The 575,182-nt window shown below is 41.1% G+C and overlaps 4 protein-coding genes across 8 annotated transcripts; 3 read left to right on the top strand and 1 right to left on the bottom strand.

Moving 5' to 3' along the window:
• The first annotated feature begins 31,052 nt into the window (after positions 1-31,052).
• On the top strand, positions 31,053-116,716 carry ACTN1 (actinin alpha 1). Of its 4 annotated transcripts, none has more exons than XM_021537054.3 (22): positions 31,053-31,273; positions 70,837-70,951; positions 75,998-76,117; positions 83,152-83,238; positions 83,794-83,881; positions 84,803-84,881; positions 90,738-90,819; positions 93,894-93,979; positions 99,222-99,314; positions 100,437-100,667; positions 101,219-101,366; positions 101,956-102,106; positions 104,512-104,620; positions 105,101-105,241; positions 107,155-107,337; positions 108,065-108,199; positions 109,038-109,217; positions 110,143-110,289; positions 111,822-111,902; positions 112,451-112,516; positions 113,973-114,131; positions 115,948-116,716. In XM_021537054.3, the coding sequence occupies exons 1-22, from the start codon at positions 31,169-31,171 to the stop codon at positions 116,104-116,106; spliced, it is 2,745 nt and encodes a 914-aa protein (XP_021392729.1). In that variant the 5' UTR covers positions 31,053-31,168; the 3' UTR covers positions 116,107-116,716. The 4 variants fall into 4 exon arrangements, with proteins under 4 accessions (XP_021392729.1, XP_021392727.1, XP_077640227.1 ...); XM_021537052.2 differs by lacking the exon at positions 93,894-93,979 and adding an exon at positions 92,446-92,531; XM_077784101.1 differs by lacking the exon at positions 112,451-112,516.
• A 7,938-nt stretch (positions 116,717-124,654) lies between these two features.
• LOC110474003 (serine/arginine-rich splicing factor 5) lies at positions 124,655-139,222 on the top strand. Its single transcript, XM_021537051.2, has 8 exons — positions 124,655-124,764; positions 126,838-126,976; positions 130,437-130,507; positions 131,274-131,360; positions 132,755-132,827; positions 136,557-136,630; positions 137,563-137,673; positions 138,625-139,222. Exons 2-8 carry the CDS (start codon positions 126,851-126,853, stop codon positions 138,914-138,916), a joined length of 834 nt encoding a protein of 277 aa, XP_021392726.1. The 5' UTR covers positions 124,655-124,764; positions 126,838-126,850; the 3' UTR covers positions 138,917-139,222.
• Positions 139,223-168,095: 28,873 nt separating this feature from the next.
• ZFP36L1 (ZFP36 ring finger protein like 1) lies at positions 168,096-171,809 on the top strand. 2 transcript variants are annotated; one of them, XM_021537050.2, is made up of 2 exons: positions 168,096-168,199; positions 169,286-171,809. In XM_021537050.2, the coding sequence occupies exon 2, from the start codon at positions 169,295-169,297 to the stop codon at positions 170,234-170,236; it is 942 nt and encodes a 313-aa protein (XP_021392725.1). In that variant the 5' UTR covers positions 168,096-168,199; positions 169,286-169,294; the 3' UTR covers positions 170,237-171,809. The 2 variants fall into 2 exon arrangements, with proteins under 2 accessions (XP_021392725.1, XP_021392724.1); XM_021537049.3 differs by lacking the exon at positions 168,096-168,199 and adding an exon at positions 168,234-168,459.
• A 52,000-nt stretch (positions 171,810-223,809) lies between these two features.
• On the bottom strand, positions 223,810-574,233 carry RAD51B (RAD51 paralog B). Its single transcript, XM_021537030.2, has 10 exons — positions 574,146-574,233; positions 573,258-573,371; positions 572,321-572,437; positions 566,806-566,942; positions 564,085-564,204; positions 562,658-562,841; positions 429,493-429,589; positions 373,746-373,864; positions 347,302-347,380; positions 223,810-224,194 (listed from the first exon to the last, which is right to left on the bottom strand). The coding sequence occupies exons 1-10, from the start codon at positions 574,227-574,229 to the stop codon at positions 224,043-224,045; spliced, it is 1,203 nt and encodes a 400-aa protein (XP_021392705.2). The 5' UTR covers positions 574,230-574,233; the 3' UTR covers positions 223,810-224,042.
• Between the last annotated feature and the right edge of the window lie 949 nt (positions 574,234-575,182).

Raw genomic sequence — 575,182 nt, 5'->3', positions numbered from 1 at the left:
TAGGAGTGATTTCATTAGTTGTATAAACATCTGATTTTAAATTGTGGGTTTTAGCCAAGATCTTGAGGTTGCCAAGTCAAAACTTCATTATGTTTCAAAAGTTCTCATCCTTCACTTCCAATGAATGAGCATCTCTACTCTTCTTTGACATGGTCATCTTTCCCTGGTGTTTTCCCAAATGCTTGGTGGTCTCACATTCTGTTTCTTTTGTTTGTTTTAAAAAGCAGAATAAAAGCTCCTGGACATGATGTTACAGAATCGGGATGGTTGGAAGAGACCACTGGAGGTCATCTAATCCAACATCCCTGCTCCTGTAAAGGCTCTGGGCTTAAAGGATTGCTGTTGTTTCCCCAAAGACAATGCTGTCTGCATTCTTGTTATTTCTAGTTTCTGTCAGGCAGGAGGAGGAAGGCAAGCTGCAACCTTAGTGTTTTGTTCACAGAAAATTTCAGTGCACACAAGAACTGCAGCTTCTGGAGCAGTGCGCTCACCTCCTCACATAAATAAACGTTATCAGCATTAGGCATCTTCATTATGTGGTAAAGAGCCCCAAAAAAGCAAGCCAGGAGGCAGCAGCATGTTCCTTTCAGGTACCAACACTGAGAAGAGTTGCTCTGTGCAGGTTGCTTCACTGTCACTGACCCTGTGTATTTGCTCTTCCCCTCTACACTGGGTTGCTCATCCTGCTGTGTGCCCACAGTTTCCATCTGAGTTTTGCTGTGTGCTTGGAATTGTCACTCCCTACTTCTGGAGAAAGAGTAAACTGTTCAGTGGAAAATCTTACTAATTTATCAGAAGAGATTTTACCTTTACTAATAATCTGCCATGTACTTAAAACCGAAAAGGTTGTGTAAATATTGAACTAGCTTCTTAGTCACTATTTGCTTACCATGCAGTTTGTTATGGCAGGAAATTTGCTAGGCCACCTTGTACAGTTCATGTCCAGAGACTCTTATCAGTGGGAAAGAAAAACCCTCCCTTACATCTCCCCAGGAGTATGTTAGACAGAGAAATACTGATTTTTTAAAATTAAGTTCTTTCTTATATTTCTACAAGGTCACAGAGTGTAATTGCTTATTTCAGCAATTTCTCTCTGTTTAAAGAGAGAGTCAAAGCTGACTCTTCCTCTGAAGAGCAAGCATGAGGCTTGTCTGGCCAGGGGAGTTATCTGCTTGTAGAGATGCAGGAGGATATGAGATCTATCAACCAAAGTTCATCTGAGGTTTTTCCAGCTCTCCAGAGAACATTTTGCCAAAGCTGGTGAGTCTTCTCCAGGGTGAGTGGCTCAATGGAGATGACACTGCTGTTTAGAAGAAGCTCTCACAGACTTAAGCATGAGCACAAAGAAGGCAAGCTGCCTCAAGAAGGCAAGAGTACAGGTTTTTACCAGTTGCTTGCAGAAAATTCTGAAATCCAGCCTGTTTTGGCTGGAGTAATAAATGGGAAGGACAACTTACTTCAGAATGTTTCCTCCAAAATTTGCAGTGGATTTTTTTCCTGCTAAGTTTCATAATAGAATAAATAATGGAAACCTGATCCTAATCTCTGCTTATAACCTGTCACTTGCTAGCTGGGAAATTACTATTCCTCAAACATACATAGAAGATAAATGTGGTTAGGTCCATTTCTGAGGTGTTGTACTTGCCTGCATTGTCACATCCTCATGAACACATAGAGGTTCTCTTGCTCACTGTGACCATCACAAGCTGATGTGGCCTGATATTACTGAAGTCTTGGGTTGCTTTTGTTTGCAGTTAATTTATTTTGCTGTTTGTGGAAGAGAGCAACACCAGATTGTTGTTATTACCTCATTGAGTTAAAATGCTCTGTCTTAGTGAGTTTTCATCTCCTTTTTACAGTCACTGGTACTAGCAGAGATACCTTGTACACCCGATGCTTTCTCTCATTTTCAGCCATTCATTGCCTGTGTGTCTTTGTCAGACCTGGGAAACTCAAGGCTGTGCTGCAGGATCTTGAGAGTACCAGAGAAATGCAAATGGCTGCAACAGCTGAGTTACTATGAGCACATGCACATGTTTTTTCAGGAATTCTTCAATAAACTAATCCCAGCACATACATAATTTATAAAACACATCAGCATACTCCTTCACTTGTGTCAGAATGCACTAATTGCCCAGCTAATGTTCTACTCTTATGAATAAGAATTCTGTTTCAGACATCTGAGAAAATGGCAATTCTCTAGGGGGAAAAGAAGATTGAAAAAACCCACTATCACAACTCCCTTCTCAATAAAAAAACCCAAACCAATATCCCACTGGTAATGGGAGGCTCCAAGTTTGCCAAAGTTTTTTTTTCAGTGGTTGTGCAGATGAAAAGCAGAGAAATCCTAGACATCAGTGTGTTCTGTGATCAGAGGAAATAATTTGAATTTGAATTTGATGCTTCTACTTCACCTGGTTGAAGACAAGGACTTGAATTTGGGCCTCCTTTCACTTGAGCATCCAAAGCCATCAGCCTACTGCATTATTCAGGATTGGGTTTGTTCATCTTTTGTCTGAAATGCAAAGGGAAGAGGAAATAGAAATAGTACCTTTCACAGATACCTGGAGCAGAGCCTTGAGCCCAGCCCTGCTGGTTTATGGTTTGGTGAGAAAATGCTGGAGGACCTTTTCTCCCTTCTCCATCTTGTGTGATGTCTGTTCCAGAGAGCAGATGGAGATGCTGACACAGCTCTGTATGCTTACCATGGTCTTGAATGTGGGAGAATGGTCCTTTCCAAATTGGGTGGTGTGGGTATGATTTTTTTTTTTTACATTATTATGTTGTTGTAGACACATAATACCTACCTCCTGAGTTGACTGGCCAAGTCAGTGAGCTATTTGTTCTGGGATATGGCTGAGCAAGCTCAGTTTCTCTGTTTCAGGGATATTTTCCCATTAAGTTTTAGTCTTGCATGGTCTCAGCAGCAGCTCTGGCATTACTTTGCAGATGTAGGTTGGCACTGTTGCAGCTTTCAGAGCTGATCAGACTTGTGCCTTTGCTGAAGCTGCCATTTGCACTCTGGTTGCTTGGAGCTGTGTGGTGAAAATGACAAAAAATGCTCCTATAAGCGTGCAAAAAATGCCTGTATTTGAACTTTTGAAGGGGGAGCAGGTCCATTGCAGATGGGCAATGCCTCTGGCTGTCTATCCCTTTTGCAATTGGATGCTACAGGAGTTGCAGGTTTCCAGGTGTAATGTAGTCCCAGGACTGTATTTTACTTAACAAACCACAGCTTCTTATTAGCAGGATTAACAACAGCTCCTAGGTACCTCCAGGGCTCACCTTTTGGCCATCCCTAAATAGTCAAGCCACATGATCTTCGGGAAGGTCTTATGTGTCAGTGTCCTGCTTCCAGAACAAAAATTGCTTCAAGGAAAGCCTAATGCATTTTTTCAAAGAGCTTTGGCTTTAGTTCAGCATTTGAGGTTAAGTACTCATGAGATACATTTTTAACTCTTTAAATAAAATGTGGCTGTGTGGCAGAAAAGGAAACAGCACGAGCTTCAGAACCGAATTCTGTCGGGAAATAGGAAAGGAAGTGAAATATATTTAAAAACAAAACAAGCCCCTCATACCCAGTTAGATTTTGAATAGAAGTTTATTGCCTGCTTCAAAGAGCGACTTCTAAAATCCTCAGCAAAAAGTTAACAGAATTGACTTCTCACTCTTGAGCTTGACAGCTCAAACCCACTGATCTGAAGAAGCCAAAAAGCCACAGCCAGGCCTCACCTCGCTCTCTCTTGACAGGCCTGCCACACATTGTTTCCCAGTCGGGATCACTCTTCCATGGGCAGCCAGCGTGGCTACCCCAGGCTCTGACCAGCTGATTCTGTCTTGTTTTTTCTGCAGCTGTCTGGTTTAGAGTCATATTGCCTGCAATGCTGAAGAAAACCCAAAGTGCCTTCCTCTAAGGGCCTTAGTTGATGCCTGCCTTTGAATCTTGGAGGGAAGGTCTGGGGCTACATTTCAGGGTGATCTTTATGCAACTATTAAAATGAGGAAAATAAATGCATCCTTGCATTTATAAGGAGGAACGGAGGAGTACAAGATATGAGCCTCCTCTGACTTACTCTTTACCTTCCAGAGATTTCTACCTCTCCTTCAGGAATCTTGTACATTTTTCTTGTTTCTAGGACCTGGAGAGGCTTCCGGTGTTCGGTAGCTAGAAAGCAAAAATGAAACTTCTTAGCTCTATTTCTGTGGCATTTCCAGTATATTATGGCCAGAACTGGCATTTCCTGGCTTGGAATTATATCCTCGAATACAATTTTCTCCAAAGCATGAGCAAAGTCTGCTTCCCACATATCTAAGCTTTGGAGGGAGAGGAAGGAAAGATGGTCTAAGCTCCAACAGTCTTGGAATAAAAGGATATACATGTTTAAAACTGGTTATATGCCCCCTATTCCTAAAGTTTGTATTAGATGCAACACAATGCTGCAGTGCAGTGCACTTATCTGTATGCAGGGATGACAAAGCAGAAGTCCTGCATCCCCCTTAATTCAGGGACTGAGGGTGCTTCAGTCTGTCTGACAGGGCAGATCTCCAGTCTTTTCATAAATAAGCTTTTTTTAGCCCATACATGTTTCTGATGATGTGGAAGATTTATTTTTGATCTGGGAAAGTCTGTAGCAATATTTTGAATTCCTGAATGGCTGAATGATAATCTATCTGAGGAACACTGGAAACAATTTACAGCCTTAGATGGAAATTTTTATTTACTTACACATACTTTTAAAGTCGAAACTTTTGCAATGCATCATCAAATACAAGGGCTCTTCACTTCTCATCTCCCCTCTGTTTTCCTGCCCTCCACTAATAACCTCCGCTAATAATATAGATGCAAAAGGTACAGATAATTTGTGACCCATCTTCCCTACAGTTAATGAACATGCTGGGATAGTAGACCATCTTGTTAGAGACACACAAATTGCAGCAGACAGCAAGAAAAGTGGCTCATTAATCTATGCTCTGAAGTTGAAAATCTGCAAAAACATGGAAAGATCTCAGTCTGAGTGACACGTCATGAGGTCTCCTACAGCTGGGCCTGAAATACCTTTGATGTTTCTCCAATTTTATGCTATAGTCTCCAAAGCCAGTGTTTGTTGCCAGCCCAAGGGTAAGTCTACTCTAATCTAACTCTTGCCAGATGAAAATTATTTTAGAATTTAAAGTCAGTGTATTGCTTAGCTGATTACATTTCTGAAGTTTAAACCAAATTAAATACTCAGCTGATCATACTACACAATTATACTGCCTAAAGGGAAGGGAAAGAAAAAATCCAAACAAACCAACCAAACTAAAAATCCCCAAATATTTTAAACTACAAGCTCTGAGTAAAAAGGAAGCTGATGGTTGCATAAGCAGCTGAGATCTGCTACTATGAAACTGCTGCAGGGGGAAAACCTGCAGGACAGAGGCAGGCAGTCCTGCACTGCTCAGCTTCCTACACAAACCAGTTCATCTTCCAAAGCCCATGGAAAGCTGACAGGTTTGTGCTTGTTGACTCACAAGGAAAGCCCCAAAAGGAGCAGCAGAGTGGTGGTAGTCAGGCTCAAAGAAGGGTGCTGTGTCTCCTCTTGTCATCAGTGGCTAGTGAGGGAGCTTTTAGAATCACAGCGTGGTATGGGCTGGAAGGGACCTTAAAGATCATTTCATTCCAACCACCCTGCCATGGCCAGGAACAACTTCTACAAGACTCAAACCCCCATCCAGCCTGGCCTTGAACATTTCCTGGGATCAGACACCCACAGATTCTCCAGGCGACACCTGTTCCACTACCCTCAGTAAAGAATTTCTTTGTAATACCTAATCCAAACCTACCTTCTCTCAGTTGAAAGCCATTACCCCTTGTCCTATCACTACATACCCTTGTAAAAAGCCTCTCCACATTTCCTGTATCCCCCTTTAGTTTCTGGAAAGCTGCAATAGCGTCTCCCCAGAGACTCCTCCAGACTGAACAACCCCAGCTCTGAGAGTTTCAGCCTTTCCTCATAGGAGAGGTTCCCCATCCCTCTGATCATCTTCGTGGCACTCCTCTGGACTCACTGCAGCAGGTTGATGTCCTTATGCTCAGAACCCCAGAGCTGGATGCAGCACTGCAGGTGAGGTCCCACCAGAGCAGAGCAGGGTAGAGGGGGAGAATCCCCTCCCTCACCCTGCTGGCCACAGTACCTGGCAACTCGCCCAGAAAAATGCTGCCCTATGGAGGAATGATTCACTGGGAAAGGAGGGGCAGGGAGTTACCAGGATTCAGTTCCCTCCCTCACCAATTCCACTTGTTATGGCATCTTTGCTTGTGATATCCGGATATGAACAGCCCATTTCACTATTGCTGATAGCAGCATATAATGGAGTGGCCTGGGTAGCTGTGGCTTCCTTCCACCCAGCCCTGATTAAAAATGGTTTTAGGATGTCATCCTGGAAAGTCTAAATACCACACTGAGACAGCTGGGTACTGGTGATTTGCAAATGAACTTGGGTTCAGGGGCAGTAAATGCACTAATGAAGTACGTATTTACAGTTAGCAAACAGTGAAAAGGGGACGTTCACTGCAATAAATAATAATTAGAAATGAGGAAATACAGGCGAGCAATGAGGGAAACAATCATCCTAAGGAGAAAAAAAAAAAAAGTACAGGGCAAGTAAGACTATTTGGTCAAATTCAGATCGGAAGGAACCTGCTGTTTTCCCAAGAAAAGTGTAGTTTGTCTGCAGCAGCACAGGGTGAGCTGCCCTGCCCCAGGAAAGCCAGTGAGCAGCTGTGGCTCCTGTTCCTTCAAGCCAACAGGAATGGATAATTTGTACTCTGGAGTTTTCAGTTAACCACACAGAGAGACCTCTGAACTGCTAATATCGTGTAGGGGGTATTAACAAATCTTGCTGCTCAGGAAAGCTCTGGGGGTCTGGGAAGCAGCCATGGAAACAGGATGACCTAATTCCAGTCCCACTGGCTTGCTTTCAGTGCCAACAGAATGAAGATTTGACATGAGGCAAGCACTAAAATAAGAAGCTAGAAAATACCATCATGGCTAATTAAATAGTGCAAACTGATAGGGAATGGTGTAGAAAATGGGTTGTGTTGACTAAGTGTATTTTCAAGCTCAGCTGACAAGTGTAGAAGTTGCAATAATACTTGGGCCACTGGAGAGGTGTTTTCAGTGTCTTAGGGCCCAAGCATTGTCTATTAAACCAGGGCAATCCACATTCAGTGCATTCACCATTAATCAACATTAATCCCAAGCAGCAAATCATTAGTGACACTTTTAGTGGACAGCAGGGCCTCAAATGGGTACTGATACATCTATCAATGTCTTTATTAATGGCTGGGCAACATGCACAAGGGTAACTGTGTCCTTTGCAACCTGTATTACAAACAGAAAAGATAGTCAGTGAGAACATGGCTCAGCAGCCAAGCAGCCTGCCCCAGATCAGGCCCCAGATCAGGCCCTGATAAACCTGTGCCACTTGGGTATGGGAAAAAAACAGGCAGAAAAGCAGGGATTTGTATGGTTGAGGGATATAAAAAAACACAAGACAGTGTTACCTTTTCCTAACATCTTTTAGGATAATGAGGTGAAACCAGACTCCAAGCAGTTTCCACCCTCTGTGTGTTTCATGCTATCTGTTAATCACCTTGTCTGGTGCAGCACAAGCCAGAGCTGGGGACTTCTCACACAGGGAGCACTTTTCCCACAGCACCGTGTCTGGGTGGCTGCATGATGCCAACACTTCTGCAGGTGTTCCACTGACACGTGAGCAGTGCAGACATTTGTCCTTGTGATCTTGTACTGGACAGCCCCACTTCTTCCTGGAAGTTAATGGTGCAGTGCATAATGCTCTGCAGAAGTAAACCTGCACCTACCTGATGTACTGGAGAGGCAAGCTGAGGAGCTCCTGAAAAAGCATTCAAATGTTTTTTTTTTCCTCAGATAACTTATTCTGCATGCTTCCTTTAGAAGGTACATTAAGCCAACATGTGCCATTCCTAAAGTACTGCAGCTGACTGGTCCAGTTTCCTGCTTTTTAAGAAAGGGAAAGCCTTATTTACCTTGTGTATAAAGACAAAAGCCTCTTTCAGCCCTTAGCTCTTTGCTAAGGCAGGTTGTGATTCTTCTCTTTGCAGTTTCTCTCCACTGTTCCCCTACCCCTTGTGCTGCTCCACCCATGCTCTGTTAAGCAGCAGCTGGAGCCATCCATGCCAGCAGCACCATGCTGGGCAGCAGCAAAAGCCTCACCAATGCTAAATGCCCAGACAAGGAGATGGGAAAGAGCCCAGGATCAGGGCAAATGTGGTCATAACATCGTGTCCTTCTCTGAGGAGCTGCTCGGAGCACTGTGCTGAGAACATTTCTTGTTAGCTCAATTGTTTGTTTCCAAGTATATGAACACAAACAGCTCTTTGGAAAATAGGCATGGGGGTTCTGTATGGCAAGAGTAAGGAAGGACAGGATATACAGATATTTTGGCTCATGTTCTCATGTACTTACGTGGTGGCAATTTGAACTCTTTGAGAATTAATAAAATAACTCACTAAACAGTTGTGCTGTTGTTCACTAGGTTTGTTATCTGTGAAAAGTAGCAGCAGCTTGAGAATTTTGCTCCAAACACTTGGATTTTGCTTAAGGTGGTTCTTGATTACCTTCAACAAAATGAACTGATTTAAGTTCTCTTCTCATGAAAAGTATGATGGGGAAGCTGATTTATTCAGTCAGAGAATTCATCATTGCATAAACAGAGGAAGAGGCTGAATTAGCATTAGTGAAAGATGTATGAATGCTCTTGGAAAAATGTTATTATTTTAACTCAGAGAGTTGACTTCGGGGCTTGGCTTCTTCTCTTTTGCTTTGTAGGAGTTTCCAGTTGACTGCTTTGTGATGAATAATATCTCAGTTGTTCTTCTTTTCTTAAATAAATCTAATTATGCTTTTTCTATGTAGGAAATAGAATAAAATTATAGGTATCACTCATTCATCCTTTTATAACTCCTGTAATATTAGCAAGGCAATGTCCTGCTGGTGATGAAAGCAGTGTGCTTGGCCCTGGGCAGTTGGTACAAGATAGAAGCATCTGATTAAATTATTCAGCTTCTCAAAGAAATAATTTTTAGAGGATGTTGATGATTGTAATTTCCTTACCTTGTTCCGTTCAGCTTGTTCCTAGCCATGGAAAATCACCATGGCAGAGGAGTGATGCTGGACAGGGGGATACGGCTAGTGCTGAACACGAGGATGCCACCAAGGCAGCCAGCTGGGATAACTCATCAAAGCAAATGCTTGGTAGTCTCACACATATCTTGGATTCTTCTACAGGGCTTAAAGCATGTCATCACATACGTCCTGAATTATGTATGAACCGCTGACTGGACGTAGCATATCTGTGTAACCACAGTGTTACCCCCCCGCCTATGGGCTGCCGGCTCCGCCAGATGGGAAACGTCTGCTCCTGCACAGCCCAGCTGCACTCTGTCTTCCTCCTGTCTCAGACATCCCAACTGCAGCATGGTAGGTCTTGGACCACAGTGGTCACAGGTAGCTGGCGAGGATGGTTCCTGACTCCCCCACTGAGGGGCCTGGCTGAGGCCTGCTGAGAAGCTGCTGCTTATGCTTTTTTGCAGCTGTGGTAATAGGAAGGGGGAGAGGCCTGGACCACCAGCATGGTGAATTGGTAGCAGGATGGGTGCACATCCTGTGCTCTGTGCTGGATGAGCAGTGATGGTCCTCTCTGTCCCTTGTGAGGGCAGGATCAGGACTCCCGTCCCCAACACCTGCACTGGCATTCGAGCAAGTGTGACCCTTTCACTGCAGGCACTCTGCAGCCTGTGTGCCACAGTGCCATCTGCCACAGCCAGCTGGAAGCAGTGGGCTCTGCACTCAAACACACAAACTCTCAGGAAATAAATCATCACTGGCCGAGGGCTGGGCCTGGTGTCTTTAGGAGTGGGTTTGTGGAGAAGCAATGCAGGGCTGCACTCATGGAAGTGGACTCCGGGCAACAAATGTGGTCACAGTCCAAGCTCCTCTCCTCACTTGTCTGCAGGGGACACAGTCAAAAAACATCAGATCTCCTAAATCTCCTAGAGATCTCTACCTTTATTCCTTGTGAAGAGCCCCTGCAAATCTGTAAACTATGTGCAGGACTGGGGCTGCCCAGCTTACCTGCAGGGCTGGTGCCCTCAGCAGTGCAGACTGGCTCCAGCTCCATGTGTGCTCAGAGCACATCGCCAGCAGACAGGCTCAGCACCCCCTTCCCAAGCAGGGGGCTCTTCCTTACTAGTCCCCAGCCCTGGGGAACAGACCCAGCCTGCCCCCAGTTCTCTGTTTATTTCAAGTTTTATAGCTTTAGAAAAATTCCTGTCTGATGATCTAGATCTATTTACACCCCACTGCTGTGTAGTAACATTCCACCAGTGCTAAGCAATATTTCATTCAGGGACTAAATTTGCTGTCTGAGTTCAGAAGCTCTTCATCATTGTGGGAGCAGATCTCTCAAAATCTCTCTCAAATATTTATCTATTGCATCATGTCCAGAAAATTGCAATCTGGACCTCTTTTTGGACTAGAGAACTGTGAAAACCACTGCCTCTTTCCCTGGGCCTCTTCTCCACATGCGGCTAAACTCTCTATCCATGTCCCTGGGAGCTGTGGAAAGTCTGGATAATGGTGATGATGGCAAAGAGTTACAGCTTTGTAAACAAGGACATGCAGGGAAAACAGTTAAAGGTAGTTCTATAGATCTGCTAAGGAAAAGGAGGGATTGGAGTCCTGGGGCATTCCTGAGCCAGCTGCTACGGTTGTTCCCATCTCTGACTGTTATGTAGGTATTTTGGTGTCTGACCTCAGTCTCTGCTGGACAAATGTCTACAGCACTGGGCTAAGAAGAATCTTGCCTTCAGTAGGAGAGGAAAGAATGAAAAGTCTGGGACTGGTAACTTAGGCAAGAAAGTTGAATACAACACAGGTCATAGTAGCTTGAGAGTTTAAGAGATTCAGGAAACCTCACAGAAGAACAAGACTAAATTACAGTATGTGATGGTTTCACATCTGCCTGACTACACAGTTCTCCACTTCTCTCTGGACTTCTGTGCTGTTGATGCTGCCAGAGAAGGTAGACCTCAGGCTTCAATCAACATGGTAATTCCCTTGTCCCATCTGCTAATCATTTTCCACAGCCCTCCTACCTCCCTGCTATCAGCCTTGTCGAGGAAGACAGGCTAGATAATCTGCAAGGACTGAACACCCATTCCCTGACCGCTGGTCCTCCCCCACCTCTGCCATCCTGGCTCCTGAGTGAGCTGGTATTAATGAAGTCTGAACTTGGGCAGATTCCTGCCTAAAGGGAAAATGTCTTTCTCCACAACCAGCTCCAACACCTCTTGTCAGCAGCAATTTCAAATTCACCAGGTAACACCAGTAACAAAGGCCCACGCCTAAACTGCAGCCCTGTTTCACAGGGCCTGGTGCAGGGATGAGGTGCTGGGGATGGAGCTGTGCTGCAGCAGGGCAGTGTGTGCCCGTGGGGTGGCTGTGTGGCTGCTGCTCCCACAGCCTCGCTGCAGGAATGCGGGCAGGCACATCCCCCTGCGCCGCCTGGACTCTGGCCGGGCAAGCTGCCAGCTGGTTCCACAGTCTCCCTCAGCTGAAAGGGTGTGAGGAAATCAGAGGATCTCTGTGACCTGTGCCTGAAAACTTTTGCTCTATCTGATGTTGCCTCCTAATAGAATTTGACTGGCCAACACTGGTTAGTTTGCCTGGGGTGACAGCATTTTAAAATGGGTGTTGAAAACTCTTTTATGGAGAATTTCCAGCTTGCTTATTGCTCCAGGTGGGAGAAGCCTGGAGGAAAGCCACATGCATACAGCAGTCTAGACATGTTTGATTTCTTTTTGGAATTAAAGAACAGAAGTCCCATAATACCCTCTCTTTTTTTTAGCATTCATACAAGTAGCCAATGTAAACAATTCTCTCACTGCCCTGAAATCTGGAGTTGCTCACAGGATGAAGCGGTGACCTACTGAACCTCTGGGAAGAGTAATATTAGCCTCTGTCTGGTGTGCTGTTGCCTTGGTCTGGTGTGCAGCCCTGCTGCCCGAGGCCCAGTGCAGGCTCTGGTGCCATGTGTCTCAGGCTGCTCCCATCCAAGGTGCTGCTCCCATCCAAGGAGGACACTGTGAACTCAAGGACCCCCCCTGCCTAGGCACATAAGAAACCCTCTGTTCTTCAGATACAGCAGGTTCCCCAGCTTTGCTTCAAATCCACATGGAGGGCTAAGCTACCAAGTCCTTGTCCTGGGATCTGGTATCGGCATTAAATCCCATGTGTTGAATGCAGAGAACATTTTTTTCATCACACCCAAGAGCTTCTGCTCATGATGGATTTTGAAGTGTCTATAGATATCTGTTCATGGCAGCAAGCCTCCAGGCTGGCTCACAGGCAGATGACTCCCATTTAAACCAGGGTCACTTCTGAGGTTGCCAGGGCCCTTGCTTCATATTGGCTTTCATGCACAACTGATGGAGTTTCTTGTCACAACCTGAAATATTAGGATAAGTGTCAAGGAGGCTGGATAATTATTGTATTTGCAATCAAGCAAGGATGAGGGCTGCTTGTTCTTCTTGAGCTGGTGGTGGTGCTGCTCCTTTGGGCTTCCCTAAGCCTTCTGGCTACAATAGTGCTGCCTGGAGTTCTGATGCTGTCACTTCTCCAGATTGTTTTATACAAACGGATTTTTTTTTTTTTCTGGGTTTTTTGTGCCTTTAACTTTGGTTCTACCTACACACTCATGGCTGGAACTGCATTGAAGAGGCACACAACAAAGAACGTGAAGCAGCTGCCCATATATCCTGCTCAGTTTTAAATGCAGTGGAGGAGATAACAGCTGCCCAAGCTGGACTCCTGAATATGGAAATGGCTCAAAAATTGACAAAATCATATTGAGTGAAAAGGTATACTCAGAAGTCAGCCTCTCTGACAGCACAAACAGCCAAGAATAGGGTGACCGTATTTTCTCTGGAGTGGTAGCACGAGTGTGAAGGACATAAGAAATTATTAAATGTGGTGAAGGTTGTGTTGCCTTTCAGCTAAACTCTAGTCCTTGCCTTTTAGGATTTCAAGATAAAGAACTAGCATGTGGATCTAATCAGGACTTAGAGAAACAGACAAGCTGATAACATTTCAAGGCTTCAAGCCCTCTGGATTCATTTTGCTTTAATCCCTGTGTAGTTAATTTTACATCCCAAAGATGTTTTGCAGCCTCTTCTTGCAGTCTTTATTCTTCTTCATGTCCCACCTCAGGCATATGTGGTGCTGGTGCTGGTGGGTAGCTTTGCAGAGGTGCTGCATCTCACCACAAGCTTCTGGGTTGATTGTCTCCCCTGTGCCCCATAAGCTTAGGAAGGCAACTTACAGTCCCCTAAACCAAAGGTGCAACCCCAGAAAGAGCAGTTGCTGCAGTTACCATGGCTGAAAATTCCTTGGGTATCTCTGTGCTTCGTTTCCTGCCTTGCTCTGGCAAAGTTCCCCGTTTCCATGGTGATGATTTATTCCTCTAAATAGTTTCTGTTCAAGAACAATATCATAGGTCCTTCTCTGTTGTTAGTTTAATTAAAAATAACTTACTCTTCTTCTGGCATCAGTTTTGGCTGAAGCAGTTGGAGTTGGACACTGACCTCCAATTTTCCTGATCTGCCCTTGCACCTACCCAGAGATGACCTTTCTGCCTCTCTGCCACTCAGTGTAACCCTGGAGGACTGTCCTACTGCTCCTGACCCGTCCTACTGAGAAATCTCATATGAGTGGCGCTAGAAGAAAAATGCAGAGAGAAGGAAAAGAGAGAGCAGCTAAGTTCTTGCAGAACAGCACCACACAGTTCCACGTCTGCCCAGGAGTGAAGAGGAGCATGGCACCCTGTGCAGTTCTGCTCTTGAGCTTTCCTTTCCATGAGCAAGGAGGCTTGTGATAAATAGGAAGCCTTGTGAGAACAGCATGACCTGTGATGAAATGGCCTGTAGTGCATCACTCATCATCACAGCCTGGATTTTAAATGAGCTGCCAAAGAGGGAGCCTCTCCCCTCCTCCAGTCCTTGGCTTCCAAAACATATTTTTTTACTATGAGTGGAACAAGGACTTGTAGCCTGAAAACTGGAAACAAAAATGAAAGAAAATTAAAAGGCTGAACTGCATATTTGTTAAATCTTAAAGCGTCCTATTTTTTTGCAAAGAAGTCTGAATAGTCAGCCTGGCCTCCATACAACAGGTGCCATTTGGTGTTTCTTGGGACACTTCCTTCTTTCTTTGCATAATGAAAGAGACAGAGCATCTGGTTTCTCTGCTTCATTTTAAATGCCAGTGCTTATTACATTTACATTCCAATTTTCTTTACATATAGTAAAAAGGAAATGCTCTGACGTTCTTCTACATGGAAGCACATTAACGTGCTTGATTTTTAGGTACTAGTAGCAGATGTACTCAGAGCCTGGAGTTCAACCATGGAGTGAGGAGAACAGACTTCAGGGAATTGAATTTCCATCTATGAAAATAGTTCCTGAATCAATGAAGAAATTTTCTGACTTATTCCATTAAATGCATCCAGCATCAGCTTGTGCTGGAAGAAACACAATGATGAAAATCTATCTGACAAAAAATATGGAATACAGCTTTCCAAATGGTCTTTGCTCTGGTGCATGGAACAGCATCGCAGGAATGCCTGGTTGCTGGCTAATCCAGAAGGGCAGGTACCAGGTACATTTTCTTCTGTAATACTCAGGCTGTGAAATCTTTTAAAGCAGTTGCAGCACCTTTCAAACACACAGTGGAACCCATCCTTATAAGGTGGGAAAGCTCCATGTTCTGCTGTTAGAAGATAGGAATGCGAGCTCAGCAAGAATTACTTCACGTGAGCCCTTTATCAGAGAAACTGGAGATAAAACTGAAGAAGTTCATGTGACACAAGAAGAATTTCTGCCTTATCTAAAGGAAGCTGGAGATGTCAAGTCAGAGGTACAATACACAGCATGAGTCAAGAGGAGGAAATCATGTAAAGGGGCCAGACAGTTTGGAAATCTGCCTACTTGCCTGTGTCCCATTTTGTACCTTGGAGGATTATGCTGACATGAATCAAATATCAATTTTAAAAATCATTGACTGGAATCTTGAGTCTGTCAGCTGTATGACAAAATGAAAAAAGTTCAAAGTCCTTAGGACCCTCAAGTGTGCCATATCTATTTTTGACCTCTCTTTAACAATGAACTGGGAGAAAGCGAGGGAGGATTTTGAGATAAGCCTTTCAATTTATTAGTTGTCATTTCCTTCATACAATTTTTTCTAAGAGTTGCACCCTCTATGCCTCTGAAAGTACAGTGGGGGAAGATGCTGTGTTATCAAAGTAATTCATTTGCCTCTTACCCAACACCCACAAAGTTTGCCCAGAAGAGATTTTTCAATCATTTAAACCTTGTTTTAAGATGTCTTGTCTCCTTTAAAAGCAAAGAGTTGGTATAGAATATAAGCATGTCAGATGTTAATTTCCATCTATTTCTTCCACACTGTTTCCAAAGCCTAGCTATCAACATCTTGTCCCATTGTAAGAAGACTGTGTGGTCCTCAGGTTCTCTTGACAAGTCACTTTAGGCAGTGTCTCTCTGCATGCTCTCCAGTTAATCTTGCCATGAAAACCCTCTTGCTTCCATCCCTCATGCCACTGTTCCTCCCTGTTTTGTGCTCTTTACAGCCTCTCCTTCCCCAAGTTTCCTTTTGCCTGGTCTCAGTGCTTGGCTGAAATGCTGCTTTTCAGCACAATGTGATGGAAAGCCAGACATCAATCATCCCTTGTCTAGTCTGTGGACCCCAGAAAAAGCAGTTATAAGGTACAGGACTCCCGGTGAAACCAGAGGGCTCTGAAGGGTGGGCCACATGCTCACCTGGTGCCCAGGAACCATGGACCCAACAAGCTCTGTTTGGCCAGGATATCTCCAAAGCAAAATCCAGGTACCACAAGAAGAGGTCACCAGCAGTACTGTAGTTGTGCTGTGAGGCCATGCTATTCAGGCATGGCTTTTTATCAGGAAGCCTCATCCTTCATGAGAAGCTCAGACCATGTTTTTTTAAAGAATAGCCCTGGGTTATTTTTATCAAAGACAATGTGGCCACTAGAAGTAGCTAACAGGGATCAGCATGATTTACTTTTTTCCAGGACAATGGCCATTGTTCTGGTGGAGCTGAGGACAGTCTGGGCTCTTACCAATTGCCATTTTCATATAAACCAGGGCAAAAAGCAAAACAGAGCCTGACTCCTCAGCTGGGCAGAGCTGCAGTGGTTTCTCTATTACTAGTGTAACTAAAATGTGGTAAAAACACAATCCAGTCTCTCAAGCCAGCAGATAGGATGAAAAAGAGAGTTAGTAGAATCCTGCTTTTTTTGGCCTGAGTAGCCTGATGAAAACTGGCCTTGCTCTGAGCTGGCAGCTGGACCAGCTGTCCTCTCAGGGGCCCCTTCCAAACTGGATTTCCTGACTGTGCTCAAGAATGACAGACTTCTACTGGCCTGCAGAAAAATTTGACTTGAACTTTCACAGACAGTAAATCAGAGTGAGATTCTTAAGATTTTAATTCCATTTTGAATTACAAACCCAGGACTGGATGTGGTTTTTTGGTTTTGTTTTTCACCAATCCCAGGGCATCCCCTCGTGTGGAGCTCCCCAGCAGCCAACCCCCTGGCCTAGAGGTTCAGGGAGTGCCTCCTACCTGGCAGTCCATGCATATGCATGTCCTCCCTGAAGGCTACTCCATGCAGTGGTAGCTCTTTCCAAGACTTCGATCAGAGCTGGAAGGAGTGAGAGATGTATCTGTAGCTATACATTCAAATGCAAGGCCTGAATTTTTCTCAGTGGGAATACTTGTAGAGCGAATACTGCTGCTGCTCTTAGAGGAAAGCTGGAAGGCAAATACTGGCTCTGTTCCTTCTTCAGAGCATCCATCCCAGGCTTATCTGAAAATAGAGATCTGGACTGGGACTAGGCTGGTCTGATTGGGCCTAACAGAAGAGGGTTGTACCAATGTGAAGGAGTGCTCACACATGCAGCTCTGGGCTGTGATCAAATCAACAGTGACCATGGAGGGCTGGAGGTCTCTGGCTTATGCAGGCAGAGACCAGGGGGAAACAGACCTGCTGTCAGGAATGATGAGTTTGCTCCCAGGAGATTGGTACTTCTGCTGAACCAGACTGGAGAACAGTGGCAGGAATTTTTCATTCATTTGCACCCATCTCTAATTTCTTCCACAAACACTCCAGCAGAACTGAAGTCTATTGATGCTTAAAAAGCTCTTGAAGGTGTTTTTTTCTCTCAGGGTGTTTTAGATGTACGCAATGCACTGTGACTATGCTGCCAGAAACCTGTTGGATGGGCTGGATTTTGGAAATACGAATGTTAAGTCACAGATAAATGAACAAAGCAGATAAACAGGTATAAGAGAAAATACTGCTGTAAATCCAAGGTGTGCCTCCTCTTTATTTGGGAATCAGGAAGAAACCAGCACTCAGTCCCATTCAAGGTAATGCTAGTTTTGGTATTGGGCATACACAATTTGGACAGGGCCCAGACTCTCTTTCTCCCTCCTTTTTTAATTGTTCTTGCCATAATTACCACTATTGTTGTATATAGTAGTGGTTTTCTCCCTTGTGTGTGAAAGCTATGATGCAAATGGGAGTCACTCCCAGAGAGTGCCCAAGGGCTGGGATGCAACTGCCCTGAGATGGGTCATGCTGCAAAATAATATGGGTCAGGGGACTCATTCCAAACCAGATGCCATTGGCAAACATGTTGTGCCATCGTTGTGCTCCAAAATGCCCTGAGCCTTGGTCATGCCCACAAATAACCTGTGCAGCTGGGCTGAGACTCACCTCTCCTCTGTTGTGAGCATACAGAAGGGGTTGGACTTTTTCTCCCCAGAGCTATTTGAAAGCCCTGGGCAAACAAGGAAACTGTCCCTGGACAGGAAACTCAGCAATTGCACAGTGCTGACAAACTTCCACAGACTATTTTCTCCACACAGAGAAAATGGGGAGTCTTGTGCTCTCCACTTTGTTTTTCATGTGTAGGGATCTCAGGTGCCAATCACAAAGAGACTAGATGTCTGCAGACAAGCCCTGATATTTACATTTATTTTTAGCTAAGGCAATGTAATTAGTGGCTAATGTCATGGTTTAATAAAACAGAATCAGAAAGGAGTGAAGTTATTTATGCCTTTCAGCAAGACCCACACAGGCTGTTCCAGCTCTACAGTCCCAGCCTAAGCCCCTGGGCAGAGGGTATGGCACATAGATGACACAATGCTTTGAGCTCTGCTCAGCTTTACTATTAGCAGTCACTATTTGAGCATGTTACAAAGTGGTATTCCCATAACCTTAGGCCCATACACTCTCTGCTTTCCTCTCATTGAAGTGAGTGCTATGATGTTAACTGAACTCAGCACAAGAGAGACCTAGGTATTTTCAAAGTCCAAAATGGAGCCTTACTTGAGTCAGGTGATGAAGAAATACTTATATTGATTTTCTACTGTATCAATTGTGTACTTTTTGCTTTTCACATTGTCTGTCCTTCAAAGAATGACAATTTAGGGATTCAGGGGGATGTTTGGTTACTTTCTTTGCCTTAGCAGAAAAGAATAAAGATCCCAGATTATTAACCACAAAGCAGTATGTTCCAGAAATTATGAGTATGTGGAATGGAGTCTATGCACACATATGATGAAAATTATTTCCAAATTTTATATTCTGTCCTGTCACAGGATACCACAACAAGGTGCTGTCAGACAGGACTTAACCATAACTCTTCAACAAACCCCCTCATCAACCAAGTTGATAAATATTTGTGTAGTGCTAGGGCTGAATTCGGCACTGCCTTGGCAAAGGTTTGCAAAAGTGTAATTTGCATGTAAGTTCCCCTTGTGTTCTTAGCCAAATATGCACACCTTTTTGGTTTTGATTTCCATTATTCTTCAGGCTGCCACATACTTGAGGTACCTGAGGTGCACATATATAGCTTGGGTCTGAAAGAAACAGGTATGCTTCATTAGCTATAGGTAGAGGTCTATCAGCAGGGAACTAGAAATGTTTCTTGTAGGGCATATTTCTGTCTCTGTACTTGAGATGGCTATGACCATTAGTACTGTGTACATCAATAGTTGTAATGATTTGTAGTAGAAAATAATATATTTCACTGTATTTCCCATACAAATATTGTCAGTTCATTTCACACAATTTGCAGCTCTCTTAATTTTTTCACATTTTTGTCTTCAGAAAATACTTACCATTCTAAGAGGAGCAAACCACCTTTATACACAGGCAGGTAGACTGGACCACAAGAGTTTTTCTTTTATGTGGCTGTTGCTATAAAGAAAGATTATAATATAGGGCTCTTGCCTGGGGCTTATCTTGAGAATTGACTAAGTTCACTCATACAAATGGAGGATATGGAATGGGACTTCATAAGAAATAACCAGGATATTTCACAAATTCTCAGTATCTTGGCATTTCAAATTCCTAGTCTGCTAGACTGCAGTGCTGTGAACAGTGTGGTCCAGAGATGTCAGGTGTCAGAGGGACATTCAGAGGAACAGGACAGTGCCAAAAACTCAGCCCCAGAGCTGCCAGGTCTTACTACTGTATCACTTTCTTTTTCTTCCCAGGTTCTTTTCATCACTACTTTTCAAAGTCCTGGCTGATGCAGTATCTGAAAGGCATTTTTTTTTCAGCTCAACCTTACAAGAGAGATTAACCAGCACCTGTGTTTCTTTACCACAACAGTACAAGGAAGTTTTCTGAGGCTCGTGCTTCATTAGCTCAGCTTTTCCATAACCATCTGGGTACAATGTGCATTTCCTGAAATGCAAGAGAAAAATCCTTGATGATTTTTTCTGCCCCATGGCCTGTGCAGTGCCATCAACAATGGGAGGCCTTCTGCTGTCCCTGACTATAACTCTATTTCCCAATACCTTCAACCTCAGATATCACAGGAATTACTGCAGTAAAAAACACTCTGTGAGATGAAAATTAAAAAAAAAAAAATTCAGAGATTAAGTAATTGATAGGAGTCCAATACACTGACCTTGTGGCTCATTCTTGTCATAATCTCTCTTTTCCCCAGATGGGGATGTCCTTACGTCTTGTCCAACACTTTGAGGCAGTGGTGACTGCTTGGGATCAGCTTCTCAGACCTGTGGCTATAAGCAAGATATACCAGGCTGCATATCACCAAAGATAATGCTAAGATGGAGAAGGAGACCATGGTAACAAGCAACTTAGCTGGAGAAATGGCCTTCACTGAGTGGAAAAATGCCAGATTCACAGCAGACACAGGGCTGCGTCTGCGGGTGAGACTGGCCCTGTTCTTCCAAATGACAGCCAGCTGCCACCTCTCTTTGTAAGGTTCATTCCTCTGGAAGATACACTGCCATGAAGTAGCATATTGCTACTTGGGATGGGGTGATACCACTTCAGCCTTTAGCCTTTCTCTGGCAATTTGCATGAAAATGGATTCCAGCTCTTCTTTTCAGATTGAATAAAATCAACTGTTTGCCATCCAGTGTGTTTTGAGTCAAGGCTTGTGTGGAACAGATGAGATAGGGCCAGTGATTCTGTGCCAGGACTGAAACCACCTCTTCCCAAGTGGGTCCAAGTGGGACTAGGCCCCACTGTGTCAGCCCCAAGGCCCCATTCTGCCTATGATGAGGCTCCTACTTCACCCCAAAGCTGTCAAGCTCTCCTACAGCACTGCTTTCACTAAATATATAGGGTCAGAGGCCAGGCTGCTGTTGCTGTGGAGGCTGCCTCCCAGCCAGTTCAGAGTGCTGAAACCACATCTACTGCCCTGTGAAGAAGATGGGGTAGGGATGTTCTGGGTATTTTTGGACAGAAACAATGATGGTGAGTTTGCTGTTGGCCAGAACACAAAAAGAAAACACATCTTCATTTATGTTACCAACAGGCTCTCCTTTTTCAGTAGGGAAAGACCCAGGGACGCTGTTGGAGCAGCTTTTGCTTTCCAGAGAGTAGAGCACCACTGATTTCTGCCTATGTCCTAGAAGGCAATATAAAGCATCGCATCTTTACTTAGTCATTTAAACAGCGCACGCCTGAAGCCATGAGCCCAGCACCAAATTCCCCATTCGGTGTTTCTCCCTCCTGCACACAGTCGGGGTTTGGCCCTCCGTGTCAGAGCTTAGGCCCCAAGGGCCTCCGCTCGGGCTCGGGGGGCGCCGCCGGGCGCTGCAGCAGTGGCGGGAGGAGCCCGCACCCCGGAGGGAGGATCCGCCGGGGAGCCCGCAGCCCCGCGGCAGGGCTGGGCGTCCCCCGGCCGGCGGGGCGGTGTCGGCCCCGCTGCCGCTCCTCACAAGGCCGGACGGGTTCCACCTCTCCTGCAGGGCGGCGAGCCGGCCCGCGGGAACCCGCCTGAGCGCAGGCAGCCACCTGTGGAAACCTTCATCTCCCGGCCGGCCGCGGGGCCAGGCACAGCCCAGGGTGGGAAAGCCTGGCGGGAGCGGCATGGCCCACCGGGACCCTCGGCTTTTGTCCCTACACAAGCACCAGCCACCGCTGGGGCCGGGGAGACACAGAGTGATCAGAGGGGCGTCCAGTCCGGCATGTGTGCATCACTCATCCGGGGGACCCAGTGAGGGTCACCGACTGCTGGGCTGCACAGCAGCCACACCAAGCCCTGCTTAAAGCTGTCATGGAAAACCCTACAGTTTGATTCCCAGGCATCCCACATGGATGTGCACCTGTCCTTCCTGGGACAGGAGTACAACTACAGGGAAGGCCTCTGCTGGATGCCTGCCCTGCAAAAAGTATTATATAAATAAATAATAAATTATAAAAAGGCAGGAAAGAAACATGTACTAATTCAATGTGGTTAATTTGTTGGTCCAGCAAAAGATATGAGAGACTGATCTCTTGACATGAGGACTTCAGGCTTAATGTGAGATCTGCTCCACCATTCTATATGATTTATTACTCTTCAGCCTCTTCATCTCCCTCTCTGCTGTTGAAGAAATAACTTAGGCTTTCTCACAGGAAAAAAAAATGTAAAGAATAACATATAAATGGAGAGCCAGGATGCCCTGGGAAGGGCCCCTAGGGATGGGATAAGACCTGTTTATGGAACAAACTCTAAATGGTAAAGATGACCTCTGGCCCTGACTACTGGGCTACAGCCACAGAGAGCACAGATGGAACATGCACACAGGCAGCAGCCCAGCCCGAATGAGGTGGTGGCTGGGCTGCCCCAGGAGCCTCCTTGCTTCGGTCTCAAAGTGCCACTGTCTGCATTTCTCACATCCCTATTTTACTTGCTGTGTATCAAAGTTAATTTTATGTGAGGCTTGCAGGGAAGGCAAAAGTGAGTAGTCATGTCTCAGAGAGTCAAAGCACAACAGGGGACTGCAGGGCTTGCACAGCGGGTTTGGAGCCTCCTCTTAGAAAAGAGATTAAAGGAAGCTGGGAAAGCAGTTTACCTAGTTTGCCTACTGAGTGGCTGCCCCTGCTGTATGCTGTTGGTGCTGCCCAGTGGCATCGTCCTCACTTGTCTTACAGCACTGGCATACTGCTCCACAAGTGTCACCTTCCTCAAAGTGGCGCCCCTGCAAATGTAAAGGTTATGAGGTTCTCTGCAGCTTTCCAAACAACAAGCTTTCTGATACAAGAGGTAACATTGCACTGCACAGTTTGATCTCCAGCAGCTATGCAGAGTTGCTCCCTCTGTACAGAGAAGAAACAGCCATGAGCTAGTTAGTAGACAAGAATAATGAACACAAGATTATTTTCTGCACAAAGGCATACATAGCCCATAGCTGCTTCTATGCAGCAGTTTTTGCTTGAGGAGCACAGAAGCCTAACCTGTTTTTCAGAGACAGGCAGGCTGCCAACCACCCAGGTGCTCTCTGAACCCTCCAGAGAAGTGGGGTGAAGGGATTTCTTCAAGCAAAACCCACAGCCCTGAAAGGCTTTAGGCTCCAGGAAGTCTATTTTGGGAAGGCAAGCTAATGGAGCAATGACTTTAGGCTCGGTATGTGGGTCCTGCTCTAATTCTGAGAAAAGTCTGAATCTGTAACCCAGCCTCACTGACTCAGTATCACGTTCCCCACTCACTGCTGGACCACTGTGTGCTGAGGTCAAGCTGACATGCCTGGAAGGCTGTTGGTATGTTTTTCAGCTGTACCAGCTACTTTTCTAAAGGGAGTGAGCTCTTCCTCCACACCACACTGTGCTAAGCCATGTCACCTCTGCTGCTAGTGGAAGCAGGTGGCTTGGCATCATACAGAAAAAACTGAAAATCTCAGGTGTTTCTCCCAGATCTCCCAGGGCAGTCTTAGGAGCACTAGTTGATACTACAGGAGCCTTGATTAGCATCCTGAAGACCAGAGATAACATGTAAGAATCAACCAACTTCCTCTGCACTTAGTTTTAGTTTAGAGCATTTTAGAGCATTCATGTCCTGTTGTTGCACTGTGATGAGGGTGGGCCTCTCTAGAGTCACATGGATCTGCATTTTCTTAGCCCTTTATGAACTATCTATCATTATGGCTCCTTACTCAAGCATGGATTATGAACATAGTTTGCAGTTCAATGGCACTGTGACCCATCTCACTGTTTACATTTACATTTACATTTACATCAATTGTTACAAGCATGAGGAGATGGAGGGGCCATGAGGGGTGCACTTAAAAGCCAAAACCAGGCGTGAAGCATCTCCTGTCAGCATTTGTAGTGACAGTGATTTTTGCTGGTAACTGTAACACAGAGAACTGCCACTTGCTTTATGAGGTAGCTGGAAGTGAATTTAAAGTAGTTGTCCATGTAAATGCATATAAATACATTTTTCCCATAGCCCCTTTCACCTTACTCATCTCTCTCAGCTGAGTCAAGATCCTGCAGCAATTGTGCTGCAATGTGCTTTACACATGGGTGTCTGATGAGACTGTCTAGGTCAGGTTCCATATGTCTGATTTTACATTTTTATTTTCCTACAGTTGTAAAGATTTTTCTTCAATCATTACTCTTTTTACAATCATGGTGCTTCATGGTACTGTCTTAACCTCTGAAGCTGATGATATTGCATGGTATGAAACCAAGTTGAAGGGTTCACCTTTCCAAGCTGATGGTGGGGTTGATTGTCCCTAAAGTTTGGCCTTTCTTAAAACTGTCCTACTTTTTCTTTAAAATCTCCAGCAGTGGAAATTCAGCAGCTTCCTTTGGTGGCCTCCTCAGGTTGTTTGCTATCCTGACTGTTCATGGCAAATGAGGTAATGTGTTACTCTTTGCAGCAAACTTTTATGTATTTGAGGACTGGTACTGTGTGTCACTTAAATTTTTTTCTTCCCTAGACTAAACAAAGCCTGCTTCTTCCACTCTCCTCTCAAAGGTCAGGTTTTCTAGGCCTCTGAGATTTCTTGTTACTTCTCCTTTAGACTCTCTCCAACTGATGTGTATCTCTCTTAAAAACTGACACCCAGAGCTAGACACAGGACTCCATCCACAGCCTCACAAATGCTGAGGGGGACAGAAGGTTTGCTTTTCATGTTCTACGAATAACACTGCTTTGTACATGCACTTCTAGACATGGATTTCTTGGGGAAAGGCCTGAGAGAGCTGCAGCTCTGGCATTACCATCTGCCTGCATAGCACTCATGCCTTGCCATGCTGCTGCAATTGCACAGCATTCCCTGGCTGCTGACAGCTCCAAATCTGTTGATGTGTGCTCTTCTGTGTTTGCTCTGCATACGTAACTCACATAGCCTCAACTCTCACACCATGCACTTCTCCACAAAGAATTTAAGACTACAGTACATACCTGGCTGCTTGTATCACATATATTGCATTTTATCAAATTTCTTCCATCCATCACCCTCCATGGTTTCCCCTACATGACTATCCTGGGCCTTCATCGTTCATGGAGCAAATATTATGAGTAAGTGAACTTCATGAATAGTCAGGTCTTGCACCAGCAACCTGTCAGGGATGATGGGGCTTTGTGACCACAGCTCTGAGCACTGTGGAGATGCATTTCCGTGGCAGTATCCTGCAGATCTTCCTGCAGGAATGCTTCTTTTGTGCAAAACTGTCCCATGGATGGAGCTTGGTGTCTGCAGACAGCTATAGACCACTGCAGCAGCATGCAAAATCTTGAGCTAGCACCCTCAAAGTGCTTTGCTCTCAACATATCTGAGTGCAGCTGTGCGTTTGCTCAGGAAGGGACTGCTGACCCACTGTTGAAACAACTGTGACCTACAGCTGCATGCCCTACTCATAGTGGCTATATCTGTAAGGGACCCAGCACATCCCAGAGCAGTGATGAGTGTCATAGCAATGAATATTGCTGCTCTGGTCAGTGTTAGACTTGCAGGTTTGTGGCAGAGCCATGTGGGAAAGAAGCCAGTGCAATGTGTTGTAGTTGAAGTATGACAAGGCAGATGCCTTACTCAGAAGAAATTAAATTTTTGTTGGCTTTCTCTCTGGAAAGTGATTCCAAGCCATGGCCAGAAAGGGGTTCTGCTTGAAAACAGCCTGAGAATACCACTGTAAAAGTGATATCCTTGAAGATGGATGGTTTTTTTTTTTCAAGCACTGTACTACAAATAGTAAACTTGCAATTATGGAGAACATCAAAGTAAATGGATTTTAAGTGAAGTTGTTAAGCTGGAGCTAAATAATGATAGGTCTGAGAGCTCAGTGACTGTCTCATAAGGAAAGGTTTTCTGTGAAGGCAAGGGTGGAGCCGAAAGACTGTGCTGTGCTGTGTTGCAGCTATTCCCTTTCCAGAAAAATGTCACATTTACCTCCAAATGTTTACTTTTCCCATGGTCAGTTTTGGTGCCTGGGAAGTGAGAGAAACAATAAATTCTGCTTCTTGCCTCTTTAAGCCATGGGCACATCATCAGGCAAGATCTGTGCAATCAGAGAGTGAGAACAAGAGATTCAAACCCGAGTCTCCCTCTTGGTGGCAGCAGGAATCAGCTATCCTATATTTAATTTGCAGTCTCCAGAGGTAAGCAGGTTCTCCTGCCTTCTTTCTGCCATGTAGAAAGCACCATTTGGTTTTGCCTTTCAGAGCTCTGCTCATGGAAGTGTGTAGCTTCTGCAGCAGTTGCTGCATCATGGCTTTCCCTGTGCCTCAGAACAGCATCTTCCTCTGCTTCCACCAGGAGAGATAGCACTGAGCATGGCCTGGATCAAGCCTTTGGTCTGTACGTGGATACACCACTTGTCAGGGATTTGTGTACTTATGGTGTCCAGTTTGAAATGTGCTCTCTTCTAAACTTTAATCCATTCCCTGTCTCTTGTAGGAACATGGAAAATGCTATTGTCTTTATCTTCTCTGGTTCCCGAGTTTCTTTATTGTTTGGGCCAGTACTGTGTCAGCTGTTGTTTGACAGTACTGTGTCAGCACTGTGAAATAGAATGTCCATTAAAGACTGACAGAAAACCAAAAAGACAGAGCAAAAAAAGCCTACAAAGACCTGCCCCTCAGTAAAGGGCAACTTGCAGGCAAAACATGAGAAGTAGTAACCCTGAGTGACTGAAGATCTCTATGCCCATATCATAGAATAAGGATGGTAACTCCAATGAGGTGGTCATTTCACTGTACAATGTGTTTCATGGGCATACAACATGACTCTGTCAGTGCCACTGGATGGTTTTACTCCCTATGACCCTCTGCAGAATGAGCTCACCAAAGCCCAAGTTGCTTTGGTTGCGTGATGCTCCTGTGCACTTCTGAGCAGCAAACATATTTCCCTTCAGGGATAAAGTGAGGGAGCAAAGGGGGCGTTATATGGGCAGTGTTGGTCATGTAGTCCTTCAAGGATGAAAGTAGGTAGGGGTATGTGATAACAGGAATGTCGGACTAGAGATGTAATTCCTGATTCTATTGTTGTTTAAGTGACACTGTGAAAGCAAAGGGAACAATCTAGGGTATACTCTGCTAGAAAAGTAAAATCAGGATTTTTAAAGGGAAAAAAATCACTTTCACAAAATTACCTGCATCAAACAATATTTGCAAGTATATATGAAAACTGCTCTGTAAGTCACTGGTTTTAAAGCTCATGCTCTGAACAAGTGTGATTGACCTCTAGTCAGCAGAAGGAGGAGATAACATCCTCTTTAGGTACTTGCACAATCTTACAGTTTAGGGTGAAGGACTGGGGAGCCAATTTTGGAATATCACATAATTGGGTGGGGAAGTAAAGGGAAAGAGGACTTAGGATGGTAGGGTCGTAGTAGAAGAGGAAACACAACTCGGGTGAAGAGGCCCTGAAGGACCCCTGGAGAAAAAGTTTTGTACTTAGGAGCTTCATTTTGGCCTCTTTTTTCTTTTGTCCAAACACACCATTTCTACCTTGGTTGTTTCTTTTTTTCCCCCACCTATCCCTGGATGACCATGGCAGTTATTCTATGGCACTTCTTAAAAATGTAAATTCTACCCAATCCTGGGCCCAAGTCTATTTCTCCCTAGACTACATGAAACATGGTATACCCCACTGAGCTCAACCAAATTAATGCCTGCCTTTCCCAGGGCCTGAGCTCTTAGTGGTGGTCTGTCTTTAACTGGTGATGGAAATTAGGAAAAAGAATTCAACTTGTTGAATTCTCTACTGTGACAGCCCAAGATACAGTTCAAATTTAAGTGCCAAATCTCAAAGCAACAAAGTTTTTGTGCATCTGCAGAATATAAGTGCTGAAACTTTGCTGTGAGACTTCCCAAAACAAAAGTCAAGGGCCATTCCAACACAGCCTTGTTCACTGTTGTACAGTGATTGAGCTCACCTGCCGGGCCTCATTACAGAAGCTTATGGATGTTCTTGGCAAGAAAACAGATGCGTCCCCAGGGAAGCTCGTGACCTGTAGCTAATATGCAAAGCACAAAGAGAGCAGCAAACAGTAACCAGAAATACCCTAATGCCTTTGGGCTTCTTCCTCTTTTCATCTGTTCCAGGCTGAAGAAGTAGGATGTACATCCAGCTGTTCTCATGGTGACTCTGTCCCCTGCCTTGCAGAAAACCCACTCTCCCTTCATTGGATCAGAAAGACTTTACTGGAGACCCACTTGGTCCAGCTGGATTGGAATAATGCCCATGGAAATCAGCAGCAATCTTGTACAGAGAAGAGAACTCTAGGAGTAATGAAAAGAAATAAGGAAGACCAGAGTATTGCTGGGGTTAGAGGCACCTCTCCCATCAGTAGCACCAGGCTCTGTAGCTCCTTTGCTGCTGTGCTTCCCTCTCCCATTGCAAGCTTGCCTCTTCCCCCTTCATGGTGCTGGTACTACTCTTTGCAAGGGCAAAGGTCAAGTGGATCCAGGAACTATTCCAAGTTTGAAAAGTCTTTTCCCCCCTCTCACTATTGCTTGTAAGTTCATAAAACTGGCCAAGAACACTCACTTCCTTTTCTTAAGGAGTTCATCAAAAGCTAGTAGTTGGGATGGACTTAGGAGTGAAAAACAAAGATATTTCCCAGAAATCCAAGAAAGAATTTTGAGAAGCTAGGATGATGAAGTTAGAAAGACAAACTCAGAGACAATTAGGAGAGAGGCTCTAATACACTAGAAACCTCACACTAGTTCTTGATTTTATAACAGTTTATTGCACTTATGTTGTCTATTAAATTGTCTAATCCATCCTTTGCCCTGTGCAAGAAGAAATAGGTACATGAACAGGATACTGGCAACTAAAAACATTTTTCTAGTTAAAATATCATCAGACTCTGTAAGAGATCACTGGGTGTATTTTACACAGGTAAGAATAGTAACTTTATGAATATGGGGACAGTTGCTTTGCAACTCCAAGTAACCAAAGAGGCAGCATCTAGAAGATTCAGCCTCACAGAAACCCACTGCATGTCTCAGGGCTTGGACATCCATGGTGCTGAGCATATCCTGGGAAATGCTGAGAATCCCCATTAACTAAAAGACAGTTGAGACCTCGCACCATATTTGTGAAGGTCTGGAAAGTGGCTTTCAATAATGGGCTCTTAAAATATAGGGGCGGTAAAGAAAGTAGGACCCCCTGCCTTAAAATACAAAGCTTAAAACTTCTCTCAAGGAGTGTGTTTGTTTCCCTCCTCCTTTTTTCCCCCAGATCTCTACCAATTCCCATACTCGTCCAGATTCCTCAGGTGGAAAGTACCTTCATAAATAATAAAAACCATAAGGTACAAAACTGTTAGACATCTTTGTTGTTTCTCTATCATGTGATCAGGCTGTAGCTGTTAGTTCACAATTTCTGTTACTGGGGGTTCATAGAGTGGTTGTAAGAAATAAAAATTGGCCCTTCTTCTTCAAAATGATTAATGTTACTGTACGTACATATTAAAATAACCTTTCTTCATCTTGAGTGATGCATGGTAGGGTGAACACAAGTCTCTGAATGGTGCAGAACCATTATAATTCTGATAATTATATTTGTGGTTTTGACATCTGCAAAGTGTACATAAAGGAACATCATATGACACATGAAGACAGAGTACAATACAGAGTACCATTATACCATACATCTGTTAATTATAGATTGCACAGTTATTTATGCCAAGAAGTAAAGAATATATCCAATTTCACCTCCAATGTTTGTTAAGAAGTAGGGGAAAAAAAATCCCCTATTTTTGCAAGTGGAGCTCATTGATAAATTTAGGGCTAAATCTAGCTTGATGTGGAACATTTCAGCTCAATTCAACCTGGTGCTTTGCAGTATCTTTGTAGTCCATTCTCAGCTACCTCCTCTCTCACATTCCTGGACTCCAAACTCTCTGCTTCCTCTGTGTCAGAGGAATTGGGACACAAACTCACTCTGCGCTGCACGGTGCTGTGGAACAGCGTTTCCTTGGGCTTCCTCTCACTTTTGTGAGAGATGCCATAGTGCTTCTTAGTGAGACTACCAGAGGGAACAAACAATGCTGCTGTCCTTTTCCCCCTCCACTTGTTTTAACTGACGGAAGCCTGTGTCAAGTATTTGCGTGTTGGTACACTCCTTAACGCGTTGTGTTTCCTTTCTAGGAAGCTGCTCGATGCCAAACGCACTTCAGTTTAGCGTTTTCCTGTCAAACAGGATATTTGCGGGCAGACAGCAGCAGATGAGTTTGGGAGGCCGTGGCGCGGCACCGATGCCCCACGCCCGCAGCGCAGCTCTCCGGCCGTGAGGACTCTGGCTGCCAGCGGCCAATGACCAGCGGCTGCCGGTCAGGAGCAGGATAACACAGCCCCTTCTTTCTGCATCCTAGGTGCGGGCACTCCTGCACAGCCCCACAAAGCTGTGTTTTGGGTCGGGCAGCAGGACCGTGGGGCTGTGACTGAGCACTCACGTCGGGGCCGGCAGGATGGGCACTAGCTGTGCCACACAAAAACATCGCCGCAGTGACAGATTTGATGCACCTGAAGTTGTATCAGGGAAAGTTTGCATTGCGTATCAGGAAAGGGTTCTTCACCCAGAGGCTCCCTAGGGAAGAGGTCGCTGCACTAAATGTGACAGAGTGAAAGCAGTGTTTGGGCATTGCTCTCAGGCACAGGGTGTGACTCGTGGGGTGCCCTGTGCTGGGCCAGGAGCTGGACTCGATGATCCTTGTGGATCTCTTCTTCCAAGTCAAGAGTATCCTGTGATTCTGTGACAAAATGCTGTCCGGGTCCGCCGATGAGGACGGCCCAGTACAGGCTCCGGCACCCCATCCAGCCGCGGAGCCCTCGAAACACAAATGCCCCTACAGCAGCGCGGAGCTTCGCCGCATCACATCGCGCGACACGGCACGGCACGGCACGGCACGGGCACGGCGCACCCACCCGCGGCCTCCGCCCCACGCCGGGGAGGTGCCGGGCAGGGCCGCGAGTGGGGCGGGGCTTCCGCAAATCGCCTATCACGGCGCACAGATCTTGTGACGGACACCCGTGATGACCAATGAAATAGGAGGTAAGACTCGGGGGGCCGGGGCTCTGCCGCGCGGATGGCGGCCAATGAGAGGCGCGGAGGCGGGCGGTGGGCGGGGCGTCCCGCCCCCGCGGCGCTGCGCGCGGCCGAGGCAGAGGTGGGAGCGGGCGCCGCCGCCGCGCGCTCGGGCTGAGCGGCCGCGGGGCCGGGACGGACACAGTGGGCAGCGGCACCGGCGGGACACGGCGCGACGGGCAGCAGCGGCCGCAGCCATGGATCACTACGACGCGCAGCAGACCAATGACTACATGCAGCCGGAGGAGGACTGGGACCGGGACCTGCTCCTCGACCCAGCTTGGGAGAAGCAGCAGAGGAAGGTGGGCGCACCCCCGTCCTCTTTCCTGGCGTACATCCCGGGGGGCTGCCGGGACCCGGTCCCGCCGCCCCCTCCACCGCAGCGGCGGGGCCGGTGCGCGCCCGGCCGGGGGCTGCGCTGCGCCGCGCGGCGTGGCGGGGCGAGGCGGCGGGGACGCGGGGGCGGGCAGGTGATGGCGGGGCGGGGAGGGTGGTGCCGCGGCGGGTCCCCCCGCAGCAGCAGACGTCGGCCGGGTCACGGGCTCCCGGCCCGCAGGTGCGCCCGGGCGGAGCCGGGACGGTGGCGGGGCCCCTCCGCATCCCCCCCACCCCGCGGCCCCACCGGCCGGCGGCGGGACAGTAACTGCCTGCTGGTTTGAATGGTGTGGTTTAGGGCAGGGCTTGCGCCGAGCTCATGTCCAAAAATGGTAACATTCGGCCCCTTTTTAAACCGAAAGGGTGGCGATGGGGAGGGGAGCTCAGGAGGAGCTCCAGCCTCGCCGCTAGCTAGTTATGGTTTTTTTTTCCCCTCCTCCTTTAAACCAAAAGCATCCTGTATTAGATCACTCAGGAATCCTAATCCCCGAAACATTTCCGTTTTAGTCACTCGGTCAGACAGGAGTAAAGCAGAATTTAGAACAACACTGATGCTGGCATAGCAGGGGCACTTCGGGGTGCAGCAGGCTCCCGCTGACTTCGCAGCCAGTCACTGGCTCGTGTTTTGGATCATGCCTTGCTCTCCCCTTGCTGTAAGCAGGCAGAAGAATCCCAGACGTTCCCTGAGAGGGGGGATGACAGTGCTTTTTTATGCACAAATTATATAGTAACATATATAAGGTAGCCTGAGGTGTGGGGCTTTCTGTAGAAAGCTGGGAAGGAGACTACAACAGTGAGAAGATGATTATTCCTCTTTAACTCTTCTCCTCTTCCCCTCCTCCACTTCCAGATCAAAGGTTTTCAGGTTTTCCTGTTCAGAGCTGTCTGAAATGGTGCCACTGAGAAGTTTTTCCCCTGGAGTCTGATGAGTTAATTGAAGGTGATGGCTCTAGAGCTGCTGTCAGTGGTTTCCTTGAGTGTTGAGAGTAGACATCATGAGAACTAGAGTATACAAACAAGAGCATTTACTGGAGAAAGAGTTTATGGTGTGTGAAGTTGTATTTCAAGAAAGGAAAAGTGAGGAATGCAGTCTTGGTCTGGGCTGTGAGTAGTGTGAGGCTTATTGGAAGTCAGAGCTCTGTCCCTTTGAGGAGGGAAGTTTCTTCCTTTTCAAAAGATCTGCCTGGCTGCAATCTCTGTTTCCAGTCCTATGCCTATATCTGGCCAATGCATCTAGAAACCGCTACTGGGGCCCAGAGCAAGATCGCCAGCCTTGCTGACAGTCTGTGAAGGGAAATGATTGTTATGCTGTAGGGTTTTTTTTTGCCTTTTATGGTGCTGGATGAGGTAAAAGATTTTATATGTAGGGGGACACTGGTTTGGCTGTCAGAAGCAGGAGTGGAACCTTTGAACTCAAAGGTCTTTAACCCAAGGTTGTTATACGTGCTCTAACTGTCATATTCTTCTAGTATTACCTCCTTCCAGGAGATTTTAAGACCTCTTGGTCCTATCACAAGAGGGTGACAGAGAGCTGTTCTGTTAACGTGGGTTACTTGTGCAGAGGGAAGAAGCCAAGAGGGAGTTTTAAGTAATGAAAGCCAACTTCTTCTGCTGATCAACAGCTACCAGTTGAATTTGATGTGGTGGGAGTCACTCTCCAGCTTGCTGGACTGGAGGAGTCTGTATTGGTAAATGCCTGTCGCTGGTGGTGGGATCATTTTATTGTTTCTCTTTCTGGTGATGAACAGCAGAACCTGTTCCCTTGTGCAGTGGGTGCAAGCTCAGAGTTTTCTGGTGACCCACCCCTCTGGTGTCTGTAGTTAGGAGGATCAGGTCTGGGAGTGATGGCTCTTCCCAGTTGCAGCCATGAGGCTGATATCCTCTCAGAGAGATTGGTGATTGGACCCAGCCAGGGCAGGCTGTGCAGGGCCTTCTGGGGGTCTGAATGTGACCAAAAGCCCTGTTGAGGTCTTGGGGCTTGCTTCCTTCAGATGTAAGGAGGTAACAGTATCTACCAAACAAAAAGTGTGGTGTAGTAAAACTGTCAGTCCCTCTTACCTGTGAAATGAAATCACTGCGGTAATTAAAGTTAAATGTTCAGTACAGTACATGTTAGTTAATACCTTACTGAGATTAATAGGGGAGATTGGTGCCTGTAGATTCTTTTCAGGCTCTGTCCTTTCTTATTGACTCACATATTTTGGGCTTTTTTTCACCTAAGTGTTGTTTAAGTGCTATTGAATTATCGTCATTTTTGTTGTTTATACCACTGAGGCCAGCTGGTGAGGCAGACTTAAACTTTACCTCTTGGGCCCTCTCTGGGAACGAGGACAGCATGTCTAAAGTGGTGGCACGGCCAGTAATGCAGCGAGCAAATGTCTGTGCAAGAAGTGTCTGTGGCTTGCCAGCTGTTTCCAGCCCAGCCCCTCATGTCCTGGGTCGGGAAGGCTCTGTAGGCTGGGATAGCTGTGCCACATTGCTGTGCTGCCAGGTTTTGTGCAGCTGGGACTCATTGAGACTTGAGAAGCGAGCAGTCTAGTAATGTTACTCAAATGTGAATTAAGTCCAGCTCCCCCTCTCCTGGCTGCACAGGCTCAGCAGAACTCACAGCAGACATCAAAAGTGGGAAGATTACTGAATTTTAGTAATGTCTTTCACAGCAGCATTTTAAGGACAAGTTTGCTGAGTTTTTGGGAGCTGGTTTGCAAATTTCCTATCTGTGCTGAGACAGATGTTACAACCTTTACTGTCTGGAATGGTGCTTTGAAATGGGTAAATAGGCAAACTGCAGAATGAATTTCATATTTGAAAGGTGAAAGTTGGCTTCTTGAATATGATACAGAGGAGAAGCACTGGTTTCACACCTCTTCCTACCTGCCCCTTCTTGGGAGGCTGCTGTTTTACAGTGTAGGTATAAAGTGACAGTTCCTGGGAGGAAAGCAGGTTTCCACGTGAAGCCAGTTTTTCATGTCTATCAGAAGTGACTCTCTAAGAGGTTTTAAAGAGCTCATCACAGCATTGCTATTCTTAAGCAGCAAAAAAAAAAAAAAAAAAAATTGTGCTGAACAAATTCAGCTACTTTTCAACTGATAAAAGCCTCTACACAGCCTTTTGTGCAGGAGCAGGGGGTCTGTTCTGGGGATTAAAATACTTTCTCCTTTGAACTACATCTCAGTAGTTCGAACTGTTGAACTCATCTCAGCAGTTTTTTCTAACAGTCTTTTTTTTCCCTCTGCCTTCTCTTCTTTCGTGTCTAGAGTCAAGCCTCAAAGTAGCAGTAGCTAAGGCATAACAAAATTGATTCTGCAGTTTCCCAGATTTGCAAAGCAAAACTTGCTGAAAGCCATTGCAGTGAACTCACCCAGTTGTCAAGATAGACAAGCTTGCTTAGTAAGAAGTACATACGTGGGTGTTTAGTGGCCAGGAGATTGTCACTTGTGCCCCCAAGGACGTTTCTACCTCCTGATGACAAGTTACCAGCTGCAGCATTCAAACTTTTCCTGGTGGGTGTGGTGTGAGGGACTAGGTGAGCCAGGTGGTGTTCAGCATGCCTGGCTCATCTTCACAGATGAGGTGAAGAGTGATAGTGAGGACAATCTCCAGTCACTGTCCACTTAGTGTCAGGAATAACACTGGGGTGAAGCTGGGTATGTTTGGGGATGCTGGTAGGGGTCAGCCTTCAGGTCTGGCATACAGCAGACTCTCATGTGGGCCATTCTCATTTAATAAGCTCGTTGTTCAAGGTACTGCTTGTTCAGGTTTATTTTAAAATCTTGCCTTAAGCAACTTGTCTCAGTTGTAGAGCTGGCAGGGAAACTTTAAATGCCAGATTGCGTTTTGATCTGACAATTGCTTTCTTAGGAGTAAGAAGCAGTGTTCATTTGCAGTGTGTGGAAGATAGCCATATGCAACTTAAATGCTGTAAGGAATAGTAATAATGCTTGTCTTTATCTTAAATTTCTTTTTTTTTTTAAATCAAATTGATGAAATTAATATGTTTTGTGCTTTATCCGCTCTCAGTCTGCCTTGCCACGTTGGCATTTTTGACAATGTGGCAGTAAATATCTTTGGCTTAGAGAACTGGACTGGTCAGATTTATGGTGCTGCAGAAGCAGTGATAGCACAGACTGTGGTAGCACCTTTTCTATGCCAAAGACTTGCTTACTAAGTAGAGTTGTTCATGAACTTAGAGAAATTTCCTGTTAGAAACCCAAGTCTTCTTAAACCTCTCTCACTACTCCGTGCCATGCACTGTGTCTAAAGATACATATAAATACAAGGCTAAAAAAAACCCACGAATCTAATAGCCCTACTGTATCTGCATCCTGCAGGCCTTAATGCTCTTATGATTTGAATTTTGCTGTTCTGATCACCTCTCTGAGGTGGGGTTGTTAATGCTAGAAAGCAGCCACTAAATACAGCCATTATGGAAACACTCCACCTCCAAACCTGCTGGTTAGCATGCTCCAATCAGGTGGTATGACTGTGACTATTACCTCTGAGAAAATGTAAAAGCCACAATCATAGCTTCCTTTCACTTGGGTTGAGTGTCCTCTTGTCCAGATAGGGTCTATTGTGAAAAGGTCTCTAAACTTCCAGAAAGCTACTGTTGTTGTAGCTGCTATGGACCAGCAAGAAGGTGTGATACCACTCTTAAACTGAAGTTTGCTGAAATTTCTTTCAGTGCCATTGTAGATTCAGCCATGAGTAAATAAATGTGCATTGTTGATGAATGCACTGCACTGGGTTGCTTTGCTCCTGCTGTGACACTGCATAGTACCCTGCGTGGAGCATAGCAAGGGATGGTCCTTGCATGGTCTTGGCAGTGTGGGTGTGCTGCAGGGAAGGTGGCCCTGATGCACCTGAGTATCCTACGAGCTTTAATTCATGCTGGCCAGTATTGATACTGAAGCAGAATGGTGACATTTGTAAGGATGCTTGCTCAGCTGCTCTTTCGCAGGCAGGCGATATAGGTCAGCAGCTATCTCCTATCTTTCAGATCAAGCTTTTGTTGTTTATCATAGGTATCTTGTTGCCACATACTTGCTTTTCAAAACATTAAACTCAGAAGTTGCTGTAGGGAACTCTGGAAATATCTGGCTTTGTAGATGAGTTATTTGTCCTTGAGTGTAAGGGCTGCCTCATGCTTTCTGTGATCAGGTTTTGTCAGGATGTGTGTGTTTGGTTTTTTTAACAAGAACATTATTATTCATTGTAACCTCATGGTGGATGATGAATGAGGCATGTGTGTTTTGCTGTGACTTACCGTCCTATTCAGAATCCTGTGTAAGGGGGCAGTCTAAGGAGAAAGCAGGCATGGGTTAAAAAGGAGACTGCAGATTCTTTTGGGGGAGTCTGTAACAGATCCCAAGGATCAGTTTATGAGAACATGGTACTCATCAATCCGTACTGAACTTATCCTTCCAGTCCTCTAGGGAAGGGTGAAACACCTCAAAGGCATCCAGCTACCAGCTCAGTGATGTAAAGGATGTCTGTCTGGGGAATTTCTTGCTGACTGCTTCAGGCAACTAGTTTAAATTCTTGTGCATGTGATTTAGTAATGACATTTTTTCAGTGCATTGAGTGCAAAGGCTAGAGAGGATAACATTGTTTTCTGCCCTGGCCACTTGCAGTGCTTGTAGCTTAGGGGATGTGTCTTGCTACTTAGGGTATCCTTAAGTAGAAGCTGCTTGGCAACCAGTTTATTGTGTATTGGGCAAGAACTTATCCCCTCTTGTCCCCTCAGAAGCACATGTTTTTGTATGAGATGGTGTTGTCTGTATAATTCAAGTGTAACTGGGTGGTAACTGAGAAGGTGGGACAGTAAATCTGTTGGGTAAGTGTTCATGAACACTGTGTTATAGTAGCGACCCAGTGAATGGTGTTTGTCCTTCCTAACCCTGAGGTCCCAGTTGTTCCTGCTGTAGGCACTTTACTCTTTTCATTGTGCTGTATGAGACGTGCAGCTCTCATGCAGTGATCAGTGGAGGAGGAGCAGTGTTCATTTGGCCTCCCCAGCCAGTTTGTGAGCCTGTGTGCCTTTCTGTGGTGACTCACTGGAATCCACTAAAAACACTGACCTGGAGTTCCTAAGGTTGGCACAAACAGCAGTGACAGAGATGATGAAAAATTGCATGGCTGTGCTGGTGAAGGTCTGAGAGTATTTTCCATCTGGCTGTGGATTATCACTGTTGTGCCTGACACTTAGGCTGTTCTCTGGGGTACACTTATGCTATTGGAGAATGGCTGTGCTCTTTCTGACAATGAGGTGCAGAAAGCAGTCAGTGTAGAAAAGAGACTGGAGAACTGTCTGGGGAAACATTGGGAAGCTGCAGAAATACAACATACAATGGACTGGTCTCACTTGAATGTGTTGTGTCAGTCCCAGGGGCTTGCTGGATGGATTGCTGTGATTTTTAGAGGTATTTTGTACAGTCTGGGAAATGGTGTTTGAGGAGGACAGAAGACAGTGGAAGAGTTTGCTCTTCTGTATGAGAATTTAAAACTGATTTCTTGCCATGTGTGACTGTTGGAAGCGTGATGGTTATCGTAAGGAATGTGCTTAGCATGACTTCTACAAATCTTCTATAGCAATGTAAAACCCTGTTATCCCATCAAAGCAGTATGTGAACTGTGCCTGAAGGGGAAAAAGCAGGTATAATATGCTTGACAGCTGCTAAGGTGGGAAAGACATAACATCAGCAAGAAAAGCGGTCATCTTTTCTTCACAGAGGCACAGGATTTGCTCTAACTCTGGGGGTTTTGTGGCTGAAGCATTGTTACCCAGAGATTGAATCTGTGGGGATGAGTTGGTGAAGAGTGGTGAGATAGACTTGTCAGCAGCAGTACTGTCTGCCTGGTGTTAGTCATGCCAGAAGAGCCTTCTATTGAAGTCTGTGGAACCACCCACCACTCCTTTTTGATCGCGGTGCATGAGACTGACATACAGGTTCTCAATAGTCAGTCAGATCCCTGAGACAGAAATGGGGTCTTTTTGGACCAATCAACAAAAAAAATGCTTAGGTGAACAAAGGTGCTAGCATTAATATGATTAATTTAAAAATTAATTAATCATATGATTAACTAAATTACTTCCAGTTCCCTTCCTGCCATTGCCTTCCCTGTTCTCATTCCCCTACTGTATGAGAGCAGAACTTGGTCATAGGATGTGGTGTGGCCTGGTGCCAGTTCAACCTCTTGGCTCCCTGTTAGGCAGTAAAGCAGAACCATTTTTTCCCCATGCTGGTTCACTGTCGTTGTATCTTTGCCATTCAGCTGGCAATGAGTGTATCTTACTGGTAAGGGCTGCACCAGGCCTTTGACAGCCAACTGTCGTATGTGCTGCAGTTTGCTGTCTTCATGCTTTTACCTGCAATTGTCCTCCCTAACACTGCTTCCAAATTCATGGCTGCTTTGAAGCACTACAAGATGAATGAGACTCTGCAGAGACATTCTCCAGCCTCAGTGTTCTGAAACAGCTCCCATTGGCAGGGCTGGGAAATGTGCTTATATACAGAGGGGACTTTGGTCCCTCATCCAGATAAGTCTTTGGTTTGTCATTCTGTCTGTGTAGACTGGAAATGTGTTCAACCCTGTGGTGTGAGATATGACAGCAAACCTGTCATTTTTCTATTGTATTAGAGCCAAGATGGGGAGTTTTGGCAAGTGGAAAGACTGTGTCTTGGCTACACTCACTACAGCGAACACCACTAATGTGTGTCTCTGCATCACCTGTCAGATTGAAGTGGTTTCAAGTAGGTCTCTGAATACCAGCAATCCAGGGCTACTGGGAGCACCAGTGTGGATAAGTTCATAGGCAGGTGAGGCTGCAGGGTAGGCTTCTTAAGTAGCAACTTTTTCCACATCCTCCTAGATAACTTAGGTGGTCAGTGGGAAGGAAGGGATGACTTGATGGATTAGCTGATTGCTTCTTTGTCAGTCTACCCAACTTGGCAGTGACTGTGCACTGCTTCAGCGTGGGGCCTCCCTTCAGGATAGCACAGCTGGGCTCTGCTCATGTGTCCTATGCATGGCCCTCATTTTTCAGAGGGACCCTTGTGAAATCTTCTATGTGTCACATAGCATAGTGTGAATGGTCAGCTCATTTGCTCTGCTCCTTCCATGAGCACAGTGCTGGATGGCTGGAGAAATTTCACACAGAATACTGATGCTTCCTTTTATAATGCTGAGGATGACCCTTATGTCCTACAGAGGTGTTGAACCAAGGCCAATTGGCAGTTGAGGAAGGACTTCTGCTTTACATGTCCTTTGGATCAGGCAGCCAGGGCACTTGCTACTCCTCACTCATGATGCTAAGCATTTGAACTTCACTGCTGCTGTAAATGGAAGTTGTGCTGTTACATCTTCCCTGCAGGAGCTAGCCTGTAAAGGCCTCTGAGAGATGCGGGACAGTGAGAGAACCATGTATGGTCTCTGCATCCCAGCTGAGTGCTCTTTTCTTCATCATGGAAAATGATGTGTAAGTCCTAGAGCCCTGTTTCCTGGCCAGATTCCTTGGCTTTCCAGTAGCCAAGTTTATTTTGCTACCCAAGTACTTACCTGTAATCCCCCTCACTCACTTTATTTAAATCTACCCTTCAGTACATGGCAAGATAGTTCTGCTACTTAAATATATTATCCTCAGGAAAACTGTAAAAAGTGACACCATGATTGAAAAAAAAGCAAGCAAATTTCTTAACTGCTAAGAAAAAGGAGGCTGTTTAAAGGTATTTAGACTATATCAATGCCAGGCTAGCCTCTGCCTTCCCTCTAGCCCTGCTTGCAGTATTGCTGTACAGGAGAAGCATCTCCAGAGGAAGCATTGGTCTTGGCTCCACCTGGTTCTGCACACAAAGGCAGAGACCCTGTGCTTCATCAGTGCTTGTTCATCAGGCACCCCTTGGAAGTGGCCCTTGCAGGCGGCTGTGCTGTGCAGAGGAAGGCTGGCTGGGTGCAGTGCGGTGGTACAGTCATGAGCACCAGTGTTTCACTCTGTTTCAAAATGGTCAGCATGTGGAAACTTGCTGTTTCCCAAGGGTTTTGTTGGGCCGTTGGGGAACTCTGGCCACAGATGAGACTATTTCCAGCTGTGGTGAGCCAAGTGTGAACTCACTCTGGGCAAGATGCCCAGATCTACTGGTTTTCTCTTGCCAGAAATCCTCGCCCTCCAGCCAGCGATACCAAGCTCAGTTTCTGCCAGTCCTCAGCTGAAGACCTCTGAAGGGAAAAGAGAACAAGAAAACCAAGCAGAACAAAAAACTGCTGAGGGGAGGCAAGGGGAATAACTGAAGAGCTTGTTCAGGGGGTACAATGGTGGTGTTACCACCAAGGGCTGGCTGTTGTGGGTGAGGGCTAGCAAGAGGTGGAGACATCTGCTTTTGCTAGGGTGAGTAGAGATGCAAAAGTGGCTGGTGGTGGTGCAAGAGGTTGGCTTTTCTTGAGATTAGGCAGAGCAACCTGACTCACAGGGCCATGGCATACTGCTGGCTGGCAGTACCATCAGAGTAGTCACCTTTGAATGAGCATTGTTGCCTTTATTGTAGTTTCAACACACTGGGGATTTCTTCTGTGAAGTAGTATCTTGCTTTCCTGTTTTGTGGAAGGTGCCTTTCAAGGTGGGGAGGCTATGTATCTGGTAATCTTGCCTTCCCATATCTGGAAGTCTTCTTGCCTTTCTCAGAAAAGGAATGGCCACAAAAAACTTCATCTCTTCATCTTCCACAGCTGTTAGTCCTCCTTGTTGAAGTATCTCCTTTGGGATAGGACTTCTTGCAGGGATCCATTAGTCCAGTTGCTTTTCTGCAAACTATTCTGTAGTCAAACTCTGGGAGAGCATGAGGAGGTCTACGTGTCAGGTGTGGAGGGAGCCTCCCTGCCCATTAGTTGTATGGATTTCTGGTTCTCCCAATGCTGGCAGCAATTGCTAGTGAAAGGATATTTATGTTCTTTTTGGTGAGTGCCTTTGGCTTTTGGTAGTGTGAGAGGTTGCCTTTAGTTGTTTGGTTCAAGCTAGCAGGTCTCTCTTAAGACTTTCTAAAAGGCCTGTATTCATGAGTTGCATGCTGAAACAAAGCATCTCAGGCATGATACCGTGTCAGTAATGTAGCATGCACACACCTGCCTGAATCATGTTTTTTTTATGTCCAGTCATGGAGAGGCATTGGAGCACATGGGGTCAGCACATTAACAGAAGACCTTCTGTTCCTGCAAACACACCTCCTCCAGCACTGATAATTTTCATGTGCCAACATATCATTTAGTGACACATGACACAGCTCCTTGCTGTTGCAGCTTTTTGCAAATAGTCTGACCCAGCCAGCTACTAACAGCCTCCTACAGAGTGGACTGCTGAAATCTGTTTCTATGCTAAACCCAAAGGAGTATTTCTCTCCCCCTCCTATAATGGCTTGCTTCTTTAAAGCTGTTAACTAGCCATAATCCAATCATTACTACTGTAATTAGTGAACTGCTTACAGTAATTAAAGCACTTGAAGCAGAATATCCTCTGATTGCAGAGCTTGGAGCAACTTCTGCCTGCAGTCCTGTGAGAGGTAGCTGCTGCTGATGGCTCAGAGGCGGGTGCAGGGGACACAGGGCAAGCCTGGCACAGCTGCCACTGCGTCTTGTACCAAGCTCCAGCGGGTGCCATGTGGCCTTTCTACAGCAGAGGGATGCCTCAGAGCCTCATGGATGTGAGCTGTTGTGCCTGGCTTAGGGTGGTGATTGGCTGTCAAAGAGAAGCCTTCTTTTCACAAGCTGCAGCAGAAGATGGTGGTGTTGGGTGGAACTCTCAGGGCAGCTGGTGGCATTGAAGGTGTGATGTGTTAATACTTAGTGTTTGGTTTATACAGGGTAGAAAATCGCTGTCGCAGCAGGCTTAATGTCTTCTTGCTGTCAGGGTACCCTCTTGTCCCACTGTGCAGTGCCTATGCTCTCCCTCCATCTGCCAAAGCACTAAATTCATGGGCAAGGCCAAGGGTCTTTAGCTTCTGGCCCTGCAAATTAATTCCTGCAAGGTTTCCAGGCAGACGCATCCCTTGCTGCTTTCTTCAGCCACTTCTCCTCTTGGGAGCAATGAGACAGCTTTCCTGAGGGCTTCACCTGCTCTTTCCTTTGTACTCTGACAGGAGGGCAGTGTCAGCATGCTTGTCTCTGGCTTTTGTTTCATCATGTTTACCTCCTGAGATGAAGCCTGTTGTAACTTGAGCTCTTCCTTCTTGAGGAGGAGGGCCGCGGTGAGGATCAAGTGTGGGCAGCTTTCGAAATGAGGGGCCCTGCTGGATGAGGAGTGAGGGTGGGTGACTGCATGCAAGCACAGCAAGCAGAGGCTGTGCAGTGGTAAAATACCTCGTTGTCCAGCTGGCAGGCATGCTGTACTCGGCAGCTGTGGAAGGTATTTGTTGGCAATATTTGGCCTGCGATGGAGTCAGAAAAATTAAAAATCTTGCTGGCCTAAGGAGGAGGTTTTTTAAAAAACACCATCAGTAGCAAAACCCAAACCAAACAAACACAATTACTACTGCCACCCTCAAACCCCCCCCCCCCCCCCCCCCAAAATAACACAAAACACCAAACACCCCCATCCAAAACCCACTCCCATTGCAGGGTTTTCATTTTGCCCTTGAGAAATTATTGTGCATTCTCCAGGCTTTGTTCCTGTGTGGTGCTGGGGAATAGAGGGAGGTTTGCAGCATGGCCCCTGGCATGTGAAATAGAGAAAAAGGACTTCTGATGAGAATGCATTTCTTCCATGTGCTCTGGATTTAGTCTAGGAAGGAAGAGATGTTCTTATCTCTTTGGGCCCTGTGCATGTTGTCAGCCTCCACCGCTGCTGTGCTATACTTAACTTGTCCTAGAGCTGTGAAAGGTTGAAGGATGTACTTGTTGCCTACAGGGCAGAGTAGTCAGTAAGGTGGGTGGTGGGCCCTGTGATGTGCAAGATCTCTGCCTGCTGGCCTGAGCAGAGTCTGCCTGTTGCCTTGCACTCTGCCTGTGCAGCTCTCTGCATCTTCCTGCACTCTCTTGCTGGGCTTGTAGCCTGCAGGATAACTGAGACAGGGACCGTGTTTCTGCTGTCTGTACACCTGCCTGCACCACAGAACTCTGAGCTGTGAGCATGGTGCCCAGATGATGCAAGGCGACAAGCATTGAAAAGATGGTAACCAATTTTAAATTTACATTAGTTTTTGTTGCTTTTACGTGTTATTTTAAGACCACTTGTGCTGATTTCAGTACATCCTGGTTTTGATGCTTGCATGTAATGTGCTTGATTCAAAGAAATAATTTTCAGTTCCATGCTGTTCTGCACTACTACCATGTATTTGACTTGGTTTTAGGTGTTGGTGCAGCCACTGTCAACACACCCTGATAAAGCCCTCCCATGTGTCTCTTCAGAACCAAGTCTAGTGATGGGCCACTTCAAAGGGGTTCTTCTCTATTTGTGATGTTTAGCTTCAGATGTTTGTTTTCACTACATCACTACAAATTTGCAATTATATATCCCTTTCTTCACGCTCTTTCAATTCTTTTATCATAGTACAGCAATATTTGGTAGTGTGTTTCTGATATGGATGCAACCAGAGAATAAAATCACAGCATACTATTTTTGTTAAATTTTGCTTTGAGTTTAAAGCAATCTTATAGTACTCCTTGATATCTTTTTCTACCCATATATCCCTATCCCAAATTCTACCTCCTCCTCTTCTTCCTTTCTTTTCTTGCCTCACCTTCATTAACAGGTGCTGGGAAGGGAAATGTGTTCCCATCTTATTCTCCCATTGTGTTCAGTGATCTCACGTGCTTTGGATTGAAGATTGCTGTTCTGCTTAGGTGAGTTGCTGCCTTTCATGGTCTGATACATTAACAAAATGATGTGCTGCTGGAGAGAGCTTTTGAAACTTGTTGTTAGTAAGATTTTAATAATTACCTTTATCTCTTTAATCTAGAGACTATTTTCATGGTGTCACTGTCCTTCAGAGGTTATTTGGAAGCACTCCCCACTGGGAGTGGGCACCAGCAGCCCCTGAGCAAGCATTGCTCTGCTTCTGAGTGGGGCAGCAGCAGGGAGGCTTGAGGTAGAGGAGTGGTTGTACTGAGCGCAGTCAGGCTGTGGGAATTGAAGGTGTGTCTTCAGGGTGCACCGCCCATCTGAAGGAGCAGCTCTCTAGGCAAAGGGCAAAGTTCTTCATCAGTGCTGTACACAGTAAGGGTGTCCTTTGGGTAAGCGTGCCTCTGGGAATGAGTATTGCCCTCATGTCCAATATGAAGAGTGAGGCATCTGCAGAGCTCACTTGGGTTTCTGATCCACTCTGACCTTCCTGTGTGGTGAATTGATAGGTCATCTTCTCCTATCACCTCTTATGTGAGCCCCTAACATGGTTTTTTAAGGATGCTTATTTGTCATGAAGCTGCAGTGCCCAGAACACCACTCTTCTGATCTTAGTAGAAAAGAGTAGGATAAAAATATTAACTAGACATTCTTGTTTCTATCAAGCTAAGTGGGATATAATTTACCCCTCATTTGCTGCTTGCTTTGCTTTCCCAAGAAGATATTGGTGGTCAAAATATTTCACAAATGTGCATTCAGGATAATGCACTTCAGAGCTCTTAATGTAGTTTATATAGCGCTTAGCTGGTTTTTGGCTTGTCAACTTTGCTACTTCTGCAGCCTTACAAAAGGGGTGAATAAATTTATTGTGTCTGTAAAGTGAATTCTAGAGAATTTGCCAGAGGGTGACATAAAGTATATTCAAATTCACAGTTCCTGATGATTCCAAATACCCGCCAAAATCTTGTTTCACACCTAATTTATTTAACTTTGGCATATGCAAGTGCTGAATGTTCTCCCTTCCTCCATTTACTTGGGACAAGACTCATTCCAGATGCAGTTTCAGAGTCTTCAGTCCAGTCGGACTGTGCTTTCTCAGTTGGATGCATCAGTATCTGAATGTGCTGTGGAAAAATGAGTTTTGAGCCAGATCATAGTTGATCACTGCTGAGCCTAAGGTAAAGAGAAGGAGGTAGCAGGGTGGGGGAAGTAAAGGGTAAGTTCAGTGAGGCTACCCACCACTTAAATGGTGGCTTGTCAATAAGGTGGTCAATGTCAGCCATCAAACCAATCCCTTTGGAGCTGCAGCAAATGGAGAGGGGACCTGGCTCCTGGCAGCCAAAGGAGCTAGAGGTCTGTGCTTTGTTCCAGGCTTCTGAATACCTTTTGCTATGTTGGAAAGTAAAGCAATGCTTTCCCACTTTGTTTAAGCCCTGCCCAAATTCCTTGAATTTTTGCAGCTTGGTCCAGGTGATAGTTCTAGTTTGCATGTGAAAAGAACGAAGTGTCTGCCAACTCTCCATAGGTAGGAATGCAGCTTAAAACCTGCCCACCTCTAGCCATGCAAATATCTGAGGCTGAAGAAGGATTTTGAAGTAGAGAACGGAAATCTGCCTGACACAAGTAAATCCTGTTGGAAGCAGTGAGACTGTGCTTACTGCTTGACAGAGTAAGTGGGCTGAACTTGCCATAGCTGCCTGAGAAGTAGCTGTTTGTTCCCTGCCTTGCAAGGCACAGCCTCTACATTGCCTCCACATTTACTACTTGTGGACATGAACTATGAGCCAGTTGAAAAATCTTAATTTGTGTTAAAATTAATTTACCAAAACAATAAGAGGAAGAAGAGTTAAACTTAGATTGCTCTCTACAGTGAAGGAGCAGCAGGAGAATGGGAAAGAGCTGGAAAGAGTCTAAGAAAAAAAAACATTCTGACTGTTTTTCATATGGAAATAAATACTGACAACATCTGTGTTCTGAACATCACATTGCCTGGTTCCCCAAGCATTGGCCCTGGACTGGGATTTGGCATCTATCTCACTTTCAAGTCCAGTGCAGTCTCCTGCCTTCTGGAAGCGAGTGCTTGATGACTCGTCAAAGAACTGCTGCACAGCAGCTGCTGAGCTGGGGAAGAGGCTGCTGCTGTTGCCTGTGCAGGAGCATTAGCTGCCTCCTGTTAGGCCCTGCAGAGATTGCCAGAGCTCAGTGCAGCTCTCATGAACCTAGTTGCTGAAGCTTTGAGGCAACAAAGCTGCTGAGCAAGTGCAGTCTTTCAGCCCTCCAAGACTGAAAGTTCAAAACCTGAAGACTTTGATATGCTGCTTTGCAGAATACAGGACTTCTTCCATGAACAGGTACCAGTAGTCCGATCCCCTGTATTTAAAGAGGGGCCACACTGCTGTAGGGAGCTTGGGGAACACAGGATTGTACTGTGGATTGGCCCCTCATGCCTGAGAGCTGGTGCTCCCATTTTGGGTTAATACAACAGGGCTGGTTGCTGCTACAGTGGGAATTCTGTGTCAGCAGGGAGATGCTTTGCTGTAGTGGCTCCACTGATGGGTGCCTGGCTCTTTATCCCATATCCAATGCATAGGGCTCTGATCTGATCTGCTTTTGCTACCCTGTCACTGTTCATATGAACATCTGTGGTTCTGCTGGCTGTTGCTTCAAATGTAGTTCAAAGTCAGCAGCATGAGCATGTCAGGGCTCTCTTCTTAGTTCTCCTGGGTAGACCTCAGCCTACAGCAGTCCTAAATACAGAGAAACCACACAGAGAGCTGGAGACATGCTCTAAATTATCAGGGTTGGGTTCTTAAGCATCAGGAAGCCAGGGGAAAAAATGCTAGTGTGGCCTGCTAAGCAATACAAGTGGCTTAGCAGTTTTGGCAGCTGAGAAGGGAAGAAATAAATTCTAATTCACTTAACAATACCTTACCTGTGTGCAGAAATGAGCTGGCTGGCTCATGGCATGGGAGGCTCTCTAACGTGGAAATGACTAACTTCCTCTGGCAATACCAGTATGCTGCATAGGATGCAGGATGTGAGGAGGTCCTGGGCCACTAATAAGTGTAGCTAGACTTGTTAAGTATCAAGTTAAATTTGATCTGTGAAAACTCTACTTTCTGAGTTGGATTGTCTGATTTCTGCAGATAAAAAATACTTCCCTTACAAGCACAATGTTGTGTGACCATCTGATCGCAATAAGAGGAAGTAAGAGTCTTGCAAAGGTTAGGTCCTGTGTGCCTTGATAATAGCATATATGATACCATGGAAGGGAAGATAATCCCACAAGAATAGAAGACTGAGATTCTTAATTCCTTCTAGACTGCTGGTTCAGGTCACATACTCTTCCCTGCCTGTGGTGGGTGCTGCTGTAGGGTTGTGTGGCAGCAGCAGGAGCGGGAGCGCAGCGAGCGATGTGGGATGCTTGTGTAGCAGCCGTGGTGTCCCTGGGTGATGGCCAGTACCTACTGTAGTGTGCAACAATTGTGTGATTGCTTGCTGAGGAACGGGTTGGGACAACTATACCCTTGCCCTTCAAGCCCACCCACTGCTTATTCAGCAAGTTGGGAGTGGGATTATTTCTTCCTGGCCCACAGACAAGGTCAGCTTGAGCCTCTCACTGCGGCATCTTACTTACCCCTACCGTTTTTCCTGTGAAGCTGCATCTTGTATTGCCCAGCCATATGCTTGGGTCAGAGCGGGGGAGATCACTGAACATCAGATGTCCAGGGAGCTGATTATGGTCGAAATTGCATGCATCCTTCTGCAACCTTCTGTTGTGTGGGAGTGGCTCTTCAGAGGAGACAGCAGCAAGCATCATGCTGAGGACAAAAGGCTGGTAGGTTTGTGGAGACTTTTTTGCTGTTCCCACTGCAGCTTTGTGCTGACATGCAGCTGCCAGCAGGAAGAGGGTTAAGCCCACATATCACATGGCACGATTCTGTTTACTACATATTTCTCATAATCAGGACTGGCATCCAAACTCAGATGATTAGCACTTAACCAAAGACCCTGAAACAATGTGTGTCATGTTTGTATTCCTCTGGAGCTATGCAGTCTGCCATCATTTCTCTTGCAGAGACATGATTCTTCCTGCAGCCTTAAAAGGGAGCTATGGGGAGAGCAGCAAATTAAGTTTTATGACGAAGACTGGGTTGGACTGAACTACATTTATCTTAGTCTAAGCTTGAAGCCGGGGGAATTTTGCCCGAAATTGTTTTACACTGTAACAACTTGATCTCTACAAAAGGAGGTTCTTGCCTTACCCTGGTCTGAAATTAGAGCCTGGCTCGACAGTGACAGGGAAACGAGACTGTGCCCCTTGGCTTAGGTGTTTGGATGGGTATGGTTCAGTGCTGAGTACAAGCTGTGGTGGTGGAGAACTAAGTATGAAATTCATGTTAGTTTTTGAGGTACGGTTTTGGATAAAAGTGTAATTTCACAGCACAATCTATACTTTATTCTTGCTATCAGCATGGGCATTACTGTAGCAAACTTCCATGAGGCCCAAGGCAGGTTGTGATTTACCTTTCTATTGCTCCTTCTGCACAAGGCAGTTCTCTCCATCTCTTTCTCTCTCGTAACAAACTCATCTCTGCCCATACACAACATGTGGCTTTTCCCTTCTCTGGTGTAGTAGCAGGTCATTTGTCCTCCTTAGAGCTTCAACATTTGGCAGCAGCCTGCATTGCAGCCATTTCTGAAGACAGATTGCTGAAGTCTGGGTTTCCCCTGCTCTTGCTTCTAAAGGTCTTTTTCCATCCCCCTTCTTTCGGTTTTATCTGAAAAGTCACATCATCCATGGATGGTTATCATCATGTTATCATCATTATCCATGGATAAAATCTACACAAAGTAAACATGGGAGAGAAAGGATGAAGAGGTGTATGTTTTCCCCACTTCCCTGTGATGAATCCAATGCTAATTGAAAAAGAACTAAAGATAAATGATAAAAGAAAAATAATTTCTCTTGACTGTCCTTTTATTGGGGTTTACCTGCTTAGGAAACTCCTGGGCTGAAGAGAATTAGGAGAGGTTTTCTGATTTAAGCACCAACTTGAAATAAACCACTCCATATGTGTGCTAGTAGTGTCAGAAGGACCCTCCTTTTCTTTTCTCAACCTCAGTGACTGTTTCCTCCTTTGTACTTCAGGAGGAAAAGAGATTAATTCCTTCTTTCTATGCTGTTGGGTGCTGGCTGTGGCTGCTAATGTATGGTACAGTTTCTTAGCCACAGATAATAAAAATACAGCACATTGAGTCTATCTTGAATTATCTTTTTTATTTTAGTCTTACACTTAACTGCATTGTTTTAAGAGGAAAAAGAAAGCTACTTGAACTTCCAGAAATATTGTCAAATTGCTCTAATTGGAGGACTTGTGATAGATGTCTTAGGGTGCTAGCAAGATACCTATTTTCAGTAGCTATTGACAGACCTTGTATGGACATTTCTGAAATATAATATTTAGGTCTTATGAAACAAGTGACAGTAAATGTTCCTTGACTGTTTGTACCAAGGTAATTTGACTTCCACATGATAACTTACATTGCTGTCTATTATCTGTGTGTAGCTTGCCTTGCTCAGAACATTCTTTATTTGAGAAAACAGACAGCAAACATAATGGCAGTGATCAGGACTGCAATGAACTGCATGTCCTCCATTTGAGTTACCTATTTCTTGTCAGTGGTTTGAACCAGACTGAACAGCCATGCATTTTTTTATGTGTAACCATTAGGACAGTCATCAAGTGTCAGTTGTGATACTAAGCTGAACTGCAAATGTTTTGCTTAGCAACTGTTGCAAAGGAAAATTGTCAGGCAACAGCAAAATTAGGAATGGTGAGTATGGAAGGAACTCTTTGTGAGAGATGAGCTGTACTCTGACGTGCTATCTGTGACTAAGTGATTTGGCATTTTCTTACACAAACATGTAAGAATATGAGCATTTATGAACAGGCATCAAAGCAAGTTCGGTCTAGTCCCCTAGGTCTGCCAATGCTCTTGCTAGCCTGGCTTTCTGTGTATGGTAGGTATTTGCATACAGTTTACCAATAAAGGGCAGCAGGGTTGAAGAGCTGGATGTGATGGTAACTTCTGCTACCAGCCCTTGGGCAGCGGTGAAGAATTTGAGTGGCCATCCAACCATGGTAACTGAAGAAATCTGATTGGCTTAGTCATTCTCCATCATGAAACCATACCTTTTCCCCTAAAATATATTATTTACTTGAGAGGACCATGACCATTACTGTATTTGAGATGTCCCTTCTGTGGGAATATGCCAAGGTTGATAGTGATGTAAGCATGAGTGTGAATGAAGTACTGCTGTGTCCAACTCTTAAATACAGAGCAAGAGAGGGCAAAATCATGAGTGACCCTGTATGGTGTCTGCAGAAGTCCTTGTTCAATAGCACTGGCTGTGGAGCCGGAGGGTGACTCTACAATGAAGTAGGCATAATTTTATCATGTATAGGTGTGCACATATTATAGAGAACAACACTGTGTTTTAAGTCTGTGAAGGGTGCTAATCCAGCAGTCTTTGGGCATAAAGTCAGAAATAAGAAATGGGTACTAAGCTAAACAACTGCTTTAAGCATTTATGTTAAACAGTGTATGTGTTCACATGTCTCCCACCCTTACTGCTGTAATTTTAAGGAGTGGCTGTCTAAGGACAGGCATGTGAGTAGCAGTTGGGTGTCAGAATACAAATACTGTCAGCGTAAGAGCACTTTCATTGGTGTTACTTATTCATGGGAGAAGTGATTAAAGGCAAAAGAAAGCTACCTTGAACTGGCACATGTGATGTGCCTCAGAGTGTGCGGGAGCCTTTCTACTGGGTTCTGTGTGAGAGGGTGTTTGGCATGTGTCTTACAGACTAGTTTTTACTTGATTATTAAATTCTATGCAAAAAGAAAAAATTAAATTCTATGCAAAAAAAATATATATATATATTAAAAAGTTATGTGAGTATGTGAGGAAGAGTCAAGGTACAGCTTAGCAGTAGTCTGCTCAGACTGCTTGCCCGGTCTTGAAGTAGAGGTTTTGTTTTTCCCAGTATCCTGCTGTTGCAGTGAGGTTTTACAGTACTTCCATTGCCTTTATAGACCAGGGCTGAACCAGAGCATGCTCTGCTCAGTACCTGCATTTTCTTCCTTGCCTGTCTCAAATGTATATCATGTGGCAGGGGGAATTGCTGTTTTTCTTGGGTGACAGCACAGCTCAAGCAGGAGTTCTCCAATATGAGAGCTTCCATGTTTGAACCAGGCCTTTCAGGAAACTGTTCTCAGCAAGGTGTTACCTTTTTCTGAAATTTGCTTCCTACATGAGGCCTGCTTACTTTCTTCCTGGTCCTTCCCTTCTGATGGAAGGATGCCAGACATGATGTGGGAGAGGACCCATCACTGTGATGAGTCTCAGCAGATCTGGTATGAGTACTGGTGTGTCACTTGCTGCACTTTGGACTTGCAGTTAGGTCATTGTCTTGCCCATGTGGTTTTGTGTCCTCTTATCAGGAATACTCTTTGTTGCAAGCTTACAAATAAAGGCAGAATCCCTGCTGCCTCATCCTACTCTCAAATGAAATGTCTTGTGTAAATAATTCGCCTGTCCCTGAGCAGAAACCTCATGTTTATCCTTCACATCAGAAGTAGGAGCATCTCCAACCACATGCCCTGATGTACCTGTAGGGTTTCTTTCAGTCATTGTAGAAAGGGGTGTGTGTTGCTCTGTCACTGAAGTGGTGCTGTAGTTGATCCCTCCTGTGTCTCCTTCATTACCATGCACGTGAGCATAGTGTGAAACAGGCCCTGGGGGTTCTGCAAAGTTGCTGGAGGAGGCAGGTGCTGCTGGCAGACACTGGAGAAGCCTGTGCTGTTGTTGCTGACTCTTTTCCTTGCAATTAATAAAAAAGGCTGTTCTAAAAAAAAAAAAAGTGCTGCTTGGATGCACCTGCTTTTCCAGAGGCTGCGCAGCTGGTGGAAAGCAAATGGTGTCTAACAAGTGAATGGGGGTGTGTAAGCAGGCACCCTGTGTAGCTTCCAGGCCCTTTGCAGTGCAGACAAGAGGGTTGGCTTAAATTAGATATAAGAGAGAAGGTTTTTACAATAAAGGTGATAAAACACTGGAACAGATTGCTCAGAGAAGTGTTGGATGGAAACATTTCAAGTCAGATTGGATAGGCCTCTGAGCAACCTGATGTAGTTGAGGATGTCCCTACTCGCTGCAGGGAGGGTGGACTAGATTAAAGGTCCATTGCAATTGGAACTATTCTGTGATTCTGTGAATCACAGAAAACAAGATGTGCCTGTTGTCCTAGCTAAAAGTAGTGGTTCCAGCTACCTATTTGCAAGTATAAAGCAGCGGGTATCCTTGTACTTTGTTCTTCCTGAGTACAAGACAGACTGCAAATGGCTTCCTGTGGTCAGGAGCCACATCTGAGAGTTTCAAAGGCAGCATATGCTGGTTGGAGACCTTTTAGCTAAAAGAGCATGCATTTCAGATGAGATCAGAGCTTAACAGAAAGGGAAAAAAAAGTCTGGGGAAGGGTATGAGTTGAGATACGACTGCATGCATACTCAGTCTAGGCAAATAATGTGTTGTAATGATTCACACTGGTTTTGATGCCCTGTTTTGTGGGGGATGCTAAGGCACTAAGCAGTCCGGTTCTGATATCCACCAAAATACATATCTTTGTAAGACTATTTCAGAACTTGCAATGCACAAGGTAAAAAAGTACCCCAGCCTTTGAATGGTTTCACTTCTGTGTATGAGAGAAGGGCGCCTCCTCATGCTGCCCTCAGAGTTGCTGTTGTCACTGGTGGTTAATATGCAACCATAATGTCCACAGAGAGTCTAGGTTTCCACAATTATTTCTGTACCTTGACAATGTCTTTTCCAAGAGTGGCAAGGGAGGGGCAGGAAAGGAGAGATTTCCTTTGTATTGCCTTAAAAGAGCTAAGCAAACCAACTGTAAGCCACAGATCTAACCTTAAGTCAAACTCTACATAAGATCTGCTGCAAATATATGGAACAATTGCTGCATAATTCTATCTTCCTCTTTCCTACTGAACTGTAAAACGAAAGTATATTGAACACCTCAGATGACTTAAGGAGTTCGCTTACAAAAATGTTTTGTTTCTGCTGTCTTGTTGTGCAGGTTCAGGACCTCACTGTGCTCTGCATGCAGGCTCGGCATGAGCAGAGTGCTCTTACTGTGATGCCCATAATTCTTGTTCTTTCCTCACCTGTGCTTGCAGTTTCACGTGTTGGGTATTGCTGTTTCTAAAGGGGATGAGTTTGTGGCTCTTCCCTGTTTTGTCCCAGTTTATTTTGAGTTAGTTTAAGATTCAGTAAGATGTTTGTGTTGTTCCAATACAGCTGAATCCTTGGGGAATTATCCCCTGTGACTTTTGTTGTCACTCTTACTCACCTGTCTTTGATTAAATCTAGTTCTTCACAGCTAGGATTTATAAATCAAAATATGTTTACACCTTACTGATAATCTTCTTTTTCTCTCACTAGTAATTACATCAGATGATATTTGCACTTGTATGAGATTTTGTGTAACCCCTTGCTTAGTTCTCCCCACAGTGGAGACTGGCCACTTTATGCTTTTATTTTCCATCCTTTAGCTAGTTTATATTCCCGAAGAGCTGTTTCCCTGTGAAGAGTCAATTATGTCAGTGGAGAAAATAAGTCAAAAGTTGGACAACAGAGAGGAAAGGTGCAAGCTGCATCTCATTTCTAGAGGTGTGGCATGTGTTGAGCCAAATAGGTTTGTTCCTTACCTAGACACCAGCACACTGGGGCAGTGTATGGAGCCAGAGTTTGTTAGCACTGCTGCTTCCTGAATGGCTTGTTATCAAAGAATAAGTAAGTTAATATTTGACTTTGAGGATGAAGCATTACTTTTTAAGAAGAGCTGAAACCAATCAGGAATTGACACAACAGTATGTAGGAAAATGTGCACTGGCATTTTGTAGTGCATTTTGCATCTTTCAAGAATGACATATTGTCCGTTTCATTACTAGTGATTTGTGTAAATTGCCAAGGACAGCCGATGTTTAGAGGTGTTCAGTGGCTAAGGCAGCTTCCTGGGAAGAAAGCCTTACTGATAATCAGAGCAGCTGTGGGGTTTTGATAGCCCAGCAAAGGGAAGAAGAGCCAGGGCCACAGCTCTTATGATGCTTCAGCTCGATTCCATTTTAATGATTAGCCATGATCACTTAAAAAGCCTTCACTAGGAAGGTGGTGCTGACTTCATGCCTGTGGCAGGTGCAGTCACTTCAGCTCTACTGTGGCAGCAGGCACATTGGAGTGCCATGGGGGTAGTGCAGATGGAGCCCATTGTCTGCAGGGGCACTGCTCTTTGGGTGTTGTCCTTCCCATACATGCCTTTGAGGCAGGCATGAGACAGTAGCTCTGAAGCAATTCATTGCCATTCCTTTGCCTGGGAGGCAAGGCCTGTGGTTGGGTACTCATCATTTTGGTCACCGGGCTAGAAGGCTGGTGGATTGCACTTGGCACTTAAGTTAAACTAGCTTCTGGGTGGGGCTTTATTTGTGTTCATCGGGTCTGACACAGTTTTTGAAAGCAAGTACAAAACACTTTGTCTAAGTGGGTATTAAGCTCCTGTGTTGATTCTACTACATCACTCTTCAGAAGATAAAAGACCTGAAGTACAGTTTATATCAAGGAGGAGGAAGGTTTTTAAAGGCCATGATTTCACCTGCAAGATTCCGTTTGTTCTCAGGTGAAAGGGTAGAGAAGCTGCGAGGGGTCCTGGCCCAGTAGTTGGAAAGCTACGTCTCAGCTTTCAAGATCTTGTGAAGAACGTGTGTTTCTCAGGGTGGTTGAAGTGCACAGAGGGTTATTGAGTTCTCTGTTAAATTCAAGCAAGTGAGATAGAGATGAAGAGTAGCATACAGGCCCTTTAAGAATAAATTGGCAAAAGAAGAGCTCAGTATTTAAATTTAGTGCAGACGAAGAGGGAAAAAATTCCCTACAGCATCTGGTTTCTATTACTGCTCTCTGCCTCTGTAGAGGATGTGTTTACAGTGAAGCTCTCCGGTGCATAATGAAGGGGGTGCTCAAACTGTTTGTTTCTGAGGGTATGCCTTGCCGGAATCTCCATGTCCTCCCTCTGGCCTCTTTAACTAATCCTGTCTCAGCTGTTGAGCAGAGTGGAGGGGTGCCCTGTTGAGGGTTGAGGTGTCTGAGCACAGCATTCCAGCTTTTAGAGTTCTCTAATTAATTCTGCTTCTTATTGTGGCTTCTTCCTGTTCTGCTCAGCCTAGAAATGGAAGCAAATATAAAAACCCTTATAATGAGTTTATGCAGATGTATTACCAGTGGCTACATACAAAGACTAGAACTGCTGATGTGTCTGTGTTCCAGCTGTTTTAATGCTTTGAGCAGAGCTGGTCACTTTGGATTTTTTAAAATTCAAGTTTGAAGCTCAGTGTAGGAGTTGGAAAGAGCAGAAGAATGGCTGGGTTTTAGTTGTGGTGGAATTTCTATTTTGTGTCTATGTGTTTTGTTTATTAAAGTGTGGTTTGTGGTTTCTGAGCAGTTTCAGCAGAGCCCAGTGCCAAAAGGAAACCTGAACTAGTAGCAGTAGTGGGGTGAGCTGCTCATCAGAATGTAGCACAGCTTTACAGATATGTGTGGATGCAACCTGTGCAAATGTTCACCTCCACCGGTAGCTTGTACACCCTGTAGTATATCTCCCTAAGGACTGAGTGCACCTGTGGTCATGAATGCTCTAAATGTACAGCTGGACTCACAGCGAGCTCTTGTGCTCTGTTTGACAGGGAGGTTAAAAATTAATTTGATTTACATATCACCTGATAATATATCTCATCTTGCAGAATTTCATTATGTTCAAGGCTAAAATACAAATTTTTTTAGGTGGAAAAATAATTCCTTGCTCACAGAGCTAGTGATCATTTCAGTGTCTGCTATTTGAAACTTTTGGGAATAAATGCCATATGCTTCCAGGAAAAAGGAAGAGAAATGGAAAATTCTATATTTATATTCATGTGTAGTAAAGATTTTTCATATGGTCATTCTCTCCAGCTGCTGCTGGACCAAAGCCTGTTGCCACCATTGCCAGACTGAGATTAACACTTGTAACACAACCCTCTTCACTCAGCTATTTTTGCAATTTCTTTCATGCAAGAAAACACAAAACTAGAGCCCATTTTCCCTTTTTCCTCCTCCTGTTACAGAATGAGTTAGTAACAGTTATCTTGCCATTTTCATCACTTCTCTTTAAACAGTAGCAGAGGCAAATAATAATTAATCTTTGCCTGACCCTGTTCAAATTGGTCATCTCAACTGTTTATCATCCATCCTTCTACAGGTGAATTGAAATTTAAATAATAGTGTTGCCCCTCTGCCCTCCTCTTTCAGCAAACCACCATCTTGTGAGCTGCCATGTTCACTTCCAATGCCTGTGGTCCTAGAGACAGCCTGCTATCACTACACTGAGACACTGCATGATTGGTGGCAAAACTGGCAGCACTGTGTCTGTGCCCTGTGCCTTGACAATGCTGTGGGGGATGCTGGCATGTAAGGGCTCCATCAGCAATTCCTCAGTTGTATCTGTGAGGTAGTTTCCAAGGGGAATTACATCTCCCATTATATGCACTCTGTAAAGTACCATCCTACAGGGTACCTTATGGTGGACAATGCCTTTAAACAAGTTCCTGCAGAACTCCCGCTTTCTTTCCACAAAAAAAAAGTGGGAGCAAGAAGCATCTGAACTACAGTTCCCAAAGACATCACAATTCCACTGCTAGAGCAAAATTCTGCAACTTGTAGCAAAATATTTTTGTTATATACACCCTTGCTGTAAACAGACTCTTTTCTGTAGAGCAGAAAAAAGGCCAAATTATCAGAGCTATCCTGAAACTGTCTTTTCTAAAAATGGGGAATTTGCAGCTATCAGTTTGGTACACTCATAACTGAGGAAGCAAGTATATGGGAATATGGTTAGGGTAAGGAAGGGAAAATACTAACAAATAATGTGAAGTTTCCTGTAAAAATATAACTTGGTTCTGCTGGGATTTTACTCTTCTTCTATCTTTGCTCTTTCTAAGTTATTTGCATTAATATAGAGTAACTTGGGACATTTGTCATGGCAAATAAAAATTATTCCAATCCTCTTTTTTCCAGTCTAAAGCTGGTTTAAGGAAAAAAAAAAAAAAGGTTCTCTAGTGTTTATTAGAAATTGCTAACACACCATAAACTCAGAGGTATGTTCATTTTCCTTGATGAAAATATGTGATTTTTCTCTGCTCTTTCAGTCCTCTGTCCATCTGATGGCTCCTCTTAGTGAGGGAAAACATTGGAGATGTTTCTCCTGTTCCTTAACTGAGCTAATGTTAATCTTGCTAATAGCCAGCATGATGCTTCCTCTGGTCTAATGCAGAATCACCTTTTATACCAATAGCCTTTCCTATAAATGGACAGGCTTTGGGTATGTGTGGAGCACAGGAAGAAAAAAAACCCAGCATAGTTCTGGCACTCACCATCCAGTTTACATCATATGTCATCTCTTGTGGTGAGCTCTCCGACCTCATCTCCTAGAAATGAGAAAATGAAAGAATTTTACTGTGTCTGTGGCTACTGCTTAAATCACAGTGTGCCCTCAGCCATTGGAGTTGCTACAGATTCAGCTTCTGTGTTCAAATATTTCATGTGCTTTCCTGACTGCCCTGTGTGCCAGTTTCCTAAGCCAGACACAGTAGAGTGGTGTTAGTAATATAGGTTACATTTGGGCTTGTCACATCTTTTCAGAGGGTGACTGTGAGCAGAGCATGACTTTTAACAGAAGGCAGTCCTGGGCTGGTCCCCAAGTCCTCACTAGTCAATGGCAATGTCTGCTTGGCCAAAACATCGATGCTGGGACTTGTGTCCCCTATGTATGTCCCTTTGTTCTCTGTCTCTCAGAGAGCATAGTTTGAAGCCTCCAGCATTTTGACATGGAAAAATAAAAAAGAGTAAACATTTCCTGATGGGCTGAACTGGCTGGTTAGCAGTGTTTTCCTCCCAGTTCCTCCTGCAGTGTGTTTCCTGCTATGTTCCCTTAGGCTTTCCTGTCATCAGGATGGTGAAAATCTTGCTGCTAGGTTTAAAAAGAGATGGATTTTTCCCCAATAATTTCTGGTAAAGTGTTCTGTGTGACTGCTTTTAAATAATGCAGCAGCTCTTTATGTCTCCTTTGGATGTGGTTAGAGTCATCAGACTTCTGTCATTCTGCCACTCTCCCCCACAGTGCAGGGCCTGAACCCAACTCCCAGCAGTCAGTGGAAACATTCTCCTTGGTAGCCTTTGGATTAAGTCCAGAAAGTTTGCTGCCTTTCCCAGGCTTTACCTAGGGCAGCTATTCTAACAACCTCAACACCCTCCCAAAGTATTGCAGATCCCTGGTGCATCTGTCTTTAAGTCTCGCTTCCTTTTTTCTTTTTCGTAAAAGTTTTGGAAAATTAGACTATAAACCTGTAGCATAACCTTTTAAATTAGCAAACAGTACTAATAGATATTAGCTCAGAGCTGCTGTGCTTGCTACTAAGAACTGGAACTGCCTTTGCTAATGGTTCTGATTTAATAAAAGATCAAAGAAAGAAGAAAACAAAAATACCCAACAAACTAGAATGTTTCTCTTTTGCTTTTAATCCTTGGTATCAGTCCACATCTGACTTCATAAGTGTTTTTTACTTTGATAAACTACATAAACAGTCTCAAGACAATATAATTAAGATAAAAATAGATAAAAATACAAGGCTTTGCTTGTGAGATCAAGACACTCTTTAAAGATTGCATCCCCTTAAAGTTAAGTATATTATCCCTAGACTCCCAGGCTGAATTTTTGGTGACTGTGAGCAGGGCCAAGGAACATGAGTTTGGAGCAAAATCAGCAAATTGAAGGATGCATGAGAAGAGTGCTGTGCTGTCCTCGGCCAGATGTTATGTTGGGTGAGCCAGCATTTTCTCCTCCATCTCTCTATGCAATTGCTGGTCTCTTGGGATGTCTGAAACATTGAACCACAGCAGTCTGGAACAGAACTTCTGCTGAAATTATGCCCCATAATAATTTTTAATCTTCAGCTGTCTTTTTTTTCTTACTTTGTTCTAAGATCTGCATCCTGGTCTGAACACAACATGCTGGGAAGATGCAAACTCCCCTGCTTTGCTTCATTGTACTGCTCAGCCTCAGTTCCCATGTTTGCTGGGTCCTAATCTCTGTGAGGGACTCTGCCCTAGATGCCTGTTACAGCTCCTATGTTAGCCAGCCATTGCTAAGCTGTGCTCTACTACCATCACTGTTTCTGGTGCCTTGGCTTAGATGCTCTACACTGCTTTTTTCTGTGCTGTCCAGGTGTGCCCACAGACTTGGCACAGATCACTCAAAGCACACCTCAGTACCAGTCAGACTACTGCATGAAGATAGGCAGTCCCATCACTTGCAGTGCATGTGGTGGTCAGTGCTAGAAGCTTGCAGTGGCATGCAGGTGCCTTGAGGCCCATGAAGATGCCCACTAATTAGACCCCTTGGTATTCAGTGCTATTGTAGAGACTTTAAATCCTATTGTATTCTACTCTTGGATGACACATTCATGCCTAAGCACAAACATGTGTTAAGATTCAGAAAAGCCATCTTCATAATCTCACCACCCATAGCAGCTTTCCTACTTTTGGTATCCAATTAAAAGTAAATGACAATGCAATTCAATTTAAAATATGGCCATTGCCTTAATAAATACTCGTCCCTACAACCACAGGACACAGAGACACTGATCTATACAATTTTTTTGTTGTTACTAGTGGTTTCATTTAAACTATAAGTCAAAAAACTATTGAACCTATAACTGTGCAAATATGTGAGGCCACCTAAGAGTTAAAGCCTGGGAGGCGAAATTCCTGTGGTCTACTCCCAGTAATTCAGTGAGGATCTGATCATCCTGACACTCCTTGTCTGTGTACTGTTGAAGGCCTGCAGGTTCAATTAGCCAGGGAATGGAAGCACTGGAAAGCTTGTGCCATACTGAAGACTTACCTTCTCTTCATTTGTGAGAAAGTGTAGATCTCAGTCCCATCCCAGTTGTCTGTGCTGGCTTTACAGAGGTACCAGCAGTAAAAGGTGACAACTACTGCTGCTGTTTTTGTGTGAATGAAAGGAGCACATCTTGGGGGCAGATGGAGGAGCAGTTCCACCTTCTCGGTCTCTCTGTTGTTCTGTGTGGAGGTGGGAGGAAGAAAGGGTGCTCAGGTGGTCCCTTCCCAGGGTTCCCAAAGCTCAGTTCTGTATTTTACACTTCAGAAGACATTTACTGCTCACATGGGTTAGCAGAGAGACTTTTTTACAGTGCTCTCATGTAAACATTCAGTAATTTGCCTTCCCCCAGATCAGTTAAATCCTTTTATCCAGCAATAGGTCTGACATTCCCTGCTCTGACCTGACATTTTATTTATTCCAAAGTGGCTGATGAATCTCCATGCAGCTCTCACACAGATTCTCAATTATCTAAAGTTTGAGTAATGGCAGTTCTTTTTTTTTCTGACCTCCACGAAGCAATCCAATCACACTCACCCAAACAGCTGCAGCAGTAATTTTTGTCATCCATCACTTTTAAACATGCCCTTCTGTTCATGTCTCTTCGGTACCATCCCTTTCTTTACCTTATTAAATATGAGGTACCTGCCTTTGTTTTAAGGCCCTGTTTCAACCTCTCCCATTCTTACCTCTGCTGTGAGATGTAAGCCTGCACTTGTATCAGCCCCTGGTGCCAGCTGTCTGCTCATTGCATTTTCAATTGCTTTCTTGCTCTTGTTTGTGCTGCCTCACTTGCTGAGGTGAGATCTGCTATAGACTGGCACAGTTGCATTGTTTCCCTTGGGTTAGGCTGGCAGCACCAGCAGCAGGGACCGAACCAGAGCAGAATGCACTATGGCAGGGATGTAGCTATTGAGAGCACCTGATGGCTCCAAACATTGGAGAGTGGGGGGATTCAGGCCTGTGGTCTTGCATAGGAGACTGCAATTCAGACATGTCTGTGTTTCTTGTAGGGGCTGTGAACTGTTTGTTCCTTTTTCAGATAGGATCAGTCTTTGTGGATCAAGTCTCTAGTTCACTATGATCTTGATATAGAAATGACAAGAGGTAGGCTGTGGGTGTGCCAAGACCACTGCCCAGCACCCTAACACTGCCTACTGACTTCCACCCTTACCGCAAGTCTCACACTGAAGTGCTTTGGAACACAGAGCAGCTTTTCACCCCGTGTATGGTAGTTCCTAGCACAGTAAGATCTCTATGCATCTTCAGAGCCCTTACTTCTTTGGGAGTCATCTTGACTCAGAAGCAATTTTCTTAATTTTGAAAAATCCTATTTCAGATTAATGACCTTAACAGTTGCAGACCTTGTTCAGAAGGTGACTCTTCAGGAGCTGGGAATGACCTCTCTGGAGCAGGGAATTATGTGTTTCACAGTTGCAAATGACTGTGAGAGCTCCAAGTGTTGACAGCACATTGTGTAAGGGACAGTGATGATGGCCAAGGGGATAAATGTATTAAAAAAAAATCTTACTTCTTTCTCTATGTTTTATCCAAGAGTTGGTGTTACTGGTGATGGGAGTGAAGCCCAAATACAGAGTACATCTATGCCATGTAGCCTATCCTTTCTGATTTCTTGCACTTTGACAGGGAGCTCTAAAGCTTCATGCCAGACACTGTTTTGGAGGCCCTTTCTTGCTTGAAATGCAACTGTAATTTCTTTTACCCAAAACATTTGCTATTATCCCTTACAAAACCAGATTATTTCAAGATTTTTATGTTCTAGAGCTGCAGAGACCCTAAACTTTTGCCAATGCCGTGTGCTAGTTTTGCAGCATCCATACAGAGCAGCAGCAATACATTCAGTTGTTTCAATTAACCTGTTTACACAGCTCTATATTTTAAAAACCTGGATAAATGAAGCTGTAACTTCCTCTTCCTCCCTTTCCCATCATCAGCAAAGTAAACAGCCCAAGAAGAGCCACAGAGAAAACACCACCTGTGAATCCTCCCATTAAGCTCTGGGCAGTCCCAGAGGTCTCTGAACCTACACTGCAGAAGGGCTTTCAGCCAGATCAGCTCCTGCACTGCTGGCTCTGCGGACTTAATAGAAACTGTCAGGCCCCACATATATTCCTTCATGGCAGAAGCCAGACAAATCTTCATTAGAGCGGTTGTGTTTGTGCCTGCCTGTGAATCCATCAGAAGGAACGTGCTTCCCTGACCTGCTTCAAGTTGAAAGAAGTCTTGTAGCTTTGGCCCATGCTCTCAGATAGGCCAGAGCTGAGGCAGAGCTGCATGTCCTGCTTTGTGTTACAATGCCACATGTTCTCTGTCTTCCCCCCAGCCTGTTCCTGGGACCAGGTGGGTGACACCTTACCTTCATAATGAAATCAGTACTGCATCTGAATAAACCTGGATGGTGAGATATAAAGTGCAGGCCTGCCATCAGGAATATAAGGCTGCTTGGGCAGGTTTTCATCCTGGTGTCTTGGCCCTATCCTGTCCTGAGCAGTTGGAGTTCAGCTTCCAGGAATCGAACAGTCTGGCTTTCAGTGGTTTGTTGCTGCTTTCCCGTCTATAAATAGTTGCATCCCTGTGTGGTAAAGTGGTTTCTTCCAGTATGTCCTGAAATGCTATAAAGCATGTGGGAAATTCAGTGTATAAAATGCAGAGACAAGCTCTGTTTAATTTTTGTTATGAGAGAGCTTGGAAGCAAGTTGACATTTATGAACTGATTTCATAGGAGAGAGGAGTATAATGAAGAGTCTTGCTACTCTAAACTTCATAATAAATTCTAAAAGACCTTTCTTCTAGCCAGTTGATATCCTTGTATAGTTTTGGGGTTTTTTTTCATGGTTTTACATGTTCAAAGGTTTCTTGTGATTTCTTAGCTATAAGTGCTCTCTGGTAACTCAGGAATAAAGAGAGCTTATACTTTACTGATCTGGAATATCAGCCAACTCATTGATTTAATGGTCAGTAGCTTTCAAATAGCAGAAGCAGATTCATTGTGAAATGGTGCAGCTCTGTAGCAGAAGTGGAGTTAAAGGCTCCAGAGACACAAACGTAGAGGAGAACAAATATTTACCCTGTGTTGGACAGGAAGTGTGCTGGGTTGAGATTTCAGGCCTTGCCACTTTAGCCTGTTCTTAGCTAATAAAAGGGTGGGTTCTGGCTCCAAAGCAGCTGACACCGTGCACTGGGAAACCACTGTGGAACAGACTTTGGGTTTTTCTTTTTTTTGTCCTGTCTTCCAGGATATGAGAACTAAAAACTATGCATGACACTGAGAACTGTATTCTACTGAGCAAAAATGAAAACTCCTGCACTGAATTTACTTGGTACTTCTTGAAAGTGATGGTGCTGCTGATTCATTGCCAGTGTCCAAAAGGATGAATTGGCTGTCAGAAGAGTTTAATTTTCTCTATGCAGCAGCACCGAGCTCCTCTGGACAAGAAAAGACTTCAGTGGAGAACTTCACACTACCAGTGAGATCCAAGCTGGCTTATGCTGTTACACTTGGGGATGGAGCTCTTACTGCTGTACTGTTGTTCTCATCTTGAGCTGCAGAGTTTTGGAAAGTGGCTAAAATGTGACTGAGTTCTGTGTTTCCAAATTACAGGGGCTGTGCCCAGGAGTTGGTAAATGCAAGACTCACAATTTGCCTTTTCACCTTCAGTAAGGCTTTATGCAGCCACCAGATGGTTCTTTGAGCAGATGCTGGTACTGCATAGTACAGTTTAATGATATCTCCTGTTTTCAGGGCATAGCACTTGAGAAAGTAGTGTGGGCTAGATTTTGTCTTTCAGCTTGTAACTCAGCAGCTGCAATTAAGCCAGAACAGTGCATTAGCACTGATGCTAGTAGTACTGAACTCCTTTTGTGGAGGTGGTGAAATTGTGCTGCGAGTGTTTTTAATGATTCCTTCTGAAGGCCCATGTAATTTCTTCAGTCCTTCTAAAAGGCCAGCTCTATTGGAAAGCAAAGCTCTTTATTGTGCAGCCTTCATCTCATTGAGCATCATACCTGTAATTCTTTAGAGGTCAGCTCCTGATAATGTAACTTGTCAACACAAACCAAGTTCTTTGAGCTACCCCTGTATCCCGGAGACTGGGCTTGGAACATAAATACCAAAAGGGCTTAAATGCAAAGCAACATTTACTGAAGGTATTTCAGGTTAGAAGATGAGATTGCAGAGTATGACAAATGGTTACTTTTCTCTTAATTCAGGTTAAATGAAAGGCACTTTGAGTGGCTCCCTATACTTGTGATGAGGCTTGTGTAGAGGATCTGCAATTCCTAGAAGCTCCCCTGAGGGGAGAGGACAACCATTTTTGAGTATTTTTGGTCATTCTGGCAGACTCAGTAATCCAAGAGGTGTAGCGTACAGAAGTAGGGCTGTAGTAGGTCTGCACTTCCTCCATCACTATTAAAAACCAAAAATATGTATGTGTACAAAGCCTCTGTCATCTGCAGCACATGGGCAGAGAAAATATTCAATGGACTAGTTGTATCTCATGAACAGCCTTTTTAGTGCCCAGCTTTCTTCACCAGGGCTGTTGGTGTGATCTGTTATGTCCAGCCATAGACTTTCTTGTGCTGAGGGTTGACAGGATCTAGGATTATTTGTAATTACTGCCCAATTAAATGAGCACCTCCTTGTCAGCTTATATCACAGACTTGTGCAGAGAAAGAAGCTGCAACCAAGCCTGCCAATTGAGTCTGTGTTGAATGTGGGGAGGGTGTTAAGCAGCCACCCACGAGACCCCAGCATTACTTCCAAGTGCGTTAAGATGTGAAAGGAGGATTCAGAGCAGTAGCATTAGGAAAAGGAGAATCCCATGAGACCCTGAGAGATAATGCTAGTAAATGAGTTATTGCTGAATGAGGGGAAACTGGAACAGGATTGTGGAGCTTTATGTTTCGTGGCCTCCCCAGCCAAATCGTTCCAGTTAGTAAATTGATGGTGGCCTAGTCTCTCTGTTTGAGTAGCAAGAGAGAAATAGTTGTGGTGGCCGTGGGCTAGCATCCTCCTTAATTGATACAGTATGTTCAGCTTCCAGGCTACCAAGGTGGAAGGGATCCCATTATGGGGCAGCTCGACTGCTTTATTAGTAATCCTGTTGCTTAAAAAAAGCTGTGTGTGCAGTTTTCTGCCTGCTATAATAAACTATTAAATGTTATTAGATTATTGCATCAGTCCTTGTTTCAGATAATTTAAATAAAATTATTTTCAGCATGGACTTGGGTGTAAAAATTGTTGCAAGAAGGTAGCTGCTTTGTCCCAGCAGCCCTGTGAGGAATGTATGATGCTGCAGTAAGCAGGAGCCACGCAGGGTTTGCGTTCAGGCCGGGCAGGGAATGCAGCCCAGCTGTGCAGTCAAAAGCCTGGGTGCACTGCTAACTACATGAGTAGCAGGAGAGCAGCACTTGCAGCTGGGTAAATTGATTTTGTTTTTCAGCCATGTATGAAGTATTGTTTGAACATCCTGCTTTCTTTTCTGGTGACTAGAAAGAGAGTCCTGCTGTCATTTCCCCTACAACACTAGAAGAAAGCCTGGGCTAGCACCCATAGCTTACAGCCCACTCAAGATCTCCCTTGGCGCAGAGCACATGTGTAGACAGCATCAGACTGTGCTACTAGACTGAGATTCGTGTGCTAGCAGCTCCATCCCCCTCTTAACAGGAGCCAAACCTTTGTGGACAAATCTCAACAGCAGAGCTGTGTTGAAGTATTTGATTAAAATTCATCCCCAGCATAAACACCAGGAATGAGGGTGCCTTGGTGGCTGTGAACACTGCTGCTCTTTGAGCACAGTGGTGGTAGTCTGGAGAGGCAGTGCTCCAGTGAATTCTTCTGCTTAAGCCAGACCTTTCTCCTGTCAGAAGGGAGGCAGTGAGCACTGCTCTGGCTCAGTTACAGCTTCTCCAGGGCTGTCACACAAATATGGCAATCTCTTGGCTGTGTCAGAAAGTTTACATTTACCCATGGAAAGCAGGGCTGTGTGGAAGAGTGATTTAGCAAGGGGAGAAATAAAGAGCATCTGGAAAGGTCAGATAAAGCTGGAATGTCACTGTCACAGCCACAAAGAGATGAAGCTGACCATTTATTTATTTTTTTAGTATCTGTCATTTATGTGGCTGTGTTAGCTGCAACATTTACACTGCTAAAATTGCTCAGCAACTGATGTGCCTTATTACTGCCTTCTTTCAGCAAAGAGCTCTCTAGATTTGCTCCAAGTAGTATTGGTGCTGCTGCTTTTGAGGCAGAAACAGTCTTTAAACTCTAAAATGTTCACTTCTCTAGGTTGCAGGATTTCTGCCTGAGCCACTTTGGTACCAGAGAGGTACTCAGATTGGAAATTAGTGTGGAGGGGAAGGGTTATTGGCTTTCAGGGGCAAAAGCAAATGTTGGGGAAGTGCAAAGAATACCAGAGAGTGCATGTGTATATCCACAAGTAATATGGGTAGGTTAGCGGTTGGCAGGGCTGAGAGGCCACCTGGAAAGATGTAGCTGAAGATGATAATCTCATTAAAGTTTTGGTTGCAGGACTAGCTATTGCCTGGCTGTTGTTTTAACTAGCTCATGACTGAGAAAGGGTTAATACAGTGAAGAAGCAAGGACTTTTCATGTTGTGTTAAGAAAAAGGGTCTGCATGACTGTTAAAGTAGGTATGCAGGTAGCCTTGCAGAGGATACCCCAACAGTAAATATGCTGAGGTAGCAGAACAGTTAATCATATTTTCTTGATTTTAATAACATTTGTTATTTTTTTTATTATCTGGCAGGTTATATTGTGGTAGAGTACCAAGGTGCTATTGTTTGTGCAGGACCTAGCAGCCAAATAGCAAGAGCTGATCTTGATATCAGGGGTCTTGCTGATTAGGCTGGGATGTAAAAGGGAAAAAAAAAACCCAACCAACCAACCAAAAAAAATACAAATTGTAACTAGATAGGAGGAGGGAATACAGAGAACAGTGGTAAGAAATGCATCTATATACATGCAAACACTTGTGCTTCTTCATCAGACATCTATATTGAAGAGTGAGCAAGAGGCAGACCTACAGGGGTATCCTGGCAGTCTGTTGTGTCCAAAAATAAAATTGAAGGTACAATATATGTGGAAAGATCAAAGAGCCAAGAAACACAGCTCTGTTTGCACCTCTTGTGCAGTTGCCACAGAAAATTCATAGTGTGAGGTTTCTGTGCTATTATTTAACACTAAGTAGTTTTCCAGCTCTGAAACTTCCATAAGCCTTAAGGTTAACAGACTGTTTTCATGTCTTTGGGACAGGGAGTTAGAAGTAAGCAGGAGAATGATCTGCAGACTTCTGTGTCTGCAAACAGCAAAGAACATCTGCTGTTCCTGCCTGGCAGTGTATTTTTGCCCTCTAAACTGGGTGCAAATCACCTCACCACAACAAATGCAGGTGTGGTAGTTTTTTGTTGGTGGTGGTTTGTTTTTTTTTCCCCCTTACCTGCCTGCTCCCAGGGCCAGACCTGCACCAGAAAGGTGGCTGGCTGCTTTTGACAGCCCTTTCCACTTTTGAAACTTGTTTGCTGGTGCCAGGCAGCACAGCAGGGCTTAGCTGCCGTGGAGTCAGTGGTAGCTGTGACTCAAGGCATGGGAGGAGCTGCTGTGTTGCCCAGAAGGTGGCTAGGGTGAGTGGGAGGTTTCAGTAGGTTTCCTAGAATAACAAAAAAGATCCTGTGCAGATGCATGAAGCCAAGTCAGTCAAAATGGCTCTAAACAAGTCTGCCAGGATTGCAAGACTCAGTGGACAGTGAAAATTTCAGCTCTCCCGTCTCTTGCTTCCCTCTGCTTTTTTGATGCATTTCTCCATGCTTCTCCTATCTCAGATCTCTTTCCAGTTTACTGCTTTGAAGTATGAAGTTATTTTACCCCTCTGCAGTATGTACAGTAAATGCAACATAAAGCTATTTTCTGATGATTGTTTTGATAGATATTGTTTTGGGTTGATCTGTGGTGAATACAATTTGTGAGTCCCACTGCAGTTATTAAACACATTCATAATCCTACTTTCTTGTAAAATAGCCTAATGCATCGGCACTGGGATACTGATTGTTGCTGTTCACACAACGCCGTTGTGCTGCTTATAGTGTTATGCTTGTTGGAAGTCCTGTGGGACCTGAAGATGCCTTGAGAAAATGTCTGCTCATCTGGGAATTGTCTCTTGGAAACTGTGTTTTGTGGAATTGTGTCACTTCAGCCTCTCTGAGGCCATAATATGATGGAGATGGTTCCAGTTGATAAGTTGGTGCTGGCTTTGGGACTTTGTTTCCTACCAAGCCCTAGGTGACTCTAGCAGCAATAAAAATACTCTCACTGATCTAGTATCTTGCCAGGCTTTTTAATAAAGCAAAGTTTAGAAAATTATAGTTTGCATTTAACTTCATCTGTGTTTCTTGGAAGTGTAGAACTGGTGACTCTCTTCCACCTCAAACTCTGCAGAGGGATGCCCTGTAGAGCTCTATAGGAGTTATCGGTGATTTAAAGCAGAGATGTCTGATCTGCTTTGGGCTGATGGAGAACAAAACTAAAATTACTTCAGAGAAATCAGACAAGAAATAAAAGTGCAGTCTTGTGGCCTGTGACTTATCTCAGCGTTCCTCCTCAAATTGACATGAATTTTGTGATGTCACCCAGGGCCAGACACTAACTCAAGGTATTTTTCTTTGTCTGCTTTCCAGATATGAAAAGGCAGTTCATGGGCATCCACAACCTTTCTGACAAAACTTGCTCTCATACTTTGACATGTGGTGATGATGATGTGCCATTTGAAGGCATCTCTTCTCTCATTTGCCCTTTCTGGAAGACTGAAGTAGCCTGGCTGCAAAAGGGAGCCAAATACATTAACCTCTCTTCTTTTAATACAGCTCAAGCAGTAGAATGAAGAAAATAGCACCAAAAGGATGTACTTAAGGATACAGGGCCCTTTTCCAAATAAAACCACTCCTATTAAAAAAAAAAAAAACAACCACCACCTCTTTTCTCAGGGGATTAACAATAAAGAGCAATAAAAGGTGCTTAATTACTTACTCTTCTTTTCTTTCAAGCTTCCAAATCTGGAAGGAAACCAGGCCATTTTGAAAAAAAGACATCCCAGACTTTCACAATATGTGATCTGTCCAAAGGGCCATTGCCATAAAAGTATTTACAGCTGTGCTGTTATCCTGCTCCATTCATAGTCCCTGTGGAGAACAAGGCCAGAGCACAGCAGTGGAAGGCTTGGCAGCTGTTGAGTTCTGCCACACTATATGTGGTCTGGTGAGGTTAAATGAGAGCAGGTTAGTAGTGAAAGCCCAGCTCTGAGACAATGAAGAACAATCACGCTGCCATTTGGGGTAATCTTTCTTTTGAAATACCATGCATGGTATAAGTAGTAAAGCATTTTTAAATTTTTAGTGTGCTCTGATTCAGTATTAAATGAGTCCTTCTGTGGTTCCCCAGCAGCTTAAAATGGATGGCTGCTGTGGTTCACTCCACCCTTCTGCTTGGCCCTTGTGTGCCCAATTTTCTTTTGTAAAGGCTTGTTAAAATTCTGCTGAACTGCCTCCGTGCAGTACTGAGCAGAAGACCAGTCTTAAGAAAGTAAACAATTTTTCTTTGCTGGGTCAGTGAGTTGAATTGGCTCTAGGACCACATATGGGAGAGGGAGGGAAGACTTTCCTTGTGGTAGTACTGAGCTTTTGGATGCATTCATTTTTGAGTAACCTCAGCCTTTTATTTAGAGGGTGATAGAGGGGTTATCAGGTTTCACAAAGGAAAGAGTTTACTTGGTCTGCTATTCAAACACTGAGAAACACATTCATTAGCACTTGAACAAACTTGTCCTCCTGGTTGCTACCATTTACTCTTCAAACAGTAGTGTCACTAAGTAAGGGATGCCTGTATCCTTTCTAGGACCTGCACTTCTGCTGAGATGGGTGATATTATCCTTATACAGAAAGTATTTACTCCTCCATGTGATGGGGGAGGAAAGCTGGGATGATCACAGGAAAGGGAGGTCTGCTTAGCACTGTTAGTCAGTGAGAATGGAGGCAACAGGACAGATATTACTGGCATGTGATTTATGTGGCTGGGAAGCTCAGCATGCACTCCTTCAATGTCTAAGGGTTGCTGGGGATGGAGTAGACCAGAGGCAGTTGAATGTTTTTTTTTTTTTTCTCAAGCACCTCTCTAGAGACAAGATCATCTGGAATGTCGTTCTCTGTTCTCCTTTGTATTAATATGTGTTATCTAATACCACTGGAAGTCTTTAGCAATTGGAGCACTTAGCATGCTTATAAATCGTTTTCAAGGTATTCTAAGCCAAACAGAAAATGAGAAGCCTCTCCAGAACATCAGATGTGCTGGAGATGTAAAATGACTGTCTCAGATTCCCTCTGCTACAGAAACATCCTGCAACTTCTTTGGTGTTGAGAGGTGCAAATGCTTGTGCTCCACGGGAAATCGGATGGAGGGATGATAACTTAATGAGCATTTGTCATTATACTTAACAGCACTGATTTGGTTGGGAACTGTTGTTTGGTTTGTGGGAAGATTACTGACTGCTTTTTTTTTTTTTCTTCCTTTTTCTGTGTTTTAGACATTTACAGCATGGTGTAATTCTCACCTCCGCAAGGCTGGGACACAGATTGAGAACATAGAGGAAGATTTCAGGGATGGTCTTAAACTCATGTTACTTCTGGAAGTCATTTCAGGTGAGAGAGGTTGTGTGGTGCTGCCCATGCAGGATACTGATTGCAAGGGCTGTAATACTGCAGTTTTTGCTGGAATGGAAGAACAGCTGCTTTCTGATTCAGAACAAATTTCTCCCTAACAAATATGTCTCCAGCACTGGCCATTTTGGTATGTACTCCAAAGCTCATGGTCTGTGCAGGCTGCCTATTACATTCCTGCTCTGGCTTCTTGGCTTTTCTCTGTCTGTCAGGAATGTGCAGCCTCCTGTGAAGATCGCAGGCAGTGGCTCTTACTCCTTGGCAGGGCTGATGAAGCAGCTCTGGGAAGTGTGGGAATGCTGCACTGGGAAATCATACCAGAGCCACATGGCAGTGGGAGTATGATAGAAGTTACTGGAAGAAAGGAGTCAAACCAGTAAATCTTCTGTGTCATTCAATTACAGCCATGACTCAAGTTTTTCCATTCTAGTTTCAATCTGAGCTCAATGCTCAAAGCTTCATGGGGGAAAAAATCCCAAAGAAAAGCAAAATCCCTCTGAAATAAAAGCAGTGGCATGAACAAGTTAGATCAGATTTGGTATTACTCTGTGTCACAAATGGCCCATTACTAGACAGTTATCTCCCAGGGATTATTTCATATAAGCAGTAATCCCTTTTGATGTGCTCATGAAATAATACCTTAGTAAAGTGTTGTAGGAGGGATTGAAGAAGGGCAGGACTGTATTTATCAAACTGGGGTTGTTCACCCCAGCTCACAGACTTTGTTTTGTTGGCTTTTAAACCGGTTGCAGCAATTCAGTGACTTGAATTCCTGACTTTGGTATATTTTCGTATTATATGACCATGATAGTAGCACCCAGACTGCCTTTCCTATGTCCCTTTTCTTTCCTCACCTTCCCTTTTTCCATTTTATGCAAAGATGGTGTCAGTTTATCATCTGTTTTTCAAGAAGTTATGAATATAGAGTGAAATCTGAGGGAGTTTGCCCCTGCTGGTGGTTTGGAGGGATTTGAGTTTGAAACACCGTAAGACCTTTGCAGCATGCACGTTGTTTCTGGGGTCCCTGTAAGAAGTGAGGTAGCAGAGTCCTGTTAGTGTATTTTCTGTATTTGTGTTCCCTTGGAGAGACAGGTCTGTAGCCTGGATGCTGGGCCTTGATTAGAAGCTTAGCTTCTAATAGCTGGATTGGAAGAGAGGGGAGAGATGGATGTGTAGGAGTGGGCAGATGAGACTTGGTGCTAAAGCAGGGGACCTTGGATCTCATGCTGTTTAATTTCCTTGCAACATCTCTCACTCTTCCTCTTCTGTTGTCCCTTTGATAGCCCACTGGCAAGGCCTGTCAGATCCACCTCTGTTTGAGAAGAAGCCAGCAGCTTTCAATTGCAGTGGCATGGGCATGACACGTCCCTGTCCCGGTGCAGAGCGCCTCTGTGCCTGCATGACCAGTGGGGACAGCTGGGGACTGCATCCCACCAGAGGCCATGGGCCTTCACATGCTTAAGACTGAGCATCCTTTCCCTAGAGGCAGCAGAAGCTAGAATGCAGCTCTCCTAAGTGCAGTGGCAAAAAAAGAGAAACAGCACATTTTTTCCTCATTTTTCTTCCATCATGGCAGTTGCCTTATCCACTGTGAGCTACACTGCTCATACAGAGCTTCCTTCAGCTGCCAGCTTCTTTAGCAACCCCTTAGGTCCATAGCTGGGGAAGTAGCAGCCCATTAGGGGAGCAGTGTATGAGGGTCAGGAGTCTCCTGATGTTTGGCAAGGGCTCACCTGCATGTTTTTGCCAGGGTTCCCACTCATCATCTGCCAAAATGGTGAGTCTCTGGATAGCTGTTAGCCCTCCAGTTCCAGCTTTTGGCTTCTCAGCTCTTGGCTCACACTTTCCTCTTTGTGTATTTTGGGGGACTGCAGAGCTGCTGATGGGAATTTGGCATGGGCAGGAGTACTCTGTCATGCTGATCTCCTCTAACCCAGAGTATGAGCCCCTAAGAGCTTTCAGCCATGGGAGTATTGGGCCAGCTTGGCTGAGAGCCATGTGGAGCTGAGTGCCTCCTCCACCTGAGTGACCTGTGGGAGTGAGGGAGCACTATCTCCCTCTGCCCCTGCTGCAGGGTGGCTGCTGCCAGTCTGCCATGGCAGGAGGGATGGAGCCTGCCTCAGGGAAACTGCCAGAGACCCTGCAGTGGAAGAAGGACTGCCTGTTTCAGGGACGGAGACCCTCCCATGTGTTCCTGGGAACACATTGGTGCCAGGCATCTGGGGCAAGTAGAAAGCAGTTTTCCCATCCAGTGCAGTTTCCCAAGGTATGGGAAGCAATGATGGTCTGCAAGAGGAGGGTGCTTCAGTTTTACTCGGTGTGCTACCTTCTGGTGGTGAGCTGTGCTGCTGACAGGTCCCCTTTCAGCCCACAAGAGCCCCTTGTTCCCAGTCACTGTACAGCAGGGGAAGTTCCATGGACTGTCCTGGGACTTCCTCATTGCAGGTCCTCTCTGATTTGCCTCTGTGGTTGGAAGTAACAACTGCAGCCCCCCCTTAGAAACTGCCCCAAAAGATACACTTTCATTTTTCACCATATATGTTTCCTACCCCTGGAAAAGCCATTTTAAAAATAATACTACAAGACTGAAAAAGGCTGAACTTACATTTAATACTTTTAAAATAAATTTGTAAGGTCCTTTTCCCCCCTTCAAACAGAGTCACTAATTGAAATTTTTCCCAAACAAATTTGTGGGAACAACTTCTATGCCAACACATCCTTGCATTGTTTGGCTTTTACAGCACAGTCTTGGGCTAGTACTTGAGAATCAGAGAATGGGGGTGAGTAGTAGACCATTTTCATTTTGTCAGCTAGGAGAAGTACTGAGGGAATAAAGCCAGTAACATCAATATCTCAAATTAGAACATATTTCTAGCAGGCTTCCTTTTAACAGTCCACATCATTAATAATGTATAGCATGGAACCTGATGATGCTTTTTTCTGGAAATCTAAGTCTCTAATGAAGTCCAAATCTGAAGGAAATAGTCATTGGGTTTTGAAAGCTAAAGTTCACTGAGAAAGGATTTGAGTCTGAGAGAGGTTTGCAGTCACCATCAATGACCTGAGGATCTCACGGCTGTCAGGGGGAACGGTCCTGCCCTCCCCAGCCCCAGGGAGAATAGTTCAGATGCTCTCCACTGCTCTGGCATTGCATATGTGGCCACGAGGTGAATTGGATCAGTTTGCTATTCCAGCTGAAACCTAATAGTTTGTCTTTATTTTTCTTTCTGCAAGGCTAGTTTACAGTCACATTGAACTGAAGGAAGTGGCTGGGTTTTAGCTGGCTCAACCCATTTGTTGACATTTGACTGTGTAAGACTGCTTAAGTCTATTGTAAAATTACACATTAAAATGTCATTGTGGAACTGTTGCAAATAGCTGTCACCAAAAATGCTCCAAACTTTTCTTTAGAATTATCTTTCTTTAGCATTATCCAAGTGGAAAAATAAAGCAGTGTACTGTGACATGTACTTGAGGTTCCATTAAAGCAAAAAAGTTGGGTTTTCCTTTTAATCCTAGGAAGTAGGCAGTACCATAAAGTACACCTTTTTACTTAAATTGTCAGACATCATTGTTTTCTTTTGAAAATTAATCTGGTTTTATCCTTTAGTCTGAGAGATAATGACACCGGTTTATAGTAACCACTGAAACACTTTTAAAGGATTGTAATTTCCAGGCATTTTTCCTTTAGAGGGCATAGTTGTGAAGATATTATTCTCGTCTCTGTTTTAGCTTTTCCTCACACGTGTGTTAGGAAACAAGCCGAGTAATTTTTTTTTCTCACGCTTAGACCTCAAATAAAGGGTTTGAGTCAGCTTACATTGGCTTAAAAATTCAGTTCAAGATGTAGCTGAAGACTTTTGGAACAGAATATGTCAAGTGACTTGCCTAGACTTGCCCATTTGATCTCCTTTTAATTATACTTTTTAAAGTACAAAATCAGCTTGGGTTTTCTTTAGATTGTTTTTGTATTCTGGAGCTTGTGATCTGGATGTGGATGTTCTCTTCACTTCTAATGTTGTCATATACAGGTGGTTCCCAAAATCCCATCTAATTATATTTCTGTTTGAGGTTTCTTTGAAAAATCCACCTGTCCAAGCTTTAATTTGCTTACTCTGAGTGTTTGGGTTATTGTTAGTAAAAGTAGACTGTAGTTACAAGCAGCCTATCAAGAAGGACATGATTGCATTTAATGTACCTCTTTAAAATAGATAAGGTTGGAAAGTGCTTTTCCAAATCTACCAGCTTTTTTGCAGTCAGGAGCTGGGTGTTATCCTAAGACTGATTTCTATCAGAGTTTAACTTGTTATTTCCTCAGGGCTAGGCTGCTTCCTTCTTTGTTCGTCAGTATAAACATTTAAAATGCTTTTGTGTAAAATACCTAGTATATAGTTAGAAGTACATCAGACTTAGTGGAAAGGAGTTGAAGTGACAGTCCTTACAGTTATAAAGCCACTCTGCCAAAGAAGTAATTTTATTTCTTGCTACAGGCAGTTTTGGCCATTCAGTGGAGAGACTAGAGAGGTAGGAGGTGTGAATTTTGGCTGGGGGAAAGAAAAAGCGAGGTAGAAGATCACCATCATACTTGACTGTAGGTAGTTCCAAGGAGAGATTTGCTGTGTAAGTTGGGTGTTGCAAATGCTGGAGGAGAGCTTCTCACCTGTCTTTGTTGGGGATGGGGGAGTTTGTGCTCTTTCCAGGCCTCCTTACCTATGGCTAGGGGAGGTGGGTTCCATTGTCAAGCTCAGTGGAGATATAACAGATTTTTTCACTTCTTAGGCAAACCTACTCTGAAAAGGACAGGTTCTCTGTTACTAACTTATCTGTGATGCATCAAAAATATACTTTTCTGTCTGATTCTTTCTGGGTGTGCTTAAATGGTGATTGTGGCTGTCCTGAAAGGATGTAGGGAGGTCTGCTCTCTGCCAGGCTGAACACAGGGAGCTACACCACAGGAAACATGCACCAGGGAAGAGCAGGTGCAGAATTGTTTTCTAATACAATTTTTTTTACCTCTTTTCTTATTAGGTGAACGTCTGGCTAAGCCTGAAAGAGGCAAAATGCGAGTGCACAAAATATCCAATGTGAACAAGGCCTTGGATTTCATTGCCAGCAAAGGAGTCAAGCTAGTATCCATTGGAGCAGAAGGTAAAGGAACCATCTGATTTTTCTGAGCCCAAGCTGTGCTTAGCCCTTGCCTTTCTTTCATAGCAGCATGTCATTTCCCTTTGCACCTCCCTAGCCCTACTGTGTTCTTGTAGAATAAACAATTGAGTTAAAAATGGGATATAGTAGGCTTTTACTCTGGTTCTAAATCCTGTCTTCACACCAAGCTGCCAAACCTGATTTCCATTTGGGATTATTGTCAGGTCATCCTGCTTTTCTCCTGGTTCTCATGAGTTACGGAAAGCTTTGAGCAATGGCAGAAACAAATTAATTGATGTATTTCTTAAATGAAGAAAACTCTGAATTGAAGCATAGCAACTATTTGTATTTAGCTTGTTTCAGAGCTGCTGGAGAGAGTCTATTGCTGGAGGACATTGCATGGGTCAAAGCCAAGTGCAGTCCCCAACACAGAGCAAGGACCCCAGAGGTTCCAATTTTCATGGCTTCCAGGTTCCTGGTTGTGTGCCCTACATAGCTGGATGCTCTGGCTGGAAGCCTTTCATCACTGTGTAGAGACCAGTGTGGGCAGCATCTGGGATGCCCTCAAGAACTTGCAGATCATGCAGAAAGTAGGCAGTTGTGAAGGATTTTTGTCTTTTTAGCAGAGGTGGTGGGTATTTTACAGATAAGTCACCCAAGTCCGAGAAGGGTTTACAGGTTTTCATTATACTTTTCTGTTCTGTATCTGTTTGTAAGTCCTTCCTGTGGTTTCAGGTTGTCATTGTTGCTGTGGAGACTCTCTACTTCTGAGATATTTCTAGATTTGTCTTTACAGTGACCATGGAAGATGAGGGAGGTTTGTTATCTCCTCCTTGCAGATGGAAATACTTGGTTTCTCTAGGGAAACTCATGACACAGCCAGGAAATGAGACCACGTTACAGTTCTGGATGTGTATTCCTTCTTTGGGAGAGTCCTGGGGCTACAGGCTGAGCTCTGCCTGTTCTCAGCTCATGAGGTCATTGCAGTCCTGGCATACTGTCCCCATTTCTGAATTTTCAAGCCTTTTCTTGGGTATTTCCAAGACCTGTACCATCCTGTGGTTCATTTATTCCATGTCGTATCAGGCAGATTACCTCAGCCACTGCAGGTACTTAACGTTGGCCTTACCAAAACATCTACCTCAATGTACTGCTTAAACTTCATGGAGACTGTGGAATAACTTAGAGCTAATGTCAGGGACATTGCAGATGCCTCTTCACTGTGTTTGGTATTGAAGAGCAAAATGCAAAAGGTCAGTGGCCGAACTGTACTGATATTTTGCATGTAAAACTTTCCTTCAAATTTCTCAGCTTTTTCAGCAGTTGCAACCTGAGGCTATTGCTGGCTGTGAATATTGTTTATGGAGCACAGATACATATCTAAGGTCATTTTGTGCCCTTACAAAAAGACTGATGCATCCAGTGTCTGATACAATAGTCCATATCTGTATAGAACCCTTTTCAGACTAGAAAACTGGAAGCTGGATCTGGACCCGGAGATGGTCTACCTTAAAATAGCTCCTCTTTTCCAGAGTATATGTAAACCCTATCTTTCTTTCTTCCTAAATTCCTTTTTTTTTTTTTTTTTCCCCTTCTGATTGTGTTCTCCCTGGCACTAATTCTTTTCTTCTGAGGGATTTCTTTTTTTAAACTCTTTTCTGAGTCAGCTGTGATTGCATCTCACAGCACTTAGAAATAATTTGCAAGTCAAATGATCTGTGACCAAAGATCACCAGGGCTCACTTATTCAGAATGGACTCAGACCAGTTCCCCTGTTCAGAAATAGGCTGGGAAGTGCCATTTTGTGGCAGAAGTGTGATCAGTATCAATCTGAATAGTCATCTTGAACTCCCCTGCCCAATGTTTCCTGGCTTTCCTTTCTCCTGGTGCCTATGGAGCTACATGGACAATACATATGGCTTTCTTTAAACTACCAAAGGTGGCAAGGCACTGCAGTTTAGTCTAAGGTTAGCTTTGATTTTTATACAGGGTGCTCGGGCCTGTACTGTGATGGCAGCTCAGGCCATGTGGGTGTGGTCGCAGCATGGACTTGCCGCCCCAGTGCCTGTCCCTGCACACAGACTGAGCCCAGGCCACTCTGCGTGTCACCAAAGAACATAACCTGCTGCAGGGACTTCTGCCCAGCCTGTCAGGTGCTTGGTGGGCAGTAAACTGCACATCAGCTATAAAAATGGAATTTACTTTGGACAGCACAGAAGTTTATTCTGTTCATGAAAGGGATCATGAACCTTTCTGGAACATGAATTTTAGGGACTTGCTTTGAGACTTTTAAAAGACATCATGCAGCAGCAAGGTAGAAGATCAAAACCAATGAGTCAGTCATCATTCTGCACCAAGAAAATGAGCTGTAGATGCCTTGGTCAGGTTGGACTGATGTAGAAGGTTTTCTAGGGAGCTTTTCTCCCAGAGAACAAAACCACCATGCAGCAGCACTGTGGTGGTATTGGCTGAGGGAGTACACTCCTTACCTCAGGGGCTTGTTCCATTTCTGGGTGTCTGCTGGGCAGCAGGGTCCTGTGTGAAGGATCTGCAGTCCAGCTGTAGTTCTCTGTAGACATTGACCATCAATGTCCTGGGTTTTGGGGGAATTTGGTTTTGCATTGTTTTAATCTAAACGTTTTGTTAGCCAGAGTCCATAAAATCAAAGTATGTTGTGGCATACAGCAGATCTGTGTAAGTCTGGATCAAGGAAGACTAGCCAAATGGTTTTCATCTGCTTTTAAATCTCACTGTCATCTGACACCTCAGAAGACTTCTTTTGCTGTAATAGATTCCATATTCATGTCATGTTCCTGGGACTTAACAGGCTGAATAGGTCAAGTATTTCACCCTAGGACTGGTTTATTTTTACCTTAAATCTGCATAGAAAATTGCTGTTTTCTTAAACAGATCTTGCTTACTTGAACATACACATAACTTTGGATGAATTGACTCCTATTCTCACCTGCACAAGTAAAAGGAGAAATAAAGCTTAGGGATTTCAATGATTGCAAAAGTCCCATCTGAGTAAAACACCTACTGAAGCACCAGGCAGTGCAGGTATACATTTATTTCACTATAAAAAAAAAAGGCGGGGGGTGGGGGGGAAATAGGGTCTCCCCTATGTCAGTGAGTGAAGCATAGCATTTTATTTGTCCTTATGTCCACTCTTAGGGACTTGAGAGTTACACCCTCACTAACAATGCCAGCTATCTGTCCTAAATCTGACAGGACCATCAGGAGCAACATGCTTTCTGAAGACTGGGGCTTGGATAGTTGTCCTGCTGTATTTGGCTTTTGCAGAGCAAAATACAAAACAAAATGCAGAGCAGCCTTTATGTTGTCACCGTGATTGTTCTATGTCTCCAATTCCCAGATCATAATGCTATCCTGCCAGTTGTTCATGCCCTGCAACAACTTCTCTCCATGGGGTAACCAAAGGCTCTGCTCTCATGGGCAGCTCAGAAGTATCTAGGAGGGGATAACAGTTTCAGTGTTGTTGATTCTGCTAACTATCCATGGCAGGAAAGGGAGCTTAATATTTTTTGCATTTTTCAGAATTAGTTCATGCTTTTGAAAGGGGTGGTGGCATTTCAAAAAGCACATCTCTGTGGCCAACCAATACTGTAGTTCTTGCCTACTTGTTACTTGGTACAATGATAGGAGCTGGGTGGAAGCATATTCACTGGTGCAAAAATTTCCTTCTAGTGGATGCAGATGCTTCACCAGCTTCAGCCAGCAATTGATGAACCCTCAAGTTGAATGTAAATCGCATTGGTAACATGTGCTTGTTTCTGCTGTTCCTTCAACAGCTGCTGGTAGTGAAGTGCACACAATGCTTGCAAAGGCCCTGCCTAGAAAGAGCACTTGGAAAGCAGAGTCAGGCTTTTAGAAAATACTGTCTGATTACAAGCATTTTAATATGTGAACTGCTCTCACATTACTGAGTCTTCCTTACATCAGCAGGGAACAAGCATACTATCTTTAATAAAGCATTAGATTGTTCTAGCTTTGTAGTGTTGCATTCAACCTTTTAACAATTCCTGTGGAGTTTCTTTTTCTTTGTCACCAGGAAGCAGAAAGCTTCATGCAAACCTATTTTGCAACCATATTTTTAGCTTTTGTTTCTTGGCCTATTCTACTATGCTAGAAAGAGGCTGGCAGCGGGTGAAGGGTTGTGAATTCTGAAGGAAAAGGAGGTTGGCACCAGGGAATGCTGAGATGGAAAACCGAGTGAGTGAGGGCCACAGAGCCTAGAGTCTTCTGATCAGTCTGGTTGACTTTGTAACCAGGTTTCCAGGAGAAGATTTTTAGGACTAGAAATGAAAAATGCTTGCCTGTTTCTAACAAATAGTAACCATTCTGTCAACTTTATTTCAAAGAACAGCAAAAGAAAAAAAAAAAAAAAAAAGGCAGAGGGTTGTGTGGCTTGTTAAATGTGTATCCTGGGATGGATCACTCCGTAAGCTCACTGATGTCAGTATCTGCTTGGTACATGGTGGTACTGTGTGAAGTAAAATGACATGTAGAAATGAAGTGGTAGAAATGTTCTGGATTTCCTCCACAGCAGCTTTGTTTTGGTGCAGTGCTAAAGAACAATCAGATATGGGAACAGGGAGCACATCTTCCTTTTTAAATGGGTTGTGCTGTAAAGAGGACTAGGAAAGAAGGGATACTTCCACCTTAATTCCACCAGCTGACTTTATAAAACTGGAATTTTAGAATGCGACCAGAACATAGTGCTGAGTTCTTATGCGATGTTAGTGACTTAACAGTATCAGTTTTATTTAAGTATCTGGACCTTCATTTCCAATTTAAATCCATGGAGCAGTAATATTAATTATCTGTTTCAGCTCACTGATTGATTAATTACTGTTCTTGAAGCATTTTCAGCATTAAAGTATTGTCATCAGATTTTAATCAAGCCCATCAACGAGCTAAATTTAGTTTCAGGTCTTAAATATATCCTAGAAGAGTCCTGCCAACATTGGGGGGTTTTACAAGCACTGGGTTTTTTGCTTTTTGAAGATCCCCATGAATATCTATCACATGAACAAAACAAACAAGCTGAAAATACAGATGCTTTCTTGTATATTTTAGCTGCAGTATCTCAGGTACTTGTAAAAATAGTGAGGATTTTCCTTTAAGTTGATTGCAGTACTTTCTTGGAGGGATGAAGAATACAAAAAGTACAGAACTGAATACACTTGTCATCACGTGACGTTTTCTTGTGTCAGCCTAGCAGACAACTCCCGACCTCAAAATGTCTGTAAAAAAAATTAATTTGTGTGAAAACTGTTAACAGACAAACACATCTTTTTCATGCCAGCAAAAGTAACTGTAGTTTTTGTACTGAACTGAAAAGTTATTGGCTGTTTAATTCTGGGCAAACTGATGACCCAGTAAGAGATCTTAGTGTACTCTCAAGTTTAGAAAGGAGCAGAGTTTTACTGTAGTAGAACAAGGTAGCATGTCTTGTTTTCTGTCTTTTGCATCTGTAATTCACTAATTCAGATATATGCCAAAGGACAGTAGAGCTTATAATTCTGATTTACACTGGAAGTTGTGTGACATGTATCTCTAAGTCACAAGTTTTCAGGGATTTGAGCATGATTTCTGAAAATCTATTTTTGGGTGTGTACTGCTAGTCTGTTGGTTTTGAATACAACAAGATTCACATTTTGAAATTTTTTCATAAAAAGAAAAGCTTTAAAGGAAAGATTCAAATATTGTTACTTTTCTGGAGCTATCCAGACAGGTGTCAATTCCTATACTACAAATCGTACTTGCAGCAGAACACTGTGTTCCTGCAGGACAGCTTTATGAAAGAAGTGGCATGGAGGTGTCTACAGTAGTACAAAAATGGTTTCTGACAATCTTCTTGGGAGTTGAATTATTCTACCTCCAAACAGTAGGTTAATTCTAACCATTTTCCTACTGAAAATACTCTTGTAACTTGTTATTTGTTTGTGAAAGATCCTGCCATAAAGGGCCCTGTCAGAAAATGAGTAGGAGAAAGCAGCTCAGCTGGTTTCACTATGCAAAAATGTGAAGGCTGTAAATTCTGTAACTGTATATATATGTATCTTTGAAATTTTTGTAGATGTTGAGGATCACTACTTGAGACCCATCTGTTCACTCTTTGGCTCTAGTCCATACCTGGTGGAAGCTTCTTTCTGGGCCAGCACTGCCCCAAGTGCCTGTTCTCAGGACTTTGATCCTCCATCCTAAACAGATCATACCTCACACACGCAAGCAGTTGCCTTGTAAAACCTCCAAGCTGTTGACCCTTGCTGATTTATGTTGTGGAATCTAATGAGCAGTAAAGCACAGTCTGCTCACAGTCATGGTTTATGTTATGTTCTGCACAGACTGGTCAGCATGAGTCCTTGCTTCCTCTTCCAGCAGGCTGCATGGATTTTGAGAAATGCTCTGTTGTATCTTTTGGCAATTACATGACTGAAAGAAGTCCTATACAGGCAATCTGCTGTATTTAGGCTTGTTTGAAATTAAAATGTTTATGGTGTATGATTTTCTTGGTGGTATCTTGTTCACAGGACAAAACCAGCTGTTAGAGCACATATGCTCTGGGAATTGCCACTGGCTTTTCTGGAATATTTATGCTGGGGCAGTTCTATAGGTGACTTGGAGTAGATATGGGATAAGAGAAGGAAGGCTTTTCCTTGTCTCAGTTTGGCTTCTCTGACTTGAAGTAATAGTAATTATACCTGAGGAGGGTGCTTTTAGGCCCCTGTGGGGGGAATAACACTGATCTTAGTGCCTATTCCCAATCTTTGGGATCATCTGTGTCTGTTTTGCCCTTAGTATTGTATTACAAAAGATCCAGTCTGATTACTGGGTACTGTACCTATCAGCAGAACATCTGGGAAGGCAGGGAAAAACAGTTTTTAGCAGGAATTCAATTTTTCCCATCTGCAAATGGAAATGTTCCCCAATGCTCCTGTTTTACAAGGATTTGCAGTTGCAACTTTTTATTTATTTCTTCTCTTTCTACCTTTTTTTTTTTTCCTCCTTAGAAATTGTGGATGGCAATGTTAAAATGACCCTTGGAATGATCTGGACCATCATCCTTCGTTTTGCCATTCAGGATATTTCAGTTGAAGGTAAATTTCAGTTCTTTCCTGCCACTGTTCAGTAATGGACAACTGTAACTAAAAGGGTTTGCCACTTAAATGGCCCAAAAGGTGCTCTTAAGTGAGTCACTGAATGATCCTCAAGAGCTACGCTTCCCAAGTTGCTCTGATATCTCATAAACATTTATGGCCAATCTCAAGCACACTGAGATGAGTTTTTCAGATGCTTCTCTTTTCAAGAGTAGCTCAAAAGGATGACTAAGCCTGAAAATAAACTTTAGTGTTGAACTTTGATTCAGGGACTAGCACTGAAAATGAACCTATCACTTAAGAGTCCTACCAGACTCTCTTAATTCCAAAAAGCTATGTCCTTATAACTGAACCTCATTAAGAAGATAATAGTAACAAAGCTATCCTAGTAGACTTTTCCAAACAAGAAATTCTCTGACAAGTGAAGTTAAATAAAGCACAATTTAATACAGTGTCTACCAAAGAGGAATTGGTGATGATTTTCTAGCATATGCTCCAGAGACTCCTGTTTTCTAAGAAAATGAGTTAATTGGTGTGTTTTCTTTCTTTCTCTAGAAACATCTGCTAAAGAAGGACTTTTGTTATGGTGTCAGCGGAAGACAGCGCCCTACAAAAATGTAAACATCCAGAACTTCCATATCAGGTGAGTTACAGGCAAGAATTTAGCTTTACAATCTGTTATTTTCCTGTATCTCTCAGTATGTTCAACAGTATTCCTAAATGACCTCCCAAGGCAATGCACATGCACATTACACAAGTAACAGTGTGGTCCAGAGAGATGCCTAAGAAGCCGAAGGCTGAGGCTCTAAGAGTATCCAAATACCTATATCCCAATTCCTCATTCAGGTTACAGTTGCTGCTTTCATAAAGTTCTTTGGGGCAATAAGTCCTCCAAGAGCAGCATTTGTGGTGTGGGCTAAGCAAGAGAGCTTTTGGCTCTGTGAAAACTTGGAGCGCTTTAAGAGCCATGAAGAAGGGACTGCTCCTAACTTTTGTAGTATGGCAAAGCTGAGAAGGAATAAAAGGTTCTCTTGCTCTGCTTTTCATATTTCCAAGCTGGCAGATATTCAGGTGAAGATTCTGCATAATGGTTTTTTCTCCAACATGTCTTGGAGCCTTGAATGAACCGTAAAATGTAAAGCACTTCGAAGCTTAACTGCCATCAGGGGAGCTAGCTGGGGACATCTGCCTTTTCCCTGAGGAATGTACTTGTTCCTCCTTTATGGCTTGCATCTACACCTTTTTTCACTCTCAAGCTCATTTGCTGCGCAGGACATGCATAGAGGGCTCAGCACAGAGAACTGCCAAAAACGAGGTCCCAAACTCAATGGGCAAGTCTTAATCACAGTGGATTTTTGTAGGGATTGAAAGGAATCTTTATTGCAGTCTCGGGCACATACAAGATATCCCTCATTCCCAGCATTTACAGAAACACTGTTGGTTGGAAACTAAACCAGAATTAGTTCTTTGAGTCTCACTGCCTTGGTGCATTCCCTCATGCTCACCACTGTGTGTCTCCGTGGCTGAGCAATGGTCATTGTTTTCTCTTGTGTTTCTCTTGTAGTTGGAAGGATGGCCTTGGTTTCTGTGCTTTAATTCATAGACACCGTCCAGAGCTCATTGACTACGGGAAGCTACGAAAGGTACAAATCCATTTGTCTATCAAACCAGATGCTTGGCACCTTAGAAGTAAAGAGGAAGAATTAGCTTGATAAACATAATTGGAGAACTTCAGCACAAGCTGGCAGTTGCAGGACTGTGGGGGGAAGGAAGGAGGGATGAATCAGTACATTCAGGCTTCTTAGTGAAGCGTGAACTTAATGAGCTTCCTGCTTGACTTTCCCTGCTTTCAGACTGCCTTGTATGAGACACACGTGCCCCAGTCTCAGCTGATGAGCAAAAGCTGGAAAACTCAGTAACACCAAATGTGAGAATAGTTCTGTGCTAATATCACAGATCAGTGAGTCAAATCAGGCTTAACATTTCTGTGGAGAGTTGGATAGAAACCAGTTATCTGGTGTTCAAAATGCTCATTGAGGGGTTTGTATGCCCTCACTGGACACTTGTCACATGCTTCCAGCTTAGCACTGAGTCATCTGCAGTGCTTCTGGGCTTCTCCTAGCATGTAGGTATCAAGTGCCAAAAAACCATTTGTCAGAAAACTCAATTTTACTTAAATACTTGTTCTGCTAGCATGCTACCAAGCTGCTCCAAATTTTACTGCCTGTGTGGTTTGGAGACAAGATTGCTGAATGGATGATGACAATAACCACTTAGTGGTTTATGCTGCTCCCAATATCTTGACCCAGCAGTGCAATAGAAGATCAAACTGGGTTCTTATCCTACCAGCATTCCTGCAGTGTGCTGAGATCCAGTTTCACTGTATCTGTGCCCATGTCACCAAGAGCATAATTAATGTGTCACTGCTGGGGCTAACACAAAAAGCTTGTCCATCAGGTCTCCTGGACTCTGTCTTTTAAGTGCATGTGTGCTTGATGTTAACTAGGGAAATAAACATAGACGCCCATCACCAGCAGACCTGGGCTCTTGGATCATCATGCAAATGGACAAAATGTAAATGATGTAATCAAATTAGCTGCATCCTAGAGGCAATGAATTGTACAATGCCTGATCTGCTTTTCAATAACCTTTTAGATCCTCACTGTCTTACAGAGCAGTCAGCTTTTCTGATCAGTTTTAGTGTCTGTCAGCACATGGTGAATAAACAGTGGGGGGAGTCTGTACCTGTTTACGTAAACAGCAGCAAGAAGAAGAGGAGTAATTAGAGTAACATTTTCCATGCCTAGTCTTGGGAAAATAACACAGCTAAGCAATGTGTGCCTGACAAACCCAGGCAGGTAAATGCTACAGCATGCACTCTGCTATCAACAAAGCCCTAAGCCAAACCTAAGCAAAAATAGAGTGAAGGAAAGTGAGTTATTTGTTGATATTGACCGCAGGCTTTTTAGAGTGAAAAATAGAGTGATTGTTCTAGCCAAATTCAATGTACATGAAAGGGGATTTTTCCTATTTGGAGTAAGGTTAAATGGAACCAGCGTCTTTTGATCTCTGCTTTCTTTTGATCCCATCCTTCACCTGGTTCCCTCTGTCCTTCTTAAGTCTTGTCACACTCTCTGTATCATTTTTATTGTTGTTCTGCCTCAGTTACTCTAAAGAGATGAGATTAAATGTATGTTAAAGAACTCTACAGTAGCTGAAATCTTGAGCAAATAGCTGGGAGGAACTTAAAAGCCTAGTCCTTAGCTATGGCAGTTGATGTGTGATGAAGGGAAGTTAACCTTTTTTATGCTAGATATTCTAAACCATTTGTGGAATATGTAGACACAGAGGAGTCTGCTGAGAGGCAGCCATTGCAGTGGCTAGTAGATTAGAGATCCACCTCAAGTTCTCTTCCAGCTCCAGGGAGCAATTAGTGGCATTTCAGTTGTGTGTGCCTTTGGCAGAGTTGTGTGTGTTTCTGTGTATATACATACACAGAAATTTATGAGATAAAGAGGTGAAATCAGTCCATGCTGCCCAGAGTTCTGCACTGTACTTTTTGGATGGGCAGCATTCTTCTGTAACTTGTGTTTTGTGATCTGTCACAGAGGCTGTGCCTAGGCTACAGACCTGCACTGGCAGTGTATACTTGCAAAAGGTAGCCAGCCAGTGTACTAGCTGCTGCATGTTTTCCTAAAATTTAGCAACTTCTTTTATCCAGCACTGTTTTGTATTGAGTTTGTTCCTAGCTATTTTTCCTAGTCTAGCTGTATTAGGAGCAAGCACAATTCTTTTCTACATATGGGCACTGCCTAGGTAAAGTTATTTGTATAGCCCAGGCCTCAAAACAATAGGTACAAGTCCAGCTCGGTGTTGGTGATTCCCTGACCCCCCAGCTAATTGGTTAGATAGTTTCTATTTAGTGCAGATCTGTCTGCTATTAGTTAGCTCACTGTAGATAAGGTCTTGGGATTCAGCTTGTGGTCTGCAAGTGAGAGTTATGCAGAAGATGGGGTTTCCCTTCCTCCTTTTACCCTTGACTGTAGCTCAACTGTGAGCTACATCTAAGATACTTCTGTCAAGTACTGTGATTGACTGCTGGCTCTGACACCCCCTCACATACCACAATATGTATAGAGCTGTGGTTTGTGTACTGCTGTGTTATACGCAGATACTTTTGAAAACATGAGTTTTGGATTTCTTTCCTAGTGTCTTCAATGCTGGCAGATTAGCAAGTGCTTGCACTCTCTCAATTTTCCTTCCCCTCAGTCTCATTTCCTGATTGCTTGTTAATTGATGATTTTTTTTATGTTACATTGTAATAATTGCCTTGGCAACCTTGTGTGCTGCAAGGACTTGGAAATAGCTGGAGAAAGAGAGGAGTCCCTGCATGAATTAGAGTTGTGGTGAAAGATGAAGAGTTGTGATAGTCTTTAGTCAGCAAAAGCAGAGAATGAGCCAGGTTGGCATCTGTCAAGGGCAGGTTTGCTGTCTGCCAGCACTAAAACAAAAAATACCTCCTCTATGTTAAAGGTACAGATTCCCTTGTGGCTAGCTCAGCTACAGTCTGGCAAGTTACTGTTCCTTTTCATGCCTCTGCCATTGCTATCTTCATGTAAATGGAATTGCAACCAAACACCTCTGCAGCCTCATCTGGGTCAGTGCTCTTCTGGGTGTGTGTTTCAGCTGTGGAAGGAATCAGGGGACAAATTACTTGTCTTTTGTTTGATTTCCTGTGTTTGGGTCCCTAAAGTGTGCCTGCAGCTATGGTGCTTCAGTGCAAGGCTTGGAGCTGCCTGGCCAGTCTTCATTACATTGCCCCTTTTCATGGGTATCAGCTGAAACAGGTGATTTGAAATAATGATTAGCTGGTGTACAATGGGATGGAACTGAAAGTGGTGGAATTGGGAGGAATTTCATAGACCTTGAGACCCTCTTGTAGTCTTGAAAATGCCCTGGGGGGAACCCTAACTCATGCACAAAGAAGCATCATTGTTGGGATGAGCTGTTCCACTGTTCTTGAGGGGTGAAGTTTTTCCTGCAGGGAACAGAGCCTTGCTTGACTGTAGCTCTCTGCTCATCTCCAAGCTAGTCTTGGACTTCAGTAGCTTGCTTTCAGTAGTGCTATCTTTAGTTTCATTCCCTAAAAGATACTGTGATCACACATCTTTCTTGCATTTGAAGTAGAAATCTACTGGCTTTATCTAGGTGAGTCTCCAGTTCCCCACATGTTAAAAATTCCAGCCCTTCCTTTGGGACTGCCCAAGCCCAGTAAGTTTTCCCATCAGGAAACCTCTCCTATCTTTCAGCCAAAAATTCCTATTTAACCTTTGGCAACAGTGCTCCTGGTGTTGTTACTTGCAAACTGATAGGAAAGCTATCTGCAGTGAGAGATTTGCTCCTCCTTTTCCTCCAGAAGAGGCTGGCTGATCTTCATGCAGCTTGTTCAGATGGCTCTGTGCTAAGGAGGGGTTTGTGTTAATACTAAACACTCTTTCAGGGTGTTAATAACCATGATGGTCACAGTCAGCATGGGGTCAAATTTGCTACACAGTGGTGACATTTCTACAGAAATAGAATATGGCACATGGACTAGAGGAAGACTGGCAAGGGAGCTGCTGCTTGGCATTTCTAGATGCTCCTGCACTTGAGTGAAAGAAAATCTGGGGGTTTTTTTCTCCCTAAATGAAGCTAGGGCTATGTCTACACTCAGTGAATAAAGTAGGTTATATACCACCTAGTCTCACCTCCTCAGATAAGGCTTTTGGTTATGCTGTGTGTTCACAGAGGTTTCTCCACACCAGGCACAGAAGACAAGTAGGTTGAAACTGAAGTGATTCCTTAATTCCATGGCATAGGATGGTTCCTTGTAGCTGGAGAACAGTGAAAATCCATGGCCTTCTCCACTGCTCTGGGTGTATTATATAGGAATATAGGGATTTGACTCTACATCACACTGTACATGACAGCTGCTGGCTTCATCACAGCATGCCTGTGCAACATTGCCTTGCTTAATATTGACTTGTTCCAGTGGATTTAATACAGATCACTGTCAGTTTAGTGCCTTTGTGTGTGATTTACTTTGATAGGTGAAACATTGCTGTCTGAGAGAGACATTCACCCAAAGGAATATGTTGCTGATATTGGGTGCCAGCCTAATACATGCTTGATTCATAGGGGAATGCTGCAGGAAACTGCTTTTCAGAGCAGCTCAGTTTCCTAGTTCATGAAGGTTGTAATCTGATGGCTACATAATGACCAGTGCCATAAAGGAAGTTTTATTCATGCCCTTACCCTGTCTGCCCAAGCTTCATCTTTCCTGCTGGGTGGTTCAAAGGAAACTGCCTGTTGATTAGAGTTGAGGCACAGCTTAATCTTCCAAGTCAGTCCAATAAGCAAAGGCACATGGTTCAGATAGAAAATAAACAGAATATGGATGGTGCTCTAGAAAGAAGGTGAAATTATTTTACTACCTTTATCCTGGTTTTTTTTGTGGGTCTCAGTGTGAATGGCACAAATGACAGTATGGAGAGTACCACCCCATCTTTCCTCCCTCCCAAAAGGCACCAAACAAGATGGCTGAACACATAACATTTTATGCACAACCTTTGATTCAGTAGAAGCCACATGTCTCAACAGTAGAAACTGACAATGCAAATGTCATTTGTCACCCATGAAGCGGATTGCTCCTTTGGAATAATGAAGTATCATGGTTATACAGAAATGTAGGAACAAGCTGGTATAACAATCTTATGCAGGTTGGCAAGTGTCTTGCTACTAATTATTATGTTTGAATGCTGGACAAAGTTTTCAGAGTCTTTCATTTTAATTTGTTTTTTATGTTGTGTGGCTCTTTAAAATCTACAGAAAGCTGATATAGAGAGGAATAGAAATGTACTAGGGAAATTACAAGACTTGTGCAGAAGGAAAAGCTGTAGTCAAGGAAAAATGGGTACTTTTATATGTATTTATTTTGTAGAGATTTGTTGAAACATTTCTCTTCCTCCCACTCAACTGGTGTTCAACAAACTATACGCTAGCTAAGGACAGCACCCATTGCAGATGTTGTTACTATTTTAGTATTGCTTAGATGTTCTAGCAGATACACAGCTCTGTAGTTCTTTAAAATGGAACTTGCAAACCTAATATAAACATGAGATGTAAATGTGAGATGTGGTCCCATCATTTACTATCAGTATGATGTGAAGGTAATTTTTCTTAAAACTAGGTTCAAGACAAAATGCATTATTCCTTTTTTTTTTTTTTTTTTTTTTTGCAAGTGCATGGACTGTACATTAAATATCATACCAAGAGTCCCCAGGGTCTTCTTTCAAAAGGAAGCTAATTATTTCATCCTGTTGCATGAGGCTTCACACCCAATTTTGTCATTTTGTCTGGCAAGCACAGTTACCTGAACCAAACAAAGCTCTTTCTGAGAGAAATGCTATGTACCTTGGTTAAAAGTTGATGTTGATGGTCTTCCTCTGTTTGTTACCCAGGATGATCCTCTCACTAATCTAAACACAGCTTTTGATGTGGCTGAGAAATATCTGGATATTCCGAAGATGCTGGATGCAGAAGGTAAAGTAGACTCCAACAGATTTTAACTTGTTTTTTCTGAAGAAATTTTCCACTACTTCTAGGTGGACTTCTTTTGTACGAGATTCCAGTAACCTCTGAATGTTCCCTGTGTGACTGTGTAGTAAATGTATGGGGAAAAAGTTAAAATGGAATAATGAGTCACATGTTCTGCTTCCCTCTTCCTACTCTGTCCTTCAGTCTTTAGAGTCTAGTGTGGAGATCTTCCTTGGGGTTGACACACAAGGCAGAGATGAGTAACACCTGTCATCTGCTGACTGAAATGTTCCCTTTCAATTATCAGGCCGAATACTGAGTTAGTGTATGGTGTAGGCCTGTGTTCCTTTTGCTCCAGGGTTTTTTTGCTGTGGTCTTTTTGACATTGCTGGTGTTCCTCCTTTTGAGGGCATGATCTTATTATAGACTGCTTTTTCTTGACTACTTAGAAGTGTTTGGCATGAAGATCCTTCGCTGACTGGGTCTGGAGACCAAGGCAGAGTTCAGTGTTTTTCAGAGATGCTTTTGGTGTTAATTATGACTGCATCCCAGAGGCCACTGGGACAGCAAGGGTTAGTTTTCAGAGCCTTGTCAGGACCAGCTTGGGAGCAGATTTTGAAGACTGTAATTCTGGAGTACAAACAACAGCCTGAAATAGTTCACTGGTTGTTGGCTGTTTGCCTGAAGCCAGCAGACTTCAATTGCCTAAAGCCAGCAGACTTCAATGGTAGAAGCTGTATTTCAGATGAGTTGGACAGGGCAAACAGTTAAACATTTTTGTTAAATAAAGGATTGAGAGGAGGAAAGAGGAAAGGTGGGAGTAGGACAGCCAAGCCCAGTGAACCTGTATTTCAATAACTAGGATGTTCATATTCCTAGGTAGTATTTCCCATTCCCAGAGATGAGTTTCCTTGCATTCATCATGCTGAGGTTAAAAAAAAATCATGAGGTTTCCAGAGTAAATTCAAACATTTCCTGCCATTCTATAGGAAATATAGACACCTCCAAAATAAGCGGATCTAGCTTCAGATCTCAGCAAAAGTATCTGTAATGAAGAGGGGGCCCTTGGCAGGAGTTCTCACTGCTCTTTACTGATCTCTCTCCTCCCTCATGGAGTCAAGCTGATGTGCATTCCTCCACACCATTAATTCTCTGGAGGTGCTGAGTTTCCACTGAAACTAATGAAAGGGCCTTTTGAAATTCAAGCCATCATTGTGTTGAAATGGTGGAGGGAGACATGGAAAAGAAGGGTGAAATTATCTTTCCAGAAGAACAGAACTGCATGGAGGAATTGCAGTATAAAAGTCATGTCAGCCTGATGCCAGTTTGGGTTGATTCAATCCACCAATCACAGTAATGTTCTCAGGATAGGGAAGTGCTGTGACACAAGACATGCTGACATATGGCTGCCTTAGCCTGGCCAGAGGAAATTTTATGATGAGGGAGGGGAACCAGAAGGGTGATCCTGGGTTCTGAGACGCACACATCTTCTGGGGAATGCTGTGAAGCCCCGTGGAATTGCTATGACATGCACACGCTGCAGCAGGCCTCCTGGACAGTTGTGGTTCTACCTCTCCTCTGCTTTCCTCCCATCAGTTGATTATGCTCTTAACGTGAGGTTTTTTTTGACAGACATTGTTGGAACTGCCCGTCCTGACGAGAAGGCCATCATGACCTATGTTTCTAGCTTCTACCACGCCTTCTCAGGAGCCCAGAAGGTATCGCAGGATCCCAAGCTCCCTCCACAGAGCACACCTGGTGCCGTTGCTAATGTCCAAACCTTTTTTTCTTTCTCTCTCTCCTCTCTAGCTACGGGCATCTTTATTATTATGTTCTTGGTAGAGTTGGCTGTTGGTTCAAAGTGGTGCCCCAGATACAAATACACGGGGCAAGGGAGCCAGGAATTCCATTTCCCTCTAGTGAGCAATACTTCCAGTGGCATTTAGGTATGCCTCACTTCGGCACACATGCATATTTAAGGGAGTGGGGAGCTCTGCCTTCTCCATTTGCCTTATGAACTGCTGTCCTCGTGGCTAAGAACCTGGACCTCTTGACCCTGATAAATCTGAGCTAGCATGCTTAGTCTTACAAAAAATAAAGACCACCACACCCCACACAGATGTTCTGCCCAGCAGGGAACTGTAGCCTCCCCCCATGGGAAATAATACAGATACCTATTCACTTTTTTCTTTTTTTTTTTGCCTTTTCCAAAGGTGGAGAAACAGAGCTGACTGAGGTTTTATGATGGGTTTAATGAATGGCCAAAGCTTTTTATTTTGCCTTACATATGCTGCAGGTTCCAGCACCCTTGCATTAAGGTCTGAACTTGCTGCTTTCTCCAGTTGTACCACAAATTCAGTCCCAGTTCACCTGGGGCTTATAAAGCATTTCTAACAAGTACATTCATAGTGGTTTTGTAAACAAAGCATTGCTCATCATGACAAAGATGCCTGGTTTTGTTCATTTGTTTCCTTTTATCCCCTCTCTTTTCCCATCCATGTTGGAAATCGGGCAGTTAAGTCCTTGCTACTTCTGACTTAGCCATTTTCCTGTTGGTAATAGAGTCACTTAAGGAAAACATTTTGTGGGTGAAACCTTGTATACATCTCTTGCCAACACCAAGCAGCCTGCTGTACTTGAGTTCCTTAGGAACAGGCAGTGCACGTTGCAGCAGAGCAGATCCTGTGTAGGAAGCGCTCTGCGTGGGAAGGCTCTGATCTCCAGCTCCTTGGCGTGCGAAGGGCCTCGAGCACGGGCGTTCAGCTCTCCAAACAACCTGTTTGCATCCTTGGGCCGGGCCCCCAGACCGCAGCTGGGAAGGTGCAGAGCCCAGATCCTCATCTCAGGATCCCCCTGGATTGGGGGGTAGGGAGGGGTGCCGCTTTGAGCCACAAGCCAACACTGCTAGCCACCTTCTGATCCGAATTCCCAGCTCTCCGCATGGAAATCTGTTTGGCCTGTCCTGCAATGCATGATGGGAAGTTTTCTCCCCCTCTCTCACGCCACCCATGATTGTTTTGTTTTATCCTATGTGCTGCTTCTTACTTTATCCTTTCAACCTCTTTTCCTTCTCTGCACAGATATTATAGGCACGCTAAGGCCGGATGAGAAGGCCATAATGACCTATGTCTCATGTTACTACCACGCCTTCTCAGGGGCGCAGAAGGTGAGACTTTACTGCTAACAACCCCTCCCTTCACCCCGCCCTGCCCACCTGTCCTCTCCAGTGAGGAGCGCCAGACCCCGTCCGCCCCAGGGCCTTTGCAGGGAAGCCCAGTGCATCCAGTGATGCATTTGGATATGGCATCTGTAATCTTGCTGGAGAAGTGATGTCAATGTCCTTTTGGACAGACTTAAGCTGCTCCTTCCCTCCAGTCTCGCAGCACAGCAGAGGAGAAAGCATTTGGTAAAGCTGGCATTGGAAGATGAATGGATGCCTGCTCTGACAGAGGCAGTACCCTTTCAGTAACTAGCGGGCATTGTCCTGGCCAGGCAGTGCACCTCCAGAAGTGCCACAGTCAAATCTGCCCACTCCAGGAAATCCCAGCCTGTCCCTCTTGGGCTGCCAGCCTGCCTTCCACACTCAGCCTCCACTAGGTCAGTGGTCTTTTCCTAGGCTGAATCATCTGTGAGCTGGTTACACAGCACTTTTGTGCTCCAGCCATGAAGTTCATTTCCACCAGGCCTTCAGCTTTCCCAAACTCACAAGCTTTTCCATTCCTTGTTTCTCCCTTGTAATTCTCCTCTGTTTCCCAAACCACCTGTTTTATTTATCTTTCCTCTGCCTTGCCCATTTCCTTTAGGTCTTCCTTCTTCTTCTGCTTCCTCTTTACTCCAAAGTCTCTTTGCCTGACATCAGGATGTTTGGAACTAAATAGTTGTGGATCACCTTTGGGCAAGCAATTTCCCAGCAATCCTTTGAATAAGGGAAAAAGGTCAATTCTTTTCTCCCATGTCATAACCTACCTGGGCTGCAGCCCTTCCCCAAGATTACTGCTAATTTCAAATGGGAGGCTTTAAAGCAGTAAAATCCAAAATCCAAGACTACGTTCTTCATGTTACAGACAGGCCTTTTCTATTTGAGACACAGTCCTTGTATTGCCCAGCTTGAGGGCTAATCTGACTCCAGGAAGATTCTATCTCTTTTGTGCAAAGCAGTGCTGATGATCCCAGCATTGATTCAGTTTCCATGATGATGCTGGCTTTCAGAGGACAAATGCAAGCAGTAGTTTCCAGGGAGCAGCTCTTTAGTTCAAGCTTTTTTGTTCTTTGCCCAGTTTAATATAAATTACGTGATACTGTCTTGTTTCCAAGGAACTGGGAATGTGTCCCACGGCAAGTGCAGTAGACTTGCCCATTTGGCATAATTTGTGTAGTCATGACTTTCCTGCTAGGATCCTGTAGTTTTTTGTTCAAAACACTCAAGACTAGTCTGCAAGCTCTGGCCAGCTGATACTTGCCCTGAAAGACTGTAGTTTCAGAAGCCGTGCCAGCTTCATGATAAGGCCTACTGTTTGCTAGGTGCCCCTGAGGGACTGCTCCATGCAGTCTGCTTAACCTGAGGAACTCCAGATGAGGAAACATCAAACCACAATATGAGAAGGGTTGTATCCCGCTGCAGAAACAGCCATGCCACTTGCCAATCTCTTCCTTTTCTCTCTGCATCCATTCCATGATTTGGAAATCTGCTCAGCAGGTTCCATACTCTGGTCAGCAATTTAGGTGGATGCTCATTCTGCTGGGATAACTGAAAACTCTCTTCTGCTTGCCTCAGGACCTGAACCAAGTAGCTGGGCCAAAAACTACAGATGAAGTTTCTCAGTATTAAAGTTTCAATCCCATGTAGTCCAGCTGGCTTATAGGGAAGATTTAATACACTATTCATTTTTTAGCAGTCCTCATGGGCCAGCAACTCAACTGTGTCCTGGCAGGAGGGGCACAGCTGCTTTTTGGAGCTGCCCTAGTCATAAATTAGCCAGCTGCTAAGTGACACAGATTCAAACCCGCAGGCAAATGCAAAGTGATTGCTGAGTACAAGCCCCTGCCCAGATGTTACTGTTTTGCCACCTTTTGCAGGGTTAGGTGACTTACTGTGATATCACTCAATTTTTCATCCAGATTTTTCATTACTGCCACCAGGCCTGAAGGGAGAGTCCCATGAGCCGCTTTCTGCTTCTTTCATTCTCTTATCCTGAGCCTTTGAAGGTACAGGGTCCCCATCCTGACATGTGTATGTAGATGGCTGCTTTTTCTCTATGCCATTTTTTTTTTAATATATATATATATTCGTAGGTATACTTGCTTTGGTTGGTTTGCTTGTTTTCTAACCGCTTCTGACTTTCACACTAAATGCATGCAATTATTGGTTGGCTTAATATTTTGTAAACTTGTGGCAATTTCTAACTCATGTTTTACTGTTTTATTAAGAGATTGTATTTGGTGTATAGTATTTTGGAGTGATCTTCTGAGGCCAGAGGACAGCAGCAGCCAGGCATCTTCCCCTGAGGCTAGAGGACAGCAACAGGCAGGCATCCCTACATAGTGCACTGTGGGAATGCCTTCCTTTGTGATCCTCCTCAGCAGAAAGACTTGGATCTGTGAACTAGAGAGACTGCAAACTCTACTCCTATCCTAAGCAGTTCAAGTTATGGTTGAGAAGAACAGAAAACACAAAAGGCATATAAATTACTGCCATTCAGTTTTTCATTTTGATTCCACCAGGCAGCATGTGCATAGACATAGCAGTGTGGTATCAAGGAGAATGTCCTGGACTTGCCCTCCCCAAGACTCTGAGTGCAAGCAGTACAGATTGTCAGCACAATGCTGCGCAGAAGCTGATGAGCTCACACAGTTACTCTGAGAATACAGGTGTGCAGCTGCCAGAGCCCAGGATTCTGCATCTTCTCAGTGCAGCCCTGTGCCTTGTGGGCATCTTGGCTTTTTTGGAGTTAGCAGGAATATTCTAAATGCATCATTCCGTTCAGCAGTGTGCGGAAGCCAAAATAGCTTTTCCCACTGAACTGATGAAGTTGTACGGGGAGCTGCCTTGGCCTCATGTAAACATCTTGGTGTGCCACTCTTCTTTTACCTAAAAGTGTTTCACTCTAGTTTTGAGGTTGCCATCACCATGGATCAGCTCATTAGCAGTAGTGTGGAGGGTATTTGTGAAGGTTGCTTGAAAGCTCTGGCATCCTTTTGTCCTACTTTGCTTAGAGCACAGTGTAATGTGTTGCTCGTGACAATGGTGACTGTGGCCACAGGGCCTTTCCTGTGGCTGCAGTGGCTGCACACTATTGCCTAGAGCAGTAGCTGTTCCAAGGCAAGAACCATTGGGAGGCAAGTACTGGTGGGGGAAAGAAAGCCTCTACACTCCTGCCATTAGGATAACACAAATAATGTCGTAACTGCTGACATTCTTAGGGTCTTTTTGTTTGGACAGTTGCTCAACACCCATATATACACACACATATTTAAACTTGAGCAGCTGGAGAAAGTCTATCATCAGATACATGTAAATATGCCTCAGTGGAAGGGGATGCCTGCACAGCTGGCTGCTGCTGCAGTGAGCTCATGGGGTGTAAAAATAAGAAAGTTAAATGAACACCTCTCCTGGGGTGATAGAGATAAACATTAGGTACTGCCAGTTCCCTGCAGTCACTAGGCATATCATGGTAGGACTCTAGCAATGTCTTTTTTGACATACTATTTGGTCCCATGTCTATAGTTTTCTCTTAATTTCAAAAAACACTCAATTAAAGTAGAAACTTCAGCTAAAAATAGATCAAAGTACAAGCTTTCTTAAATGTAACCATTGTTTGCACTTTTTGCAGGTTTCTTTTCAAGTGAAGCTGCTCCTTTCCCTGTACAGGTCTCTCTGATGTGTTTTAAATTAACTGATAATACGTGTATCTCATAGCTTGTCCACTTTAGTAAAGGGGCAGATGACTGAATAGATGTTTTAACAGCTTCATTTCATTCTACAAATAAGTAAGATTGCTGTGTCCTCTGGGACCATACCAATCCATACGTCACTGTATAGCCTATGACTTTATTGCTATTCTGGCTGCTTCATATCAGCTGCAAAAAATTAGGGGCTTTTTCTCAAATGTCCTTGAAGATTGAATAAACAGATAATAAAAGATATTTTAAAAATAGAAAAAGGTTGAAACTTACCAGCTAGAAACTCAGCAAAACTTACTTTGGCATAAATTCTAAATGTAGTTTTGAGGCAGGACAGTGTTCACAGTTATTTGTTTAAGTGTTGGCCTCTACTCCTTATTTGCACTCAGCCTCTGTAAGGAGTAGCTCTCCCAAGGGGGCCTCTGGTTACCTGTAGCACCTTCCCCAGGCCCCAGGGTCACAGCTGCACTGTGGTAAGAGGGAATCCCCTGATGCATCACAGGGACATGTCCTCAGGCTTTGTGGCACGGCACACACCATGGTAATGATAAAGGGAGCTGATAACCCACAGATACATTCTGTGCAAGGATCAGCCTGCATGTATGTCCCCCATGCCAAACACTGCTTCTGAGTTCATAGCTGGGATTTTTCTTATCCTTACTTTTCAAATTCATGTTCTGACATGTTGAGCTCCCTGCAGAGAACCAGGTTTTGGTCTCACAATGGAGAGAAAGAAAGAAAAAAACTCGAAACCTAAATAGTAACAGTAGGATATTTTTTTTACTGTGAGACTTGTTTTGGAAGAGTAAGCAGAAAGATCACCCAGAAAAGTGGGGGAAAAATAAATCCTCTTCTCAGCTGGATCATAAGACTCTGTGAATACATGGTAGGTGTATGCTCCACCAAGGAGGTGGCCCTGTAATCAGTGCCAGAAATACAGTGAAAACTGGAATACAGTTCTGCTGGGCAGAATTTAACATTAAAAGGAGTATCTACCATTTTATCTTCCAAACAAAATTAGGAGCTTTTCCATAAGTCCAGTCTGTGGCTTAACTCTATTTGGGTAGCTCTTTCCTGGGATAAAAGTATGGAGACAGTCTCGTCAGCTTGACATCACTCTGTTACTGCTGTTCCAGCTCAGAATGCTGGTGTGGGGAGTCTTTGTGAAGAGGTAGCCAGGGTCCCTCCAGCAGGAAGCAAACAACAAGTCCCTCTTACAGAAGCAGCTCCAGAAAAAGCATTGAAACATTGGTTGTCCCACAATATATAGGGTAGAATCATTACAGCTGAGAATCTCTGAAAAAGGGAAAAACCAAATCACTATAGAAGGCCAAATGGAAAACTGAGAGGTCAGGACAAACGTCTCAAAGTGCAAACAGGTTGCTACAGCTAAGGGTAGGAGATTTTACCTGCAGGTATGTAGCAAGAAGCTAAGCTGCAAGTTTTGGTTTGGGTTTTTTTTTTTTTTTCACATTTTTCTCTTCTTCCATTTTTCTTCTCTTTGTCAGGCGGAGACAGCAGCAAATCGGATCTGCAAGGTGCTGGCAGTCAACCAAGAAAATGAACAGCTCATGGAAGACTACGAAAAACTGGCCAGTGATGTAGGTGTTGGTTTCTGAGTGGTGGGATGAGAAAAGAATTGCATTTAATGCTGATAAGTAATCTTGGGGAGTGCTATTGTACCATTGCTATTTTCCCTGGAAAATTAGTTTTTCCTCTTCAGATTAAAGACTGAAGTTACCTTAAAGACAAGAGCAATATACTTTAAAACAGAAAGGTTCCACAGAGAAGCTTTGAATTTCTTAGTTTATTAAGAGCCAGCCCAGAAGTACTAAAATTGGAGGAAAAATCAAGTTGGTTTAACTTGTGTTCATCAGGACTGTACAAGTTCATTACATCTTCTATACAGTTTGTATGTTAATATACTGTAGAAGTCAGGAGTTGGATCAGAGAACAAAAGTTAGAGATATTTGAGGAAAGAAATACACATTTGCTTATAATAGAAAGAATCTGTGTCAGATTCAAGGTGGAGTTGCATTTGTTAACTGAGAAGGCTGTCAAACTGACAGCGGGGAAGCTACAAGAGACCAAATGTGGTCTGGAGTATGTTTGTGGTAGATAAGTAGGGAAAAGATGGACAATAGAAGGGCAAATGTAACCCATAAGCCTGGTTTCAGCCTGATCTGAAAAGCATAGGGCACTCCTCCACTAACCCTGTAGACTGCCTATTACATTAGCATTTTGCCAGCTCTCCAGATAGGTTTGTTATGGAGGTATATTCAAAGAGCAACAGTGACTTTGAGGAAACTAGAGTGGGAAAAGTGTAAGGCTCAGCTGAAGGCAAGAACTTGATTTCTCCTGTCAGGTTCTTCTGAAGATGATTTACAGCATCCTTTAGTTATGCAACAGTCCAGCAAAACTCTTAAGGCTTTAACATAATCTGAGGATATAGTTTTGGTCCTGCTTGTGCAAAAGCTGTGCCTTAAGTATGTTGGATTGGCACTGCTTCAGCAAGTGATACTACTTAGTGTGGTAGGAAATGTGCTGCCCATTAAAAAAACTACTTTCAAAAAAGCTGGCTAACTTTCCTTTATGAGCCCTGCTGGTGGCAGAATCTTTCTGACAGCAAACATAAAATTAAATGGTCCCTTATGAAATCAGAGCAACACCTGCAGTTTCAGCACAATTTTCAGTTCAGGGCTTCTTGTTGTTGCTCCTCCCAGCTGCTGGAGTGGATTCGTCGCACCATCCCCTGGCTGGAGAACCGGGCCCCAGAGAACACCATGCAAGCCATGCAGCAGAAGCTGGAGGACTTCCGGGACTACCGCCGCCTGCACAAGCCCCCCAAGGTCCAGGAGAAGTGCCAACTTGAGATCAATTTCAACACCTTGCAGACCAAGCTGCGGCTCAGCAATAGGCCAGCCTTCATGCCCTCTGAAGGGAAAATGGTCTCGGTGAGTGGGGGTGACTGCTTCTATATACCCCAAACATGCCTAAAAATCGAGGGGTCCTTTCTGCCCATGGTTGGGGCAGAGAATGCCCACCTTCATAGTGACACATTCTGTGAGAGGAACCCTGAAAAATACAGATCAGGGAGGCCATGATAGGAGAGGATCAAATGATTGTTGCTTCCCTGTGTCTAAATCAGACTCTGAGACTCTTCACAAGTTGCATGTCTTTATGAGGAGCTATCTCAGTGGCTTTTGTTCTTTCTGGTTCAGAAACAGTTGAGTTGTATTAAAGTTTGATGTAGGAGAATTTTAAAACTCCTGAAGTGTTTAGAGAGGCTTTTTTCTGCAGATGGTTATGTCCTGGACTTCTAGTCCTGCTTGCCTTAAGTCTGACACTTTGTCTCCCTGACTTGGCTGCGGAGCCATGTGAGATAAAAAGCCCATGCTCACTCCCTCCAATCAGTGGGAGCCATATAGCTCACTGAGACTAATGTTGTTGCACATCTTCCCTCCAACTTCTAACTTGCCTTTCCTTCTCATGTTTTTGCCTCTAGGATATAAACAATGCCTGGGGTGGCCTAGAGCAGGCTGAGAAGGGCTACGAGGAGTGGTTATTGAATGAGATCCGGAGGCTAGAGAGGCTGGATCACCTGGCAGAGAAGTTCCGGCAGAAGGCATCCATTCATGAGTCCTGGACAGATGGTAATGCAAGCCTACATGCTTCCTATTGCCTGACACATTGCTGACTTATGTAGGGAGGAGGAGATGGATTGTGCATGGGTCCTTCCATGAGAGTTTGCTCTTGAGAAGGCTAGATTTATTTCTTACTTTGTAAGAAAGCAGTGTATGGAAACCAGCTTGATCTCTGTTCTGCATCATGCAGTCAACATTGGCATTTCCTAACTGTGGCAAAGTGAGAACTTTGGGTAGAAGAGAGCAGCTACAGAGCAGAGGAAATGTTCCTGTATAGTAAATGCTACCATGGGCTTTTACAGGATCAGCATAACCCATTTTGCACATACTGAGACAAGTCCAGCGTAAACGTGACAGTGCTGGCATAAGCTACATTATGTGCCCTTCTATGTTGTTAATGGCAAAGTCACACTTCGTGGTTTGAAAGTGAGCATTGTGCTTCTCTAGGCCAGCAGGCACAGGGACAAGCCTCGGGCAGGGCAGCTGGACCAAGGCCATGCCCTTTTGAGGGCCCTCGAGGGTGCCTGGGTGGCAGGAGCTGGCTTTGGCCGCCCTGGGTCCTGTCCTTCATTCTTCTGTCCTTTGGCTCCCTCCCCAGGAAAGGAAGCAATGCTGCAGCAGAAGGATTACGAAACTGCTACCCTCTCGGAGATAAAGGCCCTGCTGAAGAAACACGAGGCCTTTGAGAGTGACCTGGCTGCACACCAGGACCGCGTGGAACAGATTGCTGCTATTGCACAAGAGCTCAAGTATGGCACCCCAGCACACGTCGCATCCTTGGGGCCAGGGAGGCTTAGTCAGCTTTGCCCTCTGGAGAGCAAAAATCCATCCCCATACAAAAATGCTGGGAATTCCCAGTGTTTCCAAACAGTATCTAGGATACTGCTATCCAGTATCCGGACACACCAGAACAGCAGGCCAGAAAATGGATGAGCGTGGGTGCTGGTGGGGAGGAGGCAGAATTATACACCTAAGCCAAGTTTCCATCCTCTTTCAGTTCATTATGCTGCCATGAACCCTTTCCTAAAGAGTCTGGCCTGCTTCTGGCACATGCTGTATTTCAGACCTGTAATACTGTCATACTTTACCAGGAACAGAAGTAAAAAGGAGAGGATAGGAGGGTCTCGGTTTGCTCTCTTTAACAAAAACAAAACAAAACAAAAACGTCCTCCTTATTCCAGCAAGGAAAAAGCTGCTTGAGCCCACCATGGCCGCATTCTTTCCCCCAGAAGTACCTGCCCTGTGTGCACTCTGTTCAACACTTGCTGCAGGGCATCCTCGCAGTAGATCAGCTCTCTCCTTGCTTCCCTCCAGCCTGGAAACCTTGACGTCCACTCCTTTTCCTGAAATAATACAAGTTACCAAGAGAAATGGGGGCCTCATCAGGATTGCTAGAGATAGCAGGCAGGCAAAGAGCTAGCAGCTGCAGCACAGAGCGGTTTTGAAACCCTGCATGTTTCTTGGCAAAAAACAGTCTGAACTACTTGGTTCTGACTTGGTTTCCTATTTTTAAAAGATTTATATATCACACTGGCCTATCTGAAGATAATGTCTGGGCCAAGATCAGTCCTCTTGGACTGAAGAGGTGTTTTTCTCTAAAAAATTAGGATTATTGGATCAAGATTACTATCTTCTTTAACAACAGAGATTTACGGAATTGCTGTCTTTTCCACCGGAGGATTGACCTTGGAACAGGAGGAGGATTCAAGGCAATCCTCCATGTCAGTAAGATTAAAACTGTGTCTGTCTAGTCAGCAAGTATTACCTGACTTGCCACTTCCAAAGCACACACTACATTTTGGCCAGAGCAGCTGCAGCTCTAAGAGCAATAGGGAAGATTGAGGCCTAAGATGTGAGAGGGGTTATTTCTTCTAAAGTGTGAGAACAGCAGGCTTTGCTATTATTATAAAAGCCATCTTGCACATCAGCAAAGAGGCCATGCCCTGAAAACCCATGGTAGAGCTCTTTTCTCCCCCAGAGACACACTTACCAAGTGGCAGAGGGTGTGGAGGGAGCCAGTGTAGCTACCCATGGCAGGAATGTTTGGGGACATTGCACATTCCCCTCCTTAGCTGCAGTGGTCCAGCACAGGTGTGTTACAGGTTAGGCTTTCAGAATGAGTTCTTTCATCTGCAGTGCTGGCTCTGCAGCAAAGTAGATCAAGCAACTGATCTGGATTAAAAACCTAGCAAAGAAGTTATTTTTAGCCCCCATCAGTTACCTGGCTAGTTTACTGGAGGACTCCACCAACAGCTGTGCCCACACACCTCAGGAGGGCAATACAATGGCATGAAGAAACAAGGATGGGTGTGGGGCAAAAGTGTAACATGCATTACTGCTTAAAGAACTGCTCATCAGATGGCTCAGGGTCACTCAGTGATTTATTCGCAGTGATTTATTTGGAAGTTTTCTTTCAAGGCTGACACTTCCCAGATTGGCTGGTCTTCCTCTGCAGATTTCTCCCTCTTTGCACACGTGCAGAGCATGAAGCATGCAAGGCTGCAAGCTTTAGTGTGCCCCTTTGTTCTCCTTTCCCCAGTCATACTTTTACCAGCTTGTGTTCCTTGAGTGTCAGCCTTTTAGACATTTCAGCAAAACACTTCTTGTCAGGCATATAGGAGAGAAACCTACACAGTTATTCTGGGATTGTCCTAAATAAATTTACTGGGTTATGTAACATAGCTATTCCTTGCCACCTGTACTATACAATTCTTAGGACAATCTTAAGCAGTTTCTTAGTGTTCCTAATAAAATCTTCTGTTTCCATTCTGATGTATAAGACACAGTTTGTTAGGCTGCATAATATTCTTAAGCAGAATACAGGAGCAGATTGCTCTCATCATAATCTGCTTATTTCCAGTTTGAGTAAACGTCTCTATTCCCCTCCCCCTTTGGCAAGTTATTCCCATCAGGTAGCCAGCCCCAGTATTTGCTGAGGCCTTGGGTAGTCCTGTTCTATGCTGTTTAGTTCAGCATAACATATAGTGTCTCCTAAACTTGCTAAACAAGTCATCCTGACTTGCTTTATTTGCAGTGAACATGAGCTCTTTGTCTGAATCTGTCTTCAAGACTGATGAAGATTTGTAATAGGTTTCTCTTATTTCTGTACAGGGTCATTATTTGACTTCTTGTCATTTTTTCCCACCCTTTGTAGTGAGCTGGACTATTACGACTCTCCCAGTGTCAATGCCAGGTGCCAGAAGATCTGTGATCAGTGGGATAATCTGGGTGCCCTAACCCAGAAACGTAGAGAAGCCTTGGAGGTGAGACACGTCATGAGCTGGACCTTCTGGGTAGTGTGTTTGTTGGGGCCAAGCTGCAGTGGGCACAAGCAATATCAGCTCACTTAGGAACTCTTAGAACATCCTAGATTGTAAACATGGGCTACATTTCAGTATACCTAGCCTGCTTTTCTTCAGCTCAGTTATGGTGCCATTTGTTTGCTCAGGCTATTGATATATTTTTACTTTTTAGTGTGTTTTGTAATCTCATTCTGCCTGAAATTTTGCCTTGTATTGTTTTATTTCAAAGGACCTTGGATTTATTTTATTTCCTTTAGAGGGAAGAAATCTGTCCAATGTGTGATCTCTTAAAAACAGATTTTTACTGACGTGTCATCCTGGGAGCACCAAGGAGGACTGAAAGGAAGGACCAGATCAGACAACTCATATATCTATGTGGTTATTCTTCTCCAACCATCTCTCCTGATTTTCTTTCTTTTATTTATTTTTGTGCATGCACAGAGGACAGAGAAACTACTGGAAACAATTGACCAGTTGTACCTGGAGTATGCCAAACGAGCTGCCCCTTTCAATAACTGGATGGAAGGGGCCATGGAAGATCTGCAGGACACATTCATCGTTCACACCATTGAGGAGATCCAGGTACAGAGCAGTCATTTGCACCAGTTAGGTGGGAACAATTAGAGGTTTGTGGTCTCCTGAGTTGTATGAGTTCAGAATGGTATGAATGTATATGTTATATTTTGGTGCTTCTGCTCTATTGAGTGGGCCTTATCAAGAGAAACAAAAATGAGTATGTTTTTCCTTATTTTCTCCAAAACCCTGGATCTGAATAGGTATAAAGCATACATACATACATCATCCTAGCTGAACACAAAAACTGAAAATAGATTTTTCAGAGTAACTCTGAAGCCATATTAATGGAAACCTGAAAACTGAGAGAACCTTTTAGGGTCTTGTGGAATTTTTCTTAACCCACTAAGCAAAGCTTAGTGCTGCTTACAGGGTCTGCAGGTCAGTTCTCACATGGAATGACATGTCCAGGTCATTTGGTCCTATGTGATAGGATGTGCCATGAGGACAGTTGAGCTACTAGCTGGTTTTTGGTGCTAAGCACAAGAAAAAACAGAATTGTCCACTTGGGTGCTGAATTACCATTTGAAATCAAAGTTGTCTTGCCTTCTCTAAGACAACAAACACACTATCTCAGTTTTTGCCCTTCTGAAAGGGTGTTAGGAAAGCAACTTGAAGTACATAAGGTAATTTGCAGACCTTGGAGAGCAGGAATTACTCTTTCCTGGACTGCAGCGGGGACTTCTATTTCACCTGCTTGATGGGCTAGTGAAAAGAATCCAAGTCAGGTCTTTGCCAGAATGTCTGACAGGAGTGTCACTATCAGTGAGGCAGCAAATGGGACACCTACAGGGAACACAACAGCCCGGGACTTCGGTGCAGTACTGACAGTTACTGAGTTATCCTTCCCTCCTTAACAAAGGAGTTCATTAAGTCTTTCTTAATGCAGAATAATCTAAACAGCACTTAACCATTTCCGTTGTCTCCTTATGACTGTCTTTCCCAGCCCCCAGACTTGTACTACATCTCTATGGCCACTACAGCAGCTGCAAAGCAATGAGTCAGAGTGTAAGGAAGGAATTTTACAGAAAGTACTTAACAGTGTGTGTTGTGAGAGAGAGCAGTCAATCACGTGGTTTACTTTCATTCCTTCTTCTATCCACACGGTTCCCTTGCTTATCCCTGCACATACCTCTGTTTCCCATGCATTTTCCTGCCTCTTTCCCTAGGCTTGATCTTCTAGGTTTCTGAGATGAAGTACCTTAAAGGCCTGTAGAAGCAGTGGGAGATGAGCCAGGACCAGCTGGTTTGTCAGCTGGTTGCAAAGTACCAGCAAGCACACCCCAACATCAGTCCTTGGAGCACAGCCCGGGCACCGCAGCGAGACAGGGAGCAGGAAGGGCCTCTTGTGGTCCCGGAGAAGGAGCTGTTTTCCAGCAGCAGGAGCATGTGATGCCTGTGCAAGTTTGCAGTTGGCTGAAAGACCTTCACCTGGTTCTAAGTGACTCTGATCAAATTGAATCTGACCCTCAGTACCCACCTGGGTACTTTTGGTGTAGAAATAGTTCATACCTAGTGGAAGAAGAGCATATAGGGCATTTAAACTAGTGTGACTTTTTTTTAATAGTTACTCTAGTAGTCAGATCTTCTTCCCCAGAGGCTAACAAGCAGTCACTGAGCAGTGTTGGAGAAATAGTTCCCCCTAAATTATAAGCTGTTATTATTCCCTTTTTTGGTATGTGATCTCTGTCACTGGTCAACATGGGACAGAAAGAGTGGGAAAACAAGACTTCACACCATTTATCTACTTAAAATATCCCATTTAGTGATACTGAGAGAACCTGAAAAGTATATTAAGGTAGCCTGCATTGTGTTCTGGGAATAGGTTAGCTTTTACAGTCACTTCAGGAATACATTTGCTGAAGAGGCTATTTCATAAATAATGTTCTTAACCACCCTTTGCTGCTGCCTTCCTTCTGCAGGGATTGACCACAGCTCATGAGCAGTTCAAAGCCACGTTGCCAGATGCAGACAAGGAGCGACAAGCCATCTTGGGAATCCACAATGAAGTCTCAAAGATTGTCCAGACATATCATGTCAACATGGCAGGAACTAATCCTTACACTACAATCACCCCACATGAGATCAATGGCAAATGGGAACATGTGAGTTCTTTGCAGCTTTGCAGTGTAGTGGGGGACAATGTCACTGCTCAATCACTGTGGGCCCCAGGAAATGGATTATTTACTCTGCAGCTACCCTCTCATGCTTACTGCTGAGTTTAGTGGGCTTTTGTCATTTGGTTTTGGCCCAATTGCCCTGTACTTGGAGAAGGGAAGAGATCTTTGATATAATTGCCTAAGGCACATCAGACCCCCTTTTACATGCTAATTTTAAATGAAAGTTGCTAGATTTGAAAGCTTTGAAGTTTTTAGTCTTCAGTTGCTGCAGGTAATTATAGCATGTGAATCAGTATCCTTTGTCACCATTCAGCCCTTCAGATGTTCTATCTATGCACCAAGCAGCCTTACCCTGCTGTAATCCTAAAAGAGCAGCTACTGCCTGTACCTGTTGTGCTTATAGTTCTTACCACCAAACAAAATCACCAATGTGAGCTCGGAACAGAATCCTGCAACTCAGTTATCATGAGCCACCAAAAACCCAAATAATGAATGGAAGCTGCTTCTGGTCTTCCATGGCCTGACATGAGTTTGTGTGTATCCTACAGCAGATAGGATTCATATTCTGTGAGCTTGCCCATTGTGACTAAAACCATATGACAGCTTGTATTCACTGCAAACACCCACTCCTCCCTCCCTTGTGGCAACTTCTGCATTTCCTGTACATGTGCCTTTGTGTGTCTAAACTGCACAGAGTTACTCTTTGTTGTAGGTGCGGCAGCTGGTGCCCAGAAGGGATCAAGCCCTGATGGAAGAACACGCTCGCCAGCAGCAAAATGAACGACTTCGTAAACAGTTTGGTGCACAGGCCAATGTCATTGGACCCTGGATCCAGACCAAGATGGAGGTAGTGCTTTGCAAATTTTGAAACTCTGTTTTTTGCTGTGGTCTTCACTGGTACTCTTATTCATGATGTCTCTTGACCACTGTCACAGCCATTCTTTCTTGAAGTTGCAGCAAGAGAAGCGTCATAGAATATATCAAGAATCCAGAGACTGATATTGGTTGCTGAGGCTCTTGTACTTTCCTTCCTCTAACTCTAGTACCAGAAAAAAAGCATTACTTAAGATGGGGAACACTGGTATTTTAAGATTTGTGTTTATATGCAACAAATTCGAAATCCTAGATCAGAGACAGTTTGTGTAATTGCTTGCACAGAAATGGTCTTGATGCATGTGACTAAATAAATACAATTAATATGCCAAATGTCTGCAGAGGAGACATTTTTAAGGGAGATCTCTCTTTAGGCAAGATTTGAGTTAAAGTCATTGGAGTTGATAAAACGCAAAAATACAAAGCTATTACTGGTGGCAGGAGTTGGAAAGAGGAGAGTACTTACAGAAATGTCTCTATGAAGAGCTAACTTAATGGCAGACAGTACACCAGAGAAAGATCTGGCTTGGTAGATTACTGGCTTATGGACTGCACTTTTCTTCTTTTTTGTATCCTTGTATTAGACACATTTTATGTGATTCACCTCACTTGAAAAATGTTCAACGATGTGCTAAAGTTTTTGCTGACACTGTCTCAGCTTCAGTGAAGTAACTGCTCCATGAGTGTTTGTTTTTTTTTGTTTTTGAATCATCATGCTGTGTGAGAGGGAAATAGCTGCAATAAATGTCAGGCATGTTGGGGCTTGTCCTTTCAGTGGAGTCTTAAGTACCTTGGCTTTGCTAATAATGCAGGAGATTGGCCGCATTTCAATAGAGATGCACGGGACCCTGGAGGACCAGCTCAACCACTTGCGGCAGTACGAGAAAAGCATTGTGAATTACAAACCAAAGATTGACCAGCTGGAAGGAGACCACCAGCTGATCCAGGAAGCCCTTATCTTTGACAACAAGCACACCAACTACACCATGGAGGTAAATGTTCTGGCAGCAACTAGACAGCCTCATCTGCTGTGGCCAGTTAGCATCAGCCACATATAGCTCTGGCAGCGTGCTGTGGCTCTCAGGAAAATGGAGAGCTTGATAATATGGCCAAACGTGCAGTGACATGTCACAGAATTTAATTTTTGCCTTACTATACTTTATGCCAATCATTCCAATGTACTTGCAAATATAAACGGAAATCACCTGAATGAGATCCCACAGTGTTGTCTGAAAAATTGACAAGTCTCATTTCTCCTGCCACCTGATTGTGTTAGCTGGGATTAGAAAGGGAAGTGCTGATGATTTTGAGCTGCCACTACCTGGCAGGGAAAAAAAAGTTCAGCAGAAGTTTTTTTTAAAGTTAGAGACTGGCTTCCTGTTGATAATAAGAAGTTTCTTGGGAGCAGTCTGAGTTCAACATTAGTCCAGCTGAACACAGACAGGCTTTGAAACTTGGTTTTTTGGTTTCTGGCCATTTCCATTAAACAACAGCAGAAGCAGAGGAGCTGCTGTGTCTTCCAAGCACTGTGTTTTATTCAGTTTCTTGACCAAGGAGAGTCTTCTGCTTAAGTAAGTCCTAGAAGCACTGGGCTTGACTCTCATTTGTGTTAAAGGCCTCCAATATGTTGCATTGATCAGGTAAAGGAATTTTGTAGTAGGACCAAGTTTTTCTTAAGAAAAAGAAAGAATAATCAGAAACTGGCCTCTTCAGTATGAGGTTTTTTCGATCAAAATTCAGATTTTAAACACCTGCAGATTAGAAGGAATCTTTTCTGAGAAAATGGACACCAGGGACTGCCTTCCACACTAGGATCATTTAATTTGCAATAAGTAGCACTGATCCATCTGATCCACTGGCCTCAGAAACAGAAGAGCAACTTCTTAATTTCAGTATTGTCCTGACCTCTTTTACTAGCATATCCGCGTGGGCTGGGAGCAGTTACTAACAACAATTGCTAGAACCATCAACGAAGTGGAAAACCAGATCCTGACCCGTGATGCCAAAGGAATCAGCCAGGAACAGATGAATGAGTTCCGGGCTTCTTTCAACCACTTTGACAGGGTAAGTCAGTGCTGACTGCAGCTACAAGCTTCCATGTGGACTGCTCAGTGCAATAAAAAACAAGCAGTCACTGTGATAAAACAGGATCACAGAAGATGTTTCATTCTTAAAAATGCCACTCCTGTGGATCACTCATTTCTGTGAAGACTGCCAAGTGATTGTTAGCCTGAGAGAGGTATGTCTTCATAGGAAGCTGCAAAATTTCCCAGTAAAGCACAAGGGTATGGAGAGTTTTGAAGGCTTTTTTAGGCAATTAGACTTTTATCTATTCCTCTCCAGAGAGCAAATTATTATTTGGTTTATGAAATTCTTGGGACCATCTGTTCTCCACACTTCTACACCATCTCTGCTATATATCTGAGGACAGCCTGCTCTCAGAGATTGGCAGTGCTTTTAAATTGCTGAACACTGGCTATTTCAACCCTACTCTAGCTAAGAAAAATAAACCATGGGTTCTTCTCTTAGGAGTGGGGCCCATGAAGCCCTGAAGATTTTATATTTTGACCTTCATATCATTTTCCCCTTCCTTCACAACAGTCTGAATGTTAATGCAGATAGAACAGGGTTTTCCCACCTTCAACTATTTGATTATGAAGGCTTAATATTCACTTCAAAAACTGGGTTTTCTTGAAGAAAGTCACTTGAAATTGGCCTCATCATCCTGTCTGTAGCTTCCTTGATCTGGTCAGAGGTGGTGCCAGCAGGCAGGGGCTCTTCAGTGCTTTGGGGCTGTTGTGAGCTAAAATTCTGCAGGATGGATGGGGATTCTTAGCTCCTGTAGTAGCTAGTGTATTATTTGAGGGATACATCCAAACACTGGGGGAGCGGGCAATGAGCAAAGGGAGGAGCAGCTGCCGAGCCATGTTGTGCTGCACTGTACATCCGTGCTGCTGGCAGAGCTGAGCACTTGAAATAGCTTTGCCAGTCAAAGCTCCAGCCCCTGTGCAGGTCTCAAATACAGCCGTAATGCTGCTCCCCTGAGCTTCAGCTGGTTTTCTTTGTCTGTTCCTGGGATGCCCTGACAGCTAAGCTTCCTTGGGTGTGTTGCCAAACATACTTGCCCTCACTTTTGACTATAAGATTAAGGCAATGCTTCCCACTGCCTCTGCCTGCTTACCTGCACTCTGGGTTACTAGTGAAACACAGGGCTTCTGACACTGGATAACAAGCAGTGATGCAAGTAATTCACTTGGGAGATTGAGATCTAGAGGCTTCTGAGCATCAGCTGTTTTTGTCATTCAAATGCTCTAAACATGGGATGAGCTCTCTGAGAAGGAACTGTTCCAAGAGCATTTTTAGCACATCCTGAAATGTCATTGTGATATCTAATGTTGTGCACTTTTTATTTTTCTTCCCTGTCTTTCTATCTGCATGTCATTCTTCCTGTTCCTCTCTCCTCACCCACTGCATGGTGCACCTGTTTGTTGTCCTTTCACCTCCCTTTGATCTCCTCTGTGTCTCCCTTCCTTCTGCCCCACACCGTCACCGCACTGGCACTGCATGTCCTGCTGCCTGGCACACCGCATAACCAGGACCACTCCGGCACACTTGGCCCTGAGGAATTCAAAGCCTGTCTCATCAGCTTGGGTTACGATATTGGAAACGATGCACAGGTACTGAAAGCTAGTGGTGAACACAGCCAGATATTAAACTGTGAAAAAATAACAGGTTTTTTCCTTTCTTTTCTTGTTTGTCTTAATCCATCTGTTGTTGTTGTTCTTGTGTTTGACTATATATACATCACTTTTCTATACTACTTTCTAAATGCACTTTGGTATCTCTTCCTTTTTAATTCCTTAATTTTTTGTCTTGGGAGAATTCCTTTTATGTCTTCAAACTGTTCTTTTCCTTCTGTGTCACTTAAAACTAACTCCTTTCATTGTCCATTCCTCAATCTGTCTTGCTTAATATCTTCTTGCTCTTTTTTCATCACCAATATGTTTCTTGTGTATAAACTATTCCATGTCCAAAACCACCTTTGCTTCTTCATGGGTTCACAAACTACCTTTCCTCTGTTACTCTTCATTGTCCTGTAAATCCCCCTTCTATCTTCTCCCCTCTGAAACTCATTCTTTATAACATCTCCTGTGGGTTCATTTCTCCCTGGACTGGTCTCCCTTTTCTCTTTTGGCTTTTTCCATCTTTGCGTCATTCTCTGTAGAAGAAGACTGGTATGATGGATTGTGAAGATTTCCGAGCCTGCCTTATCTCCATGGGTTACAATATGGTAATGTAGAGCCCTCTGTCATTCCTATTCAAAGTGATTCTGTAGGCACCTTCAAAAATACAGGGAGAATGTGTAGTGAATCAAGGTAAATATAGCCTTATTTTCCAGAATTATCAGCAATGTTAAATCTAGTCTTAGTTGTACGTGTGAAACTCTTGTCTCACAGCTCTAGCCAAAGGTACAAAAATGGAAATAATTATCTAATTCCTGTATGTTTCAAATAAAAATTATATTTATCAAACTGAGTATCTACTAGTGGAAGAAATAGTAAGCTTCCTCATATTGGTGCTTGCTCTCTGCATAGCACACACAACCTCCCCAACCCTGAATATCAGTTGAAATCATTGAGATGTATATGTGACCTCACTTCTGAATACACTCAGAATGCTGCTCCTCTCATTCCTACCATTCATTTCACATCTCCTTTCCTGTACATGTAAGTTCAAGTTCCAGTCATTCGCCCTGTAGCTTTTTCCTCACCAGAATACCTGAATATTCAGATCAGTAATGTCACACCTTGAGAGGCATGACAGCTAATAGGAAGAACTTCACCAAAGACTGATGCTCATCAAAGGGCAGGAGAAGAGCACAGGGCAAGCATATTCATCTGCACTTTTGGTGTCTTTGCTCCTGATATCAGGCAAAATAGCGTTTAATCATCTTACTCATCAGCCCAGTATAAATACAGACTCTTTGGTGTGGCGTGCCAAGATTATAACATTTGATTAGGTATCTTAATTACATTTGAATGTATACTGTTCTGAATATGTTAAGAGAGCCTGTTCCCAGGAAAAGACTCTGCTCTGCTCTTCCCTCCACCTTATCTGAGGAGGAAGGAATCCCAGAGATGAGAACCTTTGGTTTAAATGCAGAAAGAAATGAAGAAAACTACATTACAAGGTTTTGGTTTCTGTGGCAAAACTTCTTTGTAGGATCTTCCCTGTAGAGACTGTTTCCCATGTCCACTCCAGATATGCAAGTCCTTCTTTGCATAGCTTGCCTATTAAAGATGAGTAAATACTATAAAATATCCCAGAGACGTCTCTTCTGTCAGCTGAAAAAAACTGTAGTAGTTTTCTTTTAAGTAAATGAAAGTAAAAGGATTTGAGAAGTGCTGATCTTCAAATATTGCTACAGACATCTAGCACATGTGTAGAGAAATTTGGGTCTTCCTCTGAAGTCAGCTGGTATTGTTCCCCAATAGGAACACTGTCCTAGGGCTGGATGTTATCCTCAGGCATAGCTGGCAATGTTTTATTCCAGCAGACAAATTAGTAGGAAGCATTTGTACACAACAGCAAACTAAAAAAGAACATCCTGATTAAAAGAATCCCTGAGGTGTTTTCTATTTGGCTTTGTTTTCTAGCCTGTGAGATGAGCTGCAGAACTGTTTCTCCTCACTTTGGTAGCACTGCTGCCTAAGTCCCCAGGCTGACATGACTCTCTTGCTCTCCAGGGAGAGGCAGAGTTTGCCCGCATCATGAGCATCGTCGACCCAAACCGTTTGGGTGTAGTGACCTTCCAGGCCTTCATCGACTTCATGTCCCGGGAGACAGCAGATACAGATACTGCTGACCAGGTTATGGCTTCCTTCAAGATCCTGGCTGGAGATAAGGTCAGGCTCCACACCTTGGTTTCCTGTATCTGCTTAATTTTTGCTTTCTTTTTTCTCTTGTCTCTGAGAGAAAGTGTCAAGGGAAGCACTCTGCCATGGGGAGGGTGTTTTCACAGGAGCATTATGTAGTGCTGAAGGAGTGCAAGGTTAAAGTGTGGGTTAATGAGCAGCCTGCTAAGGCACTCAAAAGTCTTGCTCAGCTGTCAGTCAGAACTTTGCAGCCCACTCTTGCTTCAAAATTTTAATTAAGAGCTTGGTCGCAATGTTATTTTAAAATTAACAAGTTCAACAGGTGGTTTTTGATTAGTCTGGAAAACTGTTCATTACTGACAGCTGTAAACTTGAGATTATCTTTGTTAGATTTACATGTCACTATCAATTGGTACACGATCAATAGACTTTCATTGAGGATATGCTGTATCTGCAGGGGGTCATCTTTTAACCACAGAAATTGGTTGAATGTAGGAGAACTCAGGGTGATATGAAAAGTATTAATTTTTTGAATTTACATCATTGGGGAAGCAGCTGATAAAAAAACGCAATCTTTTTTTCTTATATAACAATGCCCGCTAATTTTTATGTAACTGAACAAATAATATGCACATGTAATATTAATATATCTCTTTATTTGCTAATGATTTTAGTTATCTCACATGAGATGTTGGATACCATTTCTCAGATTGTAATGAGTTACCCTTAAATCCAGTACTGGTTTCCATTTTTCACTAAAAATATTTTTTTGATTGTTATCTAGAAACACATGATGCCTGTCCTTTAGACATATACCTGACCGAAGCCAGTTCTATTGTCTTTTGAGGCCAGAAAATTCTGTGTTACTCAGATAAGCTAACCACTGAATAAATAGGTACTTTGAGATGCAGTATTACTTATTAACTTGTTTACTCTGTACAGTATGTTACATATACTTGTCAGTGTTTAACTTCTCTGGTGACTGTAACAGGAATTAATATTTCGTTTTGAAGAAAAGTGCCTCATACCCCAGTCATTAAAGTGAAAGGGAAAAAGAAATTATAAGAAGTCATAGGAGAGAGAGTGATAGTGTGAAACCTGAGCTATTGCTCAGACAGACTGCAAATGGCCGTGAGTCAGTTAGCTAAAGACAACATAGTGATTATGATTAGCAAACAGGCAACTACTGTTACCTACTGCCTGGAGAGAGACCGAGCTAGCTCAGCTCAGTGCAGTCACACTCCAGAAGCCAAATTTACATAAGTTTTGCTTGCTTATTAAAAAATGTCCACAGTGAAAGGAGTGTTGCTGGAACTGTGGAAGCAATACAAGGTGTTTGCTTGTCTGCTGCTTGCATTGGTGCTCTAGCAAGAGCTAGTGGGGATTGGCCCCTTCCCTTTCTCTGAAGAGAGGGAATGGCAACTCCCAAGGAGCACAAGCAGCTGTTACTTCCTGCTGGTGAGCAACAGCATCCAAATTAAATTTCTGCTTCCTCCCATTTACTTTCAGCAGGACCTCCTTTGTCAACAGGAAGGCACAGTCCTAACACTAACAACTTGCCTGACTTACCTCCAGGTCTTTCTTCAGCTGCACCAACATCTCTCATACAAAAACAATCATCATTGTAAAAACCATTTGCTTGTCCAAACAGTAGGGAAGGAGTGCATGTCCTCCCAGGGTGTAAGTGCAGAGAGCTCCCTGTGTGGGTGTACTGCACAGGTCTGATTGTTGGGACCCTAGCCCTGAGTGTTGCCTGCTGCCCTGGTGCGACAGGGGATGGTTGTCCCTCAGAGGAAAGTCAGTATCCAGAAAGTAACGATTGCCTTATCGTTTGTCCTCATTGCAGAACTACATCACTGTGGATGAATTGCGGCGGGAGCTGCCTCCTGACCAGGCTGAATATTGCATTGCTAGGATGGCACCCTACAATGGCCGTGATGCTGTACCCGGTGCCCTGGACTACATGTCCTTCTCCACAGCGCTCTACGGCGAAAGTGACCTTTAACTTTTTTCTGTCGCACCACACGCTCCCTCCCCTCTCCCCCGTCCAGTACACCCTATTTTCTCTTTGCAAAGCAACCTCTGCTCCGCTCTTTTTTGTGTTTTCCTGTTTTGCTTCAGATAACAGATCACATTTTTAAGTGGGGGGGAGGACACTGATACGGGACCGCCTACCTTGCCCTTGAAATAACAGTTTACAAAATTATTTTGTGCAAAAAAGTTACGTTTTAAAAATAACAGACATATTTTATTATAGAAAAAGGTATTTTTCTCCACCAGATTGAAACTTAAAAAGAAAATGTTAAAATATTGCACCAAATATTTTTTGTTGTGACATAGGAAGTCAAGCACAATGTTACATTCCATCCTTTCCAAAAAGAACCAAACTATGACAAAATTCCACTTGTTCTGTTAACTATTACATTTGCATATGTCTCTCTCATCACTTTTTTCTTGGGAGGGGGGAAGGCACACAAGTGCATGTGTTTGCTGGTTCACTCATTTCATGAAAATATTTTATGATAAACTTTTGAAATTGCTGTGTTTTCTAGGGAAAAAATAATGTACACAGCTCATGTTTTCATATTTAATTAAAAAATACAATACGCCTCCTATGTTTATCAGTGCACAACTTTTTTTGTTGCTGAGAGTTGTCTGGTTTCAGAACATGAAGCTTGAGAGTTGATAACTTTGATATTGCTTGTCACAAATCATATTAAAAACTTCTTGTGATAACAATTCTAGACTTTATTCATTTGTATAGTAAAGTAGTTTAATCTTATTTAGTTACACATGATAAGGAGAAATCCAAAATTAATGGCTTTAATTGAAGTTACACTACATTTAAAGGTAGCCCCATAGCCTTTTCATTCTTGCTGAATAATGTTGAGATTTTCACAGCTTAATGACCACTTTAAATCCCCAATACACCCCTATATTTAGAAGCAATATTCTTGTTATTCCTTAAAAACCAGCACAGAATTGGTTACTAGAGCTGTGCAAACAACCACCCTATCTTAAACCATCCATGAAAAATTAATCTACTGTTCCATGCTCAATATTGAACATCTGACGGATTTTGATAGCACATCCTTTGACATGATAGGTTCCTCCAGGGGTTATCTTTGTATTGGACATACAAAAGAAAGCAGCCTTTAGGACAACTCCAGTGGCATTTTTATTGAGACATAAATTAACCCTCATGTATGTGTCCAGAAATTGTCAGAGGGAAGCAGCTAACCCCTTCCAGCCAGCTCATATTACAGGTGCATTTCCTGCCCTCCCACAGCTTTCTTAGCAAACACAGGGTTAGGAGCAATAACATTAAAATAACATTACTGCTTCATTACATGTTTCAAGTGTTTTATAGGTATAAGCACATACCTCTGTCTGTAGTCCCAAAGGCAGATTTTAATTTGAAGTAACAACTACAGGAATGGTGGATTTGCGGGCAGATTCACCAAGGGCTCCTTGGTAACATCAGGCCCTGTTCCCCAGGGCAGAGCCGAGTCCTGAGGAAGGTATTGTACATGGTGGGTGGGGTTCAGAACAGCTTTCTGGTTTATTCCTGACCTTCAGTAGGACACCATAATTACAGCAGCATGTTGTGATGTATTCCAGCATGACGGTATCTGCCTACTGTATGTGGACAGGGGATGCTAATATCTGCTACCTCATTTTCCAGCATACACCAAGATGTCTATTCTGCAGGCTGGATAATGAATTTACAGGGGGTGTGCAAATTTATACCATTTAGCTTCATACATAGATGAGGCCGGGCTGCATTCACCACAGTTTGCCTTCAAAGGATACACTCTGTGTAACTTAGCCATAATTGTGTTGTTAATGAGGGCTGGAATTGTGCTGAAGCCGCCTGTGTTGAAACCCATGATACTGAGAAGCCTAGAGGTGTTGATATGAGTTGTCAGTAATGTAGGACTTGGAGCCACAGCAGCATTTAATCCACTTGATTTTCAGCTATGTCACTGCTATGTTGCTGCAAATGGGACTCTCCTCCTCAAAGGGATGATATACTGATTTCCATTGTCATTTTAAAGTACATTGCATGGTACTCATCTGTTTGAAAGCTAAAACAGCAGAGAGGATAACTAGAGGCCTGAACAGATAATTTATATTGAAGCTTGTCTCTGATTATCCATTGCCCTTGCTTTGGTAACCCTCTTTCCTCATTCACAGTAGCTGCCCTGTCCTTGGTCTGCTGCACCTGAAAAAGGCCATTTGCACTTTCAAAAAATTTGATTTAAAAAAAAAAATCAGTCTCTGTAGATTGTACCCACTCCTAGAAGATGCATTTATGTTTTAATAACATTTTATTTCTTTATTTAAGCAATAAAACTGGGGTGGAGGAGAATGGGAATGTCTGTTGGGCTATTAAATGACCGCTGTCTGGAGGAAAGATCCATGTTATTTTGAAAAAGGGGTAGAAGAAAGCATAGCTGCCCTTTGGGCCATCACTTTGGGCCCAGGTCTACCACCACGGTGAGAATGAAGTCAAATTATGTTGAATGATCCTGGTGACAAGTGCTCTGCAAGTCTTTGTTTGGAGATTCCAGAATCTTCATAAAAATCTTTTTCTGAGCTGTGGCAGGGTTGCAATGTGTGACCAGGTTTCACACAAAACACCAGCTAGGTGTAAGTATTCCTAGTTTTATGACAGAAAGCAGGTGGCTCATCCTGCTGACACCACAGATTGGTGGCAATGTGTAGGCGTAGTCACATCCCTGCTGACATTACAGATTGGTGGCTCCAGCCTTGTGAAAGTTGGCACCCCAGCACTGTTTTGGCAAAACTGAGATATCAACAGCAATGGAAGGGTCTGGCCTGTTCTTCTGAATACTTGAATAGGGTTAAAAATATTGGCAATAGGTGTGTCTGAAATATACTGGCATGTTGCTTCTCGGGTGGAATAGCCTCTGACAAACTGGCTAGAGCTTACTGACCTGCTGCAAGACATTTGCCTTCCTCATTTGCAGCATAAGATTTATCGTGTAATTGTGTGGCCTAACAGTCTGTGGCAGCTAGTATGCTGAAATGTGAAAGCAGCTTTTGGTATTAGGCTCATGGTTTTGCAGCTAACATGCCATTCTTTAGCCAAGGCCTGGAATCAGTCTTGAAGAAATTAATCTCTGAAAGCAGCCGTTTGCAGCTCAGTGACTGTCCCTTTGTCTGCCAGGAACAGAAAAAGTGGACAATCCACGTCAAGCTCACTCCTTCCATTCAGGGGTAAACCATTTCTGTCAGTCTCCCATACTCAGTATTTCAGGTGTGGAAATTGAAATAATTTTTGAAGAAAGTAACCAAGAAAGTTCTTTCATGACCTTTGATATCTTTGGCTGCTGAGATCTCAATGACCTGCCTTATTCAGCCTGACTGATAGTACAGGGGCAGAAAGCACTTCAGTGCTCAAACAACATGGGTCTTGTCTTCCCTGCCAGAATGTCAACCACGTTTCCCAAAGCCTCTTAAATCTTGTGACCGTTGCAAGTCTTTGGTGCTGCCAGCATCTGGCTTGGAGCAGAATGCAGGAGCAGAGCCAGGAGTCTCAGAAGGCAATGAAAGGAAACTGGTCTGCAACCTTGAGTGAACTTGGTTTCAAAGAAATATTCATATATCCATGGAGATTTCATCCAGACGAATCAGACTGACTGGTCTTATCAGGGAAATAAAGGAGTAGGTGGGGGATTGTAATGGCTGTGAAAAGGAACAGCTTGAACTAAAATGTCTTTGTTAAGAAAACAGAATGCAAATATAATTTTCATACCACAACATGAAGATTATTTGTACAACATTACTTGTACTACAGATACTGAGGTAGGACAGACTATGAAAAAACTTAATCCTGTTGAAATAATTAAACTGTTGAGGTGATTCTGGCTACTGAAGGAGTTGCTACTGTGCAAACCCTTAAAATCCGCTGTATTAGCACTAAGCTGCTAGGAAAGTCTTACCATAGTAAACATAGATTAACGAAGTCTAGGGCATATCCTGATGCAAACAGGTAATCAGAACATTCCTCAGCAGACACAGAAAATATGCTAAATGCTACAGTCAGTAGAGAAGTCAGCCATTACAAAGGATGAAGTTGGATGATTGCATCTTGTACAGGGAGGCATGCTCTAGGGCTATTTCAGATAGATTTAAATCTCAGCAATTTAAACCCACTGAAAATGAAAGGAGAAAAATAATCTCTTCTATATTCTGAGGGCTCAGTGCTACTATAGACTAGATCTCACCAATAAGATATTAAAATAGATTCTTCCCATCTTTGAATACCATGCAACTGGCAGGTAATAGGGTCTCAGTTTTGTTCTGTGCTTTGACTTCTGGGACATACATGAAAATATGTTGGCAGAAACTACATTGTCTTCTGTCACTGTCTTACCTCTTCTCAGCAAGTCTCTTACACCTGCTTTCTATTAGTCAGTAGTTCACACCCTGGTGGCCAAGTCAGCATTCAAGCAAAATATTGAGGCCCTCTAGTTATCATCATGCTTCGGTGACCCCGACCCTCAGACTGCGTCTCTCACTGCTGCTGCAGCAAACATCTAGTGTTGCTCCCACTGTGCAGATAAAGAAGGCACAGGGGGAAAAAGGCCTAGATGTCTCTAGAAGGTAGAAATATGAAGCTTTTATTTACAGTTGCAATCCAAACTGGGGCTCAAGTCTGCAGGTATTGCTTACTAGGCTTCTCCCTGTTACACCTAAACCTTATCTGCACACCTCTGTTTCTAGTTTGGGGCATGTCTGGAGTGGGGGATTGAAACTATTGGACACCTGGTCCCATGGGACAGTCCCCTTGAGAACCCAAGCTCCCCTTTTGCAAACAGCCCATATCACCAGGGGCCACAAATCTCACCTCATGTAAAAAGAGCAGTACAAATCAGCAAGTCTGGCTGCTTCCTTTGCCAAGTTTCAAGGTTGGTTTGCCACCCCTTTGCTCCATAAAAGCCTAGTTGCCTAAAATATCTTCACATTAGGAGAGTAATGCAAATTCAACACTTCATCCCTCCTCAGGATGGACATCTTCTAGCCCTACACCCTAACCAGCAGGAACCCTAATAGACTGGGCCAGGGAGCATCTCCTCAGCCCTCATTCAGTCTCTCTCTGAAATAATTAGGCATTCAAGCAATAGAAGAGAAAGTATGAGCCCATATCCTCATGGTTTAAGCAATGGGTGTGCAGAAAGAATGCTGCATTTCTGTCCCTGACGGAGTTATCTTTTAGGTATTTTCTATTAAACAGCTACAGGATAAAGACCAATAGGATGGGAAACAGGCCCTAGCATGCCTCTCTCAGCACCCCAAGCACCAGGGCTCTCCTTACACATGCTCTCCCTCAGCTATCGGCTCCATAGTGGCAGAATTTGAGTGAGAGGAGCCTCCCTCCTCCACCACCACAGGCTCACACTGTGGTTAGGACACTCTGGTGGGTGGGAGCCTGAATCTTCAATCTGAGGAAGACAGCAAACATGAGCTTCCAGAGTAATGAGTGTTTCAAATGATAAGCCATCTTACAGAATGCAACTGTTGGTCTGAAGTTTGGCAGCCAAAGAAAAGAAAAAGCCCTAGTTAACTCTCATTACAAACACAAGTTGGCACTCTTCTTGGAGACAAGACCATCCTTTGAATCCCAGATGGAAGAAGGCTCTGACTTCCCAGCTGCAGGCAGATGCATTTATATTGAGCAGAGGCACAATATTCAGACCTAGACCTCTCACTAGTGCTTCCTAGCAGCACCTCACTCATTTGCATTTTCATTTGCTAGCATTTTTGGTCCCCAAATATCCTGTACAAGACCTAGCTTTACATCTTGGCTTGGATTCTTTCTGGATGGCTGGCACCTGTTAAGTGCTGCAGTGGTTTTTGTCTCCAGGGGTGACTTGTCTGTGGTGCTCAGGAAGGTTCATGGAGCAATGAACTGGCCCAGCTCTGCCACCTTTCTACTCTGAATGCTGCAGTCATCCTACAAGTAGTTAAAACTTTTCTCAGACCATCCCCTAGATTCTTAATTGCTGCTGTGGCTTTTTTGTATGACCTTGTGGCTTTCATTGTACAGATCTGCCTAAAAATAAGAACTACTTTAATCTGCAGAGTTAAGAAAGCAATTTATACCTTTATTATTAAGCACATTCAAGCATCATAATAATCATCATCACCATCACTTTAATGAAGACTTTCACTCCTTAATGAATAGGACATAATAATTAATCTGTGGTGCTGAGCCACACCATCCTGCTTTCTGGGACAGAGAAAATAAAGTTTCTTCTTCAGGGAAGTGAGAAAGCAGTTAATTTACCCCAGCAATAAACAGATTGCGGTTTTTAAGTGTTCTGATTCCAGATGAGTGCTTGTTTACATTACTAGATATGCAGTCAGGACAGTAATAGTTCCCAGAGGGCTTTCAGATGTGCTTCTGAGAGACCAATCTTTTTGTGCAAGCCAAATAACGAGGGAACTAAAACTCAGCGTTATTACTGAAGTTGATTTTGCACGTGATAGCTTCCAGAAACACTACCCACACACAAGAGGCAATGCTGCAGATTCTCCAACTGATATATTTAATGCCTTTTAGCACCCATGCAGAGTGTCCACAGCCAAGAAAGGGAAAGCAGGACTCCACCCTGGCTCAGGCACTCCTGGAGCAGCCGGAGCTGCGTTCCAAATGCACAGCTGCATTCTTCCCTGTTGACACCACCCCAGGGGCTGAAGAGAAGCAAGATAAAACCAAAAATCTTTAATATGGCTTCTAGCATGACTTATCTTCATTACTGCTAGTAACTCCAATCCCTATTACATCCATACCATTCCAAGACTGCCACTTAAGGAGCTTTTTTCTGCTTCTGAGCTTCTTAACACAGCAGTTCAAGCACACAGTCACACAGAGACTCTACTGCTGCTCCTGTAATAGTCCAGCTCTGCCGCTTACACGGAATTTGCACAAAAAAATCACAGCACTGCCTTTTGAGTGTCCTGGACTGCCTTATCAAATAAAAAAGTAAAGCAGCCTTACAACTACACATTGTATTCAGAGTTGTAAGACATACTTGCACCAGCTAAAGCTATCCACATTTTCTATTTTAACCACAGCTAGCTGTGTTCTGTTGTCACATTTCTCCATTTTCTTACCAATTAAGAGTTCACATCAGCTGCCTTGTGGAACAGTCAACATCATCCTGAGCTGCACTAGCTAGGGCATCACTGGAGGGTCAAGAGAGGTGATTCTGCCCCTCTACACAGCACTGGTGAGTCCACATCTGGAGTGTTACGGCCACAAAAGAGACATGGACTTACTGAAACAAATCCAGCAAATCACCACAAAGATGACTGTGAGACTGGAGCACTTCTCATATAAGGAGAGGCTGAGAGCTGGGATTGTTCAGCCTGGAGAAGGCTGAATGTATATTAATATCTGAATGGGAAGGAATGAAGAGGAGGGTGCCAGCCTTTTCTCAGTAGCCAACTGAAATCCATGACACAGGAAACCTAAAAACAGGAAAATACTTTTTTGTGCTCTAAGGGTGGTCAAACACTAGATCAGGCTGTCCAGAGAGGTTGTGGAACCTACATCTTGAGAAATACTAAAATGCTGTCTGGACATGGTCCTGGGAAATCTTGGGGGATCAGACCAGATGACCTCAAAGGATCACTTCCAACATAAAAAATTCTGTTTATTATACGGATGTTTAACGTATAGAGAGAGGGCAATAAATTTGCCCCTCCTAGAGAGGGCAATACATTTGAATTATGCCTGAATCTAACATACAATATCATAAGTGCAACTTAGATATTTACTCCAAGTTAAAACAGGAAGTCCAGACATGATGCTGTCAGACAAGGGGGGAAAATGGGCAAACCAAACTGTAGCTCTATTTTAAGCACTGGGGCAGCGAAGACTTGACTATGCTGCATTAACAAAACAAATAATTTTCATCTTGGTCATCATACTGTAAACTGTCATTAATTACACCGTAAGAAGACCATAAAGTGAGTACAATCTGACACTGATAAAGCAGGAAAGCAGCGTGCGGCTTATTCATGGAAAAACTGCTCCGGCCATACAGGCCTGGAGCCTTCACGAGGCGCTTTTCCCCAGCCAAGGCTTCCCCCTGGCGTCAGCGACTAACAGCACAGCGGCGCTGTCCAAGGCAGCGACACTCGTGCCCAAGAGAAGATGGCGCTGAGGGCTGGGCACGCACCTCTGTGGGCAGAACCGAGCTGCCGAGTGCGACACTCCAGACGGATTCTCTGGACGCGTGACTTTCCCCCTCCACTTGCGAAGCGGAACTGTTACCCGTCTGTTTTGCCATGTCTTAGACAAAGAGTCACAGGCAGCTCAGCCCGAACAGGCTGCCCAGGGCAGCAAGGCCAGGCAGGACTGGGCTCCGAGGGTCCCGGTCCGGCGGGGGTGTCCCTGCCCGCGGCGGGCGGTGCCCGCGGGACGCTGGCCGAGCTCCCCGCCATTTCCCCCCGCGCCTACATCTCCCGTCGTGCCGCGCGGCGCGCTGCGGGCGGGGCCGCGCGGGCGGCTGTGCGCAGGCGCGGCGGTCGCGCGGCGGTCGGTCGGTGGAGCAGCCGGCAGCCATTGTCGCCGCGGCCGCAGAGCGGTTCTCTCACGGCCAGCAGGACTCGCCGCTCCGCGACGGTGCGTGGCCGCCCCTCCGCCGCGGGGAGGGGGTCGGGACGGGTGCGGGGAGCCACCGGCGGGGTTCTGGCGGCGGTTCCCCGCGGTGGGGCGGGAACGGGCCGAGGCCCGGGGCCGCGGGCGGAGGCCGCGCTGGCGCCGCGCGGCGCCGCAGGCCCGGGCGCTCGGCGGGGCCGCGGCCGGGGGGAGGAGGGGGGGGGCATCGGCATCCATCGCTGCCGCGAGCGGGGAGGGCTGGTCCCGGCGGATGGCCGGGAGGAGCCGTCGCGGATTGGAGGCGAGCGCAAAGCTTCGAGGAGCCGAAGGGGCAGACGCCGCTGCGTGGGCCGGCGCCGCGATGGCGGCGGGCCCGTGAAGAGGGCCCGGCTGCCTTGGGCAGGCCGCAGGCCTGGGTCCTCATGGCTTCTCGAAAGGAGGGAGGAGCAAATGGCCGCTTGCTGCGGATCCGTGCTTCCCGAGGGCTTTTCCGCACCTACCGACTCATCAGCCAGCGAACTCGGTTTCATTGTGGTAGGAGCGACGTCTGAAGCTCCGCGCCTCGCAGGTGTCAATACACATCGCGCATCCATTGTGTTCCCTGATAATGAGTAAATAACGCGCGGATGGGTTGTTCGTAAGTCTTTCGCAGTATATTTGACAGGTTCAGTGGTGATCAGTTCCACCCACCTACCCCGTCTTCATTTCTTTTTGTGATTCTTCTCCCCGCTTTATTTTTCTAGAACTAAAAATATCGAACAGCAGTTACGCAGTCATTTTAATCTTTCAAATCTCTGTTCCCAAAATGAGCGCTTTTGCCAGAGCGGCTGTTCTTGCCGTGTTCTAAGGCATACAGTTACGTAAGGCTGGCCTTCCTCTGCGAGGGCCTGTCTTTCCCTTAATACCCACGGCTGGCCTGGCCGCTGTTGTGTGGTAAGGGTGCGCCAGGGAAACCCTGTGTTGGAAGCACTCCGCGAGGGAGCTGAACCAGCCCCCTGAACTGGATTTCCGTGTGGCCATCAAAACGCACGGGTGAGCACAAAGGAGAGAATGGCTACAAAGGGCAGCGTAGGCTCTTCCGAGGTTCGGGGATTGAGGCCAATTTCAGTAAGTGCTGTCGCAGTTCAACCCCTCACCCCATAAAAAGCCCAGTACCCAAGCTTCCAAAACTCCGGCACTTCTCGGATGGCATGGTAAGTCTGAGTAAATAAAGTATTCAATAGAAACCTAGTGGCTGTACGTTAACAAAGAAGACAAATTATGTTAATTAAAAATATTGCATTCAAACTGACTGAAATTATTTTCACAGCCAACATGGCATGTTGTCTGTTTACTCTGTCTGCATTATAGCCCAGTATTGTAGTGCAAGATCACGTCATATTTCCATTCCTTAGGGCTCAAATTCTTTGTTTGTTTTTTTTTTTCTATGACAGCAAGCTCATTGAGTGAGCCAAATAATTAATATTTTCCAATTATGAGATCTTAAAATTTTTTTAAACCACATAAACTGAAAAAGTGACACCTTAAGGTAAAAGATTTTTACATAAACTATCTCAAATAGATTTTTTAAATTTTTGCTATTGTTTAAATTTCATAATGCAAAATTCTTCCAAACCAGATAAACTGTTAAAATATAGATATAGATTTATGTTTACTGGAAAACAAAATAGTTTGATGACTACCGTTTTATCTTTTGTTTGCTAATTTTATTGCAGAAATTATTCTAGGCTAAACCAAAAGTTTTAAAAATGTTTTATGTTGTTTGTTGTTATTATAATGATTAACATACAAATTTTGTTCTTTCTTTTTTTTTCAGCAGCTGCTAACCCAATAAAATCTTTGAAGTTACAGATTTGGGATTTCAAGTTTCATTATTAAAAAGTACAAAACTGAAAGTTTTTTGTAGGTTCTGCTAGAATTCATCAAGACAGGATTTTAGCCCTTCTCTGGATGTAGAGATTCAGGCTTTTAACATTTATACTTGGAGGACAGTAAAATCAAATCCTATTTAACCAAGATTTCTGAGATGTAAAAGTGATCTTAATCACCCTATTTTAAGTTAGTTAATCTGATAAACGGTGCTGTTTGCTTTTTTAGCACCAACCTTAAGATGAGTGGCTGCCGTGTCTTTGTTGGACACTTGAGCTCACGTGCTCGTGAACGGGATGTAGAGAAGTTCTTCAAAGGATATGGTCGCATACGAGAAATCCATCTAAAAAATGGATTTGGGTTTGTGGTAAGAAACACCTTTGTTTTCCTTGCTCTTGCTTACAGGTACCAACCTTGCTAGGATGATGTCAAGGGAAGGAAGATGTTTAAGATAATAGTCGCAGTGGGAAATAGAAAATATTAATAAACATTTCAGAATGCTTTTCATAATTTTAGATTACCATTTTGGCCAGGTTTTGTTCAAAATCATGGTAATATTGCAGCTACATTGAATATGTTGTTTTATCATAGTCATCTGTGGGTTTAAAATTTGCCTCTTGTTTCTGAAGACTGTATAAATACCCTGTTATGGCAATACAAAATTTTGCAGTCTTGACCTGGAAGAAAAGTTTATAAGAACCACTTCAGCTCCTCTCTCACCCCTTGTAGTCTGCTTGGTCGTATTTCTTAAATAATGGCTTGATATAAAAGCAGAGTAGTTGGCTAAGACAGCAGCAGGTGTAATAGGTGCTGGCTGGTGGATTCAAGCAGCACAGCTTTGAAGTCTTGTGAAGCTGAAGTTCAACATATTAATCATTAGTACACGTTTATAGGACATATATGTCTGTCAGACTCTTAAATTGACAGTTTATTGTATCTCAGTTACTACCACTGCATTCTTGAGCTCTGTGCTCCTAAATGTCTAAATTTTGCAGCTTTGCATGTTCACAGATTGATTCAGAATCAGCCTCTTTTTAAACTATTATCTCATGAGAATTGAGAGTTAGCTGTTGTGCAGCACTTAGTTCAGACTTGAAAGGCTGATACTGCCCTTGCATAATGGCAGGCTTACATGCCGCTCTTTCTGCCAAGATCAATCCCTTGAGTGAAGAAAAATCAATCCCTTGGAAAAGAAAAGAAAGGACAGGCTTTGCCTACTTTAGTTTCATGTGAAAATTGCTCCTTTAACTCCTACACTTGGTGGTTTCTGGTTCCCCTGCATTATGAACTGCTTCTTGCTGACTGCCAGCAGGTAAATACCTGTTTCTTGAAAGTCCATAGGTAAATGGCTAAATGATTTAGACACGGGCCTGAGTTAGAGTGCCCTTTCCAATTGCTGCTATTTCTCAGTCCCCTTTCCTTGAGTGTTCCTCTTCTCTTCTTGGACAGGACGGTTGACTCATTCAGGAACAACTTCTGTTCAACTCTTGTAAGCGAGTCCGTCAGTCCTCCCTCCTTTCTACTTCCTAGTGGAACCATTTTCTTTTCAAAGATCACTAATAACTTGAATAATTGTCTCATAAATTTATCTAAAAAATGTAATTGTTGTCAGGATAAATTTTTTTCTCTTTGCAACTAAACAACTTTCCCTGCCATACTTGTCATCCCACCATTGTGCACCCATATCAGAAATCACTTCCATTGTTTGTGTAACTGTTCTAGATTTTGGAAAGCTGACTGTATTCCCTTGAAGCTGCCTTTTCTTCCTGCTGGACAAACACAGCTTTCTCAACGTTCCTTTGTTATCAAACCTCCTGATGAATTTTGGTTGCCCTCTGCTAGTCTCAGTCCAATATTTCAATGTATTTTATGAGCTGGAGAGACCAAAACTGGACACAGTGTTCCAGGTGTGGCCTAATGAATGCCAAGTAGGGTGGAATAATAGCACCCCTTGGTCTGCTGATTGTACTCCTACGGATGCAGCCCAGGATGCGATTTGCTGTCATTGCAGCAAGGCCACGCTGCTGACTCACTCTTAGCTGACTTTCCACGAGGATTTCCATGTCCTTTTCAGCAGAGCTGCACTCCAGCCACTCTGCCCCCAGCACATTCTGCTGCTGAGGATTGTCTTATGCCACCTGCAGCACTTCATGTTTTTATCTTTCATGAAGACTTCTGGTCCTTGTTTGCTTAATCTTTCAGTTTATCAAGGTCTTTATGTGGGATAGATTTTCATTCTGGTATATCTTATTTCTCCTCCCACTTCGGTGTCAGACAGAAAACTGGTGATGCTGCCCTTGATCCTGTCATCCACATCATTTATAAACACACGGAATGGCATTATCCTTCATAACACTTTACTGGCTATGTGCTGTCAGTTAATCTTTATTTTCTCTTATTTAAGACTTGTATTTATAAAACATATTACAAAACCAAGTGAACATTGTTATAGTATTAAAAGCATGTTTTGTTGTGATTGATTGAAATCATTGCTTAATCTTGAAACTAATTATATTTACTTAAATTTTGTAGCTTTCAGGGCATAGTGTTTTTCAGACTTCAAATCATAAAGCTAGATAGACTTGCAGATGTTCAGTTTGTTAGAAAGTAGTTGACATAATGGGACTTGTAGTTGCCAACTATTGAGATTTTTAAATGGTGAACCTAAATGATATCTTAAGATAATCTTTCCATCATCATGCAAGGATGTGTGATGTTTCACTTGGTAGTGAAGCAAATTTCAGTGCAGAAAGGAGGAAGATTGCTTAAGCCAGTATTGCTTCTAAAAGCAGTTTATAGTTATGCAAACACTTCAGCTTGAGAATCTTCTCTGTTCATTCCTTGCAAGCTGCAGTTCCACAATTTTTTCTCTCCATCTGCACTGTTGCTGCCAGCAGTCCCTGCCCAGCTGCTTGTTCTCTCTGCTTCATTTCTTTCCTTTGTCCCCTTGCCTCTCATGGTGTTGCTGCAATTGTCCAGCCACGTATAACGAACCTACCTGGGAAGCTGATCTGGCTGAAAAGTAACACCTTTTGACCCCCACCTCCTGCAGAAAGTGTGCTGTTTTTCTTCTGGGTAGGTTTCTTGACCTAGTTTCCTGCAGAGCTGTACAAGCAGCTTTGCCAAGAACCAGTGGGCTGGATAGTGGGCAGAGGCTACTCGGGCTGACTAAAGCAGCGTTTTTGCCAAAAGCGAAGTGACAGATTCCATTTCAGCAGTAAATGGAATTATGCTCGTTATAGCTGATCTGGACCCGCAGGTGGCCAGCGCTGAAGAACGGCTTATGTTTCATACTCTTCTTACATGGGCATCTTTTTGCCCAGCTAGTGAACTGAATTCACTCAGAAAAAAATTAGGGAGGGCATTTTTTTCTGGTTCACTCTTTCTTTGCTGGTTCAGTAAGAACTTAAGAGAGTTTTGGGAGTGCACAACTCTCCTGCATTTGATCAGCTTATGCTCTTATATTCCATTGTCCTGTATGTGGAGCTGTGTTTTAAATTATATGCCTTGAAGTGATTTCCCCCACCTCTCCCCAAAAGTTTTTTAGGTATTTCCTAGCAAACCAGGTAATTTAATTAGTAGGTCCTGCAAATAAGTTATACTGAAACAACTGGGGAGGTGAAAAGAGTTTGTGATATGGAGGGAGAAGAAATTAACATGAATATGAACATCTTGGCTTTTCTGTCATAAATGTACTAGGAACTAGCCTCCTTATTCAAAGTTCTTGGTGATACTTGCTGTAGAAATGTAAAATTTATAAAGAAAGCATGTTAATTAGTATTGGCATATACTGTAAGGGAAAATACATTTTTTATTCCAATTTTTAGGAATTTGAAGACCACAGGGATGCTGATGATGCAATTTATGAACTAAATGGTAAAGAGCTGTGTGATGAAAGGTAAGTGTGATACCATAATTTCCCTTAAGAATAGAAAAATTGCCTTGCATCAAAATGCAGTGCATCTTGTGCTCATGACACCCATTTCCTGTGGTTCTGTGGTGGGATATACCTACTTTGAAGACATTCATTGGGATCCAGTCTTGTTTAAGGCAAAGATTAGTTTGGGACTGGAGGAGGAGTAGTTTGGAGCAGGGTTGACCATTTTCTCTACTTGCACTTAATTCTCTTTCAAAGGTAATTCAGGATCTTCTCATTAGGAATATTAGTAAGAATGAATTGAACTTACTTAATATTTATCTGTCTATCGAACAGAAAATAAGCTGATGATAGCTTGCTATCCTCTGGATCGTTGCCCTTCAGTTTGCAGCAAAGTGGACTATAGTCATTGAATGTTGCAGTAATTTTTGTTGTGATTATGGAAGCTGTATTTTAGGTCATTAGGTTGTTGTTAGTTATTTTAGTATTCTTTTTTCTCGCTGAGTACATTTGGGCTCTGGTTGAGCAAATTCAATGTTTGTCTGAATTACAGACTCATGACAATTTTAATGAAAATCCAGGGGAGTCCAATGAGAAAAAACACTTGTCTGGCTCTTTAAGAAATGCCAGTGCTTGTGTTATAAATCATTGCTTGCAAGGGCAAGATAATTCTTGTTTGTGCACATTTGCTTCCAGTTGGGAAAATAAAAGTCAATGTCAAATACTTAAAGTTTGTTGTTTTAATTTTTTTATGTTTATGCTTGGTTTGTTTTGTTCCTGTCATAAGGGTCACCATTGAACATGCTCGAGCCCGAAGAGGAAGGGGAAGATTCTCCCAGCGCTTCAGTTATTATCAGTCTCAGAGTGGATCTAGGTAGGTGGTCTGGGCTCTCTGTCCTTTTCCTCTTCCAGTAACAAAAAAACGAGTTTTCTTTTTGTGATTTAGGGATCCAGCTCTGTTTCCCTGTATAGTTTCATGAAATACCTCAAACCTTGCAGGTTCATTACGATTACTTGCCTTCCCAGGCTGAGGAGAGTGGGGATTTTAAAGCAGTTTAACTGTATTGGAGAGGTTCACAAACCTATTATGAAATGTGCCTTTGCCATATTGTAGGCACTATGCTGGTCTTGATTCCTACTGTCATGTAAATGATGTGAAGGAGTATTGCTGCAGTTGGATTGGCTGATTTTAACACTAAGTCAGGAAAAATGCAGAGCTTCTCTGTTGTGGCTTTTGTCACCAAACTGAGCTTACATGATAAGTAGGATATTATAGAGCAGTAATTCAAGGTATTTGCTGTATAAGGGTGTTTTCACATTTCCAGTTGTATGGTTACCAAAATGCTTATTTTCAGCACAGCCTAGAAAGGAGCAGTGCTAGGGCACAAGATAAACACTTCTGCACTTGTTAGTAAATACCAGTTGACTAGGTTTGCTAACCAAGCAGGAGAGTCTCTCTCCAGCAAAGGAATGTGAAAACCAGGACACGGCTCATCTCTGGAATACTTCTAGAATACCTCTAGAGGACATACAGTATTTGTGGGGTTGTTCACTTTGCAGTGATCAGAGCCAGTAGTGAACCTTGTGACAACGTGCAGTGAAAGTTCTGCAGATTTGCAGGTATTCTGCCAGACAAGTACACATTACATCTTTTTATTTTATATCTATCTGTGTGAAAGAAATAGCTGTGGAAGAATTTACTCTGTAGAAACATACATAGCTGTGGCCTATGCAGATTAGAGTTTGGAAGAAAGACGAAGATACATGGGGCATAAACGTTCACATTTGTTGCAAAGTCAGAATTGCTGCCGGTTACAAACCAATGTCTTGAACATCTAATTTGCATAAGCAAGCATGTTAATTAGATTTGGTTTTACTTTAGTGGCAGTAACCTTGGTGTGGTACAATTGGTCCGAGGTCCAGGCTAAAAGTGGACTTTCAAAGTAGCAAGTTTGCTTGATTGAAGGTCATGGGTATCTGTTGTAATCATGTTCATGATGTCAGACTGCCAGTGCTAGACAAGAAGAGTTTTGCAATAATGGAAAATGAGAGTCATCCTGCCAGTTTTATGACTCTGGGTCCTCTTGTTTAAATACTTAGAAGATCTGGGTGTTCTGAAAAAAACTATTACACCCTTAACTAAAAAGAATCAAGTCTGAAATTAAATCTTTCAGCAAACTGTAGAAAATGTCAGATTTCTTAAGTTTTAAATTCCTTACACTGGAGAATTTTTTTCTTTTTTTTTTTCCCCCCTTTGAATTCTTCCAGCCGGTATGGGCCTCCTGTTCGTACTGAACACAGGATCATTGTTGAAAACCTTTCATCCCGTATCAGCTGGCAGGTGAGTTAGCATCTTACCTTCTCTTTTTTACACCTTATTTTACTACTCTGTAAGTAGACTGCGTTCAGTCTAATTTCTTAATAAAGCCATCATAAATATTTAATGTGAACAAAAAATAAGCAAAAAGCTTCAGGGATTGCTAAAAATTAGCATTCAAGCACTTATAGAAGTCTTTTGTTTCAAAGCTGTGCAAATAGTTCTGTAACTAGATTTGGTAGTTGGGAACTGATTCTTAATTCTGTTTGCCAACTGATAAAACTTTGGAAGACTCTAGATAGTTTGACTTAATGCCATGTTTCAATGTTTTAGAAACAATGTCATCTTTTTTTATTGTTACACCTGGAAGTGCATGCCTTTGTTTTGATTGAAATTTATAATTTTATGTTTTGCAAAATATTTTTGTGACTCCAGTTAATGATTGAGAATTCCATCATTAATAGAGGGAATTTTAAGAGAGCTACTGCGTCAAGTATGCTTATTGTAGATGTTTGTTTTTTTTTCAAACCCAAATTTTCAGTATTTGTCATTTGAAGCTTTCTTACCACCTTTCCTTTTTTTTCTTGTTTTTTTTTCACCTTTTGCTAATGTTTTGCTAATATTAAGCTGGCTTTTAACATAATAGCCATGTAGTCAATTCTTTTAGCTGTGTTCTGTGTAGTATACAGTAGAAAGTTCACTTTGTAAAGACATAACAACAGATGCTATTTACAAAAGGTGAGTGCATAGTGGAGTTTAGTCTTGTTCATTAACATATATATTCTTTGAATAAAGAGATTTTGATTAAAGTCCTGAAAGATGCAGTAGAACATGTTGAATGTTCAAAGCCTTGGTCTTGGAGCTACTTCCCCACAAGGAGGCTTCTTGGATTGCCTGGAGCTCTGCTGATGGGTTTCGTAAGAGTTGGGTGCAATCCACGCAGATAAACTGAGTTCAACCGTTTATCTTCTGCATGACAGGTTCAAAGGGTTTGTAACAGTACAGTTGTGTTAATTATTGAATAACTAAAGAAAACCAGCTGAGTTGATGTGATAATCAACTAGATTTAATTGAAATATCTTCTGGGTTTGCTACACAGTTACATATATGGAGAGATTGTCACTTGGAAACAGCAGTAGGGAGCAGAGAAGTAAGCTATAATGGAGTGTTAAGGAAAATAAATCCTATTTTGCTGCTTAGTAACTGTTAAGTGCATAACTTGAAAAAAGATTAACATTTTTGTAACTTTCTTGTGAATATTTATAATGGCTTTATGTGTTTACTTACATTTTAATCTGAAGCCCACCCAAATCAGATTTCATACTGGCAAATCATCTAGTATTCTATTTAAATGTTTTAATGTCTCTTAAATATATGATAAGTTATCATAAGAGACTTTTCGATACCTGCCTAAATAGACATAATTTGAAGGTAACAACCATACGCAAGCTGCATTTACTTTTCAAGTTGTACTGCTTTGGTACTGACGATAGTGTTTTAACTTCTAACTATGCTACTTGTAACGCATAAAATAGCTAATCCATTAACAGTAGTGCCGTTATTCTTCCCTTCTAATCCTTGCTAGGAGGCACACTCATTATGGAACCTTGCTTTTAAACTTGCACACAGAATTTAATCTTTGGTGTGTCCAGATCCCCCTACTTTGAGAACATCTATCTCCCTTAAAAGTTACTGTGTTTAGATATTTAAACATAGAAAAAGCCAGAAAAATTTATATTCAGATCAGTTTCCTCAGATTGTTGACTATATCGTTAATAAATAATCCTATCTCTTAGAGTAGACAAACTGTTAGAACTCTCCCTTCTTTTAGCAAACATGTATTTCTGCATGTTCAGAGCTTTCCAACCACTCTCATCAGTGTCCCAGTATCAAATTTTCAAGTTGTTGAGAAAAGTAGGACTGTGTTACATCAAGATGTATTTTCCTATTTACGGTTGTCCTATACCTTATGTCTCTGTGCTGCTAAGGACAGCAGGGTTTTCTTGTGCTATTTAAGGTGACCTGAAACAGTAAATTTAAGATAAAATTTGATTGTTCCACTGGTTAGGTAATACCAAGTAACTTTAAAATATTCCCCTAATAACAGAATGTTGAGCTTTTATAACACATGCACACTTCCTCTCTTTTAAGAAATAATGTTGGCATCTTAATCATGTTGACATTGCAGTTACAAATGATATTTCATGTTAATGTTTCTTAGGATTCAGAATATAGTGTGGCAAGATTGTAGGAGCCTCAATCTTAAAGCCTAAAGTTACTGATTTGGGAAATATGTAGATTAACATTTTCTAACTTCCTTTTGACTTACCAGTCCTGGTCTGGTTAAATTCTCATTGACTTGAGCAGAGCCAAAATTTTGTCCATCATCTCTAAATTGAGGTGATTTGAAGTAGTTTTTAATGGTACTAATAGGGACCAATTTTCATTTCTTATTAGGGTTTCTTTATATTAAGATCTGTGAAACAAGGAAAATACTACTTTCCATATGCCAGTTTCAAACATAAAACTGTTCAATCGCAATACTAGATAAAACTAAGCTTTTTTATATTTTGTGGCAAATGTTCTAAAGTTTTTTCTTGGCTTTTTGTTTTGTAGTCTTTTGTTCCTTAAGCATATTTCTAATTCTAACCAAGTGCATTTTGAACCTCTTCTAACAACCTTGATTTGGTTAACCTTCATTTTTCTTGTGTGGAGGAAAAAGAACCAAAGATTTGGGGGTTTTCTAGTGGCTGAAATTCTAGGGTTTGGCCTGTTCTGAATTTTCCTTTTGGTTCCTATGACACTCCTGTTTTTTGGCAGTCTAGATCTTGGTTTGCCTGGGTTTGATCTCGATTGGCTAGCACAGATCATCCTCGGGTTCTTTAGCCACTTCTGGAGACTGGAGACTATGTCCAGTGCTTTCAGGGCCTCTGGTACCTCCGTGAAGCATATTGCTATGAGCCATCACTGCCTTTCTCATGTAAGAGAGTTCCTCTTGGCCAGCTAGGTATTGGACAAGCAGCTCTTTGCTTAAGGTACCTTCTTATATCACCTGCCACTTGTGGTGTGCTGCGGTAAGTAGTGTGGGATTATAAAATACCAGATACTGTTGGGTAAAAGTGCTGCCTTAACTTAGACAAATGTTTAGCTTTTTAGTGACCCTTTGCATTATTTGTTTGTGCTTTCTCCTATTGCTAAGCAAGTAATTTTACTTGTCCACATTTAGCCTCTGTTAAGTTTAAGACAGCGTGACGGATACTCAAATGAAACTTTAAAAAATTCCTTTGTAAAATTTAAATGACATTGTAGTTACACCTTTTTGCTTTTAATTCTGCTTTGAAGCTGGGGGAGGTGAGCATAAAGGTTGAATTTGTCTACATTTATTGGAATGTCATTTAACTGGGGTGTTAGTTACGAAAATCTGCATTTAAAACTGTTGCCCTTCTCAGTTCTTATTTCAGGGGACATGTTGGTATTTTATGTATTGCATTGTATTTTCATAACAGCTGGTTTTGGGATGTAGGATTATCTTGAAAGCAGAGTTTTATTCACTGCAGCTGTAAAATGATGGATCCTTTCTATATGCAGCTGCTATTACATAAGCTGTTTCAGAAACTTTTTTCTAAATTATATGTATAATTTGAAATATAGAAATAAAAAGCATTAAGCAGTTTCAGCAGGGAAAGTTTTAGGGAAGTATTCTGCCACCTGCTTTGTGTCCTGTTCAAACTAAAATGTTAACTTTTGCTGTAGGACTTGAAAGATGTCATGAGAAAGGCAGGGGAGGTCACCTATGTGGATGCACACAGAAACAACAGGAATGAAGGGTAAGTTCATTTGGGTCTTTGTGAGATATGATAGCTGAAGCTGTTAAGGGCATGATGTTTCTTCTAATACAGAAGTAAAATATAAATCTATGGGGTGGCTTAGATGCTGAAATTTCTCCAGTTCAAGAACCAAAACGATCCAAAACAAAAACTGTCACTAGGAGTTCAGTATTGAACTCTGTCTCTATTCTTTATCATGAAAACAATGTATGAAAGCAGAAAAGGAAGGGAGAACTCCTTTTAAATTTTAAGACCTGCTGTCTTATTTTTATATAGTCATTTATGATCTGAGGCCTGAGGCTAAAAACACCTCCTGTGTGTGGCTGCTATACAGTAGTTCAGCAGTCAAAGTCATGGGAAATGAACATAACCAACTTCCATGGGGAATACCTACCTGCCTAGTCTCACTTCTCAGTTCTGCAGACTACAAAAACTTTGCACAACAAAGCAGGAGAGAAGGAAGTGTGAATAGAGTGTCTGTGCTGGCAGAACTGCTCTCGGGCCACTGCAAACAAATGCAACTTAGACCATTTTGAGTTCAAATTTAAAAAACCACCAAGGCTGGACTTGTCTATTCATTGTTGAAATTCTTAAATAGGGCAGAAGAGTCTGCAGACTTGTTTTGTTCCACGGACAGCTTTGGAATGCAGTTTAGTGGAGGACTGAAAGATGTTTCCTCAGCTGATGCAGATTTTTGTATCTTCCTGCATTTTCTTCATCTCCTTGTAGATGGCAGTTCTGGTATTATTTAAGAAGATGTGAGAAGTATGGATAGCTAGGACTGTGCTGTCATATTTTCTTATTAACCACGTTAAAAACTAGCTTTCAGAAGATGAAACAGAAAGCTGTGAATTGGCAGATTAAAAAGGGCCAGACCTGCTTTCCCTACTTTTTTTGTTGTTCTGAAACTTTCATTTCATTATGGTATACAGGGTTGTGGAGTTTGCATCTTACAGTGACATGAAGAGTGCACTGGAAAAACTGGATGGCACTGAGCTGAATGGACGCAGAATTAAACTGACTGAAGACCACAGAAGGCATAGGTATGTCACCTGACATGATAAAATTCTGCTGAGGACATGGATTTGGGTTGTATTGATGCCAAAGTTTGATTATGTAGTTTTTTTGGCCCCAAGCTAAATGTCACTGCACAGAACCACTTTTTAGTAGTGTAAACAGATTAAGATAAGAACTAACTTGCTGAAACAGGGTAAATAGAACACTTCTGGATGAGACTAAAGATTATTTTTTTTAAAGACAAAATGCGGTATTATAAAGAAACACGAATTTTGGTATTAAAAATGTTTAATTGGATGGAAAGCTGTTTGACAGCCCTGTGAAATATTTCCCAAATAGTTGTGAATGACAACTTGTTAATGAGAATAAAAGAAAATCAGTTAGCTTGCTTGCATTATTCTAAGCAGTTCTGCTGTTCAATCATTTAAAAAGCCTGTTGGCTGCAGCTCTTTGAAAAAAAGGGATGCATTACTAGAAGGTATTAAAACTCTAAGGCCTTAAAGTGTGCTCCACACCTTTAGAGACTTTCTTAGCCTCTTGAAAGAAACTCGTTTGCATGGCATTTCTAGAGAGAATAAGCACCACAAGTATAAAGTTCCATTTCTGTATTTGTCTTGATAAATTAAAGGCAAGGCATATGCAAAGAGTTCTTTGATAGAGACTCCTCTGCCTAAAATTTGATTTCTCTCTTCCTGTCAGGATCTGGGGAGTGGCATCTTTTCTTAGGCAGTGCATATTTTGCCACACTAGCAGAGAATGTCAAGGCCAGCAGTTCTTGATGGCCTTCACCTAAGAAGTTATTGTCATGACGGAGCATAGCAGAAATCTAGCAGCACTGTAAAATGACTGAATGCCGTGAATTGCGCTTTCAGATGTTCAGATGGATGTGCTATGCATAGAAAGTAGTTGAGAATTTTACATGATTGTTTTAAATTTAGTAAGAGCTGAGACTACAGCTTTTAATTATGTTTTTCTAGAAGCAGATCTCGATCAAGGAGTTACTCAAGATCTCGCAGCAGGTCCAGGTCTACAGGATCTTCCAGATCGGACAGCCGGTCCCGGTCCAGGTCAAGGTCCCGGTCCAGGTCCAGGTCTCGCTCTCGATCCCGATCTCGCTCTCGATCCCGCTCTCGTTCTCGCAGTCGTACTCCTAAAAAGAGTTACTCCCACAAAAGCCACCGCTCCAGCTTGATAGCTTCTTCCCCTTCTCCCTCGTCTTCTAAAAGAAAATCTCGTTCTAGGTCGAGCTCTGCTCATAGCCGTAGTTAACCTGCTTTGAGAGATGTATTAATTAATTTGATTCAAGTTTCTTGAAGACTTGAGACAAGTTATATATGAGATCTGGGAGGGGAAGAGTTAACATGATGAAAGGGTGACCTCCTCTTACATTGCCAAAGTGCCTGTCATCAAATAGGCCATCTCTGTGAGGAGGGGCTGGCTGTCAGCTTTCTTCTTTCAGTGAAGTCTGGAGTGGGAAGTCTTTTTTATTTTTTCCCCTGCTATTAGTAAACATTTCTATCATAGATATATTATGTACACATAATGCTGAGGTAATGGGATGAGACAATACGCTGCTTTCTCCCTCTCTTGCCCCTACTTTCCCCTCCACCTCCAAGGCCTTTGACTTCCAAAATACTATGTTAGCTTTTGTCCTTGGTATTAAGTCTGAGAACAGGAAGTATAGATTTAATTCCTTTAAGGTTCTGTGGCTACTTTTCTGTGCGAGAATGAATGGACCAGATTAAATTAGTTTAGAGTTCCCTGTTTTCCCTGTTGCTTGGCTTAACAGGCTGTTTAAGTTCCAGCTTTACATGACCTTGACAATATGCTTAATTTGCAAAAGACTTTCAGGAATACATATTGGTTAGTTGAATATTGGTCACTTGGATAATGAAAGCTGGAATGTTCTGTTAAAATGAGAAGTACCATCCAGATGTCAGGTTTATTGGGAATCCATTATAATAATTTTACAGTAATTCACTAGTATGTGGTATTGTATGTATAGGCCTTATTTGACAGGTGACTTCATAAAACTGCACAGAAATGTCAATATGCATGTCCATGTTTTTGATGTTTATAAAAGTGACATAGCTTTCATACCCAAAAGTGTGATACTGAATAACATGTGTATGACTAGCAATAGTCTTGATGGAAAGGAAGGTTATTTTAGTAATGAGAGCAGCAGAAAGAATTCCCAGGAAAAGTGTAGTCAAAATCTCCGGAATGCACAGTTGTTTTAATTAATAGAAATTTCCACTGCAAATACTGTTGTTCTTACAATTTGGAATTAGATTTTTTTTTAACTTCTGTATTGTCAAAGAAGGGAAACATTTTTGGAAAAAATATGTAAATTAATCCCAAAGTCTTACATGTATTTAAATGTACCATTCCTAATAAAATCAAACCTTTTTCTGGCTTATTTGGCAGTTTTGTTCAATTGTTGTTGCTGTTGTTCACTTCAGTCTTTCTTACATGATTACAAAGACATTTTTTTGTAGATTCACCTGTATAGAAGTGAGAAAATGGCAACTAGAAACCAGTTATGATATATAAGAGACCAGATGCTGAGTCTGGAAGGCTGGATAGGGCAGGATAGGATTTTTCTGTCACAGCCAGCAGTGGCTGTTTGAATAAATGGCAAAAGGATTCTTTCTGCAGTCCTTGCCAACAGGTTTGTGTGATACCTTCTGCTCTGACACTTCAACAGAGAACCAACAACCAAGTGGCCACAAGTGTTGGAATCTTCCTATAGATAAATTAATTTGTCACTTTTGAAATACTGTACAAGAGATTCTAACATTGCCTACACAACTTGTTTACATAAAAGGCTTCCAGGCTAACACCCTTTATAAAGTCAAGTTACTGGTGATCCTGCTCATGGCAGGGGTTTGGAACTAGATTTTTAGGGTCCCTTCCCACCCAAACTCTTCTTTTGTTCTTTGCATGTTTGGCATAATGTGATCTGAATCTGCTATAGCAGTTGTCTTACCACAGGACATTTTCCTCCTAGGGGAAGGAAGACTTACCCTACAGCATGCAACTGCTTGCACCATGGGCCACTCCTGGAAGTCGAGCAGTGCAATTATAGTTTCATTTCAGCAACTGGCTGCATCATGCCCCAAAAACGAGGGCATATATTCTGTGATGTTTATGGCACTTCTTTATTACTAATTACATTTTTGTCAGTTTAGCACATGGCTTTTCTTCCACGGATATCCCAGTGGTGCCTAAGCATAAACTTTATTGTACTTGGCCACATCACATCTCTGCTTTATTGAAGAGAAAAGGAAAGGCAGTGTTGTGCGTGCTCTCCTGTGGTTGCTAAACAAGGGGGAGAGGAGGAGGAGGAGGAATATTCCCAACAGGAAGGCCAGGATTCCTTACTGAGCAGGTTTGGCTCTGGCTCATGCCATCTACTGGCTGTCCTTATGCTGCTGCTCCTGGAGCTGCAAAGGGGCTGAGAAGGGTGTGGGTTGTGTTTGAGGACATTTCTCTCAAAACTGCGGTGAAGGAGCAACGTGAGTCCAAGTAGGAAGAAGTGCCTGAAGATCTGCTGTACCCAAAGCGCTCTGCCCCTGCTCCAGGAAAGGGTCAAACACCTTGAGTGCCAGGGGTGGAATTTCTCTGCTCTGCCAGCTCCTGCTGCCACACCCTGATTTGAGAGCTAACTTGTACAGTTCCTAAGTGGAATTAGTCTTACAGAGGTTTTGGAAACATCATTTCCCATCTGTTTCCCTCATTTCCACTCAATACTCATTGTTTGCTGGCAGACAAAATGCTTTGTGCATCCAGTACCTGAGGGCACATTTCCCATTTTTCCAGCCCTGCAATCAGTTCCCCCTTCACCTCCTCTCTCTGGAAACCTGCTGGAGAGCTGTTAGCCTTTCACCCTGGGTGATTTACTAGGACAATAATGTATTAGCCAACAGTTACACCTGGCAGAAGGCTCCACCATGCCAGCCTAAAGGAGGGGATACAGCAGAAACATCAGGGAGCTATTCAGGCCTTAGAGTCAGCACCAAGAGGAAAGTGCCAGGGTTAACAGGCTGGTGTTAGGAACAAGGCCAGTTATGCTGTAGTGAAATACCAGCTAATGGCAACTCTGTCTGGGTAGTCTTAGGATGTTCAAAGGACATTCACTGCTGTTGATTTGCTGGGCCTAAGACCATGAGGGAGTGATGAGGGAGGGAATAATGTATGGCAAAACTTATTTTTCAAGACTAACAAAGGATTCAAAATAAAACTGTTAGTTTCAATGGTAAGGAATTATATTTTTGTGTAGTGTGATGGCACTTTCCTGTGATGAACCAGGGATGAATGTGGTCTTTCCCAGTTCTCTCCTTTTCCACTCTAGAAATCTCTTGTGCTGTGTGGATCTGGAAGGATCCAGATCCAGAGCAGATGTTTCAGTTGAGACTTAAAATTTCTCTCCATATGTCTGTGTGTAGGTGTGATGCATCACTGGAGACTCTGAAATCAGGCTCAGCAGGGTCCTACAGACATGCTGGTTTTACCCAACAGCCAGCTCTCTGGTGTTCTAAGGCAACTGATTTCTCCTCGATCAGAGTCCCGTGGATATTTGTGGTTCATAGAGGTAGGATGCTCCAGGATACTCTCTTAAGGGAAATGAGCGCTCATTGGTATAGTTGAAATTAAAGTCTGCAAAGGCTGTCAGTCTAGAGCCTTGAAAAGAGGTACCCTAAACTGTTGTCAAAATTTGAGCCAGATGTTAGTTGGGGGACAGAGTAGCAGTGGTGCAGCATATGCTGGCACAGCAATGACAAGAAGGAGCCTTTAGGGAAACATACACACCAAAAGAAAGGAAACTGGATGAAGTCTTTGTATTCACATCTACAGCTGAAGGAATTAGTCCTCAAACTCGGTGAGTGAGACTATGGATGTAGGCCCCATCTGTGACACCTGGTTGGGGTTTTCCAAGTAAGGGATAGCCCAAGACGAAATCCACTGTCCTGAAGAAGGAGTTCAGGTCTTGTTCATCATCAGTCTTTTTACTTCAAGGGGACTCAGCTGGCTTTCTTGGTTCACCCTTGATACCTGGAAGCAAAATCAGGGTTTTGAAGTTAGAATTGATGACACTCAGTATATTTTGAGATCCCCAAATCTCACAACAAACAGCTCAAAACCTGTGAGTGAATTTACTTAACTGCTAAGATCTCACAGACCCGTGTTCTGCACCCTCCTGTAAGGGTCTCTGCTACCTAAACAGCAGCAATGGCAGTGCGTGGAGGAGGAGTGCTCAGAACGGGTTATGTGTGCGCTTACGGTGAAGTTGTGGTGTGACGCAGCCCTCAGGGCTGCCTTGGGCTGGGCTCTAGGGCTGCCTACGCGCTTCTTCACCGTGACGGTGCTGTTTGGGTGCCGGCGGGGTTTGCCCGGCACGTCAGCAGCGCGATCCCAGCGGGAAGTGCCGTCGCTGCTTCCCACGGGCGGATCCCGCGCGCCGAAGGCGCCCCGCGCGGGCCCGGCCCGCCAGGTGGCGCTGTGGCACCGCCTCACGGGAAGCTCCCGGAAACCCCGAGCGCGGGGCGGCGCCGAGCTTTGCTCTGCGGAACCCCGGCCTGCACGGACAGACGGACACAGAGCTCTGGCTCGGCCCCATGCGGCTTTCAGCTCATTCACCTGCCGGGGAGCGGAAAGAAAAGGTGGAGGAGCGGCGGGGTTCAAAAATCAACCATGGAGGTGAGCCACGTGCGCCATCTCCTGCAGGACCTGTTTGTTGGAAGGCACGTCTATGTGTGCAGATACGATAGGTCCCATCATTTTGACTCCCTGGCACTTCCTCGAGCCCTTGGAAGTCTCTTTGTCGTGAGAGCCACCGTGAGAAATGCTCTGAAGGGCTGTGGACATGTTTCTCCAGCCCAGTGGTGGTTGCAGGGTCGCTCCCCCAATCCCCGCAACATCTGAGCCACGCAGCTTCACCAAGGGTCCGGGCTGCCCACCTTTGTGAGCTCCGGCAGGGAGGAGGGAGATGGAGAGCTTGAATTAAGATCCAGGTATTCAACTGCAGGCGCCCAGGAAACCTACACAGGCTAATCTTGAGAGGAGAGTGGTTACAAAGGCTCAGAAGTAGCGAGAGTTAACAAATGCTTCTCTTCTGCACTAGGCTGAGAAACAAAACTGTCTGCTGAGGAAGCTGCCACCCCCACCCCCATCCTCCTCCTCCTCCTTCACGTGTACCCACAGGAGCTGCCCAGAACTGGGGCTGCACCCTTCTGCCATGGCCTGTTTCTAGACAGCGTTAGGTATAAGCTGAATATTGCCACTCCTCCAAAGGAGTCTGGTGACAAAGAGGCTTCAGGAAATAACTTCTGGCTTGGTCTGGAGAAAATTTCTTGTTGCCTAGGTGTGACTTCTGAGCAGAATGGTCTTCTGCTATGTTTTGCCACCCAGTGCCTACAAGAGGGCTGTTACTCCTGTAGGCTGTGCTGCAGGCTGGCTAGGGGCTCTTTCCCTGGGTTCACCCAAGACCTCTGGCCCTTACCAAGTCAACGCCTCTCCACATTCCAGTCCTCTTCTAAAGTGGGGGGCTACCCCAAGACAACATCCACTGTCCCTGGAGAAGGAATTCAGGTCTTGTTCATCATCAGTCTTTTTACTTCAAGGGGACTCAGCTGGCTTTCTTGGCTCGCCATTGATTCCTGGAAGTAGCATCAGGGTCTGTGAAGTTCCAAGACCCCATCATTCTGCTTGAGAGCTTGAGGCCAGAACAGCCCGACTCCAAACTCATGGAGGCGTGAATCAGCTCCCAGACTTGCTGGACCCCTGCTCCAGTAGCATGGCAACAAGGTGGTTAGATGCTTAATCATCTTATGGGCCAGAGAGGAAAGCAGAGCTCTGGTTTTGGATTTCCCTGATCCCAGCTGTCTCTCAGGAATCCAGCATGTGATGCCTTGCCCTTTCTGGTACCTGCTGGATTGAAAAGCAGGGAAAACAGAAATGTTAATGATCTTTCTGTTGGCCCAAATTCCCATGGACATTACTTCCCCAGGATCTGGAAAACCTTGGGCAAACAACAGGGGTAATTTTCAAGAGTCTCCATTTCATCTGACTTCACAGACTTTGTTGCTTTATCCTTAGCTTAACAGTGATGCCATCCATTCTGAGTTCAACTCTCAGGAACAGCACCAGCAGAACTGGCAACACTCTTGCTCTTCCTATAGCACATTGCCAATACACCTTCATCCTCCATGTGCCATCATCCAGCATGCACGCAGCATCACTGGCTGGCTAACAGCACCTCCCTGGCTCCAGGGATGGGTGCACTGAGTCTCAGACCACACAGAAGAGCTCCTCTTCACAGCCCATCCTCTACTCTGGGTTCACTTGTTTTCCTTTTTACTCCAAGAAGCAGGTTCAGGTCATTTTCAGCTCCAAGTCCTCCAAGAATAAGTACCACAGTCAAAAGGTAGTGTTTGGGAATATTAACCCAGGGTACTCAAACAAACACTTTCCTCCATTTCATTTACTGAGAAAACCCTCCACCTTTTCTGGAAAAGAAAACCTTTTCTGGTCTTCAGTATCTCTGGGACTTTTAGTGTTCTCTTAGGGCAAGATTGTCACTGGGGCTTGCCCTACTTCTCCTTTGAGGGACAGGTAAAGAGGGCAGGGGAAGTGTTTGCTTGCAGCAGGGTGGGAAGGAGCTGCACCTCAAAGCTCCTGAGGCTGTCCGCAGGCAGGCTGTCCCTTCGGCGGTCGGTGACGCTGGGGCGTGAGGCAAGCCCGCCACAAGGAAATGGTGAGGCCGATGGGATGTGAAAGCTGTGACTGTGTCAAAGGCAGGATGGAAACGTAGGGGTAGCACTATTTTTAGCATCTTCTTGCAGCACTTCTCTAGAGCTTGCTGGAGTCAGTGGCTGCTTCCTCTTTCCTTTATGTAAGCAGCACTGGCGAGGTTCAGATCTGTTTTTATTTAGCCACTCACACAATAATATTGACAGAAATGTCCCTCCAGCCCCTTGGACATAAATCACCCATGGTCAGAGAGTCTTAGGTAAGGAGAAGAGAAAGCAAATCACGCATCCCTGTCTCCATTTCAGGGCTGTGAGAGTTGGAAACTAAAGCTGAGGCTGCTGAACGTGACTCTTAGTCACATCAGCAGGGGATTTTGCAATGTGGAGGGTGCAGGGTGGAGGGCACGCAGCGTGCAAGCAAAACTGAAGTGCTTTGTGAGGGCCTTTGGTTGAACTTCTCCAGCTACAATACCAGGGTATCATTGCCCTGCAACTCTCACCTTCCTACTCCACTTCAACCTCCTCGTGTGGTCAAGGTGTGTGGAGGTGGCAGGGTTTAACACACCTCACATTAGCAAGGGGCACTCTGGAGAGCAGTAGGCTACCATGAGAGTCCTCTGCCTGTTTCCCTTTAACATTTGCAGTACTAAATTACTCCTACACCTGCTCTGGGGAAAGGCTTAGGGGAGAGACCATTCCTAAGCCAGATGAGAGAGAAGATGAGGCAGCAAAGTAGAGGAGCAGATACAACTTTTCTGAACAGGCTGTAACCACCAAGACATGCTACAGACTGACTCCAGTTGCCAGGGGGTCAGATGAGTTTGACTTCCAGTGTTCAGTTTAGGAACAGGTTGGGAAGGACGATGTCCAGACCTAGGCACCCAGAGCTTGCTCCTGGTCACAGAAGATCTGGCTCCCCACCTTATTGTCAGAAAGGAATGAGATCACTCTAGGGATGGGAGAAAAGCACATTCTGAGTCAAACCAGATACAGTTCTGGGGCATTTCCAGAGTAAACTCTTCCAAAGCCTGGCAATAGTAAGGAGTAGCAATGGAATGAGCAGATGAAAATCAGGCTTACTCTGGCTATAGGGGTTGATGTGCCTAATAGGCAACACAAACCCTGTCCCATGCTTGAGTCTTCGTGCTAATAATCTTTATATAGCACACATTTAACACCATTCCCAGAAACCTAGAGCTCCTGAGAGTCTCTCAAGTATTTCTGCAAGATTCTGTTTTGCATCTCATATTTCATACTGTCTTTCAACCCCACAGCAGGTGCACCAATTAGCTATATAGGCTATTCTTAAGCTGGATTGATTAAGGCAGTATGTGGACTCCTTGAATGAGAGATGTGGATGGAGAAATGCTCTGCAGTGTGGCAACTTTATTTAGAACTGGGGAATCCTTTATAGGTAGGCAGTGAGGAGAGCAGGTGATGGCCAGGGCACTGCTGTGCCAGGGAATGTGCTGGAAGGTCTCGCTGGCCTCTAGGTGGCAGCCCCATTGCTTCCCCAGCATGCCGGGACACAGAAACCTTTTCAAAAGCGGGCCATAAACACTGCCTTCACACTTTCTACCCAACACCCAAGGGCAGGCAAGACTGCATTCTAGCAAACTCTTTTGGCTTTTTTTCTCTCTGGGAATCAGAGCAATAGCAGCTCCTTACACAGGCTTTTACCGTGCTCTGGCTGGCACACTGGCAGGTCTGCTGGGGGAGAGCCATAGACTCCTTAGCACATTGTACTTGACCTCTGGGGATACAGGGCTGTGAACCTAACAAGAATCTAAACTCTACTTTGCCAAAGCTACCTGTACAGCAAATTGCTTTAATAGTTTCAATAAAAAAATATAGACAAGCATTTAATGGCTTACAGCTGCTTCAAATCTCCGTGACTCCATTTTAAGGTTTGAATGATTCTATTTTTGAAGCACGGCGACAAAAAGGGAGAGTTGACATAGCTAACGTTGACAGATGTATCTTCATTCTCTCTCTATTTTAAATGAAACAAAACACAGTCATAACTATTTCCGTGATATATGGAAATAGAGATGTTGGCAGTGGGAATCATGGGAATCTACAGAGCTGGCTATCAGCAGAAAATGTTAATAAATTGTCTTTCTGATTAAAGTTACTTAGTTAACTTACTTGGAAGTATGCCATTTCTGTATTTCCTGAAAACTCATAATCATCACTTCTTGCATCCTCACAACACCATGAGACCTACATACTATATTCTAAGAGGTGAGTGAGACTGTTACCCAGACATGAAAGGTGTTCAGTACCTAGAGATGGAGAGTGGGGTGTAGTTGCCCAGCCTGCACTGACATCAAAAGGCAGCAGGAGCAATGTCCTTTAGAAATCCAATTAGACACTATGACAGCATCTTCAAGTGCCTTGATACCTGCAGCACAACTCCTCAGACAATTAATGGGAAGCGTGTGTCAAAACCCTGCAAGAACAAACTGTGCAAACAAGGCAGATGACATCCACAGGGTACAGAAATCTGACATTTTTTAATTGATAGCTTGGGCAGGTGATAATAAGATAGGAAGAATGTCCTCTTGGTGTGTAATTCTCTTGTGCCGGTGCCTGGTATGAGTGACAGGACTGGAAGTGGAGCAGGGCTACGGCAATTTTGTAGGGCCAACAAAGCTGGGGGGCTCAGGAATGCATTTCTCATGGTAGCAGAAGTTCTTGGATCACAGGCTTGTCAGAGTGAATATACTTTGCTCAGTGCCAAGAAGCGTAAAGAAGAATAAATATATAAAAAAAAGGGAAACAACTTTTAAGATAGTTTTTTGGTTTTTTTGAGTTTTCTTCTGCTTTAATAAAGCAAAAGAAAATTTGCAAGAAATTTATGGTCTGATTTGAATCCTACTAATGCTCATGGAAATCCCTTTAGTGAATACTGGACCAGGTCCAAGAAAAGCAGGTTATTATTCCCTTAACTTCTATTCATCCATAACGGTTCCTTTCTCCAAGCAGTTTTGTTAAATCTTGCCAGTAGATTTAATGTGAGCCTCATCAGCAGTGGACCTGGATAAAACACTGGGATCAGCTGCCTCTTAACTCTGAGCCAGTCTTACAAGGACAGTGGTGGTAACAGAGGATGCCTTGACTACATGGCAGGTAGCTGTAACCTTGGCCTGAGCATCCTGTTAGGATCTCTAACGGCAACACCCAGCTGAGAGTGTGACCTCTCTGTCTTGGCACTGAACTGCTCTGCCAGGTGGGTGATTTTAGCACAGCAAAACCAGATCAGCTCAATAAAATGTTTTGGTTATAGTCAAAAAGTGCAAAATAAGACTCCTTTGGAACAAACAGGTAATGGACCAGGAAATGGTCTTATGTAGCCAGGACTAAACACGGCCAGGCACCTGGAAGCAATCTTTCCCTAGTCTGGGAGACTAAAGATGAGAGGAAGCAGGTTCCAAACCCAGCTCTGCCAACAACTGGGTACTCTTTTTAATGTACCACTGCTACAAAAGAGTTCAATGAGAAAACTCAGCTCTTGTTTCATTGCCCTGGGGATAGAGGAGTGCTTTTGGGGAGTTTTGCACTTGCATCACTCTACACCTGTGCTGTCCTCTGCAAACCAATTTGAGTTTGCAAAGCCAAGAGGTTTGAGCCTGGAGTACTTGTGTTGCTGGTAAGGATATAATTTCTACATGGATTGGGATCTTTTCTGCTGTTTGGAGAGTAAGTCTGTGTATGGTGGTATGAACAGTGAGTTTGGACTTGAAACTAAGACTAAACCCTCAGTTGCCCATATAAATATCTACCAATACTTGGAAATTTACATTGAAGGCTGTACCTACAGTACCTTCACCACATTTAAAGGCTGGAAATATAACTTGGGATAATTTGCTAGCCTTTCTTTCTTTCCCTGTACTGTTTCTCTGCTCTATGACTGGGATTATCATAGGGAATGTAGGCTCAGCCTAGACTGAATAACTTTTTGGGGGTGTGGTTTTACATTTTGAGTCACAGAGTAACTATGACTGCTCCTGGTGAGGTGGAACAGCCCTCACACATCCCACCAGCTGTTTGTCATTCTGTGATGCTGGCTGGGGTGCTTTACAAGGTGTAGACTGGGAGCCTCTCATGCACGAACACAGAGGTTCCTGTTGAGGCACAAGGCAAGGAAGCTGGTGGTGAGCCACCAAAAACAGGGAACAGGAGCTGCACCCTCCATCCTCCTGGGCTATAAACAAAAAAGCCCCACTTCTCAGGTCCCAGGAAGCTGAGAGCTGCTCCAGATCCACCCTTGTGTAAGAAGAAAACACACCCCATGCTTTTGCCAACATGTGGCTGCAGGTTCCTGACCGCAGCCTGAGCCAGCCCTCGCTGACGATGTGTGGCCCTAGGGTGGTGTGACACTGTGCCTCTTGGGAGCAGGGCTGTCCAGGCTGGTGCTGGAGTAGGCTTCCCCAGCTTCCCCTTCTGCTGGGTGCTGCCCCTGTGAAACAGCCTCCAGCCATCTGAAAATTCAGTATGGCCCTGTATCTTCCACAACAAAGATTTTGTTAAGCAGTTTTATTTTTCTAAACATGACGCAGCTCTGTTGTAAGTTTCTCAATGCCTGCCTCAAGCAGCTCATCTGAGCTGTTCCTCCCATGCTAATCTCTGTGATCTGTGGCATGCATACAGCATTGATGAGAACAGAACCTCCCCTCTGCTGCACCATATTTGCCAGAACAGGCATAACTCAAGATAACCAGATCTGAAACAATCAGAGCAGGAAGCAGCAATAACTGGCCTGGAGGAAAGGCAGGGAGGGAGTTGCCCATATTTAGGGGGCAGTATTTAGGGGGGTGCCTGATTTGTGATATCTGATGTCTTTTCATACTCTAGCCTCACCTACAAAGGCAGGATGTAAAGCTTGCAGGATCATCTCTCATCTCCCTGGCTTGAGCACTTGAGTTTAGATCTGTGCAATGTCCTGTTTAGCTGCAGTGTTTTGTGTGTGGGTATTGACCTATGCACGTGCATGACAAAGAGCTCCAGAGCTGCAACTGGTTCTGACACCAGCGTCATCACTGAGGATGGACAAGGTGGCAGACACTCATGTTATTTTTTCTCTAGAGTACATGGTCCCGAAGGCTGGTGCTGGTGCAGCAGCTGATGCTTCCCAGGATTTGCACCTTGCAGTCTGTACCCAGCAAATACAGCCAGGACCTACACACCATGGGGGTCAGGACAGGCCGAGGCAGATCTGCAAGCGCCTTCCCTGACGAGCTGACGGCTTAGTCACCTCACCAGGGCTCTCCACAAAACCCTGTAAACACCACCCACAGCTCCCTGCAGGAGTCCTCACCGTCGGGCTCTGCCAGAGCCCTGTCCTCCTGCTCCCTGTGCCAAGGGTCACGAGCTGGACCAGCAGCTGGGTGCCAAATGTGGGCTGTAGCTCAGTGCAGCCAGTCTGCTAGAGGTCATCACACGCCTCCTTAAGCAAACAGGGATCCATGCCAGTTGATAAATCATTTACGAGAAGTCAGAAGCAAAGAACTAGATTAACCAGGTCACTGGGTGTCCTGGGGGAATGACGTGTCAGTGGAGCTGAAACAGCAGATCCCACAGTTGCAATCTGTTGCCTTCTTCTGTCCTGACAGCAATTCATGGAAATCCCTGGAACTAGACACCAGATATGGAAAAACCCATTAGCTCATCCCAGTCAGCTCACTAGTTAGAGCAGTCCACTCCCACTGTGAATTTTCTGGCAAAGTTAAAAATGTCTCAAGAGAGGGGATTTCCACCAGCTTCTTTCTCAAGGGGAAACTATTCCACCTATCAGGAAGGCTGCCCTGTGGTGATATTTTTGTAAACCAGAAGTAACTCCAGAACACAAGAGAGAAAAAACAAAAAAGGATTCTGCTGCAGGAACTGGGGCAGTGATGTTTTTCTGCCTGAGCAGATACGTGCCACATGGAGCACGTCTCCAAATGGAAACTCTGTGGGTACACGTGTTTACACAAAGCCACCGAGGTGTGCTCATGTGTGTGTAAATACACCCGTGTCCTCCCTCCCCTTCCCAAGGGTGGGATGACCTTGTGCCTTCAGCACAGGCAGTGTGTTGGAGTGTGATATCACACCTAGCTCACTTTTGTGCAGCTCCACTGACATAAAGGTGCAGCACGTTGCTCTGAGGAGGGAAGGCACACATGAAAGACAGGAGGCACTAGCTGCTGGTGGTGCTCCAGCACTCACTTCCTCTGTGAACAGGGAGAAGTTGCTTCTCCTCAGCTGAGCTGAGAGAACATCCCCCCTCCCCCCACCACTGCTGGGGGCTCTGAGGCTTGGTGCATTAAGGGTTGAAACCCAACATGAATAGGAAAGATGGTGCAATGCAGAGCTGTCTTCCTGAGGTTGACAACAAAAGCCTTGGAAATTTTGGCAGCTAAGCTTTTCAGCACCTGGGAAGCACTTTGGGACAGCGGGGAAATAAATTAGCTGTGTGATGGCATTTAAAGCCTTATCATTAGTTTCAGAACTAATTCTGCATTTAGATGAATGGGTGTAGCACACATTGCTGAGCTGGAGCCTGCAAGAGATAGTGAGGATTGCTCCTTGTTCCCATGTAGAAATTTTTTGGCCAGCAAGACTATAACTTGCTGTCTTGGTGGATTAGGTCTGGGAGCAGGGGTCTGTGGCTGGGGTAGGCAGAGGAGCTACACCAGCAGCAAACAAGCCCTGTGCTGTTCAGGGCTCTGATTACCTGTGCCACTGGGTGTTGACTTATGCCACTCAGAAGAAGGCGGGGTATTACCTGGGTGTTTACTCTAGATTTGTGACTCCTCAACTAGTCATTTTATTTGTCTCTCACAGCTGGCACAGCTGTCTTCCATACTGGGGACCCCTGAAATTTAGGCACTGTGTTTTGCACCGTTATAAGGACTGAAGTTTCCTTTCTCAGCAGTGGTGCTGACACTGTACACTCTGTTACTGCAGGGCAGCTGATGTGCTGACCATACCTAGCTTTGGCCTGGGCTTTCTTCTCTGCAGGGCTCTTACTTTGTTCTGTTTTGCACAAAACACACTGAAGTGTGAACAGGGGCTATAAAAGAACAACATGAACTGTGGAAAAGGATCTAACCAAGGAGGCACAGGTCACACTCTGGGCCTTGACTGGGTCCCTGAAGTTTCTGTCAGGTAATAGCCAGCTGACCTACTGAGTCCCTTGCCCCTTGCACTGTGGAAGGATAAGAGCAAGTACAGCCCAGTAATATTTTAACTAAGAGATTAACTTTCTGCCAGTTCAACAACAATGAATCTTCTGTTTCTGTGGATGAACGGTGCTGACTTGAGGCTCTTCCACATGCCAGTCCAAGCTCTCCTGCCACTGGTTGCTCTGCCCTCTGAGGAAAACCCACATTTAAGCCTCAGACAGGAAAAGAAACCTCAGCTCTAGAGACAACAGCCTAGAAAGGTGTTGTCCTGACTCTCTACAACTCCTGTCTCTGGCAGAGTGTGAGTAGCATTTAGTTCCTAAAGGAGGGCCAGAGGAAGAACTACCCATCTGCCTTCTAGATGCTCAAGACTCACTCATTTTCCTACAAAGTCCCAGTGCACCTCAAACCCACACATAATGATTGAAACAGATGTAGAGAGGCTTCTAAGCAGTCCTGGCACTCAAATGCATTCCTTTCCCACTCTGAAGTATTTTTGAGACCCTTTATCTCTCACACTTTGAAATTTGTGGACATTTTGCTATTGGTCTCAACAGGTACATTACCAGCCCCTGAAAGACAGGTCGCAGTCCCACAGAAATCAAGATGGATCTTTCTGCAAACTTCATCATGGCAATGCAAACAAGTTTTGCACGTGACAAGGCAAAAAGCAACACCAGATTCACTGAAATGAAGGTTGCAAAGGTTATATTCCAAAGATGAAAATACCAAGTGTTTTATTTTAAAACAGAAGTTAGGATTTGTGCAGGGAGAGCTGACCTCCCCTCTGGTGGCATGAAGCTGGGGGCAGCAGCATCTTGTGGGGCCCAAGTCCCAGCCAGCCAGACCAGCCAGTCTCAGAAAGGGGAGCTGACTAATCTGAGTCGTCTGCAATGAGCTGGGCATGAGTGAACTCATGCCCTGTGTAAACAGTGTGAAAAGCAAGGGAAGATGATAAGGAGCTGGGGTTTTTTATGATTGTTGTTGTTGATCCTGTGTGGGAGAGGGTAAAAACATAGGTGAGGATTTTAAATAGCAAAGCAAAAGCAAACAGCAGTGGCAACATGTGGCCCTGGATGTTCAGCTGTGATGAGACACTGAAGGTTCTGTTTCCCAGTGCTTGTAGTGAGCCACTTTTAGAAGGCTTAGTTTCCATTAAGTGCTCAGCACTTAATAACAACTACCCTCACGAAGAACTGGGGCCATAATCTTTGTCTCCTGAACATGTGCTTTGACAGCCGTTTCCACTTGAGAGGCAAACATTTTCCTTCCATCACCTCACAGAGCAATCTTTCCTCCCTCAGACATTTGCACCAGGACTGTATGGGCAGAAATTAACCCAGGCCCCAAAAGAGAAGGTGGGGAGACCTTGCCCAGCATGCAGATTGCTTGCAGATCCTTGCAGTGCAGTGGTGGAATCAACCAACACCCTGGTACAGGGTGTGTGCCTGTGATGTGGTGGAGGAGCACATGGTCGCTGATTTTCAGCTGCCTACCTCTGTTCTGTGCGTGGCCTTGCGTTAGTTTCAGGCCTAATAACATCATGATATCGTAATGATATATCGCACTCTGATGACAACACCGCATGGAGTAAGCCACAGCAATCTGATCTCATTCTGCAAACGCGGAGATGAGTGTTGCTGCTTCACAGGACAAGTGGGTGGCAGGAGGATGGAGCTGGCACTGCCTGTATTGTCAGGCCTGGGTGGGAACGTGACCTGCTGGATTCAATTAGGTGGCTGGGAGCTTAACGCCTCAGCTCTAAATCAGCCTCAGCGGTTATGGGTGAGTCACCAGACCTATCTGCATTCACTTCTTCCATCTGTGAAATGGTGACAATAATATTTCTTCACCTGATGGGGGAGGGAAGGGAGCGTGTGTACAAGAATGAATAAATGTTTACAAAGCACCTTGTGAGCAGTGCACAGGCTCTGGATGTGCTTAGAAGGAACCTGCGTTTTTCCCTCTGCTCTGAGTTGCACCATACTGTGAGGTACAAACACTCCCTTCAGAGTCAACAGTTTCATATGAGGGCAAATGGGATAACTCCTCAGGAGAGAAACAGAGAGTGAGAACTTCACACGTTACCAGCAATTTCAATAGATTCCATTCAAGGAAAAGCAAAGTAACCTTTTAAAAGATAATAATAAAGCAGAAAATCAAATGAGCTGTGACCAGTATTTCTTTTGTGATGGTACTGTGACCTTAGGTTTCACTTCTCAAATGGGAACGAGAACAGAGAAGTGAATCCCCTTGAAATAAAAGTGAAGTTAATAACGGGACACCTTTAGCTCTTACCACATCCTGTGTATGCTGATCACTCTGCTTGTAGCTGGCAAGAGCACTTCTAGATTTTTCTTTACCATGTTAATTCTTTGCTGAGTCAAACCATGTTGTATAAACAGTTGGGAGAAAGCCTTCCTGCATCTCCCCGCCAGCACTGCAGTGCCACGCGCCCATCCTGCTCCCTTCCCGTGTGTGGGTGCCTGTGCCTACAGTACTGCTCCTCTGCCCTGCCAGTACAGACCCACACTCCCCACGGCTGGCAAAGCCACTCAGGGAGCTCTCACAGTGAATGAGCGCTCACACAGCCCTGCTCACCCTTGCTCTCTGTCATAGCTCACACTGTTTCTGCCACAGTTTCGAGCGCTCACTCACAGATGTGTGATGGGCACTCAGTGTCTTGCTACGTGCTCACTAGCACTTGTTCTTATGCACGTACAAAATTCCTTAAGCCAGCACAAGCACACACAAGTATGCACACTCTTCTTAGTCTAATACATGCACAGAACCACTTATTGTTTACTTTTTCTGGTATAAAAGAGAGGGTCTGCAAAGGGATCTGGACAGGCTGGATCATTGGCTGAGGCCAGTGGTATGAGGTTCATTAAAGCAAAGTGCTGGGTCCTGCACTTGGGTCACAACAATGCCACGGAGATGGGGAAGAGTGGCTGGAAGACTGCTTAGCAGAGCAGGACCTGGGAATGCTGGTCAACAGATAGCTGAACATATAGATAGCCAGCATGTACCCAGGCAGCCAAGGAGGCCAGTGGCATCCTGGCCTGTATCAACAATTGTGTGGCCAGCAGGACCTGGGCAGTGATTGTCCTCCTGTACTTGGCACTGGTGAGGCCACACCTTGAAATCCGTGCTCTGCTCTGAGGCAGTGGAGCTGGTAAAGAGTCTGGAGAGTAAGTCTGATGACAAGCTGCTGAGGGAGCTGGGGGTCTTTAGCCTGGAGAAGAAGAAGCTCAGAGGAGACCATATTGCTCTCTACAACCACCTGAAAGGATGCTGAAGCCAGGAGGGGGTTGGTCTCTTCACCCAGGTGACAAGTGACAGGACAAGAGGAAATGAACTCAAGCTGCACCACGGGAGGTTCTGTTTGGACATCAGGAAAAATTTCTTCACTGGAAGAGTTGTCAAGCATTGGAATGAGCTGCTCAGGGAGGTTGTGGAATAACTATCACTGGAAGCATTCAAGAAATTACTGAATCTAGAACCTAATGCTATGGCTCAGTTGACATGGTAGTGTTTGGTCAAAGATTGGACTCAATAATCTTGGAGGCCTTTTCCAACCTTAATCATTCTATGTTTCTGCAAAATGTATGCACTTCACAAATGCAAACTGGTCATACAGATACACAACTCAGCTATGGGACAGAGCTCCAGACCTCTCCACAGTGTCAGCACTGCAACAACCTTCTTCCTGGGATGAGCTTTGGAGCTGAGGGTTCAGGAGATGTGGATTAGTTAGCATATTAATTCACAGTACCGCTAATTCATTGGTCTGATTTAGGCTGAACACATCTTTTGGTGCATTACTGGCTTTTGCTGCTGCTGCTGCTTTTCATTCTGTTTATTTATTCATACTGTTGGAGGCAATTGTAGGATCTACCCTTCATCAGCAGACTTTCTCTTATGAACAGTTTCACTTAAAAAGCCTTTACCATCTACCATCCAACACCTGCTCCTCAATGGGTCTTCAGCATTTTAGTGACACTTTGAAGTTCTGGTTTGCATTTTGGAACAGCTCCATTTGCAACAGACAGCGTCACATCCACCACATCTTGAACCTGTAGGATTTTTATCCATTGACAATATTAGAGGTAACAGACTGGTCATCTTTGAGCTGCACATCTCAAACACATCTGAAGTTGGAAGAGGGGGAGAAGTTTGCTCATCATCCTGGCATTGTACTGGTGGGCCAACCAGCTGCAGACTTCAGTAACAATTAGTGGGCACGATTTCTCAGCTCAGTGTACACAAACTGAAAGGCACTGAGCTTTGGAGTCAGAAGACTTCTTAAAAATTACTTTGATATGCCCAACAGTGCTCACTCTGTAAGCCTGGAGATAGCAAGTATCCATCCACAGATAAACAAAGCAGCACTGGCTGTACTCTCATTTCACACAAGACATCAGGCAACCATTGAATGGGCAGAATTTCCAGCTGCTGTGAGTTACTGCTGGACCTATTATCCAGTTGGACCAGCCACATGCAGGAGACCTAAAGAGAAAAACTGATCTGTTTTCTCCTTGACCATCTGAGGCACTCTCATATTTCTGATTAAGCTCTTGGTACTTGCCAAGTAAGACCTCCCCCTGAAGAGCTGTGGACTGGTATCTTGGCATTTCCCAAGTGGCACTAGAGGACCTACATCTTTGCCCTTCCAAGAGAACTAATCCCAAATGCTTGACAGACAGGTTCCAAAATACTGTCAGTCACCTAAGGAACATAACTAAGAAAAAATAAAACCGGTAATGTTGAATTCTGTACATTTGCTTTTGAATCTAGTCTCTGACTAACACTTCAGAGTTTTCATGTTTTTCTCTGTGCTAGCTAATATGAACAGCATGCTTTTCTGAAAAATTAGATTCTCTTATGACCACATGATGTATGGAACGAAGACTTATAGTAAAAAAAAAGAGTAAGAAAGTAGGAGGATTAGCCTTCCTCTTTTTTCAGCCCCAGTAGCCAGCAATCAATATCTCATGCGCCTGCAACACCTTTTATCTCCTTACAGAAAGCAAAGGATTGGTAAGGAGATAAGGAAGCAAGGAGGAAGCATCCTGCTGTGGATCTTCAAGGCTGCCTGGGCTTTACAACACCGAGAAAACTCTGCTGTGGAGCAGAGCATCACGTCAACCCCTCAGTGCTCACTACCTGCACTGCACGGTGGCCCAGACACCAGACCCAGTGTCTCTGCTCTTGTCAGAAGCATGATTAGCTCCTCTTTGATGACAGTAACTCCATGCTTTGCGTTTGTTTCTCAGCCAAAAGCCTACCTCCCTGTGGATCCATGGTCCCAGCACAACATTGGCAGCTGGGGGCACCCAGAAACCCTGTTTGAAATAGTGACAAATATCATCCAGTCAACCATTTTCCCTCCCTGGTCATTCACACAGCATGTGGCAAATGCTCCCACCTTTCTGGTTCAGCCACCTGTAGAATATGTGGCATTTCTCTGTCTCTAGTTTCTCCACAAAGGTTTCTGTGTGAAGGAAAAGTTGGAAATTCAGAAGGCACACACTGGGGACAGATGCCTTTGTTCTATGTCACTTCTCTGGTCCCCCACATTTGTTTCAGAATCAACATGGTTCTTTAGTAACTTCATAAAAATAAACAAGGGCCTGATAGCCAGGTCATACTAGTAAATTATTTACACACACCCCCCCCTTCCATTTCTCACTGGATGGGTCTTGGTGTCGCCACGCCCTGCCAGGGACCACATTTAGCCCTCAAGTGTAGTCCCCACTCTGTGACAGCCGGGCACTGATGTGAGCAGGCTTTCAGTGCTCAGGCAGGGCTTTACCAGCTGCTGGAGGTTGCCCACAAGGCAATTGCATCCAGTGGGTGTCGGCAACCTACCCTGAGCCGGCACACTGCTCGGGGTGGCTTGGCACGCAGAGAAGGCTGAGTTCAGGCCGGGTATACACTTATCAGCAGATCGCATCCAGCCGGGAACAGAACTGAGAGGCAGTGGCAAAGCACAAACTTCCTTGCAACTATTTTTAAAAGCACCTTTACAACTCTCTTTTCAACTTACAGAGCACAAATAAACTGAAAGCATCAGCCACTTGTTGCTAAAGGGAGCTATTGTTTTGTAGCCTTCCTCATCCCTGTTGCAAATGAAATAATATTATACTCCTCAACCTCCCTTCATAGAAGAAGTCCCCATCTAGCTCTGCGTTTGATCCTGATTCTATTCTTCCATGCTGCCTTTGATGGACTTTTGATCGTGATTCAGTATGATCCATCTTACAATGCTTCTTTAGGTCCTGCTTCACAGTGGGCAAGTGGGCATGGGCTGTGGTGGGTACCCGGGTTATACAGTGACATGTTTTTCACGCTGACCACAGTGCAGGTGTCCTATGTATGATGCTCGAACAGTTATTGCCTTGTCCACTGCTGACCCTCACAACACAACTTCTAATTCAGAGTAAGAGGCTTGCCCAATTTCTTCTAAAACAGTTTGCTTTGGCATTTGTGTGCACTGAACTTTCTCCGTCATGGTGGTTAGGTTTCCAAAGTTTAGTTAGAATCTTCTGGAGTCCCTCCCAGTCCTGCCAAGACTTGCTTGCATTTATAATGCATGGTTCTCTGTTGGCAGCAAATGTTGTTGCCTTTTTATCCTTCTTCCCCCTTCACTGATTTTTGTAATAGTATTCAGAGGGCTGCTTTCATCTCTGCTAGGCATGGTCCCACCACCCCCTTCCACCCAGTAAACTTTTCTTCTACAGATGGAACACTGGCCTTTTAATGTATTTTTCCCCCATTCTGCCAGTTCTCATTTAATTTTCAATCCATGATGGGACTTTTCATACCATTGCTACCAAGTTTATTTCATTATTGGAAAGGCCTTTATCAAAAGACCTTTTGAAAGCATAAATTACTATGGTCCCTACTTGTTCCTGATTAACTTCTTCAGAAGCTCGCAGCAGTCAACTGACTAGTGGGTCTAGTGCTCTATCAGTGCTCCTTCCACTGGGTGCTGCTCCACCAGGGTGACTGGCATGGTCCCCATTTTTCTGGAAGCCTCATATTATGCCCTGTCTGGCCTTTCTTTAAGAGGCAGCTGCTACCTGGAGCAGGGCAGGAGGGAGGAAGGAGACTGAGGTTCTGCCCGTTGTACTGTGGGGAGCAGCAGCAGGACTGTGATGGACATGAGGGGTGCTGACTCCAAGACTGTGCCACAATGCCTTGTGTTCTCCTGGGTAAACACCTTGAGCCCAGGTGACACACAGAGCAACGTCCTGTCACTGGTACTGGCAGCTGTGCTGGGTGCTGAGGACACTACTTTGGGCACTGTCATCCATCCCTGTGCGCTGTGCAGGGTCCACACAGGGTTAGGGCCAGCAAGAAACACCTCAGACTGGTGTAGGATTGCCCAGGTCTCCCTGGAGAAAGCAGATTACAGCAGCCAAAGTGCCATTCCACCATGCCCCAGGGAATGCCATATGGCAAAGCCAGTCAAAAGCCAACAGAGCAGCAGCCCTGGTCCTCCCTCACCCTCAGAGCCCAGCTCTTGTCCTTTAATGCTGAGTGCTGGCAGCACCTGCGTGCCATGATGGGTGGCAGCATGGTCCCACCACTGCCCAACCCCACCCTCACGCCAGGATGAGAACAACACAGTTTAACTCTCCTGTGGCCAAATGTGCCAGTTAAGCTGGGGTGCCTTTTTCCAGGGAACTGGTGGGCACTGCCAGCCCATCCCATCCTCTGCCTTTTGCTGCTTTCCCCTGCAGTAACACTGAGTTTATGTGTGTCAGGAGACACATCCAGAAGTGGACCAAGAGGTTCAGAAGTGGAGGGGCCAACATACCCTCAGGATCAAGGGGTAGGTGCAATTGCCTGAGGTAAGAGCCATGTCCAGCATATTTGGATCTGGGTCTTGCTCTAACATTAGTTTAGTTTCCCAGTTTACCTGTGAAGTGCTTCAAAGGGCACTGAAAGAGTCTGCAAAGGGCAGCAGGAGCATGAGCAACTGCTGAAGTCTGAGGGAAGGCTCTCCTGCTGCCGGGGCAGGCTGCAGTGGGAATTTTATCTCTGACTCCTGGATGAACAGAACTAGGCAAGCACACAAAGCTTTCCCAATCTGAGTTCAAATGTATGAATTTACCATATCTAACACCTCCCTGAAATCCAAACAGACTCAATTACATTCTCTTTCTGTAATGAATCAGTAATTATATTGAAGAACACTATTATTTGTTTGGCATGACCTATATAAACCAGACTTGGGGAGTGCATAGTTGGTGTGGTGCCAGTACCCTGCGTATTATTGCCTTATAAACACAACCATTGTTTGAATTTCAGATCAAAACAAACCGAGCCACGTTGCTTGTCAGTTATTAGATATCTTTTTCCCAAATGCTCACCCAGGCCGTATTACAATAACAATAATTATTATTACATACTTCCTTATTGTATGTTTGTGCAGAGGTAGCACATTTGCCTTTTTCCCACACATTAGTTGCTTCTCCCTGACTCTTATGATTCACTCCTGCCTATTTCCCAATGTCCATGAGGTCTTTCTGCATTCCCAGCTGCATTTTGTCAAGACCTGCAGATTGGCACATGGACTCATGGTGCTGTATTGCACCAGCCTGCAAAGGGTTGCAAACCAGCACAGGGGCTTTGCTCCTCGAGGGAATATACAAACTTAAGAAAGATGTGGACCCTGCCCCCAGGTGCTTTATAAATATTTAACTTGGTCTGATAATGTGATAAGGGCTGATAATGTGATTTGGGCAGACTAAAACTCTGCTTGGTCAGGGTTGGAAATGGACCTTCTGTGGGAAACAGGGTGGGAGTGGGGCAAGACAGAGCAGCCAAGTTATGACGCTTTCCACAGCCACTGCCACAGCTGGGAGTAGTACTCACCTTGCCCAGCTTGGGACACCCAAAATGTAGCTGTCAAATCCTCAGCAAGTTACCGATCTGCCTTTACAATCACAGAAGAGAAGCGGGTGCTTGGCTGTCAGGTGAGTCAGCCCTTCTCAAGATAAACTTCAAGATATGTGAAATGAATCATACACTAGAGGTGCCTATTTGTCTCCATTGACTATGCAGGAAGCTTGTCCAACGAATTAGGTTTAGACACCTAACTTTTAAGCACTTAAAAACACATGAGAGGAATCCCATCATCATTGACATTTTTCATTACTGGCCTGACAAGGGAGGCAGTGGGAGAGGCTCCCTGGAAATGCCCTACCAGATTTGGAGCTAACCAAACTCCTCTATCCTCTGTGCACAGGAATCTGCAAAGCTTCACCTCTGTGTCCTCCCTCTTGGAGCTCCTACAGGCATAGGGTTCTCCAACCATGCCCAGCTGGCAGAGATGAAAACATGTTCCCTGCTGAGGTCTGAATGAGGCAACGGTCTTGTGGGAAAAGATACAATAATGGAGCTGAAGTCTGTATTCTATATTCAGAGTAGGCAGGAGGAACAAAAAAAAAAAAAAAAAAGAAAAGGAGACTTGACCTTGGCTTCCTGCCTGGTGCTAAAAGTGTGTTTTGATGGAATGGGATAGGCGGGAAAGCAAGCTGCCTCCCTAATGCAAATATCTCATGGAGTTGTAAGATGTGTGGAGTGCGACCCATGTGTTTGGAAATAAGGTTATGACAAGCTCCACTGTGAAAGGACAAAATGGTATTTTTCAGAGGGTTACAGCTAAGCCTGTTGGAGGTAAGTGGCCACCAGCACAGCAAGAAACACCTTCTGACACCAGCACTGCATGTCACATAAATGTCATGATCCGAGAGGCTCCAGAGTTGTCTTAGACTTTCACAAAAAAGAAAATAAAAAGATGAAAGCATTTTGTCCCAGCTCTCTTTTTTTTTTTTTTTTTTTTTTTTTGAGAAAAAAATAATGGAAACATTCCACTGGTTAATGTCTGCTGAATAATCAGCAGCCAGGGCTGCTGTGGCTGGAAACAGGCAGAGGCCAACAGAAACCACTGTGCTGCATTATCATCTTGCTGTGTATCAGCTTGGGACCATGGACGCAGGATTTTAAAAAACTGATTTTGTCCTGGTTTCTGAGATTTATGCCTTTCCATGTCCTCAACCACTTGTTACATGCATTAACCATCTTATTGATACAAAGGCAATTGCTGTTGTGATGTGCAGCCAGTGTCACTTGTTTCTTTTTTTCTGGAATCTACCAAGAGCCTCTTTAAAGCTTCTGGCACTTCCCTTAATCTGAACAACAATTTATTGAGGTGAGCTATATTTGACTTCCCTCTGCCCTGGCAGGCACAGAGCCTTGTGCAGATTTAGCCAGGTTAAGGGCACTTATTTGAAGCTGTGTCCTTGCTGCACACAATAATCTGCTCCTGAGGTTGGGCCCAGCAGGGATGCCAGGGACCTCAGGACTACCATGTGCCCGGCTGAGACCTGGAGGAAAGAGGATGCTGGCACCTGGCTGCACAGGCTGTCCCATCGACGTGGGCTCTCCAGAGTGGTGCTGCTGCAGGGACCTGCAGGATAGAACACCAGCTTCCCCAACAGCAGCTCCATGGCTCTGCTCCACTGCTGATGAGAACACATCTTGCTCCATGCCTCGCCTTGCTGCAGCCAGGCTGGGCACTTCCTCAGCTCCCATTACCACACTGGCAGGATGGAAAGCCCTTCTCTAGCTTCATGCACTTGCAGTATGTTCAGGGAGGAGCCAGTCTTGCACCTTGCCCTAGAGGGTTTGTAACTTCATTGAGAACAGTCACACCCCTTAAAAGAGGGAGATTTCTCTGCAGGAGGTGGTGGGTAAAGCAGCAAGTGGGCAGCAGGGAGATCTGTGGTGCTGTGTGAGGGGGCTGTTGGGCTTTCCTGCTTGTCCCTGCGTCCAGACAGGATGTGCAAACCTCAGCTGGGGACTGCACTGCCATGGAGCTGGGGTAAAGTAACAGCCCCACACCCAGGTCACAGGCAGCGAGACAGATGTTCCTTGTTGGGCACCTTCACTTTTCACAACCATGCAGCAGCCAGTCCTGGTGATGGTCCTCTCCTCCAGCCCCTCAAACCTACTGCCACACACACTGGCACCCTGCTCCCACGCTCAGCACAGGCTGCATGTGTCTGGATGCAGCTGGACAGACCCCAGGATGTGGCTAGGCCAGCCTCCTGAGCAGTCATGACAAACAGCTAAACACTTGCATGGGCTTGCTGTCTTGCTGTGTGGAAATACATTAATTGCATTAGTATTTCCACTGGAAATTATAACTTAGATCCATTAACTTTAGCCAATTTCCTTACCCTGCGTCTGCTTAAAAGGACATCTCTGCTTTTTCCACTGCAGTGTCTTGTTGGTGGCACCGGTGCTAAATTTGTGGCAGGCTAGTCACATCCATGTGACACTTCAGAAGAGGCCACCCATTACCTCCACCTCCTGCTTTCCCCTCACTTCCCCCATAGGTAGTCCAACATCTGAGCTACTGAAAAACAGAAAGCCCTTTTTATGAACAACTAAATCAGATCCCAACCCCCATTACTAATTAGTAAAGATGTGCTGTAATTTAGATCACCTTGGATAGTCTTCAGGTCATTCACAGGTGTAAAGTCAGGAGGATTAAGGGCTTATAATATTTGTCTGGTATGGCTGCTACCAATTCCAGCAAAAATAATGGAGCTAGCTTCTTGGGTTTCCTGCCACCACAAAGTACACACATGCACACACTCTCTCTTTTATTAATGTTTACATACCCAAGCTGCCAGGAATCTCACTCCCGTTGCTTCCCACCACCTTAACACACTTTCCTGTATCTCTGTGAATTTGTTTTCTCACCGAGCAGCTGGTAATATCCCTTTTGCTTGGGAGCAGGCAGAGACCTGACTTCCTCGGGTGCCAGAAAAGCCTGGCAGAGGGCGCACCTACAAGCTGTGGTTTCCATCCCAAGCCATTTACACCTCCCAGTGGCTACCCAGAGATGTTCCATGGAAGAAGCGCAAGGCCAAAATAAAAAGAAGTATTAAAAAGTTACAGACAGGTGGGGAAAGGCCACGCTGACATCCGCCTACTCCCCCTGAAAGGCCACAGAGTCTGAGGAGGCGCCTGGAACAGAGGAAACATCTACACCCGCTTGCAGAGAGCAGCAGAAAGGCACTTCCACACCTACACCTCCAGGGTCACAGCCAACAAAAATAGCATCAGACCCAAAAGATATGTATAGAATAGTGACTGCAGAAAGCCTTGGTTCATTTGACACCCCCAGCAAAAATAAAGTCAGGAGGTTTGTCCTTCCTCTGTTCCCAGCCTCTGTATGTTGGAGCACCACTGCAGACAAGACATGCCTGTTTACCTGAGGATTCCCATGGGAGCAAGGGAGTGAAATGCCCCCCTCATCTGAAACTCACAGGGGAAAACGTTACTTGTGACGAAAGCACTTCCCTTTCCTACCTTGAAACTTCGGGAACTGAGTGGTAGGAGGGGGAATAAACCAAAACACCCCACCCCCACCTTGTTTTCAACAATTCAGGTTTTTTTGTACTCTAGTTCTTGCTCAGTAACTCTGACGCAAGCAGATCTGCAGGCTTCCAAGTGCCAAATGGCTCCAGGTGAGGGGAAGTGCAGGTGTCTTAAGATAGCAACCTTGTTCATTTGCCACAGGAGCTGCACCATCATCAAATATATTTGTGGCAAAGCTGGCACTTGGATCCAGTTTACACTCAGGGCTCAAAGTAACCTCTTATTACCCTGGTGGGGAGTTAAACTGGGCAAAGAGTGCAGCCACCCCATGAGACTGTTCTCCTCTTTAGCAGAGGCCAGCGTGTGAACCCGTGCTCAGCGGCTCTGGGACAAGATAGTGCTGATTTGAACATCCCAGTGCCAAACTGGATCAGACCAAAGGTCTGTTATGGCTTTCCTCTTACCTCCAAGAGCAGTCAATGCTTATGGGGAAAAATAGGGATGAGAGAGTGATACTTTTACTGTGCATTGTCCAGCAACATGTTGCAGAGGTCTGCCTTGGCCTTTAGTAAACCTCCAGGGACTTTTACTCGATAAATTTGTCAAATTGCTTTTTTGACCTGGTTTATACTTTTGACCTCTCCAGCATCACGTGCCAACGAGCCCACAGTTTTATACACAGATGCAATTGGAAAAAGTAATCCTTTAAATCTCCTGCTTTTATAATTTCATTCGCTGCCCCCTTCTTCCCCACCTTCTGGCCACACTGGCCTGTTTCAGCTCTTGTGCAGGAAAGTGGTTCTAATTCCTCTGCTAAATGTGTGCACAGGTCTAATGGAGAATCTTATCCCTCTGTATTTTGTGACAAGTTTGGCATCTGCTTGCATTTGACCCAGAGAAGGGGAGGACTCCAAAAACAGCTCTTGTGCTGAGGGCAAGTTTGAGAAGGGTTTGGGAGATTCTGGGCATTTATTCCTGCTTCCCAGGCCCAGCTGTAGTATCCCAGCTGGAATGCGCTGGCCTGGATGGAGTGACTCACACAAGAAGGCTACTGAACATGGCATTGCATTCATTCACTTTTTCAGTAATCTTCTTTAATAATTCACTTTCGTTTATTCATTTACCTATCTTCATTCATTTGCATCTATCAAAGTTCTGGCATGGCTCTGGCGGGCGGTGTAAGGCTCCAATTTTTTCATTCCTCTCCTCAGTGTGAATTCATGCCCACACAAATTCCCACTCTGGCCCAGAGGGCTCTGACTTTTAGCCACGAGGTGGGGTGAGCAGCTAAATTCCTGAGCTGAGCATGTGCGCAGGCAATGCAAGGCAGACCACCATGGAGTCGGGGTTTGCCAAGCTAAATCACTGGAAAAAATTCCTTCTCGGCTTCAGCCTTTGCCACTTGATCTGCGGAAATGTGCAGCCTTAAACCTCAAGTTTCCAAAACAAATGCACACGGGAGAAGCGAATACCACAAGAGCAGCAGGGGCAGAGGGGTTCTCCTGGTGGAGGGGCTGCTGGCCCTGGGCTGGCTGCAATCCCACTCCAAGATCAGCCCCGTGCCGTGGTTGGACGACAGGAAGAACGGGGCAAAAACCAGGCTGGGAGCGACTCGGTAGTGAAATGGTTATCTCGGCTGGCTTTCTCTGTAACTCTTGGAAAGTCCCCGAAATGACGTTTCCAACTAACAATTAAACTGGGTTTAATTATAGAGAGGCTTAGAGCCCTGGGAACAAGCACCATCTACAGAACGAGTAAACAACTGCAGAAAATAATAGGCTGTTCACTCCCCTGTCTACTCCTCACTTCTGGCCAAGGCGAGGGGAAAAAAAACACTCTAAAGAGAAGGAAATTCGAAGAACATGATTGCTCTCCTTAAGGAAATAATAATAATAATGATCATTAAAAAAAAAAAATCTAGAATAGCCCTGTGGGCATTTCTCTCGGCTGGTTATTTTAGTTGTTCTTGAAGACCAGAGGAGGGGAAAAAAATCAGCCGCCAGCGCAAAGTCCAGATGCCGCGACTCCAAAGCAAACAGAGGAGGAAGTAGATCATTTGTTTGAAGTTTTCGGTGCGATGGCCGCTCGGGTCAGCACTCTGCAGCCCAAGGCAGGGGTTTCTGTTCTCCCAACCAAGCTGGAGTGCAGGGAAGGAGGAAGAGCCTGCAGTGCCTGGGCGGGGAAGAGGGCCCAGATGCCATTGCTCAGCCTTGGATAAACACCCACTGAAGTTATAGCTGGGGCAAGCCTCGGCCCAGCTGGGGCTAAGGGGGATAACTGGGCAGAGCCTGAGCGCGGAGGCGCCCTGCTATTGACAAGCTTTCAACAGCTGGGCTAATTTTCTTTTTAAACAGAAACAGCCACCATTGCCCCACTCGCCTCTGCCATGCCGATATCAGTATGAATCATTGAAGCAGACTTTGTTTACTAAAACCTAGAACAGGTTACTTGCTTAGAAACAATTTCTTTAACTATTTTTTTTTTTTTTTCAGTTTTAGAGTGTTGAGTCCTGGGGACTGTGAGAAAAGGCAGGATTTATCAAACACCCTTTTAAAGAGCAGACACGCATTTTAACAACTTAAATTGCTGGGGATGTGAGCTATTTCCCCTTGCAGAGCCTGCCAGGTTTCAGTAAAAATGTGCAAAAGGAGCGAGGCTCCGAGGGAGGGGAGGAGGGCGGCGGGGGTGCCCAGCACAAAGCCCTGCAGGGCGCACGGCCGGGCGCGGCTCGGCTCGGCTCGGCTCGGTTCGCTCCGAGCGGGTTTCCCGGGAAACGTGCGCGAGCCGCGGAGCCGCCGCCCGGCGCGGCCGTTGGGCGCGCGGAGCGGAACGGGACGGCCGCGCGCGCCGGCGGAGGGGAGCGAGCGCGCGGGCGCGCGCCGAGTTGGACACGCGCGCACAACGTGGGCGGACGCGGACGAGCGCGCGGACGGGCGCGCGCGGAGACGCGAGCAGAAACGGACACGCGCGCACAGGCGCGCGGAGCCGCTCGGTGCGGCCGCACAACCGCCCCCTCCGGCGCGGCGCGGGGCAGGGCGGGCCCGGCACAGCCACCCGCCCGCCCGCCGGCCGCTGCGCCTTCTGTCCCCCCTCCCCCTTGTCCCGCCCCCTCTCCTTCCTCCCGAAAGTTTTTTTGGGCCTGCCCGCCCGGGTGATTCAGTTGCGGTGTCAATCATCCTGCCCTCCTCCTCCTCTCCTTTCCCGTCGCCGGCTCCTCCTCCCGGGGGGTAAGTCACAAACTTTATAAGTTGAGCTTTCCCCGAGCCCCCTGGAAGCGGCGAGCGGGCGCGGCGGCCGGGCGGGCTGGTGGCTGTGTCGGCGGCGGGGGGAGGCTGCGAGCAGGGGCGCTGGAGGCTGTGCCTTACCCACGCCGTGACTCCTCGTGTCCGAGTGCCGCTGCCCCACTCGCTTCCCCCCTCGCTCGCCGAAGATGTCCACAGCCCTGGTGTCGCCCACCATCTTCGACTTGAGCGAAGTTTTATGCAAGGTAAGGGCGCCGGCGGGGGTTCCGCCGCCAGCTTCGGGGCTTCTCAGCTTCCTTGGGGCTCGTGTTCGGGCTTTCCCCCTTCCCCTCCCCCCACTTCGTTTTCTGATCGTGGGCGAGTTCAGCGCCGGGACCGGAGGGCGCGCGGCGGGATACAAGCGCGGCCACCCCATTTTGGGACTCCGGGGTCTCTCCCGCCCGCGTTTCCCGCCTCGGCCGCTCCGGAGGAGGAAGGGTGGGGGAGCCGCCCGCTCCCCCGGCGGGCTCAGCCGCGGCGCCGAGCGGGGGGGCCGGATCCTTCCCGTGCCCCCGGGGCCGCCGCGCTACAACACGCCCGGGCGCGGCGCGGAGGGCGGCGGCGCTGCCGCGGGGCCGGGCGGGGGCCGGGCGGGGGCCGGGCGGGGTCTCTCCCCGCGGGGCTCGGCCGCCCCTCGCCGGCCGCGCTCCGGGAGCGGTTGGGCGGGCGCCGCGCCGCGCGCTGCCCTTCCCGCGCGCCGCCGGCCCCGGGGGCGCTCCCGGGGAAGCGCTCCCGTCGCGCGGGGTTTTCGGGAGCCCCCCCGCGCCGGGCGCTCGGCCGGGACCGCGCCGCGGACGGGGAGGGGCGCGGCCGGGGCCCCGCTCGTGGGGCGGCGGAGGGGGCTGCAGCAGATGTGGCTGCGGGGGAGATGACCGGGCAGGGCTGTCGGGGCACGGCGGCCGCCGCCGCTTCCCGGGCCGCGGCAGTGGCAGGCGGTGGGGTGCCGCACCGCGCTCTCGGGGCTGCGTGGCGATGTCGGAGGAGGTGGTGGCAATAGCATTGACGTGACCGGCTCTTGCTTTGTCCCCGCAGAGCAACAAGATGCTGAATTACAGCCCCTCGGGTGTCAGCGGGTGCCTGCTGGACAGGAAGGCGGTGGGCACCCCGGCGGGCGGGGGTTTCCCTAGGAGGCACTCTGTCACCCTGCCCAACTCCAAGTTTCACCAGAACCAGCTCCTCAGCAGCCTGAAAGGGGAGCCGGCCCCCATGCTGGGCCCCCGCGAAAGCCGCTTCCGGGACCGCTCCTTCTCCGAGGGTGGTGAGCGCCTACTGCAGCAGAAGCAGCCCGGGGGACAGGTCAACTCCAGCCGCTACAAGACGGAGCTGTGCCGCCCCTTCGAGGAGAACGGCGCCTGCAAGTACGGTGACAAGTGCCAGTTCGCCCACGGCATCCACGAGCTGCGGAGCCTAACCCGTCACCCCAAGTACAAGACCGAGCTGTGCCGCACTTTCCACACCATCGGCTTCTGTCCCTATGGGCCGCGCTGCCACTTCATCCACAACGCGGAGGAGCGCCGCGCCGTGGCGGGGAGCCGGGAGCCTGCCGTCACCGACAGACCCCGCCTGCAGCACAGCTTCAGCTTCGCCGGCTTCCCCAGCACTGCTGCCAGCGGGCTGCTGGACAGCCCCACTTCTATCACACCGCCGCCCATGCTGAGCGCCGACGACCTGCTGGGCTCCCCCACCTTGCCTGACTGCGCCAGCAACCCTTTCACCTTCTCCAGCCAGGAGCTGGTCAGTCTCTTTGCCCCCAGCATGGGGGTGCAGGTGCCCAGCGGGAACTCCCCCACCACCTTTTTGTTCAGGCCCATGTCCGAGTCCCCCAACATGTTTGACTCGCCACCCAGTCCTCAGGACTCCCTCTCTGACCAGGAGGGCTATCTGAGCAGCTCCAGCAGCAGCCACAGCGGCTCAGATTCCCCTATCCTGGACACCTCAAGACGTCTTCCCATCTTCAGCAGACTCTCCATCTCCGACGACTAATCTGGGGTTTACTCTTGCCCCTCCCCACCTCTATTAAAACGTTAAGCTGAACGCCCCCCACCTTGTCCCCAGTAGTCCAAGCTGGATGTTAACATGTCCACATGCCTGCCTGATACCCACTGGCTTAAACCTTAAGTGCCAAAATTACGATGAGAAGCAATAACGTTTACAAAATTAGTGCCTTTTAACACTTTTCACTGTGACTGTATTACCTCTCCAGCTGCAGAGGGCACCAGCAGCTCTGTGCGCTTCCAGATGTGCAGGAAATGTCCGAATCCGGCTCCCTCCACTGGCCATGTACTGCATCGCCCTCTCCCAGTCCCTTCCCAGCCGGCCAGTTTCTGCTAGGCTGCAGGCACGTGGGCAAGTGTTAACATCCAGTCATCTTTCTCCCCTCCCCTTAAAAGACTAAATCTTGCCTGGATCCGCTCAGGTCTGTGGGAAGAAAAGCTGAGAACGGACAAAGATTGTAACATGAGTGGGACTTCGACTGGGAGGAAGAAAACAAAAGAAAAGCAAAAAAACAGATGGACTATGAGAGACTTGACTTTGGTGCTAAAAGTTCCCCATGTATACATGTGACATCTTAAAACAAATAAAGAAATAGAGGGGTGGGGCTAACAGAAGTCATTCCACACACACAAGTTCGTGTAAACAAAGTTCCAGTAGACATAGCTTTAATGGTTTTGCTCTAGAGTACTTTAGACCTATCTTAGAGCACTCACGCCAAGCTTTTTATTATTTTTTCTGGGTTTTTAATTTTGTATAACTTTTCAGAAATTGGAGAGCAAATTTTGCTTGTCACTGCACAACAATATAAAAAGCTTATTTAACTTATCAAAACGTATTTATTGCCAAAACCTTTGCTTTTTAATTTTGTTCATATTTATCGGGATGATGAATCCATAGAATATATTCTTTTATGTTTAAATTATGATCTTCCATATTAATCTTAAGATTGTGAAGTGTCTTTTTTCCTTTTTTCCCCACAGTTTAATATATTATACTACAATGACATTTTTTGTAACTTTACACTTTTTTTGGTTATTTTATTTTAAAAAATGAAAAATTAATTTAAAAAAATGCAAAAACTGTGTTTGGATTATTTATTTTAGAACTCCCTCCCCCTTTTTTTGTGTTGGACTGCAAATGGAGTTGTTGTGCATCTTTGCCTTTTCTCTTCTCTTTCTCTTCTCCTCTCCCGGGTCTTGCCTACCTGGGCTTTAGAATGTACATACCTGAGCTCTGTTGCGAGACAACGTGGAAGGAAGATCGTTTTCTTCCTCTTATTGTATAGATTCTTCAAGGAGAAAAGCCTTGGGCTCAAAGTGCCTATCTGAAGACATTCCAAATACAGTTTGTCTTTGCATTTCTGTATTCCAAGTTTGGAGTTTTCCTTGCCAAGGTGAATGGGACTGGCACAAAGAGAATAATGAATGTAATTTTTTTTCCCCCTGTTACTGTTCGCTACACTGCTTTTTCTTCCTCTTTGTGTGAGTTTATTTAAAAGAGAATCTCTTTTGTAATGACTGTTTGCAGTTTAAATCAATAAACCCCAAGTTTTTTCAAGAAACTGACAGTGGAGCTGGTTTTACTTAAAAAAATTGAGGGGCTGGTTTTAGGCAACCCCACAAATGCAGGTGCTTCCCTTCTCTTGACCCTTGAAATGCCCACAGTGTGCCCAGGCATCCCTCCATCGATCCTCACTGAGTCAGCAGGTCAGCCATGCAAGGGTTTGGGAGCAGATCAGTGGCAGCAAATACCTGGTGTGACCTACCCTGGTGGCTTCCAACCTCTGTCTCCTAGGGAGTGCTTGAGTCACTCAGTCTGTTCCTGACAAGTTCTTTCTGATGAGCATGGCTTAAACCTGGGATTGGCTTTTGTTGCCTGTGTGTTTTGTGTGTTCCTGCATAGCTCCTTCCACTTCAAGGAGAGCTTATGTGTGTTTTGAGTGAGGCTAAAGTGGGATGTCGAAGTGTTAGGGAAATACTCCAGCTATCAGTCCTGGCTTCTTGGTGGTACAGGTTTACTTGCACAGAGGGGCTCTTTGGTGCTTTGTGGGGGAGAGGAACATGAACCCCCAGCAAAGGCTCAAGTGTATGCACACATCACCCTGCTATCATATTTAAGTCCTTGTACATCTTGAAGTATCAGGAATGCCAGAAACTTTCCAGGTCATTGGTTTTGTTTAGGAACACATCCTTGCCAGCACTGGTTATGGTGTTAAGTCTTGTGTTTTCACCTTTGAGCTCTTTGCTGGAGCAAGCTTTTGCTTCCAAACTGGGGCTGAAATGTTGCTGTTGAACCACCAGTCCTTCAGCTGTCTTAAGATGTCTCAATGTTCGGCTTTCCTAATTCATGTTGGAAAAGTTCCTGCCAAACAAAAGCTGTAGGATACCTCAAGGCTTACACCGGTGAGCCAACCCTCTCTGCTGTTAGCTCTATGCACTTGTGTGGTCTGGCACTAAAGGTGAGCTAGGTGGAGGAAAGGTGGAGGAAGAAGAGTGTTGCTGATGGAAGCTGCTTCCCTTGAACACTGCAAAAGCTATGTGGGGAGTTTCTTTGGCAGATACTGATGTAAATTAGTGCACGGTGTGGTCTGCATGCTGATCCCTGAGAGAAGAGCTTCAGCATTGCTGGCCTTCGGCAGTACCTTTAACTAAAGCCTTGCTCCTGGGCATAAAGACAATGAGCCCCATATGAGGATGGGTTCTGCCTGGGAAACTTGTGCCCAGTTGCAGCAAGTGCCCAGGCCTGCTTCCTCTGCTGCCGGGAATCAAGCTGTCAGCTCCTGAAGAGTGAGAGTATCTGATCTGGAGGGGATCCCAAGCCTATTGCAGGGCACACACATGGAGCTTGAAACTGCTTGCTTCCTTTCTGGAGTTTCAGTGCAGCTCTTCAAACAAATAGTCTTTGACCAGTTAATAATTGATGAAGAAAATAGCTGTATCAGTTGCACAATGCTATTGGTATGACAAACAACCAGGAAGCTGTGCTAAAAGGAGGTCTTTGCCCATGATACTTGGGTACTTCCCTTGCCCTCCAAGTGCACTGATTGCAGGAAGCCAGAACTGTTTTCTTCTGGGAGTTTATTAATGATATATGCTCGGTCACTCTGCTCAGCTTTTTGAAATTAACCTTGAGCTGGTTCACGCAGGGGATAGAGAAGAGCAGAACAGGATACAAGAGCCTTCAGCAGTGGAAGGATTTACCAGATGTGATATCATTAGGATTCATTGCAGCTTTGGTCTGTGGCAGCAGACACTCTTTAGAGTGTCTCTCCTTCCTTGTATTTACCATGCATGAGCTGTCCATGCTCTTTCTCACAGTTAGCAAGTTTACCTAGTGGTTGTTTAGGTGAACCTACCATGGCTGGTAAGGCTAGGGAAGGCTCAGAAAAGTATAAATAGCCTATGCTGACAGGATAGTTTTGAGACACACATTCCTCCGGCTTTGAATGTGTGTCTCACATTCTCCACTCTGGCTGATTGATTTAGTGCATGGACTTTCAGAGTGGCCATAAAGTAGGGCTGGGCCTGTGCATCGGGGCAGTTGGTCCTGGTGTGCCTGCTGTGGCAGGGCAGAGAGAAGTACCAACAAGAACAAGATGCCTGTAAGGTGCCATGGCAAAGTGTGCCTCTGTACACTGCACAGGTTGTGCTTACAGTTCTTACTTTGGGGCAGGGGGATGTCTGTGGTGGCTCGAGCTTCTCTTTGCATACGTTTTGTTGTAGTCATGGGTGCTTGCTGTGGGCTCCTAAGGAGTAGCCTATGCCTCCGGGCTACAAGCATTTGCTGTTTTTTGGCTTTGAGTCAGGTGTGTCTGGTGCTATCCACCCTCAATATGTCTTGGAAATTAAAGCCATTATGTATGGCTGGCTGTGCCAGTTGCCTCTTGGTATGGAATAATATGATGTCTTTGATCTGCAGAGCTCCAGGTGGCTCAGATCCCACCCTAGTACCTGCCTCCCCCCTTCCTAATTCCTGCAACAGCTGTATGTGTCCCAGAGACACTATTGACTATTCACTGTTTTGCTATGGACTAGCTGTGGCTTTTGTGCCAGAACACCTTCAGTTCTGCAATTAGGACCTGTAGAAGCAGAGATCATCTCATTTCCTGAACATCATAGGAGAGAGATGAAAAATCAAATAGGGGTTCTTTCTTGTTACTGATTATTTTGTTTTTAAAGGCAGTTGGGAACTTAATGTTTGATTTTGGCCAACCTTTGTTTAGTATCACTTGTACATAGAAATGGTGTGCCAGATTGCAAGAGATGAAGAATACCATTTAAAAGGAGCCCTGAAATTTTCCAAGTTCCTGGTCCTGAGAGAGTTTGTCTTATCAGTTTAGTCGTGAAACTGGGAGGCAGAGAGGGAAAGAATTTGGAGAAGAAATACGCTTGGAGGACTGTTACAAGCTGGCTCCAATTTTCAGTGCAGTGGTCTGTGGATGGGACTTTGGGCTGCTCATGCAAATAATCTCAGGAAGAATGGGCTCTGCCAGGCCTTTGCACAGCAGAGGGAACATGGCAGTGGGGCAGGAAAGGATGGGGTCACCACTGGACATCAAGAGCCAGAGACTGAGCACACACAGCGTGGGGATAGCATGGGTGAGAAAGAAGCCGTGCTGCCTAGAGTCTGAAGATTACTCACGTTCAAGTTCATGAAGGCAAATATCCATTGGGGCTCAAGAGCATCAAAATGAGGGGAAGGTCTGGATAATGCAGCCTGCTGGACACTATCTGATGACCATGCCCAAGGATATGAATGACTATTAAGATGCAGTAATACAGGCAAAAACCACAGCATGCCCTTTACACTTGCTAATTGCCGCAATTTGTGTGGTCTGTGTTGGGGAAAGCTAGCATGTGCTTGGGTCTGGAGAAAGAGGCTTTGGGAGAAGGTGCTGTGGTCAGTGTGTGAACAAAGAGGCTCCTCACTTCAGTGCTGGGGGTGTTGTGGGGGCTGGGGGCTGAAGACATGTCCAGGGCAGCGCTGACACAAAAACACTGCCTGCGAGGGAGAGAGAGACTTGTGCTTCAGGGAGGCTCCTCATACAACAGGCAGACATGAAGGTGAGAGGTCTGGTACCAGCAGTGGGGCTGGTGAGGCAGTTCTGCTGCAGAGGGGTGGTGTGCAGAGTGACCAGATGCTTCAGCAACCAGCAAAAGTGTGGTGAGTGAAGTGAAAATAGAAAAAAATTTAAGAGTGAAGAATGGTGCCTTTCTTACTTGGGCCCTACAGAAGAGGGGTCAGGAGGAGCTCATAGCAGAAGCAGTTTGAGGTGCATGAACCAGCCACAAACAGGAGGAAAGCAGCAAAGCCAGTGTTAGGAAGGAGTTAGGTGGGAGGAAGGGGTGAAGGAGTTGTAGAGGGTCTCTTGGGCTGGGAACATTGGGACAGATGGTGAGACTGGCTTGGTGGGGACACTTCAAGAGTCTGCTGGGAACTCACAGAACAGTTCTTCCCCTCGAGGCTGAGTTCAGTCCAAAATGTTAGATGATTCTGCCTGGTGATGTAAAATGTCCTTTGTTTAGAGACTCTTTGGCCCATTCAGCAACGCCTTTTCCTCACAAAGCCGACGCTTATTCCCTAGAATACTTACAGAAAAAAAAAAAAAAAAAAGTTCCTCTAAGACACCCTAAACCAATACCTGCTGTGACTAAGCCCTGTGGGCAGCTCCGCAGCTGATTTATATCCTCCTCCTCCAAAGCGAAGGGGTTGGAGTGGAAACAGGCGCGGCGTTACCCATAGCCTCGGGCAGGAGCGTGAGCTGCGCGGCGGGGCGGGAGGAAGCGGGGCCGCGGGGCGGCTGCTGCCGGCCGTGACGCCGGGTCGGCTTTCCTCGTGGGCAGAACAGAGCTCCTTTTGGCTGGTGCAGCTTTATGGGCTCGCCTGGGTTTATTATACTGCAAATGGTTTGAATTCCACATGGTAATTTCCAGAGAGGCTTTGTTTCACGTTTGCTGCCTTTTCCCCCGCCCTGGTTTTAATTTTTTTTTTTTTTTTTTTTAATTACCAGTCCCCTAACCTCTTCTTTTTGACTGGGTTTTGGTAATAGTTGCCGTTTTCTGAGCAAACAGAGGACTGGAATTCTCCCTGCCTGGGCTCCAGCTGCAAATTAATCTCTTTTCATAGTTTCGCTTTATGTCCGCCCACTATCCCCACCACATTAACTCAGTCAACACATGGAAGTGAAATTTTTCCATCCAGGATCCTGCGGGTTGTAAGGCTGTTGTGGAGCACGTGACTGCCAGCTCCAGAGTTTTCTTGCACCTCTGGATGGAAGGAAGTTTCCTCATCCCCCACATATGCGAGCGGTCGCCGGTGGGATGTGAAAGGTTTTGACAACTGGAGTTTGTGGAAACATTGCAGGGTTCAGCAGCACTTGTGCGTGTATTTAAAGTCCCAGCGCAGCAGCCGGGTGGAGGCACAGCCATAGGTATGGCTCGTTTGCAGCACCCCCGGTGCTACCAGCCCACTGCTCAGCAAACGGGGGCTCTCCATGGAGCCCTGCTCTCCCCACAGGGTTTATCTCCCTCCCAGGGAGGACAGAGGGTACAAGCAATGATGATATTGACAAAGACGGATGGGGTCTGCTTGGCCTATCAGATGTATTTTGTAATTTCTACGTGATGCCTTTCACATGTGGGCCTGGGAAGACTTTACAGGTATTTTGGGCACTTGGCAAATATATCTGTACCTATTCCACAGGTTTTAAAACCCTGTTAGAGATACTACTGCCTGGTAAAGGGGATTGTTTGGCAGTGGCACAGTATTGCAGAAAGAACTGCGGAAATAATTCAGGACTCCTGATACTTTTTCTCCTGTCATAGTCTCCAGGCAACAGCAAATATTTCTCCTGAATACTCTGGATGAGCAGATGCCAACGTTGATTCACAGGAAAAGGATGTAGCCACGCAAGCCATAGAAATGTTGTTTGGGATGGTAGCCACAGCCCCTAAGGAGACATTAAGCAATATGGAACAAACGCCAATGAAGCTCTTAAAGCTCTTGCTATGTTTGCTATAAAGAGATTTCTTGAGCAGTGTTAGGTGGGAACCGTTGTGATTTACCTTAATTACAGCTATGTGGAGGGAATATACTGTGTTTCACAGCTCTGGAGATGCTGCTAGGGCTTTTGAGCACTAGCAAAGTTCTGGTTTACTGAGAAGTTACAGTCACAAGATATGGGGAGAGCTGTTGATAAAAAAGCTTTTGTTAAAGGCCCACAGCAGAGCATAAAAGGTGCGGTTCTGCTGGAAAAAGGATGGCAGTGAAAATGTGCAAAGAGCTCCCTGTTTATTTTCTCTGTGACTGAGATGTTCTGTGCTGTGTTCAAAAATAACCCCATTTTCCTTCATTATAATACTTACAAACTTATCATGAGATTATCATGAGAAAAGCTGAGAACAAACCTAATTCACCCTGTCTTCAGGGTGCCCAGCCAAAAGAGCTAGAAGAGCTGAAAAAAATAATTTTCCTCTTAGGTTTAGGTATTGTGGGCTTTGGATTCATTGGCTGAACTTGCTGACCAAGATATTTTCCCTCTTTTCCTCTTTTCTGACCAGAAAAACACTTCCAGTGTGGATGAAAACAGAACTGGAAATGTTTGGAAAGCATGCAAAAGTTTGTTTCAAGTGAGCTGTTGGTAAGAAATTGAGGGCAGACAGCTGGGGGAGGCCAGTGGTCCACGGCCTGGCCTGTGGACCACTGTCAGTGTGTCATCCAGATTGGCAGGGACTTCTAGTGAATCATTCAGTCCTGCTCTTTTAACTGTGACAGAAATGAACTCCCAATTCTCAAACCACCTCTCAGGCAGAGGGAGTTGACTACTGATAGCCTTGAATGTCTCCAGCACTGAGGTGCACAGCATTCCCTTGTCAGGGAGTTTCAAGGCTCAGGCAATTTTAACCTCTCTATATGTAACCTATACTGAACCTGAATGTCTTCTACAGAGGTTTGTGGCCACTAACTTTTTGTCCCTTTGCCTTTGATTAACAAGACAGGAGGCCAGCTTCCAGACAGAGTCCCGCAAAACGGCACATGTGGTTTTACCTTTCAGCTTTCCTGCCAGCTGTTTCTCTTCTCCAGCCTCTTCCCAGGGCATGTGATTTTCAGAACATTTTCATGATTCTCTTTGCATATCTGCTGGAAATATAGGATGTCCTAGACCCACCCTGGACTTTCATTTTCAGTCTGGCTCTGCACTTGGTGATGCTGTCCTGCTCTTGGTTCTTGAGGTGGTAAATTTAACCTTCCGGGCCTAATGTGGGGTGAGGTCATATTAGGAGAAAAGCACCCTGTCAAATTATACTGGTTCTGCTAGGAATACAGTGGGAATCAGTTCCACCTCCTGTCACAGCATTGTGCTGCCAAACCAGGGCCCTGCCCCATTTCCGTGGGGCTCCCCTCACACAGCCTGGGAGTGGAGGCTGCCTGATTATGCAGAGTTTATCCCAAGTGGGTTGCATGTATGAATAAGTGTGTATACCTAATACCTAATAACTAGCTCTGATATTAGCACTGTGCTTCACAGCACCCAGGGTCCCTGGGCTGTCACCCCACTGTCAGGGCCCCTACCAGTGCACTCAAAGGAAGCCATACTCCTGCCCTTTGCTTTTCCTCCCTGAAGGAGAGACATTATTCCCTATCCCCAGGGAACATCAGCTTTGAAACACGGAGTTGACTTGTTTCCATTTACCATTATCTTGGTTTAAGTAAATAACAGCGGTTAACAGCGGTCATAAAATTATCTGGCTTCAAAAAAATTCAGCTGTAGAGTTTGGTCCTGTGGCCTCCCTGATCAGCTCATTTCCAAGGGGCAAACATGCACTGGGAAAAGAAACAGTGTCTCCTTGTTCATCACAAATGGTCATCTCCCCATTGTATCAGCAGCCACCTTGACAAAAGCTGGTCACTGTAGAAAAGTACAGCAAGCCTTTCACCATGCGCTGCTTCACCCTTCTGAATAAATCTGACAAGTCATTTAAATCAACCAAATCATCCACCATCCCTCACCAGAGGCCACCACATCACCAGCATTTTAGAATCAAGTTCTGCACTGGAGAGGAGGGTCCTTGACAAAGCAGTGATGATCCTCACTGAGGGATTTTGGATCACCTCTGGTTATACTGCAAGTAAAATATTTTCTCTTAATATCTGCCTCATCTGGAAGCTGATTGGCAGGCTGGCTGGTTTTAGGAATCACTCTTGACCTGTGTTAGGATTTCAGCAACAAGGATCTGGTTTCCAATTGTGGTATCATAAGGAAGGAGGATAGACCAGATGCCTAGTGTATCCAAATAAAAAACCCAAACCAACGAAGTCTTATTTTAGCTTCTGAAACAGAAACTATAAATCTTAATACCCATAAGGAATAGATGAGCTGGACAACCAGCAATATCAGACAGACATTGTTCTAGTGATGGTATCTGTGCTTTATTTCTGTCAGCAAGTTTAGGTAGTGATGTGTCTCTTTCTTAATTTAAAAACTGGTAGATAGCGAGGTTCAAGATGACAATTTATATAATTAGAATTTCAAAATAATATATTATACCCCATTTTCTGTACATAGAGATTAAATGTGAAAAGACCACAGCTGGCAGAAATGTGGATTTCTTCAATTTTTGCACATCTTTCTTTGTGTTCCTGCTGGTAGGACTAGGACTGCCATGACTCTTTCCCACAGGTGGCAATAAAAATTGATCAGGGTCCAGCCTGTTCCTCTGCTTCATTTAAGTAAAACACAAAAAGTGGAAAAAAACCATGAATGCTAAAAAAGTAAAATCCAGTCCAGCTCCAGGTAAAGGCACTGTACCAAATCTTTTTCAGTGCTCTCTGATACACGGAATTGGTCCTTGAACTGCTGTCATTTGGTCTGCTAATAAAACAAATCATAATGTTCAATATGAAGTAAACCAGGAAGAGAGGAAGAAACTGCAATTCAGCAGTAAGTATCTGAGCAGTGTGGAAACAAGTGCTGGTGGGGCTAGATCCTGCAAATACAGCAAAAGGCCCCTAGCTCACAGGCTGTGCTAGATTTCAGGTGACTCCCAAATGCAGTGGGGAATGAGGAACAGGGAAAAACCTCCTCTAGGAACTGATTGTATTTTGTCCAGCACTCAACAGCTGTTTTGGATCCTGATTTTTAAAAGATTCAATAAAATTAAAAAAAATAAGAAGGAAAAAAAAAGGAAAAAGAAAAAGAAAAGAGTGAGTGAAATTGAGATTGGGAAAAGAAACAAAGAGTCCCAAAAAAACATGTTTTTGATGGAGGAACTGGGTTTTTGCACCCTAGCACTGTTTGTACTTTCAGATTGTCAGCAATCTGTAGCGTGCTGAGCAGAGGACAGTGTGGTGGAAATACCTATGAAGCAGTGAGAGCCTTATCAAGGTACTGTACCAGGAAATACACCGCTTTCTTTCCTACTTCATGCACGATGCTGTGATTAAACCCAACAGCACGCCTCATCATAACGTGCCTTATCAGCCCCACTATCTGATGACAACAGCAGCCCTTGGGAGACCAGACTGACATCATCCAAAACCTCAGTAGTTCAAGACTGAAGAATGAGGCTAAGCTGCAAGCTGTGCTTGACTGTGTTGATCTGTTTGTACTAAACTTGCAGGTACTTTGCTAGAGAAAAAGGAATATAAAAATCAAGCCCAAACAATGTTTCTGACCGTTCCTGACAGGTTGTCATGCTATTTAGCAAATGAATGCAGCAAGCAAAGGAGGTTTTTTCGCTCAGCAAATACCACAAATCTGCTCCACAGCTTTCTGTAGCTTTGAGAGAGGGGAGGAAAAAAGGTCAAACCAAGACATTGTCACTGCCTTGAGGATGGTATGGAGCCCCAGTCCCAAATTCAGTTGTATGTGGCTGTGAGGTTTAGGTTCATCCTGTACTACAAACAGGGGCCAGCTGTTGATCCAGGCAGAGCTCTGAATCTCCAGATACAAAACTTCATCATGGCTGGTTCATTGCCAGTCTTCTTGTTTGGTAATGCTGGTTCACCGAGGCAAAGCATACTGGCCCTGGCTTTCTGGCCTCCTTTCTATAATTTAAAATGAGAATTTCTACAGTCACAAAAATAAGAAACAGAAAATAGAGCAGGCTTTTCTTGTGTAATATTCAGCAAACTTGTCTGGTTTTAATTTGTTCTCCCTGTCCTGGGTTCTTCAAAACACCTTCTCTCATTTACGTCAGCATAGATTTACCACACCCCAGTTATTTCAGACCTGGATAGCAGCATGGAAAAAGATTACCAGTTGTCTGGAGCTGATTCCTTACGCCTTGGACAAAAGAAGATCATATGGGACCATATTCGTTCAAGAACTGCCTTTGTATTTGTACAGAACCTGGCACTAGTGAGCCTACTCCTTCTTTAAGCTCCCGGTGCTACAAAATCGTTTTTAAAAACACCCCCTGCGTTTAATGTTTGGGTTTTGGTGGGTTTGCTTTTAGTTGCAATGCAAGCTTTCAGAGGGAAATCAAGCCAGATTTAAATGCTGAATGCATGCATAGCAACCAAAGTAGGGCCATCCAGCGCACGGATGCTAAGTGCCGTTTACAGCCCCCGCGGAGCCCAGCCGCCAGCACCCCGGGCCATGCACGGCTGGGTGGCCTTACTGCCCGCTGTGACCCTGGGGGTTCTGAGGTGTCCCCGCACCTGTCACATGGATCTGGGGAGCTGCTTTGCAAAAGAGACCTTGTCTTCCAGGACATGCTCCCGGTGCTCGCCGCTGCCCTGGACTGCTGGTTCCTTCCCTGCCGTGGCACCTGCCCGCCCCGGCAGCGCAGGGTGAGTAAGCACTCGGGATAGGAGCGTCAGCTCCTTCGGCGATGTGCGAAGGACTGAAAACCACCCAGCAGAAGGAAAATACAGATGACTTTCATTTTATTGTCTCAGTGAAGGCTTGGCTCAAGGGATGGGCTGCAAAGACGTCTGGTGGAAATAAGACTTGCCTTTTAAGAGAGATCATTAGATAAATCCAACTGTGTTGTGGGACTGCTGGAAGCCTCCCCGAACAAGTGTGGGGAACTTGTAGTGGTTTTTTGAGGCATAGTGCTATTGTCTATTTTGTTGAACATATTTCTTTGTCTTGATTAACTTTAAGGAGCACCGAGAACACAATGTGCCCCAGGGGGAAGATTTACAGAAAGACTTGATTGGAGAATGGAATTCTTTTAAAATTTCTTCTCCTACAATACTTTCTAAAATATTCATATTCTGAAGAACACTTGCTTTTTTCTGCTTGATAGGTACACCTGGGCTCTTACCCGGCTCTGCTACATTACTCAGTTAGTGCTTTAGTTAACTTATTCTCGTCATTGCTAAAAATATTGTAAAAACCCGCTTTTAAATAAATGACACAGTGGAAGATTGTTGAGGTCGGGGATTAGTAAGAAATATAGGTGAGATTTTTCAGATTTACAGACATCTTCTGGTCCCACTCCTGAGAAGGAAGCACTTTTGAAAGGCTCTTGTGAAATATGCTGATGGTCTGAGCATCCACATCATCAACTCCCCATGACAATTGCCACTGATTGACCACTTGCTGGCTGTCTCCGCTGCAGGCCAGGAATGGATGAGTCATGGAAACAGAATTCCCCTTCACCCTGGCTGCCTCCCAGGCCCTCTGGGGGACTGCATTGACAACAGAGAAGGAAAGTCAGCACTGCTTTTTTTGACACTGTGAATCACTGATCAAACAAAACTCTTTTGCTCCCATGGACTTGATATCAAGGCAACGGTTTTCATTACATACTAAGAAAACAATCCCAAATAGTGCTAGGCACATTATTTTGTGTAGAAAATTGATTCTGTGCTACTTCAGGCCAGAAAAAAATGTATACCATGTGTGCTAGAAGCTTTATCAGAAGATGCTGAAAACGATTGCCATGCAATCTAATACAGCAGTATTTAGATATTGGTTTTCATTTTCGATTTATTTTCTGACATAGGGTTTGGTTGCATTTTCATAATCTCTAAATGGAACAACCCTCTTGCGGAAAAAAAAAATACAATAAAAGAGAAGGAAATTAACAGATTAAGCTCTGGGTGCTTCCCTGAATAGATAATTACTATTTAGGTGGGGAAGGAGGTTCTGTTCCACCAGGTAACTAAATTATTTTTATTTGAGTTCTGCCTGGAACATTACTCAATATTCACACAACTCTGCTACTGGAACTCAGATATAAATACCAATGAATCCATACAGTGAGGTATTCAGAATTTCCCTCGAGGTATTCTCAAATGGGGAAAAAAATAAACCATATAAAAATGTGTAAAGGGAGTTTTGTCTTGACACCAGATGTATGGTGGGAGAAAGAAGTGCAAGTCCTGCCTTAATGCAAGCCCTTTGCCTTGAAAGGAGCTTTTCAGGTGTTGTCAGCCTGCCGCACACGGCCTGCGTGCATCCTGGGGCAGGGCTGGTGACTGTGGGATCTGTGCAGGTGGGTCAGGCCAGCACCTTCCTCTTTCTTCCTTCTCTCCCCATCCCTGTCTTTTCCTGTCCTTCCCTGCCCATGTCATCCATGCACACCAGGAAACGTCCTGTCCTCTCCTCCAAGGTGCTTGCCAGGATGTTTCCTGCAAAATTTCCATGTCTCAGAGAGTAGCAGTGCAATGGGTGACTGTGTAATCCCTTCAGTGCTGGAGTTTGTCCTGGCTCTTGTGGTGTGTCAGGATCCAGTGGTGCTGGGACCCAAAGCACCACTGAGATGCTGTCTGTGACTCAATACCAACTGGACGTTTTCAGCTCACAAGCCTGTGATGCATTGATGCACTTGGATTAAACAACAGGGTATGGAAATGAGAGCTGTAATATGAATTGTACCTTATGTCCAGCATCAAAGCCATAAACAGAGCTTACCAGAGAGCCCCCAGTGCAGACAACCCCACCTCATCACTCCTGCTTTTCAAATGGGGGGGTGGGAGTGTCATGGCCCCTGCCAGTTTTCCCTTGTGGGAAATGCATCCTTACTTGCACACTGGAGATAACTTTACACTGGGAGAAGTGTCAGTGCAGTGGTGCCATGCTTATGCCCATCAACTGTAATGGGAGGGTCTGGTGACAGCTCAGCCATTGCCCCACTTCTTCCTGAACTGGGGTTTTGGGAGCTGCGCCACTCCATGCACTGGGGCAGAAAGAGGTCGGGAATGGGATGTCCTGGGTGTTGGTAACCACGCTGCCTCTTACCTCTTGTGATTCTGTGCTGCTGCAGAGGCTACGGCTACTGGGACAGGGAGGTGGCATGGCACAGCTGTGGGGATGCCCTGGCTTTCATCAGGGTGAGCACTCTGATCTGCCTCAGCAGCCATACACAATCTGCCTTGCATTTGCTTTCCCAAACAATCATATCTGGGAGGAAAGTGGAGCTTCTGCCACAGACATGGACAAGGATGTACTGGTTTAGACCAACAGGCCATCTAATCTGTGAACCTTCATTCAGCCAAGCTGGGTGCTTCTCAAAGAGACCTTAAGCCTCCCTGGAGCTGTGCTATGTTATCCCATGGAGAGTGCTGGGAAAACAGTGACTTAACCTGGAGGAGTTCAAGGAAGGGCAATACAGAAGTAATGATGCACTGGGAACCCTTCTGGTGGAAAGGGCCACAGTTTTGCAACGCTGCTCTTTGACGGGGCGTTACCCACATTTCCCAGCCTGGCAGATTTAGATTGCTGCACTGGTCCTTCCTGAGGTCACATCTTAAACCCTCTCAGAGACTGCAACCACTGCAGAAGCCCAGTGCATTTGGTCAAGGGGTAATCTCCTTGGGGGCACACGATGCCCATGTCCCTCCAGGAAATAGTCCTATGGCTCATGGGTTTCTGGGTGTAGTTTGGGTGTTGGTTGGTTCCCATAAAAAACTGAATGGCCCACAATTGGCTGTAATGAGCGTCTGACTCTCCCTGCTGCACTGTCACAGCAAGTGGCAGCAGAAATGTATGCTGGAACACCCTTGCTGGAAAAGGGAATGTCTCTGTCCAGGGGCACTGGGACACACAGATACTGGAAACCCCTGCCAGGACTGATCTGAATTTTCTGGTTTTCCCGTGCCACTTCTAAAGCCAAGTTTTGGAGATATTCAAGTTTTGTGGGAGGAAAAATCTGGTCCCCAGGATAAGGGAAACACTGAAAAGGATTTCTGGCTGTGCCACCTTACTGTTCACTTGACTGGTGAGCCCAATGTTTTCTTATTGCAACATTGAATTGATTTGTTAATTACTTTTTGGGTTATCCAGAGCCTTGGACAGGTTTTCCTTTACTTAAAAAAAAAAAAAAAAATCCATACAATTCCTCTACAGCACTGACTAGCTAAGCTGAGAGATGCTCTTGTGAACTGGTGGTTGCCCTAAGGGAGACAGGGCTAGAGTCAGGCTTTGCTCTACAAAGTAGAGGGGACCAGTCTGAAAAAAGGATCAAATAATACCCAACTCCACAAAGCACTTTGGAATCATGTTGTGGTTTTGATTTGGTTTGTAACTCTTCATGTAAGCCAAACTTACAGAGAAACTTTAGAAAGATCTGCCAAGTGTTAAAAGAAAACATCTTAAAACAAAAGGGTACTCAAGTTCAAATTGGATCAAACTCTTGTTTCGTTCTAGGAATCATTGTAATTAGGGAAGGAAAAAAAAAAACAACAAAAACCCACTGTGACAGTACTTTGCAAAATCCCAGAAGTAACAGAAAATACCTGCTAATATGTTGTGTAAAAAGCAGTTTTATTTTCAGATAACTACAAGAAGATCTGAACACAGCTAGTAGCTGGTGGGTAGATCTGTAACCTTCTGTGAATGGTAACCACATTAACTGCACTTAGAGTAACTGCAGAGCTCCAGACCAGAGCTGAGGTACCCCTAACACCCTATCTATACTTTATTTCAAGTGCAAGTGATGCTTGGCTGGGGTTTGGCCTTGGCAGCTCCACATCAGAGGTGCAAATCTGCTTGGGTGCACTGTTTTGCATTTAGCAGTTTGGAAGGCACCAAAAGTGATTACAGCTGCCTGGTCTGCATGTGTGTAAGCTGCACACAGGCTGTGTTTTTGATGAGAGTATATGTCTTGTTAAGATAGGCTTAAACTGAAAGTGTGTGGAGAAAATGAGCTCAAGAAGGTTCCCAGTCATGTTTCTGCAACTTGGCTGTTTGAAACAGCAGCTTGTGATGCTGAACGTAAATAAATTGCTAAATGAAATATCCTTGATTGAACTGGATACCTAAGATAGGAAGAAATGCCCAAAAGCCTCTGATGTTGCACCATTTTTCAGAAGCAGCAGGGTCACGCCTGCTTGTCATAGACTGATTGGCACAAAACAAGATCAAGTTGTTAGTGTGGGTGACCTATGTGGAGCATGTGGCACCTGCCATGACCACGTGGCTGCACAGACCTCACCCAGACCCACAGTATCTCCTGCAAGTCAGATCTTTGCTCCACTTGTCTCCACACCAGGAGAGATCTCCTTTCCCTGCAGTGCCCTTCTCTGCTTGCAGCTGGGACCCAAAGAGGCAGTGCTGGTGGTGGGATTCAAACCAGACTTTCCCGGTCCCTGTGTGTTCCTGTCCTGCCTCATGCTCCTTCAGAAACTGTTAATCATCCTGAACTACTTACTGGTTTTGTGATCTTAAACAGGGCTTGAACTCAGCTTTCTAGAGGTGAAAGCACAATGTCTTACTGTAACTCATTTTGCCAGCCAATCCTATCCTGAACCCAACAATATTTTAATCTCAAAATCCAACCTCAAAACCCACAGCATTTTCAGTTACTGTATTTCATCACCACACAGCTGAAAACAACTCTTTTTTTTTTAACCACCCTTGTTTTTCTAAAGTGAATCACAAACCATGGAGCTTAACAGACAAAAAAGACCCAGAGACAAATCCTCTCTCCTTATCCTTGTGTTTATAAGGAATAATGTATTTAGAGTAAGAAAGTATTTATCTACGTTCACATGGGTATAACAGAGTTAGAAGATTCATCCACCCCATGGCTAAGCCAGATAGTTCATTTTAAAGAAGCCAAAAAACATTGTTGTCTACAAAATACTTGTGGTGGTATACCTATTAGTCAGTAATTTTTTAATTTGCCCATGGACGTTCTTACCTTTTCCCTGGAAGTTAACTTCACACTCTTCTAGATTTGGTCCTGCTAAGTGGTCTGCTGTTCATTTTACTGCTGTTCTTGGCTGTGCCTTCTTGAATCACACCAAGGAATAATTAACAATAACACAACTCTGGTTCTCAATGGATTTCCCCATCAGAAAAATGTTGACCATCAGAGTGCTCAGTGCAGCACCCATGAATAGTGTATAGCCCTTCCAGGGAAATCTGGTCTGTTTAAGTCACTTCAGTTAATTGGTGAGAAAACTGGGACATCTGAATTTATGCTCTCATAGAACTGCTACAGGATAGCCAAGGGAGAAACCCGGATCTTCAGGCTGTCATTCCAAAGCAATAGCCACCTTTCTTCCCATGGTGTTTACACTTATGGAGAGTAAATGGGCATTTCACAACCTGAGGAGGTGTTTACAGTTCCCAGCCTCTGCTTACAGATGTGCTGGGATAATGGCTCCTGGTATGTGTTTGGTACTTGTGCTGATGAAGGGGCTGGAAGGAAACCCTCAGTCCTGGAAGCCTGGTCTCATTGAGCAGGTTTTACTGACACCCAAGGAAACCTGACCTATTCCAGATTTAAAAACATTTATCCAGCAGCAGAAGCCTGGCCCTCGAGACCAACTGATGCTTAGGTAAAACATGAGCATAAGTGCAGATGTGTCAGAACTATATAAAAATTCGGTCAGAGAAGAGTTGGAAAAAATTCCAGGTGGTCAGCAGTGAGGTGAGGTGAGGCCAGTACAGGCTGGTCCTTGCATCAGGCATTGCCCAAAGCTGGTATCAGTAGTATCTTGTGCCTGGGGCTACCGTGGTGAGGCCAGCTTTGAACTTTCCCACTGTCCCTCTCCGGGGGGGGGTCTCTCGAGGGTAGGACGCGTACAGCACAGGACAAGTGTTGCAATCAAGCTCTCAATGGGAGCCGATTACCCTCAGCCATGTCTGGGAGGGAGGGAGGGAGGGACGAACTTTGTGTCTTGATCAATGGCGTACATCTTTCTATATGGGGGTTTGCAAAATTAGACTTCATAAACCTCCCCCAGCCCATTCCCTGAAAGCTACACCCACATTTTTCTCATGGATGACTCATTGTTAAAACAAGATATTTCTTCAGCTGGAGTTTTTCTACACTATGAATTAGAAACAGCTGAACATCTGCCCTGACATCAGGCTTCTCAGGTGATGGGAAGAGCACGCCTCAGTATGCCAGCATACATGACTTTGCACACAAGTGTATACTTTATATAATTTTGAGTTTCTCTTTTGCCCTTTCCACTTCTTTTCCTTTCAGTTTCTTTTATTCGTTGCATTTGGTTTTGATTTTTCTTTTTTTTTAAATTATGCCTTTCCACCTCTGTTCTACGTGTGTAGATTGCAGAGCCACAAACACTTGCCTTCTTCATTCCATGAGATAGTACAGAGAGAAATATAAAATTACCTCATCCATTCCTTCATGGATAAACAGAAAAAGATGATGGAGTTCTTTCATATGATACAAGAAAAGAGAGTTAAAACAAATCAGTTTAAATTAAACAAAGGAAAACATTAGATGAAATAACAGGAAAAGCATCCTCAATCTGTCAGATTGAAGAATAATTTGTTTCTCAAGGGCAGTGACTGAACTGGACATGATTTTTTTGGGAGTGATAATTCTTCTCTGTCCCTAGAGTGAGGTGTGTCTTCATCACTTTGATGTGTGCAACTCTGAAATCAGCAACATGGGAAACCACGGGGGCAGAGATGTCAGAAATGGTAAGAGGTTTCCTGAGGTGATAAAAAGGCCACCTGGGAGGTGGTTGTGAAGGAAAATTCCAATGCCTGTGTACAATATTTGGAAGAAATAAACAAAGAAGCTTGATGTTAAGATGCATTCACATGTGAAGATTGCTTGCCTTTAGGTTATCCCCCACTGGAGGAGTCTCCGTAGATGTGAGACTTTTGGACCCTTTTCAAAAATTGCACTTAAGATGAAGGCTATGGAAGTGGGAAAAAAACCAAAAAACCCTAACATACATGCTTAGGCACATGTCCTGCAAGGAAATCCAAAGAGGCTGGGAAAGTGGTAAAGGTCAGGAGACTTGCTCTGAGGAGCAACCCCACAGCCCAGCAGCTGTTTGGCCTGGAGGAGCACAGGCACCTGCCTTGCGACACGACCCTGGCACGGAGCAGGGATCCGTGGATCCGCTCACCCCCTGCCACTGCTGTCCCACGGCTGCTGGCTGTCCTGGGGGCAAGGGAAGGGCGGGCACTCCACCACATCCCGACCCCAACTGCCCAGCAATCCTGTTCTTGTGCATGCACTATGGTGGAGAAACAGCCTTAATAAGCTGGCTGGCTGGGAGTGCTTTGGCTGTGGGCTGTGCAGGGCAGGAGCAGCCCTTCTTCACCTCCTGATCAGCTGCAAACAACCAAACAACCGCTGAGGGCAATTAACAACTCGACAGGCTGAACAGGTAGGGCGAGCATGGTGGCAGAGCAAGTTCCCCTCACACTCCACTACCCACAGTACTGCAGCTGAAGTCTCTACTTGAATCAGAGTGTGTTAGGTGTGGTACACGAATTATGCTTGAAAAGTTTAATGAATTCAAGGGTACAGCCTCAACTAGCAGCTAAGAGCTATAAATGAGCCTTGGGGCAAGCCAAGCCAACTTTCGCTCAAGTTGATAGAGGTACAGTCTTTTGGCTTCAGTGGGAACAGATGAGGTCCCTCATAGCCAGCCAAGGAGAGATTAACCTAATGATGTAATGGTGCTTGTAACTGCCTGCTCAGCCTTAATTCTGCTCTGACATTGTGAGCATGTATCACAGCACAGTCTGTAATTACTTGATCACATACTACTTGTTCTGTGAGACGCCCGCCCATTTGAGGTGCAGGACGGGAGGTAAGGGCAGAAAGGTTCTCTCCAGCCCCTGTGACATTGTCCCATATCCTACAGCACTGCTCTACAACAGGCTTCCTGCAGGGTCTTGGGCAAGAAAAGGCTGTAACATGAATGTGGCAGGGACTGAGTTATGGTTTTGCCGGTGTCATAAGCCTGACTTTTTCTAAATAGAGGAACTTGGATTTTCATTCTTATTGAGCTCTGAGCGTAGCTTTATGCTATGGGTAATTAACAGCAATAGTGGCTTTAGGTCTAAACTGTCTATACAGCCTATCCAGATCCTGCAGGAGGTTTGAAAATCCCTTGGCTGAGGCATGGAGGCACACCTACCTTCTGGCAAGAGTAGACAGCATTGCTGTTGGCATCTGTACCACTTAAAACCAAAGGTTTTATCTCCCTGATCTGACACCACAAGCTCACTCTGCTTCTGAACATCTTTCCAATCTCACCATCTACTTCTTTTAATATGTTCCAGAGGCTCTGCTGGCCTGGCTTCCAGCATCCCCATAACTGATAGCTAAAGGGTTGGCTGAAGATCCTTGTGCCCACTGACAAAAGAGAGTGAATGGAATAAATGGAGAAAGGATATGGAAGGAAATCCTGAAGCAGTGAAAATGGAAGACAAGAACTTAGTGAGTGATCTTAGAAGGAAAAAGACACGTGTGACCTTGGTAATGTCAGGAAGCACAAGGAGAGATGCAGGGGAGAAAGGAGCTGCAAAGAATCTAAAGGGTCATAAGGAAAAAGAACATCCAGAGCAGAAAGAAAGGTCAGGGCATCAGAATAAACAAGGAGAGAAAACAGATGAAAGTAAACAAAACAGAGAAAACAAAGAAAATAGCTCAATCTGGAGGCAAAAACAGGAAGACCATACAATACAGCGCTAGCAAGCAAGCCTGTGGATTAGTTTCCCCTACCCTGCTTCATGTCTAGACCCCAGAGGCTCACCCCTGTGGGACCCTGGCATTGTCCTGCAGGGACTGATCAAGAAGGGGCAAAGTGTGATGGCCACCTGGTGCTACAGACAAGCCACTGTCCCTGCTCCTGATGGGGCTCCCTGGCCTTTCTGGCATTCCCTTCTCACCCCAGCAGCCCTTAATTCAGTGCACTTTCACTGCTGTTCATATCATCAGGCATTGCAACTCAGTCACCTGTTGACTGGGGTCTCTCTGTAGGAGACACTGTAAACACACACACTGTGGGGCAACATGCTGGCTTGGTGCTGAGACCCCCTGAAAGACTAATACTTTGAGATATAAAAGAAACAAATGTAAAACCCCCAAATTTTGTCTCCTGAAAGGGTGTCTGGGCTACAAAATGTTACAAGAGCATCTTCCTCTTCAGTGAATCTTCTTTACGCCTGAGTTTTACCTAATGCAGGATGGAGTAATCCTCCTGATGTCACTGGGCTGATGCCAGTGTAAAAGTGGCGTGTGTGCCTGGTGAAATAGGTCAGAGCTGGGTACTAGGAGGCACAGCTGCTGAGTTCACTGATAAAAAGGAGCTTCTGCAGCCAAGCCACACTCGTCTCCAGGCATGGCTTGGGGCCGGGGGCTGGCCTGGTTTCCTCTAGCACCCCTTTCCATCCAAACAAGCATTTTCTACAAGTCTTTGGCAGAAAAATACCAGTTTTGTTGAGGTTTCACATTTCCTATGGGTAAAAGCAAGATAAAGAACTATGCTCCTGGTGCTGTAAGGACTGCATAATTTTTGTTTTAGTTTGTTGAATGGCATAAAGCAGCTAAGGTAGAAGTTGTGACCACTGATCAGCTGCTTGATTTCACACCCTATTTTTTGTACTGAAGTGCAAGAGATTATTATTATTCTAATCCCATGTGGGTACTTGACTTCTTACAAAAGCTTTCCATCAAGAGATGCGAAATGAAGTGTTATCCTTGGAGCCATATTAATGCCCAAGCTGGGCCTACTCTGCCATTACACAGAGCGTAATTCTGTGTAGTCAGAATCTGTGCTGCTGGTGTCGAGCATATTGCTTTGGGATTTCTGGGGTCATGTAAGCTGCTAATAAACAACACATGTCTTTCCTATGGATGGATCCCTTCACTTCACACAACAGTACCAGTGCAATCCACCCCACACCCATCACACCTAATCTTTCATTGGAAGCAAATATTGAGAAAAATCCCCAACTCACGAACCATGAAATAAGGAAGAAAGAAAAGTGACGTTCATCCAAGGAACTTGGCAGAGCCCTGCGTGCCCCATGCGAGGAACTGGGCAGCTGATTCCAGCATCCCAGGTGATGTAATGTTGGTTTAAGGGCGTACACGCCTCTGTGTGCTAATGAACAGAGCAGGCTGAGGCAAGTAACTGCACAGACAGCTCTGGAAGCCGCTAGCAAGAAATGCACCTTGGTGTGTGTGTGAAGTGGTCACCACACGCTCCCCGTGCCCTTTGATGCCGGGAAAGAATGCTCTGCTTTCCGAACCAAAGGCGCTCGGTTTTGCCTGTGGGCTATGCGGAAATTTGAGAAGGTGGAAGCAAGAAGCAACTTGTTCTGTCAGGGAGGAAAAGCAGTCTGCAGCTATTTACACTGCACACTGCAGCTTTTAAACGATGTGGCCGGAGTGCCTGCAATGGTTAAAGCCCAACTTTCTTTCCGCAGGGCTGCTCTTGCCCTGCTGTGCTGCCCACCAGCAGCTGGCTTTTGCCCCACTCGTTGCAGCAGGCTGATAGGAGGTGGTTTGGATCCGGCGGTTCTGGTCTGAGATCCCGCTGTCGTTTTTTGTCTTGCAAGGCGCTGTGCTTTTGTTCCAGCGGTCTGTGCATGCATGACGAGGGAAACTGTTTCCTGTTTGTGTGTCTGTGACGGACGTAACAGCCACTTTTACTGCACGTGAGGCATTGGGGCTTTTTGTTCCTTCTTTCTCCAACACCTTCTGGGTAATGTTTTCCGCATTTGGTCTCAACCCACAGTCCTCTTCTGAGAAAACTTAAGAGAGTCACCCCAGCTATATTTCCATGGGTGGGCGTTTGTGTTTATACACACACACACATATATGTGTTAAAAATATCCTGCTTAATTCAGGTACTATTAGAATATTCCATTATCTGGCAATAATCTAGTTGAGCAGCAGTTTAAGCAGTGTAAAATGGTGTAAACCTTCTCTTTGTATTATGTCGGAAGGAGTTTTATCTCTTTCATGCAGCTCTGGTGGTCTAAGGGGAGCCAGCCGAAGGAGTTCCCTGAAGAGAGCCACAGTGGGAGGGTGCTGCTCCCAGCCTGGTGCCCCTTCAGCTGCAGGGCTGCTGCCGCCTGCAGCTGGGGCAGATGCTGGCCCAGCCCCAGAGAGAACACTGGCTATCGATTACTGCTCCTGCAGACAAATTTACATATAAAAGCCGAACGTGAGAGATAACTAACAGATAAGCCTGCCATTTTCCAGGTGCTGGAAAACCTGACTGCCTTCTTTTTACAAATGCGGCTTTAAGTACTATTCACCTCGGGGTGTGGATGAGTTTATCTTGGTTGGGAATCCACGGAAATGACTTTTAACCCCTAGCATTGTAATAGGTTGCCCAATGCATCCATATAAACACGATGCACACTTATAGTGTAATGATCCCTGGGGTTTATTAAATACCATAACAAGGCCTTTCGGAAGGCAGCCAGATAGCCTGTTCCTCCCAGCTATATTATTAAGAAAGGCCAAACTCTTGCAACAAAATGCTTTAAAGATGTGTTGTTTTTATTTTGTTGGGGTTTTTTTTGTTTTATTTTTGTTTTGTTTTTAACTGACCTTGAATTATTTAGCATGGTCTCTAAGGGATTATTGTTTCATGTCCCTTTTCAGCATTTGAGATCCAAAGAATCCGATGAAATAGTCCCTGCAGGAAGCAGCCAGTTAACCCTTCTGTGTTTCCATCAGTGACCTGCAGCTCTGGAGCGCTTCTTCCCTTCTCAAGCCCCAAAACATTGCAGGCAGTAGCAGACAAGTACAGGACTGAGCTGAAAAATGATTATGTATAAATAAATATGGCAAGGTCCTGCAAAATTTAAGAATATGAAATCAACAGCAGGCCAGGCAAATTTAATTGAAGGCCACAGAGATTAACTCTAGAAAGCAGTACACCTGAATAAAAAAAAAAAATATTACAAGTTTTATGAAGCTACAAAATAGTATATATGACTTACGGTGTGTTAGCAAAGCTAGGGTTGAACCAATATACAGTAAAAAAAAAAAAAAAAAGAAGTAATAACTTCTGGTTGTCAATAAAGAAAAGATTCTGCAGTTTATTACATGGCTTGTCTGTGTTGGTGCTGCAGGGCTAGAAGAAATAAAAAGTAATAAAATCCGACTTTGTCTCTAATACCAGCAGATCCAATGCTAAATATGCAAAGGCACAACTCTGTTTTGAAAGACTGTACCATTTTCCCATGGCTTTTCTCAGAGAAGATAACACATTCAGAATGAGGTGCAGAACTGTTACTGAAAACAGTTCCCTTTTCAGAATATTTGGGGAGATCGGTGTATTGCTAAGCAGAAGTGGGAGAAAGCTAGCTAGTCATGTAACCCTTCCCCAGGCCATGAACACGCTGTACCCAGCACTGTGCCTGCCACGGATGTGGCATGTCCCAGGGGAGCGCTGGGGCCTAGGAACCCACATGCCTGCCCTGTCCTCCCACAGGCTGTCAGCTGCCATGGCCACGCTGCCTGGGTCAGGCACTGCATGCCAGGGAAAACATGTGGGTGCCTCCAGCCCCAGGGGTTGGCAGGCACTGCGGTGGGATGGGGATCCTGAATGGTGGACTGGCATTCCTTGTGTTTGATCAGGGAATAAAGCTCCTGGGCTTCAGATTCACCCCAGCTGGGAGGTTTTGTTGGCTTCTGGGAGGTGCTCTCTACAGGAGAAGGCAGCTCAGCAGCCATGGCACAGCAGGGCATTCCCGATGGCCAGGCTCCCCCTTTCCTGCCCACCTGGCAGGGGCACAGGGCCCCATCCCAGCCGCCCTGCTGGAATGCAGCGAGGACATACCTGCTCGGTTTGGGTAAACCACCAAGCTGCAAAGATTTTAAAAACTTACCCAGTTTGGCTAAGCCTTTGTAGATATAGCAAAACGGGCTGGAGAATTACCAGAAGTTGCTGCCCGTCATCGTGTCTGGTGCTTCCTGCTGGGGTCAGGAACACCAGCTGCCCTGCCCTGCTCACAGGAATATCAGCAGTTTCACTTCCACACCCACGGCAAAACACCAGTAAGCAGCAACAAACAGTAACAGTTTAAAAAAAAAAAAAAAAAAAAAAAAAAAAAAAGAGACATAAGTGTTTCATAATTCAGAAAAGATTTACCAACAGAGGCTACGGGTGACAGAAAATGAACAGGCCCTGATGGGCATTCAGTGTGAAAGGAACCTGTAGCCTGATATACCTGGGTATGGTTGGTAATGGTGTAGACCAGGAACATGCCAAGGTTTGGAGGGGACAGGAGGACTGCTCATGTTTCCTTACAAACCCCTGGAGGGTCCAGCCTGACCTCTGGCAGATTTGCAGACCTGCCTGACCTCCCTTGCTGAGCCACAGCCCTGTCCTGCACACTCCTGGGGTTCACAGCTTTGAGCCTCCTGCTGCCCCCCTCCCACAAGCCCTGTGGAGCCTGGAGACAGCAGTGTGGCACATTGGGCAGCAGTGTGGCACAGTGGGGAGCAGTGTGGCACAGTTGGGAGCAGTGTGGCACAGCAGACAGCAGTGTGGCACAGCAGACAGCAGCGTGGCACAGCAGGCAGCAGTGTGGCACAGCAGACAGCAGTGTGGCACAGTGGGGAGCAGTGTGGCACAGTTGGGAGCAGTGTGGCACAGCAGACAGCAGTGTGGCACGGCAGACAGCAGCGTGGCACAGCGGGCAGCAGTGTGGCACAGCAGACAGCAGTGTGGCACAGTGGGGAGCAGTGTGGCACAGTTGGGAGCAGTGTGGCACAGCAGACAGCAGTGTGGCACGGCAGACAGCAGCGTGGCACAGCGGGCAGCAGTGTGGCACAGCAGACAGCAGTGTGGCACAGTGGGGAGCAGTGTGGCACAGCAGACAGCAGCGTGGCACAGCAGACAGCAGTGTGGCACAGTGGGGAGCAGTGTGGCACAGTGGACAGCAGTGTGGCACAGTGGGGAGCAGTGTGGCACAGTGGACAGCAGTGTGGCACAGCAGACAGCAGTGTGGCACAGCAGGCAGCAGCGTGGCACAGCAGGCACCAGTGTGGCACAGCAGACAGCAGTGTGGCACAGCGGACAGCAGTGTGGCACAGCGGGCAGCAGTGTGGCACAGCGGGCAGCAGTGTGGCACAGCAGGCAGCAGTGTGGCACAGCAGACAGCAGTGTGGCACAGTGGGGAGCAGTGTGGCACAGCAGACAGCATTGTGGCACAGCAGACAGCAGTGTGGCATAGCAGGCAGCAGTGTGGCACAGCGGGCAGCAGCGTGGCACAGCAGCTGGTGCCTGAGGGATGGGCATAGCCTGGGGCATGCACATCCCATGGTGCCACACTTGGATCTGCCTCTCAAGAGTGACCAACATCTGATGCGAGTCCCAGCAATGAGAGGAAGCTGGGTGCTTGAGGCAGGGGTCAGCCATGGTTTGACTTCACTCTCATCTGTGTATTTCTGCATCAGGGTTGACTGCTGTCAGCCTTTTCCCATCCATACAAACCCTGTACGTACACAAAGTCTTATTAAGAAAGGATTGGTCTGAATATTGACACATGTTTTGGGGGAGGGAAACCTTCATTTAGCTGAACTCCTTCATCCACCTCTAGTGCCTCCTCTGCCCAAAAGAAAAGGCTGTTCTCATTCACTTCTTTCACTGCAGTTAATTAGTAAGTCTGAGCTGGCCTGTCCTCTGGAGCTGGTAGTGCCTTTAATCTCTCTGTTGCTAGGGCATGCTGACATGCACCACTGGTACCAGTTCCAGCGTGATGTGGGGGATTGTGGAAAGAAAGGGAAAAGGGCTGATCAAACAAAATCTGATTAAAAAAAAAAAGAATTGGAAAAAAAGGAGCTCTTTTTGATGAGGCTGAGAAGTTTACAACGAGGGAGAGCACACGGTGAATGATAAGGCCTAAAGGAGCTCATTAAATTGAGGCAAGCTGAGCAGAGTTATCTTACTTCACTCTCTTTCTCCTGACACCCCCACGACGGGGAATTCTTTTATTGAAGTGGGGGCAGGAACGATCATTTCCTTGCAAAATGTTTGATAGAAATCAATGTATAATTGTTTTCCTAGAATTTTTTTTTTTTTAATTAATGCTTTAAACATCTGTAAAGCAAACTGGAGCCTCAACAAAGGGCACTGCTTGAGAGAAGTGTAGGCTCCAAGTGAAAGAGGTCCCACAGCCCATTATTGTTTCCTTCTCTCAGCTCATCCAGCCTTCTGAGAAATAGCAAGATAGAAGTTAAGTAATACACATGGACCTCAGGGATATCAGACATCAAGTATGAATGTAAATGTGAAATGTTTGCCTTGGAAGTAGTTTTGCTTACTTAATTTGATCTGCCTTTACAAAACCAGAGCAAGCACGTGATTTGAGAAGATTCATGTGTAGAAACAAAGTGCTGCCTAGCTAAACCTTACACGGTTATTTCCTTGGGATCTCTGGGAAGTGTCTTTCCTCTGGCTGTGGCCTGTGCTGGCTGCCCCAGGAGCAAAGAATCCCACCACAGCATGTCTCAGTCAGTGCAGATAAATTGAAGAGCTCCAGAATGCAGGAGGCTGCAGGCTCATAGGGAACCTTCCTAGGTCTGTGCTCAGCAGAGCAAACCAGGGTAGGGCTGGCAATAGTGGGAGAGTGAAGTGATGGACAGTGCATTCTTTCTTTTCATCTGAAAATTAGTCAGATTGCTAACCAGAGCTCCATTTTGAAAGTCTGAATAAATGATGGACCACAAAACTGAAGTGAGCACCTGCTCCATGCAGCTTTTTACTCACAGAATAATGAGATGAGCACTCACTTTCTTGTGGGGACAGAAAGGTGTGGTGTGACTGCAGCTGTGCCAGCCAGAGAAGCTCTGGGCACTGGGGTGGGACAGCAGTGGCAAACGGCATGTTGTCTCTGCAAAACTCCACCAGACCTAGCAAAAATTTTTAGGGATTTTTGATGGCTTTACTTCATCCTTTCTTTCATGGACCCTAAAGGAGGCTTTGAAAAACCACCTCACAGTTCTTATTAAAAAGCAATCCCTTATTGTAAAGAAATAATTTAGCCTCCCTCACCTAGAGGTCTTTCTCCCTGCCTTTGTACTTCCCTCTGGCCAAGAATTCCACTCCTGCTATGCAGGTGATGACATGGACTGCTGACTTGTACTGGAAAGTTAGCTATTTCCAAAGACAAGAACAGCCTTTAAATGTGCAAATATGTTTCTATTAATCTCTCCTCCTACTTTCAAGAGTTTCCCCTCTCCTCCAGCTATAGGAGCACATAGAGAGCCTTGCTGCATTGGAAAGTGATGGATTTTACACATGGCAGTTCAGCCTTAATAAAGCTTTCCTGGCTTAATCTCCTTCAGGTATCAGCCCATCCTTCTTCTGCAGACTGTTTTAAGACAATCCTTTTTTTTCCCCCCGAGGGATTTCTTCTTAAGGGGAATCTGGTGTTCCACATCTAGCACATCCCCCACTTTCTTTTCCCCATTTTTCAGTCTTTTTATCTCCATTTTTTCAGCAGAACTGTACCCAAAAGTATGATGAGACATGGTGGAGTGGGATGTCAGTGTTATGCCTTACTTTGCCAGGCTGGCCCATGTTAGCAGACAGGCTGATTTTGCTAATATGGTCTGAATTAGTAAATGTATTCCTCACATAAACACAGGTTTACCTAATGAGACATACTGGTAAGGAAAAACTTTTTAAGGACCTTTCATTAACCCTGGTGTCATATGTGAGTATGGCCACACAAATTTCCATGCTGCTCCTTCATTCACCCCACACATCTCCACTCATTTGGGGTCTCATGCAGAGCAGGCAAATGCAAGTGCAAAGAGGCTTTGTTTGCTCACTAGATTTGTAAAATAGAAATGGAAAGACAGGCCATTGTAGACTTCTGTGGGTCTCATCCATTGCCCTATAGCACTGTCTGGTTTAATTCACGTTGTACTAACTTTGTACCTGGTGTTAACAGTGGTAACATGTACAGGACAGTGGAAAACTTGTCTGTTGTTTGAGTTACTTAATGCTTACCTTTGTCAGCTTGACTGTTGTCTTCTGTCCCTTCTTTCCAAGCATGGTGGTTTTTTACTTGTTTCTTGAAAAGTAGTCTCCAGCAATTCTTTATAAGAACTGGAATTGTTGCTGTCATGCTCTCTTGCATTTTAGATGTGATACATTAAGTGCCTCTGTGTATCAGGGTCTTTATACAAGAGTCACAAATGATCTTTAGATATTGACATGAAGAAGAAGTAAGACAAGTCAAAACAAGATGCAACAAATCCAACAAGATCCAACAAAGAACAACAAATCCACACCAGTAAGCACATGGGATATTGTGCTAATGGTGCAAGTTGTCCAGGCTGAGAAGAAGAGGCAATTTTCTCTCATGGAAAGTTGTCATTATAAGATTGGATAAGAACTCTTTTAGAAGATGGCAACACATCCCTTATGGTTCTCTCCTTCTAGTGTTAACCTGTAACAAACCACAAATATTGTGCAATTTTCTTTATACTGCAGTTTATCAGCAGGCTGTTCTGTTACTTGATTTATGATCAAGGTTGCTTTGGTTTAACAGCAGTTGGTAGTAGAGAACATGTCCTGCAGTAGGGTCTGGTTGGTGCCTGTGGTCTGAGGCAGAACTAAAACCCATGCAAGGCTGTCTTCTCCTCTCTGGCAACTGGCTGACACTGCAAAACACCAGGAACCCTAAAAACAAAAGCAGCATAATGGGAAGGAAGGCGACTCACAGTTAGGCAAGGGGCCAGCTTTCTCTGCTTTTTCCTCTGAGTCTCCACTTGTGGAAGTCCCTGTTTGCATGGCCTTGCTATCAACTGATGTTTTAGCTGTTCATTTGTGGTGAATCATAACCGAAGGGAACTGAAGCACTATCTGAAATTCGCTTCCTCTTGGGCAACAGAAGGACCAGCTGAACTCCTTCCCCTTTTGGCTGCTCAGGCTGCTCTTTTGTCAGAGCACCGATATATCAGTGCAACGCTACTTTATGTACAGAATTGGTGGTACTGCTTCAGCTTCCTTGAGCGGGGACCTTTTGAGTGTCTTTACTGGTGAGAAGAATATGTGACAGTGGAAGGTAAGTTAGAGCTTCTGTGCAGGCATGACTTCAGAGCCATTACATTACCAGTGAATTCTTAGTTTTTCATACGTATGAAAATAAAAACATATTCCCCTCTCCATCAGCTTAGTCTGTTCTGCCCTCAAGCTTGACAGGCCAGCTGAGAGAAGCCAGCAAAAAAAAGTACCCAAATGAGAAAATATTATTTTCTAATGAGCAGCTGAGATGAAACTGAAGAATACTTCTGGCTTTAAACACTTCCAGCATTTGGGACTATGTAAAATTCTGACCTGGATTAAAAATTATTTTTATTTACACTTAACAGTTATGGTAAGGTCAGGAAGTTAAATAATATTTGACTAGCAGAGACTGAATGTTCCCAGGTAGAGCTTAACAATTGGTACGAGATGGAAACAAAGATCAGACTTCTGGTCTTTCCTAGACCAAGAAAACCAGTAGTGATTCCATTAAAACCATTTTCTCAGTAACTAAAGGCATGTAATTTTGGACCCTGGACAAGGGAGAAGCTCTGGTTATGTAAAAAGCAGCTTGCAGAGAACAGTAACAAGCATCAGCTATCCATAGGAGATATAACAACAGATCCACTTTGAGAAATCATCAACTCTGCTTTGATCTCAGCCTTGAGGAAATGAGCATACAGAAGCTGGGCTAGATATATGGCAACAAAATCACAAAGGTCACGCAGCAAAATTGGAGTCAATTAGCAAGAGACTTTAAATGACAATTTTCCCATTACTACTTCAGCAGCAAGAGGAAGATGTAGGTGACCAAAAGCATGCTGCCCATTGGGGAAGAAAGGCTCAAGACAGTTCCTGGCTGGTGTGCCAGCATGCTTCATGCCCTTTTTGCATTTGTTATCACTTCAGACAAATATTGCAATCAATGTCAATGACAGAGGGCGGTGAGATCACAAAATTATAATGAAGGCTAGATCAAAAATTCCTTCAGATAGTGCTAAAGTTGGTTGGGCCAGATGAATTTCATCCTTGGGTAATTGCTACAGCCAGTTAGTTATTTAACCACAAAAGCTCTAAGTGTAACCTCGCCCAGCTCCTGGGATGCTTTACGGAGCCCAGAGATCATACTTGGAAGCCTGGAAAAGTGCAGACGTAGTTCCGGTCTTTAAAAGGGAAAAAAGGAGGAGCCAGGGATTACAGATTGTTCAGTTTGACTTCAATTCCCGGAAAAATACTGGAACAAACAATCAAACTTTGGTAAGCACCTAAAACAAAACAAAGAGATGAATAATGGCCAGCACAGATTTGTCAAAAACAAATTGTGTAAAACAGGTCAAATTTCCTTTCATGACAGAATAAAGAACCCTCATTGATAAGGGACAAGCAATAGTATTGCTATATTTTGCTGGTTCGGTAAGGCTTTTGTCACAGTGTAACATGATACTCCAAAGCAAATTTAATTAAGGGAGTCTATGATAGACGGAGCTGGTCTGGGATGATGGAATGCTGATTGGAAAACTGCTTGAAGAAGAGACTTATTAGCTATACTTTTAAAAGGGAATGATGGATCAAGAAGAATTGGTGGGAATCTATACTGGTTTAGTCTGATTTAAGGGGATTATGAACAGCTTGGACAATGGAATAGAAAATATTACATTCTTGGCTACCACAAATCTGGAAGGGTACTATGGGTAATCTGAAATATAAGACTACATAAAAAAAATATTTAGACAAATAGCCTTAAAAATAGGATTCATTTCAGTAAGGACAGTTCTCAGTTTCTATGCTTGAGCATTACCAAGAAAAATTAATTCAATTTATATAGGACAGTGAATTTTTGAGTAAGTAGCAGCACTGCATAAAAAGATCTGAGAGATATTCCAGGTCACAATCCAAATCTGAGTTAATTGCTAATGTAAAAAGGACAAGTGCTTTACTAGGCCTTGAAAAACACAGCTAGGAGGGAAGAATGAACAAGTTGACTTTCTTAAGTCTAGAGAAGACTGGGGCAAGATAGGGTTACTGCTGCCAGATACATGAAAAGTGGCTGGAAAGAAAAGGGGAATAAATTGTTCACCATATAGATGATGGATAGGACAAGTAATGAGCTTAAACTACAGAAAAGGAGATTGGAGTTGGATGTTAGAAGATGGAAAGCAGTAAGGGTAATTACATACAGAAGTATCTGAAGAGGGTGTGGAATCACCATCCTGCTTTTAGGAAGAGGTTAGACAAGCACTTGCCAAGTGTGACATAAATATAATGATCCTGCCTTGGGACATGAGTCTGGATTGAGTGATTTTCTGAGATTCCTCCCAGCCGTATGAATCTCTGATTCTCTCCTGGCTGCTGGAGGAAGCAAGGCTGATGCTGTAGAGCATTGCAAGTACTCCATGTTTGTGGTTTGCAGTGATCTCATTTGTGAGTGAGAACAAAGAGCAGGAGATACATGTGCTACTTTCTGGTTCAGAGAAAAAAGGCTGAAGTGACAGGTGAAGTCACCAAAGACTCAGATGTCCTTGGATTGTGAAAATATAGTCCTGTAGTCCTCTCATTTAAATGTCTCTGGTTCCCACATGGTGATGATATGTGAAACTAACCTTGATTGATCGGTACAAAACCGTGTGTAAAGCCAAAGTAAAGCTGAAACTTTGTCACTCTGTTCCTAGGATTGCATGCTACTGCAGCCTCCTATAGAGCCAAGCAGAGTAGCCTGTCCTTTATATAATTCAGGACTTTTGTTTCCATTTTGGTTGGAACCAGAGGCCAGTTCAGCCTGCAGCCCTGGCAGCAGTGACACAGTCTGGCACTTGGAGCCCTAAAGCTTCCACAATGTCAGATGCTGGGGAACAGAAGTGTGAGAAACTGGTTTTTTACCTGTAGTCCCTGTGGGCCATTAGGGACAGAGCTTGATAAAGATTATTTTATCAAGCACTTATAGAAGTTTGTGTTTCTCTAGGAACTCCATGGAAGATAAATGGAAAAGGATACAAGCAGGAAGGACAGAAATATTATTTCTTTTTCCAGTTTCCAAAGACAGTTTTACAAACACAAGTATATAAATAGCAAAAAAAAAAAAAAAAAAAAAAAAAAAGCAGCTTATTTTAAAGAGGTGGTTAACCCAAAGTCCCTTGAAAAAATAGCAGAGAGCAAACACTGAAGTCTTTTAACTCTGTGTCATAATTTATAGCAGGTTTCCAATTGTGAAATCTCTCCGCGATGTGGGACAGATGTTATGGTGAGGAAAATAAAACAGACAACGGGATGGGAAACGCAGAGAAGATGAAATGACACTGTTTTGTAATCCTTATGAGAAACTTCTATATGGCTTTCCAAAATACTGTGCTGGTGAGCAATTAGGAAATAGATGAGCTATATAAACTAGAGCCACTAGAGGTCTGTAACTATTCCCAGGCAGTTTCCACAGAAACTGTCAGTCTCAAGGGCAGCTTTGGGAGGGGACTATTCTGCTCACCATCTTCTAAATGATCCTTTTAATAATCTGTCCAGACCTATTTGTGAAAGAAATGGACAAAAATGGAGGTTTTCCAGTGCTCGTTCTGGTTCCTATGGCAGTAGATCAAAGGCAATAACAATACCGATTTAATTAATTCAGGAGAAGGAATTCCCACTTGCAGTGGTCTTAACCCAGCAGTGGAGGAAAGCTGTCAATCATAAGGGCAAAGGTGCTGAAACTGGCATGGATTTGTCGTTTGGTTTGTTTTTTTCCCTTCACACTAAGCAGTTCAGGAGGGGAGTAAAACAGTAAATGTCACCTGAGCTTCAGCTAAAGTAGGGGTTCACATATAATCAGTTTAACATGTATATAAACATAACAATTTATAACTGTGCCTGAACCATCCAGCTATAGGACATATGGACAATAACTAGGCCTGTCAAAAGAAACCTCTCTGAAGGAATTGTATTTCCTTGTCCAGGTTAAGTTTGGAGAACATCCCTATCAGCCTCACTCCAAGTGCCCATCTTCACACCAAAGACCAGCAGCATTCTTAAAGGCAGCAAAACCTGACAAAAAAAAAGTTGGGGAGGAAACTCACCTCCACCTTCCAGCTTGGTGTAAATCATAGGAGCAGAGGGGATTAAATTATTAGAAAGAACCAAGAATTACTGATTTAGCCAAAGAAGAGTGAAGGCAAAAATCCTTGCACAGAGCTAACATCAAAAAATGAAGGAAGGCCTTTTGGGAGACTGAGCAGGGAGCTGGCCACTTGGACTTTCTAGAATGCCTTAAAGATAAGAAGGAAAGATGAGAGAGGAAGTTTGTTGATTTTACTTGTGCTAGAAATGACTATGATAGTAATCTGATGCAAATCTACAATGGGAGATTTTAAGGAGGCCAGCTGAGAATGGAAAAGTAGAAGAATGACTACTTTCCCATCAACAATATATTGTCTGAGTGAGAATAATATATGAGAAAGAACCATACAGGAAGGAAAATATTGTAGAATTCTGCTGATGTTAAATGAATTTATTTCTTTGAATAATATCTTCAAAAACACATTTTTTCTTAAACAGAGGTTCTAAAATAAAATTTCTCATTGCTGTGACAAAGCTCCTGTTGCCTATTCCTTTAAACAACTGCAGAATATCAAAGATGAAGTCAGCTCAAAAATATGTTATCCCTTTGCCCCGTATGCCCTCACTTTCCTTTCTATATGCAGCTCATCTAACCTGGCCTGAGTTTTTTTCTCAACATGCGGGAAGTGACCCACATGACCCTTTGTGTGATTTCTGAAGTACTGAGCAACAGACAGCAGTGAGACAGCACCAGAGCCCTGCTGCAGCTGATTTTAGACAAAAATCAGTCGAACCCCGTGCCTAGTGTGTAGTTTGGTTCAAAGTGTCAAATACTTCAAGGGTTGAATTTGTCTAACTAAAATTGCAATGAGGACATTTTTGCCTTGGGCAAAACAGGGATAGGGGCTCATACCCAACTAGGGCAATCTAGTGATTTGTCTACCACTCTTTCAAACAGGCATTAATTAGAAAAAATCAGATAAATAAAGACTCAGATCCAATGGCTTGGTCTGATGAAGATACCTTAATACTTTTCACAGAAGTCACCTGCACAAAATTATTTAAAAATTGTTTCCTATCTGCAGCCTGTTTCATCTTTGAACTCCAGCTGACATCATCCCAATGGCTTTAAAGGTCAAAGCTTTAGGGGTCTGACATACAAGAGAGGATCTTTACAACATCTTACAGCCAGTCTTGTGGCTTTACTTGGAATCCTGCATGTGATTCCCAGCACTACACACAGTAAACATTCATTCAGACACACCATCTGTGCCCACACTGGGGCTCTCACCAACCCATATGTGTGTGTGTGTGGTTTCTCATCATGTGTGCTTTCACTGAGAGAGTAAAGTGAGGAAGAATGGGCCTTTCCATTTCTAGGAAGGCACTGAACAATCATGTTGTATATGAATCTGTAAAAAGGAAGTGCTCCCATTTGGAGGAGAATTTAGGTGCTGAGAAGAGAATGACCTTTTCTTGCTGGCACAATTTAATTTATCTACTTACTGGATATTGCCCATTAAACCACTTGCAGCATGGCCAAGGTTAGGCTATATATAAGGCCTATTTGCACTCCGTTATGACACTTGGTTGAAAAACCCTTCACACCTTTAGACTTTTTTTTTTTCAGGCTTATCAGGTATTGTATGTTACCTTGGGACCTCTCAAGGTCTTTTGCAGAGTTCAGTCCCTTTGGTAAAATATTAGAAAAGCTTTCTCCTACCTATGGGATCAGATTCCAGAAGTGGTCAGTCTGGTCTTCCATGAAGCACTCTCCTGTGCTGCAGGGGCTGGCAGCAGACATGTCAGGGATCATAATAGACTCAGTGGATCGCACAGAGCCAGTGTGCATGAGAGGACAGCACAAAAGCTGCCATCAGGTAGGACCCATATGCTGTAACAAAGGGAAATGGGGCAAGTCTCAGGCTCAAGGCATTTCCAGAAGGAGGTGAGGTGATGCCTGCTGGTGGCATTGCTTTTGATACAGGAGGTCTTAAAATTACTTATTTGAAAAGTGTCATTTTTGATATTTTATAGCCAGCAGGTTCTTTTGGCACTGAGGAGCCTCATCGTTGCACTTTACATGTTATTAACATTTGCCATTACAGTTCTAGGGAGAGTCCTTGGGCTATTTGCTTCATAGCTGGAGTTTGGAGCCAAAATACTTACTGTAACCTGAGATTTAAAGGTTTTGCATGTTATTAAGAAAGCAAGATGCAGCCTGCCCTCTTCCCCATCCTTTCTTCAGGGTGGCTAAAGTATTGCAAATACAACACATGTATACTGCATTTTAGCTGACTTCACAAAAACCAATCTACAATAGTGTAATTTTTATGTCAGTAACACATGTGAAAAGAATGTATGAAGTCCATGAAAGTATGTAAAGATTCATGCTACTTCTGTGTTTAATGATAGTGAGATATGAGGCTGCCATATCACACTGAGGTGTGCAAAGTTCTGGCTCTCTGAGCCAGCCTTTAAGAAGAAGGCTGGAAAGCATTTGCCTCCTCTGTGCCATTTGTGTTGTCAGGAATGTGCTAAAACCAAATTCCTATATACTGGTAGTGACGACTGGAGTAGGCCCAGTCTCCGCAGGAGTAAGATGAAGGCATTCTGCTTTTTGTGGTCCCTGATAATGTGGAAGTCTGTTGTGGATGCTTTGGATTTTTCTCAGGGACATAATTGGGAAGAGCCAGCTGATACCTACATGTGAACTTCCCTGTACAATATAACATTGGGAATGCTTTCTATTTACCTTCAATTTGAATTTTCTGGGGGGAGGGAGGGGGGAAGAATAAAAGGTCCTGATATAATTTTATTTTTAATGTGTAAGTGTAATGTTTCAAGTATTTTTTCCTGTGAGATTAACCCTCAAATACAGAGTTATTCAGCTTAGAATATATTTTCTTGAAATCAGTGCTTGTCCTCTGCCCTTACCTGTCCTTTCGTCCTTTGTAACCCCAGAAAATGAAGTCTGGTACATTCCTGAAGACTGCTCCAAAATACACATCCAGCAATTACCAACTTCTGCCTCAGCTGCATTAATGAACCCCTTTAAACCACCAGTGCAATGCAGTAGGTGCTTATGAGAATGCTATTCAGCCATGGTCTGTGCTCCAGATACCAGGTTGGTCATGAAGCAGGAAAGTTTCCAAAGCTGGGATGGCTTTCCTGTTGCCACTTTCCATGCCAGCTGTCTCAAGGAGTTGTTATAAAAGGTGCTAACCAGGTGCTTGAGAACAGGATTCTCATGTCCTTCCCTTTACCATGCTCTGGACATTGCTCCCAGGGAGGAAAATGCTATTGGAGTATTAGGTCATCCCAGTGCTTCCTGTTTCCTTGGCTGATTCTCCTGTAGCTTGCTGTGCTGATTCTCAGGTCCCAGAGACTGGGGTTACGGCTGTGTACAAAATAAAGGCGGAGAAATGAGTGGCTGCATCACAAAAGCGCATGACTGGACATTTTGTTTTGCAAGGCTGGTGAGACAATATGAATCATACTGTTCCTCCCACACAGAAATCCCCTTCTGCTATAGTTATGCCTTGCATACCTAATAGCTTAGTAACTTCTCTGCAAAGCTGGGGAAAACTGTATCTTCCAAGTGGCCAAATGCCACCCTCCTCAGCTTTCGTCTAATACTGACATCTCAGATATTGACACTGTGATTATCGTAAGAAGTGCCAGTGGAAAATGACTGGATGCAAAAAGGGCAATTACCTCTCCCTTAGATATCCAAGAATAACTGGAATGTCCTTTAATATTTTGGTTACTCTACATGCTTACTTGTGAACCTTGCTGGGAGAATGGCAGCAGCATAACAAAAGCAGAAGTGTTTGTGGGATTATTCAAATCCCCCTGCTGCTCTTTATGAGCTTGTTTGATCAGAAGGGCTCAGCACAGCTCCACTGTGGCTCAAGCCTGACATTCACATCTACCTTTGCAGGTGAGTGAAGGCTTTCTGAAGGAGCCCAGGTGCTGGGATGCTCAGAGTCCTCATGTCCCTGGAGTCCAAGGCAAAATGAGCACCATTTTGTTTACTGCCTGGTGGAGGCTTTCCAGAGTCCACATGCCATTGGTCACATGTGGAACCCTGCCATGGGCCATCACTTTGGGCAAATGCCTGGCAGGGAACATGAAGTGGAACTGAGGAGAAGTTAGTGGTATCAGATTGGTGGGCAGCCAGGAGATGCCAGCCACTTTGTCCATACACGTGTTGCAGTACACAACGCAAGTTTCAGGTGCTGATCAGCAGTGCAATATGGGATAAAGAAGGAAATTCTGGCAGCATATTCTCTCTGGGAGCAAATCTGGCAGCAAATCTCTCTCTGGGAGAGATTTAGGCTGTGAGGAGGTGGGAAGACCTGTCTCAGGAAGATGTCTTGAATACAAGCTACTACAATGGGAAACCACTACCCTTTCTCTTGTGTGTCTGGGAATACAGGGGCTGTGGGTCCTGTAGTTCAAGTTTACAAGTTTAAAACACTGAATTCAATGCATTTTCATAGGGCAAGTCTTGCCCATCAACTTCCAGGATGGTTTCACCAGGTCCAAAGCCTCATGAAGAACAGGAGGAGTATTTCCATCAGCTCCTTGAAGGCAGGTAAAACAGCAAGGTTGGTGTGGCCACAGCCTCAGGTACCGAACATGCTGGGGGTGCATGGGGATGGGTGGGAAGTGTGGCTGGCGGGGATCCTGGACACGTCTGTCCAGACTCTTGTGAATTTTCTTTCCCTGGCCCCTGGTACCAGCTCTGCTCTGCCACTCCATCCTGGCTTGCTGTCCCTGAAGTGCAGGCCCTGCTGCCAGCCCACCCCATCCTGCCCTGAGAGTGCCCGCCATGCGCCCACCTCCCGGTGCCCACAGCAATTCCCTCCGCCCTCACGCCCCTCTGTTTACAGTATCGCAGCGCTTCCAGCCTGCGATAGCGCTGTGGCCGCCAGGTGACCCTGGCTTAGTGTAAATATTTTGCTTTCACTGGAAGGAAATGTGACATACATTTGGGGTGGAAGTTATCCAGAGGCTGTGGCCTCGGGAGCCGAACTGCTGGGAAGCCCCTGCCACAGTGCTGTCAAGGTACCAGCACTATCAAACACATGGAGGCACAGGGACTGTGCGCCCGCAAAGGGCCAGATTTGCTTCCCAGTGGCACAGCAAGGACAGCCGGGGCTCGGCGAGCTCACGCTGCCCGGGCACGGCACAGCAAGGCACAGCATGGCTGTCTGCCCCGGCACAGCTCCCCTGGGCACCTGAGCCCTGCTATGGAAGAAGGTCATAGCAGAGAGGGATGAGCAGAGGCACTTCCCAAACATCCATGTGAGTTTGGAGCAAAGACACCATAAAAAAAATCAGTACGCAGTTATTTGTGTTTCTCAAATCATGTGGCCATGTCCCAGTCTCCTGCTAATGGGCTTTGTCCTGCACTGAGGACAGTCTGGTTTAAGGCCTGGATAGATTTTAAAAGCTGCCTCCAGCTGAGGGGTGTTTGCTGTTGGTGACACTTGCGATCGCCTGCCTCAGCCTGACTGATTGTAGATATGTTTAAAAAGGAATAGTAATACAATGCTTAAAGGCATATTGTACCAAGTAGCTAGTGTAATTTTACATTTTACATCTGATAAATATTAATTAATGGTATTTCAAAGTACAAAAGGTGCTGGGAATTCATGCATTGACAGGAGAGAAATAGATCTCCCATATTTAACCATGAGCTTGCTGAATTTGACTTGGCATAGCTGGTTACCCTGGAGTGGTGTCTGCTTTTTTGGCATCCCTCCCTGTCATAAGGTGCTGCCTTCCCACAGGACAGCCCAGCAGCCTCCCCAGGGAATCAAAGAGCCAGATTATCCAGAATGGGCAAGCTGTGCCAAGTCAAGGGTTTGTTTTGGTAAAGATCCAGAAATTAAGGCTCAAACCTGTTGAGGTTTTAGGCCTTGCCTAGGCCCTGTCCTTATCAACTGCTGTGAGCTTAATTACCAGCCTTTGTTTCTCCTGACAGTCAAATGTGTTATGGAGAAAATGCATGTGTGTTCAATTCACTTGTGAAAGTGGATAATTTAAAATCAAATTACAGTCTGATGTTAAACCAAACCCAGAAAGTTCCATTTCATGGGACAATGCTCTTCATGCACTAATATAAAAGCTGATACAACTGCATGGTAATGCTCAGCTAGTTCACAAACCTACAGAGAGGTTGATTGACTTTTTAGGAAGATCCCCAGTGAATATTAAACAGACCCTGACATTCCTAGCACTGCTGCCTGAGATCAGCACTTCACTACGTGCAGAGACATTTAAACAGCTCTTGCAGCAACCACTGACACCATCACACTGAATCCTGCCTGGGAGACCTTAGAAATGAGTCATGGAGGGGAATTATCCTGTTCCTTAGAACACACTGCCAGTGTGCTTAGCTGAACAGCAGTGGAAAAGGAAGGAAATGAAATAAAAATTTTCAGAATTGGAAATTTTAATTGCATCATCTCATAATTAGAAATGAACAAATACATATATGCACACATATATGTATATATGCATACAATTACATATACATGCAGGCCAAAAAAAGCACCAGGAAGCTGTTGCAACCAAAACATGTGCCACACAATCCAGAAGTAGGACGTTCTGTTCATAGTAGAACATAATGTAGCTCATGGAAGCTCAAGGATGAAGCAATAAAAGTTGTGTACTAGCCAGTTCAAGGTTACACAAAAACATTAAGCTCCCTCTTGTTTAGAAGACACTGAAATGTGATACATGAACGAAAAAAGAACTAATATCTTTAAATCTTAAAAAAGTATAGCTGTTTTACTCAATAGGGATCTATGGGATCCTCCATTCTGAGGAAGAAAAAAGATTTTCTTTTTCCCAGCTGGAAAGAGGGATTCATTCTAGGTTGAAGCAATATGCATGTGATATTCTTCATGTGGTAAATTAAGTGTAGGTTGGCAAGTCTATGGGCTGCTCACCATCTCTATTTAACATTCAGAGCTGTGCTGTGGCACTGAGAACTGGGGCTGTGGGACATCATGGGGCCACTCCTTAGTGCGGGTCATGCTGCTCTTGCATCTCTGTATTCAGACTTAGAACTGAAAACCATGCCAAAGCTCTTGCCTCAGGACTTCAGCTGAGCTTTGAAATCACCAGCAGCAGCAGGTTAGCCACCACTAGTGCCCTGCAAGGCACTTCTGTGCTTGTGTGAAGCAGGAGAGTAATGGAGAAGGATTTTTGGCTGTCCCAGCCTTTGGGTGTGCTGTGTTATGTAGTGCACGTGCTGTGAGCTGCTGCTTCTCCTGAGTGCAGGCAGAACGAAGGGGCAAGACCAGCAAGGTGCCAGTCCATGAACTCACTGCCACTACGGATATGAAATGCTGGGAAAGGGCAAAGGAGCTCCCAGCCATTTCAGGCAGGCTCAGTTCCCTGCCTGGATGATGACAGACCAGTCTCCCATCACAGACTCTGTTTAACAACAGATTAACTGAATTCTTTTGAGCTTTTCTTGTGCTGAAAGGACGTTGCCCAAAGCAGCTGAAAAGACAGCCCACGTATCCAATACTAGCAGCTCTTTTTGATCCGCTTTTTCTTTGACATTGCCTAGGGCACCCTCCCCCCACAGCCCGGCAATGTAAATTCACTGTTTAATGTAGTTGGGTCGGATTTGTGAGGAGTGTAAAGTGCCAGCCACCAAAAGGGCCAGTCAGAATTGCCATCTAAAAGACCAGCTGGCAGAGAAGTGATTTAACCTGACAAAAAAAAGGTGTTGAGACTAGTTTGATTATTTTGGGGGTGGAATGTGAGGGCAGGTGGTAGTGTTGGCACAAAGAAAGAGCTCTGGACCCAGTAGAAACAGCTCATTTAGCCAAGCATCAAAACTGGTGCCAGCTCTAGATAAACTCTGCTGCTTCTCTTGCGGTTTTCATCCAGACTTGTCCCAGTCAGCACCAGGAACTGCCAACGGGCGCATCTCATCAATAAAAACAGGGTAGAAGAGACTTGTGATATGTTTCCTGTGTGCTTGCCATGAATCAGGATGCATCTTGCACCCAGACCCCCACTTAGCTGTGCCACTTCCAAGAGCTGGCTTGGTATTTACACCACCCTGTATGGGAGCTGGGGCAGCCATCAGCCTGAGCAGCAGGAGGAAACCTCTCCCTTGTTCACAAATGCTCACTTCTGGGGTTTTGACCCATTACAGATGGTGCAGTGGGATGTGTGGGGTACGTGGTGTGCTGCGAATTGCAGCTCTGGACAGCTTTAGTGGTCACCACCATCACTATGTAAACCCCTGTGAAGCACATGGTTCACTTTCCAAGCACAAAGCTGTCCCATAGAGACATGTATATTTCAAGAAGAGGAGAAAAAGATACATGTGGCATTTGTTTTTGAGCTAGAAAACATGAAAATTATGCTCAACAAGAAAATACAGCTGAGAGGTAGCTGGGAGGGCTCTGTCCTTTCAATCTCTGTGTCTATCAACAGAAGAGGTGCTTGAAAATTGCACCCATCATTTTCTTTTGCAGAGTAATAAGCAAATAGGTTTTAGCCTGTCGCCTGCAGGGAAATGGTTTTGTAATGGAAGGAGCACTCTGAATTAAATCAACAAACAAGAGAATGGCTGTGTTTGTTTTTCCATGCACTGGAGGTGAGGGCTCAACCATGCTGGGGTTTCTTTCACATCCTCTCCACTTGACACAGGGCAGGGGACAGGCACAGACACAAGAAGAGCTGCACATCTACATGGAGGGAGCACTGCAACAACAAAACTTTTGGTCTCTGTCTTCCCCCCACATGTTCAGTGCCCTTCCTGTCAGTGGAGTGGGAGATGTGGGTCTCTCGGCATGCCTGATGCTCTCCCTCTGGCAGTATTTTCATTAGTGTTTTAAACCAGAAACCAGCACTTGTCACTGACAGGGGAATTACCTGAGTGTCTCACTGCCCCTGGCTACTTGCTTCCTCCCCTCAGCTCTTGTGCAATCATAGTGAAGTGCACCGGTGAGTGCAGCTGGGCCACAACCAACCAAGGACTACAAAAAGGATGCATTTTTTTTAATCCAGTGGTTCCCCACTCCAGTTCACTCTCTTGCACTGGGAGAGACATTCATGGCCCTCTGGCCTGGGGCAAGGGATGACCTAGGTGGGGAGGACCCTGCTGGCCCCAGGGCATTCCTGCCTGCCCGTGTGGGTGGCAGAAGAAAGCAGTAAGTAAACTGTATTAATCAGCCAGAAGGTTTGATACTGGTGGAAGTATCTAGCTCACATACATACATATACTTACAGAAATGCACTTTACTACAGCCAATTTCACATAAGGCAGTTATTTTTGCTTATTCATTATGAATCCAGAACCACCAGTGTGGTTTTTTTCATGCTACATATGCTTTGTTGGTGTGTCTGAAGGATGTGTGCCCAACACAGGCTCAGGCTAAGCATTAAGTTGGGAAAAGAGAATTACCTAGCCAGACAGAGGCATTTTTGCCTCCTTTAAGCTGCATTCCAAAGACAGACAATTATTTGGAAGTATCTTGTGTGCTTAATCAATGCACAGGAAGCATTTGTAAAGGCAAGGGCAGCAGTGAGTGTATGCTTTAATCCTGTTTCAGACACAGCATTCCCCTTACCTGCATTTGAGCTGTTAGCTCAAAGGCAGGCCTACAGCTGGAATGAATAGCTTAAGATAGCCCTCTCCATGTCTAGGCCACTGGATGCCCATATGGCTTATGTTTTTAATGTATATCCCCGTTGTCCCTCTTTTCTCCTAGCAGAAGGACAGAGGTATTTCTGTGTGTGCCAGGCCAGGCAGCCCTGTGCCTGTACAAGTGCTTGTAAGCACACGCAGATATAGATGTGCCCATACAGACCCAGATGTGCCCAGACAGCCCCACATTACCAGTCACATTTACATCTGTCTATATGCATGCCTATTCTGCCATGCAATCAACATATACACAAGTCTGTTGAAACAAGCCAATTTTTTTCCTCTCCTGAATTGCCAAATGCTGGAAGCCGCAGGCTAGCTATTGTGGTTACCCTGATTCCCAGGTTTCTCCTGCAGTTGGCAAGTAAGCGGCACTGTGAGTTTCCTAACAACTGGGATGAAGTTTTGTGTAAATCACCTTCTAGGCGTTAGACTTTTCCCAGCAAAAGAGGGGGGTGGGTGTTTCCCAGCAAAAGAGGAGGGAGAATTGCTCTCTTTGATGTGGGGATTAGTTCACATGTCAGCATTATCCCCTTTTTTTTAATATGCTGTGATTTATAGAAGGGCGGCTATGAGAGATAGCCAAGGGGACACCCCACGTGGGACTGACAGACACTACCTCCCAGAAAATACCTACAACTAAAGAAGCTGGCACCAACAGAAAGACTCCAAGTGCAAAAAAAAAAAAAAAAGAAAGCATTGTAAAAAAGCCCTGTTTTGCCTAACAAATGCTTTTTAAAAATTAGGATGTTCTTTACTGCTTATTGAGCAGAAACTGGTTTTCCCAGCAGCAGAGGGGGAATCTTTCTGCACATCCACAATAAAGAAATTATAAATGCTTTTTCCCCTTAAAAAAAAGTTTGTTTTGTATTTTCCCCTTAGAGCACACATCATTAGTGAGAATGAGCATGGTTTCAAAAATGATTATGCTTGCTTGAGACATATTTAGCAATGGGACTGCTTCAGTCAGATTTTCCACATTCTCCTGCATGAATAGTTTATCAGTGCTTTAGAAAAACTTCACTTTTTGGTCAAAAGTTATATGATTGTTCTGCAATCCAATCTTATGTCTATTAGTGTTGAAGGAAACTTTCCTGATGTTTTTCATGGGAACTGGATAAGGCTCTGACTTATTAGGCAAGAAGCCATATACAGAGTAGCTTTGCTTAGCATATCTGAATTATTTGGGCTTACTCCTTTGTGGAGTGTATGTCTGAGAGGCTGGCAAAGGAGACAGTGATAGATACAGTAAGCGATTTAACTAACTTTTATAGTTTGTATCAGTATTTTTTCAAATTTCTGTCTGTTTTAACCCTTTTCAGTTCCTAGTTTTTTACTTTTCCAGTTCTCTTTGAATGAAACTTTGAGACATTTTAGTAAAGCAAACTTTTATTTGGTAATTAAAAACATAGTTTAATTTCCAGACAGATCAGCTCTTTGAGCCGATTCCCTGTGTGGCTGCTCTTGTGTTGAAGGCAGTGGGGGAGACAAGGCTGCAGCAGCCCAGACTTAGAGTGAGCTGCTGTAAAACTCTATCCTAGATACACAGTTTTATCATGTTTTGACAACAGAGATACCATGGGGTCTTCTTTGGCTGTTTCTTCAAGTCCTCTCCCACCCAGCCACCCAAAGCCCTGCATTTGCCCTTGATGCTGCTTTGCTTGTGCTCCTTCCAGCACAACAGAGGCAGCTCAGCAACTGCCTGGGCACCTCACCTTGAGGGACAGACAAAAGCCAAACTACTTCTTTGCTCTAATGTTTCCAATGGTCTCCTGCAATTCCCCTCGCTATTCTTTTAAGCATAAAGAGGTTATTGTGTCACCCCCAGCAACCCATGGCTGCCACTGACAACCAAAGTGTGACGCACGACGGGACGCGCCCCACACAAGCAGGCTTTGTACCCGGGGCGGTGCAGTAAAGTGGCCACGTTCAAGTGTGGCCTCACAGTGTGACTTCTCCCACCCCAGCCGGGGCTGCTCCATGTGCTCTGACCCAAATGCTAATCGAACTTCTTAAACCCATAGTGAAAGCGCAGACAAAAGCTCCTCTGGCACCTCCCCAAGCGCAGCGCCCTGGCCCAGGGCTCCTGTGAAGGTATCCTGCAGCAGGCTCACAGACCCGCCTGGCTTTGCACAGCAGTGTGGAGAGAGGGACACCTCAGGTGTCTGTGCACGCCCCACCTCGGCTTGTTACTCCTCCTTTGTGCCACTGTGAAGTGACCGCAATCACAATCCTTCTCAGAAATGTGCACAGAATAATGTGTTATGCTCACAGGCACCCTCTCCTCACGAACAGGCAACAGCAGAGTAATTCAGAGTGATGCTTCCTTTCACCCCAGCCTGATGCAGGGTTGGGGATGGTGTGTGGAGAAAGAAGGGTGACTTGGTGGACTGGAAAATGACAACTGTTTCCACAGCCTGGGAAACACTCTGCATATGTTTCTGGCAAACAAGGGTATTTAGGAGACATGGCACATGCTGCGCTCCTTATTCTTCTTCACAAATGGCCCACTGGAGCCAAAAATCAAAACCATTTCCTGCTTATTTGTTCAAATTGTCAAAATATTTGACTGAATGAATGTCAAGCAGCATCCTGAAGACAATACTTCATAGAAGGAAAGACAGTTTGGAGATTGCTGTGTTCCCCCATTTCACTGCCCTTTCCAGAAATGGAAAATCCTCCTTGCTGGTCTCCTGGCTGTTGTGTGATAGGGTGGACAATGCCAGCTGACTGCAGCCACACACATCACTGACTTAAACTTTTTTCTACATATGTTACCATTTGGGTGCTCAGACCTGTCTCCATTGTCACTGGTAGCTTGAATCTCTCCCCAAGGGTTAAATAAGTTTTTCCTTTAAATAAAGAGACCGCACCAGCTGATTAAACCCCAGTACTTATGCATGTATTTTGTTAATGCTTTTGAGTGAGAAAAGTAATTCCTATATTATTCGGGTGTGCTCTCATCTGGGAGAAGCAAGATTTCTCATCTCCTGTTTGGATTGAGTTGGGAATACACAATTTAAGCAAAGTTTGTTAAATGCCATATATACTAAGAAGTTAGACCAACATTTTCAGCAGCTATGTTTGAGTGTAACTGAGACTTGAACTCAGATTTTATGATTTTGATGGCTTACAGTTAAGAATGAAACAATGTAATATAATATAAAGAAATAATCAAAAAGCCAGTCAGCCAAGCAGGACAGGCTTAGACTTTTGAATACATGGCAGGCACTTTTGAAAATTATGAAAAAAGCAGAGAATTTGAAAAACACTGTCAGTCTGGGGGCTTTTTTTTTGTTTGTTTTAAAAAGTTATGTTGATAATGATAGAGATTAAATCAGAACAATATGAACATCCTGTAACTTAAAAATTGACCTGGTTTTTTTCATTTAAAAAATGTAAGTATAGGCCAGAGTTCATAATAAGCTGGACCCTTCCCCTTCAAACAAAACAAAAACAAAACAGAAAAACCAACAGTGCTCAGTTTGATTATACAACTGTTTGGCTCAAAGTTGTAACTAGCTTGTCTTTCTGTGGTCTGAATGAAAACCAGAAGAACATCAGGCCCTGACTGCTAGATGCAGCTCTCATGCTTCCAAAAGCTGAGCATGAATCATACACCACCATGTGTGAAATGCTACATGAAAACATCAGGTGGAGGACAAAAACTCTTCCTGCAGGAGATACATGCCCTCCCTCATGTAACACTGATAGCAGGATATGACTGTAGCTGCTGATAGATCAGCCCTTTAAGATTTCTGCCTGTCATCCAGATTTATTAAAAGATCACTTCCATTTGAGAGTCTCCAAAAGCATGTGTTTTTTCTGATATGTCATACATAAGGGTGACACAAAAGTAAATATGCTATCACTTTCACAAGTTGGGTGATGAACTAAATACCTGTATCGTCTAGGAGTTGGTAATGGAAGGGCTGTATTTTCTTTTTGACTCCCTAGTAATAGACATATTGTCAATGTCCAGTAAAGGCTAAAATTCTACTGGACCATAGCTGTGTACCTTGTATGCAGGCTTTGAGAAGTGATTTCCATACCAGCTGAAGCAATTAACCATTAGTGGAGCAGCTGGGATAGAGCAAGTGAGGCAACTGCAATCTGCCTTCTGTTGGAAAGCAGCTTCAGGTCTGAATGGCAGCCTTAGACATTCACCTGGTTCCACTGCTTGTATTTATAGCTCAGAGAGAGCTCAAAGACTCTGGAAATGCTGCAGCTAAATAGCCACCTTCTTAGCACCCTGCTCAGTGCAAAGCTTCCCTGGCACCTGATTAGGAAAACACTGCAGGGGATTCACAGGAACAGGGTCTGGGGTCAGGAGAAAGCATTAAACCTTTGCATGTAACTGTTCATGTGACCGCGCTGGCGGGCCGGTGACTGTGGTCTCCATTGGCAGGCAGTGGCTTGTGGAGACCTGGGAATTATTATATAGGATTGGGAGAGAATGCCAGCAATGCACACAGAGCCCGGGGGGAGGATGAAAGGCAAACACCATGAGATGAATGAATTCAGAAATATGCAAGCAATTTCTGAACGACTTCTTTCCCTTCGCTGAACCTGCACACCAGTTTCTGCAGTGAAAGCCTCGTGTCTCACGGCTGAGAAGATCCGTACCAGCCTCCCTGGCTCTGCCAGCACCTGCTGCGGCATGGGCACCCGCCACCATTGCTGTCAGCAGCGAGAAGAGCACAGTGCTGGTGTGCCATGAATGAAGGTCTTTGCCAAGACACCAGTGAGCCCCTAAATGCAGCTGCCCTCAGGAGGAAAGTGGGGTGTGGCTCTTCTGAACGCGGCAGCTCCCACTGGTGGTGGCTATGCTGTGGGGCTGTGGTGAAACCCATAGCTGAGGGCAAGGGGAGAAAAATTCAGTGTCGCTGCTTCATCAGTCTGAACCAAGCAGTGCCAGAACAGCCCACTGGCTGGGGGCAGAGCTCAGCTGGTGCCACCTCCATTGTCACCATGGTGGTTGGGGGCCCACCTGTCTTGCGGTTGGCCTTCCCAGGTGGCTGCAGTCAGTGGGGTGTGCAGGCATGGGCTTTGAAAGCACACTTAGGAACAGTAACTTGCTGCTTCCCCACAGTGTATAATTTTGGAAAGATGGGAGGAGAGCCATCTAGAAACGGTGTCCCTGCAGCTCCTCACTTGGCATAGTAGAACCATCTTTTATTATCCTTTGGGGCTACAGCTGAAAACAAAAAATGCTTTCATTTCACTTTGGCAGCAGCTTTGGTTGTGTGTGCTCTGGCTGCTTCCTTAATTACAGTGGTTGTTGACAACTTCTGATAGAGACCCTCTCTTTGAGCAGTCCCCCCACTCCCCCACTCTTTTTGCAGTCTGAACACATAACAAACTGGAACAACGTTCTGTAAAAATAAGCTCACTGTAAACTCAGCGATTCCCATGCCACAGTTATGCTCTCTTCTGTCCTCTCAGTTTGGGCTGCTGCTGTTTATTTCCTCTTTCTGGCTATAAGACATTTTATTTATTAGTGCTGGATTTCCTGTTGCCTGCAGCTGCCCGTTCTTTACTCTCCCAAGTGCATTTTGCCATGAGAGGCTGTCTGTAGGTTTGCTGTACCACTGACTGAGATACTCTCATCAAATTTTGTTGGTGGTTGTATTAAACAACACTTAACAAAGAGGGGGCTTCCATGGCAGCCTGGGCATACAAACCATACCCCCTCAAATAAACCAAAGGCTGGTATGGTAAGCTCTCAGAGGCAGAGGAGGGGGTCCCTTTTTTATGACTTACTGATGCAGAGATTATGTTTTTTCAGATGGCAGAACACTTCTTGTTTTGCTTGCACACACTGCACCACACAGGGGAAGACACCTCTTTGACTGGGCACGTCTGCAGGTCTGACTGACAAGGGGTTAGAGATTTTCAATTTATATTTCATACTGTGGGCCTCATAATGGTAGAAACATCATGCAGAATTTATACACGTGAGGTTCATGAATGACTTCCCTGATCTTTTGTGGACATTCAACATCCTTGTAGTAAACAGAAAAATTGTTTATACTGAAAATCAGATCATGAAGTGGAAAAGAATGTTTTGCTGCTTTGAACACGATTTCCCTGCTGGAAGGAAGAAGGCGGCAAAAGCTCTTCACACTCTGTGTATTACCAGCAAGGCCAGTTGGAAAAGCTCACTCATCAACACTGGGGAAAAGTGTTTCATGTAAATTCTCTGTTGTCCAATGGCTAGTTGATATTATATCTAATGGCAGAGAATAAGTTTGAAGCAGCACCTAATGGTAATATTCTCTCGTGTTTTGTGTGTAAGGTGCTGCCCTAATTTTATCATCTTCTCTTTCTGTTTGGAAGGGATTTGGTCTGAAAACTGAATAATGAGAGTTAGGGGTGAAGTGAACCCCAAGGCATGGAGGTGTGTTTCACAGTGGTGCAGCCATGGTCCTATCAGGATGTGATCTTTTCAGCTGTTGTTCATGGTGGGCAGTTGCTGGCAGAGAAGCTCTGCAGGTGCAGCACCATTTAGACACTTCTTCCTTTGTGTCAGATGTTTGAGAGCTGCCTGTGACCATTAAATAAGGAACAGTCTTTTGACATCTTCCAGGTAAAATGGAAATGGGAGATCCTGAGCATTTGAATTATGAAAGATCCCAGTGTGTTACCTGCAAGCCAGTGTTTTAACCCCCAATTGGCCAAATTAGCAGAGCTGGCCAAATTCCAGCTCTGCTAATTACATCCTGCCTATGTGAAAATTCCCCTGCATTTGTACACTGCTTTCTTCCTTGCTTGTTTTCAGCAGCTGTGTGCAGTTGCCAGGTGCGGCGAAGCGCTTGCCATGTTCTACCTCAGGTCTGGCTGCCTTTCAGCAGGGAATGAAATGAGCACTGTACACAGCATTTGCACTGAGTCTGGATCCTCTCAGGGAAGAGTGCTGGAGAAGCAGCCTACCCAAGGGCCAGTGCTGGAGCCTTGTCACAAAAGGTAACAGTGTTAAGAGGCCGAAAGTTCCAGTGCTGGGATACATCGGAAGGTCACAGGAGAGACAGGTCTCAAGGTCTCTCACCTACAAAGGCTGGAACAGCTGGTACATACAGATCTGGTTTTGGTAGCTGAATGACTTCAGGTTTGTTTGCACAGTGTGAGAAGCTCCGAGTCCTGCTTACAGTGGTCACTGTCAATATACATTCAGCTTTGCATGTTTGATTATCTATCAGTGTGAACGAGGGAAGCTAAGGGGAAAATAATTTAAGAGCTTTTAATCTATAGATGTGTTTCCTTGTCTCCTACTTCATTTTGTGCACATTGCTTTTTGCTTGGCCCTGTTGGGAACAACCTTCTTCAACTAACCATTAATCCCTCTGGTAAAAATCTCACTGATATAATAGAAAAAGAACTGGCTGATGGATTATCCCTCTCTTCTGAACAGGTAAAAGAGATGGCTGCAGCTGTAGTTACAGGATGCTAATAATAAGAAGCAGTAAGAAATGCAGGTCACATACAGAAGGATAATGAAATCACATCCATTCAATACAGAGGTGACTTATTGGCTCATCTGTCCAATTTTCTTGTCAGCCAAGCTCTCTTGTTGATGATGGCATTTTTACCACTGTTCTGCCTGAATATTATATGGAAGTACATACAAACATGTTTGAGGTTGCTCGCAACAGAATACCAACTCCACTGTTAGCAATGGATGCCCAAGGCAGATAGAGCAGTGACTTGATTTTTTTTCCCCACCTCACATCCCTCTTTAAGCTTTTCAACATCTTAATTCCATGGGACAGCGGTTGTGAGCAAGGGGGAAAACCCAAGGTTGTTTCAAGGTGTGATGCCAGCATGTTTTCACCATATCCTATGAAGGGAAATACAGCAAGTCTTGGAAAGAGAAGGAATGTGTGTTGTTTTTGGTGTAAAACAGAAAGCTGAGACTCAAAGACCCAAGTTCTGTTACCATGCTGCCCCTGTGACCTCAGCAAAGCACAACTATTTTAGTCTCATCAGCCCTGTCTTTAAACTGTACTTGCTTCATGGGGATGAGAAGATGGGGATTAATTCACTAATGTTTGTAAAACATTTTAAAACTTGATGGAGATTTCCCAGGTAGTGCAGAGAGCATTGAAAATCTTATCTCCCTCTCCAACTGCAAATGGCTCTGCAATATGACAGAAATGAGTGAAAACTGCTTGCATTCTGGTGTTTATAATAATGAAACCCTCCAACTTCCCCTCTCAATCCTTCCAGTTTTTTGTTTTGTTTTTTTTTTTTTTTTTTAAATAGGGAGAGACAGCAATGAGAAATGTTAATCTAAACAGAGTGCAGTTGCTCCCTGGAGACTTGAATGCATCTCAGTGGAATTTTCCCTGCCTTCAGTCTATTGTACTTCTTAAAGGTCCTGGAACCAGGCATGTGACTGTAAGAGCAAAAAACACTTCTCTGTCTGAGTGCTCTACCAAATATTTACAAGATACTCAGATAAAATGGATACAAGCAAGTTCAGCAGGGTTTGAGTGGCATGTAGTGCAGCACTTTCAAGAAGAAAATCTAAATCTTAGCTAAAACAAAATTAAAATTACATGTTACAAAGGTCTCCTCAAAGCACAAAACTGGTAGCACTGAAGATGGAAAATTGTTCTTCCCCAGGGTGAAATGTATAACTTTTAGAAGTAACTTATTGAAATGATGGAAACTTCCTTGTTAAAGGAGAGCCCAAAGCTGCGTGAGCAGGCGTGCAAGCAGATAGCTGCAGAGACGTTCTCTCCATGCCATCCTGTCTGGTGGCTGGGAGTGATGCAACATCGGCTTCCACATCTCTGGCACTGCGAGCCTTAACAGTGTGCAGTACTTTTTAGTAGGGGCCACGTGCTCCCAGGAACACTCTTATCACCCCCAGACTGGCCAGCAAACAGCAGATGGCAACCTGCCTGCCTGGCTGCCTGAGGTGGCCTCACTGCAGCTCATTTCCTTGCTGGGTCACCTACAGCCACTTTGGCAGTACTTCAGACCTCTCATATTTCTGTACAGGCTACTCTGCTTCTCAAGAGGGTGCTCAGGGAGGCTTTCCCTGTGACAGACCCAGGAGGACAGACCCAGGAAGACAGACCCAGCCTCTCAGGCCAATGGTGACTGCAGCAGCAGCTGGCACTAACTGAACCCACGGCTTTCCTGTAGGTTTGAGAGTAAGGAACAGATCCTGATCACAGCACAGCCAGTGATGCTTTTAGTAGCCTTGAGCAAGTCATACATTCTCTAAGTCTGTAAGGTGAGTAAACAGTTCTGTGGTTTGTAGTCATGTTGTGAATACTTCAAAAGTGCTTTGAAGACAGAGAAAGCTGAGCAGCTGTAATACACATCGATCTTCCCACCTTTTAGATTGCTACTTGTTCTCCTAACATGCTGAACAGTCAGAGCCCAGCTATTTTAACTCTTACATAATCTCTGATGATTTCCAAGTGAGTTACAGGACTAAGTACTTACTGCACTATTGCTTCGTAATCAAGCCACTGACTGGGTTTATCATTCTCTTGAAAAAAAGAAGTGAACATTTCACTGTGTTTTGGGCTGTGGACATTGCTGTGCTTGGCCACTGGTTCCTCCAAATTGATGAGGTAGTGAGGTATAATTAGGAAGGCACGTGTGGCCTACACTTCTTCAGTACCATGTATGTTGTTCAGAGGCTTTTATTATCAAGTCACTTAAATTAACCTAAGCAAAAGACTGGTTTTTCATAAGTTCAGAGTTAAGTATTGCTCCACATATACAAAGAACAGCACTTGGTTTTAAAGTTAATCTTTGAAGATACGAAAGAAGAAGAATGCTCACTCTCTGCTTCACCAGATTTTTGAAAACCAATGTCATCATTTGTTCAAGTCTTTGGGGAGGTTTCATTTGTCCTTTCTATAGATTTGATGTACTTCTTGAAGTCTCACCAGTAGTGCTGGGTAAAGTAGCATCATGTAAAGTATCTTTCAGGGCAGTGTTCCTCACTCGTATGGGCTGCAGGGCAGGATTGGTTCCTTCCCAAACTAAATTAGTTTGATCCTTTCGGTCTGAAACACACAATAAAGACAAGACACCTCAATCACAATATTTCTGAATGAGATTGCAAAGTTGCCATTTCCTCCAGCAAACAGTCACTTGGACACCCATTTAGTATACAAAATAAATCAAGGTAATAAGTTCACTATGAACCAATGTTACAGATTTGCTGAAGATGGATTGACATGCATATAATGATCCTCTTCATTCAGCCTGTCTGGTTGTCCTTCTAGTTACCAGTGTCCAAACTCTCCTTCTCATTCTGGCCGGCAAACTTTCTGATGGGCTCTAAAGCCAAACTTTAGACTAGTTGAGGCCCCTTTACCATTCTTTGCCAGAGCTCTCCAAAGGCCAGCATGTATTTGATGAGAATAGTGTACTTGCTAGGGTACTTTGCACCACCCTAATTTTCCAATAGAACTGATTTTGGTAGCCAGCACCTATGAACAGAGAATGGGATGTGCAAGAAGATGGACATTGTCTAATAGAGCTCATGTTTGACAGTACAAATACATTTTCTAGAGTTAAACAGAGCACAGCTTATAGCAATCTATTTTCTAACTAATAGCAAATTGCCTTGGATTCTGAGAGAATATTATGGATCCACTTTATATGCTTTTTAATACCTAGGCTGAGATCAGAACCTGCTCCCAACCAGTATAAGCTGCTCCTCTTCTAGTCTTAGACCTCTGTCAATGCCAGGCGGTAAAGTACTTTGGGATGAAGCTCTCTATGTAAATAAAGGATATTATATAACTTTATGTAGAAAACAGACTGTTGTTTGTGAGAGGAGATATTTAAAATGAAAATGAAAGCCTTCCTGAGCAGCCTGCAAACTGAAGAAACACACACAGTTACCAGGGCCAAACTATCCAAGGTACTAAGCATCAGTCAGATCACATCATGTCCTCAGGTTTGCTGCTATTAACTGTGTTGCAAGGCATCTCACGCCTATTCAAATACATATTTTTTTTCCAGTCTCTGCAGCTGACCCACTGAGACAAACTCCATCATTGCACAGAGAGCCCTCAGGTGTCTGAAGGACTCTACAGAATAGCCAGCTCATACCTGGGCTGATTCTTGCTGATTCCTACTGTGCTGCACCAAAGCTTTAAAGAAAGTCCATAAACCTAAAGGAGGAAAGTAAAAGGCAGGATATTTCACAGTAACAAGCCATGATTAACAGAGGTGATGTTGTAGAAGAAACGCAAGGCTCTGACAACGCAGGTTGTCACAGTAAGCTGTGTCTCAGTTTTCCTCTTCCTCTTTAGCCCTGTTTGTTAACTATATGAAAAAACAACGACACTAGAAAAGAGCTGGTCATATAGCTGTCCTGGTATAACCATATTGACAATGATGATAACTCTCATTTCCCATATTCCACAAGGGAAATATGCTACACTGACAAAAGCACCTCTAAGACTGTTTAAAACAGCTTTGGTATTTACTACAAGGCATCTACAGCATTACCCAACTGTACTTCATGTTACTATAGAGCTCGCTTGACAACCCAAAAAATGTACAGGATGTCCTTCTGTGAATTTACTGGGAGAGAATAAGTGAAGTTGTCTATACTCCATCTAGCTTTGGGAGAGGACTGTCAGGAAATGTATCTGAGAACTTATTTCAATAAAAAGATAGGAAAGAGTAGGCAAGTAATTCTTTCCAAAGAAACAGCTTGTAGTGAGCCTCTGCGAAGTCTATATTCTTACCCTATTAAAACAATCAAACAAACAAACAACCAAATCCCCAAGCCCCACTCTCTAAGAAAGGGAATAGAAAATACCATCTGTCTTCAAGAAGAATCCAGGCGTTTCCATAGTCATGATATACTAGGCTTATGAACATTGTCATTCTTAGTGCATAAAATACAATGAAAAATAGTTTTATAGTGTCAGATTAGCCAACTACATTTTTGAGTTTTAGATAGCCCAGTAAATGTGCATTTTCAATATGCTGTCTCTCTTTGCTAACTTGTTTGTTTCTCTTAAACCATGATGTTTAAAACAAATCACAGGAATCTTGAAGTCTGTTTAACACCATTGCTTTTTTAACAGCATCACTCAGGAATTCCAGGTCAGATGAGTCTCAGGTTTTGTAAAGTGGATGACCATAATTTTTAACTACAAGAATACCATAGTTTTTTTCTAGTTTTCAGTAAGGTCCATTTTCTACCAAACAGGGTTTGTATAGGAAGCTATGTATTATACCACGCATCCAAAATCACAAATTATAAAACATAACACAGGAGTTTTTCCATATAGTTTTTCTAGAATAACTGCTGGTTACTAACAGGTACTGAACAATTCCCATTGATTTTGTGTGGAATAGCAATACCCAGTTGTATCTGCACCTGAAGCAGGTCAATGTGCTACATAAAACTGCTTAGATTTCTACACAGGCTCTGATTTGATCTTTTGTTATCTTCTCCAAGTGATTCAACTTGGAGAACTGGCCTGATTATATCATTATAAGCAAATACATGTAACTCTTTCACGGGGCAAGAAGCCATTGCAAAGTTATTTGTACTGAATGTATGCAAATCAGCTTCAGTATGAGGTAGTTTGGGAGAAGTCTGGGGGGATTTCCCTGCTTTATGTAATCATTATTGCTTCTTAGTTTCCTCTATTCACATAGCCAGGAGACATAGGCTTGGCACTACTTGGTAGTTTCTCAAACTCAATTTGAAAGCAAACTAATGTGCTCAGTGACCTACAACAGTCCTGTGACTTTCAGTAAATCCACAGATGCTGGTGCAATGACATCTGGAATGAAGGAGGCCTGAAGGAGCAGTAGGGGAATAACATTACAGACTTCATTTGCTGGCACACTTTGACAATGGTCAGCAGCCAGGAGGATCTGTGTGCTGTCCCTCAGCTCTAACTCTGGCCTAACCAGAGCCCTGATTTCTCAATTCTCAATCCACACAGAGTGATGCACCTCATATGTGGTGAGTGCTGTCAATTCACTCTCCAGAGTGTGGGGCACTTATGAGGCTCCTGCACACCAGATGCAAGCACACAGAATTGGCTGCCCTCATCTCCCCATGTGGAGGTGAGGAACAACACTCATCTTACCATCTGCTCAGGTGTCTCCAGTCCCACCAAAAATATTCAATGAAATGACAGGCTGTACAGGTAGAAGCTTTAAGGCAAGTTAAGAGAAACCCTCTATCTCTTAGCAGCCCACAGAAAGCTCTGTGCTGTTCAGGCCACACCGCTTCTGACATCCAGGTGAGCCTGCTCAGGGCTTGCCTGAGTATCGCTCCCTCCCCTGTGTATCATGCTGTACACATTGTAGTGTTATGATTCCAAACTGGAAGATTTATAATTCAGCAACTATTCAGATTCTGAGAAACACACTTACTGAAAACCACTAAGGGAAATACGACAGGTAAAGTAAGCATGGTGGCACTGAGGAGGAAGGAAATCTCCCTGCAGTGTGCTGATAACAGTGTGCTTGATATACACAGTGTTCAATCTGCACAATCTGCAACTGGGAAAACACAGGCTAGCTGAAGGAAATTCAGCAAGGGGGCCCTAGGGACTGAATTAGTCTGTTAAAATACTTTGTTGGTTTTATTTATTACTGCTTAATTAGGATGCTTGACCAACACACTGGAAAGATAGTAACTGTTAAATATTCAAGAAGCTGACCTTTCAGTTACAATATTGCAATTCTGAATAAAGTTCATGGAAAGTTTGTCCTTCCTAGGTACTCCAACAAAGCCAAAGGGAACTAGACTGGGCCAAAAAAATAAAAAAGTAAGAAAAAAGTAGGGCAGTACTGTGGAGACCTGCTTAAAAATCCAAGTTTTGCTACGGGCTCATTGAATGATCTCAGACAAGTTGTTTCCTGCCCTGTGCTTCAGTTTTTCCTATCTGTAAAAAGAGTACAACAATGTTGATCTTCCTTGAAAATCGCTGAAATGAATGGCCAAAAAACCAGTAATATATTATTAATTACTTATTATTATTTCTGAGGAAGAAAAAGCAAAGAGAAGAAATCATCAATCTTTCAGGGTTTCTTCAATCCTCATGAAAAATAAAAAAGCACAACAGAATGTGAATTTCACACAACAGAAACTTTTGGCAAATTACCTTTAAGAAGAAATAGTGGGCACATAATTAAAAGAAAGTTTAAAGTGGGCAGGCACTCAGGAAAATGCTCCAGATGGTGAAACAAGTTAGGCTGCAGAGCAGGCTTCCCACAGGAAGCGATGAAACCCCCATTGTTTGAGACATGTGAAACTGAATTCCTCAAAGTGCTGGTATGTACAATACAAGGAATCATTCTACACTGTCTCAAAGTATAGCAGCACTGTGATGACCTAAGAGAACTGTACCTTCCATTTCTTAAATTTTAAGAGAGAAATGACTCTCTCTGACTATGGAGAAGCTGTAGACTCATTTATCAATATAGTACCTGAGGAACATCTGCTGGGGAGTAACTACATGTATTTTTGCAGGGAATGGATTCATCAACTCTTAACAGATCTTTCACATTCCTAATTCTGATGTCTGAACTTTTTATGTCAATGAGGGGAAAGAAGGCCCTCGCATTCTCTGGGAATTATAGTGTGTATATCCTACTACTTATTTCCTTTATTACAATCTAAAGAGAAACTGCATGGCTTGATTTTTACAGGCAGTGGTTTACAGAAGAAATACCATTATTTTAATGGGAACCAAATGAGCAATCCTTACATAAATGGCATTATGAGATACGGAACTAATGTTGAAATGTTAAATGCTTGGGATCAAGATGGGAACTGGCAGCAGCATGCTGGAACATTGGGGTTTCTCCACACTCAAGATACTACTGCAAACATTCCCCAGTGCTGTTAATGCTAGTTCAGCTCCTCTGGAGGTGGCTCTGGAGGGCATCTGACTGCTTCTGTTGTTACTGGCTTAAAATCTTAAGACCATCTCTGAAATCCAAATTCAGAGCTTTGGGCCAGTTTTATTGATAGAACTTGGTCTGGTTGGAGCAGAAAGAGCAAGAAAACTTCTTAAAAGGAGCTGGAGTAGCTGGAATTAGAGTTTTAATACCTTCATTTCCTCTTGGTCTCATGCCTGCTGGTACACATAAACATGCTGTGAATTGATTCAGTTGGCAGATGAGCAGTAGTGATCCTGTTTTACTCTATTCACTTGGGCAGGACAGCCATGGAGTGCTCCTGATCCCTTCTCAGCTCCTTGGGCAGGAGAGCTGGTGCCAGGAACAGTGGGATGTGCAACCCAGCATGCCTTCCTTGCCTGCTTCCTCCACCGAGGAGGGCTGGCACTGCCTGCACGTCACCCCGCCCTGTTCTTGGCCAGAGACTCAGCAATTTCCTCAGGAATGAATCACAAACAAAAAACCAAACAACAACTATTTAAGAAGGTTTCGTCTCCCTCCGGAACTGTCCTGAGTAGTATCATATTCCTGACAGTTTATTCTTCAAGAATTTAGTCATCTAAAGTTACAGTGACTCATGTGATGAACCTTCTGCCCATTTCCTGGAAAGAGTCTTGCATGGTCCTCTACACCTCCTGCCATTTTCCTTGAGAGTCTCAGTTCTCACTTCATTTTCATATAATTCAGCTTTCCTTTAATTTTGGGGTGGAGGAAGAAGGTAAAAATATCTTGAGTGTACCCAAATTTACAGTATAACCAGAAAGCAGTGTGGTGAAAGAAACATCTGGAAAACAAAGATGAACACTGAACCAAAGAATCTCTTGTAGTCGCCTCTTGGGCTGAAATCTGGAAGTAGTTGCCTCTTGGGCTGAAATCTGGTTAGAAGAAAAGGAGCTGCTCTAAAAAGTGCTGTGTGGTCCAATATGATAATGAATTTACCAGGGCTGTACCCTGTAAAATGAAAATGAGGAAGATTTGAGGGCTCTCTCAGATTATTGCTTGGGTAGGTATGACTCACCCTGGGCAAATGCCACTGATGACAAGCATCCCGACACAAAGTATTGAATGAATTGTGCTGGATGAGAACCAAAGTAACTATTATACATACTTGGGCCAATCTGAAAGGGATTTCTGTGCAGAAGTCCTTTCCTGCTTCCTTTCCCTGATGGAAGTTCAAAAGCTGCTCACAAACAGCTTGAAGGATACTTCAGCAAACTCTGATCTAAGTGGGGTTGTGCTATGCCTACAGTAGACAGCTACCTGGACATCAGTGATACCCAGACCATCCCTTAGAACCCATACAGAAGTGACACTGCTGCATGCTTATGCTACGGTTAAAGCAGGGAGTGGGGGTTTAGTGTTATTCTTGAAATATCCAGAAACCTGTGAGAGTGTGACAGCATCAAATTCATTTCCAAAGTGTGAAACAGCTCAGCAGCAGTGCTGGTGTGCACTTAGAGATCAACTCCTTCTACACCTAAGATGACAGAGAAAGCATCCTGACTTACACTAACTTGCAGCAGAGATAGTTAAGGAATTTGCAGATCTGTCTTACAGGATGATTTCAGTGCTCAGTTATATCTGTGTAACTGGCACATGTATTGGGGTATGTGTGTGTATGTATATGTATGTACATATACACACACAGACACACGTCAGTACACATACACTAACATGCATCAGAAGACTGTCCCTCTAAAGGCATAGAGTGCCAAGCCAAAGCTGGCCTGACATTCTTATTTTTTTAAAAAAAGTAAACTTCTACAAGCCCTGATTCCAACAGAAATGTTTCCATGATTTATTTTAAGAAGAGAACATTCCCCTGCAGTGCTCACCACAACCCAAACATTGCAGCACTGTGCAAGAGCATGAGAATCAGAGAGGAAACTTAAGAATCTATTTTCACTGCTTCAGAAGAGAAATAAAAACAGTAAGCAAACAGGAAAAGCAGTGAAAAATAAATTTTGTTTTAGTGGTGGCTGCAGTGTTATCTGCAATATAGCTAAGGAGAGTAGACTTGAAGCGTGCAGGCATTTCTAGTGATTTCTGCAAGACATGACTAAGTGTGTGATGGGCACTTGTGGGAGCTATCTACACTGTAAGAAGAAGATTTCTTTTTCTTTGGTTCTTCTTCCTTCTCCTCCATCTTGCCTTTCATGTCTGAGAAACTGAACAATAGACTAGAAGAAATTGCCTCACTGTTTTCAAATATAGAAAATAATTTGAAGCATGGGCAAGCTATGCAGAGAACAAATTCCTCATTAGTGGGAGAGCACTTAGATCTTGAAAGTAATGGGAAGAGTCTTTCTCTAAATATCTGGAGCCCTCTATTGTACAGACAGAGGCACCAGCCCTCAGTGCTACTCTTTGTTTCTTTGCTCAAATTTGCAAAAAACAGAAAGCATTAGAAGGAAAAAAAGCGGCATATGTTAAGACAAAGAACTAATGAGCAAGCACGTGGTTTCCTGACATGACTACTGAGTGCAAGCACACATGCATGCAGACATGCACACACAGCACAGTGTCTCAGTCTGAAAGATCTGTGTACTGAAGAAAGAGGAAAAAAAAAGTCAGTGAAGCCTGCTCAAAAGGAACCATAAAGAGTGATCTTGTGGCAGATTAGTGATTTCACCAGAAAGTTTTTGGAAGCTGTAAACAGGAAATGGTTAAGTAAAAGCAGGTGGAGATGCTGATTGCAGGAACAATGCAGGAAATTGCTGAGTGTCTGAATGAATGCAAAAAAATTGCTCTTTTGCTCAGACCTTGGCAGTCACTGTAGGCCCGCTCCACCTTCTCCTGGTCCTTCCTCTCTACCTTTATCTTCCTAAGCTACAGTCTCAAAGTCTGCAAACACCTTTTGCTGAAGTGATAATCTCTCCTTGAAATTTGGAACCAGTTCAGGAGAGCTGGGAGGTTCTGCTTGGACAGCAAGAAACAAGAGGACTCACCTAGTTGGACAAGATTGAGTCAGAAGTACCCAGCAGTACCCACTGCCTGCCAGGAGTCTCAGGTGTGAGAAGCCAGAACAGCATCTCTGGCTACTGCCCCAAGTGTCAAATTCCCAAGTGTGTTTAGTAGAACAGTCAATCAGAGGAACATTACTCCTATGTCCCCTTCCATTCAAGGGGGCTTCCAAAGCCCTAAGCTGTAGGGATCATTCTCCATCTCCACTGACTCAGTCCCTTCTGGGTGAGAGCACTGCAGCTGTTTAATAGCTCACAGCAACAGCACACAAGCAGATGGAAAAGAAAGTGAAATGTGCAAGAGACATTTTTTCCACTTTCCTTCTAACCTTTCCTCTCTCTTCCTCATCCACAGGCATTTGTGCCAATTCCAGACTACTCCAGATGTGTCACCAGTCTGCAGAGGCTTGGCTCTGGAGATAGGGATCTGCTTGCCAATGTGCAGCCTTCCCAGTGCTTTCAGACCCAAGTGTCAAGTTCCTGCTGCCACAGTCTCATCCCTGGCTGTGCTGCCAGATGTGCTGCAGGATGAAGGGCAGACATGCTGGTAAGGAACAATTCTGCTTTCTTCTAGATGAGTATGGTGCTGATATAAAATTGCTTAACATAGACAAGACACTCTTGCCTTCAAAGCATACTAAAAGTCACATTAATGCTGTGAGAAAAGTTAAGAAGTATATGGATTAGTTTGAATCATTTTGACCTTGTCTACATCTTAATTATTGGATGGTAAACATTCTCTTAGATATTTCTCCTCCTCTCCTACACATACATTAAAAAAAAATCTGTTTCATCTTATATTCTGAGCAAAGAATGGCAAATGAGTAACTATGGAGTTACAACTGCACAAACAAAAAGATTTTTCTGGCAGAGAAATCTTGCAAGGAAATCCTGCTCTTTTTTGACATTGTTATTTTGGCAAAATTTACCAGGTGTTACTGGGAGTTCAAACTTTTACTGCCTTTTCTGTATCTTTTAAAACAGACAGTTACTGTATACACCCTAACACTTTTAAAGTTCAAATTCTTAAATCATAATTGGGACAGCACCTTTGAGAGTAAGCTTTAAACTTACCCTGAGCAATCTCCCATATTCCACACTTCTGCCCAGGCCATACATTCCTGAGAATGTCCTGAGAACAGTTGTGATCAGAGACCAGCACTCCGTACTGCTACCCCCATGGGAGGAAAGAGGTGGCACTAGCAAGGAAAGGTTGGTATGACACCTTCTGCAAGTGCCACCACACTTGTCTAAGATGCCACGGGACATAAGTGGACAGAGAGAATGTGTGCTATCAGCTTCAGCTGGATGGCAGGCCAGCTTCAGGTAGTTAAACCTTGGCACTGACTTCCAGGAAAAAAACAGTCTAGGATTCATACAAATCTAAGAAACTGAGAGAAAATAATTGGAATGAGCGGAACAAAAAGAAACAGGTGCCTCTTTCCTGCTCCTTTCAGAGTTCCAGCTTTCCTGCACTCTTACTCACATATTTTTTGTACTGAAGTTGTTGAGAAAAATAGCAGGAATGAGGTTCCTGCTATAATTACAGTTTGCTGAGAAAATCACAGCCCACAGTAGTGATTTCTTTAGTGCTAGAGACAGATGTTGCTGAAGTCTAATCACAGGCTTCCCACTAACCAGGCCCTGAGTCTAATCTGTCATCAGCTGAGAGGCTGCTGGCTCTTGCCATGCGTGTGAACCCAAGCTGCTCAGCTGATTCCTCTCCCCTCATCCAGAGCCAGGCAGTGCCAGAAGGAGGGTATGTTTCCATTCACTCCTTGCCCTCAGTTACAGTGATACCACAACTTCAATGTGCTGCTTATCTCTCCTCCAGGCCTAGTATCAAAGCCTTGCTGGAAAGGGCTCAAGTGGTTGTTTTCAACTTACAGTGTGTAGTGACTGCAGTTCAAAAATACAATTTGAGATAAGTTGAAGGAGAGGCTTAGTAAGAATGGGATGTAGCTAATTTGTCCTTCCAAAATGTATGGTATTTTCTGCCTCCTAAGAGGACAACGTGATGGGTCACATAACCTCCAGATGCTAGCAAGACCCAAAGGTGGATGAGTGCTGATGAGCACAGAAATAGGAGGAAGAGAGCAAAGCAGAACTGGGCATATTGGAAAAAGTCAGGAAAGAGCTTACATGCAGGAGGGGATTGAACAAATCTCTCCTTCATGTTACACACAGATGTAACACATTGCCACTAAATATTTTGTATCTGACATTCAAAGAGCATTGGGCCACTAAGAGCACCAGGCCATATCTTTGAACTTCTCTGTCCTGGTGAAAGAATCTCGAAAATCAACAGACCCCACCAGTTCAGAAGTGCCCCAGTGCAGGCAAAAGTCACCATGGTACTGGATTAACATCTTTAGAATGGATTCTGGTAATGGAAAGAAACTGGCTGAAGGAGTCTATTTCAAAGGCACATTACTGCAGCATACAGAACAAGTGAGAACTGGGAAATTCTAAAGCTAGTAAGGGCTTTCAGCCTCTGTAAAGTTAACAAGTGCCCTGAAGTAACAGGGGAGAGAGATGGTAGGTGGGGAGGCATAGATGTGTTTTGCACACTGAGCTCTTAAGCAAGGTATAAGGGAACTGAGTTGGTCATCATTTCTGGTCAGAGGCAAAAGGGTATTAAACGAACTGACTTTCTGAAACAGCTTGTGGCCAACTCAATTTCTTTGTGTTTAGCTTTTTCTGAATGTGCACACAGTAGCTGGGCACACACTGTTATAATAATCACCAGATCTCTGCAGTAAAGGTGTGCAGGGCAGCATCTCAGCCACTGACAGATCAAGGGAAACCAAATGTAGCATGGTGTGTCAGAGAGGGGAAAGAAGTGACTCACGCAGAAAGAAAAACAAAGCAAAGATGAACTTAGAGCAGAGTGGCAGACTGTTGGCTGTAAATCAGTTTTCTTGCACTCAGAAGGGTGGGTATTATGGTGAGAGAAGCTGTATTTGACAGTAATGGAGGTTCAAGGAAGTTTGATTAAGATTAAATGGCAGTCACATGCCAACAACAGAAAAGAGGCTTTAAGACTAAAATCAAAGACCGGAAGTGACTAAGTAGGTCAGAGGCTGTGAGTAGTGAGCTGCACAGATTAAGCGGGACTTGGAGCAACTGAGTTAGCTCTGCTAAGTGATAACAGCACAATGTCACCAAGTTTAACAAATCTGACTCTGAGATCACCTTCAAGGCTTTGATAGCAAATCAGAGATTGCTGAGTCCTAGCTGTATCTACATCAGAACAAATGCTGTATGTGTTTTAACAAGAGCTCCGTTTTACAGTCACTTTTTGACCCTGCCAAGCTTCCTGTAAATAGACTGCTGTTTTGTCTGAACAGGATTTCTTCTTGAGGGGCTGGGAAAAATGAACTGACTAATAGAAACTGTGAGACCAAGAAGGGCTGCTACTGCAGGTTGAAAAGACAGATGCAATGGAGAAACTTCTTTCAACTCCTCAATTCAGTAAGTCTTTGATTCAAGAGCTTTGTTCACATCCAGGGCAGCCGGAAGAGAACAGTCACCTTGTATTTTTGTACCTGATGAGAAAACTCCAGATTGTATGTGTGCATTGGGACAGTTCAATGTATGTCTATTCCAACTTCAAAGAGGCTTTCAGTGCTCTTTGAGATGTAGGGTGTGAGGAAGGGTGAGAACTGCTAATGCTAGCCCCATCCTCATTAAGTCTTTGCCCTCTCCGGAGCAAGCATGCAAGTGGAGAGAATAGATGATATGCATGAGCAACTGAGCATCTGTGATCTCATGACCTTTGACTGTTGTATTATGGGAAATGTATTCTCTGGTTGCTATGCTTTTCTAATTCATTTGTATTTTCCTTCAGTGACTCCCTTGTATTTTCTTTGGTGCTCTTGTATAACGGTTTCAAGGAACCACAGATATCTCCAAGTTAAGCACGCATACAATAGCTTTAATTAAATGTTTGTGGGTATCCCACAGTAAAGCAAGGGAAAGGGAAAGCAAACAGTTCTGTACTTACTTGTACCTATCTCTTCTGAGCCCTGGCTTGGGTGGAGACATCAGCACCATTGCCATTTAAGCCTATTTCTAAGCTATTGTAAAATTAAGGGCATCAGGTCCTGCTGCTCTGCATGCAAGCACTTCAGACATTTTACTAATAAAAAAGCTACAGGTCATCTGTGAAAGGTACAATACTAAGATGTTTTAGACTAGGCTAGAGGAAATAAAAAATAAACTAAGGGAGACTCTTCTTTGCTCCACTTACAAAAATTGAAGACTAAGATTAAAAATATCCTTAACCATTCCTTAAAATACACTAAGATGCTATCTTAGTAGATAGCATGAAAGCATCAGTTTTGGTCTTTTATATTCTGATATTAATATTTTCTGTTCTCTGTGCCATTAGCACAATCTCACTCTTGATGCCACCGTCCAGAATCAAATTATTATTATTGTTATTATTTTATATCAGAATCTTCGCTTCTTTTACAGGCAGTTAACTATATTTTTCTTATGTACAGAATAAAGTTGTGAAGAAATTTGTTTCCATTTCAGGCATTTAAAGTAAATATACATGAGGCAAATGAAATTTGGAAGGGGAACATTCATCACACAAAGATGGAGGAATAAGAGAACTAAGAGGTTATTGGTTCCAAGAGGTTATTGGATACAAAGGTTATTGGTTAGCTCTTGGAGTCAAATACAAAACAATTTTACAGCACATAAAGTGTTTAGAGGAAGAATCTTTATTTCTCTTATATGATATGGAATAGGTAGCAGTATCTGCAAAGATAACTAAGAGGCCTAACACTAGTACTAGTGTAAAGAACTTGTCTTGAGTTTTTCAATGACTGATGTCACTACTAGTTCAGAGTAGACACAAAGTAATTTAAAACCACTTTAGCAGAGCTGTACATATTTTATTGCAAATCCATCCATTACTTTTTAGTGGCTCCCAGAAACAACACATATCAGAAAATTCAAGAATAATTGCAAGGCTAGAAAGAAAAAAATAAAAGCCAGTTTGATGGAGAATAAAGAACCCGTGCTCCTAACACTGATTTTGGTTATTTCCCCACACTGAGCCCACAGGAATTTCTAGTTTTTGCAGTATGACATGCTGGATTTGGGCAGAAGTTGAGCAGAACAGGGGCTGAATTAGGTTTTCTGGAGCTAAAGCAGCAGTGACTTTTTAGGAGGGAACAGAAAGCATGGGTTGTTTCCCTCACGTAGCAAGGCACAAACAACAACAGGGTTATCTGAGAAAATTGAGAACTGCTGACATTAGAAACAGGAACTGGCATCTGCAAAGTTGAGTAGGAGTGGAATGAAAACAGTCTTACAAAGCAAAGGAGGAAATGAGAAGGCCAGGGAAGACCTAAAATGGTGAGCAGCTAACAAATGCTGACAAATACTTCTTTCCTCAAGAGCATGATCCTGAGTACATTCAGGCCAACTTGAAGATTCCTACCAGAATTTTTGAGATACTATTAGTGAAGATTCCTACTCTTTGCCCCTCTTTTAAGCTGTAGTCTGTTTCCATTGCATCTTCAGAAAAGGCCTATAGGGATGTTGGCGCAGTAATCTTGGGCAATTGTAAATACATTTAGTCTTCTCTGGTTCTTCAGGTTCCATTTCCCTTTAGAAAGTTGTATCTATGTTAATTCCCCAAATACGTTAAGAACCTGAAGATCAAAGTTCAGTGCAATCTCTCTACTCTGTGACCTAAGCAGTGCTGTTTACTAACAAATGCTCCCCCAAATTATTTGTGATAAGATGAGGGAATTGAAAGAGAAGAAAATAGTGATTGGTGCTTTCTTTACAACTTCTTTTTATTAGTTTGTTCTAAAAGTAGTTTGGTTCCCCCATCACACAAAAAAATTCCTATTCCTGACATTAAAGCGGTTGCAAATGATTTAGCAGAGCTTTCTGTACACTGTGAATGCAGTGCTCACACTACCTGTCACCCCATCAACACTCCAAACAGACTGGGAAAGAAGAAGAAAGGTTGCAAAATGAGTATAAATACTCTGCATGGAGCCAGTAAGACAGCAAAGTCACAATGGTGGAAAGGAGAATGTCAAAAGTTAATCCTACTTGTAATACCTCAGAAGTCAGATGCATGCTGTGAGAGGTGTTTTTCAGTTAATATTTATGTTTTGTTTTCACTCTGTGAACTTTAAGGCAGACCTTAACCAGTGAAAACTGAATTCTCTGTAGATGCTTTGCACTACCTGTTGTTGTGTTTCCAAGTTTCTTATTGAATAGCACGTTTTTTCCCTAGTTTTCAGTTGCTTGCTGGAGTCTTAAGACATTTTAAACCTAACAGTAAAACACCTGCATTTTATTAAGACTTGAGACTTAAGTTCCACGTCCCTCAATTTTACTGAAAGGCTGCCATTAATCGGGTTAACCCTTTCATAGCCAGTTTTGAAGTTACATGTCTCCTACATATAGCCAAATTCCACGCTTCTATACTGTATTTGGAGGAAAAGAAAAACAGCCCTGAGACACACCCAGAGAGCTCCATCCTGTGCTGACTGGCAAAGGGTGCTGCAGAACCACAGCTGCAGAGGCTATCCTCTCCATAAAAGCACAACAGCCCTGGAATGACATGTCTGCTGGTAAAACTTAAAACTAAAATGTTCTTACCAGCCATTTTTCTTTCAAGAGATTTTTGAGTTGTGTCATAGAAACTTTATTCAACTAAATGGGAAAACTTATTATTCTCTGTGTCCCTTCCCTTTTCTCATTCCAATGTCTTAAATGAGAAACAGAACAGCACTATTACAGTGATTTTTGTGCCTGTATGTCCAATAATGTTATTATTCCTGTATTGAATTAGAAAAATGGCAGCATGTGAAGTAATTGCCCAAATTAATGCAGCAGTTTAGCAAAAGGGCTGATAAATTCAACTGTCAATGTACTAAGCAGCTGTGTTGTTACCCAATCAATTTAACTTCCTGATAAGCAGTTATTTCTAAGTCCACACACATCACAGAAGCATTGCACTGCAAAAAGCAACAACTGCTGGCTATTTTACTAAACATGATCAGTTCACTGAAGACAGGAGAGAGAGTAACTTAATGCAACTAGACAGGGACTGAGGATTTGTACATCATGAGTTCTCATTCCACTTCTGTTGCTATTTACGTATTTATGGGCATGTAACTTTAGTTCTTTATGACTCAGCTTCCCATCTATGCAAGAGAGAGAGTAATTCTTCACAGCCAGGTGAATCAAGAGGTCATAGACTTCTGAGATGATTCTGAGTCAGTCATTCATCTTAGGACTTTAGTGGCACACCTATACAGGGCTAATTGGAATACTATGCATCAGACCTGCATGGCGATCATAGATTCAAACGTTTGGAGATACTAAAATACCATGGCTATAGAGCCATACAAATTCTTAGGATAACCAGGTAAGTAAAGAGAAAAGTATTAGTTGCTACCCTATATATTTACCAGTATAATTCACTTAATTGGTGGTTATTATTTACACTGTCTGATGTATTAGATACTGTTCTGATTGATACCAATACATCTCTGCAATACTGATATAGGAAATATTATCACATACCCTGGCAGTCATAGAGAGAAAAGTACTGACCTTGTAAACAAATAATTTCCATTCATTCATACATACCAGTATATGATTTCAAATCTGTGTAGGAATCATTAATCATTGGCAATGGCCTTTATCTTCATGGCAGAGATAGTTTTAGGACATAAGCCTATTGCTATTGAATATAATATCATATGATGTGGGATCGAGTAGACTGGCACATGCAGCAGTGAAAATCATGTAGTATGAGAATGGCAAACAGCCCCTATAGCCTCATGCTAGCTCTGACCACAGACCAGGAGTGTACACTTGTGTTCATATTGAGGAGCACACCTTGCCTTACCTGCTATTAGGGAACACAAAGGCTGAACATAATTTATAAAGATAATCTAGCATGGAATTGTTCACATTTGAGTTATGACTCATAAGACTTTTACTTTTCCATTCAGTGTAAGCATGCATAAATAATCATTTTCAATTGCTTCTAAATGTAGAGCTAAACAGCCTTTCAAAGTCTCTCTTAAACCAAATTGGTGTAAATCTCACATTTGTTTGAGTTTACACCCTTTAACTAGCATTAGGAAGCTGCGATTTATATTGCTGTGTAAATCACATCTGCTCATAAGCTGTGGTTTGAAAACATTGCACATCTGGAGTATCAAATGTGTACAAATTAGAGAATTATATGACATTACCAGTCACTTGCATGCAAATGTAAGCAATGTAAGCTTCATTTTTTGTGTAGTATTTAAAGTCATGCTATTATGTAGTGTAAACTACAATCATCTACTCTCTACTTAGACAGCAATCTAAACAGAGATTTGCAATCCCTTTGCAATCATTTTTACAGAGCCATATACTCAGGTACCCCGTCAGGAATGTAAGTTACAAACTGTTATGTACCCTGAAGCATGCTTATGGCCCTTCTTTATAGGTGGCCTGGTCACCATACTCATTCCTTTTGAGTAAATTAAGGGCAGGGTTTCATATTTTGTAGTTGTGTTTGTTGATAAAGGAATCAGCAATGTGGGAAAACAGAGGTTTTCCAGCTTTACTTCCGTCGTGTATCAGTGACTTCTTTTAGAAGCCAGTACCAGATTGACCACAGCCAGCAGTTTCTAATCCAGGATGTAGAGGCAGGGGTGGGGAGCTGGTATAATCAATCTCTTTCAACACTGTGAAAGGGGCTGTCCCCTGCGCTGTATTTTTCTTCCTCCGAGTGTCTCAAAAGGCAGCGTCAGCAAGACTTTCCTCCTTCTATTTCATAGAATTGCTCCTATTTTCACCTCTTTTTATGTAAGTACTTTTAAAATCTAGTAATAGCAATGTTCTGCTTTAAATTACAAGTTGATTTCTTTTCAGTCTTGACTACATTTTTCTTTAGACAAATACTTGTACAGAACTTTCATCAGAGGACCTAACATTACTTTTAAGCACCAATAATGAAGCCCAACAAAACAATTATGCAAAAGCTGTTATCATCTCTATGTTTCATAATAAATTATAGATAAATGACTACATGACTCAAGGTCGTACCGTGAATCAATTATAGCAGTTGGAAATGTAGCCCAGGAACTTTGACACCCACACTTCTGCTAAAACTATGCCCTGAAAACACCAGGAGTGTCTCACAGCCATTGTGACCTACCAACATTTCTCTCGTACCACTGAAGCCTTTTTTAGGCTACGAAAATTAAAGAAAAGGAAAAAGAATGTAAATCAGTGTCTGACAGTACATTGTTTCCCCCTCTGAAATGAAGACTTTTTCTTGGTTTATTTTTTTCTTGCAGTAGATATTGGAAGGCTGAAAGTTGAAATAAAATAGGAAAAAATAACAAGCATATTTTGAGTGATTACTCAACTGGGGTCCTTTGTGACAGGAAATGCAGCTGCGTGACTAATGGGCCTGACTTTCTCTTGGCTTCCTTCCCCCTTCAAAGATCTTGTTTATTGCCCTAGCCAATTTTTTTTTTTTTTTAAATTGCTAGAAGCTAGAATTTTCCAGGAAAAAAAAAAAAAAAAATCCTTGCAAGGGGCAAAGGCAGTAAATCTTAAAAAGATCAAGGGCTGCAGAGCTCTCCCTCATCTACTCCTTTTAGCCTTCCAGGCTCTTGAGTCACGTCATATCTTCCCCCATTCTGCTCCAAACATGTGTCTAGCAGATCTTTCTGCTTTGGTGAGGGGAGGGAGTATGCGAATCACATTTATAGCATTTAACCCTGGAATTCATAAAGGAAGGACTAATTCCATTAAGTAAACCAGGGGCCTCCTTAGCCTTTTGCATGTTGTCTTTTTTATTATTATTTTTACTCGCTCTCTCCTTAAGAGTTCTGTGCCCAAACCCCATAATGACATGGCTGTTAAGTGTGGCTATTGAGACTTGACACAGCGCAGTCCCATTAGTAAGGGGCCATGGAGTTTTAAATGTTGTTTGCATTTGGCCTGCTTTGTAAGTCTGCTTTGTTGAGCTTTCTGGGTAACAGCAGATAGGCCAGGACCTGAACCTCCCCTGAACTGGAAGAGGAACTGTGCATCCAAGCTCCATGGCAGGTCCTTAACCCTATAACTCAGTGCAAGAAACCCTGAGCTCCCTCTCAGTACTGGATGGTGTTGGGCATATGGTTGGAGAGAGTACCTATGGGAGCAGGGTCCTGTCAGCCTTTGGAAGTGCCCACCTGAAGAACAGTGGTGCTGAGCCCTGTGTGGGGGAACAGGGCTGGCTGAGCTGTCTGAGCTCTGAAGTGCTCCCACAGTCTCCATAAAGCAAATATGGCATTTAGTGGCCTGAGGGTGGGCACTGGTGTGGGAGCCTGTGTGCTGGCAGCTGCAGTGCCAGCACCAGCCCTGCCACAGAGGCAACAGGTAAAACTTCAGACTAGTAGTGGTGGGTTTATTCCTGCAAGAAGGTTAAAACTCAACAACACAGGTAAAAAATGGCCTCAAAGAACATGATCTACAAGAAGTGGGAACCATTCTTTAGCCTTCTCTGAAGACCCTTTCCTTTGGATATCAAGTCATTAAAGGAGAGTTTGAGGGCTACTCTGTAATCTGCAATGCTGGCATGGTTTCCTGTGCCTGTAGCAGAGGCTAAAAAAGGACGTGAATATATTCATTTCCATTAAATGGACAGATGAACCATCAGAATATGGGTATGCTAAAAAAAGAGATGGAACCCTTGCTCATGAACAGACCTAAAAGAATTGAATACATGTGTACAGAGAGATTATTTTCCACTACCTAGAAGAGGAAAAATCTCTGGGGAAGTAGCTGATGCCAAATATTTTTTATGCTTCATGTGTCAGCAGGGTCTGGCAGAATCCCTTAAAAAACAGAGCATGCATTTTGTGCAAATTGAGAATCACAATTCTAGTAATTTAGATTGCTTCACCAAACTAGAGACATTTCTCCAAAAGTACAGCAGATGTTTGATGATGTACCAAGTTTTTGGCATTTACACAGATCAGATAATGTTAAGATCAGCAGAAAAAACCTAACATAATAACACAGTAAAAGTCTTCAGATCTGTCCTGAAAAAAACTTATCCTGCGTTAGACAGAAAAAAAGTTAATTTCTCACAACAGCTCTAAAATCCTGGCCAAGCTATACAGCAAAGTTACAGAGGAGCTAGACTGGGTGCAGAAGTGGTGGTCACCAGAATTTGTTGGAATGGGAGATGTGTGTGTAACCTGGCTGCATGACCTGAGAACACTGAGGTACTGCTGCATAAATACTGGGCAGTAGACTTTGACTACAAAGTTTAACAATTCCAGAGACTGAAGGACAAAGGGGATGCAGCCCTGAGGTATCTTAAAACTACATGAGACAGAGCCATCCCCAAAAAAGAACTTGCAGCTATATGGTCAAAACTGGAGATCACTAATTTCTGTGCAATTAATGCTAACAAAAGCTGAGTGTTAGTTCATTCTGATAAAAAAGAAGGATTTGGCACTAGTCTGTGAATGCAAAAAGTTTCCTGTCCTCTCTTCTTGTTGTTTATGAGAAGACTGTTTTAGAAAACTGACCATAACCCACTTACTGCAATTGCCAAAATGGCCTGGAAAAGCACTCTCTCCTCATGCATACATGGATTTATTTGCTTCAGTTATAAATTTATGATTTGCAGATTGGGAGGGATTTGGTAGGTTCAAAACTAATCCCTTGAGCATTTGATGGAAAAGCAATGATGCAAAGTCCAAAGCTAGACTTTGTATGTGATGATTTGCTTAAAAATTTTTGCTTGTAATGGTGATAAGACCCAGTGGAAAGTATATGAGCCTGTCACTGGGAATATTCTCAGCCTTGTTGCTGACTTTGGGTGAAGTATGACTACTGTTATCCTGGCTAGGAAAAATTATATAACCTCTCTTGATGCTTATTTGTACTTCCCTGAGGTAATCTTACTACAAGGTAGTACAACTAAACAGGCAGCACAGTGTATCAAGCTAATCACTACTACACATCCTGTACCTGCTAAGGTATCTGACAATATAGCAGGAATAAGTGTAAAATGTCTTCACTAAAATAAGATATAGCTCTACCACTCTAGTTCTATTACTCTTAATCAATGAGAAGTAGAAGTAGTACCAAAAAAATTCATTACTGCTAAAAAGTATGTGGAATTAGGCGGTGATTTGATTTTAAGTCTATTACATCAATGTATCAAAGTGGAACATATGAAGTCAGTCAACCACTGACATTTTCCTTGACGAAAAACCCCAAAACAAAAATGCAGACTATTTTCATTCTTGTGATCTTTCAATTCCCTTTCAACTCTGACATCTTCAAGGGTGTCATCAAAATCATGGGGGCCTTGAACAAGAGTAAAGAAACAGCCAAGGCATGAAAAACTTAGAATAATATAACTTGCCTTCCTGACAACCGTAGCTATGATATTCCAGTCTCAGAGATGTAGGAACAACTGCCCAGTCCTCAGGATTCACCGAGCACAGTTTATGTGATGTTGGTTGAAACTACTTGCATATCAGCACAACTTGTCTGAATTTTGTCTTGGAAAATTCGATGACTTTAGGACTTCTGACACTAATGACTGCTCTGTCCAGTCTGAGAATCTGACTGAGGTGCTACAAAGTTATCATTTTATTATGAACAGCTGGATGAAACCAGATGCATAATAAAGCCAATTGTTTATAGCCAGCCTAAGCACTGGGTGTGCAATGGTGACAACTGCATTTCAGCCCAGAGGTGGCTGCATTTGAGCCATAGGGAAATAATCAATTTATAAACAAACCTCTCAAGCACTTTGAGATGAAAACACTACACAGAATCAATTTAATTCACTCTACTTATGTGACATACTCACGTTATTCATGTTATTGTTTTCCTGGTTATGCTATGCCAATCATACTGCAAGTCCAAATGTCATCACCCTGTGCCAGAACAGTGTCTGACACATTCAAAAAAACTTGCAGAATAAAAAATCTTGTGTTGGAAATTGCTTTCCTGTGTGCAGCCTGCTCATACTCAGAAAGTGTTCACGTTCCATTTCTCTTTGTCTAGTTAACAAGAGGCATGCGTATGGTTTTGAATTCTGGGCATACTTTACCCACTAGTAGCCTGTCCTAGGCACTGTGCTCTGGAGTATAACAGTTGCCTTGCATTCAGGCTCCTGGCTGCCTTCATTTTCTGCTCTGATGCTCTCTTGACTCTCGAAAATCTCACCTAGTCATCAGAAACAACCAAACTATATCTCAACAGTTTCAAATTATGAGACAGTTTGGAGATTTTCTCTCACCTTTTGTTGAATCCTGCAAAAACAACTAAAAGGAGTATCTTACCTCAGCAATCAAAAGGACTGCACTGTCTTTGACCTTTGATCTGAATATCAGATGAGGTCTAAATTAGGCATCTGCTAACTACATGATGTAACTTCACCCAAAATGTAACTGTTGTTACACACCAGCCACATGGTCTCCTGTGCCTTTGTTTCTTCACCTGTAACATGCAGGCATAAACACTCAGCTGTGCAGCAAGGAGTATTTAGAGTTCATTGGCATTCCTGAAGACTAGAGATTCTTAGATAAACAGTGAAGTATGAACAGAAACCAGATGATACTGTATCTTTCTCCTGGTGACACCTCTGTGCTGTTGGTATTGTGCTCTCACATTCCCGAGTTAAGCTTGCTTGAGGGATTTGATTTTACTCTGGCTTGTTTCATTCCTCAGAGAGGATGCCAGAATACATGGTAAAGCACAGCATATCCCACATGCCCAGAAACTTCACTCTCAAGGCCCCTGCTAACCACTTCCACCTGACCTTCCCCACCTTTTTTAATATACTCAGCCAAGGATAGTTAGAACAATTTAATTCATGCATGTTTTGCACACCGTACAGCCCTGTGCATTTTGAAGGTCAGACAGAGCATTCTCTGTGGTAGCAAATGATTTTGTATCAATGAGAAGCTTTGCTTTATAGAAAAAACCCGTTACTATATGCTCATGTGTTTGTAGATTTACAATAAAAAGAAGAATTTCTGACCTCTTGATAGTGAGGTATAGTCCCAAGCCAGAATACACATTTTGCTTCAAGAACTGAGTTCTATGTCTACATGCCTTCAAGAAGCCTTGTAAGTGCAACATCATCTTTGTTTCCCTATCTCTAAAACTAGGATTATGATATTCTCCCATAATAGAGGGGTTTAGAAATGTTCATTTCTAGAAGTTTTAACAAATGTTAAATATCAGTTGTTTTATCTAGGATCAAATTACAGAGAAGCCCTGCAACTCTTCCATCCTCTTCTGTTAAAAAGATTGTCTTCTCTTGCAGCCTTTAAATCATTTAATTGAATTGTACAGGCCAGTTGTATGAGCCAACCTCTTTTATATAACTCCTTCTTGTTATTACAGAATGGAGGAAGATGGGCATTTAGACAGCAAGTAACTGTTTTGTGGGTAAAGGCGAGGGACATGCTGAAAAAAGGTTTCCATAAATAACTTTCCCCTCTGTGCTTTAGGAGCAGCTCTGTCTGTGATAGCTCCTTTTTGACAGTGTGGCTAGCACAGAACAACTCACAATCAAAAAGTATCAGCAGGTGTGAAAAGTACACCTACACAAGTGTCAGGTCCTCAGGTCCTCAAGCATAATCCATGTCGCTGTTGAATTTCCCACTTTGCAGCAATGATTCAGCTTGGTGATGGCAATGTGAATGGCTCAGGAGAATGACAGTAATATAGTATTTGTAACAGCAGCTCATTAATGATGGCATTAATGAGAATTTGCATTAAGGTGGAATGTTTCAGGTCTGGCAGTGATTTTGCATAAGGATCTTTGTGCTGGAGCACTCCTACACAGGGCACAGAACCTGGGGCTGGAGGTTGGGGGTATTCCTTATGGAATGGGGACTCACAATGAGGGCAATGTACGCCAGGCAGTGTCCAGGAGCTGAGGGCAGCTGGGGAGCCCCACTGGCTGTTGTACAAGAACTGGGGTCTGCGCCTGCCTGGAGACATGGGCTTGTCCTGCCAGCTCAGTCCTTCATCTGTCCCCTGTCCCACACATCACAGCCACTCGGAGAGACAGCGGTTCCCTTCAACACACATGCTCACACATAGCCAATGGAACTGGAATTGCAGCTCTTTGGTAAAGGGAAAATATATAATGCCAGGCTGGATAAAACATTTAGACGCTGTCAGCTTGATGTGGACTTCTGCCAGATGAAGCATTTGCACCTGGAAATACATGTAGCAGAAGACTGGGCTGGAGCACTTGTGCTGCCCTCAGCGAGGCAGCAGCTTACTCACACGTACTCTGACTCCCAGGAGGCTCAGGGCTCCTCAGGGGGGTCAGTTTTTTATATACTAAAGCAAACAGTTGAGCTAATCAAGAAATTTTTTTCTTTTCTTTTCTGAGGCTCTTGGCATCCAGCCCTGTTACTTGCAATCTATAATTTGTACTGTGGCTTCCTTTTCCCTGCTGCTTTCTCACTCAGTCCAATTTTCCCACACACTTATTTCCTAACTCTACCTCTAGTGAGGTCTTCATTTCGTTTGGATCCAAATTTATCTCAATCCTACATCAAGCTGATGTTACCTCAGCATTTATTCCTGCAAATGACTGTCACCTGAAATTCATAAGCCTGAAAAGTTTATGAAAAAAAAAAACAAAGCCATTTTCTGTGTTATTACTTATAAAGTAATTTTATTTGTATGCATTGATAGAAATGGATTGTGGATCAATTTAGACCATCTTTTCGTTTATACAGCTGCCTGAGTCTTAAAATTGGGATTTTTAAAGTATCTGTGTATGTCTGTTGTAGGGGTGGGCTGAAATTTACACACACTACTCACACACTGGCCATGAAAAAGCCTCTTATCATAGAGTTTACACGATAAGGGAGCAGATTCTGATGAAACAAAGTCACATTTTGGCAGATTCTCCCTCCCACTTCCATAGTACTATGAAAAGAATGAAAGAGACAAAGGCATTTTTTCTGTTTAGCACAACAACACAGTCCAGAATAGGTTGTGTCATTTGTGTAGAGAAACTGATGAAGGTGACATCAGTGCAAATAAACATCTCAAGTAAAACCATAGCAAAATCCCAGTAAAAATATACAGCCATCTAGTTCTCAATTGTCAACATGGCAGAGGCTAGCTTCCTCAACAGCTGATGAGAGATGTAAAAACATTAATGAGTGGCTCACCTGATCACTAAGTTCTACCTAATGAAAGCATCTTTAAATGGTCTTTTCTGAAGAGCTGCATAGAACCCAATGTGCTCCTTCAGTCTGCACACACTAGGATCTGCAAAAGTGCACCATGTTGTAACAAATGCACAGCCTCCACCACACATGTAGATCCAGCTGATCTCATATCAATTGAGGCAAATAATTCTCCTCCTTTCCTGTGGTCATTTTCAAACCCATTTCTACAGAACTCCTCTGCCTCTGAATGGAGCCCAAGTTGGCAGGACAGTACTTTCCAAGTCACAATGCAAGCTGCAAACAGCTAACAAAGCCTGATGCACACTCCCCCTATTTTCACTGTAACTGTTCCTCACAGCTGCTTCCACATGAGCACATAAGAGTTTTTAAATGAATTGCAGTGAAGAAGAGGCTAAAAGCACTGTGAGACACCGAGCTAGCAGGCAGTGGATGAGCCGTGTGTCCATCTTCTGCAAGGCAGTGGATCACAGGACAGGGCCAGCAGAGAGGACACAACAGGCATCCCTCACAAAGAACTCCCCTAGCCTGAGCAGAGCCACAGATTAGAAAGCAGATGCTGCCAAGTTGTGCACTGTGCACATTCTGCGGGGCAGTTTGCTCAATGCTTCTCATTAATTTCAGAATTCACTACTGAAGAAAACGCTTTATAAGGTGGGACATGTTTTAAAAGAACAGTTGGTGCAGATTCAACTTGTATAAAGCTGTACAGCTCTATTAAATACCAAGGGGTGTTGCTGATTTATACCAGCTGAGAAGCTGGCCAGTATGCTTTTGAAGCCATCAACTCTCCCATTGGTAATTGCCAGTAGAAACACTGGGAAATACAAGAAGAAATGAAAAAATGGAGCACATTTATGTGAAAAACCTTTGATGCAAAACAAATGTCTGCTCACTGCACAAAAGCTGAAATAACACAGTTGTTATTGGAACTGTGCTACAATAAAACAAGCTGGATGAGTCAACCAGCAGTGCATCTAATCTCCACTGGCTGCCTTTCTGGTCCCCAAGCTCCCCATCTATTTTTATCTCTGCTTTCTTCAATACGATTTTTGGTTTACAAGCAATAAATCTAGAGCTCTTGGGTCCCCTGTGTGCACTCTTTTCGGCAGGCCACTCAGCATTTAGGATTTTACCCAGACAATTTCAGTTATAAGACCACAGAACATGGAGGCTACAATTCAGATTCAAAAGATACTTTGGCCCAGAGTGCACAGCAGAGACACAAAATTTCCTGCACCGAAGGAAGTAGGCACCACACAGGGCCATCTGAGGAGCTTTGGGTTGGACTTGCTTCCAGACTTGATAGAACACACAGATTGGGGCACTGCTTTAGTCAAGCTCCATGATGCAGTGTAGGGCACATACAGAGCACGAGATGTGCCCAATGCAACAGCTAGGGGAAGAGCTAACATATACAAAGAATATGTAATCCCCTCTTTTTCCATGTGTGGGTGAAATTTTTAGTGAAGCCACTTGAACTTGGTCTACCTGAGGACCCTATGCATTACCCATTACAGAGTGTAATGTTTGGAAGCCAAGAAAAGGATAACCCTGATTTCAGAATCACTGGGCAGGTGATGGGAACTGTGAGACTACTGGTTTTTGTTGGCTGGGTGTGGTGGCCCTTTGTTGAGAAAAGTGTAGGTAAAATTTTGGAATCACAATACTCCTGCTTCATTTTTCTCTGACAACCACATTATGATCCTAGAAAGAGGGCAATTATTTTTCTAATTTTTCCCTGTTCCCTTTAATGGTTTCATTACAAAGACATACAGCTAGTCACCTTGAGCTCATACATGCTGGGAAACATCTGTTAATTGAATATTAAGATAGCCAGAGTATTATAATGGATAGAAACTACTGGGATATGATGGTAGCCCAAAGCCTTCCCTTTCATTCCAAGAGTACGTGCTTCAGGGAGCAAGGGAGAAGAGTATATGAATTTAATTTCAGACATTCATGTTTTAGGTGGCCCCAAGGGATGTACCCATTTCCTATATAAGGTTTGGTCTGTTTGCAATTAAACTCTCTTCTTTGCATATTTCCGGATAGATTAAAAATAGCAATATCAGCTTATTCTTGGACTTCTGGAAATAAACACAGCCATTGCTTCCAGGGCTTTTAAAGTACTGATCACACTCATAGAAATTGAAGACCAAATTTGTCTGTGAATTTTTTAATGTTGGATAAACTAGCAATTCCAAAGATAACAGAAAAGGTAGGAGCACATTTTTAGAATGGAGACCTTTTAAAACAACTTAACTTTTGCAGCCTTAATTTTTAAACAAAGCTTAATGCTGATGAAGAGTTAAGTTGAATACTCTTTTTACAGAAAGCTAAAGACTGGTTCAAACCTCTCCCACCAATCTCACAACCAATGGATCAATTCCAGAGCTGAGAGGCTTGCTCAGCTCCAATTACAGTTTTCCTCTTATTCTTTTTCTGTTGGGATTACCATCATCAATTCATTTAATCCAAAATGTAAAGCTGTTTTTTGTGATGCAGTCATCCATTCTCAAGGACCTTTACAGAAACAACTCATTTATAATGGTGCCTAAACTGCTATCAGATGGGATTGATTCCCATACATCCCTAACAGCCTGAGGTTGGACACATGATAGTGATCTGCAACTGATAATTTCTTCCCTGCTGTTTAGGTTTCTCATTTGCAGAAATTACCTGGAACAGGGGCCATTTTCCAAAGAAGTGCCTGATCACCATGTTGTGAATTTAAGTCTCCTGGCAGTGTTTTTTGTGGTTTTGTTTATACTTTGCAGACTGATTAGAAGTCAGTGGACCTTGGTGGAACCATGGACAATGGGATTAAAATCACTGATATAGTGGTTTTAACATTAGTTATTCATACTCTTGTGTGCTGACAACAAAACAAGGATTCAACCAAATACAACCAAAATTATTTGTTAGGTTTCCTAAAGTCCAGAAAACACTTAGGACTACATTCAACTCAGTAGTGGAAATAATTCCCACTGTCTTTCTAGGAATTATGTTAATTTCTTCTTGATTTTAATTTTACTACCAGACTGAATTAAAGACTCAGATCAGCACTGAACGCTTAATCTTGAAAATTCAATCATGCCATACATGCACCTAATAATTATAATCTCTAATTCTGGTTGTGTTTGAGCTTTCTTATCCAAATAATCTGATTACTTCCCTACAATCAAATTTTAGTGACTTTTAGTGCTTCTTACATTCTGAACACACAAGTGTAAAAACTAATGAGAAAGTCTGTGATTCTGCAACAGTATAATCTGACCTGAACTGTGGCTGCATCAACTCTGTCTCTGATAGCTCCTGATTACAGTCCTTCATCTCCTTTCTTGTACTCCACTGGTGCTCATCGAAACTTGCAAAAAATTGGTCCAGGGGATGTGAAAACTTACTTTTTTGCAGTATTAACTTTCATCCACTTTAGCTCCCTGAACTATGTTATTCCAGGGTCAGATACAAACCATTCATTGTATTGAGAAGACACTGGAGCATAGCTGGGCAATAGCAGCCCTGGTTTAGTTTAGCTGGAATGGATGTGGAATTGTACTTTAACTACTCTGTGGGCAGTGTTGTTAAAAACATATGGGGTGACTTAACAAAAAGCTGCTTGCAGCAGTTCACTGAAGATTCGATTTCCAAAGCAGAACTTCCAGACCATTAGTCAGTACAAGTCATTGTGAAATTCATGGGATATTTTTAGAGCATCATTTAAGGGTCTGACTGATGAAAGACTTGACAGTCTGACTGGGTAAATTGCATGGCGATTCTGGCAGATATTTAGGCCTAGAAAGCGAGGACTAGGCATCAGTAGATTCAGGAGTGTGTTGAATGGGTACCTGCTTGATAGAGCACAAGGACTGGACAAACAAGTACACTGCAACCCAGGACCAGGGTACATGAGTAGCAAAGCTGAGAACTCCAGACTGTAAGAGCAAGACTAGCTAAGTGTGAGACAAACTGGTAGAACTACATTGTGGATGCTGCACAGAGCCTGTGCATGCAATGCCTGGCTCTTACATGCCTTCTAGGCCCTCATTTTCCAAGTGCTGCATTGCCCCAGCAAAAATGAAAAATGATATTGAAACTGATAATTCAGGAGGGAGAGAAGATTACAGTGCCACAATAACCACGTGAACAAGAACACATTTACTGCACATACTTTGGAAAAATCCACATGTCCTTAGTAGAGGGAAGGAAATAGACATGGTTAAGCAAGATACTAATGAAGTGGCCCACACCACCAGGTTGCACTTTGTTCCTCTGCTGTGCAGTGGCATGGGAAAGACTGGTGGCCCATTCCATGCCTCCTGTCATGGCAGAAGGGTTCTTCCCTACCACACTTGAGTTCTAGGGCTCCACAAAGAGCAGTACTAATCCTTACAGACAAAAGCAGCCTTGAAGAAGTCAACAGGACTATTTGTGATGACTGATTATAAGAGGTCATGTTGCAAAATGAGCCCCTTATTTTGGTAAAGAGAAGCACAGTAATAAGTCCTGTTGTTCTAGCAACATAAACACTGTTCTTCAGGACCTAATAAAGGTTCTGCTGTGAGACAAGAGTCACAAACAGAAATTACAAAATAATATGGACTTTTGTAAAAGCAGGACAAAATGTGTAAAGTTTTAAAAAAATATTCTTCAACATGAAAGTCCTCTTAATCCACTTTGGTTCCCAGCAATGTTAAGGACATAAGATCTTTCTGGTACCATGGCCTGTAAAGAGTCGAATCTCTGAGCTTCTAACTGCGCTCCTGCATATTTCCAGGACATTTGTGGGGGAAAAAAAATTCCAAACAACAGAATAACTTTCTGTCCATCAAACAAGGTTTCACAACAATTACAGTACCAGGCACAGAGAACTCTGCCTGTCTGGCCCACAGCCACATCGCGGGCGGCAAACTTTCTAGCTCTCACAAACTAATTAGGCTCAGGTCAGGTATGTGACTGAGAGAACTCCAGGGAGAGCACAGGGTGAAGCAGAAAGCAGTGCTGATGATTCAACCAGGGATCATCTTGAGAACAATTTTAAAGTTGCTTCTTCAGAAATATGTTTTGGACATGAAAGGAAAGTGATTTTATTTTTAAGGGTATAGAAAAGGAAAACTTACTGGTACAAAAATGAAGACTCTTTTTAGTACATAAAGAAGCAATAGATTAATTAGTCAAAAATTTTGTGGTGACAGTTTATGGTGTCTAACAGTGGAGTGGGACAGGTGACAAGAAGGCAAAACCACTTTCAGTTGCTATTATCAGCTCTCAAGATTATTTCTTTCTAGTAAGAAACTAGAGCTGCAAGGGAAATAATTTTGAAATTCCAGCAAAGCTTTTTGCACACATAAAGACAGCACAGGAGCAACTCCAATGTCTGCACATGCAATCAGAAAAATGAAAAAGACTCACTGCTGTGTTTTGTATTGGATTCTGCAAATCATTAGTAATAGACATAACCTAGGGCTATGCAGGGCTGCTTTGTGCTATTCTACACTGTGAGGAGTGGCTGACATTTAACACCTTTCTCCCAAAGACATAAAATTACTAAGGTTCACAGCAGCTACAAGCAATATGAGTATTGTTCCATCAAACCCTGTATGTGGCTCCTCAAAAAGGCTGCTGCCAAATTAAAGTAGTGCAATGCCAAAGTACTCTCATATTCTCTATTTCTTAACATCCTCAAATTGCAGCTTTATGGGAATTCCCTAAGTCAGATATAAGCCATTGTGTTTAGGGCACAGTGACTAGAGAAGAGTCTGTGGCTAGTGTTATACAGGTCATCCTTGGTTTTATTGAGGGTCTTTTCAATAATGTAATTTTACCATCAGTAAGTGCAAAAAATGTCCATGTGAACAACCTTCTATCTGGATAGTGCTCATCAGCTTTCAGGTCCAGTTTTTAGTTGCCTGTGCCTGTTTGCTATGTGACACGTAGCTGTAATTTTTTGCTGGTGAAAGCAGCAAAAGAAGATGGCAGAGTTAGGGTGGTGAGAGATGGATGTGAACTTCAGAGGATCAGGTATGTCTTAAGCCACCTGTGGATCTTTCAGATCTGTCAGTATAAGCGTGGAGGATCTCCTACTGTGTTTGCATTGAGCACTGGAAAAAACCTTTTCACAGAGTGAGCAGTACAGTGTTGGAATGGGTTACTCAGAGAAGTTGTGCAATCCCCATCCTTGCATAGTTTCATGACTTGGCTAGACAAAATCACAGCTGACCTGTTAAGTGCTGGCAACAGTTCTGCTTTTATCAGGATGTTGGAATAGAGACCTCCAGAGGTCCCTCCTTAACCTACATTTCTATGATGCTATGTCTCTTGGATCCCAGAGCTGAGCTGACAAACCATGTTTTGAAAGGACCTTGTAGGGTGAGACGTCATGGCTGGTAACATGTACCAAGCTGGAATGGTTGGAATGGTTTATGTGGAGCAAACTAAGTGTCTGAGTGGAGGCCTTCCACACCTACATGTAAAGCCTTCTTTTGAAGAGACTGAATGGCAGAGGTATTGTGAAAAACTGCTTATGAGGTGGTAGTAATTACAGAATGGTGATTCTGCTCAATTTCCTTATGCAACCAAGGCTCCAGCCAAGAAAAGGTGTTAGTCTCCTGCAGTATTCTTGTGCCACTCTTTTATAGCAGTGGTGAGAGAGCGAGGTATTGCTCAAAGAGGGTAGGTTTGTGGCTGAGTTACAGGCTGGCATATACCTCCACATTTTGTTTCCTGCTTTCAAGACAATTATATTTAGCTGCTTCCAACACTAAAGAGACCAGAAGAGTCTGTACTCTTCCACTACCCAGGAAAACAGATCCCAGACTGGACTGGCTGCAGGAACATGCTGGAGTCATGGAAAAGCTGATAATTCAGGGGGGACATTTCTATATAGGCTGGCACACATAGTAGAAATATGAACAGGACAGACAAAATCCTTTCCACAAGAACACCATTTGCACAGTTCTGCCACACTTCATTCATCCATAGCTCTTTGCTGGTTTGTTCTTGGCACACACATTTCTTCCTCCCAGTTCAGAACCAGCTCGCCCACTGCTACAACAACTGTATCTCTGCCATCCCTTTAATCCCTCTCATAATCTCTGTACATTCCCTGCTTTTAGCACATAAGTGTATGTATTAGTTGGACATAGGGAGAGCCAGGAGTATGCTGGTCCCTGGTGAGAACTTCTCCATCAGCAAACATGAGATGTCTCTGAACAAATTATGTTCTCTAAAAACTGCCAGGAGAACAGCTGAACTCACAGTGAACAAATGGAGCTTGATCTAAGAATCACAGTGTATCACCTGGAGCTACCAATGTGCTGAAGAAATTCTTTTCCTTGAAAAAAGCCCTAACCAGTTTACATCAGTGTGACATGTACTGATGTGGACTTCCAAATGACTACAAATAACATTTCAGAGATTATTTTCTCTTGTATATTAGCTTAAACAAATACTGAGAAGCTGAGAAAGAGTCTGAATCTTAACATGAGACCTTACACAGGCACAGAAAAATACTTAAAGAATGAGATAATTTTGAAAAATGTAGTGATGTTTTTAACAGGGTCTGTTTCTCAGGAACTTTGGCTGATACAACCCTAACACTAGAACTGCCAGTGAGTTCTGGGACCTCCATGAGACATGAACCAACTTCATCACCCTTTAAGCAGGCAGGATGCTTGAGAGTACTTAGAGCAGTAGATCTTGGGATCTGGTATACACAACAATTAGATTTATCTTCAATACTTTTGATAGTCATAAACATATTAATCTCAGTTTTCTCCATAGAAAAACTTAAATATGTTTAGGAGGTCTAAACAATGAAAGTATGACAACAGTTAAATCATAGCCACACAAAACAGAAGGATGTATGCTCAAAAGGCCTCTTCATGCCAAGTCAATAGAGAGTAAAAGCTTCTTCCACCCTACAAATACAAATAAAAATCTTTATCTACTTCCTATTAATACATAGGGATAAACTCTGTTCACTCTTGCATATATATGTAAGAAGCCTTCTCTCCATATGCAAGAGCCTAGCTTCAGTTAGTCTTTTGCATCCCTGTTCTGCTTCCTCCAAAATTGTCCATTCCATATTAATGCCTGCCTGCCAAATCACATTAATTCCATAGTTGTATCCCTGTCATAAACCATTAGTTCCACAATCTTACTACACATAATACACACATTCCACACTCTTTTCCTTAATATGTAAATCTTTCCAACCATGGTCTCCTTTGTTTTGGTGCCTCTCAACCCACCAGAATATACAGAAGGGCTCATGAACTGATCCTCCGGGATATACTCAAACACAACCAGTATGTTCTTTGTGATTCATATATAACAACAGGAGGTTTTGAAGTTCCCTCCCAAACCTTCAATTGCTTAAGTATTGCCCAGACTCCTGATGCCTTTCATCTGCGCCAGGTGGTTTGCAGTGGTAATTATGAATTTCCTTTCAAGGCTGCTAAGAACTAAACTTGTTTACAGTAAGAAACTTTTCCAATGGCTCAAAGTAGTATTTTGAGTCAACAGTGAAGCTTAGGTGAACAGCCACGTTACTGTCACCAGTTAGAATCTCATCAGGATCTTACAGAACTCATAGCTGTGCATTGTGTTCAATCAGTTAGAAATACTTGTTTCAGGAAGAGTATCTCCTTGTTTTCATATAAGTTGCCAGTCCTAACAAATCTTGCCTTTATTTTGTCCAAATGGATTCCCTTCAAAATCTGTAGCAGGAACTTACTAAACAGTCATCTGAACATTTCAATTGGTCAAAAACATGGCAGAATAGACAAAGTGACATTGTGCCCCAACAAAATTCAGAATGTTTCACTTGCTTCAGCAAATTCTCTTACATGATAAAGCTGTGATACTCAAGACCTATCCTCTGTTTCATTGACACAGCTGTAGTCAAAAGACACTTGGAGCTGGCAAAGGCCATGATAAAACTGTGAAGTTCTGGATGCTATTACCATTTATTACCAATTACTATAATTTAAGCCCTGGGGTGTGAAGTCAGATTTTGCCATTCATTTGGTATAACGCACAACACAATTCTTCCCACAATTTTTCGTATTCTCCCAATTGCAATGGCTGCCACCATCTCTCTCTAAGCAGGGAGATGGCTGAAGAACAACTGAGAACTTGGTCTTGCCAGTCAGATTTATCACTATTCTTAATTTGCACTGTAGTGGTGATGTGTGCATTACATATGCTTAGACTGCATGGCTGAAAGCTCATGTTATATCAAGCTGTGGATGATTTTACAGCAGGCTCTGCTCCTTGAGAAGTGGGAGCAGCTCTTGTGCATTTCTGAAAGGCAAACTACAGCCAAGTGGCTGGAGTCATAATTCTCCAGCCTGATCTCTCCTATCCCAACTATTGTGACTCCCTCGTGCCTCAACATTCTTTGCTGCTTTGTTTATGCTGCAGAAAACATCTGTGAGGGTATACGGCCAAGGTGAAAGATCTTGGCAAACAGTTATTTTTCATAGTTCAGCTTAAAGGGAAAATATGAAGACTGCCCCTCCTTCTCAGAGAAGAGGAAGGGTGGGGTTGAAAAATGAGATCTGACTGCAGCCGGGCCAAACAGCAGACTTGCTGTCCCACTAGCCCCTTTAAAGGAAAAGGGAATTGTTTTTTCAGTAGAATGAACTATGATGCAGAAGAGGAAAGGTTTAACTGAAATAAACTGGATTAACTTTTATGGTAACCAATTAGATAAGTGTATCAGGAAAACCTTCAAAATGTTGGGATGTGTTAGGCTAAGCATAATATTTCCAGAAAATGCATAAATCATTTTGCAAAGGTCATTTAAAACCAGGCTGACACAACAATAAAAATCTGTAGTACAGAACACCCCCACACTACTAGGAGATGGACTCAATTACACTGCAGGTCTTTTTCAATGTTTGGCTTCTATGACTCTTTATAGGATTGGGGCCCTGTAAAGGGAAGGAGAAAAAATGCTGGCTTATTACCTTTGTTGATTAACAGATCAATTTTCTCAAGCATTCAAGTACTTTATAGGCCTAGAAATTCTCTACTGTAGGTAGAGAATTACAGATTTCCCTGACAAGGTGTAGTTTATTACTGACATTCTGCAGTGGAGCAGAGATGACAGCACATGCCACTTCTATTTATTTGCCTTTCTCATGCTGGCTTTGGAAGATCGGGAAGGAGAGATGAAAATTCTTGCTGGGAAGTGAAGGACTTGCAGGATGACAAGGAGATTACAGATTTAAGGATCTGTAAACCGGCAGGCATCAGTTCATTCCTCCCTGAATTGCAGCCACTTCTAGGTGAAACAGCAAAACTGATTACAAAACCCAGAGACACTTAAGATAGGAGGTGAGGAATGGTGTGTTATTGCTTAAGAGGGAATTGGAACAAAAAGTCAGGAATCACTCAGAAGCACTGTGCTGCAATGATGAATGAAAAGGTTTGCCTCTGGAACTTAGTCTCGCTCTGTCCCCTGTCACACTCAGGACATTCCCCTCTCTCACCATGAAGTCGGTCACTACTCATATACAAGGAAGCTCAGCTACTGCCAGATACACCCACTGGGACGTAGCAGCTATATAACTTCCAGGAGAGAGACAAATAAAGCTATCTCAGAGCTTGGAGCAGAAAGAAAAGACAGGCTGATCCAGTGGGATCAATCTATGATCTGTCACGAGCAGTTGCACAGCTGACCAGTGAGAGAGGGCACTGCTGGTGCAGTCAGCAGGCAACTGCTGCCTCCTCCACCCACCTCTCCCTCTGTCTGCCCTTCATCCAGATCTACATAGGCTCCAAATTAATTTTACTATCTGGAATGATATTAACACAATCAAATTATGAAAGAAAAACTCATCTTGAGAGAAGGCAAAAAATCAGCTCCCTTCTCTGTCTCACAGCTGTCCCCTCCTCCTCACCATGTGTTCCTGAAACCTGGGGCTGTTCCAAGCACTAAATGCACTGGAAAGGGTATCCTTGGGCCAGCTGTGATCTGATCACGGCACATTGGCTGCGGGTGAATCAGAAACCAACTGATAGGCCCAGGAACAATGTGGCCCCTTGTTAGGCCCCGAGAACAACCATCGCCTTCAGCCTCTCCCAGCCAGTCTTCAGCAGAGCGGGATGCCAGGACAGCTTTTGTAACATGTTCTGCATGATCCTTTCCCACCAGCCCTGTGCTGAACTGCAGCTACTTTCTGGTTTGAATGACACGCTCCTTGTGTTGTGAGAGACTCTGGGTGGGGACTGTTGCAGTCTCTTTGGAAGTGGGTGCACAGCAAGTGACAGGCTGATACTAATATTTATGTGTGAGATGCCACAGGGCAGCCCTGGCAGCAGCACCTGGGACCATGGTTCCTCTGGAATCCCAAGGGCAGGAAACCACCAGGGAAGCTGCTTCTCATCAGCCTCATACAGATCCCAGGAACCAGATTTTATCTGGCCTCACAACTTTGCCGATGTTTTGTAGACTTTGTATGTTTATGACATTAAGTAAGCACTATGGAAATGAAGCAATGGCACAGAGCCAGAGCACTCTGTTTTTCTCAGCCCTTCTCACAGCTAGGCTGTTGCAATTCTCAGGAGCAGATGCTGCAGGAAGAGGGTTAGTGGTGGAAGAGGGCTCAGTCTTCTCCAAGGCAATATTCTGAGGGGGAACAGAGTGCTGTCTGGAGGGAGAATAAGCTGTGGCCTACACAGATTTGAGGCAGTCTACAAAACATTGCAGAGATATTTAACCCAAGTCTCACATCTAATAGTTCTTTGCATTTGTATTGAATTACTGTGCCAAAGCACCAACCAGGATTGCCCAATGTTTGGTGGTACAGCCCCATCTTCAGGGTAAATATGCTTTGCCAATCAATTCCCACTGCAATTTTATTAGACATAATTTCCTTGCTTCCTGCCCTAAACACTTGCCATGTTGTACCACAGCTGCATTTCAGTAGTGCACAAAGGATCCAAATACACTGGTTCTAGTGAATTTCAGTGTAAATATGGACCTGAAATTGGGATCCTTCCAATTAAAAAGTACTGCACTGGTGCAAGACATTACTAATTGTTGATAAATGAAAACTACAGATTTGTTCTGTGTCTTTTCCTAGTCCAAACTGCTTTATAAGCTAGGAGTACTACATACCCTATATGGGAGCTACTTACCATTACCAAAACAGTCATTTGCCTGGTGGGAAGCTCTTATGAGCATACCAGAACCAGCTCACAAAAGAAATAGAGCAGAAACTTAATTTTCCTGAAAATAAGTGTTGACTTGGATAGCTGTAATAAGTTTATAATCACATCCAAACTGTTTCTACAGCTGTTTTTCAAATTGTATATACTTTCCCACTCTACTGACTTTTGGTGTGGAACTTCTGCATTTTGGGCCAAAACACCCCTGAATCTGGTCCTGATATTCCACTGAACTACAGCTAAACCAGAAATGAAATTTGTCTGTCTATATCAGACTTAAATAATTGAAATACACGGTAACATGTGTACAGAGATTAAATCTTTTATGAAATATGTAAGTCAGCAAGAACCATATATTGAGCCATCACAACAATGAATATGGGGTACAGCAACTGAATATAAAGCCAGCAAAAATTTAACATGAGTAACTTTTACTAAATATTAATCTGTATTCTACAAAGAAAACTATAAGAATTTTCTTGATACATTGAGCTCAATAAATTTGTTTTGAATAGATGTCTGTGAGTGTGACAGAGAGAGAATTAGTCTGGAATGCTATAAGGATGTCAGCCAAGCTCCCAGCATCTGGAAAGCAGAAAGCAGAACTATATTTAGTGCACAATGACTTGCAATAATCTGGGGAGGGAGCAGAGAGGAACAAAAAAGAACAAGAGAAAAGAACAAAACTTAAGATGGCAGTTTTGGACAATTAATTATAAAGAAAAAAGAACAATGAGGCTGGAAGAAGGATAAATGAAACCCTGGGGTATATGTTATTATAAGAGTTTCTACAAGCAGAAATGTTGTATAGAGTTAGCAGACATATTTATAAACATGCTATAGATAATGCATACTTCAGTATAAATACCACCTCTAAGAATTTCTGGCACAGAACAACTAGGGCACTGACCTCTGCTGTACATTCATTTCCTTTATGTGGCTGAAATGTCCTAAATATATTCCTTAGTTAGGCATGGGAAACTTTTTCCATATGGTAACTGCATCTGCAAGAGTACTCCGCAATATAACTGCACTCGGTTATGAATGTGTTATGAACTCTTTGCAAAGCATGTAGAGGTTACTGTGTGTTCCCCTACACCTACCTGTGAACAGAACAAGCACCAAGCAAAAGGCTAACTTTCACTACTGCTGTACATTTAAAACACAAATGGTGTAACTCTTCCTAAGTTCCTTATTGCTATAATAAAAACAAGGTACTGAACAGTCACATTCACCTTCTATCACTTACATAGTTTTTGTTTTATCCCTCGCTTGACTTAAACATTCCATACACAAACACTTCAGTGTCACTCATTTCCTGGCACTTTCTCAGACCTGAGATGCCAGGATTCCAGAGCCTCCACCTTTAAAGGAAATCTCAAATAACAAACATAACCTGTTAAAACTGAGGCACACATCTCAGGCACACTGATGCTGTTTAAAGGACAACTAAGATGAAAGTAAACAGTATTACTGACAAAACAGTAAAAATATGATTATATTCATAAATGTCAAAGTATTTTCTGGTGTTCAAACTAATCTAGTTTACAGCTTCTAGGAAGCAATATGCTGTCAAAAGATGATGTGTGGCCAAGAAAGACACCTGAAGTGTTGAGCAGAAGAGAGAGCAGAAAGTGCTACCTCTGCACAGGTAGCAACTCCCTAAGCTTGGTGAAAGACACCAGAGATCTGGGGCCTGTGAGCTGGGAGGAGAAGCTGGGTCTTGCCTGTAGTGCCAGGCAGTAAGCAGAATATTGCCTTTGAAGCACAGACCAGAGCAGCAATGAGCAGAATATCGCCTTTGAAGCAGATCAGACATTTTGAGAAGAAGCAAGGAGTGCTTCTGTGATTTGGTTGCTTTAGCCATCACACTATACTTCACTTGTATTTACAAATAACAGACAAAAAAAGAAAAAAATTACTTCTTTCTGTAATAAGCAGTTTGGGAGAAAGTAAAAAACCAGAAGCCATTTTCCATCTGGCTTCGAGATCAGTTAATATTTGTAGGGACCTGTATAGCCTCTTATTTGTAAACTTCAAGTTGTGTCACTCTCTAAATTAGCGCTCTCATGTGCCTCTGTATAGGTTAAAGTCTGTTTTTGAGATGTAATCTTGCTGGTTCTCCATGTATTAGACAGCTGTATTACTTTTATGTCCTTAAGGACAAAAGGAGAGACCTTGTTCTTCGTTGTACTAAATACGTAGTTTCTAGACTAGACTCTGCTAATTAATGTACCAGCATTTGTGATACATGTGCATATGAACTGGAGCTAGACCAAACCTACCCACTGCAGAGCTGTAACTGAGATACCTATTCTGCACCGTCTCACGTGCACTTCACCAGTCATTCACCAGTCATACCATATACATGCATAATTTAAAACAACGAAAAATTTTTCAATACAGTACAAGTGATGACATCAGCATTGTATCTCTTTTTAGATCCACAGATATCCAGCAACAGAAAGGATGGGCAGTAGGTACCTTTACTACCTTGGAAGCAGTGTGGAAACAGGGCAATATAAGAGATTCACAAAACAAGGAGACAAGGATGCCAAATAAAAGGAGGTAAGGATTGAGATAACTACAGAGAAACTGTAGCAATGCCCATAATACTGTCTGCAAGAGCAATGTCAGAAACAGTAATGTAAATGATTGTATCAGTCCTTCAGTTGATATAGGAACCAGGGAAATAAGGACACTTAACTGGACGATGCAGACACTGGAGCACAGCTCTGTGATGGGACCTGACTTCTACTAGGTGAGATCACAGTGCCTGAGGAAAAAGACAAGAAAGCACTGCTGCTCTTTCAGATATGACATGGAGCTTTCTTTTTCTCACACTGCCCTCAAGCAGACCACTCATACATGTCCTGTTTTCAATGAAAAACACATGTTTGAAATGTTATAAATGAAAGCTGCTAAAGAAAACTGCTATTATGAGTAGATTTTGATACATGTTTTACATTCTTTGGGGTCTGAGATCCCATTTGAATCAGAACTGCTGTCTGCAAACACCCTGCTGAAGTCAGCAGAAGATGAGGATTTACTGTAATCACTACTGCACTGGGCAGTGAGCTAGGTTCATTCCTGAACAGTTTCCTAAGAGATGTTAACAGCCTCAGCTGGGTGCTCTTTGTAGTTCTGGCAGAGGTCAGCTCTGTCTCTAAGCACAAATCAAAAAAGTAAATCTAGTCTAAACAATTCTCTGTACTGTTCCAGAAGCAATTAAAGGCACTTTGCTTTGTGTATTTCCCACAGGTGTGAGCAGACACTTCCCACAGACAGTTTGCACAGCAAAAACTCAAAAAGCATAAACTCTTTACAGAGGAAAAGGCAAAGAACCCTCCTGTTTTACATATGTAAGTCTGAACTGGACAAAACAATCCAGGATTAGCTTATCCACACACTGCCCATGACCTGTACGTGGATAAAAGTAATGGTAAAACAATTCCAGTTCAACTCTTCTAACTCCATCAGGCTCTTTATTAGTAAGATTAATACACATATATGAGGTATTCACTTCTCAATTTGGTATTATTTGGCTAGGAATGAAAATGTAATGTGGTCTGTCAGCATGTCACCTACATTCATGACAGAGATACTAGCACTCCTGGAGCTAAAACCATCAATCATCCATGAGTTTTATAAAATCAGCAATGATGCAAAAACTGTAGAAACGAGTACAAAGTTAGCTCTCACTTATTTTAAAATTACTAATTATAAATATTTAAATTATTATATAACACTTTGTTAAAGTGCATTTGGCTGTTTCTTTGTTCATGATTCTCAAAAAAATTGAACCATAAATACAATTACTAATAAGTATTCACATAATATTAGGTACACTCACTATACGTAAAAACTCCCGCTGGTTTTGCTAAAAGCCAGGACCAGCAGTCCTAGGAATTCAACACACTGAATCTCCTGTGTATTATCACTGGCCTATTGTTAGTTTTTCAGAACAGAAATCTACCCTAGCATCATGATAGAAGGGATGAAACATGAGCAGCTCATGGAGTCAATATTTTTACATTTATTCTCTTATATTCCTTTTTTAAAAATCATAATTGACACATTCACACATGGGGTACCTCTCCAGCCTTGGTGCAGCACAAGTCCCTCCACAGCTTTTATTCATGGCTGTGGCAGTGAATAAAAGAAACAAACTGATTTAGGGGTAGTTTGATTAGACAAAAACCATTTAAACCCCTAATGTTCCCAGATGTGGCTCACATCCTGATCACACAGAGGTATGATCACAGCTTACAAAGCAAAGTGCACAGGCAGAGGGGCAGGCAGGCAGCAGTAACTGTAAGGGTAAAGCATGCTGGAAATGTAACCTGAAATCCTGCCCTCAGCCTGTGGCCACAAACTTTATCCCTGCTTATCCTGGCATAAGTGCCTTCTAACTGCAGAACATTCCCTGAAACCAACTCCCAAAGCATGCACTCATGGTATTGACAGTGAGTGGCAGAAAGCAGGAGTGGAGTGCCCTTACTCTGGCATAGCTGACACCGTCTGCAGGCCAGGAAGCAAACCCGCTATTGTTAGGGGATGCCAGTAGCTTGTGCTGGCACCAGATGGGATTTTGCTGCAGCCTTGCAGATTTCTGCTTCTGGTTTCTGAGCAGTGCCAAACACTGCTTGTCCCAGTCTGCCCTTGAATGGAAGACCTTTTCACCAGTGCTCCACCCATTGCTAATTTTCACCAGCAGCAGCCAGAGGGATTCCTACTATGCAGAAGATGTAGATGCATTAAAAAAGGATTAAAAAAAGGACAGTACTTTTATCTTGCACAGATAACGTATTTTTTTTACTGTTATTTGACACTGTTGATCACTACCAGCCCGAAAGGACCAAAAGCACAGGCAGGAGCTACACCTTTGTTGTGAAATAGCAGGAGCAGAACTGTGAGGAGGAAGTTTACAGTGTACCTGGGAGTGTTATGGCTGCATGGAGCTGGCACTCCCAATGTTTCACTTTTCTGCCCACGAGACATGTCTAAATATCTTGAGAAAACAAGAAACAGAACAATAGGTGACTATAGTGTGAATTATAAAAGTCTGGCTTCCCTGTTGGAACGTGACTGCTGCTCTTAAACTGCCCCAGCTGTGCTTTCACCATCGAGGATGTCAACACAACTCCTCCACGGAATCACTGCCTTGTGTTCCCTCTTGGGACATCTACAGCACCCTTTTATAGACTGTATTTTAAGACAGGTTTCTGAGCCAGAAGGTCAGCACTGCTGCCTCTATACTCCAGAAATATAGGTTTGCTATGATACTATACCAGCAACAGCTAAAAACCCCAACAAACCAGCCCAAGATGAAAATAATACTGCATCTGGAATGCACTGAGTTGTCAGTAGTATAGTGTTTTGTTCCTAGCAGGAACAGGTAGAGCAGACATTAGAACTATTCACTGACACATCCTGAGGGATTCTCTGGTAGAGCAAAAAGTTTTCTAAATATATGACAGACTGTGTGCCTCTATGAGCTGATTCAGAGGCAAGGGCCAAATGAGGCTTGGCTGAAACTACATGGATTTTAGGCAGCTCCCCTAAAATGAATGTGTCCCTACGACGAATGCAGTTTTTCTTTCACTACCAGGAGCCCTCATCTAAGTCATTCCAAGCTAATAATGTACTTCACTTACTGTGTGTTTTGATTTTTTGAGAAGATGAAAAGAGATACCATGCAACCATCTTAAGTAGTTCTCTTTTGTAACTGCAGTCAGTTCTTCAAATGCTGGTGTGCCAACTAAAATAGCACAATCTTTCCTTCCCTCTTCTTGTTTCCAGTGACAGAAGAGCAAATCGTAAACCAGGTCTGCTCCAGACTGTGTCTCAGTAGGTGTCAGCTATCTGAAAAGGCATGCTCTTCCCTTCCTGTCAGTGTTTCCCTGGTTTCTACTCATCTTGGTTTTGGAATAGAAGAGTGAAATCACTCCACTATTTTTCATCAGGTTCAAATCTACTTAAAAATAGATACAAAAGGGAAAAGAAAATATATATTCTTTGTTGATTTATCTATGAGTACTGGAAAGCAGTTGTATCACTGATGTTTTGAAGGATCACATACCTTCATGGTCAAACAGCACCATCCAACATATGGCAGTAGATGAAGGCTGGTTTTGGCCTCCCATATTCCCTCTGAATCCTTCTAAATCACCCCTGCCAACACAATACAATCCTTGAAGATCATTAACAATACTCAGAAGAGCAAATTCTCACTTATGTAATAGGTTAGGTTGCACCAAAGAGGTATGAAAAATTCCCTGGGGAAAGACCTGCAGATTCTGTTCCTTGACCATCAGCTCTGTTGCCCCTACACAGGATTGATGTTTGATTCGGCACTGCATTAGCAGTACATATGCAAAGTATGTCTCAGGAACAAAACATCACCTCTTCTGAAAAAGATCAGTCTTATAGTTTCATTTTTCAGATGATGTTTCCTTCCAGTTTTGATCAAATGGAAATTACTCCTGGTTAAAATAAGAAACAATTGAATACATTCCCTAACTCATTCTCTTCATTAAAATATATACCTTGGAGCAATAAACATTTTAAGACAGATTTTTGTTGGAAGCATTTTTCTGTAAGGGGCACACAAACATTAAAAACACATAAAAATACTGTATTAATCAGCTGAAGTCCCCTTAGCAGGGTCTGGAGCACACTGTATGGAAATCACAAGTCATTGGTAGAACTCTTATTTTTTCTGACTGCAGTATATATTTCAGGTAAATGTAAACAGAATCAATGTAAAACTTACATCTAAATTTCTCTCTGATTTCCCAAACAAACAGAGAAGGGACTTCCCAATGGAATATATATATATATGGACTTCCCCACAAGCATGAAAATATACTTAGAAGTTCTCTAAAGAGAAATAAATAGGAAGAAGCAGATGAGGAATTTCTAGTCTATGTCAGGTAAAATGTTTGCATGCTACAGAAGGAAAAGGTATGCTATTGATCCCAGTATAGTAGCTTTCCTCACATCCTTCAAGGCTCATCTGCTCAGTGTATCAGTCACTCCTGTTATCCTTGGAGATACAGGAGCTGACTTGCCAACAAAGTGGAGAAAAGCCACTTGAAACCTTTTTCTTCCTCAGTGCAGTACAGTCAAACTGTCAAAGAAAACAGTCTTCCCACAGTACATCTCCCAAGAATATATTTTACACTGGAAAGAAGCTAAGGATCTTTTCACTTTGAATAGTGAAGTGAAATTTATCTTTTGCAGGCTTTTTGTTGGGATGTATTTTGTTGGAGCACCGAGGTGCTTTTTAATTACATGTACATATTAGAAATTTTTAATTAATTTGCTCTTCTTCCAATCCACAGCTCATTTTCAACCAGTTTTTAAAAGATCTGCTCTTGGTATTTGGAGAAAATACAAAAGAGAGCCTGTGAGCTGTGCTCACATTATGCAATGATTGACTTAAGTGGGAACTCATGGGACTGAAGGATTTGGCTCAAATACGCAGTAGCTTACAGGAAAGTCCAAGATGTTAGGTGCCAGAAGATTTGGCATATAAGATGTCTAGTTACTAAAGCATCTGCCACTGCAGCAGGTAAAGTATAAAAGCAAAAAGGGAGGTTCTAGTTTGGAAAGAAGCAGATGACAATGCATTATCAGTACAGAACTAGACAGATACAGCTGGATTTCATCAGGATTGCATCTTCCTATGAATGGCAATAAGAAGCTGTTTACAGACACAACCAAATCAGAGAGGGAAGCAAAACCCATACGATATTCAATGTGACTGAGAGGAAATGAGACCTGTACTCTTGCTGTGGGAAAGCAGAGTCCTCACTAGGAGTAAAAAGAGAACTTCTACATGTAGTGATAACCCCTTGCTCAGCTAAAATCACCTTGAGTCAAGAATCCCTCTTGACCTTCCTGGTTGCTCTGGCTCTGCATTCATTGCTGAACTCCTTACTCTTGAGTTAAAGCCCAAATGTATTTTGTGAGTGAGCACATATATTTAATCTCTCCCAAATGTTCCATCTCAAAGTAATGGCATAATACCTGACTCATTCTTTCAGCTCCACCAAACAATAACTTGCCAGGAAAACAGCTTAATTCAGCCATTCCTAACAAAATACAGTTAAGTTCTTAACACACAGCCTTCTTTTTAGTTGGGCTGCTGCTTTTTTGGTGCAGTTCTTTGTAGATTTTCATGGTTAATGCCAGCTGAATTCCTCCTCCAGACAGCAACCTGCTTCTTGTAGAAACAAATACATTTACATTTGGATAATTTTACAGCTGGAGCACTTCCTAAGTCCTTCCACTTCTGACATTACCTTTTCTCCTAACAGCCTGCACAGGCACCACCTGAAGGCAAGATACTGGTCTTAGCATTGTCTCTCAAAACTTTAACTTTCTGTGATCTTTTCCCATGAATGTTAAAGTTGGAAGAGACAAATAACTCTTTCGCTGTGCTAAAATGGTGGAACTTTCCATACAAGCACAAGTAAAATGGACTTAGAAACGACAGTAAATGACAGAATTTGTACCTCCCTGTCAGATGTGCTAGAGCACCACTATGGAAACAGCTCAGTGGGCACTATGTACAAGCAAAGGGCTTTGAAGCAGGGGGTGAGGAGAAGCAGTTAGTGACATGTAGAGATGTGGAAAGAGGGAGGAAAAGGTCTGAAAAATCCTGAAAAATAAGAATCTAGTGCACAAAGGAAAAGATTTCTCTAGTGCCAATCCCTCTTGGACTCTGGCTCATTCAGCAGTGGTGAACTGACCAAGACCTAGTGGATGGCTGCACGCTGTCCAAGGACTATCTCTGCAGTGTGACAGCAAAGAGGCCATGGCAAGGAAAGGAAGCAGGAACCTCCCAGAAGTATCATAAAAGCCTAACTGATTCCCTTTCATATACAGAGTTTCCACCAGACTCTGGGAGAACATTTAAAAAGCCCCATGGTATTTTCTTCTTCTTTAAAAGGGACCAGTACACTGTTCATAGTCCCTGCTAAAAGTGAGACACTCACTGTCTGGTTACTCTCTGCCCAATGGAACAGGGTCTTTTTTGTGAACTTTCCTGGGGCACTGTATGTGACAGGAGATAGTATACAACATGACAGCCAACAGTTCTGAATAAACCAACAGTTATTGAATAAGACCATGCAACATGTGGATTCAATTTCTGACTCTGGTACAGACTTCTATAGGAGAAGACTTCACCAAGCGACTCCTTCAGCACTTTCATTATATCCCTTCTGAGTAAGATGACAATAACAGCCTCTCACCATATATTAATACTTTACCATAGAGATATTAATTCCTATTTGTACTCAATCCTGTACTTGGGAAGCAAACATAGCAAAGACAAGAATGTCTGCACCTGCACAGCCTAAGCAAACATCATCAGTTCCCTGAAGAATTCTGATATGCAATCCATTACACAATTATATCATTGATCTAGTGGCAAATACAGCCTTGCAAGGCTTCTGCAGTGTTGCAAACCTTACTTTCAATGATCTTAGCTTTTGTAGATTTTAATTGATTAAGCAAAAGTGTTACAATGTACTTTCAAGTGGCCCTTAATAAACAGATTTTGTTTTAGAAAGGGTTTCTTACTGAGTCTACAGTGGAATATTTGCATGTGAATTAAGAAATTTTAATTAAAACAGCTTTGTTTATTTTAGAACACACTAGAGCCATCTACTGCACAGCTGAGTTTCCAGCACATCTGTACTGGATGCCAAGCTAGAACATCACCTTTCTAACTAAAACACAAGTAAAAGTCTTAGGAAAAAGCATCCTTAACAAGCATGAAGAGATGAGGCCCTGGCTTAACACATCATCTAATGTAAGAGACTGAGATGTGTGCTGCTCTGTTAACATCCTTCCAGGGAAGTGCTTTAATTCCAGATCAAGAAGGAACATTACCATCTCTTGAGTCATCAACATCACATCCTGTCTTTCTGTGTGCATGTTCATAGGAAATCTTTAATCTAATTTTTTTCAAAGCCAAATCCCACTTGGCTAGCAAGCTTAGGCTAGATCCAGCCAAAAACAGTATAGGCACAACAAGTTTCAACAAAAATATTTGTTGCAAGAACACTCTTTGATTCATTTGCTCTTCCTTGGCTGAATCTCGACTACACCCATCCTGATGCACTTTTGTGGAGTGCCGTTGCCATGTCAGAGGATCCAAGTTCAATTTCTGCATACCCTAGTGATTTCTTCTGGCTTTGAACACTATCCAGGTAGCTGCACAAGGGGCTACAGAAATTACAGGGAGATGGCAGAGTTGGTGAGAGTACTTGCCTGAGAAGCAAAGAAAGGGGAGATACCCACATTCTACCAGCCCATCCCCATCCAATCTGTCCACAATATGCTGTTGTAAAGAGTTTGCAGTGAAGCTAGGGATTTGGCACTAACATGGTGTGGAATAGTCATCAGATATTTAAAACAGAACTGAGAGAACAAAGAAGGCTTTTGTAATGCAAGGCAGCACTGAAAGCCCTGAACCTCTGCCAGCCAGGCTTGCATGGAGTGTTTGCTAATGTACACAGTGGAGTGCATTCCTCGCATTTGATTACATGACAGTTTTATATGCCAGGTATATGCAGAGGGTTTTTCTTAACTCTTTAAGTCCTCCCTCATTTATAAATCTTAAAGGGACTCACAGTGGTTTCACTTCTGCTGTCTTGTACATGCATGCAACTTCAGTCATGAAAGGCTGAATATGTGCTGTGGGCAACTGCTTGTCAGTGTGTAAGTACAATTATTTCTGCTGCTATAAACAGCAGAAATTATTAAGCATGAAAGAATTAGAAAACTCATTCTTGCCTTACTCATCCTATAGTCTTCTGCATCTCCCTTGTTTTAAGCAGTGAATATAAAGAGGCTTGTTTAAAGCACCACATTGTAAAATAGAGGATACAGAGACTGCTATTAAAGCTCCCCCTTGTTGGACCAGGGAGAAGGAAGCCAGGAACCTCTGGCTGGCCAACGCCACATCCTACCATATACTGTATTACAGAATGTCTATCATAAAACGAGGATCTCTGTATGTGCTCTTCTTGGTGAAGTTCTTGGAGAGCTATGGCTAAAATCTGTTGCCTGCAACTAAGCAATGTTCTGTGCATTCAGGCAAAGAATCTCTCATTTGTGTGATGTGAGGAATACAGATAAAGAACCAAGGCCTAAACTGCAGGGCTTGGATGCTTAGTGCCAAGTGGTTGAGAAGGGCAAAGTATTCTTACTTTTCTGTTCTGCTAATGCACAAAGTGAATTTTTTAGACATAATTTTAATAATACACAATTGTATTTTCAGAAGATCTGCTGTGGTGTCTTCTATAAACTTATATATAGTTTATGAATAGTTCTACTATTAAGTTATAAAGTTAGAAGGTTAACATCTGTTAATTAAAAGAGAGGCACTGAAAGAGATATTTGTGGTTAAACTCTCCAGCACCCATACTGTTGCCTGTAGTTTAATGTTAGTAGCTCATAAACCAACATCTAATTAAGCCCACATTTAACTGGAAATTATTTTTTCTGCTTAGTCACCCAGGGAAAAAATCAAGAAATGAAAGTTAAAGCACCTTGACCAACATTTGGGTGTCAGGTTTATTACTCATTAAATTTCTACTCCCATACTCTAACTACTTAAAAGAGCAGAATTTGCCTTGTAGGTAGAGAGGAAGTGCTTGGTGTCTGGAATTAGATGGGCAGAGAGAAAGGAAGGTAAAAGAAGGTGAAGGTTATTGCAATGGCGGGGAAAGTGTACACAATGGCAGATAAGGCTGGGGCAAAATGAGGGAGAATTAGGCCAGAATAAAGGCAAACTAAGCCACTGACCTAAATCTCCTTAAGTCATTTAAAGATTCTTACCATAATGGGAATGTTTCCAAAATAGATCCCAAAACAGATGGGTGTAAATAAAGGACTTAGGAGAGCAGTGATGGGAGTACCACATTTTGTACATGTGAGCAGGCAGATTCTTGCTGGAATATTTGTATGTGCTTGAATTTGCAAAGAAAAGGGAGAATAATTTCCCTAATCAAGAATTGCATTATTATATACCACAAGCACATAGACAGGCAAGATATCCTGTTTCCAAACTATAGGTATTTTCAGTAAAGAATGACAGTAAAATTGTCATATTGGCAGAACTAACTAACTAACAAAAGAAAAGCACTTTTTGAAGTTTCCACTTAAACACTGATAAGTCTTTAAAACTATTATTAGCTGTGAGATCCTTCTTTGGACAGCAGTAGAAAATGTGACAATTTTAGGGGTAAAAGGGAACTGGAAGCATCACAGAGGGATGCTTTCTTATGGGAAAGTCATTGTTTCATAAAGTGTACTGCAGATGATACATTCAGAAAAATAGCTGCATCCTATTTCTGAAACAGGACTATTTCTGTGTTATTCATAATTACTTTTTCCTACTGTTCGATTGTGCAACTTGGAAATAATGTGACACTTCTGAAAGAAATATTTTTTAATATGGAAATTTATTTTTTACTATGAAGAAAGGGGTGGAAAGCACTCAGATAACAGCATTTCTCAGTAATCTTTAGCTTTAATGATGACAAAATGCTGCCACCTCTCTCTAACACTCGGCTGCATGTGAATGCAAAAGACCAAGACTCATCTCACATTCCTTCTCCTCCCAAAGGGTCAAAATACACTAACACATTTCTGCAACCACCGAGGCCCACATAGCTCAGTTATCTTTTCAGGAGTGCATTTTTGACACCTAGCTACATACTGCCTTCACTTTACAACACAGAGCACCATATCCCAGACATCTGAATTCCTCAGCTCAGGAAAAAAAGAGCCAAAGAAAAACCCTGATGCTTAGTCAACCACAGAAAAACAGAGGTGATGCTGCCAGAAGAGGTGAAATTTAGCCACACCAGCTATTATCATACCGTGTTCCAAGAACACACCTTTGTCACAGTGGCATCAAGATCTCCTGATGTAGGATATGGAAACAACTATGATGGTCAAAAAAGCTGGTCTACACAGTGACTTAAGGAATGTGGCTCCGTTCTAGTCTAGGCTAGACATGTACAATGCTGAGGACTGGAATCACAGTGTGATGTGCACTTTTATAGCCTCAAGCTTTACTTTCAGTAGGTACTGCATTTGGGATGATTTGAAGAGTTTTGATTTCACTTGCTATGCAGCATCTTGGTTACCTAATAACAAGCCACCTCTCTTGGCACAAGTGACCTGTTCAGTTTAAGGCCTTCACATTTTTTCAGGAGATAATTATAAGAAATTTGACATGTAAAAGTGATGAATCTTCAAAACTTCCCCAGGAGAAGAGCTAACAGTGGCCAAAAATTTCAGTAGCTTCAAGAAACTCCTTTGCAACCCTCTATGCTTCTTTTTAAACAATAATAATGTGGAAAACATGGAACTGTACCGTTATCTCAAAGGAGAAACCATAAATTTGAATGAAAGATCAAGCTGATTATTAAAACAGTATGCTTTATATTGAGTCCAAAAAGAGAGACAGAACAGAGAAAAATGACCCTTGTGTACATAATGTTACTTCATCTAAAGTTCACAGAGTATTAATAAGGGCATATAATAATTTCTCAAACATATTCTATAGTTAAATATTAAACCTCCAGACCCATCCTGTGCATGGCTGAAATTAACATATACAGCCCTCCTACAGAACAGCCTTGCTCTAACATCACATGTGGCTTACACAACAGGGAATCCTGCCAAGACATCCCTGGTTATGCATCAATAAAGTCATGAATGCACAGCTCTGGGAATGGTGTTGGTTATGTTCTACATGAGAATCAGTAGAGGGAACAAATAACACTGTGGCTTTTTCAGTTCTACGAAATAATGAAAATGGCATCTTTCTTTCCTCCTCTCAGTGGAGTAATGGAACAGTAGATAAACTGTGGAAAACCACAGCTAAATATTTAGAGCCCACAAGGAAAAAGTCCTTTGAAAAAATCAAGCTATTTCACTCACAGACTGGGAAGAAAAGAGAGACAGAAGGTTTGTTGTTGTTATTTCTATTTTTAAATACATATGAGATGCTCAGATACTATTTTGATAGGGGCTACATAAGCACCAAAAGAAAGAAGGATAGGATTTTTTTCCATGATGTTCTTATATCTTCGTAGTGTTGATCCAAACTTCAACCTTTAGCAGCACCTTTTCCAATCAAGACATCTGGAAATGTCTCAAAACCATTTCAAAAATCAGTGGAAATACTGCAATATAAAACATGACCTTCAGGCTGTCTGGAGCTATGATGGGTATTTGGAATTTCCAGGGTTTTCCTCCAAAATGATGACGTTTAGTATCTGCTCCTTGCCCACCATCACACAGTTGATGTTTTTCATTTAAAGAATGCTCAAAGGCTGACAAGAAAAGTTACTTAGAAATTTTGAAGCATGTTTGAGTTCATTAAGTAATTACATTTTTTAATCTTCTGTACCTCATTTTTCCCACATTGAGAAGATTCTACTGTTAAAAGACACTTATTTATCTAAGAGGATGATTAAGAAGCTAATGACTATTTAAAAAATATTTATAGAGTAGGCTAAAGAAAAGCATGAAAAAATTGTGATTTGAAAAAAAAATTAAAAAGGACAATGAGAAACATACAGGGAAGGAATTGAAGGTTATCTCTACATAACAGGGCAGAAACTAGCAACATAGTATAGACACAAATCCTGGATCCTATTCTTCATTATGCTTTGAAGTAAAACCCCCACAGGTGAAGTCTATAGTGAGAATGAGTACTTTAGTGTCATGTTGATTTCATAATGATCAAACCTATTTCTTAGACTTCCCAGGAGTTAACATGACAATCTAAACCACCAAAAAAAAAAAAAAAAAAAAAAAAGGTATTTAAAAAAACCCTGAGAAAGAAGCAAAGATAATCAAGCCAGACATAAATGAAGATAAATCCCCTCATTTCAGTGCCTGTGAGGACTAGACAGGTTGTCTTCATGCCTCAATGACAAGTCTATTAACCAGTGAGCATATACTCAGGTTTGCAGCTGAAAAATCATATAATCTTTCCTAAACATTAATTCATTTACATTTCACAGTCCACCAATAAGGTTTAACCAGTATATTCTCCAGAAAAATTTCATTCCTGACTACCTCCAGTCACACCTCACTACAAATGCCTCAGTGGTGAGGCAAGACACCTGGAATTGAAGTTCTTCATCTGTTTTGGATCCCACCTACTCACCAACTGTCTAGAACATAAGTTAAATTTCTGTAAAACATGAGGAAGAAGAATTAAAAAAAAAACCAAACAAACCCAGGACATTTTTAATGTATTTCCTTCTGCATCTGAAAGCAGCTTTGCTCAGAAATGGCATTTGAGACAGTCTCACCACTTTGCATTTAAGTATCTTTCACTGCGAGGTCTTTTTTACTTACTTAGCTAACTGAGCTTTTAAACAACACTTCGGATAGTATCACTGATCCTATTTCATGCCCAGATATGTTCAGACAGAATGTACAATGAGTTAGCTGATTTTTTGGGGTTTGTATAAAAAACCACAGAGCTATGCTGGGATGAGGCTTCAGGAGCCCTGCCTCCCACCCTGGCACCACCGTGTGCACCACTAGCCAGCCACCATTCAGGGCACCCGCTCTAGCTTAGCTTGTCTGGCCCAGTAATAATGAAAGGAAGAAAGGATTTTTCACTAGGAATTTGGAGTATTTTCTCATTATAACCAACCAGCATGACCAGAAAAAAGGCTCCTGATGCAATCTGTGGGCCTAGTTCTCACTCTCCCGCTGGCAGGGTCTGAAAGACTGCTGGGGCCACAAGCCCACTCCTCCGGGAGAGGGGAGAGAGAATGGGCTAAAACCAGATCCTGTCTGTCAGGTCTTGTATCCTGCCTTCAGCACTGCCCAGAGCTTCACGGTTCAGGGCAAAGCAAACAAACAAACAAAAAATCCCCCCTGCTTCCCCCTTCCAGCACCCGTGGCCTGTGGTGCAGTAACCAAGGAAGCGGCTCGTCCCAGCACTGGCAGCCAGCCTTTCAAGAGACGAGGACTGGGCAAGGATAAACTCCAGCTAAAATCCCAGTCTTGTTCTTCACACCAAAACTAGAAAATAGGACAGGGTGGGCAGAATTTGGTATCGTAAAGGCCCTCATGGCTGGAAACGAGGGCAGCTGAGCATGCTGTGGGAAACAGTGGCCTGGGGGAGGTCATTGCACAGAGGGATAACTGTGCTTCTCCAAAGGCACTTCAGCTGTGTGCCCAGGGTGTTGATTTCTGCCCACCACAAAAGCAAGTCATCGGAGGGGGATTTTCTTCTTTCCTCTCTCACAGTCACCTTCGGCACTACAGCAGCAGCTGAGTGGCCTTCTCCTGAAGAAGGCACAGCAGGAGTAATCCCACAGGTCGAGAGGCAAGGGCACACTCCGGAGGGCAGGGCAGGCACGATGCAGAGCTGCCAAAGCAGGCAGAAGGTCTGTTTCTGGGGCCAAGCCTGGCTGCCAGAAACTTAAGATGCACTTTGGGAGACCCAGGGACAAGGCCTGTGGCAACCTGCAGTAACAGACAGCTGATGGTGTCTGTCCTGGGAGCGGGAGCCCGAGCAGGGGGAGGAAAGAGCTCCACACTTCGTCCCCACTGGGGGTGACTGTGTGTTGTTCTGTTTGCAACAGAGCAGCCTCAATGTGCTCATGGTTTCTTGTGAAATGAGAATGTGTGCCCAGAGAGAGAGAGAGAGGAGGTGACAGCTGATGCAGTGCAAGGGAGGTGAGAACACTGTCAAGGTTTTACTCACAGCTAAGTGTGGGTGCATCTTTTCCAATACAGATGAAAGAACCAATATGCCACAACACAAATTTGCACCAGGCCATTGGAAGTCCTCAGCTATGTGTTCTGATGCTGTTGAGGCAGGACGGGAACGAAATGACTCCACTTCAGAAGGCGAGAGAATAGAACTCAGATTTATTTCAAAATAGATTGCTCTTTTATACAGAGCTTCATGCAGACCAACTCTATTGGTCCTGAAGTGAAAACACCTCAAACTATTGGTGTGCAGTGAATGATGCACAGTAGCAAAACCTTACTATAAACAATGTGAACAACAAGAGATAAAGAACCTTATTTACAATCTTCTCAACAGTTTCTCAGGCTTCTGCCTGGTTAGAAACTTTCAGTTTTCTCTGACTGAATCTGAGACCTACAGTGCTCTGCTATGGACTTCCTTGGGTTAACACCTGTTTCACACAGTCACAAGTCAGAGTGAATCTTTTGTGGTTGATGGTGTCACAGCCCTGTACAATAGTAACCAGACCCACTGTGTGACTCCAGGTCTCAAGTCTTGTTGTTCCTGTACAGGGATAAAGATCACCATGCTTGTCCACTCAGGCTGAAGGGGCACTTCTGCCACGCCTTGAGATTATTGTAACCCTGAGAAGGTGCTGGGGAAACTAGTAGGGTCCAAGTGGTTTGTACCACCCCATACACAAGCCAAAGCCTCAGACAGGAATCATCTATATAATGCTTTCAGCTCCAGTCCAACATGTGGAACTTTCTCCTCTCTGTCACCAGATTTTCACTTTCCTTTTCACTGAAACACAAATAACTGGAATTTAATTTTCCCTCATGGAATTTTGTGATTACATGAGGTTGTGCAGGATAAGCATGTAGTAGATCCATTCTCCCTCTCCCCTGCCACCAATTCCTTCCATCAGGCCCATTCTTTGGCCTTGTCATCACCTGGTCATACAATCTGCTTTTCACAATCTTGGGAAACTTTGGTCACAGTGAGACTTGAGACCTTCCTAACAGATTCTACACAAGCCCATCATTGCTAGTAACTGAGCACAAGACAGTGCAGGCAGGCAGCATTTTTGCTGAAAGCCATGTGGAATCTGTCCAGTAAGAGAAGCCAGGCAGACAATAACCCAAGCTTCTTGTACCAGATCATGCCAGCAGTCTGTTTCCTGCAAAAGTCAATTGATTCAGAAGAAAACAAAGTAAGTCAGTGTACCTAGCCAATTAAATAGCAGAGTGGGCAGAAATATTCCTCTCTTTCCTTCCCTGACAGGGCAGCTAAAGAAACATTGTTACGTTGAGAATTTTTCTGCCTCCTTTTACCCCCCATATGATTTCATTTATGTCACCATGGTTTCTGGTTAGTAGCAGAAATAAGAATTTAATTTTAATATGTTTGAATCTGGAACCAAACTTTCTTAGAAAACAGAAATATTTTGGTTTGTGTGTGTTTTGATTTAGCCTATTATTTTGCTGCATTAATCCAATTAGAAATCTGAATGCGTCTGACACTCCCAAAAGTTAAAGCTCTGAATCTGTTGCTTCATCTTTAGCAGAAAGAAAAACAGAAACAAAATAAAAATAAAGATATGGAAATTAAAAAGGAAATTGACAAAACACTTTTCTGAGGGCAACTACTACTAAATTTCACAAAAATATGCTACCTGCAGATTTGGAATATCACCTTTTCACTTGAGATACTACAGGTCCTGTTTATCAGAGTGTTAATTTTCAGGGTGCAAAGCTGGGACTTAATAACTTTATTCCAAATACTCCCAAGCACACTGGGATTTTTCCTTATAATTTTTATCATCCAAAGAGAGAGAAATTATCCTTCTTCCTGAAATTAACTCTTTACCTCTGGTAAGGAAGGCCAAAGAAGCAAGTTAGCTGTTGAGGTTTCAGAGGCTGCACAGACTGAAAAGAAAAAACATGAAGCACTATCTTTTCCCCCAAATGGGCACAGACACTGCTTTTTTTGGGAATGGGTGACTTAGAATTTGAAGCTATTTGCTGGCACATATTTAATCACTGTGCTTTTTACTAACTTCTCTGCATGACAAGTTTTTTTGTTGAAATGAGGTCACTACGTTTTACCTTTTCCTCCCATGCTGGGACTGTTTGCTGTGTCAATTTGCGTAGCTTAGAAAAATACATGCACATCCTCTGAGCTGCATCCTGGCAGCACAAAGCAAAGCCAGTTTGGCTTCCTCCACTTGGCAGTAGTGGAAGCTGGGAGCCTTTGGGTGCACAGACTACCCTCCACTGTGCATGCACCTCTCCCAGGTCACAGGGGACATTGGGCAACTCTGGCCTTGAAGTATAAGGTAATGATGTGTCTTGCCAGGACCGAGCTCTCAGAATCCATCGCACTTACTGGGGAGTAAGAGGGAGCCTGGCTTGTCTCTCCTGTGCAATTTCAGGGAGAGGCTCTGGCCCTCTGCCTCTTATTAGCACCACATGACAAACCCTCTGCTCTTGTCATTTCTGTCATTCCTGCCACCCTGAAGGCAGTTTTGCATGTGTGCTTAAAGCTGCACTTATGGACCTTCTCTATCTTTCCAGTTCTCCTCATCATGTGCACAAATAACTCTCTCTACTCTTTCAACATCAGTTCAAGTAAAACTAAGAATTTCAAGAGAGGGTGGACACCGTTGATATGCACCCAGCCCAAAACATATCTGCCAAACTCTAGAGCCATGAGCCAGCTGGACTGGGCAGGGTGGAGAGGGAAGGAGTCCTATGCCAGTACACTGCCCAAATTTGATTCAGGAGAAAAAAGCCTTTAATGTGATAACACACACAGGGCACCACTTCCCAGTTCTACACAACCAATGTCCATGGACAGCTTTGATCAGTACACTGTCTGGAATGTGTAAGGTTCAGTATATAGTGACTTTAGTCACTCAGCCACCCAAGTCAGCCCTGGAAGAAAAGGAGCAAACAAATACAGCCATTTGCTCCTTTCTCCAGTTTGGATTTGCAAAAATTTATAGCCTTCACCAAAGATGGGCTGCTCTCTTGTCCCTGACGTTTGCTGTAAACTCCAGCATTGTCCTTACCTCCATTACAGCCTTCTGAGTCGTGTCTATTGCCCTATGAGCCTGGCACTGGCTAAGGACACACCAGACAGCACCCTGTTTACATGCAGGCTCTGTTTACATGGCAGAGACCAAACAACTCATCAACCTCCTTAAAAGCCATTAGAAGATATGGTAAGCAAGCAGAACAATGTTTGTTCTGACCCCTAACCACTCTGGCTCCACAACAGCAACATGGTGAAGACATCTGATAAAAAAGTGGACTTCAGTAAAGTAACTCTTGTTCTTGCCAAACACTAATCTCAGTCCCTTTGGAAGGCTCTCCCATAGTTATACGCAGACAAGTAGGGTGTTCCACAGCTGAGCACTCTCTGTGCCTTGTCCTTGTGCTCTTCAGTCTCTTGCTTTTTGGGAATTAGAGCCTGGGGAGGAGCCCCAATCACATCAAATGAAGCTGTGGCAGACAGGCTTAAATTATTAATGTCTTTAAATACTAACTGTGCCCAGGAACCAATTTAGCCTCCAGCACACAGGCTGTGCACCAACATGGCCCCAAAGGGGTCACAGGAAAAAACTTCACTAAGGATTGTGAAGCAGTTTGTTTGCATTGACACATTTGTCTCTCCCCTGGACAGAGGATACACACAGTCATGAATCACTCTATTTGTACGCATGCCCACTCTTCTGCTATTTCAGCCACTCTTTGTCCCTGGGAGACACACAGTAGTCCTAACCAAGAAAGTTGTCTTGCAAGCTGTGAGACGACCTTTCAGTTATATGGCAAAAGAATCATACCTCCACATCTACAATTTTACTTGATTCTATCATTGGAAAGACTGCAATTCATTAACATATCTCTGCTATGCACAGTTTGGTATTTCTCTTTAACCATATCCCTTTAAAACTAACCTTATTGACAATTTATTTCTGTAAACTTCCATTTTGTTTATGATTTAGTTTAATCCCCCTATGACATCTTACCTCTGGCTCCTTGCTACTACCATAACTAGCCTGCAGATATCAACTGTGACTTGGACGTTGTGTTTATTAGCAGTTTGCTGTTTTCATGCAGCTTTAATTGTGTTTCAAGAGGAACAGATGCTGATTTTTGCTCCTGTTTCAACATTTGGCAAATGCATGAAATTCTACATGTTGTAGGAAACAGGAAGAAAGCTTCAACTGTTTAGAATGTACATGCACAAACAACAAAATCAAAGTACATGCTCCTCCTGTTTACCTCCTCCACACCTCAATATTTCTGTTCTCTTTCTCTGCCCTTCTGGGAATGTAACTCTTTCACTTCTGCTCATCTCTCTCCCACACCCACAGGCATACACTGATTTGTTATTGCTAGGTCACTAGTGATTAAAGCTCTGGATACACTAATTTATTGCAGGGCTGTCCCTGGCTTCTTAGGCTGTTTGCTCTTTTGTTATTATAGTGCTGAAGCCTCATTCTTGCAGTTTGCTGCCTTTCACATACAAACACACACACCACCACAAAGTATTTAGTTTGAAATGGCCAACACAAAAATTGACTCGGGGTTTGCAAACAATTTGAAAGTGAATGAGGGAAAAGGGGGTTACAGATCCTGGAAATGCAGCCTCCCTGCCCCGCCTGACTTCTCTGAGTGTTTGCCATTTTTTTCTGTGGTGCTGGAATAAAAAGCTTCAAATGCCACAAAAGCTGCACGACTGTTTGCTTTGCTTGGCTGCAGAAACTCAGGCGCAGCATATTCATCTGGGAAGCTGCTAGCTGGGGCCGGGGGAAATTGCCGGTCCCTTTTGGCCAAACAAAGTTGGAATTTGGCTTTCTGAGCAACAGGCAACACAAACAACCAAAAACCTCTAAAAATTATTATGGATGTGTTTATACTTATCAAATATAAGAGCAAGCCCCTCTTGCTGAAACGTGCTTCAGGCCCCTTGCAAAAAAAAAAAAAAAGAGGGATTTCAAAAGCAAAGCTCATAGTAGACAGAATTTCCATTCTATTTTGAAAAGTCCTGTGTATACCTACTGCATTCCTCTTCTTCCCCCTCCCACAAAAAAAAAAAAAAAAAAAAAAAGAAAAAAAAAGAAAAAAAAAAAAAAAAGGCAAACTTCTGGGCATAGCTTAAAAGCCACAAAACCTCCTCCATGTGTGTATTCTCCAGCTCCACTGCAGATACTTGGAGTTACATAAAACTGGGCAGTTAGTGATTCTGGCAGCTAAAAAATTACAAAGTTCAGGAGCTGAGGAGAGAGTGGGCCAAGCTGAAGTTTTCCAGAGAGCTGTACCAGATGGAGCAGAGAAATAACGCTTCTCTTTCGGCTTAGGAAGGTGGAGTAAAAAGTTCTGAACCTTAAACAAATTTCAGGGAATTTCTCCATTCCCTCTTCCCTGTGAACACTGGTTTTGGTAGTGCTGGTTATCAAGAATGATTTGGACATTAAAAAGCAATGAATGCCTTTCTGCACATGGCAATGAAATGCCTTTACAGTGACACAGCAGAGAATGATGTGCTCCAGTTACCCCCCAGAGCTGTGCAAGCCTTCTCCCTTATGAACCAGCAGCATGTTTCCATTTCCAACTGGATGGCTGATGCATAGAGATGAAATTGAAGTGCATCATGTACCAAGTGAGCACAGATACACTAGAATATGGTTTCGTATTAGAACATCTGTTTACTGGGATGATGCTAAATTTAACTGTTATATTTACATTATAATTAACTCCGCAGATTTGGACTTAAAACTATCCAGGTAGGAAGTATCACACTTCTTATCTAAGTGCTAAACAGTGTGTTAGCACATGTTGTAAGATGTTGGAATTTTTCAGTGTAAGTAGTCCCAACTGTGTTTTAAAACACCCTGGCTAGTCAGGCTTAATTTTCTACCTCTGGACGGGGTTTTAAAATATGCTTCCAACCGTGACTGGCTGTGATCACACTAAGGGCAAAATAGCCTTTAACCATGTGTTAGTCAACAAAGACTGGGATATTGTGTCCAGCTCACTGCATACACTGCAAGAAAGACATTTGCAAGCTGAAGTGAAGTCCAGTGGGGGGGACCCGAAAATGGTTAGGGGCTGGCATATAAGAAAGGCTGGGAGAGCTCAAATTCTTCAGCCTAGAGAGGGCTAAGGCAGAAGAGTTTGTATAAGAAAACAAAATATTTGAACATTATTATTTAAATGAAAATGCTGTTTAAGAAGCAAAATTTAGATGCTTTTCAGAAGATAATTTGTCCACTAGGATCTGGAATAACTCACTTCACACTGAATGAAAACCAGTCATTTGATTTTTGATTCTTTTTTCTTATATGGAAACCAGCCCAAATGACCTGGAGAGGAGACGCTGTATATAACACATTACCAAGTACTACAAGGGAACTGATTCATATAGTATTATCAATGGAAATTTGTTTTAAAGACTGAATTTTCTGTTTGGTGTCATCAGTTCTCAGTGAAATAGGCATGGCAAGGTCGATTCTTATTACCTATTAACTATGAACACAAAAGACAAACTCCTCTAACTCAGCATGGAATCAGTTGGCTACCTAAATAAAGTAACTGCTTATGTGCAATGCGGTCTTGGTCAAGTCACTCCAAAGCTTACCACTGGGTATTATGGTTCTGCAGCAGCTGAAATTAAAATAACAGTTGGCTTGTGTGGTACAGCTCTGGCTATGCATTCCATTCTTCCCTTACACCCAACACTACGTCTTTTACCAAGCTGTTTCCCTGATCTAGGTCAACATAAAGCTCACCTAACAAAAATTAACATGGTCTTTGGTACTAAACAGGATCATAATAATAGCTAAAGCTATAGGCAAGAAATAATATTTAATTTCAATTTCCCACTTCATTTTAGACAGCTGCAATTCTCCTCAGATTTGGGAGCTGCGGGAATTGTAAAGTTTTGGAAGATTCAATAAAGTGATCGTTCTTATATGCAAAATAAAATTTCAACATGCTTTCTCTGTTACTGACAGTTCACATTCCTTAGGAAGAAGTTGAAGTGAAAATTAATGAAATTCAGTGAATGTTTGCTGGAAAATGTTTTCTTTATAATGAAAATATAGGCATGTCATAACAATACTTAGAATAGAATACAGAAAGCATTTCAGCTATTTTTATAGTCTTAGAGAACATTATGTAATTTGTTACTTAGATGCCAGTAAGCTAAAAAAAGAAGAAAAAAAGAGACTAGACATAACAAGTAAAAAATATTAAAAAGCTCCTTTCCCCCCCTTGTAGGATCCAGGGCTCTGACCCTGCTAAGACCCTCAGTCTGGCAAGTAACTATTGCAAGTTCCAGCTGCACCAAAGCTCTCTCCTCTATGCTGGAATCCCTTTGCAGACTACAGTGACCTGCACAAGCCAATTTTTTTCCTCTCTCTCTGGGATCTGGCAATGGCCCCCTGCAACTTAACTGCTTTCCCCACCAGCCTTTTCTCCAGGCTGTGTGTTGACCTGGCAAATGCTTCTAGCTGTACGGAGATGAAAAGAAGGTAAGGAAAAAATGGGGAAAAAAGTGCAAGCCCTGCAGATGAAAGTCTGAGGCAGTGTTTTCCTTTCCAAAGTGCTGCTACATTCCCATAAGCTTGTGGTTTCCTGCATTCTGTTAGAGGGCTTTTTTTCTTTTTCTTTTTCCTTTTCAAAAAAACCTTCTGGTGATATCTGAAGAGGGAAAATGTCCAGCACTAACAGGAGGCCTTTTGTTCTATTCGTTTCTAAGTGGACTTTAACCCAGTTACTACAGACTGAGTCACTGTAGAAACAAATAAAATAAAAGCTCTCTGTTTTGTCCCTCTGGACAGGTCAGGGACATGTTAAATTCTGTTCTCCCTTTCCTACTTTTTGGAAGCAGTACCAGACCTGGCACTGCACTGCAATAATAATGAACATTGTTTATGGCTGTTCTTTTTTATATGTCCTGGCAACCCCTACAGAGCTGATATTCCAATAAAGCTAGCATTTCATTAACAAAATAAATGCACAAGGGGCATATCTTTGGGTAGTGAGATGAAATTAAGCAAGAGAAAGGCTGGCTACTAGGAACTGGCAAGATATGAGTAAGTGTGACACATATAGGTACAGATCTGAGCTATTTTGGCACCTTGTCAAATCTCAAATTTTTAGTGACTCACAGCAAATAACTGAATATGACTGCAAGATGCACTCACTCTCAGCCTGGGTTTTAGGCTGAATCTGAGGGTTGAATTTCAGTCATTTGTTACAGCTCTGATTGCTATGACAAGTTATATCCTGTCCCCATACATCAATTTTAGGGTAAATCATCTATTTAGATTCCAACCACCTAAATTAAAACATCTAAAAGAAAAGCATCCTAGGGCTTACTGATCTCTGGAAGCTCTGGAAAAATCTTTGCACAAGAGGATTGCTCCTCCTCTTTTCCCCTTCTCTCATCAGCCCAGCTTTCCCTGAAATCTTTTTAACTCTTTAGTGTCCCCTTATTTATGAACTCTCAGCTCTGGCAAAACACCTGCTTGTTGTGGCTGGCAAGTGCAGAAGCTGCCTATAAGCTTGCTTTTGCCCCTCTTTTGTGCCCTTGCTATAGCTGGTTATGCAGTTGCTTATCTAAAATCACTGTTTTTTTCCAACAGCCTTCTTCCTGCTCCAGTTTGTTTTTAAGGCAGGGAAGTTTTATACTGGCGAGAAGTTAGTAGGAGGAAGAAGTACTAATAGGAAGTACTTAGTAGCAGTAGAAATATATTTTTCAGATGGGCAGTGGGTTGTCATGTAAGGCTAGGACAGAGAGAAACTGCAGCACTTAAAAGAGAGGATTTTGTACAAGAACATGATCATGCAGTGCTGCATGGAGAACCAAATACAGGTAAAATCAAGACTGTCTGGGCCATGGGTGTGAGTCAGTAGTTTCACATGTGGCTGGTATTGTACTGGGCATGGGAGGACAGGGAGCAGAGGGCCAGAGGACTCTACTGATGCCAGAGCTGGGGTGCAGAGTCAGGACTAAGCTCAGTACTGTGCCAGGCCTCCTGCTGCTCCCTTTTCTCTCTTTTATTTCCCAGTAAAACTGTCATCTTACAGTCACAGCACTCTACCTGGCACAAATGGCACTCCTTCCCATACCTGCTCAGACCTTTGTGGAAATACTGCCCTAGGTGCTGAGTTTTGCTGGAGATGTACTTTGGTCATGTCTCCCTTCTTCTGTTTTAATTTATTGTGCCGGTTTTGATGTTCCTCAACTCTGAAACACTCCAGAAATGGTTGGTGAACCTCTTGTGCTGTGCCAGAAGAGAACTTCTTTTAGCTTTTCACTCTTACTAAAAAGGTAAAATGCAAAACAAATGAAAATTGAATTATGAACTGTTATGCTATTGACTTCTTAACACACTACATTCTGTCTGCAGGAACTTAAAAGTCTATACAAGCCACAGCAAGAGCCCAGCAAAGGCTCCATGACTGTGGTGTTACTTACTATCATTATTCTTACTTAACTCATCTTTTGATGTATTTTGCAACAGCCATAAGAGACAAGAATATGGTCCAGGTTTAGCACAATTTGAGAGTATAGGTTGCTGCATTACTCTTTTCTTGTTAAGAGTAACAGCAAGGGAAAAATAGACAGACTCCTCCTTTACTTTTTTTCTTCCTCCTACACTATCAGCGTTTCACTGGGATGGTCCTCTCATCACTTGGGCCGAAAGAAAAAATGCAAAAGAGATTCCATCCCAACTAGAGATCTGGATGGGTTTCAGAGCTTATCAAGAGCAAGCAAAGTAGCAAAACATTCTGAAGTTCAGTTCACATAGTAGATTCTTTGGAACAGTTTCCAAGCAAATTTATGTTCATTTCTTGGCTGAATACTACTTGAAACAGAACTTAGAATGGCAAACATAGGGAGAAATTTGTGATCAGCAGAAGTGAAACATCTGTTTTATTGGAGACAACTGAACTCCAGATGTTGTCAAAATCACATAATTCTAGAAGTGCCAATCTCTTTGTGGGTTGCTCTGAGAAAGGTCATGTCACTGAACTCTCGGTGACTGAATGGCTTTTGTCCTGGAAAATTCACTCCCAGATGTGCAGTGCATGCTGGAGTTTGATGCAATTTGCTTTGTTAACTTAGGCAGAGGGAAGCAAGATTCACAGGGAGATACCCTACTTTATGAGAGTAAGCTGGCCTCATAGATCCTGCATGACTTGTGCTTGCTTTCATTCCTATTGAAACCTGTTGGACATGCTCACTGCTATAGGATGTTGCCTCAAGCTGTCAGCATGATAATCAAATATCTTTACCTTAGCCTGGTTTGTTCACAGGAATGGCACTCTTGAATAGAGGTCCAGGACAGAAATCAGAGTAAATGCTCACACTATGTTCCTCTGGAGGACATCATGCTGAGAGAACTACTGACCTAGGTGTTAAAGCATTATTCCACACAGGCAAATAGCATAGCCAGATGGAAAACAGTTGAATCTCTTTTCAGTACACAGCTCTTCCCCAGTTCTGGGCAGGAACAATGGGGCTCTTCAGTGGTTCTTTTGCCTCTTAAACTTGGAGTCCCTGACACCAATAAAATGCTGACCATCAATGTTAGAAGCACTGTAATGCTCTCATCATGTGTCATCTGTTTCCCTTCTCTGTGTCACACATAGAGTCTGTAGGCCATGTTTGTGCATGTGTCAGAGGGAGGAAAAATAAATGACACATGATCCAGGGGTTACAGTGAAACTGCATCTGCTTCGGGACACAGTGGCGTGGCACAAACAAGTGCAGTGTGTTTGTACGACATGGAGACACACGACTATGCATACCACCAGGCAACTCTGTGAAGATACCAGTGGAACTGATTTTCCTTTGTAAGAGCTGTTCTCCCTGCCACATTTTTATTTTTTGGTCACAACTCTACTATTACTTTTGCAACATGATAAGATTCTCAGTGAAATATCTTTTCTTGACACTATAGATACTAGGAAAGCCTAAGAATTTTCTGATGCAGAGACAAAATGCACAGCAGTGACATGCAACACAATATATATAAATTGATCAGAAAATGTGTTTAGGCAATAGAATAATATAACTTGCATCCATCTGTCATTTAAGAGGGATGCACAAAAGAGTCTGTCACTTAATTCAGTAGGGTGATCAGTGGGTCTGCCTGGGAACCTACTTATTTACAAAAGGACACATTATGGCTTTAGAGTTTGTTGGCGTGAAGTAGGCTTAAATGTGAGTGTGCATATGAATTGTTCTATTTTATAACTTGTAAATTCCGCTTTCTGATGTACTCCACCCTCCAGTGACCTTTTGCTCAGAAATTAACCTAATCCTCACAGAAACTGAGCTTCCCTGATTCAGCACTATCACAACAGCTGTTTTCTACCTATTTGTCCTGAGCACAAAACTTCAGCTATAACTACTGAAGTCAGTTTATGACGAGCTTTACCAGTTGCTTACAGCAGGTTGCACTGCTTACATTTAGTAGGTAGTATGGTCAGGTATGAGGTCTAAAAAGATTTTGCATCAACAAACAAAATAATAAAAAAGTGCAGAAAGCAATTTGAGCAGAAGACTGAATTTCTGCTAAGACCTTTGACAGTAGATTCTTTGGTTTCCAGCTGATGAGACAGACTTTGAGCTCCTTGCTGGCTTTATTCTCACTGATCTGAAGGCATTTGGACAGTGCATTTTCAACCAATTGGTTGTTTTCTCAGAGTCCACACAGAGGTCGGCGAGAAGGGAGAGTATCTTTCTTGCTAATGTTAGCCAGACAATGGCAGCTTAACTGTAAAGCCCCCTAAAAGAGAATAAGCCTATTGTGTCCCCAGTGTGTTTCCCACATTTCAAAGGCCACTAAGTAGCACCAGCATCTTTGCCTCTGGGTTACTGAGAAGACAGACTCCTATGCTTATTAAATGATGTCTTTCCCTAATGATTTGAAACAAAAAAGGCACACACATAGAAAACCAGAGATGTGCACATTTAAGGCTTCTCCTGCCATAAGGTCAAACACATGAACAGACACAAAAAAGAGTTTGGCCCCAAGATATCAGAGTAGATCCCCTTGCCCATCTCTCCCACACTGGCCCTTACTCTATTTTCTGCTGCGAGAGCCCCCGATTCCTGCACAATTAAGCGCGGCACCAATGGCATTTCTGCTGCTGCTCCTTCCACTTGGCTTCACTGCTGAGAAAGGAGCTTGTTCGGCAGGGAGGCGGGCACTGCTGCCTGAATAGTCTCTGAAGCATTCATTATCTCCTGCCTAATTACATGGCCGGCATAGTGGTGGTGTTGTGGGAACATTGCATCACATTAATCAGCAAGGGGATGTGCCAAGATGAAAGGGTCCCCTTGTGTCTGCTCTCTGCTGTGGAAAATGGGCAGGAGGGTGGGGGAAGGAGTGGGGTATTTATCAAGTGGCAAGTAGGGAAGGCACAGCGGGTGCACCCCATCTTGGCCTGGCCAAGCCGCCATCTTCCCAGGTCAGTGCTTTTGTAGAAAATACACCATTTGTGTTCATGCATGTTGATGGATCAATAGCTCCAGAGGCTAAAATCCTTCACCACAGCACAAGTATGAGCAAGAGCTGTAAAGCAACATTTAGTTACACTAGGAGTGTAACTGGTACTGGGAGCTGGTCCTCCATAGCCTGTCCTGCCCTTAGCCCACTCCGATCAGAAATAGGATCACCTGTTTGAACAGGCTCAGATTCAGCTGTAACCTGGCCACAAGGCTTCACAGAAAGTCACTATCCTTCAAAACACTCTCCAAATGCATTCATCTCCAAAAGTCTCCAAGTCAAATGTTAAATATTAACTGTGATGGGGCTCCTGAATTAAAGTCAAGCTGGTACACAAAAGCAAAAATCTCATTTCCCAAAGCCTGCTGGTGAGAACCCCAGTTCACCCACATAAGTATAAAATTTAAATGGACTCTTGAAAACTGAGAAGAGATCTCATTTCCTCCTATCTTTGTCCCACTTGCAGGACATTTGAAAGGCTTTATAAGGCATTGCATAGATGCTCCTCTGTGTGTTGGGGCTGGGGGGAGGGTTGAGGCATCCACACTGGTTGTTTGGCACCCTGCAAAATACTGGGTCAGACTAGAATACAAAATGACAGTCCTTGGCTGAGCTGCTTACTGCTCTGAGATGGAATAGCAGCGCTCTAGAGAGAATGAAAAAAGGTGATGGAAAAATGAAGACATTACAAATGCAGTTCTTTGCATTCGTTAACCTTTCCCATTCACTTTTGATTCGATCAGTTCACATCAACCCTCTTTAAAATCCACCAAGGACAGGCAGCAGCTGATGCTCTACTCTCTTCCCATTTGGCTTCCTGCAGGCCTTCTGTCTGTCACAGCTTTTCTGCTCTTGAACTGTGCTTCAGGTTGAATCCAATTGCTTGGAATGGAAGTGTCTTGCCACCAAATCCCATTGTTTTTGTAATGTACCTGGCTTATTAATGCAGGCTATTATAGCCACTTTGGAAGCAGATTTACTGAGACTGCCGATAAGTTTATCTGCCACAAAGTAGGTGTGAATGCCAGTTACTCCTGAAGTGATGTTGCCAAGTCCTCTTACTGGTATCCCATGCTGTTTTGCGGACAATTGGGGCAGCCTGCTTATCTGTGTGCCACCTGTTGTGCTGGAGTCACCCTGACCCAGTGCCACCTTTCTATTCAAATACTATTGCCTAGTCAGGTGGTGTTCTTGGGTTTCAGCACACAGGAGACATCGCTTACATAATGCCAGACCCAGACAGGCCTATACTAACAGATTTGACTTCATTGCCCTCTGGTGAGAGGAGTATATACAACAGGGATCTATTTTTTTTTTTTTTTTTTTTTTTTTTTTGAGAACAAATGGGGCCTGCCTTGGTTACAAGTGGCAATCAAACTAAGGAAGGGAAAAATTCCTGTTGTCTTGTCATGTATAACATAAACTGAGTTTATGGAGCAGGAGGGAACAATTAATATAGCTCAGCTCCAAGTATCATTTCTCTGTCTTGGGCTTTAATGATTACAGCATTGCTCTGGTTTCCCTCTGCTTCCTGATCTTTGACCACAAGAAAAATTAATATCCACTGTCATACTTTAAATCCAGCATGGGGACTGCATAATCAAGAAACTCACTTAGTCCCAATGCTATAATTCCTGTTTCACTCTGATTTCAGTGCTGGAGATCCACAGTAGCTAAGAGCATCTCAGCACAGTTTTCACATTTGCCAGGTTTGAACAGAATCCTTCCTCTGCCATTTGGACACAACATCCTTTAAACAAATTAAATTAGTGTATATGCATTTTCTAGCTCCTCTCCTCTGTTAAGTCTTTGGTAGACCACCCTGCTTTGAACACAAAACTGGGTACTTAATCTTTGCCTCAAATCACCAGGACAGTTGTGCTCTAGCAATCTCCTTCGCAAAAAAAGACACAGAAATTCCATAAGATGGAAAACATTTTTCCAGGCCCACACTCAATGCAGATTGATAAAAACCATGGGACTGGAATTCCAGTCTCAAGACAAAGCACAGTTTTACCTCCAGTGGTATTAAGGCTACTATCAGAACAACAACTAGCTGTCCCTTTCATCTCACATTTGCCTGACAAAAGTGAGATACTCAACTTTGATCACTGCAATGTATCCTGGGCTAAAACTGGCCAGTTTACATTGGAGGAAAAAAGCTTGAGAGATAACATGGTGAAAAACTCTGGTCTCTAATCCAACAGACCGATAAAAAGACTTCTGTCTTTATCAGGGGAAAGAAATCCTATGACATGATACAAGAGAGATAATGACAGAGAAATGTGTCAGACTTTATAATTACTGTTAATGAGGTTAATCTAAGGGCAACTAATCCTGTGGAAGAGTATGGTGGCTTTATGATCAAGGCCTTTTCTGAAAAACAAGAGTCTTCTGCAGTCCTCAATCCTAATGCCTCTCCCATTCTGGGACAGTCACCGTCCCCAGCACAGAAACGTCTCCTTTTCTCATGGAGCCACCCCAACAGTGTGCAGTTGTCATGTCTACCCATAATGGCAGTGCTTTACTGGCAACTTGCACCCCAAGCAAGCAACAGGTTTGTGTCCTGCTTGCATTAGCTCCTGACTGCATAGGCACAAGCTTGTGTTTGCACTGCAGCTTGATTTGAGATGTGCCTTTTGGCTTGTGTTTTACAACCACTGCCAGTTATTCCAGGACTTGAATCAAACCACTGGGAAGACCAAATGCAGATGCAGCAGACGAAGAGCTCTAGAAAAGGCCTAGAGTGAAAGCCAGTTCAGTTTTCATCTCCTCTTTTTCATGTGCCCCACTCACTGCCACATTTATGGTGGCTATGCAGGACATTCCTAACAGTAACTGTCATATCATAAACACTGTGCAAATCACAGTGTTTCTACCAGATTTGGGAATGTAACTTTGAAACTGCTCTTTTTTCTAGAGAGAAAGGTGATGGTACAAAAACAGCCATGGGATTTGCTTGTTTTGACACAAAACTTCATTGCTTCTGAAGAGGAAAATTAACATCACAAACATTCCCCCTTCCAGCAGAGAAAAGGAAACTGGGACAAGTGGCTGCTCCACACAAAGCCGTCCAGCCCTGAAAAGTCTGTCCAAAAGTCTACAGGCTGCTGGGGCACACCTGTAAAGCCCACAACAAATTCCAACGCAGTTAAGTTCTGTTTCAGAGTTTCACTCCCAGTCTTCATGTGTCAGCTTTCTTTACAATCCCACAGTACCTCTTTCTCATCTGGAAGTACCATCTCTGGCTGTTTTTTTCCTTGTCTGGGTCTCTTGTTTCCAATGGACTGTTAACTGGGAACTCTTTTCTCCCTTGTATCTATGTTCCTGTTAACCCTGCTTTACAAATTCTATGACAAAAGTAAAATCAAACTTCAACTATATGAAAAAAAGTCTCAAGCAATTTGATAGTAACTGCAGCATTTGTGCCTATCTGTCACAGGTGCCAAAGGTGATTGGAATTTTAGTAATTCAATAGATAGATATGTGAGATTATTTGATTTAGTATTTGGTTGTACTATGTTTCTAAAATACTCTGCAGCTAAAAAAAGTAAAGATCACATGATATGCTTTTTAGGGTAAATGAAACAACTTCTAAAGCAATATGGTCATTGCAGATGTAATTATAGTATTTTTAACACTTTGCTGCAAGTTCCATTTAAAGGAAGATTTTACCCAGCAGTGCTGTGGTGATTTTTAAGTAATTCCCCTCCCTCCACATGCCCACACTAACACCACCAGGGTTTACAAGGAAATCCCAACAGGCAGACTATTATTCAGTGTATTTCTGCATTTCTAAGGCTCATCGACCTTTCTTTTGTCAGATAAAAGCTTCCCATCTCTTTAAGCCCTTCATTCTTGCAATAGTCCCACAGAAAAGTTGACATCCTTGGCAAGGAGAGTGAAAAGCAGACTGTCCCCCTTCCCAATAGGCTAGGCTGGAGTTGTTTTAGCCTGTTTAAATCTCTCCCCTATTTATATGTTAATGCTCTGGTATCAGCAGAAAGTATAAACAGTGTTGTTTACAGCTCCCTATAGTCTGTGAGCACTAAGCTGCCAGGAGAATACTGTGTACTGGGCAAAGAGATATATTTCTTGAAATTAAAATGGCCACTTCTAAGAGCATGAGAAACAAAACTGCAAACATGCAGTGTCAGCCAACTATAAAACATACAAAACAGGACTGGCAAAAAGACATTAGCCAGGCGGTCAGCCATAGGCTCTGGGGAGCTAAGAGATTTCGTATTTAACAGGAAGAGATCTGGGGAGACCTTCAGCACAGAGACCTCTGAGAAAAGAGAACATCAACTTCATTGGCAAAGCAGCTTACATGCTCCATTTGCTATTATTGCAGATTTTTGGTAGTGGATAGTGTTAGCTCAAAGCTTGGCTCAAATGATCCTGGATCCTGAAGTGAATTAAACACTCCTAAGGAAAACAGCATGGTCTAAAGGAGCAGGCACAGCAATTCTTGAGTTTAGATTTTGTCTCTTAAGTTTATGGTGATTCTTCACCAGTACAGCACTAGATCTTAACAGTAACAGCAAAACAATACAGTAACAGTAAGGATGTATAAAAAGATGTTTGTGCAACGTCAAGCTCTCTGAACATTAGGCAACATTAGGGAACAGAGCTTGTGTCTTCTTTACATTAGTCAACAAAATGTGTACAATTGCAATGGCACTCCCTGTTCAAATCCAGGGAAATACTTGCTCCCATTAGTAATGTTTTATCTTCCATTAAAAAAAAATGTTCATGCTTTAAAAAAATCCTTGTTTACTATAATGCCTGCTGTATGCAATTCTCACACAGATGCAGTCACTGAAAAACGATGCCAAACTGGTTGATCTCACCATCCTTACTGTATGATTTTCTACCGGAAGCCAGAAAAAGATGGGGCAATTTAACTCTTATTCTCCTTCTGTATGTGTTTCAGTTTTCAGCACTCTACTTTCAGGAGGAACAATGCAGGGTACTTCAGTGAGGGCTTTTGTGAGCCCAGGCCACATGGGCCAGCTGGGACACATCCAGTGCGTGCACTGAGAGTACTGCTCTCTGCTCTCTTCAGAGTGGGACTTCAGTGGCTGGACAACTGCTCCTGCTTGTCTCCGTGATCCAAAGCCACATCACATCCACCAGTACCACTGACTCTCTTGCTGGGCAGTCTCAGACAAGGTACCAAGACAGGACTGAGTTTTTTTAGCCCTCACAGTCCTGCAAAACCAGTGCAGAGGCACCTGGGTAGGACAACATGTAACTGCCTGGCTGTTACTGTATACATATGCTGCAAATAACAGGAAGTCCTCTACTCAGTGACTTTGTATCAGCACCACTAGATTGCTGAAAGGGTAAAACGCCAAGAGGAGGACTTGCAATGGCATTGTGCCTCGTCAGAGCAGCACAGTCACATAAAGAGTTTGAGGTGGTGAACAATGAGAGTATGACACTGGAAAAGATGTGCTTTTCTTCCAGTGGGAATTCAGTTGTTAAGTACATCAAGAGGATTTACAGCAACTCTTTGCTGTAATAACTAAACATAGGCCTGCATGAAAATCCCACATTTGGCTGTGGCACACTGGCTAAACTACTCTGTCTCCTTCTAGCTGTGTGTTCCCAAAGAAGGAAACAGTTCATTTCTGCTACTACAGTACATCTGAAATTAAGTAGTAGTCTGCCAAATTTTCCAACGCAGAAAATTTCTCTGTCTTCTGAGTTAAAGTAATCTCCATGTGGTCTTGCACACATTACTTACATCATCTTTTAAAGAAACTTAATCTATCCAGTCTTGAGCTTTGAAGTTTTGCAGTACAATGGTAAAGGGTTAAGACTACCCAAACGGCATCAGGTACCCTGCACACATTACACTTGTAGGATTACAAGTGCTTATCAACAGTGCAAATAAACCAGCTCAGTTCTTTTATTCTACTCAAGACTGTCTGAAATATGTTCATTTCTAATAACTGGCAGCTAAACCACTAAACCAGGTAGGGATGATGCTTGTTGGAGCCATTTTGTGCTCCAGCAGCAGTTTCTATATTTCCTTCCATTACTTATTATTAATTACTGTTTGCTAAGTAGCAGCAGTAAGAGACAAATACAGGCAGCTCCATAGCAAAGGGTTAACTTTTAAGTAAAAGGCATATTGATTAAAACCACAGTATGAACTGTGAGAGACATCTTAAACCCAAAGCCACAAGTTAGGATTGTAGTGTTTGTATTTTTGGTATCTGTGTCTGAAAGATGAGGAAAAGGCACAGAAGTGTTTTTAAGAGTAGCTGGGTGTTTTGGTCAAAGAGAAAGCTGACGCATCTAAAACTAGGTAGAGGGAACTGTAGATGTACTACTTAGAGATGGATCTAAGAAATAATAATAAAGAAGAGGCTAGAATGTAATCTTACATAATTCATTGCTGCTTGGACTTGGGCCGGGAGGGAAGAATGGAAAAACAGTCCATAAAGATGCCAATAGTTTCTAAGCAGAAACATCTGTCGAGGTCTTAAAAACGGTCAGGCCTGCAGCAAGCTCAGCAACAGGAAAGTCTGCAGTTGATCACTCCTACCCTCATCATTCCCATGAGTTCCCACCCCTGGGACTGGATCAGAGCTTGGAAGATGGCTGACACCATGAATCAAACACAGCTCCTTTCTTAAAGGGGAAAAGGGGAGGAACAGAGAACCAGGATGGGCATCTGGGGAAAACAAATTATTATTTGAAATGGAGGCATTCAGGAAGAATTACAAAAAAGTAAGGGAACATGCAAAGGGAGACCCAGTGGCTTATCCACCCTGTCCCATGGGGTGCTCATACACTGAATTTCCATTGCTCTGTCCAGTCTAATTTTAAATGTGTCAAGCAAAAGGCCTTGTTTCCCCTGGGAGGCTATTGCAAAATCTCACAAATCATCTTTGCCTTTTACATGACTGCCTCTTCCTTTGCGATAGTTCATTTAACTTTGTTTTCTCTTGATATTCAACAGTGCCCCTAGACATACCAGTTCCAAACAGCAATTTCTTCTTCCTGAAAGTATTTGTCCCCTTTCGCTGTCTTCTCTCAAGAAAGAAGTTATCTTTAAAATATCTCTGGAGACTCTATTTTGTTAATCTCTGCAGGATCTACGTGTGCCAACAGAAAGCGAACATGGTTCTGCTGGATCTTACAAGGATCAATCATTGGGGGCCTCAACAGCTATATTACAGGAGATGTATACATTGGCAAAAGTTCTTATAAAGTAGGGTTTGGAGCATTCTCTTCCCATCTCTAATCATTTCAGGTGGCATTTTGACTAATTGCTCAAGTTAAAGCTTCTTAGAGAATGTGAACATTTATTGACCAAGAAGGCCAAACTTCAGTCAATGACAATAAAGGTTTTAACTACTGGTTCTTAGGTGGAGGTTCCATTTTTGCTGCAAATGCAAAATTCCAGCAGCCTGCCATATCCATGGAGTGGGCAGTAACCCAGCAGGGAATTTCTGAGTTTGCAAGGATTCTGCTTTAGAGTTAGTGGTGGCTCAAATACCATGCAACCTATACTTTGTTTCTCAAAAAAGGTTAGTGTTTGAGTGCTTGGTACTTTGGAAGTATTTACCCTGCACTTTTGAAAATCTAAGCAAAATTATTTTTCCCCATTAAACTGATCACTAACATTTTCCTCGCAATAGTAGTTCTATATAAATTTAGACTGATGGATCAAATATGGCTTATACTGGAACTCTTGCTGTGAAATTACTCATGCAGTCCTCAACCAGCACCTCCATAACAATAACAGAAGTAAGCAGAGTAGTGGTTTAAGTGTTCAGATTGTCAAAAACAAACTCTGCATTCTCAGTATTCATCAGTTTTAATATTTCGACCTGCTCTAGACATGCACTCCAAAATGCCACAGTGTGATTTGCTTCCTGGTGCAAAAGTTCCCAAGTTCTCACCACTGAACATCAAAGAAAACTTGCTGCTCAAGAAATCTCTTCCAGCTAACCTGGAACAGCTCTGAACAAGAAACTATGGCACTATCTAAAGCTCCAAGGATTGATTTACCAGTCAGTAAGATATTCTCCACCTTCATACTTCCTTTCTAATTATGCCCATAGACATTGTATCAGGGGAGGACTTTGTGATAGTGAACTTGTTCATGTTTCTAGTTGTGAAGTCAGATGGATAACTTAGTGTTTATGGTGGGACAAATAACATTACTCAAAGCAGTGGTATAACAGTTTTTCATGTCATGCAGCTCAAAATTACTGATCAAAAGGCCTTATCAGTAGCTCAGCTTTCCTTTCAGGTGTGGAGAAAAGTTGTCACACTGCATGTGAGGCACTGGATGACTTCAAAGACTGAGAAATAAAAAGGCTTAGAAAGTGTCTTGCATCCCGCTATTGCTCCTGCAGATTTCTAACCAGTCTCAACCAGCTGTCTACATCCAGTCTGGTCTCATGAAGCCCCAGTTCCCTGCAGGTCCTCTGGCAGCACACAAGAAGGGAATGATCTCCAACAATGAAGGAGTAAAGGGAACTTTTAACTCAATGTTAAGCCTCTTAAAAAATGAGCTGAGGTTCCTCTGAGATTTTATTAAATCTGCCAGCCTGTGAAATACTGCCCATTGGATCAAAGACACAATGCACCCTTTCTTAGCTTGTGTTGAGCTCTTCATGGATCTCCAAAGGGCAGTAGGGCTGTAATGTCTCGCTAGGTCAGTCATTAAATACAAGGAACTAAAAAATTCACCAGAGACCAAGAGTCAGGATGGGACTCTGCCATCCCTTCAGGAGCACAACATCTGACCCTTTTAATTCATCTTTCCTCCCTTCTCCCTCAGTACACTGGGAACTACTCACTGTTGCTCATGTATAAAACCCTGACACAACAACTACTAAAAAGGGCAGCTCCATGCTGGCATTGATCCTGCCTTCATCTCACTGCATTCTTTGTCTAAGAGAACAGAGGCAGGATTAGAAGGTGGTTTAGAGTGCAACCAGGCAGTAAGATTAATAACTGCTCTTAGTTTCATTCATGATCAATTGACTGTATGTGAATCTGCAGAGGACCTTCTCCAAACAATCAGTAGGGATGGTAGTGGCAGTCACAGAACCAGAAATCTAAAGCAAATTTCAGTGACATAGCATTTCTTTAGTGAAATATTATGTTTTGCTGTCTCTCGATCAGCAAATACTGCTCTGCTTGTGTAAGTCTGCTAGTACTCACCCCCAAATCTATTATGCATACTGTCTTACTCCCTAGAAAGTCCACTGACTCCAAGGCACACAGGCAAGTTTTCTGTGAGGGAAAGTTTGCTATCAGGAGTGCTTTCAGCCACACATTTGAAATGTGTCAGCTATTCTTTAAACACATCAAAACACCTTGAAGCCTAAAGGATAAAATGTTTGACCTGATTTATCCCAGCTTGATCTCCCACAAGTAATGCAGATAAATCATCCTTTTTCTTGAAGGGGTTAGCACTTTCTTTATGAATTCTTGCATATGTGAATACAAGATATAGCATGCACATTGGTCAGAGAGGTGACCATCAAATGTGTTCCCTAATGACCAGCGTGCTGGTAAGACCTGACTGGTCAAAATTCACAGCTGCTAGTGTAAAAGCAAAAATTGCAGTCACGTGTGAATGAAAGGTGGCCATCTTTTACATTTATTATTCAATTCTGTTAACATTACAAAGCAAAGTATTTTTGTAGCACTTTATTCAACTTGCTAAGACATGCAGTTTATGGAGTGACTCCAGATAATGTGTGCATACAAGGCTTTGGGACACCACTCCAGTGGGAGCAAAGCCCTGTCATTTTGATTTCAGAGAATAGAACATATGATATTTTTTTTTTCAGAGATGCCCCTATTTTCAATCTGCACATCACTTTTTAATCTAGAAAATATCAAAGTAGAGAGGACCAAGCTACACAAAGGAATGCCTATATCCACAACTGAAATGGAGCTGGGGGCAGCAGCTAACCACATGGACAGCACTATACAATAGCTTAGGAAAAACATTACAAATAAATTTGCCTATACCTTGCAGGCATGTCTGTACAGACCTGGAATGCCTGGAGGCAGGTTTCAAAAATGTGGTAGTGTCTAGGCATTTTGCTTGGCCTGACAAAGGAAAGGAAGGAGAGCACATGGTAGTTTTGCCCTTACTATACTTCCTAACATGTTCTATATATCCTGCTGGGCCAAAATTCTTACTTCAAATAATGGGGTGTTACCTGAATAGTCATCCCATAGTATGCACACAGCAGCTGCTGTATTCCCAAGCATTTAGAAATTTGCCATCTTTATTTAATTGAAACAGTGAGAGAATTTAAGGAAGCCAAAATTAATTCCCCTAACTGATAACTGAAAGACTAACTTCTGGAGGGAATGCCTTGAGATTTTTAGAGACCACATATGATTAGGACAGTGGCTTAATTTATCAGCTATCCACATTGTACTGACTAAAACATGGTTGGTGGTAGAAAAAAAGAAAATTAAAAGGAAAGAACCTATAGGCTGCTGCCATCTGAAATGTAGTATAAAGAGGTCACTGCAGCAGATCCATAAAATCTGTCTGCCCAAGGAATTTCTTATTGATTAACACTTCATACTGGCATCAGTGAGAAAGAGTCCAGGCAAAACAAAGCTGCTCTAGCAAATAAACACTGGCTTTGAAGGAAGACTTCACATCCAACATGATGTACTGCAGCAGGGAATGGATGAAATCTCAAAATGGGCAGTGCAGTGAGGCTCTGCTTCTGCAGGTTCCCCTGCCCAATCTACAGGCCCAAGATAGCTCAGTAACTTTGAAATGTTGCTTTTTCATGACAGAACTATATTATTCCATTGGATAATTTAGAATTAAATCTTGTTAAATGACATCTCTTTGGCAGTTTTACCCTAGAACTGAGTATAGAAATATCCTTTTTTGCTTATATGGAGGGACTCTGCCTTAGGAATGATACACACAAGCCACAGCAGTAAGGAGAACGTGGAGCAAGTAGTAAACCTTAGTCTTCAATGCTGTCAGACCAACATTAAACTCACTTAAAAAAACATTTGGGAGAGACAGATGCTAAGATATCTAAGAATGCTGATACTTCTGAGAAGGGGAGCAAGACATGGGTCATTTGTAAAAATAGCAGAAACCCTGTCTGTAACTTCAGCAATGTTCAATTTCTGTATTTAAAAGAGTCCTCTGAGGCTGCAGCTTTCACACACATACCCCGGCTTTCACAGGGAGCATGGGAAAATAAGCTCATTGTGTCAGAAGGCCTTGAAAGGGAAAGGAGGCTTACAGCAGGATGGGAGGAGGGGAAGAGCCAGAGCACAGCTTGAAAACGCATGGAGAGAAATCGAAAACAAACATGTACCTACCCCCAACATGCACACGGATGCACATGCAAGCCCTAAACTCTGCCTGAACTCTGAAATTGGAGACCGAGCTGCTTTGGAAGCCACTGCTAACTTTTCTTCTCTCCCTTTTTTTTTTTGCTTGCTTCATTTTTGGGTTTGGTTTGGGGGTGGGGTTTTGTTTTTTTACCTTTCTAAGGAGGAAAGAAAAATGAGCAAACCTCTGTGTGTCTGTGTGTGTACTGGGTAGCTCAGGAAGAGCAAGTTGTCAAAAGCCTCTATCTTTCTTGCCCCTGGTGAGGATTTTATAAATATTTGGGAGGTTGCATGGGGCAGGGTGGGGGGATAGCTGGGGGGAGTGGAGGCTGCAGGAGGGAAGCTAGATAACTTTTGGGCCCACATGGCACAGAAGTTTTGAAAGCCTGCTTTTCATTAGCATTGCCTAGCAACCAACTCATCTACTGCAAATCTCATCACGCCCCTGCAAAGCATCCACGGCATGCTAATCTTTTCATTTAATAGAAAAGCTGCTGTAATCTTTCTTCCTTTTCCTTTCTAAAAAAGCAGAAAATAATAAAAATAATAACAATAATGATAAAAAAAAAAATCTGTCCCTGCTCCTCCTGCTGCCCTGCACACTGCCCCCCCAATCCCCCGACTCTTGTTGATCCAACACTTTGCTGAGTTCCCATGGATGACCTACATGTGTGTGTTCTGGCTGATAAGTCCCAGCTGCAAAGGCAAGCTTGGGTCAGTTTTTGCTTTCTGTGTTGTGTGTGCTGGAAAGGGAGAGCAGTGAGGGGGAGGATGTTTCTGGCTGGGATCTGAGAGAGGAAGGAGGCAGGCAAGGCTACAGCACTCAGAGTCCAAATGGGTCCAAACGACTTAAATGAAATCTCTGGCTTCAGATACTGTAACTGAAGCCTCCCCAGCAGACAGGGAAGAACTGGTTTGCTCTAGTGTGTGCGTGCCCAAACCCAAGTTCTCCCCATATCCGCAGGAGAAGAGCGAGTCTTGCTTCGTTGCTGATGAATTCCATGTCCAGCCAGCTGCAAACAAGCCGTGCTCTGGAATCTCCCTGGGCTTTGCCTGTCCTTTCACTCTGAAAATATTGCGCCTAAGGGTAGGGGAAGTGGTTAGGACAAAATAAGACTTGACCTGAGCATCTGCCCAGAAGTGAAACCAAACATCTGTCTCCCTAAATTTTTGGCTTTTCACAAAGCTCAGATAATTTCTCTTGCCACCTGCCCGTCTTCAAGCATGTCTGCGCTTTATGGTTCCACACAGAAACACTAATCTATCATGAAACAGGTCATGCATGCAGCTTCTGAGCTGGTGAGAAGCAGGAACCTGAAAATCTACAGACAAGCACATTCTCAAATATCGAGCCCCATTTTTACAGACACATAAGCAAGATGTGTGCCACATTTCTCTTTGCTCTTTCCTCAGTCTCCTTCCCCTCTTTCTAGTCTTTCTATTTCCTCTACCTTATTTGTACTTTTAAGTGCTCCTGATGAAGTCTTGTCCTCCCCACTCAAAGAATAGTCAGCTCCTCCAGAGTGCCATGGCCTGGGGACATTTCCCATTCTGCTTAACAATCTGTCCTCTTTCCTGGTCCTCTAACCTGTGAACCTTGAACATAATACACCTCATTTCTACCCACATGTGATGATTGAGAGCAGAATCCTTTACAAAGATGTTTCCTCTTCTCCTCTACAGCATACTGCTGGAAGCATTCCCACTAGAGAGGTGCTATAGAGATGACTGCAAAAGCAAGTTAAGTCACTGTGGCCAATAATGTTATCATACCCAAGGAAATGACCATTGTGCAATGGATCAGGTAGAGATAAGATACTATAAATTTCCTAGGAAATCCATGCTAAAACTATAGCAATATGAGGCCTGGAAAGCAGTAAATCTTATGTAAAGTTGAAAAGGATACCACGATTGTGGAAGATATTTCAAAATCACACTGCTTTGCATTTTTAAGCAATACATGGTGAACAATAATTTTCAGGCCTGCTCTTGCAAAGTCCTAAAGGATAGATAGGCCCAGGAACAAAACTCTCTCTCTGAGAGAGTGGCTGTAAGGCCAGTGATCAGACACCAAAAAGTTCAACCAATCTCAGCCTCAACCTCTGGCAACGATTTCAAAGGGTTTCATGAAACAGAGTGCCCACAAGCCGATGAAATGAGACCACTCATGAGCCATTTACTGCATTTGACTGGGAAGAATTGCCAGCTTTTGAAAAACATATCCACCTCCTCTCTCCTATCTTATAAACAACTCCAGTGCTACCAGCTTCAGCAGTCTGTGCTGCAAGCACTTCCAAAGTCATCAATCAGGTTAAAACCCTTTCCCCTATGCACACACTGGGCTTGAAACCATTATGGGCTGGCTCTGATCCCACAGCCAGCTGGAGACAGAGGTGCTTCAAATGCATTCGACAGGAAAGGAAATAAAACCCCCACCTTTGCTGGCTTTTAATAAAAAAAAAATCTCAAGCCTCATTGGTTCTCAGGAAAATATAGAGTTGGCTCATGTTTAAAGTGATAGTATGGAAATAAAATTAGCATTTTAACAAATTCCATTCCCTGTGTTAGCAAGACCTTTAACAAAAAGGCTTTTCACCACAAAAATAAGACTTTTTGGTCACTGAAAGGCAGGTACTTTGGACTCAAAAGAAGACTACTAAAAGAAGCTACGAATTGCCTCCTCTTTGGGATTTATACCTATCTTTTCGCAGATCTGCATTTCATTGAAATCAATTCTAGGCCATTCCAGGGACAGTGAGCTCTGTTAGGCTGGATAAGAAGTAACAGATAGCAAAGCAATAGCACCAGAAGGCAAAAGGAAGCAAGTGAGGAACTGAATGCCACTTACCCACATGGCAGATCATTTGCTGTGAACTACCACCACTGTTGTGATGGAAAAGGATAGATTCTTGTGAGTGGAAAATGAACTGGAAAGAAGATTCCTTGGTTTGGGTGCAAAAGGTGATTATAATAATTTCTCTGTAGTGTCCCAGAGACAAGTCTTAGGCCTCTCTTGTCCTTGGTGAACTTATATACACATTTCAAATACCCCAGCCTAACTAGCATTCTCATTATCAGAATGAGCTGAGAAGCCAAAAATTGAATGAACATCCTTCAGGTCCCCAGATGATGATGAGGGACTTAAAGGTTAGGTTTTTTGATCAACCTAAAGGTAAGGAAACATAATTTCAAGCTCCTCAACTTGCTAACACTGAATTCAAGTCTATGGATCTATGGTTCTCACAGATCTCACTGCTGGAGAAAAAAAATCCTTAATCAAACAGCAGCAGCAAGTTATCTGGAAGACTCAGGGCTAAGCAAACAGTAGATAAGCATCAACCATTTTATTTTATTTATTTATTTTTTTAATTCTAGCAAGTTGTAACAGCTTCTTTCTAAGATATACTCTTGTTTTAGAGCAGTCATGTTCTTACAGCATTCATAAAATGACAGCTCCCAATGAACAGTGCATAGAAGACTTACAGTATTGGACAAGGCTGAGACATGCTGGCTTTCATGGTGTTCTGCAGTTCAAAGTGAGGAAAGTTTGTCACTTTGGCAGAATATTAGTTGAGGGAAAGAAAAATGTGTGAAGGCAGTTAAATAAGGTTACACAGGTGCTGCTACTTCAGACTGTGGAAAAAAATAAATTATAAAGCATGTGAAAGAAAATAATCTCTCTAACATTTGAGTCTTCGTACTGCAGGGTTAAAACCACAAGTCTGCTTTAGGAGCGCTGCCCTCCTTTAACTTGCCAAACATCACACTGACATTCTTTAGTGACTTGTGGTTTGAAGAGATGGCCACATGCAAAACTGATGTCTACACACTTCTTAGAACTAGAAATTGAGTATGTTCTGTTATACTTCAAGATGTATCTCAATTCAAGCCAAAGACAATTTTACATGCTAATACAACTCCATCTCAGGATAAATGTTATAGTCTCTTAAGAGAATTTTAACATTTAGGCCACTCCTTACCCCTCAAAAATCAAGAGAGAGTTTTCAGTTTTGGAGAGGAAATGAGTAGGGCTTAAATGCTGTCAGTATCAAAACAGAGCATTTTCAGAACAGCCAGAGTTTTGAAGCAAGTTCTGTGATTGCTAGAAATAGGTCAAACTCAAATTATATTCACAAGCACTCCAAAAGTTTAAAGAAACTTGGGGAAAGAAAGTAAAAAAGATGTCCTTACCATGAACTCATTTGTGCTGAAGAAATAGATAAAATTTTACCAAAGAGATCGTTAAAAGTTAAGTTGATATTTAGATAGAATTCTTGCCTTGTAGTTCTGCAAAAGTCCCCCTTGCTCTTGAACAGAACTACTGAACTGCTTTCTTCAGAGGATTCATAAATGAGATGCCCTTAATGTTTTCATAGAATATACACCAGTGTTTGGACTTTTTGCTATACATGGAATTTTGCCCCAAAATTGATTGAGTTTCAGTTGTATTAGACATCAAATCCTAAGGTGAAAATACCAGGTTTTAGTTTAGTGTTGTCAAACACTAAATAATTAAAAATGTCAAATTGCATTCCAGTCAAGAAAAATGTTAGTATTTCTCGGGTTTGGGTAGCTTTAGATCTATAGGGTGTATACTGGGTGATCTAAGGTGTATACTATTAACTGCATGCACAAATAGGAAGCACACTCTTCTTTCTAAAGGTAAGAGGGAAATGAAGCAAGTATCTTGTTAGCCAATTGCTGTGCAACAGTGAAATACAGCAAGATTCAAAAACCTCAGCATCTAAGGTCTGGAGAGTTCCTTTCAGCTATACCTTACTACATGGATCTCCTCTTATGCCACACCAATTTTAAACCTCATTGTGGCTGTTACTTCCACAGACTTCTGCTTCAGCAGGTTCCCAGCTCATCACTGCTGTGATTCTACTGCTCACTGCTTTCCATTCTGGTTGCTTCAAGATGCCCAGATGTGTACTGTGACACTGGGGACACATCCTAATTTCCTGTGCCCTAATACTGCCTTACAGTGACTCACCAGTTCTTAAAGGTTAGAAATAGGAATTTAAAAAGAAAATTGATTCAACCTTGTGCTGGATCATACCTAGAATATGACTATTTGGGGTAGCTTTTCATGTGAAAATAAAACCCTTTCCATTTTTTCCTCCTAATATCCCATTCATCCATCAATAATATGCAATTCATGGCCAAAAATGGAGGCCATAGAGCTTCCCAGAAAAAAAGAATAGCTTTCAATAACTTGTAAAACAACCACTTTCTTCATAACTCAATACAAACTTTTAGAAAAAGCTTTCTATCAAAACCATTCAGAAACAAGTCCCTTATATTAGACTTTTTGGCTCAAATGTTATGGTCAATTATAATTAGATAAAAACAGGATTTTATAATGGAAGGTCTAAGACAACTGCAACAATCACGGGGTGACTGGCTCTGCCTGTCCATCAGCAATAAGGTGACAGCAATTCCAAATGTCTACATGACCAAACACATTCAAAAATGACCTTAAATTCCTTAACAGATAACTTAGGACACATTGATACACCCAGATGCTTCCTGCTCCCCAGATAACAGGGGCAATTCCATGCCTATCTCTGCAGTAGTTTTGTACTTAATCTGTGTACTTCCTTTGGAGGTCACTGCCTGGGCTTTCATGTGTTTGCACCTTCGTTGCAGATGCTTTCTGGTATTGCAGGTATAGTGGTGCATGCTTCTGTGCTCACAAACAGAGCATCCATTAACTCCTTATCACCCACCCTTGCCAGAAGATTACTCAATAGATATATAGTGAAATAGAAAACATAGTGAAAAGAAACCAGGATTGCATGATCAAAGTTTTTTATTCTGTTCTTCCTGCAAATTAGTGTTGCTCAAAAATAAAAAGGCCAAAGAATGCTGGGATCTAACTACAAAACACACGTGAGGGATGAGCAGCACCACAAGCTTCTCCACTGTCTGATGCTGCATGGTCACTGAGACAGAGGAAGACCAAGGGCAGGAACGATGTATTGCTTCTGACCATTTATCTCTGCTGATATCAGTGACAAAGGTCTCAGGTGGTTTCCCCTGGTTAACCTCACGTTGGACCACTGACCCTTAATCAGAAAGACAAAAGATGAGAAGAAGGAGTATTGGTCTAGGTCCCATATGGGACATGTATGCTGCTCTGCAGTCCTGTATGCCAACATGGTGATCAATTGCTGTTGCTGAGAGGGTAAAGAAACAGACTACAGCAATGAGAATTCTATCTCCTGCTCTTGCTAGAGACTTCTTCTGAAAGGCCAATGCATTCAAACTGTTAGTTTACTGTTAGTGACTGTTAGTGACAAAGTAGGCCAAATCTTACAGAGCAAAATATCTGACACGAGTCTGGAGACTTACTGTCCTACTGAAACAAAACTTTTCATGATGTTAAAGAGCCTATTCAGCAATTAACTTAGGATTCTCTTTTCAGTGCTTTTAAGAATACATATTAGTACATTTTTATAGAAGGTCCTGGCTGCATGAAGAATTGCATTTGTAAGTCAGCTGTGAAACACAGTCCACCAAATTCAGAAACTGTCTTGGAATCAGCACCAGCCAGTGTTGTCCTATGTAATAGGAAAGCTTAGAGGAACAGATGAATGATTATCTAAAGATGCCATTCCATGGCACCTTCAACCAGTCTCAGCTGAGTCGCCTAAAAAAATCCCCCAGATTGTTTTTCAGCCAGTTTAAGCCAGTTCATGCAACTATTCAGGTCAGGAAAGTGCCAGAAAGAGAGGGAGCTGGGAGCTGAATGAGTAGGAACACAGCAGAGTGAGTAGTTTAAACTGATACAGAACTAAACCATGGAACTCTCATCCGATTTTCAGTCGCTGCTGAATGTAGCACATGAGCTCCTACATGTTCTCCTTCTGCTAAAGCACTTTTCAGATATTTATAAAAGACCTTCCCTGATTATCACAGAGGTAACTGGACTCTGCAGAACTTTCACTGAAGGCGGTGGAAAGAAAACAGACTGCTTTCAGTCAACAATGGCAAAACAAGTGAGGAGTGAAACTGAAAAGCAGCTGTGCAAAGATATTATACAATTAGAATTACAGACAGTAAAAAAACCCTGAAGAGACATGGCAAGTGAAGCGCCTTTGGATTTTGAACTGAAACCTGCTCTCTTGACTATTCTGCACTAACTGGTATATGGGAATGATTTACAGTAGACAAATCTCCTGATGTCTGACAGCTTGAATCCAGCGGGTAGCAGTGGCACAATAATGGACAGAAGTTGATGCTCCTTGACTTTTAAATTAAATCAGCTGTGAAGTTTTTAGTAAAGGATAAAGTGTGCATAAGCTGGTAGAAGGGACCCTATCTTGTATGGAAATTAGCTGATGGAGAGATGCTCACTCTGTGCCCAGCTGTCGGTAGTCTGAGAGACTGCTGCCCTCCAGCTGCCTCTATCTGCTGCCCCACTCAGGGCTGCTGTCTCCGCAGCAGAGCCACTGGTGTGACTGCTTCCAGGCAGGATTTATCACATCAATGAGTGGTTTGAGCTAAGGCACCTTTACCCTACACCCCAAAACACACTGGGGAGCGTACACACAAACCCTGTCCGTGGCTGAGCAGTTGCCAGTGGCCAACAGAGGACTGTGGTAAGTAACTGATCTCAGCAACGCCTTCCAGCTGCGTCCGGAGGAAGGGGGTTGTCCATGCGTTTTGACTTCACTCTTGTTTACATAGGGAAATTACACTGCTTAAAGTAAATGCACAGTTTATATCCAATTTACCTAAACTATTGCAAACCCTTGTGTAAGCACTTAGTGAAATGCAGCTTAAACAGAGGAGGAACATGGGTGTAGCACAAGTTCCAGTAAATCTATTAAACTTATTTAAATTAAACCAGTGTGAATTCTATGTATTAACAAATCTTTTGCAACTCCATTAGGGTAAATTCTCCTATTATGTCTATATCCATGCAGGAGTAAATATATAAGCAAGTAGGACTAAATCGCTTTAGAATTTGGCTCTGCACTAAGTCCAGACCAAGTTTTACATTGTAACCAATCCCAAGCACAAAATCACAGCAAACCTTGTATTCCTTTACTATCACTCTCAGGGCCAACACATTAACTGGAAATCCTCGGAATATGAAGATTTCCATCCTCATGATGCCTGTACCTGTGTTCCTCAGGCTTTGTAAAGAAATGAGAAAGAGCCATGGTCTCCCAGTACATCAATGACGAGAGGCCTTGTAAATCTTAATATCCTGCCTGCTCCAAAGAATGGAGCAGAGCTGGGTTTGGTTATGGGGGAGGAGAAAGGAAGTGCTCATAGGCCTGAATGCAACTACCACATACAGTAGGTCTAATTCTTGTCCTATCAGCCTTGACGCAATGTGTCCTTTTCCTTCAGCTATTTTAGATAAACAGGAAAGGAAAAGAAAAAAAAAAATCAGTGCTGGAAAAAATACAAGTCAGTTTGGAAAGAAAACATTATTGTCAACTGTTCTAATGGCCATTTCAAACAATAGTGAGTACAGTATGTCATACGAAAAACAGGGCTATTGCTATGATAGTCAATTATACCAGAAACAGAAAAATAGACTTAAAAAAAAAAAAAAAAAAGTGGTGCTACAGTAAGAATAGCTAGTGATTTGGATCATTAAGCATTTCAGCTTAGGAGTAACAAGGCTCAAAAGTGGGAATATTCTTACACCCATTTTTCTGACAGGGAAGACTCTTTACAGATAGTTAAAGTGGTTTGTTGTGGTTTGCAAACAATCCCTGAGCATACCTAGGCTACTGCCTAGCAAAACGATGAATAGTACTACTACCTTCCTCTAACCATTAAACTGCTCCAAGAAGTATTCTTTCTTTAACGCCTTAGTACACAAAAACAGGTGAAAACTGGTTACACAGTAGTAATCTGGTTTGGCACTCAATACTACTTCCAGAAGCCAAGTCAACTTTCTGGTATTACTGCGGGACCATTAATACCTCTGAAAGGGCTCAGTCTAGAACTGAAGACTAGAAAACATACTTGCACGATGATTTTTGTACCTCTGGTGCAGAAATCCCTAAGGAAAATAGACATAGGTTATGACACCAGATCCTCCCACTTGATAAATTTGGTATTTATAAATTTTATTTATAAAGACACTGGACCTACTAAGCAAAATCATTACAGATGGACATAGCTTCATGTCAGTGTAAACTCAGTGAGTCAAAAAAAATTAATTCAATCTGTTTAGTATGTTTTCAGCAGGTTTTTATCACTTGTACCATGGACATGAGGGAAACTGATGAAACACATTCATTTGTTTAGTTAATTAGCAGATCTGTTTTACACTACGCACTATGATGCACTGCACCATTACAGTGCATGGGAATATGGAAATATGGAAACTGGTTACCTTCAAACATTTTGCAAATGCTAACTAATTATTCCATGCATTTTCACAAAGCAGTTCAATATTGCTAACTATCAGTTGGAAGTGTTCACCAGTGTTAGCCATTTTCCCTCAACAAACCCAGACCTGAGCAAACATTAGAACCAAGCTCCTGGTTTCCAACACCTTCTACCCACTAGACTGTGCTGGTTACTCACATGCTGAAGGAGTTGGCTGGGAGTAAGAATTGATGACTATTTTTATCTCAGTTACCCATCAAAAACCCTTTTATTCAGTGAATGGGCTATATGGCATGGACTTCTATTGCAGTTCTTAGAGAATGTCTGTTCATAACACAAAAAACACCCTTGTTAAAATTGCCCTTAAAGAGTCTCTAGAAGTGTTATGGATGGACTGGCTAATGCTGACAATACTCTTCTTTGACCCCATTCTAGTTCTTCAGTGGAAGGGACTGTAACACATGATTAAAGCTAAGAGAATAAAGATGCTCTGAATGACATTTCTGGAGGATGCAGAGTTGCTGATGCAGGGTATGCCCTGGTCAGGTGGCATGGTCCCAGCTCTCCACTCATTCAGTTCCTGCACTCTCTGTGATGCTGTACATGACTCAGTCATGCTCTGCCACTGCCTGGGGGTGTTTAGTTTGTCCATCTGTTCAAAAATCAGGAGCTGATCAACACTTTCACCTTTCTCACGCTCTACTATAATACAACTTTGTCTGGAATTCCTGACTTTCCCCATATAGCAGGGCATGATAGTTAACTTTTTCTACATTCTGCCTCCTATTGACATTTTCTCTTGTACTTCTTGATCTGCTTCTTCTTTCTTTTCTTTCTTTCCTTAAACCCAGTTGACTGCCTTTTTAGGCTGTACCCTTTGACTGTAGGAGTAGTGAAATGCATTCCTAAGAAGCAGCCTCAAGCCCTAAAATGCAGGTCAAATTAGTTCTTCTGTGAAACAAGTATTCTCTTTTTAAAATATTTTAAAAGAACAAAAGAACAAAACACTAGAAAGGTTTATAACTCCTAACAGAAACCATCTGCTTGCACATAAAGCTGAGAATGTACTGGTATTTTCAATTGAGGCTCAGGAGAGCTGGGAAAAAGAACACTGGTCTGTAGGCTGTTACTCAGGACTTATCTTTCTGTTAATGAAACAGCATTTGCAAGACAAGTGTTACCATATTCTTTAAAAAACCAAACAAAAAACACTTTCAGAAAATCCCAGCATACTCTTTTATGAAACTGAACATTTCCCTGTCACACTCCAGAGAAAAAGGACATGCTGCAACTCCACACAAAATACTGCATGCCATTATAAATCAGAGGGAAGATAAATGAATAGCTTAATTTGTAGTTGTTCTTTTTTATGAATTTTTTAACTGAAGTTATTATTAAAATATTCAACACGGATGTTCTACAAAACAACAACCCAACACAACTCAAGCCTGTGAATTTTGACCATTATGGGAATTTTTGCTTCTCTCCTCTTAAAAATAACATGACCCATGGCCTATTTTTCAAGCCAGATTTCAATCCTCTCTAGCCAGCTGTCAGGAAACCACAGAAGGTGCTTGAAAGAGCACAAGAAATGGCTGGTTCTAATCTGAAGGGAAAAAAAAGTTGAGGAACAAGGGAGCTACTTGTGGCAGAATGTTATTTTTTCTTCAGCCTCTGCCTACATATTTTCCCAACATGTGTACTCTGTTACCCCATCACTTCCATCTTTTCCTTGGGTAAATATTTCTGCTTTGGAATAAAAAAAGGCCCAGGGGTGCCACTTGTAAGGACTGCACTCGCCTTGATATGTTGTTTTTAAACTGAACACATACAATGGACACATTTCAAACTTGGACCTTTGCCATCATACATGTTGCTTTTAGTTTAACCTTCTCAGATGATGGGGGGAGGCTGGAGGTAAGGAAGAGGCTGAGAGTGGGGTCATACACTCTATCCTTTACCAGATGTGGGATCTCATGGGAACCAAGTGTAATAGCCCACACAAACCCCTCTAAGTACACAACATAATGCAGAAAGAGAGAAATGCAAACTGACCCTCTCCAAGTGCCAATTCTTTGCAAAATCAAATACTAGGCCAGACCTTTGCCATCCAGCTGCTTAGATAAAAAAAGACTAGTGTGATTAATGATTTATTAAAAAAAATAAATATCTGTGTACAAGTTCTATCTAAGAGAATCAACTAAAATGAGATTTCTCCCCATTTTCACCCTGTAAACTACATGCCCGATTAAATGACTGTGGTTCATGTATGTGATTTAATGTGCCATTTGGAACCAAACAGATGGACTGAACTAGATTAGACATCTGTTCTGGAGAAGAATTAGATACAGTGTTGGGACCTAGAAAATTCTGGATTAAACCGACTCAAAGACTACCCTACACTCAAATACTAACCCAGTTAAGGATACTGGGCAAGACACACTTTTCACCACCAGTGTCATGCATCAAATGACAACAGGCAAGGCAAGGACAAGTGCTGGGAATGGGCTCACCCTGCTGCATATGGAAGTCATGCCAGGTTACTTCCAAATGGCATGTGAATGAAGCCTGAAGACCTGAAATAAGCAACTTGGAGATGGGAAGAGCTGCCAGTAGGGATGAGGGTAGTGCTGAAGCAAAGCTAATTTGGGAAAAAGCAAAGTATTGAGTAGTTTCTAGAAGGTGCTAGGAAGGTCAGAAAGAGTTAAGAATTCTCTACACTACACAGTATTGAGTCCAGCTCTGCAAAGTATTCCTGAATATGTATTTTACAGGCATGTACTCATTTAATTTGATAATATACCCAACCTAATATGGTCACAAACCTGGCAACAGGTCACCTGAAGAATTGTGCTTAAATGTTTAGTACAAATCGTTGCTTCCTCACTGATCTCTCTGATTATCCTAATCTGATTCCTTCTTCATCTTCCAAAAACAATACATCTAGTAAGGTCTTACTTTCTTATCATTACATTATAACTCTTTTCCCAGAACTTTCCTTTTTAAGGAATTCTTTTCTCCTTGATGTCCCTTACATACTTCACTAAACCAACACATCATTTCCCTCTCTACTTACTCACCATGGGGTTATCGTGTCTTCAGCTCTACAGCTCTGCGGAATAACCAGTCGTACAGACCACAGATAAATCAGAAACCTTATGGCTGCACACACGGGTACCTTTCCCTTTCTCCTGGCAAGTCCCATTCAAAGAACCATTTCTCTCTCTAAATCAGCAAGTAATTTGCCAGCATGCAAATGAAAAGATTGGGCAGACGATATTTTATTTTGTATTTACATCTTATGGGTGTGCTTCCATAGCCTTGGTATTAGATATCTGTAACTTTGATAATCATTTAAGATCCTTGAAAACTATGTTGGCACGTGGTAATTCTCATGTCACACAACCTTTTCCAAACAGTGCATCTTGTCTAGAGTACAAGCAGTGACAGATAGTCAAGTGAGAAGGTGTTGTAAGAGAAACGCTATAAATGGTCATACACTGGAGCAATCACTAGCATGAGATACGTGTACAGAGATTGAGCTAGTCTCTTGAATAGTTCTGAGATGAGAGGAATTAAAATCATCTTTATAACTGGCTTTTTACAGTGTAGAGTGATTTAGTGGATATATTTTAAATCTAGTTTTTGTGTATCAAAACAGAAGTAAAAATAGAAAACCCAGTCACTCTTCAGTCATTTGAGAAATCATTGTTTTTCTTGCTGCTCTGTCAAAAAAATACAGCAATGAAAATATCCTGTAACCGAGAAATCTGTTAGGGTCTAGAGCATTTCACAACCCAGAACCCTGGAAGTCCAAAATAGCTTCACAATGAACAATATTTTCCAGAGGTTGTGGATTTTTTTATATATACCCAACCTATCTGTGAAAAATCCAAGAGAGTTAGTCTTAAAATTAAAATAAACTTAAAATTTCTTTAGCTCCTTTACTAACCAACTGAACTATCTGCATAATTTAAGTTTGTGTCAGGTTTTCATCTGCTAAAATGCAAACAACTGTGGAGCAAAACACAGCAGTACTTTGTAGGAGCCAAGCAGTGTTATACAGTGGCAAAAAACATATGAAGAAATCCAATAACATTACATGAGGAGAATTTAGGTAAAGGTAAAGGAACACATGAGGTAAAGGAGCATTAAATGCTCTTTGGCATGGAAGGGCTAATGGGGTTTTCACCTGCAGTGTATGTCCCATCTTGCCAGTGATCCAGAAGCCAACTCTATGCTGTGACAAATGGCTTTTCTCAGTCTAATGAAGCAGAAGTCTTCTGTCCCACTGCGTACTCTTGGGAAAAGAAAGGAGTTACTATGGAAAGGTGTAGAAAGCTGCCCAGAGTGTGGGCAATTCAATCAGTACATCTGGCACAGCTGGCAGCCTCTGGCAAACACTGGACAGCTTCTCAAGTGACATGACAGCAGGCCCAAGCTCCATTTCAGCTGCTGCTGCTCAGCCCAGAAGCTGGGTAGCAGTCCTCACCAGGTTAACTCTGCAGTGGAAAACTTAATCTAAAGGATATGTAAGAAATTAAAAAGTGTAAGAACTGCCAAATCACTAAACCTCGTAATGTGATACTAGCAATGGTATGTGCAAGAAAATAGAGCAGCAACACAGACAGATTAAAAAAATATGTTGTCATGACCTGGTAACTTCAGATAAAATTTTACAGGCTCTGCTGCTGGGTGCCCTGTAAAGAAAGAGGGGGTTCACACACGCAACTCTTCCCCAGCCCCTTTCTCACTTTTACAGTTTTGACTCAGTAACGTCACCCTGTGAAGTGACAGAACTCCAGAGCCATCTAATGAACCTCTGAAATTCACCACTGCTTAACAGGGGGCCAAGATTTCAAGACATTAAAGGTAAAATAATTCCCAGTAGGTCTCCTAAGAACATCTTAATGTGTCTGTACTGAGTGCTATTTTCACACTGCTCCCTTCCTCTCTCCTTTGATTGGATAAAGAGCTCAGAAGAGAAAAAAAAAATACCTATGAATACCGATGTGCAGGGAGCCCTCGTAAATTCACTTCCCATCAGTCCAACAAATGAGCTCCCCCTGGGAAGTCATGAGAGGGAGCCTTCTCACAACAGCCTGATTATCAAAAGTCTGTTCTCTCATGAAATACTCTAACCTCACAGGGACAAGTATCGTAATAATATGGAAGTATCATAATAGCTTGAGCAGTGTAAATTACTTTTGTAACTTGGGACGTGTGGGGCACATTTCCGGCAGGTTGTTCCCAGTGATGCTGTTTGCCTCTCTGTATCACTGGAGAATTACCCCAAGCATGAAAGATTCATGTGCTGTAAAAATTCAGTTTCAGAATAGAAATGCAATTCTCTGTATATCAGATTTCAGGTGGTCACTGCATCCATCATAATTTTAGCAAGCCAGCTTTATCACTGCCTTATTCTCCTCAGAAATATAATGCATATTACCTGCTACTCTTCTATCTAGCATTTAAACATTTTTTTTTACAAATAAGATGCTCATTGATTTTGTTCTTCAGGGATTGCCATAAGTCTACAGTACTTGAGTACTGATGGCATTTCTGTCAGTTTCCAGATTTGCCTTTCACAGTTCTCTGTCTTGGATCTTTTCCATTTTTGCAATTTTCAGATCCATCCATATTTTGCACCCATCTGAGTGTGAAGACATCCTACATAATAATCTGAGGAGTTCCCTCCTGCTTTTGCTTTACTTCTTTCCAGTCTCCCTAGAATTTCTGAGGCAGCGTTTTTGCATGGCTGTACACAAAGATACCCTCACCTTTATCCTTCTCCTAACCCTAAAAAAGAGACTGTTTTTACAGCCATGTTTCATTTCAGTTGTATCCATAAAACCCCAAACCCTGAGAAACCAGAATGAACTAGTGTAAATCAAACAGTGCTCGTACCACTTAGACCCGCCCTGCAACCCTTTCCAATCAGGGAATCTAAAATTACCATATTTACAGCATCTGCAGCAGAGCCAAGTACAAAACAAGATGAATAGCTGTGACGCACAAGGCAGAGTGTGGAAGTATGCAGCTGGGCCTGCAAACAATATAGGCACTCGGCACTGAAGTCCATCTAATGCTTTTCACAGAGCAGAGTGACTAAAAGGGGAAGGAGGGGGAGGGAGGAGAAGAGAAATTCCAGGAAGATGAGTGAAAACACAGCAGAAATCCCAGGCTGCTTCACTAATGGGTAATTGAAATGACTCACAAAAGATCTAGTAGGGAATTCAATTAATTAGGGACGTGACTGGGCAGAGAGGAGGAGGGAAAGAAAAGAATGCCGGTGATACAAGAAAATCACTCCTCTCCATTCACTTAGGAAAGGGCTTGGAAGAAAACCTCAAGGAAAGAAAAAGCCAAGTTTTTAAGACAGGGTCTCTACCCCTTCTTATGCACAGAAAAGGACAAATAAGCACACTGGTATTGCTTGTTCTCCTTCCTCCAGATTCCTAATGAAAAGGAAGAAAACAGAATAAAATTTGATATGTTAAATACATCAAGGCAACTGGTAAGAAATAATGAGGATAAGACAGAGGAACGATGCAGAATAGTTTAATTGCAGTGCTGCTAATAGCACCCCCCCATTGTCATAACACCACTTCTTATGTGACAATGAAGGGAGGAAGATAGGAAGCAGTAGGAAGATGACTAAATTAAAAATATGTGGGGATGTTTGAAGTAAAAATATAAATCAGGAAAGTAAGAGTAGTAGGAATAGATGCATGCAAGAGAACTGGAACTGACAAGAGCAGGAGAGAAAAATGGAAAAGGAGTGGATGGAGGGGAGGTGAAGGGAAATGGCAAAGGTCATGGGTGAGAGAAGCAGCAGGGGGAAAACCTGAAAAGGAGGAGAAGAGCAGATGCAGGAAGGGTCAGGGAAAGAATGATAAGTTTCACAATCAGTCAGCAGTTAGGACTTGCTGTGATGGGTACTTGAGAACATCCATGTGGATGCAGAGATCATTTATTGACAAATACTGCTTCTGACCAAGCCTCAGAAACTAAATTTACACTAGTACTAGTTTAGAAATCTTCAAGAATGTGTGATCTAAACTTTCCAGGCCCACAACTGGTCATTCCTGGTACTGGAACAACAAGGAGAGCTGCAATGAGCAGGGGCAAGTGCTCATTCACGAGATGGAAAATGGGATCTGCAATCTTTCATAATAAAGTTACCACAGCTTGAAACATAGCTCTTGTTAATTCTGACTCGGAGCTGTTATTGCCAGGCTGGCTGTTCAATAGCTTTACAAAGGAAACTCAGGGTCATTGTTTACCTTCGTGAATCATGAAGAGAGCTAACAAAAAGTACTTCTTATGCCCTATTGGGTTCAGTACTGAATGCCCTCTGAAGGCTTAGATATGCTCTCACACTCAAGGATCAAGATACTATCATTGTGAAAGGCTGGCAAAGTTTGCAATATGCTGCATGTTTGGGCAATTAGCTGAGGATTTCTGTTCCCAGGGCTGTCAATCTGACATCTTAGCAAGAAAACATATAAATCAAACCATATACCTCTGCCAGTGACCATTAACGTCAGCTTCACTATCAAATAACTTTCAGAAAAGCAAAAGATTTTTTCATAAGCTTTTTATTTTCTGTGATAGAGAAGATACAACAGTGCCCAAGAAAACACTTTTTAGGCAGTTAATATATACTGAACCAGAAGGAAAAATGTACTATTTAGGTAACAAGAACCAGTATGAATGATACTAGTATCTTTATACTACTGTAAATATACTGATGTCTAGACACAGAGATTGCACTACTGCAACTAAATGCAGGTTTCACAATGTTTTAAGTTACATTAATGTAAAAACGACTATGCAGAAATCCCCAGCTGATTCTGAATTGACCTTCCAACATGACACCAAGGAGTATTATGCTGCTGCAGGAATAATTTTTCAGAAGAGGCATGAAGTGGAAATATTCCATTGGCCTGGTCTAAAAAACTAACCCCTTGAAATTTTGCAGACATTATTCTTGGTGCTCTGGACAAATGTAAATATACTTCAACCAGCTGGGCTGGCATCTTCTATGAAGAAGGACTACAAACTGTGTGCATTCAGTGCCTAGGTGCCTATGAATTGTCATACAAGAATTACAATACAGTTATAAAAGATCAGTAAAGTCAGGCAGCCCCAAAAGCAAATTCAAGTTAGGCAGCCAGAGAACTGCTTGATACAGTACTTTTTCCTGCATCAAAGCTCCATTCTTTCCAATTCTCTTACATGTCTGATGAAGCAGCACTGTGCTCTGAAAGTCCTCAGTTTCAAACCAGAGCACCTTCAAAATTTGTCAGAGCCTTGATTTCACTGCCAATAGAATTTTGTATTTTTACTGAGTCTTCATCAAGTTAAATTCATGAAAACTGCAGGCTTGGTCAACATGTATCTGGAGGTTATCTAGATTCTGTTAAGCCAGGCTGATGCGTTTTGTCCAGACCTCCTCTTCAGAACACTCAACAGAAAATAAAAAAAATCCCCTCTTTTGTACAGAATTAATTAAAATATATTCTTTTAATATCTCTAATTAAGTACCATCCTGTATTTAGTCATTTGAGAGCACCAAAGAATGATTTTTCTGTATTCCACAATGTCATCCCTCCTCCCTGAATCTATTCAAAGCCTCTTGTACATATTTAATCACTCCTAGCCAGGCCTAGCTAATGAAATGCAGGGCCTTGCCCTGACCTGACCTTGCTATTTCTATTTTGGCTCAGCACATCCTCTGCTAGTTGGGTAAAAAAAAAACACGTTGTTTCTTTCTCTTGGTCTTAAAGGTCCTGTAACTGGCAGGGGGTATGGTCAAGGACACTGCTGAAAACAGAACAAATGACTGTGAACACTGCTTTGCAAAACTATTGCAAATCAAAAATGGACCACAGCAACCTAAGTGTGAAGTTTTTTCCCTCTTTTTCTTTGGTTGGCAAACACTGGTGGGCACTATTCATCTACTGGGAATAGCTTATGACTAGATAACTCTGTAAGAAAAATGGACTGCTTAAATTGTTTGCAGCAGTCATAAAGGAATGTAATTTGTTTTGGGTACTTACTCCAACTAAATATGTTGCTCTTAATTTTCCCTATTTTTCCTTCCTATTTGCCAATATGGCAATTAAAAAAAATATTTTCAATTCTGAGAGTTTGTAAAGAAGTGTGATCGTATTTATGAGCACTTAGGAATTCTGGATGTTAGGTTATCCCTTCTCTCACATGATGTTGGCTGCAGGAATTTAGCAACATGCTAACAGAAGTCAGAAATATTTTCAGTGTAAAACAGGACAACATTTACATGGTGATCCATTGTGGACTTTTTAAGTTGCTGTTTGTTTTCAAGTGGTTTGTGAATTTGTTGACCATTAGTTTTGGCGCTCAGTTTGACACAGTGAGTTGCTGGATGAACCATAAACCATATTTGAAGTCAGCAAGGGCAAGGGCCACAGTTTTATTCTTTGTGAGTACACTCTGCCTTACATCGTGGAGCTTTGAATGCTGAATGGGGGTCACAGATGCTATCACAAAACAACCAGTAACAGCATAAGGACCTGTAGGTACTCGGACTGTCAGAAAAATCAGGCTGAGCAGTTCAGTCCACCATTGTTCCTCAATTACCTCTCAATTGAGGCATGTCAGAGAAAAGGGTGCTGAATAGGATGAAGATGCCTTAACTAGCTGCCCCAAACTAACGCCCTACATCCCACGGAGTACTGGGAACCTTAAAAGCTGCTGAAGGACCATGGATGTAGACCACATTTCTAACGGCCAAAGTCAGTTTAACAGATCCCTATTAATCCTTCTGCATGTGCTGGAACAGACATAAGAAGAGCTGGATTGGCACCTACAAGCCCAGTCTTTTCTTAGCTCAACTAAAAACAAACAGATTCAAGTTGCAACCTTCAGATAAATTGAAGCAGTAGGACATTAGACATTGCTTGAAGGAAGAAATGAGAAAATAATGTTTGCAATCACTAATGTCAAACAATACAGTTGTGTAATTTTCCTTCTAATACTGTTTATCAGGTTCTTTTTTAGTCTGGTTTTCTATACAGACAACACTTTTGCAGTCACACCACTAGCTTTTATCTCTATAACTTTTTCAACCAAGTATGACAAAGGATAGGGGTTCTCAAACATAAGTGAGATTACAGAAATTCAGTGAAAAGTGATTCACAATTAGAGGAGAGAGTGACTGTAAATATCCCTGGCTGGCTTATTAAGTTACTGATTATTGGATTCCATGAAATCCACAAAGTGGACTTCTGAGTACCAACAACAGGAAAGACTTGTAGATACAGTCAACTGACCACAAGGTACAGATCTGTACCAAGCCACATTTTATTAGTTTTTCCTATGCTCACACATTTGCCACAGTTTACACGAAAACCCAAAGTTGCCTATTTCATAGGAAAAAGTGGAAACATACAGCTTTGTTGGGATTCTGCTATTAGTCTTTTTGATCACTGCAATGCAGCACCTGCAGCTGAGGGTATGCTGTCTTGAAACAAATAGCTTTATTTCATTGTCCCACATGGTTTGATACTGGGGCAAATTGCTCTAACTGTGAATGGTTACCAGAAGACATGGTCTCATCTCTCTTTCTGTGACCTCCATCTCTCTTTCACCCAGGCCTACCTGATTCCCTCGCACTGGTGCTCATCTTAGTCCACAAGAAATCAGTTCAGGCAGCAAAGGTGGCAAAAGGCTAACCCACAAGTACAAAGAAAACAGATTACTTGGCTCCTATAGACAACTCACTGAGGGATTTGATGAGTACCAGAAGTGATAAAGCAGCTGGCCTTGCTTTGGACACCTGTTGATGACCAGGAGATGGGAGATCAGCATTACTACAGTCTGAAGCCTGGCTATGGTCTTAGGTGGGTGGTCACAGTCTGTATCTGGTGGCCCTCACTCAGAATGGTTCCCTTAGGATGACACAACACACAGTGCCACTCTGAGTGAGAAACAAACCTTTGTGAAACTGAAGGCAAAAGCAACATTCAGCCATTTTTCTTCTCGCTTCAAGCAGGATTCTGACCCACCTTGAGCCCCAGCCCCACTGCAGTTGTACAAAGCACCGTGACTGTGCTCTACACAGTGACTGTGTGCATCTTTGGTTCCTTTGTGTTACAGTCTTTTTTTGTAATTTTATACTACAGACATCAAGAGCATTGAAGGCTCCCATGCGTTTGCTGATCCTGCTGTTTGGCAGAGCTGGAGAATGCAACCTTGGGGTGCTCCTTCCCTCGGAGATCTGGCGGGATGTTGCAGTTAAGCCACATCCCCACAGCTTAAACCACAGAATGTAAAAACAGCTGTGAAATTCAACTGTCTGAGCTGCCTTGGTACATTTCTGGGAGGTTTGTTCCAACCTACTTCTAACAAACAAATTTGGGCAACCACCTATACATGCCAGAAAAAATGTTTATCCAGCTTAGCCAAAATTGAGCAAAATAGATTTGCTGGCAGCATGGACAAAGCTTTAGGCTTTTTTTAAGGTCCCTTCCTAATTTCAGTTTTCCATTCCCCACCCTCCAGGGTTTCTTAGATGATACTTTCTCCTCAATGGCTTTTCAGTTTGGGCACTGTCCTTTAATTTTTTCAGCCTTATGGTTATTTTCTTTCCTTTAGTCTTCTTTTGCATTTGTTTTCTTTCTGTCCTTTCTCATGGAAACATTAAAAAAACCTCCTATCTCTAACATTCCTACCTTTTCTTTGCCAAACTATTTTTCCCTGGCCAAAGATATATTCTTTGATATCCCTTAATTAAAATTCCAATGTATTAAATGATTGGGAAATAGGAATATTAACAGTTGCCTAAGACCACTATTCCAAAAAAGAGAATAAATTTTTTGTTCACATGCGCAAATAATGCAGGTATTTATATACAGATACATACATTTTAATACTCTTGCTAGTTCCTCAGAAATTAGAACAAAGATACATGTAAGGAAAAATGGATTAAAGGAAGCCTTTTGAGCAAGTTAACTTCAGAAAGAAGGAAAATTGGACAAACTCAATGGCTTAACATGGAAAAATGGAGTCTATGATTTCCAGGCACACCAGTCTTCCTTCTGAAACTACAAACATGATATATTTCCTATAGAATGAACCTCAAAACTCCTATTATTTTTAGCATTAACTGCTTGAACCATTTATAAGATGGTTCACAGTCCCAAAAACCAACAGGAAAATTCTCAGCATTCCAGTTAGAACTGTCTTAAATTTTATTTGAATTTTTTTTTAATTGAAAGTCAGACTGAGTCTCCCACTGTTCACAGTAAGCATTGCATAGTTTTGTGTGCATTCTCAAGGCTACTCAGACGAACCTATAAAGGCCTGAGTATTTTCTACTGGATATGTTTCCTAAAAATTGTCTCACTGTCTCCAGAGACTTGAAATGGCAGTGGTAGCCAGTTATCTTGGGGATGACAAGAAGCAATTCTGCATGGGCAGTTGTTCAAGAGAGCCTCCCCAGTGGATTCTTCTGAGAGTTCTTATCTTCATGTTTCAGTAAGAGCCTCCAACCAGTGAGTGAGTGCTTCAAACTCACTTTTTGGAATATATGAGCACTTGAAATTAGTTCATGCTAAACTTTTCAAGGGCTGACTTTATCACTTTTTAATTGAAGGCATCTCACTAAAAAAATAATTGCCATCCTAAGAATGCAAAAGACTTGGGATGGATATGACAAGCCTTTTAAGCAACACTGAGTGTTCAATGATGCTTAAAAGCTCAAACTACAATGCTGCCCAGAAGAAGAGAAACTCTGAGGCAGCCTTTAAGCATACTTCTCAGACATGTCAGGACTGGCTCCCAAATACAAAGTATGTGCACATGCCATGCAAGTAATCTGTCAGTGTTTATGATTACTCACCACAGGCTTAGAAAACGCAATGAAAAGCCAAATTACAACTAAAAACATTTCATTTCATGATCAATTGATCAACAGTTCAAGGAAGAAGACTTTGTTTTCATTCTGATTTTTAGGAGTCCCACTGGAATCACTGATAGCATCTTCAGCAACTGCAATGGTATTGTGTTGGACATGCATCCATAGTGGCTCTTGGCAGGTTCAGACAAGAAACAGGAAGACTGATATCACTTTGTTGCTGCATATGTTATTGTGAGATCCAAGTCCTCACTGGGTCAGAAATCACATGGTGTATTAAGGGCTTAAGATTAATTATAGAGATTTAAACTCCTGTTTTGACCATAAGCCATGAACGGAAATGGAAATAGAAAAAAATTAAGTTTTATGATTCTGGGCCATGGAATAATAGAACTTTTTAATAAAGGAAAAAATAATTAATTAATTTCAGTGGTAGACGTGTTTTGAGCATCCTTGTCAAGTAAGTCACATCATTACCTTGTTTCAGGAATCTGACAGAAAAGGACAATATTAGATATTTTAGATTAGAGGAGACTCTTTGCAGGGGCCTGTGTAATTCCATTTGTGTTGACAACTTCTACATTAATAGGCCAGTAATCTGGCCCATTAAAGAATGGAATGATATAACTCTCTCAGGTTGGTTAGCAGTCCTTTTTCCCTCTTTCTTATGTAGCCCAGATCTTAATGTAAACTGACTCTCAGTGAGAACTTTGGTGTCCATTACCAATACCTGCAAACTTCAACATATTTTCATCTCCATATAGCAAATACTTTTTTTTTTTCCCACTGGGTATAAAAAGTAGTAAATACAAAAGTAATGTCCAAATCAATTCCCAGCCTTCAGAAAACTACACAACATGCAGATGACCTCCTATACTCTGGTAATTTCTTTTTGTAGTTGCTAGATGAGGAGAGATTTCATATGTAGGGATGTAATTTTAACATCAAATACATTCCAATTCCCTTATCTAATCTAACAAGCCATTTAACAGTTTATCTATCAGAGCAAGTCTTTGAATCAGTTTTGTGCCATGGGAGTAAAAGATGCCTAATATTTAAATAACCATCTTTTTTCACAAAGGTGAAGTTGATCGGTAATAAAGATTGTTTCCAATCAATGATCTTCAAAAGATCTTTTCCATTTCTTTCCAGATGACTATACAAAACATTACAGTACATAAAATACCTTGGTCTAATCCACTGCCACTTATTTTCCTCTTTGTCATTATTTCTCAAGCTTTATGAAGTACTTTTGTAAATGTTTTGGGCCTAGAGAAGACATGTTCTTGCTTTCATATGGAAATGTAAGCACTGTCATTCCTCCACTGCCAAAAGACACACATGCACACAGCTGGCACCTAATCACAAAAATAAAGAAAAAAATCCCAGCTGCAATATTAATAGCAAATATATTCTGGTTCATGTCTGGTTACACTCAGGTGAACACTGATAAGTCATGTGTGAGGTTCTCATACGTAGCTCTGGCACTGCACCACCAATCCTAACATGCCTCCTGGCTCTCTTGAACATTGCCATACAGCTCAGTCCTAAATGGCTTCTTGCTGACACACTTCTCTCCAGTGGAGATTGATTAGAGTTGGCCATAGTTGGTCTCTGCTTTTTATAGAAAAATAAATATATGGGCTTCATCTTCCCTCAGAATCTGATACTTCAGATAGGCTGATACGCCAAATTCTGCAGCAAAGCTTTCTCCAAATGACAATTTTCAGACATCATTCCTGAATGTTTGCAGAGTACATGATGAAAAAATCTGTCCTAGTTAAGCTGATTCATGTGTCCTTCCAAATGCTTAACGAGTGTTCCAACAATGTATATAAAAAATCAAATTAAAGGACCATGTTAAAAAAACTGTCTATATCATGGAAATGCATCTCAGATTCTAGTAGAGAGCTCTATAAGGACCATAGGCCATCTTAAGTCATACATAAACTGTCTGATTTTTGGCTGCTGTGTATTGTATTTGTAATCAGGAAATTGCTGTGGAAGGAACCCTGGTGACATTTTTCAAGAGCAGACAAGGTTTGCCCTAAATGTTCAGCAATAATGCTGAGGCAAATTCCATGACTTTCCCTTCCAGCAGTCTTAGTACAGCAGTTGTTCACTACTTGCTACACTCAGTGTTTATGGAAAGTGAGTGAGTACCTTGAGGAAGCAGGTGTCACACCTGCCCACAGCACTCAGCTCCAAGCGTGCACAGAACCTCCTGGCACAGAATCCAGCACTGGGAATGGCAGGCCATGGCATTCCCAGCAGGGGCCACAGCAAACTCAGTCACCATGTGCCCGGCACAACGCACCCAGAACAAAGCAGCTCAGCAAGAAACTGCTGAGCTCCTGAGAACACTGAGACAATGGTGTGGTATCTTTGTGCCGCCACCAAAGCATCAGGTCTTTAGAATACAAAGTGATATGCAAAAACAGAGCTTAACATAAACAGTAGGGATGGAAAAGCATTGCCAGATATATTAAAAATGGCAGCTTTCCTAGCTTAGGAAAATTCATTCATCACTACAAAGGCATTGCTTTGTAGCATGGTTCAACAGCACAGAAAGATGCCCATAGAATTATTTATAGGTAGTAAGAATTTTGTAGCTTCTTCATATAAAAAAAGTTATTTTTTAAACATACCAGGTTCAAGTCTAATGTACAACCCTACGAATGTCTAATCAGTTTGCTTTCTTCCTCTTCTCACTTTCAAATTCTGGTCTCCTGGACAACCACACAGCAACAGAAGAAATATCCAGTAGTTCAGGCCATTTCTGCAATTACTTAAGTTGGTTTAAATGACATTATGGTAACATTATCACATATAATAATCAGCTGCAGGGAAAAAGCTTTGGCCTAAACTATCAATACTCTTATAAAAAGAGTAATGGAGATTGCTGCTTTTAAATGTCATCACTGTACAGACCTGTTATAACTTTCCCCTCCCTGGCCTGAGAGGCACTACATGAGATAAAGGGGCAGGGCACAGCAGAGCTGTGCTGTGAGTTCTCATTCTTCCTCTAGGGTCATTAGGCTGCATCATGTTCTGTAACTCAGTACCTGTGTTCAGAGCTTACAAGGGAAATGCACAAAGCAAGAAACAGCAGTGGGAATGCTATGCTATACAACTCTTACAGTACACATTAATGACTTCAAAGGAAGCAGCTGCCTTTCCACATGCCACCATGGGCCAAAATAAGCTGCCCATCCCAACATGAGCAACCAAACTCAGGCACTTTACCTTTGTTCCAGGCCCGTGTAACATGAGCAGTCTGTGAGGGGATGGGGCACCACACTGGATGCTGCACTCAAAATGCCTGTTCTCTCCTTCTGGCACAGAGAGCACCACTGTTCCTTATAAAACATCCCCTACTCTTAATAAGGTTTGTTTTTCTAACTGGTTCCCAGAAATCTCTTGGGCGTTCCAAGCCCAGAAAAGTAATTACTGCATTACTTTGGCCACAGACACAATATCAACCTTGTTAGACTTGGCCTGTGGAGAGAGCCAAACACCTGCTGCTGCAACATTTATTTGATAAGCTTCATGGTTCACTAACATAAACCTGATCCTGCTGACCTGCAGGAGGATGAAAAGGAATCGGGGGGGAAGGGTGGAGCAGGTAGGCAATCTCACAGCCCTCTGGCCCAGCAAGCTCCCATTTCTCTTTGCTTTCGTGTTTCCTGGTGAGAGCTTCAGAGAATTGGTTTTCCCCCTGCAGTTATGCAGGCAGATGTGGATAGGGCTAGGATTCCCATGCCTTATGACGGATTAGCTGACAAGTGCAGGATCAATACGGGAATTGTTCTAGCTCTGGCTGCATCTGTAGGCTTCCAAAGCAGACAGAATAGCTGCACACACTCTCGTTGGCATGGTGGTGTGTGCACTGAAAGGCTGGCTTAATACCAAAATCCATTAGTTATCAGCAAGGAGAGAGGGGAAAAAGGGCTGAAAATCAGTCAAATTGGTAGATAAAAGGTTGGGGAGAAAATCTGATACAGAAATAGAAAATTAATTTTTATTCTTCAAATGACATAGTTTTCTAGTCTAGTATTAAAAAAGAAAAAAAAAGAAGAAATGGGAGTGTGTGGGGGATATAAATAAGGTTTAATCCCAAACAGAACCATCTCTTCCAGTTGATACTACCAAGCAATGTCTGCCCAAAAAAACACATGCCAGGGGACTCAGCAGGAAAATGAAAATAACCTTCCTGAGTATGCTGCTCCATATCAGGAAAGAAACTTATTCTTGTCTGTTTATCAGTCTCATCTTTTTCTAGGCAGAGGAAATACAAAACAGACAATCTAGAACCAGTAAAAGGACATTTCCATGTATTGCTAGTTGTCACTTATAGGGAAAGGTTTGACCTCAGAACAGTATGTTTTCTAGTGTACTTTGTTTATCATTCTTTACCTGAATGACACCTCTGTCAGTGTATGTTGATAGTTTATCTTGGAGACATACAGTGTGATTCACCCTTTTGGGAGACAGTGGAAAGCAGATGAATCACTGGGGATTACATCAGAGCCAGACCAAACTTTTATATGAAACTTGGCAAAAATCTGAAGACTAATCCTCTGAACAAACATGAAGTTGTCTACATGACCATCTTCTATCTTATTTCACCTTCTTCTGCTGGCTCAGAACTTCAGGAAATTTATTTCCTGATATATAAAAAAAGCCTGCAAAAACTCAAATACTATGCCACAAGACATTTTCTGGATAGATCCAACCCAAAATCAAAGCAAAAACCTCAAAAGAAAATGCCTTTTATGGAATCTCAAGCACAGTTTTACAGTTATGTGAAATTCAGGTAATGAATGATAAACAAAGTTTCAAAGTTTTGGACTACCACCAACATTCTACTTTTATATTCCCCCTTCACAGGGTGAAGGTACAGGACATACAGCATCAAAGTAAAATGCTAACTAGACCCAGAAAACCAGCATGACTGGATTCTCAAAGCTCTACTTAAAACAGTCAACTGTTCTCCAGTTTCTGCTTTTATTGACTAGACTGTTTCTCTCTGAACAGTATGAGAAAGATGTTTTAGAACTAGGAATTCAGGAAAATAAACAAATAATCTGATACTATTGGAATGCTTTTGTGGAAAGTGCTGCATGAATGAAGACAGAAAGCATAAGAGAATTTGACCTACACTAGGAAGTCTATATTGCTTGGAAAACTGATTGTACCAAAGATCTACAAAGCAAGTATGCTCAGTATGAAAATCTTGAAAGCAATATACAATGCACCCAATCATCAGAAAATGCACCAGATTGAGCCATCTTAGTTTTGTTAAAAACTGATGATGACCAAAGTAAATAACTTCATTCTTCTTCCACAATTTTGCTTTAGCTTATATGCCTAAATGTTCCCCAACACTCTAAAAACAAATGAAAGAGCTCCAAATGCATTGTTCAGCCACCAGACAGAAGTGATAAGGAAGAACTCGTAGCCTGTTCTTCAACAGCTGCTAGAGAAACCAGTAGCAAAATTCCCAAGCTAAGAACAATTGGATTTCTTGGAGCTCTCTAAACAATAAAGCCATCTCATTTCAGACACTATTAAAAAGCATCCCAGGCAAAGTATGGCAATGACTATGAATATCCTCAAATGGATTTTCTGTAAAACCCCTATCATATTACAAGCTGTATATATATATTATTCTGCATTTTATTATTAAGTCTAGTTTCAGACTGTGAGCACATGTACACCTTGTATAGCAGCTTCTGTCCATAGCTTCCTCAGATTACCACAGATGCAGAAGCTCCCCAGCGAATATCTGTTTCATGGTAAAATATTGGTAGACTTTTACACTAGTAGGAATAGTTTTAAGGAAAGCTGAACAGTTTGACACAGCCAGCGTGAACTACGCCTGGTTATCTGAGAAGTGGAATGCAAGGAGCTTGACCTGACACATCAGCAGAGTTCTCTAAAACCACACTAAGTTTGGAGCACAGCAGGGCAAATGAGAAACAACAGCCACACAGCTCACACAGAGCATCCCCAAGAAAGCTCTTGCTTGCTTGCTCTGTGCTTACAATGAACACTGTGGCCAAAAGGAACCAAAATCATATAGCCACTTCTTAAAATAAACCTTCCCAGCGGGCCCTTCTTCCTGTCCTCTAGCAGCCACCAGAGCAGAGGACTGAAACAGTCTGAGTCACGGAAGTGCACGCGTGCTGGTCTGCACAGAGCTCTGAGCTCTGGGTGCCTTGGCACGTGGGGCTGCCCACACGCTTGTGCAGCCAGCTACAGGACCATGAGAAGAACATGAAAGCAGGATGTCTCACTCCCTCTCCATTTTCTTCCTCTATGCAGAGAACTTTACACAGTTGAAAACAGAAAATATTTTGAGACTTTTCCTCTACAGGTAAAATGTGAGCAAATGCAGTTCCTTAACAGTGCACAGGTGACTAGAGCTCAGCCTGGTAACAACACATCACTTCTGCTGTGCCAGATCCCTGGGAACCTCCAGGATCAACACCTTACCAACTACACCATTTTGTATGACAGCAAAGGATCAAATTGGACAGAGTCAGAGTAGAATATCAAGATAAAACTTATTTCATGGTAACTGAATATTCTGCTCTCAATTTTTTTCTTTCTTTTTCAAAAGTGCATTTCTAGCTTTATGGTTGTGATGATAACTTTTATGTTAGGAACCAAGAGTAAATAATATAAATAGCTCAAGCCTGCAGAGACACTAAAATAGGTTTCTCAAAATTATGTCATAGCATGATGTCTTGAAATGACTGAACCCCATCCTTCTCATAAGTTTTTTGTTTGAACTATCTGGTTCCTTCAGGTTGGAATAAATGAAAGAAAAAGACTATGGTTTTTTGTTATGTCTTAGGTTAAAAACTATTGAAACTGGTCACTCTAGCACTGCATTTCCTTTCAAGCTAAATAAAGCTACAGTTAAATACTGCTCTGTTTAGTAATTGCTAAAAACAAAAGACTACAAAAAGACACAGGCTGTGCAGGGTCTGGACCTCACAAGACAAAGGGAATCATGGGAACAGATGCCCATGGGAACAAATGTGGAGATTAGGGCAATAGGAAATGCAGCTCTGCTTCTAAATGTGTTGGGTATGAATATGGTATTTTTGTTGACAGAGGTAGCATATCCTCACATTGAAGCTTACTGTAATCCAATATAACACACACAATTTTTATTATATCCAACTACTGTAATTATTTCTTTGGTAATTTGCTAGCTGTGTTATAGTAAAAGTATAAAACTCTTTATTTTACTTTTTGTTTTGGGGTGTGTGTGTGTGTGTGTGTGTGTGTGTGTGTGTGTATAAAGAATACCAAAACAAGGTTTCTTCTTAGAAAATTAGTCCAAAGCCATCTAAAATTAAGTTTACTCTCTCAGAATACTATTAGGTTACTTTGAATCTTAAAATAAATCTCTGGCCAAGTCCTAGATGACTATTTACTTTCAGTTATTTCTGAATAAAGTTTTAACCACTTCTATCACTTCTGTTGGAGTCATCTGTATCTAACAGGTTGGGGTGAGGGGAGAAAGTGATCTGTCTGAGCATTAGAAAAATTACAGACTTACTGACAGAATAAACACAGAAGAACAAAGTGACCAAAAACGACAGCAAATTGAGCAGCATTTGAGGAAAGCCAAGGGAAAAAACAAAACACCTTACAGTATCCAAAAGCCTTTGGGTCGCTTTATTTCAGCTACACCATGCCTTAAGTTTTGGAAAGAAGAAATACAATGCTAAGATTTCCAGTACATCAACTCAAACTTGATTTACCCTGAGAAAACCCAGTCTAATTCCTGAAAGATTTGCAGCAGCTCTGGCCTGTTTTCAGAGCACTATGGCACACAGGAGGTGAACTGGGTGCTGATGGGAGAGGTACAGCATGGAAAGACCACGTCCTGCTCAACCTAGTCTCCAGATCACCTGTTATAAATATGAGAAATTATTTGTCAAGCAAAATAGAAGGGATTGTCTCTGTGTTTAAACCTTTGCTGAAACTGACTCATAAAGCAGGAAAGCCATGAAAATGCAAAATATACTTTGGAAAACCATGCCCAGATAAGGGTATATAAGGCTTGCTGGACAACAACACAGTAACTGGATCATATGTATACAGCATGAAACACTGCAGAAATTGAGTGTCCTTCACATAATGCTGAAAATTTCAGCATCTCTGTAAATTAGAAGATTGAAAACAGGACATGGTGAAATTCTTTTGTCCATTATTATACAAAACCAGCAAGAATTAGCAGTTGAAGCCAGATATCCCCAGATCTCAATCTTAAAGCTGTATTTGCTTTGATGTTACTCATTTGTAGGACATATTAATAGAGCAGTGAACAACTGGTGCTGGTTGTTGTGGCTTATTAGGCAGTGATCGATTTGGGCCATGCTTTTACTCATTTCTCATAACAAATATTTGCACATGGGACTGAAGCACTGGGAAGCCATACATGCATAGCTATTGTCTCGACCCTTCCTTCCAAGGCGCAGTTCCACTCCTTCCTCCATCTCAGTCCCTTCATTAATCTCCCCATTTGCCTTCTAGTTTTGTTTAGATTACAAGTTATTGTCACTAAATACATGAAAACTGTAACCAAAGACAGTCTGGGCCTAACATAATTAATCAAGTAATTTCCAGCTAATGATTTACTGTTTGCTTCACTTCCCCACCCACTGTCTGGCTTCTTTAGGGCAAAGACATAACTTATTGCTAGACGACTGCACACAGTAATGGGACTAAGAATGCAATAAAAAAGATTTCATGTTAAAGGGGATGAATATAATCAATGAGTTTTTTCCCCTTTAGTAGAGAACAGTACATTGCTACTTCAGTGGCAAAGGCTCCTGTGACCAGAAGAAGCTCAGAACTGGCTTCTGTGAGTGTTCCATGCTAGTGGAAGCACTTTTGGCTTGACATGTTTTGGCCCATGTGTCTGCTATTCTGATTTTCAATGAGACAATTCACTGTCTGTTTCTGGGGACAGAATGAATGGAGGAGTTAGATCAATTATCTGAGAGTCTTCAGGATACACTCTGACAGATGATGAAAGGACTCTAATATGTAATTGAAATACCCTGTACCAAAATACTCACATTAAACCTTGGCTGATTACACACAGGTCTGAGCTATCTCGGACCTTCAGAACAGGAACTGAGTTGTTTATCAGTGAAAGCCAAACTTCTAAAAAGCTGGCTGCCCACTACAGAGCCTTTGTGTTGGGTAAATTAGCTTCAGGAAGAGAATCAAAATGAATTAAAACCACATGGAGATCCTCTCCCTTTACTCCCCCCCCCCCCCCCCCCTTCCCCTTTCCTCTCGCTATATGAATCCCCTCACCAGGAGACAGAGGCCAGTTCAGTATAATTTAGTCCAGTGTTTTTGTTTCCTAAAGTCTCAGTCTTGGGCTGAGTCCATTAATAGGCTGCAGCTGATTTTAATCTAGATGAACTCAAGACTTCTCTCTTTGGTTTTAAAAAGATTACAAATTGTGTGTTATATAAATAGAGGGAAAAGGGAAAAAAGAACCAGAATAAGTAAAAAAATCTGCTCTCCATTAGCTGACCTGCTGAACAAGACTGTGATTCAAATAAAGATGAGAAATGAGAGATGTGGGGAGAAAAATACACAACTAAAAGCTCTAGTGATACTGCACCCAGACACAGTGATAAGAGGAGATGCAGTAATGTCTGATAGCTACCATTACCATTGTAACAGCACAGAAGAGATATTAATGGGACTCCAAAAGCAACAAACCAGATGCCTCAAAGACTGTTCTGATAGTTTGCAGCAACCCCTCCCCATTAAACATAAAATCACTTTGATTAGCAATTATGACCTCTTTGTCTCTCAGGTCTCTCTGCTAGCTAGGGTGGAATAAGTAGGTCTCAGACCAGCTCCTTGTAGGTACTTCAGACTGTGAAAGAATGTCATTGTACTCACATGGACTGATTCAAGTGGGATTTCTAAATAGAGATGCTGACACTAGAGAGAGCTGTCTCATATTGATGCTGACATAATTTTGGGTGGGAAGAGGCTAGGCTTTTTTTTTTATGCCAGCTTGAATTCTCTGTCTGCCTAATGTCACTTTGGAACTCTACACATTGATTTATATTTTTGCACTAAAGCCACACTGAAATCTACACACTGGATTCAAGACTGCATGAATCCATGATTTTTAAAAATAATTGCCATAGGCTACAAATATGACATTAATTTTTATTGATGCTCAGTCTCAGTGCTAATGTGTTCAAAGTCTCTATTTAGAAGACTCATGAACAGCTCATAGACAACTGCTCCATTTAAAAATGGCCACTGCAGCTGAGCAGCAAAGCCAAACGTGAAGGCACAATGAACAGCACTGGAGCAGAGTGTAACTACTCACAGTACCCTACAGACAGGTGGCTCCTGGTGGAGAGCAACAGGATGGCTGCCATTTGGAAAAACAAGTTACAGAATTCCCTATAACAGACTTCTGTTATTTAACTCCAGCTGAAAAATATAGATAAAAAAAACTGCATTCAATCCATAAGAAAAAGAAAACTTTTTTATAGCCTATGAGCAAGATGTTAAGTGAGATGTACTCACAAAAGAAAGGTTCCAAAGAAGCTGGAGTCTCAATGTTATTATGATAACTTAAAAATCTCAAAATAGCATTTGACTCCACAGATTACATTTCAGAAGTCCAGAAATGTTTTTCTCTGCTTGTTAATGCTCTCATTTTGGGCATTGCACACATCTGTTTAATACAAAGAGAGTTTATACCTGTATAAAGTAAAAATTACAACTTTGCCATAAGAAGGAAACGAAATAGAAGTAGTAAAAGTGCTAGTAAATCAGTAGTAAATAGTAGATATGCAGAGAAACAGATGTCCATATGACATCAGTAAGAGAAATCACATGGTTCTATCAGATTTACCTGAATACAACCCCTCCTAATAAGTTTCAATTGCAATGATAAACGTGCCTGGATTAAAACTAGTAATTTTTCATTCCTTGCTAATGGGGCAAATGTAACTTGGAAGGACTCTGTATGCAATCACTGGAGGTTTTATTTGTATAACTTTTCTGGAGGTTGACTATGACTATATTTGATTGCATGTGGGTGGCTGTGGGACAGGCAGACAGCTGGGTGAAAAACTATGACAAAAGGAATCTTGTCCTATTTCCTGCCTGTGCTTCATTCACTAATGAGCACTGCTCTGGGTCATTCTCAAGATTTCTTCATCTGTTGTTGTCTCGTCTGCAAAAGGGGCACCCCGGCAGTGGAGCTGTTGTCAGCTTGTCTTGAGAGTTTATTCTGCTCCCTCTCACCCTTGCAGCTGTGTGGGATTTTAAGTGCCTGGCTGTAAACAACTCCATATTTTGTGTTTCTTTTTGGATGACTTGAAGGCCAGTCTAAGGTCAGATGTGTTTGTTGGTGTAATCTGTTTCTCATTTCTTCTGATAAATGCATATCTCAACAGCTAATAATAAAATGAAATCAGAATTTTTCTGTTGTCTTCTTCAGTTTGATTTCTATTGGAAAGAAAATGTTAACAAAATATAGCTAAGTTTTCAGTCTCTCTTTTCTTCCTGGAGTGCTTGAAATGTTCACTGAACATATCCCTACAAATAAACAACCAGGCTAGTGAATCTGGTGCCTTTAGATTCCTGCTGTAGCAACTAATATCCGTCTTGCCAGCTTGTGGAAACAAAACCATTTTGCTTCTTTAAGAAACAGTTTTTCACTAACACTGTGTTATCTATTCTTGTTTCTTTTGTCAGAACTGTTCACTTGATTTCTTTCTGGTAACAGGTTTACTCTTTTTAACAGGATTCTTTTATAAAAGGCTTCTACTTGTGAACAGGCAGGATTCAGCTTTCTCCTACAGCAAACTGTTATGTTATCAAGTCTAGTCCGCTGATGAGAAAATTCATTAGCAGAAGAAGGTAAGGACTGCTCCTCTCTCCTCATGTCCAGGGTTCAGTAAGTCTCTATCCAAGGAAAAGGAAGAAATCACACCAAATTTCATTGTATCAAAGTGTTGTCTTTCGATTTGTGTGGTAAAATGGTATTGTATTAGCCTTCCCCTTCCAAACAGGTATAAGGGTGAGGCAGTGGAAGGGGAATGCTGCAAAAGCTTAGCCTACCCCCTTCCACTAATGACCTACAAGATGTGTGCTGCTGCAGTGCAACACAGAACTCTGCTGGCCATGATTCTCCTCTTCTTTCCAGTTAGATCATGGCCTTATCCACTGCCACTCTTCATATCTATTATAATGGAACCCTTATCCTTAATTAAAACCACTGCTTGAGTCTGTCAAAGATACGGCTCCAACAAAAAGCAATTCCATCAGGCATAGCTTTGCTAGGAGACTTCCAATCCTCTCGTAGTTGCTACCTGGTTTTTTACATCCTCTGCAAGTTTAAATTATTATAGATAGGTCAAAACATATTATGGATGATCATAACAACAGTTTATATAGAGAAAGTCATAGGGTTGTCCTTTACCCAAGAAACCTTTCAGATAAATGCTCTAGTTTCATCCCAAAGGAGATTTTGCCAGGCCCTCTAGCCCTAAGAGGGAGAGGAAACTCTTTCAACAGTGCTAGGCAGTTCTAATTATGGATGCATCAAACCAGCACCTACTTTTCTTGAAGATAATTGTGCCCTGACAGTACTCAGAAGCTCATCTATTGTCTTCAACCACACTAATGAATGTTTCTCACTCAGCCTTCCTAGTTCTGTTCAGAAAAGGAGTCACCAAAAACCTAAGTAAATTTTATTTCTTCCATGCCTCTTCAGATTTAACACCCAAGTACAAAAACTGTAACTGTATACATAAGCCACCATGACTGGCCTAACTGAAGACAACTGTTTAAACTGGCAAAGACACAATTTATTCTATTAAAACCACTCATGATGATATGTGAGAAGGAAAGAAGCCCTTTTAGCTTTTAAGAAACAAATAATTTATAGGGATAGTAATTAGGAAAACAAACACAAAACATTTGTATTTGTAAATTAAGTATACTTGCTGTGGCTTGACTAAAATGTGCTAAATCTAATCTTGGATTTTTTTTCTTCAAAGAACCTCCACACTGCAAGATGCTAATAACATAAAAAAAAATTAAGTACAGGCAGAGTCATTCCCCCATTAGCCCATCTGGATTTTCAGCATTTTACTGAGCTTTTGTATCTATTATGTGAAATAAAAACCAACCTGTTTTCAGAAGGCTACTTTGGTGAGTGGTCTGAAATAATTTTATTTCTTAATTTAATTTTTCAGGTCATTCAGAGTTTTTTTTTTTGTTTTCTGTATTGAACTTAGTGGGTTTTCAGAGCCACAGTGCCAACAATGTAATATGGTATTTATTTCTTCCTGTATCTAGCATGGTTTTACACACAAACCGATCATACTTCAAGTATCTAATTTGAGCCTGGCCCTAATTCTCCTGCCATTAATGGTATATAGTTGACTTACTATGACACCTTAAAGAACCCTTCTTACACTTGACCCTCTCAGTAGTTTCACGGGATTCTCCCTATTCTCTTTGCATTCTTACCAAATGCTTTCACGATGACAAATCACCAAGCCCTCAGATCACTTGCATTAAATAAAACAAGGTGATTTTATCTAAGTAATGTTCTTTTTCTGTCTACAGTAATGTTGGTAGAACTTTCACAAAACATACTGTTGTGAGAAGAATCAGATTTCAGGATTATGGAAACAGACTCTAACATAAATGTGTTGGAAGTGTCATTTTGTACATCATGTACCAGGGTAACCTTGAATTAACAGGAAATCAATGCAGGGATGCACCTTGAATGGGAGACAAAGCTGATATGTATTTGTGGGCTGCTTTTATTGTCTGTCCAGAAATTTCAAAGCTAGAGGAATTAATTCTGTATATCAAAATCAAAATATGCACCTACAGTTTTCAAACAACCCAACACCACAGCATTGCCTCTAATGGCATGCAGATCTGTTTCTCCAGTGTCTCTTGGAATGCAGAGGTAGTACATGGACTAGACACACACAGAGCAAGCTAATTAGAATTTAATGATTGTAGGAGTATCTTTAAATTGTAACCTGAGGTTAGCTGATGACACAGTCATTGCTTGAGTCATCTGAAAATCTGAAACAATGGCTCTGAGCATGGTAAATTTTATCACTGACAGTGTGTCATCCTCATGACTTGAAAGATGGGGAGAGGGACAGCAGGAATTCTGCCACTTCAGCAGACAAATCTATGGGCGGAGCAGGAACAGAAAAGTACAGTAAACCTGACTCAGTCTCTAGCAGATACATTCAGCAACATGACTGAACTTTACACTCAGGACACTGGGTGCCTGTCACATTCAATAAGGAAATGAAGGAAATGGCATCTCTTACTGCTCCTAGGGTGAGCAACAATGCAGAGAAAGTATCAAATGGCAGAGAAGCAGCAAAACAGAAGTACCAGGGTTTAAAACCAGATTTTTAAAACCTCATCTGACCTATGTAAATACTAGCACTGCCATACCTGATTTGGGGCTGTCATGAAAGGGAAGCCTAGAGAAATAGTGTCCGCCCTTAACCTCCTGAACTATCAATTTTCCTCATCTTATACTGCAGAAAGGTTATGTTGCAGTGCCCTGTGCTTCCTCACATTTAAAGTTAGGGTAGCCAAGGGCAACAAAGACTCCTTCCTCTCCAGCCTGATAGCAGAGCTCTTCCTTCCTTTTGTTCACATGAAGAACAAACACTGAGTTGAACAATAACAGTGGATACTTCTTTATGATGCTCTCTTCGGCACCCAGCCCTGGTTAGCATTATCTTACCCCTTGGTTTTGTTTTAAAGGAAACTGTGAATGATCTTTTCAATTGCTGGTGTTTCAAGACCAACATTACCTCTACTTCCTCTGTTTTCAAGTTTCCTTATTTTACCAACAATATGTGGCACTTTGAAAAATAAAATTAAAAAAAAGACACCAAATGAACTGAGAAAGGTTCCAGTCTGAGGCAAGCAGTAACAGAGGGCCAGTTAAACAAGTTTTCCCTGTAAATTAATGCCACGCTTGGCTGCAGCCCTCGGTGGGTCAGCTCTCTTACCTCTCCTGCCAGAAGAGGCCCTGAATTTGCAAATTCAGTTTGTGTATTAAGTTTTCATGTGCCCTTAAGTAACAGAGCAGTAAATGGTGTCCTTCCTGAGCCCAGGCAGCTGGGACCAGCTTAGGGACACCTTACTCCCTTTGCACTCAGATGTGACAGTGGAATTTAGTTCATTCTACACCAGAGTAATCAGGGCTTGCTCTGACTTTTATCCATTACTTAAAAACTGTTCCTAGGGCACAACAAGTCTTACAAATGAAAATTAAACTGTGACTCGGGTGGCTGCCCATCCTTGCTGCTGCTATCTTGTACTGCTAGCCAAATTGGCCCACTTGGCTATGGGTCAGTTGTGTGACCACTCATTCCCCACATCAGCCTAACACACATTTGGAAGAAAAAGGGGGAGAAAACCTGTTTCTCAAGGAAAAGAAAGTATTCTGGGTGAATAAAAGTTATCTCTGCTAAACTCTAAAAAAGTCCTTTCCAGTGTTACTCAGCTGGAAGGACTGCCATGATGAAGCAAGGCAACAGAATTGTAGGAGAAGGCTGGCTGAAAGGCAAAGAAGAAATAACATACCTTTGAGTTCTGGTGTGCTCTGTGTGAGGCCCTGCCTCTGTATCCAACATGAAGGTGGCTAGGATCACATAACAGAACTATCAACGTTATGCTTTCACCATCCTGATTTAGTGCTTTTGGCTTTTACTACCACATTCAAATACATTGGCTTGATTTTCAAAGGTAATGAGCACCTACAGGTTCTAATGCCTTTGGTGACAGCTGCAGCTCTAAAAATCAGTTTAAGATAGTTTGCATATCGAGAAGAACTGAAGGAATATAAAAGTCCTATTGTGTAGATATGAGGAGTTTAAACACTGCTGATTGGTGGTCTATGAGTCCCTTCCCTTTTCAAATGAATTTCACTTCATGTTTTGTTTGGTTTTCCTGTTGATGCATCCTGCACCCTCCAGTGCTAAGCTGGTGGGATCCCACATACTTTTCCTGGCATGTGGTGTTTAAAATAAGAGACCTCAGCAATCGGATATCCTCAGCATTTCCAGCTATTGAACACAATCATGAGTGCTGTGATCCAATTTCAGAGCAGAAGAGGAAAGATATAGAGTAATATTCTCCCTGTGCTGCTATGGGGCAGACAAAAGAAAACTAAGCAAACAGGATGTTCTGCTCCTCTGTGGACTTCAGCAAATGCCACAGCAGACAGGATATGGTCTAGCTCACAGCTAGGACTCACAGCTGCAATGTATGTGCCTGGCTGCCCAATACCTTGTTTTGGGTAATTCACTCACAGCACAAATATACCATGTAGAAAAGTAAAAGATGTGGTGTGCAGTTCCCACCTGTCATGTCTCAAGACTGCAGTCCATCAAGCATATGCAGCCTGAAGGAGGAATTTGATATTTATATATGCTACTAAGAAAGAATCTCATCCCATCCCTAAATTCACTCACAACATCTTCACCAGTGCAACACTTGGTGTTCACAACTTTGGATTTCAGCCTGCTTATTCTAAGCCTATTCACCCAATAGTAAGGCATATCTCAGCTGAGGTCTCCACAACAGCACACAGCACTCAGTTCAGACTATTCAGACTCTAATATTCCCCAGCATTTTCTAGAAGTGTCACTCCCCACATCTCAGCTGCTGCTTCTAGGAAGTGCACCTTCACAGAGCTTTGGATGGTATGGGAGAATGCTTCTGTAGTTGAAGAACTAGGAAGTTTAAATGAAAACAAGATTCAGTGAACAATACAGCAAAATATTTTCAACAACATCTTTTGTTGAATTGTTAATTATAGCATCATTTGCCTTTGCTTCCTCTTCACCCCTGTAGGCTTGTGCTGCCTTGCCTATGTGCTGAGCCCTAAGGCAGACCCCTAGGGTTATTCAGATGGCAAACCAAAGGACAGCCTAGGCTGCTACCCAACACTCTAGCAAACTGCTGACTAGCCTCCTTGCTGCTCTTATCTCTATAATGCTTCTTTAACTCAATCTAGCCCTGAAATTTAATCTCAAAAGTTTTTCAGGGGTCTTCACAGAACTGAATGACAAAGGACCAGGTTTGGTTTCATTACAACACTGAGGAGCAGTGCTAAAGTTGAAAGGAACATTGCAGAAGATACTTTATAGTAACAGCCCAACATTATGAATTTTAGGGAATGACTGTAACGAGAAAAAGCATTTGAAGTAAACCACTGTTTGCTGAGAGGGTTTATCACATGCGCCTGTTTCTAAGAAAGTGCTATATATTCCTATTCCATCTTATCAAGATAGATTTAAGAATATATGAGAAGATAATTTAAATCTGTGACGGAGCAAGTCAACACATCAGATGCAGAGATACATGAGGTTGTTCAGGGTATGTTAATTCTTGAAACACAGAGAAAGTTTCACAGAAAAACAGCACTGGGGTCAAAGCAGTGGAAGCCCTGTTTGTAAAGTGTTATCCCTGTGCTAGTAAGCGTCTCCTCAGGCAAAGTTTTCCAGTTTCGATGTGTGCTTCCCTACACAGAATTGCACTCTGGAGACTTCCAGAGTTTAGACTGTACGTAACTCTTGGATCTCCTCAGCAGAGGGAACAATAAAGTACCCAGAATTTCTCTCTGGAAAACAGGCTGTACACTTAGGGATTTTACAAGATTTTAGTAATACATAAATTCCTATAGCTGAAGAAAAGTTGCATGTATTACCAAGGGTAACTAATTTGGGTCATAGTCCTCTATTGCTAACTACATTTTCACAAGATCAAATTACATCATGATGGTTTCACCAAACATGTTAGAGGTGAAACCGGTACAGACATAAACTTTGAGGATAGCAAAAGAAACCTAGTTGTACCTATGTGAGAAAAGAAAAAAAATCACTGAGACTTAACTGTCTTTTACCTTCATAAGCTGCACACAAAAGCATGATACTTTATTCTGGCTGAAAAACATGTTTTTGAACAGCTTCCTACTCATGAATGTGTTCACTTAAGAACATTAAGTCCATTTTAGATACATTTGACCTACAAAATCTGTACAAATCTGTACAAATCTGTAGCTTGAAAGATATGACATCTACATTAAATCCAGGCAATTACTAGTAGAGTCTTAGTCTTCCATGACAATGTTCAGTTCCCAGAACAATATATTGTCAAAAATCACAGACACTACCTCTAATCAACAGACAATTACACTCCTTATGTTAAAAGCCTTTTGGAAAAAAGGCCATTTGCTTTAGTAGTATGCTGAAAACCCAGGGGAGCAGCCTACTTTGATCAGGAATCCATTACACAGAGCCTGGTAAGGAGAAAATTTCTCTGAAGTGAGATAATTTTGTCCCAGGAAGCCTATGCCAGCCTTGAAAAGAGGGGAACAGACTTACACTCTTCAGATCATTGTTTTAACACTGGATTAAAACAAATTAATTTTGATTTGCACTTGTATAAATGAGAACAGATTTGGCACACTGCTTACACTAAAACTTTTCTTTGTATTACATTTAGTAGAACTTCAGACAAGTTAAATGCTGGCACTTCAGTTACAATCTAGTAAAGCATTTAGGAACATGTTTGGCTTTAAGTGCAAGACAGCAGTACTGTATCTTTACATGCATCTTTAAAATTAAGCAGTAATTCAAAGCATTGTGCTAAACTAGATTTATCCAGCATAATATCCCTGCACAAGTTAAGCTCACAGGAACAAGCATGGCCAGAAACTTTATCAATCCACTGCCTATCTACTATGCCACTATGTGAAAGGTCATGTTTGCAGAGAGAAGCATTTCATTTTATTGAAATTCCAGTTTGTTTGGTTTCTACTGGATCTAAACCCAAGAGGCCTCTAGTCTTCCTTCACCATTAAAATGTTTTCCTTCCATTTCTCATAATAAACATTTTATTTGGTTTTGCATCTGTGCCCTGTTTCTCTGTCCTCCTTCTTTTGACAGCCATGGAGTTTGGCTCCTCCACCAAGGCTTTGGCAGTGCTGTTGCAGAGCAGTAGAGCAATTCCCACAAACCTATCTAGTGAGGACACCCTCTCCCAAGCAAACACCATTCCTGGGCCAGGTTTAGTAACCCACTCCTCAAAATGCCATGAATTGCCTGAACAAAAGAACATTTTCATTCATGTCAGCTCTATCTGTGTGGGTGATGTTGCTGGCAGTCTTATTTTTTCTCATGCCTTACTCCCAGGACAGACTTAACCTATAAATTGATAGTGCTTCTTTGCTCTCATTATTACAAACCTGTTAAAAATGGCAAGAGACTTTCAGTGTCCTGTGGGGAATACAGCAAAAACGGTTCTACCCCACAGAGATTCTAACAATGATCAGTTCATCTTTATCCCTCCAATAGGGCTGGAAATCACCAGTGGCACTGCAAATCTTTTACCATCTCAATAGCAATGCACAACTCTATTCCCATTAATCTGTCTCCCACCCATTCACACATGAAGTACAACCCTGCTTCATTTTACAGATTATATCCATGTTGCTCCAGACAAAGGTCACTTTATAGTTACAGTTCTTCAATTGAATAAAACCTTTTGATGCAGTAAATCATTGTCTTTCACTGTTCAAACCAACACAATACAATACAAATAACGCTGCCCTTTCTTTCAGAATTCCTTTTCTACCTCACTACTTGTTTCTTTACAAAATAAAATGAGGCACTTTTCACTCGCTTCAGCCATAGAAATTAGTTATTGCACTTTGGAGACAGTTTGCCATGCTGCACTACAAACCCAGACCCTATGCTATTTTGAGATCAAAATGAGCCTCTTTCATTACCTTAGTGACAAATGAAACATAATGTACTAAGGTTTCCCTAGATTTAGCTGTTACTAGATCTTTTCCCTTACTACTGTGAAACTTAAAAGACACTCTCTTCCAAGTGTCACATTCTTTTGTTTCTACATATAATAAGTTACCTGCCTCAATAGGACATTACATGCAAGGTGAGTACATTTGTGTTCAGACAGGTTGTGTGCAGTGAAAAAGAGGGCAGCAGAAGGGGTGGATTAATAAACTAACTATCCAGTCCCGTAGCACACCCCCAAACTCTTCCCTTTAGCAATACAAGGTATTCTATTCTTTCTTTGAGAAGTAAGGGGAGCCAGTCAGCAGGAGACATAACATTTTGAGGTTAAATTTATAGCCAGTTATACTTTCAAAAAGGAAGAGTAAAACATAGCAAGATAAATCATTATGCCAAGTACACTCATGAAAAATGGCAACCATTTAACAGTATTACTGCTTATTTTTAGCACTGAAGGTCATTACAAGACCTGAGGACGAAAGATGAAGGCAGACAAATTCTAATCTGAAATACAGAACAAGGGTTTTGCAGCAAGGTAGCTAAAACTTGAAAACACTGCGAGGCAAACCAGGCACCTGAAGGAACATGTATGATATATGGGAGGTCAGTTTGGATGAACTGATAATTCTATCCATCTTTAAACCCTATGAAACTGAAAATATATTATTATTCAAAAGCACATCCTAGCTCGCTAATATAATTTGCCTTATGTTTTCAGTGCTTCTGAGTTTTTCCATGAAGAGCAATGTTAATCACTTAGTTAAAACATTCAGTCCCAAAAGACTCTTCAGCTGGCAAACAGCCACCGTGTCCCTGTCTCCTTTTGCAGCACCATCTTCTTGGTAACAGAAGGCATTTGCTTAAGTAAGATGGAATGAGACTTCCTCAAATAGCTGAGTTGTTGGTAGGTAACAGCTAGGCTTCTTGCCTACTTGTATTTATACTCCAGAACACTGCTGCTTTGAAAGCTAGACTTGGATGATCACCCATAGCATACAGGTTCAAATCAGTTTCATTCAGCCTATCTTTTTCGCATATGTATGCACAAAGCTAAGTAGCATCTTCTAGTTCAGCTGGCCTAACCCAGCAGTGCTACATTCAATTTCAATGAAACTACAATTCGGCAAGAGCAGCTCAAAATTTCTTCTGTTGTACCAGAACAGAATTACCAGTTAGCAACTTCCAATTAAAACAGAAGTTATTTCATAGCCAAGGAGAAAAATAATGTTACAACTTTTACTCTTAATCAAGTAGATCTGAAGCTCTTTTAATTGTATTCTTCTTTTTAACGGTATGACTCCACTCACTGCCACTGGTATATTGAACTAGGGAAGCGACAGCAAGTTCTTAGAACAGCAAACACAAGCTGACAGTAAAACTTCCAATATTTTGCTGTGCTTGATCCAGATTTCTGCCTTTTTGTCTAAGATCTCTATGAAATAGAGATTGGCTGTCAGACTGGATTCTACACTCACAATTCAGGTTCATCAAAGAATGACACTGGCAGAACATAACATGACACTGCATTGCAATGTTAAGGCAACTGAGGATATTTTTAGGGTTGCAGTCCACCCCCCCTATAGCACAGAGCAATTTGAAACAATGAAAGGAGGAGGCTGCAGACTTGTCTTTGCTAAATTTATGATTCTCCAATCTTGCTTTTCAATCATCACATTTCATTTCTCTAGTCTGAAAGTGGAAATAAGAGAATGAGTGCATAAATGGATTCTCTTAATCCCTGAACACTTCAGATTTATAAAAGCAAAGAAGTTTTCTCCAAGGGACCCTTGGGCAGCCTGGAGATCTCCTCTGATAATAAAAGTGAAGCAGTTCTGTCTTCACTAGGATCTCCCCCAAAAAATTCTGTGCTTGCACTGAGGCCATGAGATGCAAAGATACCAGGGAAACAGAGCAGCAATTTACATTGACAAAGAGGATTTTGATACACTCCTCCAAATGGGGCAGCATTACCATCTTAATAGCCTTTTGCTCTCAGCCCTCTTCCTGAGGACGCTGGAGATTTTTGCAAATGGAGAACAGTTCCGCTTCCCATTTTAACTGCAACAATAGCAGAAGGGCTCCTTAAACTGCATCAAATAGCAGTCTGTGAAATCCCTAACTAGCCGCTGCCTCTCCTGCCGTTTTATTATCCTCCAGCCCACAGAACAAAGCGGGGGAGAGCTCCTCCTCTTTTTTTTTTTTTTTTTTTTTTTTAGCCTATTCCACACATCCTAATCTCTCAGAGGTGGCAATGGAAATTGCTTGTGGAACTGTTAAATCACACTTTCACTTTGTCTTTCGTTCCCCATTCACCCTCGCTAATCAGGGAGCTTCCAGCCACATTTTCCGATATCAATTTGTTTATGGCCTATTGGTTAATGGTCCTGGGATGGGACCCCCTGAGTAAAATGAAAGAATCCTGGGCACTTCAGCCAGCTGCTGCTTCTCACCAGTTCCCACATCCACCCACTTGTTCCCATCAGCCACCCTCAGTGTGCTCCCCTCCTGACTCCAAGGGAATTAAACTACAAAGGCGGAACGGGAGAGGTGCCTTTGCGGCCAGGCTGGGGACAGAGCCCACTGGTCAGCGCTTCGTGGTGCCCTCAGACACGCACCGGCTGGCCCGTGGCTGCTTGCCTGACTGTCATCTTCCCTTGCATCCAGCTTCCCTTTGGAAAGAAGCACCAAGTACAGCTTCCAGAAAAACTCTAGCCTCTCTAGAACAAGGAAGCCTGGTGCCACAGTCTGCATCTTATCCAAACCAGACATTTCCTGGTGATTTGCTCACTTCCTGTTTCCACAGAAATAATGATCACTGAAATGCGGGATGAGACCATGCAATATTTACTTTGACAAATCAGTGAGATGGTTCATGTGTGTTTACAAGTCTCTGTAAAAGAGTCTGGGGAACCATACCCTTCCTTGCTACCCATCTTGGAGAAAAATATCAAAAATAGAAACATATTGATGTAGCCAGAAACTAATCGAGGGCTCACACAGAGAAGATGGTCTTGTTGCCTTTCAAAATGCACAAAGAATGCCTGATATCAAGACATCAATTACTTAAAGAAATCCAAACTGCTATTTTATCTGTTTGTAGAAAAATGGCAAATGATGTTTTAAATGTATACCCCAGAAACATACGGGTATAGGGAAAAGAGCAGTTGCCACACTTTTAATCCAGTGATATCCTTCTATCAGAATGCTGCTCCATCATTATGTGCAACCAGGCCTATTTGTTCTTTAAAGGTATGGTTCAGTCTTGGGAAAGCTATATTCATGGCTCACAGAAAAGAGCTGAAAAATTAAGATTGTCTCTGAACAAATTCTCTGTTTCTGAAATGGGAAAACTCAACAAAATTGATCTATGATTGTTTGTCAAAAACTAAGATGTTTGTTGGGATAAATGGGAAAAGAAGGGAAGAGTTGAACTTCCCTCTTTGCTGTGTCTAAAAGTACATGATTCAGGACACAGCCAGGAGGGATTCTAGTTCCCTGTCAGCATGGCAGTAATATCCAGCTTTTCAGTATACCACTTCATATCCTAGAGAATTTGAGGATAATTTAAGACCATAGGGCATTAGCATTAAAATTATCACAAAAATAGAAAACAGATATTAATTCCCTGCATTTTTAAGGATGCCAAGCCATTTGCTAAAGAAGAACCATTTTTTACAGTATGTTTTAATGACAGATGGGTATGTTTATCCTGAAGAAACCTATCCCATAGGACCCAAACCATTCCACTTTACCTTGGAGAAAAACAGGGAGCCCTGGTTAATAATTTCAAGGCCCATTTCTAGATCCATGGCAACAGGCAAGAACTAATTTAGTGTAATCCAAGAAAAAACAGTGAATTCAGTAGAATAATCCCCTTGTTAACCAGAATGTTTAAATGTGTGGGGTTGTAATTCAGTATGAACAGCACCATTTTCAACAATAGTTGTTGTTACCTACATTCAGTCTGCTTAAAATACTAATTGAAAAGGCAAAATAACCAATGGTCTGGTCCTACCTTGAAGAACCAAGCCTGATTTCTCAATGGTGTAGAAAAAAGTGGAGAATGGAGCAACAGGGGATTTAGCAACCAGGAGCTGCAAAGCAAATACATGATGTAAGTATGCATCTTTATAACATACTGATCAAAGCTCAAATCTGCAAAAACTTCTCGCCAGATTTAACTTTCAGAAGTCATAAAGCATACTTCAGAAATAACATGAAGTTATTGATCTAGCCCTGTCACTTCTAAGTAGTTAAGATATTCTCATACACATACATAGATCATGCTGCAATTTTAAAAGGATTTACAGGTCCTAAAAAAACACTATCATGAAAGCAGTACGTTTTGCTTGTCTTATTGGCATCCTGTTAAGCTTAACCATTCCTGCTGGTTCAGGCTTTTGCACTCTAAGACGATTTTGTTTTTTGAATAAAACTGCTACTGCCATATAGAGGGAAGTTTTAATTGCCATTAGCCATTCCACAGATATGCCCCCTTGGCTTCTCCAAGAACTCCACCCACTATCTTCACCCAGCTCCTGGAAGCAGCATGTCCACTCATGTGTCATCGCACTGGGGATGGTAACACACCATTGCAAGTACCTGGATGTCCTCTTCTGCAAAAGGGGTAACGACCATGTCAAGCTTTATTCAAGCATCTTGTCCTTGAAATATCAAAATAGGAACTGGAATTCCCTCAGGGTGAATGTACAGTCCAATTGAATTTAGCTTGGTGTTAGGGTGACACCTGAAATAAACCTGTGATGTGCTGCTGAAACTAAGTGTTTTATTATAGTTTTTCATTCATATGCATAGCTGGCTCCACTATGGTAGAACCATCCTCTAGGGGAAATGAGATGCAGCAGAACTGCAGAGACAGAAATGGGCAGAATAGGGAATGTGGGACCTGTAGGTGGCAAACTCACATAAATGTGCCCAGCTTTATTGCTTGCCTGTTTAATTTTTTTGCTCATTGCCAAGCACTGTTCCTCCACAGCTTGCCTAAAATAACCCTCATGCTGTCACCTGCATGAAAGTGACATTTTAATGACAAATTTAATACACTCTGCCCAAAATGTAATCAGCACAAACACTGATCTGACGGTGCCCACGTGGCCCTGCAGGTGTCACTGACAGCAGTGGCTGAAGCAGAGAGAAGGCTGCTGCTCTGCCTCCAGCACAGAGCTGCTGAACAAACCAGAAATACGGTTCTTGCTCACCTCTTCCACAGCTAGAAAAGGCTGTGATCTGGAAACCAGCCCTCCCAGTGGTGGCCGTCTACTCTGGGAGAGCCTCCCTGCCTTCCTGTTCCCTGGGGACATGGTTTGGGGTGGATGGTTTCCCTTCAGCTCTGCTTGAGCTTCAGCAGGGATGTGCTCCCAGCAGACCAGTCTGGCAGAGCCTGACTTGTGAGGGCTGAGGACACAGAGCCCACCTGCCAGCTTCCTTTCATCCAAGCTCCCTGTGAGGCCTGTCACGCAATGTGCTGTGGAACCTCACACACCTCAGTGCCTAAATTCCCGAAGCCCTATCAAATACTGCACCCTTACAGCCCATGATAGGCAGCCTTCTGTCAGATACATCCAAATACAGATAAAAATCCCATTTTTTCCAAAGGGCATGCCCTAATTCTGCCAAATATTTCAGCATTTGTAAGGGTTATGGCATATGAATTCTGGTTGGTGGTGCCTATCAGTCAGTGGGGAAGTAGTGAGCAGGTTTTACAAACTCCAAGAGAGACTACAAGGGAAACAAGGAAGTTCACATTCTCCAAAACTGCTCACATTTCCCTGCAAAGCCAGACAGTATTGAATAACATGTAAACATACAGAACTGGGACATTTATTCCTAAGTGTAAGAATAGCAATATCAAGCAGCAGAAGTTTGAGCTCTGCAGTGTCCGAGTATCCAAAAGATTTGACAGCAAATTCTGCTGCAGCATCAAGGCTCACATGATCTTCCTGTAGCACTTTAAATGCTAAGGTTGTCTGTAGAGTAGGTAGTTTCATTTGCAATTGTATGTAATCTGCAGACAGGACCATGCTTAGATGCTTAGTCTTGCAACTCTTTCTCATCTGATTCTGATGTGGGCCAAATTAAGAATGTCCCCATATCTGGTTCTTCAAATACAACCATTATTACCTACAGACAGCTATTATTTTTATGGGCTTCAGCATTTAAACCAAACATAATCTCCCTTCTTCTTTGAAAGTGAAAAATAAAGGCAGGCACATAAAGACCACAAATACAGTTAGGGAACATCAGACCAGTCCAAATGTTAATGTTTTCCCTTCTGTTTTATGAAGCTGGCAAAGCCACCTCAGGATATGATACTATGAATACTTTGTGAATTCTCCAAGTAGGAAAACTGTAGTAGCTGTAGTAGCACTTTCCCCTCTTCCATGTTAATTACCATTCTCTGTGGGATTATCTCCTGGAGAAAAGAGGGACAAGTCACATCCCACATGCCTGATGCACTCTAACAAAACCTGAATTCCCTTGCCTGTGATTATCACAGAATCACAGAATAAGCTGAACTGGAAGAGATGCACAAGGTTCATCTAATCCAACTCCCAGCTCTGCACAGGACCATCCCCAGGAGTCACACCATGTACCTGAGGGCATTTTCCTAAACACTTCTTGAAGGAGCTTGATGCTTTGACCACAGCCCTGGGGAGCCTGTTCCAGTGCCCAAACACCCTCTGCACGAAGAGCATTATTCCAATAGCTAACCTAAACCTCCCCTGACAAAACTTCAGGCCATTTCCTCAGGTCCTGTCTCTGGTTACCACAGAGACAGCAGGAGGAAGACTGCCAGGAAGAAAGCAGAGTGAAGAGGAGTTGCCTCCAGGTGCTTCACACACTCCCTCAGCTCCAAAAATATAAGAGAGAGGATGGAGTGGAAAAACGGTGCAAACACTCAGGTAGTTTCCCACAACAGCTGGCTGTTCAATTGGAAAGGCCTGAAGTGAAACAATTACAATTCTGACATCTAAGGTCAAATTTTGACATTCCATGCACTACTATGCACGTAAATACGAACCTATACGTGCATGTGCATTACGCATGCATGCACATGGATAGACATTCAAATAACTCTATGTACATTCTATTACTGCATTTTTATTCAGTTACAGTATGTGCACAGCTATGCATAGCAATGAAAAACTATAATAAAACACTTCCTTTCAGCAGCACATCACAGGCCCCTTTGAAAGGCATCTGAGATGCCAAATTAGCTTCCTCTTCAGTGGAATGGAAACAGCTCAGAATATTCAAAGATATTGCTTTATTTTGAATGTTTGCCCACTGAGAAAAGAACCTCTAAAGTACAACTGCCCATTTCACAACCAGATAGAGTACAGAGAATTCTTTTTATAACATCAAACTACAGTATTTAACATAACATTAAAAAATAAGTAAATATGTATTTACATTTGTTTTTCAAGCAAAATCAGGCACAGGGTGTGATCCTCGGGCTGTCCTGTGCAGGGCCAGGAGCTGGACTCTGTGATCCTTAGGAGTTCCTCCCAACTCAATATATTCTATTATTCTATGAACTAAAGTCTTGGAAAATGGGGTAAAAGAAAACATGGATGTCATGCCAGACATACATGACATCCTTCTTTGATATTTTTTTTAGAAGTCTGATATAAATTTGAACTCATCTCTTCAGATCTCTGAAAACCTTCAACAATGCTAAATGGTTACTAGTTATGAAGAAAATAAGGATAAGCACAGAAGCTGTAAGACAAAAGGAGAAACAGTTATTGGAAAGAAGACACTTCCTGGGTGCACCTGAGATATTAGTATCTCACCTAGATTGACCCACAAGGTGAGGTAGTCAAGACAGTGACAGACCCAGTTGTACGGTGCACCACCACATACACCTGGTAAAACCAGGGACACCTGGGTGTTTCTGCACAAGACACCAGCAAGGTTTCATCTGTGAGACCATGTACTGTACAGGTCACTTATGAACCCAAACTGCAAGAGAGGGGCTGTATGCTGGTGAGGAGACTGTAGTGGTCATCTGAGATGGCACTAGAAAAACATCAGCTCAGTGAATCTGGCAAAAATGAAGGCTGACAGTGTCTTTGTGTGTAAGTGAATGGGGAGAGAGGAAATGAGAGAATGAAGCAGGAAGAAAGAGAAGAACTTCTCAAACTGACAACACTGCAGAAGAACAGATTTGCAGCAATGAAGACATTTTGGCTGGAAATTTTAAAGTTCATAACTATCAGTAAAATGAGACTGTGAAAGAGCCTTCAACTCAAAACAGGCAAAGCTAAAAAGTTAATCTTTGTTTTTAGGATTCAGATGAAAATATTTATGAAAGGGATATGAAGCAGTGCCTCGGGAGCACTTCATGACCTGTTAAGTCTCTTCAAGTCCTATGGGCTTCCTGACAGCAACAAAGCCCTGCCAACCAACCTTTTATGCTGATAGAACTGACAGAGTTGGAACAATGCATACTAACAATGTCCTTTGATGGCTGACATGCAACTAAGGATCTTTGTGATGAATAAACCAAGAAAAAGTTACTGGTTTTCAAATACAAAATTTGTCATTTAAAGTCTTCTCATCTATATCTTCTGGTGAGCATCCATGAGATTCCTAACAGCCACCTGAGGATGTGGAGAATAAATGGGATCTTCCAGAATAATTCAGAAATAGGTAGCACAGGCAGACTAGGAATTTATAAAACTCACATATATTCAAGTATATGTCTTGTTTCTATTTCAAATCACTCCTGGCTGAAAACTGGGGAGTGTACAGAGAGATGTGTTATGTGAACCTGGATCTGAATTCAGAATTATTTAATAACAAGCTGAAACACAGATCTCTTTTCATAATCTTACTTTATAAAACTTGAGATCATGAACCAAAATTTTCAGTCCAACATAGAAGATTTCCTCAGTTCCTTTTTCACTTCAGGAAAAGAAAGGAAAATAGAACTCTACTATCATTCTTGATGTAAAGGAATTTATTGCACTGTTTCCTAGCCAGATAAGTGAAATACCCACCTTTAGTGATAAGTACTAATTTAATCATGGAATCAAAAATTAATCCAGGCCCCACCATTTTTTTTTTTCTATTAACACTTCAGTGCAAGTTAAAGTTGAACCAAAAGTAGTACACATTTTGAGATGAGTAAACAGTAATGGTAAATAATAGGCTAAAGAAATTAACAGGCATTTTGATTACAAAAAATATTTCAAAATAGTAAAATTAATAGAAAACAGACATAAAAAAATGATGAAACAGTACTGAGCCTTTCTAATTTATCCTATGATACTTCCAAAATGCTCTCCATGATCTACCCATGAGCTTCTGGAACGGAGTGTAAAATCCATCTGCAGTTATAATGCTGCTGTCCCTAGAAAGCAATTTCAAGTTTTGCCAAGTCCAACCTCTATAAAATGGTCAAATCTTAGTTTCCTTTCTTTTCTTTCTAGCATCACATTTCTCTGTCAAGAGTTTTGTAATAAATATTTATTATTTGACAACAATGTAGAATAAATGTTAAATGACTGAAAAATAATTTCTGTCATAAAGCATGCTAAGAACACAAAGGTACTGTGTAAGAGGAAATATATCACCTTGATGAAAAGTGAATAGAAATTGGATAGATGCCATTAGATTAGATAAAGGAAGATAAATGTAAGACAAGCAGAGCAGCTGAGAAAGAATTGATGATGACAGCAGAAATATTGTACATTAACATTTGTTTTAGTTAGGGAAAACATTTTTAATAATACATTTTATTGTTTATAAGCTTTAAGGAAGAGATGAATCACAGAATTGATTGCAGAAGCCCAGCAGAAAATAGTAATTATTGGGACAACACCTCCTGTCAATAGCAAGGAAAGCGATGAATTGGAAAAGGTATTGCATGAACTTTCAGAAGGCTTCTGACAACCAGAAATCAAGCCAATGTTCTGCCAAAAATAAAAAAGTAAAGATGATGAAGAGGGCAGAACCTTATATCAAATTACTTATCAAAATGCCAGGATGACAAACTACCAAACAGTGAAATAACAAGATGATTTTGACTAAGCTATCAGCTCTCACATGACTGAAAAATTATTATTTTATATTGGAAAGTGAATGATTTTAACAAAACTAATGGACTAAGATATTTCAATGAAATATTTGAAAAAATCATCTGTATTAACATTTAATACATAATTTCCATTTATACTGAAAAGAACCACTTGTGTTCCTATTTTTTTATGGAAGCTATTACAAGAAATTGATTTTTAGCCATGACTAAGGAACATAAATAAAACTATTTGAACCTTCCCTTAAAGTATGTCAGTTTCTTATCAATGAACAGATTCTTCTCTTTTTATTTTATTCTATGTCAAGCTTTTTCTTACACTACCTTTTCTCCTTGACTCTTATTATTCTTGTCTGTGCATATAACATGCACTAGGGACTGAATGAAAAGCAAATCCACATTTACAGTCAATAAATAATTTAGAATTCAGGTCTACTGACTGAATACCAGAGACATGTGAAAGGAGTCTGGCTCTCATTACTCTTGTGGCTCTTGCTAAAACAATGCTGGCTTGCTGCAACATTTTGCTAATTCTTGTTGCTGTCCTATTGCACTGAACAAGCTTTGCTAATAGTTGGTGCATTTCAGTAACACCATGTTCCCTTGAAAGAGCATGAGAATTGAGAAGGAAGCCTACACCATTGACAGGGTCACTCAACAGCAAAAATATTCTCTCTCAAGGCTTGATTAGACTCATGTACTAATAAAATCAGTGCTAAGCGAAACAAATCTTTCCCATAATTGTGCCAAATTGACTGGGTGGACAATCTGCACGCCAGAATTTCCCCTCTTATTGTAGACCAGAAGAGTTGTTTTTTCAGCTGCAACAGAGCCCAGGAAAAAGCCAGGAAGGAAAACAACAAAGTTGATTTTGCATCAGATATCCCAGTAGACTTCATAACTGTTTTTTCTGCCCTCCTTTCTGCTACTTCTTAGGCCCAGCATGCCGGAATTTGATATATTCTAGAAATGAAAGCAGAAGTCCTTATTCTGCAGATCATTTACTTTTGAGCAGGAGTTGCAACCCAGTTCCCAGTCCCACAGCTCACACTGCCTTCAGCCCACCAGAAAGGTACCCAAGCAGAGAAGCAAGAGTTCCCTAAAGGGCACCAATTTAGGCTTCACAGAGTTGTTCCAACACTCCCTCTTTATGAAGCACTCTTCAGGGCAATGGGATGGCTTTTTATAACATAAGAGAAAAAAATGTTTGTGTTTCCTGCCAAGCCTTACCAAACACCAATGCTCATTGGACCTTGGAGCTCTTTCTCCCACCATGGGTTCTGATTTGACTTGGGAGATAACTTACTCTTGTTGCAGAAACAGAGTGACCCTAATGCCTTTCCAGTGTTATGGTGGAAAAAAAGTGTTTAGGTCTCCTGCAATCATTTACTAAACTCATGAGATATTCCTATAAACAATAAACTGATCTCTGATGGCAAATGGTTCTTCAGATAACAACATTTTGCACTTATATGGTGCTTAATCTATAGATTTTAAAAAGACCTTAGAAGGGTGGGAAAAAAATAACCCCATTATGCACTTGGGTAAATTGAAGCTCATAAATTAAATACAGTCCTAAAGATTTTATAGCCAATATCAGTACCAAAATCTGAATAAAATCATTAAATCCTATTGCCTTCATAAGCAAATCACTGTAGAGTTTGACTTTATCAGGATGTTTTCTTACAAAAACAATTATTCCTTGTTTTGCATCTTCCTCCAAATCTCACTGCAAGCAAAGGCTCTCTATGCACAGATTTTCCCCTTTCAAGCAGAAAAAAGCTCAGCCACTCCAGCTGTACTGTCTGCACTCAAACACTTCTCAGAAAGAAAGGCTACAGGCTAGGTGTGCTGTGCAATTATCGGGAGTAAGGAGGTAAGCCAGACAGGCTGAGGAAAAAGAGATATATGCTGTCATTCTTCAGTCTTCCCAAACATCTAGAGCCCACACATGTATTTTCCCCGTTAAAAAAAAAAAAAAAAAAAAAAAAAAAAAAAAAAAAAAAAAGGAGAAGGGAGGGGAGAGGAAGGAAAGGAAAGGAAAGGAAAGGAAAGGAAAGGAAAGGAAAGGAAAGGAAAGGAAAGGAAAGGAAAGGAAAGGAAAGGAAAGGAAAGGAAAGGAAAGGAAAGGAAAGGAAAGGAAAGGAAAGGAAAGGAAAGGAAAGGAAAGGAAAGGAAAGGAAAGGAAAGGAAAGGAAAGGAAAGGAAAGGAAAGGAAAGGAAAGGAAAGGAAAGGAAAGGAAAGGAAAGGAAAGGAAAGGAAAGGAAAGGAAAGGAAAGGAAAGGAAAGGAAAGGAAAGGAAAGGAAAGGAAAGGAAAGGAAAGGAAAGGAAAGGAAAGGAAAGGAAAGGAAAGGAAAGGAAAGGAAAGGAAAGGAAAGGAAAGGAAAGGAAAGGAAAGGAAAGGAAAGGAAAGGAAAGGAAAGGAAAGGAAAGGAAAGGAAAGGAAAGGAAAGGAAAGGAAAGGAAAGGAAAGGAAAGGAAAGGAAAGGAAAGGAAAGGAAAAGAAAAGAAGGGTGGATTGAAACAGGGCATGCTTAAGATGTCCTGAGCACTAGAGAGGGAACTGTGAGAAGCGGGGCTACAAACATGCCCCAGTACTGGGAGTAGATGTGGAATCCCTACTGCTTCTATAGATGCAAAAAAACCCCCACAAACCAACCCCCACCTCCCCCCCAAAAAAACCAAAGCAAACAAACCCAAAACACCACCAAAAATAAACCTCCAAGAAACAACCCAAAAAAGCCCACCAATCTTCATTTGGATTAAAAATATTTCTTAGGAAACCATAATTTAATTTGTGCCATATAGAGCACTTGAGAGATGTGGTTCTCTGAAGTCCAGCTGTCTGAAAAAGTTGTCATCAAGGCCAGGGTAAAGGGCCAAAACTCAATAAAATTCTTTATAGAGCACTTTAAATGGATTGTATCTCCTCTTTCCCCACAAGAAAATCTCACCTAGAGGAAACTGTTTAGGAATAAGTTTCCTTTCTAGTACTTTATGGAAAAGCAACAATGGCAGCTAGAGATGGTTTATGAGAGCCATTCCATAAACCCAAAGCAATTAGTGCAGAAAAGTAGCCAAGCAGAATTTGTGTACATCCTAAAAATGGCCATTAGCACACATCTGGAAAAAACAGCAGAGTGAATGAACTCAAAAGGCAACTGACCATCCTGCTGTCATCTCATTCCCTCAAAATTCAGCAGCACATCTGTTTATTTTCTTTTAGTGTGATACATACAGATTTCATATGTTAAAAACATTGCTAAGAGTGCAAAGCCAAGAATTCCCTGTTTATCGTCTTGAGAAAAAATGAGGGAGGGAGAAATGTAGATGCACTTATGACATTTTTACAGGGAAAACAGCAACTGTGGATGCTGATTTGAATAAGAAAATTAATGAAGATAAAGTCTTCAAAAGCTCAAGGGAAAACATGCAATGGATTCAGCATGTGAGAAAGAATTCAAAAATATCTCTATCCTGAAATATCAGCATGACACATTAACAAATGTAAATTACTATCAAAGAGATCAAACTTTCTCAGCCAAATTCCAACAGATTACCTTCATTTATAAGAGTCAGTGCTAGTGCGTAGCAGAGCTTTTGAAGTATTTAAAACAATCTCTAGAAATCATGAAGCTATGTAAAAATAGCCAAATTTCAGATAAATCACTTCTTGTCTTTTGGTTTCATCCTAGCAATAACTTCTAGGATATGATTATATTATCTTTTGTGTAAGCTTAGGCAGACCACTTCAACTTCTTCTCTGTGCTCCACTCTCAGAAGAGGTTAATGAATAAAAATTAATTCTATACCTCTGTATTTCTTATGTGAAACTATTTAGGCTGCTTATATACTTAGTTCTAGCTTACATTTATGTTAAGCATGTGTTCCTAACTCAACTACCAATAATTTTATTATTTATGCTAGATATTCATCTTAAAGTACCAGAAATTCTGGGACATCATGGTCTTGCCCATGTTAACAACAAATATGTGATAATTTCAAACAAAAGTGAGGATTACTTGTCCAGTGTGAAGACTAGAAGCCCAAGTGAGACAGATGCATTTTGTGGTACTTTTTACTTGTCTTTTCTGAATCAGCAGAATCTCAGGCAGACCTGGCTTGATGATGTTCTGGCCATAAACTTTGTTATTCTAAGAGCACCCAATAGTAGCCAGTGACCATGCTTGCACTTTGTGCAACCACAAATTCTTCCCCAAGCAGAGGTCAATTGAGTTGCTTAGGTGGCAAGAGGTAGACAGATGGTTGAAAAGCTGATGTAAAGAGACACCATGCAAAGAAGCTGAGATGCTGAGATTCTGCTTTTAGACACCAGACACAACAGGACATTCAGGAGGTAGTACTAGTGTCTGAGCTCCAAACCCTCAATGTCTTAATGATGGCACTAGACACTCTCAATGGCTGTGGACAAAACAGGACTTTTTACAACAGAAAAAAAAAAGCTCTCAGAGCAGTTTGTTAGCGCAGTTCTTCCTATAGTAATGAATAACAGTCACAGGCAATGACTCCAATAAAAATAAACCATCATTGCATGCACATGTGGCTGGGCTTACTCCCACAGGAGACATTCAATACTTGCAAAGGAAAGAAATGGAAGGAAAACAAACAAAAGAAGGAGATAGAAATAAAAACCAAGAATCTTTTAAGAATAGAGGAGAAACAGAGAGGACAAGTCAGGAAATAGGACACTGCAAATCTCAAGCCTGCTACATGTGGCTGGCTTCAGGTGTTCCTTATAAAAAGCAATATAATGTCAGGAACTGGGAATCAGGATTCATGAGTATTCTTACTAACTTTGCCACTGCTTTTTGAGCAACTATGTGAAAACAGTACCTGGACATAAGACATCTGTAAAAACTTTACAGTATTAATTTTCTGCCAGGTAGGCACAGCTCCAGAGGTACCCTACTTTCCTGTACCCAAAGACAGCAATCCAGAAGGATCAATAAGCAACAGTTCTGCTATCTCTTTTCAGTGGGGTGCATTCCTCCCCCTCTCATAAAACCAGAACAAAGGCATGTGTTTTGGCTGAGCCTGTCCAGGCAGTTACTAGCAACACATGACCAGTCTGCAAATTGTTTCAGCTTTTGTGGTGTGCCAAACACTGGATTTCTAGTGAGAGAGGTCAGCATGAAATATGTTGTGCCATTAAGGCATGGTTTTAGCATCAGGCACTATAATGAGGAGCTCTGAGTATCCTTGGACAGAGTAAACATAACTTCAGTGGAAGAAAATAATCAAAACCTCAAATGAGTATCAAAGATAAACATAGACAACAAAACCAAAACTATCCAAGGTGAACTGTCCTGATGTGCTCTGAATGCAACAGGCCAAATCTAACAAAATGCTGCTTTTCCTTACCTATTCTTTCCCAGACTGCCAGCACATTCCTGAGCCCTTATACTCAGAGAGTCTTTTCTTGCCTGATGTACAGAACTTAACAATAACTTCAGTGGCAGGGAACTGCATTACCCAGGCAAACAGCAAGTTTTAATTGGAAAAGAAAATGAAATCCCACATGTGTATTCAAATGGTGTCTGAACTGCAGCAGCATAGCCAGGGAACTGGAGAAAACCAGGCTGCCTCCAGTTTACTTTGCTGAAGTCAGACATCTGGTGAAACTTCTCCTGGGTGAAATACAGGGAGGGTATGCAGGGTAGTCAGCTCCCTTCAGCTCATGAAACACCAGATCCTACAAAATTCCTTTCCCCAGAAGCATTTTCTCCCTGCTACATGCCCTGTTCCCTAGTTTGTAAAATGGATTTTGTCAACTTTTCTGTTTCCAAGTGTCCTAATTTTTCCAGTGGAGACTCCTCTATAGGCCAGAAAACTTCACAAGAACTTGGCCATGATAATAGCCTATGCAATAATACTTTAGAGGCTCAAAGCCCTGATAATTGTCCAATGTGAAGGCTAATTCAGAAGAAAATGCTTGTAGCTTTTACTAAGCAGGAAAGCAGCCAGCCAGCAAGAGTGTCCTGCTTACCATAATAAAACAGTGCCAAGAAAAGGGATCTGAGGATGGTGCTGTGGCTGGATAAAGTAGTTGGGCAACATAAACACAGACTCCTATGGGAATTCTCTTACGTGGTAACTTGTGGTCACTCATGAGATTCATAGTATACCACTACTGAGAAGAACAGAAAATAGTTTACATAGCTTTTCAGAACCTTTCATACTGTTCCATTTCACTCCAGTTCTGCAAATAAGAAAAAAGCTGAAGGATACAATACTTATTTACAACCCATACTGGAACACTGCTTTATCCCAGAGATCCTGTGTCCCAAATAGTGGAGGACTCCTAAGGGAGTACCAGTACAATAGCATCAGAGCAGCTCTTCTGGCTGCTTCCACCCAGCCTGCCAGACATGGCTGGAAGCAATGGGAGCAGTGGGGAGCACAGCTCAGAAGCCAGGAACTGCATGTTCAGACAGAGATGCCACTGGCTCCTCTGCCCATGCCACTGCACAGAGCAAATCAGCTCAGTCTAACTCAGCAGCACAACATGAGGAATGTTCATTAAGTATGCAATTACCACCTGCATTTCCATCATGATTTATCATTTTCACTATTGTTTGAATGTCTATAATAATTTTAGCAACACAGTTATCTTCCACAGATAAAAAAGTATCTGCTGTAAATTCAACTTCAATGCCTGTTTCTAATATGTCTCCAATCTTTATTTAAACAATATTCATTCCTTCTTTAACTTCCTTTTGGTTTTCTAAATGATGAAAAACACCAACATTATTACTTATAAATGGAAAGAAAAATAATCCATTATAAAACAGCATCAGAAGTGGGGTCTTCCTATTCTCCACTCACAGGTTTTGAACATCAGTAAAGCGTCAAGTGACTCAAGTGTCCTTCCTTGAGGTAAAGGCCTAATCATAAAGTCCCAGACCTGGGCCAAAAAGCTTGGGATTCAACCAAGTTAAAGTCCTAGATCATAGCATAAATATTTTTTAACCGCACTAGTGGTTGCAAAATGCCTTTGACATGAAACAAACAAAACCCCTTTCCTACACTTTTTGTGTGTTCACTTTGTTCCATTCCTAAAAGCAAAGTCCCTGGAGACAAGCTAACATAACACTGCTAATTTCACAAGTGAAACACAGCAATATGATCTTATGCAAAGCCTCAGCAGTGTGTATTTTAGAGTCTATTGGTCATCACACAACAATGACAAGGAAAAAAATAATGTTAACAGACCTGAGAGCTAATATATATAGATGCAATATGTGTGCTTTTGGAGTACTAACACACTCTACTGATATTAAAAAGAAAAGTGACAGAGTTAATTAAAAACTTAATTTCAAGCTTTCTACGGGAGTCAGATTTTCTCTAGCAAGAACATTATTGTGAGAGAATTTACTAATGAATTAGAAACCATTTGCCTTATAAACATTATCTGTATTGCTGAATGTACAGCTGCTGAATAACAAAATTCTAGAAAAACATTTCTCTAACAAACATGAACTGTTCCAGAAGGCTTCATTTACATTTCTACAGGGCAGTAGATATCCTAGAAGCCCCATCAGCTGAAGGCAAACATTCTTGTTCCAGTGCATGGCACAGATGCACTAAAGACTAGTCAGCCCTTTAAGACCTCAAATATTGCTTTATAGCCCACCTGGTCTGAAATTTTTGATGACAACATGCCACAAACAATGATCAGTAGGTTAATAATCTTTTTATGTTTGGAGAAGGAACAGAAGCAACCATCATGTGCAATGATCATTCTTTTCACAAAATTACTGGGAGCAGCATTTATAGCTCTTAGATATTCTCTTGTATGAGGATTATGCTTAAGAAGTTCAGACTTTAGGGATCCTAACTACATGAACTTTAAAAAAGTTTAGTTATGTTGAAAGGACAGAAATGCAGCCATTACTAAGAAAATGCAAAACTGTAGGGGAAAAAAACCCTCAACCTTTTCTTTCCTGCAGTGGCACCTATATGGCAACCTTTAGTACATGTCTTACGGTAAGTTGTTTACCTTTCTTTTATATATTTAATACCAATTAAGTATATGTGGTATTCTCTTAGTAAGATTATTAAGAAACTCTTTGATTTTTTTTGTGCTTATTTACACATTTCTCTTTTCAGCTTGCTCAGTTATTGCAAATGAGATGACCACTATAAGACCACAAGTGAGAAGCAAGACAAAAATGTAGGAGAAAAGGAGAAAAAAGTAGTTTCCTCTTTTTTTTGATATGAAATGTATCACATCCAGTTGTAAATACTAACACAATTTAACAGAGGATTAGGTGATTTTTTATCTGTAGCTTGAGATGACTGTGGGTACAGAGTTTTATATTACTGTTAGATAGATAAATAAAGACTGATGCTAAAAGAAACAAGTTCAGTGACGTACACTGAAGAACAAACATATCACTTGGACCAGACCCACCAATGTGCTGAAATAAATGTCAGTGCTGGATCAGACATGATAAGGTTTTACTGGCTCAGGCTCCAAACCAAACCTTCTCAACCACTGTCAGCTCTGCACAAGGCCAGTTCAAGTGTCCTGAAGTCCCTAACTTCCACTTCAATACAGTGCAGTATGTAAACAGCCTGAACTGCAGAAGATATCTGCACAGACAAATTAAATCAAATGGTAGAAAAAAAATTAGACTGATTGTTCACTCAGAATTAGTGTAAGAACTTCTACCAGAGATTCCAGACTCACTGGTAGGAAATGACTGATAAGAGAGACCATGAACCATCACTGTTACATAAATGTGAAAGGGCCTTGCAAACCCAAGATAAATCTAATGAGCTCTTTCTAGTGGAGAACTTCAGTAGTGACTCACACACCACACTGCAACCTCAGTTTATCACTCTCTTTGATGAGACAGGGGGATTTGTTGATAAATGACCTCATTGCTCCAGTATGAATACTCAAGGAAGAAGTAATTTATTAACTGAGCTGTACTTTATAGTACTTCTTACCAGTGTTGGAAAAGTTGAAGCTACCCATCAATCACAGTCTGTCAGAAACACTGAACTTCAACATTGATTGAGGAATTTATGGGCTTTCTGTTAATATGCAGCCAAAGGACATATCTCTCCCTAAACAAAGTGCCTGTGAGAATTGGAAGCAGGATGGCTCAGGTAGCTATTTATAAGTCCCAAGTTATCTTCCAGTGTTTCCACCATATGGGTAGAATATACTACCACCTCCTGCACACATCCTTTCCATTCCTGATTGAGTCCCAAAGTCCCATGGTATTTTTCCAACAGTTACAACAATCAGTCCAAGGGAAGGTAATATTTTGAAAATTATCTATTTTATTACCTTCTTGATGCATTATGATGGGTAGATATGATAAAGTTGGCCAGGCAGCTCTCATTAAGTCTGAAGATAATCAAAACCCCCTGTGTTTTAAAGTGCAGTCAATCTCAAGCAGTGGTATGTCAAAATGATTTTATTCCTTAAAGTGGGTCAGTAGCCTGCATTCAGTTCCTAAGCAGTTAAGAAGGTTTTGTTCTTTTTCAGCCTGTTTTTACATCACAGCTAAAGGCACAGGAATTACAGAGATCGAAGATTTAAAAGTCTACATAGAGCAAACTCCTCTAGATTGAACCTACCCAGGGTAGATATACTGACAAAACTGAGCCCTACATTGTTCTCTCTGCAGCAGATTTTCACTGGCTGTCATTCTCCTGTATTCTCAATCTAGAACAGTTCAATGACTTTAGATTCATAAAACAAGCAAAAATTCAAGTTCAGAGTACAATATCCTGGACATACAAACTCCTGACATGATTCTCCCTTAATATGTTTAGAGAATCATAAAAGTTGTAATGCCTGAAGATGAAATTATGTCTGATCCCTACCCTTTCACACAAGATGCCATTCATTTTGCCCACTGAAGCCAATATGTCAAAGTTTATCTGGTTTTAAAGCTTTACCTAAGTTCTAGTTTTTTAACCAGTGACAGCTCAAACTTGTTACTATGTCAACAAATATATTCTATCTAGCACAGACCTTGGCTGGGAAGAAAGTAGAGAGGAAAGCAGAAAGAAGCTTGAACAAACATTTCCAGATCATATACAGTATTCCAGAGATGTCCCCAGTGCCTTTCCACAAGGATACAAACACTTTTCATTTGAGACCACCTTGCCTGATATATTCTAGGACAGCCTACATCCTTTTCATGGTTACATTACAGTGTTGAATTAGTCTTTCTGTGATAAACTAAATCACTCCAGTATATTAGCTTCACTTTGAACTTGTCTGTTCTTAAGTAAAACTGAAACTCTTCTGTAATGCCCAATATTATTTTGCAAATTATTTCTATTAGGAATCTTATATTCCACTATATTTTCATTACTTGAGATTGTCCAGTTAACTCAATGATTTTCTGATATTTTTCACTATTAAGAATGTCTTTAATTATGTTATATTCCAAGATAGACTCAGCAGAACTTTTCTGAATTATTAACACTTAAAGTTGAATTAGGTATTGCTTCTCTCTGTTTCCAAATTAAAAAATAAAAAAGAAAAAAAGAAATTAAAAAAAGGAAAAAGGAGAATCTGGTAGAAGACAGGAGGCAAGAGGATTTGCCACATCATTCAAAGGATAAACAACTATGGTCATTGTCACTCTTTAGGAGTGATGATATTTCAGTTATTGATGAGAGAATGTGCCCTAGGTTAATTCCTCTGTGTTTTGAGGGAAAAACTCACACAGAAGTCAAATCAAAATTAGGAAAGTGATTCTGTACAAACAGGATGGGAATTTGCATTCATTCCCTCTGTGCAAAGATACTTAAGATTACAAACAAAACATTCTTCATATAATTCAGACAGAAGCCTAGAAGTCCCCTCTGGTTCTTTCTCTCTCCCATTTTTATGCTGTTTTACTTAACTGTAAGTTCAATGTTTGTAAAGGGTGTTGGATAATAGCATCATAGACAGAAGTTCTCTTTTGTATTCAAAACAGATTTTGTTACAGCAATCTCACTCCTCCCATCCTGACCTTTAAGTGGCTCCCAATAAAGAACAGAAGGTATAGCCCAAATTTCTGAACATTTCTGAGCAACACAAAGGTGCACAATTACCATTACCATGGCAAAAGGCCATTTCCTCAGTTACAGAACTGAGAAAATATGTAAAAATTAAAACAACAGCATCTCTGTGACTAAGTAGGTCTCATCAAGGTATCAATTTTATTTTCTGTGATGTGTTTGAAAGAGGGGGAAAAAAGGTATTGATAATACTAGAAATGCTGCATTAACCACTACTGAAGATAAGAGGCCTGATAAGCATTTTAGTAATCTAAACATTTAAGTGCTAGCTAATGTCCTCATTGGGTACTTGCAGTTTAGACCAGTTTTGATGTCTGCAAAGGAGAGAGACAGGAATGCATGGTGACTTATAGAGCTTAGGCTTAGAAAAATCACCTCTGGTATCAACAGAAACTGGAAACAAGGAATTACAGAAAAAGTTCTGTCATAAAGCTCCAGTCACAGTCCCAGTTTCATTAACCTTTGCTTATGAAGAAAAGTTTATGGCGTGCTGAGGAGAGAGATTCAAGACTGAACTCAGTGAGTTAATCTACTGAGCAAGTTGGAGCAGGAGTATCTTCACTATATAGTACCAAGAGATACAAAGACTTGTAAGTGCCTGAAACAAGGGCAATAAATGTTAAGCAAGATCAAACTTATTGGCACTCAATGGTAGTGCAGAGATTCCAGCTCTGCTCCCAGCTGCAAAAGCTCAGTCAGTTATGATTCACTTTCCTCAGTTATGAGCACCTGGCAAGGGCACTGCAGAGATAAGTCTGCAAAATGCTTTTCCATAGTCATTTGAAAATATAACATAATAGGAGATGGTTAACTTGTAACTGTGTAAGTTAGCAGCAGCTAAGGAGCAGGCTCCTCTGAGAGTGGGCTGGTCTGTCAGTCAAAGACACCTACCAGAAAGAACTCACCTCTGCCACCAGCCTCTGCAGGAAAACCTCAGTTTAACTTAATGACTGAGTTTGCCTCTCTGCCTCAAAGATGTCCCTGCTTCTCTGTCTAGGATGCTTTGAACTACAGGTGAGTGAGCTTGAAGCTTGTACAGCTGCTCCCACATTTTGTCTGACAGTAAAATAATCCTCATTAAGAAAACTTGCAGTAATTATTAAAGAAATAACAGAGATGAGAACAAGATGAAGTATTTCAAGGTTTCTTCTGGTCTTTTCTATTTCACCCAGAGCCTTTTCATTTTTATTAAGATTCCTAGACAACAAATTGATTAGTGTTCTATAAACACCTAAGTAAATGAATTCTTGTTAAAGAATGATGGAAACATTTCTCTATAAAAGTTAACAGGAAAGGGCCATATATCCAGAATCCAGACCCATTTAATGTAGACAGGGCTCTGTATATTTTATGACCACTCCCCAAAAGTTCCTTAAGAAGGAGGCTTGCTGCAAAGACAGACATGAACAAATACTCAGGTCAGCCAAGTAAGTCACCTGGTGATGTCTGAGCTCCAAACACTTGTTAATGAACCGTCACTATTTTTCTGGCATCCTTTCATTTGGCACTTTGCTGGATTAAGTCAGTATCATGCTCTGTTGATAACCATCTGTTTATGCTACAGTTGTGCCTTGTGTCCAGTTTCATACTGTTCCCATGCTATTCAAGATTATATTGCTGCTTATGCTTGTATGTGATCTATGGATAAGCAAAATACTTCTGTCATAAGGGTTATCAGTTGTCAGCACTTAAATCAGGAAAAAACCCATAAGCTTATTTATGTAGTTTTAAGGATGTGGTTTGTAAACTTGCATGGAAATTTAAAGCCATAACAATATTGAGTCCTGATTAAAAATATTCAATTGATAGTTGAGGCGAGGCAAAAGTCTCTTCAGTAAACTGTGCATCCTAGGAAAAAAACATTTATTTACATGGAAGGATTTGCAGAATTTGAATATGTGCTTCTGCAGTCTTTTCACAGCTATTTTTTGAAAGAAACATAATGGAGAACTGTAAAAAATTAATCTCACCTGAAAAAAAATCTATTTTCCTGTAAAATTTCCTATTATTTTTTTCCTTGACTCCACACCATCACTTTTATTCTAAAAAGAATTATAAAAATATCTCCTTGTGTTTTTACAGAATTGACTTTCCATATGATAAGCATATTATATAAGAAGATGGTTTAGAACAGATACACACTTTATGTAGCTATCTCCTGGTGAAGTTATAGCAAAATATCTGAACATTTTGAAAGAACTGCTTTACTAATATGATAAAAAATGTAAGGTAAATAATTGCAAATCTCATAAATGTAAAACAATCTTCACTCCCCTTTGCTCTCTTCCAGCCCTTCCCCCACCCAGCAAGTACCACAGTTACTTCACCATAGCAATTCTGAAGTGCTTATTCAGGGCTAATTCATATGATAGTAAGCAGAGCAAGATGAAACAGCTGGTCTGTAACCAAGGACACAACAGAAGTTATGTCTGGCATTAGTCTGAACAAGATAAGGGGGTTTTATTCTGTTTTATTGAGAATGATTCACCACACACTTATGCATTTGAAACACTTTACCTGCACACTTTACCATTTTAGCAGGAAAACTCCTGCCCAACAGCTCACGTAGCACAGCTCGAAAGCTTCAGCCCATTTCTCAATCCTAAAACCAGTTGTTCTCCAGATATTCAGCCCCCTGATCTGGAAGACATGGATGGGGAGCAGAATGAAGCCCCCATAAGCCAAGGCGAAATGCCCAGTGACCTGCTTTGCCACCTAGACACACACAGGTCTGCAGGGCCAGGTGGGATCCACCCAAGGGTCCTGAGGGAGCTGTCAGAAGAGCTCACTGAGCCACTGCCCATCAGTTACCTGCAGCCCGGGGAGGTCCCAGGTGACAGAACCTGGCAAACGTGGCACCGTCTACAAGGGCCAGAGGAGGAACTACAGGCCTGTCACCCTGACCTTGGTGCTGGGGAAGCTCATGGAGCAGACTATCCTGAGCACCATCACACAACACATGCAGGACAGCCAGGGGACCTGGCTCACACAGCATGGGTCTGTGAAAGGCAGGCCCTCCTTAACCATCCTTATCTCCTTCTACAACAAACTAACCCACACAGTGGATGAAGGAACACCTGTGGATGTCACTACCTAGACTTTACTAGGGTTTTTGACACTGTTTCCCACAGCATTCTCATGGAGAAATTGGCTTCCCTTGGTGCAGATGGGTGTACTGGTTGTTAGGTGAAACACTGTGTGGCTGGCCAGGCCAAGAGAGTGGTGGTGCATGGTGCTATGGCCAGTTGGTGACCATCCACCAGTGCTGCTCCCCAAGGCTCAGTATTAGGGCCAGACCTATTTAATGTCTTAATCTATTGTCTGGACAAGAGGATAAAGTGCATCACCAGTCAATTTGCAGGCCACAGCAAGTTGGGCAGGAGTGTTGATCTACTGGAGGGTAGGAACGCTCTGCAGAGGGATCTGGGCAGGCCAGATTGATGGGCCGGTTCTATGGCATTCAGTAAGGTGAAGTGCTGGGTTCTGCACTTGCATCACAACAACCTCAGGCAATGCTACAGGCTGGGGGAAGAGTGGCTGAGGGTGCTGGTTGACAACTAGCTGATCCAGCAGTCCAGGTGGCCAAGAAGGCCAATGGCATCCTGGCTTGTATCAGGAACAATGTGGTCAGCAAGACCAGGGCAGTGATTGTCCCCCTGTACTCGGCACTGGTGAGGCCACACCACAAATCCTGTGTCCTGTTCTGGGCTCCTCCATACGAGAAGGACATTGAGGTGTTGGAGGAGGTCCAGAGAAGGGCAACAAAGCTGGTGAAGGGTCTGGAGCACAAGTCTGAACGAGGAGTGTCTGAGGGAGCTGGACTTGTTCAGCCTGGAGAAAGGAAGATTCAGAGCAGACCTCATTGCTCTCTATAGCTCCCTGAAAGGAGGTTGTAGGTGGGTAGAAGTTGGTCTCTTCTCCCAGGTAACATGTAACAGAACAAGAGGAAATAGCCTCAAGCTGTGCCAAGGGAAGTTTAGACTGGGTATTAGGAAAATGTCTTCACAGAAAGGGTTGTCAAGCATTGGAACAAGCTGCTCAGTGAAGTGATGGAGTTTCCATCCCTGGAGGTATTTAAAAGACATGTAAGTGTGGCACTTGGGGATATGGTTTAGTGGTGGACTTGGCAGTGCTGGGTTAATGGTTGATCTCAATGATCTTAAAAGTTCCAACCTGTATGAGTCTGTGATTCCAAATGCTCTTTCTTGAAAAAAACAGAAAGCACTGACTTTTTATAACACTTCTATATGCATTTTTCCTCTGAGAATTTCAAAACATGTTACAGAGATTAACACAATACTACAAGTCTCACAAATCCCTTGAAAATGATAAAATAAACCAGGCCCATAGAAGTTGCCATACCAGATCTGGGCACTGTCTCATTTAATCTCATTTAATCTAACAATCCTACCTCCAATGGACAAGAACAAAATGTTGACTCTAGCATGGCAATGTATTTAACCCTACCAAAGACAGCTGAGAACACATGAGAAACAGTAACCTTAAAGCCTGCTGCTCCAGTTCAGGAAAGAAGGATAATTATATGCATAGGATAACTGAGGAGTCTGATAGTTTCTAGTGCAGCCCCGTTTGTTTTGGCCCAAGCTCAAAGACTCTGCATGTTTATGTACGCATTTCAGGAAAATACATGTCATGGTTAACTACTTAAAAGAGCACTTAGGGAGAACGAAGTATTAGTATCCATAAAGATAATTCCCTTCATGAAGGTATTTGTGGGAAACAATTAACTTTTCCCATGTTCTCACATGTTCTTCTGCCACTGTGCTGCTGTTGAAACTGTACAGCTCAGCCCCACCTCAGTAGTTAAAAGACTCCTGCTGTTGTTCATGCTTGTGGGTTTTGGTGACATAATGAATTTAAATGCAGACTGGAAATCTCTTTTGGTCCCTCCCCCATTTGTGCTGCTTCTGTCACGGAGGAAACAAAAACCAGAACCCTGGCTTCTAGAAGGAAGCAAAAGAGCAAAGTTCATCTGTTTGTTCAAAAGCTGTTCCTCTCCTAGCAATAAAGCAAACCTAACTGATTTTCAGGCAGGCAGGACATCCCAGAAATTTCATTACTTTGCTGAACTGGCTGCTGTCTTATTAATGTTCACCAGACATAGGAAGGGTGGGGTGGAAAAAGGGATGGTTGGCTGGAAAATATCTACTGGATAAACAAAATATTTTTTTTTACTTAATATATAAAAAAATCCCAAACATGTAGGAATTCTATGCTCAGTTTCCTAAGGTTTGTTACATACTTGCTCTGCCACCTGCTGCCCTGGCATTCCCCAAGGTTTCAGGAACAGGGACTATGTGAGTTTTCCCAGTAACAAATACTGCATGACTAAGAACAAACATCTAGCAACCCAGTGGGCTGTCCAGGAGATACCACAGCTCTGGAAAACAGCTTGCTTGAATCCTCCTGAACAATCACAGTATCACTCTGTGTTTTGAAGGATATCACCCTTGATCCAGTGCTTCTCAAGAAGTGGTTTTTCTCTTGATAGGTGGCATTCTGCAGCAAGGATTGGCACACTGGCTCTACTACCTTGGAAGTCAGATGTAATGAGGGAAAGTCTTTCAGACTGTCACCACCACTCCAGCTCCTCCAGGGAAAGAAAGAGAGAAAGTGTATCCAGAAAGAGAATGTTCTGGAGATCCAGTGACTGACTAAAGAATGAATTTTACCTTTTGAAAAAACAAATTGCATCCCTTGTGTAAGGAAAAGGGACGTGTACATCTGGTGGAAGCCGGGTCAGGTGACATGGGAAGAATACAGAAATGCTATTGGCCATGGTAGGGGGAAAATTTATGTGGTCAAAGATCAATTGGAGATAAAGCAGACCAGAACTGTGGCGGACAATAAAAAGGTTTTTTTCAAATACATTAATGGCAAAAGGCAGCATAGAAATAACATCATTCCATTACAAGATGAGGATTGTCAACCTCACAAACAAGGACGTGGACAAGGCAGAGATGTTTAAATGCATTCCTTGCTTCCGTCTTCAACACAGATGATGGGCCACAGTGGCCTCTAGCCCTGATCTAGAGGACCATGACTGCAAGAATGATCAATTCTCAGCTGACCCTGAAATTGTGTGGGATCTGCTGCTTCAGTTGAATCCCTACAAATCTATGGGGTCTGATGGGACTCATCTGAGGAGCTGGCTGATGTCACTAACAAAGCCTTTCTCAATGATTTTCAGCAGTGTTGGAAATCCTGAGAGGTCCCACCTGACAGGAAGCTGGCAAACATTATCCTGATTTTCAAGAAAGCCAAGAAAGAGGACCTCAGAAACTACAGGCCTGGCAGTCTCAATTCAGTGCCTGGTAAAATCATGGAAAATATTATTCTGGGAAGTACTGAAAAATACCTAGAAGACAATGCAGTTGTTGATCACAGCCAGCACGGCACCATAGGGGGAAAGTCCTGCTTGTTGAACCTGATATCCTTCTACAACAGGGTAGCCCACCTCAAAGATCTAGGAAAGCCAGAAGATGCAATCCTCTTAGACTTCTGTGAAGCTTTCAGTATCCTTTTGGACAAATTGTCCAGGCTACAGATGGATAAACACATCATGTGCTGGGTGAGCAACTGGCTCACAGGTCAGGCACACAGAGCTGTAGTGAATGGAGTGACATCACAGTGGGCACCTGTCACTAGAGGGGTTCTGCAGGGCTTCATCCTTGGCCGGCGTTCTTCAACATCTTCATTAACGACTGGGATGCAGGATTCAAAGGATCACTTAGTATGTTTGCCAATGGCACTAAATTGTGAGGAGCTGCTGGCTCCCTCAGAGGCCCTGCAGAGAGACCTCCACAAATTAGAAAGATCACCAACTATACGAAGTTTCTATGATTCTATGGAAAAACAGCTCATTCCTTATACAGTATTGATTCTGTAAGGTTGCAAATGTGGAAGAGCAGGAAAAACTTGGTTTTGAAACTACTTTTCACCCAAATCTCTGAACCAACTGTGTGCTTTCAGTAATTCCCTGGGGCAAAATTTCACTTTAAAACCAAGACTACAAGGTAATCAAAAGTTTTTTGGGTTTTTTTGTTTATTTAAAAAAAATTAATATTATTATTATTATTTGGTTGTTTTTTTTTTTTTTTAATGTAGTATGAGAATTTATAAATGTGATTACTGACTTGGTAATTTTTGAATCTTCCTGTTAAGCTTCCTTAAAAAGTGCTGCCTTTCAAACCATTGATATCTAATACCTCCTGGCAGAACCACTTTACGATGACTGAAATGGCATCTCAAGACCTGAGGCACCTTTATTCACAGTTCATTTCTGAAAGTGGGTCTAAAGCAATTATCAAGGAGCATATGTGTGTAAAATGATAGTAATTTGATCAATACAGTGCTGTGATAGGTAGGGTAACTCCAGATGCCCTCCTCTAAGTGGAAACTGCATGTCTAGCTGAAATATTTCTATGAGTTTAAGAAACGAGAATTTATCTGGAAAAAAGACACAGATACCAGCACCAGGAAAATACCTACAGGACAATATGGACATATCCCATTTCAGCCATAGACTTCACAGGCACATCACTATTTATATCACACTTCTGTTTAAAATTACTTTGGTTTTAATAATATACATTTACTTTAGGGTTGGTTTTTTTTTTTTTTTGTAGCTTTAGTTCCTTTGCTTAATTAAAACAGAATGAGCACATATCTTCACTTGTAAGCAAGGTGGTTCACCTCATAAATCCAGTTAGGAAGAGAGGAAAACTCTGCTAAGCAGACCAAAATTTCAAAGGCTTGAACACAACTTTTCATACATTTATGATCTATTCCTTCTCAAAAAGGAATCAGGAAAAAACAACATGAAATATCTGAATGTTCTTTAGGAAAGCTGTCTCCCTTTTTCCACTACCAGAGGAATGTTCTTAATCTGTTTTAGCTGACTTTGTGCATCATGAAGTAGCACAAAGCCCAGTTTTTGCCCTTTACCCTCTGCCAACTCCACTCTCATGTAACTCCGAAGTGATCCAGGAAATTCATGAACAGCTTTGTATTTTTCAGAACTTAGTATTTCTGTAGAAAAAGAGAACTCGTTACAGACCAGAATAAGAAGGAGTACATAAGAAAATTTCTAAGACCAGCATTAGTAAGAATATATTTCTATGCATAGCCATTAGAAGTGAGTATAGAAGATGCCTTTTCTACCTACATTTGACACACTAAACTTTCTTCCTCAAAGTCCAGGGGACTACTGCTCCAAAGTAGTTGAAGTGCCCACTACTTGAAGAAACAGGAGTGCTATCATTATAATTTGACTTCTAATAAATAATTTTCTAATAAAACTGGATGGCTTCCTCTCCTCTGGCTCTAACAACTGCAATTTAAGAGCGAGAAATGTTGTGTTGTGACAGCAAACCCAGAGCACCAATCTGAACACACATGGGTAGTAATGGTATAGGAGTAAGATAGTACAAATATCACATAGCAATTTTTCTGACAGCTCTCTACTTTAACTGGCAGGAAATCAATAACATTAGGACTGAGGGTCACAGCCTTTGGAAAGAGTAACATCAATGCAAAAACAGAACAGACAAAGCCAAAAAAGATTATAACCACAGATATCCCAAGGGACAGATGAAATCATGCATTATGTTTTAAAAATCAAAACAAGTAATCTCCTCAATCATACCCCAAATGCCTTGTCTCCCAGTTTTCAGTTTTTTAAATTAAGAGGTGCAATTTTTAAGTTAAGATTGCAGTAAAAAATGCTCCTATATGTCACTTAAAAGCATAAAGTCTCTTAGTGAAAAGGGTGACTATTCTCCTGCTTGCAGGCATACTTCTGGGAAATTGGTACCATACTTACTGCTCAAAGTTAAACCTGCTGGTGCAGGCAGCAACCTTCTACTCACAAACAGCAGTCACAGAAAACAGTGTGCTCCGTGCCCTAACAGTCAGCTGAAATTTGGCACAAAGAGTGGACAGCAAGACAGCAAAAACAATCATGGCAGTGAAAAGACCAGGTTTCTCCTCTCCTAAATTCCTGTACAAGAAAGCACTTTAAGTATTACCTTTCATCTCCACAGTATAGAATGCACTAAAGGCTCAAGAAACTTGTACACTGTATCAGCTGTGACTCAGAAAGGCCCATCCTAACACATGGAGGCACTGGAGTGCTGGTCATCCCTTAAAAACAAAGGACACTGACCGACCCCCACCCCAAATAAGTGATTGGGCTCTCGACTGCCAAATTGTCAACACATGTAGCATAACCAGAGAGGATGAAGGACACAGCCCATCTGACCAAGCACTGCTGGTGTAGCTTTATTTAAATTCTCTTTGCTGTTAAGTTCTCACCTGTCTTGTTGGCAAGTCATGGTATTGTAGTATGAGCCTGGAGTTGATGCTGTGACTCCATGTGTTGCCAAGGGCTGCTGTCACATAACTAGAATCTCTCTTCTCACTCACAGAACAATCTGAAGATAAATATGATAAAAACTGCATCAGGACTGTGGCACAGAAAAGAGTTCAGCATTGAAACTTCATCAGACATCTCAGATTATTCCCTAAGATAGGTAATTACAAATAGCACTTAAGAGTGCATTGTTGCATTAATTTCCTACCTTTCTGACGTTTTTATACAACTGTAGTGCGAGTTCTCCATCTCACCCTCTGATATCAACAATAAATGCCAAGAATTAAGGAGATGTTTCTGATGTAACTATACCCCTGTTTAGAGCTGGGAGCCACCATTCCACTCCACCAAGAAGCAATTCACGCACCCCTCCTTGTGTGCTCCTCACTATAAAGGGCCCAGATGTTCCAGAAGTAGCTAATGTTGGCATAAAACAGCCACAAAATTCACAGCCAAACTTCCCTCAAATCATGTATCTGCTATTATGTAACAGAAGAAGTAACATATTGCTTTTGCAATCCTGAGCCAGGCATTTAAGTGGTTAAATGTCTGGAATCTGCTGCTATTGTGCTATGGAGCTATCACTCCTCAGCAATTCCTAATTCTCCATTCCTTCAGACCTAAAACCTATCCCACAGTGAACAGAAATGTGTAAGGTTTGTGGCAGGACATGCTAATTGCTGCAATTTATTTTATTTTCTTATACAGGAGAAAGCACACTGTACCATACTGTGTCAGCCCCTATCTGAAGAGGGCAAATCCTCTTCTGTGAAGTTATTAAAATTTATGGCTTTGGTGCAAAGCAGTTAGTAAACCTAGAGCAAATTTACAGCAAAGACTTTTTGCAAGGTGAAAGGGAATGCCTCACTGGAAAGGTTCCCATTTTATATGGGATCCTCCTGCAAACTGATGCATTAGGCAGATACAGAGGTTCAACAAGAAGTGAAGCAAACAGGAGGAAGCTGTGCCAGCTTTGCAGAGAAGTTCAAGGGCAGTGACAACATGTGCTGCATTCCTTCTTCTTGCTCTAAACACAAAAAGATAGTAAATGTCTCAGAGGAAGGAAAGAGGATATGTTAAGAAAACAGATTTATGTTGAAACATGGCCTTAAAAAAACCTTGGACTTATCTTTTCTGTTATTTCAACCACTACTTAGACATTAATGAACTGGACAAAGGAAATGAATAAATAACACTGTTCAGAGAGAGTGATTTTTTTTCCAGCATGCATTGCCTTGTGCTTCCAAACTCTGATGTTCTCATGCTTAGAGATGGGAGTATCACACCAACATTGGTCCAGGAAGAAAACAGGCTTATAAGACTGTGGCCTCTGCTCAGAGTTCCCCAGACTCTCCAACCTGAAGCACTGCAGAGTGGTACGGAGTGCTTACCCACGCTGTGGGGTAGATGCTTCCAGAACACCTGCAATGTGCAGTCAGCTGATGGGCAGCAGTTCCAGTGTCTCCAGTGTGCTTAAAGCCAGTTCTTCCACCAGTCACTGCTGGTATCATGGTTTCTGTTCGGGACACTGGGTGATACAGGGAGTGCAGGGAGTAGGGAAAGTAAGAAAACAGAGCTGACATACATATGAGAGAAAGGTGACATCTCAATATATGTATGCAGTAAGGGAGTGGGTGTCCAGAAGCACAGAGATGGGATCCTAGCATGGGGAGGTGAAGGTGAATGTTAGAAGGCTGGAAGAAGAGGTCTGAACAACTGCTTTCTGAATCAGGTCCCCTGTCCCTGCTTTCTGTATCAGGTCCAGCTCTAGTAAAATGTGTGATTTCAATTCCTGTAAACACTCCTTCCTTCCTCACACACACAAAAAAAATAGCATGAAACTAATCTTCAAAGAAGACAGGCCAAGGACTGTATGAGATGCCTGTTCCACTGTCTGCTGTGAAAATGAACTTTTCAGAGCACTGGCAGAGACAGGAGCAGACACTGTATCTGTTCTGGTCTGCAGACACAGAGGAACTGACTCCTTCACTTTCACTGAACAGCTGTCACAAGTGAAAATAAAGCTGCTTGTGGTCTGAGTCAAATGCGAAGTAAATGCCTCTCCACAATCAGGGTAAAAACAAAGAAGAAAGGGTGATTCTTCAACTGTGGCCTGCAGTGCTGCTTCCAAGAAGAAGAGGCTTGCTCTGGGCTCCAGTGCCCAGGAAGGAACTGTCTGTCACTAGAACTGGGCCACAACACTTGGCCCTACTTATACATGAGAGCTAGATTCATTTTGTTTCTGCCTATCAATGCAATCAAAACAAACTTTCTGTAAGTAACTTCCCTGTTACTGAGAGAAATGATACATATAGGAAGGATGGGGAAAGTGGTTTTATTTCACCTTCCATTTTTCACTGGAGGGAACAGCAGGATTAAATCTATTCAGCTCAACAGTGCTTCTGGGATTACTCTATTATGTCCAACCAGAGCATTGCAAATACAGACCTGGTCTCAAAGATCTTCTTGTCTTCTGCATATAAGGTGGTACATTTTAGAGACTAAATCCCCATGTAACCAAGTCTCAGTTGTTGCAAGCATTTTGGAAAATGATTTAGTCATAAAGACACTTCAGTTCCATTAGTTTCTTTTCCTAGGAAAATTTGGATAACTGGACTAGTATCTTGAATCAAATGAAACAAACATCTTAAAACAATCTTTTTTAATGCAAGAAATCTGTGCAGGCAGAATGTGACTATAGTCTTGCTTAAAAAAACCCAACATGTTCCTTGTTGGTATAACGGCACAGAACAATTAGTTCCACCTCGTCCACATTCTCATATATTGATTTTTTTTCTTCCCAGATGGATATATCATTGCCTGGCAGGTTCATCCCCAACACTGGGCCCTTTGCAATCTTTATCAATTGGTAATTTGAAAATATTTTCTCATCGAATGTTAAAAATGGATTGATGAACTGACAGTGAAATAATAAAACAGTGAAGCAACAAGTCCTCAAAGTCTTTCAAATCTTAACATCAAACCAGCTTGATAAAAGCCTGGCCTATCAAAAAGAAGGAAAAAATCTCTCTGAAAGTACAAAGAAAATATTTATAAAGAATTAAGCTACTGAGCTCAACAAAAACAGCACACCATGCAATAAGAATGAAAGTACTTTGCCTCTCACTCAGGCTGTGCAGCTTTCCGGTTCACTGGCAGAGCTCAAAGACCACTACTTTTCACCTGCACTGCATTTAGTCTTTATTTTTGGTGCAGATCTGTAACAATGAGACCAGAAGAAGAAAAAAATCCCCTTCAACCACTAATCTATTTTTCCATCATCACCTATTCAGAAAGTACAAGTATAAAAATATGCAATGGTGGAAAAACCCATCACACAATAAAAAACAACCCACAGGACAAACTCATCTGTGAAGTAACTAACCACAGTGCTCTTCAAACTCCCACTGCTGGCTTCTGCCCTTTTCAGCCCTTCTCCACAGCTTTTTCTTAAGTCAAAAGGTGATTCTGATTCTCTTACCCTACAATGATGACTGTCTCACTCTCTGCACTGCTCAGCTAAGGTATGTCTCAAAGCATACTGCTGACTTCACGCAGTCTTTTATTATTTAGGATATATGGCAGGAAAAACAGTTGCTGCTGTAAGAAATCAAGCTTGGCCATGAGACTAGCCATGGGAAAATGCTAACTTTTAAAATGCTTATGCTCTCCCTTTTATTATGAGAGTGAATCTGGCAGTTGTACTTCTAAAATCTCCTAGTTCTAAATCTTTACAAACTACACCCTCCCCCCATCACCCAGATTATTCCATATTACTTCAAATTTCAATTAAGTAGAAATATTTTGTCTGGAAGTTGGAGTTGTTCAGTAATCAATGACATGTAATTTAGTTTTCCTTTTTTTCATAGCACAGCCATCAAAATATACTTAGCAAACAAAGCAATTAAGTGTAAACCCCTACTAATCCCCAGTCAAAAAAACCCAAACGTGTTATGTGCTGACTTGAGAATAAACAGGCTGTTCGATTCAGCCGTCATCATCACGAGACCAAAAACTCCAGGTGCAAACATCTGATGGAGTCAGCAGTGAATGCAAGAGAAAGGGAATGAGCTCACTTCTCATTTTGGACAACAGAGTTTATCTCATATGTCTCAACCCGGTGAGTTTTCACACTTTTTTGTTTACCATATTTATGTCTTTATGTGTATACACTCTGGGTGATTTTTACATGGTTAATCTGATATTAGATCAAGATTGAGGTCCTTTTTGCTGTTTTTTTTTTTCCCAGTCATTCATTATTTCCATTGCAACAACTCATAGAGCTTTCATCTTCAAGATGCAAAAAATTAGACAAATAGAGAACAAAAATATAATTCCTGACCTAAAGATCTTCTTTTCATGAGAATTGCAGATTACAAGTCTTAGCTGCTGATGATTATTCCCCACTTAGAAAGAATCTTCCCTAAGGGATGAGGGAAAATACACCAAAATAAGTGATAGGCCAGAAAAAATTGTGCATAAATAAGGACTTTGAGTATTCTTCATGAAACATTAGGAGCTTTTCCAAATAAGTAATGTTAACCTTTATTCTACCCCAAAAAAATCAGCAGGGATCTTTATACAGCTCAAAGTTTAGGAAGGGTCCACCAGAGAACTGGAGAGATGCTGTCTTACTTTTAATCCCACGCCAGCATGCCTACTGTTACCAGTGTGGTTTACACCAGAAGATCTCATTCATTCACTCATTGAACTCATTGCTGAGCTCATGTCAAGTCTTTTCTGAGTTGAGAAAGAAAGACACATGTATGCTAGCACTGAGACTCCTGCCTGATGACCTAAAAAAGGAATTGACATTAAGAAATAAAAAAATCCAGCTGGTCTGATTTCTTGCCAGTCAATCTACCAGCCATGACCAAAACAATCAGGTCTCAGCAGATCTGTGGAGGTGGAAAGACAGCTGGTGGTTTGTAGCACCTGAAACAGGGCCCAAATCAGGGAATTGTGGAGTTGAGAGCCTCAGGAACAGATATTTCTTTTTACTGGTGAAAATGTTCTGCCTATGTTGCCTGACACCACATCACAAAGTGGTGAGTTTCCAGCTTTCTATCATTGCTGCAGTGCTACTGCAAATCACAGAACAAGTAGTGATTTGGTGGGAGGGATGGTGAAGAACAAGTAGGAGAAAGCAGTTAAGTCAATTCCTTTCTGTAACCGAGGATAAATTTTTTACCCTCAGCTAAACCTCCTTGCCCTAACAGCGGTCTTTGTGAAATTCCTTCCTTTTCTAAAATCTAAAATTATACTAATTTACACGACTCTCTCAGTATCCAGAGTTCTTTCCCACATTGCTTGTCATTAAAACTTAAAGTAGCTTCTTATTTTGAACCTCTCCTATGCAATCATTTCTTCCTGTCTCTCCAAGACTAGACAGTAAAATCACAAACCATTGAGATAAGGGAGGGGAAAAAAAACCCCAAACAATCCAGATCTGGCATTTTGTCTGCCTGTACATATAAAGGATGTATAGTTTGAAAAACAAAGCTTGCCTAATCATGGCATCTGGCAATGCTAGGGCCCTGTGATCCAGAAAATGCTTTTAATTATCACCTCACCAATCATGTTACAAGTTACTGTTGTAATTTTTTTGCTTAAGTTCCCTCAGGGAATTAAACAGATCATGATATTAATCAGAAGGTAGGTAGGAGGGAGGGAGCAGAACACTAGAATTACATATATGTAGGTTTCTTAAGGCTTGAATCAAGAAATGAGATTTGGAATTCCACTGTCAGAGCAACTGAAGCCTTGCATGCTGCAAGCCTCAGCCCTCTGACCTACACAGCCATGGCATTATCATATCTGATTTTCCCAGGATCGTTCATCTCAGCTGCTAAACTTCATCACTCTCTGCTAGCATTTACCCATCATCTGGATTTGCCACTTCCTAACTTTCCAGACTAGAAATGAATAAACCCGCTGTCACACTCATCCCTCCAACAAAACAGCCTGAAGCCTGGAAGCCTAAATGGCTGACTCCCACAAAGGCAGAACAAAAGCTAATACTGCTCGGGGAGGAGAGTGAGGTACAGCTCTGAAACTGCAGCGAGTTTCAGAATGCAGTTCACAGCATTATGGCCGTGTTAGGATGCTGTGGTCTGAGAGGCAGATTACTCCCATAGCCTATATTTTTTTTCCATTAAATATGTCTTGGTAAAGAAACAGTGTAATGGCAACTTAGCTCTCATACCCACAAAACTGCCACAGTGCAGGCAAAAGTAGCAGCATGCCAGTCTGCAAGTGAACCTTAAATTCAGAGTCATGGTGTGGAAGGGCCATGGGGTAGGAGGGAGAGAGAGTCCAGTTTCTGTTGCAGCAAAGTGGCCAAAAAAAGCACCAATTAGCACTGACTTACCCAGGGTGTTTCTGACACAGCTGCCCATCTCCCAGGGAGGGGGCTGATGGTGTGTGCCCACATGGAAGACAGAAAAGGGCAGTCGGTGTATGCAAGCTAGTTTTCAATATCACTGACCTCTTCCCTGGTAAATATATTCTGCTAAGAAGCCACAGGGAGCATTTTACTACTAAGTCAGGTCACTGCCAGCACCTGAGTTTGCTCAATTAACACTAGTGCTGACAGCCTACACTGGAGTGGATTTTCTCCATATACTCAGTATAAGTCTAAATGAATAACAATTTCTGATCACAGCCTAGTAACACAGCTTTGAACTTGTGAGTAAAGTTATATGTCCTTTCTACTCTTGAGCACAGGAGTATTTTAGCAGTATCTTTTAATTTAGTATTATCTTTCAAAATAATTTTCAAATTTAGTGACAACTTCTTTATACAGAGAGTTGAAACATGCAATAATTAAAACTCCACAGTGGGATTGATAACCACAAGGAATATGTTTAAAAAGCAGTGTTAAATAGTACTTCAGGTTGAGAGTGCAATTCAAACTGAGCAAACTGCTTTACTTTGCATGATGAAAATCATAATTTCTTGGAAAATTTAGCCTTTGGCATTCTTAACACTGGTCCCATACATTACAGTTGCAAGAATTCCCTCTAGGTGTAAATAAAAACAATAATCTTAGAGCTGTAAAGCTTGGATCATGAGCCAGAGTTATCAAAACTGAAATTCCAGAAGGAAGCAATCCTCCTTCAGCCTGCAACACGGAAACAGAGGTCAGCCAAACATTTGGGGGCTAAAGATGACTGTTTGCAAATTACAGCTGTTCACATCTGGAGTTCAGATTTGGCCAAATGCTTAATACTATCAATCACAAAGCTGAACTGGAAGAATGTTTTGGTTGTATAACTAAGAACATAAAAGTTAGGAAACATTAAATGTAGAAAACTGCTATGTGCATTTTCAACTCTGCCTTTCAAACCCAACAACAGATTCAATTATTTCTCACAATGGGTATCATCATGGTTGACTGTGGCCTTTCTTAACTGGTATTTAACCACAAGTTTGCACTTGCCAATATAGGTTGTATCTATTTCTCAGCTCAGAGTGGTCCATGACATAAGATGGAGGATGCAACCTCTTCTCTGACAAAGTAACTTTCAGGCTGGCCCATCAAACCATACCTATACACCTAGCAGATGCATCTGAGTACTCAGAGCACCTTCAAAACACAGCTTAGAGTAGCTTCTGAACGTAAATTGGGCACTTTCACTTTTTTTTTAATTGCACAGCCAATATATCCACATATAGAAAATGTGTTCCCTCTCACAATAAAATGCATGACAAAACATTTTAGTACATGCAGGCATCACAGGGTTCACTGTTCAGAACTGACTCATCTCCACAGCTGAAAATACATATATATTTATGTACTTAGGCACACACACAGAGAGGCAGTATAAAATATGCAGGATGTTAAAATGACTGATGATTACAGGGGTCTGGCTTCACTCTCTGACACAGACTTTCCAGGAGTTTCCCAGCTAGTCAGTCCCTCTCTTCATGGCACAGCTGCCCATCCTAAAGCAGAGGAGATATATGCTTTTTTTTCTTCAACTCATTCTCAAAAAGGAATGACTTGCTTTATCTGAATTAAGCAAATAAATTCAATTTTGGACAACAACCAAGACTGGAAAATTTCATCCCGATAAGCTTTTCTGACTGATGACAGAGGGTTAGAAGGGAAACAGTTATACACCCTTAACTATAGGAGGTTCCTTCCGCTCTTGCTATAATGCAAAATATTCCAAGATGTGCCAGAATTTCATGGTAGTCTGCATCAGGCAGCGACAAGACACCAAAGTGCTCCATGGAGACTAATGCATAAATCCAAAATGATCTTTTGACTGCAGAGACACTTCTCTCCTGAGATGTATTAAATTTTTTAAAGTCAGTGAAAAATAAAAAAAATTTGCAAAATATCACTTTTAATCCTTGGACTAAAAAATGGTTGAATCCTCCAGAGGCCAGTCAGAGCCAGAAACATTTTTTTCCCCCAGATTTGGGGGGGCAGGGGGAGGGCAAAGGGAAAAGAAGAGAGCAAAGAGTGGTTCATTTCAAATAGCAACATTGTCCAAAAGGGTGAAAGGGAACAGATGGCCATGGAGAATGCAGCCTCAAAGCCCTAAAGAAAAGGGCTATTTTGACAGATCTCGCTGTTTCCTATTCAAGCATGAACATTGTGGCATGGAGAGTTAAGACGATACAAGGAACAACCTCTGTTCCCAGCAACTGACTATGGGCAACTGGCCTCTGAAGCTCCCTGAGAAAAACAACATGAGACAGACAAACAGATATGGCAGCAAGCCCAGATCCCAGCCACCAGGAAAGGGAAAGAAAACCCAAAAACAGCAACGAAAAAAAAAAACAACAACAAAACCCCAAACATCAGAAAGGCTAGAAACAGCTGCCTTTTCCTGGCTCCAGTGCAGAGCATTAGAAAGAGCCTGTCCAGCCTTTCTCATCTTCCTTTTCGGTAAAAACTTCTTGAAGGGGTCACCCTCAAGCTGTTGGTCTTTGCCCTAAGGGGAGGTGAAAAAGAGGACAGACCAGAGCTCAGTCTGGCTCAGTGAAACCTGCTTCCTTTAATCACAAAGACCTCCCTCCAGCAAATGATTAAGAACTCTAAATATAAAAATGCATAATTAATGCTGGATTTTTGCATGCGAAAAGACTGAGAAATTTAAAGTTGTGGCTCTCACAGTATCTGCAGTTTGATTGCATAGAATTCAGAAGAAAACCAATATATGTGAGGGCAGAGAAAATTGTACCTGCTGTGGGAAACTGCTAATGTGTGTCCTGACATTACTATTAATCTTACCAAGACAGTGCATCAACAGCTATTCCATAACTCTGGATATGTGCTATCACACAGAAATTTCACTTTTGAAGGACACCTTCACACCTACACCCAAAATTTAAAGAGGAGCCTGAGCTATTAACTGTAACCAGACATCACTGTTTCCAAAGTCCATAGAAGAAGGGATGAATTTCCATTTGCGAATTTCTCTCCAATTTCCTGCATCATTTTTATGCTTAAGGCAGAGCTTGAGGAATTGCCTGTTTCCCAGCCAGAGCTTGCCTATAGGCAGAAGCACTGAGTGATACCTTCCCGTTTCACTGTAGTGGGGACCAGAGCAATGGCAGTTTCACCCTACAGTTGCAGGGAGGGAAAGAGGGGATATATGGTATAAACATCTTCACAATCCTTCCCCTGAGGCAGGGAAGTGGCTATCATCTCAATTTTAATATCCTCCTTTTTAAAAATCATTGAAGGAAAAAGATAATAAAGAACTGTGGGTGCGCACATGCCAGAACTCCAAATGAAGAAATGCAAATGCTACATACTGATCCTATCTGTGCTTTTGTTCCCTCATCTGTGAAATAGCATTTGTTTACTTTAGTCAATAAGTACTAAAAGCATAGAAAAATAGACACCAGGAACAAACCACCTCAACATCCTCAGCAATCCAATTATTATTAAAGCTATAATTTTCTACATTATAAATAAATAATTTGGGGGGTTTCATTGGTTTCACAAAGGACAGCCAATGCAGTCATTACTAGTTGCAATTGTTAATTAGTAACTAAATAGATAGGATCTGACTAGTGGAAGTAGTCACACAATAAATAAAATACCTTATTTTAAGTTAAATCAGATAAATTTTGTTTCTTTTCTTTTTAACCATGGGCTTCCTAAGACTAACTGCTCCAGGCTACACTTATTAAGGGAAACTCAAATGTGGATTATTGGCTAAGTATTAAGAAGTATTTAATTTGTGGATTCAACTTTCTTCCCCATGTTTCCTTGAGTAAAGCCAACCTAGTACCCCCATAATTTTCATTCTGCTTTACTTTTAATATGAGTCCTGTTCACTGCAGGAGTAACCAATAATGCTAACAAACCAATTCCGTCTTTCACATTGCAGGACAGGTGGTCCCTCCGTATATTCCCACACATTCCAAATATTTTAAGTGTTCCACATCTGTTGTCTAAAACATTTTTAGTTCCCTGCAAGAACAGTAGGAGATGAAAACAAGAAGTTATATATAACATAGCAACTGACCTTGTATGCCACATGAGCTCTCTGTCATTTCAACAAGATTATAAATTTCAAAAAAGAGCTCAATCTTAATTCGTTATACTATACAGCTATCTTGCAGAGAAGATAACTTGAGAATTAATTTATGACAGCTGTAATAACCCAGAAAATAAAACTGAATCTAGAGATGAGCTTTTTTCTCCCCACAAGAATCTGCTGATCTACAGGGAATTTTTTTAAAATTAAAGAGCTAAGGTAATTCATTTTATCACCATACAAACCCCTCTACCTGCTTAAAAAAAAATCATCAAAGTATCTCCCATGTATTTATAAGCAATCTTGGTGGAAATTTTATAGGAATTTAGTGTTGGCCTACAGCAGGTATGGAAACACTAGATGCTCTTTTTTTTTTTCCCCTACAAGAATTGATCTAGTCAATATACTTTAAAAACACATGGCTGCAAGTATTTCTTCTCACTAAACAGAGCCACTGGTCAGGATTTGAAAATATCAGCCTGGGCTGAGCTTACAAGAGGTAGCAAGGGCTGGAATTTCTGCTCTCGCTCAAAGTGCTGTGAGATGGCAGCAGCTACCAGCAGCTGGGATTCTGGTTTGCATCTTGGGCAGAAGCTGGCACATCTGGCTGAAGCTGGCACATCAGGCTGAACCAGCACTGCAGCTCCACTGGGCACTGGCTTCTTACAGACTCTAACAGGAGACTGGCCCCTGCTGCATGCCCAATATAATTTCCTACAAGGTAAGGACATTCCTTCAAGTACTTTGCCAGCACAACCACACCCATCAGTTAGGAAAGCTAATGTCTCATCATATGAGATACTAGCAGTGCAAACATGATCTCCACAACCATGCAACAGAAACAAGCACACAGTCTTTTGTTGCTGCTGTTTTGTTTTATTTTTTCACTTAAAAAGAAACTTCCTAGTCTGAGCTACACTGAAATGTTATAGGGGATCCCTGTGTGACAGACGCCCAGACCATGACTCATGGCAAAGGATGCCAACAAGAGACCATGTTCAAATGCTAGAACACAGAGTAGATATGTAAGATCTTCCCATGGAGCCAGGACTGAAACTTAGGAATTTAACCAAATTTGCCCCAATTAGTTTTTGAAGAGAGACTGCCTTTGTCCAGCCCTAAAGATATACTGACTGCAAGGCACAGATTCTCATCAGTGCATAGAGGCAAATTTATGCTGGATATGAATGAGGATATAGACAGCTTCACCAAAACCACAACTGGATATATAGTAACTGGAACAGATCCATGAAGAAGAGGATTTTAAGTTTTTTTGTAAAAGCAAAAATCTCAAATTCACTCATCATAAACTCCACACAGGCTCTGACATGCTCTTACCACAGGAAGAAGTGGAAAGACAAGATAAAAGAAAGAGGGACAACCATGCTGAGGATCATCACTGGGTACCACAGCAGAAGCCAAAGAGATGAGAACTGTGGGAGTTCCACTTAACTTTTAAATCTTGCCTTTTGGAAAACATTTCTGAAGCAGAGATGCCAGCAGGCTTAACTCTGCAAAACAAGAGGCTGCCAATGGCTGAAAGACTACTGAGAAATTACAGTAAATTTGCATTCAAAAGCTGCTGTGTTCACGTAAATGAAAGATGGTAACAAAGATTTGCAGGAAGTACTATGTCACACCATCCTAGCCTCAAAATAATCAGTCCTAATAGACACATAAAAACAGTACCATATGCCACGTGAGAAGAACAATACCCTGTTTTTTTTACTTTCACCAAGGAATGGCTACTTGGCTGATCACTATGCCAGTAGCACCCTGCAAGGACTGTTCCCTAAGTTGTGACACATTTCTATCCTTTCTATACTACTGTTGCTCTGAACTTCTGAATATTCACCAAGAGAATTAGGGTGACTTGCTAAGCTGCACATCCAGTGATATGAAACATGTGTCTGTTTTCCAGCATAACCCAACTGCCAGAAAGTAAAGCAACTTCTTAGGTAATTCCAGCCATTTCCCCTTCATACCCTTAATCCGTCCTCTCCAAAAAGCAGCACTGTGATTTCACTATATGTCTTGGAATCAATGAAGCCAACTGACTTCTGCTTCTAGAAAGCAACACCATGGGTAAGCTCATTCAGCCTGATGTGACAAAAGAGACATACAATGGGAAGACCATCTATTCCACATAGCAAAACCAAGTAACTGCTATTTTTCTCTCTGTTCTGGAGCTGCCTATCCTACCTTAGGCATAAACGCCATTATTTGATTACATTACACTTCAAAACAATTCAAAATTCTTCACACTTAGGCTAGGAGTAGGTAAAACAAATAACTTGAGTGCTGTGATGGAATACAATCCCTGGGGAATGCCACACGTGTTTCTCAAGCAGAACTTGTACCATGGAGCCCTTGGACTTTGAAAAGCAAATGATCAAGAACAGTAATTAAAATGCAAATGAAAAAGAACAGTAATTAAAAAGTAGAATAATTATGAGATTAACTTTGTTAACCAAGTAACAATACGATTAAAGATAATATACTTGTTATACATAAGAAAGGACTAAATATGGACTAAGTAGTGTGTTAGTGAATGTTGTTAAAAGAACTTGAACTTCTTGTGAAGCCAGCTTTGAATTTTGCCCTTACATAAGCTCCCATAAAAGCTCTGCACTGGTAGAAAGTTTCTGTAACTGACAGAAGGCTACAGGTGGACGAGTTGAATGAAATGTGAGATTCAGAGCTAACCCACGATAGCACAGAGTCATCTCACAGAGCTTTACGTCCAAACTCATGCATGAAGTAAAATTTCAACAACAAGCTGGAGGCCCAAATAATGTGGAAGGACTGATTTCCTCCATAAAACATGATGCTTTAGGTTTTAGCTTTTATATTTTTAAAATTCTCTACTGCTTTATAGTGTGTAGTTCTGAGCTTCATATCAAAGGATGGTAAGCTCTCTTCACAGAGTAGGTAGACAAAACAATTAATTTCCTGGCTTGGGACCAAGGACAGCCACCTAAATTTCAGGCCCATGAGCATAAACAATGTGGACTGAAGAGAGAAAAACAAGAAGGATGGGACTCCATAACCTAAAGCTGTAACTGGACAATTAATTCCAATATGCTAACGGACCAGAGCTTATGAAAGTGAGAGACCTCGTGACTAGTCATCCATTTTGTGACCATTTTGGTTCATCTTGGGTATAGCCCTGGCTGCGCTCTTGTCCTGCCCAAGGTGTATCCATTGAGGCCTTCAAATAAATACCTACTTTATTCTTTAACTCTGTCTAGCCTCTGTTCTAGGTCAGCTGTCACAAGGCATCAACAGGGTTTGGGGAAGCGGAACATTCTATTTATTATCTGCATTTTTTCAAGACGGGAGAAAAGCATATGTAGAATTGCTCTTTGAGGATGCTGCATGAGAAAATACAACTAGCTTGTCATCAAGGCACAGGAGACTTGGAAAGTACATAGTGAACTGTGACACTGGATTTTCTTAAAAGAAAGCAGGCATTCTTTTCTGAAGAGCAGTGCCCACAATCATTTTATAGATGCTGGATGGATGCAAGTTAATGACAGTTTAGGAAACCTAGTTTGTTATCATTCAGATATGACACAAGTGTGCTCTACATATTCATTTTCCATATACATTACATCTTTAATAATTCTAAACACAACAAGATTCTTCATTTAATTACCATGCTATAATCATGATAAAAAGAAAACTGTTTAGAAAGTAGTAGTTAGCAAAGTGCCTTGTAGTTACTGTTGATCACCACAACACTATACCTTCCTCTACTGTCAGTGAGGGGGCACATGATGTCAGGCATGTTGCATGTTACTATCTACTTAGGCAAAGCTTTCAGCCAGAAATAAGTAAGGTCTAGATATTTGGTACCTACTGGAGACCAGTCATTCTTGAAGGTCTTTTATGTTGGTTCTAACAAATGTGCCTTGTTCTTCCAGCAAATTACTGGAAGAGGTTTACGATTGCTCAAACTAGATAGTCAGACTAGACTGTTCTTTACCTAACTAGAACTTTTTTTTCAGTAAGGAAAACTAATCCTCAAAACAATTTGTAAAAAATTTGCATGAAAATGAATCATATGAAATCAAATAACTGGTTCTGTAAAAGAGTAATAGGATTTCTATAATTTATTTTGGAACAATATGCAGGTATAAATGTTGCTCTTGCTAGTATCAACTTAGGTAAAATAAAATTTATACTATGTGATCAGTTAAAAACTGAGGCCATGTAACTATATCACCATGTAGATGACCATGAAGTCACTCAATAATATCAAGCTACTTTGGAAACACAGGATTTGATAAGAGGTTCACATTTATTGATATCCACCTTTCCAACTGAGTGAAGCAAGGCTTGTTGTTAAAATGACAGCTCATGCACCAAAGTCAGAAAATAGAAGTGCTCTCTTGTACTTACTTTAAAAATGGATACTTGGATTCAAATAATGGCAGACTTGCATTACAACTTCCTAATTTCCCCCTCTGGATAGGTACCTGCACTAAGCTGCTTCTGCAGGCAGCAGGATTTGCAGGAACACCTTTGGTGGCAAACTGGGGCCTAGTTTTATACCTATAGTTTCCAGCCTTTGCTGGTGAACAGAAGCATATCAATAGCTTGCAGCCATGGTTAGCCTATTCATGCCCACTGAATCAAATGAACAGCTTGTATATGCTACACTCCAACGCCAACTATGCTGGAAATATTTCCTAACCAGAGCTAGTAAAAAACCCCCAAAAACAAAAAACCAAAAACAAACCACAAAAAAAAAAAAAAAAAACACCAAACCAAACAAAAAAACCCCCCCAAAAATAAAAACAAAAACTAAAAAACCCCATCAAACCAAATCCCCCCCCCACCCCAGTTTTTAAAATCAATTAATCTGCTAAAGAATAAATGCTTTCTGAAAACCTGTATATGCCAGTAAATCATCTGATAGATACAAGCCATGCTGATACCTGCCAAGCAGATTTCCTCCAGCCCACTCTCTGGCAGCCTGCCCAAACAACAGCTTTGGACCAAGGACCTAGGGCTTCCAAGGAAACAGCTTAGCCAGTGTAAGAATAGGGGAAGGCATCCACATTCACATATTTTTCAAAAAATATGTTGCAACTCTGAGAAGACACTTAAATACTTGTCTTTCCAATTAAAAGTATTTTTAACTTAAAACCACATCACCTGCCTTTCAATTACCCTTCCCTCTACCTTCCCTTCACTCCACTATTAAATTTTCAGTCTTACCTGGAGTTGTACTGTAAACTAGGTCATCTAGCCAGTCTCCTACTCTAAGACTACTACTGCTACTCTCCTAGTCTACTCCTACTGCAACATCTGGTCATTGTTGGCTGGGATAGTGCTCAAACACTGATCAGACTATAAACAAATGGCTTTCAAGAAGGAAAAGGCAATTTGCAAGACCAATTTACATTATCAAAGGTCTGACAGAAATTGGGGAATAGGGGTTCATCACTGATAAATTATCAACCCTTACCTTTGCTTATACTCAGACATAATGTACTCCTAGAATATATTAGAAAGAACTGGTAATTACTACTCATCAACTGGTACCTACTTCCATGATACTTAACCCTAAATGTGAACTTATCTTGTACATGATATATGGGGGCAGCTATGGCTCAAACACATTTGTTGTTATTCAAAGGTTACAGTGGAAGAAACAGCATAAAGCTTGGAAAGAGGTGCCCAAATTCACAGAAACTAATAAACTTTACCACTTTTCCTGGTGTATTCCTAGCCAATGTTAATATAATCCTTCTTTTAAAGGCAAGCACTGCCAAAGAAAAACAAATTTGGCTAGACTTGCATGATCAGGTTTTTCAATTTAGCCAAGACATGTTATATCCTATCTCTTGTAAGAAGTGTCACAGGAATTTCATTAAGTTCAAATGGTGAAAATAACAACTTTTTATTCATGTGAAATATAGTCTTTCAGCAAAAAGAGTGCCTCCTTATGTCACTCCAGGTGACTGTTTCAGTGCTAATCTAGCAGAAAATCGGATGCTTACTGAACAACCAACATTATTATTATTCTATGCCCAACCAAAGCTTATCATGATTGTTTCAGCCCTGTCCTACTTTATTTACAAGACACAGCAAGATAAGAGCTAGAGGCAGCACAGTCATTTGTCAGTTAACACTCACAGCTGACTATAGCAAGAACTCATTCATGAAAAATAGAAATTAGTCATTCTCCATTGGTTTCTCTAGCCTTTCCCTTCAGATGCTGCGACTTATTTCAGCAATAACCATTGCAACTCTAATGAAATTACAGAGGGTACAGAAACAGTTTTCAAACACCCGTAACATTTAATTGTATTAGTATAGTATGCTCTCCAAAGGTGTTACTGTGGGGTTAAACCTACAATGATACAATTTTTTTGCTTTGAGTTTATTAGTCTCTTCACAGAATGGAGATTGGATTTGAAAGCTATGGTCAGTGGCAGGAGGCCGCTGTCAGGGCAACACACCCCAGCTTTAGTTTTCCCCATAAAAACCAACATAGAGCAGTAGTGCTGAGTTTGGCTAACACAGTAAGGGGTATCGTGTCAGTTCAAACAGAGATGGAAGAGTAAATAAGGCAACATAAGTGTCTTGCCATAGCCAAAGCAAAATGAGTGCAGTATATGAATCAATTTGGACTATAATATTAAAAACTAACATATGTATTGACTGCAAAACAGCTAAATTATTCTCATTCTAGCCATTATAGTGTCTGAGCTTTTTTCTCTAGAGAAAAACATCCAATGGAAAAAAGAAAGAAAACAAAGAGGCAGAGTGTTTGAAGCAGCATCCTCATGCTCTCGAGCCATCGTTTCATTGCCTACAACTTCAAACTCACCAACTTCAAGAACGGGCAAGGAGAAATGAACTAATGTTCACTTACTGAGCAGAACTCTGCAGTGAAATATATATGCAGAAACTTACCCATTCTCTTGTAAAACTGAGTGCTTTCCAAGCCAAACACAGCAACATATCAAACTCAGAACACATCAAACAGTTAGTGCTAATATTTATATCAGTGTTGATAATTCAGCGCCTTTCCATCCTGAATTTGGTATTGGCTTCAAAGGTACAGCAAGGGAAAATACCAAGCTCTGTTTGTTCCCACAACACAGCACTGGTATTTCCATTGGTGTTCTTGAATCTTAGTAATTATTTTCTAAAAGCAATCAGCAAAAAACTATGTTTCTCAATAAATGTGCTCATGTTTTACTGCTTTAAACATTAAGGTTTCTTTCAAATCAGTGTCTCACAGCTCCATCTTTAATCTCATCTATAAGCAGATAAATATTTCAGATTTTATGTACCCTGACTCAAACTTTATTTAGGAAAAAGAATGATGAACATAAAGCAAATCTGACCATATAGTTCCTTTACACTCTCTATAGCACACAAGTCACTGCTTTTATTTGCTATACTTGAGGCTGTAATTCAATACCTGCTTAGCAGCTCCACAGCTGTACTGTTTCAGCTTGGGCTAGAAGTGAATCAAACTGTATTCAACAACTCATACCTACAAGTCAGAAAAAACCCAGAATATATATATATATGCAGAACAGTGCAGTGAACTCTGTCCCAAGAGTGAATCATTACATTGAGTATCTATCCTAAAAGTCAGCAAAAACTTTGTTACAGCAAGACATTTATAATAATACAGAGTGACTATTAGAGATCTGCTATAACAGTCAGAAGCTTGAAGGGTCTGGGGGGAGAGTTAGGTTTGGTTTGTTCTTTCTGTTTTGGTTTTTTTTTTGAGGGTTTTTTGTTGTTGTTGTTTTGGTGGTTTTTTGTTTGTTTGTTTGTTTTTAAATTAAGTGTGTAACTGTAATGCAGGCACTTGCCCTACATTGCTGCTGTTTCTGGATTTCTCTTTTAAAGTTACAGATACAAAACTATCCTGGAAAACCTAAAGTTCTTTTGAAACATCAAAGTTCTTTTGAAAAGTAGTTTCATCCAAATAGAATCATACCAAATAAAGCCATAAAATCAGAGACTGCTCTAAGTACACTGCAATGAGCCCTTAGATTAACTGAGTTTGCAATGAATTTTAAACACAAATAAATTCTGTGTAACTTCTGGATTTTCTGGCAACCACATCGCAAAGTCTTGCCTATTACCCATAAGGGAGTTCTGCCACATTAATGGAATTAACGTGCTGCTTTTATTTTGCTAGCATGAGTTTTAAAATTATGTTAAAGGTTCTTGTATCTCAGTTCTGCTTTCCATGTTAAAACTGCTGTAGATACACCAGCAGCAATGGCTCACTGTGGAGGACAAGCACGATTTCAGCGTTGGCTCAGAAGAATGAATTGCTTGGGATATACAAGTTCTCCATTTCAGCAACCACCAAAATAAGTAACACTGAAAGAAATATTTATCAACTCAGCTATAACTATTTCCCTTTCCTACTGGACTGTGCTGGACTACAGACAGAATGTTAATGACTTTTCATTCTTTTTATATGCCTAATTTAATTGATTAAAATCACATCAAGTATACCTGCTCCAGTACAGTAAGAAAATCTGTTGCATGTGTTAACCTTCCCAGCAGAACAGTACATCCCACTCTCCCTGCAAAATAAAGATCTATATTTCTTTCAAAAATTATGATTTAGATTCTTCTTATGTAGCTGATTCCTCAAGGTAAAGAAACTGCAGTCTCAAGGGTTCTGAAGCATGACTCTGAATTTCCTGACATTTGTAGTAGTAGTATCTTTCTTTCTTTTTTGCCCCCCCTTCTGCATTTCTCCCACTCCCACCCAGGACAAGTCTACTTTTTCTTAGCTTCTTGAGATTCCACAACAAAGTAACACTTCTCAGCATCTACTTTGTGCTCTCTGCTTTGTCCAAATAAACTTCTAATAAACTTCACTAATGTCTTCACTATTATGCAACAGCAGAAGTTCTCTATGACACGGAAAGTAATAATGTGGTGGATGTTGCCCTTAAATGATTTTATCAGTGATGCAGTTTCCTAGTACAAAACTGCTTCAAACATCTGGGGGGCAAGAGGGGGAGGGTGGGGTGCAAGGGGAGATAAACTGCCTGAGGTAAGCACCAAACCTTGCCTCATCTCCCGAGGGCGATGAATCACACACCCTGCTCAGAACAAACACGTCCTCATCGAAGGGGACTGCTGGATGGATTACATGGAAAACACCCTAATGGGAGGATTTTGTTTGTCTGTAGATGCCACTCCAGCGCATAAAGAGAAAAGAGAAATTCAGTTGCTGTCCCAATATATCTTAGGCCATCTCACTAAAAGCAGGTTCATTTTCCCCCCTTTGTAATCCAGTTTTGAAAGTATTCAGATTACCATTTAACTTTGCACTGTGAGCATCTCACTGCTCTCCAAGGTATAGCTAATAGCCAGTTACTACCTAGAAATGAGTATTTTGCACTATAATTCTCCTACTTCACTTTTGGATGACTTAAGGAAGAAGATCTGCCAGTGGAAAGGGAAGGGAGGAGGGAGAACAAAAATTAGAGTGGAGAGCCAAGACTGAAACAGAATCAGTGGCAGGAAATGGAGCAGGGTGGGGATGGCTGAGCCTGTGACAGCAGGGAATGGTTAACTGTCTGGAGCTGGGAAAGCATCATGAGAAGAAGACAGGGCAGCATAAAGCAATGAGCATACTGCGCTCCAGGTCATGGAGAAAGACTTTCTAGTGCTATTAAAACAGTGAATTTTAAATATGTGACAATTAGACTCAGATTGAATAACAATATTACAAAAAATGAACCAAGTAATGATCTACAAGGCATCACAGCTCTTACCTCTCATCTGCTCAAGGTCCAGAGGTCTCTCAGGTGAGACTGCATAACTTATAGACAGCTCTAAGCAAGTCTAATGGTTTCCTTATGCTAGCAAGTCAACTGAAAAGCACAATAGGTAAAGACTCCACAAAACTCTCTTTCAAGGCTCCTTGAACCTTCATAGAGCAAAGGCATGTTTATGTACTGCACCTGTACTCCACAAAACACATGAATTTTTAAAAGGTTTCTGATAGTTTTTTATTACACTGTGTTGATCATATTCTGTAAAATTAAAAAAAAAAAACTGTGGAGGTTTTTGTAGTCTTCCTTTATCAGCTCTGAATTCTTTAGGAGGATATTTTCATGCTTTAACAGGGCTGCAGAGATAGACTGGAAACATTGTCACTAAATACCTCTTCATATTCTCAGAAATACCTCTTCACATTCACAGGAGATTCTCAAATGTCAAGACTTTTCCCCACTTCACCTTAAAAGCAAACAATAACCTATCTTCTCATACAAAATGCACAAGACGTTCTGGGGTTTTGCATTGAAAAATAGATAGTATAGCCACAGCAATTTGAAATGCCTATTAGCTGAGCTCTCTAAGTCCAGCTAGTAATGAATTTAAAATAATTGTGGTTTCTTGACCTTTTTTTCCACTTCTCTTTACTCTTTACTTCTCTTTACCTCTTTATATGAAGAGATATGTGCTTCATGTTCACAAGGAGTTTAATTAATTCACAGTTTAATTAGTTTCAAAAGTAGTGAAATAACTAGATCCTTGCCATGGCAGCATCAATTAATGAAGCTACTGTATTTCCATCATATGAAATAAAGTGCATTTGGTCTTCTTCTGCTCAGGCAAGCAAAAAGGTTAAGTGATATATTCCAAAAGACAATACCTGTTGCAAGAAGTTATGCAACAGCATTTAAGCAGAAGAAAGGGACATATTTGCAGATATCATGGTGAAATTACCTAAGTTACAACTCGATTACTGTAGCATTTTCCTTGTGACTCTAGGGAAGATGAAAATATGAATGTTTGAAGAACTCAGAAAAATATTATTTGCCTTAGAGATACCACCACCTTTCCTCCAGATCAAACATTCAACTGTTGCACATTGCCACGCTCCCGCGCTCCCGCCCCAAATCCCTTTTCTCTCAGCCCCGGCTAGCTCTTGTGGGGCGAGGGCGGGCGATGGAGGCACCCTCCGCCGCTCCCGGCTGGGGTTTGGAGAGTGCCTTTGTGGGTTCCGGGCAGCGCTAGCAAGCCTCGCGGTGGTAAATGAAGAGCGGATCCTGCTGGGGGCTAAATCCGAGTTTATTGTAGCCCAACGGGGCCAAATGTCCTAGAACGGTGCCAGCCAACAGGAACAAGCACAAGGTGCTTGCACTGGCTTATAAACTGTAAGGGAGGGGTATCCAACGACCAATGGGGATAGGGATAGGGGGTGGCTCCGGGATGGGGGGATATGGTGGGGTCCAATGGGGGAAGGATATGGGGGGAGCCCCAGGTCCTCGCCCAATCACCCGGTGCCCTGAGTAGAAGCTTCTGGATGGATGGGAAGGGGCACCGAGTGATAGACAAGGCACCCGGGGGGGGTAAAATGCCTCTTTCAGGGTGATGGATAGATACTGGGAAGGCGGGAAGGGAGGACAAGGCGGGAAAACTGGGGATAAACCAAGTTGTACATGGGGGTACAAAGGAATAAACCAATACATAATACAGGGATAATAAAACATACAAATAACGCAACTCCACAGCACATCATCTACCAAAAGTGAAGAAATAAAAACACATTTATGCTTAATGCTGCATGCTAATTTCATGTACCCATCAGTGTTCTGTACCTGTCTGAGAGTAACTAATGATGGACGCTCATTTTTATGAGACAGCAGGAAGACACACTTTTTCCAAAGACTGTCCATTTCTTCTCTTACAATGAAGTTTAACCTGTACTTTTCCCTAGAATTCCCAGTATCTCAGTCACCAAACTGTGTATTACTATGATGTGTCTGCCAGTTGCCAAAGCAATGTATTGGCCACTAAAATCAACTAAACAGTGTTCTGAAGGTAATTTAACACGTCCTTTATCTCATGTATTTGAAAGTTCCAAAAAAGTGGTTCATTTTCATCTGGATAGTGATAGAAAATGGGTTTGCATACTAACCCTTCAGCTGTCCATCTTATAATTGCCAGGTAATCTCTAAAAGTCCAGTTGCCTTGCCTGGAATCATCTGATTCAGTGTTTCTTTGTCTCACATTTTTGGGAAATTGGTCTCAAACTTTGCTCAAAATTGTTCGGAGTCAGACTCAGTGAAAGTATAAAATGTAGTATAAGATACTTGATCTGTGGAGAAAAGCATGCAGTGTATAGCTGAAATCTGAGTCTGTCAGTTTTGCATAACTCTTTCTTGGTGCACTTTGATGTCTTTCCCAGGCTGTGCTATGTTAAACAGGTAACCTGAGTAAGCTAAGGAAAGAGAGACCAGGTCTCAAGGTTAAGCAGAAGGTTCACACTAGGACCTTTACAACATCCAGGAATGCTGGGGGGAAACATGAGGCTGAATGATGTTAAGTAGTCAAGAACTGCAACAACCAAACAGACAAGTGAAAAGATGGACTTTCTTTCCCCTGGCTGAAGTAACACTGTACATGAAACAAAAAAAAACTTATCAGACCTGGACTACTGAAGTAATTTCCTAAAATAAGCCTGTGCTGAATTTGAACAGGGCCTCACAGAGAGTCCTTTGAATCAACTGTAGCAAGAAGCTGTCCAGGTCAAGCAAGGGGATAGAGAGGAGGAAAAATTTCATGACCAGCATGAACCTACCTTCCTAGTCCAAGAATACAAGGCTTAGACAAGGGAGAACCACTAGGGCACAACCTTTTTGCTGCACAAAAGGCAGCTAAAAAATTCCTATTTAATGTAGCAGGAAATTTCTCCAGACTGAGAAGTGTGATTTTAAAGGATCAGGCAAACGACATGATAAAAATGGTATCTCAGACTAGAAGGACCACTGCTCCAAACTCCTGCAACCTTAACATTTCATCATATTGTTTGTTCCCTTTTCTTTTCTACTCATTATAGCAGGATAATAGAGAAGAAAAAAGTCTCAAATTTGCCCTCTGCTTGCAGATTCTGTGATGGGACAGTCCATTGCTTTGCCAGGGTGGTTGTTATCACAGAGCTCTTGTGACATGCTCACTCAGCAGCCATGCCCAAGCACAGCAACAGGCAGAGCTTGTGTTCAGCATAGGGGAGCTAAAGACAGCTGCCCCCTCCTTTCCTTGCTTTCTGAGTTTGGTCTTTCTGACAACTGATGTTGACCAGATGGGCCCGCGATTTTAAAAGCTGTGTGAAAAGAAGAAGGGATGTCTCCTGATGTGTTTGCACTGAACAGAAAATCCACCTCAGGATGTAACATGCCAAGAGTTGTCCATTTGAAAAACAAAACAAAACTGGTTGTTTTATATCAGTGGAAGCTGCAGCGTAGTTCACACTGGAACTGTGCGCACACACAAACACACAACAGGCCTCACAGTGCAAACCAAGGGGCTTATTAGAGATGAAAGAAGGCCTCACATCATCCCTTGTAAGGGACCATTGTCTCCCTTTCTGCTACAGTGGTCTGTGAAGCTGTGGGAAACAAATGACCTCCGAGCCACAGCGCTGTGTGCAACTGCAAAAGAAAAGGAAGGGGGACCAGGAGGGGGTTCCATGGGAGGGCCAGCATCCTCACTCTCCAGTCTTCCAGCAACATCCTCACCATGCCATCCCAGTGCACAGCATGGAGGTGTTTCACATGCCTCCACACAGCTCCTGCTGCAGCCCAGTCAGCAATAAAATGAAATCTCAGCAGAGAGAGCAAGACACCCTTCCCCATCAGCACAAGGGGTTTTCCATCTGGCTGCCTGGCTGGTTACTCAAGCTTAATGGTTGAAGGCATGCTTGAGACCTTCTGCTTTGCATTTGCTCTTTTTCATACCATTAATAAGGAATGAAAAAATCCTGCTCCACTTGGTAAAAGGGTAGGCAGGAATAAACAAAAGAGAAACAAACAAGTAAATGGAGCACTGGGGAAAAGGGACAGAAAATATTTGTGCAGAAGACAAGCATCTATAGCCAATGCTTATCCCATGTCCTTTACTGAGATTTTGGTTATGAGAAATGCTGGGAGATGCAAAAGTGAGTTATACAGTACTCAAGTACATGCACTTCCCGTACTGCTCTGAATACAAAACACACTCATTTATTCTTTCTGGTCTCTTCTTTTTTTGCTTGCTCCTCATAACCTTCCTTCCAGTCATTTGATCAATCTTTAGTCTTTTACACCTAAACAGAACACCATCCTCTCTCATATTCAACACTGTTCTAAAGAACAAGACTAAATTTTACCCAGATGTGAAATCCAGCACCTTTGGGTAGTCCATTGGTCCAGGAATCTAAATTTGTCCTAACTCAGTTTTCCACTCACCATCTGATTCAAGCTTTCTGCCATCAAGGCATTACGTGAGTAATCATTGCTCTGCAGAGTCAAAAGTCAGACCAGGCTGCCAGAGCCAGAGGATGCTCCTGGCTGCACCACAGAGGAAACCATCTCTTGAAGAGAGAATAGCATGGATATAACTCTTTTCAGCACTATAAACAACATTCAACTTAGCTTTCACTGAATTTCTTCAAAACCTCCAACCACAACTCCAAAAAGTTCATGCAGTAAATCACCTTTGAAATAACCATCTTCTTTACAGGCTGAAGAAGAAAAGAGTATTATTACTAACCTTATTTCTGTATTTAAAGATTTACAAGATGCTCAGACACTTGGGTAGTGCATGGAGAAAACTGCATATACAAGGGGTTTCTGTCACAGACAACTCTAAAATACATGAGATTTGTAATTAAAAAGTATACAGTTGCTTTACTAACAGCAACACTAACTGTAACATACTTTAAAAAAATGTTGATGTACTTTTCCATTAAAAATTCTCTTTGGCTATCTTGTTTAACACAACTCAAGCTGAAAACAGGCTTTTAAACCCAGCACTACACTGTCTGACTTGCAAAGGCATTCAGGAAATACCCAGGGCTAAACAAAACTGTTCTTAATTATTTTAAATTCATAAAAATAGCTCTGTATAAGGTTCTGAATCCCTTTTTAGTTAATACAAATACCCCTACAGCTGGAACCTGGATTACAACTCTAGTCACCTCTCTTTCCAATGTCAACAAAATTTTCCGCTTCTGTCACAAGATTTTGACAATTCTTACAACATCAATGAATCAAGTCTTGTGGTCTCTTTAGAAAAGCTGCATTATCCACAGTGCACATAAAAGGATAATCAGCATAAAGACAACTTTGGGGTAGTTATAACCCACAGGTTACACTACAGAGGGAAAAATAGAGATGGGAGAGAAGAGCTGCCCTTATAGCAGGTCAACAGCTAAAGACATTCAAACAAAAAAACCTTGAATTAAAAACAGGGAAATATACCCAGGACAAAGAATCATGTAGCAAGGAAAGTGAAAAGCTGGAAGAGCCCTCAACAGCCCTAGCTCACAATCCATCAGGGGAAAGCAAAATCCTCAAAGCAGCACGGATTTTTACTGACATTTGTTATTCCCCAGAACAGGATTATGCACTGTACAATGTAATTGTATTGAAAAAAACCCACTTTCAAACTTTGCTTAATTCCTTCAGGAAGGTGATGGTAAAGCCATACAGAGGCCAGGTCTCCAGATGCCTAGTCCTGTAACTTCAGAATACTTCTGAAAAGACTTGTGTGCATTTGAAAGCAATATCAATATATAATAAATGCATAAGTGTCACTACATACATGGACTATGTCTGAGAGTTAGGAACCTAACCACAGTACAGAGGTATGAGTTAGCACCTGAGAAATGGGTAGTTAAACCTCTGTAATAAAACTGGGTTTTACATACTGCTTTTTATGTTCCCTATTCTTGGCAAACAACAATTAGACAAGTGGTTTTCACTATCCATTCAGAATTAAAGGAAAAAAAAATCGAAGAATCAGAAAGTAGTGAACTAGTAAACAGGATTAAACACAATTTATAGTAGGCTCAGATAGGGCATTGTCTAATGCTTTCTATTTATCTTGTTGATGGCCATTTCAATAAGCACCTACACCAAACAAAGTTAATTAAAAGGATTGCACAATCTATGGAATAATATATGCTAAGCACAGTAGCTACACAATGACATGGGAAAGACAGTGCATAACCTTCAGATTAACTAGTGCCAAAGAACACTAAAACAGATTAAATATAAACATTGAAACCCAGGAGACCACATCCCTGAGTACAGTTATACACTACTTATGTACTCTGCAGGTAGAAAAACATGATCATAAAAATCAACAAAACCAGTCTAAGGAGAATCATTTAAGTGAAGTGAAGCCAGCATAAGGTCCCCAATAACATCTTCTTCTTTCCCCAGCCCAAAGCAAACAAAGTCACTATAAAATGGAAAATAGGCAGCATTGACTGATTCTGTAAGGTTTTTCTTTTCAATTGTATTTTCAAGTCCCCTAAAAATAAACTAAGACACTTCTGGTCTGCTGTAAGACTGATGGATCAGCATGCATCAAAAATAATCAGGGTAGAGTGAAGGTGAGCTAAATACATACACATTATATTCAGCATTTATTAACATGCATCGCAATTAATTTCCCAAAGAAAATATTCCCAGATAGTTAGTAGGTTGTTTAAAATTCTGTCTTACAGCAGAAGTACCAATCTGGCTCTCATTTTTGTGTTCCAGGAAACAGCTGTTTGTGTTTACAGTTACCAGCAAACAATTCAGCTTTTTAATCAAACAAGAGCTGCTTGGGTGCCTTTGCCCATGGCTATGGGAATCAATTCACTCTGGAAAACAGATCTTTTACAACATTACGAAGAGGCCCTCAGCGGATGCAGGGGATTTGAGAGGCATGCTTTTTGAGGAAACCAGATTTATAGTTTGCAGCATTCTCCATCCTGGGTCAATATACTGAGCTCAGTAACAAACTTCAAACTCAAAATGGCCCAGCAGCCAGTTTTCTTTATTCTTGTCTCTCCAAATTATATTCTGTCTCATGTGCCTACATCCTCTAGCTTCTTTCCCCACTGCATATGCAGAAACATAAAAAATATTAGTTCAACTCTACTATAAAACAAAGTTGGGCAATCCAGAGAGGAAGATGTTTTTCTAGCAATGGACTACATTTTTCCAGTATGAACATATAGAACCATTTCTCCTGTATGAACACTCATATGATGGCACTTGCTTAGAGGTTGAAGAGAACATGTGAGCTCCTCTCCATATTTCACTTCAGCTTTGTAGCAACCTTTCCCTACTGTTGGCCTGCTTGGAGCTAATCCTCACAAACTACAAGGCATGTACATATGAAATACATGCAATTGTTAGTTTGTCACAAAACAGGACCAGTTCCTCATTTCTCAAGAAGTGAGTTAAACACCAATACATCAATGGTGTGCCTCATAAGGAGTCAAAATGTATACTGGCCAAGATTTCTGTTTCTTGCACTGCTGTGTACATCAGCCTTTGAAGGAGAAGAAGGTGAGTTTAAATGCTGCAGCTCTAGACTTGGAAAGGCAAAAAAGTGTACCTTAGTGAGAAGCAGCTACCAAGCAGTTCTTCCTCCTGATCATCATCTAGCAGGATGCTCACCTGTTGTATTTTGTAACAGAAACCTCTGAGCCAGTTCAGCTTCTTTCCTTCACAGAAAGAAACACTTCAGGTACACTGTGCAGTCTTTGCCATTCCTGTCCACAAAGCTTCCCTAAGAAATGGCTATGAGAATCGGAATGATGGAATTCTGCCACCAAGTTTTTTCTTTTCTAGAAAAAAACAGACCTTCAAAGAACTAATACACTAGAAAACCCACTAGAAGTGATACAGCAGCAGGCACTGGAGGCTTTTAGTTAACTTGAAAGGAGCACAGCCTTTTCTCTTGAAGCCAGGTAACATGAAGCAGTTTAGTTAATGAAGTTTTCCTCATTCCACCAGGAATTCCAGGTAAAATTTGAAGGCTTGTGTCTTCAGAAAAATTTTAGATAGTCTCACAGGCGCTTCACTAAACAAAACACTAGTGAAGGCCAGAAAGGGAACGTGAACAAACTTGCGCTGGTCTACAGACTGATGGAGGACATCAATGCAACAAACAGAACAAAATTTTTAAAATTGTATGACCATGAGCAGCTGGGTGCCAGTCTCAAAGATTCCCTATGATTGTTGCACTAACAGGAATAGAGGTTCTCCATATTCTGTCACTGCAAGTGGTACTGCAGATATTAAGAACCACTAAAACTTTGTTCTACCACAAGATTACTTGAAGTAGATCACTGCTAAAAGACTCAGCAAGTGGAAACCTGGTGACATTGTGTTTTCATTTGATATGGTATCTGCTTCCTCTGGGATTCCCTAGCCAAGGTACTGCATAATCCTTTTCAATAAAGCAACACTGTTCAGGCAATTCCCAAGACAGCAGCTAAAAGAAAAAATAATAACCCTTAGCAAAAAGTACACAAACAACTATCTACAATATAAAAGAAAATCCACTTAGATGCAAGCTAAACAGGAAACTGAAGTGTCTTGAGTTTAAATGAAGGGAAGTTGCAAATGAGTTCTGGCTCTCTAGAGAATAAAAGCATTTCAACCTGATGGCCACTATCAGCAAAAGATCTTTTTTATTCTATCTCCTCAAAACCTCAAGTCCATGATCCCTATTGAGTAAGCATGAGGGAAGATTAATTCCCTCTTCATTAACTTCTTGGGTCTTTTGCCTTGAACCCAAGTTCAAAATTGCACACAGCACCCTTATACAACAAGCAGTGCCTGGATTTCATAATCTTCGTTATCCTTCCCAGGCAAATGCAGTTTATTACGTGGAGGAAGGCCAAAAGTTAAGTGTGTACGTTTATACAGACATACCACACTATTTGTATTGGATTGATTAAAAACCCAGCAAATTAAAACAATAAAGAATCTAAGAACAGCACATTCTTTATACATTTGTAATTTTGTTTTCTAAATAGACACACTTTCAGGAGTTGAATATGTAATTATTTTCAAAACTTACAAATGAGCAGCAATGAGTAAGACGATTGGATAAAACATTCCAGCTGAACTTTATGTGCAACTTATATTTAATTTTAAATACCTGCCTTGCATGATTTTTTCAAATTGCTCTTTCAGGCAAACATCACATCTGATGTCTATATTTTGTATAACCCAACTCATAAAGGTGCAATATACAACTTACATAATTAAAATAACCTCACTTCTGCTGAAGTGAATACTGCAATTGTTATTGATGTAGAATGAGGAATGCACAGCAATGCTTCCTGATCAGGTCACAGTAAATTCAACTCTCAACTTTACAGTCCAAATTGCCTTCACCTTCAAAAAAAATGAAGAAATCCAAGCAACAAGAAGTAAATTTAATCACATTGTAATTATGAAAGTAAAAGAAATTTACCAAAATAAAATTGATTAATAAAACCCACAGAAACAGTTTCCCCTTGAATGTCAGTTATCCTTTCAAAATTATGAAGATGCAAATTCAAGCATTTTGTTCAGTGCCATTAACCAACATCTACAAACAAGAAACACAAACATAACATAGCTGAGATAATCATAAAGTTAACCCTCCTCTGAATGTTAGTGAAAGGATATGCTCAAAATCAGAAGGATTAAACCACAGAATTAATATGAAGCACAGGTCTTTGGAGGATTTGCAAATATTTTAATGGATAGTTTCTGCCTCATGACACAAAGGCCTAGATAATACCTGCACTGTGCAAATGTTTTTTCCCACTGAGCAGTTGAGGAAAGAGACTTGTGAACACAGTTCCCAACTAGAATTCTCCTTGTTCTGATGGAGACATATGTGACTCCATCCAGTTCTTTATCTCATCAAATGCTTGTGGCTGAGCTGACAGCTAGAGGTGCACCTGACTTGATGGTTCCTGGTCCTCTTCATACACATGCTGCCTGTGAAACCCTGCAGCTGCCCCACTGGAGCCATGCTAACTTTGTGAGCAGCTCCCTCTTTCTCTTGTGGACATTCAGGCATTCAGGTGAAGGTTAGGTCAGAACTCTCCAAAGTGAAAGAGAATCCCACAGCAAACCCAAATGTGTAGTAAAAAAGAGCATTTAGTAAAGAACCAACAGCCATATCTGTCAGTTAGAAATCAGTTCCCCATTATCAGTGGTTATCACTGACTTAGCACTGATTGGAAATCGGTAGATTTCTTTTTCCCCATCATTCTGACAAAAAAGCTTGTCATGCACATGAAACCCTTGATGTGTATAATCCTCTCCTTCTTCCATACTGTACTTCATCTGCAGAATACAGGACCAGATTTTATATGCTCTACTCACAGGTAATCTTGCCTGATTAGTCAAGAATGAGTCAAGAAACTTCTGACCTCTATTTGGATAAGTTGAAATTTAAGCACCTTAAAACCAATGCAAACTCATCAAACTTCCATAATTATTCAAGTACTGATTATTCATAATAAGCTAAAACTGTTAGTCAGAGAGAGAAGGAGAAACAGGTAAAGATCAACAATGAATGCACTGAATTTTTGGCTCCCAGACATAAAATTCATTAAGCTATGGTCTGAAGTGATGAAAAAATGGTAATTCATAGCTAAAATAAGCCAATGTTATGCTGTTACATGATTGTTATCTTGCCCAAGCATAGAAAAAAGAAAAACTCCAGCTTAGTGATGTGCCTCCAGCTTTCAGTGCTATCTGTGGCTACTTCTCAAGAACAGTGTACAACTTGTCCTCTGTTTAGGGCTGTTCTTGAAGCTGTAATTATGCAAAATAACTTGATGCTAGGTCTAGAATTACAAAACCCACAACCCATGTTTTCTCCAAGGCTGTCCAGCAAGAGCTCCTAACCTAGAAACCTAAACCTACATTGGCTATCATCACACTTGAACTTTAAAAACAGCCTCCATTAAGTGACGTCAGAGGCACATCTGCACACAATTGATCATCAGCACAGCATTGATATTGGCTACATTATAAAATTGTGCCAGTGCTGGCTCCAACATGGAACTGCCTGTAGTTCCTTATTCTGGTAATATCAGCATGCAATTTGTTGGACAGATTCTGTAATCCACAGATGAAGGCAGTTGTAGGTTTTGATTTTATCCAGCATTAACAGCCCCTAATAGCCTAGCTCAGCATAGACATAACAAATGGAAATGGCTTTAAATTATCCTTCCCTTGAGATGTAATTTCGTAAGAGAACAAACTCTATATGCACAAAGAGAGATTTCCAATGTAAACATGTGGTGGAAGCTAAAAGCTTCAGTTAGATTTAGGGCAAAGCAAGGGATTAAATTTCAAAGACACCCATTTCTTTCCAGTTCACAATATATATATTCTTTTCTGCTGATATTTCTGTCCTTTGTGCTCAGAAGATCATGTCCATTAAAGAAATCACCTTTTAACTTTTTGAGACCTTACTGAGCTTTGTCTCATTTTCCCCCTCACATGACAACTCTGGCTGGAATAGATAATCTAGAGTTGTTATAATAAATAAATCCTAAGCAAAACCACAATCATTACCAGCATTTGTCTGTGACCACTTTAAATTATCCGTTATGTTTTCAGAAGATGGACTCTAGAATTTTAACAAACTTATTAGGTAGATTTAAGTTCTTAAACAGTGAGGAAAAAAAAGAAGAGATGTGTAATAACTCCAGTATCAAAGATTCTTCTGGTTTTTTTTTCTTTCTCAGGATTAACATAATATAAGCTCTGATTTTGTATTTGATAAAATGCCAAGCAGAGTCAGAAAGAAAAGTGCAGAGAGAAATCCAATGCTAATGCTAGAAAAAACTGTATTTATGAACATAATATTTTTTTCTCTCTGACTTCTTAGTCCTCTGACAAAAATACCTATGAAGACATTATATGCTAACCATTACTGTTTGAAGATTTGACTGCATCACCTCTCATAAAAACACAAAACCAGATTTACATGCAACAGGAAACTTCCAGTAATTTTGAACTGGTATTGACTTATTTCAAAACTGAAGTTTAGATCCCTAAAGGTTAGTCACTTTTGTTGATTTGCCTTTTCTTCAAAGATACTGTTTTTAAACATTGCTAACATTCAGTGCTGAAACAGCACCCTAAAAGAATGCACTCATAAGGTGGTTTTTGTATTGGACACACTGAATCTGTTACAACCACAGAGAACACAATTCCTTAACATCATGTGAGATCTATGGTTTCAGACAATTGTGTTTAAATAGAAAAAATCCATATTTAAATAGTCCCTGCAAGAAACAAATCTAAGGATATGAAATTAAACAAAAAGCAGGGAGGGAATAAAGGATGAAAATGGTAAATCTGGGCAGAACAAAGGGGTGTTTATACAAGCCAGCATTTGTATGCAAGCTTTACACAGTGCAAAGTGGCAGCAGGGTTTTTATTATCAATGTTTACAATCCAAGAGAGCAAAAGAGCCCCCTGCATGTACAATGGACTAATTTCGTTAGTGACAAAGGTTTGTATGAGATGCAGCTTTTTTCATCTCTTACTTGAACAGTTTTGTGCTGATGTAATTCTAGCTTTGTCATTAGTCCCGATACTGCACAGTGTAGTAAAACCAGACCTAATCATAGCAGAATGTTCCTTTAGATGGTTTATTTTGATTGGCCTATCATTTAATATTATTTCTTTTTTAAAGAAAAGGCTTCATGCAATAAGGGAAATGATCCGCTCTCCTTGTATTCCTTAGGGCACACAAGTCACTCTTCCAGCAACATTCACCACATATAATTTACCACCAGCCACAACCTTGATCTTTTACTGTGTTGTGTTCTAGGAGGATACTGTTCCTGACATTTAATCCATAAAATCAAATTTCAAAGTTATAATGTTTTTTGAGAACCAGGGCCTAGGAAGTTTTTTTTATGATATCAATAGAAAGTTATATGTTTTTAATGCCAGAATCGCAAATATCACAAGAGGCAAGATGTGAAGTGTATGATGTATTCAGCTAAAGAATTGATAATGTCTGAAATTTCCTAATTGACAACACCTACATATGCAAATTTTTTTACACATATTCTCTCAGAATTATGACTAGTGTCACAATCTTCAAATTCTATCTTGGACAAATGCACCTGAATCTACTTGTGCTTAGCTTTTGGCTCTAAAGACCATTTTGGGGTTTTTTGTGGTTTAGTTGGGTGTTTTGTTGTTGTTGTTTTAAATCAGTGAGTGGTTGACCACAGACTGGTCTGCAATTTCCCAAAGTAAAGTATTTCACGATTAGATGGGAAAAGATTTGATAATCATAACAACTAAAAAAAAAAAAACCAAAACAACAAAAAACCAAACAAAAAAAAACCATAAAAGGAATTAATCCTAATTGCCCCAAAAGATCAATTAGAAAAGACTTCTTTTGCAGACTTCTGTGTGGTTATCAATTAATCTATCTACATGTATATACACATGCACAGGCACATAGACTTCTCTCTGTTCTACTATATACTAAACCAGCTTTGTGTGTGTTTAGGAGAGGTTGGTGGAATGTGAAAGTCACAGCTGGTTCAGACACTCATCTCCTGAAGAATATGCATTCTGAAAGGAAACTACACATTAGAATTTGATACTCCTGTCTTTTGAAGAAGCCTAGCTTAAGCAAGTATGGAAATGAGATTTAAAATATTTTTAGATCAGCTGAAGCAGCAAAATAAAAGGGCTTTACAAATGTAAGCTCAGAGTTTCCTTTAATTTTACAGAATAATTTCCCTATTTTTTCTTTCACTCTTCAACAGCCCCAGAACAACAAAAAATAATCATATTTGGAATAACTATCTTTACTAAGCATTTTCTCTGAAAGTATATTAATATATCATTCGGTGTTGCACAGCTTTATCCTCTGCAACTTCACCTTCTTGACTTCCTGAAAAGATCCCTCAGGACAACGATGATTATTAACTTCTATATGGAATTGTTTACAGCAGGATCAAGCATAAACAAAGGTGAAATAATAATAGAATTGGACAGCACTTGCATTACAGTCTGTAACCCAGTCAAGCTAGTAATCAAACATTTTAAACTACCCTTACAGACATGGAGGAGACCACTGCATGCACTGGGAAATAATTCAGCAATTTCAGTAACAATTGTGAAGATGAGTGTGGAGTGCAGCAACCAAATAGAACAGAAAGAATCATTATCCTTTAAGTTGGAAGTCAAAAGGACTTGGTTTCAAAGTTGAAACCATGACTTCACCATGAGATACTCAGGAAAGAGTTTTTTCTGAGGAAGTGAAGTTACACAAAAGTTCTGACAGATAACAGAAAGCCAATTGAAAAATGAGATGTTAATTCACAGTAAGACACAAGCAACAGCCTCTGTTTGCTGATTCTCCTGCTTTCTTGCCAGATGTAGCAAGAACATGACATTTGCAAGACAGATAATGTCTTTCTGAATGCACAAAATCACAAAGCAAGGTCACTTTTAATCTAAATCCCATTTCCAAACATAGCAGGGCTTGGGTATGTTGAGTGTCCTCATCCTAACTTGACATAATATGGGAGAACACACAGATTTCTGTTAGATACCTCCAAATTCCATCAAATGTCTTCATGCAGAAACCAGCCTAACATTCTACTTCCATACAACCAGAACCAAGTCCTAAGTAGAGACTTCAAAGAATAGGCCAATGTGTTCTTTCACTAGAAGGCCTTCACCTAGACCTAATGCTCTCAGCCTTAAGCTGGGAACCTACTGTTCTTTGAGTACATACTGCTCAAGTTGCTTCCACTTCTTTACCAGTTTACAGTGTAGTTACTCTGTAACCCACTGAGAGAACTTGGCCTACATAGGCATTTTTGTAAACCACCATTCCTGGCATCAACATATTTCTAAACTATCCTCTGCCCATAACATAGTAAAGTAATGGATATTACTTTACTATGTTAAAAACTAATCTTTTTTTTTTTTTTTTTTTTTTTTTTTTCCCTGAATATCAACTTCCAGGCTGCCAGCCCAGTCCTGGTGTTTCTAGGCTGTCAGCTGACCATAGTAGGGCACTGGAGACTCACACATCGGTAAATATTTCAAGAGCCAAGGCTACAACAGCTGTTTTCATCATCACTGCTTTTATTGTCAAGATATTTACAGTGACAACAATTTCTGCAAAGAAAAAAAAATCTTGAGTCTTCTATAGGGAAACCCAGACTATGCATTCTTTGTCCTCCTGTAACTGATCAGGTTCTTGAGACTGATGAGGGATACTAGGCCATGCTCGCTATTCATAAAATATCTCCTGACATATTTTAACAGAGTTCTGTGATATGTAATGTGACAGAAAAGAATGAAATATCACTTTATATATGTAGCTAATCTCATCAGGACCCTTTTCTGCACTGGATCATCACTTTTCACAGCAATAATCTACATCAGTCTATAGAAAAAACTATACAGAACCAGACAGCAAAGGTAAACTCATTTTTCTCTGTGGAAGTCATTGATGGCCTCAGTACAAGTTATAAATCCCACTTGGTTAGAGGCAGGTATTATTTTGGACATATTTTTAATGCATATAGACCACAAATGAACAACTTTTATAATGACAGTGACAGCAATCAACTATTTGAATATTCCCCTTAAAACAGGACAGCAGTCACACCTTACCATACATCTTGCAAATCTGACCTGTGGTTTTTATCTGGGCCCTCTGCATCCAGCACACTGGCAAACATACAGAGCTTCCTGAGCTATCCAGTGTCTCAATGAATGATTGTTTGTTTTGCAAATATTACTGGCCACAGCTTAAAGGAGCTTTTCTATGCTTTTGATCTCCACTACAAATGCAAAGGACTGACCAGCATGTGGTCAGGAAAAGCTGCATCCATCAAGAGGCTGTGAAAACTTCTGCCTGGAGAGGCAGTAAAAAAGGAAGGTAAGCTCTTCCACAATAACTGTTTATACAAAAGTTCTACTTTATATGTTCAGAAACTGTAATTTCCACCCATCCATCCCTTCTCAGAAACGCAGAAGTTTCATGAGGGCATGTTTCAAAAGAACATGTGGTTTGTGCACCTCACCAAGCCCACACGTACAATGTAGAAACTAACAGTATACACACATGCTATCAGTGAGAAGGAACAAGTTGCTCCTTAGGCATAACACCTAGAAAATTGAAAGAAGAGTTTTCTATGAAAATATTTTATAAAAACTTCTAGAGTGCTAGTGAAGTGCAGAGATATAAGGATACACTTTACTACATGCCTTAGGATGATTTCAGATCTTCATTTCTTCCACTGATGCATTTATTTGCCAAGTTCTGACAAAACTGTTCAGAAACTGAATGATTACACTGCAAAAAAAAAAAAAAGTTATGCGTTATGCCTTCATTTACAGAACATCTATAAACCAAACAGACTGCTTTCAGCTGGTCTTTCATTTTCCAGTCTCATTTTCCCTTCTCCTTTCATGGCTGCATATATAGTCAGAAGAGTTTCCTGTGAGCATCTACCCTTACTCTAAACATCAAGAAGATGAGTTGAGGATTCTTTCTATACAGATGTTTCTATACAGATGTGGTCCTAAATATATCAAACGCTTGCATATCAGCTTCACAGGTGAGCTGCTCCAAAGTTGTCACCCATGCTGCTAGGAAGCTGTATTTTTCTAAGGCTGAAGTTTTACCACTTCTTCCAGGCACTGAACACTCATACACATTTGCCCACACAAGCAAGAAGACTGAACTGCAAAATACCAATTCCAAGCATAAGTACCACTGTAGCGTCTCATTTTCACCAGACAGCTAAAGCCTTTTATAGAAAAGACTTCTACAACATGGACTGGTTTTTGTGGTCTCCCACAGTATCTCCATATCCTGCCTAAATTCTGAGAATGAAAGCTGAACACAAATTCCAACAGAATTCTACCAATCCTGGGTACAGAAGCAAACAGCATTCCTCCTTTCTATTTGGAAATCCTGTTAAAGCATATCAGGATCACACCAAGGGGCTCTTGGACAGAGCTGATTAGAAAGACAGCTTCTGCTGAGGAAGTTTCAACTACTTTCCCACCCTGGGATAATCTCTAGATCATGGCTTAAGGCTGTTTCTTATGCTTTATGCACAAACTTGCATTCTTCCCCTGATTTACATTGCCTTTACTTGGCTACAGTAGAACTACACAGAATGATGGCTAATCTTGAAAAAGGAGCTAAAAACCAGACAAGGAGAGAAACTGAATAACCCATTAAATCATGAACATGTCCTATAAAAGTTGTGTGCAAGTATGCTGTGAGTCAAAAAGGGGAAAGCCTTCTGTCCCATTGTCCATCTTGGAAATTTCCTGGGAAACCATCACATTGATGCAATGGATCTGGCACCATTCCACAGAATTAAATTCACATCTGAAAATTAACCTTCAAAATAGTTACTACCTGCTGGTGGTATTTAGAATGAAAGTGTCCCTTCATTCTAGCATCTCAGGATTCTTCTATGCACTAGTACTTCAAATGATTTGGGCATTTTGGGGAGCATGGATGCTCATTTTATTAATCAGTTTCAGTCATATGCATTTACAATTGTCTTCATTAAGGATTGAAACTTTCATTTTAGGGCAACAGATTGTATCTTGAAATGAAAACAGTCAAGAGGAGTGTAACACAGGGACCTACTCTGTTCCCCTATGGACCATCAGGTATTTATCTGCAAAGCCCAAGGGCCAAAGGCCAAACTTTAAGAACTCTGTTACATTATTTTTTTGTTTCATTTTGCAACATTTATTGCACAAGCATGAAAGTATAAACAGAATGATGCCTCCTTATCAGTGACCAGTCTCCTCCAAGATTTATCCAGTGGCCAGAAGCAGGTTCCCCAGCATCATCACTGACTGACCCTGGATTATCCTATCAGTAAGCCTTCTGGAAGTCTGGACAGGGAGCAAAAGCCTTTGCTTACAATATACATTCCTTCTTCACTAACAAGGAAATAACTCAAACTAAAATAAGTAGCAAGATTGCTTGCTATAAACACACCCATGCATATATATATATATATATATACACACCCACACCCACGTATCATACACAGGGCCTTAAGGCTAGAACCACAGGGAACCTACTGCTGGAAACTGTTAGTAAGAGATGGTCAGAAAATCAGGTTTATCTGTCAATTTATGGCTGCAACTTCTCCAAGCTTTTAGTGCCCAAGTGCTTAAAGTTCAAGAAACTGTGGTCTATTGACTGTAGACTGTAGTTACTATGAATTGCTGACTCAGTCTTTGGCCACAGAGTGAAATACAGGTATTACTGTTGGGTTATTAGTTTGGCCTAAGTCAAGAAACTGACTGGCTGTAGAAGAAATGTTTCACCTTTAGGTCACTGGTTTGCATCCAGTACAGGTCAGTAGCAGCTGAATGTCATAACCATCAGACAGTTGTTTACAGTCTGATGCAAAATGAATTTGCCAACTTATCAGTTTTACTGCATACTGCAAGACCTACATCATCAAAATGACCTTCACAAGAACTTAGACATTCAGCAAAGGACTAAATGAGAGCCTGAGCTTCCATGCTGAGTGATGGGATGTGGAGTCTCCAGAACAATGCTGAAATACACTGATAAGCCAGTAGAAGAAGCTTGTGTCACCACTGCTTGTGTTCAACAGTCCAAGGACAAGAGGAAAGAGACTACGGTTTGCAGAGAGCTCAGCTTAGTGCCTTACAGTAATACTAAAATCTATTAAAAAGTACAGTCTGCTTTTAGCAAATATTTTCCTAACTACAGGTTTAAGTAGAAGGCACAGCTGTTTCTGTCAATACCCTGAAAGCACCAAAATTCTTTTCATCTAGCCTATATTAGGTACTAGGAAAACGTTAATGTTGACCATGAGGTGTGATTTAAAAGAGTCTCTTTAAACACACCTTGGTTACATCTGGTTAGTTACAGTAAGTTCATCACCGATGTTACACCCAGTTACTTTTTCAGGGAATGTCAACATTTGAGGGCTGTAACTTACTGGCAGTTTAGTGTTATCCTGGGATTAATATGAGAGAAGTGGGCTGTGAGTTACAAGAGGATGTGTACTGCAAGAGATTTAGCAGGCCAGAGTTCTCATTAAGTCAAAATTAGGGATGTCCTAGGTTTGTATGTGTGCTGTTGATCACTACCTGGGGCTTACCAACAAATGTTTTTCCATTAAAAAATTCATTGCTCATTTCAAGAGGAAATCCTATCTGCAGAGTTCATATTTGGGGGCGAAAAACCCCCAGAATTTCTTCAAGTTCTCCTAAATACATTCTAAAATTAGACAGAAGGCTTCAGAAGAGAAAATAGTTTTCTACTCCTGCCTTCAAGCAGCACTATTCCATCTCAAAATTTATTAAGTATTTACTAACCTGAGTTGACAGAAAAGATAATCTTCAAACTATCAGCACATTTAACAGCGTCAAAGTAAGCAGATTTATAAGTAGGGAATTAGCTATTAGGAGAATTAAGATCCTCGTCTTTTGAAGGAGCTCCAGTTAATAGATCCAGTACACATTAGAGGTTCATCAACATGTATAACCTTCTGTATAAATTGATAAATAGGTATAACAAACATGGCACAACAAAGAAGAGCACATAGAGAAAATGACACTAATGAAGAAAAATACAAAACAGACTAAAATGTAGCATCATAAGCTCCAAGAATATTCCAGCTGGAAGGGACCTCAGGTCTCTCATCCTGCCTCTGGGACAGGTATTTCAGACCAGCTTACTCAGGCCTTTACCCATCCAGATTTTGAAAGCCGCTGATGATACAGATAGTACAACTGCTCTGTGCAGTCTGTAGTATTCAGAGCGCAAGGGGAAAGAAAGACAAAGGCAGTCCAGAAAATGCAAAAGGAAACACACAAGAACCTCAATGTGATACTATGACTGCCACAGAAAGGAAAAAAAAAAACAGTAAGGGAAGAAAATACAGTTCTTTTAAAAATAAGAAAACAAGTACAGAAAAACATTTTTTAGTACTACAATTTATCCAGAAGCCTAATGTGAAGGGTCTGAGTCTTGAATCTTTGATTTGGCAAAATAAAGCAACAATCCAAAACCAAACAGAAAATCTTTATGCCCTTTAAGCCATCTCAGCATAGACTCCAGTATCTGAGATACCTCAAATCACCAGCTGCTTTCAAACAGGTAGGTTGCAGCAATCCTGCTGAGCTGTATTTGACACATCTCTGCCAAAACTTTGAGGATAAACAATGAATGACACTATTATGTATGTTGAACTTTGTAGTTCATGAGATACAAAGCTGATTGTAAGCCCTCCAGCTAAACACATCTACTATATGGCTCTTTTAAGATTTCCCATTTCAAGGAACTGGGAAATTGCGGGAAAGCATGGCAGGGCCATTTTTAGGGCTGGTGAATTGAGAGATTTAGATAAACATTTTAAATTTTGTTTCCTGGCCTATTTGTTCTGTTATCACAATTCTGATTGCAGAACCCTTCAAGCCCAGGACAGATTTTATGTTGTTGGAAATGGGGAAGAGGAATAATGCATGCCATCAACTCTGCTGCCACTACACGGTCAGGCCAGATGAAGACAAAAGTGGAAGAACAAAATTATCACCACTTGGTTTATTAACTGATAGTAATGAGACACACAGGTCTATTACAGCTCAGACACTGAATGCACAAGGCCCTGGCTGGAAGAGTTTATACTGATCACAATAATTCTGGGCATCACAGGATTCTATGAGATTAAGTGGTAAAATATGTTTTCCATGCAGACCCTCCTACCTTTATTTACTAATGTGACTTGCTGTCATCAGGTCTTGATGTTTTGATTTAATGTTTGAAAGACCTGTGCATTGTCAACAAGAGTGTAACTGCCTCAATAATCAAATCAATATGGAATTGTGTCCCTGGAGATGGAGAGGAGACTGGAAAGGCAGCAGAGGCAGCCAATGAGACAAATAAGAGGCCTTCGTCCGAGGTTAACTATGAGGGAGCGTATGACATGCAATGTTTTGATGATCGTCACGCTCGCTCCACAACAGACAGCACACTGAAGATAACATGAAAATCTATGCCTGCTCTCTTCTTAACGTTCAGACAATAATACCAGAGGTAGCAAGATTATTTTAGCATTCAAAGTAAGTAATCAGGTGATGACAGGAAGCCACATCTGAGCATCTGAACTAAGAAAACCCCACAGAGCTTCAAGTGCCCATGACGCAGTCTTTTCCAATTGAGTGTAAATAGGACATGTCACCTCACCCAACGCCCCAGACCACAATGTTTTGAAAGTAGCAAAGGAGGAAACCACACTGCAAAGAGGAAGCAACAAAAGCAGTTTTAAACAGCTTGCAGGCTTAAACCAACTCTATCATAACCAGAAACAGCTATTAAATTCTGAAGTAATAACACATATTAGCAATTAAACTGCTGGAACTGGACAGCAATTTCTCAAACATTTTCAATGGTACCATTGAGTATGGGAACTGTTCATGACTATATGCAAGGCAACCACTGGCAAGGTGTTGTTTATCAGAGCGATTTGAATATGGCACACCACTACCACAGGTACCTGTGCAAAATGCAAGGCAAACACCGCATAATTTCATATGGAACTAAGAAGCAGGGACAACCAAGAAACAGTTTTATTTTTGTTTTATTCTTCTATTGGTTTAGCAAAAGTAAAACCTTGCAAAACAACATATTTTTAGTTTGAAGGATGCAAGAATGGTGAAAGAGAAAACAAGGAAACATCCAGACAATAACCTAGATGTTGCTTTGTGTAACATGTCTCTAGCTATGATCAAGAACCTCTGCCTTGTCTCCTTTTTGGGTTCAAGATTTTTATTTTACCAGCAAAAACACATTTCCACAGAACATGCTACTTCTGATAAAACACATTTTTGTTTTCATTCATATCACACTTGTCAAAAAAATTTTCAGCACAATCAAATACTTTATCATGTTGAGATCTGCTGAAAATCCACTGTTTTACAGACACAGAAAGTTGCAATCATTACTTATTTGTTCAAAATGCTTTTGACTCAAAATTGCATTATACCAAGATGCATGTGACCTTCTACCACCTTAGAAAGCCCCACCAAATCCCAGGCTCAAGCAATAATAAAGTCAAAGTTGCCCTATATTGCATGGGCACATATTACATACTAATGAACTTGCTTTCAATTACTATTCAGCCTACAGGACACAAATACCTTGTTAGAACAAAGGATGGAAAACAAAGTATCCCTAAGGAAAACCCACAGCTCATTAAAAGAAGTTTTCCAAGTCCTTTGCACTGTCATTATGGCACTAAGGTTGATATAACCTCCTCTCACCCATAGGGTCTTCTCATCCAGGCACTTAATTTTAACAGAAGGCAGGTTCATCTCAGGATATATCTACACTGTGTGCGGCAAATGCTAGAAAGATTATGGTGTGCTGACCTCTCTGCCTCTGTGACTCATCTGCTGCTGGAACCCTCTGGATCCCAACAGCTCATTTCACACTAGCTCACATGACCATCACAGCTCTGACTAAGAAGCAGATGCGCCCTCAGGAAAAGCAGAACTGGGCAGTTTTGGATGGCAAGACAAGACAAGGACTTGGCCTGTTGATCCCGTGCTGTTCAAGGTTACCTTGTACTAACCTGGAGGAAAATAATGACACCAGTCTTTGCTCATTTGCATGATTCTGGTGCACAGTTGAAAGAACAAACTAAAGGGTTCCATGAGGTTTTTGGCATTTTTAGCTGAACCCACTGCAAACTTTTCCTCTTGAGATTCAGATTCTGTCACTGACAGGCACTCTATTAGCTTGAAGGCACTCAAGTTTGTCCTAAACTTCATTCCTACCAAACATTAAGAGAAAAGATTTACAGACTTCTAAAGCTCAAAAACCCCCTGCAGGCCAATCTTCTCAGTCACTCGTCCTTCAGTGGGTACCAGTTTTCAGCGGGCGGCATAACTCTCAAACATTCTCAAACATGACAGGCCTTATTTCAAAAGAAAAATAAAAACAACATTATCAGTTTGAAGTTAAAACAGAGGGAGCAGCAAAGGAAAAGTGAGTTGGATGGTATTTATGAAAGATCATTCAGCAGCAGATGTTGATGATGCCCGAACCCAGGAATCTGGTATTTGAGGCAATTGCTTACTGCCACTGAGATGTGACTGTAGGCCAAAGGGAGATAAAACGTCATATTTCATAGCATAAACAACAGTAATTGAAAGACATGGCAGCTCAGACTTCAGTACAAATGAGCTTGTCAAATCCCATCGGCTAGGATTTGAACAGTTACCCTGCTGAAATGCCTACTGTTGTTTCTTGTGATCAAGTACTACCTGAGCTCAGTAACCACAAGTCAGGCTACAGGCATTAACAGCTTGTTATTAAACCCTCCTACTGATCTTTGGAAGTGGTCTGTATTGCCTGACTCACACAAAAACACACAAGAGAAAACATTTCATATTTTTGTTTAAGAAGCAAGTCCACATTAGTGAATACTTCGGCACAGCAGTGTCAGACAACCATAAGAGTAGGTGTTGATCCCCCTCTAACTGCCCTGTGAATGCATCGTTGGCACCTGCTCTGGTTCCCTGGGAGAATGTCCCTGCTCTGGCTGTGGCTTGATGACCAGCAATTAGCTTAGATTGTTCTGCCTTCAGGATGGCTTTGAGCGCTACTGGACAGCATGGAGCTAGCTAGCACCAAAATCTCTCGTTTAATTTCTTATAAAAGTTCTCTAGTTGATGCACTTCGAACAATAAACATAATGAAAAAACATGCAGTAAGCAAAGATCATTGAGGACTTGTTTCAAAATCTCAGTGAAAAGCCCACTGCAGATGCAGGCTGGAAGAAATTTGAGGTACAAAACTAATCTTATTGGAGGAGATGGTTGAAAATGGGGGTTTTCATGCTTTTAGTTTACTTGAAAAAATACAGGCCTCCTACACAGTATACATTCCCAGAACATCTTTGAGCCAAAAGCTTCAAACACTTGAAATAGAATTCTGTATTCGGATTACTTATAATAAATTTTAATTATGCACCATGCTGCATAATTTACAGTTCTTCCTTAGACCCAAATTACAAAATCCAGCCTTCTGTTTCGCTAAGCAAAACCAATAAACAATGAAATTTGACAAGTCAAAAATCTACTATTAAAAAAAAAAGAAATTTGAAAGATAAGCAAGGGAAGAAAAAAACTGGATGGATTCAGATATTTTAACAACTCTATAATTTATTTATTTTGCGTGCAAGACATCAAAAATTTTTCCCCATTCCTTCAAAGCTACAGAAGCATAGCTGTTGAAGCCTGAAATTGTAGTTCCATACCCTTTTGCTTTCAAATTAAACAAATGATCTCAGTTTTTGGAGCAGTTTTTGACTCCAGGCGAACTATGCCATTAAGAGAGTGCCAGAAATACATCTAATTGATGCGTGTCCCAAGAACAGCTCAAAAGAGGGTAGACATCCATATATAGATTTCAAGGAAATGACTGAAAAGCCACAGAACTTCAATGTATGTGTCGTATGTGAAATACAGCATATGAAAGACTCTATCAAAAGGGTAAATTCAGTTTGGGAGATATTAATCTGATTACCTAAGAGGTACTATGAATTGGATATGCTCCTTTGTGCACCAAATCCAACCTGGACAGATGGAGGAGACTTTATGCTCTATTTTCTGATGTGTAATTAGTGTTTAAGGGACAATCAAGTTATAGAGACAAAGTTTCAAACAATTTTTTCTTTTTTACTGTACATGTGCAGTGACCAGTAACAACAGATTTTCTGATCATTTACTTGAGAGGCTTACACAGTTCACAACTTGACTTCACTGTTCTCATTTTCAGTGTCATGCTTTCTCTGCACCCTCCTGACAGAAAATCCATCCAGCAACATCCTGAAACAAAGCACTTCACATAGAGCTCTGAAACTAGACTTGTGCAGACTGAATTCTCGGCTAATTTTATGCAATGCAGGTTTTAATCCAAATGATAGGCAATTTTAATACTTTTCTGCACCATAACTTCCTCTTCCCTTCTTGCCATCATTGGCAACTTTCAGGATATGTTGACAAAACCGTAAGTAAAAATAAATCACCTGTTGCAGGCTCTTCCCCGTGTTGGATTCATAGAACAATGCCACTGTCAAACTTTCATGCCAGTAAATTAACAAGACACTAGCCTTGGACATCACTTAGCTATTAAATCATGACTATTTTCCATTATGGTAATGAATGCTTTCAAAAGAACAAATTTGAAAACTATTTTTGATTTTGTTTATAAACTCCACTTAAAATTGCATCAAAAGAAGGCTTAAAAATCAGATGTCTAATTAGGACATCTGTTACATGTCATTTTATGCTAAAAAGGCTGTTTGCATGGCTTATCAAGCCCTTAGCCTTGCAGGATACACCAGCCATCACACAAGGCTCTCTTCTGTTTATTTCTCCATCAGCATCCCATATCCATAAGACTGTGCTCATATGCACAGGTGTGTGAAGAACAGAATTAGTTTTACAAAATAGAGGGGAAGGCTTAGCCCATCTCCACGAACACTACCCTATTAAATTACTTTTAACAAAATGTTTAATTATTTCAGCAGAGAGAGACAGAGATCAATCCTTTCATTAACACAAGGAGTACTCAGGGAGAATGGTTTTGGAAAGGGTGGCTTGTGGCAGAAGTGGCAGCTGGTACCCATCCAGCAGCCGTGGCCGTGTCGGCCGCGCCACGAGGGCGCCAGGGCTCACTGCCAGCCAACTGACAGGGAAGCAAGATGGAGAGGGGAGTTCATGGAGAAAGACTGCAGCAGCGTGGGAGGACTATGACCTTTTGATCCCGAGATGTTCCTGATGTACCAAAGTGACATGTCAGCTCTAATAAGCTGCACACTCAGACTGGAGGCAGGGGCCTACAAATTACTGTGAGATCTGAAGGCATTTGTTGTGATGATCCTGGCCTGGATGGGGCATATCAGTGCTCCCTCAGCAGGACTATCTGACAGTCTACCCCAACAATTCCCAACCCAGGGGTTGTAACCTCCAGCAGGGTCACAGCCGCACAGAGTGGGGTCACAAGCCTGACAGAGATGTGATTGTTTGTGTTAGTCTTTAGGGTTGCAAGCTTGGCTGGGGTGAGCTCACCACCAAAAACAGAGGCACAAACCTGAACCATTTGGGAACAGCTGGCCTAACAGAAATTGCACTCAAAATCAACTTCCAGATATTAGCTAAAACATGCCCAAACTACTGCCTTGCATATCCATGTGCCAGCCTGAAACAAGGACTCCCCTGCCAGATATCAGACTGGCTCAAATTACACCTAAAGAATCATGGCTACACACTCAGTAGTAACATCTGGTTTGCTTTCTTTGTGACAAATTTTCCATTGTTAACAGCACAGCTATTCATATTTGAGCCATTGTTTTTTCTACCCTTCCTGGTGCTAGTTAGGCATCAGCTCATGCAGGAATATTCTGTAGGTTGCCTGAGGGACTGGAGCAACGGCAGGACATTTTAGGAGTGCAGAAATTAGTAAAAATATATCCTTCCTTTAGTTAAGCTCTGGGAATTTTCTCTACCATTTTTTGACCCATCTTCCTGTACTGCACTGCGACCACTTGGGTTTCTCTCCTCTGAATGCTTCTTCTTTTATTTTTTTAGTGTAAATGATACTATGAAAAGACTAGTAGAGTCCAGACTAGATTACTCTTGTTCAGGTGAAGCATGCAAAATCTGCTCATGCTCTCTATTTTAATTAAATTAAGAAATGCACCACTGTATACTGTCTTTTATTGTTGTGTTATGTTTGGGTTTCAATGTAATGTTTTAGGAGCAGACTGTCACTGGGAAGAAGTTCATTCACATGACAGAGCACCCAGCTTCAACCTCCAAAAAAGGCTAACAGGTTATAAACTTCCATCATGTAAGACAATAAATTATTATTGCAATAATAAAGCAGGAAATAGACACAAATTAAGCAGAAACACCAATGTGCTCTTTTTACGATTAAGGGGAATCATCAATCTTAGAAACTGCCTGAGATTAACAAGGAGTCACTTTTTTCAGACATCCTGCAGTAAACCCAGAGGAAACCCAGCTGGAACTGCAACTAGAATATAGGCATGAGACTCTAAAACTATCCTCAGTCCCCTCACCCTCACCTTCCCTTTTGGTATAGCATTTGCACCTCAGGTCAATCTTAACTGCTTCAAGTTCTGCAGGTGAGCCATATGTTTCATGTAATGCCACAAGCCAAATGTAATTCCCACAGTGATGTTTTCCCACGTATCAAAATCCTTCTGGTCCCTTCCAGCTCCCTCAGCAGAAAGATCCAAACATGGTACTACAAAACTCAGTTTTAAAAACTCAGCTACAAATTGCTGAATATTTTGTCCCCGGCCTCTGTACAGATTTAAGGATAACTCACAGTGAGTAAAGACAGAATTTAATTGGTCATTGTGCACAGGGGAAAGTGGTGTTTAGCTCTTTCTTACCCCTGAATGCAGTTTTTTACAATGTAATTTGAAAGATAAGGTCAACCAACACTGAGGTGCAATTTGTAGGGCCACAGAAGGAATTCAATCCAAGCCAGGCCTCATGTTTCTGATTCAAACCACTGATTTACAGGACCACAGTAAAAAGTTCTGTACTCACCCACACTGAAATATGAGTTAACCTTACTTTTAAACATTTTTAGGGCATAAGGAAATGACCAACTGCAAATTCTTACAGTACTTTACACCTACACACCATCAACTGAAACTCAATGACTGACCCATGCATGTTCTCAAGCTTAATGCAGTTACAGGAACACAGGAGTAAGCTGATGTGTGCAGCAGATTCATGGAAACCCATCCTATTTTGCACTGGAAGGTGCAGCACGTACTCATTTGCACTTTTTCTCAGTGGAAGTAAGATATATAACAGCTGGGAGGCAGCAACTTCTAACCACTCAACTATGACTGTAATCACTTCTGTTATTGTGCTTCTTATTATACTGATGAATGATCCCCAGCAAATGTACCTGAAGGGTTTTTGGATTACAAATTGTTGATTAATGATTCTAAGTTACATCACATCTTCAGAAAGAAACCACAATAAAGCAGTAAAACTTTGTGCACTCTCATCATGGCAATCCAGGTATGAGGAATGGAGATTCTCTTAAATTGATATATAGAGGTCTTTGAATGCTTCTGCTGACAGTTTTCAAACTTTCTGTAGTCTAGATCAAGTGATTATGCATATGTCATTCAAGTTGGAACTTCCACAGACACAGTCAGTGACACTGTTTTACTGAGAGATTTATCTTTTGATGAAAAAGCCGTTAAAATTTGGCTGGATGTTATTATGTCACTACTTCCCACTTGGTGAAATATAGCATCAAAATTAGTACAGGCAAACATGGCAACTGTTATCGTGAAATCTAACTGCTCCACACCACCACAACCCTGCCTCCTGCAGAAAAAAATCAGGGTATAATTTCCCCTAATGGTTAATATCATTTGTTCCAGGCCCTGTAAGGATGGTGCTCTTCCTTGTGCTGTTCTCTTCAACCAGAAGAGAAGGTCTTTTTTCCTTCCACTGAAGCACAAGAGTGCAGATTCTACTAAGAACACAGTTACAAGAAATGTGAATATAGAGCAAACACAAGACTTAAATCCTATTTTGAGAAGATTTGTTTTTCCCTACAACATATATTAATGAGCTTTATCAAGGTTGCTCTTCTTTTTGGTGCCCTCTGTTTACCTATCCTGAAGTGGATGTACTGTGTTGTCTTCAGCAGGTAAAGGAACATGAGCTCCTTCTCACCTTTGAGAGTATGTACAGCTAACCATGTTTTTTATGAAAATTGATGAAATAGCTCAAAGACAAAATGAAGGAATAAAAAGCTTCCCACAGAATTGTTAGCTGGTTAAAAGGATTACAGGGTCTCTGCTGGAGCAGATTTTTAAAATGTAGCTGAGACATGAAGAGCAGCAGCAGAATAAAGAATTAAAAAGAAACAACTCCAGCTGTTTCATTGCTGAGCTTACATGCACTAGAACCAATGATTTAAGCAAATCTATCAAGTCTGACATCAGAGATGCCCAAGGGTCAGACCTGGAGGCAAAATCCTGAGAGCTCACTGAGTTCTTGTGTGCCATCATGGAAGGGTTCCTGATGTTGGCCCTAAATGCCGATCAAACCTTCAGGTGAGAAAAGTAATTCATATCAAAGCAAACACAGAGGCAAATCTCACTATGTTTCCCTGTATCATCAAGACTCTAGTGAAATCATGCAGCAAAAGCTATACTGCAGCACCTCCCTATCTCCATAAGCCATAAACCAGTAAGAGAACTGCATTAGAGAATCACAGAAAGGGTAAGGCTGGAGGGCACCACAGTGGGTCATCTTCTCCAACCTCCCTGCTCAGGGTCATACTAGAGCACATTGCACAGGACTGCATCCAGATGCTTCTTAAATATTTCCAGTGAGGGAGACTCCATAATATCTCTGGGCAGTTTGTTCCAGTGCATGCTCACTCACACAGTAGTTCTTCCTCATGTTCACATGGAACTTTCTGTGAATCAGTTTTTGCCCATTGTCTCTTGTCCTACTGCTTGACATCACCAAGAAGAGCCTGACTGCATCCTCTTGGTATTCTCCCTTCAGGTATTTATATACATTGATGTGGGCCCTTCTTTACAGGAATGTGCTTTTATTTTTCAGGTTCACACCCACATACTAGTCTCAGTTGGGAAATTTACTCTTCAGTATGCATAGACATGGCCTAATTTACAGAGCATTCAGCTCAAATATTAAAGCCCTAAAACATGGCAAACTGTTATATTTTCCAATGCATTTAAATTCCTATCATTCTGGAGAATTTCACAAGGACATGAAGTATTCTGCATAAGCTTTAAAACTACATGGAGGAAGTGTTTTAGAAACTTATTTAACAGCAACTTGATTCATAAACTCACAGTTCCTGCAAAACAGGTATGTTTATGCTTTACAGGAGATACTTTTTTATTTTAATTAAGTCACCCGTGGGTCCAACTCTAAGCATTAAGTATATACATAAATCAATAAATAAACAAATATGAACCAACCAAAAGCCTCGATCACTGGGGGCTCCTCAGTTCATTTAATAATTCCTTCAGTGTTTTTACTCCATTTGGCATCAGGACTGAAAAAAAAAGATTTGAAGGGAGAGAAGTAATAAATGACAGAACTGATCTTACTGAGATAAAGAGAAGGTCAATTCGTTATTTTCCCATAGAAATATTGAAATATTAAGGAAAATAATAATACTTGAAGTATCCAGTTCTGAGCCCCTCAGTTTAGGAAGGATGTTGAGACAATTAACTGCATCCAGAGGAGGCAATGAGGCCAGTGAGGGGCTTGGGACACAAGCCCTGTGAAGAACAACTGAGGGAGCTGGGGGTGTTTAGCCTGGAGAAAAGGAGACTCAGAGGTGACCTTATCGCTCTCTACAATTGCCTGAAAAGTGGCTGTAGTCAGGTGGAGGTTGGTCTCTTTCGCCAGGCAGCACTGACAGAACCAGAGGTCAGCATCTCAAGCTGCATCAGGGGAAATGTAGGTTGGATATCAAGGAGAAGTTTTTCACATAAAGAGTGATAAAGTACTGGAATGGTCTGCCCAGGGAGATAGTGGAGTCACCATCCCTGCAAGTGTCTAAAAAAAGACTGGATGTGGCATACTCAGTGCCATGGTTTATTAAGGTGTTAGGGCTGGGTTGGACTCAATCTTGAGTCTCTTCCAACCTAGTGATAATGTGATTAAGGAAAAAAAAAATTGCTGAATAAAAATAAAGCCCCAAATTTAAAAAAAGGTAAACTGAGGCTGGAAGAATAAAACAATTTAACCACAATTTATCAAGAGATCAAGGGCAAAGCAAGGAAAAGAAGCTGACAATTCCAGCTTCAAACCTCCCATTTCTAAATGAGAGTAGGAAAATCCTGTGGGTGGGAGATATGGTAGCTTAGTATTCTCCAGTCTTCACAACACAAAAGCCTACTTCTGCTCAACAGCTTAAAAGAACTCAACATCAGAGCAACAAAGATGAAAAGGTCAGACTAAACTCATTACTCACACTGTGCACTAAAAATATACAATGCTATGACAAACCACTTGATGAACACAAATGGCAGAAGACTGAACACTGGCCTCCCCAGAGTGCAAGTTTAGAGACAATTTTAAACACAAAATAATTCTGACTTTTTCAAACAAATATACAAATATTTGAAAGTACTAGCTGAGACTGAAGAAGCAAGAAGCCCAAGACAGCATTCTGGTTTGTTGTTTTTTTTTTTTTTTGTTTTTTTTTTTGCTTGACACTGTGCAGGGTGGGAGGAGGATACTGTTCTTGGTCATACCAACACGCCCCTGAATTTTTTCCATGTTTTTTCCATGAAAGATGGAGTTTGGCTTTGATGTGTCTTAGAGGAAGGTAGAGCTTGCAGCTGGCAAACACAATAATAGCATAGGCACTGGTGGACTAGAAGGCACCTCAAGTAGTTTATCTTGTCCTATCTCTTTGCAGCACACAAATGAAACACAAATTTCCCTGTCCACTTAGCGCCAAAATACACAGGTTTAGAATTAGTTTCTAAAGACTTTTTATATTGGGTAAAATTTAGTCATGTGAACTTCACAAAAAAGCACAAATAGTATAGCCATAGACACAGGTAATGTGTTTAAGAAAACCCACTAACAGTCATAGAAAATATTTCTACTGTTCATGAAGCCTAATGCAGCTGGAACTTTTTTTTAAAGTAAGATATTTTAATTGGGTAATAGCTTTGTTTTGTACTTAAATGATAAAGCATTAGTTCTTAGGGTACTCCTGGGCTTGTCTGACCACCCTAGCAATGTAAAATAACTTTAGGCTTCTCCAAGTTGTCTTTGACTGGAAGAACTAAACAGAGGCTATTCACAAAGCCAGAATGGAAGGGAAAGAACAACGTCCACCATCATCTGCCAGACTATCCCCTTTGATGATACGGTTTGAGAGATGGCTATGTAAAAATGGTGAAGTTACAAGTAAAAACTGAGCTTGGTTCCTACGGAAGAAGTGACAGCATCAGATGTCTGAGGACTTTGGAGCTAGAGAAAAATATTATAAATCCTAAATTCTTAAATTGATAATCTGACAAGCATGTAAAGGCCAAATGAATGCAAGGAGTAAGTAGAGAAACTTCAGTATTTTATCACTTTATTTGTGGTAAACTATGCAATTTTTTTGTCTATCTGGAAGCAGAAGTATGCACAGATCTGGGAATTTAGCTAGACCATTATTAAATAACCATTTCCTACAAGAAATACCAACAAACAGTTCATGAATTCTTACATTGCTACGTAAGTGATGGGATTTTACAGCCAGCATTGCTTTTATAAATCCATTAATGTTCTCATAAAAATCTAACATATTTTTAGGACACAAGTTTTCATGCACTAGATTACAACTTTACAGAAGACAAACTCTGAGCCTGAAGCAGCTTGACAATGTCCTTTCAGCTTGTTCATCAGATTAACTTTCTGTCACACATCAGATGAACAGCTTCCTTGGTTTCTTGCCTAATCTAACACATAACCCAAGCAATTCTCGAGCACAATCAGAAGCAAAAACAAAGGACATTATAACATTCCACTTCTTTCTAATAGCACATTTAGTTTGAAATTTTCATTTCTGCCTCTATCTAAGAAAGATTACCCTTTTAGCAAACCATTTATAGTAAAGGGACTCTGATTTCAGATAGGATTAAAACAACATATTAGACATATACAAACCAAGCAGTCTGAGTTGCTAACAGGACTAATAATGTGTTATGGGTCCTTTCGCATCTAGGTCACTGGTTCAAATTCAGCTTTAGTAGGTGATGAGTGACATGGAGCAATGAGGTAAGAACCCAGTCACAAATCTGGCCTCTTATCCCTGACTCTGCAACATATACCCTGTGCACTTGGGCTACTCACCTAACTACTCTTTCCTGTAAATGAGTAGTAAGTATTATTACTATCATACCAACTCTAGAAGACTAATTAATTTAGCATTCTGAAAGTAATTATCAGAAGTTTATTGATGCTTTCAGGCTGTTCAAGCACTAACATCCAAATACATTAAGGGGGAGCTTTCTCAGGACAGGTCAACACCATGATGTTAAAAGAACCCACCGAAACACACTGGCCACACCTGTGTCTTTTGCTAGGAAGATAAACATGGAAATCAGATGTTGAATGACTCCAAAATTTACTCACAGATAGACAGCAGAGGTTAAAAATTATGAAAAACTAAATCCAGAAGCAGCCATTTTACAAACAAGACAGACCTAGGGAGAAAAGCCTGTAGCGTGGAGATCCACTGTATTCTTCCATTAGACAACATGGTAAGTAATTGCCATATCAATGTTAGTCAAGAAAGGAGGGAAGGGAGAAAAGGGAAGGAGTTTATCAGCCCTACATCCCTTGATAAAACTTGAATTGCCAAAGGAGCCTGCACTGCTGATGCCTGTACTGTTCTTGATCTGTGGCAAAACAAATGTTTCCATTTTTGACAAGTGTGAAGCTGAGTCATTTTGCTACTTCAGATCCTTAATTAAAAAAAGGAACGAGAGCAATAAAGGAATAAAACACAGAGCACCAATATATTTTAACTCATTCTTAAGCTAAAAGGTGAAAAGCAGTGGTGGTAGTTTAGGCACAACATGACAGATTCATTAAAAACCTGTAACTGCTAGAAAAATCATTAATGCTGTCTCTTGCATAGCCCTGATTCTAGAATATTCTGGAACTACAGCTCATATACAGCACTGAGAATTTTTCATATGTGCTGGGAAATTCAGAAACATTTCAACTATTCCATGTGTTTTTCCTAAGTATCTTCAAATATTTTAGCCACAGGACAAACATGTTTTACTTAAAACATATTTTGTCATTACTCCCACATCAGAGTCAGCTGTGCCTTTCTTTCCAGAGAAAGCTCATCCATAGCAATTCTAATGGACAAGGAGAAGCACAAGCACTGTGATCAAGACAATTTAATAAGACAAGGCACAAAAACTTTGTGCCAAGAAGCAAATTATAAAGGTAAAAAGTTATGCCTTTATCTTCCAAATCTAGCTACCATATTTCAAATCTTTCTGTCAGAGGTAGGGAGCAGTATTTGAGCCATGTACTTCAGAGATACTTTGGCAATAGGTGGGACCAATAAAAGCCACAAGCACAATTCCAAAATTATTTAATGGGCCATAGTTTGCCAGACTCCTGTTGACAAAATTATGAAGTAAACACATCAATCAGTGTTAAGGCATTGCACTGCAGTTACTCCCTGACATTCTGTTTAAATCTACCTTCAACCTCTTTCCCTTGTCCACTGAAATGAGAAATAATGTCAGTTTTAACCACTGCTTAGTATTATTTTTGCCATTGAGCTGTACTTGTGTAAAGTCAGACAAGCTTGAGACAACCATGTGTGATCAACCAGAACACAGAGAAGCTAATCAGAAAACACCAGAAAGTGAAGCAAGGAGATAAAAAGGGGAAATACCCATCTTACATGAAGTGGAAAGTCTACATGCAATTATCATGCCTTTGCAAGAAAGATGAGCATTGCTTTGCATGACATGTGGGTCTGTGCATTAACTGAACACTAAATAAATTTTCTGCATCTGTCCCTCACAAGGGTACTCTGACTATTCTTTGCAAGTGGGGAAAACTGAAATTATATATTACTTTGTAAACCTTGATTCAGAATTATATTTTCTTCTTAGAACACCAAGTCCTCAGTATTACTCAAAAAAGTGATTTTCTCTAATCATGCGCAGAAAACAGAAGCACAAAGATGTGAAGCAATATATGGCATCACAAAAAATCCTCATTCAGACAACAGAGAGATGCAGTCTGAGGCACTGTACTTGAAAACCAAACAAGTGCAATTCAAGGAACAGGACTGAGGATCTGCTTTCCTTCCTTTGTGAGCAGTCATTTCTCCTTGGAATCTACAATAATCATTAGATAAGATGAAATTTGCAGACCCTAGCCTGTGTATTTCCTCTTGTAGCAGCTTTAGAAGACTGACAAAATAATGCTTTAAATGCATGTGAGTGATAGTACAATGCTGAGAAACTGACATGGCTCAAAAATACATTCTCAGCCTTTAGGAAGTGTCTGATCCTTTTAGCAACTCCACATACTTTCTTTTTAATTATAAATGGATTTTCAGAGAAATTGGAAAATCATTTTGTTTCAAGACTGTGTTAGGTTAGATGTGACAAACTGACTCTCAGCCCTCTGAATTTCAACAGAAGACTTCAAGTTACAGCGTGGATTTGTGTCTGTGTAGAGTTTCAGTTCTGATAGAAGGGATTTCTTACCTTCAGACAGGGACAAATCATCAGCTGGAGACACCAGGTCTGCCCAGACCCCAGGGCCACTGCTCAGTGATGTGGTAATCTGATTCGTCAAGATAACCTGCAAACAGACAAGAAGAGGGGGATGGGAAATGAATTTTTGTAGCTACTGGAAGGCAGAGAGAAGCCCAGGGCTGGAATCCTCCAGGCACAGCATCGAGATGAGCCTCTATTCTGATCTTCAGCAAAGTTAGTCCTCAGAACATTCTGAACTACCTGCAAAAACTGAATGAGCCAATTGCAAGAAGTGGAGGAAAAGGGATATTGTTAAAAAGATGAAATATTGAATAACAGTATGTTGATACATACAGGTGCCTTAAATGAAACTACTGCTCTGAAGAGCTTAATCTTTTGCACATATACCATGAACATTTTGATGCTCCTTACAAAAACCCATCATTTTCTTCATAGACAAATAGGAAATGTATTTTCCAAGTAATTTCCACACAATTGACATTTTCTTTGGCTGAAATAGTGCCATGGAGGAAAGTGGGGTAGGGGTACACCCCCATTGATCTGAAGCACAAAAGTACTAAATGTTACATGGCTATCTTTACAAAAGGGGACTTTTTAGTGTTTTACAGGATCACAAGATTTTGATGACAAAACTATAGTACCCACAGTGCTCTCCTCTGACAGCATGAGCAATAGTCATGCATACAAGACATGAACAATTTCTTGCACCTTTGACCACATACTGGTCTTTAGTAACAGAGAATATTAAGGACACAGTGCAAATACACAGAGAAGAACATAGCTATAGCCACAGTTATCTTGCAATGCTTTGGATCTCTAAGCAGCTACACTTTTTGCAATAACAGTAGGTTCTCCACTTTGCTGACTGACATAAACCTCAATTTTTTTTTTAAAGAACCAAAATGATTCTTCTACTGAGAGCAGACAAACTCCAAACAAACTCTTTCAAATTAATGGCCTGTCTTCAGCTGTATTTGACACAGGAGAAAGGGAGAAAGAATTCTATACTTTGTTGAATGCAGTTTCACTGTAATTTACTGGAATAAATTAGCAGATTACCATTGCTAAAAGGAAGAGGAATTTCTCTGCCTTCCCTCCACTGCTTGTCCCTCCCTCTGATCATGGCTTCTTCCTCCTTTCCAGCACTTTCAGCAGTAAGATGTGACACACTTTCCCCTTTCTTTTCCCATTGTGAGACCCCACACAAGCTGTGTCGGACCAATGAATTGTAACTGTGGTGGTGCTGCAGGGTATTGTGTCTTCTTCAGGCAGCATGACACGAGGTGCCAGCAGTATGATGGAGTATGTGACCTTTACAAGACTCCACCTCACTGCTCATGCTTGCCCACCCAGCTCTGTGCTTGCAAACAGGCATGATGCTGCCTGAGAGCTTTATGGACTGTATCAACAGCATTAAATTGAGAAGTGTGCAAGTCAAATCTTCACTTACTCAACAGGAGTTCAAGACCTTCAGAACTCCATAGGGATGCCCCTGATATTCATCTGCTATTGACTACAAGCTCTGAACAAACTTGAGCTAGCTGTGATCATTCTGCACAGCTTAACTACAGGATGCACCTTTTGGGACTGGGCATTTATGATCACTGCAGTGAACATGGACATGGTAGATAACAGCCTTGCTTGGTCACACACCTCAGCTAAGGTACAACTTGCAATACTGCTAACAGCAAACACACAAGAAACACATTACAGCACTCTGCTGTTTCCCCTAGAGTTCTGTGTGCAATTATAAGCACCCAAAAGCAGATAGCAAAGGGTCTGGTAAACAGAACTCCTTGCTGACGCTGATGGCTGACTTGCTCATAAGATTACAAGGTGGGATAATTCAATTCATTAACAAAGGAAAAGAAAAGTAATTTTTCCTTTTTTTCTTGCTAGGAGATACTTCTCTTCCATTTTAGTGAGCTAGTTCATCCTTGTGATTGAATGGGCATCAAAACCAGTTTAAGGCAAATGAAAGGAGTAGGTAGCCAAGAGTCAGTAGGGATAAGGAAGGATGTGAGACCTTTCCTTCTTGAAACCATTCTCACTTTGTTTCTACTGTGTCACAAAAGCCACAGACACACATATCCATAGTATCCAGCACTAGAAAATGTGCTGAAATAGAGCACACTAACAAACTTATACTCACATGTACTGGTGAAGTATGAAGTTTTCATTGGCACACTTTGCAATGATCACATTATTAACAAATATCAAGCTCTCTAAGTGATTCAGTCACCCCAGACTCGTGCCAAGATAATCTTTGTGCTGTGCCATCACGTATTTTATTATTTATGCACCACATTTTAAAGAAATGTTACCATGATTAAGGAATGTTTTTAATAGAAAAAAAATACCTAAGCACACTATATTTCATATTGCTTTCCTTCAAAGGAAACTAACTTTGAAGGCTTCAAAAAAAAAAAAAATCAAAAGAAAAATGAACAAGAATGCAACTGCTTTTTTTTTAACTCTTCCAGATTCCTCCTTAACCAGGAACTCCACAGCACTGTTAGCTGTGAGACTGAAAGTCTTCTTCATCTTTTACGCTTAACTCAAGCTATGCCTCTGAACTTAGATTTCCATTTCAGATATATTCTTCAGTAACTATTTAATACTAATATCTTAGATTCCCTGCTATACTGCTTAAAAAAAAAATCAGTTTAAAAAAGCAAAGTCCTACCCAAGTAAATGCCCCTCTCTGACTTGTTCTGAGGATGGAAATTAAGCATATTCTGAGTTCTGTGACTTCACTGACAGCTACACATTTGCTTAAATATATATCTAAGTACTATCTTGAATAAGTGCACTTCCTCATATGAAGCCATATATATACAGAATGTTTATTTTGGAATTAATTGAAAATTATTCCCTACTTTTCCAACCCTGCAGAACCAACATAGATGCAGCTCTCCCATAAGACGAATTCAGCCGCAAGACGAGGCTGTTAGCTAAGCCTCGGCATCACATTCCCTGTCAAACTCCTGCAGCCTCACCTACTGCAAAATTATTTAATCAGGTACAGGTATCCCTATTATCATATTTATACACACACACATATATGTATTTTCATGTATCTTTGTGCAACTCCTATAATACAGTTTGAACCTCACTTAGTACTCCAAACTCCCACTAACTCAAACATGCTGTGGGTCACTAACAAAAGGAAAGAGCTTGTTCTCTGCTACAATTATGAAAAAACAGGCATCCAGATTCAGCAAACTCCTCTGAATAGATACATCTTCAAAACTTCAACCATATGCCCTTACTGGAAAGTACCAAGTTTTATTTTTCCATGAGTAAAACTTTGGTCACGAATACTTTGGCAGTGAAAAGTGCCATTTAAATGAGACCATACATTTTCAGCAGTCACCAGTCCTTACAGGCATTCAACCTGAAGCCCCAAATACTGGCATCACATGACTCCAGTGGCACATTTAAAGAAATTTTAATTTTTCCCCAAAGTCTCCTTCATGAATCTGAAAAACATGCTTACATTACATTCTGCTATATTTTGAAACAGTTAAAAATATTCAGAGAGTTGCAAATAGGTGCTTGAGGGAATGGTTAAACTTGTGTCTGATATGGAGAGAACACCCAGGCAAACAAAGGAGATCTGGTGCCAAACAGCTCTGTGACTTCCTGGTGAGGAATCACATTTGTGCATGGACAGCATCAGCTGAGTCTCACACATTGCTTCATACATGTGTGCACAACATAAAATGCTGTTTTTGATGTTAATTATGCTGTTTCTCACAAACCACCAAAACGATGGTCTATGTTAGTCTGATAGGTGCCACACTTGAGAGAAACTACCTGCTAAACAGTGCTTGGAAACAAGCTGGGCTGTCAGTCCAAGCAGACTTACTAGAGAGTGCTTTGCACTGAACTAGCAATGGCACTTCTTCAACTCTTCATTGTAGATCTGCCATTAATTCAACCTGTTTAGCACAGGAGACCTGCCAGGTCCTCAGGCTAAGCAGGTAAGGAAAATTTGCCTCTCTTGGGGTTCTTTTGGACAAGTACCGCACATCTTACCAGCCAAGCACAGCCTCCTCTCAAGAGGTTCAAATCCAGTCATATGTTTATTAACTTCCAGCAGAACACTCAACAGTGAGAATATTGCAACACAGTATTTTGATGCTATCATACAATATATATTAAAATACTGCGTATTTTGGTATTTAAAAGACACCCAGTATTTTACAAGGCTCTCCTATTTCCAACATCAACTAATGGAACAAAATATTTTCACTGCCTCTAAGACTCACAAAAAGCCATCATACCTCTTCATACACAAATATGTCCTGACATGTGCAACAAGTAAGGAAGTTTTGCTATTGCTTTTCTGTTCCTACTTCATGATGAACAAAGGGTGTAGGGATTCTTCAGTCAGCAACTGTGCCTGAATGGAAAACACTCTCCACTGCTAAAAGAGGGGAAAGAAGAGTCAGCTAGACAGCTCAGTAACACTAGAAACGTGCTTTAATGCAGTTTCCCATGGAGTTCAATGAACCACTGCCTTTAACTTTCAGCCTATTCCTTTGCCATTGGTTAAGAGAGCCATTTAACAAATGAAAATTTACAGTCTTCAGCCTTCCAACTCTGACAGAATTACCAACTCTTTTGGAAATTCACTCAGATTCAGATTTCAAAATCCTTTCTGGGAAGAAGTCTACTACTTAAAATACCACACAAATGATGGACTACACAATTTACAAATATTTTACTTTTAATTGACTGCGGCATAGCTACCTCAGATTGCAAAATAACCCTATCTAACCATTAGAAGTGTTATGACAGCAAGAAGAATTAGAAAACCCAGAGATAAACACAACAAGACAGTGGGAACACTTTTTCAACTTCCTAATTGTAGACATGTTAAAAAACCCAGAACTTCCTCCTCTGATTTCTTTCTCACTTTTTATAGGTGCCAATATCTGGAAAAATAAATGGACACAAGGATTTCTCAAGGCAAACAGCACTCAGGTTCCAGTCAGATCATTGTTACTTCTAAGATTTAATCTAGAAGTCAACAACAATGTTAATATCCTATTAAAATCTTTATATGCTGTTGTGAAAACAGAGCCACCTTCCACTGATGTGATTTCAGCAGATATTAGAACAGTAAAAAAAACCCTTAAAACTCACAATGCCCCCATTTATTTGGAACAGCAAAGTTCCTGCATATGCAGAAAATCTCTGCAGGTCCTGGGAGAGACTTGGCCTAAGAACTTCACACAGAAGAATAAGCAAACTATTTTTTGTTTGGTTATTTATACAGTACAATTTTTCAAGTACTCCTCCTGCCCATCCTAGACCACACTGAAATTACAAAACCTGACTTTGTCATCCGTGTAAATCCAGTTGAGTAAATAAGCCATTTTCTGTAAACTTGTGGTCTCAGCCTCCTTGTTAGCTTATTGCAAAATTAAAGGTAGCTCAGAGCAGAACTATCAATCAGTAACCAGCAAAGGTAGAAAGTCTTCTGGAATGTACCAGAAGGCAAAAAACCACACTATTTCATGAAGTGGCTGTTTGTTAACAAAGAATGAAGCAGAAATCCCCATTTTGCATGCAACACTATTTAGGAAAATTCTTATTAAAGGCTTCCTATTGAGCTGGGAGAGTAAGCACAAGAACACTTGCAATAATCCCACATTACTCCACCCGTATTAGCCCATGAATTTTGTGGTTTTCACTGTGCCCAGGAAACATCACTAGCGAGCACCAAGTACAAGTGACAAGTCAGTGGGGCTGGGATGATGACCCTCATGCTGGAGGAGAAGAAAAGGAAGTTTTACTGATCCCCAGCCAATCTTCCTTCTGATCCCTGACATGGTACCTCTCTCCCTTTCCCTGAAGAACTGAGCTTTTAATGAGGTATTCATGTAATAGCTCAAAACAATAAAGGACAGTGCACCAAGCAATACCACAAAGCTGGATGGAGCTGGCAGCAAGACTGAAAACAGAAAAAGAGAACAGTGAGAAAAATGGGGTGAAAAATCATGCTTCAAATAGTTGTGAGAACCACAGCCTTCTCCTTGAAAACCTGTTAAAGATCCCCAAGACTGGCATCAGTCTGCTCAAGGAAGAATCTTAAATTACCACTATCTGTGACACTAACAGTATTCGTGACCTTCATCTAAACTACACACTGAAATTGCTTTTTCTTCAACTTCTGTTTCTTTGAGGAGATTTTCTTCAGCATCAGCGGTCATTTGACACAAAATCTGTCAAAAGTTGTGCAAGACCTCAGCAGAACTTTTTCTTAATATTCACAAGGAATAAAACATGCTTAAAATGGAGCATTTTTGGTGAAATCATGGAGTTACAAACAGAAAAAAGAAAGGTCTGAATGAATTACCAAGAGCTCCTAACCAAAACACAAGTTTTCAAGAGAGAACGTCAAGTGCCTACAGCTACAGCAGCACTTGAAGCCAGTTACTGCTCCACTGGGCCTCACCTCACAGGAGACTGGCTTTTAGTGAAAAAAGGCTCTGCACAGTCAGACAGCTCTGGGCTCCAGGACCAAATTAAACATATTTACATCACAACTATTATAATGACAAGAGATTAAATATATATACATATTTTCATTCTTAGAAAATGCAAACTATTTTGGCTCACACAAACCAAATACAAAGAAAAAAAAAAAAACCGCAACCGTTTATCATCTTATATCCAAGCAAATCACCACACCCACCCAATACTTATCCCACTTGGTGTCTTGTATTCCTAAACTGAGCAGCCACCAGCCTCAGCAGCTCAGGTTTCTGTGGGGAAGAATGTAAATAATGTCAAATACTCTATAAAGCCCAGATATCACAAGGAAAAAAAAAACTTCTAATACATGAAATTCCCATATTCAAAGTCAAACACCACTTCTGGTGTTTAATCAAGGCCTAAGATACTCAAAAGTACCTTTGCATGTTTTACTAAAATGGTTTTAGCACAAAGCTGCTTCACTGCAGGCATGACCAATACACAAATGCCCACATTTGACAATTGTTGCTAACCCAAATCAGCTGAAAGACAAAGTACCCATTACAGCCATCTTGCTGTATGACATGACAGAACAGGCTGGTAACAGTGATACACAGGCTGGAGGGAAGCAGGGGGATGTTTTCAGACACACATAGCAGCTACCCTGACTGAAGGCAAAGTCAAGAGCTGTTAGAATTCACATCTCAACCAATGTTACCAGAAGTTGGCGTAATTCCCTAAATAACAGATATATACACATAAACCACTGGAAGCCTATTGAGAACCACTTCCTAATCCCATATGCAATGTATACTCCTACAAGTGCTGGCCCTGCCTCAGAGGAATTTCAACTGCACCTATTTTCATCAGAATCCAGGGGAAAAAAGTAAAAGCAATTAAACAGCACAGAAACAAGAAAGCACATTTCTCTGGAAGGCTCACTAACACCTTTTAAAATATTAGAGATCTGTTGATCAGGACACATTCTTGGCTAGCTGCAATCCTATTAGAGCTCTTAGGAGAGAGAGAACTTGCAGCTCTTGTTTTGCCATGGTGTCTCTACCCAAACTTCTCCTCTTTCATCCTTCAATGAGACAATTCATAGCAGCAGAGGTGATTTTATAGTTGTTGGATTTCATGAGGCATAAACAGGACTTGGAAGAAACCAAGGTATCTTTCAGACACTAGCCACTATATTTACATCAAACTTACTCTGCTTTGCAGAGGAAAAGTACAAAGTTATGCAATTCTATTCCATAAGCCTTTGAAGAAGTGTCTGTTCACATCTCTGCCAGCTGCTTAAAAAGCATCACAATGAATTAAAACTTCCACCAGAAGACAAAAAAGTAACAAAGCAAAACAAAAGCATGCTGTTCTCAGGCAGCTACAGGCCTTCAAATTGAAATAGCTACCACCCAGCAACAGCCTGAGGTCTTTAGCCTTTCCTACTCTGTGAATGAGGAACGCAGCCAACACAAACACAACGTTCAAAATCCCCACCACAGCAGCCCAGTGCCGTGCAGCCCAGGAGAAGGGTTTGTGTGCCTGCAAGGCCTTCCCATCCAGCAGCCTGACAGACCTGTTTGCAGGGATGTGCATCCCCCAGCAGGAATGGCCACCTGCCTGCATGTCCTGCCAGGGGCCCCCAGCTCCCTGTTCAGTTCCAGCAGATCTTCCTCTCCACCCCCCCTCCAGCCCCTGCTTAACGATGCCTTTCAGAATTGAACTTTTACTGTGGCCCATCTCTAGCTACAAATCTCCTGTTTGTAGCTAGAGATGGGCCACAGTAAGAGACTGCTCTGACTCTGGCTGAGGAAATACAAAATACCTCACAGGAAATCACTGGAATCCACAGGCAACTTTTACAGCCAAAACCTGCTTCACTCTAACAGTTGCCTGGAACACCAGCAAAGTAGTACAGAATTTCAGCTCTGCACTGGCATGTTCCAGATTGAGAGGAGAGACATCTCCTACACTTTCATAAGACTGCAAGGAAGTAAAAATTTATGCTCACTTTTTTCCCAGTGAAAATCTAGTTAAGTTTATTGGCACTAGTTAGTTGTCATTGGCAGATGAAAACAGACTGAAGGCTCTTTACTATCACTTCCTGTGTGTTCAGACCTTCTGCCATGCATCTATCCTGCTTTATCCAGCACTTCAAATTTCCCTAGATTTACACAAATACTTTGACATTAAATCTCACTACCTTCTAGTGGAATAAATGTATTGTTACCCCTATTGTACAGACAGATGCACAGACCCTAAGCAAACTGACTACCAAAAATGTTTACTACCATTTCTAAACCCTGATTTTAAAAACAGAGTTAAAAGTTGGAAAGGGTCATTCTCTCCCCAGGCACTATAGAACACCTCAGGACTATCTAGTGTGTACCCAGCAAAATATATATTTACAATTCTTATCATATTTGAGTTTTTTTATATCTGTCTATACTTAGATTTTTCCTAACAACTCAATAAGAATATGATGTAATTGGAGAAGTGTCTATTATTCATTACTAAACTAATTAAATACTCCTAACAAGGTCTACTTAGGGCTCATGGCCTATTTCAAGTTGATAATTAGTATACCAGCATTTTTATTTCATTTTGATGTCTTGACAAGCCCATCAGAAAGACCCTTTATACTACTATATAAATGCAGGTCTAGAGCGATATAGCATATAAAGCACAACTTCATGTCATTAATTCCATCACATCCTTTCCAAGTAGTTCCTTCAAGTCTTCAAGGCAATGGGTCACAGGAGACTCACAGAATCTTGGATACAAACTGAAACAGCTCAATGGCCTACTGTAATTTACAGTTTTGCTGAACAGTTTTAAAAACACTTTCCCTAGCTCCACCTTATCCCACATCATGACCCTATGCCAACATTCTTAAAAGGAGAACAGTGTTAGTGTAGACTGCTGCTTGGTATCTTGTGGAAGTAGCAGAAAGCACTTCTAGGATGTGCTAGAATATTTGTTCCCTTTGTCCATTCATTAAACTTTACATGCAGGTAACTGCAACCACCAATCACATGGTTTACTTTTTTATGCACAACATCAGCACCACAGAAACAGAGCAAATATTTTCTAGCCTCTGGTTATGTTAGAACACAGAATGTTTTAACCAAACCTGTTAGAAAAGTTTTCTTACTGTGTTATGACCTTTCACTGAACACATTTCAAGACAAAGGATTTTTTTACTTGTCTAATGGCTATGCTTAGATAATAATGTAGGTTTTATTTCAGTGTATGTAACGGTCAGTAGGTTTGAAGTATAGAGTAACAGGGAATTTGGATATATAACTCAATCCTCCCATTTGTCCAAGCTATTTGACAGGTCTATAGAGTATTAAGATAGTAAGGGATACTGCACAGAAGCCTGACAACCAATAACTTTTACAAAACAAACTAGACACTGACTGTCGCAGCACATACTGCAGCTGTGTCGGCCACACTACACAAAGTATCATCACACAGTTTCAGAAAGCTTCAACCCAAACAGAGTAACACCATACCTCATCAGAAGGCTTCAGGTGGCTGCCCATAGAGAGTAACATCGCGTCACTTCAGAAGGCTTCAGGTGTCTGCCCTTCTCGTTCTTTAGGCCAGGCTTTTATCCCTTCATGTCCATGCACTGCCCCTGTGTGCCCTCTGCTCCCTGTGTAGGTTGGGCAGTGCCCGGGCCCTCCATGGCTCATTGCTGCCAGTGCTGCTCACCTGCTGCTCACAGCTGTGCCCGCTGGGGATGGGGCTCGGCCACTGCACCACTCCCATGACCACAAACTCTGTGCCTACAACTATGGCTGCTTTAGTGAATGCTGTGTTCCTGCTGATTTTAAAGTTCAGCTATCAAACCTCTATAGCTGTAATGGCTGTAAAAAGTAGAAGTCATACAGAAAACAAAATACCCAGATGCTGAAACAAACAGCCTCTCAAGTTGCTATCAGCTTCCCTTCTTTCTGAGTCAGTGCCCAGAAAGGTATGAAAGAACAGGTGAGAATGAATTAGATTAATTAGATATCTACAAGCTGCAGATCTCTATTAACATTTCATTTTATACATTTTCATACACCGAATTGCATTTACACCTTTAGAGCCTAACCTACAGTTTAGGCAATAATCTTTCTCTGCCAGAAATATTTGTAGTATTACAAAATCATCAGTAGCTTCGGCCTCCCTTAAAATGCAACAATACAAAACACACCAGTCTGAACACTGGGTAGTACTTCTCTTCTGTACCAGTGACTGTTTTCACAATCAACATATTTTAGGCCAATTGGACTGAAAGTCGAAGTTTTGCCACCTAGCTTTTTGAGCTTTCTAATATATCAACATACCTCTAAAATGCAGTAGAATATTTTTTTGCAAAAGAAGATTACTTGGGTATATTTTATCAGTCCCCTAAACCTGCAGACTTAGACAGTTAAGAGTATTAACTTTGACATTTTTCCTCTTTAATATTCAATACATTTTATAAACTAAGATATTCTGAAGAAAATAAAAATAAAAAAATAAATGTAACCTATAAAAAAGACACAGTAGTGGACTGTGTTACAAAGTTTTATTACCACTCTTTGAAGACTGCTATAGCATTTTAGCAAGACTTGTTACATAGTAGTAAGATTATCCTACCACAAAAGCACATTAAAATAAAAAGGCAACTAGTTATAGAAAACTAGTTTATAATGAGACAGGAAAAAAAGTATGCCCAAATATGTATGTGTATAATTGTTTTCCAAACATGTCAGATCTGATATCACCCGGAGAAAATGAGAGGGGGCATATATCATCCAAGTTTCTTCTTGCCAATATTTGGGGGAAAAAATAAAATTCTGTGGCCTAAAACATTCTGGAATTTCAGCGGCACTGAAATGCTGAAAACTGAAATTGTTTTCAGTAGTAGTACTATCAATTCAATAAAGATATTTTTAAATTGGCTATTCCTTGGATCTAGTTAAAGCTAACTATAGCTTGTTTTACAATAAATTTCTCCTCAAAAAGTTACTTATGTTTTTCTATTTAAAACAATCCCTATCTGCTGTTACCAAGCCTTAAAATTCCATGCATGAAAGGAACATCATGTAATGGATAGACTATACTCCAGCTGCCTCTTAGACTTATCTCCTCTTCCAGAACATTAGATACCCACTTCACTGTAGAAAGTAGCCTGACAAGGTAAGTTCTCATTTTGAATTTTATTCATATTACTCAGGTTTTTTTCCAGACTATGTAAGATTTATTGCAAGTCTAGTTTTATTGATCCTAAAGGAGTTACACCAAAGTGAAATGATCAGAGATTTGTCTCTGCTCAGCTTCATCCTTTTGTGCATAAATACATTCACAGAGAAACAATCAGTTCAGACTTTTTCTCTTCTTATTAACTCTTCACCTCAATTAATATTCAAGCGAGAACAGGAGAAAGCAGAAGTCCAACTGCATGTTTTCTAATCCTGGTTCTAAGGTTAAGTAGTAAGTAGCTTCAACTGCTTACAGATACAATAAATTCTTTGTGCCCTATTTTCAAAGCAGGCTTAATGCCTACCCCATAAGAGTATTGTGGGATTTGGTATTTTGCTTTCCTAATGCTTTGAACTCAGTGCATGAAGTGTGATTAAAATCACGGCACACCACCACAAACCACCCTGTGTTCCCAGAGTCTTCCAATGAATAGCTGGGCAACATCTAAATACAATTTAGCAGTAATAGTTGACCTCTGTAGGTTCTATACATGGGCTTGTTGACCTTGACTTAACTCTTAAAACTTCCCTCCAGAAAACCCACTGGCTTTTATTTTTTTCCTTTTGGCATTTTTGGCTGGGGCAGGGGGTTGATGTATTTTTTTAAATCCTTCACCTTTGCTTGAGTTGGGAGTGAAAGCATCACTGGTTTTCACTACAAGTTTGGGAAGGGTAAATCGGAAAAATTCCTCATGGCTCAACTTCTGGTATGTTGTACAACATTCTGTAAAGTATTAGCACTGTATTTAAAACAGAGGGAAAGTTACAGATGCCAGATTATTATTTAGATATTGGCTATGAACTGTGTTCTTGGATAAAAGTTTTGGTCTCTCTTGAGCTTACTGAGGGTTTAAAGAGCTGTTTAATAGAGCAGGGAGTAGTTCCAGAACAGCAAAGACAACAAAATAACAGCAATGCAGAACAGCTTCAAATCAGCCCCATACTAGTTTATTTTCTGAACTGGATAACTCAGATAATTTGTGTGACAGTAAAAGGCAAATAAACAGTTATTCTTTAAGGTGTTACAAGATCAACAAGTACAGACTTTGGACTACTTTTAAAACACAAGGCTCAATTAGGAGCTGTATATATCAGAATAAGCAGCACAAAAAAAAAATATTCTGTTCCTCTCCGCAAAAGCACAGGATAAAACACACACACAGAAAGATCAGGTCAGTGCTTAAATAAAATACTCCATCTCAGATGTAAAAGCTGACTTTTTAACAGGCTGGAAAAAACATCAGTGATGACACAGATTTCAGTCCAAACTCCATCTCAACAGCCAAGAAAGAACCATTGCTGAGGAAACTGCAGCCTGCAACAGCTCACCAAGAGCTGTGTCCGCATGGAAGTTTCCAAGAGAAAGGGGAAGAGGCACAAATAATTAAATAGAAGGCATAATTTACAGAAAACAAATACAAACTTCCTCCAGGAATGAACACTGCCTGGAATAACAGCAGCAAATATAAATGGGAGGAACAGAATTGGCACATCTAGAATATGGCATGGCAAAGAGGCTTGAAAACTGCTGCTTTGGAGACAAAGTGCCTGCTTCAAGTTTCAGAACACTTGAAAGAATGACGCCATAAATAGAAAAGCCATTCTCACCAAGCAAGAAGCCATCCACTCAGCAGTACAGACTGAGAACTGTTCTTGCAATGACCATCACAAGAAAGACTTGCCATTCATTTTGCCACAGTTTCTATCCTGATTACAAATAGCAAGAGCCAGCCTCAAGAATAAATGCAGACCCACTGCAAACCAACACATCTAAATGCTTCTCAATTTGATAAAAATGACCACTGCCTAAATGGGTCACAGTAGCCCAAATTCCACAGACAGTACTAAACTACAAGTTTTGTAAAACTTATTTCTGAAATTCTGTACAGATAGGATCAGATTTAGATGACTACAAGATAATCTAGATACAGATAGTTGCCAACTCCACCTTGCCAATGTGCAGCATTATTTTGGGGGGACCAAAAAAAAAAGGAAGACATTTTATGCAAATGAACAAGGTCAAACAATGTTCATTCTTCATTTTCCTTAAAACTTGTAGTACTTTGAGTATAAAAAGGAAGAATTAATAATGCATTGTATAGGACTGTATTCTTCTTTGCATTCTGGTTTGTGTCATAAACAGATTCTCTCCATTCTTGGAGATTAAATTTTTTCATAAGCTCCTGTAACATTGAAACAACTACTGTAAGAGGAGTACATGAAACACTTCAGATGACCATGACTGTGGGAATCATAGTGAAATCCTGAGAACTTGTAACACAAAGTAGAAAACAGCTAACTAATAGCTCTGTTTGCACTACAAATCTAGTTTACCAAGAAGTCTAGCCATGACACAGTTCAATTCTGAAGCCTACGACCATAATTTTATAACATACACATGTATACATAGCATGTGCATTTCTTTGTCCCAGATCTGGATCATGTCAGAGGCTTGTCCAGGCATAATCACTCCCTTCCCAATTCCTCTGTCCCAAGTCAAACCAGAGCTCAAAAAATTCCCTGCCTTGCAGTGCAACACTGTAGGCTGGAGAAGGGCAATACTATTCAGCTCTGTGCTAGCATAATTCCTTCCATCTCCCCTCTCAAACCAGGGACACAGCACTGAAACATAAGCAGAAGAATGCAGCAGAGCTATGCTTGCCCAGTAATGAAAGTATTTTGCTAAACCTGCCACTCTGCCCTCCTGCACAGCTGCTTTCTTTGCCTGCATCTAAAACTGGCTGTGCAGAAGATAGAAAAGTATAAATTGATGCAGAAACCACCTTCAGATTGAATAATAATAGTGCAGAATTCACACATATTTCTAGAAAACAAAACATCAAAATAAAGAGAGAAAAGAACCAAAGAACAATCTGAACAAAAATTCCTACTCAAGACAACACTTAAGCATGTACTCAATTTAAGGTATATACTTAAAACGCTAATTAAAATATGTTTAAGTACTTTCCTGAGCTGATATCAAAGAATTCAATGAGACATTGATGCAAAAATTTGGCAGTATTTATAGCATTTTATTTAATACTGGAATGCAAAAAATTATTTAAAGACAAATTGCTGTATGAGATAGAGGCTGTCTGTTATTGCAAGTGTAAGTTGCAGCCAGGCTGGCTACTACACTCTGGAATTGCAGTCATAAGAATTAGTACTTCAAAGAAGAAAAGTATTCTAGCAGGACTGGAAGATGGACAGAGATCACAGAAACAAGGTGTTTTCAAGAAAGTTTTACCAAGTAAATTTTGAAATATGCATTTTTAAAAATACATATACATTTACCATACCACTATTAAGAGCTTATTGGAAATGGTGTCAAATTAGAGGATGTAGCAACATAAAAAGATTTAGGCAAGATTTTATGCTTAAAAAAAAGTCTATGGAACAAAAATCAGTATCTAGCTACAGAGGAGGAAGTAGGTTTTGAGTAGATCACAGTAATACTACACTGAACAAAGAACAGATAATGTATTATATTGCTGAATCTTCCTTAAGACAAACCCAAGCCATGAAAATATAATGAGTTTACACAGAGAGTTGTATTTCTCCTCCATACTTCAGGAGAAGGATAACGAGCATGAAAGTTGAGACTACTAACACCAATACTCCTACTAACAATTAAGACAAGGAAGTCTGTTAAGATTATTGCTTTAAATTGCTTCATTTACAAACTTTAATCAATGGTCAGCACTGAGCATTTCAGAGATACCTGGAATTACCAGGAAATATCACAAATTACCTGACACCGGTACCCCCAAAACTGAAAACTTCAGATGCTAGCCTAGCAATGATAAATTCAGAAAAGAGAGATGAAGTTAAATGCATTTCAGCTCAAAAAGTTATTTTAAAAACCTGACATTTTTACAGAAGGACTATATCTCAGAAAACACAGACAGCCCTAATAATAGATAGAGGGAAAGATTTAAACATCATTTTTGATAAACAACTAGACCTTAGAAAATGAACATTCAGACTAATACAGCTGATTGAGAGGAAAATAAACTATAACAGCCAATACATAAGAATAAAATCTAGAGAGCCATGATGAACTGAAAAAGCAAGTCAATGAAGACATAAAATCAAACAAACTCCCGAAGTATGTCTAAAGCAAGTAAACAAAGAATATCCTGGCAAGAAAAAAGAGAAAAGGGATAAGGCTCACTTACAGAAGCAATATGATTGTGTTAAAGAAGTTCTCATCGAAAAATTGTACACAAATACTTATCCTGATTCCACAGCTATTTTCAAGTAACTGAGAAGAGACATTTCCAGGAATCCAGGGATCAAAAAAGATACTTAAGTTAAAGAAAAAATCATCAACAGTGTAGCCTGAGGAAAAAAAATAGTGGCAAAGTTCACATTCAAGTAGATGAACTCCTTCAAATTCCACTGCAAAACAGCAGCATCACAACACACACAAGCTTCTCACTCCATATAGGCACCATATTTTTGCCCATTTGTACACTTATGCTCCACACCATTACTTTTTTCACAATACAAAATAAAGTTTTCTCATAAGCATTGGCATAAAGCCCCCACCTACATCTCCCTTGTTCTCAGGCCTTCCTGGATCTCCACAAACTCACCATTCAATGCACCAAACGTGGCTGCATCATTTGGGCCAAGATACCTGGGAGTTGTTTTCCTTCTTCAGAATGTTGACTGGTATAATGTATTATTACAGGAGATCATATTGCATTTCAATACATGCACTGTGTAATAAAGAACATTTATGTAAGTTCGTGATATCTCTATTTTGAGGTTTTACCATCTGTGTGTAGGCCATTTTCAGCCATTGAAGATAATACCAAATGCAATCTGAATTTTGTTTTTTCAAAAAACTATTTTAGACACATTTTTAAAATAAGAAATCATAGTATTGGCACAACTACTGCTTCTGTTCTCCCCTGGGGACATCTTTATTGATAACCATTATGGGAAAAACCCCCACAACTCTAATCTCTATGTCTTCTAGTATCTTTTCTAAACAGAACAACCACTATATGGGACTGTATTTTCACATAGGTTTACATATGTTTTAAATGAAGTAAGATGAGACTGAAATGAGAAGTTATTCTGCCCTTTCCAGTATATCATTTCCATCCCTGAACTGCTGCCATTCCATGCAGGAAGATGTTTCCGTGGACTTACACTGGGCAGGCCTAAACTGATGCAGTTGCCCAGCCTGGATGGAGAATGGGATGGCTCCTTTCAGCTGCCATGCTGTGCTACTGTGTGCCCAGAATGTTTGTAGAATTATAGGATAGGAGTCTACCCTAATGCAGAGGTCACATCAGGGCCAAAAAAGAGAGAGTAACATCCCACCACCACTATGATTTCAGATCTTCAAAGGAGAACAAAAATCCTAACTGCCCTTATGTTAGGCTCTTTTCCATTCCTAAATGTGGGAAAATACCATTTCACTATGTCCTTGTTTCTGGTCCTGGTAGTTCTCAGAAGTTTAGACCAGCCAGCTATGACTGAAGAACTGGCTACAGCCCAATACCTCAAACTATCATCCTGCTTGAGAAAGGTGAAGGAAGCCGTTACCTAATAGGCTGCCTATTTGTCCTATTTATTTTAAATGGTATTGTCTGGAGGTGTTCAGAATTTTGAATGCTGTAACTTTTTCCCAGGGAGATGCAGATGAGAAAGCCAAGGAGTTGCTAAACAGACCATGAGATACTGAATGCAATTCACAGCTGCACCCTCCCCATTCTCCAACCCACAAGATACATCTTTCACACAGTCTTTAGGCTTTGATTGTTGAACAGTGCTGGTCAAGATTTACTAGTAATTTCCCAGGGAGCTTATTTCTTCAAATAAGAAAGTTTTTGCTGGGAAAAGCAAAACTGCTCATCAGAACAATGCACTTCATGGCAATATGTTTACATAGATGCTCTTTTCTAAAAGGAAAGGATTATATCTACGTAATATTTACACAGATCCATTTTTGCTGGAGGTAGCATTTACTAGACATCAGCTGGTGACTAACACACTGCCCATTCTGCAACAGCCAAGCACCATTTACAATCTCTTCAGAAACCTTCTGTTTAATAAGCATTTAACTATTCTATAGAAATAAAAAGCAAACAATCAGATTAAAAACTAAGGAAAACCTTGTAGCACACAATTACATGTGTTTGGGAATTGCCTGTTACATTCTGTTAAGCTATTTAGAATAGCAATTGGTCACATCTCACATGGAGGCATCTTTTTTACTCTCTAAGTTCATTGAAAGAAAGTTGAGAATGCCAAGAAATCAACTTCTAGTGAAGTTATTCTGCCACCTGCTGTTGCGTTTATGGACATACTAGATACTCAAATCTGAATATTTTCAATTTAAAAAAAAATAGTAAAAAAGGGAGATATTTCCTCACTGGAGAAAAACTGCTTATTAATTATGAACCATTAATATATTAGACTCTTTTCCTCTTTGTGATTTCTCAAGAATGTGATTCAAAATACGCTTATCACCAAGACAGAGGGGTCAGGGGTTAGGAGGAAAGCCTTGAACAAGGGAAAAGCCCATTGTTTAAAAACAAACAAACAAAAAAAGATAAATAAACATATGGAAGGAAAGAATTTTAAAACCTCATAAAGCAAAGTATTTTCATGAGTGTCATAAAATTCACACAAGAATAATTGTCTAAAAGTCTTCTAGTCTGAAAACTGCAATCCTAAACACTGCTGGATTACTGTATCAAATCAAAGAACAAGTTAAATTTAATACTGAAATTTTCCAGTTTACACTCACTCTCTGAGTGGGGGAGAAACTAGAGGAAGTGGTATTGAAAAGCTAACTCCTCTTACACCTTCAGTTCTATCAGTAATACAGCAGATGTTTAGCAAACTTGACAAAGTCCTGTTCCAAAAAGCAAATGACAAGAAGGTGGCCATCCCAGCCAGCAGCACTCACCACTTACTTTTGGCATATCAACAAGTGCCATCCCCTCATATCTTGCCATGCACAACACCTTTCCACAGAACTAGAGGGGCTATATCATGTGTTGTCTTTATGTTGCCCACTGCTTTGCAAACACTTTAGTACTTGTTCACAGTGCAGGCAGGTAGCAGTAGTATAGGAAGAGTTTGGGGAAAGGATGGAAAAAAGATGGGACACCCAAAAGAACTGCAGAGGGAAGTCAGGAAAAGCAAAGTTACTTGCTGAAAGATGAACCACTTACTTCAAAAATGCCTTTGGATTTTTAATTATTGTAATTTATGAAATATAAAACAAATATCCATGCAACACATCCCTACTCTGTCCTACAAAGGGTTCCTCATAGTAACAGGACAAGAGAGTTACCTCTCACCCAAACTGATTGGACTAAACTTGCTTAGCTCATGTGACCAGAGGGGGATCACAAGACAGCAGGGTTAACCACTCTTTGTGTGAAATGTATCTACTTGGTCTGTTCTTCATTTGGAGCACTACTAAAACCTTGCTCTGCTTTGGCAGATGCTACTGCCATTTACAATGAATATTCAGCTGTTCCTTTAGGCTCTTCATCCCCTTGATATCCTATTGCCTGTTATACATTAGACAGGAGTACAACCAGGAGTACAACCCCTGTCTACAAGCAGTACCTGTATGGCAGCCTCAAACTCTTTCAAATGAAGCCTCCCAGCAATTTTTGTTTTGGCCCCTGGTCAAGCACAGGAATTAGCTCTCGAGAAAACAGCTCTGCATTCCTCCACTGGTTCTTCTCAGGGAAGTGCTCCAGCAGCCCCTGAACAAAAGAGCATCTCACCTGCTGCAGGGAGCCCCACACAGCTGTGCTCATTCCACTGGGGTGGGAAAGGAGGTAAGGGCTTGTTGGACAAATTAGATGAGCCTGATGCTTGTGAAGGCTGACCTAGACCAGAGGCTAGACAGAATTAAAGCATAAAGTAGGTATTTATTAGAAGGCCTCAATGGATACACCTTGGGCAGCACAAGAGTCCAGCCAAGGCTATGCCCAAGATGAACCAAAATGGACAACCAGTCACGAGGTCTCTCCCTTTTATAAGTTTTGGGCCATTAGCATATTTGAGCTAATTGTCCAATTACAGCTTTAGGTTATGAAGTCACATCCTTCTTGTTTTTCTCTCTTCATTCTGTCATTGTTTGTGCTCTTGGGTCTGAGATTTGGACCATTTGTCCTTGGTCCCCAGCTAGAGAAGGAATTGTTTTGCCTAGCTACTCTGAGAAGAGAGTAGGTAATGAAGCTCAGAACTACACGCTAAAGTAGCACAGAACCTGAAAAATGTAAAAGCTAAAACCTGAGGCATCAAGCTCAGCAGTGGCTTTGTCTCTTGCTTACCTGATTTCAAGTAGATTTGTCTCATTGCTCATCCTAGTGAGCAGAGTTGCAACATTAATTACTGCTTTTCATTTCCAAGTGAAATTCTATTTCTAATTTGCATATCATGGGAAGGAGAATTAAACCAGAACTTCATGCATTTATATAAACCCATCCACTTTCACCTCTCCATGTGTAAAATAAATTACATATGCTAAGCATTATTAACTCTATTTTTTGAAGCAGAATCGAAAAGAAGACTTAGACATAAGCAACAAAAGCCTGTAGCAGATCTAGTTCCTAATAGAGATTTTAGTCTGTCCTTCCCTTGTAATGAACACTAAATAAACCTGCAAAATAGCACATTCATGCATAAAAATCAAGTTTTTTTAAGAAGTGTTTTTACTAGCTCTGGTTTCAGAGTTGTTTTCTGTACTAAAATGGAAGGTCATCCTGTATAAACTCAACTCAGTATTTTTTTCTGCTCCTGAATTTTGTTATCCTTTGTGTATATGCAGTTGTTGCATTAAGGATTTATGCAGATGTTTTACTTTTTACAGTAAGCTAATTCCCTTGTTTGTGCCACAGATGGAAACCAACTAGCTTTTCTTCCAGCTATTACATTCTAACATGATGAATTCAATTTTTCCTCCCATAAGGTGTTTTCCCATAGGAATTTCCATAAGGAATGTTATTCCTTGCAGTGCTCTGTTCATATAATTCTTGTCCCTTTCAACAAGGTAGATAATTAAGTACTTTTCCACTGAAGCAAGATTATCTATTGATGAAACAAGATGTACTACCAAGGCCACACCCTATGATTTGAAATTAGTTTGTTCTCCAACCTCTTCTTAATCACACTTGGGACTTCAGTTTTGTAAGGAAACACACCTGGAAATACATAAAAAGAGAAGGCAAGCAGATGACATCTCAAATTGTGGCTGGACTATGCATCCTCCCTACAGTAACTTAAAATGTTTATTTTCTTGCATTTAATATTGCAGAATAATAAAATTGTCACATTACATGACAGACTCTTATCAGAGCAAAGGCATTTTTGACACAGCCCTCACCTCATTCAACTGCATGATAATAAATGACCACCAGAAGAAAGACAAAATCCAATCCAACTGTCCATTACTGAGTTAAATAAAATAATCCATAACACAGACGCAGCAGGAACAATATCATGATTCTCACACCTTCCCTTTGATTTAGCTTCAAACTCCAGAAGAAATGCTTCTCTCAAGATCTCTTGCCCATTAGTTCATTAATTCTTTCATATATATACCAAGAGATCCTAATGAAGATTGAAGCAGAAGTGCTGTCATCCAGTGCATTAAAAACTATCCAAAGACCATATAGAAGTTACTGAATAATTTCTCATACACGGAAAAATTGCATTATGCTGTATCAACTATCATATACTGTCAAGAAATTATTTCTACTGCTGCTGAATTTCATGCATTGCTGTGACTGAATCATTAAACTACAATACAGTATAACACATTTGAAAGGAAAAGCAAAAGACCTTCTTCTGTCATGTATAAACTGAAGATTATTCTAGGGAAGAAAACAGGGATGCTCTTTCAGGATTTATTTGGAACACCTAGGTCTCTATGCAAAGAACACTGGGTACCTTGGCGAGCACAACATGTTGAAACCACGGGTTTGCACCTCATCCATCACGTGCCCTTTCCATATTTCCAGCAGCAATCTCTTACCAGGACACGGGCTCAGACCTGGCTCAGTGGGAAGAACACCTCTGACCAAAAACTGCCAGCAACAGCCCCCGAGTATAGGTTTGTTACCCACACACCCACCCTTCACAGGGCAGCAGTTGCCCATCCAAATACTGTCCAGATTCAACCTTGTTTCATTTGCAAATTGTGACAAAAATCAGAGCTTGAGGTGGTGTAGCTACATAACCTCTACATTATGCACCTTTCATTAAAGAAAGTGTAAATGCAGTAACTTATTAATAAATATATGTTGCAGGGCCTGAAAAATGTGAAAACAAACATTTCGTAATACATATAAAAAGGCTTTCCAATTAACATTCTGTTTTGAATAGTGGCTGATCCACAGTAGCCCCTGATAAGTTTGCCCACATCTCAGCCCAGCATGCTTAGGTACTTCTGACAATGCTTCCATTCCTCTACACATCAACAGCAAGCCAGCTTCTCCAGCTTACCTGATACATAGTGCAATGCAGACAGGACCTCAAGCTATTTCCTTGAGATTGAATAAGTCAAGACATGAAAATGATTAACCAAAATGAAGAGGTTTAAAAGTTGCAAGACAATTGCTATAAGTAAAGCCTCTGTAAAGCAAAGCTCTATGACCTTTTGTAGGTGAACACAATCCCTGCTGGTGCCTCCAGTCCAAGCTGAATAGAAAACATATTAGTGCAATGCCAAGACCAAGCTAACACCCAGCACATCTCATCAGGCTTCAAAGCGAATCCACATCTACCTGCAGCCCGAGTTACTGACATGGTGTGGAGGAAAATGCTATAAATGAGACACGTTTACATTTACACCTATAGAGGCACCAGACTATACTGCCCAGCTATAAAGACAATATAAGCAGCTGGGGAAGGTGCTGGTACTTGACTCCTGTGCCTGCTGGAGCCTCAAGGTAATTAAAGCACAGACACAGCGAGTATCAGAAAAAAAAAAGATGCTAGTCATCATTCTAGTGCTCATCCATGCAAATTACATGCCAGTATTCAAAGTATGAATGCTCTAAGAGAGATGTGGCACTCAAATGATGACAGATTTTACATTTAGTTTCTGTGTCTTAAACTGCAAAGGTGCTAGGAAGCATTGCATTATTTAAAGGGAAGAGAAAGAGACAAAGTCAACAGTTTTGAGGGCTGGCACTCAGCTGCTCGTCTGTGAAAACATGTGTGAAACAAAAAAGCACACTTAGGCACAAGTAAATAAAACTCAAAATAATTTGTTTCCCTCAAAAAAACATTCTCTTTGCTACAATAATAAGCTTGCAGTGCTCAGAACGCTTAATTAAAATTCCCCTCATTCTATCTTTTGCATATTTATCTATTTTTAAATTTAACCATTTTTATATGTATAAGCACATCTATAATTTATACAGGGAATTTCTTCCACTTTTAGACAAAATGTATTGTTTCCAAATGTTGCCATTATAGTCTTAGACAACAAGAGCTTCACAGAGATTATTTACAGCAGGGACAGGCCCAAATTTTTTTTTTTCTGTGCTACTTTATCACAGGGCTGCTAAACTACCTCTGGCCAAATTCTTCCTCTGTAAAGATTAAATCCTCAGTTGTTGAATAAATGATGGTGTTTGTAAGTTCTATGTGCAACAAATTTCACACACATGAAAGAACAACTATATGACTACAATTTCTGGGCACCTGTCACTTGGCAATAACCAGAGGAGTATAGTTTACTATGCTTTGGCTGAGTGAACAGTCACTGATAAGACTCTTAATTTAAGCTTGGGAAAACGAAATGTTTTTCTTGCACACTCTTTGTTTTCTCCTTGCATCCTTCCAATTAAGCGAGAGTTACAGTAGTCCTGTTTACTTAGCAAATCTCCTTACAATTACATTTGAAATGGCCAGGGATCATCAGCTTAACGAAATCCAAAATAGTACCTCCTAAAGACATTAAAGATCACCCTTCACAGCCTCATAAAAGGTGGAGAAACCCAGACTCAAAAGCAGATTGGGAATATCAGTGTATGTTCTGAAGTATGGAACCTACCACCCATAACACTGGACACTGTGATCACACCTAAAGAAAGAGATGCTTGGTGACTTTATGAGGTCGCCTACAAACAGAAAAAAATCAGTGGTGATCATTTTACTTAAACCAGGCCTTAAATCTTTCTCTTTAACAGTTGATCTTGATGAAAGAGTCTGCTTAGAGACTTCAAGAAAGGCTGAATTTATAATGTAGGACCTTCTGGCACTTTTCATCACCTCAAATTATGCAGTGATTTCAAGCAGTGCAGATGACTTAGAAGGATGAATTCTGCCCTGTTTTATTGACTCTGATTTCCCTCACAAGCTCCTGACACAGAATCAACAGTGAAAAAATTCCCTTCTTCCAAGGTGATCTTAAATTCAGCAGTGCACAATCCCATCTCCTCTCCTCTCCTCATTAATGCTTGGATCCAAGTACACACATACATGACTTATATTCTGTACTTGAGAGAGCAGGGTGATATGAGTCCCTGTAGTCCCTTTCAAATTTTTCTCTACGAACACACACAAGACATATAGGAGAAGTTGCAAGGTGTCCTGTGTATCTGGCAACCTCTGTTGAGTTTCATGCCATCTTTCCTGACACAAATGGAATCCAGCTTTAGATCATGTTAAATGATTTTAGCAAAGGCAACACTTAAAGAAGCAGCAGCTCACCAACAGTCTGACATCACCTTTTACTGGGGGAGTTCCTTCCCCCAAAGCAAAGTAGGGGATTGCTTCCAAGCTTGGCTGGATTCAACAGCAATTGCGGGTTTATTAACTGCAACAGTGCTCTCAACTAATTAAAGGTAACTTCTATTGTAACTATTCCTACCAGGCAAAGATATTTCAAATTTTATCTGTATTTTAAACAGTTGCAGAGAACATCACTCAAGTTTGTTCTGTGTAGAAGTGATGATGAGACTAGCACAGCAACTATAATTATCAAACTACTTTTTTGTAAGGCAAGTCAGACCAGCGAAAACTCCCACGTGAATGTACCACACACTCCACCTCCTCCTTTGGGGAGCATGTCAGAGCTTTCCTTCCAAGTTCATAACACCCTACATTATCCTTCCGTTCTTCCAACAAATTAAAATCCTTCATTTACAGGAGTTAAGACAACCATAATTGTAGAAGAAATGATTATTTAAAATAATTTCAGAATTTCCCTTCTTTTCATGTATTTTTGCAAGCATCAGGAGATTAGAAAGACATACTCAACCCTCTCCTAAGAAATGTGAACTGCAAGAATCAGGGTGACAGAAATGTGTAAGGTTCATAATGCACCAGGCTTGTGTTAACTCTGCTTCTCTATTTTTTCTAGATGCAAAGCAAAAATACAAAGGTCTTGCCAGAGAGCATCATATAAAGAGACAAAGTATGGACTGTGACCATATGTTAAGAGTAACTGAATTCAAAATGTGAGTCTTCCTGAATCACTATTATCTACTGAAATGATCTTATCCAGCAAGATTTCAGCCCTACCTTAGGCATTCTGTTCACCTTGGATAGAAGTTGTACTTCGATGAATTTGTATGTATTTGTATACAATTTGCATTCATATATTATCACTAACAAAGTGACACAAAGTGAGCAAACTTTCAAAATGCATTACTCAAACTGTCCTTTTTCAATTGATTTTTTAATACAGCAACAGAAATATGTGCCTTACTGGAGGTCTGAAAAGCTTTGTGGGGGGATTTTTATTTGCTATAACTCAGCCTGAGACAACATTATAATGTAACATTATAATACAGTGTTCCTTTAGGAAAGAGATGATTAACCAGAACTAACACCATATTTATGCAAACTCAGATAAGGACAACAAAATCTCATACCTCAGAATATAAACAGTTGTCAAGTTGTCATGGGAGTATTTGTCTACTCGCCCCTTGACTGCAAGGACAGGGTGAGTAAGGCAAAGAGGAGGTGGTGCCTTATTCTGAGCTAAACAGAATAAATAAGACAGACAGATCTGCTGTATTAAATCTTAGTTTCCTTAGCCTTTGCCATCTGGCAAGTGATCCATAGCTCATGTGAAATGAGTGGGTGGTCATGGTCTGGTTTGTACTAGACATTTCTTGGGACCACAGAAAAAGAAAACAAAACACTGCAATTGGCATCAGTCACTGCTCTTGTTAGCGGCTTTCAGCAGGCGAAGAACCAAACAAAACTGAAGACTAAACCTCACCCTCCTTCAGAACTGGTCACAATTTCAAAAGTTGATAAAAGCAAGTTTGTAAAAGGGAGAGGGAAAGTTTGCAATGCCTCTGGGTCTGTCATTCTGTCAGACGTAAAGAAAGCAGAGATTTCAGCCCTTGGGACAACCAGTGACTTTACCATCCCCATTCTGATAATTCACCCTCCTGTGAATATCAGCTCTAAAGCCTCAAAGGGCACATGAAATTTATAGCATTGATTTCTTTTTCTCAGTAGATCTGATCCTAAAATCTTAATCTGACATTATATATAGTTATCAGCAGAAAAAAAAAAAATCATCTTAGCATAACAGGCTCAACAGAGGGGTGAGTGAACAACTACATGCAGGATGCAAACAAGGACACTGCTTCAAGCCTTAAATTAGTTCTAATAAGAGCTGTGAAAAGTGAAAAATTTTTTATAATAAAACTTTATTAACAGATGAACAACAATGCTTAACAGCAGGCTTGCTGCATTGAGGAATGTTTCAAAGGTTACCCTACTGAAAAAGAGCCAAATGCTACAGCATACAATTGTTTCACATTTAATACATGCAGATTTTCTAGCAGAAATACCTTCAAAGGAAGACTTGCTTTTCTCTAACAACCCAGAATGTCTTCATTCTGAACTCAAAGTTAAAAAGGGGTTCAGAACTAGATATCAGAGTCATAGAATATCCTGAGCTGTAAGGAACCCATAAGGATCATCAAAGTCCAATTCTTGGAACTACACAGGACACCCCAACAATCACACCCTGTGCCTGAGAGCATTTTCCAAACACTTCCTGAACTCTGTCAGGCATGGTGCTGTGACCACTTCCCTGGGGAGCCTGTTCCAGTGCCCAAACACCCTCTGGGTGAAGAACCTTTTCCTAAGCCTCTCCTGACACAGCTTCAGGTCATTTCCTCAGGTACTGTCACTGGTCAGCAGAAAGGAGAGATCAGCACCTGTTCTGATGCTTCCCCTCATGAGGATGCTGATGACCACAGTGAGACAATGAGGTCTCCTCTCAGTCTCCTCCAGACTGAACAGACCAAGTGACCTCAGCTGCTCCTCATGTGGCTCCCCTCCAGACCCTTCAGGATCCTTGTGGCCCCTCTTTGGACACTCTGTAATTGCTTAATGCCTTTTTTACATTGTGGTGCCCAAAACTGCACACAGGACTAGAGGTGAGGCTGCAGCAACTCAGAGCAGAGGGGACAGTCCCCTCCCTTGCCCGGCTGTGTTGCTGTGCCTGATGCCCCTCAGGACACAGGTGGCCCTCCTGGCTGCCAGGGCACTGCTGACTCATTTTGTCACCAAGCAGGACCCCCAGGTACATTTTCATGGTACCACTCTATATTCCTTTTATTTCAAGGATTACACATTTAGCATAGAGTCATATTGTGAAATGACACCACTTGATATTTTTAATTCAATATACCAACTTACCGAGCAATTTTAAATAATATTTCAGTTGTATCTGAACAACAAAAGCAAACCTAACTCTTGTTTGCACAAATAGCATCAAAACAATTACACAAATGCAAGCTGGATAATACTCTGTTTCCCATTTCAGGGAATGTATATTAAAATAACATTTATTTACTTAGTTTTAAGAACTTGCTCAGTATCTTAAAATTTTGCAAAAAAGAATTTAGACAAATAATTTTGTGAGTTCTGCATAGCTTTCCTTTCACAAACCAAAACCACTGGAATACTAAGTGTCCAGAAAAGAATACTAACCTTAATAAATCTATCAGAGAATCAGTCTGTTAAGGTCACGTGCTTCAAAAGCAGTAGCTTTTCTTTTGAAGCTATTAATTCCAAAGGACAGGTGAAAAATATATTGCTAATGTCCTGAGAGATAAAATAGCATTCACATCTGCACTGGCTTTGTTTTGTTTTTTCTTTTTCTGCTTGCAAAAATAGCTTCTAGTTTCTCCAAATCTCACTGGGCAAGATTAGAAGATTTAATGACTGATCAGTCAGCCATGAGCCTAAACATTTTAAAAAGCAACTTATACAGGAATGCTACACGCCTTAGTTTGTTATGACACGTGCAGCTTTTCTGAAGTCATCAGACTTAGCTGTTATACAATTTTAAACCAGTGGACAAAGCAACATCAATATCATAAAACTTGGCAGGGTTCTGAAGAACAGGGGAGAAAAAACCCACCAAAACAACCCAGAAAACCTCACTAAAAACACAACCTCAGCAAGACCAAGCTGTTGAATCCCTGCCAATACACACATTCAGCAGTGCTCTATCAAAGAAGAGTAGAGGCAGGTCACTGAACTGTTCTCTGCTGTCTGCCCCATTCTGTGGAGCTTGTATATATCCCTTAAAGCATATGTGCATGAATTAAGGATGGGTATTTCTCAATTTTAACAAACCACACATGTTATCTGTAGTTCTTATAAACAGGGTAAGTCCAGGGTAATCATTGTCACCAGATGGAAAGAAAAAACTTTCAAAAACTATTTTAGTATCTGAAGTTGCTCAAGTAGTAGTTAAGGAAACTTCTTTGGATTAAAACACAGAGCATGCCAAGACCTGTTATACTGATATCTTAATTTCTAAAAGTCTCTCATTAAAAAAAAAAAAAAAAAAGAAAATTATACAAACTAGTTCTATAGGCTTCCTGTAGGTTGGAGTTCCACTAATATTTTACATGAGTGTAATGTGATGCTGATGTCAAATGGAAGATCAACACCACTATTCTCTTGAAGGCAAAGAAAATATGAGCACCCTGTGAAGAGAGAGAATGGCACTGATTTTTCCAGTAAAATCGTGCAAAAACATTATGGAATTACAATCTAAAATAAATAGACATTTTGTATTTTTTAACACCTGGATGTTAAAAGATCTTTACTCTTGAGAATAAACTAAGTTCTATAATGTCACTGAAATATAGCAACACATGATGTAAGAAGAAAGCTGCTTTTCAAGAGCATGCATATTTCCCAACTGCTTATCACAAAACTCCAAAAGCCATATCTTTTACAGCAAGGACAATATAAATAAAGAAAATTCAGCAACTTTAACAATAATCTGTGTAAAAAAAAGCCTAAAATAAAAACTAACCATAACAACTAGTCTGGGCCTTGGCTTCACCCTTCTTCATAAAAACCAACTTTAAACCATGTAGTACTCTTTAAAACTCTATTCTAAGATCTATTGTCCCAACATAATTTCCTACCAACTAGGAGGAAGAGTAGTTCAGAGACTGCTTGACTGCTCTTCCAAACAGTATCCCAGCCTCATTCACTCTCTCCCGGATTATTTGGCAAATTCATAACCTGATACCCAGAAATGCTGGCACTTCAGAATGGCTGTAGCACAAAGGGAGCTGCCTTCAAACAGAGAGCACACCCAGCCCCTGGGTATTCCAAAAAGGATAGTGACAACTCATCAGGAAAAGTTCTAAAAGAAAGAAAAAAGTTTTAATGACCAGAGAGATTGATGAAAGATTTAAATAAGTAATTACAGAGCTTCTTTAAATAACAAAGCCGAGAAGGAGGGATAATAGGCAGTAAAAGAATGAAAAAACCAAAATTATCAACAGAGAAAATATTTATTCTTCTACAAAAACTGTATTTTTATTTATATTTACCTCAGAAAAAACTGCCCAAAAGCAACTGAGTAAAGCTTACCAGATGGTTTTTATGAAAAAAGATAAACAACAAAACAACAAATGCCTCACGGTAACAGAGCATCAAGTTGAAGAAAAGCATTGACAAAAAATAAACAGTGGAGAGACCAGCAGATAATTAGGGCACTGGACAATGCTTATCTACTGTGGAAGGACAGAGGATTAAGTTAACTCTGCCAGAATTTGAGTGTAGAAAGTGGTTTTGAGCAATGCGAGTGGTTCTAGAGAAACAGGATTTAAAATGTTATGCATATAGAGCTATACTGGGCATACTGACATACTCTTCTCAACAGCTTCTCAAAGCTAATCATATCACATTATAAAAATGTTTGACTGGAATTTTGGAGGCCAATAAGGAGAAGAAATACTTAGTAGCAATTGAAATGTTTTCTTTTCCTTGTCACTATTTAATCACACTTTCAGTGAGGCACTAAAAAAAAAAAATGATGTTCACTTCTAGATTTCAGATCTTCCTATTTTGAAGAGGAAAATTTTCTAAGCATCTACTTCACATAAATGATGACATCATATCTACTTAACATATTAAGACTGTAGCTCAACACCAACCCTCAGGTGGGCCTGTTTCCTAGGAAGTGTCTGCATTTTCCTGGTACAGCTACAGAAACTCTCAAAACCAACTATCAGAACTGCCAAATCCAAAAAAATCACTGAAAAAACCTGGAAAAATTTTGAAAAGATCACCTTGTATTAGATACAATTTTTAAATATCTGCTTGTGTAATATATAAATGTAGCAAGAACACTATGCTAAATCAAACACTGTGTTCAAATCTAACACAAAACCAGACTGAGACAATGTGGTTTGCAGATTGTTCAAATGGCTGCTAATCCCCTGTAGATGTCAACCAAGTAATCCCATTCCAGCAGCAGGTACTGATCCCTGTGCACAGCCCAGAAATCAGATGTCTATCCCAGAAGCTGATCACAACAATGTGCCTACATTAGGTGGATTCAAACCTACATTTCCTGCTTCAAAGTCAAAATATGACTTAGAGATATAATCCAGACTCTCTATGCCCTTCTACCCATCTCTGGCCTCTTCTCCTCTTGAACACACACCAGTTTATATATAGATGTTAATTACAAAAATGTCCATTTGCACAAAATTCCAGTCTGAGTAGGATCTAGGACTCTTATTTCAAAACATTACTCTAATGATTAAAACCAGACTCTTCATTCTTCCCTCTCAAGTCCACTTATGTCTACAGTAGGTCTTGTTCCCACTGCACTGACCCTTTACAGCAGCCCATTACCCAGATCTATACACCATCAATATAATTTGTGTTATGTTCATGCCCATAAATTCTATTCACAAATCAAGACTGTGCTGCACATCCTACACTATACAACCCAAAGGAACAGATGGACAACACGCCTGTCCTGCTTCAAAAGGCCTTCATGAACACTCATACAGAGAGCTCCAATGCAATTCTGCCTACTGCATGCTGTGCACAAGCAAGTTGTTTCTCATCACAGTTAGTCAGAGCAATGGTTTATCTAATCCAGCACCCTGTCCCTGATAGTGGCAGCAGGAGAGCATGTGATCCTTTAGAAGATGGCTGAGCTATTCCTCTTAAACTTCCTTGCCAGCTACAGTCATGAACCTAGGGATGTTGGAGGGCATCTCTAGCTATTCCCTTTAGAATCTGTTAATGGCATGTGTTTCTGAATATGCCTGATCTCACTGGCACCAACTGATTTCTGGATAGCATTTTCTTTAGTTTTTTTTTTTTCATTTTCAATAATGAACAGAAAAATCTTATTTTAAAAGTTTTTCTGACACTTGCTTCTGTAATCAGTATAAACACACTTTTCAGTCATCAGTAACACAAGCCTTACATCTGCTTTTTTAAGCCACACATTTTACTCATCAGCCTTAGGTACACATATTATGTTAAACAAAAACTACATAAATGCAACCCATCTTAAGTTAAAAAAAAAAAAAAAAAGACCACTTCCTTGTAGATAAGGACCAAAATATATGGAAGGTAAAGCTCAAATTCACCTCAGCTAAGTAGCTCAGTAAACTGCATGGGCTTGGGATCTGTCTCTTCCCAGTATTCTTTTAGAGTTACAGGGAAAGAGATGCAAGTGAACATTATTTCTTGGAGGAAACAGAGATATCTGGGGCTACTGCATAGCCATGTGAAGCCAAAAAAAAAAAAAAAAGTGCCACACAGACCCAATATAGCATCCTGATTCATTCACTCTCTCCCCCTTTGGACTTGACAAACACACCAAAGCCTACAACAAAAAGGTACTTCTTGATGTTTACACTGCTCAAAGCTGCAACAGCATTGCTCATTTTCTTAGGCTAGCCCACAGTAAATACCAGTTTCATGGACAAGGAAACTGCCACAAAACAAATAATTTAAAACAGATAGAAGATGAGTACTGCATTGTGACTCCAACCCAGAAGCCTGAAATTTGAGCAGAATTCAATTTATTCGCTTTAATGAATTCTTTCTGCCATGCAACTGATTTAATACATTTCCTCCGGCTCTCAATATTAAAAAGGAAAAGCATAAAGTATAAACACCAAGGAGTGGCATTATTGCATTGTGTGACACCAGGGTATTTTCCAAAGCGCCAGGTAAAAAATGACCAGTGAACTTTGTGATCCTTTGGCAGGATGAGGATACAAAACAATGTCATGCACTAGCTTCCTAAAAGGTATTACATAGACGTGATGAGTTTTGGGAAGCTGGGGCTCAGTGACACAGCACAACAACAACAGCAGGAGAGAAGTACCACACATTCACACCACCTTTCATGGGAGTACAGCTCTGCTCCTGCTACAGTGGTGAAAACATCACCTCATAATATTTTTTCCTTATTTTCTAGCCCTTTGAAACCCTCCTACACAGGCACATGTATCATAGATTCACTCAAGTCAGTATTAATCCATGCTACTTCTAACAATAACGATGCTTCACCCTTATTTTTGGTATAGTATAGACTGCATTGAGACTTGCAGTTTCCTAAAAACAAATACCAGCAAGTTCTGCCACAAAAATAGTTGTGAACTGTTCTGCTACTCATTTTACTTCCTCTCTGGTCAAAACTGATAACATGTCTTAATCATTAATATGAACTGGTCCTGGCTTACACAAGATGGACAAAAGTAGAAACACTTTTTTGAGCATTTATTCTGACATTAAACCCCCCAAAAACACAATACTATACCAAGACTTGAAATCTCAGCTATTGTCTTGGAAATGTTTTCCTAGGCCAGCACAATAGAGAACTCCAGTGGTCAACAGTCTGACCGTTAATTCCTTTCCTTCCAGAACACTTAATTCAATGCTGTCAAGCAAAAGAAAGTAGCTTTAACTGCAGGACAAACTTCCTAGTAGATTTAATTCAATTAAATCAATTTTTACATCAAAGTTTCACAACTTGTATCTGTTATTTCTAAGGCTGAATGAAGAAAAATGTAAATGAAGAAAGAACCCTTCTAACTCCAGAGTTGAACAAAACCAGCAGTTCCAAAGGCCTCACACACAGCTCTGGAGCAAGCCCCTCAGCAAGCTCTCAGCCTGAGGCCCTACAGCACAAATACCCAGGTGTTGTAGTACCACTCTGAGTTAATCACGCCATATACACCCACACATCTGACCCAAGCCCACCTGAAACCCCTTGTGAGATGAGGTCAGGCTCCCAGTTCCTCTAGATGCCCTCTCAGCCACACTTGCTGCAGGCAGCTCAGGCTGGAGAAGAGCAGGGTACAAATCTGCAGCTAAAAGAAAGTCCCAGCTGTAAGCCTTTGGTGCATGTTTCAAAGTGGCTGCGTGGCTCTGTGTGTGCTCGTGGTGACAGTCACCACTGCCGGGGCAGTCGTGGCTCTGTGTGTGCTCGTGGTGACAGTCACCGCTGCCGGGGCAGTCGTGGCTCTGTGTGTGCTCGTGGTGACAGTCACCGCTGCCGGGGCAGTCGTGGCTCTGTGTGTGCTCGTGGTGACAGTCACCGCTGCTGGGACAGTCGTGGCTCTGTGTGTGCTCGTGGTGACAGTCACCGCTGCCGGGGCAGTCGCGGCTCTGCCCAGCTGATGGCCACCCTCAGCAGAGGCCATGGCCACCCTCAGCAGGGGCCATTCCCGCTGGAATTTACCTTCTGCACACAACACAGCTGCATGGCTGGAAAACCAGTGATAGTGTGGGAAACCCCATACCATTGCCTTGTCTGAAAATCAGTCTACAGTCCACAGCCTAAAATCAACATTATCTAGTCAACAGCACACAGCATTCATCGTTGCTCCAGTGTTCTCAGGGTTGCACAGCCAAAGGCTGGAGTTACACAATCAAGATAACTTTTCTATTCCACCCTACTGTCAGATGCTTGCAACTTTTCATCTGGGGAAAAGAAAAAAAAAAAAGTCAGTATTTTCTTAGCTACACCCTTGGAAGTCTCAGTCTGCATTTAACAAGATAAACTAAACAAGGAAATGTCAGTCACCATTCTCACCGGCATGAGATTGAAGGCTTCAGTCATACTGTAGGCTACATCCAACAAAACAGACAAAATGAAGGCAAATAAAAATAACTTCACCAGCTGTACACAGAGAGGCCTACAGGAAAAACCAGCCTATTTTTCTACCAATAAAGCATGGTCTTCTCTGCAGTATGTTTTCCAGTATACCAACCTAGATGTTTTTAGAAGTTCCAAATACAGGAACTTTTGCCAGCTCCAAGGAAAATTTACCACATCCTTTCACTAGTACTTGGATCTTCAGCCAGTTACAGTCACACATATTGAACCAAGCCAGTAAAGACTTATGCTAAATATGCTTCATCCAGTACAACTTATTTCTAAACCTAATGCCATAAATCCATTTGAAAAGTGCTAAGCTAGAAGAAAATATTAGAAGAAAATTATTTCCATATACAAACATCTTTCTAAGGATCTCAGTGTCAGTCTCCATTAACTTCAAATAAAAATGGAAATCAGAAGATATTAAGGTAGCCATATGCCTTGTTTCAGAAAGTAGGAAACCTGCAGATGGACTGCCCACTGCTACTATTTAAGACTACACAGAAAACATAGGCCAAAGCCAGGAACAAGGTCGAGCCTGCACAGTACCCTTATCTACGAATTACACTGGGGATCTTCAAAGTCAAAGGTAGCAAAGTTTCAAGGGGCCATGACCATCCCTTTCTTTATGATTTATCAAGTGGGAAAGGAAGGAAAGGGAACACCAGATGGAAAAGTCTGAAAGAACCTTCAATTAAGCTGTATCTGGAGGAAGTGGTAAATAGCATGAAAAAGATCAAGTGAATCATCAACAATTTAAGCAAAACCTTTTCAATAAAAGAATTACATTGGTATTGTTTTTATGCTTGGAAATGCTTCCCAGAACAAAGAGATTTTGTCACTGGTCTTTTTTCCCTTCTTAATGGAAGCTTCTTGAAGAGGAAAAGAGAAAGAAGACATGAAAGTACACACAGAAGTGAAACATCTGCCCTTCTTTTTGTTCTCACCAGTTTAGAAAAATACAAGAAAAAAAGGCATCTTTTTCTTTCATAAGTCCTAATGTGGAAGACTTTTGAATCAACACAACTTACAGCTGTGCAGAATGAACTGGATTTTAAGGACTCTACCAATAAAAAAACTGTGAATCACTTTTGAAGTCACAGTTGAGGCAATATTCTGCTTTTGTCCACACTTAAACAATCTTAGTGTTTTAAAAAAAAGAAAAATAAGTTTTACTTCTTTCTTTAAAGGTTTGCTGATTTTGCCCCTCTCTGCAAAGACTGATGTGTACCTAGGCTGATCCTCCTTCCCACCCAGAAATCATGGATGCAGTGGAAGTCAGAACATCTCTTCAAGCACAAAACTTAATTTCAAAGTTCTCAGTCTTTACCACAAGTCTCCCAGTTGCAGTAAAGCCACAAGCATTTTACCAGATCTAGCTACAGTGAAAACAACTCAATGGATATAAATATCATCACACATTTGCAGACACTGGGCAGAACCCACAAATCTTTCTTTCTGGACAGCAGCCAGTGGGAGTTTCAGAGCCTGTAAGGCTTTGCAAAAGGAAACAATTTAGCCTCCTATAACAAATGTGCTGTCCCTAAAGAATAGTGTCATGGAAATCAGAGCACATAGAAACAGGATTTAAAAAAATAATGTTCTACAGTCCTAACCAGCTTTCCAAACAATCCCTTAAATGTAATGTTATACTGGGAAGTCATATAAAATGTAGAGAATTATTCCTCTCTTCACATCGTTAAGTAAAGTAGGTGTACTCAGAATCTAAAAGCTACTTCTTGGAAAAGATGGCTTGTCCCCTCTTGAGCCTTGCTGCGTCTTAAAACAACTGTTTCTACCAGAAAGCCAAAGGGGTAACTGACAAGAGAAGGTTCCATTGTTTTTTTTCCTTTATGATTACTGCCTAACATACACAATTTACAAATCCATGTGTCAGGCAGCCTTTTTACCACTATCAGGCTGTAAATTTTACATGGAGTCACATCTCTGACATCATACCAGTAATGAAACAATTTTTCACTTGAAAATGAAACACTAATTCATTAAAGAGAAATAGTCGGAACTTATTGTTTTCTTAAAGGTGTCCTTGTCCTCCTGAACTAACTTACAGAAAATCTTAATTCTGCATATCTGATTTCCAAAATGGTATGTAAACTTATATAATTTTTAGTTGAACTTCTGGTCAAACCAACACTTTATACACATACCCTTCCATAAAAAGAAAAGGGGGAGGGGAGGAAGAAAAAAGGAATTGATGTTGTTAGTTGAGTTAATTTGTTCTAATGAAGTTCATATCCATGTTGCAGTCATATGTATCAGGTTAAATTTTACTTGTCTATTTCCCACATTGTCATTGGCTGAAGAGGCTCACTCTGGCACATACATTCACTGAACAAGCTGAAGGGCTGAGACAAACAAGAAAAAACAAACTGAAGCACCACCCACCTCATGTATTTCCATACAGAACAGTTAGTAGTGGACAAGCAAAGACATCAAATCCATTTACTGGCTTGTCATGCTTATCCATGACTAACATTTACAGGCCCAAGTCTGTGAGCTGTCATTCTCCAACACCAATGGACCCAATTTCACAGTCCTGAGGAGTACTTTGCATGCCAAATAGTTACAAGACAAAGAAGCTTATGGAGAATAGCCAGTTAGTTTTAATGTTTGAATAAGGCACTACAATAGGGGCAGAATCAGACTCTAAGTAAGCTAAAAATTAATAGAAGAAACAATTAATCTCCTGTGAACATCTGTTTAATTGTGCAGTTTGAAGCAATGCTGAGACCAATCCTCTAGATAGAGGTGGGACTTTGTTGTTTTCTACTTCAACTTCTATCTTATAGAAAAACTTCAAATAACTCAAATAATAAATAAATAGCCTATAAATATTGTTTTTAACTTTCCCCTCTGTAATACAACACCTGCTTTTGGTTCTGTTCACACTTCCATTCATGCATGAAGTGTATGTACAAAGAGGGTTATTGTGTCATTGAGTAAATAAGCTCTGAAATCAAACCAAAACTAAAAATCCCCAATATTACAGTTTCTGTTCCCTGTGCAAAGGCAATGAGCTCTTTCTAGCTAACTCTACACATACATCTTAGTACTGAATTGCAAAATAATAGTTATTTGCAAATCATTACTTCCCCCAGTATGAAAACTCTACCCCTTAAAGGCAAGAAAAACTGAACATATGGACTGTATTAAAGAGATCTGCTATTTGAGAAGCCAAGCAGACAGAATTTCACTTGTTGGCCTGCTCCACCTCACTGCTCCCAGTGCTCTCTTATTTAACAGACTAAACATACAGGACAATGTCCTTAAATGTAAATGACAATGAATACCTTCCAAAAAGCACAAGACAGAGCTTTCATTTATAAACATAAAGCTTTTATCTTTACTCTCTCCAACACTGAAGACTGTGTTTGATTTGGTTATGGAAAGCTCAGTGAAAACTTATAATCTGTGTTACTGCACTTCAATGCAGATTTCCTTCCCAGAAATACCCACTCAACACTGCAAATATATTATGCTAATGGACTGGGACAGAGGGCATTAGGCACTTCTGCACCAGCACTGTACAACAGTCTCTTGCCTGGCTGACACTGTGGTCTCTTTGGGCCCTGCTGAGTGAAAAAGTATGTTTATACAGTGATAACTTCTATCCTGATGTGTTTCCATTTCTCTCTATTGCTTTTTACTGTCCATTTATTGTGGAAGTGGCAGGGCCATGAGAGCCACGGTATGGTTACAGCTCTTGCGGCAATTTGTTTTACAATTGCAGGCTTAGGAATGTTTGTGCTGATTTCAGTTGGATTAGAGTTTATTTTCTTCACAGTGGCTAGTACACAACTATGTTTTGGATTTGTGCTGAACAGAGAGTTAATAACACAGACATGTTTTTGTTATTGCCGAGCAGGGCTTACACAGAGCCAAGGCCTTTTCTGCTTTTGGTACAGCCACACTAGTGAGGAAGTTGGGGGTGCATTGGAGGCTGTGAGGTGACATAGCCAGGGCAGGTGACCCCGGCTGATCACAGGGACATTCCAGAACAGATGATGTCATTGTCAGTATATAAAGTTGGGGCAAGGAGGAAGAAGGGGGGACATTTGGAGTGACGGTGTTTGTCTTCCCATTCACCATTACAGGTGATGGGGCCCTGCTCTCCTGGGGATGGCTGAACACCTTCCTGCCCATGGGCAGCACTGAATTCATTCCTTGTTTTGCTTTGCTGGTGTGCACAACTTTTGCTTTCCCTATTAAACTTTGTATCAATCCAGGGGTTTTCTGGCTTTTACTCTTCTGATTCTCTCCCTGATCCCATTGCGGGGGAGTGAGCAAGAGGCTGCTTGGGCCTTAGCTGCTGGCTGGGGTTAAACCATGACACTGTCTTACACAGAAGTATGTATAAAGAGTATCTCCTAGACATCTGCTAATACAAATAGTATTGTTTCCAAATAGATTATGTCTAAAAAAAACCCTCATCTTACATACAGAACAGAGTAAGTCACATGAAACAGGCGTGGGTAACAGCATTCAGTAGCTTACTGACATTAACTTCATTTAATGTTCAGATATCACAAGATAAAAAAGTGTAAGTATAGAGCAGGAGAGCACAATAAGGTAGCTGCTCTACATGACAAGCAACTTGTGGCAGCTCCAATGGCAACTGCTACTGTATTTGATCTCCGTTATTTTCTAACTTGAAGGCTTCATTCAAGTAAAGGCTTCTACTTTTCAACTTTAACTCAAGGCTTCATTCTTCTAAACTACAAGTATGATAAAACCATAGTTTTATTGCCATACTTAATACAATACAGAGCTACTCAGCTAATATATTCATGATACACTACAACGTACTCTTTCACTAGACCTTAACGCTGCTTGTTAGACTATATCTTAGACATCTTGAATATGTTTTGTATTGAGGTCACAGAGTGAGCAACAGTGTAAGTAAGGAAGAACAGAGGACACCCCCATTACAAGAAAACATAAGCTCAGGAAAGATACCTAAAGAAAAAAAAACCCAACAAAAAACAACCTGTTCAAGAAACTGTTACTCCCTTTCAGAGACAACAAAACCCATAGAAGAAAACAAAGAGATGGAAGCAACTAAGGAGATACTATTATTAAGCTCTTCTTTGCTGGAAAAACAGAAAGCAAAACTAATAAAATCAAAATACACACACTTTGCAAATTTGAAAGCCTTACTAGGATTATTGCAACTCACAAGTACAGGAGAAACCAACTCTCTCTCCTTTCTGCTTTTAAAAGGAAACAAGTGCCTCTTCATACTCTAATGGGTAACAGTAAGGGAAGGTGTTAACAACTTTTTCACAGTAAGCTTTGTAATTGCACAACTTATGGTTTTGGTTCTAAATGCAAGAAACATCAGTCAGGAAAACTTCTTTGCTTCCAAAATCTCTGACATATTACTGCCAGAAACTGTGCTGGTTTTCTCAGACAGACTGCATCATGCTCACATTAATTTGAGTAAGTATGAAAAGTACTGCTCTCGGACATTTCTTGAACGATCACTTTAATAACTTCCTTTAATTCAAATACATTATTTGTGTTTTTTCCCATTTCTGCAGCCTAACCTTCTCAACATTATATGCAATATCTTTTTCCTTTTTTTTCATCTGTCTACCATCATAAAAACAGTTTAAGGATTAAAGCCATAATCAAGCTCTGTCTACGTGCCACAGGAGAAAAGCAACATGTTCACCTGATCAAGATTAGACAGATTACACACATGAAAGTAGTTAGAGTGGTTAATCTGCTACTACATCCACAGCAACTGGGTGTAGCTGTGCCCTTTCTAATGATGTCAAGGTGATGTTGTACTGATTTAGCCACGACACATGAAAAGACAGTTTCTGGGACTGAAACCTACCTCAGTCTATTTAGACCACATGAGTTCTCAACAATGATTCAGAGCAGGAGAAGCCTGAGGTCACTCCACAGCCAGACATGATGACTTAGGACTAAAATATTTTAACACCCTGTGGGCTGGGTTGCTTTTGTTTTGAAGCAGTGCCTCTGGCAAGCAGAATGCAGCAATTCATTTAGCGTAATAGAAAATAATTTGATTTCTAACCTTAACAGACCTTTTCCTTCAAGAGATTACTCAGAACAAATGCATATCACAGCTGATTCAATTGAACCTGGAAAAGTAATAAAGGCAATACTATCAAAAAAGCTCAACTTCTGTACACTTGAGGTATTTTTACTTACTATTTCAATTAAAGGACATCATTTACCATTTATTTATTCACAGATGTCTCTAAAAATTGATCTGCATAAAAGCAATTTTGGGTTCTAAGAGACATGCAAGACACTTAACTTTAAGAGATGGTCCTACATTGACCATCCCAACACGTGCTTATCTAAGTTAGATATGGGAGTGGAGAGAAATAGGAAAAGCAATATAATTTGCAATTATTATTAAATCAATGTTTCCATTTAATGTATTCTATGAATATCAGATGAGCACTGCACATTAACCTATACAAATGAAATATTAAGTACAGGCATCCAGTGACACACACTGACTCCAGAATCAGATAGACACAAAATATTAATAATTCTTACACAGAAAATAAAACAGCAGTACTGAAAGGTTATGAACAGTTCACAAAATTCTGATGCACAGCTTTATCCCATTTTAACACTACTCATTTTTATCAAAATCTATATTCAGAGATACAATATTTTCTAGTAAAAAAAAATTAATATTTTCTCAGCATTGCATTTCCCCTGTATTTTTTTTCCTTCTAGTACTGCTAGCAAATATTATGTGCACTGCTGAACAGCTGTATTTTGTATTTCAGCAATCATAAGAGAGAAAAAGTGCTCTCCAAGTGTGCTTTGGTTTCCTCATGATGTAATGGCCTATAGACTGTTAATAATTTTCAGAGTAATATGTTAAGTCAATCTTTGCTATTTTAAACAAACACAAATCCATAGAAACGGTCATGAAACAAAGCTGAAACCAATGCACATATTTACAGCCACAAACATCACAGCACAGTTTGGGGCAGAAATCACATGAAATTCTGAGAAAATGTAGCAGCAATGTCACTGACATGTGGATAAAACACAATTAACACCTACACTCATGGGAAATGCTACTTTTGCCAAGTGCAGAATTTGGACACAATAATTACAGCACTTAAAAAACCACAAGTTTTTAATTTAAAAAGTAATTAAAGAAATTACTTTTCAGATGTGAAAGAAGAGTTTTAGTGAAAGTCTGTTTTTCCACCCTAACAACTGAAATACTGGATTTCTGTTAGCTGTCTTTTAATTTCTGATCTGCTGGAGCAAAACAGGGGTAGGCCACAAGGATAAGAGAGCTGGATCACCTCTCAAGACAGGCTGAGAGAGTTGGGAGTTGTTCAGCCTAGAGAAGACTCCAGGGAAACTTTGTAGCACCTTCCAGTACCTAAAGGGGGACTACAAGAGAGCTGGAAAGAGACTTTTTATGAGAGCATCTAGTGACAGGACAAAGGGGAATAGTTGTAAACTGGGAGAAGGTAGGTTTAGACTGGATGTAACGAAGAAACTCTTACTATGAGGGTGGTGAGGCACTGGAACAGGTTGCCCAGAGAAGCTGTGCAAGCCCCATCCCTGAAAACATTCAAAGCCAGGTAGAAGGTGTCCCTGCCCATGGCAGGGGTGCTGGAACAAGATAATCTTTAAGGTCCCTTGCAACCCACATCTTCAAAGTTCACTGCTCCTTTTCCCATGTCCAGTACGGCCAAAGTCTGATGTCAAATGATTGTCCTTATCAAGTAGGGACAGAGAACACGAGAGCTGTACATTACAGATTAAGATGTGGCTTGTTCAACACTTTGCAGTTCCCCTCTGTGTCCACATCATCATGCTAAAACATTCTTTAACAGAAAGCTTATGGTAGATCTAAGTAAAATGGGGTGTACAGCATTTTTTCTGCCATAATTTTTTTATATATATTATAGGCAGTATGTGGCAAAAATACAGTCAAACATACCAGTTTTACATGTATGTTTTTAATACTTCCAAGTTTTAACATATGCTTCCAGCAATTTAGGACCTTCTCTTTCATCAAAGACCCCCAGAGGCTCAGGCAATGCTTCCACAGATGCTTCCCTGGACAGCACTGAGTCTGAGCAGCTCACATCAGTACTGCTTCTGCAGCACCACATGTTGAGCTGGGACAGTGGTAAGAATTTAAACTAACCCCATTTCTTCTCCTTTCTACACAGCCTTTTAAGATTTATTTGTGTTTCTTGACCCAGCTCACAGATGGGCCCTGAGAGAGCTGCACCAACCAAACTGAATGTACAAGGGAGAAGTGCATCACAGAAGTGGCCTTTTAGATTACACCAATAAGCACTGGGTGAAGACACAACAAAGATTGCCACAGTCCTTTTGGCATTTTTGGATGGGAATGATCACTGTCAGGGAAGTTACATAATGCTTCTGTTTCAGCAGCAAAGCAGGCTTTAAAAAATTGCCAGCCTTACTTACCTTCAGCTACTCTTTTATTGTCTCATGCCAAGTTCTTTCAGGTTATTTTTAGCCTTGATTATTTCAGCACTTCACTATTTTACTGCATGACACCACAAACCCTTAGGCTGGCATTGAAGGGACTGTGAAGCACAGCACTAAGTAATTTCAGCATGCTAAACCTACAGAAAATTAACCACTTGTTTTTCTACATGTACTTTCTTCTTGTGCTAGTGCATACAATGGCTCAGCAGAAGACCAGATAAGTACTGAAGGCAGTGCAAAAGGGAGACGTTGACAAAACTGTCCAGAAATGTTTTTTTTCCTAAGTACAGTAAACACAGAAACTACACAAAGGTATGTCAGAGGAGCAGAGCACTGGGTGAAAGGACTAGTACATTATCCCCCTTTGCTCCTTGGAATTGCAGCCTAGGTACAACTGAGTTCTCTTGAAACATTTTTATGGGAAACTTAAGAGAATAATTTCACTGCACATGCAGCAGTAGATAATAAGAACTTGACTGTAAAGTCAAGTCAATGTAGACTGCTTCAACACAGACCCAAATCCTGCTTCCAATATAATCTCCAAGGCAAAACAGGCACCAAAAATACATACATATATATAATATTCCTCTTCAAAATATTTTTAAATCATAAAGATTAAGCCTCACTCCCATATGATTAAGTATCCCTCAACAGCTGTGAGTTGCTTCTTTTTATTAGTTCCCAAGCATTGCTTTGTTAAGCAGGCATCCGTGTATGTTTGTTTGTTAAGCAGGCCCTAGTTTTAAATCACTTTGGAAAAGACTCTGTTTTTAATCAGGTTTAAAATAATTGAGAGAATTTGTGCATTCAATATGATGACTTTCACCATTTTCTGTCAGGGAGTACAACACTTAAATAGCCAGGCTTGTTGTTCTTGGGGTTATTTGCCCTGACATGTCGGTATTGGCAAGGGGAGATACCAGTTACCTTTCTGTGGGGCTCAGCACACATTAAACAAAGAGCAGAGCAATTCACCCAGTCCTCCTCACCCCACTGAGGGTAAGAAGGTTATCAGTCTGGAAAACAGGATTAGGGGGTCCTCAAGCAGGCTTTTAGCAAGAAACACTACACAAAATCTGTTTATTATGTTTCTAAGCCACCAGCTAAAGAGGAGAAAAGAGAGAGGAGAAAGAGAGAGGAGAAAGCCAAAAATAATTTCCTGAAGAGTGAGCAAACAAGGGACAATAAATACAAGACAAAAAGGTACAAACAAGCCATGGGAGTTAATTTTTGCCAAGGCTAAGTGCCTAATTTCTCTTTCACAATACTCGTCTGGCTGCCCGTGAACACACCCAGGTGAGCTAAAAGGTTCAAACGCTGCTGAAAAGGAAATGATACAATAGGAAAAGAATCCAGGAGGCATCCAGATCTCAAATCTCACAAGCCCTTTGTCTTAGCCTGAGGCCACCTCTACGAAAGGGTAGGTGTATTTTAATTATGCTCACCATCCCTCCTTCTCACCCACCTTTTTGAGAGCAGATAGCTACAAATTGGAAGGTTTAATGTACAAAGCCAGCCCAACTTGCAATGTGCCAGGCATTTTTTAGAAGAGGCTGAGAGAGAAGCAGGCAAGGCAGGAAGAAAGAAAAAGTTTCTTATATCTGATTCTGAAATAATGACTTCCAGGAAATAAATCCCCTAGGAGCATTAACCAATGGCAGTGCAGGAAGTGACCATCTTGGACACTCCCATTCGGTCTCTACCAAAGGATTCAACTTTGTTCCAAAAGAGAACAAATGGAATCGTGTTTCAGAGCCATCCTTGGGCTCCAAGAAGCAGATCAGCTCACCTGTGTATAGGAAAGTTACTAAATATATAGCATAGTCTTATAGCTGTCAAATTTGCAAAACAGGCTGAATCCAAATCAGCAGAGAAGCTGGGGCTGATGCATCTGGCCCTCCAGGAACTCCCATGGTCTTTGATGACACAAAATCCCACTCTAGGTCAAATGCATCCTACAGACTTAGGCTCACTATCTTCCTAACATTTTCTCAATGACTCTCTGTTGCACTGATTCCCAAACCATGGTCTAGAATCGGGCAGCATTTGGCAAACAGCATCAGGAACCAGCATGAAGAGCAAATACCAAATTTGTTTCTTTTGGACAGCCTGTAAGAAAGTCTGAAAGCTCACAGAGTTCTTGTGGTAGAAACCACTGCTTCTGCTATTGTTTAATACACATTAAAACAAACTATCACAGGAAGTGAGCAACTTCCAGACTAACCACAATATTTGTGGTTAGTCTTTGTACATTAGCTGTAAGGCTGTCTTAAAAGATATCTGACTACAAAGCAGACTTCTTTTACATGCTCTATTGCAATGACATTGCCTATACTGACTCCCAACAACACTGCAGCTAGAGGTGTCAGTCCTCACATGTAGACCAAATATTCTCTAACTTACTCTTTTCCCAGCTGATCTGGAATCATGTCTGTAGTCTTAGGTGCTATCTGCAACAATGCAGCAAACCTCCAGCAGATTCTTCCAGTGAGTGTAAAGGGTGAAATACGCAATCGTACATTGTATAGACTAGTGTCTACCTACTGAAAGGTACTGAAGAAATAAGTGTATAGCTCAAACTAGAAGGCTGTATCCTTCAGCAGTAACAAATTATCTAAACAGAGAATGGGAATGAGACTAGTGCTTAAGTGACATCCATGACTTTTACTAGTATTTTTGTAGAAGCTGCTCTGTGTTTGACATCAAGAGTTTCAGTTTGCCTGTGCTCTTTAGGTTGGCTTCAACTGATTAGGCCTCACAAGGGCCAAAAGGAGCAGCTCCTTACTGCCTCTGCCATTTGCATTACCATGTCCTCCTCTGTGTCAGTAGCTGACCACTGATGAGGATGACAAATAAGAAAAGAGATTTGCAACAAACGGCAGACTGAAAAATCCTCTCCAGTAAGAGACTTCAAATCCAAAAACTAGTAAGATCTCTACTTCACCTGATAACCAAAGACAGCACACAAGCCAGAAGTGATGCCTCTAATCCAAAATCACACTGCAGAAAAAGCATTCATGATGTATATACTTGACTGGGAAGACTAGACTATCCTAAGACCAGTACTGAAAATTTCAAATCCACAAGCAAGGATAAATGGGAGCTGGAAATGTCAATACTCATATCAAATTTCTATCCAAGTTACTACATTGATCTCCTAAAGCATATATTGGACCAATATTGCGAGAGGAAGGTATTTAACAAAGCAGAAATAAACTGAGGCTCACCAACAGAGCAAAGAATCCAGGAATGACACATGGAGAGGTTTTGCACATATAAACTCTGATATGCTGTCATAATTCAGCCAGAAAATTTTTCCTTGTTAACATCAAATTCCTATAAAAAATACATTGTACTGGCCAGTTGTCACTGATACACTGCATATCTTGCTTTTGTTTCATCAATCTAAGTACATTTGAGCAAGTATATCAAAGACTGCTCAAGTGGGTGTGACAGTTCAAAATTAATTTCTAAAAATTTTTTGCAATTATTACTATTATAGCTTCTTTTACTGTGTGCTTGTTGGAAAGCCTGGCATAAAGACTGACTTTAAAAAGCATGAAACACTGACTGATAATAAATTTGGCCCACATCAGTCTAGTAACTGCTTAATGTTTGGATGATGCAGGAAGTTTGGCATTGGACTAGATGATCTCAAGAAGTCCTTTCCAGCCTAAATAATTGCGTAAAAATGAATGCTGTTTAACGTGAATTCCTCTACTGCCAGGTAGCAATGTTCCATTCTGACCCCAGCAAACAACAAGGAAAAGGAAACTAAGCTTGAAACATACTTGCTCTGGGTTTTAAAAGGAAGCAAAACCCTTGAGAAATTAAAACCTGCTACCTTGCATCATCTAAATTCCAGATTTCAAATGGCATACAGAAGGCGGGACTGACGCTCAAGAAGACAAACAAATACAGCTGCATACCAAAATCTGACCTGTAAAGTAGTGACAACTCTTGGTTTTCTTGACTGACATTTCTTCATGACCCCTGGCGCCACAGAAACAGGATAACCCAGGCCACTGACCACCTAATCTGTGATCTTGCTTCTAGCAATGACCAGCACCTGAACTTTCACTGGTAGGACAGAAAGTTCACAGTAACCTATGACCTCTTATGTAGCTCTGTATGCACAGACATTGAGTTTGGAAGTCTCACGCTCAGTACTTTGCAACCTAATGGGTGATGTGAGAGTTGTCACACAGTTACCTTCTTTCCTTTCTTAGGACTCAAACTCAAATGAAGAAGGAGGCCACTTCCTCTTTTCCCACATCTTGCCCAACTAGCACAACACAATATCCTCATTTAAACCAGTCTGCTACAGTTAGCCAATGTAAATCAGGCATTTTAAGCAGCAGTTTCCTACAATAATTCTTTATTTAGGAGATTTCACACTGTTCTGGTAAAAACTTTTCAGAAGACACTGGTACATGTCTTGATCACTGTCTTCCCTGCTTGAGATTTGAGACATAATTCCCTCTCACCAGGAGCAATCAGTGATATATCTTTGTGCGTTTCCAGAACCACCCAATAGTCTTCAGATAAAATCCCACTAGATATTTAAGCCAGATAAGGGAACACTCGCTCATGCATTCTAAACTCAGAAAACATTATTTGGACAATGTACAGGGTTGGAAGTCCAAAGCAATCTCCTATCAGTTACTCAGGTTTATGAGGCACTGAAGCAGCACTTCTGCCTGTAGTCACGTTCACAACTGTCATTAGCAGTACATGGACTGCTAGTAAGCAAAACAGAAATTGCCCCTGGAACAGGGGAAGATGACACAACTACTCAGAGCTATTGTGCAGAGAAGATAATTCAAGTGACAAAACAAGTGTGTATTTCAGTCTTACCTAGTTTGCAAGACCAAACCAACATATGGCAAAAGATGGGAGTTTTTTATTAAAACTGCCAAAGGGGTGTAAACCTAGGCTTCAGACTGGGCACATTGACCTCTGTCTGACCTAACACAAATTTTAGAGAAGCCTTCTAGTGATAAACACCAAAGACTTTAAAGGAGTATGTGGATGGCACCTTCAAGAGCCAGAAAAACTCAGACCAGGGTGAAGTACTCTATTTGCAGTGTGCTTTACAGCAGGCCCCCAACACCACCCACACACACGCACTCACACTCAGGGATGCTGGGGCAAAATAGACACAGCAGCACCACATTCTCTGGCTGGAAAGTAACTGAAAACATCAAATCAAAGAGTTCCATGTTTTAATCACTATTCTCCCATGATTTACAGAATCTATTACTTCTTTTTTTAGAAAGTGCAACTGGAAAAGATAAGGTCAATACAACTTGCTAGTATCTAGGCAGCAAGACCACAGAGCAAGAAAGTAATGACCAGCAGCATTAAAATAGAAATTTTTTTGTTTAGTAAGAATGTCAAACACTAAGTCAGGGTGGGGGGGAAGTAAATATTTCTGAAAGGAGTGGTAAAAACTATGAAAGAACTAGAGAGAATAAAAATGCTAAACATTTATTAGAAAATATTAACAAAGTATGGTCATATATAAACACATGTAAGAAACTGAAACATGGTTTCATTAAGTAAATAAATAATTAACTTATATATCATCATGATAGTTCTTCTCATTTAATGTTGAACATTTAATGCTTGGCACTTTTCTTGCTATGTGGATCCTGTTTGAATCCTAACACTCATAATATAGTTTTTTTTACCTTAAATGCACAAGTAAAATGTGGAAAATACAAATGTCTAGAAACCTACAAAAAGGTGGCAATATAAAAAACTGAGAATAGTTTTTTTCAATCGTTTTTAAGCAACTACTATTTTTAAGGCCCCTCCCTCAATTTTTACATGCTTAAGACTTGCAATCTCTTGCTGTTTAAAAGTACAGCAAAGATCTGAGATGATTTACAGTAAAGGGTAATGTAAATGTATTGCCAAGAAAAATCCTACAACCATTAAGTTCATTACTTGGCTTATTTAATACAGGGGAAAGGAAATGGCAGTCGCAGATGGCGCTTTACCATCTGTATCATCCTTCCTAGGAGCAATTTAGTGGGCAACTGTAATTTATGGATAGCTATCTCCCCTATTAGAAGAAAGAAACTGACAGCAACCTTAACACCTAAGCTGAAGAATGAAATGTATCCAGTATCTAGTGGTCAGCTTGGTCACAAAAAGTGTACTAGAAGCTATTCTGGTGTTCTCTAAAAACAATCTATCACTGTATGTTAGGCTGCTCAGACTTTTCCCCATTTTACTGCCTGCTTATATAGGAAGTTGAAGATTTATATAGCAAGGTGGCAGTGGTGGGGCTTTCACAGGTGTGGTGTCAGTATTTCTATTAACAGAGGGGGGAAAAAAAAGAAAACATACAAATCATGTAAAGGAATGAATTACCCTTGGACAACAAACATCCAAATTATCGTGGAAGTCACAAGTAACCCCATGAAATCACAGCTTGAAGCTGAGAATGAACTTTTAAAAAACAAACTAGATTGAAAAAATATTTGAACAGTTCTACATTTCTGCAAAACTCTACAAGAAAAAAAATCAGTTCACTCATTTAATTAGATGGAAAATATACCTCGGAAAAACCCTATGTTTTGCAAATCATGAAAATTACAGTGTTATTTCCCTTGCAACTAACATACCATCACTGATTTCTGATGTGAAAGACTGTAAAACTGTTAGATGGTGGAAAGAACAGTAAATTCTGGGTTTTTTAGGATTTAAACAGAACTATTTCTGGTTTTATTAGGCATATCAAAATCATGGCTAAACCTCAGCAGTAGGCTTGCGCTTTTAGGAAAAACGTTGTTAAATCACTAAAAGTTTATATTTCTTGGCACACAGGCACTGACCTAACAAGTCTCTTTAAAAGCAAGTATCTCAGTGGAGGTAATATTTACTGTTTACTGTACTTCTGGTTGTTAGGGGTTACCAAAAAGGTCCTGGTTTTCCATGACATCAGCTGCATTCCAACAGAAATGTGTGCCCAGGAGTTTTAGTAATGCCTCTAGTCTCCAACAGCTGAAACCTTGGCCAAAATCCTCTACACCTGCACACCAGCTGAGTAAAATAAAATAAAAAAAATTAAAAAACATATAAAAAAATAATTTAAAAAAAAAACCACACAAAGAATTTAACTGGAATTTTTCTGACTTAGCTCCTAGTAAAGAGAAATTATTATTTTTGTTCCTCAAATCTGTTTTTGAAAGATGTTTGGACCAAATTTTGAGTACCTGCTAGTTGTTGTTGCTGGTTCAATTAATTTCTTGGCTTGAGGCCTCAACTCAGTCTGTCAGAAGTGTAACATATCCATGCCAAATCTAACAGGACAAAGGGAATACAAATCAGGGTGCTCAAATTTTTCAGAATTACTATGTCTTATCTGCCTTCTTTTTCATCTGCTTCTTTTTCTAAAATGCTGCTGATATGCCATTGCAATACCATGAAAAGCCAACTATTCATGAAACATACAGATCCTCTAGTCTTGGGTAAAATCCCATGAAGACAGGAAGACCTCAAGAGCAGGCAACACACTGAATGAAAACAAGTGCAGAGCTACACTCTGAACACTGAGGACAAGGCAGAACACCACAGCAGTGGTAGAGATCATCCTCTCTATGGGCAGCATTGAACATGTAAATGACAACCATGGCCACATTGAGCAAAGTGTGTCGACCAACAGCAAAGTAGTTTTGAACTCTTTCAAGTCCTGTGTATGCTACAGAGCTAACAATTAGCTGTCTGACAAGTGGGCAGTCCCCAGTACCTACTCAAGAGAGCCTGCCCCTGCAGCTCACCCAGATACCAAAACCTTGGTGCGAAAACCCAATACAGGCACACAACTGTTATACAACCAGCACTATCCAAGTGGGTTTATTGAACCTGAGGCCCAAAATAAAAAAACATCATAATGATAGAAGATTGAAGACAACAAAACAGAACTAAGGATTCAGACTCACATTTTCATTAATATCATGTTATCACATTAATAGGGCAGGCAATTCCTAGTGCAAGGAAGAGCTAGTATCAGAATAAAAGGTGTGGGAGTGTTTGCATTATAACATGTACCAGTTCCTGACATCACTTCACACAGAGCCATTTCAAGTTCTTATTAAGCACCACCACAAAAGAGAAAACTGTTTTACAAGGTAACTTAAAAATTCATGATTTTGTTATCAATAGGGAAAGAATTTGAAATCAATCAGTTCAGCTCTGTTCATATTTTAGACTGGTTTCCTTTACTGAATTTTCTTTGCTGATAGAAGCCTACTAAAATTAATGACACACAAAACACAGTACGAGAATCTCAAAGGCCCATACTATATTCTCTGCAGACCTTAATGTTAATTTTGAGGGGGAAAACACCCAATTGACAAAATTATTTATAACAGACACTTGTAGGCTAAAGAATTGTGCCAAAAATTGCTATGTATTTAATATAAGCCAGTGTTCTCCAATCAGAAATTATTCTGTCACTGACAACACATTCACCTGTTATGTTTCTCTGATTTTGGTTTTCAGTCAGCATATGCTTTAAACAAAGATTGTTCTTTCCATCCTGGTTTCCTTAAGTGTTTTTTTGAAGAAGTCCAGTCTTTACTACTGAAAATTCCCATCATCCTAATTTTATACTATTGCATATAGTTGTGTTTGCAAAACCTTAGGTGGAGCTGTACTTATTTCCTGAAGGAAGTATGCTCACTCCAACCAAAATACTATGAATGTGGAAACTAAATGGTTCCAATTTTGCCAGTTAACACATCAGAGAGAAGAACAATTACATTTAAGAGCTATCATTTTGCCCTTGTACTTAAGGTCTGCCAGGCCCATGTTAATAGAAAGCAAATTGTACTCTAGTAGTTCAGAAAGAATTTGTGACAAATCTTAAAGGGACTGACTTTGTCTTCACCTTAACTACTTTAACATATAAGGATAAAAGCTGCTTTAACTGCATAAACAGGAGACTTGGAGGTGTCAGCAATCCATTGCCTTTTGGCCAGTTCCACCCTTCCTTTGCCCAAAATTTACCCAATCTCTGCAGGGCAGGTGCCTCTGAGGGAACTAAAAATCACAAACCACCCCCTACAAAGGTGTGCTCCAAGATCCCAGACCACTCTACACATCTCTGCACCCCAGCCATCAGGGATGACAAAAGCTATTTGTGGCCATGAGTTGCCAGCAAATTTAGATTTGCGCTGCTGAAGGAAATAGCGCCAATGATTAAACACACAGCCTTTTGCAAGACTGTGTGTGGGACACAAATGAAAAACCAGTATCATTGTGTATAAAGACTTCACAAACATCTGGCAGAAACAAAAATGCAGTCACCATTAGTGTTAAATGCCAGGGATACTTGACCTCAGCTTATCTCAAAGTATTGTGAAGATTTAACTGTGCAGGGGATATTTGATGTTAAGACATCCCACAGGCTTATGCAATGCTGCTCTCCCCGCTCAAATGGCAGCTTTACTGCCTGCAGCAACTGGCTGCATAGCACATTTTAAAAAATTACTTTTGCCACAAATCCAAAGGCCAATGACCTAAAATGTCCTGCAAGAGCCAAAGCAGATCCCAGGCTGGCCTCTTCCTGCACTCACAGGGCTCAGGTATGATGCACATGAAAAGGCAGAGAAGAATCAGTTTATATATACATAAAGCAGGGGTGCAGAGTAACACGTCAGTCACAAGATGAGGCAGACATGGACTACTGAGAGAGAAAATAAGACCTAAGGCTTTTTGAACAAGTCATTCTATAATTAGGATAGGATACAATTTAAAACTCAGAGGAACTCCTGAGCATTGATGGATAATATCCTATGGTAAGTCATACATTTAGAAAGTATACTTATACAGTGAACTGTGATGTTAATTCAGTCACTATTTTATATGTCAGGTAAGCAAAAATTTTCTGGCAGAAAAATGACAGATAATATACATGAAGGTCTGTATGTCTATTACTAAGTTTAAAGAAGCCAATATGAGTTTGCACAGACAATGTTGTCATTTTTTAATTAAACAGGGAAAAATTCTGGGCTGTAACAACCTAGCAATATTCAGATCTTAGTGCTTAGGACTCTCAGACCCTATCACAGTACACAAAGAAACTACTGTAGGAGCCATAAGGTATATAATTAGTTACTTCCCTATGTTTTTTCACACTTCAGTATGTAAGCTCCATCAGCTCTGCTTCACCTCTGAAATGCAACTGTACCTGAGAAAGTAATTATTTAAGGAATCTAATGTAAACCTTGTAAAATGAAGGATCTCTTACTCTTCCATTGTTCCTCATACTACCAATTTATGTAGAGGGATAAAATATGTACATTTCTTGAAAGCACAGATCTTTAGGTCTGGAAAACAAATATGACCATGATCATCTGCTGAGAGTCTAGCAGCAATGAGATTCTTATTCATGATTTCTTTCAGAAACATATCCTCCACACAGTATCTAAGACTATATTAATAACTACACTTATACTGTAGTATTTCTTCAATGAGAATTTTGACTAGCTGGTCATCTCCTCTGCTGTATGTTCAGAAACCAACAGTTCAGACTGTATCTACTTTATTTTGCTTACTGTATGTATTTAGAGAGTTACAAATTTGTTTTAAACTGGAACTATTTTGCATGTACTTCAGACCTTCCACCAGATTATTTATTCACCATATATACTCACTAAAGAATTCTATCCTTTGTCTGAAACAGAGAAGAGTGACAGGAAGCTAAAAGAAAAATACTGTCTGAATACCTAAATCCCTACCTACTGCATTATTCATTACTGGGTTTGGTGTCTCAGCTACCAGAATGCTGAAACCAAAAATACTTAACCTGACAAAATAACATTAACCACTGCATTACCTTTTAAGCATTACTGTACACACACAGACAGAGCTCCATTCTGTTGCCTAGATAATGAGAAACAACACTTATGTTTAAGCTTCAACAAGGATGAATTGCTGACATCAGATAAATGAAAAGATCTATCATCTAACCAAAAATTTCCACACAGGTTGTCCATTCTTTTAGAAATAATTATAAATAACCATGCAGGGAAAGCAAAGAAAATAATCTTGGGTTCACAGAGACCAGTTCAATTAGACCACTGACAGCAGTTTATTCATCATTATGGACAGCAATTTTTCCTCCATGGAGCAGAAGCCAAAGCCATATACTTTACATGCAGTTCTTTGATAAAATTACCTGTACTCACAGCCCACTCTCAGCACAACTCCAACAATCTGGATTACAGAGTAGATCTTAGTATTGGTTACCACTGTCTTGTTGCACTAATTGATAATGAAATAAGACACACATGAACCAAAACTTAGAAATTGGTTTATGAATATTTGAGTATTTCTGATTTCAGATTTCAACTCTCCAAATGTCCAAGCCTGTTCACTTAAAAGGCAGTCTTAGATCATCCTTTCCTCTTAGTCTGAGGAAACTCCGATTTGAATCAGATTCCAGATCCAATTTGGACAAATTCAGCCTTGTAGATGAACTAACGCTCAAAAAATGTGACTTCACCTTTTTGATCTTCTCCCTTTTCCTCCCTTCCTCTCCATTCCAGGTTGCACACTAATTGGCTCCAAACCAACAACATTTTTTGAGGATTGGGCTAAGTACTCAGATTCAGAAGAACTTCCTAGACCACAATAAATCCAGGCATTATTTCTTTTGCAGCCATACAGAATAAATGTCAATTCACTTTGAATTTAATATTTATAGACATCCTTCATTGTACATTACTGGTCTCAAAATCAGAAAGAAAATAAGCACACTAATGTGAGAGGGAAAAGTAGAGGGGACCTAAGCCAAACTAAAGCTGAGCTAGTGCCTCCCCATGCAGTTACGACAGAAGCTGTCAAGCCCAGCTGAACAAACAACTAACAGACAGAAATTCTGAATAGCAGCAGCAGCAGCTTATTTTGAAGTATAGCACATTCATTTCAATCCCCATGGAAAAAGTAATCACCAATTGGCTTGAAACAGCACCAAGACCAGTTCAGCAGAACCATTTCCTTCAACAAACACACAGCTTGCTCTCAAGCACAGAAGGATAGAATGGCACACAGTTCATTTGCTTTTGCTCTGCTCCCTCCACCTTCAAATATTTGTGTTTGGGGTAACATTGACCAGTGGGATATATGTTCCAGTGCCTCAAATCCTGCTGAACTGAAACTGTGCTCTTATCTTATTTTACTTCCCTAAAGAGAAATTAATTATACAGAGGGTAAAAGTAAGAAGAGCAATTTTTGTTTCTGCCATGCCTTTCACATCCAATGATCTGAAAACACACAAGTATCTGGAATTGAACACAGCAGCTCTTCTGCAGCTCACAGTAACAGCATACAACAGACTGGGTAAAAAGTATATTAATATAGCTGTATGCAACTTCTTACTCCATCCTATAGTTATGGTAATTCAAGGTTCAGCCTCTGGCTGTTTTTCCCCATTCATTGCTTTGCTTCTGACTTACTTCTGACCTAGATGTTAGGAAAATCCCATTCTTAAATCCTGCCAGAAGTCATAAATCTCAGTGCTGGAGCAATACAAGCTTTGCAGTGGTTTAGAACAATACTAAACAAAGCAGAAATGGGTCACAAGAATAAATAAAACAAAGAATTAAGGAAAATCAGGCAAGAAAAGAGTGAATTCAGAAGAGTCATAGCAAAACACACATTACTGATGTACTGAGTATAATTTTTGAAGTGAACATGCATGGAAGTAGGAAAAGAACAGACCAAATAGTAGCTGAATTCCAGATATAAAATTACTGGAAGATCACACACCCAGCTACAAGAAGGGCCTAAAAATCACACCAAAACCTGTCATATATTGTGTAGCATAAACAACTCTAACAGTTGACAAGGAAAAACTGTTATCCTGTTCTGCTATTAAAAGCCAAAACTACAATACTCTCAAGGGCAAGCTTACAGAAAAGAGCACATGAAGCCTAGACATAGCCACCAGGTAATTACTTATTATATCCATTTTTCCCTGACAGCTGAAAGAAAAGATACAAAGAAAACACTTTTTGAAGGTTCCCTGGCAGACAAAATACTTGCAAATCACTTTCTGAAACATAAGTCATTTCACTGTTGCAGTCAAACTGGACAACAACATGGGTCCTTTCAGGAGTTATACATAAGTCTGAGTATTGATCTGAACTATATTTTGTGGTAGTGTGTCTTAAATCTTCCAGAAACACATGCTTCCTTTAGGAATAAAAGATATTATAGGATCTCATGGGAAGAAGCATCTGAAGGCAAACAAGAGCTACACCACACTGAGGAGCAGAGGATTCTCCTGACATCAGATCAGCTCTGCAGCCCTGCACTTCAGATCAAGAATTACAGAGATCAACTCTTTTCTAGCTGTTTGGCTCCCCAGAGTCATTCAGATCTTTTGGAGACGTCACATCAGCACATCTGTAATGCCAGGGATGAGCCAGGTCAAGGATTTCAAGACTGAACTGAGTCTGAGCTGTGCTACAAGGTCCAGGAAGTGTTTCAGATTTGAGATGAAACAGAACAGGATAGACAGACATAAAAGCTTTCAACCAGGAGAGAGCAGTTAAATTCGAAACAGAATATTCCAAAGGAGTACAAAAGGACAGTGGAAAGACTAGAGCCTTGAAGGATATAAGTATATAATAAAAGAAGCTAGAACAAGCCCCATAAAAAAATAAAAAAAGGAAAAAAACCCAAAACCTCATGCAGATGGTCCGTAACAGTAACATTTAATCCATGTGTCATTTATATCTATTGAAGGAAATCTATTTTTAAGTTAACACAAAGACTGAATACTTAAAATTCCTCAAATTGTAACTTCCTTGTATTATAAGCTCTAAAATAATTTCTTTTTACCAGCTAAGAAATGACAACTATTTTCCATTGCATCCTTCCTTCCAACTGAAACAAATTTTGCAAGCTCATATCACAGTTGGCTATCCTTTCAGCATGGTAAGGAGGAGAAAAATAAAATTAGATTAAAAGAGGCAAGACAGTAATAGACTGCTATTATTGCCAAGCAAGTGCTAAACACAGACGAGTAGGAAATAATTTGGATTCTTTAAAAGCAATTTTATTTTCATTTTACACTTCAGGAGAAATAGTCAAAGGAAAAACGCTTATTACTAAATTATAAAGTAACATACAGAGTCTTTATTAGCTTTAGAAAGGACACTACACTACACAATCAAAGAACAAGCAAATGCCAATTAAAAAAAAAAACCCTATTTCCTTACAGGTTGTCAAATCTTTCTATTAAATGGGTTAGAAGACATTGTCTCCCAACAAACAGAGCAGAAATCACTAACATTAACTCAGCACAGTATTGCTTGTTCTGAGAAACAAACTGAGGTCACTCCTATATCTTTTTACAAAATCCCATGAAATCTTTGGTTTGTACCCAAATTCTCCCCAGGGAACATCACAGCTTAACTTCAGCTGCATAAACAATAGTCCTTCTTCCAAATAACCTAAAAACAAATAAACTGTGCCTTTTAAGTATTAGTGATCCATAAAAGTACTGTCAGTAATTAGAAATATAATGTGGTTTTCAGTACTCAGGCTAAACTCTTAAGATGGGAATTATTTCTAAGCTATTTGATAATAAAATGAGTTGTCCACAATTGGGAAAATATCTCCTTTATAGGATGGGCCCACTCCAGCAGGGTACAGAGCAATGAATGAGCAGAATTAGCTTTCATAGTGGTGCTCTACACTGTTCATAAGTCAGATATAGCTGAGGAAGCATAGGTCAGTGTTGGATTAGAACAAAGACAAATGCTGTCTTTTGGAAAGAGGGAAGTAGTTTAACCCCTGTCAGGGGCTGTTACACCTCAGTGCTGATTTAACAGATCAGGTGACACAAGTGCTCCATTTGCTTCAGGGCAGCCCCCATGTAAGCCAGCCCAGATGACTTTCTGATTAATGGTCCAAAGAATATGCAATCTTTTTGCCAACTTGGTGATAATAACAAGCAACGATGGGGTAATTTCTTGCATTGGTACAACTAAACATGCAGCAAGCCTGTCCATGGCATAAAGATCTCACACAAATAAATGGACAATAAGGGAAACACAGTGACTGAGGAAAGGTAAAATTCTTCACTGGATGTGATCTGAGTAACAGCAGCTTACTTACAAACCTTTGCAATAACACTTTCAAAAAGCATAAAAGTAGGAGATCTAGAGTCCTTTCCAATTCAATGCCTCAGAAAAGCAAGAAAATGGAGAGCTCTTTATGGACTATGTCAAGGAGCAGCAGCCAAGGGAATCTGTTGCTCTGAATCACCTCAAAGCACTGATGCACAACTACCCCAACCATGTAGAAATCAAATCTGCTTCTATGAAGTGTTTCTGGAATTCAGTTAATCAAATTTCAGTATCCATTCTTGTACAGTGTCCCGAGTGCTTTAAAGTAAAAAGATGACTAAAGACCTCTAGTGAAACCAATCCAATTTCCCTTCTCAGCAGGACAAAAAGTTGAGTTGACATTGTGCAATCTGCAACTTGAACAAACCTGAATGTTATATGACAAAACTATCTTTTTCCTCACCCTAGGGGGTGGTAGTGTATATCTCCCACAAATGTACTATTACTTCAGATTAAGGTAAGGAAGATTCAGAGCTTAAAATGCTCTTCTTTAGTTGTTTGTCCCATGATTTTTCAAAGTTTCATAACAAATTTAAAAAGCAACTCATTTTGTCTCATCTACTGCCTAAAACATTCACAAATAGTTATCCAGGAACTTCTTTTTTAAACAGCAGCAGAAAAAATTGAATATAGAAATTCAATATATATAATATATATAATAATATAATTGAATATTGAAGGTATGAAAAAGACTACAGCAGACAGACCAGTATCTATGCCTATTTCTGTCTTCTGAACCTTTTTATCCCCTGTTAAACTGGAATCAAGAATCCCTTTTTCTGAATTCATGGCCTGAAAAAATATTCCAGTGCCCATCCATACCCCAGCTTGCTTTCTTGTTTTCTGGCTTCGAAAGTTTATTAAGCCCATGTCTGCTTTTAAGTCCAGTCATGGATCATTTCATGCTATTAAGCCCTGTGTTCATATAAATATTTTCTATAGAATATGCCAGCTCTGAACACAAGGCTGAAATATTCCTAAGCTCTAGACTCAGTCCTCACAGCACTGTACTGTAATCACTCCAGCCCACCACCAACTTCTTTGACAACTTTGGGAAGTTAGGCAGTATCAACTTTAAAATTGCCTAACACTGCCAACCATAAATAATCTTCATTAGCAACCAGTGTCCACTCACCCACAAAGAAGTATTTTAATTATCTTTTAAATTGAATCTACACTGAAGAATTAATCTATACAGAGAGCTGAGACATCATCTCAAGTCTCAAACAACAGCAGCAACATCAGCCATATGCTAGTAAAATCTCCAGTGTGACAAAGCCTTTTATGAGCAAAATCAGCCACTTTAGCTCTATTAGGCAGCTACATAGTACACATGGTCCTCCCATTTTTACACATTGTCTATCCTGACCACTTCCACTGTATTTTTGTTTGCGGTGAGGGCTCATTCATTGAAAATGTAAAACTATCCCAATCTTCAGGCTTCTATTTCATGGCACAAATATAAGAACTATCTTGTCATGTGAAAAGAAGGACCAATCCTTTAAAGAACTGTTCTCCTGGCCGACGTTTTGATATTTAAAGGTAAAATCTCACACTCCATTTGTTACATATGCTGATACCAAAGAACAGTTTTGGAGGCCTTGGTCTATGTTCAGATAAAATTGAAAACTCTATTGGAACTTAGTTGATCTGAAAAGCAGAATACAGTATTCTCACTGCACCTGAGTAAAAGGATTTGACAAGGAGCAAGACTGCTTTATTCTGTTATACAAAAATTTATACAAACAAGGAGTCATCTACACTGAGTTTACAGTCTAATCAGAAATAAAGCATAATAAATGAGCATAACAGACTATGCAGCAAGACAAAAACATAGGATAAAGTATGTTAACAAGATTACATGTATATTTCCTTCAATTGTGCATCAGAGATTTTACTCACAGAGGTGCCATAGTAGCCAATGAGCTGACAAAAATATTGTCAGCATTTTTATTGACTGACTTGATCATCACATACTTCTCCCAGCAGCAAAATCCTGATGAACTGCATTAAGTCACAAGAAACTCTATCCTCCTCCACAGGAGCTGTCCTGTCACATCTCATCTAAACAAACTTAATCAATTTTCCACCTTTGTCATAAAGCAATTCTTTCTATTAAGTTTTATCTGTGAAGCTTATCTACTTGGTATTAGAGCACACAGTTTAGTGGTTTTAAAAAATAATTCTGCCTGCTCAACAGCCCCTGGTAATTTTCCTCTTCAGGGCAACAGCTGCAGAATGTTCTGCAATGCATTCATTAAAATCCCAACACAACTAGTGTTCTTTCAGGTCAGACAGGCTGCTCCTGCTTTTCAGCTAACCTACCATGAAATATGCATAAGCCTTCAAAAGGAGAAACGGGTGTAGATGACGAAAGGTTCAAACAAACATCCATTGACTATAAACTTCAGTCAGAAGGTTGAAAACTCCAGTATTAGCTTGCCACTAATGGACGGCCATAAGACTGGGTTCTGTACTTGAAAGACTGAGCCTAAATTACCAGGTTTTTCTGTACAGACTTCATGGAGGTTACAGATTGACGTTGCTCTGCTGAGCCACACCAGGCCATAAATGGCTGAAGAATTCAACTTTCTTAAGAAGTGGCCGAAGTATTTAATTAGCAACATGTCACTGACTTAAAAGATTTGGGGGTTTTGACCTGAATAATTTTTGAAAATTGTATCTAGGCCACAAACATCCAATTACTTCATGAAATCTGCAGCTATCCCTTTTGATATTTTTCTATAGCATGTAGAGAGTCTTCCACCCAAATATGCATTCTGCTTCCACCCAATTGCCCTGGCTCTAACCTTTCAACTACAACCATTTTGTCTCACTTCTGCAATGTCCTTTGCTGAAATCTTCCAAAAATGGCTACAAAGTTACATTAGAGCCCATTATAATCTTCATATTTTGATTTGCAGTACATTGGGAGTTGTCTTGATCTGACTGGGATTGGAAAGGTAAAATGTAGAAGTGTGATTGAAGTCTTATAGCCTTTTCAAATTATTGAAGTCTTATAGCCTTTTCCCACCACCAAAGTTCAGATGTTTTTATGGAAGTGCAAACTTTATTCTGTTGGTATATGTACACTCAGCATAGGAAGCCATGTGCATGCTCTTCAGTTCCTGAATTTGATGGGCACAACCCCCTCTATCATTTTTCTAATCATTAACTCTCCATCCCTTCCCTGAATAATGTTCAAAAGACAGTTTGTAAAGAAGAACAGGCATGGCATTGCTTCCAGACACAAACTGCTGCTGTTCTCTTGCAGTACAACAGCTGTTACTACAACATATAAATAAATAAATCCCCAAGTGAAATATTTGTCAACACAGAATTAAAACTGTTCTTGTTGAAATAAACTAGATTTCAGAATTATTATGTCTGCAATAGATAATTAGTCTTTTAAGCAGGAAAGGATAAGCATGAGAAAGATTTGCAATTGACTTGTCTAACTCAGAAGATGAGGCTACTTCTTACTTAACTGGAGATATCGATCAGAGAAATAGTTACAATAGATTTAATATGAAACACATTACAGAAGAATTCTAGGACTTAAGTAAAGACAATTGTGAGTCCTTTAAGAGTCATTTCAGCAATTCCATTTACAAAATATGAAAAAAATGCAGCAATTCCTAAAAAAGAGGGCTTTGTGTACTGTGGAACCAGTCAGCTTAAATTCTGTGAAAAGTGGTTTTGCTTTATTAATTTTTTTCATTTAAACATTCAAACAAGCCACATTTTTTCATGTTAACAGGCATAAGTTAGGATTGCTTAACAAGGTAATGAAAGGGCTAACTCAAGCTATACCCCTGTTTTTCCCCACTCATTACTATCACTGTATATGCATCTTGCAAGCTCCAGCAAAGAAAGACACAGAGGCAGCCATTCAGTTGCCAAGAGCCCCAGTCATATTATTAATGTACATCCCACTTATGGTCATTATTCATCAACCTCACTCAAAGCTGCTCAAGTATCAATTACATGCTTCCTATCAATGTGGTCCATGTGTTTCCTATCCTCATGCCATTACTCCTGACTTTCTTTAAAGTTCTGCATTCACACCATGCAGCAGCACAGCACTTAAAGATGGCACTAGAAGATGACTAGAAGATTTATTATCTCTTTAATTGATTCATTCATCAATATTCTGCAATTATGAAGATAAATTACAGGAGACCAAGAAGAAAAAGAGACACACAATTATTCATCAGCCATTTTTTCAAAGCTGATCCACAGTGCTTTTTCCTTTTCTGAACTGCTTGCTGCCCAAAGGAATGGCATCTTTATTTTTTCTAGAAAACAGATTCTTTTTGCACTGGAGAGGTTGGAGAGAAAATTGAGTAGCAGCAGTCTTTAGCATCATCTCACAAGTACTTCAACTTGTAACACTGAAAACAAATATCTGATACTTTCCTCTCGAATATCCAAACCACAAAGTTTTCATCCAGGTATCAAAGAAACAGATTTCAACTCTACCAAGTGCACGAATTCAGACTAGAGTGGCAGACTGAGAGAACACAAACACTGGGTGTTCTTTTCAGTTAAAACACAAATGCTGAGAGTCTAAATAACAATTCAGCGAAACAAATCAGAATATTAGAAAACTTTGCATCAAAATAATAACATACTACAGGATATTGCCTTAGCATCAGTAGCTCTTGAACTGGTTGGCAGCTTTTGAAAGATATCACCCCTATGATATCAACTACTTCTAAATGGAAGGTAAAGTTCAATTTTAGAATGGAAGCCCAGATTGTCAGTGTACCTCAGCATTCATCTGTAGAGATTGTACATTTTGCATTTCTACAGAGCAATCACTGATAGTTCTAATTTTGTTTTGACCCAAGGTTTCTGGCTTTAGCAATTAACAACCTAGGCTATACAGCTCTTTTACAAAAATCACAGCCTATTAAAATTCTTTTAATTGTTTTCTATTTATCAGATATATGAGAGCTTTTAATAAGTAGTGACAGGGAAGTTACTGAATGTATCCTGAACTTTGTTTACTTCAGGGAACTGACCTCTCTAGAAACTTCTAATTCATCCTACACAAAAGTCTGGCAGGAATTAATAGCTGAGCTCTTAAATATTCAGCAGAGCCAAGTGCACATACATATGTTTCTGTGTTCAGTCTACTACTTTCAATCTTTTCATCTATTTACTGAACCTTCTTTTCCTGTTTTATTTACTTAGGCTCCAAAGACACATGGTAAATATTTCACAGGGCAACCAGATATGGCAACCACATCAAGCTCAGCAATGATGGAAAAAACTGTAAAGCTGCTGCTGCTTCTCTGTTCTGTTTCCTTTTAATGGAGTGCAGCTGAAATGCAGCTGGAAAATAGCTGTCAGCTTTAATTTCCCAAATCTGCACTAAAATAACAACTACAGCTTGATCATATGATAATTACCTCTGAATTAGTGCCCTGGGTTTGAGACATTACACACAACTAGAAATTAGCCAAGAGCCTGAGGATGACAATAAACACAAGGGCTGAAAAGCTTGGGGTTTTGGACATACTCCTCTTCAATATTTGTTAGTTCAGTGCATTCTTCTATTAGGTAAACATCTGAGGAACAACAGTAATGCTTTGCTCTTCCTCAGTGTTTTTTAAATACTGTCCTCAAAAAAACTCCTCTACAAATACCAGAACACTTCAATGTGAAGCAGGTATATACATAAAAGTGATCATCTGAAGCTGAAGGGAATCTTAGGGTTCATATTGAAAGGCAGTGAAATTCAGTTTCTAGTGGCTGGTTGTTTCATCTTTAGAAACTAGTTTTTTTCAAGTAATTTGTGAACAGAAAGCAGCTAACTGCCCTCCATTTTTCTACCTAATAAACTGCCTTGATGCAAAACATAATAAATATGTTTGAGCCAGACAAATATAAAGACTTACTTTGAAATACTTCAAGAAATAACACAGATTATTATTATTAATTTTATGTGGTCTTTCTACTCAGAGATATGGATTTATCAACTAGACTCAGGAGATCAAAAAATTTATTTAAGTGGACTGATTCACAGAAGATTAATTTGGTCAATACATACAAGCTGACTATTGCAAAAGTGTACCTGCACTTTCCACAAAAGGAGGAAGCAAGATCTGCAACTCACTCTGACTTAAACATTTCTTCCCATTCTTTGTAATCTTTTCCTGTAACCATGTCATCCAGCATTACTTGCCACTACTTTACAACACATAAACATTACTAACTCCAGAAATCAGTGGCAAGAAAAAAAAAACATGCCAAAAAATACACTGTTTGCTGACACACTCTAACCATGACATCCACTAAACATCCTCAGCAAGTAATTTTTAATTTTAAATATAATGAAGCACAGCAGAAATGAGGTAACAATAACAAGTTCTACACATTAATATAAATCATCACTTCATAAATAATTTACAAAAATATTTTTGAAATAATAGATTGAAATAAACCACATTTTTGGCAGATATAAGATTTCATCAGAATTAATTTCCCATTCATATGCAAAAAAGAAATAGAAGTTTGATGACTTCATAGCAAATGCATTATTGTATTACAAACTATATTCAGCTATTTATATAGTAGCTATTTAATAGAGTAGGTTTTTTTAAGAGGACACCAGTGTCTCATTTTTCCCAAGATTAAAAACAAACTCAAATAAAACATTTTGCACATGGTCCCTTAGCATGTAAACAAAACTTTTGAGGCAAAGTATAAGCTCAAAACCATGAGCTACTATAGTTTTCATGTGGCAGTCAGCCCTTATTCAAATAACCAATAAATTTTTTAAACATCAAAATACTTAAAAGATCATTACACTAATCCTGAATATGCCTTCTTTTAAAACACATGAGGTTACAAAGAGAGGAAAAAAAACTGTTTAGGAGTTTAAAGGATGCATTACAAAAAGGTTTTTTTAACATAAAAAATCAAATATATTCCGGTTCTGTTCATTTCAATGACACTGCTGTTTTCAATGTAATTATTTGCCATTGTAAAAATAAATTATTTCAAATATCTACATCTAACTTCAACGGTTTTTCTTTAACATTCATATCCACTGATGTTACTCTACAGTGTCAAAACAGATTTCTTGATTAAGCATCACACTTGTTCCTGCCCAACATAATACCAGACTTAAAGCCAGCCTCCAGCCAGCTCTTCTCCAACAGCTGTGCTGCACTTCATTGTTATGAATCACTGAAAATAATTCCAAGTTTTCCCTGTGATAATGATTGCGAAGAACTAATTTTCTCTGGTTTTAGAGTCAAGATTTAATGCAAGAGTATGTCTGAAACCAGACACCTTTTTCACACCAATCTTCCAAGTGAAAACTAAAAAAGCAAGTTTAAAAAAGAGAGGTAATTTACAGCAGCAATTTAAACTGACAATGAAGAACAAAGGCCAGAGGAGAAACTTAAGAGTATAGGGCAAAAAGAATTTTTTGCAGAAAGCAAGAAGCATCTAGAAGCAAACAGCACAACAATGAGAAAATTATTACCCTAAACCTTTCATACACTTTCCAAGAAATACAAAAGCAAAGCCCATTCATAAACATGGACCTGGACTCCAAGGCTCTGGCAGAACTAAAAGAGGATTTTGTGTGAGGTATCTCTATGCATATATGGCATGAAGTTCTTCAATGAACAGGTTTATGACTTGGAAATCACATTAACAAGCAACTCCAGCAAAAGTCTGAAGTCCACCAAAAGCAGTGCAAGCAAGAGTAAAACCAAAAAATTGAATAGGAAGAGTCCCTGAATTTGTTTCCTATGCTTAGAAAAAAACACAAACCCAAGTGGCAAAACCATACCCAGTTAAAAGGAGTTTGATAGAGTGTAAGAGGAATTTAAATGTCTGCCTGAATTGATTAAGAACTTGGCAACTCAGATGACCAGGCAAATTTAAGTGTCTGCTAAGCAGAATAACAAAAAAACCCCATAGCTTTATACAGTTTTTAATAGCTTAAAAGACAGGAAGATGTCAGAAACTAAGATTATTGACCTGAAGCTCTGCAAGGTGTATGCTTTCATGCTCATGAGATTCAGCTAGACTACAAGAGCAACATCTGCTGAATCTTCCCAACCCTGAACACAAGGCAGCAAGGGAGCTGGAAAGGATGGTGTCAGTATGCCAAACCAGCTGCATTCCCTTCAGCACCCCAAGTCCACAACTAAAATTAGCACTCAGCAAAGGAAACACAGATCTAATCCTGAATGAGACCTTCACTTTGCTCTGAGAGGCCCATTTTTGGACCCAAATAAACACTATTGTTCTTTGAGGATTACCTGACAAAAGCAGCAAACGGTCATAATATTACATTTTGCATAAAGCAAGAACTTTTCTTCTTACACTTAAAGAGGAAGACATTTTTGTATAAGACACAAACTGTCACCGATAGTTGCACAGGCTGATAGCAGAGTCAGGCCAGCAGAGAAGCCAGAAGTTCCCCTAGGAGATGTATGTTCTTTATGAACACTCTGCAGAGCACACCTTTATATCAGGCTATGTATATCTGAAAATCAGGAGTCACCATCTGATCTGTCTGGGCTCAGTACTGAGACAAATGTATTCTGATTCAGTTTAGAATCAAGTGTGGGAAAAGTTAAGCCCTACTCTTTTTCCATGACTGAACTTTAAGTCTTAATCAATATGTGGTAAATGTTTCTTCCTTGAAGGAAAACATAAGTGAAATATATATGCGATGCCTGAATAATACAGTACAAAACCACACAGTCCCAGGTACAGCCCTACCAAGTTCCTTTCACATGAGTAATCCCATAATAGTTACAAAAGATGAAATTAGTGGGCCTTAATGCATTTGTTTTGATGTTCTCTCTCTCAATTAATATGAATCAACATAAAACCCAACAATATTCATTAAGCAGGGAACTGAAAAACAAACAGGATCACCAGAGATAGCAAAACAATGCTGCAGGAAGAGCTCTAGTTTACTCATTCTAAATGCAGAACTCACACTTTTTTCAGGGCCTTATGATATATTGTTATGACACATACGTTTTGTGCAATGGCAGGATTCACAAACATGGACCAAGTTTAAAATTCACATCTCTGAGGGCAGCTCTTCCATGCCAGATGAGCATCACAGAACTCCACTTCTTACCATCATAAAAATGGCGGTTTCCCACATTTACACAGCTGTTTAACTCCTAGAGCAGATCTGACACTGTTTTGAACACTATTCTGAAGTTTTCCTGACTTCTATGTTCTAACTAAATAAGTTTTTCTACAGGCATCAGAACACATGGTTAAAAGTTGCAGCAATTTTCTTAACAAATATAGTCCAAGAGCTATTGCTTCCCATTATACAAGGCTAGGGGCCAGACATGTAGTTCCATTACAAACACCCTACAGAAACATATAAAAACACTCTCAAAAATGCATTTGTTTATACGGCAAAGAGATATGAAAGAAAGAATGCTTGTCACAGAAACTACCATAATATTATTAGAGTTTATTCAACCTGCAAGAATTTTATCAAATCTTAAATCATGTTCCCTTCCTTCTTTCCTCCCCACATGCATCAATGGACTCTTGTGTTACGGTTTGCAAATATTTAAAGTGGTGTGTCAAGTCCTGCTGCAGAAGCCTGATGGTCATGCTATGCTATGAATAACAGACTGAAAGCAGGAAAAACAGTTCCTAAATCAAATTACAACTCTTGGGGATAAACACATTTCCAAATGATGTAATTATAACAATATGTCACACTCTGCTGAAGACCTCATATAACATTAAAATAAAGAATGAGTGGGTAGGAAATATAAGCATAGGATGACATAATATTGGTCTGTGCCAGTTTCTGCCTGTTTTCAATCAGGCCAGACGTCAGAGAGTAACTTGAGGGGGATGGGGGGGGCAGTGCAGGAAAAAGCCTCACTAACAATCAAGGGAATTTCTGTTTAAGTCAGGGGCCTATGCACAAAGATCACATTTGACCTTGTAATATAAATAAAATAACCTTAATGAAGTGTATAGAGAGTCTGGGAAAGACAAGCCCCCCTGCCTACCCCCCTCATACTGAGTCCCAAATAAACACACCAATACAACTTAAGACATGCTTGCAGAGAAGTTTATTATTTTATTTTCACCTCTGTATATATCCCATGCCAATAACAACTGCTGCATCACAAGCTCTTAATTTAGGCCCTTTTAGACATAAGAGGAACTTGGATGGTTGATCCTAAACATGCCTGCACCAAATAACTCAAAAATGAGCCAACAGAAAACAAGTATCTCAAAGGCAGTCAAATATTTTGTGTGCACAAGTGAAATGAGTTGTATCTGGTTCAGACCTGAATCCTTAGTATGGTAGTAAATCATATTATCAGCCTATAAAGTGAAGTCACTTGATTCTATCAAAACTGAATAAACTCCATTGTGACTTTGCTATAATCCCCTTATGAGAACTGTGTGCATCATTATTTACCCAACTGTTATGTGGGTGGAAACAGGAGACATTCACCTCTGGCAAATATGTGTGCAACTTCTCTCAAGTCAATACAGTTGCACCTGCTCAGACCAGCAATGAAGCTTATCTCTGATGACAACAGAGATAGTATCTAGAGGTAAAACAGTTCCTGTTTTGTCTGAAGAATTAAATACTTCCAAACATGTCAAGTCACTTGCAAATACTGCCCATAAAGGAAAGAGGAAAAAATTTGGAAGTCCTAATTCCATAAAATATTGAGTTTCTGGAGCAAGAAATCTTGAAGAGATTCACACCCTCCCCTGCACTCCCCCCTCTGCTAGGAATCTTCCATGACAGCTCTGGAGCTGACATGCCATGGTTCTTGCTCAGAAAACCACAGCAGCTTTATTGGGAGCCCAGAAAAACTCATTGCTGAAGACAACTGCCAGAGAAAAAGTAGACAGCTCTCTACCTATTTAGCAGCATCTTTTCAGGTGCTGTGAGGGTTCAGCAAGACAGAAGGATAATAACTGCTGACTAGAAAAGGAAAAGGGATGGAAAGCAATGAAAAGCCAGCCAAGCACATTTCCTCTGCCAGACCTCCTTACAGATTCAGCCATTCACACACCTCTTCCCTCAAACTCCCTTCTTCGCCTCTATCACTCTTAGCCTCATTAAAAAACCCTTTTTCTCTAACAAGCCTGAAGTTTCTCCCAAATCTGGCTATTCTCTTATACAAAAAAAAAACCACAACAAAACAAAACAAAAAAAAAAAAAAACCCCAAAAAAAAAACCAAAACAAAAAACCAAACCTAAGGAAACCATAAAGTCACTTCACCTCATGCCATTACCTACTTAACTACTATAACCACACTTGCTACATATTTCCTCTTCCTTTCACATGTCTGAGTTATTTTTCACAGTACAGGCTTCAAAACACCTAGCACACTTGGGAACACCATGATGTAATTATGTGTTTTAAGGATGACTACAGTCAGGATTATAAAGACACCATAAAACTAAGTTTCCCTTGAGTGAAATCCTTCCTTCCAACCAGTTTATCAAAGGAATATGGTTCAAAGCTCCCACTGTCTACTAATAAAGATGGCTGATCTACCAGAACTTCCATTCATACAGAAATAGAAGCTGCCCTTAAAATAGAACCTGGCAAGAAATACTGGAATTTCTACACTTTCTGATCTTAAAAATACCAACTAAAAATTGAGTGAACTCATTCAGCTGACATCACTGGCTTGTGTTTCTGAGACTTGTCTCAATTTTAAGGGAATACACATCCCAGTTTTAATGAACAGGTTGTCCAATGAGCATATGGTGGACCAGATAGTCTGAAAGCTTTGCCCAGCTCATTCTGATTGACACAGGTTGGGTAAGTGCCAACAGCATGAAACAGCACCCAGGGAAATCTGCATATAACATTTTCAGAAATATGTGATAAATTTTTACTATTTTATATGATCAATTACAATAGCCACGAGCAGAAAACATTTTCCCTATGTAAGCCACGCTGCATCTGCAGAGAAATACAGCCAACCACAACACACAATTCCCAATTATTATGGGGGCCAGGTACACAAAGATTTTGTTTAATTAGTTGCTGATATTGAAGCACAGATGTTTAGAGACAACCATTCACTGCAACTTTGCCAAGATTGCGTTCATCCTCCTCCTCTACAGTGCCTATAAAAACAGCGACCTCTTCGTTGTGGTGACCAGCAACAGGACCCCAGGGAGTGGCATGAAGCTGAGTCAGGGGAGGGTTAGGTTGGATATTAGAAATAGGCTTTTCACCCAGGGGGTGGTTGGGCACTGAAGAGGCTCCCTAGGGAAGAGGTCACTGCACTCAATGTGACAGAGTGAAAGCAGTGTTTGGGCAATGCTCTCAGGCACAGGGTGTGACTTGTGGGGTGTCCTGTGCCAGGCCAGGAGTTGGACTCGATCCTTGTGGGTCCCTTCCAACTCAGCTTATTTTGTGATTCTGTAATATATCTAATAAATAAAATACCTACAATAAATACAGTGAATACAAATTCACTGTATCCTGTGAAATTAGGCCTAAGCACCAAAAGCAAGTCCCTGAAGATTAGTGACTGAGAGCAGTCAAGTAACTTTATCTGGTCCTTAATCCTCAGGAAATTTCCTAGTCAAGTGAATGCTGTTACAAAATTAAGAATAAACTTAGACTGTAAAATTCATATGCTTTGTTGCATTTTCTACACTGTATCTAGTTAGCATTCATGAAAAATAGTGAAATTTACTTATAGCTGTAGTCAACATCAGCCAAGCACTTGTTTTTCAGCAGTTTAAACCAAACAACACTACCTTTAATTCCATAGTATTTTTCATGCCAATATATACAAAGTTCTTTGTTAATTTACAAAGCTGTTTGTTTACAAGGAGCTCTGCCCTATACTTCAGGATAAAAAGTTTAATATTACATGCAATTAGGCTGAAAAGAAAATCCTGTACAAAGCACCAAGGTTTTAAATACTTGATTCTACATAGATATTGCCAGTATTTCCTTTATTATTATTCCTTTATTTCCTCTTAAATGGTAAATATGATATGTCACACGTGCCATAGAAGTAAACAGAAACATGCCTAAAAATTGTGCTTGTATGACTTAGAGAGAACTACTTAATGCTACACAGTGGCAATGAATCTTCAAAAGCTACAAACTGGTCTCTCTGTGTCAATTTCTACAATATAAATGTAAAATAGTGATCCTCTCATCTCCAAGTTTTACTTAACACCACTTCCTTTTTCATTTTGCTTTAAGCCTCTGGTTCAAAAATTAAACTCAATTAAAGTAACTGAATGACACAAGTCCAGCTAACAGTTCCAATTTGTTCTAAGAAATCCAGACTTTGAAAAGCAGTTCAATGTCAAGGTATTTTGTCACTCAAGTCAATTGAAGCAGATTATTCTCCTGATTTTGTGAGTGAATTAAGTCATTTGGTATCCATCTGGCATGCACATGTGTAAAAGATCTGGTAAAACAACCAGTGAAAAGTTTCTGAAACAGAATAAAATTTCTTTTGAACTCCATGAAATGCAGTTGATCCAAACTAACTGCTCTTCCTCTCTATTAATATTCTAAGTGAAATGTTGTTGTGCCTCACTCTACATTAATTTAATAATCTTTTAAAAGAAACGTATATTTACTCTATGTATATGAAATCTACAAGCTCAAAAACTGTGTTTCTGACTTGTGACTTACAGTCCAGGTATCTCCCCTGCAAAGTGCAATTCATTTATATTTCATTCCTTCAGGTGCTTGTTGAGTAAGCTGTCATACTTGGATTAAAAGAGTTCTTCTCATTCACTTGGCAGCTAATAATGCAGGAAACCAAAAACTCTTCCAGTTGATTGAGTTCCCTCAATAGGAGAGCTGGCATCGACTCACACAACTCCACTTAAGTGGAACAATAACAGTATCAGGTTACCTTCTAACAATAGCTCCAGTGTTATTTGGCATTGCTGTCAAATGTCTCAAGATGAAGACAAACATGCAAATTCATGAAGATCTCCCAAAAATGTTTTCCCATTCAGAAAAAAAAAAATTATTCCAAGAATAATAACAAGGGGGGTACAATTTTTGTTACTCCTAAGAAATAAAGGACTATTACAAACACTCCTACCTTTAGAATTACTATCTTTCTACCACTACACACATAAATATTGAGTGTTATCAACAGTACCATTTCATAGTTGAGGATACAAAAACTAAAAGGCAATAAACTTCAGTGACATTTGAATAATGACTAAACTACAAGGAAGGCACAACTTGAGAATCTCAGTTTTCAGACCCTTGCCACTGCATAGACTGTTCTAGGGACCTGGAACACATCAACCACTGCATGGTGTTCTTGTCTTCTGATGCCCAAGAGGAAGGTGAAGGGAGGAGAAGCATAGTGTCAGTGACATGGAAAGATGATTTCTGAGCATCACAATCATCTTCTGGCTAAAGACCTAAGAAAGCTGCAGCAGTATCACACACTGAGGAAACGAACAAAAAAAAAAAAAAAAAAAAACAGGCCTTGGCAACATAAGGGCAACTGAAACCACCCTCCCCAGGAATCCTTCCTCTGAATTCAACCCATTTTGGCTGTAAGATAGATGGAAAACAGATATTGTCTTTTATCAAGTTATGATGAATTCTTCAAAACCACTGAAAGAGAGAAACAAAAGTATTGTTTCATTATTCTGTATTATTTCATTTTACCTTTCTGATGTGTACAACTGCCAGTATTTATATTTGTCTCTTCACATCGAAAAGATTTCTGAAATTTCATTAGATTTGTCACTCCTTAGCAGTTGTTACTCAGCATTGCTCCATTTCCTTCAAGCAAGTTAGAGAGATTTATACTAATATACCAACAAAGGAGGTAGGAAACAACAAGGATAAACAAGGCTGTTAGAAGCATGTTTAAAACCTGTTTTTAAACTCATGCTGACCCTCATTTCTAAACCCAGACACAGCCAAGATCTAGGAATGCTTAGCAAGATCAACAGCAACATGCTTAGCTCAAAACTGAATACATAACAGAACTTACAGAACAGTTCATTGCCTTTCCCATACCTACTACAAAATATGCTACACATATTTTGAAGAAAATATCATCTCCTTTAGCCAAATGACAAACTTTCAGGTTGCGAAGCATCAGTCAGAAGTGTAGTTTTTGAGACAATACTAGCAGCATGGCCTGTTGTAAAAAAAACAGTCACTAAAACACATTGGCTCAGATACAACTCAGCCACACAAATGTGGCTTCTAATACAGCGTGTTACACACACATTACTAGTCAGCAGATGTTTCAAACAGTTGCCATTTGAACCAGAAAAACTATCCTGGATGGATGTTTGTTATTTTAAACTCCTACCAGACACCCCATGCAACAAAAAAGGAACAATTGGTATTTTTTATATTTATGTAATTTGCTAATCTTTCTGTTACTCCAGAAACAGGTAACTTACCAAGAGAGTCCAAAGAAAGAAGAAAAAATAAAGCATAAGGAGCAAACTTCCAGCAATTTACTAACACAGTGTAAAGGTGCTTAAACATATTTGTTCCACCAAGAGGCTGTTTGAAGCCTTGTTAATTGCTTTATCTGTTAATCTCCAAGTATGACGTTTTAAGTCTTCAATGCAAGGAAGGACGTCTGGTAAAAATAGGTAGTGGCACCCACAGGAAGGTGCTCACATTCAAGCCAGCCATTATAAACACAGAAGGCTAAAACAAAACACATGAAAAGACTAAACAGGGGTCCTCCTCCTCCCTCACCCTCCCCCTAACCTAGGGAGAGCAACCTTTTCCGGAAAGGTGTTAATGAGTTATAAAAGATGAGCATGATGTGAAGAGCATGTTTTGAGAGACTTCAAAGGTACAAGCAACACTTCCATACAGTGAACACTTGAGGACTTATCCTCACTTTCAGACTTTCCTGCTACAGAGAGAGAAGCAAAGCAGCACTGAAGCAAATTAAAACAGAGGTTGGGTTGGCAAGTTTATAAAAGCCAAACCAAGGAATATAACAATAAAAAGGAAAAAATACCCAGTGGCTTCAAAATTTTTATACCAACAGTAAAAATTATATAAAGCAACTAATATATTCCAATCTGTAAAGTTCAAAGGTCATCACTGAAGAGAAATACAAAGGCAAAAGTGACACTAACATCTCTCTCTCCCATTTTCATATTTTAATAAGAAATAACTGATAGACACAGATGCAGCAACATCCAAACACTCTCAAAAGATATGAGAAAGAAAAAAGAAAATTGGAAACTTTGGGTATGGAAAAGTCTTTTCCCAGCTGTAGTACTTTGGATCCAAAGGGGTCTGAGACAATAAAACAAATACTCATTTTCTTTCACAGTGAAAACCCAGAGTTCAAATGAAACGCAGAGTTGAAATGACACTTTGCAGTTCTTTTACAACATTCTTTCTTTAGAGAGGGTAGCAAACTTACAGTTTTTAAGTAGACAGGTATAATCTCTATTTCACAGCAAGGACGCGCTGTGATTTGTCTGTACTAAGTCTAGGACAAAGGCAGGAATAGATTTCTGACCTTGTGATTTCTACTCTTAGACTGTCACCACAAAGCTACCTCTACTTTTTGTCAATACTGCTATTACCTGTGAAATTCTCACAAAACTTTTGTTCTGAGACAATATCTGAACCTGCCTCTTATCAAATATTCTAGAAACTGAGACAGATTTCACAGGGTGTTTGCTTGTGGGACATGTAGAGGCAGAAAACATGAACAGTCCTAAATAGAAGCATTAGCAAGCTACAATCCACAGCTACTCCAATAAAAAGCAAGGAAGAATCATGCCTAACTGGGTATCAACAAGATAGCCACTGCAGGAAGAGGTAACATTGCACTGCTGACACACACAATTAACACTGCAGTGCTCATTTTTGATCATGTTCTATGGCACTTGAACAAACCTGCTCCTTCTGTGAGGTCTTTAAAAAAAGCTTTTGCTGGAAGTCAGACATAACTCTGCTATTGATCCCAGTCCAGGAAGAACTGGGGCACTAATGACTCTGCTAGGGTCAGTGCCCCTACACATACATTGTGTTTCTGTTGCAACACAACACCCACAGTATCTCTAGCTGAAACAACTGAATAAATCACATAAAATGATTATTACTAAATGAGAAATATAAAATTTATATATATATATGTATGTAAATACAAAAAGCATATTCTTTGAAATTAAAAGGTTTTTCCTGTTTACCATCACAACTTCCAAAAAGTCAAAGTCATTCACCATACCAGCAGAAAGTTTGTATTCCCAGTGTAAAAAGTAATTAATTGTTAGTAAGACTGACATATTCTCTAGTCATCATTTTTCTCAGATAGCCCCACCTCTCTGAAAATACTGATTATTTTAGAGGCTGTCATTCTGAAAGCTGACCAATTTAATGCAGTGAGATGATATGGTGCAGTAAGAGAAACCCAGCTGAGTTGATGTGAGAGATCAACTGCTGCAGGAAAAAGGTCCCATACTCCCTACTCCTCCTAGCATTCCCCGTTCCAGCCACACATTCCTGATGCTTCTTTGTACGAGCTATGATTCATGTAATCCCTTCAGTAAGCCAATTCACTGGCAGAAGCTAACTTATCCAGAACAAGCCTTCTGCAAGTTGGTAACCTCAATCAACTTACCAAAGCATCAGATGAACATCAGAACAAGCAAGGGAGGAAAAAGATGGAGTGTTCCCAGCAGCAACAAAATGCTAAGTTGGCTTGGCTGTCCTCAAACTTGATCTTTAATTTCTCATGAATACCAGAGAGCAAAATGGAACTTTCATAATGAGTTATCAATGTATTTTGCTGCCTATAAGGGTCCCATCCTAAACTGGAACTCAGCTAAAGAGTCTTGCAGCTATTTAGTTCATCAGTGTTAGAAGAATCCCACATATTAACAAGCTGCTATTCTTGCACATGTTAAGCCGTCATTTCTTTTCCTACAAGTAGCACCAGTGAAGATGGTAGAACTTTTCAGAACATGGTATAATTTTACAGAAAGGTATTAGAACTGGTCACATTACAAAATGTCAATTCAATAATGATCTCTTGCCAATACAACTGCTATTTAGTCTTTTCTACATAAGACAGAACTGTAAAGTCATAATGTTGTCATATAGAGAATGCATAGGACACAAAAGAGCTGCTTGGTAATCTATTGGCAAAAGTCTATCTGTTGAGTGCCATTTTTCTTGCAGTGTATATAATTCAATTGTGATGAATTTGTCTTCAAGATAAATTAATCATTGTTCATCATGGCTCATGTTGCCTTACCACTCAGTTTGGTTAACAACACATATTATTTAAATTAATTCCCTGATTTGCTGCATACGTTCACCAACACTACTTTTCCCATGAGAAATTTATTTGCCTCTCTACACAATGTGGTAAGAAGTAATTCTTGCCAAGTAATGCTTATGCTTATGTATGCAAACACATAACTCCCATTAATTAAAAAAAAAAGTTATCAATGATGTAGTAAGATTTGAGTCTTTTGCATGTTCTTATTTAATATCAGGGGAACTTAAAAAAAGGTGTGCTGTTATTTAGAGAGAGAATTTGTATAATTATTACCACCATAATGAACTTGGACTATGCAAAAATATTTACCTCACTAATATAATTATCTTTTCTTAGTTTCCTTATATAAAAAATGCCACCTAGAATTTTTTTTTTTTTGTGATCCACATAACTTAGAAACATTAATTCTGCCTTTCCTTAAGGCAGATTGCTGAACAGAAGTGTACAAATGGTCTCCCCAAAACTTCAAAGAAAGTGTATTGAATTTTACAAGCTAGGAGTGTCTTTCTGAAGTCCACATATTGCTCCTCCCACCTGGGGGTTCAACACAGCATCTTAGCCCTGCTCACTGTACAAGGTGCCACCAGAGAGTTTTGCAAGCACATGCATCAAAGCAAATTACTAAGGAGTCATGAAAACAACTTTTGGTTTAAGCCTCTAAAAGGTTCATTTCAAACACAAGCAAAGACATTCAAAGTAACACCTACTGCTTTTGAGTGTCATTACACACTCCAGTGCCACAGTGAGCTTTGCACAGTCAGAAGCACACTTTTCACACTGGAAGTTCAGAGGTAAGAGCACAGTAATTCATTACATATAAAGCACTTGAGCCCTCCACAGTTCATAAATTACATGCATATAGTTTGAAAAGAGTATGCCATTCTTCAGTAGAGACAGCATTATCAGTAACATCAGTACTCCAAGAAAAACAGATTTGAGTTCTTAAGACAATTCAAAGCAACTAAGATGAGGTAATCTACAGACAAAATGCCAGTCCATTCTTCCACAAAGATAAAGAAATTATCAGGAAAAACAAATACTAAAATTTCAGGATCAACGGGATCTTCAGTTATTAAAAACAAAGAAAACATCACCACCACACAAAAACACCCAAAGAACCAACAAAAAACATTCATGCACATGCAGTGCCTCAAGTAAAGCAATCCTTTGAGTGAGGGGAATATCAAACTACTGTTTATTTAATCTAGAAACTGTTCTCAAAGCAAGACTCAAATCAACAATGTCAAAACCTTCTCTTAGTTTCCATAAACTTCCACCACAGCCTGTCTTCTTAAATAAGCATTACTTGATTCAGCAAAAGAGCTCAGCTCCTCTTCTGCAGCAACCCTGTGAAATACTGTACAATGAAGTACAAGCTGAAACAAGATCTGAAAATTCAAGTCCTCAACTTTTCACGGTCTTCTGCAAATTAGATGCAACACCAGTACAGCCCAACTGCATGCTGATGGCAGGAAATGTGGAACTAGGTCTCAGGTTTCATTTTAGGTACCTTTTGATGTACTATGTGGTACTAGGCAACACACTTCCTATTTTTTATTTATAAGTTACTTCTAATTATCTAGGAAGCCTAATTAGCTCATCTGAAAAGTAATTTGAAATACACAGATGAAAGATAGTGAGTATTTCTCAACCCTTGTCATCTGTGCCAAAAAAATACTTATTTCACAATAATTTGCTCTAACTGTATTTTTGATAGCTACTGCCTCATCCCTAGAAATTCCGGCTCTGGAAGTCACAAATAGAAAGACTCATTGGGATGCAATGCTAACAAAGTGTATGTGAAACTTCTATAGATAAGGTTAATAGTCTAAGGGCCTTTTTGCAATCACTCAGCATGCAACAAAACTCTCTTCCCAGCTGGGTTTCCCTCAAATGAAAACCAAGAGATTTATTTTTAAACTCTCATCTGTATCGCATAAGTACTTCCAGCACAGGCCAGTGTCTGTCTTCAAAAAACCAGACCAGCCTAGGAAACTAAATCTAATCTTAAGATTGATTAAAATGTTCTAGAAAACTTTAGTAAATGTGTCTTATTGTTTCATGTAGAAGCCCTACATTCACTTTTGGAAAATTTATTTTGAAGCATTAATAGGACCCTCAGAACAGACAAAAAGCTTAACCTTGGGGCAGGGTGAGATGGGCTGAAGTAAAATGGGGGCAGAGGAGGCAGTCTGAAGCACTTTGGGAGTTACACCTCCCATGCTCCAGGCCCAAGGAGGGATCCCAACAGCCCACAAACAGGAGAGAGGCTCACTAAATTCTACTGCTCTTTCCAACCAAGTCTAATGTCCTGTCTCTACAATAGCTGGCATGGGATGTTTCAGCCAAAACACTAAGAAATTACATTGGAAACAGTTATGGAGTTATCAATTCAGCATGTGAATCTCTGGTTAAAGAAATCAAAGAACACGTGTCCTAAAACACATATACCCATCTGTTAAGGTTTTCTGCATTCTAATCCTGACTATTTTTAATCAAAAATTTTTCATTCTCTGTATGATCTGGGATTTCCAAACAAACCCAAATTTCAATGTTCATTTTGAATGTAAGCATTCTGTGGCCCAGGCACCTCATCTTGTGCATGTATATACACATTAACTTAATGTTAATTAAAAATCAGCCTTATTCTACCATTCTACATAACACTGGAGTAAAGAAATTTAAATACAAAGCTATGTAGGGTCAGTGTACTTGGCAGGACTTTTTTATTTAAAGCCAAATTATTTTCAAACACATACATCATTTTAAACAACACAAACCACACTATTTTAAGTAAGAAAATGGTGCAACTTTTAATATATCATAACCAAGACAAAATCACAGTTTACAGTTTCCTCTATAGGAGGTCCTATTTCAGTACTTCCTTCACTCCTTCAGGCAAATGAAAAAAAAAAATCTTCCTTGAATTTACTCTAAGTCCCTTGTTGCTGGTGGTAAACATATCTGCTGTCATCTTCCTGGCAAATGATCTCCCATAGAATCAGGGAGGTGGCTGCTGCTAACAGGACTCCAAAGTAACAGAGAAATTTGGCTCTATCAGCACGTGAAGCAGGTGAGGCAGGGGAACCTGTGACTGACTTGATTGCACAAGTGACCACACACACAGTCAAACCAGCTCTTTGGATCTTTCCTCCCTGTACTTGTCCATACTTCTGTTACTTAGGATTCCCACCACATTACACAGAGATGAAAAAGGAAATTAGATTATTTTTTGTTGTTGGCTACAACCCAAGTGGAAACTACATAATTTTCTCCTCCCCCCCTGGACTCCATGTTTCTCATTCCCTCATTTCAGCTACATCCCTGTTTTCTCACCAAGTCACAGGGTAGGGAAAATGCTGCTGCTATTTAAATTGCTTGGCCTCTTAGAGCATAATAAAGTCAATTTTGGCTCAGAAAATGTATGGCAAGATGAGTATTATTGCTCCGTTTCAACAAAGCAGCAACAACAAAAAAATCCTACGAACAGCTTATCTAAAGAACACAGCACACACACCTGACCACTACAGAATAGCTCTTCTTGATGTATTGCTCACCAGTGATGGGTGATCAGTATTTATTTGAAACACAGGTATTAGGTAGACTTTGTTCTCTGACTTTCTCATAAGATATGATAGAAATCAGTGAACAAAGAAAATTAAAATTAAATACAGTTATCTGCATGAAATGTTCTGTACAGAAGGGATGCAGAATGTGGACAGGGGTGCTAAAGTGAATTGCAAACTTTGGTGCACTTCTAGGACCCTACTTGCTGTGTCTGCACACTATGAGCTAGCTGCATTCTCCTTCTGTCCTGTCCACAAGATTCAGCTTCTGCCCCCAACTCATCACAACCTCCAAATATGAGCAGCATATCCCAAACTTACTGAAGTGATGTAAATTCAATATACTCCCACTTTTGAACTGACCACAAATAGGAGAAATAAGGAGTTGAAAATATATCTGACATTTCAATAGTGACTATACTTAAGTCTTTCAAGTTATGTAATAAAGTTATGAATAAATGGTGTGTGAGTCCCTGGGCAGAGGAGACAAGAGGACACTTGGTGCCTCTTATCTTCAGGAGCCAGGAGCACAGTACATAACACAGAGTATACAGCTCATTCTTACATCTCACTGGCCATTAGGTGCTACCAGCTCTACTGTCAAACTAACACGATGCTCAGCTACCCAAGTGGTCATGGGAAATAATGAGGCCATCAGATTATTTCATACCCCTTATTGCTACACAACCCTACTAGGACTAGGTGCACTTTTTACTTCTCTTTCATGCTGTAGCATACGCCTCAAGGTTACAAACTAATAGAGACATACAAAGATATCTGGATGCTTTTGTATCTGCTCCCTTAACAATATCTACTATCAAAGAGTATTTTCAAGGAAAAATTTCTGTCTTGCCATCCTATCAGGCACTTGAGATCCTAGCCAAAGGGCAAAAATAGAATACAGTACTTTTACATGATGTGCATGACACATGAGTAAGACAGTACGTGAACAATCGTGAAAGTTGCTGGTCATTCTGCATTATTTCCTTTGTGATTATAGCACCCTTTTGCCTGGGTCAAATACATGAGAACATACCAAATGCATGAGAACATATCATTCTTCTCTGCTGCAATACCAAAAGTATTCTGCATTGCTGCATTTTTAATTACTAGCTCAACTGGGAATAAATTACATATATTACAATTACCAAATAGATAATGGTTAACTAATTACACCATATAATTTTGCAAACTTTAAAATAGTTTTCAAAAAAGTTTTTCCTCCCTTTCTCATACTACAATGTAGCTGGTTTTTAAGAGTATATTTCTCTGCAGCTGAAAAAAAAAAAAAAAAGAAGGGAAAATATCATTATGTATGTGTTTCTGCATTTATATTCAGGCATTTAAAAGGTAATTCCCTGCAGAGCACTTCCCTGGCATATAAACTACACTTTAGTTATTACTTCACTAATTTAACATCAGCTACAGTTAAAATATTAACAGCTCACTGCATTCAAAACAGGTGGCATTGTTGCGACAAGTGGACTGAGTGGAAGATGACCAATAAGGTTTTCTCATTTTAAAAAATATTTTTTCAACAGCTTGTTCCTCTGTTGTGATTTCAAGCTGCCCTGTCTCTAGCAGGGTACCCTGTCTTAGCAAAACATTTTGGAATATCAGCAGTCCCTTGTCTGTTTCTTCACAATGGCATTTCTACACTGCAACACAGAATGGCAAAGCCAGATGTTAAAACAAACTCACAGAGCAAATGCAAGCGTGTGACAACAGCCTTCCTATGGCTCCCAAACACACCAGGCAGCAGCTCAGCAGTAACCTAGGAAGGGCTGAAAGACTCACATAGTCCCACTGCTCGTGCTGCTCAGCTGCCTGAAAATGCATGTAAAGGCTACTGAGGCAAGGTAAATGGCAGAAATTACTGGAGGGGCTGTATTAAAATAAGCAGCAATGCAGTTAGAGAAATTTGCCTCATAGTACTCCACAGTTTCCAAATATCCTTCAGTATTTATGAAACATCTGTATCATACTTATAAAATTAATGCACAAGAACACTTACCAAGACATCATGTCTAATATCTAAGTCTCAGAGCTGCAACAAAATACAGTACTTTCCTCTGGCTAATCAAAGGACATGTAAAAATCACTACTCTGGACAAATAGAGTTATTAATATATTTAAGAATGCAAAGCCCAAGACCAGTCTCAAATATGTTTGGGATTTTACATTTCCCAGACTGAAACATGCAAGACTCCTAACCGTTGTTCACACATGTACCAGTATTCATTCATGTATTTAGGATTACACATGACAGCAGTGCAGAAATTTAAATGCCTGCAGAAGCATTTGCTGGATCTAAGTCTAAAAGAGAAAAGTGGGGTTTTATTTTTGGCTATTCTCAAGAGCTCACCTTGCAATGTTCATACTGGACTGAGTTTTACTTCTCCCATCTGTAAACAAGGGAATACAATCAATCTGTAATAGAGGTATGCTTTAATGGCACTTAATTAAGTTGTAGGGTGTTTTGAATTCTTCAGATTCAAAGGATGCTACATAAGAGAGAAATAGCATTATTGCTGTTTTCATTTCTCTAGCAGACATTAGTAGCAAATATTTCTTTCATCCTCATGCCCTGTATATACTAGAGATGTCTCAGCAAGGACCATATATAGCTACACGTTGGGCTCTGGAGATGCTAAAATATTTAGCCAGTACAGACAGATTTCACTGCATAAGAGCTGTTTTTATCTTTTAAAAATCAATGTTATTGGCAGATGTGCTAAGCTAGAACAATCTATAACATGAGTAAATTCTCTTCCATACCTTAATTTGGAAAGTTATATTAGCACCTTCTTGACATTATGAAATATCAAATAATATTTGATGATTTCATTAATAGTCTGAATGATGGCCAATGTTGACCAAATTTGTTTTATTTTAAAATTGCTAAAAACAAAAAACCCCATACAACTGTTTTTTACCAAGCATCCAAGCAGTATTTTAACACTCAACATTCATACATTTGATTCAGTTTTCTAGACAAAGATTTAAGCACAAAATACTTCTTTCTCAAGTTATGTTTGCCCAACCTTGCTGCAAAGCAAGCAGCTGAAAGAGCAAAGCCAAATGCACTACCAGAAGGTCCATCTCCACCTTATTCTTGCACTCTGACATTCAAGTGACTCAGGCTGCAACTGCTGCCCACATGCAGGAATTAGCATGGGCTGCAAGTACAGCCTTCATGTGTGGTACTTTCCTCCTCAAGAAAAAGACAGGATACAAAGTTTCTCATGAATTTAGCCCATGAACTACCAGCTGGAACAAATAAATGTATTAATGCAAATGTTTGAAGAAAAAAAACATGCCCTTCAAAATGCCAAAATAACAAGAAAAAGATCATAGGGAAAAAAGTTAAATATTTCATAATAATAAGCCTATGGTAAAAAACATGACTAAGTATTTAACCACTGTGAATAAAAACAGGATGTAATCATGTTCTATACTCACTAACATCAAAAGGAGTCTTTCTACATTTGATCAGTGTTCCTACACTAATTACAAAGGCTCCAGTTATTCCACAGTTTTTTTTCCTAAAGCATAAAAATCAGGTCTTTGAACAGAACTCATTTTTCCCCAAGGTTCTAGAGCTAGAACATGCTATTACTACACTCAGACTATTTTTTCTCATTAATTTGCAATAGCTTAAGATTTTTGAGGACTGTTGAATGTTCTCTCATGGTTACAGACACATACAGTTTTTCTTCACCTTCTTACACTGGTCATCTAGTTTCACCATATTTGTAGGAACTTTTTTTTCAAATCTTCTGACAAATCTGGCTTAAACTGGCCAAAAGTTCAAAGGTAATTTTGCATGTCTATTCAGGAGCACAGGCACACACATACATATGATCTGGTATCTTTGGCTATAGGAATAAACTGTGAAGTTTGGCAAATGTAACTTTTGGAAATGAAAAAATTATCAAAAATACCAAAAGCTTTTCTACTCATTACAATGCTTTCCTATATTTTTTTCCCTCAGACAGTCAGCATACAATTTTCAATTCACTTACCATCATTCTGTTCATATAAAAAAAGTACACAGCACCACTAAATGGGATAGATCAGTCTGCTGAATAATTCCTAGAGTCAGCAAGCTAGTCATGAAATCAAACCCATTTTGCAGACAGACCTCTCTCTACAGGTGTCTCTCTTATGTGTTTGAGTTCCTTCATGTCTCATTCTCTTTTTCTGCTCAGTTAGCTCAGTACTGATAGGAAGAGAGCACGTCCATTCCAATTTTCAAAATTTTGTGTTCATCACTAAGTCAGTATATTCAAAATGCTTTGAAAACATTTGCAAGCCTGAAGAGATTGACTTCACTGCTCAAAGCCCATGTGTGTTTGCAGGTATTGATTTGCAGACTGCAGAAAATTAATTCTAGGCTTTTGGTCATGGGAAATGTGCCAAAAGACTACACACTTCCAAAAGCCTAAGTCCCCATATGAACACACATCCAGAGACCTCTGCCTGCCATTCAGAACAGATCTCAAAGCTCAGTCAGGCATTCGTCACATTCATAGATACTAAAGCACTGCTGCATTTCTCCAACTTGGCTATTATCACAGTTAAAAAAAAAAAATAGTAGAGCAGTTAATCCCTGGAAGGCTTTGTGATCACATTCCTTGACATGTTTGATAAATATAGAAATAGTGAAAATGTTCTGACTTGCTAAACTTGCAGTCCCTCTAAAGCATTTCTTGGCCCCAACATGCACAGACTGCTGAGTTGGCACACCCAGAGGACTTTTGCTCACCTTCCTCAATAGACCGACACTGATAAGTCTGAGTTTCCCCAAGCGCAGAATGAAGTCATGCTTATTAAAATGCTTACTGAATTCATAAAAGTAGAGCAGTGCTCTCGTGAAAATAGGTATGTCAAAGTAAACCTCTACAGGCCCATGTATGCAATCATAGATGATAAAAAATTAAACTGGAATTTGAATGACTCTCATTCTTTAAAAACAGATTAGACTATAATGCCTTTAAAGTTTTATGGAACACTGACCTCTAAAGAATATCACCTGCTTATGCATACTAATGAAAGAGAGTAACAAGACTGAATAAAATTTAACTCACAGCTATCATTTTTACCCTAGTGTATAATTCACTAGCCATGGGTTCAAACAACAAAAACATGTCCAAGTAACTTAGACATGGATATGTTTATCAGATTTAAGAATATAAAAGCATGCGTGAGTTCTACAATACCTTTTACTTTGCCACACCAATTTATTTTATTCTCAGTACAATAGCTTGTTTCAGCCACAGGAATAAAAGAGCATAATACAAAAGGAATGGGGGAGAAGACGCTAATACCTACACACTACTGACTACTAATTATTTTGAAAAGAGAAACAAAAACAGTCAGCCATAGATTATTTCAAGTTGTGCTCATTATGCTGTTTTCCAAGGGAGGTGTCAAGATGGTTGATTGTGTCAGCCTAGCTTTCAGCTGTTCTATTTGAAAACCAAAACATTTTTTGACACTTATAAATTAAGTGCTTTTAAAAGGTATATGGCACATTCACAAGCACTTCAAAATGGAAAACTGTTTCCATCAGACAAGGTAATGTTAAACGATTATGTACAATCAAATCACTTCTCTGGTGAATGTCTGAAAAATAAATTTTTAAGAAATTGAATTTGCACAGCTGTGTGTGTTGTCTCATTTACAAATTAAGAAAAAACACTCTGCACATCAGCCTAGAACCTAGATATCTGCCAGTCGTTATAGCCAAGATTGTGAGAGTAAAAAAATTTGTAATACAATAACTTATATTTGCACTCTAAATTATATCCTTAGATAAGTGGCAGTGGGATAAGAAACCAGCCAAAGTCTACTTAAGCCATCTTCTCAAGATATGCCAAACACTAACATTCAACCTTGTTCTCCTAGGAGTACAAATTTCTTTCTTACTCTGCCTATTTGGATTAAATTTTTAACTGTTATAAGAAAAAACATTTTATCTTCAGCATTAATGCAGTTATGCCAATTATTAACTAATGATATTGGCACAAAGTTTTGTATCGAAGGCATGGTTTATAGTAGAAAAGTTGAAAACAGCAAGAACTTGCTAGGAGAAGAAAAAACAAGATCATAGCCTGGTCTGGTTTACAGATTATAAAAAAATTAGCACTGCATTTTGCATAATTTTCCACAATTACTGATAATTTTAGGGCAGCTTAAGTAATCATTGTAACACAGACAATTTAAACTTTAAGTAGGTGGCACAGATACAACTAAAACGAGGGTAAATAGAAAATTTGCCCTGCAGTTAGTGCCAGGTGCTGCATAAATCCAATGCAAGTACAGTGTATTTCATCTTACTGGGCTGAGAGGAGAACTTTGATTTCAAAAAGAAGAACCTGGTTATATTAAATTCCTAGAAGTACATTCTAGTTACAAATCAGATGCCAGTGAATCTGATTATACTATTAACTTGAATACTAAGAAAAAGATATGTGAACAAATATTCAGCAATGCACCAGCAGGGCACAGGTAAACGCAAACACAAAAAGCTCCAAGAAGAGAGCAAACATTGAATACTAGAAGAGTTAATAAACATGGAAAGAATAAAGACAGAAGGAATAAAGAGGTAAATTTAAAAAGCAAGGACAAAAAAACCTCACTAAGGCATACCCAATATAAATACAGAAAGCATCTACAAATCGAGCAAAAATACAGGACACCATAAAAAACAACATATTTCACATTTACATTATAAAAAGCAGAATTATATGTCATTATATACATATTTCATTTAAAAATGAGAAAAAAAGAAACCCTTTTCATGCATACACTTCACAATTAAGAGTATCAAGTATTTATGAATGGCCTATATGCAAATGAAAAATAAGCACATATTTAAGTGAAAAATAGAACTGAAAGAAAATGAAGCAGGAAAATACAGAGCATGGAAGGACACAGATGAGATCAAAAAACCTCTAGATAATTGATTTTGAGACTGAGCTATAGAAATTACCAAAGAAAAGCTTTTGCCATAAAAAATCCGAAAACTTTAGCCTTCACTTTACACATATAATACTTGTCTCAAGCAGGGATACACAAATGGGCACCAACTGATTCACTGCCTTTTTTTCAGATACAGTTATGAAAGAGTTTTTTCTTGAGGACATAGGCAAGGTGACTGCAACAGGATAGTCCCTTCAAAACCTACCAAAATTAGGCTAGATCACTTGCAAGAACTGAGTAAATCCAAATACATATGGAGGCTCTGAAGCAGTATAAAATCTCTGCTTTACCTTCTCTTAGAAGTCTCAACAACCCAAATGACAATTCTTCAAGTGAAAAACTCTACCACGTAGCAAACTTATGAAGACTGATGAAGGGCATGGAGAATAAAAGTTGAAAGATTTGAAGCTTTTACTAACGTGCAGAGTATTAACATTCACCCAGAAACACAAGGTTTTCTCTACAGGCTTCAAAGGAAGAACCAAAAGCTGTTTTGACACAAGGTTACAAGACTGAGTTACAATCTGAAATGTTTCTTAGAAGAGCAATTAGACTGGCTGGAAAAAAACACACCTAAGTAAAAAATACAACATTGTAAATGAGGCTCAAAATACACAAATGTTTTTTTCTTAATTTTCTCTAAGCGTAACTTCAAAGCACAAACAGACCAAAAACAACATCAAGGACCTGAGCAGAGCCGTGAACACTGTCCCCAGGGAAACAAGTAGCTGTATCAAGAAGCACATCTAGTGAATTCAAAACCCTACAGATTGATGGATGACACAGAGTACAGTTGTATAATTAACCTTCCTAAAAATGATATTGGTTGGTTTAAAAACTGCAACTGTTCAAAATAAAAAAAACATTATGTTATAAATTATCAAATACAATAGCTCCATGAGCACAAGAAGAATTAAGAGCGAGATGAAAATTAACAGTAAAAGAAGTCATGAATGGTATCTGAAATTATTAACTGGTATTAAGACCATAGTTATTTTCAAGTAGAAAAACTAAAAGCTGTGAACTTTGATAAAGCCTCTACTACAGGGTAAAATGCTCATGATCATAAGTAGTATCACCTCACTCATATTCCAAATTATAAAAAGGAGATATTAAGGAATAGACCCAGTTTAGCAATAAGCTGTAGAATCTTAAAGTATAAGAGACAGCTAGAAGCAAAAAACCAATATCAGTGAAACCAAACACCCCCCAAAAGTAAACAAACAAAAAACCAAACCAAAAAATGAAAACCTAAACCCAAGCTTAAGTATTGTCATCAAATTAATGACATTTTCCCAGCTAGCAAAATTGCAAACCTTAGTTTTATTAACAAGTCAGTGACAAACAGAAGTACCTTCTGTCACAGGACTAACACACATTTCAACCTCTTCCAGTTTGTAAAGTTAAAATCTTTCAATTCCCTGACTGCCTAATACAAGATCACCAAATTAAAAGAGCTACATATATTGTTCTACCTAACCCTATTACACCCCAAGGATCTAAAATGATAACAAACATAAGAATTAGAATGTCATAAACAAAGTAATTAAAACTCCCTTTGGCGGCCTGCTAATTTCAGACTTGGTCAGGACAGACACTATAGAAACAGAACACAGGTGCATAAAGAGGAAAAATATGCAGATTTCCCTTTTGCTGTAATACAGAACATAAAGTTTCTCCTCAATCTGAGCAAAAAACGATCTTCCATTGCTTGGCATTTCTTCTCTGGACCAATGAGATAGGGAGGGGCCAAGACATGCTACTTATTAAAGGGCACAGAAAAAGACTATGTACAAGTGACCTCCTGATGTGATAAAGCAGACTGGAGGAGTAGATTAATTGCTGGGTGTTCTGCAGAAACAGACTATTAGATCAGCAAGATCAAAATTAACTACTCCAGCAAGTACTTAAGATTGATGGACAAAAGGCAGCACATCCCAGCATCTGCAGTCTTGGGTGGATTTCTCTCTATGCAGCTCACACTTCTGCAGTGCAAGGATGATCAAACAGATCTAACAACATAGTGCTACACTATGCACTCAGAGGTAAAGAAGAATACAGATGGTACACAATTCCACTTCCTGTGACACTACACTGATTGGTTTTATTGTGAAGTCTATTTATACAGCTGATTATAAATTCCTAGTGTGCTTTGATTAATGCAATAGCAGCTGGACTACTTCCTTTCTCTTAGCACTTAGCTGCATTCTTGATTGACAAGTGGTATATGAAAGCTTGTGAAACAAGTACAGGAAGATCAAACAAAAGCAATGATTTCCTCTTAGACCACTACATTACACTAAACCTGCCAACACCAGACCAGTTAGTCTCTGACCTGCAGCAGCTGGGAGTAGCTAGATTCCAGATGGTCCTAGAAAGCTGCTTTTGTATGGTCCTTGTCTTATTTGTACCAACCTACCATGGAAAGAAAAAAAATCAGAGCAAGCTGTTTAGGCAACACTGTGATAGATGACATTTCCAAATAGAGCACATTTCCAGTCATCCAGTATGTGTATCCATCCCTACAGGACTATCATCACTATTGAAAGTCAAATCTGTCACTACACTAAAACATGTATATACAGTCTGTATGCCACTGGCATCTCAAGACAACAAACCACTACAAAATACTCTATCATGTCTCCTATCCTAGATCCTCAGCTTTTCAGAGAAAAAGGAAAGAAGAGAGAATGTAAGTAATTGCTCTGAAGTTTATGTGTACATGCCATAGTATGTAAGATCTGCAGTGCTAACCAGAAGAGCAAGCACAGGCAGATGTCAGCATACACCCGACTCAATATATTTTTATTTTCAAACTTGGCAGATTGATGAAGTTCTAGATAAGGCTCAGAATTATCTAAAATGTGTACATGTGTCCCCTTTTAGACTGCAAAAAAAAAATCAGAGCTAAAAACTTGAGGCATTCTCCCCAAAACAGTGTTTTTAAACCTGCAAAAGGAAAAAATCTTGCCTAGGATCATGCAAAATTCCAAGTCATTCTTTCTAGAGGCAAGAACAATTGTTCCATCTTTCTTGTTCCCAATTTCCATTCACCTTATGACATCTCCCTCTACCTCCTAAATAAAAGAGAATCACAAGCTTTGGGAAATCATGAGCATTTTAAAAAATCTTTTAAGGATTCAAGAACAAGAGAATCAAATTTGTCTTGACGCCAGCTTTCACAAGCACCACAGCACAGAACTGAAAAATACAAGACTAATCAGAAAAGATGTTAAGTAGCATATTAATTTCTTCTGCAGTCCTAAATCCAGTTTGCCCTATGTGCTGCAGAAGGCAGAGGCACAGTAATTCAAGCTGCATTTCAATCTAAATCAAGTTCTCCTGCCTCTAACATTACAGTGTTTATCCATCTTAGATGGCTTAATGCAAGTTGATAACTCTACCTACAAACCTCATCCTAGCAGTAACCATTACTAGAATTACTAACCATTACCACTGCATAACACTTGATGCAATGGGAGGCTGCTAAAAAAAGGAGTTCTAGCCAATTTCAGTCACAAAGTTCACTAAATGCATAAAATTTTTAGAAAGGGGAAAGCTTACTTTCCTTTTTTTTTTGACACTCGAGCAATATGCCAGAATTGCAAGACCACTTTATGCCACAACATTTCTGCTTAGGAAAATTCCATCTCAGTGACAATATGACAATATTGCAGAGGTGGCTATCAGCCCCCTTTGCTAACTAGCACTTTCCATTCTAATTCACTTTGAGTCTCATGGAACTTCATTGCACTTTACATATTTTGTTTTAACTTTCCAGCATGAGACCTAAAACTATGCTACAAAATGACAACTATGAGTGTGGAGGATGGCTCTCAACAAAAATATATTCATTTTTCTTTCTCCCCATTCTGAAGCCTGCCATCCAAGCCCTCACTTACTGCACACCAATAAAATTCAGTTCTGAACACCAAATTACTCTTTTCTTTAGCAACAACCTACATTGAGCACTTCACAGCTGCTTTGCCTTCACAATACTTCCATCCTGAGAGACAGATTCATTGATTTACACATAGGGAATGGAGCCACAACAGACTGATGTTAAGAGTTTTGACTACGTGCATCAAATATAGCATGCTGCAACATTTATTAAAAGAGCATCCTCTGCTGAATGTAGTTGAAGTAAGCATTTCACTTTTTATCTCACAAACCATGTACCCACAAAATGAGATTTGCAATTAATGTTCAGCCATTAAAGGCCTGCTTATAATGGTTTAGTCATCCCTAAGTATACTTATATATTTTCATAATACCAAAGGCATAACTGATTCCTCAAGGAAGAGTTCAGCTGTCTTGATTAGGTCTTCTTCACTTGGGGAAAATCAACCTTTGCAATGCCAGTGATGCAATAATCTGAAAACAGTTTCCTTTGCTGCAAACAGACATTCCCTGAACAGGCTGAGGAAGAGATATTGTATAAAATACAAACTGAGATCAGATTTTCTCATAATACCAAAAGAGAAAAGATTGTATAGAAAAATTTAATCCTCAATTTTCTAATTCTTGACTTTCAGTCCTACTGCCCTCCATATTGTCTTGATATTTTAAAACACAGTTCTATATTTGTTTTTGCACGGGTTATAATAGAGATGACTAATATTCATGTGTTATTCTGATTCATTTGAGCTCATGGTCTAGATACAAATAGCTGACTTTCAGGTGAAAAACTCAGTATTTATTAACCAGCAGACAGAATACCTTTAAGTCTGGAAGCTCTTTTCATGGTTTATCCACAGTGCTAATATTCATTTTTTGTCTGTTAAAAATTTGTTATGCAACACACACAATTTGCAACAGCTAGATTATTCTCCACTTAAACAAGCAAGCAAAAAACAAAATCAGCCTTTTTGCTATCTGAAGTAACTATCTTGGAAAAAAGGAAAATATGTGTACGTGTGTGTATAGATCTCTACTGAAATATATTAGATAAAAACACAAGTAGAAGAAGAAATGTGTTCTTTGCAAAGCACACTTCATGTAATAGACACCAAATAACAAAAATTCTATCTATAATTCACAAGAAAGAATATTTATGTAAGAACTATGTTTGTTTGACATTTAACTCTGAATTTTATTACCTTGGCTCCACCATAGGCTTGTTCCTTATATGTATGGACATAGTTAATTAGTACAACATACTTCAGTAAATTCTTGAAAGTATGAAATTTTTTCAGCTTCTATGTATATAATCCCAACCCAAGAGTTAGAAACTGCAATCAATATAAATTCCTGTTTCCATTTGTACCACTGTACTTCAGCAGAAATTCTTCCTGCAGGCTGATTTACAAGTTCAAAGCAGCAATTACTATAGTTGAATGTACTCACTTATGAGCATTGCAAACACACTTCAGGACATTGAAGCAGATTAAAGCTCCTACAGCAATTCAAGCAAGTATTATGTATTTGTATTTTACCAAAAACCAAAAAATAACAGATGATTACAGACACTTATGCAAGAGTGAAAAAGTTGGTCTTATTTTAAACATTGCATATGACACCATCACTTCATATTGCATTTGGTCTCGCTGAGAACCCGAGATCAAAATCTTCTGACATTCCCAACTATTTCATCAGTACTGGGTCTGCCACTGACTCACTTAAGTAATCTTTGAATCAGTACTTTATGCTTTCCATGCTTTACTTACTTAGCTGTATAATAATTTTCAAATACGTCAAACAGATTTTTAAAAGAACATTCATTTGCCATGTGCTTAGAGACTGTAAGAACACCTTCAACTTTCAAAATTTAAGTATTGCTTGGTAAGGACTTGCATGGTATTCCTGTCAAAATGAGTTACAAATATAATCCCTAAACTTCACTAAACTCTGTGAGGAACAAAAGTTAGGTACCAGAGCTCTGTAATTTGCATTACCTTTTAGTGCTATCTCAGCAGATGTTGCAAACAAACTTTGCTGTGGCCACACAAGGAACTGAAAGCTCACTTGAAAAGAACCTGGTGTGCAACAGCTAAGAGTATCCCCAGGTGTCTGCATAGACAGACATGTTTGTTTACAGAGAATCAAGACTACTCAAAACAATTGCTAAAACGTTTAGCTTTCAGAACCTTCCGTGTCAACACATTGCAAGAAACTTCATATTATTCTTGGCAAGAAGCTGTGGAAACTGGTAAGCAAATAGTCAAGATACCTTTGTATGTAAGTGAACTGGAATTTTTCCAATTGCTCTTGTAAATTTGTCTGCACCTAGTTTAATCAACAAAATTTGCAGCTGTTAACAGCTTGTGTTTCCATATGCTGCCCATTATAAGTACATTTCTTAAGACAGAAACCTGTTTAGAATCCAACTGTTTTAACTGGACTTGGTACCAAAAAAAAAAAAAAAAAGTGTAAATAATAAAGCTAACCATCAAAAAAAGTACAATCAAGAGTAGGTTACAGGAAAACTGCTTTCCTCTGACTTACGAATGTGTAAGCACAAGGGCAGTGCAGGCTATTTACCTTTGCTCACATACACAACATAGACAACAACTGCAGTTTAGACTTCCTGATCTCAGGGGAAATAGTTACCCTCATTTAGTACCAACCAATTGTGCCTATTGTGGATGGAGCACAGTTATGATACTTTCATAACTTGAGGTCATTACTGTAATATTACTGGAGTACACTGAATAGTCATAGTATATAAAATATCTTCATAAAGGCTGTTATTTCAGCAAGTTGCTACTGATTATTTTAGAGGTTAAAATTTGTTATTTGAATTTCTCATTGCTTGCAAAACAAATTTGCCTTTAAGAATTTCTTAACTTCTTAGGAAGGTACATTTGTTTGAGGCCTGAATCACTTGTCCAATTAGCTCCATCTCGTTGTTTCAGACTAATTAGAGGGTGTGTGCCTGGGAGTACTTTGGGTTACTGTTTGCTTTCTACGTTGCATTCATTATTAAATTTACTGTCCATTGCTTATTTTAAAGCAAAATTAAGTTGTTCGTCAGACATACTCAGATTTCAAATGCCCCACCACTGAGAATTTTGCACATTGGCCATTCTTCCTTGGCTGTGCTCTATCTTACTTAAGCTTACTGACAATTTGGTACATTTTTATTTCTGTAAGGACACAATATCCTTGGAGCTAAGTCCAAACCTGCATTCATAGCTTGGCTGTAAGCATCAGAACTGTTCCAATCTAATCCTCTTTACTTCAGATTTTCTAGTGCCTTATGCCCATTAGGATAAAAGAAGTGAAAGGCTGTAGACTATTAGTTTATAATAGCCTTTCCTCATCACAAACTCGGCAATTTACTAACACAACATATCCCAGCAACTTAAGATCCCCAGGAGAAGTAGCCTCATGCTTTTCCCATGCTTGATTGACATAGTTCATAACAGGAGGGACAAACCTTGATATCAAAAAAAGCCTGTACCAAAATGACCTGCAGTGAAAATGAAGCCTCTGTTGGCTTTGAATAGTCACATGGCCCAAGACAAAGAAATCTAAAATCTTCTTATGACACAACCAAAATGAATCCTCAAGGAGATAAGGAGATTTGTATAAGAAACAACTAGAGATTTTAAAAACAAAGGGGAGAAATAGAACAGGTTTTAGATTGTTAGTGATTGTTAACCAAGCAAATTAGAACACACTGCAGAAAGTAATGAATTAGCATTTGAATCTTTAATTAAGAAGGTTAAGATAAGCTAGGGAGTGTGAAGTACTGGCTGCCCTTAGGTCACTTATGCAAATAAAAGATAAGGAGCATGAACACTGTCTGGATGAGAAAAATCTCCATGCTTAAATTGTTGATGGACAGGTTTACTGGAACCAGGCAATATACACACAAAATCAGCTACATAATTCATAATTTACAGAAGAGTGTCAGTGCTGTCACCATCACACTGTATTATCGATGAAAGGAAAGAAGTAGTTAGAGTCCACTAAAATGCAAGGTCTTCCTTTAAATACAACTAACATTTTTAAAGTATTTTCATCACCAAGTAATTTTGGTGCTTTTTTTTTTTCAAAAAAGACATCAGCAAAAATCAAGAGGATTGTTTATGCAACATGAGCAGCATAGTTTATCTTTAAATATGTCGATAAACTGTGAGGAAACTTCAGACAGAATGATCCATCAACTGAGCTTGTGCAGATAAAGCTAAAATAGTTTCCATCAGAAAACTACCAGTTTCTCTGATACATCATTTCTCTTCTCGAGAAATAAAAATTATAGACGTTTTTCTGTTAGAAACTGAAAGTTAGTAAACAAACACTCACTCCCTCCCCCTTATTTCAAAACTATCCTCTTATACTGGCACACACAGAGCAATGTTCTATAGCAGTCATATTGATACCACACCATTCTCACATGAGTATTCAGGTAAGAGTCCTAACCTTCCAGGCTTCTATTCACACCAGCGAGACTTGGGGATGCAGAAACTCCTGAAACACGTCAATTTTAGTACCATGGAGCTGCTGTTCTTAGAGCAATGAAGTTTGAAAACCTTGAAGATAATCTTGGCTTACAGACTGATTTCTAGAACAAATTCATTAATAAGTGCCCTCTCTCTTATCCAGTGCTGTCCTTACAGAAAAGTTTTGGTTTTCAGCTCCTTCCTTGCCCTTTGGCCCTTCTCTCACCCTTACTGCACAAAAACTTCCAGACCAGAACTTGCAGTCATTCAGTTGTGTGGAGATTAGGTAAAGATGGAAAAAAAAACCAACAACAAAAAAAAGGCATGTGTTTTCCTCATTCTACCTAATATTTTATTCTGAATCAAGCACAGTTGCTTCGTAGTGATGGAACAACTAAATTGTTACAGTACTATTACATTTAACTAATGCTTTGCAGAGGTAATTCTTCCCTCCAGGTTTGCATATGCTCATTTAACAAAACAATTACTTTTAAATGCCATTCCTTGGAAGAAGAAACAGGTCTGAGTATCTGAGACAGAAAGCCCTTATTTCCCTTTTGGTGTCAGTTTAAGCTAGCTGAGTATCTCTAGAGTACACTAGCAAGATGTTACAAGATTGGGGCTTGATGCACTTCTACCAAAACCCCAGTGCTGAGGGCTTCCAAGCTACCATTTAAAAACCTATGCTAAACGATTTCATTAAAGAAGTGAGGCACTACACAGAGATCAAATAATTAAATTACAGCTGTGTATACACTTGTTTTTTTCTACAGATCAAGGATCAATCTCCCAAAATATCTGCACTGCTCCCAACTTTAGACAAATAGACACTCAGCACAGCATCAACAATAAAAGACCTTCCGACAAGATGATCTCCTGGAGTACAGAAATAACACTAATCTCTGCTACATTTTTTTGTAAATGTCTTTAGCACACAGTAAGAATGACAATTGTAGTAATAGATATTTGCCTTTTCCTTTAAAGGACATCACAGATGTGCTGAGCTCATTCAAACCTATGGAGCCAGCAGTTTTAAAACAAAGCTACAATGGTACTAGACACACAATGACCACACTATTAGGTGTCACAACTGAAAAAAGAGACATTACAGAACACCAGAAAGGACAGATCTTCATGTTAGCTGCAAGTTCACCAGCTGCAAGTTGCAGTACAGTTGTGTTTAACTTTTGTTTTAATTTTTAAAGGAGCAACCACAAATTTGTCAATACAAAGATGTTAAGAGTTGAGCCAGTGACAGCTTAACAGTAAAACCAGGCCTCTCTGACACCATAGATTTAATTATTTCCTTTATTGCAATTCTCTTAACTTTAAAACAGCTTGAACTTGGGAAGCTCCTGTTTTCTGTCATTTCACAACTCATAGCCCGCAGGGCTGTTCCATTTAGAATAAAGTGTTAGAAAAGAGATCAACAGTAAATCACTACACTGTGCACTTAAAAGTTTCAAAGTGAAGAGCTGGAAAGCAGAGACAATTTACATAAAAACAGAGGGGAGGAGATAATTTGCTGCTTATGACACAGGACTGTAGGTTAATACATCTGGGTTCCATTCCATACATTAAATGTGAATAACACCATGTGCTTTGCAGTAGTGAAAGGAGGATTTACTCATCAGCATTTATAAAGCATTTTGAGATCCCAAGATAAAATATTTTAGCAAAGCGGAAATTACTGTGTGTTAATTTACTTTGCAAATTATTTTACACAGCAAAAGAACAGTTTAATAAAAATAGAGTACCCTACTCTCTCAAAGCCTCTGAAAACTGGCAAGTATTTTCAAATATCCATCTTAAAAGTCAGATTACCAAAAAAACCCTATGGGAGTAGATACAGAAATGTAAAGATACAAGATACATAAATGTAAAGGTCAAGATATATAAATCTTGATTTTTAAGCAGAGATCAAACATGTTCAAGTCATGCACTCAGTCTCTTAATTTGATCAGTGGCATTAACTATTGACATTCCTAAATTATGTTTTACAAGAACAAAAAACATACTTCAGGTGGCCCACGACCATAACTCAGATGCCCATAGGAAGTCAACTTTGCAGGTGCCATCTTTTTATTAGATAAATAACCAAACATTGCATTTAATTAAGAAGCCAAAATAGTTCCTGAGTACGAAGTAGTATTTTAAAGTATTTTAACTCCCCCTCTGTTAAAAATATAGTATGTATCAAACAAGCACCATTTAATTTACAATAAGGCTGTGAAACAAGCTGACAATGGTCCAGGAAATACAGTCATAATGATGCAGTTTCACCCCAAGTCACTATTTTTGGAACCTAATTTTCCTTTCAAGACACAGGAATAAGTTGTGCCAGTGGTTCCATTTCCCTCTTCATTTGCATCATTAAAAAAAAAAAAGAAATAAACACACTTAAGTACACAACTCTAAACTGTCCACTAAAAACAAGAAGTGGCCAAGAAGACAGAGGGGAATAATACACCACACTGCACTGTATTCTTCAAAGGAGGAAGACCAGAACTTAGCTGTAAGGTGGTTTTAACTTAACCAGCTACAGGTATTTCAATACATACTTAATGCTCCCCCTGGCCATGTGATGCATTTGTAACATTAGGTAATATTAGGTAAACTTACTGTTGATCAAAAAGGTTTCTGAAGTGTTGTTTTGAAGTGTAAGAAAGCTATCACAATGTCAATCACAAACAAGCAATTTATTCACTGGAGTGCTATATTGGTTTCAGACCAATATATCCAAATAATATGCATTACAAGGGAAAAGAAGTAGGTTTCCTAGTTAGGTATTAGGAAGAAATTCTTTACTGTGAGGTTGGTAAGATACTTGAACAGGTTGTCCGCATAGGTTGTGGATGCCTCATCTCTGAAGTGATCAAGGCCAGGTTGGATGGGGCTTTGAGCAACCTGATCTAGTGGAAAGTGTTCCTGCTCATGGCAGGGTGGTTGGAACAAGATGACCTTTTAAAGTCATATTTCTATCATTCTGCTCAGCCACCACCCTCTGCACACAATCAGGCAGAAAAGAGAGAGACTACGCTCAGATCTGGATATTTGGCACCACAACCCAATAGGTTCTATGTTTTTTTCTACTCCAAATTATTGTCCATGTCACACACACCTATATGAGAAGCTCTAAGATAGACACCCCCTAATTTGAAATTAGACATTAAAGATTTTTTTTTTAAATGAACTGAAATAATTTTCTGGAAGCCCTCAAAATTGCATAATGTAACCTTGGGAGGATGCAAGGAGTTCCAGGCAGCCGTGTTTCAGAAGTTTGGGATATTGTCAGTGTTTGAACTTCATGTGTGGGCAGGGGAGGGGGTACTGGGGAAGGCACCTTAAAAGGAACAGGTATACACAACACAGTAAAATGTGGCTGTCTTAATTCACACCCATGCCACTGCAGCCTGGTTCAAAATGCCTTTGCTGAGTGATTACCAGAGCCTTCTTCTCTTCACTCACTGTACCTGTTACAAGCCAAGATTGGGATGTTAATTATTCAGCCATTTACAAGAAAAACAGAACATGCCTTCAGCAAAGACATAAAGCTCCAGGTGAGTGAAGTCTTGCTTAAGATGAGATTTGCTTCACAGAAATTCCATTTCTGTATTTGAGACACCTGGAGCATATCATTAAGGATATATTCAAGGAGGAAAATGCCTGAAGGGAAGTCTGCTATCAGAGCTGGGATCTTTCCCATCCACCTTACCTGTGGTGACAGTAGTGAAGAGCATACTCACTGATGCCTGCAGAAAACAACATACAGTAACATTTACTCAGGAAGATAACCATGAGCTACCAGGCAGTAAGACCCTAGGCAGCTATCCCATCTACATAAATATATTATCACTGGATTTATTCCTCAAAGCCATAAAGATCAGCAGGGTAAGACACAGTGGATATTGCAGAGGACTTTAACGGGAAGCCCTGGCCCTAAATTTACTCCTGGCTTTTACTGTGAATAGTATTTTATTCCATGATTTTGTTGGCACTAAACATCTGAGAGAAGGCACTCACTTTCTTCTTGGGAAATTAGGAAATTTATTAAGCAGGGCCATTTCATGGATTAAGAACTTGCAGACTTCTTTCTTGGATGTTAAGTTATCCAACATGTTAAGGGATCCAAGAGTCTCATCATTTCCTGAAACAGCCTTATACTTGTGAGGTAATACTTGAATCCCAATGAACTTGAAACATAGTTTTAGGACAAAGAATATCTTTCAGGCAGGCTGCTAGCATGAAACAGAGTATTGGACTAAGTCAGCTTATGTCCATATAACCTCTTGCAGGCAGATGACAAGGATGTGCCCTTAACAGAGCCTTGTTCTGCCAGCCACCATAAGCTGATCACAACACAGCACCACATCCAAGCTAACAAATGCTCCTAAGTTACTTGAAAGACAAATGCATCAAAATTGCTTCCTAGCAAGGAAAGCAGCTAGGAGAGCACCCAAAGCACTAGAAGTACCAAATGTTATTTTCTTACAGGCCTAACTGTGCTGCATTTTTGCCAAATAACCAATTTTTTTCCCCAAGGAAATGCAATAAGTCTATTCAAATATATTGAATATATTTAACTTTTTTTATTTAAGTTTAAATAAGTAAGACCAATAGAGTGTTTTAACTTTGGACTAAGCTAAAAATAACCATATTTTGCTCAACATAGTAGGCTGGGTAAAGGAACACCTATAAAATAAAATTTTTATTAACCTGTTTGTTAAATTTACCCATTATTTTTCTCTCATTAGACCCTCATTGATCTCTAGAAATTCTTTCAGAGTTGCTTCTATAGCCTCTAAAAAAAGTAAACAACTATCTAAGATATCTTTTTGTTTTAGTAACTTCTAGAACAGGAATCTTCTATCTCAGGGCTAAATTGTAAATGTAAATGTCAAGCATTTTTCAGAAAATGTAGGCAGACACCACATTCTACATTTTTGTTAACCTTTCTGACTTACATTTAAATACTCAAGATCAAAATCATTCTTGAAAATAATCTATAATTTCTGAGATTCTCAGTATTAAAGGAAAATATGACAACCAAGGCTAGCCAAGTTCCAAAACCTACCAGATTTATCAACATTTATACTAACCAGGAAGTCTGAAATGTTTGAATGTCTTTTGATTAAAAAAAACTGTTTCTTACTTGTTTGGCATTGCACTTAGATTAGTAGATTCTCTTGCAGAACATGACCAGAATTTTCAAATCAACAAAAATCTCCAGTAAATTGTCAGCACACTTAAGCATAAAAAATAGCACCATAATGACAAAACATGGTCAGATGACGCTGACATAGTCTGACAAAGGTGTTGGGGTCACTTAAAAACTGACATATATTTTTTGTACTCACATCTCATTATTTCCAAATATTTGCTCACCTTTTAGTTTCTATTTCAGTTGAAAGTGAATGATTCTTTTGTGGTATGTAAAATGCTATATTTCAGATAAAAAAACTAATATGGATTTTTAATATAAAATATTTGCATTGACTCAGTTTTTCTCCAACTTTAAAAGTAAAATAAACATGAAAAGTCATTACTTACAATTGCATCTCATATAAATGTCCATTGCCATGTTCTGTGATCTTATGCATTTTTTGCAATGTGTACAAATTCTGTATCATGCCTCACCAGTGAGGTGCATCTACCTGAGCAGTTCCAAAATTCAGCTAGACTAGAGATCAACAGCTGTAATCATTTTGACTGCACCTTTTTAACAAGAGGTGAAGAGGTGACCAAAATGCATTTACCTCAGAGAAACAGTTTCTGATGGAAAGAGCAACAGAATATATTTTACATTTGTATTTATTACAATTGCAGTGTTATTTTTGGAAAGTAACACCTGAGAGGCCCATATGGGCCACAAAACCCAGACATTTGTCCATTCAACAGTTTAGGTTTAAGTGTATCAAATAATCCAAACATGAAACAAAGCATTTATTATTTTTCCTTTCCTGGAGCTCTTTCTCTTTGGTAAAGATTTTGACAGTTGTCCTTATTTTTCTCAGAAGAGCTTATGTAAGAAAATACCATGAATTTTTATATATCTATTCTAAACAATTGAAAGGAACCTCGTATTCACTAATGAAATAAAACGTTATTAGTAGAAAATATTCAGAAGCACTACTACTTATTGCCTAAAGGAGGGGACTAAAGACTACATCACAACCAAAAGCTTGCAGCTATCAAGCACTGGAACAGGCTGCTTAGGGAACCTCTTGAGTCACCATCCCTGAAGGAATTGGAAAGATGTAGATGTTGTGCTCAAGGACTTGGTTTAGTGGCGGACTTGGCAGTGCTGTGTTAATGGTTGGTCTCAGTGACAGGAAGGGCTTCATGATTCTATGATTAGAACAACAGAAATAATACTCTGGCCATATATTTTGCATGCATGTGTGATTTTCCAGGGGAAAATCCCAGCTTAGTATGATATGCAGCTCAAAAATATAAAATTACATAACTATTAAAAGTTAATCAAAACTGTGAGCTGTGAGAACTCAATAAACAAATGTATTTCCTGTGTTAATTTCCAAAACAGCAGTTAATTAAAGTACTTGTTCCTTTACATATCCTGAGATGTTGAAGCCTGTGACGATAGGAAGTCTGCTAAATTCTTTGTCTATAGAAAATAGAGACATATCTCCTATGTCCTTCTGGTTGTGCCAAACTGGCTACAAGTTTAAATCTGCAGTACTGTAGGGATCACACCAAATGAACTGCTCATTATTAAATACCTGTATTGCTCTGAGACTCTTGACACTTTCTGCTTTCTAAGCTACAGGCTTAGAGCCAGTCCTGCAAACCCACTAGAGGGGAAATTTCTGGACTAAATCATTTCATATGACAATATTCTTCACTGAGACAATAAAATACAGCTCCCAGATTTTCTCTGGGGACTTCTTTGTGATCATGGAAAAAGTGCACATCTGTAAGAGTTTAATATTACATGCACTTCATTTACATGAAGGCTTTTTAACAGAGATGCTTTTAAGTGCTTCATCTACTGGACTTTAATACTTTTCTTTTACCAGGTCACTATCATCTAGTTATCTATAAATCTTGTTGACTATCTACAAAAAATACAGTTCTAGTATGGGTGAAGTTTTATAGCAATGAAAAAGAACAACAGTAACTTCAGAACCATTAATTTGATGTACTATGGGTCAGTAAGGCCAAAAAACAAAAGTATTTACACTCCTACACCAAACAAATAGAATATAACAAATAGAAACATATTACATTTCTTACCAAAGAAACTGGAAACCTGCTTCTTTACAAATACCCAGTTATAGGTATTCATTTAATAAAAACATAACATTCGACATGCCTGTGATCTACCAAAACAAAACAAAGCAAGTTTTCCAGAAAACACAAAATTAAGGTAGGCAACTTTTCTGTCAAAACAAAGAGTGTTAAGAAATAGCTCCCTCTTGATGGACATGAAGCTGGTAACTTAGGGAAAAAATAGCAGTCAAACTAGTTCATGTACACCACAATCAGAACACGCTAAACCACAGTGCAGCAACAGCCCAAGCAAGATGCAGCTCTTTTTTCAACAGAATACTTGACAAAATGAAGTACGTATCTTCCATACATAACATTAAGTTGGTTATAAATTGATTCCTTATGAGAAGTTTTTTTTTTTAAAGTTTAGGAGTTATCCTTAAGAACTGCAGACAGACTTCATTTTAGATATTTATTTTTGTATATCATGACTGTTGATATGGCATCATGACCATTTCAACTCCATCCACACTACATACATTCTCCCTCATTCTTCTCAGTGAGAGGCTTAGGCCCGTCTTACAGACAAAAGATAACTATCCAGAAGTATGTTACAACTGAACTGGGGGATGGGGGGCAGAATGGAGTAGAGGGAGAGGTGGGGAAAAGTAACAGTAAAAGATTTCTTTTAGTGTTCTTTCATCTTGCAGGATGAAAGAACATAAGCATCTCAGGTCCCTTGAATACATTTGCTACCAGAACTTTAATTTTCCTTCTGTGAAAACAAATTAAAGAAAAGAAAAGCTAGTTGCAAACATGATGCTGAAAGCCTCAAGACAAAAGTGAAAAGGTTTTATAGGAGAAAACAATTTGGAAAAACAAAATTTAAGAATTGTGAGTGAAAGCAAGACAGTTAAGATAAAAGTATACTTGAAGAAACAAATACAAATCTTATAGTAGTTCCTAACTTCTTAATACTGAATAATAAGTTAGAGACATAATAGTTAAGTAGAATTTAAAGAGACATTTGGAACAACAAAATTCCACACAGGAGATCTAAGTATTCAAAATTTCACTTAAAAGATAATAACTTGGTATAAGAGATGGACTTATAAGCTTCTTTAACATTGTTGCATTTAAGAAGTGAGATTCTGCCCTATACACCTTTCAGCAAGTGTGTATTTTGCTCCTTCATTATATCTTTAATATAAATACTTTACACAGAAGTATAGCTAAGTAAGTGAGCTGCTATTAACATTTGAAAATTAAGTACTTTCTCAAATTATATTACTTTCCAGCTATTCTAATGACATTATTCTGAGAAATAAAACTACTGGTATTTATTTGGAGTACCATTTCAGGCTCTTTTATAGGAATACACACGTTCAACATAACAAAGTAGTCCAGTAATATCTTAGACTACCTTAATGCACAATAAAGAAATAAGGACAGCAAATAACATACCAGACATAGAAAGACTTCCCTCATTTGATGGGAACTCAGAGGACAGGATTCTGGTAAGAAAGAGAAGTCAGTCTTTCCCTGCCAGATGGACTTGATGCTACATGTTCGTTTTTCCCTAGCACTACTTGACAATGACATAACTCTTTACTTCTGTTTTTTGCTCTACAGGCTGCAAATAGATTACAAACTGGAGAACTATGCTCAGCTTCTTAATTATAACTGGGATACCTGCCAGGATCCTCCATCTATCTAACTATGTTTATAGATGCATTTACTCTGCATTCATTTTCATCCCTCTAATTTAATCCAAGTCATTCACCAATTTACTTTAGTTCACACGTCTATGCATACTGAGCACAGATAAATCAAAATCAGACAGAGTTCCTGCTTAACCAACATCTCTATAAATCCTCTGAAATATATTTAACACTATATGCAGTTTTTATCTGTATGAAACAAGATGAAAACAGTCTGCTGAGGTGGGAACTTGAAGCAAAATTCATAGTTTGTCAAGATAGCTCAGATTCTGTCTGTAATTGTCTGCAGTATTTTGCATGCAAGTCATGAGGAAAACCTTATCACCACAGTGAGGTAGTGTATATTGTAGAGATTTGTTATCCCTAGTCATCAAATACTAAGGTACAGTTCCTATTAACACTTATATACCTGTTTCATTAACACAGCAGGCCAATGGTATCTCCAAGTAAAAATAAGACAAAATTCAGAGTCAAGGAAACACCCTTCCTTCACTAGAGGTACATATAACTTCTGTTACATATTGCACATCACACCCTACATGCATGGTGTAGACAATAAATGCCCAAGAGCCAACAGTGTGCACAGCACCACACAATTTTGTTGCTTCAAGTCCTAAACAAGCCCAACAGGTTCTGTGCAGTTGGTAAATTCTCCATTGCAGGAGAAGTGTGTGTGTGCATCTGGACAGGCAAAACTTGCTTCAAAAGTAAATTCTAGCAAACTAAGTATGTGGTAAACTACTGACACAATTCTTCTAGTCTTCCCATCCTACTTTATCAGTTTCCTGGTCTACTTTAATATTTCCACATCACCAAAAAAACTAAAACAAATTTACATTTCTAATTCTCCACTAGGTACCTTATTCTAGTTTTACTTAGGCACTGACAGGAAAGCATTACCTTAACATCTTTCATAGAATATATGCAGAATGTACAGAAGGATGAAAGGAAACAGCCATTCATCACCAGTGGAGTTTAAAACAAAGAGAGGTATCTGAAGTGGCAAAACTCAGCACAATCCCTTAAGGGTTCTCTGTGATACTGCTGTTCTAGCTGACAGGCTTTGGTTTTTTTAAAGGAAAAAGAAACACTTTGAAAAAAATATTCACACCCATATTTAGAACAGATGGAGAAGAAGTAACACTTGGAGCTTACTCACAGTAAGTAATGTCAGACTTGAACCTAAGGTGCTGAGAGGTCAACAATACACTTGTTATTTTTACAGTCTCAAGACTGATATGCACCTTGTAACCAGACTAACCACAATAGATTTTAGAGTTTATAAATAGCCTTCCATTACTTGAGCATTTATAAAATATAGCAATGACAGCTAAACATATGTTTGAGGCTTTATATTTATTGCAACAATCAGATAATGACCAAGCAAGTATTGAAATTAAAAGAACAATCACTACAAACTGTGCTTTAGGGCCAAGTTATCAGGTGGTGCCATTTTAGCAAAGGAAGATGAATAATTTTCAACAGTTAGATGAATAGCTAAAGGCTCTCATATAATCTACAGTAAAACCTTAATCTTGCCCTTTTGCTTTGTTGCTAAAATGAAATTACATTGCCCTGTAACTCCAGGGCAGGTCACTATACTTAAACAACAGCACAGCAGCAATTTTATTTCTGAATAACCTATCTTTAAATAAAGTAATAATCATACATTTGTCTTGTACACACTTTTCCTCCCCAATTCCTACAATCTTCTGATTATTTTGTATTTAATAAAAGAAACAACAGTTGTCTATTAGGGCCATCTCTCAAACAGAATAATATTTTTAAGAGATTAAACATTAATGGTAAGCATCCAAATACATTTTAAAGAGACTCGGTCTCCTTGCACTTACAACCTTTTTGCAATTTACACAGCCAAGAAAGCTATGTTGAAGGAAATCTTGCAGGACAGACCGCTGTTTCACTCCAGTATTATTCTCTGTGAAATACATCCTGCTGCTTGAAATTCCCAAACTCACAACACCCATTAGTCAAACATAGCAAAGTACCACTTAAGCATTCAGGAAACCAGTGATGTTTACTTTGAGGTTCACCTTCAAATGAATAAAGAATCCATATACCATTTATACTGTTTATCTTTGTTATGAAACATTTTCAGGTTTAGCCCACTGGGCATGTTGAAATGATAAATCATGTTTGGCTGTACAAAAAAAACCTCACTCAGATTCAAATGCCTACAGGAAAAAGAGCATCTACCTTAAACAGCACAACATTTTAGCCATTCCTTTAGGCTTTGAACCTAGGCTGATTCTGCTTTGATATCTGCAAATTCCACATCTTTGACAAGTAAATACACACACCCCTTTTGTTTCCCACTCCTTTGTTTATTCTTCTCAAACCTTCAACTCAGCCAGTCCGTCTTGAATATGAAAGACTATGGGCACTTGACAAAATACTAAAAGATCTGCTCTGCAATGAAAAAAGTGCAGGGTGAGGGGGAATATGTAATGCTATTTTGTTATTGTTCTTAAATATCCCATTAGTGTTTGCATTTCAAAACAAGAATATATGATACTAAAAATTTTTAAAAGCATTCCCATTGTCTTTCACTCTTCTCCATTTACCAGCTGCCATCTAACTAGATCTACAAGCAAAATGTTATTCCATTAAATGCTACAGAGGAATGACCTGCATCTCTCTGCCTCAAGTTTCAAATACTTAGACTCTGTGGAGCCACAGTTTCAATCTGGGTCAGGATGGAAATGAAACCAGTAGAGTTTACCATATGAAGATCTTTCAGATGGGGCTTGAAAAACTTCTCTAAGCATTTCTAATGAAATCAGCAGATGTGCCCAAATCATCGGTTGTATTTTTGTGTGCACTATTTGACTGCCTTCTCACTTTAGACATCTGACTGCACTACTGTAACTGGGCAGTATGTGCATAAGCTGGCCCATACATGTGCAGCTAAGATCAAATGGGTGCAGAAAATCCACTTACTTTTACCACTTAGTTTCAACACAAGTTGCTAGAATTCATAACCTACTGGAGACAAGTAGTACTGTACAAATAGTACCGTACAAGTAGCACTTCAGTACTCGTACTGAAGACAAGCACCTATTCAACTGCATCTTTCATTAGCAGAAAAGATGCTCCTTTAGTGACACTGAGGCACACACACCAGGCCTGACAAAGCAGCACAACAGGAACAAGCATCACCTGTTTGACACAGACAGTAGTTCTAGCTCAGTGTAGCTACTAGAGAGTAGTTGCAGCTCAGTGCAAATGTATCCAAGGACACTACACACTTCTTAAAGTAAAAAAACCAGGACTCTTTTTCCATTAATTAAAAAAAAAAAATCACACAGACAATTAGCTCCCCACCAAAATAACATCACTAGTGATAAATACCACCTTACAAAGCGAAAGTGTATTGCAGGACCTAAGCTAACACATTTTGTTGAATGACACAGGATTCATTCCAGTGACCAGACCAAGCAAAAGCAAGGAAAGGGAAAACATGTTAACAGCATGGCTATCCAACAGAACCTCAGCTGGGAAAGAGCACAAGGTCAAGGCAAAAAACAGTCCTTCCATAAAAACACACCAAAACCCACAACACCACCACATCTTTATGCCATGAAAAGGGAAACACTGAGTAATTCCTGGTTCTTCACATCAATTCTCACAACATTCCTGCAAAAGAGGTTCTCTTTTCCATCTACCCAATCTTAAAATTATACCATCCATATGGGTTTAAAGCTGTTTAAGATTTTGTTCATCTTAATTCGGAATATGTCCTCCCCCATTCCCCCAAACCCACTGCAGTTACCTACATTAAACAAGCTTTGTACTTAATTTGCATGGTGCTAAGAGAAGCTATGTAAGCTAAATTAAGCTGAGCATTGGTTCCAAAACAGAATGTTTTAAAAGATGTTGATCTCATATAAAATGTCTTCAAATTATTTTAAACCATGTTTTGCTGACACAATTTTCAAAATTCTGTGTCACATTATTAAAAAACTCCCTTTTTTTGAGGTGTTCTTGCCCATGGAATTCTACACTGTACCATATTAATGAAACAAGTTAATAGGTTTTCAAGACTGGGCAAAAATAGACAAATTACTGGGGAAACAGGTCATTCCTTAAATTAGTTTACATTTTCTTTTGTATTTACAATTTTTTCCACAATAGACCCAACAGAGGCAACAGAACTTTATATATGCCATGCAAGAGAGAGATCAATCACGTTATCCAAACAATCTAAATTTCCCATGTATTTGGAAAAATCATCCATTTTTTGAGTCTCCATAATCAGTCTGAATTCAATCCAGACTTTGGGTTACATTAAAGCAATTTCTGGTCAAGGCATAGGAAAAAAACAATGCAACCATTTCTTAGTCTTGCTTTTTTCAAAACCCAGAATGAAATAGAATCACTCAGTTGCAATACAATAAACTTTTAACTTAAAGATTAACATAAAAATATTGTTCTGCAGGTAAAAATGAAAAAAATACAGTAATCAAGATAATGATGTGTAAATTATAATGCAGTGCTTCATCAACCTCCTCAGATGTAAAACAGTGGCAGTGTTTTCTTGCTTTTCTTATTTTCAATGTGGCAACAGAATTAATTTCATTTACAAGGTTGTGTGCTTTTTTATTTCACTTTTAATGCTTAGCATATAGAACTGTACATGTAATAAAGACTTCACAAAAGCCAAGCAGTCAAAAGCAATTTTGCATTTCTATCTTTGTGAAATAATTGTTTAACCATTCTTATTTCTCCCAGAAATGAAAGCCTTTGGTAAAGCTCTTGTATAAGTCCCAGTATTCTGCTTGCAAGCATCTTCTCTCAGTGCTTTCTTCTAGAAAGCTTGTGAAACAGTCAAAACCATACTCAGAGAAACTGTAGGTCCCTCAAGTACCTGAGGTCAAACCTGTGGTCAACTGCAAGATCGAAAGAGAAACAGTGAATAGAAATCTTATAGATTGCAAAGTTTTGTGGTTATATGCCAAAAAAATTCACACTATTACACTCACCCATCCCTGCAGTAAGCAAGAACAGAATCAATAGATTGGTGAATAGCTGGAACAGCCTTCTGGATGGAGGCTTTTTTTAAAGCTCCCACTGTGATGGAATAGACAATAGTACAAAACATTTACTCCTTTATCAAGGCTGAACCTGGTCATAAGACTATGATTTTTACTTTTGATTTCAAGTCATAATAGAGTGAATAAAAGCCAAGCATACTTTATCCTCTTCTTTAGTGCTGTTTTCAAAGATCTCTGGCCTAAGGGGATGCATTTTTATGCAGTTCTCTGAGAAAGGCTGGCACTCCTATAAACAGCTTTTATTTGAATGATAAGATATAAGGCAAGGCATAGTAGAAACTTCTTGCACCATGACAAACTGGGAGGACTCCCAGTCTTCATAATGTATTAAACCATATCCCTTTCAATTCCTGGGCATTCACATATGACCATATACTCAACACCCACACTATCATTTGTATTTCAAATCACCAGAGACACTGAAAAAGCCTGAGCCAAATAAGATTGACTTCCTTCCAAGCCATCCTACAACCTACAGGACTGAAATTCTTTAAAAGCAACAGCAAAGCATCACTTGTAGTGCTGTGTAGGGATTATGAGATTCCTTTAGCAAGCAGTCTAAAATAGTCTATGATAAACAGTTATTTCCATACGCAGGATGGATAAAGATACAATTTTACACTTTTCTTGGAGCTTTTCAAATATGATTTTATTTTATTTGGAACCACATTCAAGAATTCCACCTCGCTGTCAGCTGTTGGGAGCCACTAGCACATAAGAATAGCTTCAACATGAATGACAAACCCCACTTCAAGGAGTTAGGAGTAATCAGAACTGTTGTAATAAATGTATTTGTTACATCACAACAGTTTAGTGGCATATCCAATGCGGCCTAGCATTTGTGAAAAATACAATAGGCTATGCAATCTAAAGAAAGCCAAGACAGTATTCTTGCTAGTTATCACCTATTTCATTGCTGCTCTTCAAAATTTCAAGAAATATCAGTTTTACAGGGAATTGTCCTAACTACAACAAAGTATATCTCTCAGAGGAAGTTCCCACCACCTAAATGAAAGACAAGGAGGATATAAAGGTTGTAATATTTAAGGTGCACACTCAGATTTTAAAAATACTGAGTATCTGGTTGTCTCCACTTGTTCCTTAGGTTCTGTTTGATTGCTTAAAGGCTATAAAGACTTGCAGTTTCATTGTTTAAATGAGAAAAATTTACCTGATATATTTCAACATATTATGCTGGAATCACCTACGACTTGAATTGGTTTGGCTTCTCATTGTCATTATCAAAGCTCAGATCACAGAGTAAATACAGGATTATAAAAGCTAGATTCCTCCACATATAAGAAATCCTACACAATTCCTATCTAGTTCATTAATGCAAAATGCAACAGATGCAACTAGATAACCAAACTAAAGAAAAACTCACAAAAGGTATTTTTGTAATGCTGCTAGTAAAATAAACAGCAGCCAGCTAAAATTCAGCATTAAGGCAAAGCACTAAAAGAGGTCTCCTTCCATTCACCTACTACCAATTCCAGTGGTCACAAGGCAGCCGCATTGGGGATTTTCAAGGATGGGAACAAAACAGGAAACACAAAACAGGCAAAATGAAAAGCTAGCAGGAATACATATCATGGTAGGAATTTTAAAAATAGGCAGCTGTATCATTGATTAGGCAAATTATCATGGAAAAATCAGAAGAACAGTCTCCTTCACTTGAAGAAAAAAAAAGAAAATAATGATTGGTTGCCAAGTAGAGATCACAAGTACAGCATGTATGCATTAGCATTTTTGTGCACTGAACTGTATCAGAAGCTCCAGAAGTTTGTTGCTTGTTTATAAAATATAAAAGGGCACATATCCACTCAGAGACAAGAAAAGCTTAATAGCAGCATAGCTTAGATGGATTCTAAAATATCCCACTTCTAGAAGCAAAGTTCAAGTCTTGGTAATGTCAATATAAAGTTTTATTTTTCTAAAGCAGATAGACCAGGTTCTTATACCATTTTCCATATTTGCCCATCAGCTTTTTGGCAGGAAAGTTTTTGGATAAGACTTCAAAAACTTAGTGTCTTATTTGGTTTATGTTAATATTAATGTTTTCATTACTTTTCTTCAAGAAATGATGCCTGATGCCTCTGACTTAAATTGCCATTCTCTTTCTAAAGCTTGTAGTTTCTTTCCAAAGAAGACCTGCACAACAACCATAGACTATACTAATCAAAACCTTCTAGAAAAATAAAGATTATTCATCAGTTATACAAAGTATATTTCCAGCATGCTTCAACATCCAAGTTGCAGATACAACTGTGAATATATGAAAAATGTACATGCAAATTCTCTTGTGCTTAATCACAAAAACATGATGATAAACTGAGGCATAGAACATATTCATATAGGAAAGGGGAATTCATATGCCAAGGTAGGAGTAAAAAAAAATATGTTTCAAGTAAGTACTAAAATTGGCTAGCTCATCCAGCAAGGCAGAGAAGTGCAGGAAGCTGCTGGCAACAGCAACAAAGACAGCTCTTCCAATAAATCAGAAGTCACATGGAAAGAGTGGGACTAATTCACAGTGAAGGAGATAATCTATGAAGATACCCGAGGCAGATTTCTAAAACAATTCTCAACTACATCCTAAAACGAACATGAAGTTAGCAAAGATACTTGAGGACAAAGAAAGTGATTGGGAAAGAAGAGGGAAGCATGGAGGAAAAGCGAGGATGAGAGAGATGGAAAGACTCCCAGTAGAAAATCGGAAGTAGGAGTGACAGACAAAACATTTTCCAACAAAATAAATAACAGAAAGCATAAACCATATTCCACATTGGTCTACAGGCTGAGGAGGAGGAATTAAGCAATATATTGTGGCAGGTTGATTCAAATATTAAAATTTAAATCGAGTTACTAGATCAAAGGAAGACTAATTAAAAGAAAAATCAAGTACGGGGTGTGCAATTCCTCTCCTTAATTACTCCAACCATAAACCTCAGGGCTTCACTAAGTACTTCACATTAGCTCACTTCTTCCACAGCTGAGCTGTTCCAAAGGCAGCAAAGGGATGGTTGCCTGGAATTAAAATGAAATGCCTCTAAGTTCCAGTATAGTCTTGGTAAATGGATGTAGGTTTTCTCCAGCTGGCAAAGCAAAAAGACACCTCCTGCTGGGAAAGACTCAATCAAAAAGGAAAAAGCTGGGTTCTTGGAAGGAAAAAAACCATGACTAGCTGCTAAAAGGATTTTACTTTCTAACCTTAATGGAGCATCCTGCATTAGGGACAGATGCAGCTACATTAGAGGACTTGTCCTAGTCATGAAACAAAGATATCATGCTAGTAGACAGCTATAATAATTTAGACCCTCAAAATTCCCAATGCTTTTCTATTTGTTTTTATATTTCTGTCCAGCACACATCTACAAAACCTGTCAGAAAGAGCAGTAGAGATGAAACCCACTGGCAAATACTCCAGGCAAAATAAACCAAGATGTAAGCTCCTTGCAAAGTCTCTGTTCAAACTCAGTGCCAGGTAACATCTGCTTAACACACAGCAGTTTTTTTCCAAATGTAGTAACAAGCACAAACATTGGTAGAGCATATATAAATATCTATATCAAGTGCATTCAGGTCCCTGCCCTAAAGCAATTCCACAGAGGCAGGAATAACCCAGACTGTTTTCCCCAGCATGTTTTTAACATTCATTTCAGGAGCTTTCTCTGCTTATACAGTACATAAAAATTTTGACTGGGCAGGGCCAGCCTTGGCTAAATGTGTATCCCAGCATTTGAAGGTCACGCCACCCGCTGCTCTTAGTGTAGTCTTTTACAGTCCATTACATCATTGCATCTTTCAGAGCATGGTGCATGACAGGGAGTGTGTTATACCCACTCACAGCTATGTTCTTCGACCCAAGTGTCTGTGAAGTGGTTTTGAAGCTCACTGTCTGATTCTATTCTTTCTGGAGTACCACGTTGACCTAACACTTGCTTTTCAAGGCTCAGGATAGTGTCCCATGTGGTGACATGGGACACATTATATCCTCCTAGCCATCCTGTGGTTGCTTCCACCATTGTCAGCACATGGCACTTGCCATGACAGGTTTGGGAGAGTGTGGTAAAATCAATCTTCCAGACATCCCCATACTTACATTTCAGCCATTGTAAAACCAGAGAAGCTTCACCCACTTGGCCTACATTCCCAAGCAATCCAACTCCAAGAAGCCACAGGGCTGGAGCACCAGGGGGCTGCTACAAGCCACACACCAGCCATGGGCTGCAACCTTGATCACAAGGACCTGGGTCCCAGGAGAGCATCACCAGGGAGGGGTAATTCTGCACACCACACGTCCCATGCCCCACCACAGGACAGGGATTTGGCACTGGGTTGACAGAGACATGGCATGGTGCGGCTTCTGGAAGCCTTGGAAGCACCACTGGGATCTCTACGTATTTTAAAAACATCAGTTAAATAAAATAAAACAAAGTTACAACTCTGACCTCTAGTAAATAAACACCATTTTTGGCTTTCAAACAGTTTTATGAACCCTAAAACCTGGGATTGGCAGAGTGATAAAACAACACAGAAATACAACACAAATGAAGCTCATTTCTAGGTCAAGTCTGACAGCATTTTCATTAAAATAAGTATTATAAGAGCATCAGCAGAAGGGCCAAAGAACAAATAAGGGACTAAGTCTGACTAAACCTTCTTAACTCAGCAATAAGCCTTAGTGCTGAATCATAGTGACAGGATATTATTGGAGAATAACTGACACTCCAATTCTGAAGACTATCAGTCCATTACCTAAAGCTACTACTGAAAATGTTGAGAATCAACAAATGACCAAACAGTACTGTCTCAGAGTACATCACAAAACATAGCATAAGGTAACTACTTTGGAATACCCTAAATCAAATGTTTACATTTTGATGAGCAGAACTACCAGCATATTCTTGGATTTGGTTATCAAACTTAGCCACAGTAAGGACCATGGTATTAAAACTGTCCCAATAATAAGACAATATTGTTAGACATCCACTTTGTTAGCAGATTTTTATCTCTCACTTGCTGTCAGAGGTCACATCACAAATGTTCTGTGGGAGTAAGCAAGACTAGAAATAAAGAAAGAACTTCTATTAGAGAATAAGCTGTAAACAACAGATTATGAAACCAAACACTGGCAACATGTTTGAAGGGAACCTGGCACTAGATATTTATGATTCAGATTGATTTTGATTCCTGTCCAGTTTTTTTTTATAAAACTTCAACAAACTCAAGGACTTGGAGATGGCCTGCTTGTACTGAAAAAGAATTTGTGCATGGTTTCCTTTTTTTCCTATGAGTATTTAAGTGACAGAAAAATCTTTGAAACTGTTCTTTCATTAAATGTGCCTATTACTACAAACAGCTAACTCTGTAACTGAGTTTGGCTTTCTTTCCTACATCATAATTAGTGACTCAAGTGCCATCTACTGTGTCTGCACTCAAGTGAAATGTAACAATGCCAAAAACATCATACAGAAATAACTCATCAATTTTATGCCAAATTTCATATCTTCAAGCATTGTCTTCCATGCAGATTAAAATTTACACTATGCTCAGAAGACTAGACAGTCTCTTTTGTAGTATGAAATTCAAGATAATATAATGGTCTAAAGCAGATCTTCATATTTTTAATTAAATTTAAAAAAGAACAAAGAAAAAAAACCACAAAGAATTAGCCTGGTTTTCCTCTCATCTTGATTATGCTCTTAAAACTTTGTTTTCTTTCATAAGATCGAGGAACTCAGATATGGGGGAGAAAAAACACCAGAAAAACAGCATTTGTCCAGATTCCCCAGATAACTGTCATGAAAACAACACTGCATTTTGCTACACAAGGGCTTTGAACAGAAAACACATGGTATCTCAAAAATCCCTGGATTATTAAATCTTTTCTTTTAAGTGTACTGCTTTATTAGGGGAGAATTCCAACACTTCTCTTGACAAAAAGCTTACTCTATAGAAGGAAAATACAAGTAAAATATTACAGGAAAAAATACAGCTTGGAGTTATTCACACAGCACACAGCTTTAACAATCTCATACAATGTCCTCTATTTCACGATGTACAGAACTGTGCATCAAAATTGCTTTGTTTCAGCAAAAGCAATACTCAAGGCAGGTGTCCTTGCAACGCTGCAATAAAATTTGCTAGTGGATTCCTCTCAGCTTTCAGGTGCATCCTTTTTCATCACATTCTATTAAAAGAGGGCTCGTGGAAACACAGCCCTCTTTTTCTCCCCAAGTCCCTCAGCATGTAAAAAAAGTTAAGATTTGGGGCTAGAATTACACCCATGTGTATTATCAACTGCAGACCATGGGAGTAGCTCTGCTGGGATGTTAGGGGTAGATGGCAGGTTGGGAGGAGTAGCAAATCCTGATCTTATACTTGCTTATTCTGCTGTAATTGCAGACGTGTGGGAAGCAAACAAAATAAGGTCAGGGCTTCAGAGCTATAACCTCCTTCTGCAAACACAGCTCCCTTCATTTGTAGTAGATGGAAGAAACAAATATAAAAAGACTTTCCTCTAATGTTGCTCTTTCCAGAAGAGCTCCCACTCCAGCTTCACTGGCACATAGAGAGAAATGATACACAATCCTTTAAAAACAAAATAGCCACTCTATCACTGTCACCACAGTGAACCACAAACACCCAAGTTTAGGTGTCCAATGGAATCCAACCTCAGAATGGATCAGAGGCTGCATTCAAATGTCATCCATGTTTCAGCATTCATTTAAATATCGACTTTTTAAGTTCAAACATATACATGGTTATCAAGTAACAGGGAAAATTCATCCAGACTAATAAAATATGAAAGGCTGCCTCCTACTTATTGGTTCCAAAATAAACACAACAATCAGCATGTGTGATTAAACTTTGCTTCCAAACTAAATACTGTGTCATGCACACAATTCAGGGTTTAAAATACCACAAATATTCTGAAGGGGTCACAAGGTACAGAAAGGCAAATATAAGACCATTTTGCAGCAGGAAATTTGGCAAAGAGGTACAAAGGGAGTGGTTGGGGGGAGGGGGTTGAAGGCTTGATGTTCTGCAAGAAAAGAAGTACAATATGGTGCACACCTGGTTCTCCTTCAGCCCTGATTACCACTGTAACTGGAAGCACACACAGCTAGAAGGAGGGCCCTGTACAGATCTCAAAACCAAATTATTCTGATGCACTCTAATGTCTGTTTGTCAAAGCACCATGCTATGAATACTCAAGTGTTCAGTCTGAGCTGACAACAGCCCTTTTCCCTATCAGCTGTGTTTTGGATTTCATGCTCATTGCCAGAGGGTTCACAGCTGGGAATTACATACAGGTCATGTGAAAAACTCTTTCTTTAAAACAGTTCTGTTCTCAAGTCTTATCCTGCAGTAGAGGACAATATCTGAGAACATAATCCAGCTGCCTCATCTTCAACTGGATTCACCTTACAAAGATAGCTTTGGCTGTTCTCTTGTACAGAGTTTACGTTGGTTCCCCTTGGCCCACTCCCCAAGCTGCAGAGCACTTGCCTAAAGCACTGCATATTCTTCCATTTTCAGGTTCCTGCATAGCTCCAACAAGGTGACCTGAGCCTGATGATAAAATTGTTGCAGTTCTAGGTGTGATTTTACCCTGACAGCATATATCCTCCCTGATCTGTATTTCAGGGAGAATTTTTTCATGATTCAGCCAACATGGCTCAACTTTGATTTCCAAGCCATTACCTTTCTCTTCTCTAAACTTCTGAGCATCACAGTCAGTTTGTGACTACAAAGGCTGGAAAGAACAGAGAATGGTAGAGTTCACCCTATACTCAGGGAGAAAAGGATACAGTATCAGTATCTGAACTTTTCATTTCTGCCAAGCAACAGGCAGAAAGCCAAAACAACTTTGTAAAGAGAAGTCCCTCTCCCTTTTGGGTGATGAAAAGGCACCACCTTGTGGATGTTGCTCTGTGTGAAAGGCTTCACCAACTGGCAGAAAAGATTCTGCCAGTATAGCCAATCCCCAATTCTATCAATGGGACCATCAAAGATATGTATAATGGAAAAAATCGCTGCTGAATAACAAATACCAGAGCGTGTTTCAGTTAACAAAACACTCTGCCTAACTCAAGTTGGTAATTAAAGCATAGTTGTGTTCAATCTTGAAGTAAGTACTGAAGGTCTTCAGCTAAATCAACTATGTAAAATCTTAACAAGAGAAGGAATTTACTTGCAATGTATAAAAATAAGTTTCTCTACCAGCCCACCTGTATTTATTATTCTCCAGCAAACACTTATTAGACACTTATTGCAAGAACCTAAATTAACAATTTATTTGATTGTAGAAATAGTACCAGTTTTCCATAAGCAATAGACAAACAGGAGTCACAGTCAAAAGCAAATTTTAATCAGACCCTGTGCAAACTTCACATTCAATCCCTCAGTCTGAAATAAACCACCCAAAAGTACATTGGACATCCTAGTAGGAATGTCGTACTTATTTTAGTCACTGAGCAAACAAGATTTGCCACAAAGAATTCTTCATCCACAGGCCTATTCATTAAAGGTTCTTTTTCCTGTTCATATCAAACTTGAGCCAGGGGAGATACCAGACACAGCTAAGAATATAATGCAAACAACTTTTAGTTACTAGAATATATGGTTTCCTATCAAAAGGCCATAAACATCTGAAAAGCGATCGATACTACACAAAACTAAAGATAATGGGCTGGTGGAATACAAAATTAGTATCAGAATACAATTCAGAATACCTCTATATTTGGTATTCTGAAAAAGCAGAAAACAAAAAATGCCTGTGATTCATCTTTTAAAAGGTTGTTGGCTCCTTTCTACATTATCTCTATCCTACAAACATTGCTAGAGCATTTATGCGATTTACACAGAATGAGCAACCAAAATATTTAAAAAATTAAAAATCTGCTTGCAGTTCTTGAAAATGCTTCTATGATTAGTATTTAATGTCAATGCTAATATATCAATGGCCAAAAATTTGAAGAAAAAACTGATTGCAATGACTTCTAGAACAGGGAATTATTTCTAAGTTTTAGTAACTCAAAAGCCTCAGTATCTGAACTTCTATCTCTATTTCAGTATAATTAAATAACCTTGCTGAAATTATTTCTTATAAATTATCTGCCATACCTATATTTTATCAATAGAGAACACCCACCTGAAAATAGCACGCACATTTAAGTTTAGTCTTAACCCACACAGCTGAAAAACACATTCGTTGCCTAATTAGTGCCCTAACTGAAGCGAGAGAAACAAATAAACCACAGTGCAACATCTAATAGGACCAAAAATCCCCTGTACTGTTCCTGCAAAATGCTTGTGCATCAGCACCACAAATGGAAGGAAACTAAATAGGTCAGGTTTAGCATTGAATAAAGTCCCAAAAGACTGGAGAAACACTTGCAAAAATAGAAAAAGGGCAGGAGAAAGATGGATTCAAGAAAGCAGAAGTTGATACATGGATAACTAAGACAAAAAAAAAAAAAAAAGACAACTTAGCACACAGCTGTTCCTTTCAAAAGCATTTAGGAACTATAGCAGAATACAAGTGAACAAGTCAAAAAGAAAGGATATTGTATCCTGTGATCATGATGAAAAAGTTATTCAGGAAAAAAATTAAATACCTCCTAAGATAAGGTATATATTTATTTGGTTATGATTAGATATTGATGCATATACAAAAGTCCACAGCATTATCAGAAAATTGTGAGTGTTATTTCACCTTCAACCACATATATAAAATATTAGTGAGTCTAAATCTGATGAGTATAGCCTGAATTTTTCAGCCACATACATTTTCATCCTAACTAGCCAGGACAATGTGGTTGTGCTCAGAAAACTAAAAAATCCAAGATTTTCAACCATGACTAAACAGGCACTGTAAACCAACAGCTGTTACAAAGCATGTGGGAAACATCCCTTCAGCCTTGCACAAATAAAATGAAGAATGTAAAGAAGGGAGTGGAAAACAGAAGACTAACAAGAAAATCACACAAAACTTGAATTTAGGCTGCCACTTTCTTCTTCATTTCCAAGAAAAACTTACTCTTGATTGAAATTAGATTGAATTGTGAGACTTGTGTAACAAGGTGGTAGATTTAAACGTGTCTTTAGACACCTAAACTAGAGGGGATAAGACGAAGGATAAACAGTAAAAGACATTCATCTGCAAAACAGGAGAGGTACATACTGAAGGAAAGGAAAAAGAAAACCTTTCGGAGAAGGACAGATGCTCTCAGCTGCTATATACAATAGATGAAGCTATGGTGATGACAGCAAAAAATTCAAGAGAAGTCTCAATGTCAGCTTTCACTTCCAATTGCTTTAAAATTTGTTGCAGCAAAGTGGAGGAGAGTCAGCTTTCTGCTTCCATTTCAGTCTGATCAAAAACTTTAAGCTGCTTGCTCTACAAAATAACTTAAAAGTACTCATATTTAACAAAAACTCTGCTATCTTCATTCTTCTGGTAAAAGTCCCACATGCCTACAACTGGGAGAGTGGAACCAAAAAGGAGTTTATTAATACCAAACAATTAAGCATATCAGTAGTGTGAATTTTATTAGATCACTCACATTCAAAGGGATATAAATGACCATAAGCATTTGGTCTTACAGTGTAAAAACCTGCAATTTAAACATAAATGCAATCTCCAGATCAAATGTCACAGCAAAAGTAGGAAAGCTTAATGTCTCTGCTCATCAGTAACTCCACAGAGTCTAAACTAGACAAAGCAATGTCTACAGGCAGAAATACTCTTCTTTACCAGACCAGCTGACAGGCAGGTTTCCCCAAACTCCTCTTCTAGGGAGCTCTCCCTTTTCCTGACTACATCAATTGAGCTAATTAAAAAAAACTCCAAACTTTCATACCTATCTTTGCTTTACTCATCAGTTAAAACACTGAATTGGGAAGGAGATTTATTGAACCTGAGAAAAAAACTGGATCCGTAGGAATACTCTGAGGTCAAAAATTGTGTTAGTACATGGACTATTGAAAAACTTCTAGCATTGATAAAAATATTTTAATGCTATAACTCCATCTATAGTTTCTAACAGAAGCACATGACAATAATTAAGTTTGTGTGTATTTAGATTTCAAGAACACAACCTATATGATTTATCAGTGATACCACAGTATCATGAACCAGGCTTCTTTGTCTGGTACCACAGAAACTTCATTTTCCTTGAGTTTCTCTCCACATTTAGTAAAATGTAGGGACCAAATCTAAATTATGTTTTGCTTCAAAAAAAAAAAAAGCCAATTACTTATTTGATTCTTTAAACAACAGAGTTATTGAGCTGCTAGAAAGAAGGCAGCTGGCTATGCCACAAGAGTCAATGTTGTCTATCCTTCAGATGAACTGGGGTAAAGCGACTGATCATTCACAATTATCAGAATTTCTTTGGACATGATCAATATTTGAGGAACATCAGTTACAAAAATCCAAACTTATATAAATAATTCAGTTATGTTTAATAGAATCAGTTGCAGTGTTTGGATGACATGGATAGGGGCTTTGTCCTGGCTACAAGTTCTTAGGTTTTCTGCTCCAAACTCCAGAAGGCTCTACAAGCATACCAGGGCTAGGTTCACAATTTTAAGCAGCATCAACCACCCAGGCTGCCTTGTTGATTCCAAACAAGTTGGTGAAATGTACAGAGTTCCAGTAGTTTACTGCACTGCAGTACCAGCAAATTGTGTGATTGCTACACAGGCTCTCATTTCCTGGCTATTCACAGATGTCCTGTGCTTAGTAGCTCCTTATACTTGGAGGGTTCAATGAAAAAAAGGCAGCAGCCAAGTCATTGTACCAATAATCCATGACGCAATCACCAGTATGCAGACTTTACCTCTACCATCCAAAGATCCAGCTGCAGTGACTCAGAAGAAAGAGCGCAGGCTTCTGCATAGATTATTTGGTCTTGAGAGGAAGAACACATAAGTATTAATCTTAGGTAATTATTCCTTCAGAAAGAATGATTGCAAAGCCAACTGCAAAACAGCAGTGCTTTAGAGCAAATAGAGCTCAAAATAAAAATGAGTTTTAAAATAACTGAAAAGAAAACAGTCTTTCAAAGTAATCCTATTGATGAACACTCCAAAACCAGAAAAGAAGCACTGAAATACAATTCTAATAACAGACCAGCCTACTAGCACTTAATGACTGGTAATAAGTGGCCTTTGACAGGAAAGTAACTTTAAGGCTTTGGGAATTAATGCACACCCAATACAACATTGTTGGGTTGTATTTTAACAGCCAGCATCTTAGACTGGCAAGAGATCCAGTCACAGGTCAATGACTGGACCGAATGCAGGTGGCGCAGTCACATATGTACAACACAATTTTTTCCTTACCACTGTTTTTGAAAAGATGACAAATATTTCATTATATCCTCTCAGCAAAAATTATGTTATTCTAGGAGACAAAAATAAAATACTTTTAAATATACAAAAGTATTATTACATTAAAATTGAGAAATATTTATGCTGACAGATTTTTACCTGGCACTAAAAAATGAAAAAAGTGTATATCTATTATGATTTCAAATTGTGGTACTTGAATTCAACTGCACTGAAATTTTTAAAAAGCACATGCACAGAGAGGACCACACAAGTACTTCTGGAAGTTTGCATCTCCAAGTAACTAGTATGAAACTATTTTGCTTTAGCAATAATTTGAATTGTTATTCTCCAGTAACTGTTCAGTGTCAAACACAAAATACTTTGGCAATCTACATACACACTACTTTCTACATCAATAGCTATCTTTGCTGCAAACAAATTCATCTTCATCCACCTTTTAAGAGAAGCTGTCAAAAAGCCCCACACATACTACCCATAGCCCCATTATTTTCAAATCAGACCTCACTACAGGGTCTATCTTCAGCAGCTAAAATTTGCACAAAATATTCTAAAAATAGAATGATAAGATACAGGACTACAACAACTATGTACAGAACCTCTAATGAGATGAAACAAACCACTATTACTTGAAATAACTGCTGCAAACAACGTAGTCCAAACAAAAGAACAAGAAAAGTACCACACACCAAGTAAGTTAAATCAAGATCACAGACTTTCACCTGAACTTGAACTTACAGTCTTGGACAATTTAATAAGTTCTCAGTAAAATTTCCTCTTACTAGCAGACAAAGAACAGGAGCTGGAGATAGCTACATTATACAGACTCTTAAAGCAGCAGCTGCAAAAACTTGGGTAATAGTTCAGCCATAGCACACTGACAGATGGATATGTAACTATTAATAATGAAGGAACACAAGCATGTTATGAACCGTACCAGCTATTTTATGGATTGTTATACATATCACTCTGAATTTTAGTACAGGAAGAAATACTGCAGTTTGAGAATCTACTATTCAGCATAATTTCTGACCTCAGCTATAATTCATTATGCATGAATATATTACAAGTCCAAATAGAGCATATTATGATGCATTTTAAAATCAGAATGCACAGATTAAAACAAGGACACTGACCTAATAGTGCACAAAAGCCTTAAGCAGTGTAAGGATAGGTTATATACAACCAGGCATTGGTTCACCTTTAGTCAAACTACAAATCATCGTAATACTGGTAAGTTATACAGGCCTTCCTAGAACAGTTCCAAGTTTAAAGAAGTTTCAAGCTTTTTCGTTGCTCATTGTGAGCAAAAATCCCTCTAGTATTTCTTCTCGTGGTATCCTTTTTACTGAAGATGCAGTTTTTCATTCAAAACCTGTGCTGCTGCCAGAATCCACACACTCCTGCCCCTCCTTTCTGCCTACATTAGTGCCTGTTCAGCTGCACAATTGCCCACTACATTTTTTCCCCGGTTTGCTTTTCCAGCTGTTTTACATCCTTGTCCAGGCTCATAAGCAAGCACAAACCAGCTGCATATGTGACAGTGAAATTAATTACAAGGCAGGTATGAAAAAGGAATCTCTGCCACTTGTTGACCGCCTCTTGATTTTGGATTATTCATACTTTCTGTAAGCAGGCAATTAACCTACTACCTATGTGTCACTTGTGATTTACACAGGTAATTTTTTCTGCTTGCAGCTTGTATCTGGGGTCTTCTTTCCTAAGGACAACTTCAGAATGGCAGCTGCAAATCAGTGGATTTCCACATTGCTAGTGGTGGCTCTTCTGTTGACTCCCTTAAGCCAACAGAGAAAGGAGACACAACAGTAAGGGCTGCTGCCAGCCCCAAACAGGATCTCTACAGTAGCTGTTTCCTTTCCTGTTGTCAATCTGCTCCTTGAAAATATGACAAGCAGGAGCAAGCTTCACAAATGTTTCAGCAGCCTCTCTTAGTTTCTAGCAGCTCCATGTCAGGGATATCACTGAAGCAGAATAGAACAAATCTGCTCTAACACACAGTACTCTAGTTCTATGCATATGTTGTGTACCCAAGGCCTCCTCAGAAATTTAGTACTCACTGCCCAGGTATGACTGTTTCCATTACAGCTCCAGAAAGGGCTGTGACACAGAGGTCTTCCATGCAACCACAGGAAATTATACAAGCCCAAAACATGCCAACCTTAGATGACACAAAAATTTAAGACTTGCAGAGAAAGACGGATCACCCTATACTGAACTTCCAGTTACTCAGCTGTAGCCCGCTAGTATTGCTCATAAGCTTTACGGGAAAATACCCTCAAGTTTGGTATTTCAAAGACTGGCAATATCTGAAGCCATTTTGCATAAATGAATGTTCTTGAGAAGTAAATACCTAGAGCACTAGCAGCCTTAAGCAAGCCCCCTTCCTCCTCTTTATGAAGTTACAAAAAGCATCTAAGCAGTAAACACTTCCAAAGCAATTTTTCTCTCAAGAACTAAGTTTCAGTTGCACAAAGGAAAACCAGTTCATGTATTAGAACTAATCTTGCTGATCAGGACATAATGAAAAATGTAATACCATGGACTTCCAAGAATCCAGTCACGACCTCTGATACTGTTGAAGAGAAAAGCACTCTTTGCCTAGGTCAAAAGTAGGAAATACGATAAATACAAAAGTAACATATGGAAAATACTGGAATCTGGAGACAAAGAAAGTTACTTTAATGTTGGGGTGGGCAATACAGCTTATCCAAATTAGAGTATCATATGTTAGGACGATTGAGTTGGAAAGACATACTGTCATTATTAAAATTCAGATGTAGTCTCAAGAAAAATCAGCAGCTCATTCATTCCTGTCTAATCAAAGTTTTGCAGAAAACTGTTCAGCCCTATTTAATAAAAACTCTGAAATCTCATTTTGTTTACTTACTATATTACAGCAGAAATACTATATTCTCAAATGAAATATAGCTATGCATTTTAGAGAGAGGTAACATGACAGTTTTGATGAGGGTGCTGAGATCATGTAGTCTCTCAAAGGAATCTGTATTAGAAGTAGCTCTCCCTCTGTTTTATACTGAATTTCTGCCAAATTATTAAAAGGCCATTAAAATTATGGGTTGTCTACTTTAAATAGAAAACCGAGGTGAAAAAGATCAACACATATAGCTGAAATTTCAGAGAAAAAATATATAAAACAGACTTGTTCTCAATAAAGAAGATGGAGTCTTCTTGTATAAAAGTCAGAATTAATTTTCTCAGGAGATCTTACATTATAGCTTATAGATTCCAATTCCAAAGAAAACCGAGTAAGGAAACCAGAACAATACAAAGAACTCTTCTAATGCACAAGAGCTTCAACAGCAGAAGAAAAAGTGCAGACTGAAAAGCTTGCCCTGCAAATCTAGATACTTCTATTTTCAAGGCAGCACAGGATCATCAACCATCTAGCTGCAATAGTTTAGTCTAGTTGTCTGTCATTACAGGTGGAAAGCAGGAAATTTTGCAGACTGCAAAAGGCAGGTTCTGCAGTTAACAGCAGCAAGCAGACTGCATCATGGAGCTTGCAGACCAAACTTGATCAAAAAGCAGCCCCAGCAGCACACCTGGTTCCACATGACTGCAATGTTCTCACAAAGCAGTCCTGTAGACACAAAGAGGGAAGTGGTACCATCATTTCTATTACTATCCAAGACAGTAAAATTTTACTTTTGATCTCTGGGCACATTTGTATTATAAGAGACATATGCATTGCCCAATCTTAATTTTGTTTTACCCTCATCTCTTTATGCCTCAGGGGGGCTGGTACAATATTACTTAGAAGAACAATTGCAGAGCTGGTCCTCATTATTCCCAGAGTCCTGGGGCTGAGTAACCAAAAAGCAAACTAACACTAGAGAATCTGGAAATCAAATCACTAATTTGTGTATACTGAGCTCATACAAGAGCTCAAGATTCAACAAGGAGTTCAAGACCCATCAAGATTTTCCTAACAGCTTGCAATCTGGTCAATTCTTCTTTGGATTGCTAGCCTGTCTAAAGACAAGAATCCATTTCAGATATAAATTACGCAAATGCAGAAATACTGTATTTTTATTTTAGCAGTAGAACATCACATATAGGTATATTACTAAAATTCAAAGTTTATTGTAAAATGACACATAGTAGTTGTCAGTGTTTAAAGGTCTCTCATTGAATAAAATTGTACAGTCTACATGAAGTCTGGTTCTATCCAATAGTTACACAAAAGATCTGTTAACAGAATGAATGATCACTTTTCTTGCAAAAACAGGTAAGCAGGGAGGAGACTGCAAGTAAACCATGAGATTAGAATTCAAAATCATCTTGGCAAGTCAGGAAAAATAATATTACAAGGAGCAACTAGCTAAGCAACAAAGTCAGCAGATGCAGATCCAAGATTTTAATAATTGGTAAGTAAACAGCATCAGGCTGTTGCAAAGAAAGCAAACTGTGTTATGATGCATAAACACAAGGATGTCCTGCAAGGCATGAGAAGAAATCCTTCTCTGTACCTAAACTTTTCATCTGGAATATTGTCCATTTTTGTGCACCTCACTTTCAAAATTATGTCAATCAGCTGAAGGTAACCCAGGAGTGAAACAACCGTGAGGGTTAGAAAATACAAAAAACTGTTTCTTTACTTTGGAAAAAGTCTTTCAGAAATTCAAGTCAAGGCAGATATCAGAGAAAGTGCCCACCATACTGTATAGCAAATATTGTGCATAATCATATAGCAGATCAAAAATAAACCCGGCAATAAAATCTGATTCCTTTCAACTCCCTCTCCTATATGTTAATCCTGGTGTGTTCCTTCTACATTATTTCATATGTGCAGAATGATAGCCTTTGGCAAAGTCACTTGCACTGTAAAATGGAAAAAGCAATGAAGGGAATACTTTAAAAGAAAAACCAAACTGAATTCAAGTATCATATAACTTTAAACTACCTCCTTTGCTAAACTTCACCACCACATGAAAACAGGAAATATTGCTCTAGCATTTCTCATTCCTTTTCCTCAGCAGTAATAAACATTTTATGGTATAGATGGTCCAAAAGGAACAGGGTCAGGCCATAAACTTCATAAACATATATTCTCCAGACACATTTAAAAAAACAGTACTGAAGATAGTCATAATTATATTTTAACCAGCCATTTTAAACTAAAACAAAGCTGTGCACTTTCTGAGGATAATTTTTAACAACCACACAAGAAGACAAAGCATCTACCTTCACTACTTCAACAGCACTTAACAGCTGAATTTATCCCCTTTTTATCAAAATCGGTTTTTGTTCAATACTGTCGAGTAGAGGAATAATTGAAACATAAACAGTTGCCAATAAAAACTGAGTTTATGAAGTTTCAGCAAGGGCAAAGAAAGAATGCTGGTTCCTAAGTCCCCTTTAACAATCTTGTTTTCCCAAGTAAACAACAACAAAAATTAAAATTCATGCCAATTCACACTTTACAAATAGTACTGTTCATATAAATGTGAAATTCTGACATTATTTTTTTACAAATACCTGCTCAAAAAGTTAAAGGCTAACATTGAAATATTTAATTTAAAAATCCAAAGTTTTGGACTCAGTTGTGGGCATGCTAAGTATTGCTAAGTATAACATGGTAGGAAATTTTAACATCATACAATGGTTTGGGTTGGAAGGGACCTTAAATATCACCTCATTCCAACTCCTCTGCCATGGGCAGGGAACTTTCTGCTACATAATGTTCTGCTCATCTAACCTGGCCTTGAAAACTTCCAGGGATGGTACATTGCAACTTCTCTAAGCAACCTGTTCCAGTGCCTCACCACACTAATTTCATAAACTATTTGTTACTTAAACAGATGAAGTGCACTGAACAAGGTTAGGGGCTCCTCTTTATAGCAAAAAATAGTATGTTTGAAACCACAAGTTCTGATAGCAGATAAGAAAAGCAACGTGAATTTTGGTACATGGGAACTGAATCATCTTGAAGAGAACAAGAATTGGTTTTTTTAGAAGAAAGTTAGTTTTGAAAGTAATCTTCCTGACTTAAGAAAAAAATTCATTACTGTTTTCCATAGCTCAAAACAAAGGCCAGTCCACTTAAAGATTCTTTCTTTCATACAGAAGAATAAAGTCAGCAAATTGCAAGACATCTACATTATTCTAAATATTTATGCTTCTGTGGATAATGTTCACAGTATGATTAGCATAAAACACTGGGATCTCTTCATCCTATTGATTTGATCAGAGGACTACTCTGTTTCTCCAAGAACCTGATGAATTATCTTAATAAAATTGCGCAAGTTCAAAGGCTCTACTGTGTCTTCTAATCAGTCACATTGTTTTAGCTTTCATGCTGCTACCTAGAGAAATACACCAACTTCTGGAAAAATGTATGAAAGATAATCATATGAAGGGAGAGGAACAACAAGTAGCAGCCCTAGACTGAAAGCAGAACCACATTATTAGTTAAAACCTGAGCAAGCAGATAGCCAGGAGTTCAGTGTGATTATGTAAAAATAGGAAGATGCTTCTATTAGGAGCTGGAAAGGGTATTAAAGTTCACCTATATACATAAACCCAAAATATGCTTAAAACTTGAGTGAGACAACACTATACATAAATACCAGCAGTTTAACAGAAAAGGACCCATACTTTACATTGAAATTCTCACCACTTGAAACAGTCTGAACCACATCTGGCCTAAATATGGCTCGTTAAATTCTGGAAACTCAGTTCCAAAATGTTTCCTTCTGATAACATTAACTCTTTATTAAAGAAACACATGATTCAATGTGGTGTAACTTGTAAGAGATTTCTCTTTCTAGAAAACTTCAAAGTAGAACCAATTCTCTAAGTTTTGCAAGTAAAGTTTCTTTTATTCTAGTTTTAAACAACCTGTAAAGATAATTCAATTACGGTTTCTGTAACACTGGTATTAAACAATTTCTAATAGCTAAGAATAAAAACAAAGCTTGCATTTCAGCAGTTTTACAGTCCCAATATAGACAAAATAACCTGAAAGTCTAACGTATCCAGATAACTTTGGAAAAGTCATCATACAGTGTTGCTACACAATGTAATAACAAATCAACTATGTATTTTAACCAAACTCTATACATATTTAATTCAAAGGGAACTGCCATCTAAACACCTTTTCTTCAGGAATCTTTTATTTTGGAATTTGTTTTGCGTTCCATAAATTAATATTTTCAAATATCAGAACAGCAATAGCTAAAGTACAGAGAGGTGACAAGCAACCACCTACATAGAAAGAGAATAAAAAGAAGCAAGAATGAAGCCAAATGGGAATACTTGATTATAAACAAAAAGAAAACTAACAGCTTGAATATTCCCTCTATGCCAACAGAAGCATTTGAGTTTTGAGGCACTTTACTGCAGGAAGATGAGACAATACAAGTAAACACATTTAACAAAAGACAGCAGAAAAGACACAGAAGCTGTCAAGTAATTTCTCTATATGAAGTGATTTTGAGACAAAAAAAACTTGCTCACCCTAAAAGCAAATATACATTTAGGTAAACATTTGGCTTTCTAAAGTAAATGAAAATGTTTGGTATAAGTTTAAGGAGCATAGTGATTGCAAAGCACTGAAACCAACATCTATGAGATCAGTGTGAAAAGAAAATTGACTGTGACAGATCTGTTTTCATAAATACCAATTGTAGTTTTAGTTTTTAAATGGAGCATGTTGATTCTAAATGGGGAAAAATATTACCTGTGGAACTTGTGGGCTTCTTAAACTACTGTTAATTTACTTAGCATAGAAAATAAAAGCATTGGAGAATAATTACATAAGGTTTGTCTTTCATTTGCTCTAAAAAAGCACACATGAGAGATTAAAGTCTCTCATCCTAAGTTACTTCATATTTTCAGACAGAACAAATAAAAAAAGAACAGACCATACTATTATATAGTATGGTAACAATAATCAACATATTCATCATAAATAACAAAGGTTCACTTCAGTGATCTAAGAACATAATCCAGACAAAAGCCTAAAGGACAGCAAATGTTGTAATTTGATTAGCCTTGGGGTTTTACAAAGCAAATTTCATCAGCAGCCTCAATTTGACATTTAAAAGAATGCTTAAAGCAGTTTTGTTTCACAACTGCCACTTTTTTCACAGAGATGTCGAGCCAGCTTCACTTATTTTCTGAATATTAATCCAAGTCTGTGAACAACAAATTTTATAAATATTTAAATCTCAACAATAATTCTTGTCATATTGGGTTTTACTTTTAGCTCTTTACTGAAAAGGAGACATCTCTCAACTAGCACAAACACTGAATAACTTTCACCAAGTACCATCTACTAATACTATACAGTTTCTGGTGGATATGGAAGAAAGAAAGTCCAAATGTTTTAGTTTCTTTCTTTTTCAGAAGGCTAAGGAATAGAGGAAGCTACAGAGGAAGCATATAGGACTGATTACTGTTGCTTAAATATGAAGTCTGGTAGAGAGCATCAACCCACATTGTAAAAGAAGACATTCAGATCAAAATGCTCTCAACTACAAGGTGCTCTATTAACATATGAAGGTGACCAATTTTTCATACAGATTTGCATATTCACTGGATTTCAAAAATAAAGGGGATTTTGTTTCATTGATAATCAAGCTGTCCTTCTCAGCTTCCAGGAATTGCTTTTGATCTGACTGGGTAGTCAACCAGTCAGATCAAAACCAAACCTGAGGGAATAAAAAATACGTTTTGGTTATAACTCAGTGCAGGAAAGGGAAAAAGGGGCACTGCTATGTAGTGCCCCATGGAAGCAGAAGCTTCAGAGACTGTTCAGGCATCAGTATGGCTGCCAGGTCACCTGTCAGTCGGCCAAAAGTGATCTAAACCTTTTGCTGCCTCTTGCTCCAACATCACTGCAAATGCCTAGAATGAACCTGGGCTTACTGCTAAGTTACAAGGAAGAAAATATCTAAAAAGGCAATCAGGCATCATACTTCACTTTTTGAGAAACAATTTAAGCTTTACTAATGTCCATAAATTAAAAAAAAAAAATAACTTTGCTCTTCTTTGTACTTTACAAAAAAAAACCAAAAAAAACCACAAAAAACCTCGACAACAAAAAATTAGGTCAAGCAAAAAATGACAATCGCAAACCACATTCACTAGCTTCATTCAGTGGCTAAGATGATATCATGCAATTAATATGCTTATTATTATTTTCTCATCTCAGGACAGGGATTAAGTTTTCATTTACTACAACTGTTTTAAATTTTACACTAAGGATGGCAACTGCTACTTTCCAAGGAGCATCTATATATTGTCCTGGACTCAGTACAAGCTCCTTGTTATTAGTAACGACCCTAGCCTTACAACATTCTCTCACTGAAGTTCTGCCCCATTTTACAACCTGAAAATAGAGGTGTAGAGAGGCTACTGAACAACCACCATCAGTTTTGGTATAATCAAGGCCAACTTTTTTTCCAAATACTTCATAACATATAGAGCTACCTGGGTTTGAAAAAGCTCCCCTTGAGTTTGGTAAAAACTGACCACTAGCCACTTTTGCACATCAAACTCAATAACCAAACACTACAAACACATAATTATAAACAGTTAGAGAGTTTATAATGCCAACAAAAGTAACTGCATTAAAATCCTTTAACCTCTAGTATAACATGGTAGCACAGGGTTTCTACAAACTTAACCCTATTTGAACCCATTAGGAAATGGGGGAGGAATGCCCACTTAAGCATACTCTTGATAAGCAGCTGTTTATGTTTAGTAATGCACTGCAATGATTAATTAGTCCAGTAAGAACACACCCCCTTTTTGAAGTCTGACCTTGCTTAATTCAGCTTCCAACCACAGAACTGTGGTACATCTGTGTCAGCCAAAAAGAGCTTTTATCAAATACCTCTTCACTGAGTACGTGCATATTGATTAATGAAGAAGCCCTTAACATTTCCTTAGCTAAGCTAAACAAAGTAAGCACCTTATGTCTTCTTCACTAAGACTGCTCTCCCCCATTTATTTTCAAGGCTGTTCTCTGGAAGCTGCTTTTTCACCACCCTCTCTGGACTGTCAACATCAGATATACAGCTCCAATCAGAGTTCTAGCTGATATCCCCTACTTTTCAATTCCCTTGTTCAACAACTCACAGTTTTTCACCAAACCTTTAGCTACAGCCAAAAGGATTGACTTTAAAATCAAATCCTATCAGCCTCAGATTCAATCTCCCCAAGTGTTGCCCAATTTATTATTTAGTGGCATCAATTGTGCCATGAAGAGTTACATTCATGTGTCCAATTTATTAGTGCTCTAAATCACTTTGCAACCTTACTAAGGTCCTTAGTTCAAAATTTATATTTATTATTTTCTAAGTAAGTAAAAACATTTGAAATAATGTTACAGTTATTTACAGTGAGAACCTCAGAAACTCTGTAAGGGAAGTTATCGCAGCACATGGAACAGCAGACTGATTTTGCAGTATGCACCAACACTTGCAGATGCACAACACACTCTAGCCTGAAATATCAGAGATACAAATTCAGCTCAACTTCACCATTTCAGTGAAGGTGTAAAGCAGGGCAGGGGCTACCTAAAGGGGAAGAAAATTAAGAAATAGAGAATAACAGTATCATCTCATAAAACTTCTCCCCTTTCTCAAACAACTGCATACTATTTTCTCAAAATATCAGAGTGTACATTATTACACACAATTCTTTCCTGGCTTTATAAACAGTCACTATAAACTTTACTGAGTGCACTGAATGGGATGCTATCTTTTGTACATGAACTTTAAAGGCACTTAGGCAGCGTTTAATCTTCTCCATCAGAAGTCTTCAGAAGTCATATGGCAGAAGGAAATCCATTCCTCCAAGGTTACATCAGCCAGTTCCACATTTCCTATTTCTGATGCTATAGTTTCTGTGACCTCAGGAGCATCCGAGTGACCAGTCTTACCCACATTCTTACCTCAGTTTCTCTCTTACACCAGAGTGATGAGTAGGTTACACATACCAGGAAATACTTGAAAGAGTTGAGTTTCAATGATATCTTTTGAAATAACTCTTTGTGGATCACAAAATAAACACCACACACATATACACAGTTCACATCTTTTAAAGCACTTTTCAATCAGGTCTACCCAGTCTTTGCACTGAGTGTCCATGTCTTCCTTTGCATTTTATGGGCAAGTCTACAGACAAGGATTTGCTGAGCTGCTGCCTTCCCTTCTGCAGGAATTAGTATACCTTATGAACTACAAAAGGAATTCACACTGTTCCAGAGCACAAGCCTTTCTGAGATTCTATTAACTTAAGTAACAGAAACAGAGGCAGAAAAAATCTTCACCTACCTAGAGCATGCATTAGGTAGAATGACAACACACTACAAAGGAACCATCAGGATAAACAATATTTAATGGCATGAAAATGTAGGATTTAAGAAGAAAAAAAAAAAAAAAGCCCCCCAAAATAAGCCAAAAGAACAGACAGCTGGAGACTATTAATATTTTCTTATTTGAAGTCCCAAATTAACAAAAAATAAAAATAATTTCTAAGAAATCTCAGAAAACAAACAAAAACCCACAGAAGAACCATTACTGTTCTTCTATTTCCCAACTATATTCCAACTGGTACCTGCTTAAAGATTCCTGCTAGAATCATTGGCTGGTCTCTGTCCTGCTGTCATTCTCCTTCTTCTCTATTACTTGATACTGTAAGGCAAAAACTCAGAAAGGAGGAAGAACTTACTGGTATTGAGAACTCCTCTGCCAAATACTTCAACACTGATGCTCCTCTAGTCAAAAAGTTACTTCTCTCTGCCAGATTGCCCTGGAGTTTTGTGTCAAACTCCTTTCTGACAACTGAAGCAACAGAGTCAATTATTATAAGTTTAACCTTCTTCAAAATAACTTCTTCTTCCAAAGACATAATCCTAAAAAAAAAAAAAGCCACTGATAGCATCATTTACACAAAAGAACCATCTTATAACACTGAAATTTTTAAAATCAAGATTACTTTAATAAACTTGAAGTCAGACCCTCTTTTTCCCTCCTTACACACCACATCCACATATTAAGGAGATTTGGAAAGGAATCTAAGGCTCAGCCAGCCCAAGGCAGGACCTCTCCACAAGACAGTTTCGGAAGACCTCTAGCTAGCAACAATATGCTGTACAACCCCTGAATGGCAGACAGCAAGTAAAGTGGGCACTGAAACTGTGCCTCACTGTGGTCTTCCAGCACTTCAAGGGGATTCATAGGTAAGAGGGAGAGTGATTTTTTACACAGGCAAATAGTGATAGGACATGGGGAAATGGCTTGAAAAAAAAAGAAGATAGATTTAGATTAGTAAAGTATTTCTTCCTGAATTCTCAGTGGGTAGTGAGGCACTGGCACAGATGCCCAGAGAAGCTGTGTATGCCCCATTCCTGAAAATGTTCAATGCCAAGTTGGATGGGGCCCTGAACAGCCTAAGTGGGTGCTATCCCTGCCTATGATAGGAGGTTTGGAACTAGATGACCTTTAAGCTCTCTTCCAACTCAAGCCATTCCATTTTTCTTCAATATGCTACTAGCTGTTCTCTGATAAAACTGTATCAGAAGAAAAAAAACATTCTGAAAATAATTCTCCCACTAACATAAAACATATAACATGATGCTAAAATATAACTTACTTAATTTTCATTGCAAACTATGCTCAAAAATTAATATAAGGTTAACAGTATGAAAATACAACACTCCACTCATGCTGGTGACTGCTAAACAACTTCTCTCTCCCACTGCTGGAGGAAACCCCATCTTTCTGGAAGTAAACTTCTTTGGAGGAGCAAACTTCAATTTCATGGAAAATGTAACTCTTATACTATGATCTCTCCACAATCCAAGAGAACACCTGTTTCATGAACATTCCCCTCAAAAGGCTTACAAGAATCAGATCACATAGAAATTGTCTCTCACAAATTAAAAAGCATCAAGTGGATTAGTCATATGCTATGAAATGAAAAGAGCAATGTCAATTTTTCTGGAACAGCATTACTTTGTTGAAGACCATGCTGGTCTCCACATGAAAATATCTCAAATTAATTATTCTTCATAAAACTTTGATTAAAAAAAAATACTGTTATAGACAATCCAATCAGAATTGTCTTGTCTTTTCTTAAGCTCTGGAAGAGAATACCTCTTCAGAACACTGCAACAGGTCAGCTCTCGGTACAGGTGGATGCTACTAGTCATGCAGAGCAGCTTTTCATCTGAGTCAAAATAAGCAGGGAATCTGTTTGCTGCTATCTCAATCAACCTATTAAAAAAAAACAACAAAAAAACAGAACGCATAATACTGCAAAAAGAATAATAAAAGATAATAAGGCATCAAGTATTCAGAAAGCAAACATAGCAAAGCTCTGATAAGCAGATGCCAACTAAGACTGAAAATCTTTTTAAAAGGAAAAGCATACTGTATCAGTCAGAGTGAAACAGCAGAAGTCAGAACAGTTAGGTTCTGTTTCCAGTGATTCTGTCAGTGGTACACTAGAGAAAGACATCATGTGCCTGTATGCAAAGAAAGGGCATATCTCCTCTAGAAGGAAAGTTTACTTACTTAGTAAGTTCTTCAAGTTTTGTAACAGAGATTCCACTCAATGACTAAGCATTTTCCTATTCTAATTATTTAATATAAATATTAATTTCATTTAAATAAAACTACTCTCCAATTCTAACCATCTTCCTTTTCACCTTTACTTTGCAGTGAAATCATGGAGTGGGCTTTGTGTCACCACAGAAATCTAACAAGCTGGTAAGAAACAGAAGATCCATTAGACAGAAAATTTTTTCCACAATAAAGATTTTAATTTTTATTAACAAAAAATATTTAATTGTTTATATTTTAAGGAGACATATCCCACCACCTATAGCTTGAGAAGAGTGGCATCTAGTGGATTATACTTGTGGGCACAACTTACTTGTTATCTCTCTTTAAATTTAGGCTCCTTTCATAAAAACACAAAGTTAAAGAGATTTTAGGGAAAACAAATTAAAAATCAGTTTAGAAAGAGAGCTCAGGAGATTTTGAGGCAGCATCCTGTTCGACATAGTGCCAGCTATGAAGTCAGAACAAGTTACTTGAGTCTTTATTTCAGAAGGATGGAGGCAGCACAACCTCTCTGGGCAAAGCTTTTTCACCACAAAGGCAGTTAGGAACTGTAAAGCTCCTCCATATATCAGCCCAGAAATGAAGCTCAATGTATGCCTGCTGTGTCCCAGCACACACCCCTGTGCCATCTCCTTCAGGCCTCCTCACTGACCAGGGAAGGCTACTGCTAGATTGCCTTAATGCCTTCTCTACACTCCACTGAGTAAATCCTTGGTGTCTCCACAAATGGCAAAGGCTCCAGCTCCCAACCACCTTGGGAAAAGGGGATATGCACCTCCATGGCCCTGATAGTTCAGCTCCTTAGAGGAGAAAGTATAAGAAAGTACAGAAGGTATAAGATATAGTCAGTCTGCTGAAATTGTACTTATCATTTGCAACTGAGCAATACTATATATGATTTAATATATAAATATTCTCATCCTTAATAATATTATTTTTGCCATGTTTCCTTTCTACATCCTATTCTATTTTCAGTAGTTTCAGTTTCATCTGCATCTGCTTTCCTTTTCTTTAGCACTCATTTCTAAGTCTTAACTCATTCTTTAGGTCCTACTTTATTTTACTATTTACATTTCAGGGACCTGAAACAAAATTTAAATTGTGTGTAAGGAGAAAGCATGATACTTTACAGAACCATTTCTTGAAGCTTTTTTCTTTGATATACTATACTTCAAACTTTTGTGATATTAACTTGACAAAAAGCAGGGTTAGAAATACCACCTCATCCACAATAACTTGCAATGAATAATCAATGGAAATACATTTACCTTGATACTCCAAAATCATTCCATGACTATAGCTACTAAATCATCTGAAACATAAATTTCACTGAACCTGTTCCTGCCCATTTTTCTTCACAAACAAGGATGAGACTACTGTACTTCTTGTCCTTCCCCAGCCCTTTAATAACTTTTGAACTTGCTCATTCCAAACAACAGGGACAAAGGAATTGAAATCTCAAAAACATCAAAGCCTCAGAGTTTAGCAAAGCTGGTAACTAAGTAAAATAAATTAGAGCTACATTTAACGAAACAGCACAGGATTATTGCAACAGTTAATATGGGAAGAGTGGTGACCAAGATGTGTAACTCTGAAGCAATCCAGCACAGCATGTCCATTCAGCACTCGAGCACACTGAAGTGCACAGTCGAGCCATTTGGGTTGCATGGGCCAAGCAGATGTTAGAAGAACCAGAGATGTTACAGAAATAAGGTGGTATAGTACACTACAGTACTGCATAGCTGCTTAAGAATACAGAAGATGCAAGGTTACTGCAGAAGGGAATCAAATGCAGAAGGACACAAGGCCCTGTTCAACAGAAATAGGACAGAAATCTGAAGAAAAACTGGTAGTGTCAGTCCCACTGTTCACTGGGGAAAACCTCCACTGACTTTGTAACCAGAATGCTCTGCCATTACATCCTCCAGTTAACATCCTGAAAACTCCACAAACCAAACTGCAAAGCAAGACTTCAGGTACAGGACTCATAAGACCATTTAAATATTAAAGATCATGCCATCCACCTTATCATACCAGAACTGGAATCTGCAACTTCATAAAAATTAGGAACGTAAGCAAACCATTTTATTAAATTAATTTCATTGTCTGCAGAATAACTGCATATACTAGAGAAATGTTTAATAATTACCATCAGTATTTAAAAATGCACCATTATTGCTCAGAAAACATTTGAAGGTTCCAAGAAGAGGTGTTAAGAAGTTGTGTGTATTGTAGAATTTTACATCTTACCTTTCAGCACTGAATGCAGACTCTGTGTCAATGTATATAACAGCCCCATCTAGTCCTCCCATGCTTACAGGCAGCGTAGCCAGAACGCTCAACATAATACAAAATTGAGTTTTGCCACAACCTGGTGGGCCAGTTATCTGGAAGGAAAAAGATTAGCAACATAACATTCATTTCACCATTGTTCTACTTTTATCTAAGTCACATCAGTCAGTGTTCCGCCAGTTCTGCTCTTTCAGTTACCAAAGGAGACAACAGCCATGAAGAGACAGAACATAGCCCATAAAGATCAGTTTGCAGTTAGTCTTGGATCTGTACCTTGCAGACAAATTCATCCCCTGAAGAATAAAAAAGCTTTTCAGACAGAGCATTATATTAACATCATTATTATCTTTAAAATTTGAGGTCACCTACTCTTCCCCTCACCTTACAAGATCTTCCCTAGAGACACCTAGCTCTCTTCCATCCATCCCTGTGTTACCTTCTAAAACAGAGCAGAATTAAAACATTCACAGTTGAATCATTCACATGTCATCAATGGCTTTTAGAGCTGAAAACTAAGTCCAAAGCTATTGAGCTCACAGACATAAACATCTCCTTATAAACCATCATTACCTTGGTTAAACAATTTCTCTCCTAGAAATCACAAGGATAATTGCTTAAATCTTATAAAGGCTGAATGTTCAATATGAACCACATATATACATAAGACAGATTTTATCTGCCCCAGAGACTACACTCTGCACTATGCAGTGTGTATTTTTTTAAATGAAAAACTGTTAGCTCTCTATTACCATATTTCAACACTGTCAACACCATTCAATGATCCAGACCAGTTCCCTGCTTCTTAGCTTCCACCTGTGCTCACTGAAAGCTCCTGTGGCAAAGCAGCACTCAAAGAGAGCTTGTATTAAAAGGTTCCAGTATGATTTTAAGGAGAAAAAGAATCCAAAGAACACATTGTTTGATGAGATCATCAGTTCCTGAGAGCAGTATTTTTCTACTAGAGATGCCAGTCTGATGCTCTTTATCCACTGTGGATCTTACAGAGATTGTGTCTGAAAGCTGGGCTCTGTGTTCAGATAATTCCAAGTTCATTACTACTCCAGGGGGTTTTTAAATACAATATCTGGTTGTTACTGCTTCTGGGAAGGGAGATGATGAAATACTAAATACTAGGAGGGCCAAAAACCAGCAAAAACAAAGTGACTTTAGGCAGTGAAAACAGTGATAGATTCATTCTTATGCTAATACCAACAAACCATTAATACAAGATGTAAAAGCAAGTCTCTCAGGTAAGTTGAACTGTAAAACAGAGCACGCTGTCTCAAAACATCTAGTTCTGCCAGAAAAAAGACCTAAATACAGAGCTGTTGTTTTAAATTTAAAATCCAAACTCTACAATAAGCAGACACTCAAAAATCAAACTGATTTTTGAGACCACATGCACAATAGTTTGCTTGCAAGCACAAATACTTTCACCACAAGATATTACAGTATTGCTATGGTTTTACGCAGTAGCAGCAAGACTTGAAGCACAGAAAATTTACTGGGAAACACTGAAGGATCACAGTAACTACAGTTAGCAGTTGGTTAAAATCCCTTTAATCACCTTTGTTTTTAAACAAGGCCTGAAAGTCAAGCTATATCACTCAATCTACTTGAAGCTTTAATGCAAGAGAAGCATCAAATAATTTTTGTTTAGAAGTACACACTGCATTTGGTGTATTACAGATTGGGAATCAGTCATATTTATGCAATTATCTGTTCCCCAGCCAGTGTACTTAAATTACAAACAATCATATCAGCAATATCTGCTACAATTCAATGTGAATCCAAAGCATATATCAAAAGTACAGAGGCAATACACATTCCTTAGATTGTGATTGTCAATGAATCTCACCAGTTGTTTCTTGTTAAAAAGAGAACTTGAAATTAATGAGAGGAGGGCATCAATCCAATTTGTTAAATTGTTTAGACAATTGTGAGGATACTTCATAAAAACATCTGTAGTTTCAGCCTTGCCCGAGAGGTGCATTGGAACCAATATCCATTTCAGTGGCTGCCACAGAAGCTAATTCAGCAGAGATGCTATAAAAACATCTGAGGATATGAGCATCGTATCAGAGAAAATGAAGGAACTTCGCAGTACAAGGATGCAAGCCAATGGAGCAAGAAAGCATTTGTATTCCCAAAAACAATACTTCATGTTTAATCTGCATTTCCTTAAAGGGCCTGAAAACAGGCTTTTAAATAATCACAGTGAAAAATTTTACAAAACTACAACATTTTATTGCAGTTACCGCTGGTTCAGCAAGTGTTTAGAACAACAGAAACCCACTGGAAATTCCTCTAATAAATTTAAATTGAACATCTGCAAAAAATTGTTTGGTTTATTTTACTCTAAATTTGCTCTGAAAAAAAATCACTCAGATAGAAATATGAAGACCACAATAGTTTTAAAAAATATATTTTATTAGGCAGAGATAAATTATTTTTCAATAAGTTACATACTATTTTCTCTGGCATATCTGTAGCGTTTGAATGAAATCACAAGGAGCTAATTCTTCACCTACCAGAAGATTAAACTCTTCAATATTCAAAAAAGGAACTATTTTAATTTTTTCCTCATAAAACTTGGCTAAAAGTTCTGACCACAGAATTTCAGCTATGATTTAGTCTCCACTTTAAAACCTAATAGTGGCTTGGAAAAAAAAAAATGGTCCGAGACAGTGTAATGCAAATCAAATCCCTCTGGCACTCCAAAAGGAAGGAGATTTGGCTACAGAAGATACCACCACAAGTCTTAATCCTTCTGATCAGGCACTCAAATTCCAAGTTTCCAGCCACCCTCACTGCTGGGTAAAGTAACAAAAAGACGGTAATTTAGCCCTAGCAGTTAGGAAGTAAATGCTGAATCCAGCATATTTTTGAAGAAAACTTCTCTCAGACTTGAAATATCTGGCTAATTCAAAAATGCCAAAAGACAACCTACTTGCCAGTTATGCTCCAGTGAATTGTAAAAAAAGCAATTTAAAATTGTTAAACCCAAAAATCATTCCAATCCAAAAATAAAAAAAAATAAAAATATCTGAAAGAGCATTAAACCAGCAGCAGCAAATTGATAGCTTTCTACTAAAATTTCATCTAGCAATCCTGATGAACACTCAGAGTGCTGCCAACCTTTTAAACTACTTTAGATCTCAAGACTCTTGCAAAAAAACCTTTTTAAAATCTCTAGAACTGGACTTTAAAAGAAAATAAGATCAGTTTCTGTATAGTTAATGGTTATCTGCCTTTTCATTTGCTGAGAAACACCTAATAAATGCCTTACTTGCTTTCCACACTTAGTACATAAAAGGCAAATAAAAAGCAATACACTGCTCTATCTTTTTTTTTTTTTGGACCCATCTAATCTTTTGAGTTATTCATCACATTTCTGGATCCTACCTAGTTATCCCTATATTATTTTTGACTAAATAGTTATGTATCAGTCATCAACCAAGACCAAGGCACAGGTGGAAGGGCTTGCAATTCTGGTTTCATCCACTACATGTCTTGTACAGATGTCAACATCTCCCTCCCTTGGTGAGATCTCCCACTGTAGAGAACTGCACCAGGCAAGTCCTTTCACTTTTAACCAAAATATATTAGAATAAAAAATTCACATTCAGAAGCTTTTTTCCAGAAGAAAACTTAAAAGTGCAATATTGCCTTTCCTGGTGCTATGTTTTTCATTTACATTCAGATAAAATCTTTGAATATATTCATTTCCCCTCAACTAACTTTAAATACAATAATACATAGGAACTATGACTACTCTTAAAATAGAGTTTATCAACAGTTGCTCAAGTTTTCTTATATTTAAAGGCTAAATATTCTAAGAAAACACTGGCAGGGGGGGATTATTAAAATCAAGTATTGTGACAATTAACCAGGCTAAGAAGTGTACAAAATATATAGCTCTGGACAATTAGGCACTTGCATTAACTTCCTGAAGAGCATTATTTTATATAATCTCAGGAAAATTGTATTTGACATCCATACTTTGAGATCAATTGCTTGCAGAGCTTACTTTTTAATTAAATTTAAATCAAAACCAACATAAAACTTAAAGGTCAGCTAAACTCCCCTAAAATTCCCACCATGTTAACCACTGTTTTCCCCAGATCTCCCTGTAGAGCAATGCCAAGAACATGGCAATCAGCAAGCCTGAATTCTATTACTGCCCTAGAGCCATTCTACATGGTCTTAGGGTGAGAACACATCAGCCAGAATGCACTGATTGCTGAATGACAGCTCCATTTAGGATTCAGAACAAAGACATTTATCAGCAGCCTTGTAAATTAACCATGTGGCTCTTAGGACCCACATCCACTTATGCTTTTTAACAGAAAAAAAGTTCATATTCCAAATATTTGGGCATCACTCCTGAGCCAGTCACAAGCTCAAGGACAAATCATCATATCACTGAAAAGACACATTTCTGTCCTATTTCTTGCTTCTGTCTCTGCAGCAGTGGCTCTGCATTTCAACTAAAGAAGCACAATTCAGAAGTTTAAGCAATGTAAGCATATGAACAAGCCATTCCCTGACCCCAGAGAGGAATGGTTAATGGACCACACAGAATTCCTGGAAAGCTACATTGCAGCTGCAAGCAAGCACCATTTCTTTTCAAACATGGACTGTGCTATTTCATCAGGTGACCACATGAATCATAATGCATAAGAAAAGACAAGCCACTGATCTGCTGATGAAAAAAATATTTTTAGGAACCAAAAGCTCATCTCCTGCTGAAGGCACTATGCTCAACAGCAGCACAGTTACAATCTCAGTATTACATGTATCATGACTACACAGACTTCCTGCTATATAGGAGCAGCTCTTCTTCAAAAAAACAGAACTCAGGAAGTTGTTCCTCCCAGAATTTAAACACTTGCAGTATTTACCTTAAGTTCTTCTGACATAAGTTTCTTATAGTAAACTGGTAACAAAGCTACGGCTAGAAATGAAAAAAATATTAATTCTGACAGATCAATTTATGTTCATGGATGCATTCTTAAACATTTTTATGGTAACCTGCATGGTGCATATTCCATTGTCTACAAAAAGAAATACTCAGAATCTTTAAAAGCTAATAGTCCCTCATTATATAAGAGTTCCTAGAGCAGTAACTAGTCTCAGCTGAATCTTGCTTAAACTCTAGGATGTTTTAAATCACTGTTAGATTTCATAAGTCGCTTCTATCAGAGATCAAATTCAATCTACCTTGATTACAGAATGCAAAAAAAAGGTATTTTCTTCACAGTAAGATTTTCGTAACTTCTCATTTTTATTCCTCTACTGTGACAATCTGCCACAGCAGACAAAGAAAAGCACTCGGCAAGGCCCGTTCTCATCCAAACATTTTTGTGTATTTTGTGTTTCAAGCACCGGACACAAGACAGCCCAACCTATCTGTGACTTTTGATTTCTATGCAGAATGCTGAACTAAAGTAAAATATATTAAACAAGTTACCTCTGTGAGGGATCCACAAGGCACTCCACCATGCAGGACTCTATCCAAACCATGAAGCGTGGTGGATAAAAACGCTGAAGAAGGATTGACAGACTTCTTTAGTTTCATTTCATAAGCCTACAAAAGGAGGGAAAATATCAAAAGAAAACAAGCAAACCAGAAAAGGCTCTTTCTAAAATGGAAATAGGAAAACGGTATTTGCTTTCAACAGCCTGGTCTGACTTAACACTTGACAATGAGAAAAGTACTGTTATATTCAGCTATAGTCTGCCCTTAGCTCATCACCTTTCCTTGTATTTATATTCCATTTATAGCTCACAGAGTAAATTTAAGTCTTATTTTTCTCTCTCTTACCACAGAATTAAATAATAAGCCCTAATCATGACGTGACAAAAGTTGTCTCTGTTCCTATTCAACAAGGTTTGTTTTCAGCCTGGAAAATTCCATTATCAATGTTCATTACCAATTTGCTAGCTTCAAATACATGCAGTAAAAGTCATACTAATTTTTCTATTACTAACTTTATTGCAGCATATTAGTGAATTTAAAGTTTCACAGAATTACTCCCATAATTACTATGCCTATTACACATTTGGACATGGATTATTTTTGTAAGGGATAAAAAGGGAGCTGCATTGACTGAAGTCAGAACTGTCTGTATCCTCCCTGTTCTAAAAGACATCTTTTCACATTAATTCAAAAGAGAATCTGCACTCAGAACTGCAATTCTGAACAATCTCATGGGGCTATAATACCTAATAAATGTACCTGTATCAACCTAAAGTGCATCAAATACCTACATTTAAAGATAAAAACATTATGCCATTGTGCAGTAAAACTAAGACACCACAAGCCTCCCAGCTAAAAAGATGAGCAACAATGTTCAGCTTTTTTCCAGATATTGTATCAAAATCAGTATCAACACAAGCACACTTACTGTCTGCATTTTGGGAGCACAAGCTCGGCTGACTTTACAGAGAAGCTTCTGTACCTCATAGTAGCTCTGTCCCGTGACTTTCATTAGCTCCAAGAGGGAAAGACATAAGAAGTCCTGAAAGATTCAGAGCAATTCAGAGAGCTCAACCTAGAAATCCAGGCTGGGAACTAAACTGATGCAACCTGTCCAAAATTAATACATATTCCACAGATTAAGCAACTCTCCCTTCAGATACTTTTACACATTACTGTGGTCCCCTCTCAGTCATCTCTTCTTGAAGCTGAACACGTCCAACTCCCTCAGCCTTTTCTCAGAGGAGATGTTGTCTTGCTGCCCCTTCACTGGACCTGCTCCAGGAACTCCCTGTCTCTCTTGTCCTGAGGAGCCCAGAACTGGACACAGCACTGCAGGTGAGGCTCACCAGGGCTGAGCAGAGGGGCAGGATCCCCTCCCCTGACCTGCTGGCCGTGCTCTTCCCAATGCAGCTCAGGATCCCAAGGGCCCTCCTGGCACAAGGACACACTGCTGGCTCAGGGACAGTTTGGTGTCCACCAGCACCCCCAGGCCCTTCTCCACAGAGCTACTTCAGCAACTTCCCTACCTCCACAGGGACAGTAAGTACATAAAAGTTTAAATGCTTTAGTTAGGCATCCATCATTTTAAAGCTCTATTTTTACAAGGCAGCAGACCAGATAGAGTCTGAAATGCTCCCTACTTTATAGAAAGTGAAGATCCCAGTTTAATTAAACTAACAAAAAGTGAACTCAACATACATTAAAATAACAGTTACATAAAAAAAAAAAAAAAGGAAAAACCAACCCACAAAAAAAACCCAAACCCACACCCAAAAAAAAACCCCCATCAATCCACAAACAAAATAACTCTCACCTGACAAGTGGTGATCTGATAGCGACTCAGCCTTTCACACATTTCCTGAGACAACTGTGCTCTTCTTAGTTTCTTAGCAGCCATGCTTCCCAATCTACAGGGCAGACAAAAAAACATCACAAAGATGATTTGAATGTGACCGTGTGGACAGTTCCACTAACTCCCTGCTAATGAACACAAGATGTAATGTGATATAGATTTCCCATGTAAGTCTGTGTCACATTAAACTATATTACCAGTCTGAATGCAGTTTTGTTAAATTACATCTCATATTTGACCGTGTATGAGAACATACCAGTAAGACCAGAAGTGTCAGCAATGTCTATAGGGCAGAGGTTTCTGGGACATAAGAAATCTAGAAATTACACAGTGATGAGCTGAACAAGAACTCCTCATGCTATACTGCAGCGGCAAGCAATTATCTTTGGATGCCTGAATATGAACTGTAGAGCAATCACAGTAAGCATTCAACCCTAGAATATACACTGCTGGAATACAACACTCAGTTTTGGTGACCAATGACATTGAATTCTACTGCACAAAACGCTGTCCAGCCCAGTACAATCCAAACCACACACATACAGACGCTTGACCATGTCGCTGCTTCACACGTATTATTTAGGCAACATTCCCGGTATTAATTCATACAGATATTCGGGCAGAACAAAGGTTTTTATAACGTAGTAAGCGCAAATATCGCAAATGTTTGCCATAACAGAAAACCGCTACAACTTTGCAGACGCACAACCCTCCACATCTTTACAAGATGGAAACTTTATTGCCCCATCTACAAAATTCTCCTTAAACAGGAAGGAACCCCAAAGTCCCAGGCTCTCCCCGCCGCACCAGCCTGGGAGCGGTGGATGCGCCCGCAGCCGGAGACGCAGCCCGGCCCCTCCGGCCCCTGGCAGCGAGAGCCGCGGGCGCCACGAAACCCGCCCCGGCCGCGAGCCAGCCTCACCCGCGGCGGGGCGTCCCTCACCCGCGGCGGAGCGCCCCTCACCCGCGGCGGGGCGTCCCTCACCCGCGGCGGGGTG

The sequence above is a fragment of the Lonchura striata genome, chromosome 6 (genome assembly GCF_046129695.1).
Source record: "Lonchura striata isolate bLonStr1 chromosome 6, bLonStr1.mat, whole genome shotgun sequence".
NCBI lineage: Eukaryota > Metazoa > Chordata > Aves > Passeriformes > Estrildidae > Lonchura > Lonchura striata.
Note: the sequence above shows the minus strand (reverse complement) of the source record. Positions and strands in the feature narration are given on the sequence as shown.

Excerpts from the sequence above, each read along its gene's own strand:
- ACTN1 (XM_021537054.3), top strand. The coding sequence starts at position 31,169 with ATGGATCACTACGACGCGCAGCAGACCAATGACTACATGCAGCCGGAG. Across the intron at positions 107,338-108,064 it reads TCAATGGCAAATGGGAACAT|GTGCGGCAGCTGGTGCCCAG; the intron begins GTGAGTTCTTTG and ends TCTTTGTTGTAG. Across the intron at positions 110,290-111,821 it reads CTTTCAACCACTTTGACAGG|GACCACTCCGGCACACTTGG; the intron begins GTAAGTCAGTGC and ends CCGCATAACCAG.
- LOC110474003 (XM_021537051.2), top strand. The coding sequence starts at position 126,851 with ATGAGTGGCTGCCGTGTCTTTGTTGGACACTTGAGCTCACGTGCTCGT. Across the intron at positions 126,977-130,436 it reads AAAATGGATTTGGGTTTGTG|GAATTTGAAGACCACAGGGA; the intron begins GTAAGAAACACC and ends TCCAATTTTTAG. Across the intron at positions 131,361-132,754 it reads CAGTCTCAGAGTGGATCTAG|CCGGTATGGGCCTCCTGTTC; the intron begins GTAGGTGGTCTG and ends GAATTCTTCCAG.
- ZFP36L1 (XM_021537049.3), top strand. The coding sequence starts at position 168,403 with ATGTCCACAGCCCTGGTGTCGCCCACCATCTTCGACTTGAGCGAAGTT. Across the intron at positions 168,460-169,285 it reads TGAGCGAAGTTTTATGCAAG|AGCAACAAGATGCTGAATTA; the intron begins GTAAGGGCGCCG and ends TTGTCCCCGCAG.
- RAD51B (XM_021537030.2), bottom strand. The coding sequence starts at position 574,229 with ATGGCTGCTAAGAAACTAAGAAGAGCACAGTTGTCTCAGGAAATGTGT. Across the intron at positions 347,381-373,745 it reads ATGACTTGCCAACAAGACAG|CTCCTGGTTGCTAAATCCCC; the intron begins GTGAGAACTTAA and ends TTTGCTTTGCAG. Across the intron at positions 224,195-347,301 it reads ATCAGGCTTGGTTCTTCAAG|ACCGAAAGGATCAAACTAAT; the intron begins GTAGGACCAGAC and ends TGTGTGTTTCAG.